Source organism: Onychomys torridus, chromosome X (assembly GCF_903995425.1).
Source record: "Onychomys torridus chromosome X, mOncTor1.1, whole genome shotgun sequence".
NCBI lineage: Eukaryota > Metazoa > Chordata > Mammalia > Rodentia > Cricetidae > Onychomys > Onychomys torridus.
Genome location: NC_050466.1, coordinates 63,668,876 through 64,134,553, shown reverse-complemented (window position 1 = coordinate 64,134,553; position 465,678 = coordinate 63,668,876). Strand labels below are relative to the sequence as shown.

At 41.6% G+C, this 465,678-nt stretch overlaps 2 protein-coding genes and 1 pseudogene across 13 annotated transcripts; all 3 read left to right on the top strand.

The window, feature by feature from the left end:
* The first annotated feature begins 11,726 nt into the window (after nucleotides 1-11,726).
* Bclaf3 (BCLAF1 and THRAP3 family member 3) lies at nucleotides 11,727-93,229 on the top strand. Of its 5 annotated transcripts, none has more exons than XM_036174234.1 (13): nucleotides 11,727-11,867; nucleotides 29,705-29,780; nucleotides 32,999-33,568; nucleotides 34,075-34,719; nucleotides 36,389-36,564; nucleotides 37,905-38,019; nucleotides 39,313-39,376; nucleotides 40,823-40,938; nucleotides 47,856-47,970; nucleotides 49,338-49,433; nucleotides 55,560-55,712; nucleotides 72,989-73,089; nucleotides 93,201-93,229. In XM_036174234.1, coding segments are annotated over exons 2-13 (2,202 nt in total). In that variant the 5' UTR covers nucleotides 11,727-11,867; nucleotides 29,705-29,730; the 3' UTR covers nucleotides 93,202-93,229. The 5 variants fall into 5 exon arrangements, with proteins under 5 accessions (XP_036030127.1, XP_036030128.1, XP_036030126.1 ...); XM_036174235.1 differs by lacking the exon at nucleotides 93,201-93,229 and adding an exon at nucleotides 72,252-72,277 and having other exon boundaries at nucleotides 72,989-73,050; XM_036174233.1 differs by lacking the exon at nucleotides 93,201-93,229 and having other exon boundaries at nucleotides 72,989-74,064.
* A 15,535-nt stretch (nucleotides 93,230-108,764) lies between these two features.
* On the top strand, nucleotides 108,765-109,625 carry LOC118574575 (annotated as a pseudogene).
* A 3,662-nt stretch (nucleotides 109,626-113,287) lies between these two features.
* On the top strand, nucleotides 113,288-447,237 carry Sh3kbp1 (SH3 domain containing kinase binding protein 1). Of its 8 annotated transcripts, XM_036174393.1 has the most exons (20): nucleotides 113,295-113,581; nucleotides 162,926-163,083; nucleotides 236,875-236,998; nucleotides 278,292-278,395; nucleotides 291,775-291,904; nucleotides 292,428-292,484; nucleotides 302,347-302,421; nucleotides 306,101-306,306; nucleotides 341,750-341,825; nucleotides 355,107-355,201; nucleotides 378,608-378,715; nucleotides 390,052-390,103; nucleotides 393,773-393,853; nucleotides 395,618-395,777; nucleotides 414,513-414,598; nucleotides 429,250-429,359; nucleotides 432,858-432,986; nucleotides 437,038-437,306; nucleotides 443,120-443,183; nucleotides 444,400-447,237. In XM_036174393.1, the coding sequence occupies exons 1-20, from the start codon at nucleotides 113,578-113,580 to the stop codon at nucleotides 444,439-444,441; spliced, it is 2,130 nt and encodes a 709-aa protein (XP_036030286.1). In that variant the 5' UTR covers nucleotides 113,295-113,577; the 3' UTR covers nucleotides 444,442-447,237. The 8 variants fall into 8 exon arrangements, with proteins under 8 accessions (XP_036030287.1, XP_036030289.1, XP_036030290.1 ...); XM_036174394.1 differs by lacking the exon at nucleotides 292,428-292,484 and having other exon boundaries at nucleotides 113,288-113,581; XM_036174395.1 differs by lacking the exon at nucleotides 432,858-432,986 and having other exon boundaries at nucleotides 113,293-113,581.
* Nucleotides 447,238-465,678: the final 18,441 nt, after the last annotated feature.

Below are 465,678 nucleotides of genomic sequence, written 5' to 3'. Positions count from 1 at the left end.
CATTTTCTTTACTGTATTTTTCTCTACTAAAATGAGAGCTTCATAAAATCAGGCATTTAAGTCTGTCTTTCTCAGTAATATATGCTTACAACATAGACCAGGATCTGGGATACAGAATGCTCTCAAGCATTTATTAAACGAATGTGCCAACAATCTAAATGAACTTTTGGTGAATCTTTAAACTGCTTAAAATAATTTCCTAGAAATAAAGTGATGCTTTCAAGTGTTTAAAACATCACATTCCAGCTAGAATAGAATACAATGTACTTCAATGAAATACTCAGATTTTTCTCTATGATAAACTAAATATTTCAACAAGTACTCAAAATCCTTGAGATGTCACCAAATCTAAAATATATCACTTCACGCAGACAAATTAGAGTATATATGAAAAAATACAAAATATAATGCTAAAAATTATCCTAAGTTCTTAATATCATCAAATAACCAACAGTATCACTGTTTTTCAAACTGCCTTCATTATCTTAAGTATGAATGCTTGAATCTCAGGACTCATTGAGTTTCCATACTGACATGTCTTTCAGGTTTTGATTAAGAAATTCTTCAAGGTATATGATTACTTTAGAGAAATATATAGCCATCTTCTGTTCAAATTACCTAAAGAAATCACACACTTACAAAATTTACTAAATAGTTCAATAGTAAGAACGTCAAAGACAAAAATGTAATGGCATGGGTCTTGTTCTAGGGAAACCAATAATCTATTTATAAATACTATACCAAGGTCAACAAACTAATGAAGTAAATAAAATTAAAGCACAGCATTCATCACTCAACATGTAATCAGAAGAAAAGCAATATGATATACAAAACTTGAACAAGGAACAAAAGGGCAAATGTGTAAAGAATGTATTGGTAAATAAAATATAACAAAATATAAACAAGTGTGGCATATTAGCGAGTCAATAAGAAGATTTCTACCTACAGAAAGACAGGGTGAAAGAATTATTCATTCATTTTACAGTTAAAAGAACTTAATTCTATTTAGTTCTTTTTTAATTCCTATTTTCTACTATTTTCAATCTTATTTTTTGCTGAGGTTACCTGAAAAAGTGCTTTTCACATGCTAGGCAAGTACTCTTTTTGGGGGGGGGAGGCTGCTTTAATAATTATTGCTTATTGTCTTCTTCAAATGTTTACTAAGTTTATCTTGAGAATGTAGCATTAACAAGGAAAAAAAAGCTAGGCAAGTACTCTTTTTTGGGGGGAGGGGTTTCTTTAATAATTATTTCTTATTGTCTTCTTCAAATGTTTACAAAGTTTATCTTTATTAAGTTTATCTCTTAATGACAAAATTACATCCCTAGCCAAGGATATTTCTATTCTTACCTTGGCTTTGTAAAAGAGTATTTTAAGACCTGTTCAGGTGCTTCTAAGACTTTTAGTTTTATTTATAATTCTAAGCATCTATCTCTAGTATCAAAAAACAAAAACAAAAAAACCAGAAAACAATAAAAAACAAACCTAAAACTAAAAACATTTAATTTGGAGGCTAGAGAGATGGCTCAGCTGGTAAGAGCACTTACTACTCATGCAGATGACCCAACTTTGGTTCCTAGTACTCACTTTAGGTAGCTGACAACTGCCTGAAACTACAACTCTAGGGGATCTGATGCCCTCTTCTGTCTTCCATAGACCACTTCACTCACATGCACATACCCACAGACATACACATACACATGTAATTAAAAATAAAAAATCATTAAAAAAAAAGACTTAATTTTTCCTAAGGGACAACAGAATAAGTAAGGGCAATAAAAATGACTTCAAGAAACAAATATAAGAATTCCAAGTATGCAGCAAAGAGTTTCTTGAGATGAGGAGCCATTTACTTTCTCAATAACTTGATTATCTTCTAAATAAAGAAGCTTCTAAGAATGCTGTACTCTAATCAGTTGTCAATAAAATATGTCTAAAGAGAAATATAAGACACGATTTCTTCTTTCAAATATGCAAAAGAAAATAACCCTAGGAGGAACATACTAGAAACAGACAGTATTCGATAGGGAAAAGGGTATAACTCAGCAGGTACTTCTTTAATGTTACTTGTTAAAACATTGTAAAGGCTTTATTTCACAAGTTTAGTATATAGTAAGATAATTGCTACAAACAACTAAAAATTATCTTTAGATAAGCAAATCTCACCTTTATTCACTGTTTGTCCCATGGTTTTCTCTTCTGCTTTACTTTCCTACAAAGGAAAACAATTAATGCCTTATTTTAAGTACCATAAATTTCTGAGAGATAATAGTAGCAAAAATGAGTTTCAGAGTCAGATCACTTCAATAAAATGATAAGGTAGCTGTTATCTAGAAAAGAGTGTATGAGTAATAATTGCTAATGTAACATGGGTAAGTATATTTTAGGGTATCAAAAATGAAAGGGTAAATCAGAGATGATGGTAGGTTGGCAGTTACTGACTTTCAATTTAAGGCCATTCTAGAGCCTACGTAGTGTTAGTGGGAAGTAGAAAAATCATGAATGCAATGAAGGTTCCATGAATCGAATCTCCTATCAAATAATTACTTGTTGAGAGCCAAATAAGTACTGTGGTACAAGCCTATAATCTCAGCACTCAGGAAGCTGAGGCAGGAGGATCTTAAATTTAAAGTCATCCTGGATTACATAGTGCTATTATGTCTCAAAATTCAAGTAAATTAAGTTTGGGGCAAACTGCTTGTTAGGAGGCCTGATAGATTTAAACCACTATTAATTAGTTTGATTTTTTTCCTGCATGTCCTCAACATGTCCCATACTCTAAAACAAATATATTTATTGGACTGTCCTTCTACTAGAAGAGCTCAATCAAGGCCAAAATGAAATATTAATAAAACACAGAATAAGCATTATAAAAAATATCAGGTGCATAGAAAATCTCAATACAGAATGCCAACGCTATATGCCTGTTGTTATGATGTGATGGTGTATATTCTGAATATCATTTGGTAATTAAGGGAATATACTTATGAAGTTACCCAGAAAGACTTCTATATCTCTAACCCAAGAGATTTATTTGCATTTAAAGCCTCAACTCCCACAACTTTGCTTCTTCTGATAGTTTTCTCTCACCAATACCAATACTTCTCTCAATACTTAGCTGTGTATCTACTCTTTCATTCAGTTGCCAATAATAGACTACACACCTAGTTTCCCTTCCCCTTGATACTCACTGGTTTATACTTTCATTCCCTTCTACCTGGTGTAGTAACACAGCTGTTCAAATTGTTTTGTCATTGGTGTACTTTTCTACCATAATTATACATAATGTCATATATAATTTGGGCTGTTTTCCTCCCAAATCACCACCCTCCTGTTTCAACTGGCTATGCAACTAAGAAAAAATTTGGGAGCTTTCTGCTGTGGGAAAATTCTCTTGTATACTGTAATGATTTGTTACTCCTATTGGTTTAGTAAAAAGCTGATTGGCCAGTAGCCAAGCAGGAAGTATAGGCAGGGAGACCAGACTAGGAGAATTCTGGGAAGAGGAAAGAAGAGATGGGGTCACCAGTCAGATGCAGAGGAAATAAGATGAGAATGCTGGACTGAGAAAAGTTGACAAGCCACATGGCTAAACATGGACAAGAATTACGGGTTAATTTAAGCATTGAGAGCTAGTGAGTTATAAGCCTGAGCAATAGGCCAAACAGCTTGTAATTAAATAAGCCTCTGTGTGTTTATTTGGGAATGAATGGCTGCAGGACCAGGCAGGACAGAAACTTCCATCTACAGGTTTCTATGGGTTAACACTAAGATCCTCCACAATTTCAAAACCAGCAGACATTTATCACTCAAACATATCCTAAACACTAACCCAAGAAGATTGTTTCAATGACTCTTCATCTTATTTTGACTACATAGAATACCCTTTTCTCCTTTTCTGCTTTTTGAAATACTACCAGTAGTTTGAGACCATCAATAAATACAGCCTATTTTCTGAAAGCTTTTGTGTTTCTTTATTCAATTCTTTATTCTCAATTCACAAGTATCTGATTCCAGATTTGGTTTATTCATTTACTTAACAAATATTGATATAATTCCTATGATGCACTTGGTACAGGAGAATCATTAAATTGAAGCCATCTTTGCTAACTAGCAAGACCTGTGAGTGAAGGAAGGAAAGAATGGCAGGAAAGATACACAGTTTACTATATAAAAGCTGGGAAATTGGGGCTAGAGAGATGGCTCAGTGGTTAAGAGCTCTTACAGTGGACTGGAGTTCAGTTACCAGAAAACATGTTCAGGAGTTCACAGATGCTGTAACTACAGTTCCAGAGGATCTGAAGCCATCTTCTGAATGCCAAGATCATAAGACAGACAAGAAACACAAATCATGGTAATAGACAGACCTGACACAGACCAGACCAGACAGGCACAGACCAGATCAGACCGGATCGGAAGTGTCATGTTTTAACAGTCCTGTAGCAAAAGGCCAATACACAAAGTGTGGAGTCACAGAACATGAAGAAATATTGACATGTTAAAATTCCAGATATATCTAGAGAGTTGTTGGAATAATATACAAAGATTGGTAAGAAAGAGGGTGTACATCAACTAGTCTACCCATTAACTTGGAAGACGGAATTCACACATAACAATGAGAATACATAAACAGAACCAATTAAATTAACAAATTATTAGCAGAAGCTCCAAAGCTGACCAGAAATTGCTGTGCATGTAATTGAGCAACATTTGTTGGTACAAGTAAGTAACTCACTGAAATGCTGGGATTGTTATTTTAGCAGAACTTACTATGCAAACTCTTCATACTAAGCATACTTGGTATTCTGTAACAGGTTTGTGTCCTCATGAAAGACAAAGAAATTAATGAGAAAACCCAATAATCTTCCATTTCAATAATATTCTGTGTATACAGACATATGCACTATTCATATCCACAGTAAGACTTATGTTGCCACATGCAAACTGATTTTGTTGACAAGGTCTCATGTAGTCCAGGCTTACCTCAAACTTGCTATGTAGCTGAGAATGACCACCAACTTCTCACAAATGCAGGGATCACAGGGACGAGCCACCTTGCTCAGAACCATGTGCAAATTTTTTATCTGCTTTTTCCATGGAAATAGAAAATAGAGCCAAGAGCCATCTGCTTGTCTTGACAAAGGTCACTTTTCAGGGATGAGTCTAAAAATGATACAGAACAAAGAGACATATATACACACATAGCAATGAAATACACACAAAATTAATTGAAAAGAAAGAAGAACATATTTCTTTTTGATTTTTGTTTTCTTTGTTTGAGGCAGGATCTCATTTGATAGCCCTGGCTGGCCTAGAACTCACTATGTAGATCAAGCTGGCCTTGAACTCACAGAGATCCACCTGCCTCTGCCTCCCAAGTGCTGGGATTAAATGTGTGCCACCATGCCCAGCTTACTTACATCTTTTAACCAACAGAAGAAGCAATATTCATTGTTAAATTGCAAACATTTCTGTACATTTAGAGCAATGAATATCAGATAGCCAGAGATAAAAGAGGTTAAGCACCAGCCTGATCACCTGCAGGAGCATAGATGACTCATAGGCAGTGGCATCTCTAAAAAGCCCACCTCAACCTGGGTGACAGCCCAGGAAAACGACACCCCGACAACCCGACAGGCAGCTTGGCAGGTGCTGGAAACATCCTCTGGGCAGGCCAGCCTTCTCCAGGCAGCTTGGCTTGTCAGTCTTCCCCCAGCAGCTGTTAACTACTTGGATGACACTGGGGAAGGCGTCTGGCGAATCGTGCAACTTTAAGCTTTCACTGAGGTGAATACACACACACACACACACACACACACACACACATTACCTCCTGAGTCTCAGAAGCCTCCTCTCTTCTGGAGGGAGTGCTTTAATTCAGAGGAAAATGTTGTACAAAACATGGGGTTAAGTTGAATAGAAGGTTCATGTGAAGTGAGTGCTCTGTGGTCAGTGTTGACTATGTGCTCAGACGAAGGGAGAGATATTATAGCAAGGATGAGGATGCTGAACCCAAGTAATAGGATTTGAAAATTTGAGAGGTGAGCAGTCTGCTGTCTCCTACCTTTTGTCATCACAACATGATACTGTCACATATAAAATTCATGCTTGAGAACCACATAATTGAGTGATAAAAAGAATCACAAAGTATCTTTTAAGCAAATTTATGATTTTAACGTTTGGTTTCATTCCAAGCTATTCCCCAACACATGTGGCTTATGGGCTGAAGGTCTGGGCACACATGGCAGATTTTTCTAGAGTGCGTTACCCAGAGAATGGGTGCATACAACAGAAGAAAAGGCTGTTTGGTAGTGGGAGATAGCTAAGTTGATAAAGGGCTAGCCGAGAACCCGAGTTTGATGCCTGGAATCCAAGTAAACCAGCTGGGTGTGATGGCTGCCAGCTTGTCATTCCAGGCTGGTAGGAGGATCTATGAGGCTTGTCAGTTAGCCAGCTTAGACTAATTGGTGAGCTTGGATGTCCTAGTTAGGGTTTCTATTGCTGTGATGAAACATCATGACCAAAAGCAAGTTAGGGAGAAAGGGTTTATTTGGCTTCCACTTCCACTTCCACTTCCACATCACAGTTCATCATAATTGAAGGAAGTCAGGACAGTAACTCAAACAGGGCAGGAGCTGATTCAGAGGCCACGGAGAGATGCTGCTTACTGGCTTGCTCCACTTGGCTTGCTCAGCCTGCTTTCTTTTTATTTTTTCTTTCAGATAACAGATTTTATTTGGTAAATAAAATTTTATTTAAGTGACTTAAGGCCATTCTCTACTTGAACATAAAAGCTAAGTGAAATTTTCAACCTTATACATACGAAACAAAAACAAAACCAATAAACAAACACACAAAACCCCAGAACACAATACATGTTTTTCCATACAAAATTATCAAAGGAATCATACATTCTCAGAACAGCACAATTTTTCTCTTTGGTGACACTTGAAGTGCTCAGTGAGAGCAAATGATTTTCTTTTTTTTTCTTATAAAGGAAACATTTAATTAAGGTGGCAGCTTACAGTTTCAGAGGTTTAGTCCATTATCATCATGGTGGGGAGCATGGGAGCTGGGAGTATGGTGGTGTGCAGACAGACATGGTGCTGAAGAGGTAGCTGAGATTTCTACATCTTGTGCAGGCAACAAGAAGTGGTCTGAGATCACTGAGTGGTATTTTGAGCATATATGAAACCTCCTGCCTCCACAGTGACACATTTCCTCCAACAAAGCCACACCTACTCTAACAAAGCCAAATCTCCTAATAGGTCCACTACCTTGGGGGCCATTACCTTTCTTTCTTTTTTTGCACTTTATTTTTATGTTTTAATTTTATTTATTTATTTATTTATTTATTTATTTATTTATTTATTTGGTTTTTTTTTCGAGACAGGGTTTCTCTGTGTAGCTTTGCACCTTTTCTGGAACTCACTTGGTAGCCCAGGCTGGCCTTGAACTCACAGAGATCCACCTGCCTCTGCCTCCCCAGTGCTGGGATTACAGGTGTGTGCCACCACTATACGGCTATGTTTTAATTTTTTAAAATATTTTTTTAATTAAGAAATTTTCTACTTACCCTACATACCACCAACAGATCCCACCTCCTCCCTCCTCCCATCCCCCAGCTCTCCCTTCCAAGCCACCGCCCCCCATCCCCACATCCTCCAAATCAAGGTCTACCATGGGGAGTCTGCAGAGCCCAACACACTTAGCCAAGGCAGGTCCAAGCCCCTCCCCACCGCACCAATCAGCTTCCTTTCTTATAGAACCTAGATCAAAGACCTCAACATAAATCCAGTTACACTGAACTTGATAGAAGAGAAAGTACGAAGTAGTCTGGAACACATTGGCACAGGAGACCACTTCCTAAATATAACACCAGTAGTATAGACACTGAGAGTGACAATTAATAAATGGAACCTCTTGAAACTGAGAAACTTTTGTAGGGTAAAGGACACAGTCAATAAGACAAAAGGACAGCCTGCAGAATGGGAAAAGATCTTCACCAACCCCACAATCTGACAGAGGGCTGATCTCCAAAATATACAAAGAACTCAAAAAGCTAGACTTCAAAATACTGAACAATCCAATTAAAAAATGGGCTACAGAACTTAACAGAGAATTCTCAAGAGAAGAATCTCAAATGGCCAAAAGGCATTTAAAGAATTGCTCAACAACCTTAGTCATCAGGGAAATGCAAAACAAAACAACTCTGAGATACCATCTTACACCTGTCAGAATGGCTAAGATCAAAAACACTGAAGACAGTTTATGTTGGAGAGGATGTGGAGAAAGGGGAACACTTCTCCACTGTTGGTGGGAGTGCAAACTTGTACAGCCACTTTGGAAATCAGTATGATGGTTTCTCAGAAAATTGGGAATAAGTCTTCCTCAAGACCCAGCTATATCACTCTTGGGCATATACTCAAGGAATCCTCGATGTTACCACAAGGACACATGCTCAACTATGTTCATATCAGCATTACTCATAATAGCCAGAACCTGGAAACAACCTAGATGCCCCTCAACTGAAGAATGGATTAAGAATGGTACATATACACAATGGAGTACTACTCAGCAGTAAAAAACAATGACATCATGAAATTTGCAGGCAAATGGATGGAACTAGAAAATGTCATCTTGAGTGATGTAACCCAGACTCAGAAGGACTAACATAGTATGAACTCACTCATAAGTGGATACCATATGTGAGGGAAGGGATGGCCAGACTGCAACCCACAGCTCCAGAGAGGCTAGCTAACAGGAAAAGACCCTAGGAGGGACACATGGATGACACAGTGAAGGAGAAGTGGATGAGATCTACAAGAGTGGACTGGGTATGGGGTGTGGCAGAGGGTGAGGAGTGGGGGATGAGAACATAGGGAAATGGGACGGTCAACTGGAACAGGGACAGAGTAGGAGGGCATGGAGGAAGATACCATGATAGAGGAAGACATCATGGGCATAGGAAGTGGCAGGGTGCTAGAGAGGCTCTCAGGAATCCACAAGAATGACCCTACCTTGGTCTGCTGGCAGTGGTCCAGAGGGTACCTGGACTGATCTACTCTGATGACTGGTCTAGCGAATAACCTAGCTGTCATCATAGAGCCTTTGTCCATTGACTAATGGAGGCAGATGCAGAGATCCATGGCCAGGCACCAGGCTGAGCTCTGGGAATCCAATTGATGAGAGAGAGGAGAGATACTGCAGGCAGGGGACGTCGAGATCATGATGGGAAGACATGCAGAGATGACCGGCCACACTGTGGAAGCCCATGAATTGTGGACTGTTGGCTGTGAAGTCCCCATGGGACTGGACTAGGGAATATGGAACATGGTTGTTTGGCTCGAACTGTTCGGGGGGTACTCAGGCAGTGGGATCAGGATCTGTCCTTGGTGCATGGGCAGGCTTCTGGGAATCGGGTGCCTGTGGTGTGACGCCTTGCACAGCCTTGGTGCGGTCTTGGACCTGCCGAGGCTCAGTGTGCCGGGCTCTGCTGACTCCCCATGGGAGACCTTGATTTGGGGGATGTAGGGATGTGGGGTGGCTTGGGAGAGAGGGCTGGGGGTGGGAGGATTGAGGAAGAGGGATCTGTGGGTGGTATGTGGAGTGAGTAGAAATTTTCTTTTTTTTTTTTTTTTGCCGGAGCTAAGGACCAAACCCAGGGCCCTGTGCTTGCTAGGCAAGCGCTCTACCACTGAGCTAAATCCCCAACCCCAGAAATTTTCTTAATATAGAAAAATGAAAAAAAAAAAAAGAACCTAGGACTACCAGCTCAGGAATAGCATCACCCACAATGGACTGGGTCCTCCCCCATAGATTACCAATTAGGAAAATGGTCTATTTACACTGCAGCTGAAGGCTGTGTCTGTGTCTGTGGCCCTACAACAGTTGGGTTCTGTGATGATATCCATGGCTTGTGTTCCCACCAAAAGCCTTGTGGCTGCCTGTGGTCTGAGCTGCCACCTGAGGCCACATTGGTGTCCAAGGGTCACACTGTCTTTGCTGTCTTTGGGGGCATGCTCATCTGTGTGGCCTGTACTGACACCCAGGGCCATGGTGACATCTGGACTGGGCTGGAGCTGTGGCTGAGGGGCATGTCTGGGTCTGTGATTCTACTGCAGCCAGGGTCTGTTGTGTTGATGTCTGTGACCAATGTTACCACTGGGGCCTTAGGAGAGCTGGCCCTGCTGGCCTGGTTCCACCCCTCCCTAGCCACCTCAGCAGGAGAGCTGCCCCCCTCCCAGGAGAGTAGGTGCAGGAGAGCTAGCCCTGACCCTTTATGGCCCCAGGAGAACTGTCTTTCTTGCCAGCTGCCACTACTGGAAGGCTGGCCCTGCACTCAGAAGAGCTGACCCCACCCCTCATTATGTGCTCAGAAGAGCTGGCCCCAGTGGTGTGGGCATAGGAGAGCTGACCAAGACCCTTGCCTGAGTGGGGCAGTCTTAGGGGAGATCCAGATTGAACAACTCAGCTACCACCCAGGGTTTTGAGTTGGGCTACCCTAACATCTACCTTGTCTATGGCCGGCTGGAGCACTCGAAGGGACCAGTTCTGTTCAACCATAGCCACAGGATCTCCACGGCAACAGCAGAATATCTCAGAGAAGTTTAAGTGATGGTCCAGTATTGATGATGTACCAGAAGCCAAGGCCTTGAACTAGACCAACAACTCATTGCAATGAACATTTGCAAGTAAACCTATTTGAGCAAAAGGGTGTACCTCATGACACACATCAAAGGCCACTACAACAAATGAATATGTGATAAAGAGGCAGGAAAGACAGAGGGTGAAGAGTTATTTTTTCCTTTTTTAATTTTCTTTTGGGTTGGGGCGCTACAAGGGTGGATGGCAGACATGGTAAGACTGGGAAATGAGTGGAATTGGGGTTCGTGATGTGAAATTCCCAAAGAATCAATAAAAATTATGTTGCTATAAAAAAGAGGAGAGAGCCAGGTGGTGGTGGCCCACATCTTTAATCCCAGCACTCTGGAGGCAGATGCAGGTGGATCTCCATGAGTTTGAGGCCAGCCTGGGCTACAGAGCGAGTTCCAGGACAGTTAGGGCTACATAGAGAAACCCTGTCTCGAAAAACAACAATAAAAACAAAAAAAAATACAAAAATAAAAAATAAAACAACAACAAAAAGGAGAGCAGACAGAGAGGGGCTGGTATTTGTTGGTATCATTAACCTATTTGGAAAGTTCAGCAGATGCTGTTTTCCAAGTAGACACTTCATTTGAGACTATGGGAAATGGTTAAAAGTTAGGTGACTGGTTAGAAATTAAATAGGCGGAACGGAGGCCAAGAAAAAGCAGGTTTTGGTGAACTGATTCTGGAAGGGATTTGAGGTTCAAGTAAAGAGCTGGCAGCGCTTGGCTGCTACCTCTGCCTCTTGTGTCGCTCTGCACACAAGGCAGGGACCAAGTTGAGGGCTGACCTCTAGGCCGCGATCCTCAACTTCAAAGAGCCCGGGACTTGCATCACCCTGTACATTCCTTTCCTCCAGCCTGAGGGAGGTGAGGGGGCACTTTAGTCTCTCAGGGAACCGAGGTGAGCACAGCTCGCAAAGGGCGCTACAGTGCTGGCTACGGCAGCCTGGGCGGGGTGCTAAGTTTGGGCTTCCTTCTCCTTGAGAGCGAGTTTGGCGGGAGGCGGGCACGGTGGGCGGGGTCAGGGTGGAGGTGGGGCCAGACCATTCCGGAAGGAAGTAGTTCCGGGTCCTCTGGACCCGCGGGGGCGGCTGGGTGTTTGTTGGAGCAGGAGGCGGGAGCTGAGCGAGGGGCTAGGCCTGAAGGGACCTGGGGCGGCCGTGGTGTTGAAGGCTTTGGCGACAGCGACGGCTATGGCGGCAACTTCACTGCGGGGTGAGCGTCCTGGGAGCAAGAGGAGCGAAGAGGCTCCGGCCTGCAAGGGAGAGAGGGTGTGCCCTTCGCCCCGGAGAGGCGGTTCTCACGGTGGCGGAAGGGGCGGTGGGCAGGCTGGGCTTCTCCAGGGACCGCGTCCCTCTTCCCCTCACGCTGGGCCAGCGCCTTCCCTCTGCGGCTGTCGCCCGCGCGGCCCAGGCTCCCAGCACGCGCTTGGCTCGCTGGCATTTGGTGGCTGTCCCACCGATGCCTTTCCCGACCTGCCCACTACCTCCGTCTTCCCTTCCCACGGCCTGGGCAGGTGGCGGCTCGTTTCTCGGAGGGTCTGTCTGTCCTGGGGAGCAGGCAGGGGGCGGTGCCCGGGGACTGAGCCCTTGTTCCCCAGGCGGCCTCTGACCCGTCGCCTGCGGGACCGGAGCTCCTGCTTTGTCCGCCAGAGACGCTCTGGCCGCAGTAGCCGAATCTTCCTGGGAAAAGGTCGAAGAGTATTGAAGACCGATATGAAGAATTTAGTCACCTGTGCCACTGTCATGACTGTCCTAGAGACACTTAGTTCCCTAAATGTTTTCCTTTTGGGGGACTTTTTGAGCTACACCTTGAGTGATGGCTTTTCTGGAACAAATTACAAACTACTGGTAGAAAATAGGGCCCATGAGGCTTCTGGTCAGGCAAGCTTTTAAGCACATTTTTTTTTCTTCTGTAGCTCCTGGGATTAAAGCTAGGCCCTCCCCCATGCCAAGCAAGCCCTCCACATAAAAGCTATGTATCTATTGAGACAGTGTCTCATTCAACTCAGGATGGTGTTTAACTCATTCTATAGGTCAAACAGGCTTCGAACTTTCTAGCCTCCTGCCTTATCCTCCTGAGTAGTTGGTATTATAGGCCTGCACTGCCAGGCCTGACAAGTTGTAAAAAAAATTTTTCTAGGTGTGAACAGGTCCAAAATAACTTAAAACGGCTTTGCTGTAGTTTCATAATGAACCTTGTTTGTTCATTTATGTTGGGGCTTTTTTTTTTTTAAGAGTCTTCTAGCCCAGGCTGGTCTTGAACTCACAGTGTACCAAGGCTGGCCTTGAATTTCTGATTGTCCTGCCTCTGGCTTCTAAACACTGGGATTACAGTTGTATGCCAGTCATGCCTGTTTTATTTATTCAGTTTCTCATTTAGTCCATTTAAAAAAATACTTGAGTGTTTTTCAAAGTGAACAAGGGATTTGAAGTCATGACTTCTGATTATCTTGGCCAAATCACGTAGCTTTTTCTAAGGTATTTTCTCAACAGTGAACAAGGGGTTTTAATGTGTTTGCCTTACCTTTCTTTTAGGGTCATATGAGACATTTATGGAAAGTGCATTTCACATACCTTGTCTTATTGCAGTTTTTGCTTTCTTTTCTTTTTTTTTGGATTTTCAAGACAGGGTTTCTCTGTGTAGCTTTGCGCCTTTCCTGGAACTCGCTTGGTAGACCAGGCTGGCCTCGAACTCACAGAGATCCTCCTGCCTCTGCCTCCTGAGTGCTGGGATTAAAGGCATGTGCCACCACAACACGGCACAGTATTTGCTTTCTTATAAAAATTTTAGAGCACAGAAGCATTCTTGAAGCACATAAAAATCTTAAACTAATTTCTTGGGACTGGGCAAAATGGCTGTATAGCTTGTATAATCATGAAGGCCTGAGTTCAGATCTCCAGTACCTGAATAAAAAGCTAGAGCTGCAGTAGTTACCTCTAACCCCAGTTCTCAGGAGGCACAGACAGGAGGGTCCCTGGGGCTTGCTGACCATCCAATTAAGCTGAGATGGTGAGCTTTGGTTGGATGAAAGACTCCTGTCTAAACACATAATTGAGGAAGAAGTTTCTTTCAGGTCTCCACATGGTTGCATACATACACACACACAAGGAAGGATATGCACACACACACACACATCACACAAAAAAGGTTTTGGAAGCTGTTTGGGGGCTAGGCATGGATTTCACTTGGTAGAGTACTTGCTTAGCATGTTTGAAGCCGTGAGTTCAATTTTCAGCATTCAAAAGTTCGAGACAAAAGGTTACAGATTCAGGGGTGGGTGTGTGTTTCTTGCAGTACTGTGACTAGAGCCCAGGAATTCCTCTATGCCAGATACATACTTAGCTGTATCACTGGCCCTCAGGTTTTGATGGTGTGTGTGTGTGTGTGTGTGTGTGTGTGTGTGTGTGTGTACACATGTGTGTGATTGATTGATTGATTGATTGATTGATTTTTTTGTCAAGCTGGATGTCATTGTGGCCCAAGCTTGCCTCAGCTAGTGAGTGTTTGGATTACAGGTATGTGGCACCATGTCTGGCTGAAGATCACAAGTTTGAGGGCAGCCTAGACACTTTATTAAGATCCAGTTTCCCTAGGTGCAGTGATGCACACCTTTAATCCCAGCACTGAGGAGACAGAGGCAGGCGGATCTCTGTGAGTTCGAGGCCAGCTTGGTTTATATAGTGGGTTCCAGGCCAGAGCTATATAGTGAGACCCTGTCTTGAAAAAAAAAAGCCAAACAAATAAAAAGACCCAGTTTCAATATCTTTTCTGTAATACTCTTTGGCCCCATACCACATTCTTTCAAACTCATTTGAAGTTCATTTTATTCTTCATAATGTATAACTTGTGTATTGAACATAGCTCCCTTTTTGGGGGGTTTTCAAGACAGGATTTCTCTGTGTAGTCGCAGCTGTCCTGAACTTTATCTGTAGACCAGGCTGGCTTCGAACTCATAGAGATCCACCTGCTTCTGCCTCTCAAGTGCTGGGATTAAAGGTGTGCACCACCACCACCGACTGGCCTTTCATTTGTTTTTGAGACAGTCTCTTTTAGACCATCTTGACTTACATTTGTAATCCTTTTGCCTCGGCCTCCTTCATGCTGGGATTATGGGATTATAGGCATATGCCACCACACCCTACTCAACTTGTTTTCCTTCCTCCATTCATGCTTTTCTGAAAGTGACAGTGTCTCATACAGTTCAGACAGGTCTCAAAATCAATATGTAGCTGAGCATGACCTAGAATTTTTGATCTTCTGCCTCTGTCTCTTTAAATACTGGGATTTAAGACATGTGTGCATCTCACCTGGTTTATAGCAATGGTTCTCACCCTTCCCAATGCTGTGACCCTTTAATACAGTTCCTCATGTTGTAGTGACCCCCACTCATAACATTATTTTTGTTGCTACTTCATAACTGTAATTTTGCTACTGTTATGAATTTGGATGTAAGTATCTATGTTTTTTGATGGTCTTAGGGAACCCCTGTAAACTGGCCACTTGAACAACCCAAAAGGGGTTGTGACCCACAGATTGAGAACCACAGGTTTGTGTGGTTCTGGGGTTGGAACCTAGGGTTTCATGCATGGTAGGCAAGTACTATACTAAGCTGTATCCCCAGCCTCCTTCCTTTGTTATTTTAAGTGTTTTTTAATCTTATAAATGAACACATAGTGTTGGGGATTTAGCTCAGTGGTAGAGCGTTTGCCTAGCAAGCGCAAGTCCCTGGGTTCGATCCTCAGCTCCAATAAATAAATAAATAGATAGATGATAGATAGATAGATAGATAAATAAATAAATGAGCACATAGTTATTCTTTAATTTTTACTGATAAATATATTTGCTACAATGAATGTGTGTGTGTGTGTGTGTGTGTGTGTGTGTATGTTGTGTGTATGTGTATGTCAGTGTTTCATTCATGTCAAGGCCAGAGGTTTGATATCAGTTGTCTTGTCTGTCTCATTTTTTAAATTTTTATTTATTATTCTTAGAGTTGGAGGGTGTGCTTGTGCATGTGCTGGGACATATGTGGAGGTCAGAGGACAGTGTTGTGGAGTTATTTCTCTTTATCTACCTTTACATGGGTATTTTGCCATGCCTATGTGCCAAGCATCTTTATATTCTGAGCCAGCTCATTGTCCTCTGTCTTATTTTTGAGACTGAATCTTTCACTGAACCTGGAATTCATTAATTGTGCTAGATTAGCTGACCAGCAAACACCTCTCCAGCCCAGGGATTACAGTTGTGCAGCACTACCAGCTTTTAAGTAGGTGATGAACTCAGGTCCTCATATAAGCATGGCGAACATTTTATTGATGGAGTGTTCTTCAGCCTCATAATTTTTAACTGATCACTGTTTTTAGTGCATCTCATAGGATTTGGTTGTTTAGTTAGTTTTTGAGTTTGAGGCCAGCCTTGTTTATATAGTGAGTTCCAGGCCAGAGCTATATAGTGAGACCCTGTCTTGAAAAAAAAAAACAAACAAATAATACACACCCCACTTGAGACAGAGTATTCCTCTATAAACAAGACTGACTTTAGGCGCTCTGTGTAGCCCAGGCTGGCCTCAAATTCATAGTTATCCTCCAGCTTCAGCCTCCAAAGTGCTAAGATTATAGGTGTGAGCCACCATGCTTGGCTTCATTGTCATTTTTTAAATTTCTTTTTAAATAAACAGCTCTTTATGGCTGGAGAGATGACTCGGCAATTAAGAACACTTGTTTCTCTTGTAAAGAACTTGGATTCAGTTCCCAGCATCCACATGATTGTTCACAACTATTGAAACTTCAGTTCCAGTTTATCTAATGACCTTTTCTGACCTTAGTGGACACCATATGCACACATGGTGCACATACATACAGGTGACCAACACTCTCATACACATGAAATCAATTTTAAAAAGACTCACCATTTTTACACTTATTAGTGTATATTTTTGTATGTTCATGCCATGACATGTATGTGGAAGAGAGAAAGACTTATAATCCCCCCTCCCCTTTTTTTTAACATAGGTTCTGGGGATCAAACTTAAGTCTTTGTGCTAAGGTAACATGCTTTCTGTGACCGTTAGAATAATCCATACTTGATCTTCTCATTTCTGCTTTCACCTTTCCTCTGAGTACTTACTGATCACCCTCTTATTCCTGTGGTCTCTTGTTGCAAAGACTTGCCTGGGGAATTTTTATTCATTGCATTTGTAAATACTGAATTTGCATTTAGTGTGGAATCTTTGCATAATTTAACCATTTTAAGTGTACAGTTCAGTATTTTAGTATTTTCATACAGTTGTATAAACATTACCATAAGTTTAATTCCAGAATAGTTCTTCACCCAAAAAGCTCTTGTTGGGTGTGGTGGTAGATGCCTGGAATCCCAGAACTCGGGAGATATAAGGAGGGAGTACTAGGCATTCAATGTCATCATTCTCATCTACACAGCAGTGTGAGGCCAGCCTTCCTGACAGGAAACCCTGTTTCAAAAGAAAACTAAAACAAAAAAAACAAAAAACAATGACAACAACAAAAAACCCACTAAACCATTAGCCATCATTTCATTTCTTTGGATTTGCTATTCTAGATATTTTACATTTAATGAAATTATACAGTATGAGGTCTTTTGTGAATGACTTCTTACATTTAACATACTGCTTTGAGGTTCATCTATGTTGTAGCATATATCAATATTTACTCTATTTACTTTATGGGTGGATATTCCACTGTATATGTATGACATTTTGTCCATTCATGTCTTAATGTACATTTGAGTTGTTTGTACCTTTTGGCTATTATGAATGCTCCTATGAACATTGTTGTGAAAAGATTTTGTATGGGCATGTTTCCAATTATTGTGGTTATGTATACTGGAATGGAATAATAGTTGGACCATATGGTAACACTATGTTTGACTTTATGAGTAACTGCTAGACTTTTCTAAAGTGGCTGACTATACCATTTACACTGCCACCAGCAGTAAGGATTGTATTAACACTCCATCCTTTAAACACGTGTTATCATCTAATGTAATGTCTTCATTGGCATGGAGTGGTGTCTATTATAATTTTGATTTACATTCCCCCAATGACTAGTGGTTTTATGTGCTTATTAGCTAATTTTATACATCTTTGTCTGTCATCCTTTTGTCCATTTAAAAAGTTTGATTGTTACTTAGTTGTCTTCTTTTTATATACTGATGAAATTAAGTACATTCAGGATTACATAGGCTTTCTTAAATAATCTGCATGCATTTCTTTATAAGATGAATGATTTGTAAAGAAAAAATGTTCATTCATTGGGTTATCTTTTGCCTTTTTTTCTCCCTCTTCATTTTACATTTTTTTATTTTTACTTTCTTGGTGGTTCCTGTGATCATATCCATGTGTAAGTGTTGACAGTGCAGTACAGTTAGTTGTTCAAAACAATCGAATATAAAAATAATAGCTCTATTTATACTTTTTTTTGAGACAGGGTTTCTCTGTGTAGCTTTGCACCTTTCCTGGAACTCACTTTGTAGCCCAGGCTGGCCTCGAACTCACAGAGATCCACCTCCCTCTGCCTCCTCAGTGCTGGGATTAAAGGCGTGCGCCACCACCACACGGCTCTATTTACGCTTTTAATCCCAGCACTTGGGAGGCAGAGGCAGGTGGATTTCTTGAGTTTTAAGGACAGCCTGGACTGCAAAGTGAGTTACAGGACTACACAGAGAAACGTCTCAAAAAAAAGAAAAAGAAAAAAAAAACTAGTCCAAAACAACAAAAAAGCTAGCTCTACTTACTGCACAGATCCATTAATTAATTTTGCTTTTCCAGCCATTCACGAAACAGCTTTTAGATTAGAATTAGAAAATTCTTTCAACATGCAGTAATGAAAATAGCCAATAGTTTGCAGAAAATATACTTAAAGTTTCATACTCCAACATTATATAAGCCTGTTAATAATAAGATCTTAGGACTCAGGATAGAAGTCTGGCTTGGAGTCTTCCTTTAGTAGGAAAGCAGGCTCAGAGCTAAGGCCTCTTACTGCTGCCCAAACTGGTCTGTGCTGTTTCAGGCTGCTTGCTAAAGGTTAGATAGACTCCTAGGAGGTGCACAGAGGTGGGAACAAACCCTTGATGGTGTGCAGAAACCTTTTGAATGCCTAGGGGAAGGTATCCAGCTCAGTCTGGGCCCTGATGGCTTGCTCCTCTATCCTGGCCATGCTGTTGCCAGGGTTATCTTTGTGAATGCCTCAAGCTTGTGGATCTTGCAGTGGACATACATCATCTCAGCAATTTCTTGTGAATGTATCGCACTCCCTCACTGACCACGTGGGACAAGTTTCCGTGAACTGTGTCCAGCATGCTGGTGAACTCATCCAACCAGGCAAGCGCAGGTCCTTCATACTGACTGACATTCAGGGCCTCCACCTTGGGACTTGGGCCTCAGTCTGGCAGGCAAGCAGGCCCATGGTATTGCAGTACCGGCACATTGCAGCCCTGTGTGTCCTTGGGGGCTCTCACACAGCCCAGTGCACCTGACATGCTGCTGTGGCTCTGTGACATATGGCCACATCCCCAACTCCACATGGTACCCAGCAGCCTGGCTACTAGCCTGGTAGTGGGCCCCCTGTCCTCTGGTTGATCCTCCATGGCCTGCTTCAGCACCTTGGCTTTCTTTGGTAGATTTCTTTACAGCATAAATTTTCAAGTTTGATTAATCCTAATTAATTTTCTTCTTTTGTTGCTTGTATTTTTAATGCCATATCTTAGGAATTATTTCCCTATTCAAGGTCACAAAGATTATACTTGTTTACTTTTAAGTTTTGTGTATTTAGTTCTTAAATCCATTTTGTTTGTGTGTGCATATGTCTGTATACATGACATTTGGGTTGTATATTGTATATTGGCTGGTACAAATTCCTTAGTTCACATTTTTCTTTCATTGAGGCTTTTAAAAACTAGCTTTATTTTCTTGGTATTTAAGCTTTGAAAATGCTGATGGTGGTCCTTTTCCCCTCTAGTGTGCTAGGGGGAAACCAAAAGCCACAGGTTTATAAGTTTTAGTTCTTCTGTGCTTGAAAATCTTCATGTCTTTATCTTTAAATCAAATAGTATTTAGTAGGCTATATTTCAGAGATGAATGTTGTATATCTACCTTAGATATCTTGATGAACCCTATTTCAGCTATTTTTCTATTACTAGAAGAAAGTTTTCTTTTCCCTCCTGTAAGATTGGAGATTAAACCCAGGATATTGAACATGCTAGGTGACTGGTTCACTGCTGAACTATGTCATCTGCCTTAGTTTTCTCAAATTGTGATTGTAAATATTAGTCTTGTTCTGTGTCGGAGTTGTCTTTTTTTTCTGTTTTTATTTGGAATTATGAGATGGCCTTGCTATGTAGTCCTGGCTGGTCTCAAACTTGGAGCAGTCCTCCTGCCTCTGCCTCCTGAGGGCTGGAATTACACACATGCAATACCATGCCTGGCTCTGTTCTTTTTCAGGAATTGTAATCACACAAATATTACTTAACTCTGTCTCCCTCTTCCTTCCCTCCCAGTGCCGTTCGCATTTTCCATTGTTTTCCTTCAGTGTCTTCTTTTGATGTCCTTGATTACTACATTCTCACTTGACTTTATTCTCCTTGAGTAGCTTGTAAATTCTACTTTTGAAAAACTAAACTTTTAGTCCCTTCCTGCATATACCTGAGTTCAGTTAGCTTTTTCATTTCTTATAGTTCTGTTTTGTTTTTATCTGATGTTGGTTTGTTTCTTTTAGTTTAGTTCAAGATGGGGATTCTCACATAGGTATATGTCACTCTGATTTTCTAATTTAAGGTGATTTTTTAAATAGTCTCATGTTTTTAATACACAACATTTCATTCTCTCTTGAGTATAGATTTGTAGTTTTCTTCTGCTTCATGTTTTTTGGAGAGGAATTTTTCCTAGGTGAGATTTTCTTTTATTGTTTGTCAACAAATAGGTGCTGTCCAGTGTTAATTTTTAAAATAAAACTCATGACTACAAAGTAATATTTCAATTTTATTTCCTGAGTTCTTAATAGGGTTGAGTATCTTTTCGTTTGTTTGTTGGACATTGCAATTCCTAGTCACTGAAAAATAATGCCATTTAGTGAGGTAGAGCAGGATTTATGAGGAACTGATGGGGGGGGCGGGTTACTGCTTATACAAGGTTAGAGTCTAGAGTATAGTTGAAGGCTGGAGATGGAAATTTTGAGATTGGTAGTTTATAGGGAGTATATAAAACCATGAACCTGAATGCTGGGAAGAGTATAGATGATGAGAAGTTCAAGGATTGAAATCACTTTAAGAAAAATGAGCTCACTGTAAAGGATCAGTTTGTTAAGAGGGGGAAATGAAGTCAAAGTGAAGGAGGACTAGAAGGAGAATTTACTATACATTTGCTGGTTAGTTTCATTAGTGATTTTTGGCTAGAATAGTTGGGTGCAGTGGCTGGAGGCAGGGGTGGAAAACCAGCTTGATAATGGGATTAGCAAGATTGGGAGGAGAAAAACCAGAGATAATGACTATGGCCTATAGACTACTTTTTTCCTGCTTTAAATATATATGTGTATTATAATTACATCATTTCTCCCTTCCTTTTCCTTCTCCTAACTCCTCCTATGCACCCTCCTTGCTCTCTTAAATTCATGGCCTCTTTTTCTTTAATTGTGGTTACATATATACATGTATATTCCTAAATACTTAAATATAATTTACTTAGCTTTTTGAAGAATTTGGTTGTCATGGAGAGATAGGCTAGCCCCAGGGCCATATGGTTCCAGAGGGATGAGAACATTATGCAGGGTTATGGGAAGGAACTGATGGAGAAGGAGAGGGATTTTAAAGGGAAAGGGAGTTGCTACAGTCTGATCCTTCAGCGGAATGAGGATGTGTTCTGCTAAGCTGGCCTCTTTGAGCATTAGTGTTCTCTTCAGCATCCTCTTGGGAGTGAATAACCCTGCCACCTGGGTGTCTGTGTTTGGGGGTAGACAGATGATTCACTGCTTTGGGTCCTTTACACTTACTCTGAATCGACACTATAATTAAGATTATCATCTGTTTCTGACATCTCAATCACAACCATATTGGTTTTAGTCTGTTATTTTGATTAAAGCTTTTGTCCATTTAATTAACATTGCTGTTAAAGGAAGGAAATTTAAATAGGATGAGCAAACATTTTCTGTAAAAGGCCAGGTAGTAAATATTTTATACTTTATGTGCTACATCTCTCTTGCTGCTACTTCTTTCAAAAATAATTCATCCTTTTTGGTTTAATTTAATCTTTTACTAATAGTGAAGCATTAGGATTAATTTGGCTGGGTTTTATTTTGCTTTCCTTTCTTGTTATAAATATATGTTCTTGTTTTTTTTCCCATTTAAATTATTTACTTTTTAAGACTTTTTTGTTTTGTTTTGAGATAGGGTTTCTCTTTGTAGTTCTGGCTGTCCTGGAACTCACTTTGTAGACCAGGCTGGCCTCGAACTCACACAGCCTCCTGAGTGCTGGGATTAAAGGCATGTGCCACCATGCCTGGCTGGAAAGACGTTTTTATGTGTATGTGTGTCTACATGGATGGTTGTGTACCACTTGTGTATTGAATGCCAGAAGCGGGTAGCTGTTCCCCTGGAACTGGAATTATAGTAGGGGATCCAACCAGGTTCTTCTGCAAAAGCAGCCAGTGTTCTTATCTGCTTCATCTGGCCCTCCCCGCCTTAAAATTATTTTCTTGCTGGGCTATAGCAGAAGCAGACAGGCGGATTCTGGGACCCAGGAGCCAGCCTCATCCAATCCCCAGGTTCCAAAAAGAAACAAGGTAGCAAAAAGAAGCAGGAAAGAAATTGCAAGCACAACTGAAGGTTGGAGAAGAAAGTGACTCTGTCAGGCAGGAGAGACAAACTGCTGAAATTTCTGGTGTTCAGGAGCCCTTATTTTTTTGTCCTCTTTGTGGAGCTGAAAAATCAAATCTCCACAAAGAAGGGTAAGGCTTGATTTTGATTTCTTTTCTTTTCCCCTGCTTTCTTCCCTCCTACACATTTCCCTTCTGTAATTTTTTCCCTCCCAATTCGGGGTATTCTTCTCCCAGTGGCCACTGGGATGTGGTCTCAGCACCTGGACGGTGGTGGAGTGATGGTAGTGGTAATAGCGGCTGGCTGCAGGGATGGCTGCAGGGATGGCTGCAGCCGACATTTTGTAGAGATGGTTGTGCCTGTGCAGTGCTTTTCACAGCATTTACAGGTGAGTCCAAATGAATGCTGAGCAGAAGCTGGGCCACCCGCTATACCCCTTCTTTTCCTCTCGTGCACCAGAGGTGGTTTTGGAAATTTAAGGTTTCTCACTGCAGGAAAATCACCCCCCTCTATCCCCCACAGTGTGAAGGCCAGCCGCCGGGATCCCAGAATTAAAATGTGCTCGTATTTAAGCTAGTTTAGTACTATGTCCAAGACAGTGCTTGGTTGGGCAGAGGAAAGGATAGCCAGTTCTATTTTTCTTTCTTTCTTTTCTTTTTCTTTTTTTGGAGGGGAATGGGTTTCGAGACAGGGTTTCTCTGTGTAGCTCTGGCTTGTTCTGGAACTCACTATTTAGACCAGGCTGGCCTCCAACTCACAGAGATCTGCCTGGCTCTGCCTCCTGAGTGCTGGGATTAATGGTGTACGCCACAATCTCCTGGCTCAGTTCTGTATTTTTAATTTAATTTTGATTTTTTGAGGCGAATTTTGTAGCTGTGGCTAGGCTTGACTGCAATATTTAGAATAGGCTGGCCTCGAACTCACAGAGATCAGCCTGCCTCTGCCTTCAGAGTGCTGATATTAAAGGTGTGTGCCACCATGGCAGGCTTGTGGGTTTTTGGTTTTGTTGTTGTTGTTGTTCTTTTTTGTTTATTTAAGACAGGGTTTCTCTGTAACAACCATGGCTGTCCTGGAACTAGCTCTGTAGACCATGCTGGCCCTGAAATCACAGAATGCTGGCATTAAAGGCATGCGCACCTCTGCCTGGCCGTGCCACCATTGCCTGGCCAGGCTCATTTTTTATTTGTACTTTTTCACTTGATTTTGAGACCAGCTAGTCCTGACTGCCCTTTGTAAACCAGGCTCACCTTGAACTCCTGGAGAAACGCCTGTGTGCTCCAGCACTCTAAGTGTTTTGATGAGACTTCTGCTGCTGTGCTTGGCCACAATTCAGTGTTAGAATTACTGATGTTCAACAAGATCAGATGAATCCAAGGGGTGGGGAGATTCTTTACATAATACAAAGCCAATCTTCAATTTTTTTCCCTTTCCCCATATATAAATACAGAGCACCCTACTATTTAATAATCACTAAGATGCTAGGAAAACACAGGTGATTAGTATAGACAAGGATCCATTCTACCTTCTAAAGCACTGTCTATGGCAGTGGTTCTCAACATTTGGGTTATGACCCATTTGTTGGGGTTATACATCAGATATCCTGCATATCAGATAATTTCGTTACAATTAATAACTAGCCAAATTAAAGTTATGTAGTAGCAGTGAAATAATTTTACAGTTGGGGTCACCACAACATGAAGAACCATTTTATAGGGTCAGAGCATTAGGAAGGCTGAGAACCACTGCTCTATGAAATAGCAGAGAAGACAGAAAATAAATGTCAGAAAAGAATGAAATAATTTACTTAATGACAAGATATAGAGTAAAATGAAAAGAGGTAAAATGATGCCTGAGGTTAACCTCTGGCCTTCACATATGTACACATGTGCACATAGATAGTATTCTTGTTTTCTTGTTTTGTTTTGTTTTTTTGAGACAGGGTTTCTCTGTGTGGCTTTTCGCCTTTCCTGGATCTCGCTCTGTAGTCCAGGCTGGCCTCGAACTCACAAAGATCTGCCTGCCTCTGCCTCCCGAGTGCTGGTATTAAAGGCGGCCGCCACCGCCCAGCATAGATAGTATTCTTTAAACCAGATCTTGAAAAGATTACCAAGACAAGGTTAATATAATAAAACATTGCTGGCTTTTATAGCTGAGTCCTATTTTTGTCCTGCTGTCTTAAGAATTTTAACTTAGAAAATTTTAAGTTTGTTTGTTTTTTGAGACAGATTTCTCTGTGTAGCCTTGGCTGTCCTGCAGCTTGCACAGGGTCCCACTGTGTAGCTCTGGTTATCCTGGAACTCACTATGTATACCAGACAGCCCTTGAACTTTGCCTCTGCCTCTGAAGAGCAGAGAATAAAGGTGTGCACCACTATATGCCCTGCTATAAAACCTTTTACCCAAAAATATTCATTATTGTGTATGTGATCTGTGTGTGCCTAGGTGCACATGGACACATGTGCATGTATGTGTAAGCCAGAGGACAGCCTGAGTGTCTTTCCTCAGGTACCATCAATTGTGTATATGTGTGTATTGTGTACATGTGTTGCAGGGCTTTTGAGTGGAGGGCAGAGGTTAATGTTGGGATGATTTTCTCAGTCACTTTACCTTCTTTTTTTGTGACAGAATCTCTCATTGAACTTGAGGTTGTCATTTCGGCTACACTGGTAGATCTTTCTGTCTCTGGTCCCCAGTGCTGAGATTACAGACTTACGCAGCCATGCCTGGCTTTTATACAGGTACTGGGGATTTGAACCACAAGTATTCCTGGCTGCTCAGAAAGCAATTTTTAGCTATTCTTCCCCAGCCTCATTTGTGTTTTAGGTAGTTTCTCATTGACCTAGACTGTGCCAAGTAGTTTAGCAACCTACCTATCTCTACTTCCTTGGCACTAGATTACAAGTGCATACCATGGAGCTAGCTTCCCAACTCCTTTCTATGTTTTATTTTTATTTACTTTACTGAAAATACATTCTCATACCTTTGTTCAGATCTCTGTTTCTGTCTTGGGATGAGGGCCCTGTAGGGCTTTTGTTATCCTCTGTACTTTTTGCGATCTCTGATGAGAGAACCAAGACTAGAATATATTCCCCCAAATTAGGCATCCTGTTAATTCTGTACCCCTTTATAATTTCTAGATAAGGGCCCTAAGGAATATAGTTGAATGTGAAGGTGCCCACCTTAGGGCTTTTGAAAGCCATGCTTTGAGAAAGCCTTTTATGCCCTACATTGTAGAGTTTGAACTAAGCTGCAAAGGTTTCCCTCTTGATGTAGTTGGTGATAACAAAAAGATACTAGGTGTCTAACTTAACATAAAGAAGAGGAGGAAAATCCAACTGGATGCCTAGGCCCAGTCCAGGAATGGCTTTAAAAATAATCCCCTAGCAATTCCACCTGCCTATATAAAATCACAAAATTTTACAAGAAGCATCAGCAAGTGGCTGAGAGCCTGACAATTCTTATGTCTCCATCACCAGTCAAAGAAGTGAAATAATGCTGGGCAGTGGTAGAGATCAAACAAGGGGTTAGGGTTATAGATAATGGCAGAGATGGGAGGCAAGAAGAGTGCAGGCTATAAGTGAAAGGTTGTAAGGCAGTATCTGGGGGAGAAACTATGTGTTTTGAATCTGAAGATCTACTAAACAAGCCTATAGTAAAGTGCTTGTTTATTAAGACGAGTTCAGATCCTTAGCCTCTATGTAAAAGCCAGGCATAGTGGTACAGTGGGAAACCCAGAAATGGGAAGGGAAGGGAACCAAGACTGGGATTCTAGCAGCTTGATGGCTAGTTAATCTAGCTAAAATGGTATGCTGCAGGGCAATAAGAAACCTTACTGCAGAAAGAGAGAGAGGAAAACACCTGAAATGAGGAAGTCAGCCCCTGGCACACACCCCTAAAAAATCATTGTGAATGTACCCCTTCATCCATACACACAAATATGAAGTTGATTTTTAGAGGTTCAGTAATTTTTTTCCTAAGATTTATTTATTTATTATGTATGAAGTATTCTGCCTGCATGTGTCCCACAGGCCAGAACAGGTCACCAGATCTCATTACAAGTGGTTGTGAGCCACCATGTGGTTGCTGGGAATTGAACTCAGGACCTCTGGAAGAGCAGTTAGTACTCTTAACCACTGAGCCATCTCTCCAGCCCTGAAGTTGATTTTTAAATCCTACTGACAAACAAGATTAAATACCCTCAGTGTTAATCCACAATCAGTTCACCTCAACAGGGTCTTCTTCCTTTATTGATGCTGGCAGAGGTGCAGGGGTAAAATGCCTCAGGACATGATGTAGGGTGAGGGGATTTGGATTAGTGTCTTAAGGCAATGTCCTTCTAGGAAAACTCTTTCACTCAAGAATAGATTTGTACCCAAGTCATACATTAAATACTGTGTAGGTGGACTTTTTTCCCACCTGCCAGTTCCCAAATAACTGACAGAGACTTAATATAAATTATAAATCCTCAGCCGATAGCTCAGGCTTATTACTATCTCTTACAATTTAAATTAACCCATTTCTATTAATCTATGTATTGCCACATGGCTTGTGGTTTTACCTGTACTCCAGCATGTCTTGCTCCCCCAGCATCTCCTTGTGATCTCTCTATGTCTGCCTGGTGACTCCTCTGCCTTTGCCCTTATTCTTCCCAGTGTCCTTAGTCTGGGTTTCCCGCCTAGCCTAATCCTGTCTAGCTTTGGCCTGTCAGCTTCTTTATTAAACCGACCACAGCATAATTTACAGTATACAGAAGGATTATTCCACAGCAATCCTGGTTGGGTCCCTGACCAGAAAACAAAAGAGTTAAAAGTCCTACAAACCAGAAAAGGTGAACAGATAAGTAGTGGTAGCAGTAGAGAGTGGAAACCTTAGTACCTCCACTACTCCGATGAAGTTGCCTTAAAACTACTGCAGAAAGAGAATTGCAGGATAAGTCCAAATAGATAATACATGCTTTAGATTTAAAGCATAAAATGTTAACATGGTGGGGTTTTAACAGGTGCTAAGATGTTACCAGGCTAGAGTAGTTTTTGTCCCTGTTTTTTGTTTTGTGAGTATGCTGTTTTATTTTTTAGCGTTGGTACGATAGCAAAACTAGAGGTTTGTACATATCTCAGAAGGAAGTGGCCTAAAATTACAGACAAAAACGAGTCTAAAAATTGACAAACACACTGGATGTGTTTAATCCTAGTATTTAGGGGGCAGAGGCAAGTTAATCTCTATAAGTTTGAGAACAGCATGGACTACATAGTAAGTTCTAGGACAGCTAGGGCTGTGTTGTGAGAACACATCTCTAGAAATAAGAATGGAAGGAAACCAAAACGGGGAAAATCTGAGTATGAGCCTGGGAGCAAGCCAGTAAGCCGCATGATGGTCTTTGCTTCTGTTCCTGCTTCCAGGTTCCTGCTTCAGCTCCAGCTCTAGTTTCCCTCAGTGGACTGAAACCTGTAAGCATAAATAAACTCTTTCCTCTCCCAAGTTGCTTTTAGTCACTGGTGTGTGTGTGTGTGTGTTTGAGACAGAGTTTTTCTTTGTAACAGCCTAATAGCCTTGGCTGTCCTAGAACTAACTATAGATCAGGCTGGTCCTGAACTCACAGAGATCTGCCTGCCTCTGCCTCCCCCAAGTGCTGACATTAAAAGCATGCACCACCCCGCCTACTTTTAGCAAACTAGAACATTATTTTTGTGTGTGACAGTCTCATGCACACCACAGACTGGCCTTAAACTTGGTATGTAGTGTAGGATGCTCTTGAACTGATTTGCTTACCTCTGCTTCTACCTCCTGTCATTTTTTTTAATTATAAAAACTTTTTAAATTACACTCATGATATTAATTACACTCACAATATTAATAACATTTGTGGCATTCATTGATTACATTTGCAATATTCATTCAATAATTATATTTATGATATTGATTGCATTAATTGTATTGATTTATTACATTAATGATATGGCCTTATAGTACTGTCCATTTGTGAGACTTTTCCATCACACAAAACAGAGATTCTGTACTTGGGAAATCATTGCTCTATTTTCCTTTCTTCTCCATCTTGAGATAATGTCTAATCTTTCTGCCTCTATGAATTTGTATATTCTATATATTTCATATAATACAATTCTATAGTATTTGTCCTTTTTTAATGTAAAAACATTTTATGTACAACTGCAGGAGAAATAATACACAGATAGCTTGAACATAAAAACAGGTTATAATTCAAAAGTCCAGGGTTATTTTAAACAGTAAAATATTTTCTCTGTAGAAAATAGTAAAAATGATAACATTTCCCAATAAGCCCTTTTAAGCCAAATGATAGCTGAATTATACATATAAATGTTGATTAGATTCTGGGATCAGAAGAAACCTATCTTCATCTGTTTAGAGAGCTATGTTTTACTTAAGTTGTAAAGAAAGACTTCCCCTTCACTATTTGTAAATTATAAAAACGTTTTAACAATACATTTAACCTAACATACCAAAAATAATCAGTTTAACATATTCTCAGTATTAAAATATGTTAATGAAGTGTTTTACATTCTTTTATTTTGCCAAGTCTTTGAAAGCTGATACATGTTTTATATTTATAGTACATCTTTTACTTTTTTTTGAAGCAGGGTTTTGCTATGTAACCCAAGCTGGCCTCAAATTTGGTATATAGCCCAGGCTGTTTCAAATTCATAATCCTCTTGTCTTAGCTTCCTAAATCTGGGATTATGTTACCATGCCCAGCTATGTTTTTATATTTTAAGGGGTTGTTTGGTTTTGATTTTAGTTTTTTGAGACAGTTTCTCTGTATAGCCCTGGCTGTACTGGAACTCACTCTGTTAGACCAGGCAGGCTGGCCTGAAATTTACAGAGATCCACGTGCCTCTGCCTGCTGAGTACTGGTATTAAAGGCATGTACCACCTCTGCCTGGCTTAAGGGATTGTTTTAATAAGACAGAATTAATAGACTTGATTCAAACCTTATGCTGTACAAAGTCTATAATAGTTTCAATGTAGTCCTTTATAGAAAACATTTGCTGATCCTTGATTGAATTCATTTTATCTTGACAGTATTTTACTAAGGTGGGTGCTCTTATTCCTATTTTGCAGATCGGGAAATAGATGCATGGAAGAATTAAGCAGCTTTCTCTTTGCATTCACCAGAGTATACTGAAGACTTCTTTTAAAAACAAATTTGCTAATGCTTTTATTTCTTTGCAGTGTAAAAAGTTGATCCGGTGGCTTATATGCTAAAGATGGCACGGTCAAGATCCAGATCCCCCAGGTGGAAAAAAAGGTGAGGAGTTGCATGTTTACACAGTTAACTTGGATTTGGAAATCACCATTTCTGCTCAAGCTTTTATTTTAATAAGCTCACTGGACCTGGCTGTTCACAGTAGCCAATTGATCAGTATTTCTAGATTCAGGGAGCTGATGAATTTATTTAATTGGGGCTGGCAGCTACAATTAATCTATAATAGAAAGAAATGCAGTGACCACAACGAGAATGAGAAATGACTTTGAGAAGGTTACATTTTTTAAGCTAACAAGGTTTACAACTCTTTAGTGTAAGTTTCATTTAATTTTTCATAATATGTTTCAAGAAATTTAGTCAGAAAGTAAGATGTTTCCTATCTTCTTGGCAGAATAGTGGTTTTGTGTAGCTCAATTATAGTTCACCTCTCATTTTTTTTTTCCTGGTAGGTAGTATCAGTACTATAGAACACATGATTAGATTGGAATAATTCAACCAGTTTACTTATTGTACTTCACCTCCAGCCAAGTTCTGGGACTACAAATGCAAGTATGCCAACTTCTGGGGCCTTATCAAGCACACAGTTTGGCTGGGGAGAGTAACACAGTAGGCAGTTCTAACAGAGTAGGGAAAGTGCTGAGCTTCTGACTCCGGCAAAGCATTCTGCATTTGTAAGTTTTCAGACTGACGTAAAGGACCATTGTTACATACATTAAAGATGAACCATGATTTTTATGTTAATATAGCTTGGCCATTGTGCTTGCTCCAATAACACAGTGAATCACCAGTCATTATATGTATATAATCAGTTTTCATTTTATAAATTTCACAAAATCATGTTGTGTTTGGGAGAAGTTTCAAAAAGAAAAGAGAATGTAAAGACAGAAATGGCTATAACATGGAAGATAACACATAGATCATTTTATTTTATTCTTCTTTTTGTGAGGCTCTGGTAATGGGCACAGGGACTCTGCCAAGCTTTGTGCCTGATTTTCTAATTCCTTCTCCAGGGTTTTTTTGTTTTTTTTTTTTTTAAGAATTATAAAGGGTTTTGACATTTTGGTCATACTTGCAAGCCAACATACTAGTTTGCTACAAGGCTACTCCCATGTCACAGACAGTGTCTCTACCTTCTAAGATCCCCTGAAGGCCAGCACTTCAGAGTAGCTAGCTAGGTGAGACAAAACAGTCACAGGTTCTGGAGTTACGACACTAGTAAGTATTATCTTCTTATCATGGGCAGCAAACAAATAAGCTCTGTCCCTAAGCGAGATCTTACCTCTATTTGCAAGGCTGTTTCCTGGGGAACCAAAATTGTCAGTGCCTCTACTCATAAGGCATGCAAAACTCTAGAAACTGGACAGTTGTCTCCTAATAGACTCTTCGGGTCCCTTTTGCCCCTTTAGGAGAATTAGAAATGCTAACCATTATAACAACTTTTTCTAGAAGTGAGTACTATATAGTAAGACATAAAATATGATGTCAGAATAGATTTAAATGTGAATTAAGGGCTAAAGCTAATTCTTGAGTGTGTCATCCAGTCTGGAAGACATCTGCCTCTGACTGCCAGGTTCTCTCCTAAGCAGTGAAAAGAGATGAAATTGCCCAGGAATTCCTCAGAGGCTCTAGTTGCTTCTCCTCCTGAGATGAGGAATAGCCAGAGTTTCTGCTTCTGATAAGTAGTATTTGCCAATATGTGTAGCTTGGTGACTCTGGAAGACAGTATTGCCAAATCCACTGTAAATGTCCTAATGGGTACTGAAGAAGATAGGTGTGCCTCCTTTCTTATGTAAAGACACAGATTTTTCATTGAAAAGAAAGAGATTCATTCATGATTCCCCCAATTATTTAGAAGCTTCTTAGAGCAAGTAAATAAAATTTTCCAGGGCACACCTTTCTTACTGCTTTGGAGACATTAAGCTCTGAAGGAGATGATGAGAAATTGGACAGGTCACATGGGGTAAAGGTTCTCAGATGCAAAGATGAGCTTTAACTTGTTCTTTCCTTACCTTTTTGGGGGGGGGGGCTTTTTTTTTTGTTTTTGAGACATAGTCTCACTGGCTGACCTAATACTTAGTATATAGATTAGACTGGCTTCAAACTCAGAGATCAGCCTTCCTGTGCCTCCCAAGTACAGGGATTAAAGGTATGAGACACTGTGCCCAGCCCCCTTCCTTATCTTTAAGGCTGAGTGACCTACAGTATTTTCCATGAATATGGGAGTCTTCTCAATGGGAATACAAGTCTACAGGCTGGCAGTGTCAAGGTACCAGAAAAGATAGATACAGAGAAGCTATAATACTGTCCCCTGGAGAGTATTATAGCTGTGTTACAACACACTTTGACTAGAGTTACAAGCTATTTAAACAACACATCTTTCAATTGATAGGGAGGAGATTTTAGAAAGAAAAGCAGTTTATGCTAGAAGTATTTATGGAGGGGTTGGCATAGTAGTCTGCTCTTGTATTCCCAGCATACTGGGGGTAGAGGCAGAAAGATTGTTTTAAGTATAGGGTCAGCTTTGTCATCAGAGACAGTACCAGTTGGGCCAGCTTGGGTTATGGGGTAGGACTCGGTTTTTTCTTAAAAACAAAACAAAAAAGAAACCTAATATATGGAGGAAAAGTAGAGATTGATGTCTTAAGACTCTCATCTCTTTCCTGCCCATGCTACCTGATAAGCTTCTTACTTTGTTACAACCTGGAGGGAGAGAACAGTCAGTTAGAAAAACTATAAACCTTTTCTGGATGTGAGTTCTGGATTGTAGCATTATTGTCTTAAAATGCAATTTCAGAGGTCATGTTCAGTTTTCTTGATATTCTTTGACATAGTTGTTCTTATTTCATTAATGCTTGCTTCTCACTTGGCTATTGAACCTAAAGTAAGCTTTTCCTCATTGGCCTTTTGGAGTCGCTACATCTACTTTTGTTAGAACTTTGCTATCAGTAGTCTCTCAAAAAAGATTGTACTGTATTCTTGGTCTGGTCCTCCTCCAATATGACAGGTATGTTTAACCCAGTTGGATGTGCTCCTTGATGAAGAGAGTGTGGTTGTCAGGTAGGACAAAAGAATCATTAGATCTCCTCAACCCAATGTATAAATTGCAAGTATGTATATATATATATAGCAGATTTCTATATTTACCTTGAGTGTGTTAGTAGTGGAATTCTAGGAAAGGTCAGTGTTTTATTTAGGTCACACTAAAACAAACAGTTAAATGTCTTAAAGTGAACTAAACTTTTCTGTGCTTGTTTACATAGGTCTTTGTCACCACAATCTAGAAATTTTGAATACTACGAGGAAAGACATTTCCATGGGCACTATGACCCTGAATATAGAAATGATCCAAAAAGACCCTTTCCTTGGAGAATGGACGATGAGAAACATGGACAGAATAAAACAAGGATTCCCCCTCGTGTGAAGCCATATTATCGGTCTTATGAAAATAGATCACCTTCTCCAAATGTAAAGTCTGTAGAAAAATTTGACACATATAAGCCTCACCAAGAATATTTCCCTGGAAGAGGGGATGATGATAGAAGACCTCAGTATATGCTCACATACTCAGAAAGTGCAACAACCTACACAGAGCACGAAAGGGATTGTTATCCCCCCAAAATGCAAGGAAGGTATATTCCAGATGAGCACAGAGTTAGAGGAAGTGGGAGAGGAGGGAAGCCATCTCAGACATCACTGGCAGATTCCTTTAGATTTGAAGAGACGTGGCATGAAGATGAATCAAGACACCAGAGGGTCCATGAAGAAAGCTACCCCCAGTCACCCAGGAGAGGCTCAGAAGACTTTGATGCGAGGAACCATTTTCAGAAGAGGTACAGGGAATCACTAAGCCTGGGGAGTTTGGCATAAGGCCTCAAGTAAAAGAGTCTGTTACTTTTATGTTGACTATGGTCACCTGTTTTGTCTTAAAAGAGAAGAATATTTCTTTTTCCAGATAATTCATAATGATAGCTAAAATGTGTTTTTCTTTTCTCTTCTTTTTTTTCTGTTCCTTTTTGGTGTTTGGAGACAGGGTTTCTCTGTAACCCTGGCTGTCCTGGAACTCGTTCTGTAGACCAGGCTAGTCTTGAACTCAGAAATATGCATTTACCTCCAAGGTGCTTGGATTAAAGTTATATGCCACCGTGCCCAGCTAAAGTGAGAATGTTTTTAAAAGATGTTACTCTTTAACTTTATGTGCCTTTATGAATTGGCATGAGGTCCTATAGTTTATCTTATCATTGCATGCTACATTTCAATGCCAGACTGCTCAATATTCTACACACTGAAATGTTTCCTTCTGTGTATTGCAAATGTAAACTTCTTTATGTCGACATAGGTACCCAGAAGATCATGATTTCAGAAAGTATGGCTACACATCAAAAAGGCCTACAGATGCAGCAAGGTATGAAAATAGAGAGCCAACCAGAATCCCAAAGTGGAAGCCTGAGCATTCTTTTGTACCTTTCCAAGAGAAGAATGACGAGTGGAGCTTTGGATCACAAAGCCACAGATACACCGAGAGAGAATACCCAGAGATAAGTTCAGCAACCAGAGTATCTTATGACTACCGTCACAAACATCATAAGCTCTCAGACAGCGAGCAGGACTTTCCCGATGGGAGATTTCCCAAGTACTTGAAGGCAGAAGACAGAAAATACAGTTCTCTAAAAGTTCCTGGAAATAGAGAGTCAGATTGTTTCAGTGCTACAAGAGGAAGAGAGAATGAGAATGAGCAGGTCAATGGGCCTTTTCAACTCTACAAGAAAGACTGTGTTTCCTATACTAATACAAATATAACAGAAGCTGATTTGGGACCTTGCAATCAAACATGGAAGAAAAAAATAAATGATTGCAGAAAAGAGAGTGCCTCTTCTAGTAAACAACTTGATGCAAGCCCAAAACATGAAGAGAAACGCTACTCATTTGTCAAGAAAAAATTACTTACTGTTCAAGTAGACATGAACAAGATGGACACATTTAGGTATTAGCTTTTAAGGTTTTATTAACTGATTTTTTTTCCACCTTAATTTGCTGCTTCAAGATGGGATTTCTGCTGTTGGTTAGAGTACATTGAGTGTTCACGAGATTACCAAGATTTTCCCCCAAAGTCCTGTAATGAAGACAAATTCTGTAGTTTAGTAATAGGTGGTGATCTTGTGTCTTCTGGTTCTTGTATCTTATCTGCAGATAATTCTTGTATTTAGGGCATTTCAGGGACTTGTTTCTCTTTATGAAGTTTTTATACTGCCAGATTTTTTTTTTAAATCCAGGCATAGACTAAAGAGAGTTCAGCTTCTATTCTTTTTGTTTGCTTGTTTATTTTTTTTTGAGACAAGGTCTCACTATGTAGCTCTGGCTGTCCTAAAACACTCTTTGTAGACCAGGCTAACCTCAGACTCACAGAGATCATCAGTCTGCCTCTGCCTCCCAAGTGCTGGGATTAAAGGTGTGTGCCACCACCACAGGTCAGCATCTATTCTTTATGCAGCTTCTCAGGCTGTTCCTTGTTGCTTTTGACATTCATCGAATCTTTTAGCAGGAAGGGATCTTAGCAGGTCCTTATTTTATAAAGGATAAAAGTTAGGTTTTGAAAGAGGAAATGTAGCTTAAATCCTTATGTCTTTTTGGGATCCCAGGAGACAGATTACTTGATGTGATTCTTACTGTTGTTTGCAACGTGACTAAATTTAACTGACTAGATTATTCTCCAGGATAGAGGGAATGAGGCTATAATGTGTGTGTTTGTGTGTGTGTGTGTGTGTGTGTGTGTGTGTGTGTGTGTGTGTGTGTACACATGCACGCATGCACATGTGCATGCATGATGTGTGAATGCTGGCACACATGTGCCATGGCAGGTATGACCATGGCAGGTATGCACATGGCAGGCAGAGGTCAATTTTGGGGAGTTGTTTCTTTCCTTCTACCATGAGTTCTAGGGATCAAACTCAGGTCATCAGGCTTGCATGGCAGGTTCTATTACCTGGTGAGCCATCCTGATGGCCCACAGTTAATATCTTAGTAGATTTAGTTTCAAAACACTATTCTAAGGTTCTCCTTACTTAAGTGAGAGAGAATTTTTATAAAGTCAAGTTTTTAGGTTTAATAACCACTTTTAAAGTAGGGAAAATGTATGGTTCAAAGTGTGGTTCAAAGTGGTTGTTTACAATATTTTGACAATATTGAAGTAGAAAAATAGTCTGATTATTTCTTGTATATTAGGTGACCTTATTTATTTATTTATTATTTTTTTATTTTTTATGTTTTGAGACAGGGTTTCTCTGTGTAGCTTTGTGCCTTTCCTGGATCTTGCTCTGTTGACCAGGCTGGCCTCGAACTCACAAAGATCTGCCTGCCTCTGCCTCCCAAGTGCTGGAATTAAAGGCGTGCGCCACCACCACCCGGCCATGATTAGGTGACTTTAATGCCATGTGTTTGAAGGAAAAATTCACTTAGACTTGTTATTTGAAAAGAGTTCAGGACCATTTGTCTATACTTACCTTCCACTCATGGTTTCCTAGTTTTATTGCATGTAATTTAGTGCCTAAGTTATGATAGAGTAAAAAAATATTTTAATGTTTAGCTATCTTAATTTTAACAAATTTCATCCTTAGCTGAACAGTTTCAAATCTAAACATCTCAAATTATTTTAGGTCTACTTCTGGATATTCTGCAGATAGACAGCTGTCACATGATTTGGTTGCTGTTGGCAGAAAAAATGACAGTTTTCATCCAGTATTTCAACATCTTGACTCACCTCAGAATCCTGAAAACAAACCTACAGAAGAATTTGCTCAGGAAATCATAGCACTAATCCATGAAGTTAAAGGTTGGTATATAGTTTACCCAAACATTATATCTAGCACAAAAATAATGGACCAACTTTTACAAGGTATAAATATCTTTGATGTAGTTTAATTGTAATTAATATTCCATTTTAAGTAGGTCTAAGTTAGAAAATCTTTTGGAAAGAGTACCAGACATTCATTCAAGCCTAGTTGGTTTTTTTTTATGTATTTTCAATAACTGTCTGCTTCAAATGCTAGTAGAGTACAAACCATTAGTTAGTAAAAGATCAACCTGATCCAAACAACAGGCATACTGAGAGCCTAACAAAGGAGGAAGAAGCAACAAAACCAGGTATAACTCCCAGATAATCTAGAAGTTAGGTTATTTGATGATGTTACAACCCTCCCCAGGGCCTTCCTAGGACTTTGTGCCATAAACTTGTTGCTGTGTGATCAGTGGAAGATTTCATTCTTTGTGACATCCAAGAGTTCATTAGGGCTTTAAAGATTTGCAGTAAAGTTTTGCTTTTGATAACTTTTCACTAATTAGAAAAGCAGTGATGTAAAACAACTTTCCCTAGCAGTGCTGCATAAATTATAGATATTCTAAACAACAGACTTTCAAGAATGTCAAATTTTTATTTGCAAGACCCTGACTTTGATTCCCCCAAAACTTGAGAAAATATGAATAAAAAATAAAGTATACAGTTTGTCGGGAACAGTTTACACTCTCAGCTCCAACACTTTTTCCTAAAAAAAAGTATAGTTTTCAGAAAGTATGGTAGTATTTTACAGAAAATCAGAGTGTTCTAGAACAAGACTAGTGAATTAGGAGAGAAGATTGCTTGCATAACATTGGGACCAATTAAGTGTATTCTCCTTTCTGTACTATTAAGAGCTTGCAGCATAGCTAATTTTAGAATGTCTTTATGAATTGATGTTAATGTAAAAGTGAAATGATGTTGGAAGGCACCCTAGTAGGTATTTAAACAGAACATTCAGCATTTGTTGAGAGATTATTTTGGTGAAATTGTTAGTTGATATAATTTTCACTGTTGTTGAACTCTGTCTTTCATTCTTGATAGAGTGTGGTCTTACCATGGAGAATGATTCTCACTTTGACAATGTCATTCTTCTGTACAAGAAAGCAAACATGGCAGATAGGAAGAAAATCTTTCAGTTCATAAGTCAAGTTTTTCAAAACTCTTGTTTGGGTTTAGAAAAGCAAGTTAATATGCAAATGAAGTTTGGGTCCTATTTCTCTTCAAAGGAGAACAATTTGGATGTATTTTAATGCCCCTTCTTGATCTTGAGCTTTATAGAATCTTTTTAATGGCAGTCACTTTCACGTTGACATGGAGCTATTTGTTTCCTTTTCCAGCAAGTTGTTTTGCAGCATCTGATGTTACTTTAAATGAGCGTTTCTCAAGAATTCATAACAGACATGGTGCAGATTTCAATCAAATGAAATTTAATTCGGATCCCGAATTTCACAGGTAATGATTAATTACTCTCTTTCCATTTACCTCATGAAAATAAACCTCAGAATAGATTGGGAAAGGTCCAGCTTTCTAAGCTTGCTTTCCTGGGTGTGGTATAGACTCTATGGGTATACTTTGTACATAAAAAAATAAGACCAGTGTAAGCAGTTACTGGACCAGTGCACATCGATGAAGTAGGTTGCATTAATGTCATTGACTAACACTGTTTGAATGTTGGGACTTTTAAAATATTTACCTACCTTTGATTCTGTTGTGTCTATACTAGTTGCCTACTGAAGTTAACATTGGAAGATTGGTTACTTTAAGTGATCACAAATGATTGTTTTGAGGTCTGAGGATAAAAGAATGCCTTTCTGCTGGCACTTGTCTGAGCATAACTGGAGTACTAAATTGAATCAATGTTATAATGTTGTGTATCACCAAAATACAGTTTTAGGTCACAGTTACTAGTGATTAGAGAAGCGCCAAAACTTCCCTATAGTGTGGTTCATAGGATATGTATGACCTAGTAGATTGCCATACAGGTGAAAACCTAGCAGGGCATGGTGGGGTATGACATTAATCCCAACACTTGGGAGACAGAGGGAGGCAGATCTCTTATTGAAGGCAGTAAGTTTCAGAACAGCCAGGGCTGCATTAGAAAAAAAAATAAAATAAATGAAAACCTGCCAACAGTAGGCTTCTTTTGCTTTTTTTAAAACCTGTTTTTATTCCAAATTATATTCTGTAGTAAAACAATCAAGGTATTGTAGCATGAATCTTAAAGAGTCTTATTAATAAAAACAAACCCAAGGCCAGTTATTGGGGTGAATGCTGGAAGATCAGAGAAGCAGAACAAGCCACAGCTTCCTCACCTCACCAATTTCTGAGCTGATCCTGTTTCCTCAGTCTGGAAGCCTCATAGATCTCAGCTGAACTGTGCTGCTCAAAAGCCTAAAAGCTTAACCAGCCTAATTCCTTGTCCTCTCGCCTTAAATACCTTTCTACTTCCTGCCATCACTTCCTGGGATTAAAGGCTCACTTTGTGGGATTAAAGGCATGAGTCACCATGTGTGGCTTTAAACTCAGAGATCCGGATGGATCTCTGCTTCCAGAAGGCTAGGATTAAAGGTGTGTGTGCTACCATTTTCTGGCCTCTATGTCTGTCTAGTGGCTGTTCATTCTCTGACTCCAGATAAATTTATTGGGGTGCACAATATTTTCGGGAACACAATATCACCACAAGGTATCAGTGCATAAGATAATTAGCATATTTATTTATTTATTTATTTGCTTTTATTATTTTAGGAGAATAGATATGTCTTTGGCTGATCTTCAGAATAAACAGACTATGGTATATGAACCAGATAAGGTAAGTGAATACAATTATATTGGTATAGTAGCAGGAAAAGGGTTTGTGATAGGGTCCAGAAAGGAATTAAAGGTGTATGAAGAAAGGCTGATATCCAGGAATCTAAAATTGAAAAAGTGTAGTCTCCAAGTAACTGATTGTAGTCCAGGATGGGGTGAAAATACCAAAATAAGACAAAAATCTTCTTAGAGATTATTAAGGATAACAGCTTTGAAAAGTTGCTTTAAAAATCACATATAAGGGTGGTCATGGCCCATGCCTTTAATGCCAGCACTTGGGAGGCGGAGGCAGGTGGATCTCTGAGTTTGAGGCCAGCCTGGTCTACAAAGCTAGGGCTTTTACAGAGAAACCCTGTCTCAGATTTTTTTTTATTTAAAAAAAATATATTTAATACTCATCCCCAGAGTCTTCAGTGTAAAGCTTATAGAAAATATGATTGGTAGCCATTTTTTCAAATCCGGCACATGGAATATATTTTTAATTGTATGTGAAAGAAATGCAAAGGAACCTGTGGTGCTGCCCTTCTGTTTGCTGTAGAATTTAAGAATGATTCTGTGGAATATAAAGTAGCAAAATAATGAAGATAATACTAAATTTTTCCATTGTCATGTGCGTGGCTCCTACCCAACACCTCCGCTTCCCACCTTCTCTTAGTTTACTGATTAGGAAGACTGTCATGACTAACCAGGTTGGAAGGCAAATATTTAAAAGCATGTCAAATTCCAAATGAATTGTCCATTTTTCCTTTGAGACTAGTTCTGTAGTGAAGAGATTTTAATGTATTTTTGATAGACTGTATAAGTAATATTTTACTTACAAAGTTTATATTAATACAGATAGCTTATTTTATTGAATGATACTTTGAGAAAATTTCTAACTATCTTTGTAGCGAACTTGCAGGAAATTTGAAGACTTAAAAAATCCATAATTCCTGTTCTATAACATGGTATATTTTAACAGTCTGTCAGATGCAATTCAATATGCTTTTTCATAATCCACAATATCTCTTTTATGTAAAAGTTCTAAATTCCCCCCATGGCCTTTTACAATTGGAGTTTTTAAATTTTGAATTTTTTTCAGTAAATGTTTTCCATATTCCATGTATCATTTATTAATTTTAATGGCTATAACAATTTTGTTGATTTATTTTCCCTAACTTACTGGATCATTCTTTTCTTCCCTTTAAATTATTTTTACATTTAAGTTGTTCCCTTTTTGTTCTGTTAGATATTTTTAAAGAGGCAGCTTTCTGTTAGATACTAAGAACTTTTCTAACGTCAGTTGAACTTTTCTAACATCAATTGTGTCTCAAAATATATTAGTTTATACTACCATTAGCAGGATGAGTATAAAATAATTAGAGTTTCAATTAAGGTTCTTGTTAGACATGGTCTTTGTGCAACTAACAGTAATGTGAATGGTTTGTATTCTGTCAAAATCCTTCAGACTCTGGTCAAAGTAATAGATGCAAATGACCTACGACATGACATTGAAAGGAGGAGAAAAGAGCGGTTACAGAATGAAGATGAGAACATTTTTCACATGGCTAGTCCTACAGAGAGGTAATCAGTAAATGAAAAATAGCCTGCTATCAGGGAGCTTTTGGTTTCAGCAGTTATTACATTTTTGTGTGATTAATGTTAGTCTAGGGATTTGAGTCTTCAGATCCATTTTATGTTTATTAAAATGTTTCAGTTGTTCATTGGTTATCACATGAAGTTTGAGTTAAACATCAAAAACAATGGAGTGGGTGAATATTTGAGGTCTTTGTAATTCTAGAGAAGAAGAGTATAATAACTGTTTGAGTTAGCAGGAGCTAGGACTTTATAGACTGTTGAGCTCAAGCAGATTGAAACTATAATAGGTGTGGACCCTTAGATTCTGACTTAGTTTGAATGACTACAAAATTCTGAGGTCAGTATAGTTCTCTTTGGGAACTCTTCTTGGATCTATGAAGTAGGCATGTGTAATAGAACAGGTGGAAGAGGCCAGGAGTGGTTGTGCACACCATTAATCCTAGCACTCTGGAGGCAGATGCGATCCTGTCTCAAAAACAAAACAAGACAAAAAAAAAAAAAAAGAAAAGAAAAAGAAAAACAACAGGAGACGTTAATTTGAATCTCATTGACTCTGCCCATTTACAAACTGTTTGTCAACAAATTTTATCAATCTTTAGGAATCTCTCCATACTATAATGATAAGACCAGGTTATTCTGCAGGAGCAGCTATACTATTAAGTCACTGGTGTCTTAGAAGTTATGCCATGTATAGCAAAGAGATCATCATCATATCACGTTTTTGTATTCAACCTCACACTTCTTTGCAGGGGTCTTTAGTCATCTAAATTGGCCCCAGTCTACCTCTAGTTCTGAGAACTGGTAGAACCTATGGCAACTATGTGACTCCATATGATTATGAGGAGTAATTGAATGAGATAATTTCTAGTTTGGACAAGAGTCCTTAACCAATTTGAATCTCTTCAAAAGCAGGGATATGAATAGAAAGAGATAGTGATAATTGTTTTTCTATAATCCTTAGTATCAACTCTTAAAACATTTAAATATTTGACTAGATTTTTAAATCAACTCCAGACCTAACTAGCCTTAGCGAAAATATGTGGAGCTTGTTTTAACTGGACTTGATTGTGATAGTAAGTTTGGGACCAATTAAAAGTTAGTGAAACTATGTGTTTTGGCATATAAAACAATTGGAATATATAAAAATCTTGTCCTTGGTTGGGCAAAAGTCACCAATTTCCTAATATGATATGCTTAACACAGTATTACTGTGTTTCAAGTAACAATCTGTCTGTTGTGTTTTTCTTGGCTAAAAAAGCTTTAGAAACACAGTGAACCAAGAAATAGATTTATTGAACATTTATGATGATAACTATCATAAATACTCCAGGTATATTACCCCTTGAGATGATTAGAGTTGAATGCTGGCATTCTACTTGGGTTCAGTGCCCAGCTCTAAGAATCCTTACTATGTAAATGATTTGGGGTAGGTTACCTAGCCTCTGTTTCCTCATCTGTGAAATAGGGATGAGAACTATGCTTACCTCATAATGGTGATCAGGATTAAGTAAAATGTAGCTGGTTAGTGTTAAGCTTGTTAGTGTTAGCTTGAGGACAATGTTGTAGCATGAAACATGAGAATTTTTAAGAAATTTCTTTGCCATAAAATTCACCCTTTATAAGTAAGTGATTGAGTTGTTTTTACTATATTCACCGAGTTGTATAAGAACCACTTATCTCAAAAATATTTTGTCACCTCAGAAAGAAAGAGTGTACCCAGCTGTGGAACCCCCACCCACCATTTTTTCTTTTTCCCTTCCGTGGCAACCACTGTTACACATTCTGTGGATTGGCTATTCTCAACATTTCATATAAATGCAGTAATATAATGTTTGGCTTTTTATGACTTCTTATTTTATGTAGCATGTATTAAAAGTTTATCCATGCTATAGCACAAAGATTTTTTTTATGGCTAAATAATGCTCCATTGTATGGATGTGTCATATGTTGTTTATCCATTTATCAGTTGATGGACTTTTGATTTGTTTCCACTTTTTGGTTATTGTGAATAAATAGTGTTGTGAACATTTTGTGTGCAAGTTTTTGTGTGGTCATGTCTTCCTTTTTATTAACTATATACCCATATGTAAAATTGAGGAGTTAGGTGGTTATTGCCAAATGTTTTCCAAAATGACTACATCATTTTATACTCTACCAGCAATGCATGAGAGGTTCAGTTGTCCATGTCTTTACCAATACCTGTGGAGTTCTTTGTGGTTTTTTGGTTTTTTTTTGTTTTTTTTTTTACTTTTTACTTTTTAAAATGATACCAGATCTAGGGAGATTGCTCAGTGGTTAAATAAAGGTGCCTTCTGTCAAGGCTGACAACTTGAGTTCAATTTCTGGAACCCATGTGGAAGAAAAAAGGTGAATCCTACATGTAGTTCTCTGGCCTGCACATGCGTATCATAATAGGGGCATGCACACATTTACACATGAATATATGCACCTATACAAACACACACTCCAAATAAACATGAAATTTAAAATTTTTAAATGATGTAGAATTGCTCATCTTTGACTCAATTCAGTTTCCTTATTAAAGTAAAATTTATCCTTTTATCTTAGAAATGAAGTTTGCCAAATGAATTTGTCAGAAGTTTGGTCTCATTTTTACTTAAGTAAATTTCAATAAGTTTCTAGAGAAATTCAGATAAAGCATAATGTCTTAAATCATAGGATTGGCTGGGCGGCAGTGACACACACCTTTAATCCTAGCACTCGGGAGGCAGAGCCAGGTGGATCTCTGTGAGTTTGAGGCCAGCCTGGTCTAAAGAGTGAGTTCCAGGACAGGCACCAAAACTACACAGAGAAACCCTGTCTCGAAAAACCAACCAACCAAACAAACAAACAAAAAAACCCACATAGGATTTAGTGATTTCCTCCTATGGGATTTCCATTAACATGTAAGTTATATGAAGGCTATCTGTGTTTGTTCATCACTATATTTCATTGCCTTATTTGTTGAATGCTTAAAGACTTCATAGAGCAGTAGACTGGGCCGATGATACTTTAGCTGTAAGGCTTTTCTATCTGAATTACTATTCCTTAATGTCTTGGGATCCTTTGTCAACAAGCTCATTTCTTTGGCATTCTATACAATGTATAAGACCTTGCTGTTCTTTATTGGCTCCTCAGTATGACCAATATTTTACCTTGATGTCTCCAGGTCTTATGATGTCTTTCTTCCAGGTCTTCTGACACATGATTTCTCCTTCTTCTAACCAGAGTTACTAAGTCCTCTACAATATAATTGAGATGTGTTATATAGGTATGGGCTATGTGTAAATATGAATCAGTGAGCTTCAAAAGTACATGAAAGTGTCAAAACTTTATTATTCTCTAGGGAACTTATGGGGAAGGATGGTTTATACTAAACTAGGGTGAATTTCATAGAGGTCTTTTCATATACAGGAGATATATAATTTCCTTATTGTTAAGTGACATTTTTATGTGTTGGGGATACAATAAAAACTACACAAAGCTCTTGACTTCTTGGCACTTGGAACTTAATGGTAGGAGAAAGAAAATGTCAGTGAAATGGGCATATGGAGTGCGCATATGAATCGATCGAAGGAGACAGCCTGCTACATCATACCTGAGAGTGTAGTACTTCAAAACAGGGAACCAGATGCAAAGATGTTAAGGCAAAAACATGTTTCTTCTTGGCTAAGGACTAGAATTGTGTCTGGTAGGGTTGCAATATGGTAGAAAGAGGAGAGAGAGACTGGGGAGATGGCTCAGTGGGCGAAGCACTTGCTGTGCAAGCCGTACTTAGATTTAGGTCCTCAGAATATTCCTATTGTGCTCCTGCTGGGAGACGGGAGGCAGAGAGCAGGTAACTGGAGGCTTGTGGACTAGTCTGAGAGCAACAGTGAACAAACAAGAGACCTGGTTCCCAGCAAGGCGGAAGGTGAAGAGTGATACCCTAGGTCAACATCTGACTCTTATATATGCCCTGTAGCACATGTGTGCCTGCACCTACATAAACTTAGAGATATGTAAATGTATACAAGGCATACAAAAGGGGAAAAGTTAGTAGATGAGGCCTAATCATGAAGCACTCAAAGGACAAGAAGACTATTTTACAGTGAGTGAAATTAGAAACATTTAAAGGTCTAACTAAAGAAAAGACATAACCTCTTAAATTTTAAAAGGTTTACTATAGCTGCAGGGTAGAAAATGGGCTGTAAGAATTATAGAAAAAAATCACATTTTATGGCTTATTTCACTTTCATAATGCTTAAGTTTCATCCATGTAGTGTTGTATGTCAATGTTTCTTTCCTTAAAAACTTCATTTTAGGGGTTGGGGATTTAGCTCAGTGGTAGAGCGCTCGCCTAGCAAGCACAAGGCCCTGGGTTCGATCCTCAGCTCAAAAACAAACAAACAAACAAACAAACAAACAAACAAACAAAAAAACCCAACTTCATTTAAGGCTGGAATAGTCTTTGGATATACCACATTGTATTTACCTGGTTGTTTGTTTTTTAATGGATATTTGAGGGTTTTCCACCTTTTGCCTATTATAAGTAGTGCTGTTAGGAACACTCAAGTATTCCATCTTTTTACTGTAGCCTTTCTATTCTAGTGAATATAAGATAGCACCTCACTGGTTTTGATTTGCATTTCCCTAATGATTAATGATGAACTTTTTTCATATGCTTTTTGGCCATTTATATGTCTTATGTGGAGAAATTTTTGTTCATATCCTTTGCCCATTTTATAATCAAGTTAAAGTCTTTATTGCTGAGGTATAATATTTGGGAGAGTTGTTTTTGTTTTGAGACAGGGTCTCACTATGAAGTCCTGGCTGGCCTAGAACTCACTATGTAACTCATGCTGGCCTCACACTCATAGAGACCTATCTACTTTGCCTCCTAAGTGCTGGGATTAAAGGCATGATACCACACCAGGATAAAAGAGTTCTTTACTGTTCTCCAGGCCATGAGAATGTTCAGTGGGTAAAGGTACTTTCACCAAACTTGACAACCTGAGATGTACATACTTTCCTTTGACCTCCTCCACATGTGTGATTGGTTCATCTACACACAATAATAAAATATAGTTACATGTTAAGAGTTCTTTATGTATTCTAGATACTACAGTTTGACTGTTACTTACTGGAAATGCTTGTGACCAGAAATGATTCAGATTTTAGATTATTTGGAGTACTTGCATATATATAATCAGCTATTGTGGGTAGGAGAGCCCCATAAATAAACATGAAATTCATCTATGTTCTTTCATTCATATACAGAAGGAAATTTTATACAGTATTTTAATGTGGCTATTTTTGACTGTGATTTGTCTTATATGGTCAGGTGTAGAATTTTTCTTCATGTTGGTTCTCAGAAGGCTTCAGATTTTGGAGCATTTCAGATTTTCGTATTAGGGATGTTCAACCTGTATTTCTTTATTGGATATGTTTTGCAAAGAGAATTTTTAAAACATAAAGCATTTGTAATTTTGCCAAATAGGCAAATGGGCACTTCTAATATTTATTCTATTTTTTGTTTGTTTGTTTTTTTCGAGACAGGGTTTCTCTGTGTAGCTTTGTGCCCTTTTCCTGGAACTCACTTGGTAGCCCAGGCTGGCCTCAAACTCACGGAGATCCGCCTGCCTCTGCCTCCCAAGTGCTGGGATTAAAGGCGTGCGCCACCATCACCCGGCTATTTAGTCTATTTTTGACATTTACCTTTTTTATAGGCATATATGTATGCTTTTTAAGTACTGAAATTAATCTCAATGTATATTTTGCAGTTACACACTGCTGTTTTGACTTAGTACTACATCACAAACATTTTATCAGGGCAGCGGGTTTCTGACCATTTCATAGACCCCAAAGTCTTATTTTGTGCCAGGTTCTGGGGTCAGCGCTGGGACCACAAATAAACCATCCATGGTGGTATTCAAAGCTTATTCCATCAAACACACAGGTATAAGCAGTAGCTACAAATAGGAGAGATAGTTGTTAGGACCCCTAAATGCCGTATGTGTCACAGTAGGGTTATCTATTCTACCTCAGAGGAGTTTAGGAAAATTTTTGGACAAGGTATGAATGGAGCCAAGCTTTGAAGTTAATCTAAATGGAAGAAAATGATCACAGAAGGAATTGCAGGTACAAAGTTATGGAAACAGGAAAGATCATGGTATGTGCTGGGAACTATATATACAAAGTTAATTATTTAAAGTTCAATACATGTGTTTGGGAGGTTGGAGGAAAGCAGATAGTAAGGCCATAAAGAGCTAGGGCATAAAAGACATGGGAAATCATGAAGACTGAATTTTATCCCATACTAAGTTCATGGTCTCGGGGTAAAAAAAAAAAAGAATGTTATGGGGAGATGTGGGATATGACAAGGAAAGGAATTGCCAAGAGCTATAGAAATGAGCCTTCTAGGATCTTCTTACCAAGCAGACCTGGAGGAGCCCATTGTGACCTCAATATCCCTCACATTGTAAGGAGCTGGGAGCCTGTCCTTTGCAGCATGAGAGCCCACAGTTTGCCAGTGAGGCGACCATGTTCTAGTCTCCTACCTTACCTCTGAAAAATGGGCTGGGTCATAAGCCATTGATACTTCTGCCAAGAATCTCAGGAAGTAGGAGCGGGGGAGGCAGTGATACTTTTTCCTGAGGGGGCAGAAACTTACATATATCAGCTCCAGGAATCCTGTCCTTGGACCTCAGAGTGAGACCCCTAGTACAAGGAATGTTGTTTTTCCTCTATTGCTAACTTCCAGCTTAGTTAAATAATGCTTGTTGAAAACAACAGTCTTAATGACTATCATTTATAATTTTAGCAGTGACAGATCATTGAAATTTTACTGTTGTGTTATGTGTCTCAAGTTTTTTTCTCTTTAACTGATTAAAGTAACAAGATTCTTTCTTTCCCTTTATTAGGAATCACCAGTGTCCCAGTTCTTCAAAGGTGAAGACTATTCGTGCTGATGGATTTCAAAAGCCTCCACATTTTATAAAATCAAATTTTAGAAAATTTATTCAGAAACCTTACATAGTAAGATTGGAGTTTCAAGTTTTTCATTTTTGTACATTATATATACATATATATATATATATGTATATATTTTTCAAAGTGCTTGTAATTTTATTATGTGTTATAACAGTGTTGAGGCTTAAAAGAATTTATGACAGAAGAAAGCTCTTCTCTGATTTAGTCGAAACTTCATTTATTATAGTACTAGTTTTCTTAAGATGTTTTGGTAACACCTTCATTAATAGGATTTACACACTATCAAGTTCATTTATTTCAGGTGTATAATTTGGTGATTTTTAGTAACTCTTCAAGGTGTGTTGTAGTCATCATTGTAATCCAGTTGTTGGACTTAAGACAGGATTTTACTTTGTTGCTCAGACTAAGCAGTGGAACTTACTGTATACTCCAGGCAAGCCTCAAATTTGCAACCCATCTTCCTTCACCCCCTGAATGCTGGGATTACAGGCATATGCCACCATGCCTGCACAGGATATTGTCATTACCCAGTAAGAGCTCTCATGCCTGCTTAATATTACACGTTTCCATTCCCCACAAAACCACTAATCTATTTTAAAGATTTGCTTATAGACTAGATCATGAAGTAATAGCCAACAGCGCTTCTGTAAGTGACGACTAAATGATAGGAGACAGTTAGTTTGTAACCTAATATTAGAAGTAATATCCCATTCCTTTACCATACGGTTATTACAAGAAGCAAGCTACTAGACCATGCCCACAAAGAGAAGGATCATTGATGGAGGTTATTAGGAGCCATGTCAGCAGCTGCCTAGTACAATCCTCCCTCTGGCCAGACTCTACAGAAATGGATTAAGTAGAAGGTAATAAGACTATTGATTTTAGAAATAGGAAACTGGAGAATGGATACCATCTTAATTGTTTCTGCTAAAGGATTCGGGTTCTGTGTAGTTAGATTGCTAATGTAGTTCTTTCTTTTATTTCTGGCCCTTTCCAAGCTATTGTAAGAATATCACCTTCAGTAGATTAAAGTCTATCTTTGTTAGGCTAACTTGCCTACTAGCAATGTAGAGAATTTGTGGTATTTCTTGAACAATAGACAACCTTTACCAAGTCCTGCTAGTAATGGGTTTCTTTCTTTCAAAGATGCATACATGAGTCAATACTAGATCTATAGTCCACTTTCTAAAAGTTAATCATTGTGTTATACAGAGTGTTTTTTTTCACACTTCTCACAGGCATGAATGAAACTGGCCCTCACAAACTAGCATGGGTCATATGAGAGAAGAAGTATGTAAGCTCCATGCTCCCTGATTTGGGGTCTTATCTTCAAATATATGTCTTAATTGGTGAGACTAGTTTTTAAAGTAACCCTTAAGGTATATTAACTCATATTAATACTTTTTATTCAGAATTATACTATGCAGAGAAAAGATGGCATTACTCAGAAGATATTTAGAGTTGAGGAAAATCATCAAAACAGAAGAGGCTCTAAAAGATCTTTCAAGGTATTGAGTGTTGTCTTTCATTTATGTCTGCCCATGAGCTTATATATTGGAAATAATGTTGCATTAGTAAATTAAAAGCTACTTTTATAGTATTTTAAACAATAACTATAAACTAGTGTTTTGGTTTCTATGAATATTTCTAGAATGTATATTTAATGGTTACTAGTTTAATAGTGATGTTTAATTTGACTTCAAATTTCATTTTTACCAGGGGAACCCTTTTTTCAAATAGTAATGTAGCTGTTTCTAGAAATTACCAAAGGTTTAAGACTTAGTAGGGCAGAGTAGATTCCATGTGTAAACACGTGGGCTGGGTCACTTCTCAAACTGTTCTAGGAGGTTGCTTGGAACTGCAACTAGCCCCAAGGAGTATGAGATGAGGGAGGGAGGGAGGTTTGTAGAATTGCTGGGAAAGTTTGCATAAGATTGGTTTATGTCTGACAAAACTAAAGACTCCGCCTTCTTCCCACCTCCAGTACAAAATAACAAGATCAAAACCAAAAATATTTATAGTCTTCTATGTCTACTATACTGGACAAAAATGTAGGTAGAATTTAGTTTTTATCATTCATACAATTAATATTTGCTATTTTATGGTAAAGAAAAGTGAATAAATTGTATTTTATTTGTCTGTGAGGGTATGCACATATGTGCAGCCCCCCTCCATGGAGGCCAGATGAAAGTATTAGATACCCTGCAACTGGAATTGCAGGCAGTTGTGAGCTACCCAACTTGAGTGCTGGGAACTGAACTTGGGTCCTCTGGAAGAGTGGCAAGTCCCATCTTCCCAATCCCAGGAATAAAGTTTAAAGGTTTTGATTCATAGGTATTTTTACTTAATGTCTTTACCCCTTCGCTCGTACTTGACATAATCACCATAAATCAAAAAAATAAACTTAGCTAATTAGAACTTTTGAAGATATATTTTTTTAGTATGATAAATACCAAGAATTCATTTCAAGTTCTTTTATCTTTCCTCTTTGTGTGTGTATGTGTTTGTGCATGCAGTGTACAAGTATTTGGAGACCAAACGTAGCCGTTGGATGACTTCCTTAGTTGTACTCCACCTTATTTTTCTTTGATTGATAAATTTCTTCTTTGACAACTTAAGATGTGTATATAATACATTCAGGTTACTTTTGCCCCAACTGTGTCTTCTTTTACTCCCACCCGTCTGCCTCTACTTTCTTATAAATGTGTTTTTGTCTTGTGTCCCACAGAGTTTAGGGTTGTATGTATGCCTTTGGGCTTGAAACTATCCATTAGACCCAGTGGGTTCATCAGTGGCAACATAACTGGGTACTATGCCTCCCTTTTTCCCAGAATCTGTTAGTTTCTTTAGTGTGCATTAGTTTCTACAGGGTGTGATAGGGCCTTATGGTCTTCTTTCCCATCTGTAGCTGACTATTAGATGTGTTAGTTTATGATTGCCTTGGTTGTATCATGCTTAGAAAATGGCATTCCCCAGCCCTTCTCATTATCTTACAGCTCTTATATTCTTTCTCACTAACCCCTTTCCACAATGTCATGCTGACCTTGCTTCCTTTTCTGTTGCTATGAAAAAGCACTGACCAAAATCATCTTTGGGGTGGAAGGGTTTATTTGGCTCACAGGTTACATTCATCATCAAGGGAAGCCAAGGCAGCAAACTGAAGCAGAGACCATAGAGGAATGTTACTTACTGGCTTGCTTTCCATGGCTTGCTTAGCTTACTTTCTTACACAATTGAGAACCACCTGCCCAGGGGTGGCACTACACATTGAGATGGACCCTCCCACTTCAAACATTAATTTTAAAAATTCCCTACAGACATGCCACAGTCTCATCTGATGCATATGGTTCTTCAACTGAGATTCCATCCTTCCAGACAACCCAAGTCTGTGTCAGGTTGACATAAAAAAAAAAAACCCTGCCAGTACATCTTTGTCAACTCTTCACATAAACACACCAATCACTATTAAACTGTGATGTTTTCTTTCTTATCTTTAAAATCTCATGTTAATGCAAAACACAAAGTTTAGAAGTCCCTGTTTGAACAGTTTTGTTCCCAGTACCCCCCTCCACTTTCATTTTGCCTATATGCTGCTGTCTCTACTCCCTTAAAGCAACAGAGTCCACTGTCCACTCTCGGGCTTCCTGGATCCCATAGATATTCAAAGTTAAACACATAAAATAAAGAGTTGAGGCCAGGATCTGCACATAAGAGAGACCATGCATTATCTTTCTGGGCCTGGATTACCTTGAATACGTTTTTCTAGTTTTATCCATTTCCCTGCACTTTCCTTATTTTCATTTTTCTTCATAACTGAATAAAATGCCATTGTGTATGCATACCACAGTTTCATTATCCATTCATCAGTTAATGGATATCTAGGCTGATTCTGTTTCCTAACTATTATGAATAGAGGTACCATGATTATGGATAAACAAATGTCTGTAGTAGGATATACATTTCTTTGGAATGGTATAGCTGGGTCATATGGTAGTCTAATTTTCTTGAAGAAACTCCAGACTGACTTCTAAAGTGGATATACCAGTTTACACTTCCACTGGTGTTGTATAAATAGTCCCCTTTTCCCATAACCATGCCCGTGTTTGTTGTCCTTTGTATCTTTGATGACACCCAGTCAGACTGGGGTGAGATGGACTCATAAAGTAGCTTTATTATTATTTTTTAAAATTTTATGTGTATGGGTGCTTTCCATGCATGTATGTCTGAATACCATGTGCATACAGTGCTCATAGAGGCCAAAGAGGGTGTCAGATTCCGAAACTGGAGTTAGAGGCAGTTGTGAACTGTTGTGTGAATGCTGGGGATAGAACTGTGGTCTTCTAGAAGCCTTAACTGCTAAGCTCTTTCTAGCCCTTAAAATATTTTTTAAAATACATTTCTCTGATGACTAAGTATAGTGAACACTTTTTAAAGTGTTTTTTAGCTATTTATATTTCTTCTTTTGAGAACCCCCTGTTGAGTCCCTTAGCCCATTTGGGTTGTTTGTTTTTATGGAATTTAGATTTTTGAGTCTATTCTATATTCTAGTTAATAATTCTTATCAGATATATACCTGACAGATATTTTCTTTCATTCTATAGGCTGCCTCTTTATTCACTCAATCGTTTCTCATACTGTGCAGAAGTTTTTTTAGTTTCATGAGATCCCATTTATTAGTCATTGGCCTTATTTCCTGTGCTATTAGAGTCATATTCAGAAAATCTTACCAGGCAGTGGTTGTGCATGCCTTTAACCCCAGCACTGGAAGGCAGAGCCAGATGGATTTCTGTGAGTTCAAGGCCAGCCTGGGCTACAAAGTGAGTTCCAGGAAAGGCGCAAAGCTACACAGAGAAACCCTGTCTCAAAAAAACAAAACAAAACAAACAAAACAAAACAAAAACAAAAAACAAAAACAAGCAAAGAAAATCTTTACACCTACATGTTGAAAACCCTTAGGTTTATATGTTGAAGTATACTCTTTACTTTCTCATTTAGCAGATTCAGGGTACCAGATCTTATATTGAGTTTTTTGATTGATTGGAGGTGACTTTTGTGCAGGATGAGACATCAAAAAAATTGAGAGATCTCAAATAATGATGCATCTTAAGACCTTGGGGAAAAAAAACTGGACAAAATAGTAGAAGGGAAGAAATAATTAAAATCAGTGTAGAAATTAATGAAACAGAAACAAACAAAAATCAAAGAATCAGTGAGACAAAGAATTTGTTCTGTGAGAAAATAAAGAAGATTGATAAATCCTTAGCCAGATTAACTCAAAGGAAGAGAACACTCAGATTAATAAAATTAGTTATGAATAGTGAAATATGAAAATAGGTATCAATGAAATGAAAATCATAAGGACATACCTTGAAAACCTGTATTCTAAAAGGAATGGATAAATTTCTAAATGCATATGACCTACCAAAATTAGACCAAGGTGAAATAATAAGTTAAAAAGGCAAATCAGCCGGGTGGTGGTGGTGGTGGTGGTGGTGGTGGTGGTGGTGGTGGTGGTGCAGCACACCTTTAACCCCAACACTTAGGAGGCTGAGGCAGGTGGGGCTCTATGAGTTCAAGGCTGGCCTGGTCTACAGAGCAAGGTCCAGGACAGCCAAGGCTACACAGAGAAACCCTGTCTTGAAAAAAAAAATGCAATAATAAAAATTCTCACACCAGAATCCTCCAGTGCCAGATACTTTCGTTGAAAAATTCTATTAGACCTTCCAAAAAAGTTAACACCAGTACATTCAAATTATTTTATAAAGTAGAAAAGAAAAGGATGCTTCTAAACTTTTTTACAAAGCCAATATTGTCCTGATATCAAACTGGACAAAGGCAACAACAAAAATAAAAGAAAAATAAAGCTCAATCTACCTGATGTACATAGAAGTAAAATAAAATATATTAGTAGTTGCATATTTTCTGAACTAAATAAAAAATTATTTGTCTTAGTCACATTGCCTCATTCCAGAGATATAGGGATGGTTCAACATATGGAAATCAATAAATGTGATTCACTACATAAATGAATACAAAGATAGAAATCACATGACCAGTGCAACCCTTCCTGATAAAAGTCATGAGGTTTATGTTGCTGGAGAGATAGCTCAGCAAAGATCACTCTTGGAGAGGACTCAGGTTTGGTTTCCAGCACCTGGCAGTTTACAAACATTCATAACTCCAGGTCCAGGGGATTCAGTTCCATTTTCTGGCCTCTGTTGGCACTGTATTCATGTAGTGCACATATCCACATTCAGGCAAAAGAAATCCAAAAAATAAGTCATGAAGAGGTTAGAGATGGAGGGAACATATCCCAATATGATAAAGGTTTTATGTCACAAACCTAGCCAGCTTCATCCTAAATGAAGAAAAACCCAAAGCATTCCACTAAGATCAGGAACAAGGCAAGGATGTCCACTCTCCACTGCCATTCTATATAATGCTGGAAATCGTCACTAGAGCAGTAAGACAAAAGGGGTACACATAAGAAAAGCCAAACTAGTCCTTTTTGCAAATGATAGGATTAGAGATTCTAAATACTCCATCAAAATAAACCTCTTAGAACTGAGAAAACACTTTGGTGAGGTGACAGAGTATAAAATTAATATGCAAAAGTTAGTAGCCTTCCTGTATACAAATGACAAACATACTGAAGAAATCGATAAATCTCATTCAGAACACCACACACAGAATACCTAAGAATAAACTTAACTAAAGAAACAAAAAAAAATTCTAAGACAATGCTGGAAACAGTTGAGGAAGACACGAGAACATGCAAAGAGCTCACATGCTTATGGATCAGAAGATTCAGTATTGTGAAAATCACTGTCCTTCCAAAGGCAATCTATAGATTCCAGGGACATTTTTCATAAACGTAGAAAAGACAAAATTAAAATTTATATAGTGCACAAAAGACCCAAGGATAACCAAAACAACTCTGAACAAAAAGAATAGTGTAAGAGGTATCAACATATATAATTTCAGGCTGTACTACAGATCCATAGTAATAAAACTAGCATAGTACTTGTAAAAAAAACAAAACACAGATCAATGGAATAAAGGACCTGAATATAAGTTTATGCTAAAAGAAACCAAAAATAGACACTGCAGAAAAACAGTACTTTACAACAAATGGTATTGGGAAACTTGAGCATCAACATGTAGAAGAATGAAAATAGATTCACCTTGCTTTCTGAAACAGTGTCACATTGAACCAGGAACTCAACAACTCAAATAGGCTGGCTTGCCAATAAACTCCAGGGATCTTCCTATCAGTACCTCCCTAGCTCACCCCCATCACTGGCAATTATAGTCAGGTATTGGAGATCTGAACTTGAGTCCCCATGCTTGCTTAGCAGGTTCTTTACTGACTGAGCCATCTCCCTAGGCTCATTACTAACCATTTCTAAAAACTATTTTCTATAGAGCAAAGTTTTTTTTTAATAATGCAGAAAATAAACTAGTATCTAGTTTGAAAAAATTATACTTTAGGGCTGGTATTAATGCATTTTTAAAATATCTCTGGTGCCTAGAATCAAGGGCTGTTGTGATTATTATTCTCCTGTCTGTTATACTATTAGACTAGATTGGGGAACTGTATTTTTAACATTTAATTCTCTTTGGATCCTTTACAGAAATTTTTGGGTGGCAGATTCCAGCCCCATTTTAAGTCACATCTGGTACAGAAGAGCTTGTATATTCAGGCTAAATACCAGCGTTTACGGTTTGCTGGACCAAGGGGATTTATTACCAATAAATTCAGAAACAGATTTCTGAGGAGAAAAAAGGTTAGTTTGACAACCTTTTAAAAATATTGAGTACCTCTAAATGTTTGTTAGATAATTGAGATTTTCATCTAGATTAAGAAACGACCTAGATTTTTAAAACATTCACATTGTATGATAGTTGAATGAAAACTTCAAGATTAATGCTGATAGAAGTGTGAAACTATTTAAATTTGAAATGCTTTTAGCCATTCTACCTGAAACAATTTGAATATGCCAGCTTGTTGTATGACAAAACTTTTCCTGGGGCGACATAACATACGTGTCTACCTACCGCAGATAGGACAGACTAAAGTACAGATACCACCAAAGTACTACTAGGTGAGCCAGTGAGTTCTATTGGGCTCACTTACGACCAGCGATGACTCAAAGACAGCTGCTTCATCAAAGCCCACCCCAGCATGAGTGACAGCTCACAAACCTGGGAACCTGGAGCACACTGCACAGTCTGCAGGCAGCTCAACAGGTTGGAGAGTGCTTTTCCAGGTGCCTCAGTTGGTCTAAACCTCCAGGTAGCTCTGCTGGGTTCTGCCTCTTGCAGGCAGTTGCTCTGGACCCAGTCATCTTTGCAGCTCTTCTCTGAGAGTCTTCCATGGAACTCAGCTTATTTGAGTCTTCTTGGCATCTTGACTTCCATTTGAGAGTCATCTTTGCAGCTCAGCTTTCTTCCACCTGAGAGGGATTCTTAGCTTTTATTATTTACTCTGACAGGAAGGGGCCTTGTGAATCTGGTCAGTTTCAAGGACTAACTGAAGCTATCTTGAATTGTTTACTTCCTGCTCAAGGATCTTCTCTGCTAGATGGAATATTTCAATCTTGGAGGGAATTTTTATACAACACAGCTCTTTGAACTTTGTACTTTAGCATTTCTGTCATTTAGCTAACCTTTGAAATGAACATTTAAGTAAAGACTCGGAATGACCTATAATATATCAATTTTTTAGTTAGAAGCCAGACGAGTATGGGTCGTAGGACTGTTTTTCTGTTGCTATTCTGATGCTTTAGATGTCATCCATGCACACTCTGGGTTGTAAATATAATTTCAGCACTTGGAATGTGAGACGGGAGCTTTACCACAAGTTTGAGGCCAAAAGTTTGGTATTTACTACTTTTCCATTGTGTAATAATGCTCTTTCATTTAGGCATGTTCTTCTGGAGTCTGTTTCCTTTTTTTTAAATAATTTTTTTTCAAGACAAGGCTTCTGTGTGTAGTCCTGGCTGTGCTGGAACTCAAAACCAGGCTGGCCTTGATCTCAGAGAGATCTGCCTACCTCTGGGAATGCTGGGATTAAGGGTGTGTACCACCATGCTTGACTAAATAAAACATTTTAAATTGATTAACTGTTGTTTGACAATTTCATATATGTAGGCATTATATTCTGTTTATTATGATTCCTCATTCTGTCTTATCTCCCTTCTTTTCCTGCCATATTCCCTCCCTTTTCCCATAGGTCCCCTTTCTCACATTCATGCCTTTTTTGTTTTTGTTTTTGTTTTTGCTTTTGCTTTTGTTTTTGTTTGTGATCATTGATTTTAACTAAGACTTATCTCCTTATCTCTGTGGCCACAGCTTTACAACTGTCCATTGGATCCTCATGGGTTCACCATTTATCTTACAACTGAGGGCAGTCATTATCTCTTCCCAGAATCCATCAGTTACTGATACTTCAGCTGGTAGGGTGTCTTATTTTTCTGATGCTGTGACAAAGCACCATGACCAAGGCAATTTACAGAAGAAAGAGTTAATTTGGGACTTACAGTTTCAGAGGGTTAGAGTCCATGACCATCATGGTGGGGAACATGGCAGCGGGCAGGCAAGCATGGCACTGGAGCAATAGCTAATGTCTCACATCTTGATCCATAAGCACAAGACAGAGAACACTAACTTGGAATGATGTGTGTTCAAATCTCAAATCCCATGCCCAGTGACATACTTCTTCCAATAAACCCACACCTTCTAATGCTTCTTATACAGTTCTACCAACTTTCAGAGGTAACTTACATGAGCATTTGGGGGACATTCTCATTCAAACTACCACAGAGGGTAGGGTCCTATAAGTCCTTCTCTGATCTATGATTGGCTAGTGACACTACTGGTCTTGTGTAAGCTCAGTGCAAGCAAGATGCTGTGAGATCATTTTTGCCATGGCTTTATCATGTCTTGAAGATAGCATTTGCTGTCCTCTTTCCTATTATCTTGCTCTTACATTCTTTCTGCACATTCTTTTGCTGTATTCCCTGTGCCTCAGAGGGGTTGGCATAAATGGATATCCTGTTTCTGAATACTCAACCATCATTTATATGAAGCAGCGTTACTGTCATTCACTACAAAGAAAAGCTCTGATCAAAGCTGGGAGTATCATTTGTCTATAAGTTTAAAAATATGTATTTAGGACTTCAGTTTGGTGCCATGTTAAATTTAGCTAAACAGTAGTAAGCCCTGTCCCTGGACCCATGACTTTCCCAGCCAAAGGTTTTTGGTAGGGTTTACAGTACTAGACTTGTATTCCCTCCTATGGAGTTGGCTTTAAATCCAGTCCAAGAGCACTTACTTCATCCTATAACAGTTGTGCCACTATTGTATCAGTGGATACATCTTGCCTGACTGGTTGGTATTATACCATACAATAGCTGGTAAGACCATTGATGTCTTTACTCCCCTAGCAGCCTGCACAGCAGCATCCATCTAGCCAGCAAGAAGGAAGCATCCATCTCAATTACAGCTTGCTTTCTTATATTTTGTAACCAAGGTGTGTGGAGTCTTTAGCAATAAGATCTTATCATCTAGTTGTGGTAAGCAGTCAAGAGGAATAGTAATAGCTTTTATTGTTGCAGGAGTCTCTGAGGCCTCTCTGGCCAACAATTAGTAAGGAAGTACCACATACCTGGCACTGGTATTTTTGCTTTATAAGCAATGGCTTCTAGGAGCAGTATTATACAGCTATGCAGAATAGCTCCTTTGTAAAAAAAACATTTTAATTGGCTTACAAAGTAATAGATTTCCATACTATTTTTCATAAGCTGGACTCTTAATTCCTGTATCTTAGTATTATATGTATGTTGATTTGGCCTATTCTAGTTTGGCTAATGTCTGTACCTGCAATCAGTCTTCAGTTAAGCTTATATAGAGTTTTATTTAAACAAAGGCAAACTCTGAGTGTAGCATGAAATTAGGTACCCTACTATTAGCATGCTGCGTAACAGGTGAGCTCCATTTTCCTAATCTTTGGGAAAAGGAATGAGACATGGGAGCTATTCTATCTGCCAGGTCCCAACTAAGGTACTTATGGCTAACTAGACCTTTAAGGTGTCCCTCTAGCGTGTGCTACTATAAAACTACATATCATGTGGGAAAATTGATAACTTGTCCTATCAGTCCATTTTACGTCAGTCTTTATGCCCTAAAAAGAATGAAGTCTAGAATTATTGGTTTCTGCTAATGTTGACTCCCATGTTCCTTAAATTAAGGACTCTTTTTCACAAATGGGTCTACTGAGTGTGAGGTACCATTTACATCATTTTGTGTGAGTGTGTGTGTGTGTGTGTGTGTGTGAGAGAGAGAGAGAGAGAGAGAGTGGGTGTGTGTGGTATTGGAGGTAAAACTGTGGAACTTACATATGCTAAGCAAGTACTCTGTAGTCGAAAGTTTTCCTGTGTTCCTCCTGGTCCTGCAGCCTCTTGAACCCAAGTAAACACACAGAGGCTTATATTGCTTACAAACTGTCTATTAATCTATGCATTGCCACATGGCCTTGTGGCTTATGGGTACTTTCACATCTTGCTTCTCCTGGCAGCCGCTTGCAGTGTCTCCTCACTCTCCTTTCTTCTCCTCTCTCTTCAGCTCGAATATACCACCTAACCTTATTCTACCTCACCATTGGCCAAAGAGCTTTATTTATCAACCAATCAGAGCAACACATATTCACAGCATACAGAAAGACATCCTACAGCACTTCTCCTTTTCTGTCTTATCAAAAAGGAAGGTTTTAACTTTAATATAGTAAAATTACATATACTAGAACAGTCAACAAGCAAGAATTACATTTACAATATCTAGTCTATTTGTATTTGGTAAATTTAAAGAAAACATTCATCTATCCTATATTTATGAGTCTAAAGTTTCAAATCTAATTTATCTTTTATCATAACCAATGAAAATTATAACTATCTAGTCTTCAAATCCATCAAAGGAGCAACAAGATGTCAGCAGACCGGTAAAGCCATGGCCACATGGCAACATATTGATTAATAGAAATGGGTTGAATTAAGTTATAAGAGCTAGCTAACAAGAAGCCTGATGTATAGGCCATATAGTTTGTAAATAATATAAGCCTCTGTGTGTTTACTTTGGACCAAGTGGCTGTGGGATACAGGTGGGAGAGATCCATTCTGACTGCAGGGCTGGGCAGGACTGAAGAAACTTCCAGTTACAGTAATGTACCATTGAGCCACACCTGCATCCTGTAGTTAAATAATTTAATATCCCAAGTTTTGGCATCAGAGGGAACTTAAAAAATTCTACCCTAGAAAGATACCTTAATCTGTGTAGCATTTTGTGGTGGTTTGAATGAGAATGGCCCCAAAGGCTTATCTTTTGAATGCTTGATTCCCCAGTTAGTGGAACTGTTTGGGAAGGACTAGGAGACGTGGCTGTGTTGAAGATGTGTCACTGTTGGTTTCAAAAGCCCACACCAGGCCCAGTGTCTCTCAGCCTGCTGCTTGTTAATCAGGATGTAAAGCTCTCAGTTACTGCTCTAACCCATGTCTGTGCTTCACACCATGATGATCATGGACTAACCCTTTAAAATTGTAAGCAGGCTTCCAATTAAAAGCCCTCAAGGCATTCCTTCTGTAAGAGATGCCTTGGTGCCTCTTAACAGCAATAGAGCAATAGCTAAGACACATTTCTTCACATTTTAGCTTTTTGTGGTGTTGGAGAAGCCATTGTTTTAGCAGTTAGATTACCACCTGGACTGATTAATTGATACATGATTAATTAAGTAGTCTACATACTATGAAATTAGATCTGGACCTACTTATACCCATATACCTGGTCTATCAGAAGGTTTTTTTTTTTGTTTTTTTGTTTTGTTGTTGTTGTTGTTGTTGTTGTTGTTGTTGTTTTGAGACTAGGCTTCTCTGTGTAGTTTTGGAACCTGCCCTGGATCTCGCTCTGTAGACCAGGCTGGCCTCAAACTCACAGAGATCTGCCTGGCTCTGCCTCCCGAGTGCTGGGATTAAAGGTGTGTGCCGCCCCCCAGCCTTATCAGAAGTATTTTTTTAATAAAGTCTTTATTTATTATGTATACAGAAGAGGGCACCAGATCTCATTACAGATGGTTGTGAGCCACCATGTGGTTGCTGGGAATTGAACTCAGAATCTCTGGAAGAGCAGTCAGTGCTCTTAACCTCAGAGCCCCCCAGAAGTATTTTTAATAAACTTTATTATGTAAATACTTGCAAGTAAGGAAAAACACCCACACCAGTATTAATCATAGCCAAAGTCTATACAACTTAATGAACTTATATAAAGTTAGAATTGGCATTCAAAATGGAAGCTCTGAAGCTTCACATTAAATTTTACATTTTCAGTATTGAATATATTTTGTGCACTAATCTACCACCAAAACAAAAAAAAAATCATGGCAGAGTTAGAACTAGGAAAACAGCTTTATATTCTCTTTCATAACGTGTATCTATTACCTTTAATCACTCCGTCCTCATCCCCTTATACCTAGCCTTTCTTGTTCTCTTTCTTCATGTTGTACTATACCCACATGCCCATGTATTTACTTATATACATATATTATTAGTTAGATTCTGCATATGAGAGAGAACTGTGATTTTATTTATTTCTGAGATTGCATAACCTTGTACTTCAGAATTCACAAAGAATTTCAGAAATAAAATACCAAGGGGATAAAACTGCCAGTCAAAAAATGGGAAATAAACTGAATAGACAATTTTCAAACCAAGAAATGCAAATGATTAATAACTATTTTTAAAGTGTTCAATGTCTCTTCCATCAGGGAAATTGCAAACTAAAATTACTTTGAGATAATTGACTTACCCTAGTCAGAATGGTTGTCATCAGCAAATCTGACAATGGAAGTTGGAAAGGATATAAATAGAGGGAAATCCATATTTACTGTTGGTAGGAGTACAGATTAATACAGCCACTGTGGAAATCAGTTTGGAGATTTCTCAAAAAAATTTTAAAAAGAACTACCCTATGGGCCAGCTTTGTGACTCCTGGGCATATACCCAGAGAACTCCTACCATAAAGATATTTACACACATACCCATGTTTTTATTACTTTATTTACTATAGCAAAGGATTGGAATCAACCTAGTTGTCAGTCAACAGATGAATAGATAATGAAAATTTGGTATATATGAAAATGGAGTACTACTTATCTCTAAAGAAAAAGGAAGTTAAAATTTTGCAGGGTAATGGACTAAGGATTTCTGCAATTTGTGAATTCTGGCTAATAACCCCTTGTCTCCCATTATGTGGGCTCTCTTAGCTCTGCTTGTTGTTTCCCTTGCTGTACAAAAACTTCTTATTTTCATGTGGTCACGTTGGTTGATACTAGGGTTAGTTCTGTGCTGTTAGTGCACTATTAAGTTCCTGTCTACCCCAATATCTTGAAGAGTAGCCTGTGTACTTTTAAAACTTTCAGTGTTTCAGGCTTTAGATAATAGGTCTTTGATCCATTCTTAATTGATGTTTGTACAAGATGAAAGGTAAATCTAATTTCATTCTCTGGCTTGCAATTCAGTTTTGCTACCATTATTTATTGAATGGGCTCTTTTTCCATAGTATATTTTTGCCTCCTTTTCAAAAAATTAAGTGGAAATGGCTTTGCCATTTTGTTTCCTGATCCTTTATTCTATTCCATTGGCCTTCCTGTCTACTTTATACAAGTACCAAGCTGTATTGATTATTATAGCTCTATAGATAGTTTTAGGTTGGTATTGCACTTCCTCCAGCATTGTCCTTACTCCTTGTGATTCTTTCCTACCTGTGGTCTTTTGTGTTTCCATATGATTTCTTACATTGTTTTTTTCTAAGCCTGTTAAACATGACAGGGGAATTTTTTGTTTCCCATCTTCAGTGCAGTCTGGTTTCTGTGCCATCAGATACATACTTTCTGTTCTGTTTCCACTACAAAACAGTCTTGGAAAGTGGTAAGGGTTGATTCTAGACATGCTCTTAATAATCCTCTTCAATTGCCTAAAATCATAATAATAATTTCCCTAAAACTGCATTTGATCTTCAGCTACCTACAAAATGGTAAGATTCCCAAGCAGAAATAGAAAAGCAGAGAACACAAAAATCTCACATATTCATAACAGAATTGTGTTAATTCCATTCTGTCACCCAGATTCCTTATAGCCATTGGCTGCTTGCAATCCTTCAAGTGTGTACACACACACACACACACACACACACACACACACACACACACACAGAGAGAGAGAGAGAGAGAGAGATTGAGATTGAGATTTCTGTAAGGAGGAGATGAGACCACAGTTAGAGAACCATTGGATCACCATTTGGCCCCTGGGGAGGCTTTATAATATACTTACACACACACACTACATACATACACACACACACACACACACACACACACACACACGATGTGGAACAAGGCTAGGTCCTCTGCTTCCTTCTTGAATTGGATTAAGCAGGATGCACTTTTTGTTGTTTTGGTCACTTTAAATGACAGCAGGGACCTGATTTGATGAGATAAGAGTGGGGACTTTAGAAATTCCCGCAGAGGTAAAAAAGCCCATCAATGGAAATAAACCTGATAAAAGAGGGTTTCTTTTGGATAAGATCCTGGAAACAGGCCATCTTGGACCAAAGAGAAAGAAATCTGAAAACAGCCTTGATCTAATCCAGGACCCTGTTCCTTAGCTGGGGAATTAACTATCTCCTGTCTTCACTTATAATATCTCTCTGTCTTCCTTCCTTTTTTTGTTTTTGTTTTTCAAGACAGAGTTTCACTGTGTAGATCTGGCTGTCCTGGAACTCACAGAGATCCATCTACCTCTGTTTCCCAATTGCTGAGATTAAAGGCATACACCGCCGTTGCCTGGCCATAATGGGTTTCTTTATTCTTGAATTTTGTATTTGAACTGGATGATGAGGGACATATGTCCATTACCTCCTGGAACAGGGTTTGTTTTTAGTCTGCTAGCACTCAGAAGTACCTCTCGTAACAAGCTCTGTTCCAGGAGGAAGTTTTTAGAAAGCTTGAGGCACAGCTGGGCATGGTGGCTCAGTCATGTAATCTCAGGCTAATATAGGAGGGTCACCATGAATTCAAGGCAAGCTTGGGGTATATGGTGAGTTCTAGGATAGTCAGGGATACAGACTAAGACCCTGTCTCAGAACAAAACAAAGCACTTTTGATGATCTAGTTATATATAAAAATAGTACCAAAACATAGTAAAAACAGGGTTGGAAGGAGGAAAGGGAAGGGAGAAATGATGTAATTATATTTTAATTTCAAAAAATTAAAATGTAAGAGATAAGAAGATAGCCACTGAAAGACTATCAGCACTTGTGCATCTGGTCAGAAAGGCACAGAGTTCCTTAGAACCAGCCTTACTTCAGTATTCTTTCAGTTCCTATACACTAGGTGCCTGTTAGAACCCCATGGCTAGGAAAGGCATAAAAACACATAGAGAGGAAGTTAAGACTGGGATTTATGACCTTGGGGATTGAAAGAAGCTTGAAGGTCATCCAGCACAAAGATAAAGATCAAATGAATCAGCAAGAATTTACTGAGTGCCTGCCATACCTGAGTTGCAGCATGTCAACATAGAAAGGAAATGTTACCTGAAGGCATCATCACCTATGAGTCTTTGTCATCTGGGGACTGGCATCTCTAACTTACTGTGTGGTTTCTCTTTTATTTGTTTTTTTAGCCTTTGTTTTTCAAGTGATATTTTATCATATAGCCCAGGTTGCCCTTGAACTCTTGACCCTCCAATACCAGCTACTCAAGTGCTAGGATTATGGACAAGTACCCTACTTTCTTTCATACATTCTTAAAGAAGGAAGCATTTCTACAGCACTTGAGAGGAGTGACTAGCACTGAAACAGAAAGTCTATGATTCTGAGGTCAGTCTGGGCTACACAGTAAGTTCCAGCATAGCCTGGGCTACGTAGTGCCAGCCCGTCTCAAAAAGGGTATTTCCTAGTGTATTGTTTGCTTTTATCCTTTGTTAGTTACCCTGGTTGGCCTTGATTATACCTCACATCTTCCTAAGATTTTACCACTACCTCTTCTGATGTCTGATCCTGACAGCTAGCTCCCCAGACTCCAGATGTTTAGCTGCCTCACAGATACTCTCAAATGGTTGTCCTCATGTACCTGAATTTCAGTCAAACTTGTATTGAAATATGCTGTAGCATAGATGGAACTTATAACTACCATGCTGAGTGATAGGAGCCAGGTGCAAAAGCCCACCTATGGTATGATCCCATTTATTTGAGTGGAAACACAGCCATAGAGACAGAAGGTAGAATTTAGGAGCTGGAGGTTCAGGTGAATATTGGAGAGAGGTCCTGAGATTATTTGTAATGGGTATATAGTTTCTTTTTAAAGTGAGAAAACTATTCTAAAACTGATTATCATGATTGCTGTGAATATGCTTAACAGTCATGGAATTTTTAACTTTATTGTATAGCTGTTTTGCCTTTATGCATGTCTGTGGACCACACATGTTCCTGGTGCCTGAGGAGGCCAGAAGAGGGCATCAGAGCCCCTGGAAATGGAGTTACAGTTGCGAGCTCCCATGTTGATGGTGAGATTCTGGTCCTCTGGAAGTACAGCCAGCACTGATCAGTCTCTTCAGTCCCAAAGTTGTTGAATTGAACACTTTAAATAGGTGAACTGTATAGAATGGAAGTTATATCTCAGTAAAGTTATTTTAAAAATAACTGTCTTACTTTCTGTCGGAGTGACAAAAACCATGACCACAAAAAATCTACTTGGGGAAGAAAGTTTTACATGTACTTATCACAGTCCATCATTGAAGGAAGCTAGAGCAGGCACCTGGAGTCAGGAACTGAAGCAGAAGCCCTGGAGGAACACTGCTCACTGGCTTGCTCCCCATGGCTTGCTCACTCTGCTTTCTTATACTACCCAGGACCACCTGCCCAGGGGTGGCCCTGCCCACAGTGACCTGGGACCTCCCCCATAAATCAGTGAAGAAAATACCCCACAGGCTTATCTATGTGCCAGTCTGATGGAGGCATTGTCTCAGTTGAGCTTCCCTCTTCCCAGATGAGTCTAGCTTATGTCAAGTTGACAAAACAAACAAACAAACAAACAAACAAACAAACAAGCCAATGCAATACCAAATATGTTCTCCTCCACAGACCACTTTCCTCTCTCCTGTCAGGGGCCATAGCTGTTATAGCCAGCCAAGCCAACCTAAAAACTTGTCCAAATAGGCAATCTACCCAGTTCTCCTTCTTTCTTTAATATTTCAAGTCTTATTTTTATCACTCACGTCTTCATTCAGTTCATTCATTTTAACAAATGCATATTATTCTACTATATGTGTATATTAATTATTTCAATTTTCTAAGCCTTTTTACTTACATACTCAATAACTAATCCAGTTAGAAAATACCCAAGTGGTGATGAAGAGATTGCTCAGTGGTTAAGAGCATGTGCTGCTCTTAGAGAGGACCTGGGTTTGGGGCCAACATCCACAGGGTATCTAATAACTACCTGTAACTCTAGTTCTTTAGAATATCCAATTCCCTCTTCTGGCCTCTGTGGGCACTTCATACCCATGGTACACAGACATACATATAGACAAAACATTCATGCACATAAAAAATACACAAGCTAACTCTTCTAACACTAAGCAGTTTCATATCTTTTGCTTTGCCTTAAATTTGGATTTAATTATGCTTCTGTCATACAATTAATTTTTAAAACACTTTTTAATATATATGACATTTCTGTTATTATTTGTATTAAGTTTTTTTCTGAACTGAAATTAATATTTAAAGTACCATAAACATACTGTAAGTTTTGTGAAGTATTGATTAAATGAAGTTTTGCTACAAATATGTTTATATTTTCAACTAGTTCATATATTCACTTTTTTTTTTTTTTTTTTTTTTTTTTTTGGTTTTTCAAGACAGGGTTTCCCTGTGTAGCTTTGCGCATTTCCAGGAACTCACTTGGTAGACCAGGCTGGCCTCGAACTCACAGAGATCCGCCTGGCTCTGCCTCCCGAGTGCTGGGATTAATGGTGTGCGCCACCACCGCCTGGCTTAATTCATATATTCAAAGATACAAATCTGCCAGTGGTGGTGCATGCCTTTAATCCCAGCACTCAGGAGGCAGAGGCAGGAGGATCGCTGTGAGTTTGAGGCCAGCCTGGTCTACAAAGTGAGTTTCAGGACATCCAGGGATACATAGAGAAATCCTGTCTCAAAAAAACAAAAACAAAAACAAACAAACAAAAAAACCCAAACCAAACAAACCAAAAATACATATTACTGGTGGTAGAATAGTAGTGTTCAAGTATCTATGTAGTTGTATTTCTTCTTATAAGTATGGAAGAACCTTGTAAAATTGTATAAATTGGAATGAAAGGACTTTAGGAATAATTAGTAGTGCCATTTGGTTCATTAGACTCACTGTAAATTAGAGGCCAAAAAATACTACTTACTGTTCTACAACCAAAAAGTATTTTGAGAGTTCTCTCACTGAAGCTTGGTTTCGTTGTCTTCTAAATTCTGTTAGGCAAAAAGAATTGAAAGCTATCTGATATAAAGTGAAAAATTACACTATTTATTACTAGTTGTTAAAGTTGGGTTATTTATTTATTTATTTTATGCAGAGTCTCTATATAAACCAGGCTAGCCTGAAACTCAAAAGAGATCTGCCTACCTCTGCTTCCTAAGTGTTGGGATTAAAGGAGTGTGCCATCACCACCTGGCAAAAACAGCTTTTTATCTTGAGACAGGGTCTCACTGTATGGTACTGGCTGGTCTAGCACTCACTATGTAGACCAGGTTTACCTTGAACTCAGAGATCCTCCTGTCTCTGCCTCTGATTAAAGGCCAACATGCCCCATTCTTGGCTTACTTTCTTGACATCATCACTAATAATTGAGTGTTCTTTGGGGGCCTCATCAGGTCATACAAAATAATAGATTCAACGGGCCTGTAGAGATGGCTCAGTGGCCATGTAAGCGTGAATACCTGAGTTTTAATACCCACAACCTCCTGAAACCAGAAAAAGAGGTAGTGTGCATCTGTAATCCCAGCACCCCCACAGCAGGATGGGAGAGATCAGAGAATCCATGGAAGCTTGCAGAGTAGCTTGTAACCAGTAGTGAACAACAAGAGATCCTCTGTCTCAGCTGGTAGTGTGGCCTAGTGATCTAAGGTGCTGTATTAAGTAAGAGACCCTGTCTCAAGGTGAAAAGGGAGAACCAATATCTGAATGTGTCCTCTGACCTTCACATGTGTGCCATGTTATTTAGACACCTGTATTCACATGTAATGCATGTGTATACTTACTCACACATACATGCATGAGAAAGATTATATTTTATGTTTAGAATTTTATATATATATACATATAAATATATATTTGTAATAATTTTTTAAAAGGTCATAAATTTGAGAGAGCATGGCAAAAGTAAGTGGGAAGACTTGGAAGGAGTAAAGAGAAGGGAGAAATGATATAATTATAATATTGAAAAAAAGAAATAGATTCAAGATGAGAATGTAAAAGAGATGGAACTAGCCTTACCAAACTGTAGGATTTTAGAAAGTGAACATCAGGAGTTTAAAGATCTGAAATTAATCTCCTCAAACTGTCTGGACCCACACTGCTACTTGTAAAGTCATTGTATACTCCTGGGGGTATGTGTACTGCAGTTTGAGACCCTAACTTGTATATGTACGCCTCTATTGATGACTTCAGGGTAGGATATAGGTACTCATTTTTTCCAGCATCAACATTTAAGCACATTAACATTTTAGTATCTTGCTAGAAATTCCCCTTTTACTCATTTGTACTAATACCCAGAGTATATGAAAGGGTCTGTAGTATAGACTGTATACCCTGGTCAGTGTGACATGTCAACAGTTTTCAACCTGATAGCAACAAGTAATTCTTATTATTTGCTTTGGTTTGGTTATTAATAGTGGTCTTATTTATGTCTCTGCTTCTCTCTTTTTTTTTTTTTTTTTTTTTTTTGAGACAGGGCCTCTTTTTGTACCCCTGGCTGTCCTGAAATCTTCTATAGACTAGGCTGGGAACTCTCAGAGATCTGTCCACCTCTGCCTCTGTCCTTTAGAACAGGGATTAAAGGTGTGTGCCACCAGGCCTGGCTTTTCTGAGGGTTCTTGACTTACTGAAGCTTTACCCTATCATATATTTTGCTGAAGCTTTACCCTATCATATATTTTGTTAGTGTTTACTTTCTGTTTGACAGCTGTTTATGCTGGCCTCATACATCATGGAACTTATAGAAGACTGACATGAATCTGTCAATTTCTCCAGTATGGCTTTTAGGTTTCATATCAAAATTATGCTTAGGAAAATTCTTTACTGTGTCCTTTGAGTGGCTTTATTTATTTATTTATCTATTTATCTATCTATTTATTTATTTATTTGGTTTTCTTGAGACAGGGTTTCTCTGTGTAGCTTTGGAGCCTGCCCTGGATCTCGCTCTCTAGACCAGGCTGACCTTGAACTCACAGAGATCCTCCTGCCTCTGCCTTCCAAGTGCTGGGATTAAAGGTGTGCGCTACCAACACCCAGCTTTTGAGTGGTTTTATAATTACTATAATCCATTATATTTTTATAATATAATATGAAACCAAGATCTGATTTCCTACTAGTAGATTTATAACATCATTTATTGAATATCTTGTCTTTTCCTTGACAATTGAAAATGATCTTTTCAAGCCAGGCATAGTGGTGTACACCTTTAATCCCAGCACTTGGGAGGCAGAGGCAGGTGGTTCTCTGAGTTCAAAACCAACCTAGTCAACAGAGTGAGTTCCAGGACAGACAGAGAAATCCTGTCTCAAAAAACAAAAAAGGAAGGAAGGAAGAAAAAAAAAGAAAAGGAAGAAAATGCTCCCTTCATTATAAGCTAGATTCTTAGTTATCACTGGTCTGTATTTAGAAGCTTTCTGACCATCTTGTTTTCCTGATCCTGTGATTTGCTTATCTCTTTGCTACTAGCATAGTTCATGTCCTGGATCATAGATTCTATCACATTACCTGTACACAGACACTTTCTTAGTGTTTTGTTGCTCACAGAAAGAAACCAAACTTGTTAGGCAGGTCTAGTCCTAAGCTACCTTTCCAGGAACATTTCACCATAACCATCTGCATTTTTAAGTGTGTTTCCATTGTTCCTACTGTTCTCTTAGCTAGAAATAGTGTTAGTGCTGCCACCTACCCTTGTAGAAGCAGGGTCTTGCTATGTAGTTCAGATTTGACCTCAGACTTTAATCCTGCTTTACCACCCAAGTGCTGGGATTTCATGCATATGCCACTCAACTTGATTTCTGTTCTTTATTATAAAATCCTTTTCTTTTGAGAGCTACTGGAAACTTTTCCAAACCTTCTCTCATACCCCTTTAACTCCTGTTTCATTTGGTCTCTAAGTTATTTCTGTTCATCTTACTCATTTGTGAAACAGACGATCCACTCCTTAAGGCTAGACCATGTCTTATCAGTCTATCCTCCTGGTTTACCTTTTGTCATTTTCAGGCTTTAGAAACTGTGTTTTTAATGGAGTTGAATCCGGATCATGAATACATACATACAAACAAACATACATACATACATATGCTCCAAAAGGTTAGTGAGCAGAAACTGCAGGATGAGAGTTTTCTGGCTTTGATAATCTGCAAAGACAATTCAGTATCTAACTGTACTGCTATGTGACTGCTTTGTTACAATGGAAGAATACTCAACAAAATCAGCACTCAGAGCAAAATTGAAACTTTATGCAAATTTATGTGGGTCCTTTCCCTGTGGAGCCACTCAGGGCATGAATAATTCCTTCAGCAGTTGCTTAAGATAATGTATGTGCACTGTTGCCGGTCTGAGCTCACTGGAGACTCAGTGGCCGGTGTCGTTTCAGAGAGCTTATCATATGGTCACCCCTTAGTGGACATACATCCGGATTCTAGGCTCTCAGAAGGCGTAGCATAAACCATGTTATTTACACTTTGAGCACTCATCAGTTAATAGTCAGACTCCCCCTGGAATGTCAGCCACTGGCCAGCCTTGAAAGCAGGCACTTCCAAGGATAACAGTAACTCCTGTTATGCCAACTCTTTTCTGAGCAGTCATATTTTTAAGGAGCTTAATTTCTCTAAAGGGAAAGATATCTGTGGCAGGGGTGGTGAGGAGGTGTGCACTAAGTACTTTCACTGTCTTCCCAGAGGAAGTAGGTTGTAAGCTGAGGCTTGGGCAAGACTTAGGCACAGAAAGAGTGAAAGCCCCTGGTCCGTGTTTGTCAGTAGCAAGTGGGATTAAGGAGAAAGAAGTACACAATATACCAAGGGCCTCAAATTGTTCATAATTTGTTTCTTATTTGAATTGGTAGCAGTAGGATACCTTTGTGTGGAGTAAGAAGGGGAGATAGTGCTTTAGGACAGCCACTTGAATAGGAGTGGCAGGGTCCCAGGGAATTAGGATGAGACACAGTAAGACCAGCAAGGTAGCATTTGCAGTGACCCTGTGTTGTTAGGAAAACCCAGCTGGGAAGTGGTGGCGCACACTTTTAATCCTGCTCTGGGGAGGCAGAGACAGGTGGATCTCTGAGTTCCAGTCCAACCTGGTCTACAGAGTGAGTTCCCTGGCAGCCAGAACTGTTGTTACACAGAGAAACCCTGTTGGGGGCTCTGGGGAAGAAAACCTAGACAAGCCAGGCAGTGGTGGCACACGCCTTTAATCCCAGCACTGAGGAGGCAGAGGCAGGTGGATCTCTGTGAGTTCAAGGCCAGCCTGGTCTACAGAAAGAGTCCAAGGACAGCCAGGGCTACACAGAGAAACCCTGTATAGAAAAACCAAAAAAGGGGGAAAACCTAGACAAAACCTAGTTCAGTATTATACTTAAAAATATCTTTCAAATTATTGGAGTAGTGGGAGATCAGTTTGAGAGATGATAAGACACTGTGTCAAGATGAGAGTAGTTCAAAGAATTGCATGCTTTTAAAAAATAAGATTTTCAGTTGAAATTTTCTTTAGAATTATTGTACTTAGAATTTCTTTTCAAAGTTGTTATTTGGTGACATTTTATTTGAAGTATATAATCAATAAAGAATAAAATACAATGTCATCTACAAATTTTAGATGAATAATGTTGAAAAATGTATATGCATGTGTTTTGAACATTTCATTAAACAAGATAGAAGGAATAATAATATTTTTCTACCAGTGTTGTTTTTATTTGGAATTAAACATTTCCATTCTAATATGAATGCTAAAAATAAACACACTTTTGCATTTTTTTCAGTTTTAATGTAAGAGCCTAGTTAAAAGGTAAGGATATATTTGAATAAATTTTTATTTTTAGTGTCTTTGAAATACATGTCATTCTACCATTTTTAGTTTTATTATTTACATAGTTTTATATCAAGTTTGCAGTTGGTAATTTAGTGTTTTTGCATCATACCACAATATAAAACCCACATTTGTTACTTTTATTATAATCTTCCTGTTCTTGTGAAGTTTTTTTTCCCTCATATTTATTGAAACCTTATGTCTTTATGTTGACAACCATCTGAAAGTTTTCCAAAAGCTTTCTTTGCAATCAATTATTAGTCATTACAAGAGTCCATGTAGTTTTGGAATAAGAAGTAGTATGTGATGGAAAGGATAACATGCTAGTTTGCATATGTGTGCCTCCGTTGTGTCAGGCCGGGGACTGGAGAGGCAAAGTTTGAGTTTAGGACAGAGTACTTTCCCTAAAAAATTCCCAAGGAGCACAATGTGGTTTCCCCATTTGCTAAGACCAGTGCCATCTAGTGGAGTTTTTGTCTGATCCATTTACCGTTTTTGCCTGTTTTGGTGCATTCAGTGTTTAGGTGGCATCTTCAGGGTTCCACATTCCTTTGTGTGAATTGTGAGGTGCAAGTTAGCACTATACAGATTAAAGCATTTTGAGAACTGCACTGTGGGCCAAACTCTAGCTAAGATGTTATAACTGACTCTTCTATTGAAGCCCATATTTCTCTTGTTTTCTCTTGATAGGAATACACAATATTGCCACAGGAAACCAATTTGAAATTGTTGCAGATGGAACTGACCCTACATGAGGACTTAACTGAGGACGGAACTGAGCATCTCCTTTGGTCAGGAATTGGAATTGACACTAAGACACTAATACTGTAACTTTCTTGATAAAATATCTTTATTTTTCAGTAGTGGAATGCTGCAACTTTTTTACACTTAACAATCGCTGTTAACCACAGTATTCAGTTTCAAAGTTGTATTTAACTACAAACTCTTTTGCAAAAACTCTCAGCAGGATCATTTGAGGGGCATTATTTGTAGATGCATCTTTTTCTGAGTACGGTTTCATTGAGAGAATTTAATCAAGTTATATCTAAACATTTATATGTTGAAAGCTTTGTTATGTTATAAGAACAAGTATCAGAATTATATAGTGTCTGTATATGGAATAACTTTACAGTGGCCTTACAGTAGCAAATTTTATACTGGCTTTTGTTTTTCTGATGACATTTTGGCTTCTAACTTGAAGTTTTCTGAAGTTTCTGAAGATCAAGGCCTATATACATCATCCATTTCATATTCAAATATGAGAAGCCTAGAGAAGAGGTGCGTCTTCTTCATCGGGTCGTGGCAAGTGCACTGAATTGTTAGTAATGTGTGTCTTGGGTATTCCCATGACTATTTGCTCTTTTCTAGTTTCAGATGCTATTGTGGAAAATACCTAAGGATTTTGTAATCTCTATTCCATCTTCTTTTCCCTCAGGGCAAGCTTGTGCATATTATATTTTTAAAGACTTTTAAAATCTGACAGACAAAATTGCATATTTGAACATTGTACTTTACTACTATGATATTACACATTTTGCAGACACATCTTACAAAGGGCATACCTTTTGGTTCAGTTGATAGGTGTTGCATACCTATGACATGTAATATAAGATCCAGGGATATTAAATACAGTCTATAGGTCCAGAAACTTATTTCTTTGTTTTCTTTCCTTCTGCTTAAAAGTACATACACATTCCCAGTCAAATTTTTGTGAAATGTTTATTTGTAAGAAAATAAAACATTGTTGCTCTTTCTGCTTGAAGCTATTAACTGGCAGTTGGTGAGAACATTCTTTTAATTTTTCATCAGACTGAGAACATTCTTTTAATTTTTCATCAGACTGACAACCATGGGTAATACCTGTTGATGTTGAATACTTAGGAAACACACAATGATGTATATTATTCCATAGTTTCTTATTTAATTTTTCAGACAAGAGCCACTCTTCTTTAAGTGGGTCAGTGATAAGGGAAGTTGGAGCCTTGATTCAGTGGTAACTGATGACACATAGATGGCCTGATTTTCATACTGTGTACACTTTCTAGAAGTCAGGTTTTCCAACCCTCCTATACATGAAGCTAAAAGTAAGGGAGAAAATTATGTATGCAGTAGTATATATAGCAAGTTTGCATTGTCTGGGTAATTAAAAAAATCCTACCTTAATTTTTTTGAGTCAGGGTCTAATGTAGCCCAGGCTAATATGGAATTAAGTATATAGCTAAGGATGACATTGATAACCTCTAGGGTATTGGGATTATAGGCATGTTGCCACCGTTAGTAGTTTTTATTAGGTGTTTCATGCATGTTAGGCAAAAACTCTGCCAGCTGAACTACATCCTCCATCTATCGAGCTTAATTTTTATTTTATTATTTTATGTGTATAGGTGATTTTACTGCATATGTATTATACAGTGCCCACAGAAGCCAGAAAGGAATGTTGTAGCCCCTGGAACTGGAATTACAGGTGGTTATGAGATGTCACTGGGTGCTGGGAATTGAACTAAGGATTCCTGATGGAGCAGCTGGTACTCTTAACTGCTGAGCCATCTGTCCAGCCCCTAGTTTTTAAAATAATTGATTTAATTTGTTCCCATATTCTAGTAGACAGTTATGAACCTATCATAATTAGTCATTTGATTGGCTGATCTGTGTGCATGAATACATGCATGCATATGTGTGTGTGTGTGTGTGTGTGTGTGTGTGTGTGTGTGTTTCATGTACCAGTGAACAAGAAAAAGGATGGGCCTTGTCTGCCTTTGTGGTTTCTATAGTCTCATAAGGAAAATGGTCATGTACATAGAAATGAAACCTGATAAACAGCTTGCTATAAATTTTTATTTATTGTAGCACCTAAGGATGAGATTCTTAATTTAGTATTTCATTTCACAACTGATTCCCAATTTAGGCATATTTGGATAAACTTTTGGAATTATCTCAAAATCCAAAGCTTTTTATCTGGCAAAATAGTATTCAGAGAACATTGTTGGTATAAGAATGATAGCCTATAAAGAAATGCTTGCTTTATAAAGTACACACCAGGTGTGGTGGTTCACACCTATAATCCCAGCACTTGGGACTCTGAGACAGGAGGAGTGCACAAAGTTTGAAGTCTACCTGACTAACATAGTGAGTTCAGGCCAACCTGAGCTACTGTGTGAGATACTGTCTCAAAAAATTCATAAAATATAAAATTAATACTGGGTGCATTAAAAATAAAAATAATTTAGAGCATACAGTAGAAACAGGGACCATGTCAGTCTTGTTCACCATAATCCTCAGCGTTCAACATCCCAGTTAACAGTAGAAACTCATTAAATATTAACTGAATGAGGAATCAGTAAGTAGTGAGTAGGATTTACATGTCTATTTTTTTTGTTTTTGTTTTTTCAAGACAGTGTTTCTCTGTATAGTTTTGGAGCCTTTCCTAGAACTCACTCTGTAGACCAGGCTGGCCTCGAACTCACAGAGATCCGCCTGGCTCTGTCTCCTGAGTGCTGGGATTAAAGGCGTGCGCCGCCGCCACCACCACCACCACCACCACCGCCGCCGCCACCACCACCACCACCACCACCACCACCCGGCTACATGTCTAATTTTTATATGGAAATTGAACAAGACCACTTTCAATGGCCTGAAAAGGAATCTGAATTCTTAAATGCTTAACTCCTTAAGACTTGAGAAGTTTCTTTGTATCCTTGTATGTGTCAATTCAGGTGTTCTTATGACATTACACTCAGGAAGGTTAGAGGAGAATCTCAGGTGTTGATCCTTGCCTTCCACTTGGTTTGAACAGCTTCTTGTTTGCTGCTTCATAGGGCAGGCTAGCTGGCCTGCTGACTTCCAGGTACTCGCCTGTCTCCACCTCCCATCTTGCTGTAGGAATGTTCAGATTACAGGCATGTGCTACCTTCCATGGCTGTATGTTGGGTCCTCGTGCTTGTGTGGCGAGTGCTTTTACTCACGGAGCCATTGCCCCCCCCCCCCAGTAAGGTTTTGGTTGAGTCCCATACTGTTGCCTCCTTTCGTTTCCTCCTATGTGCTAGAATTGTCTCTGCTAATAGGGTGGCAATAGTAAAATCACCCCTGCTCTGAACCATTAGAGGGAAAGATCTACAAAGATCAATTATCTCTAAACACAGCATTCGGTAGTGTAACACAGATACAAACGGTTGAGGGAGAAGTTGGCACTTCTGCTGAACAGTTCCTTCAAGTTTCTTTCCTATTGACTGGATGAACCTCCAACTATTCGGTTTAAAAATGGATGTTAGATAAAAAGGAGTAAAATGTCCCTAGGTTCTGCTCTATTATTTCTTTTGTTTTGGTTTGGTGTTTGAGGCATTATATATACAAGTGCTAAAATCACAGGTATGTGCCACTGTGCCTGGCTTTTTCTGTTAATTTTTTATAGCTACATGTGAATTAATAATTATCTCATTATAAATTTCAATTTCAATCTACCCATCAAGGGGCTGGAGAGATGGTTCAGTGGTTAAGAGCACTGGATGCTCTTCTAGAGATCCTGCCCGAGTTCAATTCCCAGCAACCACATGGTGGCTCACAACTATCTGTAATGAGATCATGTGCTCTCTTCTGCAGATATACATGTAGGCAGAACACTATACATAATAAATAAATAAATCTTTTTTTTAAAAAAAAAACCCTACCCATCACCATATCAGAGAAAACCCATATTTTGGAATACACATTGAAAAATATACTTACACTAAAACTTTTTTTTTCAAGACAAGGCTTCTCTGTGTAGCTCTGGCTGATTTGGAACCTTCTCTGTAGACCAGGCTGGCCTCAAACTCACAGAGATCTGCCTGCCTCTGCCTCCCAAGTGCTGGGATTAAAGGTATTTACCACCACCACCACCACCCAGCTCATTTTAACATTTTAAATAGATGCATACCAAGGTATCATGTTTTAGTTAATGTATTAAAGCTACTATTGCTGTGATGAAATGATGAAGTGCCATGACCCAAAGCATCATGGGAAGGAAAAGGTTTATTTCACTCACAGTTCCATTTAACAGTTCATCATCAAAAGCAGTGAGGGTAAGAACTCAGAGGCAGGAGCTGATGCAGAGGCCATCGAGAAGTGCTGTTTACTGGCTTGCTTTACATGGCTTGCTCAGTCTACTTTCTTACAGAACCCAGGACCATCTGCCCAGTAATGGTCCCACCCACAATGGGGTGGCACCTTCCACATCAACCACTAATTAAGAAAAATGTTCTATAGGTTTGCATACAGCCCAATCTTATGGAGGCATTTTCTCAGTTGAGGTTCCTTCTTTAATGACTAGCATGTATCAGGTTGACATAAAACTAGGTAGTACACTTAATGAACTCCCATTTTGTTGTTGTTGTTGTTTGCTTGATGATGCCTGGGCTCAAACCCAGGGAGTCACATTTGTTAGGCAAATGTTTCATCATTGAGCTATATCCCTAGCCCTTGAACATCTTTTAGAGGCAGGAGCAAGAAAAGTAAAGCTAAGTCAGGAAGTCTGTCTGTATTAGCTAGCAACAACCAAGTACATAATGTCTAGCAGCCACCAGACAAGGAAGGGAAATGGGAATATAGCTAGGTGTTACATGTCAAGATGATGACTTCAAACCCTTCCACACGAGTCACCTAGTAAAGAAACAGGTGGCAAGTCTTGGTAATGGGGCTTCCATGTGATCAAAAGGGCTGACAGGATGACCAGGCCATGTGGAGGAAAGTGAAGGTAAAGCCTCTGTCCTGCCCTTGGGACTCCAGCATAGAGTGACTAGGCATTCCTGAGGTGCTAGAGCAGCCTGGGCAAGTCAAAGCCACAGAAAGAAGGGATACCTTTGTTTGGCTGGTTCAGCAAGCCTGAATGTAGACATTCAGTAAGGTCCCAGAGGAAAGGGAATACCAGGTTTCCCCACAGAGTTCCAGCACAACAGATGATTGCAAGTTTGGAACTCATGAAGATAGAACCAAGACACTGAAATTGAATCATAGTTGTAGAATAGAAAGTAAATGTTAGAAATCTTGACAAAAACTTACAAATTGGAACTTGTAGAAGGAGGGAAATGGGATGAATACTAAAACCCTCCTCCATAGTCAGCTGTCATGTTAGGTCATAATATCCTAAGGTTGCAATCCAGAAGGCATGGATATACAGCCCAGTGGTGGAACACTTGGGTAGCACTGTTTTGGTTTGAATAAGACCAGTCCCCATAGACTCACATATTGGAATGCTTAGGCATCAGGAATGGCATTATTTGAGAAGGATTAGGAGGTGTGGCCTTGTTAGAGGAAGTATATTAATGGGGGTGGTTTTTGAGGTTTCAAAAACTCACACTAATCCTGCATCTCCTGTACCACTCCGTACTATGGATTAAGATGTAGTTCACAGCTACTGCACACTGCCTGCTGACATGCTCCCTGCCATGGTGAGCATAGACTAAATCTCTAAAATTGTAAACAAGCCCTAATTAAATGCTTTCTTTTATAGGAGTTGCCTTAGTCATGGAATTTCTCCACAGCAATAGAACAGTGACTAAGGTGGGCCCTAATAACCAATGTTAAGTTTTTCATAGCTTCTTGACTTTCACACAGTGGTTCTTAGTGTGATCCCAATGCCTGATAGCATCCTACACCAGCAGCTCCTTCAATTTCACTTCTGATTCGTTTTCTATTGGATTTAATTAAAATTATAATAAATGTAGTTAGTGATTGCTGCTCCTATTCCTGGGTATACATATGAATGCATAAGAGGATGGAAACATGCTTACCCATTTGTTAACACTTGGTTACATAACTGGTGAGATTTGGAGGGACTGTGGTTTTTCCTTATCTGCCAAATAACAAAACACCTAGCATTGTTATGAAAGTCATTCTCTTAAAAGTGGTAAGACCATTTTATTCTACCCAGCACTGAACGTCAGTCACTAAAAACATGTCAACAAAAGTTACCTTTATTAGGATGTCTGTTTCATTGTAGCCCAGTGGGGTTCCTTCCCTGCTCTTCCTCCTCCCACATTATAAGAAGTGCTGAACTTCTTTATATGTGGGATTGACATTTTAGTATAAATTATCGACATGCAGAATGTAACATAGTTACATAAAAGTTAAATCAATGTCACTTTTTTTTTAAGGAAAGATAAGCTAGTTATGGTGGTCTCACAGGGTCAAGTTCAAGGTCAAGGACAGTCTGGGCTGCACATTTTCCTTTAAAGACAAAACTTTTCTCTTTCCCTATTAATAAAATAATCATTAAAGCCGGGTGGCGGTGGTGGCACACATCTTTAATCCCAGCACTTGGGAGGCAGAGCCAGGCAGATCTCTATGAGTAAGAGGCCAGCCTGGTCTACAGAGCAAGATCCAGGACAGGCGCCAAAAACACAGAGAAACCCTGCCTTGAAAAACCAAGAATAGGGGTTGGGGATTTAGCTCAGTGGTAGAGCACTTGCCTAGCAAGCGCAAGGCCCTGGGTTCGGTCCTTAGCTCTGGCAAAAAAAAAAAAAAGAGAGAGAGAGAAAAACCAATAAAGCCTACAGACTCAAAATTGAGTTAAGGTTTTGCATGTCATTACACCTAAACCTATGTCATCTACATGTAACACCTAACCTTCAAAGAAGTCTGGAGAGATGGTAGCCAAATCCCATTAAGCCAACACAGCTTCACTTAGATTCTTAAAAGGAATGTGATCTTGACTTCTTGTTTCCTTGTACCTGCTCATTTTGTTCATTGAAGCACCTTTCTGGTTTTGGCTGTTGTCTGTCTGTCTGTCTGTCTGTCTGTCTCTCTCTCTCTCTCTCTCTCTCTCTCTCTCTCTCCCTCTCTCTCTCTCCCTTCCTCCCTCCCTCCCTCCCCCCCTCCCTCCCTCCCCCTTCCCCTCTCCCTTTCTCTCTCCCTCTCTCCTTCCCCTCCCCCTCCCTCTCCCTCCCTCCTCCCTCCTTCCCTCTCCCTCCATCTCTCTCACCCTCCCTCCCTCTCTTTGGTTTTTGAGATAGGACTTCACATGTTCCACACTAACCTGGAACTCGCTGTATAGCCAAGACTGATCTTGAACTTTGATGCATCTGCCTTCACTTCCCAGGTTCAGGATTAATTGCTAATTAGAGTGTTCATTAGATCTTTGGAATTCTGTTTCTTGAAATGGTATGAAAATGGAAGAAAAATTATAAACCTACTGCTCAAATACTTGCTATAACATTTTTGTATTTCTCATTAGCTTCTCAGGGTTTTTTTGGTAGTTGAGATTATACTAAATGTATATTTAGTCTTTGTAGATTATCATAAACATGTATAAAACATGTTTAAGTTAGTATGACATTCACTTGCATCTATTATGTAGGACAACGGATAGAATCCCGTTCCCAGAAAGCTAAACATATCTTTTGAAATCCTGAATTATAATGTTAAAATTTAGGAAGTTATTTTTGCTGTATATATTGCTTAAGATATTAAAAAACAAGTTAACCTTTGCAGGTAATTTTCTTTCCTCTTTTATTTTTGTGAACTTGCTATGTAGCCCAGGCTAGCCATGAACTTCCAGCAATCCTTCTGCCTCTGTCTCATAAATGCTGGGATTACAGGCATGAGCCACCATGCCTGGTCCTACTGAAAAATTTCTAAAAGAAAGAAGAAAGTGACTTCAGTGTTGAGAGGTGATAGCTGGTGACAATTTGTGCAAGATACTACAATGCTTTTCACTTAATGGGTTCTTAACATTTGTGGAGGAAAAAATAGTTGCCAAGATGTTCCCCAGATAGTCATGCTATAATCCACAGACACAGAGAGGCTAAGTAACAAGGAGGGCTCTGGGTGGGGGAACATGGATCTCCCTAGGGAGGGGAATAGAATAAATTTTGCAGGTGGACCAGGGGTGGGTGGGGATGGGAATAGGAGGAATCGGACTGGGGAGTGGAGGAAGAGAGTATGGGGAGAGATGACTGGTATTGGAAGGCATAGGGAGGCAATGTGGAAACGTAATTCAGTGGAAACTCCCTGGAACTCCCTAGTGAAGTCTCCTAGTAATGGGGAATACAGAGCCTGTATCTGACTCTTGCCTGCTCTTGGGACCCTTTTCCTCCTACTGGGTTACCTATCAAGCCTTGATGTGAGGGTTTGTGTCTAGTCTTATTATAACTTGTCATGACATGTTTGGTTGATATCGTGGGAGGTCTGCTCTTTTCTGAGGAAGAGTGGATCTGGGGGAGAGGGGAGGAGGCGAAGGAGTGGAGGAGAGGTAAACTGTAGTAAACTATGAGAGAAGAATGAAAAAAAAAGTTCCCCAGAAAAACATAGAATTACCATATGGCCAGGCAACTTCTGGTTATATATCCAAAAAGAAAAGACTAACTCAGGTACCTTTGTGCCAATGTCCATTGTAACATTAATCAGAAGAGCGGAAAGGTATAAACCAAGTGCCATTGATAGAGAATAGCTACAGAAAGTGTGCTATATCTGAACAAGGGAACCTCAGCTGTAAGACAGGGGACACAGAGAGCTAACAGAGATGTCACAGCACGCACAAAACCTGCACAGATTGAAATTAGACAAAATTCCAGGACTAAAATGGGGAAATGGACCCAAAGTCCTGCCACAACCAAGAAGCTGTTTGCAACTGATAGCTGTTCCAAAAGGGAAAAGCATGGTTCCTCACTGGAGCACACTTCATGCCCCACTATGCTGCAGGGCCGGCCCTATGCCCATGTGTGTTTACAACAGAGAGTGGGCTTTGTGCGGTTTTTGTGCACTTTTGTTTGTCTGTTTGTCTTACTGAGCATAGGTTTTCTCTGTTGATTTTTATTGTTTGTTATTATTTTGCTCTTTGAGAAACTGAGAAAGAAAATGAGGGTGGGTGGGTGAAGAGGATCTGGGAGGAATTGGGGGATGGGGAAAGAATATGATCAAAATGTATGAAAAAATAATTCAAAACATTTTTTTCAAAACATTTTTAAAAGAGTATGTTTTGTTGGGTAGTGGTGGTGCATGTCTTTAATCCTAGCACTTAGGAGGCAGAGGCAGGCGGATCTCTGCGAGCTCTGGTCTACAGAGCAAATTCCAGGACAGCCAGAGCGACACAGAGAAACCATGTCTAAAAAAAAACAAAAGATGAAAGTATGTAAGTTTTTACTCTGAATTCTACACACTCCATTTTTCAGGTACAAAGTTTTATCCAGGGACTGGAGAGATAGTTCAGTGGTTAAGTGCACTGGCTGCTCTTCAGAGGACCAGGATTCAGCTTCCAACACCTCCCCATCAGGCAGCTCACAGTTGCTTCTAACTCCATGGGATCTGACACCCTCTTCTGTTCTCTTCAGGCACCTACAGAAACACATTAAAAAGAACTGTTTAAAAACTCCCACAACCATTCTCATTCTGAAACACAACTCCAAAAGTGTTCTTCCTGTAATCATAATCTCAGTTATAGCTGCCTAATTCATACAGGAACTCAGAATCTAGGCAGTCTTATCAGATTTTGTGGGGTTTTCCCTATGCTTTTATTTAAATCTATTTCTGGGAACTCCCTAGCCAGCCAGCCTAGCCTGTTTGGTGAGTTCCAGGCCAGTGAGAGTCTCAGAAAACAAGGTGGATGGCTCCTGAGTAATCATCCCCAAGTTTCACCTCTGGCCTACACATACACACATACACACACACACACACACACACACACACACACACACACACACACGGGGTGTGTGCAGAGGGAGAGAGATTGAATACCACGCTGGTATAAACACTTCCCAGATACTGACTCATTTCCTCTTGACACAAACCCTACATCGTAAGTAGCCTTGTCCTCATTTAATACCTGATGAGGTTAGGCACACAGGAGAGGGAGTAACTTTTTCAGCTTCCCCAGCTATAAGCCAGGATTCAGAAGCAGTCAGATTGATTTGTTTTGTTTTGGAAAGAAAAGCTGTTGTGTAGCACAGGCTACTCCTAAACTTGTTATCCTGTCTCTGCCTCCCAAAATGCTAGGATATAGGCATACAACCACCATGTCTGACTGAAGCAATATGTTTTTTTTTTGCCATACTGGAGACTGAATCTAGGTCCCATACATAATAGGCAAGTATTTTACCACTGAGCTATAGCCCCAGTCCCTGGCATTAATATTCTAAAGTCAGGGAGATTGGAGAGATGGCTCAGTGGTTGAAAGCACTGGCTACTCTTCCAGAGGACCTGGGTTCAATTCCTAGCACCCAGACGGTGGCTCATAACTGTAACTCCAGTCTCAGGGGATCTAACACTCTCTTCTGACTTCTGTGGTCACTGGGCACACACATGGTTCACAGACATTGGTGATAAAAGCAAAACACCCATGCACAAAAATTTTTAAAAATTTAAAAGTCAGATTTCTTGTGGTAAATGATATTCACCTTTTACATTAGACACTAAATTAGTTTGATCAATATAGATGTGTATGTAACCACTGATACAATCAAAATACAGAATATCACCTGCAAAAGTTCCTTAGTGTTTCTTAGTGGGTTCTACACTCTCTCCACCTTCAACCCCTATCAAATAACACTTTTTAAATATTTTAAACAGTTTTGAGTTAAACATATTAATTGTGCATATGAATGGGGTTCATTGTAATATTTCCTTCCATACATATGATATGTACTGGTCAAACCCAACCTCCTTTCCCCTGCCACATAGACCCTCTTTTCAATGTCTGTTAAATATTTCTACATTTACGTTGACTTTTTTAGTTTTAACATATGAGAAAAAATACACACAATACCTGACTTTCTATGTCAGTCTTGGGTCGTGTAACATGATGTCCTCCAATTCAGTTTTTGCAAAAATACTATTCTGTTTTTGTGGCAATGTGTGTATATATGCTATATTTTTTGTGTGGGGGGATATGTGTACATATTCATGTGGGTGCTTGTGCACATATGTGTGCATGCTCTTGAAGGCAAGAGGTTGACATCAGGTGTCTTCCTTGATTCCTCTTCACTTTAATTGTTGAGACAGGGTTTCTCACTGAAACTAGAGCTCACTGATTGGATGGACTGGCCACCCATTGAACTTCAGGGATATGCCTGTGTGGTGATACTTTATTTGTGCTGAAATGTGATGTTTTATTTGTATGTTAATAAATAAAGTTTGCCTGGAGATCAGAGGTCAGCGAGCCATAAACAGAAGTCAGGCAGTGGTAGCCCACACCCTTAATCAGATCACTTGGCAAGCAGAGTCTCTGTGTGTGTTCAAGGACACAGCCAAGCGTGGTGACATGAGCCTTTAATCCCAGTACCAACCATAGAGACCTGGAGGTCTGTATAGACACGCAGTGATGAGGAAGTCATGTGGCTGTGTTTAGAGCCAATGAGAAGGCAGAACAAGCAGGCAATAAAATTGTCTGTGGAAGCTACTGTGTGGTGGTAAGCTAAGGCTAGTCATGGCTATTCACTCTGATCTCTTCGGCTACTACCCCTGTATTTGGCTCTGTGTTTCTTATTTAATAAGACTGTTTACAAATTCGTCTACATGCCTGTCTCCATCACCCCACTGGCTTTTTTGTGGGTGCTGGGTATTCAAACACAGGTGTTTGTGCATGTGTATCAGACACTTGACTGACTGAGCTGTGTCTTATTTATCTACTCACACTTTTTTATAATTTTTAATGCGTGTGTGTGTGTGTGTGTGTGTGTGTGTGTGTGTGTGTGTGTGTGTGTGTGTGTAGAGGTTAGAGGATAACTTTCTGAAGTCCATTCTCTCCTTCAGAGGATCCAGTGAGTCAGGTCTTCAGGCTTGGAAGGCAAGCTGCTGAGCCACCTCACTCACTGGCCCTCTATAACAACTCTCAAAAAGCACTAGATTCCATACCGTAACACTGTCAGCACTGCCCTAGGAAATGCAGGTGTGCCAATATCTCTTTGGCTTGCCAACTTCATTTACTTTACATCTATACCTAGAAGCAGTAGTTTTAATGTTCTGAGAATGCGCCATACTGGCTGGACTAATTTCCATTCCCACCAACAGTGTTGAAGAAGAGTTACTTATTGACACACCCTTGCCAATGTCATCTCTGTAATAGCCACTATGGCTGGAAATACATGCTACTTGTAACTTAAATCTGCGTAGTTCCCAGAATGCTAATGGTATTGAGCACTTTCCATACTTATTATGTGAAATACGTTTTTTCAAATGGTTTTTCCAGTTTGGGGGTGGCGGTTGTGACTGAACTCAGACTCCTACATGCTAAGCAAGTGTTCTACCATTGAGCTACATCTATAGCCTTGGCTCATTATACTTTCATTACTTAACAATGTGCTTTCTTTTCCCCCTTTTTGTTTATTGAGACAGGGTCTCACTATATAACCCTGGCTGTCACTCATAGAGATCTACCTGCCTCTGCTTCCCAAGCACTAGGATAAAAGGTGTGTGCATAACTATGTTTTCTATGCCCATAGTTCTGCCTTTTCTGAAATGTTGTATAAATAGGCTTATACAGCACATGGGCAGTTTATCTGGCATTTTAAGATTGGCTTTTTAAGATTCATTCATGTACCTCAAATTTTATTCTTTGGTTATGAAAGCACTTGTTTATTCTTGTGAATGCTTACTAAACATACTAAAAACATGTCAGGTGATGGTGGCATATGCCATCACCCGGGAGGCAGAGGCAGGTAGATCTCTGTGAGTTGGAGACCAGTCTAGTCTACAGAGTGAGTTCTAGGACAGTCAGCACTACACAGAGAAACCCTGTCTCGGGAGAAAAAACTTAAATGAATCTCATAGCTTTGCATAATTAAGAGTCTCTCCCCTGACTGCTCCAAATCCATTCATTGTTATTGCTAAGTAGTATTTTATTGTCTGGATGCACCATCATTTAGTTGTCTCCTCAATACTTGATAAGCATTTGTTGCTTCCTTGTTTTGGCAATCACGAACAAACTCAATCTTTACATGAGCCTAAATTTATTTCATACAAGTAAATTTCCAGGGGTAGGATTTGACCTATGTTGCTGAGTAGCTTCAGCATTTTATACTCTCACCAACAATGCGTACAAGTTCTGGTTGCTCCACTTCGCCATCAGCTTCACGTTTGTTTTGTAACCAATCCGACAGGAGTGTTTTCCTAGAAGAATGATGTTGCACATTTTCGGTGTGCTTGCTCCTTTCCCTGTTCAGCCACCCACCCAGCAGAATGGATCAAACCACTTGACACTTACCCAAGTGTGCCATTGTGTGTATGTTGTGAAGGGGGCCTTGGAGTCAGACACCAAGTTCTCAGCACAAAGGAGATTTTATTACCCTGGAGGGTTAAGTGAGGGTGGTGGGGCTGCCTCTAGATTGCGCCATGACAGCAGCAGGTGTCTCCACAGGCGTGGTTTTTAAGGAGAAAAGGGGAAGTCTGTGCTAGGATGAGTTGGTAAGTCCTGATTGGACATGTTAATGTCAGTGTAGCCAAATAATGAATTCTCATTGATGGACCTTGGTGTTTTAGTTAGGTATAAGGAAGTGGCCAAATCAGGGAATAGACCTTGGTGGCTAGCTTTAGGAATGTAATCCAGTGGTTTAGCAAGGCAGAGTGAAGGTTAGAGGGCAAAACCTGCTGATGGCCATGTTTGCAATGCTTGGGCCTGTTAGCCCTTTGTGGTGCACATGTGAGTATAGATGCTTTTGTATATGTGTGGGTGCACATGTGTGCGTGCTTGTAGAGACCTAAGGATGGTGTTGGGAACCATCTTTGATTAACCACTCTATTCACTGTGGCAATTTTTTAAACTTTTTGTCTTTTTTCTTAGATTTATTTTATGTGTTTGAGTGTTTTGCCTGAATGAATGCATGTGCACCACAAGACTGACTGGTGCCCATAGACCCAGAAGAGGGCATCAGGTCCCCTGGAACTGGAGTTACAGATGGGTGTGTCTCCACATAGATTCTGAAAATCAAACTCGGGTCCTCAGCAAGAGCAGTGCACGATGACTCTTCAGTTTTCAAGGCAAGGTTTTTCACTCAAACCCAGAGTTTGCTAATATGGCTAGTGTTGATAACCAGCTTGCTTTGGGGGTCCCCATCTTCATCTTCTGAGAACAGAATAAAGGTTGACAGCCATGACTAACCAGCATTTATGTAGGTTTCTGGGGGTCTGAACTTGGGTCTTCATGCTTACATGACAAACACTTTAAGCACTGAGCCATCATCCTCATACTCTTGCTTTCACATTCTTGCATATGGTTGTCCAGTTTCCATCATCTCAAATGCCCTTTCTTTGTATTCGCCTTGAGTGCTTAAGTCCTGACCCTCTGACCTCACTGCATCAGTTGTCTCAGTATACCCAAATATAACTGTTGAAGACTGCACTCACTAACTAGGACCCAAAGTCTATTCAGTTCATCCTCCTAATTCTGTCTCTGATATTTACAATGCGTAACAGTAGAAAAATTACAGTTACGAAGTAGCAATGAATAATTTTAGGTTTGGGGCTCACCACAACATGAGGAAGTGTATTAAAGGGTCACAGCAATAGAAAGATTGAGAACCAGTGTTAGATGATCTACTTTTGTTTATTTTTGAGGGGGAGGGTGGTTGAGACAGGGTTTCTCTATGTAGCTTTGGAGTCTTTCCTGGAACTCATTCTGTAGCCCAGGTTGGACTCGAACTCACAGAGATCCACCTGCCTTTGCTTCCTGAGTTCTGGGTGGGCATGCACCACCACCACCTGGTGACGATCTGCTTTTAAAGAGAAAAACCAAAACATGTTTTATGAGATGGATGACTCACATATGTAATCTCAGTACATGGGGTGCTGAGGCAAGCTCAAGGATAGCCTGGACTAACATAGCAAAACCTGGTCTCAAAATTTAAAAAGCGGGGAGAGAAAAGTGTTTCCCCTCTCTTAGTTTTGGAGGTTCCAGTGTAGTCCATTGCAATATACTCCTGCCCCTTTTGGTCCAGGTTTGTTGCACTGGGGCCTGTAGTGAGGCATCTGGTCATGGCAGAAACATGTGGTATGTTAAAACTGCTTATACCAAGAGACATGGCCTGACTCTAGTGGTGCCTTTAATCCCAGCATATGGGAGGCAGAGACAGGTTGATCGAGGTTAGCCTGGTCTACAGAGCAAGTTCTAGGACACACATGGCTACACAGAGAAACCCTGTCTCAAAAAACCAAGAGGGTGAGGGGAGCAGAGAGAAAAGGAAGGGGCCAGAGTCCTACTAGCCCTTTCTAGGCTACACCCCTAAACATCTTAAAAGACCTTCCTGGACACCCCAGTTAAAGCTCCCACCCCTTCCCAAGAGCACCTCCCTGAGGACCACGCCGTGTACACATGAGCCTTTGGGGGCATTAAAGTGTGAACTCCAACATGGGAGGAATCAGGAGTCTGAGGGAGGCAGGCCAAAGAATGTATACTGCGGCGGCCCCAGCTTTTTCCATGGCTTCTGGTGATCCGAACTGCGGTCGTCATGTTTACAGTGCAAGCCCTCCTCTGGAGAACCTTTAAAGTTAAAACATACAAGAAAAATGTCCTGGTTTCAGGTGCACTTGCCAGGTATTGAAACATTTTGTGTTTCACCTTTAGTTTTATAACTCTCAGAAAATGTTGGGGTTTTTTTTTGTTGTTGTTGTTTCTTTTTTTTTTTGTTTTGTTTTGTTTTTTTGAGACAGGGTTTCTATGTGAAAACAGTTTTTGTCCCAGAAAAAAAAATGTTAGCATGCATCTCACCAAGTGGACTGGGATGACTTCTGGGTCTAGAGCTTTCTTCCCCCACCTAATGGACAAAAGAGGGAACTGCCTGCCATTTTTGAATACCTCCTAGCAACCAGAGGACAGGAATCACACATCATGGTGGAAGGACCTCACAGACCTTAGGGATAAAATAAGAATGGAAGTGAACAAGACCTGTGGACTTATGGGAATGGCTTCAGTGCACTTCTAAATCACATCTCTGGGCACGTGAGTTACTAATGGGAGCTGACAGGTTTCCTTAGCAGTGTCACTGTCTTTGACGTCAGCTGCTGCAGTTAGTCTTTAGGTTTTTCAGATGCTCATGTTTGCATGTGATGTTATATAACCTAGAAATAAGCTCTTCTTGCTATATATGTTATGTGTCCTTGATGGGAAAAGTTCTGAAAAAGTGTGAGAAACTATAAGAACCTTAATTTCCCTTTAATTCTTACTACTTCTGAATACTCATTGATACCATGTAGTAATTTAGTCTCAGTCCTTGTCAACTTATGGCATGTATGTATCCACTTTGTATGCACACATTTTCTTTTTTTTTTTTTAAAGATTTATTTATTTATTTATTAAGTACACAGAAGAGGGCACCAGATCTCATTATAGATGGTTGTGAACCACCATGTGGTTGCTGGGAATTGAACTCTGGAAGAACAGCCAGTGCTCTTAACTGCTGAGCCACCTCTCCAGCCCAAAGAAAGGCTGTTTTTCTTTCTTGTTTTGTTTTTCGAGACAAGTTTTCTCTGTGTAGTTTTGGTGCCTGTCCTGGTTCTCGCTCTGTAGTCCAGGCTGGCCTCAAACTCAGAGATCTGCCTGGCTCTGCCTTCTGAGTGCTGAAATTTAAGGCGTGTGCTGCCGCCGCCGCCACCACCACCACCACCACCACCACCACCACCACCCTGCTCATTTTTTAACACATATAACTTGTATAAACTAATTGAACCCTTTTCATACATGTATGCATACATTGATTATAGATCATATCTATCTTTCTATTCTTACCACCCTGGAACTACCCTCCCCATTCCATAGTAGTCACTCCTCTACTTTCAGGCTGTGGTGGTTTGGATGAGAATGGTCCCATAGGCTCATATATTTGAATATTTCATCACCAGGGAGTAGCATTATTTGAAAAGATTAAAAGGATTAGGAGGCATAGCCTTGTTGGAGAAAATGTGCCACTGGAGTTGGGCTTTGAGGGTTGAAAAGCCCATGACAGGCTCAGAATCAATCAATCAATCTCAATCAATCAATCAATCTCTCTCTCTCTCTCTCTCTCTCTCTCTCTCTCTCTCTCTCTCTCTCTCTCTGCCTGCAAATCTGCATGTATGTTTGTGCGCAATGTACCATGCAGCCAGAAGAGGGCATTGGATCCCTGGAACTGGAGCTACAGATAGTAGTGAGTGACCCTCTAGGGGCTGGGAATTAAACCCAGGTCCTCTGGAAGATCAGTAAGCCCTCTTAACAGCTGTCTTAGGGTTTCTATTGCAGCAGTGAAATGCCATGACCAAAAAGCAAGTTGGGGAGAAAAGGGTTTATTTAGTTTACATTTCTACATTGCTGTTTATCACTGAAGGAAGTCAGGACAGGAACTCAAACAGGGCAGGATCCTGGAGGCAGGAACTGATGGCAGAGGCCATGGAAGGGTATATCCCTTCCTGGCTCGCTTCCCACAGTGGGCTGGGCCCTCCCTCATTGATTGAGAAAATGCTCTACAGCTGAATCTCAAGGAGGCCTTTCTTCAAATGAGGCTCCTTCCTTTCTCGTGATTCTAGCTTGGGTCAAGTTGAAACACAAAACTAACATACAACTGCTGAGTCATCTCTCCAGCCCTAATATTTCTTCTTTTGAAAGTATCTGTTCAAACCATTTGCCCATTTTTTTTATTGGGTTATTTAGTTGCCTGGGTTCTTTATATATCTGGATATTTTCTCTGTCAGATGAATAGCTGTCAATGAAATTTTCCCATTTTGTAGATTTCTTATTGATCTGTTCATTGTTTCATTTGACATACAAAGCCTTTTGATTTCACATAATCTTGTTTGTTAATCTTTATATTTATTTCCTGTGCTTTTTGAGTCCTGTCAAGGAAGTCATTACCTACATCAAAATCTTAAAATGTTTCCCCTTGAGTTTTGGAGTTTCTGGTTTTACATTAAGGTAATTAATCCATTTTTGTTTCTGCCCAAGGTGGAAGACAGGGAAAAGTTTCAAACATCTGTGTGTGGTTTTCCAGCATCTTTTGTGGCTGCTTTTCTCTAATGTCTGTCTATTTTTGGTAGACACTATGTAGAGACCAGGCTAGCCTCAAATTTAGAGATCTGCCTGCCCCTTCTTCCCAAGTGCTAGGATAATAGGTAAATACCACCATGCCTGGCCTTTGTGTTTTCCATTGTCTTTTTCTTCCTTGGTTAAATTTATTCCTGTGTGTTTTATTTCTCTTTTGTGGCTATTATAAATAGGATTGCAGTTGTGAGTTCATGTGTGTGTGTGGGGGGGGTGCTTTATGTTTGTACATGTTCATGTGTGGGAATGCACATGCATACATCTAAGTTGGTTGTCTTCTTCAGTTTATGCATATTATTTTTGAATTAAACTTTATTTATTATCATTGTATGTGTATGATGTGGGGGGACACTCCTGTGCTAATGTGCACATGGAGGGGCTAGAGGACAACTTTGTGGAGTCAGTTCTCTCTCCTTTCACCTTTACATTCTGGGGGCCAAACTCAAGTCATCAAGGTTGTGGGACAAGTGCCTTTACCTGCTGAGCCATTTCACTGGTCTGCATTCATGATCTCTTTATTTTAAAATTCATTATTGGTGTATAGAAGAGGTACTGATATATATGTTGATTTTTGTATCCTACTACTTTACTGAATTCATTTATCAGTTCTCATTATTTTTGTGTGGAGTCTTTCGGTTTTTCTATCTATGCCATCAAGTCACCAGCAAAGTGTTAATTTGACTTCACCTTTAAAAAATTATTTATATTTTATGTGTATGTCTGTGCACCACATGCATGCAATGATGATGGAGGCCAGAAAAGGGCATCAGGTCCCCTGGAACTTTATTGACAGTTGTGAACTGCCATGTGGGTTCTGGGAAATGACTCTAGGTCCTCTGGAAGAGCAGCCAATGCTCTTAACTACTAATCCATCTATCCAGCCCTCTTCCCCATTTCTTATTTATATGTATTTTATTTATTTTTCATGCCTAATTGCCTGGCTAAAATTTCTAGGACAGTATTGCATGATCACAGTGGGCATGAATAGCTTTATCTTATTCCTGATCTCAAAGGAAATACTTTCAATTTCCTCCCATTCAACATGTTGTTGGCCATTGGTTTTCCAATGGTTTGTTTACTGCTTTTATTCTCAGGGGATGTTGAATTTTATTGAATGTTTTCTCTGCATTTATTGAGATGATTGTATGAATTTTTATCCTTCTATTTATGTGATGCATCATTTTCATTGATTTGTATATGGGTTTTGATTTTTGTGATAGGGTTTCATGTAACCCAAGCTGGCCTCTAACACCTTATGTAGCCTAGTATAACCTTGAACTCCGGCTCATTCCACTTCTACTTCTCAAACACAGTGATTATAGGCATGTACAAATAAATAATTCTCTCTCTCTCTCTCTCTCTCTCTCTCTCTCTCTCTCTCTCTCTGTTTTGGCACTAAGGATTTAACTTAGAGCCTTGTAAAAGGCTATATCCCCAACTTCTATATGCTGAACCGTCCTTTCATCCCTGGAATACACACACACACACTTTTTCTATTATTCCTGTTTTCTTTCTCTAACACACACACACACACACACACACGAAAGAAACACACATATACACATATGCTCTCTACATATAATACTCTACAGAATTTATATGTATGCACATATACATACATAAAAGCATTTTCTACAGAGTGAGCTAGTTCCAGGACAGCCAAGGCTACACAGAGAAACCCTGTCTCTAAAAGACAAACAACTCCCCCCAAACCACCACCCAACAATCTCCTCCCCACAAAAAAGAAAAGAAAGCAAACTGAGCAAGTCATGTGGAGCAAGCCAGTAAGCTCCTCTGTGGTTTATGCTTCAGTTTCTGCCCCGAGTTCCCTTCATTATGGATTATAATCTAGGTGTATAAGCCAAGTAAACCTTTTTCCCCAAATTGCTTTTGGTCATTTTAAAGGTTTATTTATCTTTATTTTGATGTGTACAGATGTTTTGCCTGCGCACCACAAGCATGCCTGGTACCCATAGAGGTCAGAAGACAGCGTTGGATCCCCTGGAACTGGAGTTACAGCTGGTTGTGAGCTCTTATGTGGCTTCTAGGAAACAAACCTGAGTCCTCTGCAAGGGCAGCAAGTGTACTTAAGCTATCTCAACACTGAACCATCTCACCAGCCCTGGTCATGTTGTTTTCTCACAACAGAAAACAAATACAACAGCCCACTTTCCTGAATGACTGAATTGCTGGGTGACATGAAATCCTTTCACAAAATAAAAAAAGGAACCATTTAAATTTCATGTGTATCAGTCTCCTATTGCTGCTAGAATAAATTAGCATGAACAGTGGCTAAAATAACACCAGTTTATTTCAGTGCAGTCCTAGAGGTCAGAATGAAACAGGCATGTGGAAGCTTCTTTTGCTAAAAGCCATTGACTCCATGCCTGGACCCACAAGGTAACTACAGCAGGACAAAAGCAGGTACCTTTCCCTTCATTTTGTATCCATTTGACTCCTTCACTTTGGCTGAAGTCAAATCATCATCTTTAACCTATCTCCTGGAGTCACCTTGGACTCCCAGAACATCAGAGCCATATTTTTGAGATTTCATGGGTACAGCTTCCCTGTCATATCAGAGACACAGTATCACAGCAGACTTGCTGGCCCTCTTACTCTTGCATTTCTTTTTTTCTGCTTCCTCTTCCACTGAACCTTAGCTGTAGGGAGTGTGTTGTAAATGTATCAACGGGGCTGGGCACCCAATGGTTGGTTGTTCTCTGCATCTTAATCTCTGTAATGGTCTCCATCTGTTACAATGAAGCTGCTTTGATGAGGTGAGAGCTACTTTTGCCTGTGGGCATAAGGATAAATATTTAGAATACAGTAAGAAATTATAATCCCTTCCTTATATATGTGAAAGCATATAACCTCAGACACCATTTGGGGGTGTTCTAAGCATAGACCAGAGTCCAGAAGGCACTGCTGAAATGCCCAGGTTCTTGTGTCTCAGAACAAAGAATTGAAGTAGGATGCATGCATGGTAGTAGAAACAGAGAACATTTATTAAGAGTACTTCTGAAGGTGGAAGTGGCCCGATCTGGGAAAGGTTAGAAGCACAAAGGCATGGGGCTTTGAGAGTCATGACCCTTTTTGGGTCATGACATACTACCTGCCTTCTGCATTTGTGGATTGTGGGTTTTCCTGCATATACTCTGTCCTTTATGTGTAGTCTTGGCTTAGGAGTTTCCAGCCTTTCTCCTCTGTCATTGGTTTCTTTAACATAAGATTAAAGATGATTAACATAAGAATCATCTTTAAAATCTATTTTGTGGTATTAGAGAGCTGTCAGGTGACTCACAACCTCCTGTAACTCCAGCTCCAGGGGGTCTGACCTCTTCTTCTACACTCCACAGGCACCTTACCTGCACTCTGGTACAACCACCAACCCTCATACATGCAACTAAATTAAAAATTAAAATTAGTTCTGTGGGGGGGTGAGTTTAGGTGCAGATGTCACACTATGCATGTAGAGGTCAGAGGGCAAGCGTTGGGAGATGAGTCTCCCCTTCTGCCTCATCAAGGCAGGCTTTCTCTGCTGCTGTGCTGTGTAGCTGATTGGTGAGCTTCTGGAAATTCTCATGTCTCCGCTTTCTATCTCCCTGTGTAAGGTTTACATATGGATGTCAGCACATCTGGCTTTTTATGTAGGTTCCTGGGGTGGAATTCAGGTCATCAGGCCTGTGCAGAGAGTACATTTACCCACTAAGCCATCTTCATGGACCTTTATCTTGTCTTGAATAAACTGTTCTCATGATCAATGTGCCTCAATTTGCCCTTTAGGTTTACACTAACATCAGAAAGTTTCATGGATTAGGTGGGCACCTTTGGGGCCTACTTTCTTTTTCAAAATTGCTAAAGCTTGTTAATACCAGGTTGCAAATACACAATCAATCCCTCCTCCTAGAGCTTTCCATTTTGTTCAAAGTCAAACAAATTGCCCTCTGGACTAGTCACACAGTGTCATCCAGGGATTCTTTTCTCTCACTACTGCCTTATACAAGAGCCATTGTTTCCTTTCTTAGTGCGCTCCTTTCTTTCACTGGAATGTCCTTCTAATGTTTTATTAAAAGAGTGCATTGGATGGTGTGTGTCTGAAAATGTCACCAAGGGCTTAGCTGAATATAGGATTCTAAGTCGAAGATCATTTACTTCAGAATTTTCAAGGTATCTATTAACTTCTAAGTTCAAGAGGTGTCGTTGAGAAGACCAATGTCATCCTAATTTCCAATCCTTTGTTATGAAGTTCACTTTTTTTGCCTTGAAGTTTTTAGGTAACTGCCACTGGTATTCTGAATGTTATTATACTGTATTTTGACTCTGACTTATTTGAACATTTATCGTAAGCTGCACTGACTACTGCCCACATTGTTCAATCATTGTCCTGGACTCTTGGCTGGTTCTTCCCATGTGGAGATACTTGCCCTCCTATTTATGGATATTTTCTTGTGTCATTTATCTCTAATTCTTTACTTTTTAGAGGGCTGCCTATGATTTGGTCATTGGATTATCTAAAATGGTCTTCTGTATTTCCTTTCCATTCTATTTTCCATTTCATTGTCTTTTTATTCTATCTCCTGGGGATTTCATTGCCTTTACATGAGCACATTTATATATAATATTTAATACTTTGAGAATTTCATACATACAATGCAATATTGCTATATAAAAATTATAGCTATTTTATTCAAATCCCCATGATCTGATTCTTATCACATCCTATCCTCTCTCCTCTTCAGATACTCTCACCCTTTCTTGCAGTGTTGTTCAGAGTCCATCTTTATTTGACCATGCAGTTTCTTCTCAACATTGTGTGGATCATTGTTTTGGTTATTGATGTTGAAGTCTTCATTAGTCTCCCATGTGTTTCTTTGCCTTAGTTCTCTTATTCTGTTTGTCTTTTCACTTGACACTTGAACTATTCTTCAGCCACCTAGTCATTTTTGTTGATACTAAATACTGAGGCATCTAAAACCCTTTGGGTGGATCCTGTAAGCCTGAGCAGAGACTCTTATGAGAAGTACTGGAGCCATGTATCAGCCAGGATCTGATAGGAAATAGCTGTCACAGTACCACTGAATTGGGTTCAATTGAGAAAGGTTCAATAAAGGGCATTAATTGAAGGCATGGGCAGTGTTTAGGGGAGAAACAAAGACCAAGTCAGTATTCCAAAGGGAGTAATCATAGAGAGCTGCCTCACTACCTACGGTTGAAGGGCAGGGTGTGGGGAATTTTCTTTGGAACTCTTTGTGGATCTCCATGTAGAAAGAGGCTGGTGACAGGAGCCGGGGTCTTCAGAGAAAGGATATAATGAGTCTGTGATTCAGCAGGGAGGGAACACAGGGCTCAGCTCTTCTGACTTGGCACTTCACTGTTCATCTCTGTAGGAGTTTGACAGTTTGACACTCACAGCACTCAGGGAAAACTGAATGGGATGCGAGAATGGGAACAGAGGCCTCTAATCCAGGCTGTATCAGGCAAGACTGAGTCCAGAAAACAGAAGCCATTCTAGGCGTTTTGAGTCTAAAAGGTTGGAAACAGAATTAGACTTTTACATCGGATCAGCAGAGCCAAGCATAGTAAATGTCAGGGATACTATCAAAAGATCAGAGGAGTTGACTGTGTCTGCTCAGGAGCTACAGCAATTCTGCAGACTCTTCAGAAAGTGCTCACCAGTGATTCCAGTTTTCAAAGGTGATGGAAAGCCTTTACTGATCTCACATGTCCACATGTTGGGTTCTGGTCCTTCAGAGAACCAGTGTCAGCTTGGAATTTCCCCCATGCCCCACATCTGGGCATCTTTCCTCTGCCCCTCTAGGGTGTTTCTGAAGGTGTCTCTCATCTCATTGTGAGTAGGAGGAGAGGGGAGATGAGCAAGCCTTGGTCATTGGCATACTGAGAACTGGATGGTCCTGGGTTAAATGCCGTTGTAACAAGGCATCTCCTACCTGCAGTGCCCAGATTGGTTGGCAGTGTCGGGAGGACCTAAGGGTCTAGCCACTCAGTATACCATAGATGACCCCATGTCCTTGATCTGAGCCTTGAACTTTGCAGAAGTTTGGTTAGTCGAGGGGTTCCTTTCAGAGCCTGCTGCTAAGCTGTCACCTCTCCAGGCTTCTGTTTGAGTCCCACCTTGACATAACCAGCCTCTTAATGGTTCCTTTCTTCTTCTTGTCATTGGCAGGGAAGTCCATCTTCCTCCTTTACTATCTCTTAGCAGGTTTGGAGGGCAGAGATGACAAACACAAGCAGTCCAGTGTGCTAAGATTGACAAAATGTATCGGTAAGTTTGATGCTCACTTTAAAACCCTGTAATCACTTTAGATATTTATTTGTTCAGTTATAGCCATTACTTAGTCTAAACTATTCAAATAAGGAGACACAAATAGTCACTCCAAAATAAAAGCCTGTACTATTAGCCCACTCTCTAGCTCCACCAGCCAGTAGGGATTCCTAACTACTTTCTGTCACAGTGCATTTGCCTGTTGTGGACTTTTTGGAGATGGAGTCATATAATAAATGTCTTCTTGTGACTGACTTCTGGTGGTTATTATTCTATTTTCCGGCATCATCTGCATTATAGCATGAACCAACATCTCATTCTCTTTTAGCAAGATTCAAATGTGAATTATTATCTCCTCCACATCCCCACCCAACAGGAACTTTGTCTTATCACCAAGTGTTATGCCATGAGCATTTGATGTGCATCCAGATCACAAATGCACTCAGATCTCATGCCAAGCAAAATATGAGGATGCACTGACATTCTGTGTTAAGACCATTAAGTAGGAACTCTCAACCATGACAAAACAAATAGGCTGTTTAGTGAGATTTCAGACAATTCCATCATCTCGAATCCAATCAGCCACAATTGACTTTCTGTCCCCTGGACTGCTCTCTTCTGGGAAAGGACACTGATGGAGCATGACATTTAGCTTCTTTGAACTCCAGTCCCCTCAATTGCTAAAATAGGAATAATACTACTTGACTTACATTGATGTTAGAGATTAGCAGGAGAGGATGAGGGAGTATCACAGAGTCATCTTGTCTATCAGTGATGTGATTATCAAAATCATCATCCTTGCTGCCCAAGACACAGGAACAGTGTGACCAATGCCATGCCTCTGTTCCAAAGATACAGCACTATAATTTTCTGTCATGTAGAATCTTTGCACTTCTTTATTTGGGGCCAGGGGACATCTAGTACTTAATATGACAGGTTATCATTGTTGCTTATGGCTATGAAAGACTGCTACATTTTACAATTATTTTTTAAAAAACTATTGAGCTAGTGGCGCACACCTTTAATCCCAGCACTAGGGAGACAGAGGCAGGTGGATCTCTGTGAGTCTGAGGCCAGCCTGGTCTACAGATCGAGTTCCTGGACAGCCAGGCATACACAGAGAAAAAACCCTGTTTCAAAAAAACAAAACAAAACAAAAATAACTAGTTATTTTTATGTGCATATGTGTTCGTGTGTGTGTGTGTGTGTGTGTGTGTGTGTGTGCGTGTGTGTGTGTGTGCGTGTGTGTGTGTGTGTGTGTGTGTGTATGCATGTGTGGAGGCTATCCACATAGATGTCTTCCTTAATTGCTATCCTTTTTAACACTCTTTTTACTATTTAAAACATTTTTTTTTCAAAAACTTTTTGAGACAGGGTTTCTCACTGAACCTGGAGCTCACTCGTTTGGCTAGACTAGCTGGCTAGTGAACTCCAAGCATCTCCTCATCTCCCCACACCACCCACCCCTAGCACTGGGGGTACAAACATTCACTGCTGCTATGCACTTTTATGTGGGTGTCTTCATTCTTGCACTTTATCAAATGGCCCATCTTTCTAGCCCCTGACATTTCAATCTGAATACAACAAAATTTCATTTCAAAATTTTCTCTTGTAGCCCAGAGTGTTGGTGTATACCTGTAATCCCAACACTGGGGAGGCTGAGGCAGGAGGATCAGGAGTTCAAGGACATACTCAGCTTATAGCAATTTGGAAGGTCAGCCTGGTTTATAAGAGATTCTGTCTCAAAAACAAACAAGCAAAACAAAACAAAGATTTCTTCTTGTCCAGGATATTTTCCAGGTAGCTAATGGCTACATGATCATAGTGAAGCTGGGTGCAAGGACACAGAATCTCTAATGAAGCATAATTAACCAGGGGTGGTGGAATCTCAGCATGTGGGTGGCTGAGGCAGGAGAATTCTGAATTTGAGGTCAGTCCCAGCTCCTTAGGCCCTGCTGCAAAAAGCTTTCCTACTTAGGTCAGTCAGCTCAGAGTGTATATGGGCTCAGAGCAGACCCTTTGTAAAAGGCTTAACATCTATTTAAGAGTATCAGATAATTGCCTAAGTGTCTTAAATTACTTCTTAGAGTAAGGTTATGAAATACATTCTCAAAAAATCTGCTCCTGACATGTGAAAAAGAAAAGGCTAATCTTCATTGTCAGTTTGACTGGATTTAGACAGTTCTGGGCAAATCTGTGAGTGTGTTTCAGAGATGAAACCTAGGAGCAAAGAACCTCCCTGAATTGGCTGGGATTCCAGACTGAGTAAAAAGCAGAAATTCTGAGCATGAGCATTCCTCTCTTTCTCTCTCTCTGTTCCTGACTGTGGACACAGTGTGCCCAGCTGCCTCATGCTCCTGCTGCCTTGCCTTCATCGGGGGACTTTCCCTCAAACTGTGACCCTAAGTCAATCATTCTCTCTCTCTTAGATCAATTTTTGTTCAGTGTTTGGGCACAAGAAGGACACATTTATGTGAAGTGTTTGAATAAAATAACTAATATAGGTAATTTGAGAATCTTCCAAGGGAAAGAGTGTCCCATTCCCCAGTGACCTTCTTCATTTTCATCACTGGAGGAGTAGGAAGGAGTAACAGATGAAACATCACAATGTCAACAGGTAGAGTAATTTCTAAAGGAATATTTTATGGACTCAATGAATGAAAAACAAGGATATGACTGCTCCTAGGTATGGTTGAGGAGAAGGGTTTTGTTGTAGATACATTGGAGAAAACAGCCAGAGGCATCTGGAAGGGTCCAGAGTGAACCAGGCCATGGCTGTGGCAGAGAGTGGAGGTAGGGTGGCTGGGGGGGGGGGTGTGTGGGGGGAAGAGTATGGTGGGATGGGAGGTGGGAGTGGGAGGTGAGGGTGGGGTGGGGGAGTGGGATGGTGTGTGAGCTGGGGGTGGGAGAGGTGTAGGGGTGGGAAAGTAGGGGGTGGGGGTGGGAGAGTGGAGGTGGGGGGGGGGGAAGAGAGGAAGAGAAGAGAGAACAGGGGAGGTAAGTGGACCAAGAGAGGAGCTGTGGGATGTGGGGTATTCTCCAGAGAAGACTGCTCAGACAGTCTTTTGGGTTTAAGCCAATAGAAAATCTCTTATTAGCTGGCTAGTGACTATACTGAGTGTTCAGGATCCAAGAGGAGCACTGAGCCTTCTCAGGGTGAGCCTTTAAGCACAAAAACCATGTTCTGGGTTGACATATTTCACTTAACAAGATCAGCTAGCTAGAAGCAGAACTATACAAGCCAAAAAGCCAAAACAAATTGGAGTAAGGTGACCTGCTGACGTCTCACGCAACCTAAATCAGAAGCTCATTTTTTTAGTAAAGGTGAGGGGTGGACCTGCAGGGTTCTGGCTCCCGTTTTGGGTAACTGTTGCCTTGCTTGCTGACCTTGACCTTGATATCCTTCCTGTACTAATTCCCTGCGAGATTCCACCCTCCTGAATGCTTAAGGGACTTCCCGGTCTGTGTATCCTGCATATTGGGCATTAACAGCTTAGATGCAAGATTGTAAAACATTGGAAGCGAACTTCTGCCCTCCAGGGTTCCCCCATTGTGCTGTAAGCCTGTGTTTAAGACCTCCTCCCTCCTTCAATAAACGGCATTCAGCATTCAAAAAAAAAGGAAAGAAAGAAATTGAAGACAGCAATGTTCTAAAACAGGAAGTGGTGATGGTGTCATGGGCCTATGAGGATGCTGGACTAAAGTCTATCAAATTGTGCAAACAGGAAAATTATATACTATGTGAATTATATGTCAATAAAGATCTAAACAACAACAAAAATATTAAAAAGAAGGTTAGTACATTTTGAGACTTTCCCAGAACTTTATGTACTTTGATGGATTAGTCTTTGTTTTAGTTTTGGCAGGTGGTGCTGTCTACGTGCTGACTTTCACAGCCTGAATGACACTTCTGTCATGGAGTCAGTTGTGCTAAGGTCTGGGAGCCTACAAAGTTCTGGGGGCTGTTACAGGACCAAGATGCCAAGAGAGGAATCAAGAGCCAAGAGGCCAAGAGAGCACATGGGATACCAAGAGAGGTGGCATATCCCAAATGGCTGGGTATATAGGGATCAGGCTGGGTAAAGGGAAGCAGAAGCCCACCCCTAGGAGAGGGGCAGGGTAGGGTAGGGGTGAAGTGCTGGGAGGAGCCATAGGTACTGAATGAAACTTGTCCTGGGTTTCTTTGGGAACTGACACTAACGGTGATAATTATCTCTGAAAAACTGGTAATAGTAAGATTATAGAAGATTTTATTAAAATTTATTTTATGTGTGTGAATGTTTTGCTTGCACATACAAAAGAGCATCGTGTGGGTAGTGCCTAGAGAGTCCAAAAGGTGGTACTGGATCCCCTGGAACTAGAGTTACATAGGCTATTATAAACCACCTTGTAGACTCTGGGAACTGAACCCCATCTGCAAGTGCTCTTAACCATTGAACTATTTCTTCAGTCTCAGATTTCTGATTTTATACTACATGTCTCTAATATTTTATTTTTAAAGGCCTTACTAAGTATTACTTCTGTTAGGATGATGATATAACTATCTTTCATAAATCAGTTTTGGTAGATCAGGGTGTGTGTTACTTTTATTTTAACGGATTTTTTAAATTCAATTATTTATGTGCATGATGCGCACGTGTGTGTGTGTGTGTGTGTGTGTGTGTGTGTGTGTGTGTGTACACATGCATGCTCCACAGCACACATACAGAGGTCAGATTGCAACTTTTAGAGAGTCATTTCTTTCCTTCTACCATGTGGGTCCCAGGATTGAACTCAAGCCTTGGTGGCAAGCACCTTTACCCACTGAGCCATCTCACTGACCCCTTGCACCCATTTTCATTGCCAAGCACCAACCAAATTATGAGATGACCCGGTTCGTCTCAGGTCTGAGGAGCAGAAGTATAGCAATGGTTTTCCTTTGTTGGCTGCATCAGAATCCCCACACAGTTGGCTAAAACATGGGCCAGTGTCTTTCCCATTGGGCAGGGAAAACATGGGCCAGTCTCTTTCCCATTGGGATAGGATCTGCAGTGCACACTGCCAGTCAGTTCCCAAATATTGCTGCTGGACACCACACCTGGCACTCCCCTGTGGTACCAACCAAACCAACCAACCAAACAACAAACAAAAACCACAAGCAGGGGAATAGAAGTCTAAGCTGAGAGCCAGCAAGCAAAACAGGGAGACAGACTTCATTGACTCCACTTTTGCCTGTGGCTAATCTGTAGTTATTTTTGAGGAGGTGAACTTGATTTAACCGACTCTATTTAATAAGAACTTGTGCTACATAAGGGTTGTGCCATATCTTATTAGGTAAGTGCCTGGTTCCGAGAGTTTTCAATTAAGTCCTGTGGCCTCTGGGGCTGGAGGACAGATCTTGGGTTGGCTTCCTGCACTGGGAGCTTCGTAACCTGGGAGATGACTGTGCCCACTGTGCTTGGATTCTCAGCACTCTAAGTGGTGGCACTGAGGTGGCAGGGTAGTCATTGTTGCAGTAGTGACTTCCTGCAGGGAACCAGCATGCGGGTATTACTAGAGGAGGCAAAGCATAGGGAAAAACCACCTTGCCTGGCCTCATAATCCATCAATTACAACTTTTTCTGGTGGTAAAAGACACATAACATTTACCTTTTAGATCATTGTTTGTTTGTTTTCAGTTTTATTCCCAAGACAGAATTTCATTGTGTAGCCCTGGCTGCCCTGGAACTCGCTCTGTAGACCAGGCTGGCCTCAAACTCAGAGATCCACTTGCCTCTGTTTCCCAAGTACTGTGATTAAAGGTGTGCACTACCACTGCCTGGCCCTTTTAACCATTTATAGAAGTTGTATTTATTTTATTTTAAGTGTATAGGTGTTTTGTCTGAATGTATGTATATGTAACACATATTTTATGTAATGAACAGTGATAATCAATTTTCTCTGAAAATATTGGTAATAGTGAGATTATGGAATATTCAATTAAAATTTCTAAAGCTTTGTTTCCTTTATGTATATTAATGTTTTGCATGCATGTATATAGTGTCTACAGAAGCCCAAAGGGGGCACTACATCCCCTGAAACTGGAGTTACAGGCTGTTAACTACTGAGTCATCTGTCCACCCCCTTGCCACCCCCCTTAATCATTTTAAGTGTACTTTACAGTTCAGTGGCAATAAGAACACTTAAGAGTACTGTAATCATCACTACAATCCACTTCTAGAACTTTTCCATGATTCCCACACTGACATTTTATAATGACTATTACATATATTTCTGCTTCTGAGATATATTCACACAGTGCACAAATTGTCTATTTAAAGTGTACAATTCACCCATTTTAGCATTTTCACAGTTGTGCAACTGGCCACACAGTTAACTTTAGAACATTTTGTCACTCCAAAACAAAAGCCTTACCATTAGCCCACTCTCTCTAGCTCCACCAGCCAGTAGGGATTCCTATCTACTTTCTGTCAGTGCATTTGCCTATTGTGGACTTTTCAGAGATGGAGTCATATAATAAATGCCTTCTTGTGACTGACTTCTGGTGGCTATCATCCTATTTCCCAGGATCATCTGCGTTATAGTATGAACCAACATCTCATTCTCTTTTAACAAGATTCAAATGTGAATTATTATCTCCCCCCAAGTCCCCACCCAACAGGAACCTTGGTCTCTACTTGATTGAGCAAACCCATCTATCCAGATTCCAAGCCAGTGAACAAGATTTTTCTTTAGAATCCTCTATCTTGGGGTTGGAGAGATGATTTAGAGGTTAAGAGCACTTGCTGCTCTTCCAGAGGACTTAGGTTCCATTCCCAGCACACACATGGTGGCTCACAACAGCCTCTAACTCCAGTTCCAGGGGTCCAAAGCCCTTTTCTGGCCTCCACAGACAATAAGCATCATACACACAGTGCACATACATACACATAGGCAAATATTCATATATACAAAATAAAAATAAGTCTTAAGAAAGAATCCTCTATCTTGGCTCCTTGCCTTGACAGAATGTGTGTGACATGTGTCAGATGTATCTCAAAAATGGCTCTCAAGGACCAGAAGTAGTGCTTTGATCCCAGCACTCAGGAGGCAGAGGCAAGGAGATCTCTGTGAGCTGGAGGACAGCCTGGTGTACCCAGTGAGTTCCAAGCCAGCCTGGGCTTCATGTGATTGTGCGATCCTGTCTCAGAAGAAAAAAAGGCCTTCAAGTGGTCACTCCTCTGCTCAGTGGAATGCTATCACAATGCTGGCATTTAATTTCTACAGCCTCTTGCTGCCTTTTCACTTTCCCCAAGACTCCCTTCCTCTGGTCCTGTACCTGCTCCACAGAGCGGAGTCCAGGGGGTGCCAAATAGGTGCTTGAGACCTCTGTTGCTGCCCATTGCCTTCAGAGTCTTGTTCACACTCAGCTGGCACAGAGACCGCTTAGAGCTGACATCTGCCTGCATTCCTCCCTATTGTGCACAAGTCAGTCAGTTTGCCAGACTGTGGGCATTCTTCCTTGCTCTTTCTTCCCTCTGTCTACAATGGTGGAACACTGCATAGCCTAGAGACCTACCTCCAGTGTAACCTGGCCTATGATGGGGTCCCCAACTTAACTGCTAAAGTTGGGGGGGGGTGGAAGAAACCATTTGTGCAGGTCAATTCCTATCCTTCAGTCTTCATTACTGATTGTTAAGATCAAAAGCTCCTTCTTGTCCGGTTAGCAGTGCCCACCTAAATTAATTGGCTTGCTACCCAATTGTTGTGGCACAAGCCTTTAATCCAGTGGTTGTCAACCTGTGGGTTGAAACCCTTTCACAAGGGTTCACCTAAGACCATCGGAAAACACAGATATTTATGTTATGATTCACCACAGTAGCAAATTTACAGTTATGAAGTAGCAAGGAAAATAATTTTATGGCTAGGGGCCACCACAACATGAAGAACTATGTTAAAGGGTCATAGAATTAGGAAGGGTGAGAACCACTGCATCCCATACAGGGAGGCAGAGGCAGGTGGATCTCTGTGTGATCAAGGCTGGCTTGATCTACATAGTTCTAGATCAGCCAGGAGTACATAGTGAGACTGTTGGAAAAAAAATCCCGACTGTATGTTTATTCCCATGTTTCCAGGTTGAACATCAACTTTTTTCACAGAGGAACATAATGTGTGGTGCTTGCAGAATTTCTTCTGATTATGCTTTGATTTGCATCTTAATTGTGAAAATATTCTTTCTTATAATGTCTTAGCATGGGCGGTAGCATGAGTAGAAAGCTGGAGAAGCCACACTCCTAGCTAGTCTCTTAGGACTGTCCTCCCAGTCTGCTTAAACAAAGCAGTACTGAAGAAAAAGGGTGGAAAGATGCCCTCCTTTGTGCATTTTTATTTGTGTGTGTGTGTGTGTGTGTGTGTGTGTGTGTGTGTGTGTGTGTGTGTGTTGGAGGGTTTTCATGCACAAATATGAGCATACATGTGGAGGCCAAAGGAAAATCTTGGGTGTTGATCCTCAGGAAACATCCACGTTGTTTCTTGAGATAGGGATTTCTCACTCAGACTTAATACTTGCTGATTAAACTGGACTGGCTGGCCATGAGCCCCAGGGATGTGCTTACCTCCGCTTGGCCAGCCCTGGGATTATAAGTATGCATCACTCTTTCTAGCTTTTTATGCAGGTGCTGGGAATTGACCACAGGTTTTCATGCTTCCATAACAAGCACTCTACTAACTGAGCTATCTCCCCAGCCCCTTCTTTTGTCCATTCTAGATAAAACTTGCTATAACTAATTGCTTTTAAAGTTGATTACTCAGCTATTCTTTAGAAATTGTATTGAATTTTTGTATGCACACACACATGCATGCACATGCACATGTGTGACAACACATATATAGGACAGAGGACAGCTTCTGGGAGTTGGGTTTTCTCCTTTCATCATGTGGGTCCTGGGGATCCAACACAGGTCATCAGGCTTGCTGGCCCTTACCTATGAAACAGTCTTACTGGCCTCATTCTTGGGGTTTGAAAACAAGACCCCTCTTTGCACTTTTATAGGTGTGTAAAAGGGTGCATGTCGTCTTTTCGCTGCTGGCTCCTTTGTGTTTCCTTTTCTACAGATACTTCTGAAGGAAATCGTGATTTAGCCAAGCCTTGAAAGTTTCTGCTCTCATTTGATCATTTCTGCCTCTCTGCAGATCAGGTAAACCCTGTTTTCTGGGATTTGTTGGAAAGGAGTCAGTCAATGAGAAAGCAAAAGTTGCTTCTTCCCAGATTAGTCACAAGCCCGCTCAACACAATACAACAAAATGTTCATTCGATGGCTTTTGATCTTGACATGCATTACCTTTAGCCCAGTGCACACACAATGTGAAGGAAGAATGGAAAAGACTGTCTTAAATTCATGGCCACCAGACCTTGCTCACTTGATAAAAGGGCCATTTGCTGGCATTTCCCACTGTGAAGTTACTGCTTTCACATGTTGTAGGCATGAAGACATTTATAAAGGGGCAAATACCTTGAGGCCATGCAAATGCCCTTCTTGTACTTAAACTTTGGGGATTGTAGTCAGATTGTACTGCCACCATTACTGGAGTCTTCTTTTATCTTTTATGTATGTGCATGCATGTGAACCTGTGTACCACTTGAATTCGGGAGCCAGAGTTAGCCAGAAGATGGCATTGGGTCCTCTGGAGTTGGGATTAGTTACAGGTGATTGGGGCCATTATTTGGGTGCTGGGAACTGAACCTGGATCCTTTGAGAGAAGAGTAAGGGCTCTTAACTGCTGAACAACCTTTCTAGTCCCCTGTTTTGTTTTTGAGACAAGATCTCACTCTGTAGCTCAGGCTGGCCTAGAACTTACTGTGTAGTCTACGCTGGCTTCAACTTGTGGCAAGCCTTCTGTCCAGATATGAACTACCATGGTAGTCCTTCTATTCTAATGTTGTTGCCCCTCATCTTCATTTCTTTTTCATTTATTAGTTAAAGATTTTATTATTTTAGTGTGTGTGTGTGTGTGTGTGTGTGTGTGTGTGTGTGTGTGTATGAGTGTATGCATGTGTACCGTGTGTATGCAGGTGCCAATGGAGACCAGAGGACATCAGGTCCCCTGGAACAGGAGTTCCAGGTGTTTGTGAGTCACATGGTATGGGTGCTAGGAATTGAATTCAGGTCCTCTGGAAGAGTGGCAACTGCATCCATCTCTCCAGCATCTGAATATATTTTATGTGTAGTTTGAGCTGTTCCAGCTTTGGCCTTTAGGATGCCTTTCTTTTTTTTTTCCTTAAGCATGTCTTTGCTTTCTAGCACTGTGATATTTGTACTCCATAAAGCTCACTAAAAGTATTATATAATGACTGTCTTTTGTAAAGCACTCAGCATGCAATTTATAATAATGTAAAGATGATATTAAAGGTTATCAAAGCAAAGTATCATTCATTACATGTCAATTACAGATGTCAAGCCCAAGCACAGGGAGAGAGCAAGTATGACAGGTTGTAGTGCTGGAGAAGCAAAGGCTCAAGTACCTTCAATTTTTATCCCAAATGTTGCTACCACCAAGCAACACATTGGTGTCTTTTTAATCATGTGATGCCATTTTAATGTGACAAGTCAGATACTTTCCATTTTCCAAACCCATTGTCTATGCTGGTAGAAATGTGAGTTCAGTAGGAAAATGATGTGGTATTAAATACTATTGTATTTCTCTAGAAACATGCATGCAATGAATTAACATAATTTGGAATTCATTGGAAATCCTGCATTAACTGTTCTGTTTCAAAGATCCATCCACTTGTACGAAGGAGGCAGGATGTGGAATTACTCTTGTATTCATGTCAGCAGCTGGACTGGAATCTTGACGTTCACTTCTCTTGTGCTGGTCAGCAAAAGCTTCTCAAGGGGAATGAAAGGACAATGGGAATGATTCAGAAGAACTAAACAATAAGTGGGAAAGGGAATGTTCATTCGTAATTTAGTGAAACTGAAGATGAAAAATTCTCAAGTTTTGAATAGAAGCCACAGTTGGTTTAGTTAAGGCATTAAAGTCAGGGCACATCTCAATAACCTTTTTAAAAATTAAGTCTAGCTACCAGTCTTTCTTTTGTGATAAAACGCCAAGTTTGTCATTGCAGGAAGTGCACTCAAACTGGGGAATAAGGATGCAGGTCTTGAGATCAAGAAAGAAAGTTAGGTCTTGTGAGTTCCTTCCTGCTGTGAGCATCGGGCCTCTGGCCTCTGGCTACTGGCCTCTCCCCTAGTACCATGGCCCTGAAAAGGCAATCTGCGCTCCTGCCTCAGCCCAAGAAATCCAAATCGGCCCCTGCCCTGAAGCTGGAGGACAAGTCAGCCTCTCCCAGCCTGCTGAAGGGAGAAAAAGAGCAGAAGAAGCAACTGAACACATTGACAAGAGAGCAAAATGAAATAAACAGACTTAATGAACAAGCCAGTGAGGGCATTCTGAAAGTAGAACAGAAACGTAATAAACTCTGCCAACCATTTTTTCAGAAGAATTCAGAATTGATCGCCCAAATCCCAAGGTTTGGGTAACTACATTTGTCAACCATCCACACGCGTCTGCACTTCTTGGGGAGGAAGATGCAGAGGCCCTACTTCACTTGGCCAGAGCTGAAGTGACAGAATGGGAAGACATTAAATCTGTTACAGAATAGATTCTTATTTCGATGAAAATCCTTACTTTGAAAATAAAGTTCTCTCCAAAGAATTTCATTTGAATGAGAGTGGCGACCCATCTTCAAAGCCCACTGAAATCAAATGGAAATCTGGAAAGGATTTGACAAAACGCTCAAGTCAAAGGCAGAATAAAGCCAGCAGGAAGAGGCAGCCCGAAGAGCCGGAGCTGCTTTACCAGTTGACTGACCATTCTGATGCAGGTGCAGCTGAGTTGGGAGAGGTCATGGAGACGGTGTTTGACCAAACCCCTTGCAGTACTATTTGGTTCCTGATATGGATGCTGAAGAAGGAGAGACAGAAGATGATGATGGTGAAGATGAAGAAGAGGAAGGCTTGGAAGATATTGATGAGGAAGGGGATGAAGATGAAGGTGAAGAAGATGAAGATGATGATGGAGAGGAAGGAGAGGAGGATGAAGGTGAGGATGACTAGCACAGAAGACTGTTGGATTCCAACCCTCTTTTTTATTTTGTTTTTCTTTTTTAATTTTCTCCAGTCCCTGGGAGCAAGTTGCAGTCATTTCCCTCCTCCCAACCTCTCTTGTGCTCAGTAGCCCTGTTTCTGAGGTCTCTTCTCAACACCATGGTTCTCAACCTATTTTGGGGAAATACCTTGAGAAAAATAAAACAGGAAAAGAATCTCCACTATTTTGATCTAAATTCCTTTTTATCCTTTGTTGTCTCAAACTGTGGATTCAACAACACCACCCTGCTCTGTGGGAAAAAAGAAAAGCCCTTCGGCCTCCTTGGCTCTGCTGGAGACTGTGTGTGTGTGTGTGTGTGTGTGTGTGTGTGTGTGTGTGTGTGCGCGCGCGCTAGGCCCCTGTGTAGTAGTGCATAGAATTCTAGCTTTTTGCCTTTCTCTGTATATTGGGCTCAGGGATTACACTGTTTCTATGTGAATACAGACAGTTAGCATTTACCAACATGTATCTGTCTTTCTCTTGTTTAGTAAAAAAAAAAAAGGGGGGGTATGGGAGGTCAGCAAGGGTGGGTTGAGGTGTCTGGAGGAGGTAAACTTGGCTTCTCCTTTGGCATGTGATGTTTAACGGACATCCTTGCAGTTTAAGATGACACTTTTAAAATAAAATTCTCTCCTAACGTTGACTTGAGCCCTGCCACTCAATGGGAGAATCAGCAGAACCTGTAGGGTTTTTATTTGGAGTTGACATTCTCTGTTGTAATTTTATTTTTAATTTTTTTGTTTTTAATTTATTTATTTGGTTTTCACTGGAAGGAAAAAATGCTGATTTTAAATGTTGAAGTGTACAATACAAGTTGCTTTGTTACAATAAATCCAATGTGTACACACACACACACACACACACACACACACACATACACACACACAAAAGAAAAATTAGGCTGGGTTGCAGCTCAGTTGTCCAGCACTTGCTGGGTTCAAGTCTCATTGCCACAAAAATAAAGCATCCTTGAGACAAACTGCAATGTACATTATATTGGCAAAATGGGCCTGTGCTGTTTGAGCTCACTGAGAAGCTAGCTCTGAAATTGGGGGTTGCCCTGCCCCCATTTCAGACCCAAGCATGTTTGTTTCAAAGTGTCCTTCAAGGACCCCTTTCTGGGGATGGGCTGGTTCTCCTAATTCTTTGTCAAGAAGGAGACTACAGGAAAACAGCCCAAGTAAAAGCACTGTGTCCTTGAGAATAGCTAGAAGGTGAACCATTTCCAACAGATGTCACTGCTGTTTATCCCATGATTTAAAAGTGCCAACAACCATGGGGAAGAGAAGCCAGAAACTCCAGCCAGCTTCTTCCATTTCCCCAGTCAGCTTCTGCCAGATGTTGTGTGTACCTGATTTGATGATATTTTGCTATCTGTCTCTTGCTATTAATTCTTTTACTTTGCCTTGCTATATACTTAATAAACTCACTCAATAAACTGAAGTCGGTATGGCTATTACAGACCATTCTCTGGGCTATACAAAACACAGACCAAGATTCAAAACTTGAAGGTGAGGTTGGCAAAGCAATTCAATTAGAAAGCTAAGATTAAGACTAAGATTAATCAGTGGATAAAAGAAGCCCTTTCTCCCTGAAGAGTCCTGAGCTTTTGCTGCTTTGGGTGCACTGGACACCAGGTAAGTCTGGTAGGTTTCATCAACAGTGTTCAATGACTTTATTTAAAAAATTTATTTGTATGGGTGTTTTGGCTGTATATGCACTACATGTGTGCAGTGCCCCCAGAGGCCAAAAGAGGACAGACATCACATCCCCTGGAACTGGAGTTACAAATGGTTGTGAGCCACCATGGCCATACTGGGAATTGAACCCTGGTTCTCTAGAAGAGCAAACAGGGCTCTTAATGATTTTTGGCTCATCACTCTGAGAATGCATGGGTCAGCAACCACAAATCTTCAGCACCCCAGGTGCCAAGTCACCACAAGTCTAGCTCAGCTATTTCCATCTTGAACACATGCCCAGCCATTTTCCGGGGTCTGAATATCTTTGAGAGAGAATTAGGATGGTCTAATGATCTGGGGCTTGGCCAAGAGAGCCACTTTTGTAATTAGACAGATCTCAGACAAGTTCTTGTTGAGCTTAGGGGAGAACATTTTAGTAACAGTGAGATAAGTCAGGCTCTGAGTCTCAGTGTTTGTCAACTGCAAGATCACAAGGTTTCACTGTCTTGATTAGACCATGGATATGTCAAGGCATGTAATGAGCAAGACAGCTATGTAGATGAGCCTTCTGTCTCTTGATCTTGTCTAGGTTGTTGTGACACACACAGGCAGTAACTAGAGAAAGATGCTGCTGCTCTTCTCCCCTCCCTCTTCATCTCCAGGATCATGCTATGTGTCCCAGACTAGCCCTTAAGTCAGAATTAATCAAACTTAAGACCTTCTTAGCCTCACACTTATGGATGCTTTTTTTCCAGGACACATTTCTACAGAAATCCTAGGCTATGACTTATGCACAAGTGATGCCCCATTATTATTCAATGGGTATGCAAGACAGCTCTCCACTGGGCATGGGGTCAGCTTTTGTCACTTTTGAGTATACTAGTCCCCAGCCTCCATTTGAAGGGGCCAATGATCTAATTTCTCTTGTCTCACTTTCTCTGCCTTCTATTTTTTCTCTAGCTCACTATCTCTTCCTACCACCAGATGGTGGAAAGTGGAAAGGAATTAACAGGCTGGTAAATGAATGTGGTTGCAGGGCTCTATGGCTGAAAGGTGTGGTGGGGAATGGACCCCCAAAAGGAGCTTATAATTGCCCAGGGATTCCTGTGAATTTCTATTTTCATTTTAGCATCCACTAAATTGTTGGCTATCCAGGTTTGAGGTCTATACGGCACAATGATGCCTGATAGAAACAAGCGAAGCTTTGTCTCCGGACCTTGAAAAATTCCTAAGCAGTAGAACCCCACACCTGGTCTAGGCAACACTGGGTCAGGTGTAAGGAGGGTCCAATCCTGTGAGAGGCGGTGTCCAGTGGTTTACCTGCCCAGCAGCCTCGCTGCGCCCCTCTCTTTGGGCTTCTCGAGCCCACCATCTCCCATGCTCCAAAGTCGCACCTGGCCTGCTGGTGTTCTGAGCTGCAGGGAAAGGCCCCTTCCTCCAACATCCCCCTGCTAGCAGCCTGGTTCCCAATGTTGTCACCTGTTCATAACCCAGCAGGTGTCTGGCTCTTCACCTGCCAATGGCTTCCCCTCCCCCAGCTCTCCTTCCCCGGGATACCGCCTTCCGACCCACCTTTTCCACGTGTCCCTCAACTCCGACTCCCCCACCCCCAAAGACCCCCTAAATCTCCTCCGGTCTCGAGGAGTCTCGCGGCATTTCCCGGGGCGTGAGCCGAGCATCAGCGCATAGGGGGCGACCGTGGCAGAGCTCGGGCCGGGACAGAGCGGATAGGGAAGAGAGCCGCCAAGCCCCACCGCAGAGGACGCGCCCCGGAGTCGGGCGGGACGCTGCCAGGGCCCCGCCCCTCGGCCCCGCCCCCGCCTGCCGGCCGCGCCCCTCTAACGGGCGGAGCTGCCGAGCCTCGCAGCCGCGAGGAGGAGGGGAGAGCAGGCTCCGCGGCGGCTGCCTTGCACTGGGCTGGGCGGTGCTTTTTTTTTTTTCTTTTTCGCAATTTCCACTCTCCAAGAGCAGGAAACCCGGAGCAGCCGGGCGCAGCGGGGCCGCGATGCAGCAGCAGCAGCAGCAGGAGTCGCCCCAGGGCAGCAGCGGCACCGGCAGCAGAGGCAGCAGCGGGCGGCGCTGAGCCGCCACCACCGCTACTGAGGAAGAAGCCGGCCCAGCTGCAGCCGCGTCCCAACGCCCGCGCCCCCGATCCCCGCGCCGCGACCTCGGCGCCCTGAACCCCACGCCCGATTCCGCCAACTTTCACGCTGCTTCGGCGGCTCGGCCCGGCTTGGCGCCAATGGGTGAGTGCAGGGGCCGCTCAATCCTTGTGTAGGGTCGGCGCGCCCATCCCAGGACCGCAGACCCGGGGAGGGCGCCCCGGAGCAGGGCCCCGAGAGTGACATCGCGCTGGGCGCCCTCCCTCGCCTTGCGCACCCCGACTCACTCTCACTTGCTTTAGTGTCCCCGCGGAGCCCGCGCACGGCACGGACAGGAGCCCGAGGGGGCCTGGGTAGAGAATCGCGGGGGCTGGCTCCTGGGTGGCTTGGGTTGAGGGATGCAGGGGGTGTGGTTGCCTTTTTCGGGTGGGCGGGGAGAGTTTTGTCTTTGCCATTTTTCTTACCAAAGCGCACCCTCCCTGCGCTGGGGACGCGGGTACCTGAATTTGGTGGGTTCCAGCCCTGTGCAGGGCAGGGCTCTTGGGGTTCTTGGTGCCTGTTCTGGCCCACGCTGAGAAGAACCTCGAATCTCGGGGTCTTTGGGGGAGGGTAAGATTGCCCTTATTGCCGGCTGATGCGGTGATGGAAGGTTAGGAAACGCCCCAGTACCGGGCCTGGCGGGCTGGCTGACCCAGGGTCCTGAGCTCTTCATGCAACCCCCACTTGTGTTTCCACCTCTCACTCTCTGCCTTTCTTCCCCCAGTCTGGCCCCTCTACATTCTGTGATCCTCAAAGGCTACTTACTTCCCATATCCTTCTCTAAGTCTGCAGGGCTGGGAACTGGAAATGGTGATCCAGTTTTTGATTTACCTAGAAAACATAATTTCCATGTAGGTAGCTAACATTAGGTCCTCTGGGTCCCATTTATTATAGACCTGACAGTGTGGGAACCACCTTACTGCCCAGAGGAGCCGACACTTCAGTGAGCAAAGGACTCGTGATTGCCTGATCTCTATTAAACGTTCGGTTTACCCAAGTCTTGCTGATGGCCAACCTCTGCTTTTTGTGCCTCTAACAGATTATTTTTGGGTGTTTCTAGGCCAAGCATAGCAGTCTGCACATTGTAAGTCATTGTAAAGTGAGACTTTTCTGTATTCAGGTAATAGGATCTTGGTGCACCAGCCAGAAAGGGTAGACAGGAGTCACAGGATGTTCATGCATACACAAGCACTGGAGGAGAGGTCTGACCCAGTAAGTTGTTGATCAGTGAAGTTCAAATCCCGTTTGTGATTGTTTACCAAAATGCCTTTCCCTTTTCAAAAGTGGTAGTGATCTCGTGGTCTCTCAACTTAGGTGTCACTTTTTCCACAGTGCCCTTTTCTGATGATCACACCACTCCACGTCTAAATGGGCTCCTTTCTCATATGACACTTTTTTTCACAGCAGTATTACCTATTCTAGTGTGTTTAATATTTATCTCCTCTACCTGGGCTCAGTGACCATCAGGACAGCATTGTGTTGTATGGTCTGCTCACAATTTTTTTTTTTAATGGCTGGTTCAGATCAGGCTTTAAATCAATATTGAATGGATGGATGGATGGCATGCAACCCTCCTACTCCATGGAAGACATGACATTTAATTCATATTCTTGTTTTGCTTTGCCTTGATTAAGTAGATTGAGTCCATTGGCCAAAGTAAAGATTTCTTTAAAACCCTTCCTTATAGGTCACTTTAGCAATGCACTGCTTTCTCCCGAGGTGATAGGAAATGCTATTGGGATCACCTTTTGGGATGGGTTGCTGAAAGAGTTACACACAAGAAGCAGTTGTCAGTTTGCATGGGCAGACTACGCTTTGTAGAGCTCAGTGGGAAGAGGATGGAGTCTCCTTTAAGAAGCAGCAGACCTGTTTATCATTGAGATCTAAACTGTTTGCATTCTTTAGACTCTCTTAAGAAAATGAGAGTGCTTCTGCAATTTATAGCCCTTTCCAGTATCATTTTGAAATTGTGGCCATTATGCAGCAATCAATTATTATTTATTTCAGAAGTTCATACATGGAGGCACCAAGAGCAAAATGAATGCCATTTAATTCATTATAATGTGCCTGAGTGGGATTTAAGGGATTTGTAGTAGTTTGTGGGTAAAAATCACCTGCTGTTTTCTAAAGAGTCCTTAGTGGTATATTTGCAATGAAGTACAGATATTTAATAATTGATTCTGTTTGTTTTCTAATAGAAAGGCCTAGTGGTGCTAGGATTCTGTGTGAGAGGGCATGAGAAAACACACACACACACACACACACACACACACACACACACACACTCACACTCCCTTTCTCCAAATCTCTCTGGTTTTCAGATTTATCTCAGTTATCAATTTGATGCTTTTGCTTGGCCTACTGATGATTTTTTTCTGGTGATGACGAACTTAATCAGATCATATCATGTAGTCCTTGATCTGGACACTAAGTGAAAGTCACAAAATCCCTAACCCTCAAATGAGGTTGGCTAGTTTTGCAGTGGTTTCTTACAGAACACTATGAACTTGCTGGGAGGGGCCTATGGTGCCAGACACAGGGAAAGCCTCTTATAATTAGAGCAGCGCAAGGACTGTGACCCAAATCTGGGAGTAGTGAAGGGTTTGCAAGCCAAGCAAATGACTTCTGTTGAAGGATTTCCAGAGTAACAACAAAGTTTGGGCAGCTCGGGGCAATGCTGTGTCTGTAGTAGACTATGCTGAGTGAGAGCTAGAACTGATACAATACAATGCCTTCTACAAACAAGTCTTGACTTAAACATGGAGAAAGGGCTCGCCCCTTTATTTTGCATAGCCCATGGCCAGAGCAAAAGCCAGGGTTTTGCTGGTTGCAGAGACCTTGGTTGTTTCCTGTTCAACTCCTCCAGTTACCTTGCATTACTCACATTCATTAACAATGCTTGTGTTTGTAATTTTTTGAAGTGTGCTCCCTGCAGTGATAAATATTCATCCATCTAGCCATCCATCTCATTATGTATTTATCTCCCGCTTTCTGCCAGGAAACAGGTACGTGTTACCTTTAGACCTGCCCGCTTAAACTTCTCAGTCTAGTGGAGGATGTGAGTGCAAGGGTTGTTGCAGTACGTAAGTAAAAGCTATAGTAAGTGTCCTGAAAGATGAGCAGAGGAATCTGCTTTAGGCTGGAGAGCAGGTGAGGATGATGTCTTTGAGGAGATTGTGAGTCACCCACGCTCCCTGGGGACACACCCAGGATTCAACAAGCTGAGTTTTCTTCTCCTTGTACACCATGAGGACCATGGGGCCTCTGTGCAAGAGGGTGTGAGAGAGGCTGACTTAGCTTTGTGCCTGTGTCAGGTGGTTTGGGAGCACTTAAAAGAGCCAGACATTGCTCTGGCTTGGATGCTGCCAGAGCTACTTCTGAGATTATTTTAAGAGATGTTTTCTCGAAGAGGGAAAAATTGGAGCCAGGCAAAATCTGGGGTTGGTATAAAAGCAGCAGGCACTCATGTTAGCAGTACTGGGGGATGTCTGCTCACATTTATGGTTTGGACAAAGTTCATGTTTTGTTTGTCTTCACACATGATTATGGGGTGGCTTTGTTTGTATCTTGTCCCATTCTGATCACAGTCTGGCCTTGCCTGATGCTGCTGCTCTGAGGGATTGTTGCTCCTGAACAGTACACCCAGACTGTGCACTCAGCCAGTTTCCCAATGGTAGGATCTCCTTTTCTGTTTCTCAGAGTTGACCTGAGAGGCGAGGAGCAAGGTTTTTTTTGTTGTTGTTGTTGTTGTTTTTTGGGGGGGGGAGGGATGTTCAATGACTACTACTTTACTATACTTTACTTTAGTCTTGGGCTTTTTGTTTCAACATTGAGAAAAATTGGGTAACTGGAATGCTATACCAGGGAAATCTATGGAATAATCCAGCTCAGGCTGCCAAGAACAAAGAGATCAGGTGCTACAGGAGAAAGGAAGAGCACCGGAAAACCCCGAATCCTTCCAGCTTTACAGGAGAGCCACTGGCCGTAGTTTTCAGAGGGCAGTACCTCGGGATACCTTGAGAGAAAGAAACTCTTCAGGAGTATCCCAGCAGTTCTGCAAATTCAGGAACTCTGGACAATGGGGTCCAACAATCAGCATTTGAATAAGTCCTCCAGGAGGTCCTTTTTGTTAATTTTTCATTTTTGATGCACATGTACCAGGATGGGCTCATGGAGGTTAGAGGAAAACTTGTGGGAACTGGTTCCCTCATTCCATCTTGCAGGCACCGGGGATGGCACTCAGGTGGTTGTGGCTGCCAGCAAGCCCCTTTACCTGCTGAGCCATGGGGTTCTGATACAAGGTCAAATATACAAGCTCCTTGCCTTTTAGATGATGCTTCTGGCTCATTGGAGTGCTTGAGGTACCCTGTCCCTAACAAGATGTTCTGGGCACTAGGCTATATGCATCTGGCCTGCTGGAAGTCACCTTTCCCTGCCTCCCATACTTGCATTAACTATTCCTTTTCCTGCTTTCTCCTGGCTCATTGGGAATTCATAATTAATCACTTTCTTCCTCCTTGAAGATTCTTTGTTTTTAAACTTTAGATTTTAAAAGACATCTGCTATAAATTTTTGAGTATGCCCCCCATATTTATATATTGAAAACTCAATCTCCCAATTAGTGTTAATGATATTTGGAGTTGGAGCCTTTGGGTTGGATGATGTAATGAGAGTGAGCCTCCATGATGGAATTAGTGGTTTTCTAGGAACAGGAAGAAATCCGTTTTGATGTCCTCCACCATGGTATGAAGCAACAAAACCGCCCTTAAGAGGAGCCAGGCAAACAGCAGTGCCATGTTCTTGGACTTACCGGCCTTTAGGAGAGTAAGCCAAGTGAAGTTCTCTTTATAAATTACTCATGCCAGGGTGTTTGGTTCCAGCCATGGGAAGCAGACTGGGAGGCCACCTTCCAAGTTCCACTTGGAGTTTACTGTTTTCATCTTTGCTCTTCACTGCTGTTCTTAAGACAGTCTTTTCCCGGTCCTGTACTTTTGCCATAGAGTCTGCTGCACCTTTGAGACTGACTGGCTCTGGTGCTGCCCCATAGTGTGCTGGAATCTGTTCATGCCACTGTAACTCACGAACAGTCAGTCTCCTCTTCACAAAACACACAAACACAGTCCTCAGAATCTTTGAACCTGGATTTACTTTTGAGTCTGTGAAGACTGGAACCCCTTTTCTTGGCTTCTTAGACACCCTGTTTACATACTCCCCATTTCTCCCACTGCTCTTGCAATCTCTAGTTGAGCCCTATGTATCTCTGGAATGGGCCCCATGTGCCTGCCCTCTGACAAATGCCTTAGAGCAGTGATTCTCAACCTGTAGGTCATGATCCCCTGGGAGTCACATTATGATTTTATGTACATATTTACATTACAACAGTAGTAAAATGGCAGTTATGAAGTAGCAATGAAATAGTTTTATGGACGGTTGAGAACCACTGCCATAGAGAATCTTCTGAAGTTTGGTAGCCACTCCAGACCTCCTCTTTCCACAAGTGTCCAGTCTTCTGAGTCTTGGCCCATATCGTTCCCTCCCTGGGGAGTGCATGGAACTCTTGTATGCTTTGTAGTTGCCCTGTATGAGTTTCCTGTTGCTGCTATAACAGGTTACTACGAAGCTAGTGGCTTAAAACAGCAGGTCCAAAGTTCAGAATGAGTTTTATCGGGTCACTATGAAGGTGTGGGAAGGGCTGCCTGCTTTCTGCAGGATGTTTTCTCATCTTGTCCCGCTTCCATTGGCTCTTGCACTGCCTAGGTTCCGAACTGCATCTTTCCCGACTCTGCTTTCCTATTGTCACGTCTGTCTTAGTCTGGCCCTACCCATTATAAAGACTGCTATTTCTTGAGCCACTTGAGAATCAGGATACCCTCCTCTTCTCAAGAGCTTTAACTTAATGACTCACAGGTTCTGAGGATTAGGACATGGGGGTTTTTGAGGAACCCATTATGTAATCTCCATACCCCTCATTCATCTTGTGAAGACTGCTCCAAAGATTACTGTACAATACTTCATCTTGTATGAAGTCTGTCATTTCCCATTGCCCCCCCTCAGCTCCACTGCCCTGGCTCATTGCCTGGCAAGTGCCATATGCTAATGAATGACTGAGTAACCCTTTCACCCAAGTGTGGTTACTACTTGTAATTCCTGAGACTGTGGACTGCCAGCAGTGTGTGCCTGTAGGTGGAGTTCTATACCTACTCCCACCCTGCTCTGGGGGCAAATTAAGTGGGCAAGGTCTGTTTGCAACAGCTCCTGGTGGCCTAAAGAGTAACACCTTATGTGTCACGTGGATTCATTGAAGAACTACAAGCTTCAAGATAGAAAATTCTCCCTGGCTCTGGGTCTCATTTCTCAGTCGTCTGAATTGAAATGCTGGATTATACCTTCCTGTCATGGCCTATTCCACTGGCTGATGAGGCTAAGGCTCACAGAGTTACAATGTGTGGCTCCCTAGCAGCAAGGGATGACTCCAGTATTGAGGAAACAGCCTCATCCAACTTCAAGGTTCTCTTTCAATGTCAAGCCTCCACTTCTCTAGTGGTTCTTAGTCTAGTCTCTTCCCCAGGAATGGAGAGAGAGAGAGAGAGAGAGAGAGAGAGAGAGAGAGTGTGTGTGTGTATTTATTTATTCATTTATCATTTATCATCTATTCATTTATTATGTATTCATTTATCCATTTATTATTAATTAATTTATTTATTTATGGTTCTGATGATTAAATCCAGAGCTTTAGGCTTCCTGGACAAGGGCTTTCCCACTGAGCTCTCCCCTAGCTCATTGTTTGAGACAAAGTTTCACTGTGTAGTCCAGGCTGGCCTGGAACTTGTTTAGTCAAGACTTGATTTCCGCTCCTCCCCCACTTCCCTAGGGCTAGGAGTGGAGGCCTGGACTACAACAGCTGCTTTCCAGTATGTTTTTAAAGACAGTGTTATTTCGATATACCATGGACTTTTCTGGTGTTTGACATATCATCCCATGATTAATTTCTAAATTTGTGGTAAATGTGTATAAGAAACTTAACTGTTTGATGTTTGAAATGTGGTAATACAAAAGCATATTCGTGGTGCTCTGCAACCATCACCACTACCTAGCTTTTCAACTGTTTTAAAGTTACTTCTCCAAAGTACTTCTCTAAAGTGAAGCTCAGAATCCTTGTCTTCTGGGGGCTCCTGGGTCTGCTAGGTACTTTAGAGAAAACTTGAAAGTCCAGGGCACCCAGTCGAGATTTCTTAAGAAAGACTGGGGGAAAGAATGATTTTGTTGTTTGGAAAATGCTTTGACCCTTGTTGCCTCTGGAAGACACTTCATTTTGTGTATCCTCTAGGTACCCTTCCCTAGTTACATCCATGTCATCCCAGGGCAGACATTTGGGTGTATTTGACATCTGGAAGCAGTTGGCATGACTTGCTTGGGTAGTAGCTTCCTTGGGAATCACTGGAGTTTATTGAGAATGCCTGAATCCTGGAAGACAACACTGTGATACCAAATTGATACCTAGAAACCACACATCCAGGGTCAATGGTAGTTGACAGTTTCTTCCCTGAAATTCCTTCCCATAGGAAAGCATCACTGGTTGATGATGAACACTTATCTGTCACCTTGCTCCTCGTGTTGTGTGGATACTTATCTTTTGGGCAGCTCTGTCTTTTTCATTAGGGATACTTAAACTAAATAGACTGTAGTTGGTGGCTTCTACCTTGGTGATAAACCATGGTTATATTTAGCCTTAGGAGGAAAGAAACAGTAATAATAAAACTCATGTGCTATTTGTTGAATGTTGAGTTGGCAAGCAAAGATCTTTGCTTATTTTTTTCTTCCAGTGGCCAGGAAAGTGGTGGGGCCACCCCAGGAGGCTAGTCTGTCCCCAGGTGCAGGGACAGAGTAGCAAGATGAAGAGCAGTTCCTCTTGCTACTCCCCCCCACCATCTTGGATTACATACTACAAATATTTTGATGCGCATTAATCACCCATTTTGCATAGCAAATTTAGGTCTTTAAGTACTGTAGAACAGTATGTATAGACAATTTAAATTACCATCTCCTTAAACATGAGCTCCTTCTACAGAGTGAGTTTCAAGACAGCCAAGGCTACACAGAGAAATCCTGTCTCAAAAAGCCACCCCAACCCCCCTCCCAAAACCCAAACCAACCAACAAACCAACAATAGCAACAGCAACATCCTTCAGCTCCTTACTGGTTGTGGCATGTAAACACCAACTCTTGTGGTTTTGCTATCATTTTTCTGGACTATTCTAGACTTGGAAGACTTGAAGCTCTATTCTAGTTCTGGTCCTCTGGGGCTATAGCAGTTTTATCCATCACCCGACACCTCCCTGCGCACTTGTAATTAGCTCAGTGTCCTGTTTAATCATTCCAGTTAGTTCTTTGATTATGTGTTTTGACATCCCGAAGCAGTTGGCATGAGTTGCTTGAGTAGTAGCTTCCTTGGGAATCACTGGGATTTGGACAAGATCTAGAAAGCCTTCTTGCTTTGCTGGCCCCTCCCCTTGGCCAGCTTCTTTATGATCTCCATTTTCTTCACCAGATAGTTTGGGAAGCTGCCTCTGCCTGAGCATTTTACAGACTGGCTGATGAGTGCAATTCATTTGACTTGAAAGGATTCATAAATGAAGTTTGCCTTTCTCCTACTTTGCTCATTAAAAAGAAACAAAATCGCCTTTTAAAACTTGATCAAAATGGAACAGTTAAATTACTTAACTAGACCCTTTGTTCTCAGTGAACTACTGTGTTTTGAGAGTTCTCACTCTACTGCCCAGACTGGTCTTGGAGCTCTAGGGCTCAAGGGATACCCTTGACTTGGACCACGATATGTGCTGACTTCAATACATTATTTCATGGAGAACATCAGTGAATTCCTTTGGATACCTAAGGCAGGTTGTGTTGAGTGTTTGTTAATGGATGGTGAGTTGGAGCTACTTTTGACCATGAGTAAACAACTGGAAGAAAGTCATATATTTTTGGAGGATCCTGGAAAGTGGGGTTGGGAGGGTGGGAATAGTCACCAGTTAAGAAACTGAGAGGGAGGAGCAGCTCACACACTGCTAATCCACTTGCTTGGTGTGGGGGCTGCAGGTGCTAGCTTAAGAACTTTCAAAAATATTATTATTATTATTGTTGTTGTTGTTGTTGTTGTTATTGTTGTTATTATTATTATTATTTTGTCTGGGATAATCTCTCATGTAGTTCAGGCTGGCTTCGAACTCACTCTGTAGTTGACAATGACCTTAACTTCCTGATCCTTTTGTCTCTACTTTCTAAGTGCTGGGATTGCAGATGTGCACTGCTTGGCTTCAAACTTAAAAAAATAATTTTATTTTATGTGTATGTATGAATGTTTGCATGTGTATATATTTGTGGACCACTTGTATGTCTGGTGCCTGCAGAGACCAGGAGACAGCATCTGATCCCTTGGAACTGGAGTTACAGATGGTTGTGAGCTGCTGTGTGGGTGCTGGGAAATGAACCTGGGTCCTCTGCAAGAGCAACCAGTGCTCTTAGCTGCCGAGCATCTCTCCAGCCCAACTGAATATTATTTTTAAAGCTATATTTTGGAATAGATTGCATATTCACAATATTCAGAATTCTAAAGGCAAAACTATGCAAGCATTTAAAGGCCTTTTTTTGGCTTTGGTGTCGGGGACTTGGTTTGAGGAGAACCTTGGTACATGAGACACTCAAGAAAACAACAGAAATGAAAGACTGTCTTCCAATTCCTGACTCTTCTCATAGGTTGTTGGTAGTTTGTTTCTGGAGTTTTCTTTCACAGGAGGTTTCATATGTATAGGTATGTAGTTATCTGCATCCCCCCCCCCATTTTTTAATGTCATAATTGATTCTATTGCATTTGTGGTTTTTGCCCCCTGGGGATGTGCTTTCCAATTCTGTGTTGAGTCCTGTCATTCATTCATCCGTAAAGTCATTCATTTGTCTTCGCTGTGGTAGCGACGGAGCCCAGGACACTGTATGTGCTGCACAAGTGCTCCCTTAGTCAGCTGCACCCTATTTGACAGGACATGGGACTTTTGCAAAAGTTCTCTGAGAGACTGTTGGAATCTCAAGTCTTAACTGTCTGTGCTCTTAACTGATAGAAACTTCATCCTGATTCTTAGCTCATCTAGGTCGAAGTTTTTAGTTGAGTTAAGAACTGTCTTTCCTCTTTCCCTGGGCATAAGTATGTGCACGTGTGGTGTGTGTGTACACCCAGAGCCCACTAATCTGAAAAACAGGGTATTTAGTCTCAGTTACAGGGTACTTTCATGCAATCCAAGGATACCTGCTGAGGGAGAGCGTGGAACGGAACTTCGGCGAGCAGTCCAATGGTCTCTCCTTCTTGTCCCCGTTCTGCTATGCATCGTGTTCACAGAGCGTACTGGAGTTTCCATGTACACATTTGGTTTGTTCTTAGTGCCAAATTTCTACTTGTGAATTCTGAGCCCTGGAGTCTGAATCCATCCCTACATGGGAGTGGTTGCTCCTAAGCCACGTGGAGACAGGGCGGGCAGTACCTAGTTCTAATCTTGTAAAGCTCGAGGATACCTACTGGGTGGCAGCCATATGACAGGTCCTGGAGGTGCTGGGACACATTGATGGCCCCAAAGTCCTGCCTTGAAGGATAGTACCTGGTGTGATGGGGTGCTTGTGGGGATGCCCTTGGGACAAGGCACTGTAAGAATGCTCACAGTCCATAATCTGGAATGTCTGGGAATGTCCTGTCTTTCTCTTAAAGAGGCTAATTATGAGAGGTGGTGTGGCCGCTCCTGTGATATGACCATCAATAGGGTCATACTCTTGAATCCTGTGTGTGTGTGTGTGTGTGTGTGTGTGTGTGTGTGTGTGTCCCTTTAGAGCACCAGTTTCTGGTTTTGAGTTGGTGGCACTTAAAAAGCATTTGGAGGCACTTGCCTGGGTTGGTGATAGCACTTCATGGGGGAAGGGTCCAGTTGTGCCATTGTCTGGTTTGTTTTAGGGAACCTGTGGGTTTTAAATGGAGGAAGAGATGAAGCTATTGTGAAAACAGCCATAACCTGCTGGGTTAACCCCCCCCCCCCAGGCGGCTATGAATTCAGGGACAGGGACCAAGGGACTCACCCATCATGCTTCCCTCTGGCTGTCTGCTTCTCCCCCTCCTGCCTTCTTCTCATACCCCACTTTCTCTGTTTCCTCACCTCCTCTCATCCCCTTATCTTTCTCTTTCCTCACTTCCTGTCCTCTCCCAGCACCCTCATGTCTGTCTTCCTCCATTCTTTTAAAATCTAGATCCTCTTCTCTTCTTCTCCTCTCCCTCCTGCCTCTGTCCCCTAGCTCCCTCTCTGTCCACTGACTTCCCACCCCACCTACCCTGCCACCGTTCCACACGCCTGTGCATCCTCTTAGCCCATCTTTGTGTTTAGTTTCTCCATTCTTCTCATTCTCTCTCTCCCCCTTTCCCTCCCATCTGGTCTTTAGCTCTCTTTCCCACATTTCTTTTTCTCCATGTCTCCCCTTCCCCAGTTTTTGGTTTTTTTCCGAGACAGGGATTTTCTGTGTAGTTTTGGTGACTGTCCTGGATCTTGTTCTGTAGACCAGGCTGGCCTCGAACTCACAGAGATCCGCCTGCCTCTGCCTTCCCAGTGCTGGGGGATTAAAGGCATGCGCCACCGCAGCCCAGCTCCCTTCCCCTGTTTTTAAGACAGCTTCTTACTTTTTATCCTCAGCTGGCCTGGACTTACTTCACAGTACTTCTGCGTCCATCTCCCAAGTGCTAGCATTACAGCTGTGTGCTATCACCCCAGCTTTCTACCCCCAGGGCTCTTCCTCTAACCCAGCTCTCTCCCTTGAAACCCTTCCCTCTCCCCATCCCCCCAACCCATTTGTCTCCTACACCCCCATCTCTCTCACATCCTGTTTTTTCCTTTAAACCATCTCTCATAGAGGATTCACATGTGCCTCAGATTTTCAACGGTACCATTATCTCTCTCTCTCTCTCTCTCTCTCTCTTTTTTTGTTCAGTCTTGGAGCCAATAAAAATATTGTTTATCTTTGTGGTCTAAAGTTAAGCTGGCCATATTCAGAAAGGTTGATGGGGGATGTGTGCTGTCCCTAGAGAAGAGGAAGCTTGGGGAGTATCCATCCTTTGCTCCCACAGACAGGGCTCCTCAAAGGGCAGGAAGAGCTGGGGAGGCGGACTGGTGTGAGGAGTCTCTTCCCAGTGGACAGTCAGCCAGCCAGGAGTCCATGGGAGCAGTGAAGTGCTGGCTGTCAGGGCTTTCTCAGAGGGGTGGGGTGGAGAGGGCTTCATCTCCTACTGAGGGCCTGGGAGAGTCTGTTTTATTCTGGCTCCAGTATTAGCTAACTTCAAAAGTTTTTTATTTATAAACAGATAATTGCTATATGTAGACATTAGAAAATATCAAACAGGAGAACTTCAATTAACCTTCAGTTAACCACCCATACAGTTCTTAATGCAATCTGTATCATTTTATTTTGCTATTTTTATTTAGAAGTATTTATTTATTTTTGTCAATATAGGAGGTGTGTGTGTGTGTGTGTGTGTGTGTGTGTGTGTGTGTGTGTGTGTGTATGTATGTATGTGCGTGCATGTGCGCTCGCAACGACAAGCTTGGGTACCTCGTTTTTGAGGAAGGATCTGTCTTTGCTCTAGATTTGCTGGCCTTGGAGGATTCTCTAGTCTCCACCTCCCATCTTGCCATAGGATCACAGACACATGTCACTGAGCCTGGCTTTGACATGGGTTCTGGAGATCCAGACTCAGGCTGTCATGTTTGCTCAGTGAGGATTCTTACCTGCTGAGCCATCTCTCAAGCACAGCAAGTATATTTCTTTTGGAGATTGTTAGTATATAATTATGGATATGTGTACATAATATGTACACACATATACATATTCATGTTTTCATTTAATTTCATAGTAATCTTCTAAGCTGATGTTTTTAGTAGCTGAATATTTGAGCTTATGTAACTTAATTTATGTAGCAATTTCTCTATCATCTAGCATTTAGATTGCTTTCATGATCTTTGTATTATAGGGATGCAATATTATCTCCCTTCTTAAGATTTGTGTTTATTCTTTAGTTATGTGTATGTCTATCTGTCTGCATGTAGGCATGTGTACATGTGTGCAGGTATCTGTGGAAGCATCAGATCACCTGGAACTGGAGTTATGGGAAGTTGTGGGCCACCTGACTTGGGTGCTGTGGAACCAAACTCAAATCCTCTACAAAACAGCAAACACTTAGCTACTGAGAAATCTCTCCAGTCCCTATATTTCCCCTTTTCCCCTTAAGGAAATGAAGTGGTAGGCAGCACAGCTTTTTATACCCATTTCTTGTATTCAAGTACTTCTCAACAATTGGAAGGGGCTATGTGGACAAGAACGTCTGCCTTCAGTCTTGAGGGTGTATCACCTGTGGCCTGGTAGGAGACTTGCTCTCCAGTGTTTTCTTATAGTTTTACTTCATGCTGTAGGACTTAGTGAGGAGAGGGGAGCAAATGAATTGTTCCACACCTCTAAAGGAAGCCGTGTAAGGCTTTCCCATCCGCACACCATTTGTACCATCTGCAGTGATTAACTGTTGATCTTCCCCAGTGGAAACAAACTCCCTGGGGTTTGCTTTCATCCCCTCCCTTTCTTTTTCCTTCTCTTCCTTCCTTGACTTTCACCACCTGACTGGTGTTTGCAGGAACTTTGTTTCCCAGAATCACAGAGCTTTGTGTCATCATCATCCATGCTTGGAAAATTAATGCTCAAAGCGGGGGAGTGGGGGGGCTGGGTGGTGGTGGTGGTGGTACACACCTGTAATCCCAACACTCAGGAGGCAGAGGCAGGAAGATCACAAATTTTGTGACAACCTGACATATGTAGAGAGACCTAAGCCCGTCCAAAAAAAAAAAAAAAACCAAACAAACAAAAAAACGTTCAGTAGTGGATGTTAGTCCAGCTTCAGCATGGACTACAGAATGAGACCAGTCACAAAACTAAAACAAACAAACAAAAAAACAGACAGACAGACAGAAAGCTTCAATCTTCAAAGAGCATCCAGATGAGTGACTGTAACTACCAGGACCTAGTCTGGAGAACCATCTCAAAGCCTTGCTCATTTTATATGTTTTATTAATGGACAACCTTATGTAAAGGATTTTTTTCCTTAGTCAGGTATCCACTAAATGTCAGCTTGCATACTTGATAAAAACGCTAGTTGAATATCCATGATGGCCTCCCAGGGGCAAGTTTCTGCGAAAGTTCTGAAATTCATAGATAGTAAAAAGCATTAGTATCTAGTGTGTGCCATATTTTCTCTCCTTATGTTACCTCATCAAATTCTAACTATAACTTGTGAATTTGTTGGGTAAACAGAGTAGTTAACTTGATACTGTTGTTTATTGGGATTCAATGAACAGACCTAAGTGGTTATTGGGTACTTGTTGAGTGTAAGATTGGGAACAGAGCGACTGGAAGACAGCCGAAATTTCACCCACAGGCACATTTTTGCTTAACTTTTCTTTTCCTAATTGGGAGGAGATTGTGGTGTGGTCATTTGAGGAACCACACAAACAGTGGTTGAAGCGAGGACCTTTGAGCAGATTCTACTTATCCAGAAAGAAGGAAAGCCCATCATATTTGAAGACAGTTTTCTGAACTTTAAACCAACTTCTGGCAGCTGCTACTCCTCCCAGTTGGAGATTCAAAGACTCAAAATAGGTTTGCTTAAATGACTAATGTTGAAGTTCCCCTCACAAGGAAACTATTTCCCGTGAACCCCTATTTTGCCTTAAACTTTTGATTATTTATTAGCATTTATTTCTTTTATCATGGTAAGTTATACAAAGTGTAAACTTACTGTTTTGGGTGCTGGGGAGGTGGCTTAAGGGGGTGGAAGTGCTTAGCCACATGATCCTTATGATCCAAGATCAATTCCTAGAACTCATCTGACAATATCCAGATGTGGTGGTGGTGTATCTGAAGTCTCAGCACTCATAGTGGAGATGGGAGGTGGAAACAGGAGAATTGCCTAGGACCTCTCTAGCTGCCTAGCCTGCACTACTCAGTACTAAGCAGAAACAAGAGAAAGCCTGCCTTAAGACGGTGGAAAGCAAGAACTGACTCCTGAAAGTTGTTCATTAACTATCACATGTGCACTGTGGCATCTTACTGTCTTCCTGGCAGCTGTAATTCTACTTCTGGTCTCTGTGAATTTTTCTTCTATGTACCTCATATAGATACAATCATACTGTGAGTTCACCTATTCTTTTGTGACTGGCTTATTTCATTCAGCATATTATCTCTAAGGTTCATCCATCTGGTAGCATGTGTCAGAATTTCCTTTTTAATTGCTTTAAACTATATAATAATAATGTTACTTGAAAATGCAGGCATTTAACAACATACAAACTGCTTTTGCTTTTAGCTCATTTACAAGTATAAACCTGAAATGAATTCACAAATTAAGCATAAATTAAGCTGCTGAAGTTCAAATCAACACTGCTAGAGGCATGATGGTGTTTCAGAGATGAAGTTGTTGCTCGGCTGTGTGACAGGTTTTTGGTGGGGTCTTTTGTGTATACCTGAGCCTCCTGTTTTCTCTTCTGTGTTCCAAGCACGGGGCTGCTCTTCTGGTAGACCTGGGTTCAATTTCTAGCACCCACATGGCAGCTCACAACTGCCCTCTTTCCCAGGGAAAAAAGACTACTAAGGCATTTCTCTCTAGTTTACAAAAAAACAAAACAAAACAAAAGATCTGAGACTTAACCCACCTGCAAAGTCTCTTTTGCAGTGTTGGTGACATTGTCACAGGTACCAGGACTTCTGCTGTGGACACATGCGAGGGCAGTCAGTGGTCATTGCTGTGTATGCCGTTGTGGGAACAAAGTCTTCTGTTCTGAAAAGAGGAAGGGGAAAATGGGACTGGAGATGATGATCAGTTCTGCTGCACCTTATGACTGTATTTTTGTGTGTCCCGTGGCTGCGCATATATTTTTAAAGCATTGTCAGAACTGGTAAACTTGTTGAGGACAGGGTTTTGTTTTCCAGTAGTTTGTGACTCATAGAGTTGAAATGTCCTAATATTCCCCCAAACAAACCATATTTTTGAGGTCTACATCATTCCTCACTAGTGACCCAAAAAGTCTGACAGTTTTGTTTTGTCACATTCCACTTATGAAGGGCATTTCCAATTACTGTTCTATTCATGTTTTTTTGAGTGCTAAGGAGCCACTACCGTCACAATGATTGAATGTTGTGATATGTATTAAGATCTTGGAACATATTTAGCGCTCAAATATGTTAAAGATAAGCAAAACCTGGGTAAAGTGCTTGCTGCACAAGCATGAGGATTGGGTTTGGACCCCTTGAATCCACATAAAGACGAATGCACCAAGTGCAATACTGCACCACTGTGGTCTTCGAGCTCCTATGATGAGATGGCGAGTGGGGACAGGGGAAGCCACAGAAGCTCATGGGCCAGCTGCCCTGGCATGTGCACCTGTCCCAAATGAGGTAGAGGCACCTGCACTTACAGTAATCGCATGCATACACACATACCCACACTCACACCGAGGCCAGGGCCTCTTTGTGTGTGATGACTCTATCAGGCATTTTTGTGCACATAGTAGGTAGACTAAACAGACTTCTCTTTCCTAATGCCCTTTGGGCCTTCATTCTGTGTGTTCATCTGTTCTGGGTGGAGAGGGCTGGGAGATACACAGTTTTTGATGTGTGCTCTGGACCAGAATGTTTGTGCACCTCCAGATTCATTCATATGTTCATATCCTAATCCCCAGTGTGGTCCTATTTGGAGATGGTGTCTTTAGGAGGATTAATTACAGTTTCATTCATACTCTTTGAGGCAGTCTGATTTAAAAATCTGTATTTTTTTCTTTTGCCATTAACTGCTTTCTTCTGGCGACAAAGAGCCAAGTGAGCAATTAGTCACATTCACATGCACCCATTTTTATACGCGCTAGGACAAACTCTCTGTGGTGATGACTTAGGCATTTCTAGTAGCCAACAGCACTCATGTGTCCTTTGCTGGTTCTAGCAGCACCTGTCCACAGCTTCCCTGGGCTCTGATGTCTTGGCCTGTTCCATTCCCTCCTTGTCCTTGACCCTGTCTTGGGAAATCTTAGCTTTGAGCCTGGAGTTGACAGTCTTGCTTAGGAGGAAGAAGAGAAGCAAGTTTAACTAAACTAAGTCATGCATGTGCAGTTGGTGAAGAAGAGCTATTTATTTTTGTGGTGGTCCATGACACCTCTTATTTACCTTTGCTTTACTTGCATTGCTGGAAAATGGAAGAACAGCAGCCTCATTTGTAGCCATTCCCAATTCTGCTTCCTTTTCCCCCACCCTAACTCAGGTGCTTCCAAAAGCATTCAAGATGGGCTAGTACTTGGGTAGGGGGGAAGACATGTTTGTTGAGAAACCAGGGATTTCAAGGAGCCCCGACATTCATGCTCTGTGAACATTAGCACCCCCACCCCCCAGTTGTCAGGCCATGATCATAGCCTTCAAAGTCACATGAGTGTACCTGCATCTAGCATGGTGTGACACCCATAATGGATGGCAAAAGAAACATGTTTCTTGAATGAGAAGAAACAACATGCATCTGAAGGCAGAGGATCATTTTCCCAAACCAGGGGAGAGCTCATCACTTAATGGTATACCTTGTTGGCTTCCGTTTGCCTGAAATGGGCATGTAGTCTTCTCTGCTGTTGGCCACGTTGTAAGGCATATTTACATATTTGGAAGTAAGTTTCTTTTGAATGACCTAAGCACATAGGCATGGAAGGATTTGGACATCATGATAGAATTTACGCCCAGACCACTTGCCCCGTATGTATGGGAATCTTTCCGTGGCCCTGGAGTAGTCATCAATAGGAGTTTCTTTTGCATTGAAGTTGCCAAGAAATAACCCAGTTTGTGACTAGGCTCTCATAAACTTGTACCTTGTTGGGGCAGCCGGCAGGCTTACTTGCTTTGCTGTTTCCTCCTAAGTTTCTCTGCCATTGCTCTGCCACGGAAGAATCTTCTTTATCATTTTTAGTTGTGGTCAACTCTCAGGCTTTCCACACTTCCTCCTAGGTTTGTAATGCAGCACATTCGTGTGCCTTGGGTTGTTGTGCAGAGTTGATCTCAGATATAGGAGCCCACATGCTTATTTCTACAGGGCTCTCCTCCTGCATTTTAGGGAAGTGTTGTTGGCTGGCCCCTGTACTCCTCCCAAATGAGGGATGTTTTTCTTCTTCCCTTCACTGGCTGGGCTCAAACTTTTTATCCTGAACCAGACTCTGCTGTTTACAGCAGGATCATTTCTTTCCACTAGGGAGTAATTGTGTAGAAAATGTCCTCCTGTTAAAAACACAGTCTTCCATATTCTAAATTGGCAGTGGAAACTCCTGTCAGCTGGCCTCGCATTCAAATTGTCTCAATAGTGGAGACTGCAGTTTGATGGTGGGTCTTTTTGGAAGCCCCTTGGATTGTGTCCTGGATGTTGGCAATGTGCTTTGGCTGTTATGTGTGACCATCTCATGTGTCACAGGCAGCTCCACCTTTGGATGTTCTTATACTTTGAAGAATAGTAGGAGCCATATGCTGCTTCCTAGGCAACTGAGATTTGCTGAAAATAGAGCTTAAGTGGCCCTACTGTCCTGGCATTGGGAATCATTATTTTCTATTTTTATGTTCTCCTTTGTTATCCCCCACTCCTTTCAAGTCCAGGCAATAGGAATCAGTAAGTAAGACCTTTGTTGGGTGGGCAGGGTTGAAGTTTGAATTTTCCCTCTCAGCTAGTTGGAAGGAGTTTAGGAGACCCAAATCTATTGAAATAAGGATCCATGTTTCTTCCCTTCCAGCCCCACCTGCCATTTAAGGAGGGCTCTGTCTCAGTGTGGATTTAGGGTACTCACCACAAGAAAATTATGTTGAGAAGAGTCAATTCTGGCTCTTTGTGAACTTATGGCACCAGCTAAACAAATAGAAGAACAGTTTGCATTAAAAACAAAACCTTTGAGGCTCCTGAGACTTGAACCCAGACACTGTGAGCTTCAGTGGGTCTCAAAAGGAAATGGGTGTCATCATCCTTAGTTGCGAAGTGTTGCATTAAATGGTAAGAAAGAAGAGGCTTAACTTCCATTGCTCATTTCCTAAGTAATAATCTCATTTTACTATCCCCGTTCTTGCCCACCTTCAGTTACAGAAATAACTCTGAGTGGGTTTTCTTTTTAAAGATCTGTGTCAAACAGATACCTCATAAAATGGCACAAGCAAAGTGTTCTATTTAGAACTTGCCCTGTGACATAAAACCACGTGTGTTTTTAGTTATTGGACCCTGGGTTTTTTGGGCATTAAGTGCTAGGGGAATGGAGACTGGTAGCAGCTATGCTTTCAGACCAGATATGAAAGTGCTGTAGACTTTGCATAGATAGATTTACTTAATTAAAACTTGCTTATTCATTAGACCCCAAACATGCTGCTATGGCATTTAATAACTGGGCTTATGTGTTTCCTGTTGCTGCCTGTCTTAGTTACCTTTCCGTTGCTGTGATAAGACACCATGACCAAGACAACTTACAGAAGAAAGAGTTTATTTGGGGATTACAGTTTCAGAGAGTGAACCTGTGATGGCAGAGTAAAGGCATGGTGACAAGAACAGCTGAGATCTTACACCCTAATCCATAAGCATAAAGCAGACAGGGAGAGAGAGATAGACAGACAGACAGACGGATACTTTTGAAAGCTCAAAGCCCCTCCCATAACACATCTCCTAATAAGGCCACACCTCCTTTTTTTTTTTTTTTTGGAGCTGAGGATCGAACCCAGGGCCTTGACTTTGCCAGGCAAGCGCTCCACCACTGAGCTAAATCCCCGTCCCTCAAGGCCACACCTCCTAATCCTCATAGATTTGAATGCTTGGTCTCTAGTTGGTGGAACATTCAAATCTATGGGCCTGTGGGGCCTATTCTCATTCAAACCACCACACTGCCCTAACAAAGAACTGCACAAACAACACAAGTCTATTGTGTTCTATAGGAGTCTGAAATGGGTCTCCTGTGTTTAATATCAAGGTGTTGACAGGGTTGTATTTCTTTCTGGGAACTACTGAAGAATCTCTTCTTTTTTCCCAGCTTCAAGAGGAGGCTGCCCACATTCTTTGGCTCATGTTTCCTTTCTAAATCTTCAAAGAAGGTGAACTCTGCTAGCATCTCATCACTCTGACCTCTTTCAGTGTTTCTTCCATAATGTTAGATTGACCTGGAGAATCCAGGCGAATCTCCCTGTTTTAATGCCAACTGACTTGCAATCTTGATTGCAATTTGCTGGCTATTCACAGGTCCTTGTCATTCGGATGCAGGCACTGTTGGGGATGCATTATTCTGGATATTGTACTAGGGACTTGGTTTTTCTAGATGTTCACTTCTTGTAGGGCCAAGGGGGCAGTGGTGTTGGTGGCAGCTCACAGTGGAGGCCAGCTTTCATCTCTGCAGCACTGCAGGAAGTTAAGAAGGCAGACTTCTCAGACCAGGGCTCACCAAGGGCTCTCCTCCTGCTGGAGCCTTGTGGTGGGATGGTGGTAAATGGGAGCATGGAGTGAAACTGCTGGGTTGTCACAGCTGGCCTACTGAGCCAGTGAGTAAGGAGGAAGCAGGAAGATGAAGACAGGAAATGGCAGTCGGGTCTGTCCCTTGGGAGAAAGAAAATAGAAGATGGGGGTGACTACATTTGACCTAAAGAAAAGAGAAAGAAGGGCTTTTGTGTCCTGTGTTTTGGGATTGGTTCCTCTGTTGGGGTAATGGAGAAACTAGGCTGAATAAATTTGGTCTCTGTTTAGATATGGGTTGTACTTTTGCCACTAAAGCACAGAGGCTTCAGCGTGACCACTTGTATCCTGAGTGGGGGATGGGGAGAGCAGCAGCCCATGTAATCCTGTCCCAGGAGAGATCTGCTCTGGGGGATGCAAATGGATCTTGTACATATTCATAGAGCCTTGGCTGTTTTCTCAGAATCCTAAGATACAATCTGCTGTGAACTGACCTATACTGGTTGTGCTTTGAAGAACTGTCAAGTTCTTTTGTGACACAGTAGATGAGAACTTTGAGGGTCATTTCCCACAGTCTTATGATCAGAGGGTGTTCTAGCTACTCTTGACTCTTGGTAGTCAGAAGACACAAGGAGAGCCTTGTAGCTTGCTCTGGAAGCTGTGCTAAGTTAAGTTCTCTGTCACAGAGACTGTGTGTGACTGTGGCAAAATTGAGCTGATCCCCAGAAGGAGGCCAGACACTTCATTTTATACCCAAACATGGGCCCTGACGCAGTCCTGGGTCTACTTTCTGAAGGGGGCAGAGTGCTGATCTTTCTAGATTCTTCTCTGTGGTTCTTACAAGAATCAGAATGACAGCACAGTGTTTTCACCGGTTCCGGGGTCACAGAGCCATTGGTCATGTTGATGGTGCTGGTTCGTTAACCTTGCAGTCAGTAGATCCTAGTTAGTCCTGTCTGCTGGACCCCCATTCCTGGGAGGGGTGTTTGTTTCTGATTTGAGTACTTCAAGAGTAAACTGATCATCTTCAGGCAAGAATTAAACTAATTAGTAGAGCAGAGTATATTTTACTGCTTGTTTTTGAAAGCATGGGATGATTTTTTAACACTTTTTATTTTGAGGTGCTGGAGAGATGGCTCAGCAGTTAGGCGCTCTGGCTGCTCTTCCAGAGGACCTGGTTTCAATTCTCAGCACCCACATGGTGGCTCATAACTGTCTGTAACTCCAGGTCCAAGGATATGACCCCCTCCCACAGTCATACATGCGGGTGAAACACCAATGACATAAACCAAAAATAAACGAGAGAACTTTTATTTTGAACAGACTCCAGTCTTACAGAAAAGATGCAAAGGTGATATTGACTTCTCACATAGCTCTCGTACAGTCTCCCCTACTGTTGACTAACATCTTTCATAATCGTAGGACTTATTGGTAGAACTGGGAAACCAATATTGGCATAATACTACTTAATACTAAAAGTATCATATAATGTCATCAATTTTCGACTAAGGCCCTTCTTTTAAAAACTGCTGTCCTAGGATCCTGTCCAGAATCTGACATTTCATTAGTTGTGATTCTATCCCGAGCTCCCACTGTCTGTGGTGGTTCCTCCATCTTTTATGACCTTGATATTTCTGAAACATATTGATCAGTTATTTGGGCAGCTGATGTAAAATTGTGTTTCCTCATGACTGGACTGGGCTTACTTTTTAAAACTTATTTTACTCTTGAGATTAAAATCCCTTTCTTTCCCTCCCTCCAAACACCCATATATCCTCTCCCCACCCTCCTTCAACTGAAAGCTTACTGATTGACTTTTAACTATTCTGAAGCCAACAGTTTGGTGACATCAGGTGTATCCCAGAAGATTTTCATCATTCCAATATACTGTATTTCATCTACCATACCCTAGATTAGTAGTTATTCTCCAAATAACCCCTCCCCTGGCTTCTTGTTAGGTAATGAGGGATGGACTCACAACCTAACCTTTGTGCTCTGTTACTGAGCTACACTGCCCCAAGCTATTTCTTCTTTATTTTGTTTCTGAAACAGGGTCTTGCTAAGTTGCCCCTGCTGGCCTTGTTCTGTCGCCATCTCTGGGGTAGCATGTGCCACCGATACCCCAGACTTCCTCTCTTTCTCAGGCTGAATCATGGTCCATGGGAGGGATGGATGGCATTTTGTTTAGCCTTTCATCCCTTGGCAAGGAGGGATTGGGTGCTTTCCCTTTTTGGCTGCTGTAAACTGCTTCTCTGAACATTGTACTTACGCCACTGGGTCATGTTTTCCAAAGGAATTTGGAGAAGCTTCACAAGACTTAATTTGAAGAGGTAGGACAAGGAAGCATTCAGTTGTCCTGCCCCCGATCAAGGATTTCAAAAGAAGACATGGAGGTTGTAGTAGGGGAAGGAGCTGGCAGAAGGACCTGGAGCCAAATGCTGGCTGCTGGAGGGGCCAGGAGAGGAGGAAGCCCACCCTGACAGGCTTGTTCAAAGCTGCTGCCTCTTGCAGAAGACATGGGAGACAGGAAGCAAGCCCAGTTGTCAAAGTTAGGGTAGGGAACCAGCAGAACAGCATTCAGGACCACAGTTTACTGCAGGAAAGTTAGCACATTCTGCAACCCCCAGAGCCAAGAGAGAACATCTGGGTTGAAAATAAAAGTCCTTAGTATCTCTTCCCAGTGCTTCACATCTTTGTGACTGCATTTCCTAGTGAGAAATTATATATAGTGTGTTGCCTGTAATACTCAGTATACACAAGGTAGAGGCAAGAGGATTGTTGAATTCAAGGCCAGTCTGAGTTACATAGTAAAACTATTTTAAAAAAAGGGACATATTTTACATTTCACCTGGTGAACATATCTTTAATTATGCTTGAAATTATTGATTTCACCACAAACACATGCAATCTGTTATTTTCTATTTCTTTCTATTCTATTAGAAAACAAAAAACAAATTCCCGCTTCTTGTGACATTGCTCATCCTTGGCCTGAAAGTACTTTTGGATGCAAAGACGTGTGGGTACTGCAAACTGAACTTGGGCCCTCTCCACCACAGAGCCACCTCTCCAGCTCGCTCTTGTTTACTGTGGTTTCCTGGTCGAAATGATTCATCTGCTTTCGTTTGTTGCATGTTTGGGGAGCTGCCACCAATCTATTTGGAATGTCATGATTGAATATAGAACAAATCACTGAGAACTTTTGATTCAGACTGGAATAAATTGTGTAGTAAAGTTTACATATATAGAAAAAAACATTTGTTTTTAGAAGCAAGGTCTAGATTTTCTTTTAGTTCTATGATTCTATAATTGATTGATTCATCGATTCCTCTCTCCTCTCTCTCTCTCTCTTTTTTTTCTCTTTTTTTTGAGACAAAGTCTCACTGTGTAGTTCTACTGTCCTAGAACTCACTTTATAGACCAGGCTGGCCTTGAACTCAGAGAACCACCTGCCTCTGCCTCTTCAGTACTGGGATGACAGGAATATATACGACCACACACAGCTGTCATTTTGTTTACGTGTTTTGGCTTTTTGCTCTGTTTTGTTTCAGGCAGGGGCTCACTCTATCGAGTGACCTAGAACTCACTCTGTGGCACATGCTGGCCTGGAACTTGAGGTGGCCATCCTGTCTCAGCCTCCCAGGTGCTAGAATCAGAAGCATATGCTGTGACACCCAGATACTCTGATAGCCCCTCCCTCTCTCCTCCTCCTCCTCCTCCTCCTCCTCCTTCTTCTTCTTCTCTCTCTCTCTCTCTCTCTCTCTTTCTATCTCTTTTCTTCTTTCATTTTGTTTTGGACTATCTAGTTTTCCTTCCTTCCTTCTTTCCTTCCTTCCTTCCTTCCCTCCCCCTCTCTCTCTCTCTCTCTTTCTTTCTTTCTTTCTTTCTTTCATCTTTGTTTTGGACTGTCTAGAAAGGTACCACCTTTAAAAAGAAAGGAATTTGCCATATCTAGAAAAGTTTGCAAAAGCTTGGTGTTAGTATATAAAGATGCCATTTTATTATTAAATAGGGATAATTTCCCTTGCATTTACAATTGCTAGAATTCAATTGTTTATGCAGACTTTCTTTTTCCAGACACAGTCTCCTGGACCCAGGCTGACCTCAAGCTTCCTGTGTAGCCAGGGTTGGCCTTAAATTCTTGATCTTCCTGCTCATACCTCCCAAGTCCCAGAATCATGGGTGTATACCACCTTGGTTCTCTTAAGAGACAAGATCTTGATATGTAGCCCAGGCTGACCTTGAACTTGCTATCCCCCCTGCCTCTGCCATCCAAATAGCTGAGATGATAGGTGTGTGCCACTGCACTCAGCTTTATATACTCAGACATTTTTACTAACACAATTATATACTGCACAGTATATAGTTCCTTATGTCATTTCAAGTGTTTTGTCATACTTACCTCCCATTATCCTCTCCTCTTCCATTTTGTTCCTGCTGACCACCTCCTGTTCTCACCTAGTTCCTCTTCTGTGGTCCTCTGTTTGGACTTGTTTATTTTTGGTGATCCAGTGAATCTCACTAGGGTTGCTTGAAGAGACCAGGTGAGGGATTATATATAGCAGCCTGGGCTCCTCACAAATTGTTACAGCACTGAACAATGTTTCTTCCTTCCCTAGAAACCGTTAGCTGCCTCTAAATACTCAGGGAGGGGTGGGGCCTCATGGGCCCTGACTGGATGATGGCAGGCCCAGTCTTGTGCAGATCATGTGCTGATAGTCACAACTGCCATGAGATCAAGCATGCAGTAGTGATGGCATGTTCCAAAGACAGATTTTCCCTCACTGCTTTCCTTCCTTCTACTCTACAGTCTTTTCATTCTGTCTTTCACCATGTTCCCTGGACCTTGGAGGTGGCCACGTGGAAGTCTCATTTCTAAATGAGCAGTCTGCAGTCTTTTTTTGGGGGGGGCGGGTGTTTCGAGACAGGGTTTCTCCGTGTAGTTTTGGAGCCTGTCCTGGAACTTATCCAAGTCACCCTGGCACCCAGTGATCCGCCTGGCTCTGCCTCCCGAGTGCTGGGTAAAGGCATGGGCCACCACTACCTGGCTAGTCTGCAGTCTTAGAGGCTAGAAGTTCAAGATCAAAGTGTTGGTGGAGTTGCTTCCTTTTGTGGCCTGTGAGAGAAGGTTCTGTTGTGGCTGGTAGAAAGCTGTCATTTCATATTCTTTTCCCTATATATCTGCTGTGATGTATACATTTACTTTTGTTTTTAAAATTTTAATTAAAATCATTATATCACTTCCCTCTTCTCTTCCCTCCTGTATCTTTTTCCTGCAATCCTTCTCATGTCCCGTCCGTCATTCCTTCTCGAATTGCTGGCCTCTTTTTCTTGGATTACTTTTGTTATATAGAGATAGATAAATGCATAAACATAGAAATACAAGCTGCGGAGTCTGTTTTTGTTGCTTGTGTGCATATGATTTCAGAACTGACCATGATGTATTGGATAACCAGTTAGGGGTTCCTCCCTTAGTTTATTCTAGGCATTTTTGGTATGGGGTGTGCATGTGTTTGTGTGAGTGTGAATACTATAGTTGTGGGTGCACATGTATATATGTATGTGTGGAGGCCAAAGGGCCAGTGTTAGTTTATCTTCACTAGTTACATACAACTGTATTTTAACCTGGAGATCATGGAATCTACTAGGCTGGCTAGCCACTGAATTCCAGGGATCCACCTGCCATTGTCTACCCAGTGCTAAGTGTCCAAACTTGAGTCATCATGCTTATGAGGCAAGCACTTTACTGACTGAGCTATCTCACCAGCACTGTGTTTTCTTTCTTTTTAAAACAACAAGCTCTGTCATATTGGACGAGGGCCTACCCTAAAGACCTCACCTTGAGTAATTGGATCTGTAACATCCCTGTTTGTCAACATTCTGAATTACTGGGGGTTAAGAAATATGCATTTATCGAGGAAACAGTTCAGCTCATTACAACATTGGACACAGATCTGACCAAAGCTATGATGCAACCATACTGGGGGAGCAGTGGTGGTGGCGGGGCGGGGGGGGGGGCAGTGAGCAATTATGTATAGGGGCTGGGGGAGTAGAGCAGAAGTCATCTTCCATATTGGTAAAAGAAGAAAAATGCTGGAGAACAGTATCAAAGTGATGTTAATGCCTTCTGTAGATACATGGCAACAGGTACCAAATAGCTATTTTTTAAAAAGATTTATTTATTTATTTATTATGTATACAGTGTTCTGCCTGCACACCAGAAGAGGTCACCAGATCTTATTACAGATGGTTGTGAGCCACCATGTGGTTGCTGGGAATTGAACTCAGGACCTCTGGAAGAACAGCCAGCACTCTTAACCTCTGAGACATCTCTCAAGCCCCCAAATATCTATTTTGAAAAGAAATTATTATGTATTATATGTATTTTAGTGTTTTGCCTGTATATATGTCTGGGTACCATATGTATGCAGTGTCCACAGCGGCCAGAAGGGGGCATCAGGTCCCCTAGAACTAGAGTTACTGATGGTTGTCAGCTGCCTTGTGGGTGCTGGGAAGCAAACCCAGGTCCTGTGGAAGAGCAGCCAGTGCTTTTAACAACTGACATATCTCTCCACCATCAGATAACAAATAGCTAGAAAGAGGTGCAGGTAGTTGCTTGGAGGACAAATAGTTGGGGGAGTGGAAGAATGATCTTTCCCATGATAGATCATCATAGGTATTTGAATGTGTAGTGGGTGCCAGGGTGACTTGGATAACAGTGGACCTGCATTGTCTGGGCTGCTTTGTTTATCTGCTCTCGTCCTCATTTGAGGTAAGGAAAGGAAGTGAGAGGACTTTAACTGCCATTAAAAGCCTCCAGTGACAGCAAGTGAAGTCATGGGCTTTCTGGGACCCATGAATATTTCATTCAATGAAAGAACTTAGTTTTTAGCTCCTTCTAAGAGAACTAATTTAATATAATAAAATGTGTGTGTGTGTGTGTGTGTGTGTGTGTGTGTGTGTGTGTGTGATTTTTTTTGATGGACAATAATGATGGTGTAGCTTCTTACATTTTTTGAAATTCTTTAGAAGATGACTGCTTTCTGGCCTGTGTTACAGTTACTGATTTGGGAGCATGCAAACTGTCATTAGCCCACTCTAAAGTTAATTTTTGTTTTTAAAAGACGGAGTTTCTCTCTGTAGTTCTGGCTGTCCTGGAACTTGCTCTGTAGACCAGACTGGCCTCGAACTCAGAATTCAGATCCATCTGCCTCTGCCTCCCAAGTGCTGGGATTAAAGGTGTGTGCACCACCACCTGGGTTCTGAAGTTTATTTTATTTGGGTAACAGTTAATTGTTTCATGGCTGTTTCTGTGGGGAGTAGTGGTGATGGGCTTTCTCCTCCTGTTCAGAAACCTTCCCTCTTTCCAATGCAAACTCCTCTCTCTCCATATTCCTGTGATGTGCCTGGCAGGAGGCAAGGAGGGGGATGCTGAATGTCCCCATGTGTCCTTTTGTCTGCAGAAAGCCAAAGGAAGTCTTCCTTCTGAGGGTAAATTACTTGTGGAATGCGTCCACTTTGTTAAGTAGCCAGTAGAATGAATGGAATAGTCAGACTGTGGGAATGACTGGTAGAAAAATATCCAGCAAAAGAGCAGACCAGGAAAAATACTGAATTAGTGCTGCTTGTTACATATGAAGGTCTATCTGATCAGTGTGCACATCGAAATGACCAAATGTAGTTCACTTAGTGTATGGTACACCATTCAGTATTCACTCAATGCTCTACTGTTTCCCTGGCATTATTTTTCCATGTGTGCCTATCACTATACCAGCAGGGACTAAGATGATGAGAACATGTGATACCTAGTCTCTATGTTTGGAGGAATTCAAATTAGATTTGCAATAGTAAGACATAAAACATGTACAGCAAGGAAAGATTTATTAGTCTAAGATGAGTCTTGATGAATTATGGCCTAAAGTCCAAAGCCAGCCTGCTAATCATTTCTGGAAATAAAGTTTTATTGGAACACAGCCATGTTCATCTGGTTATGTTTATTGGTTGTGACTGACTATTGCAACTGAACAGCAGGATCATAAAGCCTACACTATTTACTTTTAGGGAAAAAAATCCCAACTTCTGGTCTAAAACAATAACTCTCAAGTTTCCCAAGTCGTTATATGGTAAGCAGCAGTGACCCAGTCTTACTCCAGTTAGTAAGTGAAAGGGATGATGGAGAGCCTAAGAGTGGCTTTGTTTGAGGATGTGAAGGTGGGGAGCATTTTGCAGTGTAAGGAGTAAGGAACCAGATTTATTAGATGGGAACATACAGGGTACCCTCAAGGGAAGAGTGGAGGGTTGACTGTAAACACAGATGACATTCTCAGTATCAAACTAGGGGTGCATTATTATCCTCTTGGAGTTCCAGAATCAAGACTGTGAACATCCTGTGAACATCCGATAGCTATCAAAGGCAACATTGTTGTGCACAACCAAGACTTATTCCAGGCTCATTAGATGGTAGCATCTGGTATGGCACATTGCTCCGCTTGCTTGTTTCATAATGGTAGTTCTCAATGTCCTTGAAGGGACAGCTGTCATCCTGAGAATAGGTTTAACCTCAAGATCCTTCAGAGGTCACTAGTGCCAGGAGAGACCTGTGAGAAGGGATCCAGAACAGAAATGCCTATAGATGAGAGAGATTGTGGGGAAGGGAAGGCAGGAGAAGGCTTCACTACCTGTCCTTGGTCATTGCACTGCCTTTGCTTGGGCCTTCTGTGCTGTCTGCCATTTTGTCTTGGTTTACAGAGTTTCTGGAACACATTTGTACAAAGTGTATGTCCACCCTCTGGAATCCCCAGCCTTACACAGTTGTCCAGACATACTTCCTCTGCCACTTGTGCTGTGCCAGCTCAGTGTGCTCTCATTCTATTGTCTTGGCACTTGTCAGGTACTGAGATTCCCTGTTCTGTCCTACCTGGACAGCCTGGGCACACCCAGGCAGTGCTTGGTTTTTGCCCTGTTATGGGAGGCATGGAGCCATGGTGAAGACGGGACACTGGGCCATTACCAAAGCTTCTGTATCCTCCCAATTAGTGGTGCTTCTTTACTTTTTACATCTCACCCACTCTTTTCTTTTCTCTGGTAAATGAACAAACATGCATATATGGGGAGAACGAGAGATGGAGGGGGAGGGGAAGGGAGGAAGGAAAGATTAGATAGATCTAGATAATGAAAATGAATGCCAGAGAAAAATGTATAGTACTGCTCAACCATCTTCACTTTCTTCTCACACTTAACTCTTCAACAGAAGACCTTGATTTCCTATGCAGAGATGGTGTCACCTCCTTTCATGCCTTGTAACAGTGAACTGATTTTCAGTGTCAGTTCTCTTTGATGTATCCAACTCATAGTCCTGTTGTCCATTATGATACCTGGTCCCCTAATAATTTTAATAAATTCTTATTGGATTAAACTGCCATTCTGTCTAAGAAAAACATCAGCTAAAACTTTATAAGGATGACTGCTGGATTTGGCCTGGTGTCAAATTTGAGCCCACTGCCTGTATTCATGTGTCTTTGTGTGTATGGCCTCAAGTATGGGGGAGCACACGTCTCTGAAACTATTTATTAACTGAAAAAATATATGAACAGAAGAGATGCAAGGAAACCAGCTTTGAATCCAGACCGGTACCTAATCTGGAATATCAGTTCCTGAGCCCTGGACAAGTTCTGTGATTTTTGGAGGCAAGTTATTCTCCTAAACTAGAAACAACAGGAACCACCCAGAATGTTCTTGAGTTGCCATTGTTGGGCAGTGAAGAGGCCCTGAACATAGCTATTTTGTGTTCTTGGATTTCGAGGGTCCAAACTTTCAGGATGATATGGTAGGAATGGCTTGGTTTTACCCTATGGTGTCTAGGAGCTTGGCTGGAAAGGTTTGAAGGTAGAGGTGTCTCTCATGTCAGCCCAGGCAAGATGATTCAGCTTGACCCTCTCAGAAGTACTTGGCTGCTTTGAAGCATGACTCTTGTCTCAAGATGTTCCAGCAAGTGAGTTAGAAATACCATTATATCACCACAGAAGTCACACTGCCTCAGTGTCTCACCCTCAATGGTCAAAAGTGTTTCCAAACCTGCCCATGCATGACCCAACATTGGTGATGAGTGTGCTAATGACTGGATCCCATCTGTTTTTTTTTTTTAATTTTTAATTTTTTAATTTTTTTTAAGTTAAGGCCTCTATTATAAAGCACTGGCTTTTTTGGAATTCATTGTATAGACAAAGCTGGCTTTGAACCCGCAGAGACTTACCTGCCTTTGCCTCTTGGGATTGAGGGCATATACATATTTTAAAGATACATATTTAAAAATTGTGTGTGTGTGTGTGTGTGTGTGTGTGTGTGTGTGTGTACAGATGTACACAGATACCAGGAGAAGGTGACAGATATTCTATATCTGGAGTTAGAGTTGGTTGTGAGCCACCATATAGGTACTGTGAACTAATCTTGGGCCCTCTGCAAGGCCAGCAAGTCATCTGAGCCATTTTTCCAGGCCCAGGTTCCACTGTTGAAGAACATGGGGAGAGTTAAATGATACAAGGAGAATGCAGACACTTGGCATCTGCAATGAGAATAGTTTTTCAAAAGGAGTATTTTTTCATTCAGTTCATATTTATGAAGTTCCCACTATATGCTAAGTATCAGGCCAGCACTGGCTACAGAGGCAAACATGGCAGCCATACACTCTTCCACAGCCTTCAGTTTGTGGTCTAGTGGGGGACACGGGTAGTAATCACCTGCAATTGGACCTGGTGAATCTCTGCGTGTGCATATTGTATTAAATCAGCTTCTCCCAGTGAGTGGTGAGGAACAGTGATCTTCCTAGAGGTAATGTGGAGTCCCCTGTTGCTTCCTCTTTGGTGGAATTCTATAGACCTGGAGGCTTGGATTCCTGAAGGTGCCCCAGAATCACCAGGCCTCATATATACAAGCATAACCTGACCCTTTAGTTCAGATGCAGACTTATGTCTGAAAAGGTGGTTGAGAGTGATAGAGATACATAGATTCTTGTGGGAGTCCTCTTCAATCATGTAGAGATAGATGCCTTTTATTGTGATATGAACCTGAGTGTGGGGAAGGAGGCAGGGGAGGCATCTCTACATGATTGAAGAGGACCCCCAGGAGTACAGAATAGAGCAGCTCTTCTCCAGCTATACTGTGGAGCTTCTTACAATGCAATCTCCAATTTAAGTCTTAGGGAAGCCAAGGGATGCTACTGGATAATCTTGGTAAACAGTACCAAGCAGGTCCAGATTTCCATACATATGGAGGCTTGCTGTAGTTGCTGGGGGCCAGTTCCCAGAGGATGGGGCTCTTTCAGTGTCAGCTTTGTGTTACTGCAATGAATACCCAATACAGATGAACCTAAAGAAAAGGTTTCTTTTGGCTCACAGTTTTTTTTTAGATTAATTTTTATCATTTTTAATGATATGTTTGTGGGTTATGTTCATGAGTGCAGGTGCCCATAAGGGCCAGATTCGTTGGATCCCCCTGGAGACAGTGTTACAGGAAGTTGTGAGCCTCCTGATGCAGATTCTGGGAATCAAACTCTGTAACAAGTCTTTCTTTTGCACCAACAGCCAGCTCCCAAATAACAACACAAAGACTTGTTATTAATTATGAAAGCTCTGCCTTAGTTTAGACTTCTTTCCAACTAGCTCTTACACCTTCAATTAACCCATATTTTTAATCTGCATTCTGCCATGTGGCTTGTTACCTCTCTCTGTACTGCACATCCTATATTCCCTGCTGGCTCACAGTTTTGTGGGCTTCAGTTCATGTGGTCGTATTGCTTGTTGGACTGTGGCAAGGCAGCACATCAGTATGGTGGAGCAAAAGCAGTTGCACAGTGGCCACTGTAAGGAAAAAGAGGGATGAGAATCTCAGTTTCCTATGACTGTGTGCCCTAATGATGTAAAACCTCTTACTACACCCACCTCTTACAGGTTCTACTACCTCCTAGGAAGGCCACGCTGGGACCAAGCTTTTAACACATGGACCTTGGGAGAAACATTTTAGATGAAAACTAGCAACCACATTTTTGCCGTGTTTCAGTACAAATCTCTAGATAAGAGTTCCATTAGGAACATAACCATGAGTGGGTGGTGCACACCTTTAATCCCAGCACTCAGGAAGCAGAGGCAGGTGGATCTCTGTGAGTCCAAGGCCAGCCTGCATCACCACCGCCTAGGTTCTGCTATGGCTTGCTCTGACCCATTTTCTAGCCATCATTTTTGGCTTTGTTCTAGTGGCTCTATTCTCTGACCCCAGATAAATTTATTTCGGGGAACACACAATATTTCGGGGAACACATACCTCCACCTGTTTTTGTCTAAAATTAAAAAAAGGTTATAACTAATACAAGAAAAATCATATCCAATAATTATATACAATATACACAGTCAAGATTACATTAATGTAATGTCTAGTCCATTAACACTTGACAGATTCAGATGAAAAACTCCATTATATATAATAATGTCCAGTCCAGTAACATTTGATAAACTCAGACAAAAAAAATTTCAGTACTTATCCTATTTAAAACAAGTACTTTCTTTTTAAAAGTAGACCCAACAATTGACCTTTTTATCTGATCATATCCATATTCTCTCTTTTTTCTTTTCATAATAGATTCAGTAATCTACCTTTTGTCATTTTTATATTTTTCCCTTTTTCTTTTTAGTGTAGACTCAATGATCTACCCATTTGTCCTATTATTTCTTTATCTTTTTTCTCAGGGTAGATTCAGTGATCTACCTCATATCTATAGTCTCATTTTTCCTTTTCTTTTTTAAACAAAACCTCTGAATCTAATTTTCATGTTCAACTTTTTTCCTGACCATTAACAATTAACAACTTGTAACCAACCATCATCAATAATGACAATATCCAAAACTCATTAAACGACCGAAAACCTCCCATCCCACCTTTTGGGGATGTGGGTGTCGTCTTCTTAAAATTACTTCCATCTTTAGGGGATCCTGAAAAGAAAATTTTGGGTTAATTGTCAAGTCTTGTATCATTTGTCCAGCCGTGCATAATGAGAAAGTTCAGGGCTTGTTTCAAGTCCTTATTCGAGTCTCAGCTATCCATCTCAAATTGTCCTGAGTAGTTTGCAATCCAAAGTCAATCTTTCTGTGGTGTTAATCAGCTTAATGGCTTTATCATAGTCCATGTGGCATCATCATTGTGGGAACCTGTCACCTTTTTGAAGATTTCAAAGTTGTTGTTAGGCATGGTCATGGTTCCCTTTAGAATTTTTTTTTTTTTGTGCCTCCTCTGTGGTTTGGAGCAATCACAGTCTGATAAATGTCTGTCTCTTGGAACCATGAATGTTCTTCCCTAAAAGAGAATGTCTTCACAGCAATTTCTGCCCACCATTTGTCTTGCCAACCTTTTCCAAACTGACCTTTGTCGATGACTTCTTGTAACATGATGGTCCGGGCAATTCTTCTCTGAACAAGCAGTAGTAAACCCTTTGCCCCAGGTAGCAACATCACCGCAGTCGCCAACACGATGAGAAACAGCCTGTAACTGGGAGCAGCAGTCACTGCCTCCATGGTCCCACTGACACTGTTTGTGTCTCGGCCCCGGCCGAAGCTTCTCCTAGGCCGGCCTCAAACTCGGGATCCTCCTGCCTCTGCCTTCTTCAGTAAATCCTACTGGCATATGCCACCACAGCCCGCCGAGTGTAGCTCTTACAAGGCCACAGACAAGAGGCTTTTTCATGAATTCATACCGTGAACGTTGGGTGCCATATATTGGTGAAATTATTAAGGCCACTCCACATAGTTAAAAGGGAGGTTTATTTTGTGGGGTAACTTACAAATGAAGGGATAGGTTGTAGGGTCTGGCAAAGGTATGGCGCAGTCCGGCGGTGTTCTCTGGAGAACTCTGCTTGGTCTACCTCCAGCATCCAGGGTCCCGGGACCAAGAGAAGCCTCTCCTCTCGATCCTGGGTCTTCCCCCGCCTTGTAAGCGTGACCATTACTGAAGCCTCAATGGGGGTTGGAACTTCCAGGCCAAGGCTGGGATGGCTACCCACTACATTGGCCTTGTTCAGAGTCTATACAATAGATGTGGTATAGAACATGCTGACTGTGCTTAATTTTTTAAAGACATGAGAAAAATCAACTGATATTATTTATTATTATTTTTTATGTGTGTGGGTGTTTTGCCTGCCAAGTATATGTACCACATATGTGCTTGGTACCCACAGAGGCCAGAAGTGTGCATTGGCTCCCCTGGAGCTGGAGTTCCAGGTGGTTCTGAGCTGTCTGATATGGGTGCTGGGAACCAAACTCTGGTCCTCTGTAAGAGTGACAAATGCTCTCAACTGCTGAGCCATTTCTCCAGCTCTGTTTATTTTTTTTCAAGTGGCTAAAAGTGTATCTTGAAAAAGGAGTTAGGCTGAGAATGATAGAACATGGCTGTAATCCTGGTACCCAGAAGGCTGAAGCGGTAAGGTTACTGCTGCTGGCACAAGATCTGCCTGGTCCATATAGGGAGTCCTAAGCTAGGCAAAACTCCACAGCTAGATCCAGTCTGCAAGCCCAACAGAAGGAACAGGATTAAGTAGTAAGCAACCTCCAAAGAGAACCGCATTTCCCTCTGCCAGGAATCCTTCTAAGTGCATCTTGTATAGAGGAGTGATTACAAGTTTGATACTGTTTTATATTTTATTATCCACAGGAAATGAACTGTCATACTGTAAAGGAAGTTACTTTTGGATCATTTCTTTACTTTAAAATGTTTCTAGATATCTAGTGCCCTTAATAATAATAAATTCAAGTATTGAAGTCCCTCTGTCTGTCAACTTCTTGCAGCTTAAAAAAGATCCTGTCTTTGAATCAGGCATGCTGATATATGCCTATAATCCTGGTACTCAGAGAACTGAGCTGGGATGATAGTTTGAGATCAGTTTGGGCATCAGTGAATTTGAGACCAAGCTGGGATACATAATGAAACCCCAAACAAACACCATACCAATCAAAATGGTACCCTCCTGTACCACCAGCTATGCAAAAACCAACCAACCAACAAACCAAAACCAAACTCCACAAAAGCACCTTCCTTTTGGTGCATTGCCATGCACAGTATGGCTGTCTGAATCGCTGGTGACATGGCAATTATACCAGCTGGAGTTATGTAGCAGTACGGTTTTCCTCTTCGTCTGTCAAGTTTGGTGGAGAGCACAACTAACTCTTCTGCTGGCTTGTTTAGACCCCCTCAACAATCCAGAGGTGCTTTACCATGTATCTTGTAAAGATAAAGACTTTTCTTTTTTCTTTCCTTTTTTGTGGTTTTTTTTGAGACAGGAATTCTCTGTGTAGCTCAGACTGTCCTGGCACTTGCGCTGTAGACCAGGCTGGCCTCGAACTCAGAGATCTGCCTGCCTCTGCCTCCCGAGTGCTGGGATTAAAGGTGTGCACCACCATGCCAGGCAAGAGAAAGACTTTTCAAAACCATGCATAACAAGCATGTTACTCACTGAATCTTCTCTTCAGCACCTGTTTGATGGTTCCTTGTTTGCTTGGTGTGGTGATATGGTCAGAGTTCATCATCTTTATTGTTCCTGAGTCGAAATCAGTCATTCCCACTGCCTGGCTTCCTGTTAGTGAAAAATTTAAATGTAAATTGCCTCAGAAAAAAATGTACATACTGTTCTTAGAACATCCTTCTAGAAATCTCTGTGGTGATACTGTTGACCTTTTGTCTATTTATTTTTGTCAGTGTGTGTTTCAATTTTGGAAATGGTTTTAACAGTTTCTTTAGATCTTAATCTATTTGTCTAACTTTACTTTTTAAATATTTATCTTATGTGTATAGATATTTGCCTGCATATATATGTGTGTATAGATTATGTTTGTCCCCGCAGAATCAAAAGGAGGCTTTGGATCCCCGGAAAATGGAGTTATACATGGCTGTAAGCCACCGTGTGGGTGCTGATAATTGAACTCCAGTCTCTTGCATGAGACACAGGTGCTTTTAACTGCCAAGGCGTCTCTCCAGTCCCCTATTTGTCTGACTTTAAATTACAACCTTTACAGGAAAGAAAAATGTTGGGGCTCAGTCTTCCTTCTGTTTTGTAATGCTCTGAGTTTATGCACACTTACTAAGTGATTTTCTCATACATTGACCAAGCATTTACAAGGAAATTGATTAAGAAGACATACATAAAGCAGATCTTGACTATCAAGTTTTAATTCATATTATTCAAATAATAAAAACATTGACCAAATGACTCTCAAACTGGGAGTAGTCACTAAGGTAAACTCATAGTCACTGCAGTCACTATGCAGTGTAGGCAGACGTTTCTTTCCAGCAGCCTCCAATTCCCAAATACCAGACATGGAGACTTAATATCAATTATAATGCTCAGGTGATAGCTCTAGCTAACTCTTACATTTAAATGAATGCATATTTTTTATCTATGTTTTGCCCCGTGGCTTGGTACCTTATTTCAGTACAGCATGCTCATCTTGCTTCTCTCTGTGTCTACTAGCAACTCCGCTGACTCCACCCTTCTTCTTCCCAGCATTCTGTTTGGCTCTCCCACCTAACCTCATCCTGTTCACCTATTGCCCAGTCAGCTTGTTTATTAAACCAGTCATAGCAACATATATTCTCACAGTGTAAAGGACTATTTCACAATGCAGTGTCTTTAATGAATAACCTTCCGAGTATAGAGTTGCAAATATACTAGATGTTCTCTCTTGATTAGATGTTGGTGAACTCAAAAGTAGTTATGCTTAGGACAGTTTGCATCTTTAGGCTGCTTTAAAGAGCCACTGTTTTGCTGTTATCATCTGCTTTTAGCTTTGGCTCAGATTTCATTTTCTTGGATTCTCAACTTTTCATCAAATTCGTCCTTGTGTTTTTCTCCACTTAGCAGCAAGCATTTCTTGAGTGCCTGTGTGTGTTAAGTGTACGTACCAGAGTACATCCTTCAGTGTTAGTCCTCAGGCACTGTCAACTGACTTCCTTCCTTCCTTCATTTCTGTTTTCTTTCTTTCTTTCTTTCTTTTTTTTTTTTTTTGGAGACAGAGTCTCACTGACCTGGAATTTGTCAAGCAGGCTAGCTGGCTGGCCAACAAGTCCCAGGAGTTCACCTCTTCAGCACTTAGATTTTAAGCACATAGGACCATGTTGGCTTTTTTGATACAGGTATTGGGAATCTAACTCTGCTCCTCATGATTGTAAGGTAGGTACTTTACCTACTGCCATGCGCTTCAGTTTCACATGTTGTCTGCCGTCTAGGGATTTCCGGTAGTAAAATTCCACAACTGTAGTAGACTTCCCATAACCTAGGTGAGGGTGGGGTAGAAAGGAAACTTGAAAGGGGACTTGAAATGTGCTTGAGGAAGGCAAGGAAGGCTCCGTGTGCTCTCCATTCATCTTACTCTCTACTTTCAATCAGACACTGCATCTTTTGTTGACACAGGCTATGTAGTGACTCAGCCCTTGCTCCAGCTCTGAGTGCTTCTCCTGAGCACGTTTTCCTGTTGAAATGCTCCTCCTGACTTCCCTCCTTTTGACCTGGACTTGGCCTCTTGCAGCTGATCCAGCTTAGCTCTCCTAAAGTGCATCCCTTGCCCACATGTAAAACCCTTTTCCCATCCTCTTCATATTGCCCTCCAGAAAAGCAAGGGTCACATTGTTACAGTCCTTACACAGTCTCCTCTACCACCAGGCTCTGTGAATGTATTTGGGATAAAATAGTTTAAGCAAGCCTTTAGATGTATCAACCATCCTTACACTGTTGAAGACAGTTAATTCATGAAACAAGAGGAAGCACTGTTTTCTCATTTTATTTTACAGAACCTGTAATGAAGGCGTGATAAGCAGATACTTGTTTTGATGTTCTCTTTTAAAGTTTACATATTCTACCTGATCCCAACCTTTGGGCACTTCTCATCATCAAAGATAGGAGAAAATGTTCTAATCAGGCACTGTCTGGCTCTCTTTGGAATGTGGGGATCAGGGTGTCGGTATAAAGTCATGAACATCTATGTATCTTAAAGCTATTTTACTACTTAAAACATTAAATACTCAGATAAAGCAATGTTTATGTCCATTCTTTCTTATACTCGAATAAAAAAGATTATGTCTTCTTTAAATGTCTAAGCTGTTTTGACTACACTGACTTTCGTACTATATTAGTTTGCTAAGAGGCTGTTTACTTCTCCTTCCATGGCTTCCGCAGAGAACCCTCCTCAATTGACTGACCTATAACAAATTGTCCTAGCCGGGCAGCGGTGGTGCATGCCTTTAGTCCCAACACTCAGGAGGCAGAGGCAGGGGGATCTCTGTGAGTTCAAGGCCAGCCTGGTCTACAGGGTGAGTTCTAGGACAGCCCAGAGCTGCACAGAGAAACCCTGTCTCAAAAACCCAAACAAACAAACAAACAAACAAACAAACAGTCTTTATTCTATACTATTGTTTTAATCTGCAAATTACTCTACACCCACTTTCTGTGCTTTTTCCCTAAAAAAACTTTTTTTTTTTCTGGCCAACTTGCTCTCTTACCCAGTTTATCTAATACGTCTTTCGTCTTTGAGAAGAGCAGCGCACATGCACGCTCAGTTTTCAAGAGTTAGTAATTTCAGTTCTGAAGTATTTAATTACGTATTGTTCCTGTGCCCCCGGGGTATGTGTTCTAGGACCAGGCCCTGGGGAGACTGTGGCTTCAGGTACAGACTGTGAAATACCAGAGGCCTGGAGGCATTATGAGCTCTTTTCCTGTGCACACCTTTCCTTGCCTGCTCTGTCTGATCTTTGATTGGACACTCCTCTGCTATTGGCAGAGGTTGGAATAGAAGTGAAGCTAATCCCAGGAGCACTTGACATGCCAGTCAGTCATGCTGATGGTTTTTGTTTTTGTGGGTACCTGATCATGTTAATCTCGGGCTTTTTACCCTTCAAATCAAATCAAAACTCACAGTTGTAACTGTAGCTCTTTGTGCTGAATGAAAAGGTGTAGTTTGGAATAAATGCTCCCCCAGGGCACTCCTGGTGTTCAGCAGACACACTTAGTCACCAGCATTGACTGAGTACCTATTATGGGCTGGATAACAGGTGAGGAAGGGATTCTACTGCTATCTATAAGGGGTCCCAGTGGGTAGGCAGTGAGGGAGGGCGATACACAGAGAATCCCTCACAGCAAAGAATGGTCATGGCCTGTGGTACTAGTGGCTGTCACTTGATGGAGCAGCTTTTGTATACAGCCGTTTTCAGGGGTTATCCATTATCCTTAGACCAGACCCTCTTCCAATAGTAAACACAAAAATGTGGACGTAGGCAAGGTGTTTTGCCTCATGCCATACAAATAGAAATATATAGGCTGGGATTCACTTTTAGGTCTACCAGGCTTTTTCTCATAGTTCATATTATCTGTAAAAGATGCTGGCCTGGGAGTCCAGGGCTCCTAGCGATATCCTTCAAAGCAGTGAGTAACAGGAATGTTTTAAGTCAGACAGTGGTGGGCCTTTTTTCTCTGTTCCGTGTTGATGATTTATTCTCCCCCACCCATTCCCTGCTGATGCCCAATTAGTCCTTTGAGCTGTTCTGGGGCCCACCACAGACCTTGCTGCACCCTGCAGGAAGCCATCTCGGCCTCTGCTTTGCTCCCTCTTGCTTAGAGAGAGCTCATCCCTGGGGTCGGTTGTCTTCCTCCGAGAAAGCTGCTGTTAGTTTCCTGCCAGAGCCAGACCTTGGTAATCATGCTGTTGTTGGTTTGGTGCCCTTACTGGTACATTCATGAAGCTGCTGAAAGCAAATGGAGATCAGCTTTGTTGTGTATGCAGAGCCTCATTGTCCCTGTGCCCTTGAGCTGGGAAATCGAGATCTCCAAGCCCCTAGCCCAGACACTGATGAGAAAGCACTAGATAGTGAGAACTTGGCCTTCTATAGGGAAGACTATCATTTTTTTCTAAGTTGGTTCATGAATCCGTTAGGGCTCTCTAGTTGCAAGTAACAGAAACCAACTGTCTCTTAACTAAAGAGGGCAAATGATTCATGGAAAGGCTTTGGGGTGCTTTATGTGGTGGAAGAAGTAACTGTAGAGTCATGTGTGGGAAAAGTAGCAAGCAGGCTGCTTCTGAGAGCTCCACAGGGGTGTGTGCTCTAGCCGATCCCAGCTGCTGTCACATTACTGGCAGCCAGTTAGCTTCTGTGCCCATGTGCTGGCAGAGTATTGGACATGTCAGCTGCATTCTCATCAGATTGTATCTCGTGGGGGAGGAGATGCTCCTCCAAATGGCTTTCTTCCCTGGATGGGGAGAGTGGGGGCTCCCTGGGGACAACCATAGTCAACAACTTGAGCAAATACCTACAGTTATAAGTTCCTAAATGTGGGTCACATAATGTTTCCACTTTTATCTCTGAAGGATAAATTTAGGTATAGCAGTTCATATGTAAGTGTATACTGTAACTGGTAACTTTATAGCATTGTGCACTGTTTGCCACGGTTTAAGATTAGAATGTTTCCATTATCCCAAAGATCCCTCTTAGCCATTTGTAATCAGTTCACATCCCAGGTCCCAGGCAACCACTCATCTATTTTCAGTCTCTTTAGATTTGCACCTAGGTTTTTATATGCTCCTGGTTGCTATAATTTCTGGGTATTGTAGAAACTCTGCTCCATGGGGGAGGGCAAGGAAGAAGCTTTTCCAGTGGTGCCCAATGTCTGTATCTTGCTGATCTCAATTACTACTGATGTCACCTCTAACCTTCTCTCCTGAGAACTGACATTTGGGAGAGCACAGATGCTAAATCTCGGTCATGGAATATTCTAGACCTCAGTTCTTCACCTGTACAATTAGGAAATTTACTTGACAAGATGATATCTGATGTTATTTCTATCACCAGTAATCAGCAATTGCGCTTTAATTTTTTCATGAAATCCTTTCTGGTGAAAATTACTTCTTGATTTTCTATACTATCATCAAATAGGATGGAAACAAAACATTAAAATTAAAAATGCATTCATCAGAATGAACACAATGAAAAAAGTGTAAAGCCACAAGTATGTGACATTTCTACTTCGGAAATGATTAAAGCGTAAAGCCACACCTACCAAGACCTTTGCGACAGCATGTATATGGAGCAAAGGAAGTTAGTTGGAAACTTCCCTGCTCTACCATGTGCTCTGTTGATTCACATATTTATTGAGTCCCATGGGATGGTAGGTGGGGGAGCCAGAATCCTGAGACACAGAAGGGCTCCTCCTCCCCAGGAGGCTTACAGGCTGCTTGGGGTAAGGCACCGTGCAAAGATAGAGGAAGTAAGGGGTACAGCGGGTGTGTGTGTGTGTGTGTGTGTGTGTGTGTGTGTGTGTGTGTGTGTGTCTCCCACAGCGGGGCCTCTATCATTGACAGCTGCCTTAGCCAACCTAACAGTTCAAGAACCACTCAGTTCGGGTTTTCAGGGCCACTGCTGGTGGGGGAGCATTCAGCAAGTTTGAAGGTCGAGATAGGGAAGATTGAAGTGTTAGCATTTCTAAGCAGATCTCTTATCTCCTGGGGCTCAACCTTTTTTGTTAACTGGAGCTTTGGTGGTGGTTGTTGTTGTTTGTTGTTTTTTCAGACAGTAGTTACAGCAAACTTGTGGAGACTGGCTTTTGGCACAGCAAGCAAATGGAGGGTGGTGTTTTTCTCTGATGGGGAGACATTCTTAAGTTTTGTAATTTATGGTGTCTTTAAATCGGGGATTTTGTTTACTTTTGTCCTAATGACACCTCTGAGATACTTTACTCTGCCTAGTGCTTTAATTTTGTGCTCATGCAGAGATAGTTTCCCAAAGGGTACCATTTAAAAAAATGTAGGTAATGTTTTACCTTCCTTTGCTAAAGTTACCTGTCGATTCTTGTAGGCCAGGATATGTGTTTGGAGGCATAGACTTGGGCTCTGGCGACAATTTTGGCTGTGTTTGTGTAGTCTGAGGTCTTTATTGCTTTTTTGCTAAGCATTATTCTAGACCATTGCTATTCAATAGACATAGAATGCAAGCCACACATATAATTTCATGTGTGCTTGCTAAAATTAATTTCAATGTTTATTTACTCCAGTAAGTCCAGAGTATCATGTCACTGTGTAGTCAAGGTAAACAATGTTGAGCTAATTCGTAGTTTCTGTTATTGGATTTTTCCAGCACTGGCCCAGCTCTGGGAGCCCCAGTAGCCCAGGACTCCCATCCAAGAGATGAGCAATGGTGCCATGGAGAGAGAGGAGGCTCATTACCAAGACAAATAAAGGGGTCCTGTGACCCCTAGTTTATCTTTAGGGGACTGATATGAACTTGAGGTTTAACTAGAAGACTGGTGTCAGGGACAAGAGGTCTGCATTAATTAAGCAGTCCTGGTCAGCACAAGGTCGGAGTGATCTGTGTCTCGGTTCCGGTTCTGGGGGTGACCCAAAGAACCGGTCTCCACAGCTTGGCAGAGAAGGCTGGGTTTCAGCAGGTGATAACTCCTGTACCATGCGATGGCTTTGCTACCACACACAGCTGTCCTCATCTGGGAAGGGGTGTGGTCTTCCCAGGGAGGCTTTGCTATTGCTGCAATCCAAGGTGACAACAGCTTTATGACAGTGACTCAAAGCCTTTAGATGCCTTTTCTGGTGTGTGGGGCAAGCCGTTGTAAAAGGTGGACAGTCAGAGACCTCAGCTCCTCTTATCTTCATCCTTGAGCATGGGGAAGAAATGAGACGGGTGAGGTGTTGTGGCTTTCTAGACGACACTCCCGAGTGCTTAGCAAGTCTATGTGGGGCGGTAAACAGGTGGCCCAGAGTAAAGGAGACAAAATGAAGGCAGATGCTAGCCTTCCATCCTGCTTTTAGTTTACCTTGTGGGCCCAAGTGAAGAACCATTTCTTTTCAACAGAAGCCATTGCGAGGTATGTGTTGTAGGGCCAGGAAGGTGGCTCCGTGGGTAAGGGCACTTGCTGCCAAGCCTGCCCATCTGTGATCCCTGTGCTCCACGTAGTGGAGGGAGAGAACCAACTCTTTCAGTTGTCCTCTGCCTGTCACATATGCCAGGGCACTGCCACAAACAAACAAACAAGCAAACAAACAAACAGCTTGTGAGAACTTTAGAGAAAGGTTTATTTTAGAAATATAGGGATTTTTGCCTGCAAATGTGGATGTGTACCCTGTGCAGGAAGTTCCCATGGAGGCCAGAAGAGGGCAGAGTTTCTTGCTGGGACTAGAGTTACAGCCGGTTGTGAGCCACCATGTGGATGCTGGGAGTCAAACTGGGATTCTCTAGAGGAGCAGCCAGTGCTCTCCACTGCTGGCCCATCTCGCCAGCAGTTAGACTTTTATGGCACATGTAGCCACTGGAACTGGTGCTATTACGTTGCAAAGAAAAATCCTAAACCTTTGAAAGCTTATGACTTGGGAGCTCTTAAAGTCATGCACAGCTTTCTTACCTTAAGAGAAACCTGATACATAAAAAAATTCTCTCGACAGGAAAGGTAAAGCAGGAAGTGATTATTCATGTCACAAAAGAATTAACCGCAGGTTCTTTTAAATAGCAAACTCCCTTAGTGCACTGAACAATATGACTCAATTTGCAGAAATGAGATTGGCACTTGACATTTTAGAGCTACCTTTGTTGGGCAGAAGCTATCAATATGAAATGTAAGCTGAGTGGTTGGATTATCAAGTCTGCAGTGAGCACCTACTGTATGCCCTGGGTGTTCACAGGGGCCATAGTAGAACAAACTACGGATGATTCACACCCAGAAAGCATTTGGAATCTCAACAGGAGGACTCACAAGCTACCACCATAGCACAGGATATACTTGGTGGCAGAGCCAGCGAGGCTAGAGAAGCTATGGAGGTGGTTTGGAGAGGGTCAGGGGCCATCTGAGGCTAGAAAGCAGGGAGGGTACATATAATTTCCTACGGTTAGAGAGAAGGTTAAATTCTGTTTGATCTGGGAAGAATTCTCTTTCAACTGGGAGGTTAGGAAAGTAGTAACTTAAGCAAGCAGTTAGGCAGTGTGTTGTGAAGAAGACTCGGCTGTTGTGCACTTATACTCTCCACATCCCCAGACCGGAAGGGCCAGCCTTACCAAACACAGTGGGGATTCCATAATGCAGGTCCTTTAAAGCACATGGAGAGAGAGAGTGAAGAAAAGCCAGGATGCAGCAGCTCTTCGCTTCTTAGTAGCCATCTTCTTGAAGCAGACTCTACTTGTTCTCTTTTAGCTTTGCCTTGCCAAAGTTCAGGTAGAGAGTCAGGAAATATGACCTGCTGTTTAGCAAGGAAGAAGCAAGGCTGTGATCCACACATCAGTCAGATCCCAAGTTCCTGAAAGTTCACAGGATCGAAGTTAACCAGGATACAGCTCCCTTTACCTCTTTAAAGCATGTCCTTCCTTTGTTCTCCCTCCTGCCTTCCTCCTGAATGCACACCTATATTTGGGTTCTCTCAATTTGTCCCCAACATTTTAATGTTTCCCATCAGAAAAATTGAGAGTTGTCCTTTCCTTGTCTGATGAGCTCTGTTTTGGGGAGCCTGAGTTCATGACCCGTGGTTTTGTTTGTTTTTCATGGTGCTGAGAGTTGAACTTAGGCCCTTAAGAGTGCTAGGCAAGCTGTATTTCCAGACCGTTTTTCTTTTTTCTTTCTTTCATTTAAATTTTTTTATTGTATGTATATGTGTGTTTGCACACATTCAGGTATGTGCACTGTGTGTGCATAGTGTCAGAAGAATATGAAACTAGAGTTAGAGATGGTTGTGAGCCGTCATGTGAGTGCAAGGAATTGAACCCGGGTCCTCTGGAAGAGCAGTGAGTGCTGTTAACCACTGAGCCATCTCTCTAGTTCCCTGGTTTATTTTCCAAAAAAGAAGAATGTTTGTGTAGTGGGTAGCCATCCCAGCATTGGTCTGCAAGTTCCAACTCCCACTGAGGCTTCGGTAATGGTCACGCCCACAAGGCGGGGCGGAGGAGGAAGCAGAAGACCCAGGATCTGGAGGAGGGCTCTCTCTTTGTTCTGGGATGCTGGACGCAGGAGGTAGACTGAGCAGAGTTCTCCAGAGAACACTGCCAGACTGCGCCATACCGCACCATACCTTTTCCAGACCCTACAACCTATCCCTTCATTTGTAAGTTACCCCACAAAATAAACCTCCCTTTTAACTACGTGGAGTGGCCTTAATAATTTCACCAATATGTTTGAATATCTAAAAATTTTGGCATGGATACATTTTAATGTGATGTCTTTGTTTTGAGAACATCAGAGTGTATGCACACACAGATGCTGTGAGATCATGGCTGATACAATCTTACCATATCTCAGTCATCATATATGTGGTTCATTGACCAAACTTAGATGACAGGTGACTGTATACTACTGTATGGGGAGCTCCAATTTCCTATTAAGGACAGTGAGTTTTGGGGAAACAAACAAATGAGTTTTGTATGGCCATAGACAGTTGTGGGGAAAAACAGCTATTTTCTTCAAGGGTCAAGTACTTAGTTTTGAAATGTTGTTAATCCCAGGATAGCCCAATATTTATAACTCTCTCATCAAGGGTAGATGTAAGCCCACATTCCAATTTCCTTGATACTCATGGGGAGTTGTTTGGTCATCTCCCTGTGAGATGTGATTGGCCTAAACTGCTGATCATCTCTAAACAGGGCTGTCCAAGAGCTCTGGCCAGGAGCCCAAGGGTGTCTCCACATTTTCTCTTTTACATGGCCTTGAGCTGAAGAGTCTATACCATGCAGATTGTTCAATCTACTTATCCATTTAGTGAGGGGACTTCAGTTAAAAGAGATGAGAATCATAGAGAGGCGTAGGCATCACAGAGCTGTGCGTGCGCTCCCTGCTACCGGAGCTAGTGTGTACTCTAGCAGAGCTTGCTGGCTTGTGTTCCTTGCCCAGCGCTCCTTGCTTCTACTGGCTGTTAGGCCCCTTAAGAGGCCTCTGACTGTCTGACAGAGAGCAGATGAAGATCCAGGGCCATTCTTTAAGTGGAACAGTAGGGAAGGTGGCACTTTCTCTTTTTAGAATTAATATGAACAGGTATTTGATCCAAGCATCACCGCAGCAGATCCCCGAGGTGGGTGTGTCTCCCACTGAGAAACATTGTCTCTGAAAAAGGGCTTACCTTCCTTGCTCAGCTTCAGGTTCCTTGGGAAGATGAGCATCAAACTATTTAATTGAGAAATGAGATAATTTAGGGTCTGGTACGTGAACAAAAGTTACTATGATCTTAGTTTCAATAGATCAATCTCTATTTAAAGTAGGCTTTTAAAAATGAATTGATATAAAGGTCTTCAAATGTTGTCCAGGCGAGATGAACTGTTGGGCCTCTTTCCTTAGCCCCTGAGTAGCTGGTACTATAGGAATGTGTGACTACGCCTAGCTGAAAGCTGCCTGTGATTTTTTTTGTTTGTGAGACAAGGTCTCACTAAGTTGAGCAGACTGGCCTTGAACTTGCTTTATATCCAAATAGGCATTGGATTTTACAATTCTGCCTCATCCTCTCAAGTAGCTGGTGTGATGGATTTGTGTCATTGGACCTAGCTGGTTTTTAAATTGATTGTTATGATAGCTCATTTTTTACTCATACCCTGTGTGTGTGTAGGTGTGTGTATGTGTATATGTGTGTATATGTGTGTGTATGTGTGTGTGTGTATGTATGTGTATATGTGTATGTATGTGTGTAGATGTAATTCTGAATGGTTTTATTAAATAAGAAACACAGAATGCTGGGCGGTGGTGGCACACGCCTTTAATCTCAGCACTCGGGAGGCAGAGCCAGGTGGATCTCTATGAGTTCGAGGCCAGCCTGGTCTATAGAACAAGATCCCAGGAAAGGCTCCAAAGCTACACAGAGAAACTGTATCTCGAAAAGCAAAAAAAAAGAAAGAGAAAAAAAAGAAAGAGAAAAAAAAGAAAAAAGAATCACAGAGCCAAATACAGAGTTAAAAGCCCCAGAGGTCAGAGAGCAGTAGCTAAGAGCTGAGACTTAAAATTGCCTTCTTATCACCCATTACTGCTACTGTTGTCCTTCCCCTGAGAAAAAGAGTTATTTCCTGTGTTCTGTCTTTTTATTGACTTTCTGTTCTGTCTTCTTATTGGTTGTAAACCCAATCACATGACCTCCTTGTCAATGCCTATCTATACAGACCCTCCAGGTCTCTATGGTTTGTATTGAGATTAAAGGCATGGTCTCCATGCTGGTGGTGTCCTTGAACACAGATATCTGCCCGCCATGTGATTGGGATTAAGGGTGTGTGCTACCACTACTTGACTTCTGCTAAAAGGCTTGTTATTAGCTCTGACCCCCAGGCAGTTTTATTTAATAACATACAAATAAAATCACATTTCCGCACAAATAAAATATCACCATGTGTGTGTGTACGTGTGTGTATGTATGTGTGTGATGTGCATGTACGCATACATTTATTTATTTTTGTGAGTTGAGCTGTGGAAGTGCCATAGTGCATGGGTGGAGGTCATGGTACACCCTTGGGTGTCTGTCCTCAGTTTCCACTTTGTTTTGAGACAGTGCCCAAACCAAGGTTATTACGATTTTCTCTCTTGCTTTCTTAGGTCCCTACACTAGGAAGTTAGAGTCTCCAAACAGAAATGACAAGGGAAAGGAGGTGCTGGCTACCCTGATTTGATAAGTGCAGGCTCTGTGCATGAGTAGTGATATCACATTGTGCCCCAGTAATCTGTATGGCTATTACACAGTAATAAAAGCTTACAAGCAAACTCCAAAGAAAAAGCTGCAGTTTGAGTCTCCACATTTATGTTTGCACATCCAACTCATTTAACTTTTCCCTTATTTTATCGTAACTCTTAGTTGCTTATGTTCCACTTGGAGTTTCGTGTAATTTTTACCTTTTCTTTCTTTCTTTCTTTTTTTTTTTTTTTTTTTTGGTTTTTCAAGACAGGGTTTCTCTGTGTAGTTTTGCGCCTTTCCTGGATCTCGCTCTGTAGACCAGGCTGGCCTCGAACTCACAAAGATCCACCTGGCTCTGCCTCCCGAGTGCTGGGATTAAAGGCGTGTGTCACCACCGCCCGGCTAATTTTCACCATCTTTGTAGTCATTCATTTATATGAAGTTGCAAATGGAAAAGGGACAAGTTTTGATGTTGGTTGATATTGAGGTACACAAAGAAGATCCCAGAGTCTACAGAAATCTTGTAACTGCTCTATGTGTAAGTTAACCAATCTCTGGTTAGCTAGTGCCACACAAAAGAGCTTCCTCTTATGTTGCCTTTGCCTGTATCAAGTTGGGTGGATAGTTTCTCTGCCACTGAAAAGATAGTGTAACGTGATACAATTGCCTGTGAGTTCATTTATTGGGCAACAGTGATTCTGATGTGGGCAACTTGAGATATATCAGTTGCACCAATGGAGCCCTCTGTTCCACGTATCTTTATTTACATATGTTGTCACGAGTGATAGCTGTCATTTCTGCAGCATGGGAATTATAGCCCATATTTTGTGCAGCTCAGGTCCAAGGGCATTAACATTGCACGGTTAGTTAGCAGTGGCCAGGTGAAGAGAAGCCCAAGGACTCGATATCACTTGTTTGTGGTCTTTGGTCTATGCATTTGGAGAAATGATGCCACATACCCTCTGGGTTGGGTAAGTGTTGTTAGGCCACTGTCACTGTGTGGTTTCCCTTCTGATGCCCCTGCTGGCCCTCACACAGAATTGTAGGCCACCCTGCCTGTGTCTGACCACGACCAGGACTTCGTGGTTTCTGTGCTATATAGACTTCAGGTTAACCAAAATCATGTTGCCTGTTATTTTAACTATTTCTCGGGGGAAGTCCCTTTAATCTGACTTTATTGGTCTTGCAGGGATCCTAGAGCTCAGCCTTCTACAACAGCTGACTCTAAGTTGCTCTTTTGGTTTCTTTCCCTTCCAGTGGAGGCCATAGTGGAGTTTGATTACCAGGCCCAGCACGATGATGAGCTGACGATCAGCGTGGGTGAAGTCATCACCAACATCAGGAAGGAGGATGGAGGCTGGTGGGAGGGGCAGATCAACGGCAGGAGAGGTTTGTTCCCTGACAACTTTGTAAGAGTGAGTACAAAGCCAAACCCTTTTTCCTGTTTCCTGTGTGGGCTTTGCGGACCAAAAGGCTGTGGGGTGGGTGGGTGGAGGGTGATGATAAACTGCATGGGGCTCTTAGGGGTGTCACTGGCAACTGGATCTCCTGGGTGATGGCAAGGAGAGCTTGTATAATTTTGCTCCGTGGATGTAGGATATCACCAGTTTTAAAATGTCATTTTAAAACCCAGAGTTTACATTCCCACAGTGGTGTATCGCTTTTCTGAAAACACTGAGAAAATATGAAAGTCTGTGAAATTGTTTGATCTATATATTTCTTCATTTGCTTTAAGAGTTTGAAAGGATTATTCCCTTTTTCATCCCGTGCAAAATGGAATTTGAAACTCAGTTTTGGCCCTTTGCGTCAGGACCCTCCAGATGAAATGCAGAATCTAAATGGCGCTCTTTTCTGCTTTCTCCCCATAGATATACCTTTGTGATAGGAGCAGCCTCGTTTGCCTTCCCGCTCCATGTCTCTGGAGCAGTGAATAAGACCCATTTCATCAGGAACATTTTAAAACCTGTGCCCTTTGTCAAACTCATTTAGGGCTTAACTAGATAACCTTTTTTCTTTCCTGTTAATAAATGATGTGTCTTGACCATTGTAAACAGCAGTGCGAATGTTGGGGTTAGGAAGAGGTTGCCTGGAGACCCAGTACCATAACTTCCCATCCCATGCTGGATAAGAGCAGCTTCTGTAGAATCCCAGGCCTGTAGCTGAATTCTCGGTGGTGCCAGACCGGATTCAGGATAGAACTTGGCTGTATAGAACAGGTTCTTTGAGAAAACCTGTACCCAGAGAATCGTGGGTCCCCCTCAAAGGAACTTCAAGGGCGGGGTGGGAAGGCTTTATGACAGGGAGTGTTGGAGAAAACCATGTGAATAGTTGCACAATTCCAGTGCTCAGGCCTCCACCTCTACCCTGTGGGAATCTAAAAGGAATGGGACTCTAAAGTCAGTTTTTCTTTGGGGTCTTGCCTCCAAACAATCCTGCCAACCTCTCCTTTTCATTGTCTTTTGGTGTTCAGAAAGCTGGGGAAATGGGGCAGAGTTCGGCTGCAAATATGCTGATAAACATTGCTTTGCTTTCTGCGGTAGGAATGTTGAGATCATGCTGGAATCAAAGGGCTTCCTCCCATTCTTAGGATAGAAAAGCACAACTTCTGGGCTAGCATTGATCGATTCTGCTGATATGTATATGAGAGGTAATTCTTGTGCCTTACCAAACAAAACTGCCCACTTTGGAAAAGGACTATCTTGAAGTTAGGCCAGAGTTGAATGTGAAAGGAGAGGTTTCCCAAAGGAGGGGCAGTGGTGGGGGTGAAGGTGAAGGAGGGAGCCAGGGAAGTGGGTGTGGCAAAGAGAGTAGAGGACCCTGGGAAGTACGGCCGGCCGAGCCTTGGGAAAGGGAGGAGAGTGAGAAAGAGGAGGAGCATGGGAAGAAGAGACTCTAGTATGAGCTTCAAGTGTAGAGGACAAGCTCTGTTCTGGAAGTTTTGAATGTATCTCATTGGCTTAGTGCCCTCTCCCTTCAAACCGCAGATTCAAAGAACTGAATGGGAAGACACTGAGTAAACCTGTAGAATTGGTTTTGGGCTCACTCTTCGTATGCTGTGAGGGGTTGTGGAAGGCAGATGGGAAACAGGGCAGCAATTATCCAGAGTCTCCTCTCTTTGGCAGTGCTGCTGGCCTGGAGAACAGAAGGTGCTTTCCCTGTGAGGGAAGGGTTGTATGGGCCTTTGTGCCAGGGCATCTTTCATTGCCTGGCCTTGCTGCCTTGGATTAGACTTGGGAATCCTTAGCTGCAGACCCCTATCTGTGATGGGTTCTGGCTCCAGGATGTGCTAGGGTAAGACAGCAGGGAAGGGGAACACAGAGATCTGGTGCTCCTCCTACCTGTGGGGTGGCCCTGGGCTGCCTGTGTCTGTTACCAGAGAAGTGGCTGCTCCTATTCAGTTCTCTCCTTTATGCCTTCTGGGGGCTTCGTCTTTAGCCCTTTGCTACTGTGTTAAGGTTTTTCGATATTTCCTGTTTGAAAAAAAATCTCTTTATTAATCTGGCCCCAGGTTGATCTGAGCCTGCTGTTTTCTTTTGCAAGCCCAACTACCTCGTTGTCTGTTCTTAGGTTTAAATGGCACAGTACTGGCAATCATTGAGCACAGTGGCAGCCGTCTAGTAAGTGTGCCTTTGGCCCTGTTACCCTGTAAAGGAATGACCCTCTCCCCTTGTTTTTCCTAATCAGTTGTCCCCTCACCTAGGCTTGAGCTCTTGTTCAGTGAGAGGAAGTTACATTCTTGGGAGTTACATTTCCATGGTGGAAAAAGTAGAAATATCTGGGGGCGACGCTGCTTGTGGCTGTCACAATCTAGAGAAACTTCGATTCTTTCAGATGGCTGAGTGTGTTTTCAAGTCTTCACCCTTAGGCTTCTTATTGAAAACTCAGTAGGTGGATACAAGGGAGTTTAACAACAATCAAGGCTCCCACAGCGAATTTTAAAAAGAAAATGTGTTTTTAAGCAATAACAATCATATTGGCATACATCTGCCAGTTTTGAGTTTATCATGTAGCTTAAGAATTAATTTGTCTTGGATTGAATTAAGTCATCTTGCGGAGTCCCATCATTTATTTGTGTGCCTCTGTTGATGCTGTGAGATAACTGCAGGAAGTCTTTTCTCAGTTCACTTATCAAATCCCTATTAGAGCGGTCTTTGCCCAAGTGGTGCATTCAGTGACCACCTTGGGCTCTGTGTGTTCAGTCTCGCAAACAAGACTCTGCCACCCTCTTGGTGTTGTGTATACGCACTTGTCCCATTATTAAGAACAGGCCTGTCCTTTGCCAGCTCTGGGCTTTTTAGTTTGTCCCAGTCTTTTTTAGTTGGTTTTATTCATTTACATTAAATATGTCAGAAGAATCTTTTCAAATCCTTCTTCTCCTTCCCTCCATCCTTCTTTCTCCACTTTTTCTTTTTACAATCTCTCTCTCTCTCTCTCTCTCTCTCTCTCTCTCTCTCTCTCTCTCTCTCTCTCTCTCTCTGTTTTGTTTTTTGAGACAGGGTTTCTCTGTGTAGTTTTGGTGCTTGTCCTGGATCTTGTTCTGTAAACCAGGCTGGCCTTGAACTCACAGAGATCCTGCCTGGCTCTGCCTCCTGAGTGCTGGGATTAAAGGCGTTCGTCACCACCACCTGGCCATAATCTCTCTTTTTTATTGTTTGAGAATTGCGTACAAGATATGATGTTTGGATAAAATAAAATAAAATAAAATTCACCCTCCCATTCCCTCCCCTATGTCTCCTCCCAACTTCAAATGTTCTCTCTTTCTCTCTGGTTTTTTGAGACAAGGTTTCATTGTGTAGCCTTCTCTGTTCCAGAACTTCTGTAGACCAGGCTAGCCTTCAACTCACAGAGATCTGCCTGCTTCTACCTCCACCTTCCAAGTGCTAGGATAAAAGATGTGCACCACCACTGCCAGGCTGTTTTTGTTAAAATCATGGAGTCCATTTACTACTGCCTACATGAACCTCAGGACCAAATCCCTGAAGAAAACCTCTTTCTCCCTCAGCAGCCATCACTGGCTAGTAGCGTAAATAGGAGTGGGAGTTAATGAGTCCCCCCCCCATCTATGCTGGTATTCAGATTTCCTTCATCTTGTACATTCAGTCATGGCTGCTTTGAGTGCATGTGTATAATGGTGTTGTCATGTCTGGCAAATACTGATGTGGTGCAGGTGTCCAATACCACTGGCTCTTCAAGTCTCTCTGCCGCTCTTCTGTAATGATCCCTAAGCCTTGCGAGTAGGGAATGTGAGAAGAGATGTCCCACTGAGGGTGGAGCACTCTAGTCTCTCATCCTCTACACGTTGATTACTTGTGGGTTTCTGTGTCAGTCGCCGTGCACTGCTTTAGAATATGTTTTTCTTTATCTTGTCTCTCTTCAAAAAATTTTAATTCATTTGAAAGATAAAATTTACATAGACCAAAATGCATAAATCACTAGCATGAGTTATGACTTTTGCTTTTACATAAGAATGTACCTCTACAGCCACCATCTATAGCAATACTGTTTCTGCCATCTCCCACCCCACAAAGTTCTCTTTGCTTTTTCCTGGACATTCCCCACTTCCAAGTTGTCAGGTTTATTGTGGTGGATTAGTGTTGCCATCCCTGAGTTGGTCATGTAAGTAGAGCTGTAAGAACACTTGTAGTTTACATGTCTTCTTTTGTGTCACAAAACTGTTGCATGTATCAGCACTTTATTCTTGCCACGTAGTATTGCACAGAAGTTGACTGTATCATAACTTACTGATCCATTTTTTGTTGTTGATGTTGATGGCTATTTGGGTTGTTTCATTTGGGGATTTTTGTGACCTTCTTGTGTGTCTTCTATGGACACAAGTACTCACTTTGTATGTATATAATGTACTTGTAGGAGTGGAAATGCCACCCTTGATTTCAACCAGTAGGGTATTTTCTGTTTAAAGAAAGCCAGCACAACCAGGAGTTGATGGTGCATGCCTTTAATCCAAGTACTTGGGACATAGAGACTGGCGAATCTCTGTGAATTCGAGGCTAGCCTGGTCTACAGAGTGAGTTCCGGGACAGTCAGGGCTACATAAGGGAGGGGGTGATTCATGTACTTTGAGCCTCTTGTCTGCTACATCCAATGCCCAGTGAATAAATCACCCCAAATCTTGGTGAGTCTGACTGATAAAGAGACCTGAAGCACAGAGCTCAGTCTCTTGGAGCTGATTTGATTGGTGGGGCCAGGAACTATCAAAGACTAATCCTTATATTATTAAAAACATGCACATAGAGAACATGTATCTAAGCTTTATTGGACTCACTTAATGAGGAAACCAGTGGAATAACAAAACTTGATTTACTGAGGATATGAGGAACTGATTAAAAAGTCAGTGGAATATTCAAATAAGATTGTAAAGTGAGATTGAAAATTGGCTCATGTCTTAGAGGGCAATAAAATTCTAACCTTTGGAGTGATCATCTCTACCAGAGGAGGAAAGAAAAAGCTGTGGACCATCCTGTGTTTTCTATGAGTTATTCTCTGACTTTTGTAGAGCTATAAAATGTCCTAATAAAGAATTAGTCCAATTTTTATTTCCAGAGAGGCAGATGGCTCTCCTGGGGTCTCTCTTAAGAAAATGCATTAACACAATACTATAAGGTCCTATGATCATGACCATGGGCATTTTTTTTTTGTTTTATTTTGTTTTGTTTTGGCCTAATTTCCAGGTTTGTGTATTGTTTTCTTGAATTGACCATGAAAGACCATAGTATGGTGTGTAATATCAGGAAAAAAAAAACAGGGTGAATCATAGTTATTTAATAGAGAAATCTATATCCTTTCTGAGACCTCAAACTACCAAATAAAACAGAGGGCAACTGCTATTACAGGCAGATGTGGGCTCTTTCTTTGGATTTAATTACCAATATCATCCTTTAAAAACCTTACTCTGAGATGCACACAACATTGTGCTTTGATCATGTCTGGAGTCTTTTGATATAGACTCCCAGGTAACATATGGCAAAGTGAAGCAGGCCTGAGGCCTGAGACATTTTGTAATTCACAAGCAGAAAGCAGGAAGCTGCGGTAGGGGTTAAAAGAATATGGTTGTTGATCTTGCAATGCATCTGATACTGTCTTTGAGGAAGTGAGTGGTTTTCTTGGCCTGGCTCTGTGAGCCTTCCATGGAAGTAGCTGTACATGCCGCCTGCTCTGCTGTTGAAAGCTGAAGTGTGCTCACTTGAAGTTTGTAGTCTATGTCTGCTAAGTATACCAGTTTTTAGCTCGATTTCCCATCTCCTTAGTTCTCCCTTGCTGGGTGTTTGAAATCTGTCTTTGGCATATTCAGAACCATCTTTTTTGTATTTGTATAAAGATTGGCCAATGCAGTCCCTAAATGAGGCAAAAAGCCAATATTCTACATATTTGTGTCACTTTGAGAGAAACCTCAGAGTGTTTCTGCTGTTCTTGATTTAGGAAAGAAGCAGGAATCTACTTCAACAGTGGCATGAAGTAGACATTTCCACATTGCTCTTTTATACTGAGCATTATTCTTGGATTTCCCTTTACAAAATTTTTTTCTTTTCTTTGTACTTCCAACCCAAAGGCTATTTATTTTGTGATTTATAGCAATGGTTATTTTCAAGATCCCTGTTGCTTTTCAAAAAGTAGCAGGGGATTCTGCGGGGTGCATTTCATTATGGGCAGAGCCTCTTCTTTCTTTTTATCTTCAGTACTGAGGATGGAATCCAGTCTCACCCAGGCCAGGCAAACACTCTACCATTGGGCTCAAGAACCAGCCCTGCAAATGTCTCTTTTTGCTCACATTTCACGGTGAAATGCCTGGGTACATGAGGGGCTGCTGAACTCTTGGAGTAGACATTTATTGGGTGTCTGCTAGAGAGGATTCTAGCTAGTGGTTAGAGACCAAAGGATATGAGCATAATGGAGAGACATTGAGCAGAGTGCCATATTGTCACAAATAGAACTTCTCCCACAGGGAAAATGTACAGTACCTGTGCCATAGCTTTGGAGAGCATGTTAGACATTATTCTGCAAAGATGATTGACAGAGGTGTTTCTGGTTACAGTGTCACTTGAGAAGTTTCTGAGTTTACTCATTAAGCAACTATTTGAACATGCTAGATGAACCCTTTTTAGGCCCCACTTGCTAGCTTACTTTGTGGAATCATAATGGCTGCATTCTACTCAAGGCTTACTGGCTGCCTAGCATCACATACATAATCTGAGTGCAATAGTCATAATGTATTGGGCACTTACTGTTTGCCAGGCAGGATAGAGGCTGAACCCTTCATGTGCATTATTTCATGATTTCATGAAATTGTACCATCCTCTGACATAGGTACTGCTTTGATTTCAGGAAAAAAAATGCCCAGAAAAGGCAACAAGGTGTGTCAACAGTAAGGGACTTACCACAGCCACAGGAACTGGTAGGGAACAGGGAGAACTCTGGAATCCAGACAGCTGGCTCAAGAACCTGAACCTCCAATCTGATAGCATTGTCTAGATGGCTGATGTTATTCCTCTTGATGTCTTTACCACCTGCTGCGTTATGCTTCCTCCAGATGTCTTACCAAAAGGAATCAAATCAGATATCAAACTTAAAAAAAAAAAAAAAAAAAAACCAGCCTTGGCCTTGTGTATTGGTGCACACTTTTAATCCCAGCACTCAAGAAGCAGAGGCTGGTGCGTCTGTGAGTTCGAGGCTAGCCTGGTCTACATAGTGAGTTCCAGGACAGCCAGAACTACATAGTGAGACCCTGTCTCAAGACAAGCAACAACAGTAACTAGGCAGCTTTTATCTACTCATGCGCTTGCACTATTTTTCCTACAAATTCCAAAGTAAGGCAATTAGGGAAAACATTTCATTTTTACTAATTAGTATGCTAGCGTGCCATTTTTCAGCACTTAGGATATGCCCTTCAGTAGGAGTGTGAGTGTCGCTTTCCACCCTTAGGACCCTACAACACATAGTTAAATTTCAGAAAAACCCCTAAGTCCAACAACTGGAACTGTTGGTGTAACTTTTCTCAAAATGGTATCCGAGTCGGGTCTGGAGTAACTAAGGACACACGTGTGATGTGTAAGGGCCCCCATCATTTGAAACCTCAGGCTTTAACTGTTACAGTACAGGAAGAGGGTGCATCTTGTGATGGGGAGAGCTGTGATCTTGTGAATTGTAGTCCCCTCACTGAGTTGAGTGTGTGTAATAGAATCTTACTTCCTTAACGACAAGATTATCAAATCCTAGCTTAAAAAGGAACTTCTAGAGCATGTGCTTTAACCCTCAGCCTAGCAGATAACAATGTCAACTGTCTAGGATGTTGCTGTGGCTGTTACTGGATATTAAAGCTTTTGACTGTGGGGGCTCCAGCCGAGGACCCTGAAAGGTACAGCTGACCTGACATGGGAGGTTATCAGTTGGCCCTAGTTTAGCAGCTAGCTGAAGAGCTGAGTACTTTCTGTGCCTACATTACGGAGAGGAAGGCAGACTCCACTGAAGAAGGGGGTCACATGAGGAGCGCTGCAGCAACCAGTAGAGCAGGAACAGACTTTAGTCACAGAAGAAATGAAGGCTTCAGACGTACAGTCACAGAAACTAGATTCTACAAAAACCAACCAACCAAACAAACAAAAACACCAAAACCAAGTGAGTTTGGCAGTGCAGTCCTCAAGCCTCCAAATAAAAGTTCAGACTGGTTGGCAGTTTAAAATGGCTGTATGTGACCCAGAGTGGAGCCTACTAGCATTTCTGACCTCCAGAACTTCCAGATAGCAAATGGATGCTGTTTGAAAATGGATAGCAATTGCTCTGAGGGGAGGTTCTCTGATTCTTGTCACCGAGTGCCATGGGGAAGCCCATGGCAGCCCTCAGGTTTCAAGTAATATACAATATATTGTTATTAGTGTCACCATGCTATACATTGAGTCTCTAGAATTTATTTTGTACCAATAGCTCCCTTTTCTACAAGACTGTCCTTGATCAGGAACTCCTTGGTATTAGGTTGTCTGGAACTGGCGGACATCACAGCTCTATCTGTACTACCCTGCGAGTCTGCCCTGTCATTTCTAAAGATGAAAGGCCTCCAAGGAGACCTCCACTACTCCTAACTGCACTGCAGCTTCTGATGGCTCACAGCACCCAGCTGACAAGACACCAACCTCTTTTCCAGTATCTCAAAGTGCCTTAAGATTTGCCTTAGTGGCTAGTGTGTGTTAACTGATTGGTGTAACCCAAATGCCATTCTAAGTTGTTCTAGATCACAAATCATGGAGGTGACAGGTAAGAGAAGCAGCCTTCTCATTGATGAACACAAATCATCTAGAAATGTGTTATTTGATTTCTAGGTGTTTTGCGACTTTTCTGGTGACTTTCAGATTGATTGTATTATGACCAGAGATATAATCTGTATGATTTCAAGTCTTTTAAGCAGGTTGAGGTTAGCTCATTTATTATTATTATTATTATTATTATTATTATTATTATTATTATAGGTAAGGTCTATAAATACTTTAAAGGAATGTATGCTATGCTGTATAAGAGTGGAGTAGTCTATAAAAACGAGCTGGAACCTTAGGGTTGGTCATGTTGTTTAGTTCTGAATCTACACTGCTTTCCCACACGTACTTCTGTCAAGTACCGAGAAAATGATACTAAAGTTTCCATTTGTAATGTTAAGCTGTCTGTGTTTCATTTCATTCTATCTGAATTTGCTCACTGACTCATTTCCTAATACATACCTCATAAAGTGAAATTATCATAAGTCAAAAATACATTTAATCTACTTGACTTATAAAACATCAGTAACCAAGTGTACTGAAGACTATCAATTGTTTACCCTCCAGATCATGTGTCTGACTTGGAGCTGTGGCTCACTGCCACTGATCACCCTTGTGACAGAGTATTCTACCACATGTCACTCAGCAAAAGATCAAACTCCAATATTGGAAATACACTTTCAGCTGATTTCATATTATTTTCTTTTTCTTTCTTTCTTTTCTTTTCTTTTTTTTTGTTATTTGATATTTCAAGACAGAGTTTCTCTGTGTAGCCCTGGCTATCCTGGAACTTGCTCTGTAGACCAGGCTGGCCTCGAACTCACAGAGATCCACCTGCCTCTGCCTCCTGAGTGCTGAGATTAAAGGCGTGCGCCACCACCACCACCTGGCTTCCTGTCATTTTTAAAATTATAAGGTGAACCACCATAAATCAGGAATCCATTGCATTGTGAAGCTCCATTTTTAATTTCAAAATTCACCATATATAAAAATTATATACATAAAATGTGCTTTGCTCATAGTTTTGATTATATTCCCCACTATCCTTTTTATCCCTCACCCCTCCTACCGTTTCTAGAGCTTTTTTATATATACACACATATGGGATCTGTAGTTCTTCTTGGGGAATCAAGTCTTTATCATTATTCAGATATTTCTTAGTGAAATCTGAAACTCTGTCAAGTCCAAAAGAGCCTGAGGACAAATGGCTAACTGATGCCTATTACCATACCAAAGCATGTGCTGGCCTCCAGGAATTCTCCGTGTGGAAAATACCTGATCCTGAGTGCAGGCTGGGGTCTGAGCTCCTCTGAGCTCTTCTTACCCCCTCTCTTCCCCTAAACCTCTCCAACTTGTGGGCTTCCCTTCCCCTAGCTCCTTATTCCTGTAGACCCCTGCCATTTTGGCCAGGCCCCTCTCTTTGCTCTCTCTTTTGTCTTCTTTTCCTCTCTTGCTCCTCTCTCATGGCCTGCTCCATTCTGCTGGTCATGGTTTTTTGGGGTTTTTGTTTGTTTGTTTTTGGTTTTTCGAGACAGGGTTTCTCTTTGTAGTTTTGGTGTCTGTCCTGGATCTCGCTCTGTAGACCAGGCTGGCCTAAGACTCACAGAGATCTGCCTGCCTCTGCCTCCCGAGGGCTGGGATTAAAGGCGTGTGCCACCGCTGCCTGGCATCTGCTGGTCATTTTCAGTCTACTTTTTTCCCTCTGGCTGTTCCCTCCCTTGTATCTACACTAAAAACCTTCTCCTCAAGCACACCTTAGAGCTGTCATGACCTCACTTTATACAGTCTCCCTCTGATTGCCAATAACTCCTCAGCTAGGGATAGGAGTTCATGCCCATCTCCCCTCTCCATCGCTGGGTATTGTACATGCTAACACACTGCTGTGGATGCCTCTGTGCAGCTGCCCTGATGTGTCCAGAAGACACTGTCCCTGTAGTCATTCACTACCCGTGGCTCATCCTCTTTCCACCCCCGTCTTCTGCAATGATTGCTGAGCCCTGGGAGGAAGGGTTACTGTATATATGTTCTATTATTAGCAGTAAGTGATTAGGAGTCAGTTTTTTTTAAAGATTTATTTATTTATTATGTATACAGAAGAGGGCGCCAGATCTCATTACAGATGGTTGTGAGCCACCATGTGGTTGCTGGGAATTGAACTCAGGACCCCTGGAAGAGCAGCCAGTGCTCTTATCCACTGAGCCATCTCTCCAGCCCCCAGGAGTCAGTTTTATGTTATATTCATTTAGCAGATTTTAGCAGGTTCCCCCCTAGAGCCTATGGCATGTCTAGCCATAGGTTCTTGGCCTGATAATGGTGCCAGGTATGGGTTTCATCTTGTAAAACAGGAGATACATCCAACCAAAAAGCAGTTTGTTACTCCCCTGGCAAGTCATTGGTGTAGTTTGCAGGGGTCACAGCTGCCTAAGATGATGACTTTCCTCTTCTAGTCACATGCATAACAACTTGTAGCATTGTGGAAGCTAGCTGGTTCTTTCAGCTAGACTCATTGTTTAGTAAGCTCCATCCACTGCCTTCCCCCTCACCAGCTAGCACTGGGGCTAGAGATGCATGCTGCCAACCCCGGCTCCAGCATGGGTGCTGGGGAGCCAGACTCAGGGTCTCTCATGTTTGCCCAGCAAGCACTTTACCCAGGGAACCATCTCCCCAACCCACTGAACTCTGGTTTTCTATGACAGAGTCATTCCAATTTCTTTCTTAAGAGGTAATATCTTACTTGCTTTTTCTTTGTCATTAATTTTTATGAGTTTGATTGTGAAACTCCTGGACAAAATTTTCTTTGAGTTTATCCTGTTTAGATTTTGCACAGTTTGTGATTCTGGAAGTTTATACCTTTTTTTCCAAATCTAGTGAATTGTCATCCATTATTTATTTGAATTACTCTTCCCATACTCTTATTCTTCTGGAATATACAAACATTAGACTTTATGTTGTCCCATGAATGTCTGAGGCTACTCTCTGTCTGTTGTTCAGACTGAATACATTTTATTGATGCACTGTCAAGTTCATTGGTTATTTCTGGTGTCATACCTAATCGATTACTGAACTTATTCACTAGGCTTTTAAATTTGACTATTCTTTCAGTTCTATACTTACATTTTTTTGCTGCTATTTTCTAAATTTTCATTTGTAGTTGCTTGTATTTTGTTGAGACAGAGTCTCACTGTGCATTCCTGGCTGTCCTAAAACTTACTATGTAGACCAAGCTGGCCTTGAAGACACAGGGATCCTCCTGTCTCTGCCTCCTGAGTGCTGGGATTTAATCCAGTCAAGTTCTGCCTCCCCCCCCTTTTCGAGACAGGGTTTCTTTGTATAGTTCTGGCTGTCCTAGAACTCACTTTCTGGGCCAGGCTGGTCTTGAACTCATAAATGCCTGCGTTTATGTCCTGAGTGCCAGGATTGAAAGTGTGCACCATCACTGCCCAGCTCAAATATTCTTTTTTTTTTTTTTTTTTTTTTTTTGAGCTGAGGATCGAACCTGGGGCCTTGCGCTTGCTAGGCGAGTGCTCTACCCACTGAGCTAAATCCCCAACCCTCATTCAAATATTCTTTAAAAACTTAAAGTTACATTTCTTTATTTGTATGTGCTACCAACCCTGGCTCTAAGATGTTGGGGTGTTGCTTATGGAACTTAAAAGACAATTATCCTGAGTCAGTTCTCTCATTCTACCATGTGGAAGTGGTGGATATGTTAATTAGCTTGATGCCAACAAGCATCTCATAATCTATGCATCAAATCTTCATATTGTCCATCCTGTATAGTTTTCATTTGTCAATCATATATCAACAAGACTGGAAAAGTAGGTGGTAAACATTGTCTAGCCCTAGTTAGCCCTATCCCTTTCAGTGCACCGTTGGGGGCTACAGCTAAGGAAACAACCCAAAAGCTGAGACCCACACTGGAGGTGCAAGCAGGTGAGGCCCAGACTGGAGGACATGTTGGCAGTGTAGACGGCTGCAGGGCTACCAAGCAGACTTTTGATTTCACTGTAGTCTCTTAAGTTACAAGGGGATTAGAAATGATGGATGTCCCAATCTACCTGGAAGCCTAGGAGAAAAGTTCAGCATCTTCCTGCTGGCGAGGAAGATGAGATGAGAGGCTAGAAGGGAACTTGTGGGAGAGTGCAGCTGAAGATGTGGATGTCTCTCTGGTGGGGAGGCCAACATGCACAAAGGACAAAGCCTGCTTCCCTGGTTCTCCCTAGCTCTCTGTCTCTCCCCATCCCCCTCATGATTTGTGGAAAGATGGGGATAAAGTCAGCCTGTTCTCTTTTGCTTGGAGCTGCCTGTTTTGCTTATCAAAGGCATGGGCATTTCTTTTATTGTCATACTTCCCCTTCAATACCAAGTTTTTCTCCAGAAGACTGAGAGAGAAAGGTGGGGGGGGCGGGCGTTTAATGTGCTTCTGGGAGTCTGAGCACACAGAGCAATTGGGCTTGCCCGAGTTTGGAAGCTGAGAAGTTGTTCAAGCCAAACCACATCCTGCCCAGGGGTTCAGGAGGCAGGTGGTCCCAGATGGAGAGCTGGGGGACAGGGAGTTGTGTGAATCCCATGCTCAGTGTGCGGGGATGTCTTTGTCACCAGGTCCCCTTGACACTGAACTTTTCTGAAGTAGACTGTCCACCTCACTGGCTACCAGTAAGGGCTGTGCACTTGCTCTCATTCCAGCTGTGGCTGCGCTGCAGAGCAGCTGCACACAGGGGGTTCTGCTGTAGCTCTAGAGGAAGTACTTCGATGCCTGTAAACAAGCCATGGCCAAGGGCTGGGATGTCAGACTGCAGCTTGCTGTCATCAGTGTGGTGGGGGCCACCTCAAATCCGGAGTCAGGTTTTTAAAATATACACTATAGAAGAAAATACATTTTAAAAGGCATTTTTAATAATTACCCAATGTACATTATGGTCAGGGTTACACTAAAAGATAATTGGAACTGATGAAGTGTTAAATGTGAGCACATTTCTTTTGCTGGGCTGTGCGTGTTTGGATGGTATTTCATTATCTGCAGTGTCATGGGGTTGAGTTTCTGACTGACCAGATATGGTTCATAGTAAAGAGATGACATCTAAAATCAACATGGACAGATGGTGGGCAGAAGACACATTGTGGTTGTTTAAAACCATAAACATTATCACGTGACGGCTGCTAAACTTACAGTCCTGCTGTGTTGTATTGGAACTTGCATGGACACACTGGCAAAGGAACCAGGTTGATGGCTGCTGCTCTAAAATTGCTGTTGAATAGCCTGGCTCACGTTCACAATTCAGTCTTTAACCATTTTTTTTCAGCTGACAAGTCATGAGTGTGTGCACATTTTCTTTCTTACCAATATTTTCAGTTGTGATTAAATCTTTTTTGGCAGTTGTTAGGTAAGTACTAAACAACTGTGCCCCATATCTAAGTCCTCTGTCCTGATCTTGAAATTACAGTAATTGCCAGCTTGCCGGTAAGAAATACAGTTACCATATGAATCTCCACTCCTCTGTGTTAAATGGATGATTACATCAGGCTTTTGAGGCAGGTATTATGAACTCAGAAAAATTTGAATTGGAGGACATCAGCTTTGTGTGGTTTGAAATGTGGAGAATCATTTTCGGCATGCATTCCTGTTTCTTCCAGGGACTGCCCTGCTATTTAGTTCAAAATGTCACACGACAGCAGATCTCTTTAGTGTGTATAATCTAGGCAATTATGGTGTGAGTTTCTGCTGCCAGTGGTAGTTAAAATCCATATACCTCACTCCTTTTTTTAGCTTCTGATGCTTTTTTTATTCCATTTAACTCATCCTTTTATTTTAAAACCTGAATTTGAATGGGTTCCATTAACAGATATTTTAAAGTGACAATCAAGTCTAGGGTGCTGCCAACTCAAAGCTGAACACAATCCCCAGCCCTCCAGCTAGATAGGAAATCAATTTCAGGCCGGTCGCAACTGCAATGCAGAGATACAGCTGATTTGTAAACAGCCCTTGTATCAACATATCACAGTTGACAAGCCACAGTGAAGTGTGTGATCTTGCTATCTAAATGGCAGCCCTGATTGCAAATCCACGTGGATGTATCTCCCAGGGCCACACAGGATAATTAAAGCCACAGATCATCATTGGTAGATGATTATGGATAGACAAACTTAGGCCTGCCTTCATTCGTTATACTGAAAGGTGAACGGGGGAGGATTCAGTTTACCCAAAACTATGTTTGTTTTTCCCCATTTCAGTTGGAATATACAAGTGAATATGAAATTATAAACACAATTCAAAGTCATTCTTCCTTTAATGAAATTCACCGTAGGGCCATGCTTGCCATTCCCGGACTGGAGTCACCGAGTTCCTCTTGACTCTGTAACCTTTCCCCTTTGGTCCTATTGGCAGGGATTTGTAGGGGATTCTTACCATCTTTTGCTTCCCAGAGTGGCTAGAATAGTCTTTGGTCGCAGAATGAGTATGTTAAATATTCATCTAGTTTAATTGAATTTAATATTGCTATCCTTAAAACTAACTTGTAGGTTTGGAGTTATTAAATGCGCTACTTTTTTAATAGCGTCTGATTTATTTGCTATTGCCCGAGCTAGTGAATTATTTAAGTAAAAGAGAAAGTTTTTTTTCCTGGAGATAGATCTTACCAAACTGATGCCACTTTCATTTCTGTATTATTACCGAGTATAGTAAATGGAGAATGTACGTAAGAGGACTGAGGTGACCCAGAACTTTAGACTATGTAGCTACTAGATGCTATATAGCGAATGTATTGCAGTCTGGATCTGGTACTTGTGGCTGACCCAGGGTCTGCCTGTAGGTTCATTTTTAACTTTAAACTTTTATGAAGATTGACAATGGTATTTAGATATTGGTTCAGAGAAGAGTGAATTAGCATGTGATATTTTCATATTATTGGTTTTTCAACATGTGCATTTGAAAATTTATTCTCTTTGAGAAATTAATTTTTCTATTTCAACCTCTTTCATTTCTTTGACACTAAAATTTAATGGCATATTTGGACAATTTCTGCTTTTCAGAATGAGGTCTGAAGTGTTGCCAAAAGTGTAGGTTGTGGGGCTAGTGAGGTGGCTCAGGAGGTGAAAACATGCTGACTTGAGTTCAGTCCCTAGGGCCTACATGGTGGAAGCAGGGAACTAGCTCCTGAAGTTGTCCTCTGGCCTCCACATTGGTTCCATGGCACCTGTTTACCTTTACACGAAACACACACACACACACACACACACACACACAGAGAGAGAGAGAGAGAGAGAGAGAGAGAGAGAGAGAGAGAGAGAGAGAGAGAGAGAGAAAGAGAAAGAGAATGAGAATGAATTTTTAAAAATGTTCGGGTTAGCTTTGATAGCTAAGGTGGTTTTTATAAATCATTGAATAGGACCCAAGTATTGTATTTCTATTCCAGTCTACCATGGCCACCCACACCATAATTTCCTAGTATGAAATGTTTCTGAACTGTTAAACTATCCAAGGGAGAGACAATGTAGCCCACATCTAGCTATTTGCTGCCTAGTTTTATCCAATTGCTACCACACTGTTGACACACTTTTGACTCTTGTAAAAATAAAGTAGATTTACAGTTTCAGCTCAGAGATGTAGAGAGCTGCGAACAAGTCCCTCCCACACTTCCATAAAAAGCAGACTGGTAATTAACAAGAGAACTAAGTTCACAGAGCAAATAGCCATTTTACAATCCGGAGATGAACAGGTGCTTTCTGAGACACAGGTGGCTGCAGGGGCAGAAGCCACCAGATGCAGAGGAGTAGGTAGGAAGAGTAAACTAGGAAATATGACAAATTGCTGGGGGCTGAGTGTGGGCTGGCTGCTTCTCCTGGAGGCAGCAGCAGGGGAGGGGGGTCCTACTCCTTCACAGACTTTCCTGCAGGAGCCTCGCCTGGAGGCAGGAGTACTGGTATAAGCCACAGAAAGCTTGTGGTGCTGGCTCAGGAACCACGGAGAAATCCAGACTCTGTTCCCTTAAAAAAAAGAGGCTAATTTCTGCAGAGGAAGGGCACAGTGCAAGCGCTCTGGTGAAACGCCACTGCAGCTGCTTGAAGGGAATTCTCCCAGCCCCCACTTCTTCCTCTACCACTGATGCTGGGGAGAGCCATGGCCTCTGGGGGATGGGCTGGGACACACGCTGTAGCCCGGGAGGGGGAGCAAACACAGCTGTAGACCATACACAGGCCCACCATCGAGGCCAGATTGTGACACAGAATATTTGAGGACTGCCCTCTCCATCCCACAAGCATGTCTCAAAGCCCAACGCCACCACCCAACTTCTGTTTAGGGTAACACAACACCCCACACCTTAAGTGTGTTGATCTCAACATCTGCCCACCTTGCACAAAGTGCTCAACTTTCAACCCCAAATTTCAAAATATGGCAAAGAAATAGAGTCTAAAGGATGGATGCAGTCTCTGAGACCAGATGCAGATCCAGTGTAGCTGTTGGAGCTATGGAACCGTACACACATGCATTACCTAGCTGTGTCCTCCAAGGTCCCCAGGTGCCAGGTGCTGTTTGGGACTCCAGTTTTAGAACAGGCGTAACGAAGTCTGAGGGCCTAGCTGAAAGGCAAAAAGAGGGCAGAGAGCATAACTGCAGATGAGCCAAAGAGAATTATAGTTGAAACCTGCAGTGAAGAAATATCAGAGGGAAAAGTACAGAGTGGCGGGTGGAGTGTGTGACCTAGTTCAGCTGGCTCCAGCCATCAGTGGGGAAGACCTCGTCTCTCATGGGATGTCATATTAGACCACACAAGTGAGTGATGAAGAGGGACCTGTCACTGCTAAGAACAACTTGGGGACAAGAGCAAGTGTTGTAGTGAGGCATGAACAGGGTTGGTGTTTTTGTAAGACGTGCATGCTTTTGAAGTCAAGTGTCAGGGGCACAGTGCTGGCAAGAGCGTCCTCAGTGCATTTGTGTCACTGTTCTGGCTAACCCAGGGAGGAAAAAGTGGGTGGATTTTCCCATCTGCTTCAACCTCTTTCTTTGAATGCATGTAGGAATTCCTCCTCGCTGCTCCTGTTTTTCGTGGAGGAGGGTATAGTATAACCTCCTCCTCCTTCGTCACCACTTTAGGCTCTGGGAATGGGAACTTGCTGTTGGGAGCAGAAACATTCCTCAGCCATTCACATTGTAGTGCCTCTTTCCATAATCGTAAAGAGCTTACATTGCTTCAACTGATAATCCTTCCATCTATCCCCTGCCTGAGGTAGTGGTTATTGTAACATTGCAGGTGGGAACTGAAGCCTGATGTGTTACCTGGCTTGACAGAGATTGACATTCTGTTATGGACCCACCTTAGTATTACAAGTCTGCTAGCCTAACCTCCTGGGATTGAACTGGAAAAACTATGCAGAAGATTGGGTTTTTACAAAATGGATTTTGACGGGTGGCGGTGGCACACACCTTTAATCCTAGCACTCGGGAGGCAGAGGCAGGCAGATCTCTGTGAGTTTGAGGCCAGCCTGGTCTACAGAGTGAGTTCCAGGACAGCCAAGGCTACATAGAGAACTCTGTCTTGAATCCCCTCCAAAATATTTTCTTTTAGTTCTAATTATTTCTGTATGTGTGTAGGTATGTGCATATGAGTGCAGGTGTCCATGGAATCCAGAAAAGAGCAGCGGATCCTCTTGAGCTGGAGTTACAGGTGGTTGTGAACCTCCTGACTTGTGTGCTAGGACTTGAACTTGGGTCCTTTGCAATAACACTCTATGCTTTTAACCTTTGAGCCATCTTTCCAGCCCCCACCCCTTTTTGAGATAGAGTCTCATATTGATGTTGAGCCTGTTATGTAGCTGAGCTAGCCTAGAACCTCCTGAACCCTGATTCTCTTGCCTTTCACTCCCAAGTGCTAAGGTTACAGGTGTGCACCAACACATCCAGCTGGAAGAATGGACAATAGAGGCCTTGGAGGAAGAGAAAACAAAAAACCAACTGCAGAAATCGGGTTGAACTCTGTGCTTAGTAAGTCTTTGTCAAAGCATTGACTACTGAAACTGCCTGGGAAATGGATTGAGTAAGTACACGTTCAACAGTGTGGCACTTGCTCATTTGTCCAAAAAATTTGGGAATAGGTGAAAATGGATAGTTTAAATAGTTGACAACGTCACAACCCCTCTGCTGCCTTCCTGTCGCAAACATTACTATATAGTATCAAGACTGTGAAGGCAACATCGCCTGACACTTTCCTAGCCAGAGCATTCTGGAGCTCAGTTTTTGTGAATTCAACATCTAGTAAGTAATTGGTACTAGTTTGCTATTTTATGGACAACAGTTTTTTATCTGCTTAGATACTTGTCATACTTTTCTAAGTTAATGGTTATTTTCTGGGTACAAAATAGGTATATTATAAATAATCACATTAAGGTTACAATTGGAGAAGAAATTAGTTATTTTGGATGAGGGGGTGACTATTGCCTGGTAATAGAGCTCAGTGAGCATGTGCTTAGCATGTGTGAGGTGTTGGGTTCCATCCCTACTATGAGAGAGAGAGAGAGAGAGAGAGAGAGAGAGAGAGAGAGAGAAGGAAGGAAATTACTTACATCTTTTATATACCAAAAGCTGGTATTTGGTAATCAAAGATTATTCATAGAAGAAAATACGATTTTTGTGGCACGCTCTCTAGTCCACAGTGATAACTGAACAGTGACAGGTGCAGAGTTGAGATCTCTGGATGGTTCATGAGCTTGCATGGTAGGAAACATAGTAAACCTTTGTTTAGTGCTGGCCTCGAACCAGAGAAGTGAAGCAACTTGCCAAGGGAGCACAGGTTGTAAATGTTAGCTATGGATTTGAGTCCGTGGGTAGTTCAACTCCACTCTCTGCTTTCACCCCTAATTGTACTATGGGAGGGTGTTAAAAAGACAAACCCCAAAGCAGATGGTAATCAATTAGCATTAGGGGTGCCTAAAACTATCAGGTTCTGATAACCTACTGGGAATCTTGGCTGAGCTCCGAATAGGGTGCTGTGAAAAATTTTTTTAAACACAGCCACATCTCAACTGAAGCCACAACTTCCTGCAAATGCCCTATGATGTTACTTGAAGAAAAGAAATAAGCATATGAATTTTTAAAACATTTCAAGTATATTGATTTTTTTTTTTTAATAAATGGATACAATTAGTAGTTCTCATTAATTCCAAGAAGCATTTATCCTGGAATGCTTTGGTTCCACATAAAGCACTTAATACTGAAAGATTTTCCAGGTTCGTCTTCCTTGACTGTCTAAGACTTGAATGTGACTAATGGTTTTAGGCATGCACAGTAATGCAAGTGTTGATGCTGCCAGCACAAATGGAAAAGCGCATCACTTTAATTTAAAAAACAGGCTGTCACTTTACACTTAACCTGACCAGTCAGATTTTCTGGGAGGGTGGGAAGGGATGGAGCAGTACTGAACTCTGCCATTTGTTGACAAGATCTCAGGGGGCTGGGGTAGATCAGCTCAGGGCTAGAGTACTTGCCCAGCATGGGAGTGGCCTTGGGTTCCATCCCCAGCACTACACACAAAGGGGTTCGAAGGGGGAGGAGCTAGAGCGATGGTGGAGCCATGGATGACTGACTCAGTGGTTAAGAGCACTGACTGCTCTTCCAGAGGATCTGGGTTTGATTCCCAGCACCCATACATTGGTTCACAACAGTCTGAAACTCCAGTTCTAAGGGTTACGATGCCCTCTTTGGCCCTCTGCAGGCACTGTATACACGTGGTGAACAGAAATACATGCAGGCAAAACATGCATAAACACATAATAATAATAATAATAATAATAATAATAATAATAATAATAGTAATAGTAATAGTAATAATAATTATTTTAAACAGTTCCAGAGGGCACTGCAGTGTGCCTTTAAGCAACAAAACCCCACCATATTCTAGAGCCAGATGAAGGGATAGCCTGATTTGCCCAACCTTTGAAGTGTGCCTTCCTGAGATCTTGTGAAATGTATATTTTGATGGGTTCTGGGCTTGAGAAAGGGTTCCTGACCTTCTAATTCAGTCTCAGGATCTCAGGGGAGTTTAAAAAGTGGTTTCCCAGGGCTGTGCCAGACCCATTGAATTAGAGACTCTGGGAAGGAGACAGGCAGGTACTTGTGGGGCAGGGGAGGGGCTGAGATGGGGAGGAGGCTACTAGGCAATTTGGCAATAAAGCTGTCAACTTTGTCAGGGGTGGTGGTGAGGAGGAGCATAATGACAGCTTGAAAAACTTCACTGTAAGGATCAGATGGAGATGTTTAATGATGAGCTTTCTGGCATCCTAAGAGTTTCCTCTTTGACCAGAAGAAGATGAGAGCCCTTACCCCCTCAGAAAGGAATGGAGGAGTTCCTTATGATTGTCCAGACTGGCTTAAAGCGGAAAGCATGGAGGTTTAAAAAAAAAAAAGGCACTTAATGGCTAGCTTGCTGACCTGCCTAGTATTAGCTGATGTCTGTGAAGTCTTGTAGAGTACATCCAGGGAAGGCAGGGTCCAAATATGGACAGGAGAAGTCATGATTGTGAGGAAGGAGCTACAGTTATCACCACGAATATTGAACACGTCATTTTGCCTTCTGCTCTGGGGCTGAGGGTTTCACTGTAGTGATGTGTGGAGAGCTAGGAGCTGCTGCAAAGAAAGGGCTGCCTTTGTTCCAGAGAACTATGGATTCCACACTGTGGGTTTTGTGGGTAGTCTGACCGTTTTTGGTAACAGGCTCTGTAACCTTTGTTCTTCATCATTCCCTAAATGTCTCTGGGAATCTTTTCTTGAAGTCATGCAGGAAGACTTGGGGACTCGTTTTCCCACTTTGTGTGTCCTCCAGGAATTATTGTCTTCCTTTTACTGTGCAGTCTGTCTTCAAAGCCAACTGTTTGCCATTGGTGGACATGTGCCATTACTTTTAAAACCCAGGTCCTCACCTTTTCAAAAGTAGAAAAAGCAAGGGAGCCCCTACAAATCAGGAAAAGTTGGAACCCTCTTTTTTTCCCCTTGTGGACCATTATGTAGTACACGATGTTGGTTGTGTGTGTGATGTCCCCAGGGAGGGGACATCTGCTCTAGGGAGTGTCTGAGGACAGAAGGAGCTCTACAAATGAGGGGTTTCTGCTAAGTTCCTCCTTACACGTTCCGGCCTCCATATTATCAGGCCAGCCAGCAATAATGCCTAGGACTTGCCTCTGGCTCTCACACCTCTGACTTCAGTGACACAAGTGACCTCTGAGACAAACAAGGGTCCTTCTTTAGAGACAAAGATCAGAGCATACAGAACAGGGGCCTCCGCTGTGTGGGTACTATGTTGTAATGCTGTTAGAGGTTCCCAACGGCAAGCCTGGAGGAGGGAAAGCTGAAATGGGGGCTTTTTCTCGCCTGTTGGAAAGTGGGCCTAGTATGCTAAGGGAGCCTCTGGAAGGAGACCTATGAGTCTGAAGGAAGGCTGCCAGGTGAGGAGGGTGGGCTCAATTGCCTCTAAGGAGGAGGCCTGGAGGAGGAAGACCAAGTTCATGAGGGTCTGGAATTCAGCCTTGTCAGCAAAATGGAGTGCTGGTTAGGGTTTTTTTTTTTTTTTTTTTTTTTTTTGTCAATTTGCCACAAGGTAGGGTCATCTGGGAAGATGGGACTTTAATTAAGAACATACCCCCATCAGATTGGCCTGTAGGTGAGTCTGTGGGGGCAATTTATTATTTATGTCTATTATTTTTATATTGTATATTATATTTTATTTTTAAATTTATTTTTATTTCAAATGTATGGGCTTTTTTTTCTTGCATGTATGTCTATGCACCACATGCATGCCTGGTACCCACCACAAAGGCCAGAGAGGGTGTCAGATTCCCTGGAACTGCGGTTATGGTGGTTGTGGGTGCTGGGAATCAAACTCTGAACTTCCAGAAAAGCAGCTCTTAACCGCTGAACCTTTTCTCCAGCCCAACGTTTTTCATGATTAATGATTGATGTGGGAAATCCCAGCCCACTGTGGCTGGTGCCATCCCTGGGCAATGTGTTTTGGGTGTATAAAAAAGCAGGCTGAGAAAGCCATGGGGAACAAGCCACTAGTAGCATCTCTCCTGTGCTCTCCATCAGTTCCTGCTTTGAGTTCCTGCCCTGACTTCCCTTCATAATGAACTGTAAGATGAAATAAACGCTTTCCTACCTAAGCTGATTTAGTAATAGTAACAGAAAGCCAGCTAGTAGGAGAAGTGAGGTCAGGAGTTGAGAAGGAGCTTGCTTGGCCTTGTAAGGCATTTGGAATGGGGGAAGAACTGGAGAAAGGATTTAAGTGGGTACAGGTCACCCTCATATGGGCATAGGGAAAGGTTCCTGCAACTTGTGAGCTCTCCTGCTTGAGCAGCTGCGTTCCCGGTAGCTTTGCACCCAGCCTTGTGGCATCTAATTTACACAGCATAAAGTGCGCTCATTTGGAGTGTCACACACATTGGTTTTTAGTGTATTTGGAGTTGTACAACCATCATCACGATCTCATTTTCAAACATTCCCAGCCCCGCAGAGGCTAACTTGTGCCCATATACAGCTCTCCCCATTTTCCATGCCCAACTCTAGGCAATCTTTCCTCTTGGTAATTTCTCTTTAACATTAAGGGGAATGTTTTCAGTGAGTGTGATATTTACTTGCAGAATCTTTTGGACAAATTATAAACTTTCATTCTTGGTTTCCCAGTTACTTCTCAGTTCATCCCTGTCAGCATGCTTCAGATGTCACTTAACAGAAACTATCTGGGACTGTCTTAACCCAAGCCTGTTCTGGTTACAGAATTGAGAGGCTAGAGGACGGTGGAGCCCTGAGGCAGTGGGACCCACTGTTTGATATGGCATTAGAAACCCTTGTTTGGGGGCCATGGAGATGGTAAAGTGCTTGCTGTGTGTGCCTAAAGACCTGACTTGGAACCTTGTCATCCATGGAAAGGTGGAAGAATTAGCTGCTTCCACAAAGGTGTCCTCTGACCTCTACACATGTGCCACGGCAAATGCCTCCCCGTCCCATTCACTAGTAGTAACAAGGAGAACAAGCCCTTGTTCTCGCCGTCACTCTTCAATGGCATTGTTTTGGAAGTAGCTGTGTTCCCTTGCTCTTCAAATGGTCAGAGGGTGGCAGACATTGGTAATTGGGCCCTTTGTTTTCTTTCCCCTGCAGTCTGACTAGATGGACTTAGTTTTTTTTTTGTCCACTCTGAACCAATGTTTGGTTTGTGATTGATTAGGCTGGGAACGGGGTCCTCAAGGGATGATGGGCACCTGTGGCCAATGGCTAGCTCTGTTTCCGAAGGGGAGTTGAATGTCCTGGGGTGGGCAATCAGTAGCCCTCGCTAAGGGTTGTTGAGCAACCACACTGGATTCTTGGACCCTCATTTCCATTTTACTGGAGCCTTTTCTAGTTAAGCATAGGCAAGGTGGTAGGTAGTCACCGGTAAATGTTAGCTGTGAACAGGTAGACTCCCAGTTCATCCCAGTTCATCCTAGGTGACTATGGCTATGAGCAGTGATCTCAATGTGCTGTAGGAGATGAATACTATGTGAGCATAGTGTTCTTAAGTCACTCCAGCTTTATGTCTCTGGAAATCATTAGTAGAGATCTTACACATTCAGGAGTCTGGTGATGGGGTACATAGAAGTTTTATCTTAGTTCACTAGCATGGGTAATATCAAGGAGGGTGTTACTGTTACCTCAGGTGGGAAAATAATTTCAGTTACATTAGGGAAACCTGTGTACTGTCGGGTAGAACTAGTTATGTAATATGTGACTAGTAGTGAATAGTAGAAAAATCATTTGTATTACTTATTGGAATTTCCACTTTAGGGAAAAAGAACACTCTGAATATGTCAGTATTACAGTTACAATATGAACTTGAAGTTACCAAAAATTGATGTTCTTTCAACTATAATTCACACTTTGCTAAGCCAAATAGACATTCTGCAAGTTATTAGTTAGAACTGTATTAAATTCTGCTTTATGGGTACTTAAAAAAAAAAAAAACACCAAGGGAGGCCTTTACACTGCGAAGTAGGTTATTTGATTATGAGCTGTAGTTCAGAACTGATTTCAGGGTGAGGTCTGTCCACATGTACCGAGATTCGCTGCTGCAGCTCTTGATGGTGAGAACGGATGTTGAAGAAAGCCAACACCATATGCCTTTGTTTTCGTGCTTGTCTCCTTCTGGAGGCCTGGGTGGAGTGTCTCAGCTGTCTCAAATAATCTCCATTTTGCTGTTACTGCAGACTGCAGCTCCCCAGCTCTCTTCTTTCTGATGTTAATTATAATTTCTTCCTAATTAGGTAGCTCTTCCTGCTCTTTGGTGGTAAAGGTTCCACTCACTCCAGTGCCAGAGATTGGGTTAATTTTGAAAAATGCATTTCACTTGATTTGTGACAGAAATAAGTGCAGAGAATTATAAACAAAAAAAAAGTGGGGGGGAAACCCCAGCAGCGTGAGTGTGTAGTAGGAGGGGCAGGCGGGTTGAGTATGGGACAGGATGCTTAGAATAATTCTGCTGCCAAGTGCATCAGAGAGACTTGCAGTTCTCAGAGTGCACGGAACTCACTCCTGCCCGGAGTGCCGACAGTCCACCAGACGTTTCCTACTCCACAGAATGGAGCTTTCGGCAGCCAAAGCCCCGAGCCCCGCAGACTTGCCTGAGGGTGTAAGTAGGCCATAAGTCTGCTTTGCTTGTTATGTCTGCTTCTTTTGTAGTCTGTTGCCTGACAACTTGGGAAGCCCAGAGGGAGACATGGGGGAGCCTGGTTCGAAGTCAGTTAGTTCCTCCTTCCACTTAGACCCAGGGACCCAGGTCTGAGTTCTCGTTTGTTGTGAAAGTTGTTTTTTTTCCCCCTCCCAAGTCACCCCAGGGACAGATGTGACTTATTTTGACTGAGTCCCGTTTGTAGCAGTATTTGTAAAGGTTTGAAACTGACTTGTCCTCTGTCTTGCCTTCTCTGGTTGTGTTCTGTAGCTGAAGCGGTTTCCCCTGAGGGACACTGGGCGTAGATGGGCCCCATCCAGGAAGCCCTGGCAGGTGTCTCTTTCAGTAGTAAGAGATCCTTGCCCAAGGTTGGGGTTAGGTGACATTTCTGAGGCAGCTGATAGATTTGGGGAGTCTGGGATGAAGCCAGGTGTGGGATCTGGGGAGACAACGAGATGAGAAGCAGGGCAGAAAGTCTGGGCTTTGTCAGGAGAATTGTCTGTTCCTAGATGCCAATCATGTATCAGGCCATGCTCAAATCCCCAGTCAGGTAGCTCAATGGCCTCGGGCCACTAAGCAAACAAATCTCCCAATTCACACCCTTCTTCATTTGAAAAATCTCCTCTCCTTGCCCTTCAAGGGACAATTTATGCTTGAAGTAATGCAGAAACACCCAGTCTTTACTTGCCTCTTGATGGCGGTCTCTCGTTCGAGCAGTGTGCTGGGTCTTGTGGGATGCTACTAGTGCTGCTGTCTGGCTCATTTCAGGGTAGCCTGGAAGGCCTTCACATTCCCTTGGTCAGTGTCATAGGTTTGACCTTGGACTTGGCCCATAGCTGTTGTTGTTTTGGCCGTGGACAGGTGACTCCCTCCAACAAAATTACCACGGTCCTGAGGAGAGGGTGTCAGTGGATCATAGGGCCAGGGACCTGAGTTAGGAGGTTATGTGATGAGTCCTGGGCAGGAGAGTGATAATTCAAGTCTGATTTGGCTTTGACTTTTGAGACTTTTGAATGTCTCTGTTCACCCAGTAAGAGGAAGATAAAAAAGAAAAAATGAAGCTTGATGAACACTTCTTGTCAGTTCGTCTAATATCAGAATCAGAAGTACACTGTTAGGGTGCCTTTCCTTTAGGTTATTACAGTTACCTTCCTCATGAGCTAGGCAGCTGCCAGACACATGGATCAGCTCCCACTGCCTTTCAGCTGAGGGAGGGGACACTTTCTACAGCCTTGTTAATTACCTTCACTACGTGTTTTATATTTGCTAAATGTGAGTTCGGTGCTAATATGTTCCCTTGCCAGTCACAAATTCTCCCTGCCCTTTTTGTCTTGAAATCCCTTGTATTTTATCTTATATTTAAGCTGGAGTTCTTTGCCTTTAGCTATCAAGACTCGTCAGTTGTGCTATCTTTGATGTTTGGAACCATCACCTGGACTCTTGGTTGGCATGTAATGAATTAAGAGTATCTTTTATCTGAATGTTCATCACCACCCCTTTATTGAAATCCAAGTTGTTTTCGGTGACTGGTTTTTGCCTACCTTTTCAGAGTATCACAATCACCTTCCTGTTGGGAGATTACCCTCCATCAAAGTGATTTCCTAGTACCTAGCCCCTGCCCTGTTCCTCCCTGCCTGTGGATGCCGGTGCTTGTGGGTCGATTTCAAGACTGTCCTTTCCTTGGTGCCTGGCTCCTCTAGCTGCCCTTTCTTTGGGTGTCACTCTAAGCAGCAGCCCCCTGGGGGCCCATCTTCTCTGAAGGGACTTCCTCCGTCTTGTGCTTTCTTTCTCTCGCACCATTGTGCTTCTTTCTTGGAGAGTACTTGGACACAGCCTATAAAAATTGTGTTGACCCCTTGACTCAGCACTTGCTGTCTCTCTGACTAGAATTTCAGCTCCGCTAAGTCAGACGCTCTGTTTGTTTTATCCCTAAGGGGTGTCCCCAGCCCCCAACTCAGTCAGTTCTAGATGCCGAGTAAATGCTCAGCTAGGATTTGGTACATAGGATGATTTAGTGCAGGAGCTTTAATTAGTCTGTGATTATTGCAAGCTGATCAAGACAGTTCGGCCCTTTCTGTGCCAGACCCTCCCCCACAGCCCACCAGTCTGCATCCATCACCGTTGGGCACTTGGGGGACATCCAGACACAAGGCTCTAGTTCCTCTCTGTGAGCTCTTGGCGGGTGTGCGGACTCACCCTCTGTTTTAAGCATCATTTTTTTTTTTTTTTTTTTTTTTTTTTTTTTTTTTTGGTTCTCAAAATGAAAACCACCTGTCTTCAAAGTGATTTGCTTAAAACAAATTCTTCATTTCTTTACTAAGGTCTTTACCACCCCCCTTCTGCCTTTCTCCATTTCTTGCCAAGAATAATGGGAAAAACCCTATTATCTTGAAAAGTGATTTTCCCTCTGGTCAGAATCCAAAGCTGAATGATTTATCACCAAGTGTGCGGGGGCCATGGCTTTTCCCTGCCTCACTGTGTGCTCACAAATGTTAGTGGTTTGTTCTGCAACTTCAGCTGGTCATATGGCGGCTCAGCCTTGGCACGGCCTTGCTCTCTGTTTGAACTCCTTCAAGTTTCTCTCCTGCTAGTAAAGAACCTAGTTCAGGGTACCATATAAACTGGAAGCAAGGCTGGATGGAGTCAGTGTCCAAGCAGCTCTCCGTGGCTGCCTGTTCACTGGCTCACTGACAGCTTCATGCCAGTTCTAGGGAGTAGATAATGTCAACCCCACTTTAGAGTTACCAAAATGGAGGTTCCATGAAATCCAGTGACTTATTCCCAGGCACATATGTTGAAATAAGAGAAGATTAGAATCGTCTCAGGCTGGCTCTTAAGTCTACTTGTTGGCATACTTAATATTTCTTTTAAAAAAAGATTTAATTTATCTATATGGGTGTTTTGACTGCATATAATTCTGTGCACCGCTTGTGTGCCTGGCTCCTGCAAAAGGCAGAAGATGGTTTTGGATGCCCTGGGACTGGAGTTACAGACAGGTGTGAGCCACCATGTAAGTGCTGATTTCATTGAGCCTCCATTTTGGTAACTCTAAAGTGGGGTAAACATCTACTCCTTAGAATTGGCATGAAACTCTCAGTGAGCCAGTGAACAGGCAGCCACAGAGAGCAAGGCCATGCCAAGGCTGAGCCGCCATATGGCCTGGGTCCTGTGGCAGAGCAGTCTGTGCTGTTAACCACTAAGCCATCTCTCCAGCCCCCTTACTTAATGTTTCTTGAGCCGTGTGTGTGTGTGTGTGTGTGTGTGTGTGTGTGTGTGTGTGTGTGTGTATGTGTGTGTTTGCACGCATGAGAGCATATGTTGAAGTCGAAGGACAGCTTAGGGTGTCATTTCTGAGGCATTATCCACCTTGTTTGTTGAGACAGGGATCCTCATTGGCCTGGGCTGGGTAAGTTAAGTAGACTGACAGGTCAGGGAGCCCCCAGGTCTCTGCTTGTCTCCACTTTGACTGTGCTGGGATTACATGTAGGTAACACTGGCTTTTCTTAGGACTTAAAAAACAAAAACAAAAACAAAAAAAAACCATGTCCTGCAATTTGAATAAACTTCTGGTGATGGTATACTCCACATGTCTGCATATGTGCACACATGTGACTGGAATAGATTTCTGGAACACTAGCTACCTTTAGTGTGTGGGATGCCCTCTCATGTCCTCACTAAAATTATTCCAGTCTTGGTCTTCCAAGCTAATTTTGTAGCCTTTTGCTTGGTGGTAACTCAGTTTGAAGAACACTGCTGTGTTTTCTTTATCTGGAAGCTTGCACCATCTAAACTACTTTAAAGTTATTTTACAACAGTAGAGCACGCATAGATAAAACACACACAGGCGCTTGACTTGTTGAATTTTCACACGCTAAGCACGCCTGTGTAGCCAGCACCACGTCAAAACACATGCTAGCAATCCCAGCTTCTTTGAATCAAGACAGAGCAGTGGAGTACAACAGAAACGAAGAGTCGCTTGGTTTGTTAGGAATTAGGCGTGCACAGCTTGTTTGCTAGATCCTCTTTTGGTGGAGGTCTGGGTTTTCTGTGTCCAGTGACGGTGTTTGGCTGAAGTTGTAGATCGCACAACTGCTAAAGGAACAGACTGTAGCCTAATGGCTGAAATGCCCACCAAGGGCAGGGTGGGCTGACGATGTGCCTGGTAAAATGTGAATGAGGAGGAATGGGGAAGGTCCCCCAGTTAAGAACAGAAACGCTTGGGTATGAGAATTTATGGTCTTAGTCATGGAGACTGACTCTACTGAAATGAAGGTAGGGGAGAGAGAAAGGGGAAGAGGGTTTGAGACTAAGAGTCCCAAGTCCCTAGAGGTTAATACACACCTGAGTAAACTAGGAACATTTGCTTCTCCTAGTGAATGTTGACCTTTAAAGAAAACTCAGTATGCTGAAGAAGACTCCTAATTGCTTGGCGAAAGGTATAGATTCATCTCAGTATAAAAGCAAGTCAGAGGAACTTGGCTTTTATTATATATTTTATTATGTAAATGGTGGGATTTACAGTCACTCACAGCATAGACTGTGGTAGTGGAATGTGTGTAGAAATGAAGGGGAGCTGACACTCTAATATGCGTTGAAACACCACCGAGTAGTACGAAGTTATAATGTATTATTAATTAGTGCCTTCTGCGAGACTCCTTCTGTACAGCTAAGTGTTATCCAACCTGAAAGAGCCTCCCTGCATCAGGGGCTTTGGAAGGAGGATTGTTTCACCTTTGCTGACTAGATAAGTTCTAATTCGAAGTTCCTATCTACAAAGCAGACTTTTAACTGCTCTTCACTTGGTATGGGTTTCCTGGGTATCACCCTCAAATGCTGCCCTGTGGTTTTGTGTTTAATTCTGCACATCATGATGGTGCATATGTAAGAAAAGTCTTGAGAATTAAACCCAAACTCTGTGGAACAAGGTGAATAAATCCACCATGAAAGAGTGGTGGCATCTGGTTTTCCTTTATTTTCTCTACATACAGCATGGTACCTGGGCCAAAGACTTGCCAAAAGAATCCAGGGAAGAAAGCTCTAGCTGTAGCTGGCAGTTACTTGTTTGTCTGATTGGGTCATCACAGCAAGCCTTCAAGGTGGATACTGTAGTTATTCTTTTCTTCATAGTAACTGTGGTCCTCTGCTTGGGGACAGTTCTAGCGTACAACTGCCATCCTAGCCTTAACATTGACAGTGGCTTCCTAACGCTCTCAAATGGCCTGATTCAGATTTGTTCTGCTTCAAATAAAGAGAAGAAGAAAATGTGTCACAAGAGAAACCTTTCTCCAGTCACTCAGGTTCTTTCCTAGGCATCTGATTCCAGGGTTTATAATTGAATCACTAAATTTTGCTGCCTCACAATGTAAGCCAATGAAGATGCTTAAAAGCTCTCTGGTTTTTGGTTTTGGGTGTTTTGTGCCTAGTTGGATTCTGTTGTAGGTAATATGATACTGGGCAACGTCTGATTAAAACCCTCCAGTGGGCTTTCATTTCATTGGTTAGCCTAGCCGGTTAGGATCCTGGAATGACCACATCATTTATATGATGCTTAACAGTTTATAAACCTTTTTTATTGTGTTGAAGCTTCTTGTACTCTCTGAGTAATAGCTGATAGGATTCCCAACTCTCAGTGGGAGATCAGTAGTGTGGCACAGTCACTTGCCTGCAGTTGAACAGCTAGAAAATGAATGGCAGATCCATCCAGAGTCAAGTCCGGTGTTCTGCCTCCCTGGTTGGTGCCAGATGTGCCTGCTGGCCAGATGTTCTCAGCCATGGAGGTGTGATGTTCATAGAGAATTAGAGAGCAGTCTGAGGACTCATTAGCCTGACACAGGGTTTCTCAGCCACTGTTGGCTTTTGGGGACACTCAAGTCTTTTTCTTTGGAGGAGTGACCTTTGTCCTGAAGGGTGGTTAGCAGCATGCTGGTCTCTACCTGCTAAATGGCAACAGTACAGTTGCTACCACAGAAAGTGCCTGTAAAAATTTCCCAATGTTCCCAGTGGTGCACAATTGCCCCAGATTAGAAACCACGAACGTGACATGCCAACTACATTTGAAAGAGGGTGACTACTTTGAAAATGCATGAAAAGGCCTGTCTCCTTTCTTTTCTCCAGTTTCTAAAGCATCAGAAAAGCCATTTAAAAAAACCTGTAAAGGAGGAAGGGACACACACGCACGTACACACGCACGTGAAACTCCTTTCATGAAAGAATATTGTATCTATGAAGGAAGAAGAAAACCAACATTTTTCAAAAATTAAAAAGCACACAATTAAAAACTTTAGGGCGGTGGTGGCACACGCCTTTAATCCCAGCACTCGGGAGGCAGAGCCAGGTGTATCTCTGTGAGTTCATGGCCAGCCTGGGCTACAGAGTGAGTTCCAGGACAGGCTTCAAAGCTACACAGAGAAACTCTGTCTCAAAAAACAAAAAAACAAAACAAAAGACCCGAAATTAAAAAAAAAAAAAAACTTTAGAGATCAGCTAAAACATAATATATACAAAATCTATAATTCTGTTGTCCAGTTTACATTTCTTTTTTTAACATTCATGTCTAAATATATTCTAGTTAATACTAGTTTTCAAATAGTCTTCTGTATAAAATGCTTTTTATGGTCAAATAGTCCACAAATAGTACCCTTCCTATACCTGTAACATAGAATAAGAGTTTATAATGGCTGCACAGTGTCTCATCATGTAGCCAGTACAGTTAATTCACCCAGTTTCCTGTTGTGAACATTTGATTTGTTTCCAGTTTTGTTTTTGTCAGTTCAAGCACAATTGTGAGTTGAAGTTCATGTATGCACTTAAGTCCTTCACAGCTTCTTTTTTCCTTATAGAAATTGTAAGAACTATAATTTTTAGGGATAAATTTAGAAAGGTACCCAATCCATCATGTTCTGGATTGTGTTTTGAGTATACTATGTATATACCATTAATAAAAATTAGATTATGCTCTAGGCTTGTAGAATGGGATGTGGAAAGCTCTTTGCTTTTCTAATTAAAGGATGACTAATAAGAAACCATTGAGGACTCATGCCTAGTTCATGAAACTGTCTTTACAGTATTATGCTACTTCCTGAGGAGCAATCAGCCCAGCAAATTTGCCCTGCATCCCTTTAAGAATGCACACTTACAATCTTAAAAACAGAGGGAAATAATTAAAAAGAATGGACACTACAATTGGAGGTTAGAGAAATGGCTCAGCGGTTAAGAGCATTTGTTGTTCTTCCAGAGGACCCAGGTTCGATTCCCAGCACCCACATCAGATGGCCTGTAATTACAGTGTCAGGGGTTCTCTGATTTTCTGGCCTCCATGGGGACTAGGCATACTCGTGGTGTACAGACATACGTGCAGACAGAACACTCGTAGGAAACATTGCCCAGCACTGAAAGCAACGGAAGGTTCTGTCCTTATTGCCCATGCAGTTTTCTTTTCTTTCTTTTTTCTGCATTTATCTTAACATTGTTTTAAATTACCACCATAAATTCATGGCAAAAATATCCCAAAGCACAGAAGAGCTTAAAGTTTCCTACTCTTTCACCGCTTGAATTTCCATTCTCTAGAATTTTCCTATATTTTAAAAAATGCTTTAAAATTCATGAACTGAGCAGCAAGGTATGAGCAGCTGACTTTTTTCACTTACTGTGTTTTCCTGCTTTGGCACTTTATTCTAGTTAATCAGTGCCTGTTGAGCTCATTTAAGTTTTTCCTCCCCGAACGAATCATTCTCTTCTATGTGAATTTATCCAAGGGATAAGTGTATACCGATGGAGTTGGTACATTAAGAGCCTGTACCCCTGATAGTTGTGTTTGCCATTATCACTTTTCACTTCCACCAATAGTATATAGCTTGACTTGTTGCCATGGGACATTTGTTTCTGGCTGGCATAGCTGTCGGTTAATAAATTAGCAACACAATGGTAGACATTCATTTGTGTAACTGGTTAGGAGGGAGAACATCTTTTCCTTTGTGACCCTTGTAGAGATTGGTTTCAGCATTGCACATGCCCAAAAGGATGTGTGCTTACTGATTCTCTTCTGAGATTGGTCTGAAACTGGACTTTGTTAAGTCATTAAGGAAGAATCATATCTGTAAAGTTTGGGCTCAGTGCCTAGAGAGTCACCATTCTGGTAGTACTTGATAACATGTCTCAATTGGAATTGAAGTAGTTAGAAATGGAAGCTCATAACTAAAGAGGTTACAGTGTCTTTTCAATGGCTACCAAATGTAAAATGTAAATGTAATTGTTGTGTGCTATATAATTGTTATGAATTACCAGGTTTGCTCTGCTAATAGGTTTTGCATAAAGTCTTTTCTGATATTTCCATTCTGCAGCTTTTCCCACTCTGTGTTTCACACTCCATCTTTCATATCATCCTTTCCCAAAAAGTGATTGTTAGAGTTGTTGCAGGTCAGATATTTTATTGCTTTAAAAATTATATTTTTATTAATGTGTGTGTGTGTGTCTGTATTCACACAGGTACACGTTACATTTGTCATGGCACATATAGAGATCAGAAAACAACTTCAAGGGCTTATTTTTTCTCCATCCACCACATGGGTTTTAGGGATTGAATTTAGGTGATCAGGCTGGACAGTAAGTGCATTTATCCACTGAGCCACATTGCCCCCCATACCTTATCAAGTTTTAACTGATGCTTGGCTTCTAGTCTTTAGCACTGTCGAACTTAGGGCTTCATGCTATGTTTTGATTGGCTCTCCATTGCAGAATTCTCCTTATTTTGGGGATTGCTATGATTGGTAAAGGAAGACACTCCTAGATGTCCTCCTTTGCTCCCCAGAATAGTACTTGTGTTGGTGCCTGTCATCTTACCATTGAGTGTGGTGCTTTCCTGCCTAGGGAAGGGCTCCACAAAGGGCTGTCTTCAATTGATTTGGTATTCAAAGTGGTTTTGGGTGGTAGAAATTTGGAGAAGGTTTCTTGAGCTTTAGTGTGCACAAACAGCTACCAGAACTGCCGTTAACACTGTGAAGGGCCCATGTTCTCTGAGAAATTGGGGCTCTGTGCTTGACAATGGAAGTACTTAATGTATTCTTGGTGAGGAGTTTTTTAATCAGTCTGGGGAGAGCTACACTGAGATACAGTGGAGAAGCAGATCTCAGTGTACCTCTCATGGTAGTGAGCCTGAAATTGGCCACTTCTGGGGTTATCTTCTTCTCCAGTACCCTAGCTAGTGAATGGTAGGGGTGCATTCTCTTCTCTCCTTGCTAGCCCTCTGAAGGATTTTATTTGAGACCTGTTGTCATAACTCCCTCAAGAGCTTCCAAAGGGCTGGCTCAAAACTGTAAGATAAACTCTTTACCAAGAAAATTTAAAAAGCTTTTTATTATTGGTGAAATAAGGCTTTCCTGTGAATATGAGAGACAGGAAGTATGATCCTGGCAAAATGGCCTTTGGAGCTAACTGGTTCTGTCTGGACTGCTCTGTGGGCTCTGTGACCTTTTCCTTAAGGAGATGTATGTTATACGCTGGGTTATGTCCCTCTAAATTAATATAGATGTCATGGCCACCAGAATCTCAATGTGATTGCATTTGGAGATCAGAGGGAATTTCAAGATACCATATGATATATTTATTATAAGAAGAGGAGAAGAGGCCACAGAGAGGGCCAGCAGGAGTATGCCCACACTGAGGGTTGACTGTATGAGGACATAACAAGCAGGTAGCCACCTACAATCCAAGGAGAGGGAGCATAGGAGAAGCTAAGTCCAGCAGCACTTCGAGCCTCCTGACATGGGAGATGAAGCAGTTCCGTCACTGAAGCCCCAGGCTGTGCTGTTTGCTATGGCAGCTCCAGCAGGCCACCACACAATCACTGCTGCTTTCTCTCACCTAGCTCTTCTGGCTCCAGCCTGATTTGAGGTTTTCTTCTGTTCCCTCCTGTACTTTCCTTTTAAGTTCTTTTCAAATAGGGACACAAAGAACTCATGGGATCAGAGAAGGTAGGTACTTCATGGGTTTAGAAAGAAGCAGTGACGTATTTTTTTCTCTGAGTCACTCTTTTTTATCCCTTTCCTCTGTTAACGTACTGGTGCTCCAGATAAAATTGTATTTAGGCCAAAGATTCTGCTGCTGAAATTGATTAGAAGTGACTTTGGCTGTGTTGTGAATACTCACTGCACATAATATCTATTGTGTCAGCATCCCTGTGACAGAAGGCTTGGCAGAAACAATTTAGAGAAGAAAGATTTATTTTAGCTCATGGTTTCAGAGAGTTGCCATCCATCACGATGGGGAAAGCATATCACATAATGGCTCTGTCCATGGCAGAAGAAGTAGATGGTAAGCCTTGTTCATATGGCAGTGGACCATGAAGCCGAGAGTGGCCAGAACTAGGGGTTGGCTTGATAACATTTAAAGACCCAATCCTCAGGATCTACTTCTGTCCACCAGGCCACACCTAAAGGCTCGAAAGTCCCCCACAACAGCCCTTGTAGCTGGAAAATAAACACTCACACCGTGAGCCTGAGGGCCACCTTTTCATGTTCAAGCTAGGATAATTAGTTTGCCCACCTAGCTTTAGCAAACGGCATAGACTTGAATGCTTAAGCAATGCACGTTTTCCATTTTAGGCTGAAGTTTGGCATCAACGTGCCAGCAGGATTGCTTCTTTCTGAAACCTCATAGGGAGACTCTGTACCATGCCTCTCCTAGCTTCTGATGGTTCTCTGGTATTCTAGCTATTTCTATCTCCATAGCCATGTGCTGTTTTCCCACTGTGCATGTCTCTGTCCAAATTAGCCCCTTTCACCCCATTTGTTTTTCTTTTTTTAGGGGGAGGTAGAGTCTCAGGCTGTTGCCCAGGCTTAGCCTTAAACATACAGCAATCCTCCTGCCTCAGCTTCCCAAGTGCTGGGCTTTCAGGTATAAACTACCATGCTGGCTCAAAACTCCCCCCCTTTTGTGAGGAGTTCATAAGTTGTTTCATTATCAGATTGGAGTCCACACCAGGCGCTCTTCCTGACCCGACCATCTGCAACATCCCTGTTTCTAAATGAGGTCCTATTCCCAGGCAGTGTGGACTTGAACGTCTTTGAGAATACAGTTCGTCCTGTGACAGAGTTGGTAGCCCAACCTGATTTGCCATCTGTGTACCTCTGCCTGGAAGTTTTCTTACCTGCTTGTCTACCCCTGCTTGTCATGCAGGTTTCAGCTCAGACATGGCTCTCAATATAGATTGATTGGATGAATGAAATAAATTACAGAGTAAAATTAAAATGGGATCGAGAATCACGCTGAACATAATTTATTCTTACAAATGTGAGAGAGCTCTTTTCTACTCCACATCAGTGTTGCTTGTGACTCTCTTGTATATATTGGCTGTGTCCCCACCACAGATGCTATTTAAATATCATTTTGTGCCTGTGAATTGGGATGTCGAGCACCTTCCGAATGTCATGATGTTTCCTGTTCTGTGTATAGAGCATGCCAAGAGGATTCAATTGGTTGAATTTAGATTTTTTTGGGCATTGAATCACACTTTGATTATGATTTGATGATAATTCTAAGGGCAAAACTGGCTAGAACTTTCTTTGAGGGACATGTGGGTTAAAAAAATCCCTTGTGAATCTTGAGCAAGGGAGGTGCTTTCTAATGCTAGTCAATTAGCATTTACTGAGCATGCTCTCATTATAGCTGCTATGTAATATGCAAAATGCAGTCGTATAGGCAATAGCTGTGGTCTCCAGCATGGCTCAGTTCATATCCGACAACTGAAAAGCAGGCAACTGTGTGAAAGTGTGTCGTGTAGAAATGAGGACTTGGCACTTGTTGTGGCACAGAATGATCTCGCAAGGCTTTGCAGAAGAGTGCAACATAGCTGGGATTGTACTTCATGAGTCAGAGGTTCCAGAAGAGATGAGAGAATACCAGTTTAAGGTCATACTAACATGACATCATTAAGTTGTGGTATAGAGTGAGCTATTTTGATTTCTCCTGTTTGCTTTTTTTTGAAATAGGCTGGCCTTGAATTGCCAATACTAACAGTGAATTCCTGGTCCTGCGCCTGCCTTTGAGATGCTGAGATTATAGGTGTGGACCACTATACACAACTATCTTGTTTAGTAAAGTTAGTTTTCTTCACAAGGTGTGTATGGTAGAAAAATATTGGAAACATTACACATGTGTAAGATGGATTGCTAAATGGTCTTATTAATAAAAAACCCAGAGCCAGATATTGGGGTAAAAACTGAGAGATCAGGGAAGCAGAAAGAAGCCAGTTACCTTCTTACCCTAGGAAATTCTCAGCCAAAAAGAGCCCTACTTCCTGTATACCCACACCTATATGCCTTCTGTTTTTGCCTTCTTACTTTCTCTCTCTGCCCAGCTACATCACTTCCTGTCTGTCTGTACAAAACTCCAGACCTTCATGGTTAGTGCTGGGATTAAAGGCATGTGCTACCATTGCCTGACTTCTATGTTTAATATAGTGGCTGGCTTTTTCCTCTAATCTTCAGATAAGTTTTATTGGGGTATACAAATAAAATATCACCACACACACGTGTGACTATTTGGGATATGTAAATTATACTCCATCCATATAATGGTTTACTCTACAATTAGAACAAATAATGAAAGGGCCTGGGGAGATGGCTCAGTGTACTTGCTGCATAAGCATATGAGGACCTGAGTTCAAATCCCCAGCACCCACATAAAGAGCTAGTTGTGGTGGCATGTGTGTCTAACCCCAGTGCTATGGGAGGTGGAGATGTTAGGATCCCTGGGGTTTCTTGTCTGCCAACCTAGCTCTGGGTTTAGTGAGTGACCCTGTCTCAAGGAACGTGGTAAAAGCAGTACACCCGATGCCCTTCTCTGACCTCCGCATGGGTGTATGGATGTGTGCATCCCTATACATGCATGCACATATATCACACATACATTATGCACACTCATACACATACCAAAAACAAAATGAGAAAAAAAACGATGCTTTTTACCAATATGGAAAGACCTCTCAACTATGTTAAGGGAGAAGAATGGTGTGTGGCATTGTGAGGGATCTGCTAGTGTACAGAAGCTGCTTAAAGAAACCGATCATTGAGGGATGGTAGTAATTTCCCAAGAGTACTGAGATAAGGGAATGAGAGCTAGAAATGAGTGAGTGTGTGTGTCTTTCTGTCTACCTTTTACTGTTTGGGTGTATGTGATTTGAATGCTATAAATGTATTCTATCTAAAAAGTTAAAAAATGAAAGGTAGGATGACAAAATGATTTGGTCACATTATTGCTACTCTTAGGTTCACTTGAGTGTCTCAGATTCTGTGTGGCTGGGACATAATGAATAGAATAACCAACACCAGACAAGCTCCTTCTTTGTCTAGAGAAGGTCTAGAGAATGGCAGCCCCTTGACTGGCTTTCTGTTTTTTTTTTTTTTTAATTACCACTAGAAATGTTTTAAATAGATACTGAATAGAGAACGTAGTTAAAGGAATCGCCTTGTAGGCCGGGCGGTGGTGGCGCACGCCTTTAATCCCAGCACTCGGGAGGCAGAGCCAGGTGGATCTCTGTGAGTTCAAGGCCAGCCTGGGCTACAGAGTGAGTTCCAGGAAAGGCACAAAACTACACAGAGAAACCCTGTCTCCGGGAAAAAACAAACAAACAATCAAAAAAACCCTCCCCTCAGTAATCATTTCAGACTTAGCGGGCCTCCTTCTTTTGTATCCCTCCCCTATCTGCTGATCTCCACTATTTGGAAGGCAGATGCCTTTCTGGTTATATTAAAGGTTGAGCCTCCCTAGTTTGAAAATCTGAAATACAAAATTCTTAAAAATCTGAAACTTTCTGAGTACCACTGTGATGCATTGGGTGGAAAATTCCACTGACCTCATGTGACAAGTAATCATTTGCAGGTGCACTAAAAATATGTAAAGTTTCCTTCAGGCTTTGGCCATACGGAGTATATAAAACATAAATGAAGCCCAGCACAGTTCGTTATGAAATAAATTTGACTATCCTGTAAAATAAATACATGAAGTTTGTATTTAGAGTCCAGTGCCATCCCGAGCACAGTTTTATATATATATATATATATATTAGAAAATCTGTAGCACCAGTATTAAGCATTGCACATAAGGACACAAACCTATGTTTAGAATTACTGCTCTGGCCTCCCAAGTTTCACCCCAGCCCCAGGCATACAAGTAGGTTGATGCTTGCAGTGATAAAAGCTCCCTCCTCTTTTAAATGGAAATTGGCCTGTTTCATTAAGCTCATCTGATTTCAATTTTTAAGATTCATAAAATACACACAACATAAAGTCTACTGTCTTGCCTATTTTCAATGTACAGTTCAGTAGTGTGATGTGTATTCTGTGAATTTTTGTGCCTCTAATCTCTAGAACTTTCTCATCCTGCAAAGCCAAAACTCTGTATCCATCGAACAACCCCCCCCCCCCCCCCCCGTTCTGTACCCTAGCCCCTAGCCAAAATTCTGCTTCTGTAAACTTGCTGATTCTGAATACCACACAGACAGAATCATAATAGGCTTTGTCTTTCTGGGTTGGGCTTACTTCATTTAACAGAGCATCCTCTGGGTTCATCTATACTGTAGCACGTGACTGGATGTGCTTTGTTTTTAAGGATGAGTAATAGTTTATGGGCATTCAATGCCTTATGTGTCCATTTATCAGTTAATGGACACTTTGGAGAACTACCTTTTATAAGGCATTATGGTTAAAAGAATTCTATACCATTTCAGTCACAATGTATTAGCATGATAGGGTCCACCAGTGATAACAACAAATGACTGAGCTGTTTCAGAAACTTTTTTTTTTTTGAGGTAGGGTGTTGTTCAGGATGGCCTGGAACTCCCAGACTGTCCTCAAACTCATGCCAGTCCTTCTGTTTCAGCCTCCCAAGTACTGGGATAAGAGGTGTGTAGCAGCATGCTTGTCCAGATTAAAAATGCTTGTACCAAACATTTCAAGTTAGACAAAACAGCCTTTGTCCCCCTACTATTGACCAAAGACGCCCTTTCCTCTCAAAGCTTTTGTATTGAACTCTGTTTCTTGCTACACGAGGTCATGGGTTTAGAGAGATGGGGTCACAGTGGTGGGGTATTACTTTTCTTTGCCTGTCACCTAGTACAGTGCTTAGTATGAGGTGGATACTCAGTAAACACTTGTTATAGGAGCACGGGTGCAGTGTCTGGGTAATGAGGGAGTTGATCCAGGTGAAATTTTAGGATCCCTTTGGTTCTGGTATTGTTTGAATCTATTATTAAATCTGATGATGAAAATTTCAGACTCTTGAAGACTGATGATTGAGGGATGGGACACAGATTTCTGAAGAGGTCACTCACAAATAGAACTGTCTCAGAATATAGTATTTCTTAACAGTTTGGGTTTGGGACATTGTCTTTATGCAGTGGTAATATTGTTTGTGTAATAGAAAAGCTACCACCTAAAAATTATATAAAGAATAGCTTAATTACATACCAGGTCCTCTAGATACAGAGGGATAGAGCACAGTCTTCCTCTCAACATCATCATCAGAAAGGATTTTAGTGAAAGATATCACAGGACAAAGAGTCAAAATAATAAACAGCTAAGGAAGATGAAGGTTCTGGAATTAGAGATTAAAATGCTGTCTAGAAAGTATTGGAGGAGTGGGTCCTCCAATAGCTTAGTTGGTGGAGCGGAGAGCTGAAAGTATTGGAGGAGATGTGATCTGGGTTTTAAATCTCATTGATTTGCTGAACTTTGTGCCAGTTTGTGCATTTTTATTTTGAGCCTGGTTTCCAAAAGTCTCCTGTTAGCAACCAGATGGTTGTCAAATAATTGATCTGGGTTCATTTTCAACCCATTTGGGGAACATAGTGGCCTGGATTTTCCAGTAGAAGGATTTATTAATCCTGCTAGTTTTTGAAAGCCAAGACTCTTGGAAATTGAGTTCCCTAATGTCTTGGAGTAACCCTTGGAAAATTGGAAACAGTGAATTGGTTGGAATAGAAAACTAAAGCCATGGATACAGTTTATTTCGGCTACAAATGTCCAGCCCCAGAAGTAGTTCAATTAGGTGACAGTTTTTCTTTTTTTTTCTTGTGTGTGTGTGTGTGTGTGTGTGTGTGTGTGTGTGCAAGGTTTGCACACATTTGTTTTCTAAGGTGAGTTAGTGGATAAAAACAGGCATTCAAATAACACTGGTCTGATTTTCAATCCTCATTTTCATAAACTAGTTCAAAACTCTAGGATCTAACACTGTGTGTCATTAGTGCTTTTCAGTGAAAAACAATCTTAAACTGCAGGCTTTTTTAAACTGGGGAAATCCGCCTTGACTATTGGAGGGTGCTGGCAAACCAGCATGCTGTGCTGTTGAAAACAATTAGGGAGACAGCTGAGATCAGTGTGACAGAGCCTCATGAGGTAGCAAGGATCCCTTGACAGTAGGGCTGTTAGAATGATGACAAGACAGTGGCCTAGAACAGTTGTGCTGTGGAAAGGCATTCTTTCAGATGGCCCTTGAATCTATTGATATATCATGGAATGTCCATAAGGGTGTCCAGAAAAATTTTGTCTTGAAAAACATTCTGTGGCCTCTCTGCTTTGGTTGTGCTTTTTTGGGGGTGGGCGGTAGTTTTTTAAGATTAATTAATTTTTTATGTATGAATGTGTTCATGTGTTTGTGGGTGCACATTCATATTTGTATGTGTACATGTAGAAAGCATAGGACAAGCTCTAGAGGTCATTGCCCAGGTACTATCCACTGTAAGCTGGGTGGCTAAACCCAACAGGAGTCTTATAGGTCCAAAGGCTAAAAGTCCCAAACCAAGGTGACCTCCAACTGTTCTAGGGAAAGCAGTGTTCCTGGCTTTTTCCAGGATGCTGATTCATTTTCGTCAACCTAACTCAAACCTGCACATTATCTGGGAAGAGAGAGTCTCAACTAAGGGATTGTTTCCATCAGTCTGGTCTGTGAAAATGTGTGTGGACATTTTCTTGAGTGATGATAAACGTGCAAGGGCCCAGCCCATTGTGGGTGGTGCTCCCCCTGAGAAGTGGACCCTTGGTTGTGTAAAAAAGCAGGTGGACCTGGACTATATAACAAAGGTAGTGAGCAAGCCAGTAGGCAGCATTCCTCCATGGTCTCTGCTTTATTTCCTGTATTGAGATTCCTACCTTGAGTTCTTGCCCTGACTTCGCTCAGTGATACACTGTTAACTTGGAAATTAAAGATAAAATAAACCCTTTTTTCTCCAGGCTGGCTTTGGTCAGTGTTTTATCACAGCAATAGGAAGCAAATGGATGTGCCCAACCTCTGCTGGCTCCTGGCTTTCTTTGACTTCTTTGGCTTGTATGCCACTCCAGACCTACCTCCATCCTTCAGTCACTTTATTGTGTATATCTCCTCCGGTGTGTGTCTTCCATGGGAATATTTGTTATTGAATTTCGGGATTGCCTAGATAATTCAAAATGCTCTTTTCATCCCAAGCTCTTTAAATGTATGTCTAAAGACCCTTTCTCCAAATAAGGCCCCATTTCTAGATTCTAGGAATTAGGTAGGATATTGCTATTATCTATTTAAGGGCATTTCTAGTCACCCTACTGTGACAGTGCTGGATGTCATCTGAGCCCTGAGCAGGAAGTACAAGGGAAAGAAATCTTCATTGGCAAGATGTCAAAATAGTTTGTGTTTGTTTTATTTATTTATTATTGTGGTAAAATACTTATAAATATTATTTTGATTATTTTCTTTTTTGTGAATGGTGTATGCATATGTATATGAATGCTTTTGCATGTGTGGGTGCATGTGTGTGAGTGCATGCATGCATGTGCATATGGAGACTGAAGTTTGTTTCAGGAATCATCTGCAATTGCTCTTCCACCTTTTTTAAAATTATTTTATTTTTGAGAATTTCATATAAGTACCCGTATTTAGATAATTTTCTCTCTCCTTATCCTCCCTCTAACTCCACCAATGCCCTTACCCCTTCTTAAATTTATGCCTTCTTCTTTATTATTACTACATATAAAATTGTTGTATAAAGTTATAAATACAACCTATGGAGTTCATTTAGTGTTTCTCGTATGTTTATGTGTTTAGAGCTGACCACCTTGTTCACTGAGGCAGGGTCTCTCAAACCCAGATCTCACCAATATTGCTAGTTTTACTAGCCAGTTTGCTCTGGAGATAGCTTGTCTCCATCTTTCAAGCCTAGGATTACATGTGGACTGCCATCTGGCGTTTATATAGATTGGGGGTCAAGCTCCATCTTATGCTTGCACAGCAAGTGCTCTAACCATTGAGCAAACTTCCCTGGCCCAATTCCAGCCGTTTTTGTGTGACCAGCTCTGTGGCAGTAAGTATATTTATAGAACAACCAACATTGCTGTCTTTCTTTAAAACATTTTCATCTTCTCAAATTTAAAATATACCCGTTAAATGCTAACTGCCTATTTCTTGTAACCCAAAGTATTGTTTTACACTTCTTCAGTGTCTTTAGAAGTGCTATGTGAGCATTAAAAAAAACCTTCCTGGTCATTTAAAAATCTTTTAGAAGTATCTTTCTGGAAGCATGTTTAAATATTACATAATTCATTGAAGTATATGGTTTTATTAGTAATTTTATTCACACACATAATTACCATAAAATGCTTTAGAATATCATTGGATGATATCTTCCATACTCGTTTATAATTTTCATTCCCAGATCAGTTGCTTGATGCATGTTTTTGTAGATCTGCCTTTTGGGGGGCAAATTTTTTATAAAGTTTATTTAAATTGAAAACATCCCTTCCTATTGCCAAATACAAAGAAATACTATCCCGTTGCCCCATATCTATTGGAAACACAGGCCTAGCCAGGCTCCAGGCATGCCAAATCACATCCCAGGCAACTGCTGTGCTATCAGATGTGTGGATGTACCAATGCATTGTATCTACTATATTGATCCCCTGTCCACTTAACATGTTATGGGCATTTTCCCCCAAATCATAACATCTTTTCTGAGAACACTTTAAATCTCAGTGTAAGAATGTTCCACATCTTATTTAACTATCCATTCCATGATAGATGCTGGGTTTTCCTTCTATTTTGCCCTTCAAAATAATAAAAAGTATGATCATCATCTTTGTATGTAAATGTCTATGTACAGTTTGATGTCTATGGAGATATTGATTCCACTTCTAGGATTTCTGAACAATACTAGATTTACTGCTAAAATTTAGGAAGCACAGATATGCTGATTAGTGAAGCCAGTCATTTAAAGCACCATTTTTTTTTTCTGGGCATTGGACCGAAAGCTGAGTAGATAATGGGAAATTTTAGTCACTAACCAGAACTGTTAGAGCACCTGACTAATTCTTCTCTCATTTCCTGAAGCAGTGGTTTCATTGTTGAGTGAAATAAATTAATGAAGGAAACTGGCACCACAAAGGAAGCGCAGAGTTGTTCTGAGACAAGGTCTCACCATATCACATAGGCTGGACTCAAATCCTTAGCCCCAGGGGAACCCTGTGCTCCAGTGTCAGTATGATCTATAAAAGGGCCAAAGAACTGGGTCTGCTCATGATAACTTTCTCATCTGTTCTTTCTTCCCCAAACTTCTGCTACTTACTTCTGCCCATGCTGCCACTCCTGCTTTACAACTATTTTTTTGAGTTATCATACAAACTAATGAGCTTTGTTTATATATATACATAAACTATATATATATCATATATATTGGTAATATTGGGTTTATGTTATATAAGATATGTATTGATATATATCATATATATTGGTATATGTTATACATATATATTGATATATATCATATATATTGGTAATACTGGTATATGTTATGTATGATATATATTGATATGTATCACACACACACACACACACACACACACACACACACATACACACATATATAATTGTACTTTACTCACATTTACCTCCCTACTGCTCCCACCCTCCCACCTTGTCTCTCTTTCCTTCTCTTGCTGGTCCCCTTCTTTCCTCTCAAATAATCACCCTTTTGCTTTCATTATATATATATATATATATATATATATTAAATATATATATATATATATATTTAAATCTAGATTTCACATATGTGAGAAAACATATACTATTTGCCTTTCCTCCATTACGTTTTTGTCCCATTGACTCCTCCAAATAGTCATCCTTCTACTTTTATGGTGTGTATGTTTCCCTATATGTCTCTAGATTCTGCATATAGGGAAAACAGGATATTAATCTTTCTGAGTCTAGTTTATTTTGCTTAACCCGATGCTCCTCAGTTTCATCCACTTTCTTGTAAATCACACAATTACACTTACTATGGCTGAATAAAGTGTGTGTGACGTTTTCCCATTGATTTGTTGATGGTGAGTTTCATATCTTGGTTATTGTGTGAATAGCAGTATATTAGTAAACATGAATGTGCAAATATGCTGACTTAGAAGCCTTTTGATATCTACCCAAGAGTATTGTAGCTGGGTCATATGGTAGTTCTGTTTTCAGGCTTTTGAGGGACCTCTGTACTGATTGCCATAGTGGATGGAGTCCTTTATGTTCCCACCAACAGTGAATCTCCTCTTTGAGAACCGACATAGACTGCTCCATATTGCTTCTCTTCCCCTGAAATTACTTCCAGATAGGTACAGTGTGCTGGAGGACTGGTACATGTGAAGGTTTGTGGGCCAGGGGTCCTGTCCAGACCCTGGATGCAGTGCTTTGCACAGGAGTGGTGGTGGGGTTGCTTGTTCTCTCTCCTGCCTCTGTGAAGGATGCTTCAGAGAGGCCCTTCAGGAAAGAACAAACAGCAGCTCATTCAAATTACTATAACCCCCCCCCCCAATCTGTAACTCCATTCACCCGTGGTCAACTATGGTCTGAAAATATTAAATGGAAATTTCCAGAAATAAACAATTCATAAATTTTGAATTGCATGCCATTCTGAGTAGCATGATGAAATCTCACACCATCCCACTCCATCCTGCTCCATCCTGCCTGGGATATGAATCATTCCTTTGTCCAGCTTATTCTCACTGTATATGCTGCTATCTCCCATTAGTCACTGTGGTATTGATTATCAGATTGCCTGTCATGGATTCACAGTACTTGTATTCAAGGAACCCTGAATTTATTGAATAATGTGCCTTAAACACCATACTTTTACTCTGGTCTGTTATAATTGTGCTATTTTATATTAGCTACTAAGCTGAAATCAGAAATTTAACTCTGTCATAGATATCTTTGTATGGGAATACCACAGAATATATAGGATTTGGTGTTATTCCTGATTTGGAGTATTCATTAGAGACTTGGAACATACTCCTCTGATAAGGGAGAGCTATTGTGTTTCTAGTAGTGGAAATGTGGTTATTGAGTCATTTTGGGAAATGGAGAATTTAGGGAGAACAGACCTAGGTCCTTAGGGCTTAGCAACGGTTCTCAATCTGGGGTTGTGACCCCATTGACAAACCTATATCTCCAAAAATATTTACATTATATTCATAACAGTAGCAAAATTCATTACAGTTATGAAATAGCAACTAAAATAGTTTATGGTTGGGGGGGGTCACCACAACATGAGGAACTGTATTAAAGGGCCACAGCATTAGGAAGGTCGAGAACCAGTGGTCTAAAAGGTGCTCCAGAAAGTGAGCTAGCAGGTGTATTTTGGGTCACTGGTTCTATATGTTGACTTCCTCTCTTCCGCTCTTGTTAGGACAGGGCAGCTTTCCCAGAAGGATCCCTGTGGCCCCTTGCTGTGTCCTCAGCTCCCTTTGGGCTCTGTAGCAAGCAGTCTCAGTAGGTTGCTAGTGAGATCTGCAGTCCTTTATGAAATGGGGGTGGACTGAGCTCCCTTGAAATGCGTTTTTGAGGACTTCAGCTTTGACTCTCCAAAGACGAAAGAACAAATGGTGTGAGCTGATGAGGGTTGGGAGCCGGAGAATCTTGATTCACCTGTGGGTTTAGTGCTTGTTTAAGTGCTCTCTTAATGGGTCTTTCCAGTCGTGGCAGTGGCTATGTGCTGTTTCAGTACAGATTTTGGTGGCAGGTGGTTGGTAGTTTGGCATAAATCAGAAGAATGTTAAAATATTCAGAATGACAAGGGCATCAGTGAAAAGGGGGAGGGATGCTCAAAAGCTAGGCTATCATGCTAGATTTAGATCTGATTCTATTGTCCTTTGACCAAGTAACCTCAGTGCTTAGTGGCTAACTCACCCTTAGCCTCCCCTTCCCCCGCCCTATTGGGGACAGTTGACCTATGAGGCGGTATTGCCCTGTATGCTCTCTCCTAGTCTCTTTGTCTCGTGTTCTCTATTTCTCTCTCTCCTTTTTCGGGTGCTATAGACTGAACTCAGGGTCTCATGCATGCAAAGCAAGCTCTCAACCAACAGTGCTCCATTCATAGCCCTGCCCTCCGGTTTCATTTCTCCCCTAGCATCTTCTTGTAGGCTTGAGTAAGGACATGTCATCCCAGGCCACATACCATGTCTATGTCAGATTTCTGCCAATATTGCAATGCCATTATGGCTTAGATATATTGAGGTTTATAAGCATATGCTATTTCAAGAGTTCTGGCTTCAGGGTCATTTTGAAGAAAGTGTATCCTGAGGTCTGTATTTCCTATAAGCTAAAGGAAACAGGGGAGGAATGAATTCTTGGCATGTTTGATTAACCTTTGCATTAGTCACGTTTGTGCTAAATATTAGCAGTACTTCCTGCAGACACTGTGGGTAAGGGCAGCATCTTACTCTTGCCAATGAGGGGTAATAAATGAGAAGTAGCTTGCAAATATTTCCATAGTATAGCAGTTGCAGTGACAACATAGCTTCTAAGATGCTTTCCTAGCTTTAATAGAGAAGGTAATTTTCTTGAAGGCCATTTAAACCGAATTTTTAGTGCCTTTGGGTCATTAAGAAGCATGAATGGGGGTGCATCTCCGTAAAGGATGAATAGACACAGAGCAGAGCTGCAGCAGCGTCTGAGCTGCCGAGTGGGGACATCCAGGGCCCAGGTCTTCCAAATGGATCCAGAGCTAATTCATTGTGTGGTTTATTAATGGACTGCAGTTGACACTGGACTAATACAGCTAATTTTTCCATTTAGAGTTAATGTTCACACTAAATTTTCTCCAGTAATGAATGACTTAGAGTAAGCTGGCATGTCAGGTTAAGATATAGTGCTAATATTTCAGGAGAAACATGGAACAAGGCGTGATGTTTAAATCAATAGATGAAAATGTGAGGTAAAACTTTCCAGAAAAGGCTTATGGGCTTACTAAAAGCAGTCAATGGAAGCAAATCAAGTGCACCCAATATCTGGATTTGTTTAGCAGCCAACTGAACAGGAGAGAAATGTTCCATGTGGCATCTGCTTTCCTGGTGTATTTGGAGCTGTTGACAGTGACGTGGCACTTTCTTTCCATAAGGCTGGTAGAAATGGAGGGGGCAGGGTAAGCATTGATTGCAGAAGTTTTTTCTTTAAACAAGTGACAAATTCTTTTCTTTTCTTTACTCTTTCTTTTGGGGGTGAGACAGGGTCTCAATATGTAGCCATGGCTGTTCTGGAACTCTCTACATAGACCAGGCTGTCTTTGAACTCCCAGAGATCTGCCTGCCCGTGCCTCCAGTCCTGGGATTAAAGACATGTGCCACCAAGCCTAGTAGATGACAAATTCTTAAGGAACATTCTGTAACCATACTAGACAAAGAGATTTTCCTAGGGAGTGTGCCTCTGTTGAGTTGTGGATTTACTCACTACCTACCCTGTGCAGAAGGTAGCATGGATAAATTTGCAGATAGATGGTCTACTAGCAGGTCTGGCCAGATTTGGAGGTCAACCTTTGTAAAGTAGGATGGCCATTGCAATGATTTTTAGTGACATCATTTAGATTTTCTTTATAGTTTGAGAATACAGTAGCCCCTCATTTCTATGGAATAATATTCCAAGACAAGACCCCAATAGATGTCTGTAAGTTCAGCTAGTATCAAACTCTATATAACATACATTTCCCCAACATATATACATGCATAATACATACATATCTGTGATAAAGTTTAATTTATAAACTGGGTACTGATTGATGTCAGTAATAAAATAGAGCATTTAGAAACATATACTGTCATAGAAATTATGTGAATATTGCCTCACTTTTTCACTTAAAAGAAGCACGTTGTAACTTATCTTGGAAATATCAGACTTGCCAGCATCATCTCTCTTAGACTTTAGGGCTATTATTAAATAAAATCAAGGTTACTTGAATCTGTACAAGGTACATGATATCTATAAATCAACCTGATATCTGAAATTGCTACTGAAGGGCAGGTAGTATATGTAGTGTGGATACATTGGAACAAGGGATGGTTTGTATTCTTGGCAGGTTTAGCAGAATGTAGTGGAATAGTGCAAGACTTTGTCCTGCTACTAATAATAGTGTACAGTTTAAAGCTTATGACTTGTTTATTTCTGGAATTTTCTATCTAACATTTTGGGGCTACTGTTGACTTTGGTAACTTAAATTTCAGGAGATGAAATTAAAAATTACTAACTGAATTTAAAATGTTAAAGTGAGGACTTATTGTTAAATATTAATAAACTTAATAAATTCCCAAAATCAATCAGGAAAGATAGTATAAACTAGAATTTCTTCAGGTTTCTTACAAGTTAACTGAGTGTTACTGAAGATCATTCAAAGGATATGCAGAGATTTTTATTTTTCCTGTTGCTCAAATGATTGTTTATAACAGGTAAGATATAAATTCAGGGCACATACCACAGAGTAGGAAATCAAGTGTTTTTACTTACATAAAAATGGGAGAAAAGTTAAGATCATGATCAAGGCCTCAAAAAAGGCACTCCAGTTAAGTTGACTGTGAGCTTTTATACTGGGAGGGCCGTTTGACCTTGATGACAATGTGACCACTACAGTTCCAGGAGTCTGCCTTTTCAACTCATGTAACATTTGAGAATGCTGACAGCTGTTAATTCCCCTTCCTATGCAAGAGTAGCACTGGGTGACAGGTTGTTCTTAGGACATAAACTGCCCCCCAGAGCCACATGCCACACAGAGCCGCACAGGGTAGTGATGTCCGCTGGGACTTGGGGACTGCATCCCATCCCAGAGTCTGGCTGTTTATTTAATTCATCTGAAAATGATTCTTGCAGGGCTGGAAGAGACCTAGATAGGTATGAGGGATGGAAGAGACTGAATTGTAAAATTTGCATTTGAGTTGAGATATGAGCCATCCTCATAAAAGCAACAGATAAAAGATTTGTGAATGCAGATAACGCAGTTAAGTGCAGAAACTTGTGACTTTATAGTTATCAAAATTAAAAATACCCTTTTTCGCTCATTTTGAATAATTTAAAGTGAGATGGAATTGCAACTAGCAGGCTGTGATCTAGGACCAAGGAGTTGTGGATGAATGAGTGTTGGAAAGCTTGAAGTGGGAACTTGACACGAGCACAGCTATTGGGGTTACCTGTGTCTCTATTGGATGCAAAGCCTTTGCATGCGTCTAGTTCTGTGTCTGGCTGTCTTTGTGTCAGTGCACCAGTGTGTTTGCGTGCCTGTGCCTCTGTCTGTGGGTGAATCTGTCTGTCCTTCTGTGGTTATATTTCTTGTCTGTTGGCGGGTTTGTGCCTCTTCCTCTCTCTCCATAAATGGGCTGTCCTAGGAACTTGCCAGACAGAGCAGACTGGGCTGGGACAATGCACATTGACTTCTGACTAGATACAAAAGAGGACTCACTGAGAGTGGAAGGGGAGCTTGTGGGGTGGGGGAGATGCTTTCATACTTGTATGAAATGTACCCCTCTGAGAGCCAGTATCATACTACTTTACAGTCCATGATACCTGTCCTAGGGTGTGGGAAAATGAAGAGAATGGGTTAGCTGGCAGTTGTAGAATGGAATATTTAATTGGGGCTCACATCTTCTACCTTACTGGCTTTGCTCACAACCAACCCACCCCACACTTTTCATTTTGTATTATTTTCATCCCTGCCCATCTGTATGAGATATTCCCCAAAGTTCTGAAAATGTCTTTAGGCTTTTACTTGAGAAAAATCCATTCCTCCCAGGAGTTATTATTGCAACTCCAATCAATGTTCACATTCATGTTCAGTGTTGCAAGGGAGAAGAAACAAGGGTGGTGACTTAGGAAGCTGGGGGAATGGCCCTTATTAGATAGAAAATCTTGAAAAAAAAATCTGGCCTCATGCTACTTGTGTCTTGGTTTTTGATTGCTAGCTTTCCTTTGCCATCTCACTGGCCATTTTCTTTTTTCTTTGATTCTGTGACGAGGGTCCCAGTGTTTTCTAAAGCTGTTGGGGGTGGCTGTTTACTCCCCATCTCTTTAGCTGTTTCAGCTCATGTCTCCTTACAGTATTCTCCAGATGTGAAGTGACTCTCATATTGTCAGTAATAACTTCAGCTTTTACATTATCATTGACAATTTTACTAAGTTTCCTATATCTGCCAAGAGGTCGATAATCAGGTTATATAAGGAATTACAAAAACTCAACAATACCCTTCCCCAAGAACCCACCCAAATAACCCAATTTAAAAATGTGGACAGCGACAGCAGACCTACAGACATTTCTCAGAAGACATACAAATGCCTAGTGGTATATGAGAAAATGCTCAACATCACTGGCCATCAGAGAAATGCAAATTGAAACCACAATTCCAGCTATTACGGAGAAGATAAAAGACAAGAAGTGTTGGTAATGATGTGGAGAAAAGGGAACCCTTGCACACAGTTCAGAAAAATGTAAATTTGTGCAGCCATTATGGAAACAAGTATGAAGGTTCTTCCTCCAAAATGTAAAGGTAGAAATATTGTGTGACCCAGTGATGCCCTGCTTTTTGGGTGTGTATCTAACGGAAATGAAATCAGCACATCAAAGAGACATCTATTCTTGGGTGTTCATTGCAGCATCATTCACAGTAACAGAGATATTGAATCAACTAAGTGTTCACCAACTGATAGATGGAAAAGGAAAATCTGCTGTGCATACAGGATGGAATACTACTCAGCCCTAAAAGACAGTGAAGTACTGTCATTACAACATGTGTGGATCCTGGTGATCATTATGCTCAGTGAAAGAAGCCATGTGTGGATAGACAAACTAACATTGCAGGTTCTCACTCATATATAGACTATGAAAAGACTGATCTTATAGAATTAGGGAATAGAGTGGTGGTTTCCAAAGGCTTAGGATGAGTGGGAGGGTGGGGAAAAGCTGATCAATAGGCACTAAGCTGAAGTTGATAGGAACAAGAAGTTTCAAGGGTAACTATAATAGATGGTGACTTTGTGTGTCTCAAAAACATAAAGGATTTTGAATGCCTTTGCTGTAAAGAAATGATACATGTTTGAGAAGAATTGCAAACATGGTTGATTACAGGATGTAGACATATCTCAAAATACCACGTTATGTCCTGTTGACATGTACAACTTTTATATTTTTATGGATCAATTAAAAATTGAAGTAGCCTGGGGGTGTAGTTCAGTGCTAGAGTACATTGTGGGTTTGATCCTTAGTACCACAAAGGAAAAACAAAGAACATACACTAAACCAAAACTTCTGAAGGTACTTTTTCTGAGCAGTTCTTCCTTTTCATCCTTCTTTCACTTCCGTCACTATAATGAATGTATTTTTCTACCACTGATAGAGATATTTTCCTTATTAAGTGATGTATGTATTTCACATGTGCAAGATGACTAGAACTACAAATAAAAACTGCACTCTCCTACCTCCTAGAGACAGAGTTGAGAATTCACTTTCTAGCCAGTTGTTGTAGCTACAGATAATGTGATTTTTGGTTCTGTGTGTGTATTGCATGCTGTCTTAGTTAGAACTTCTATTGCTGTGAAGAAACACCATGACCATAGCAGTTCTTATAGAGGAAAATATTTAACTGGGTGGCTCACATTTTCAGAGGTTTAGACTGTTATTATCATGGTGAGACATGGCAGCATGCAGGCATAGTGCTGGAGATGTAGCTGAGAGTCCTATATCTTGGCTTGCAGGTAACAGAAAGTGAACTGAGACACTGGACAGTATCTTGAGCATATATGAGACCTCAAACCCACCCCCATAGTGATACACTTTCTCCAACAAGGCCACACCTACTCCAACAAGGCCACACCTCTTAAAAGTGCCACTCCCTATGAGTTTATGAGGACCAATTACACCCAAACGACCACACATGCCTTATTCGTACCCTTGAGACAGGGTCTGTCACTGAACCTGAAGCTTGCTATTTCAGCTAGGCTGCTTGGCCACCAAGTTCTTGGGACCTACTTGTCTCTCCTCTGCACCTGGCTTGTACCTGGGTGTTAGGGATTCAAATTCAGGTCTGGATTCTTGTAAATAACAGAAAGTGCTCTTATCCCTCCACCCCATCTCTTCAGCCTCTCTCCCATGTTTATCTTTTTTATTTTTTTTATTTTTTACAAAATGGAACCAAGCTGTAGGGTGGTATTTTGTAATTCTGTAGTTTCAAGTGTGGTAAATATATGTAAAATGGTACTGATTTTAAAGTTTAACAAATGTGACTTACCTACAACACTGGTAGGATTTTTGCAAGCATTTTAAAATTGTATAACATTCTCCTCACTCAAAGTTAAAAGATTCAGAGAAATAACACCAGAACTTAACCTCTGGCCTCTATACATGCATGCTCACAGACATGTGTACCCCCATCACATGTGTGTACACATACATCCTTGCATGAGGCTGCTAGCCATTAAAAATATAATGCAGCTTTACAGTAATATTGTTTAACATAATCTTAATAAACAAATTAAAAATTTTTTCTTAGTTAATAAGAGCTTTTCCTGTTTCCACAAAGGAAATTTTCTATAAGGTAAAATGATCTTACTAATTTAAAAAATATGCCTGTGCTGTACTTGGACAGGAACATAAAACGCAAAATGTCGGGTTCTCTGCCTCTTCTCCCTGCATGGCTGGAATAATCATCTCCAGGCTTTTGTGGATATGGAACTAACTGTTTCATGAGAATTCATATGCACACATATGCTGACTTACTGATTAAAAAATGTAGAATTCTGGATCAGTGGGATCTATGCTGGACAACTTCATTTCATTTTAAACATTCTATTATGAACGTCTATTTTTATGTGGATGGTCGAGCTGAAACAGGGACAGAGTGGGAGAGCAATGAAAGAGATACCGTGATAGAGGGAGACATCATGGAGATAGCTAGGAACTGGGTCCTAGGGAAGTCCCCAGGAATCCACAAGGATGACCCCAGCTTAGACTACTAGCATTAGTGCAGAGGGTGCCTCAACTGGCCTGCCCTGGTAATCAGATTGGTGAATACCCTGACTGTCATCATAGAGCCTTCATCCAGTAACTAATGGAAACAGTTGCAGAGATCCACAACCAAGCACCAGGCTGAGCTTCAGGAGGCCAGTTGAAGAGAGAGAAGAGGGATTCTATGAGCAAGGGGAGACAAGATCATGATGGGGAAACCTACAGAGACAACCAAACTAAACTAATGGGAGCTTGTGAAATTTAGACCAACAGCTGTGGAGCCTTTGTGGGACTGGACTAGGCCCTCTGCATAGCAAGACAGTTGTATAGCTTGATCTGTTAAGGGGCCCCTGGCAGTAGGATCAAGATCCATCCCTGGTGCATGATCTGGATTTTTGGAGCCCACTACCTATGGTGGGACACCTTACACACAGCCTTGATACGGTGGGGAGGGGCTTGGACCTGCCTCTACTCAATGTACCAGGCTCTGCTGACTCTACATGGGAGGCCTTACCTTGGAGTAAGGAGGGAATGGGGGGTAGGTTAGGGGAAAATTGGGGTGGGGAGGGAAGAGAGGGGGATCTATGGTTGGTATCTAAAATGAATAAAAAATTCCTTAATAAAAAGAAAACTCAGCATGTCCCATTCATTAAAAATATAGATAACCACAAATGATTGTTTTATGTTTTCCTTAAAGAACAGGATTTTCCCCTCGGACTGTTGGGAAATGGAACCTAGGGCCTTGCACTTGCTAGGCAAGTGCTCTACCACTGAGCTATATCCCTAGCTTCCAGTTCTTTGCCTCTGTTACAGTGGTTCTCAACCTGGGAGTCAAGTGAGCCTTTCACAGGGGTTGCTTATCAGATACCCTGCACATCATATATTTACATTATGATTCATAACAGTAACAAAATTACAGTTATGAAGTAGTAATGAAAATAATTTTATGGTTGGGGTCACGTCAACATGAAGAACTGTATTAAAGGGTCCCAACATTGGGAAGGGTGAGAACCATTGCTCAATTAGCTGAGATCCAAGATAAGTGCCAAATGAAGTAGTTTTGTTGTGCCCAGTAATGTCCATGGTACGTGCTGTTTGGCTGCATGGTGCAGTCAGTTAGGTAGATTTTTAACTTCACCTTAAGTGATAATTGGGGTTGTGTCTCATCTCTAAGATGGGGTATGGATGATGCTCTTAATTTTGATTGAACCTTAGATATTTCCAGGTGTACCCTTTCAAGTCATCTTGGAGCCTTAAAATGCTAAAATAGTATTTGAAGTTTTGGAAGTGCCCTCTTAGGGCTGAGCAGGGTAGTTATAGCTGAATGGCCCAAGGAGACACAAAGGAGTAAGATGAAGGTATTCAGTTCTCCAATTCTGTGTATGCACATTTTGAGATGAAGTTTAAATATATAAGTATTTTAACGTATGTGATTAATATATTATACATTGCAGGTGGTGTGTATCTTGTGTGTTTGACTGCAGTTGGTTGGAAAACTGGTAACTGTGGTGCTCCTGTATATGATGTAAAGGCACTCTGCCTTTCTTTTTTCAGATTCCCCAGTGAGCTCTGGGTTCAGAGCAAATTCCAACTTAGAACCTCTTCCGAAACTCTGCCTGAATTGAGCTCCTGGACTGCTGTGGGGGCAGGGAGAAGCCTGATCCATAAAGATGAGAGCATGTTGAAAAACTGTTGTATAGCTCACCCTGTTAATTGTTCCAGCTTCCCAGCAGAGGCAAAAGGAGAATAACATCAGTAGTGGTGTCTTTCCTTCCTTGTTCTGTTCACCTGTTATTTATGCAGTGAACATTCCAGGGAGGAGAGATTACCAGAGGATGACAAAACACACAACCCAAGTCAGGCTGGTGGCTCACACCATTAATCCCAGCACTGGGGAGGCAGAGGCAGGTGGATCTCTGTGAGTTCAAGGCCAGCCTGGTCTACAGAGAGAGTTCCAGGACAACCAAGGCTGTTATATAGAGAAATCCTATCTCAAAAATACAGAACAAAAAACAAGCAAAACCAGAATACACACACACACACACACACACACACACACACACACACACACACACACCCCAGCATCCCAGGAGCAGGCCTCGCCTTCCTTTCTGCCACTGTTGGGTGAGGGTAGGGCAGGGCTGACAAGAACCTTTTACATCTATTTTTAAACTTTGAAGACAAATTTTATAAATATGAGCTGCTGCTGCTGCTGCTGCTTTAAAAAAATCCCCTTTTACTCTAAAAATAATGTGCTGGGAAAAGTTTGTGAATTGTTTATTAAAGGGAGAATTAGAAGCTCAGCTGGGTATGTTTTCTAATAAATTAAAACAAACCCCCTTGGAGCTACTGTCTGAATGTAGATGTGACTTTTTAGAAAGGCCACCATTTCTGACATTTTGATGCCAATGACAGAATCTAAGAAAATTGGAATTTTTATCCTTCTGACCTAATCTTTTCATATTCTCCAGATTCTACTCATTTCTTTTGACCAGGTTGGCATGTTGTTCCTTTTGAAAGACATTCCTCATTTCTCCCAGGCAGAATGAGTGGTCCATAGTGTCTGTTCTTACCAGTTCTCCTAGACACACCTGTCTTTCTTTGTCACACTTCATATTATGTAATAACAGTCACTAACATTTCTATATGCCAGGCATTCTGCTAAACTTGGCTCATGTATTGCATTGTTAGCAGCACGTACGTACATATGTACGTACTACTCAGAAATGCAGGAGCAAGTACTAGAAGCCACAGCTTGGACATCTCACTCATACCCCTTTGAATGAGATAATAACCATTTTTCTAATTTAAGTATCAGGACTATGGTAGGCTGAGCAATGGTCTTCCAATAAGTCCATCCTTAGGTCCTTGAACATGTGAATAGGCATGGCAAAAAAGTCTTAGCAGATATACTGGAGTCGAGTGTCATACAACATTATAATCATGGGAGTTCTTCTAAAAGAGAGGGACATGGGCAAGAAAAGTAAAGGGTTGCATTGAATTAGAGTGCATTAAAAACTTTTCTTGTACATCACAGGATGCAATGAACAGAGTGAGATGATAACCATGGCATGGAAAAAATGTATCTGATAGAGGCTTGACATCCAGAAGAATGTAAAGAACTCAAACAACTTAATGCTACCACCACTACAGAAAACAATAAAACCAGTTAAGAGGTAGTTGTCCAGCTGGGTATGGTGAAACATGTCTGTAATTCCAGTAGTTGGGAGGTTAGGAGGACTAAGAAGGAGTTCAAGATCATCCTTGACTGCAAAGCAAATTTGAGGCCCAGGCTACACAAGATCCTGTCTCAAGAAAAAGAAAAGAGAGCTCTCTAAAGGAAGATGTAGAAATTGCTAACAAGCATACGACAGAGTGCTCACAGCATCACTAACCACTTGCTTGTGGTAGATATTAAAGGAAGGTAATATGTATGTACTCTAATTTCCAGTCCCCATCCCCAGTTCTGATAAATGCTCTTTAATCTAAGTGGTTCTGATTAGTCAGGCTCCCATATTTCAAAAAGCTAGCTTTTAGCACAACTAGGTTGTCCCTTCAGATAAGGACCTGCTCTACAGCTGGATTCTATGAAGCTCTGGGGGAGTAGGATACAGTGATTGGTGGGCAGCATGCCTTGAATGCATTATGAAATGGTAGAAAATTAGATAGAAAGTGCCGGGCCTTGTATGGGGCCATTTGTGTACAAACTAGTAGCAAACCAGATACAGTGGTGTGCGCTTGTAATCCTAGATACTTGTTAGGCTGAAGCAGGAGGATTGCAAGTTTAAGGCTCACCTAGGCAACATGATGATCCCCCACTCCCCCCTAATCTCAAAAAAATGAAACAGGAGCTAATGAGATGGTTTATCGGGTAAAGACACTTGTCTTACAAGTTCAGTCCTGGAACCCACATAACAGTGGAAGGAGAGAATTACTCCACAAAGTTGTCCTCTGACCTCTACATGTGCCTATGCCAAGGCACCCCAACATGTATCTCTCTCTCTCAACCAAACCAAAATAATGCTAGCAACAACCAAAACCCAAGGGCTGAGTGTAGTGGCTCAATGTCTTTAATCCTAGCACTCAGGAGGCTAAGGCACACGGGTCTCTGTGCGTTTGAGTCCAGCCTGGTCTATGTAAAATGAGTTCTAGTCCAGCCTGGCCTACATAGTAAGTCCTTGTCTCAAAAAAAAATCAAAGTAAAGTAAATTTTAAAATCCTCTGCCTCCACTCCCACAAATACAAAAACATGCTTCATGTACACAAGTCATTGGTACTTGCCAGGGGAAGAGAAATGGGATCCTATGGGGAATAGGAGCTCTGCTTTTGTAGCATGCACCCCCCTTTTTTATACTATTTGTCAATTTACTTTCTGAAACAGGTATACCGTGAAAGTTTTGAACTCTGAGTGATTTTTTTTTTCTTTTGGTTTTTTGAGGCAGGGCTTCTCTGTGTTGCTTTGCGCCTTTCCTGATCTTGCTCTGTAGCCCAGGCTGGCCTCGAACTCACAAAGATCCACCTGCCTCTGCCTCCCAAGTGCTGGGATTAAAGGCGTGTGCCACCACCGCCTGGCAGTTTTGAACTCTTTAAGTGATTTTTTTTTTTTTTAACAAACATTACAAAGCTGAAAGACAGCGGCAGCTTGTCCCATCTCCCTGGATTCCCTCTTCCTTCTGGGAGGCACTGACTCTGCTGCCCTAGCTGTGGCTTCTAGCACTTGCTGCTGTGTTTCCTAGTTGCTGATGCTGAGTGTCACCCGTGTAGTCTTAACAGAAGCTGAAATTTGGCTCGAGTCCTTTAAATGCCCATCCTCTGTTTCTGCTAGAATCTCTCCTCACCATTTTCATTAGTGTAGCACTGTTGATGTCAACTAGTGAAGCAAGACTATACTGTAATTAATTTTCTCATGTAACTGTAAACTTTCTCTACAGAGAATAACTCACTCTCTTATGTGCTGTCAGCTAGGTCTTCTCATACCGTGTTGAACTGAAGAGCTTTATAAAATAAAATGTTCCTGACACAGAAATCTTTCTTCATCTCCCAGTCCCCCTCTCCTGGAAAAATACCAGGTGCTCCAAGAGCCTACCAGCTTCCGCTCCCTCCTGAACTGGCTGCACATTAAGGTGTTGCTTGGCTATTAGCCAGGAAGCTCCAGTCACCTCTCTCATATTGGCTGTCTTGGGGCGTGGGTCCCACATCCTTCTGTCATGCTTCTGTGGGATAGCACTCCCCCACTCCTGCAGCCTCTGAGAGACAGCGCATGGGAGTCAATTTTTGAGATCGTTATAAGACTAACTATGCTGGGAAGTTAAAGCTCGATGCTGTCCACCTGCCTGTTCCCAAGTGGGGTTCTTCCCCTGCAGGGCTTTTTCCTCATGATCTTGTGTGATCTTCACAAATACCTTCATCTCCCATTGCAACTAAGAAACCAAGGCCTGGGAGGTTACCACAGCAGCAATGGCAGAGCCAGAGCTTGAAGTCAAGTGTCAGCTGCCAGCTCCAGGCTGCTGCCTTTCCGCACACAGCTGCTCCTTACTGGAGAGAGAAATACCAATGGTAGGTTCCAAGTGCGGAGCTGAGTGCCAAGTGCACAGCCGTGGCTGCAGAGAGAGCCCAGTTCTAGGTGCCCACTTGTGTCTGGCTGCCGACAACTTCTAGTTGCACACAACTACAGCTGCAGTTAGCCCTGCTCTGCTAACAAAAATCTTCCATTCTTGTTGCCTGTACACATATGTGCGTGTTGGTGTGTATGCTTACACAGGTATGATGGATGGAGAGAGAGAGAGAGAGAGAGAGAGAGAGAGAGAGAGAGAGAGAGAGAGAGAGTTAGTTATAGTTATGCTCTGAGCGCCTTCTTATAATTAAAATGTTCTGCCTGTTATTTGTGTAAGCTCAGGATAATTGTTTTTATTGCTACAGTATTTGCTTTCAAGCAATGCAAGGGTCCCTTCCATTTCTCTTGTGCCGGGAAATGCCTCATTACTTAGGAGTTTGCTGTTGATTGTACAGTTTAGCATTTGGTCTTGTTGTTAACTGAAGTCGGGTGACCATACATAGTGTAATGAGATTAACCCTTCTCCCCTCCCCTACCAAAACAATGGAAAATCCAGTATTGTGTTGGCACATACTTTCCTTAGATTAATGATCCTAGAGTCACTCTGTGGAAATTTGCCTAGCTCCCTACAGCTCTGAGAGCTGAAAATGCCCAGCTGTCTAAAAGCTTTAATCAGGAAATGAGCATGAAATGGCATTGTTTTGTCATGGGATTCAGAGAATTTATTCCTGACGATTGAGTTATCCTGGATGGAAATATATATAAACATTCTTTCAGCAAACAGTAAACAGGTGCTTTTATGTTGGTAAAAATTTAAGAATTTAAATACTTGGGAGTGGCTTTTGGCTCTCACATTGGGCTCGTCACTGCTGAAAGTTTATACTACCGTTTTCCTTGTCTCTTCTTTTTCACATAGCAGTTAGTGGAGCTAGAGAAGAGCCGATATAGGAAGCATTCGTGTTATGTGAGCAGGGCATGGTTAACACAGGGACTCAACTCTAAGACTCTATGGGCTAGCCCTCACCAACTAACTCCTTGTCCATGTGGAACTTACTTTCTCCATCTATCAAAAACAGTAATGACCCTTCTTAGTGACATTGTGAGCATTAAATGTGTTGTTTGTTCCATGTAAGCCCTTAGAACAGGACCTTGCTCATAGTATTCTCTCTCTCTCTCTCTCTCTCTCTCTCTCTCTCTCTCTCACACACACACACACACACACACACACACACACACACACACACAGAGAGAGAGAGAGAGAGAGAGAGAGAGAGAGAGAGAGAGAGAGAGAGAGAGATTCTTTGTTATTCTTTATATTTTGAGACAGGGTGTCTCACTGAACTTGGATCTCAGCACTTGGGCTAGATTGCCTGGGCAGCAAGTTCTTGGTATCCACCCATCTCTGCCTAACCAGTACCAGCATTATAGACAGAGCCTGCAGCCCTTAGCTTTGTGTGGGATTACAGACACACACTGCTATGATTGGCTTTTTTACATGGTTGAAGGGGAGCCAAACTCAGGTTTTTATGATTGCATGGCTAGCGTTTTACCAATTGAAATATCTTCCTAACCTCTCATAATTTGCTCCTAATAACTGTAAGCATACTCCATATATTTAGAAGATAGGAAAAACAAAGCCTATGTTCAGTTTCTTTTTGTGTTTTGAAGATCTTAATTCTTAATTTTTTTCCCATTAGACCACATATGGCAATGACACATCTTTAATTCCAGCACTTTTGAGGCAGAAGAAAGCAGATCTCTGTGAGTTCTGGGCCAGCCAGAACTATGTAGTAAAAGCTTACCTCAGAAAAAGGACCAGCCCCCAAACCAACAATGGGGGATAAAAGATGATTATTATTTCAGTAACTTAACACTACAGACAGCCCCTGGGAGAGAGGTTCCACCAAAGGGCCATAGGAATGTAGCCTGTCATCATGAAAACTATTAAAAAGATTGTAGAGGTAGCCGTTAGAGCTCTGTTGGTACTTCTTCTTCCTTCTTTTCCTCCAAAAGCAAGTGTTTTGTTCTCAAATGTAATCCATTTGAGACCATTGCTTCAGAGAGTAGGTGTGATATTATAAGAAACATTTAAAATTTCTTCAAGATTTCTTACATTGATGAGGAAAGTGTCCATACCTTAATTCAATTTGAAGTCATATAATTACTCTTTTGGAGCACAACTAACCAGTCCAAACTGTTTAGCTCCTGGTTCTACTCTGGGTACCCAAGTTCACTCTGTTCTATCCGTGATTAAACTGTAGTTAAGGTTTAATATTGTTTCTTTATATTCATTTTCTTTTTTCTTGCCTGTCATTAAGTTAATTGTAAGTCATCCTTACAATTCAGGAGCCTTGTGTTGAGCCTAGTACTACACACCTGTAGTCCTTAGCATTCAGACAGCTGAGGTAGGAGGCTTGCAAGTTGAAGGCCGGAAATATATGAGTATCATGCCCCGTTTCAAAGCAAGCGAGCTTGAATTTTATTGTTAGACTGCTGAGAAAACCATTGATTCTCAGAGCTGTCGTCATTGCCCCACAGTGCAGTGTTCCTAGCTCTTCTTTTTGAGGAAATGTGTGGATAGACAACGTTCTCTAACTCTTTGTATGCACTGGCATTACTGTTGTCAGTGGGCCGCTCACGCTGGGTCACTAACAGTGGAAGGTTAGGGCCTTGAGCTCACAGGGAGATTGTCTGTCTAGCCTCCATAAGGCTCCCGCTTTGACCCACACCACCTAAAAAGAAATCAAAACCAACCAACCAAAAATGAAGCAACAGACCTCAAGTCACAGTGATTAGCCCAACTTATTAGGGGACAGTTTAATTTTGTCTCCAGAAAAAAAAGAAAAAAAACAACCCAGTAACATTCTGTAGTCTGAGTGAGAAATAGTAACCCTACTTCAGTGATCTAATTTTCCAGTTGATAACATGAATAGCTAGGGGTGGAGAGATGATGGTTTAGTCAGGAAAGTGCCTGCTGTGCAAGCATAGGCTGAGTTCCCAGGCCCAGCACCCACATAAAATAGCTGGGGGTGGGGCTGCTCACAGCTATAATTCTTGTACTGGAGGGAGTGAAGATGGGCAGATCTGGGGAGCTCATTGGCCAGCCAGCCTAGCCAATAAGTACACCATGAGCTCAGTGAGAGAACCTGTCTCATAAAATAAGGAAGGCAGCAATAGATGCCCAATGTTGACCTCTGGCCTAAACACAGACACAGACAGACAGACAGACACACACCTGAATAGCTAACACATGGTGCCAGTTAAAAGGGACAAATTATATGCTTTCTGTCTTGTGGTTTTTCTCCCTGGAAGAAGCCTTGGTTATCGGTTTATTTTATGTGGAGTCTGTATTACACATTGAGGCATGAATCCAAATTCATCCAAATGCCAGTGTGCATTCTTATGCTTCTTGACCTAGCACTATGTTTTGGTGATTTTCCCTGTTGATAAATACAAGCAGGCTTCACTCTTGGAGAAAATTGCATCATGGGACTTCATGGTCATAAGCTGTCTACTGCCACATAGTTCGGCTCCTTTAATCTTTTGCTAATTGAAACAATGTATCAGTTATCTTATGCACATGCCATTTTGTACATATGAAAGTATATTTGTAGTTAAAACCTTTCCAGAAGGTTTTAGAAATACTCTGTCAAAAGACATTAGTATTTAGATTTTTGATAGGTAATTGCCACATTGCTTCCCACAGAGGTTCTGGTGATTTATATACCAATTTATATTCTCATTGAGAAGTATGAGAGATGTTCCTCTTTTGTCCTCTTGCCAACATGCTATTGTCAATTTTTTGGTTGATGCCTATCTGATAAAAATATCTCATTGTTATTAAAATTGTGTCTGTCCTTGTCTAGACTGTCAACTTCTGGAGAGTTTTATACTCACACTTTCCCAAGTCCCCAGTTCTTTGAGTGAATACCAGCTGTGTGCTAATCACTGAGATATATGCTATGCAAACAGAGCTAGTATCCTGAGAATGGCAGACTCTAGTGTGAGGACATGTGTAAACAGTATTGTAATACGGTAGGTAGATGCTATAATTGTATGTGTGAGAAAATAACAAGAACAATACTGAGTCCTCCTGGGCACTGAGCACTGTTCAGACATTGTTGATTGCATTCATGCTTCATCTACATTTCTCTTATGAGTACAGTAAAGCATTTTTTGATATGGTTGAGTTATTGGTTACCCTCTCTGTGAGCTGTCCTTTGCTTTTGTGTTGGATTATTGATCTTTTTGCTGCTACTTTGTAGAAGGAGTTCTCTTTATGTAGCAGGTAATATGCTCCCAGTTTCTCTCTTGCCTTAGTTGATGAACTTTGTTTTTGCTTTTGCTGTGTTGTATTTATAGTTTTCTGCCCTTCGTTTTATGGGATCTGGAATCTGTGGCATAGTATCCAATTACCCTTTCCTGCCTGAGATTATAAAACTCTTCCCTTCAAATTCTTTTAGTGCTTTTAAGATATCTTTTTAAGAATGAATAAATTCAGGGTCACAGGTGAAGGAAGAAAGAATTATTATTTGCTTTAAAAGGGAGACACTATGTGAAGTTTCTTATTCATATTACCTTGTTATCACTCTGAGTAAAATCTGCATCTTGTGAAGGAAGACATTGAGGATGCTTCAGTGAATTCGAGCTATGTCTCAGTGGAGATGACATAGATCTCATGTTGTCTCAGGTTTGGGAGATGAACTTAGCCATCACCACCATCTGTAGATGATTGTTATACCCATAACACTATAGCTAATTGGCTATTAATTTGACTAGTATGTATTAGAGCCTTCTCTGGCACATCCAAACACCTGGTTGGCATTGACATTGTTTGATACAGTGGTAATGATTCTGTATGTTTGTCAGGTAATGGACAAGCATACGAATACCAGCTGTCACAGAGGAAGTTGTGTTGTACATCTTGGGACAATGTTATCTCTTCATGACACATCTTTGTCCAGTGTCTAGCACTGTGCTTTTCGTAACATCCATTCTCACCCTACATGTCAAGAGCTTCTTGTGTGCTCGTCATTTTCCTGCCCAGGTTAATTCTTAGGAGATAATACTATAAGGATATGCTATCACAAATACCCAGTTGAAGATTGACATAGTAACATGGCAGGAGGTATCTTGCTAAATTGAAACTTCTTTGCTTGTTAGCATTAAGCTGAAAATGAAATTGGTACATTTATAATTATATGCCAAAGTCCTCTTCTGAGTGGCAGCATATTTTGTAAATATGAGAAGGCTGGTGTGGTGTGCGACATCAACATGGTTTCATTATGTAATCTTTAGGGTAACTGTTTCTAACAAATAACAATGTGCCCAATATCCTGTCATATCAAAAACTCATATCTTCTTATATTTACTTAGATGTGTGTGTCTACGGTACGCAAGTATGCACATATATATTTCTCTAATGAAACCTGTGTATTTTGTGGGTTGATAAATAAGTGTTTTCTACACACACACACACACACACACACACACACACACACACACACACTTTAAAATAAACAGACTCTTTTCCATCCAGCGGAAGCTTTCCCTGTCTTATTGATTTCCCTCTGAGTCCTTGCTGTGTCTTCCCAGGTTTTCTGGGACAACCAGAATTTTATGAGGATGCCAGATGCTGGGAAAGCAGTCTACATGCAAGGAACATAGTGGCAGGGTGGCTGCTCCTCAGACTTTGGTGTGGAGGAGAAAGAACCATGTGTTAGGGAGCAGGGTGCTATTTCTAGGATTCTCTAGCCATTTGTACTCTTCTCGGTTGGTCGGTCAGTGCATTTGCTGGGATGGTTTGTTTTCAGTGTTTGCCTCCTATCTCCAACCAGAGGGTAATTTTGAATAGTTTTCCGTGAACTAGAGCAGTGTGTGTTGTCTGACTCAAAACGAAGCTTTTCCTTTAGAAAGAAATACACAGAATTGAAGGGAAGGTGACCAATGATGCTTGTTGCCTTCATCTTCTGTCAGCCCTGAGCCCTGGGGACCTGCCTAACCCTCTGTAGCTCTCGTGTTCCAAAGAGAAGTCCCACAAGTCTCACATATTCTGAACAGGTTAGTGGGCTGCTGAGCTCCTGCGGCCCCCTGGTGTCTGTGGCATCAGCTTGCTCTGTTTGCATGTGTTACTGGCGACCAGAGAGAAGGAAATGTTGCAAGCTAGAAGGACAACGGCTGGGGTGGGGAGTGAGGATCCATTCAACCGATTGTGTAAATAGATGAGACACGGCTTGGCTCACCCACTCAATATTCTGCATCTGGCTTAGTGTGACCATCCGTTACCTTAATGTTCATCTCAGAAAGCTTTGCACTGCCTGAGAGGAGCATTAAAATGTCCAAGTACTTACTTGTCATGTTTCTAGTCTTCTAAGACAAAATATTAGCACATTTAGAATAAAGATGATCTTCTTCTGGTTTGAGTGTTCGTGTTGTTCTTTTTAATTGAAATAACCTACAGTGAAGAGGCTTTAGAAGTTCAGTTTGATGAATTGTTTAGTATTTATATGCCAGTATAACTATCACCCAGACCAAATTATAGAACCTTTTCACCCCCTTCCCCCAATAGGCTGCTCGTACCTGTCTCCTCTCTTCATCCTCTACCCTGTGGGAACCTCCCCAAAGATGACCATTGTTTTAAGATCTCTCACCAGTGATTGGTTTTGCCTGTTGATGGACTTTAATGAAATTGTATAGTATGTGACTCTTTTGTGTCTGGTTTCTCACTCAGCATTATTACTGTGCAGTAAGGTGTGTGTGTGGTGTATGTGTACATATGTGTGAGTGCACACATCTGTGCATGTGGGTGGGATACAGAGGAAGATGTTCGATGTCTTACTGGATTACTCTGTCTTGCTCCATTGAGACAAGGCCTTCCACTGAATCTGGAGCTAGACTGGTGACGAGCAAACCCCGGCAATTGTCTAGTTTCCAGCCCATCCCACCCCCAACCCTGGGCTTCCAGGCTCATATGGCCACACTGCCTTTTCCTGTGAGTGCTGGAAATTGGAACTCAGGTCCTCATGCTTGCACAGTAAGTGATCTTACCCACGGAGACATCTTCCTAGTCCTGGTGTGTTTTTTAAAATAGCACTTAACTGATTAATAATGATAGCAAATAATATTTTGCGTGATAGTCCCCAATCCATTAACTTTCCTGAAGATACTGCTGTGATGTCACATTTAGCATTAGACATCTTTTACTGATGACAAAATGGCTGCTTAGAGATTTGAAGCATTGCTCCCAAGGTCAAACCACTAATCAGTGATGTCAGAACTACTTCTAACTTTCTGGCTCAAAGCGTTCATTCTCTTTACTTATCATGAAGCTTGTGCCTTACCCTCTGCCATGGGTGGTAGAAGGCATAATGAGAGAATGAAAAGGATGATGAGGAGGAGAGTCCCCTCAATTATGCATTTGGTTGGTGTTTGACCACGTGGTATTTTGGTTGAAAACTAAACAAGCAATTTAAAGAGTCAAGTTAGTAACCCCGAGCACCTGAGTACTGTGTAATGAATGGGAGAGGAGAACCAGCCAGGTAGCTGGCCACATCCAGGCAGTTCCACTTATTGGAAAGAAGACTATTCATCTAGTTTAGCACCCAGTTGCATACAGATTATGTGTTGGCTCAACAAGGTTGCTTTCTGCAGGCCCTTAAATATGTCATAGAAAAAAAAATTCTCACTACATTAACATGGTTGGGGCTGTTTATCCTCTGAATGTGGGTCAGCCATTTCCACTCTGCACAGTCCAGTGCCTCTGGGGAGCAGAGATAATGTGGGGGAGTTCTCCATTTTCTTCTCTTGGGTAGACCTCGGAGGGTCAATGTTGCAGTATTGCTATCTTATTGATAGCCTTAGTTTTACTGTACATGTCCTGTTTCCATTGTTAAGGCACCAGATTTGAGGTGAAGAGAATCTGGGTTTCTTTTGCCATCTAAAGAGGTTTGCTGTATCTCTTGTACTGTGTTTGAATGGTACTGTCATGGCTAATTAATACATGATGGCATGTGTATATGAATCCTTACAAGTCTTTGTAGCTCATAGTTCTGCACCAGGATGTAGCCTCTACCTCTGAGATAGTAATACCTAGCATTTTAACAAGTGGGCTTAATTGTCACAAAGCTGAGTCTGAGAATGCGGGACTGTGAATACCCAGCCTGGGGGAAATCCAGAGTCCTGCAACCTTGGCTCAGAACCTCGGAGAGCTCCAGGTGTGGCCGCTCCATCTGGCAGGCAGGAGTTGCTTTAGTGCCAGGTGTACCCTCGTCTGCAGGAAGGAGTTATTTCATGTGTGTGGTAGAGGACTCGGTAAATTTGAGCCTAGATAATTTTTGGTTTATGGGTAGAGGTCCAGTGAATCCTTTAAGCATGCAGAGAAGCTTTGGTCACCTCTGGAGCCTCAGGCAGACTGCTTCAAGTGCACTCCCTAAGTCATGGCACTGGCTCTTTGGGGGGAGGCCAGAGGTGTCCATTGTGGCTCTGCTTCTTTATGCCTTTGTGTCTTAGTTTGCTCTTGCGTTCCGACTGTCTCAGGAGGAGCAAGGAAAGACATATATGTGAAAGAACTTTACAAGCCAAGTTGTGTTACTGGGACCTTCCTCATGTGATTTTTAGAGCATCCTGATAGGAACCTGTGATGTCAGTAGTCAATGCATCTAAGTGACAAATGGTGCCATGGGGGCAGCATGCATCCCAGGTATTTCTAGCTAGTAGCAGTCATGGAGAATGACAGCTTGCTGTGATTTGAAAAGTTTTTGACTGAAAAAGTTAGGCCTGTGGTCTTTTGGAAGCAACCAGAGATTTCAGAAGGAGGATGACACATCAGACATTTATTTTAGAAATATCCTTGGTGGAGATTAAACTGGGGGACACTGGAGGTAGGTAGACATTGTAATTGAGGCAGAGCTCAGAGAAACATAGCTGAGAGATGAGCCCTGAAGCTAGTCAGCTGCGATTTGCATTCTGCTCATTTAATTAGTTCTCTGGCTGTCTTATTCTGTGACTGGGACTCATGGACAGCTGAGACACTGCTAACTAGGTAAAGCTCGTAGGGTGGGCTTTGGCACATTGTGTGCAGTCATATTAAATCTGGTGGTGCTGAGAACATTCACAATACCATACAACAGTTGACACTATTCTCAAAGCCATAAGCAGGAGCTCTGTGAATATTAAATAATAACTCCCCATTTCCTTTTTCCTACTCCTAGGTAGCCTCTAACATAGTTCCTGAATTTGCCTATTTTATTTTATTATTTTATTTTATTTTATTTTTTGGTTTTTTCGAGACAGGGTTTCTCTGTGTAGCTTTGTGCCTTTCCTGGAACTCACTTGGTAGCCCAGGCTGACCTCGAACTCACAAAGATCCGCCTGGCTCTGCCTCCCAAGTGCTGGGATTAAAGGTGTGCACCACCACCCGGCCAGAATTTGCCTATTTTAAAGACCTCATAAAAGTGAAATCATATATTTGTCCATTTGTGCCTTGCATATTTCACTTAGTGTGTTTTCTGAGCTCATTTGTGTTGCATTGTGTATCAGAACTTCTTTTTTAAAGCTGAGTAATATTCCATTGTAGAGATGTATAACAATCTGTTTATCCATTTATCTGTTCATGACCCTTGCGTTTCTTCCTTATTTTGGGTATTATAAATAATGTGGGAACATTTGGCATGCGCCTGTCTGTATCTCTGCTTTCAGTTCTTTTGAGTAGATTCCTAAGAGTCGAGTTGCTGGGTCCTGTGGTGCTCTTTATTTAACTTTGAGGAACTACTGCACAGTCCTCCACTATTTTGCATTTTCTTCAGCCATACAGAAGGGTTTCATCCTTATCAGTTCCTTCTCTCTCTCTCTCTCTCTCTCTCTCTCTCTCTCTCTCTCTCCCTCTCTCCCTCTCTCCCTCTCTCCCTCTCCCTCTCTTCCTCTCTCCCTCTCCCCCTCTCTCCCTCCCTCTCCCTCCTCTCTCTCCTCCTCTCTCTCCCACTCTGCCTCCCTCTGTCCCTACTTCTTTAATTTCAAGATATCTTAGTCATTTGAAGGGGTATCCCATTGTGAATCTGATTTCCATTTCCTTAATGACTAATGGCTGAGCATTTTGTCATAAGTGTATTGGCCATTTGTACTTTAAGGATTTTGTTTTTATCTTTCTTTTCAAGACAATAGAGGAAGAACAGAGAGAAACAGAGAGAGGAAGTGGTTAAGCCAGACTGGGGGACTGGGTAGATAGGGGACAAATACTGACTTTTCCAGCCCGGGTAAGTGGACAGATAATGGGGTGCCAAATAGGATAGACCTCCTCCTCATGAGAAAGGGTGGTTGGAGGAAGGCATTGGCCTTCCAAAGGCTGCACTGAACCAAGGTATTGTCCAGTGAGGAGCTTGCAGAGTTCACTGTCTTGTCATGTACCCAGTTTTTTTTCCCCCAGAAAGAAGTGAGTTTCTTCTACCAAAGAAACAACTTAAGAGCTGTAGTCAAATATGAACAGTCATGGAAGTGGGGGGATGACAAAGGAATGTGGTGTGTCTAAGGCAAGCTTCTGGTTCTAAGCTTGCTTCTGGTAGGTTGCTCCTTTACAGCCAGCCTGCTCAATTTGTGCTGCCCAAAGCACCAGGACCATAGCTTCTGAGACTTCTACTGAGCATTTTAGGACCACAACCTTTGTTCTCCCTTTCACCCCACCCCAGATATGTGCCCTTGATGGCAAATGGTCATGGTGACACCATGGTCCACTGAATGTCTTGGGATTACTCCCTGGCAAAGGTGATGCTGTTGTTAGCAACCATTAGGGAAACGAGTGCATTTGGTGGCTTCTCCTCTTGTCTTCAGGAGCCGTAGCCGGCTGGCAGCCATCATGTGGCTCAGGCAGACAGTGTTTGCAGATTGTCCCCTGATGCCATCTGCCTGTGAGGCTACAGGAAGCCACAGCAACTGCTGTTGCAGCAGGTGCTGGGGCTGCTGAGGTGGGTGTCCCTGTACACACACAAACACACATGCATGCACACAGCCACACAACTTGGTGTGATATGCAGACGTACTGCTGCTAGTGTGGGGCCCAGGGATGTCAGCTGAAACTCTCAGCCCAGCAGGGCCCCAACCCAGTTGCTGGTTTCCGGTGGGGCCCTGGTTAAGGAGCAACAGAGGGTGAGGTGGTTGTGAAGAAAACTAGCGATTGGCTTAGGGGTGGAGGCAATGTTTTGACAAGCATTTGTTGTTTTCTTTCCACCTCAGCCTTCTGACTCATTTTGTAGAGGGGACCAACCTCCATTTCTTACCCTGCTGTTTTTTTTTTTTTTAAAGCACACAAGCCTTATCTGTGAGTCCTTCCTGCCATTCAGGCTTCAGGTCTCGCTTCCTAAGCTTTGGTTTTGTACCTAAGTTAGTGTGATCATGGGCTCAGACAAGCATAGAAATGATTTTGCTGGGTTTGGAAGAATTCCTGTGTATAGACCTGTATTTGTGTTACTTAGTATCATTTTAGGCTATTAATGATTTTGCAAAGAATTATCCAAGTTATTTAAGCAATATAAAGTATATGTTGAGTATTACTTATCCAGAGTGCTTGGGACTAGAACCATTTCAGTTTTAGGATTGGAGGGGAAGTCTTTGCATTTACCTAATGAGATGTCCTACAGTTACATTCCAAATCTAAACACAAAATTTGTTCCATATGTACACATAAGCTGAAAGTAATTTTATACACAGTCTCAGTGTACCTCTGTCTTATGTGTAATCTATCACATGGGGTCAGATGTGGAAATTGCCACTTGTGGCACCATGTCAGTGCTCCAAAAGTTTGGCGTTTGGAGCAGTTCATGTTTTATGTTAGGAACATTCAGCCTGTGACTAAATCATGCATTGGGTTTAAAAGGTTCAGCTTGAGCTCTCCTCTTCCCTTTTTCTCTCTCTATCTTTTCCTCTCTCTGTCTCTCTCTCTCCTCTCTTCTTTTCTGTTCTCTTCTTCTTCTTCTTCTTCTTCTTCTTCTTCTTCTTCTTCTTCTTCTTCTTCTTCTTCCTTCTCTCTCTCTCTCTCTCTCTCTCTCTCTCTCTCTCTCTCTGCACACACATGTGAAATGTGGACACCAAAGGAGGATGCTTGTGTCCTGCTCTATCATTCTGTCTTAGTCTTTTGATATAGTGTGGTAGTTCTCAACCCATGGGTTGCAACTCCTTTGGGAGGTCACATATCAGATATCCTGCATATCAGATATTTACGTCATGATTCATAACAGCAGCAAAATTACAGTTACGAAATAGCAACAAAATATTTCTATGGTTGGAGGAGTCACCACAACATGAGGAACTGTATGAAAGGGTCACAGCATTAGGAAGGTTGAGAACCATTCTCTACAGTCTCTCATGGAACCTGGTGCTAGGCTGGTAGCCAGAAAGTCCTGGCACTTGTCCTCTCCTCCCCACCCCCTGACGTTGTTGGAGTTACTGGTACATATGCAATAACAGCAGGCTTTTTACATGGGTGCTGGGGAGTCTAGCTCAGGATTTCATGTTTGTACGGAAAGAACTCTTACTCACTGAGCCATTGCGTTAGCCTTAAGATCCAGATCTTTTAAAATGGCATCGATCGATTGATTGATTGATTATATAGAGTTCTGAAGACAACTCTCTAGAATTGGTTCTCTTCTTTCACCATGTGGGCCCCAGGAGTTGAATTCAGATCATTTAGCAAGTTCCTTCATCCAAAAGCCAAATCTTAAATGAATTTTGTTAGAAGTCCACCTAGCTGAAGGCCAGCAGACACTTACTTGAAAGGTTTGATGTTTCAGACTTTGTCTCTGTAACATCTCCTCAACTCTGGAATCGGGGCATTAAACCAGTCATAAAATGCACATGAATGCATTTGTGTTCTAATGAAATTTTATTTACAAACTAGCATGATGGGCTGGAGTTTGCTGACCTAAAATGGTAGTCATTATTTTTTTTTTCTGTCATTTGGCTCTTATCCCCCTTTTTGGTCAAGACTTAAAAAGCTAAAGGAACTTGAGAACTACAAATGCATTTAAATCATCTTTTGAGTTTAGTATAATTATGAGCATAGTGGTGATTTGCAGATGTAGTTTTTCTAAACCTTTGTTGAGAAGAATAGAAATCAAAGCTTTTGAAGTGGTACATGTGCTTGGCTGGGGCTTGCCATAGTTGAAAAAAGTAAAAGAAGCCATAATTTAGAGTTATATGGTGGCGCTTATATTTCAGTCAGTCTCTTGATGGTCACATGGAATGGCCCCAGTCATACAAGGTAACCTTACTGTACTGGGCATTATTCCATTTTTATAGGACTAGGTGTTTCTTTAACAAATACAAGAAAGAAACTACACAAATTCAGACAATGATGTTTGTCAAATATTGTGTTGTGCCTATGCAGCATAATTATTGTTGATTTCCAGAGGGATGAAGAGGCACCCCAAAACTTCAAACTATAAATACTCTCTTCCCTTTCTATGTCCTCACAGGAAATAAAGAAAGATATGAAGAAAGACCCTCTTTCCAACAAAGCTCCAGAGAAGCCCATGCATGATGTATCCAGTGGAAATGCTTTGCTATCTTCTGAAACCATTTTAAGAACCAATAAGCGAGGTATGGCAAAGGGGGGACCTTTCTCCCTGCACGTGGGCAAATCTGGAAACCCATGTATGTATGATGTCAAATTGAGCATTGCTGAAAAGTTGAGGAGTTCGTCTTTCTGGTTTTCAGTATAAATTTTGTACACACACCATACACCCCCACCCCCCACACACCCTTAGTAACTCTGTAGGAAAAAGAACTAATAAAATTTTTCAGAGGAAAGTTGAGCAAACTTGTAAATGATTTATCAAGGGGTTTAGCTTCAACCTTCATACCTATTTGTGTGGGTGAAAGGTGAGTCGAGAGAACATTAAGGTACAGGCTGATCTGAGATGTCTGCTCATACTGTCCTTTGAATCAAAGTAAACTCTGTTAGTGTCTATCTTGCTAACTGCCCAGCTCCCCAACACAGACCTTGCCTCCCTGTGTTTGTAAGGAAGACTGTTCAAAGACATAGCTAGTGCATCATCTAGCCCAGAAACCTTTAACAATCACAGGCTTGTTTTCCTTCTTTTGAGACCTTAAGTCACTTTTGATATGAGCTTCGTTTACCATCTGCCCTGGTCAGAACTGGTTTTTGAATGATGTGAGAGAGAATCTAAGATTCCAGAGAGGACGCTAATCAGTTCTGGACTGTGGGCACACGTGGTACTGTTAGCACTTCCTGACCGAGGGTCAACCAGGGCCCACAGTAAGCTGAGCATGCCCAGACAAGGTCAGACTTCAGCTGCTCTTTTTCTGGGCTCATTGCGTCCTTCAAAGGGAATTGAGAGCTGTTCAAAACCAGCAGGAAGAAATGTATTAGCAAAGGGTTCCATTAATAAGGGGAAAAAAGAGGCAAGTTTACACAACCACAGGGAAGAACAGCTAATCTTTCATAAAATTTACACAGCATGAGAATTTGTCCAATAAACTGCCCATTGATCCTAGTTCTGGTAACATTGGCTTTGTGTCTCTCTTCCTTCCTGCCTTTTCTACTGCCCCTTCCAGCTGCTCTGGGTTCCATTTCCTATTTTGAATTATTCACATGAAATATTGGCTAGCGGCCCAAGTTGGTTAGCAGCTAACGGATTTGCTTTCTTTCCCTTCTTCTTCTATTAATTCTCATTGTATCAAAATTGGGGATTTCCCGTTTTAAGAATTTAGCTTATGTTACTGTAAAACTATAATCTTAGCAAAGTGCTTCCTGAATTCTTTAAGGAAAAAAAAAGTGTTTTGAGACAGAGTCCCACATAGTTCAGACTGGCCTTAAGTTTAGCCCAGGCTGGTTTTGAACCTTTAATCCTCTTGCCTCACACTCCCAAGTGCTGGCATGACACCATGTCTGGCCTGAGCTGACATGCTCAGCTCCCCATTCTTGCATATTGATTCCCTAAGTCCAGAGGAGACTTTGACCTTGGATTTAGGAGTCGGAATCCAGTGAATCTTCTTTCTGGCTTCAGATGGCTCTTCTCAAGTCCAGCCAGTCCATTCACAGTGACCAGTAGCAAGGTCTTTCTGGTCAGCCCCACTATTTTATAACATCAGTAAGAGACTTAAAATTTCAGAAGAGAAGGAATTAATAAAGGCAAAGAATGAAGGTAATTATGTGCACGTGTTCAACAAAATTATCTAAAAACGTTAAGTCAACGAAAGAATAAAACTTTTTAGATAATTATTTCTTTAGAACTGAAACTCTGGCCTTTAAGTTCCCCAAATGGAATTTCTTGTTCACCAGAAAAATGAATTCCAAAGGGTAGTTTACTTGGCTGTTTTCAGCCTTCTACCTTAGGCTACAGCCAGATTAAGACCAGGCTTTTATAGTTGGGATTTTTCTATGCTAAATGCCAGCAACTGTGAGGCTTGAACACGCAAAGGCATCTTGTACCTGGGAGGCCTGTAACAGCTGTCTCCATTCTGTTCCAGGCTTCCCACTGACCTACTGGGTCACCTGGGCCAAACATCAGTTCGCAGCTGAAGGGAAGCATTGTGCACCAGTATGGGTGCTCTTTGGTCTTCCCCCACCCCATTAAGACTAACAGTATTTTGCCCCTCCTTATAATAATCAGTGTGTGTGGTAGAGACTGATTGGCCTTGTCAGGCCAGATAAATAGTTCATTGTACTGATCTCAAAAGCTACATTTCTTTCCCACCCAAAATCAATAATAAAAAAACCCACACCCCTCCCCCTTAAAACAAAAATCAGAAGCTAAAATCTGCGGGAGGTCTTTCTAGTTCCCCTCTAAACACTTGTGTAAGCTTTTCGAGTTCTTGAAGTCCACTTTCCCACTTTTGTTTCCATCAAGCTTTGTCCTTAAAACCTTTAGGATGCTGTGCTCTGTCAGTATCTTTATAGTTATGATTAAGGGAGGAGCTTGTTCTAAGGGTTTGAAAATCTCTTTGGATTTGTTAATGTGGGATTTTTCTTCAGGTATGTGAATCTACCCTGTAATCCCACATTGGAACCCTGTGAAAATTTAGCAGAAACACAAATTCCCTTCAACCTAGTCAAAGATGGGAGGGCTCTTTTCTTTCTGTGTGAGCATTGTCATTTGATTCAGGCCTGGAATTGGTTTAATGAAGAAAGGGTCCATTCTATTCCAGCTCTGACTCTGAACTTGAGCCTCCTCACTGGGGCCTGAGCTCAAGACAGCCTTAGCTGAAGAAGTTTACCCAGTTATATCTAGCTGTTACTATGTTTTGTGACATGCCTCACTTTGTGATAATCCAGTTGTGACATTCAAAGTTTCTAAGGCTGATTTATGGAGGGACAGGAATGACTACTCCCTGGGTCTGAAGTTCCGAGAGAAAGCCGGTCATCCTAGCTGGCTTGAGAGCCATCCGCTGCCCATTTGGGACACTGTGATGTCAGACAGGTGGACTTACCTCTTGGTCACAGTGACAGAACTTTGGGCCCAGACGAAACTAGTTGAAAGTGACTTCTTACTTTGTAATTTCTTTTCTGTTAAACCCATACGGAAGAATGATGGGCCCTGCTAAATTGGAACATGAATGGGTAAAGGGGATGTTTCTTTAAAATGTTCAAAAACATGGGTTGAGAAGCAAAATTGAATGAAATGAAGTTTTAACAGTTACTAGTGAATATGTTTTTAAAGATGAGCACTTGGTTTTGTCCATATGAATGCTCTTTTCTACTTCAATTCAATTCAAAACAAAAACCATTTGCTTTCTTCATCTGTAGAAAGAATTCCTGATTAGCTCTATCCACGTGACAGATTATATATGTAGACTCTAGTTCATATTCACTGGCCTGGGTGATCACCCAGTTTTATGCCAGGGTTCTGGCTTCCATCATTAACAGGCCACAGGGGAAAACTGTGCCTCAGAATCCCCCTCCTTGCTGCCTGTGATTTTGGACATTGTTCCTTTTTTTTTTTTTTTTTTAACTTTTTGGTGAACACCAGTGAACACTCTCTAGCATGTGTTTATTTGCATGCCAACTATGCACCCAATCCAGTGCCTGGGCTGCTACAAAGACTAGCAAAGCAGCAGGCAGTCCTGTCTGTAAGCACTCCAGGCTGGGTGCCACACGGGAAGCACAGAAAGCACTGGCTGTTTCTTACATCTTTCTAAAGAACAGGTGGGGTATATCTCTTATTTACTTTTGTCATTCTTAATGTCAAGCCACTCGGTGGGTTTCTGGTTGGCTTTATGTGTCCTTGTTTCTATTTCCAGTTTATCATGAATTCAGTGTTTGGTAAGTGTCTATTGTATTTTGTGCATTTCTTATTCTCCGTTATTGTTATGCTCTCCTGATACAAACTGTGTTTTATAATCATCTTTTTAAGCCGCTCTGCTACTTTGGCATCTGCCTCTGAAAGATAAACTGCTTCTTACCATCTTTATTTAAGGTTATGCATTTGCACTTTAGTACCCTTCCAGAGAGAAATGCTGAACGACCTGACAGTTTTAAAGATGTTATTGGTAACAGGTCTAGCGATGATGCTGTGAGGTGAACTCCTCTGTCTCACATGAGATTCTGGTTAGGGTGGGGGCAGGGCTGCTCCCTGACTTTATAGAACATTGCTGTGTGGGTTCTGCTCTGATACACTTAATCTTTTTGACAGATCTGACTCAAAAGCCTTCCTTAATGGAAGGACTAGTAAACTCTCTGCCTCTGGTGACACACTGTTGCTTTAGAAATCAGCATGGGAACCTTCAGAATTCATATGCCTGTGGATGGGTGGTGCTTGCATGCCTTTCATGTTAATGTGGGCCACACGGAAGTGCTCTCCATTCGGGATGACTACCTGTAGCTCTCCAGCGAATTGAACTAATGTATAGCCTTCTTTCCCTTGTATCAGCAGTGGTCATTCCAGCCCCTAGACAGATCAACCAAGTGACCACTCTCCCCTGTCACTTTTTTTCTGAAAGGGAAATGTAATTTTTTAAAAAATTTCCACTTTTTCATCATTTACCTTGGCTGCCTTGGGTAATATACCAAGGTGTCCATTGGACTGATTCATGAGACTTTGGGTGAGGTAGAGTATGTGCATATGTGTGTAAATGTGCATACGCCAGCATGGAAAGCACATCATGGCTCAGAGACTCAATGGCATGGAAAAATGTTTTTTTCAGACAGGCTTGACCCAAGTTCACTAGAGATTCCTTTGTCTCCGCCTCCTGAATGCTTGGATTACAAGCATGTACCATCATGCCTGGCTGGTGGCGTGGATCTTGAAGGTCTTGGGTTCTTCGTTGGAGATTATCTGTAAACAAAGGATACAAAAATTGCATCCTTAATAAAGAAAATGTGAGTTTGGGGATTTAGCTCAGTGGTAGAATTCTTAAAGCTGGATTCTGTCCTCAGCTTTGGGAAACAACAAAACCAAACCAGACCAGACAGAGTAACTCATTTGGCTCCTGGTAATCTGTTATTAAGGTCTAGGCAGAACCTGGGGCTTTGCTGGTAGAAACGAGGCTTTTTCCTTTCAAATGTGCATTTCCCTGTGGCTGACTAGGCATCTGAAAATGTGACATTTCGGGTCAGACTGCCCTTGGAGTTTTTAAATCCGCTGTTGATTTTCCCTGGAGAGCTGGTGTCTATGGACAGACAGAAGGTATAGCTATTGTGTAGAAGGTATTGGTTATCACCAGAGCTGAGCTTTCCCAGGGGAGATGAGAACTTGGAAGTGAGGGAGTAGGAAAGAGAGTCACTCCATAAACATGCACATCTGCGTGTGTGTGTGTGTGTGTGTGTGTGTGTGTGTGTGTGTGTGTGTGTGTGTATCTGTGTATGCATTTACAGTCTTTTTCCAGAGGTCTCCTTCATTCTGATACCTTTTAACTGCTAGCCCTGGCCGTATTTCTGGGATGCTTTTGTGGGAGCCTTTGTTAGGTTGGTGATAGAGAATCTGTTGCCCTTGCTCACTCACTATTGTGTCGTACTACAAGTCTAGCCTAGGGGTACAACTGGAGAAAGGGATAGAAAGAAGCTCTGCGGAGCGTCGTTGCTATTACATGACTTCTGTGAAAGTCAATGACAGAATTGTTATTTTGCATTTTTCTTCTATTATATATCCCCCTTGAACCCCTGTGTCCTGTCCCCAAGGCATTAACACTACAAAGAATAATAGCTTTTGCACCACACTCATACTGGGTTTTTACCCAAGTCAGTCCCTAGAAGACACTTGCTATGGGCTTGAAGTGGTGGCTCCACCTGGTGGCTTTTCTAGGAAACATCTCTTTTTGGTCACCTTTGAGGATGCCTTTGACTTCCCTGACTCAGTGTTCTCAGTTTTTCCACCTCAGACACACAGCTTCTCACAGTCTGTAAACATTCCCTTCGGCCCCCTGCTTTCCTGTTTAAAATTTGCTAATTGGACTCATAGAATCTGGTTCACGATCTTTGTTCTACCTGTGATATTCCCCACTAACCAGGATTTTTTTCAACTAAGAATTATATATCGTCAGGTAGTGGTGGCATACCCCTTTAATCCCAGCACCTGGGAGGCAGAGGAAGGTGGATCTCTGAGTTCAGGGCCAGCTTGGGCTACAGAGTGTCAAATATGACAGCTTCATGCATGTATATATTGATCAGGATTCTTGATAAATTTTGTTTCTTTGTTTTGAAATAAGGTCTCACACTGTATTTCAAGCTGGCCTAGAACTCACTGGGTGGCTCAGCAGGATTCGAACTTATGACAATCCTGCTCTCTCAGCCTCTCAAGTGCTAGCATTACAGGTGTGAGCCATCACACCCAGTGCTTGTTGATAACTATTAAAAAACAGAGACACCTATAGCATGAGTTTAGGTGTAGATATTAATCTGGACAAAATGAAGAATCATGCTGAAATCCCTGTAGGTGAGCCAAAGTCTTCTTCTCATAGCTCCGAGTTCTCTTAATTACTTCTTCATATCTTGTTGAAGCTGTGTTTCCTCCAAGGAGCAATATTTTTTATTACTTGTGTTGTTTTCAGTTGCCAGCAGGTGATAAAAGCAAATGGCCAGCTGTCTCTGCTGGCCTCATGTTGGCTTGTAAATTGTGAGTGCAACCTCTTCTTGCCTGGTTCGAATCATCCCAACTTGGGATGTTACTGACCATGATTATTATTTTGTTTGTTTGTTTTTTGAGACAGGGTGTCTCTGTGTAGCCTTGCGCTTTTCCTGGAACTTGCTTAGGAGACCAGGCTGGCCTCGAACTCACAAAGATCCGCCTGCCTCTGCCTCCCGAGTGCTGGGATTAAAGGCGTGCCCCACCACTGCCCCACCCATGATAATTTTGATAAGTTAAAATGTCTGCTTTTAAATCTCATGATTTTTTTTTTTAGTTTTGTTAGTAAATTGCTGATGTGCCTTATTTCAGCTGTACCTGTGGATTAGTGTGGGAATTAATCACTATTTATAACAGTTCCTGTGGGAAAATGCATTTAGAGTCCCCAACTGCTTTAGTTTGGGTTTTCTACTGCTGTGAAGAGACTCCATGACCACGGTAACTCTTATAAGGAAACCATTTCTTTGAGCTTGTAGCTTACAATTCCAGAGGTTCAGTGCATTATCATTATGGAGGGGAGCATGATGACATGCAGGCAGATGTGGTGCTGGAGCTGAGAGTCCTATATCTTGCAGGCAATGGAAAGTCAACTGACGGTCAAACTGAGGGAAGCTTGAGGAAAGAGACCTCAAAGCCCACCCCCACAGTGACACACTTCCTCTAACAAGGCCACACCTCCTATAGTGCCACTCCCTTTGGGGGCTGTTTTCTTTTAAACCACCACACCAACCCTCTGCAGAAAGCACAATATATACATATAACTTCTTGTTTGATTTTTCATATTTCTGGCAATGAAACCTTAGCCTGGAAAAGCCAGGGTCTATGTCATTGGGCACCTCTGAAGTTTGTTCTGCAGAGGAGCTGACAATTCCCAATGCTATAGAGTGCTGAAACTGACATAATCCAGTCCATACATTGTGCTCTGAGGACAGTACCATCATATAGGGTCCTTAGTTTTCCTAGACCTGAGTACTCATGTTTGTCTGGATAAGCTGTGTTAGAACTGGAAATGTGGCTCCATCAGTGAGCATGAGGATTAGAGTTTGGATTCCTAGAACCCCTGTGACTGCAGGGCATGGTGGTACATGCCTGTAATTCCAGTGCTGGAGAAAGAAGGATTTCTGGGGCTTGCTTGCCAGTCAGTCTTGCTGAGTCAGGGTGCTCCAGGTCCCATGAGCGGTGCTGTTTCAAAAAGCAAGTTAGAGCTGAATGTGGTAGCACCTGCCTTTAATCCTAGCACTCCTGAAGAAGAGGCAGGTGAATTTATATTAGTTTGAGGGTCACTTGGTTCACATAGTGAGTTCCAGGTCAGCCAGGGATGCAGAGATCCTGTCTCAAACAAATAAACAAGGTGGAGAGATGATAAAGGATAATACTTGATGTTCACTTCCAGCCTCCATATATACATGTGCACACATGTGCATGTGTACCTTCACGCGCGCGCACACTCACACACATACACACACATACACACACCAGCTGTGTTGTAAAATGTAGTACTCTTGTGTATGTATTTCTATCTGCTAGGTAGGCAACCTTGCAACAAGTATGACATATTCAGATAGAAACCAGGCTAGCATTTCCAGTGTGTGTTGTGTAGAGTTTCAGCCCTAGGAAATGCTTCACAAGAGAGGCATGTGATGAGATAGATGTACAAAGAAGGGGAGGAAATGACCTCTCTGATTGTATTTTAACTGTAGTACTAGCACCCTCTTAAGGACTGACAAACATATGAATGTATTCCATCCCCTCAGATGTCCTGTGGTAAGGAAACCTGCTTATCTGTGATTGTTTTCTGACTACTAGCTGGGACTCTGCTTTGAGATACGCTGGACTCCCATATACAGGCCAAGGGCTTTGCTAAGGGTCTCTAAGCCAAGACCTGGTGAATTTTAAGTCCGAGTGGAGAAGAGAGGAGTGGCTGATGGCGCTCCTAAAGCTGGTGGCCATGAAACCGAAGTTAGATGTCACTTGGGGGACAGTCTCTGAATGTAAAACTAGGAGCTCAGTGTTTGGGCTTCACAAGTGACAAGCTGAAAGGAACCTCTCCCTAGTCCCCCACTAATGTCTTGGGTCCTTGTGTCTGTAGGCTGGGCTTTGGTCTGAGAGTTGGATTGAGAAAGACCTGACCTAGTGATCTGAGCTTGGTCATTTCAGCCTACCTAAGACTGGTGTCAGCATCGAACTGAAAGTCCAGGGTGCTTTGTACAATCAATCATTCAGGCCCATACTGGATATATATCTCATTGCTTTCATCTTTTGCTTCAATGGAAAGAAAACCATGGATTTTCTTGGTACCATTAAACCCCTGAGTGTACACGACAAATAGCTTTGTTCAGTCTCTACATATTTGTGAAAGAGGCTGCCATTTTGAATTTAGGTAATAAATCTACATGTGATTCTATGCGGAAAGCCCACATAAGCAGCCTTTCAGAAGTTCTGAAATCAAACAATTACTAAAGTGATGGAAGGCCATTGGTATAAAGACCTACATACTGATGTGACAGGCAAGTACCCCTTAGATCTGGAAAACTGACCTTTGTTAAGCTCTGAATGGAGGCCTCCTTTCCACAGAGAGGTTTTTCTGGAGGGAGAGTCAGCAGATCAAGGAGGAGTGATGAGGTAGGGGGTAGGCAGAATGTAAGTGTTGGCCACATTGTTTGTCTCGTGGGGGAGCAGCAGCTAGCCTGCCTCAGCAGGTTATGGAGTAGGGGCATTTTCTTCTACTTCCTATCTACTGACCTATCATCACAGCCTACTCATCACACGTCTCTTTGATGCCTTCTGCAGCCTCAGATTCGTCTTTGGAGTCTTGGAATTTTGTTCTTGGGAAGCCTTGAGGCAGTTGTACACAATGAAGACATTTCACGCCCTGTTGCTAACCCACGGCAGGCCTACAGCCCCGTTCCCAGCTGCAGTACCCGGTGGGCTGCCTGTAGTTTTCCCATGAGCAAACAGCAAGAGAGCAGCCGGCAGCTTCCCTCGTGTGTTCCTGGGCATGAGAAAGAGCGTGGGCAGGGGTGGAGTGGGATGGGACTGGCCTGCATTTCATTTATGAGTCTGGCAGCAGGGCCTGTTGCAGAGTGGCTGTTGGGAGGCCCTGTACTCTATTCCTGCAGCAACCGCAGTGTCTGTGGAACTGGAGGCAGGTTACATACTTCATCTTTTTTCCAGTTGTCCCATCATTAACCCAAAGCTATGACTCTTTGTTTGTTCCCTGGACAACTTTGAAATTTAAAAATAAGGGAAGAGAATACGTGTTAGGCTGCAGAGATAGCTCAGGCAATAATGCATTTGCCTTGCAAGCACAAGTACCTGATTTTAATGCCCAGAACCCATGTAAAACAGCTTGGTATGGTGGCATGCTCTTTTAATACCAGTGCTGGGGAAAGAGAGACAGGTGGAATCCTGGGGCTTATTGGCTAGCCAGCCTAATCTACTTGAAAAGTTCCATGCTGGTAAGCATTCCAGACCTGTTTATAAAACAAGGTGGCTGGTACCTGAGGAATATTCTCGAGGTTATCCTCGGGCCTCCATGTACATGAACTCCACATGAACTCACATGAAAACACACATACATACATGCATGCGTGCGTACACACGTTTACACACACACACACACACACACACACAGAGAGAGAGAGAGAGAGAGAGAGAGAGAGAGAGAGAGAGAGAGAGAGAGAGAGAGAGAGGGAGAGACTATGATTATATATTGGGATGAGGAGAGGCCATGAACTAAGGTGCAATCACTCAATAGATAGCGCAGTCATTACTAAACATGATAAACTGCTAGTAAGACTCCTAGGATGTTGGGGAAAAATTAGAGATTTATGAAAAATAGTAATCGAGTGTTCTTTCTACAAAGCAGCCAGTCATCAGATGCACATGGAACATTCTCCAGGATGGACCAGATGCTTGACTGTAAAAGAAATCTCAATAAACTTGAAAAAAATTCAGATCATACCAGGCATGTTGTCTGTCCATAATAGAATTAAATTGTAAATCAACAACAGAAGGAAATTGGGGAAATTCACAAATCTATGGAGATTAAACAGGATATTTCTGAATAACCAATGAGTCAAAGAATTCACCAATTCTAAAATACTTTGAAATGAACAAAATGAAGATAACATAAAAATGAATTGGCTACAGTTTACAGTTCTCAATAACTATTTTTAAAAATAAGGCATCCTGAATGTGCAACCTAACTTTGTACCTTAAAGAGTGAGGAGGGGAAGCCAAAATGAACAGGCAGAAAGAAGAACGAAGATCTCAGTGGAAAGAAATGAAATAAAGAATAGGAAAAAAAAGAACATAAAAAATCAACCAAGCAGGAGTAGGTTCTTACCTGGGTGTAATCTTCATACTTAGTAGGTGGAGCCAGGCAAATCAAGGATTCAGGGTTATCCTGGGCTAGCTATGTAGTTTGAGTTTAAGGCTGCCTCAAATATATGAGATCCAACAAAACAAAACCTACAAAAAGGTTGGTTCTGTGGAATGGTTGATAAAATTGATCAACATTTAATTATAGTGATCAAGAAAGATTTAAATCCCCACTTGAGAAATTAAAGAGGACATACCTGTCAGTCTTAAGACACATGCGAAAGGTTATAAGGGAATATTATGAACAACTGGTACATTATTGATGGGACTATAGAATGGTATGGCCATTTTGGAAAAAAATAGTTTTGCAGTTCCACAAACTTCTACTTTCTATGTAATTGAGAAATTGATGCCCAGGAAAACTGAGAACATACATGTCCATATATACATTGTACTTGATTATTCCTAGCAGCATTATTCATAATAATCCCCAAGTAGAAGCAACACATACATTCAGCAGCTGATGAATGAATGAATGAACAAACTTTGGTCCATCTACACAGTGGAATCTTTTTAGGTCATTATTAATTATGAATAAAGTACTGGGACATACTAAAGCATGTATGAACCCCCAAACGCTGATCCTGCATGAAGGAAACCACACACACAGGACCACATGTTACTTGATTTCATTTATGTGAACTACCCAGAATAAACAGATTCCTAGAGACAGAAAGTTGATTAATATTTACCTAAACCTTAGGGATGGGCATGAAAGCACCTGCTAATGAACATAAGGTTTCACTTGGGGATGATGGAAATGGTCCAAAATTAGATTGGTGGGTTGGCTGTATAATCCTGTGAATATATAAAACCCATTTAATTATATACTTGAAAAGGGTGAATTTTTACATTACATAAATTGTATCTCAATGCTGTTAAAATAGAAAATCACCACATAAAGTAGTGTTAAATGCAGTTCCTTAGTGGTTCCTGGCTGTCTCTGCCTATTTTCTTTTCCATACTGCTACTCCCCATCCCCCCAGCTGAGGCACTCGGTATGCCATTTCTTTTATTTAAGTTTTTAAAATAATATATTTCTCAGGGAGGCTTTATATTTTTTTATTCAATCAGTTGCCTAGGAGATAGTGAGTCTGGGGGATCAAAATGACACTGTTTTGCTAGAGATGACCTAAATATTAGATAATCGATTCGAGAAGGGCAGAGAACTGACTGTAGCCTCCTATTGTTCATTTCTTGAGAGAGAAAAAATGAGATTGCCTGTAAATCAAAAGGCAAAGCTCTTATATTCTCCATTCAGAGCTTCCTGGAGAGAGCCTGTGTTGGAAAGGCAAGAATCGCATTTACGTTTCCAATTTGTCTTGCCATTGTTACTAACTCTGTTGGCTATTTTTGCTCATAAGTTTTTATCTGCAGCGCTGATGATTTCTTTGGGGAAGATGCTTAGATGTGGAATTACCAGACCAAACTGTGTATTCATTCTAGGGAACTTTGATCCATTGTTATTGGGTTCATTTCCTGATGCTTGCAACTGTTCTACACCCCCACTGGAAGTGGGGTATGCTTTGTAATGTTTTAAGCTTGAATTTTTCTAATTGTGAGAGTGTTTGAGTATTCTTGTTTCTGTCATTTATTTATTTATTTGCTATTTATATAAAGATCTATTTTTTTCTTAATAGTGTATTATTATCCCTTTGTCCTTCATGACCCATTTTCTTCCTAGTTTGATTACTCCTTTAATATATAGAAACAGTGCATTTCTATACAATTAATGTGTTGAAGCATTCATATAGATTGTGGAGTGATGCTTCATAGTCCTTCTAAATAAATTCTCAGCTATTTTTGTACTAGCTTCATTTTAATTTCAAAATTTTATCTGCATAGAATATTCAATCTATGGGATTACTATACAAATTGATTGTTAATTTGAAATGGACACTTTCCCAGGGTAATTTGTAAAACAGTACAGCTCTTCCCCATGTATTTTTGCTATTTCATTTATTATACACTGTTATTTCCCTAGACCTTTAGTTTAATGCCCTTCATTTGTCTCAACATTCTTACATCACCACCGGAGTTAATTGTCTGGCTTTATAGTACATCTTATTATGTAGCATAACAAGGTTTTATCTTTTATCACTCCCCACTTGGAAAAATGCTTTATCTTGGGATAGGAAGATGGCTTGTCAGTGAAGTGAGGACTTGAGTTTAATCCTGAGAATCCAAGTTTAAGAAAAGTTCACATGTGGTTGCATGCACTTGTAATCCTCGTCTTGGGGAGGCAGAAATAGGTGGATCCCTCTGTGGCCTCTGGCCAACTGGTCTAGCCCAGTTGGTTCCTTCCAGGCTGTTGAGAGACCTTTCCTAACAAAAACAAGGTTGACTCTTGTCCTTCATATACATAGGTGCACATGTAAGCCTGTGCATGTCCATGAGCATGCATGCACGCGCACACACACACACACACACGCACACACGCACACACGCACACACGCACACACGCACACATGCACATACAGACACACAGACACCAAAGTTTTTACCATTGCTATTGGTTTATTATAAATTCATGTGATCAAGTTAAAAAACTCAAGATTTTGATTTTAATCTTGCTTATGAATTTTATATTATTATACAAACTATCTTTAGGTACAAGTATATAAATGGAAACTTTCCCCCTGTGCTTCTTTCCAAACATTGCAGGAGATGAATCCTTGCAAACAAAACCATCTCCGGCCCCAAATTCTAAAGTCATTGTCTGACTTTTGCTTGCCACATCATGCTTCCTTCTGATGTAGTTAGTCCTAAGCAGGCTGTGATCACTGTTGCCTTTTGTAAATGGAATCTCTTTCTCCTTAAGATTGCTGATGTATAGATTTTAACTTTTGATTCATAATATCTCTTTTGTAAGTCTTATAATTGAAAATAGTAAGAGAATAATAAGTGTATATCAGTTTCTAGCTTTCAGAAGGTGGATCAGTCGAAATTCTAAAATACAGGATGTTTAAACAGAGCATTTTAGAAACAAAAACCCCTTAACTTGTATAGCACCTCACAATGTACATGCATATGTATATACACATATGTATACATACATAAACATGTGTAAATTACCATTGTGTGTGTGTGTGTGTGTGTGTGTGTGCACATGCATTTGCACACACAAACACATGACAGAAGCAGAGGTCTGGTCTCCAACTCACAGAGAGCCAATCACATTGTAACTATTTGAAGAGGAAACACCAAGACTGTTCTCATTTACTTGTATACCACAAGATACAAGTGGGAGAATGTGTCCAGGGCAAGGGGAGGCTTTGACTTGATGCCATCATTTTGTTGTTGTTATCATTATTTTGTGTATATGTATGTATACTGTATGTCAGTGTGGGCGTGTGCACATGTACATTCTGATGTGCATGTGTGGAGAGCAGAAGTCGACCTTAGGTGTCGACTTGATTGCTCTCCATCTTAATTTCTGAGACAGTCTCTCACTGAACCTGGGACTCATCAATTGGGTTAAGCTGGCTGGCCCATGAGCCGCCTGGGCAGCCTGTCTCTATTTCCCCAGTGCTGGGGCTACAGAGAGCTCAACTGATCCAAGCTTTTACATAGGTGCCGGTGGTCTGAGCTCAGGTCCTCATGCATGTGTGATAGCTCTTTACCAACTGCGCCATCTTCCCAGCTCCATGTCATTATTTTAATGTATATATGATCTTATACTTTCCCCCAGGGTGTTCTAAATGAAAGTGTATAGTTCATTTAACTTTATAGACAGCTATATGTACATTCTGTTATCTTTGTTGGGGCTCATGGGCCAGACTTAGCTGTCTTCCTTCCTTTCTGAATTTCTCCCTCTCTGATATTTGATCTGCTATCATCACCTTTGTCAGGGTAAGGGGGTGTTCTAGTTTAATTTCTCTTGCTGTGACAAACACCATGACCAAAAGCAACCTGGGAAGAAAAGGTTATTTCATCTTCCATTTCCATATCACAGTCCATCCTTGAGGGAAGTCAGGGCAGGAAGTCAAGCGGGAGCAGAGGCAGGAACAGTGTGAGGAATGTTGTTTACTGGTTTGCTCTCCATGGTTTGCTTTGCTTGCCTTTTCCCCACAACCCAGGACCACTTACCCGGGGGTGGTACAGCCCATGTCAATCAGTAATCAAGAGATTGCCTCACAGAATCTCGTATGGGCCAGTGTGATGGAGGCACCTTAGTTGGGGTTCTCTCCTCCCAGATATGTGTAGGCTTGTGTCAAGTTGACAAAAACCTACAGTATGGGGAGGGAGTTAGAACAGTCAGCAAGGGCATTGGATGAGTGGATCATGTCAGCTCTGGTTGTCCGGAGCTGCTACCAGGACCCTCCGTGAATTAGTCCTGAGATAGATACACAGTCGGGTCTGTTGGTGTTTCTGTCTGAAGTTGGCTTCTTGAAGATTTGGGATGTGGCAACCTGTGGGGGATGGTGCCGGGAACCCTGCTGTTCCCTCATTCTCTTTCTTTTTCCCTAGGGATAACTTGGATGGATTCTTAAATAGAGTCATTTTTTGCAAAGAAAAAAAAAGTATGATTTCCTGATGTTTTTTCAAAGGAATCACCTTTTATTTCTTTTAATCCCTTTCTGGGCCACATTTTTTGACACAGTAAAGCAAACAGATGAGTATAGCATACTGTTAATAGTAACATTTTTAAAATGCTGTTTAAGAAAAGAAATGATAACAGTTGTTTTAGGGTTGACTTTTAACTCTAAAGCAATCTTTGATAATATCACCAGGAGAATACTGTTATTTTTTCTTTTAAAGAAATTAGTTTCCTTTGTAATTTACTTTGACTAAAGCATTATAATAAAAGGTAAGACACTTGGAATTATATATACAAAGGGAAAAATTACCTAATTTTCTTGAGTGTCTGACATGCTGTGGACAAAGGTAGACAACCATGAAATGCTAGAAATGAAAAGTCTGTAGTATATATGTTTATATACACATATACATACACATGTACACACACCACAAACATATACTCTCAACAATTTAACTGCCCCTGTTGCCTCTTTCCTATGTGCAGGTCACTGTAATGTTTGAAAGAGCCCTGTCACTTAGTATGTAAACTATATTGCTGTGTATAACATACAGTTTAATAAAAAAGACTCCTTCTTTCTCCCAGTATGCCATCCTTCTTCTGCTGCCTTACTCTACGTGTTTCTTCCCTTTCCCTACCTCATTCTCTATGTTTCAACCTGTTATGTAGTGGGTTCCTTGTGTGTGTATATATATGCTTCCTTGGTTCTTATTTCATCTGTACAGGGAACACAGAAATAATCTGGACTATTGAAGTCCAGGGATGACCTGCTGACATCTTTTTGCAATGTAGCTCTAAGTCTGTTGTTAGAGACACTTATGTAGGATGTCACTTTATATTGTTCTTGTTCCCTGCTGATCCTCTCTGGAGAAAGTGTTCATAAATTTAGAAATGACCAAACCTAGGCAGTGAGAAGAAAGAGAGGCAAGCGTCAGTGGGTGGTTCTGTAGGATCAATCTCTCCATCTACATCACCATAAATTATCAGCTGTATTGATCCATTCCCATTGATGTATGAACTCATTCTGCCAAAGGCCCAAGTGAAATGGAAAATGAAAAATGATCATTCATTAGAATTGATGAGTGTCAGCTTAGTATTGAAACAAAACAAAAGCACAGAGATCTGAATGGCTTCCCTTTCAATATTACATGGCCATGGGCCAACAGACCTGGGTGAACCATCAAGGTACAGTAAAATCACAAATTTCTTGTCCTGTTCAGAAGCTCATAACAAGCTTACTTGAGTCCAGAGAACCCATTTGCGTCCCTTGCTGTTCTTCATACTTCTACCCAAGATTGTCCAGAGACCTTCATTCATGGATACAAAACACCTATGCCTATAATTTTCTATTTTATCAGCAGTTATGGATCCTGTGATGGCTTTCTACCTTTTATTTATTTATTTATCTTAAAAATTGTGTGTGTGTGTGTGTGTGTGTGTGTGTGTGTTAGTTATACACATGAGTGCAGGTGCCTGCAGAGGAAGAGGATAGTGTCAGATTCACTAGAGCTGGAGTTACAAGTGGGTGAGTGGCCTGATGTGGGCTCTGGGAACTGAACTCGGGTCCTTTGGAAGAGCAGTGCCTGTTCTTTTAACTACTAAGCTGCCTCTCTAGCCCCTTTTCCCCCTTTAAGGCATCCATTTCTTCATCGGCATAATCAGTGCAGAGAGTTTCCGATACTTGACCCCTGGTAGCTCTCTTGCTGGTTCTTTTCTTGTCTCCATTGGAACACAGGCAGAAGGTGCAGATCAAGGCACAGTGCTGCTTCTCTGTAGTTCTCAAATCACTTTAGCCTGTGCACCCGTGGTTCGGGCTCGTGAGTGGTTTGAAATGCTGCAGAGCTTGAGGCCCCACTCCTCATCTTGCAAGCCATTCCCAGGGTCCTGTTACAGGTGGCAAACATTTGTTGATGGAATTGAGTTTCTACATGGCCTGTGAGAACCTTTTGGGGAGCTTTGGAGAATTCCAGTTGTTTACTTGGACAGTTTCATGGTGATTTTTGTTGAATAATGAAGTTAAAAATAGCGTTTCTGCCTTTAATAAAACACCCATTTTCACTTAGCCCACAGCAGCACAGGCTTCTGCCAGTCTTCACTCTGCTTGATTGTACATGGGTGAGCAGGTAGTGAAGTGTGCATCCGATGAGCATTCAGCTCCGCACTCTTCAGAAGGCTGCCTCGGGAGGACTTTCATACCATCACCATGTTCACTGGGTGTGGGATATCATTATTCACGGGGAATTGGGTTGAATTGCTATGTGCCAGTCGAGCCTCTCAACCTTGTTAGATGATGGCTGGTGATAGGTCGGCAAATAATACGTTTCTTTTAGTGTATTTAGTATTTCAAACTAAAGTTATACCAGACACATAAGAAAGGAGCAAGATGGAGCTCAAGCAGGCATTCATGTATACATGTTCAGAGCAGTATTCACAGTGAAAAAAAAAGGTGTCCATTCAAGGATGAATAGATAAGCAAAATATGGCTGATACTTGCAACAAAATACTACTATTCAGCCTTTAAAAAGGAAGGGGATTCTGACACATGCTACAGCCTGGATGAACTCTAAGGTTTATTATGCTAAGTGAAATAAGCCAGGCCCTAAGGACACATACGAAATGGTTCTGTTTATATGAGGCGCCCAGAATAATCAAAATCATGATGGTATGAGGTGGAACGGTGATTTCCAGGACATGGTGGCAGAATGGGAACTTATTGTTTAGTGTATAATATTGAGTTTCAGTTTTGCAAAGTGAGGGGGGGGGATCAATAGACAGATAGTAGTGAAAACACAACAGTGGGGATGTGTTTAGTATTACGAAAGTGTGTAAACAAAATAAAATGTCTAGAATGGTAACTTTCATCTTGTGTATCCTTCATCACAGTAAAAAGAAATCAGTGGTATCATGGATATTCAGTACCTGTCTTCCCACTACCCCACGCTAAGAAATTTTCTTAGCTAACAATTATAATGTATGTTTATTACTCCACCTCAACTGTATTGTGTATGTCTTTTGAGGAGTTAAGGATGACTTTGGTGAGAGGATTCTGTGCTAGGAGAGATTTTCTTCTCATGTTTAAGATTTCTGTTTGTATTAGCTAGCTAAACTAAATCTACTACTAATAGAAAATTAGTAACTTCTTTTAAAACTCAGGATCTCATGTAGTCCAGGCTGGCCTCAGCCTTGGTTTGTAGCCAAGGATGACCTTAAACTTCTGATTCTCTTGCTTCTATCTCCCAATTGCTGGGATTACAAGAGTGCTTTTCCATGACCAGTTTATGTGGTGCAGGGGATCCACACCAGAGCTTCATGCATGCTAGACAGGCATTCTTACTATGTCAGCAGAGCTGTACACCCTTTTTTATGTCCTTTAAAATTAGTGTTTTGAGGGGCTTGGGGTGATGGCTCAGTTGGTAAAGTGCTTACCATGCAAGTTTGAGGATTGAGTTTGTATCTCCAGCCTTTACATAAAAGCCAGGCTCACCAGTCCCAGTGGATACGTGTACAAAACAGCTCCTGCACATAAGGCTCGGGGAACACTGAGAAAGAGAGAGCAGAAAGATCCTAAGAGCCAGAGAATCAAGGGTCAGGCAGTTTGCTGAAAGATTGCATCTCCTAATAAAGTCAAAAGCTACCCCCATAAAGTCTCACTAACATGGCTGCCTAAATGTGACTGAACTAGGACCTTAATAGACATGCAAAAGTGGACAAGGGAAAGATCACAAGGCCTCAATCCCATATAAAGAACTAAAGGCAACTAAGATATGCTCAGAGTGAGAGAAATAGTCTTCCGCAGGGAAGAATACACCAATTAGTTGCCCAAAACCAAATGGTCAGCCCTAAAAACATATATACCAGTAACATACAGAATGAGCAGGTTATATTTAGGAATACATGCATATATACATATATGTGTGTAATAGCACTTGATGAAAAAAAGGAGACCATGAATTTGAAAGAGAGTAAGGAGGGGACTGTGTGAATGTAAGGAAGGAAAGGGAGAGATGATATAATTATAACCTTAAAAAGAGTATATGAGCAGTACAAATTGTACTTGATGGGTTTAAAAGAAAAAAGAGGACACAAAGTTGTGTGGGTAGAGAATAAGAGGATCTGGAAGGAATTGAGAGTGAGTAATATCAAAATACATGGAAGGAAATTCTCAAAGAACTAATAAAAAATAAGAAACAGGAAGCTGGGATCAGTGGGACCCTTCTTTAACCTCAGCACCAGTTACCCACCTGCTTCCTCCTTTTACCTCAGTTGGAGACCCTAGCCCAGGAGATGGCACTGCTCACATGCAGGGTGGGTTTTCTTTCCCTTCTCAGGTAGACTTCTCTAGGGACACCATCACAGACACACCCAGAGACGTGTTTCCATTGAGAGGCCCCTCAAATTGACAATGAAGGTTGACCATCACACCCCTTTTGGTCTAGGCTCTGGGCTGCTGTGTTTATCTGCAAGGAAATTCTCTAAGATCCTATTCTCAAGAGTCTAGAATTTAAGAATCGCTGGGCAGCATGGGCTAGGTGAAGAGAGCTTTTTATATACCAGGTCTGGGCCCTTTCATTCTGGCGGGGCCGGGGGTGGTGAAGACAGATGTTTGAGAGGGATAGCACTTCTAAGCTGATGATTCAATGCTAGCCATGCTTCTTTTCCTTCCTTTTAAAAACAACAACAACAACAACCAAAATATCATAGTCTCTAATTTGGACCCTTATCACATCTTATAGACCAGGCAAGCAAACTGGCTAAGGGGCCTACTCTGGAAAAACCTGTTCATTTTTTTTTTAATAAAGAAAGTTGCATTGGCACTTAGCCACAGCCAGTCACTGGAATATTGTGTACAACTGCTTAGGTAGCATGACCCACAAAGCCTCAAGTATTCTTTGGCTCCTTCTAAAATACATTTGCCAACCCTTCTGTTAGAAAAACTCAATTCCTCCCTTCCAGAAAGTTTTGTCTTGCAAAAGAGACTTATACCTGTGTATAATATATAGACAACCTTATAGTCTGGCCTGTTAAAGTAAAGACATGTAACTGTTGCAAACTTAAGTGCTGACAAAAATTAGTATTGTCGTGGAGATAATTGTACATTTCTTTTTGCCCCTTTCGTGTTTTTCTCTGTTGTTCCTTTTCTGTTCCGTGAAGGAATCTTCACTGCTTTTCTAGCCTCGGGACTTGTAGATTGACACTTCCTAGATGTACAGTTTCTAAATTTACACTCTTCATGACACGCGCTTCCCTCCTTCTGAGAGGTAAAGGCACAGATGAGTTGGGAAACATGAAAAGTCTGAATGTGCACTACCATTTTTTGAAACACACCTTTGGGTCTTTTCTGTACTTATAAGGACAATAAGAGTTGTTTAAAGAAAGGGTAAAGGGTCTGTGTTTGCTTTGAACAAATAGATGGTATGGACATTACTGACAGGCAGAGGAAAGCTCTGGTTAGAACCCTTCACTGCTTAGGAAAGCCAAGGAAAGGATGGTCAAGGAAGTGGGAGGGGGCCCTAGGGGAGCAGCGAATGGGACTAACTGACTGAAGTTAGGCAGAAGGCACGGGGGAGAACAAATGAGAACAAACTATAAGGACACATGCTAGCGAAGAGGGTCTGAGGAAACCTAGTACTTTGTATGTTAACCTAAAAACTTAATGAAAACCTCCAAACCAAAAAGCCTCTTCACTCATAGCTAGTGCTGTTCTTTCACTTTCACAGCTCATTAGTTGCTTAGGAACCCTCCCTGTTCTCTGTGATATCCCTCCAGAACAGCCTTGGCAGAAACCCACATGCACCAGTCCAAGAAGGCCCGAGTTTCGCATGGTTTTGTTGCTCGGACCAGCGCATGATCTGATGATGCTCAGTCCAGTGGCTCTGGTGCCATGGTGCTTAGCCTGTACTTGTTGCTTTCTCTTTGAGTTGTACCTCTTCCTTTCTTTCTTTTTTTTTTTTTTTCAAGACAAGGTTTCTCTGTGTAACAGCACTGGCTGTCCTGGAACTCACTCTGTAGCCCAGGCTGACCTCAAACTCACAGAGATCCACCTGCCTCTGCCTCCCGAGTGCTGGGGTTACAGGCGTGCACCACCACCGCCCAGCTGAGTCGCACATTTTCTTTTAGCCTCATTCTAAATGTTCTTAGGTAGACCCACTCTAAAGACTACTCTCTAGTCCCTTCCCTATCAATACTTCCTGGGAAACACCCGATTCTCAGTTCTCTCTATCAGCTGCTGTCTCTCTCCGCACAGCTACATTGACATAAGCTCTAAGAAATTGTGGGTTTCTAGTCAGGAAAAATGGTAATTGTATATGAAACTAACTGGCCCAGCGCACTGTACCACACACATACTGATGCCTTTCTGCTTCTGTTTAAGAACAGGGGCTTGCTCTGTGTGACCCTCCTGCTTCATCCTCTTGTGTGCCACCACACATGGCATTGTGGGCTTTTGTTTGTTTTTAAAACACAGGTGGGATGATACTGACCTTCTATATTATAATATTTTTATTAGATTAGATAGAATCTTAGAAGTCTTTTTGAATCAGTTCACTTAGATTTGCACCATTTCTCTAGTGGTCTGTGTAATATGCCTATGATTTAACCAATTGGTCCCTTAATAGGAGGACGTTTAGGGTGTTTCTGCTTTTTCATGGTTCTGAATAATTTAGCAGTAGACATTTGGTTCATATCTCTCTATATTTGTGGCGGTTAATTTTTCTGTCATCTTGCTGCAAACTATAGTCCCTTGGGAGGAAGGAACCTCAATCGGGGATTGCAGCTATCAGATTGGCCTGTGGTTATGTCTGTGGGATATTTCTTTGCTTAGCAATTGATGTAGGAGGGCCCAGCCTACCTAGAGGGGTGCGACTCCTGGGTCTTGGGGTGTATAAGAAAGCAGGCTGAGTAAGCCAGTAAGCTTTGCACCTCCGTGGCTTCTACTTCAGTTCCCACCTCCAGGTTCCTGTCTTTACTTTCCTTGACTGTAACTGGTAAAATGTCAGTATTTTATCGTTGTAACCTAAAGCAAACTAAGACATTATCTAAGTGACTTACCCAGAGTCTAACTTTTTTTTTTTTTTTTTTTTCTGAGACAGGGTTTCACTGAGCTGAAGTGGGGTAATTGTAAATCCTAACCTGACTCAATAGGTTTTGCTTTTGCTGGTTAAATTCTGTGCTCTTTCTTCCCCTTCTATTCAAGCAACTTTTAAAACTTGTTTGTTTTGCTATACTCTCCTGGAGAGTATAACTTCTTAAAAGTGGTATTACAATTTTTAGATTTTTTTCCCTAAAAGAACTAGGCAGACGCTTTGGTCTCTGCTGAACTTACTGACCTTAATACCCCTAATCCTCTAGTAATACCATAGAAATGGGACCTTGCCGTTAGCCAGGCAGCTCTCCCAGCAAATCCTGCTGTAAAGATCAGCATAAACTCTCTTCTCTTTTGGATGATGTGTACCCTCACTACTTGACAGGCAGCAGAGATCCCTAAGCAGGGAATGCCAATACTGCTGAACAGGGCTAAGAGCCATGGGTGTGTATATTTGTGAAGCCCTATAGGTACACAGAAGCCCTGATGATCTCTTCATCCCTGAGAAAGTAGCAGGCATATAGTGCTTTCTAGAATTTCAGCAGACAGAAAAGGGAGTGAAGGGTTGGGTTGGATTGCATGGGGCTGGTGGTGAGGCAGTGGCAGCCTGTGCTCACCTGACTAATAAGAGGACACTTGGCAAGTAGCCTCATGACCACTGTGCCCACGAGGCCATTTTAGATCACAGTTTGTGAGGTCACCTGATGTGGTTCTTTTGTTCCATGTGCATCTCCCTGGCCTATGAGACAGTCTAGTGAACAGACTTCAAATGTTATACTCATCTCTTTATTTGATATAAAAATTCTTCCTTTAGGTTTCCTTGGAAACCACAATTTTGAAATCAGGAATTACAGATTCTTAACTAGTGAAACCTGTAGACCCTCTCATATGATGATGTTTACAAATGAATAGAATCTATAAGATGATAAAGGAAGCCAAGCACATCAAAATACAGTTATCCAAATATTACAGAAATGTATGTAAGGAGTGTTCTTCATTGATGAGTTAAACTGCAAGATCCCAGTGTATCTAGAAGTGATCATGAGTGTAAAGGAAGTAGAGGTGACTGTACATGACATTTCAAGATAACTACAGGCATGAATTGAAAATACCTGTCTAAGGAATAGGAAATAAGTATTCACTGATGCTGCCAATACCCATGTAGTGTGTTGCCTTTGTTTAAAGGGAAAATAAAAAGCCATGTGTGAGTGAGAGAGGATGGTAACCTCTTTCTCCATCTCAGTTTGTTTATTTATTAGTGCTAAGGATGGTAGTGTGCATGCTAAGAAAGTACTCCACTACTAAGCCTCATTCCCAGCCCCTATCCAGGTTTAGATTGCCCAGAACCATTTGTAAAAAGTTTTAACTACATTTATCCATGTATGTCCTGGTGGTGTGTGTGCCATTACAGAAGTGTAGAGGTCAGAGGTTAACTTGAATGAGTCAGTTCTCTCCTTTCATCGTGTAGTTCCTGGGGTTGGAACTAGGGTTTCTGGACTTCATGGTAAGCACCTTTTCCCACTGAGTCATCTCCTTGACCTCAGACCTCTTTCTGTTTAAAGACCCCAGTTAAGGACCTCTGTTTAGGAAGTCCTCTTAGATCCCAGAGAATGAGTTGTGATGTTATAAGCTTTTATTTGCATGAAGAAAATTCATTAGTACCCAGCTCTTCCTCTGGACCCCACCTCTTTGTTCGGATAGGTGCAAGAAGGGAATTCATGTTAAAAACAAGTCAGCTTTTAAAAATATTTTAGGGGTTGGGGATTTAGCTCAGTGGTAAAGCACTTGCCTAGCAAGCACAAGGCCCTGGGTTCGATCCTCAGCTCCACAAATATATATATATATTAACTACTCCGTGGCAGAGATCTTTCTTTCCTCTAGGAGACAGTTATGTGGAATTTTCTGTCATTCTCTCAATTGTTCCTTCACCACAGTGGCCTTTTTTTGGTACTTTAAAAACTGGGAAACTCTAGATTTGATTATGGTATTTTCCTCTCAGCTTCTCTAGGATTGGGAAAGAGTGATGGATCCCAAATGAGGGTCTCTGGGATTTTCTAGATGTTTTCCACAGTTCCTATAATGTTTACATTCTCTGTTGCCTCCTTTGTGCCTTCCTCCCTCCATCCTCCTTCCTTTTATTTTATTTATTTTAATTTTTTAGGATTTATCTATTATGTATACAGTGTTCTGTCTGTATGTCTGCCTGTAGGCCAGAAAAGGGCACCTGATCTCATTATGGATGACTGTGAACGACTATAAGGTTGCTGGGAATTGAACTCAGGACCTCTGGAAGAGCAGCCAGTGCTCGTAACCACTGAATCATTCCTCCAGCCCCGCATTTATTTATTTATTTATTTTTATTTATTTATTTGTTTGTTTGTTTGTTTGTTTATTTATTATAGACAGGGTTTCTCCGTGTAGCCCTGGCTGTCCTGGACCTCAGTCTGAAGACCAGGCTAGCCTCGAACTCACAGAGCCTGCCTCTGCCTCCCGAGTGCTGGGATTAAAGCCATGTGCCACCACTTCCCGGCTTCCTCCTTCCTTTTTACCTCTCATTATCTCCCTATTTCCTGTTATTCTTATCTCTTTTTCTTCCTATACCCATTCTCTCATTTTCCGCCCTCCTTGCCCCATTAACCATAAATACTTGGTGTCTGAGATATCTATTTGTCAGCATCAAAGACTGAAAACACCTTAAAAATGTTGGAGGGCAGAGTATTGGGGAGAAGGGAGAGGTCTTGTTTATATCCAACAAATAACTTATATTTAGAATCTTTCCTCAAATTTTTCTTTAAAATTCTCTATTCTCATTTTGCTTGAATGACTCTGCAAGGGGCATTTAAAAGTAGATCAAACAGAACTCTATAAATATGTTGAGTTCTTTTGGGCTTTTTGCCAAAACCAGCCTTGCTAAAGCAGAGAAGAGCAAAGTACTTTAATATGTTGGATTTTTCTCTTCTGCAAAATCTAGAATCCTTCTCCCAGACACTAGCTGCCCAGGCTGAGGAAGCCTTGGCAAAGAAGCCCCTGGGGTGGGGTCCACTGAAAAGCTAAAACCAAGGTCTGAGACTAGCGTGAGGAAAGCCACAGAACTGGTATGCTCAGAGAACTCACTGATTATATTTTCTCAGTATGATTCCTTTATGTCACTCTGATGGGAAAGAAAGGCTGGTGAAAAGAAAATTGGTTGAGCTAGTATAGGTAATTTAACACCGCTTCCTTCTTCTGGATTTATGAATGTAAAAGCAAATGTTAAAAAGGATGAAGTCAAGTGAAAGTAAGCCCTCCTGTAAAGTAGGCCTCTGCCCGTCACGCCCATGTTGTACATAAGGAAACTGATGCAGAGAGCCTGCAGTAGTTGCAGTGTGGGAGCCCTGGAGACTCTGTGTGTCCTCTGTCTTTTGAGCTGCAGGTATGTTATACATGGCCATAATGCTTTCAGTGTGAACCATGTATCCACGAGCTCATATTACCCTTTCACAGTATTCCATACGCCATTTTTATAAGATGATTGCGGTAGAAGATACTTAAGTTCTCTATATCCATGATGCCAAAATTATAATAGATGTGACTCCTAGGGAAATATCAGAGCATGGCATGGTATAATCTGTAGTCTTTGGAAGGGAGAGCCAGAAGAGTCAGGAGTTCAAGCTTACCTTCCATGGAATAGCTTCATCAAACCCTGTCTCAAAAACAAACAATCATTAAAAATTAAGTAAACAAAACCAGGAAAGATCAAACAGCATTAATACTGAAAATACACATATGCAAATTCAGTTCAAGTGGATTGTTCTTTCTGTATTCCTCTGGCAATAGAAACTCAGTATTTTTCATCATGTTAATCAACCAACTATTTTTTTCAGGGGTGCATATGGGTCTCATGTAGCCCAGGCTAGTCCTGACCTTGATATATAGTGAAAGAAGACCTTAAATTCCTTATCTTCCTGCTTCCAGTTCCTGAGTGCTAGGATTACAGATGTACACCACCACACTCATTTTTATGTGATGATGGGAATTGAACCAAGGGCTTCATGCATTGTACCAACTAAGGTATATCCACAACCCCCAGTCAGCTTTAAGACTATTTCCAGTGGTTTTGTTAAATAGGGTATCCCAATCTGTAATTTTTAGGGCTGAGGAGAGACTAGATCCTGGAGTTTTATTCTTCCTCTTTTTCTAGATACACAGCACCTGGGCCCACATACGGATTTCTGAGTGGGTATTTGTGAAGAAGTAGCATCATCATAGCCATAATAAGACATATGTGGGTGTTGGGAAATGAGTCAAATTTATTGAAAAAGGTGAGCACAAAAAAGCCAAGAGGTGTCACATTAAAAGGATGCAGACAAACTGATGCTCTCAAATACGGAAAAGACAATGGAGTGAGGACACTGTTAGAAAAAGCTGTGGTTTGGGAGACCCAGAAAAATTCCTTCATGTGTTCAAGTGCTGGCTCTTCCTTTCTTTTCTTCCCCTTCTGTCTTAGTCAGAGTTCTGTTGCTGGGAAGAGACACCATGGCTATAGCAGCTCTTATAAAGGAAAACATTTAATCCAGGCTGACTTACAGTCAGAGGTTCAGTCCATGGGAGGCAAGATGACGCACAGGCAGACATATGCTGGAGAAGTAGCTGAGAGTTCTGTATCAGGATCCACAGGCAGCAGGAAGGCCAGACTCTGGATTTGGAATGGGTTCTTTGAAACCTCAGAGCCCACCCCTGCTGACACACTTTCTCTAACCAGGCCACACCTCATAAATCCTTCTCAAGTAGTGCCACTTCCTGATGAGTAAGCATTCAAAGATATTGAGCCTATGGGGGCTATTCTTATTCAAACCACCACACCTTCCCTTCCCCTCCCTCTCCTTCCCTCCTGCTCCCCTTCTCCTTCCTTCTTCTTCCCTTCCCTTCCTTCTCCTTCCCTCTCTCTCCCTCCCTTCTTTCTCCTTCCCCTCCTTCTTTTCCCCTCCTTCTCTTTCTCTCTCCCCTTCTCCTTCCCTTTCTCTCTGTCTCTTCCCCACCCTCTCCTTCCCTCCTACTCTTTCCCCTTCTCTCCTTTCTCCCTTCCTCTTTTCCATCCTTCTTTCCCTCCTTCCTCTCCCTCCCCCAACCTGCCCCCTTCCTCTCTCCCTGTCCCACCTTCTTCTCTCTCCTCCCTCTCTCCCCATCTCTTTCTCCTCCCTCCTTTGTCTTCCTTCTCTCCTGCACTCCCACTTCCCCTTTCTCCTTCCACTTTTATCTCCCTCTCCTCTCCCTCTCCTCCCCCTTCCTCCATCTCCATTCTTACACATGTATGCGTGAGTAAGCATATTCAGAAGGTAGACAGGGATCCCACTGTCCTATACAGGGATGGCCTGCTAAGTGAGTGGGGAAGAGTCAGTCCAGGGAAAGCAATCAGATTGGTTCTGATGGGATCCTGTGGTCTCCTTAGGATACTAACAGCAATCAGATTGGAATGCTGACTAGTATGAGATAGAGATGGGGAGCTCTTTGAGCTTACATCTCCTGCTGTCTTAATGGGCTTCTTGCCATAGGGTGGTCAGAAACCCCCTTGTCATTCAGTCTGTGAAATAAATGCATCTCTTTTGTCTGATTGAATTAGTACTTATTTACTTGTGAAATAGGAACTTGCCATTAATGTAATTTAAGCAAGTTAAGCATCTATGAAGATGAGCTTCATAAAACACGGTAATTATTTTATCTGATAACTGATGTTGTTTGAAATGAAACATATTTCAGCATATTATATGTTCTTTGTAAAATCAGATTGATATGCAAAAGCACTTAAATGGATCTTTATGCCTCACTTCCAACTATTATCATTATATTGGTGGTATTGTTTTTCACATCAATTTCTGTGCTTACACAAATATGTCTGTATACACATGTTCTCTTTCACTCATGGGACTGTATTAGACCTTCACAGATTGATAGCTGAATGGATTCATTTATTTATCAGTAAACATTTTTTGAGTTCATGCTCTGAGCTAGATCCTGGGTGATGAAGCATAAGTAAGATAGTAATGGCACTTACAGTTAGAGAATCTGTGTCTCCATATGATATTTGGTCCTTTGATATGTTATGGACACCTTTTTACAACAGTATTTGTGCAATGTCTTGTATTTAATTACTAAGTATGCCATGATTTATTCAGGCCTTCCCATCTTAGTGGACATCCAGGATGTTTTACATGTAGATCTCTGTGCCATTAGAAACAATGCTGTCCCAAACCTTTTGACGCATATGTCCTGGCTGTCTAAAACAAATGCTTTCTGTCTTTTAGAAGACCAGTGCATGTTTTTTCTGTTCGTAGAAATCTCTCCTCTACTGTTTAGTATGAATAATTGCAATGGACTATAAATTTGTAAGAGGAAATGGTTAGGAATAGATTATTATATAAGTTCACAGATTTTGTGTGTGTGTGTGTGTGTGTGTGTGTGTGTGTGTGTGTGTGTGTGTGTTGCATTCTTGTGGAGAATGGGGGACAATGGCAACACTACAATATCTGCCCCATTTCCCTTCCCATAATGTCAACAATTCAAGATGCTACTTACTTTTTTTTTTTTAAGGGAGGGTCTCATTAAGTAGCCTTGGCTGCCTTGGAACTCACTGTGTAGACCAAGCTAATCTTTAGCTTGCAGCAGTCCTGTATCTGACTCCAAACTGCTAGGATTATAGGCCTGTGACATAATGTGCAGTTGATGTCATTGTGTTTTAAGAAGACATATGTTAGGTTCTCTGTTTAGCATCATGAGGAAGCATTATCTTGTCCTTCCTCCACCATTTCCATTATTTTAGTGCCTCTTGGACTGTCTGGGAATTTGTATTCACAAAACGATGACCCATAGGCAATATGAGTAGTAAGTATTCATTAGTTGATTAATCCATTCATTTGCCAGACGCACTCTGGTCCATATGCTGGGATCAAGGACAAGTAAGAGAGGGACACTGGCTCCAAAGAAGGCAGCAGATTTCATCAACTAACGATGGTACTGTGTATATCTGCATTCATGACTGCCTTGATTACTTGGTAGATGATTCTTCCCACTGTGGTTTTGAGGCTTTACGTCTGCCTTTCATTTCTCTTGGGCAATTCACCTGATTTAGGGCTGTCTCTCCCAAGCCATTCCCCACATCTCTGACACCAACCACTTTCCTCTAAATTGTTTTCTGTCACCCTGTATTCCATGCTTCTTATTCAGAGATTATTCCTCCCATTTCTCATTGTCTACAAAATGAAGTCCTTATTCGTGACACCCAGGGTGCCCACAGAGATTCTGCCTTAACTTCCTTCTTGGCAGTATCTTGGATTGATACCTAACTCACGTGCCTTAGACAAGTTAGTCTTTTTTATTTTACTGTTTGTCCCTGAAGGTGGGGTCAACTGTTCGATGTGAGGAATTGAGGGAAGGGACTTAGGCCTTGAGAGTAAACATAGTTCCTTTTACATAGAAGATGTTAGATGTTTATTTCCTTCATACCCAGCAAGATGAAGTTGATTTTCCTTATGTAATGGTTGGCTCTGTCTGTCTCCCTTTTCACATTCCATGGCTCGGAGGCCCTAAGAAATGAATCCCCACTGTGTCTACATTTTCCTGTTGGGTCAAAATAAGGACTAGAATAGCTTTCACTGCTTTCCTCACAGCCCTCGCCTTTGAAGTCGCATACAAATGGATTTCCTGTTTTCTGCCATACAAAGCTGTTGACTGTGTATATCCCTTTAGGAACAAAGTGGGCTCATTTCTAGGGACTACACAGTTCTGGCAGTGCTGATTAGATTCCACTCTGCATATTTCTACTGCAGCAGTCCAGTTGCAGCCAAGAGAGCTTTGCAAAGAAAGACCTAGGTGGTCCCTTTTGTTCTGGAGTCTGCTTGCCTTCTGAAGTACCCTTCCTCTGAGATGCAGCACATTGAAACAGTCTGATAAGTGGCAATATTGCTAGTAAAGGGCATGGTGCAGAGTCCACACCTCTTCCCTTTCATCCAGAATCCACTCCATGTCCAAAGTGGCATGTGCTACTCTCCACATTGATTTACTTTGGCTTATATTGTTTTTCCTTCTTGTGACAAGAATTCTGCCTTCTTAAATAAATTGAAGCTCCCACCTCAAGGACAGCTTCTTTGAGAAGCTGACATACTGCTCATTAACTTGGGGAGTTGTTGCACCCCCCTGATAATGCACCATGCCAGATACTTTGTCTTCATTCTCTTGTTCCCAAGAGTATATGTCCAAAGCTCAGAACTACTTAGTACAGCTGTGAAATACAGCCACACCATGGCAGCATTTAGCTGGGTTATAGTTAATACTGTGGGTATTGAGTCATATGGCTTCTTGTCCTTGCTGGAAAAGATACTGAAAATGGGCACTACAGTAACATGATGATCTTGATATTCTTTGAACAATACATCAGTCTAGATGTCCATCCACATTGGCTGCATGTTAGTGTCACTCTGGGAGCTTCTAAAAATTCAGAGGCCCAGACTACATTTTAGACCACTGGCATCTGAATTGCTGGGGGTGGGCCCCAAGCATTTTTCTCTTTTTCCCTCAAAAATGTATTCATACAGATTTTAGATTACAGAAAATTTAGCAATACTGGTACACTCACATAGATTCTCTGTTGTTACCTCTCTTTTGCTTTTTCTTAAATTCAGAGTAAGTGACAAACATCAGGACACTGTCCCTAAATACTTCAGAATATATTTCTGAAAATCAAAGGCATTGTGTGATGTAACTGCAATAGAATTAACATCCTCAGGAAAAGTAATATTAATGTAACATGATTATATAGAATTACCCCATACTCAATTTTCCCCAGTACTCCCAATAATTTCTCTGGTGGGCCAGGACCCTGCTGTCTCTCCATGTGATAATGCTCACAAAAATCTCCCAATAATTACATTTAATGTTTATATATATATTTATGGGCTATCCACTTATTTGTCATACAATATATTCTGATTATTATTTCGTCTCCCCCACTCCCTTTCTGTCTCTAGTGAGAAAACAAACAGGCATCTAAGGAATAAGAATAGAATAAAACAAACACAAACACATTGGAATGGGACAAAACACCGAACAAGGAAAAGAGTTAAAGAAAACGTACAAGAAATGCACTTGGACACAGAGACACACATCTTTGCATATATGGGAATCCCATTTGTGGACTATCAGGTTTTTTTTGTTTTGGGGTTTTTTTTGGTGTTGTTTTGTTTTGTTTTGTTTTTTGACAGTGGAGTAGTTCCCTACCCTTCAGAAATATTTTGTGACACAGACTTTAATAAAAAAAAAAGTCAGGGCAATTTTTGTAGACTGTGCCTCACCTTGGTGTCCTGATGGCTAAACTGAAGCCAGTGTTTTTGCATGGCATTCCATAGCTACAGCGGGTCCGGAGGCACGTGGTATATGTCAGGTTGCCTCTTGATTGATCGGTGATGTTAACTTTGCTCATATGGATAAGGCTGTGCCTGCCAGCTTTCTCCATTCTAAGAGGACTGTTTTCCTTTTGCAATTTATGGCAATTTGAGGGAGATACCTGGAGATTCTGTAAATATCCTCGTCCCGGTAAGCATTCACCCAGTGGTTTCAGGAGACATTGATTCTTGCCACAATCAATGGTTACTATGATGTCTAAAAATTGAGATCATATACGTCTACATTGCTTTATGTTATTAGTCAATATTCTTTTGTTCCAGAAAGAGGTTTTGCTTCTCACTCCATAACTCTCTCCTCTTACCTGCCTGCCTGTCTAGCTTGCCACCTGTTGAACATATCAGACAAATTGTAATACACCCCTCAGTACATGACATCCTGGTCCCACAGGGGCCACTGGGAGGCCCGCAAAGTTGATTCTTGTGGCCCTTCATAAATTTTGACACAACCGTTTTAGGCTCATTTGGTATTTTCTTTTCACCAGCACTGGAAGAAAATGTTTTCTGTGGAGATCTAGTTCCTCAGGGACTGCCATTTAGGAAGGCATCAGTTGTTTCCTGAAAGGTCCTAGGTGATGTCAGTGTGTAGCCAAGACTGAGAATCAATGGCTTTGCGCCCTCCAAAGGAGTGATTGATTGCCTGTTCTTGTAAGGTGTTTTTCTATTGCCTAAAATTTGTGGTGCTGAGTCATTACCTCAGGTTTAGATTTTTGTGAGAATTATCCCGTGGAGAGACAGCAGGTCCCTGGCCCTACCACAGAAATGTTCAGTAGGTCTAACCTGCACTTTAAGATTCTGGTAAAGGTGGTTCCCAGAACAGTCTAGGGAAAATGCCAGAAGTACCCCAGGAAACAGGAAATTAGGGGCTTCTGATTTTCCTTTTCGACTTTAACAGTACTTTCTTTTTTTGTAATTTGGTTACTAAGTCTCTCTCCCTCCCTCTCTCTCTCTCTCTCTCTCTCTCTCTCTCTCTCTCTATCTCTCTATCTCTCTATCTCTCTCTCTATCTATCTATCTGATTTCCATCTGATTACAGTCATGTTTCAGCTTGTCACCATACCTAGTGGTGTTGAGGTTAAACCCAGGGCTTTTTCATGCTAAGCAAGCACACTACCAACAGAACTACACCTCCAGTATCCAAACATTAAATAATTAAGGGCCCTCATAGTTTCCTTCCGTTGGTAGATGTGGAGTGTTAAAAAGCAGATTGTGTGAGTGTTAGGAATTGTCAGTTGACCAAAAGACTTTCTTTCTATTCATGGTGTTGTTTGTTCTATTTTTGTGGTCATTGAACAGACTTGATCCAGTGAAATTTTCACATGCCACAAGACTATAGGGTGAAGGATCTAAGACATCAGTGTGTGCCTTGTTCTGAGACTGGAGTCATGGTGTGGTTTCCAATTTCAGCTATTTCCTTTTTAGAGAAGGAGAACATACTGCAATGTATCCCCACATAACTGGTGAATTTCATTTAAGACAGGGTCCTCTAGGCCCTAGTTCCCAGTAGCTGGTGGAAATGTTTGTGATTTAGGTCTTTTCACTTTCTGGTTTCAACTCTTAGCCATGTACTATGCTAGCCCATCCAGTTCTTCAAAAATATTACTACTACTACTACTACTACTACTACTACTACTACTACTACTACTATTTTGGTGTGTGTGTGTGTGTGTGTGTGTGTGTGTGTGTGTGTGTGTGTGTGTGTGTGTGTCTGTCTGTCTGTCTGTGTGTGTGTGTCTGTGTACACGTACAGCTTTGTGGAGTCAGTTTCTCCTTCTCCTTCTACCTTTATGTGGATTCTGAGGATCAAAACACTTTTACCCACTGGGCCTTTTACCCTCTCACACCTACACATGTTTTTTTCTGAAGCCACAAGACAGAAAAGCCAGATGGATGGGCAGCATATTCTCTAGAATTATGTCAAAGGTTTGAAATACTAAGCCTTTACTTAAAAGCTATAAAATCTCTGGTGAAATAATTGATTGCTATGTCCTCCCAAAACTCATTGTCTATAAAAAGACAGCCAGCATTCTACCTAGAGATCAATCTGAAATGAAATGTCACAGTGCAGGTAAAGTATCTAATAGTCATAAGCATTGAGTATAAGTGCTTTATAAATGTTAGCTGATTTTTATTAATCAAATTATTGTAGGAATGGAATGTGTCTGTTAGCTCTAGTGAGAGAGTTGAGGTTGTGCCTGCCTTGCTATATGTCTGTGTACATGTTCTTGCATATGACTGCATACTCATGCATGTGTATTTTAGGACCAACAAGCTATAAGGCTGTTAAGTAGAAATGTAGCAAATATACATTGTAAAATTCTCCTTCTTTCTCCTTTTTTGGTAAGCCATGTATGCATGCATATTTGCATGTGCATTTTGTCCACTCCTTCTTTCAGTTATGCATGAGAAGTTAAAGTGGTCTGGCCTTGAAAACACATCAGTGACTGGCATAAGCAGAGGCAGGGGTACTGCCATGAATACTGGAAAACACTTACAACGCACTTTCTAGTTTTTCTAATGTAAATGTAGATATATTGTTGGCTCTGCTTATTATGTGTGTCACAAGTTGGTCGGAGCAGGAAGATGGTGGCTGAAAATAAGAGATTCCAAATTCCAGATATGGGCAAGTCATGTTTGTTTCCAATTCTCAAGATCAAAGACAAAAACCCCTCTGAAGGAACTGGTGATTGTGCCTACCTTTTCAAGGAAGGTTGTGATTCGCTAGTAAATACCAGTGAAATGTAGGGCAAGAGACACCCTGAAACTCTGTGTGTTATGATAGGTGAGTGCAGTTGAAATGCAATTTCTTCCAAGTTGGTGTTCCTCTTTACACCCACACTGGGTTGTGAAGCTAGCACTCATGTTGATATACAGAGCCGAGGCCCAGAAAAACAGGAGACCTACAGTTCAGGAACTTTCTAATGAAAGCCAGAGTGAAGAGTTGGGGTGATGTCACAGTGTCACAGGCAGCAGCTGATACAGATTGCAGAGAATTTGGGACTAGTGAATTGACTAAGTTCATCTGGGACTGAAGAGAGTCCTTAGAACACAGGCCAAGGATATACTGCCACTTAAGAGCTTAGTGATCCTGGGTAAATCACTGATCTTTGGTGTCAATTTTGCAAACAGTTGCTCATTCAAGCTCTTTTATTTATAACTCAGGTGGTTGAGTTACAGTAATATGGATATCAGGAGGTGTGATGGCCCATGCCTGTAATCCCTGTACTTGGAAGGCAAAGACAGGAGGATCATGGATTTGAGGCTAGTCTGAACTAACTAGAGAGACCCTGGTTCAAACAAAGAAACAAAAACAAAGAAAAAGATGATCATGAGCTAGCCTCATGTAGGAAAAATAAGGCTTTCTGCATGGGTTGAAGTCAGGTGACCTTTAGTATCAGCTGCCTCTGAATCCTTTCTTTGTGCTTTCTGGGTCATTTCTTGGTATGTTGACAGTGTGCATTATAGGATTTTATGGCACCAGTTAAGTAACCACCGCAGAACCATTTAAGAAATGTAAACTAGCTTGACAGGTAGGAATTAGTGAATTCATCATTGTTTTGGTACCATGCAAGTTTTTAAGGTCTCAAATGCATAGATTTGATTGAGGTGAAGTCAGATGATTCTATTCCAGGTCCTAAATCTGTTATAATAGTCTTTTCTCTATGAATATATCACTATGACCTTTGCCATTTGTACAGTATTGGGCTAGGTGCTACATTTTACATTTAAGAAAATATTTATTCATGTGGTTTTATGTGTATATGTGTGTGCCTAGGTGTATGTATGTGCACCATGGGTGTATGCAGGTGTTTGAGAAGGCAGAAGAAAATGTTGGGTTCCCTAGACTTGGCTTTACCATATGTGGGTGCTGTGAACTTAACCCAAGTCCTCTGCAAGAGTGGCAAGTATTCTTAATCAATGAGCCTTATTTACCTATAACTTTATTTTTTGAGAATCTGATGAGATCTAATCATATCTACCCTCCCATTTCCTCCCTCCAGCTCTCTCATGTCACCCCCAACACCCTCTCCCAACTTCATGTCTTTGTACTTTTCATAATCCACTAAGTTCAATTAGTGCTACTCATATGTGCACGTGTGTGTGGCCGTTCCACTGGAGAATGGGAGACCTACCCTCTGGGAGCCATCCCCAGCAGTGGCCAAGTCTAGCAGAGGATGAAAGGAGTTGGCAGGGGAATGAATAAGCCAGGCATGATGATTGGGAGAATCTTGCAGCCTGATTCATTAGCAACCAGAGTGCTTTTTTATTTATAGAACATTTAGTAAGCAGGGATAGATTCATGTTGTTCCAAAACATGGATCATATAGTTTTTGGTTTTGGACATGTGTTTCACCTTTTCTTGCTCATCTTTTAGTCATCATTAATAAACTATGACAGAAAAGAGTTATCATTTCCAATAATTTTCCCTCAAGTTTTGACAACATTGATGAACAGAGTTATCATTTTTTACTCATTAACCCATAACCCATTTTTTAAGAATCTAGAGGCATATGACAGCCTGTTCTCAGGCTGATAGCTTTGGTTGATTCAAGGATGCTAGACCAAAACAAAATCTTCAAGCCAGACTGGGCATATTGCCATATCCCAAGTAGTGTATTATTAACTCTTAATCATCAGAGGGCTCAAGAAAATTCTCAGGCCAAAGCTGCTGCAGTTATTATTCAAATTTGTGGATAATACAATATTTATATTTTATATATTTATAGAATTTGTTTATATGTCTAATCCTGACATTCTATTGTTTTTTGGTCATAAGATACCATAGTGACTTTGCATGTGCTAACTTTTCTAAGAAAGGGAGGTCCTGACATCTCATTATTTTATCATCTTTCCACTCCATGCTTTTCTCATCAATATAAGTCTCCATGTAAGGCAGAGGTAACTTCAGCTAATCTGACTTTATTACTATATATGCCATGTAATTGCCTGAGTATATAGTGGGAAGAGGCTTGTGATCTAAACTGTGACCAACTCCCCTAGCCCACCGAATCTTACTGACCTTTTAAAGTTTACCTTGTTTTGACAATCTTGTTCCTGAGTAAGTACAAGGACAGATGTTTCAAAAATGTCTCATAGCCTCATAAAGAGACCTCTGACTTCTTTATGTGTGTCACAACCTCCAAGGCGTAAGGAAGACCTTCAAGTAGATAAGGATATCTCCTTAAAAGCAGGAGGGGGATTATGTTCAGGACTTTCCTGGGGAAGCTTAGAAGCAGCACTCCTGGGAAAAGGCATAAATAATTCATAAGAAAATTTTTCATCAATCCAATATCCCCAAATTGTGCAAATATTAAAAATCTTCCTAGGCTGGGCAGTAGTGGTGCATGCTTTTAATCCCAGCACTTGGGAGGCAGATCTCTGTGAGTTCTAGGCCAGCCTGTGCTACAGAGTGAGTTCCTGGAAAGGTGCCAAAGCTACACAGAGAAACCCTGTCTGGAAAAAACAAAACAAAACAAAGTCTTCCAAGTATGCAACAGGTGGAGATGAAATCCAAAGGTGGCACGGCAGCCATCATGTGTCTCAGCTTGCTGGATCCTTGTCAAACAGCTGTGCTTACTTTAAGACATCTGCCATTCCCATCAGATACAGCTGTGCCACCTACTGATAGCCATCTCCTCAAAAGAGAATGATTCTCCCTCCACCATCAACTATTCATTGATGGTGGAATTCCTAAGTAAGTGCTGGAACCTGAAGATCATTTATGATGGAATTCTGGCTGGCTTGATCTTGTGTAGGTCTTGTTCTAGTAATCACAGCTGCTTTAAGTTCATGATTGCAGTAGCCATGCCATGATGAGAAGACCACATTTCCCAGCACTCCTCCCATCCTCTGGCTCTTACATTCTCTGTGCCTCTTCTTCCATAATATTCTCTGAGCCTTGGTAGTGGGGTTAATGTAGATGTCCCATGGGGCTGAACACTCAGTCTCATATTGTCAGCACTTTGACCAGTTATACATCTGATGACTATGGTCCATGGCAAAAAGAAACTATTCTGACCAAGGTTTAGTGTACCTGAGGTCTACGAATTTAAACACAAGTATTTGAAAGAAATTTAATAGCATGAGTATAAAAGTAACAATAACAGGTTCTGCTCTAGAGCTTATGGCCTCCCCATTCATGGATATTTGACCAGGGTTACAATACCAGGCATGAAATTCCTCCTGTGCAGTCAGAAAGCAGTGGTTTTGTTAGGTTACTTCATGACAGCCATGCTACTACTGTACCAGTGGACACATCTCGCCTGGTAGGTCAGTATCACAGCATGCAGAGTCCAGCACTGGGTAAGAACATTGATGCCTTACCTTCCACAGCAGTGTGCACCTTCTGGCATCATGAAAGCGAGTCAGCTGCAGGTTTTCTCATTGGTGAGATTGATTTTTGTATGTTTTGTAGCCTTCAGTAATAAGGGTCTAACCATGTAGTTATGGAGGCTAATTAAGGGCAATGACACTAGTTTGTATTGTTTTGGGGATCTCTGGGGCCTCCCTGACCAATAACTTATGCAGAAGTATCCCATGTCTTGTACTGTGATTTTTTTATTTGATAATCACTGCCTTCTGAGAGCAATATCATCTACCCATGTGGGACAAAAATACAACAAAAATGTCTTTTGGAACTTGGTCACTAACTAGTGAGTTTCTATAAGGCTTTTTCATGGATTCTTAGTTTTGGTTTAACCACTTAGTACCACCTCCTCTCTCCTGTTCCTCCTTCCCATCCTCAATTAACCCTTTAACCCTCAGTACCCCCCTTTTTTCTCATTTCACACGTGTTTTACTATCCTTCCACTCATTTATTTTATTTTATTTTTTGAGACAGAGTTTCTCTGTATAACTGCCCTGGCTGTCCTGGAACTCACTCTGTAGCCCAGGCTGGCCTCGAACTCAGAGATCCACCTGGCTCTGCCTCCTGAGTGCTGGGATTAAAGGTGTGTGCCACCACCGCCCAGCTCTTCCACTCATTTTTTTAAGTCAGGTTATGAGTACTAAAGTTCCATATGACTCATGCTATCATCTTCATTTGGGTTAGCCTTCCCCTCATCACCTAAGTTCCCTACTCCTCTTACACCCTCTCTGCTTAAACCTGTCTGCCCATAGTATTCTGCATCACTACTCATTTTACGTGTAATCTACCCTCCCCTTCTCTTAACAATTATATCTAAATTTTATGGCTTCAGCTAGAACCTGCTGGGGCTTTTGGTGTTAAGTCACCTCGGTCTGGGTTTGGTGGTTTCTGTGGTTATACCAGTTTTCAGACATTTGTTATTTTGTTTCATGCTTAGAGTTGGGTCTTCAGAATTCATTTCAGCATCAAATGAGATGATGGAGGGCTAATGAGACGGCTCCGTACATAACGGCACCTGCCACTAAGCTGATGACTTGAGTTCAGTGCTCAGGATCTACATGGTAAAAGGAGAGAACCCACCTGCACAGGCTGTTTTCTGACCTCTGTGGGCACACTGTGGTGCATGTATAGTTCTTCCATCCCCTGCAGTGAAATCAAATGTAAGAAAAATTAGGAAATGGAAACTCATAGAACTTCATCTTAAGGTACATATATGGGGCAGGGGGTGGGAGAGGAGTACCACAATCGCCTTGTCATGGAGATTTGCTTTGCTAGAGTGAGAACTGTGTATCCTTCACAATGTCCAGAACTTGATTTTTCTGCTGTGTTGTTGGGAGCCGTAGAGCAGTAGTGGTCTGCTTTTGTTTTTGTTTTGGAAATAGAATCTTACTGAACAACCTGCATTGGCCTGAAACTTAGGATCCTCCTGCCTCAGCCCTCTGAGCTCTGGGATTACAGTTGTGTCCGATTGTATCCAACTTCGTGACAGCACATGTTGCGCTGAAGTACCAGTCCTCTGGCTTTGTTCTTTGGAGAAGCAATATGCAGTGGTTCCTTGGCCCATGCATAGCCAGGCCCTCCTTACATGGTTGTGTGACTCATCAGCTGACAGGACACATTGCTAGCCTAGGATGTGCATGTGAGCTCTGAGTTTGTTCTTATTAAGATTCAGTGGCTTGTGACTTTGCGCAGAAAGGTGGAGATCATTAGTGTAGTAGCCAAAGATGTGATTAGACAAGATATTGATTCTGAACTTCTGCCCTCCTCTTTGTGTTCATCCCTGTTCTTCCTTAGGGAGGTCCACACAGAGAAAAATGAAAGCAAGAACTAGGTCACTAGCTTTTGAAAAAATATTGATCAGGGAGCCAGTAGATGTAGTTCCAACACGTTCCCTTTTGTGTGATGTCATGCTGGGGGTAGGACTAATGTATCCTGTAATCACCCCTACAGGGACTTCCTTTTTCAGAGAAAAGCTTAGCAAAGAAAAAGAGTCTCCAGAGGCAGTACCCAGAAATAATGCTGGCTTTCTAAGTGTACTTCTTTGAAGTCATTGATCCTGGTGATTTTCTAGGCCATGTAGTGGCATGAAGGAATGATGTGAGCTGGTCAGCTGTGAGCAATGCCTATCTCAGTTCTTAGCCCTCATATACCTCTCCCTGGCTTCTACCACCAGTGCTGCATGCCATCCCACATGCATGTTTTTTATGCCCACATTGCAATAGGCAGGATGGATGTTCTGTAGACTGTAGCATTTGTATTTGTACCAGTTTCAAGTCAGAGGCTCCCTGGTGTGACCCAATGTGTAAATGACATGGTGTAACCCTCAGTGTCCTCAAAATGAAGTATGGCTCTGACTTTTAACCTTGGCTTGCCTGGGTGGGTTCTATGGAAGCAGCCAGGGATCTTGCTAATGCATCCCCTGGGACACAGATGGCTACGGTGAACCCTGTGGGACTTTTGAAATGGTACCAAGAATAGCAGAAATCAAATTGGCTTTGGGTTATCAGGCTTGAGGACCAATGTGTTGAAAGGGTGACATTAGAAAAAGGCCAGGACACTTTCTCGTTTACTTTGCTCACTTTGGGGAAATGCTCTTTGCCTTGCTAGCATCAGAAGTAGACCATTCTGGTTTCTTCAGCATATCACATCAGCTTTCATTATAAATCACCAGCAGCAAATAGAAAGTGCCATCATCTATGGAAGTACGTCTAAGGCAACACTGTGCTCCAGTGCTCCGGGGTGGGGTTTTTGCCTTCTGCACCAATGGATCAGTTTCTCATGTCTATGGGTTTCTGACCCAGGAGCTTTTCAAAACACCAAGAAGCATTGCTCTGCTTTCTAATGCCTCTCTAAGAGACCAGGGCTGCTGTGCCTCTAGCCATGCCCCAGAAAGCATATTTGAGACAAATCAGCTTACTTTGCCTGCATGCCTAGGAAGCCTCTCTTTAAAACCTTAGTGTGGGATGTGAGAGAAGAACCGCATCTAAATATTTTGCTTTTCCCATCCAGGCGAGCGACGGAGACGCCGATGCCAGGTAGCATTCAGCTACCTGCCCCAGAATGACGATGAGCTTGAGCTGAAAGTCGGAGACATCATAGAGGTTGTAGGAGAGGTAAGCAAGTGGTTGAGTGACAGACACTGTTGCCTCATGTGGCTATCAGACCCACCTGTGCATCCAGCCATGAAGAACCCTTGCTGTAGATGCACAGGCCCATTGGCCTTGGCAATGGATGTTCAGACTTGAAGAGACTCCAGAGATCATCTAGTTGAGTCTCCAGGGGAAATTGGTTTTGGCAGAGGAATTCCTTTAGGCCAGGTGGGGGTCACATGTGGGGCCATCTGAAGCCATTGTCTTTGTAACATAATACAGAGTACCTTTGAAATTTCAATGTTGTCTTATTAACGTTCCTGTTTACTTCAGTTAATGATGGACCCTGAATGGTCACAATAACAGGGATCCATCTTTAGAGTAGGGGTTCAGTTTTCATTGTGGAGAACACTGGATTTAGAGAGAATGAAAGTGGCATGTGGCATTTATTAAAAGACCAAGTACGTGACAGGTATGGTAAGCTTTTTGTTTTGTTTCTGTGTTCTTGCATGGCTTGGGTCCTGACTAGGGATGGCAAGGGGATGAAGAAATGACAAACACAGAGACTCATAGAAAATCTTGGATTGAGTGGACTGGGCTCTTTAATGGGGAAGCTGCAGGTGCACCCACCCCAGCCCCCCAAAAAACAAAAAAGAAAATCCCCAACTCAGTGTATTTTTTTATACACAGTTGATCAGGGAAGCGGGTCACTGCATACAGCTTAACAAGGAGGCGGCATCGTTACATATAGATAAAGGAGGAGGCAGGGTATTTTATACAGCTGAGCAAGAAGAACAGTTTAGCAAATCTCAGTGGGAGCAGTCATCAGGCCATAGACATGGGGGATAGGGAAGAAAGATACAGTGGACACTTTCTGCATTCATTGTCAACATTTGTGCTCTGACCAGAGGAAGACTTTGTCATTTCTATGAGCCTCAGCTGGGGAAGTTTTTGTCACTGCCATGAGTCTGAGGCATTGGAGTCTTTGATAGCACCATGGTCATGTCAACAACACACATTCACTCAGGACTTACTTGGTGCCTATGGTACTTTTGTCGTCTTTGTTCTGGTGTGGAACACTAGGCCTTACATATGAGCTACACTCCTAGCTCTATGATGAGGTTCTTCACACATTAGCCCACTTAATCAATCATCTTGATCACTTTATGGTGTAGATGAGCAAAGACCCTCAAAATATTCTAGCAGAGGCAGTGCTGTGGGATAATGTGTTTGTACACTGGTTTAGTAAAACACTGATTGGCCAGTAGCCAGGCAGGAAGTATAGGTGGGATAAGCAGACAAGGAGAATTCTGCGGAGAGGAAGGCTGAGTGAGGAGACACCAGCCTGTCATCCAGGGAACAGCATGTAACGGCACACAGATAAAGCCACTGAACAAGTGATTGACATAGAGATTAACAAAAATGGGCTGAGTTTAAGTGTAAGAGCTAGTCAGTAGTTAGCCTGAGCTGATAGCCAAACAGTTTTTATTAATGTAAGCCTTTGTGTGTTTACTTGGGTCTAAGCGGCTGAGGACCGGGCAGGCGGGACACAAAAATCTTTTAGCTACAAGGCAGGGCTAAGGGGCAAAGCCAGATCCATTGAGTGAGGACACCCTGAGTCTCCTGTGCCATTTTCCTTTGAATGTTTGATCCCATCTGTCCAAACTGAGCCTTACTGGTAAAATGTTCCTAGAGACACAGGGTGGGCTGCTTGGGCTCTGCTCCCCCAGGCTTTGAACATCTTGTGCCTTGGACTTAGAACCTCATCGTTCATTCTCCTTCAACATTTGGCTCTTTGTATAGAAAGAAATAAGTTTTTAACTTGCTTGTATTTCCTGGCTATCAGTTGACTTTACAGAAGCTCATGGTTTATAGAAAACAGGGTGGAAGTTGAGGTGGTCTGGAAGTGAGCTGTCATGTGGGTACAAGTAGCAGAACTGCTAGCAGAAGCCAGATTTCCAGACTCATTGAAACCTAACCTGGTCTTATCCCACCAGTAAGAGATCTAAAGATGGGAAGGTTGGCTCCAAAAGAACTGTGAAAGAACAAAGCTTTGATAAAGATGGAACAGACAAGTAACTTAATGAAGATGGCCGACTTAGATTCCAAACTCTTTTGTGACCAGTACAGCAATTAAACTGAGACCTTTGGGGTTATCTTTTCTAGAGGACAGATCATTTGCATCTCTGCTAGTCAGTTTGTTTTTATTGCAGCCTAATAAGAATCACTTGCATTGCCTTTGTTTTTCTAACTTGTCAAACAAAGATATGTGTCTCTAGAGAAGCAGTTATGTGCTTTAACCCCCTTTATCTGTTTCTAAGTTTTGGATAATTTGTGCTAATATGTTAGTCAATCTTTAAAAATATCCGATGTCAAGCAGGGCACATAGGAAACATTTATTGAAAGTTAAATGAGTAAGAAATGAATGGATAGGTGAACAGAACATCAGTATAATGATGGGCAAATTTCTTAAGATCAGACCTACAGAAGAAACTCTATGATAAAGTAGATGTGACTAATAAAAATGTTAAAATTGGTATATGACTTGAGGTAATTACACAAATATAACAACACATAGGAAAAAACTATAGTAAGTTATAAAATGTATAAATGTAGCATATGAAAATTATATTAAGGTACCAGGTAAGTTGGCATATGCTTTTAATCCCAGCACTCTAGAGGCAGAAGAAGCAGGATCTCTTGATTTCCAGGCCAGCCTGGTCCATATAGCAAGTTCCAGGCCAGCCAGAACTACATAGTGAGACCCTATCTTGAAAAACAAACAAACAAAAAATATGAGGAAGCTGTTAGAGCAATGCCAAATGATACATGAATCTGCCATGAATTCAGATCCCACAAAGGAGAATAGTATTTTTATTTTTGTTATTGTTTTGAGAAAAGAATTCACTGGTAGCCCAAGCTGGCTTTGAGCTTGGGTTCTTGCTGTCTTAATCTTCTGAGTGTTGGGTTACAGGCAATGTATTACCATGTCTGGACCTGGAAAAAATTTTAACTAGATGAAAATATCTCACCTTGCTGTTTATTAAAGAAGTGTAAATTAAGATAATAATTAGTAGGTTTCACATCATTAAAATCAAAGAAAATATCTACTGGTCAGACTATTGGCAGTGTCTAGTATAAGTGATGAATTTGTATAGTTGTATGATACTTACATGAAAGAATGCCAATAGCTATGAATAAAATTATAACTCTGATTTCATTCCTAAGAATTTATCTGCAGAAAATGGTTAACAAAAATGTACGGGAGAAAAATATGTTAATTGTAGCAGTGTTTGTAATAATGAAAAATAATCAAGAAAAGGAATTAAGTTGTATTACCTAGCTAGAAGACATGAAGCCATTAAAATGGTTCACACAGAGGCTTTTAAATATTGATTTATTATGATGTTTTGCATTACAATTATTGGTTGTATTCCTCTTAGCAGAGACCTGGCTTTTATCTGTCTTTGTATTTGTGGTACCTGGAGTAGTACCTGAATCCTAATATGTACCTTGATAAGTGCTTGTCGAATAAGAAAGTGAATAAATGGAACTATAAAACAGTTTGTTGCAAAATAAACGAACAGATTAGAACAGAAAATTGCACAAACTAGGATATAATCATCTGAAATAGATCTATATTCATGTGATCCAAGATTGAAAGGGAGAAAGAATTGAAAATGGTTTTGTCATAGATGATTTTTCCTTCACTGTCAGAATAATGCTTTAAGAACACAAATCAAGGACAAGAAACATGATCAATACATTTCTGAGAAATACTGTACACTTTTGCTTGTCAAATGTGAGGAAGGGACCATGGGTTGTCCTTGAGTAACAATTGCTGCACTTGTGACTATATTCACCTAGAGGACATGAGCTATTGGCTACCACCATTGGCCATCATGTGCCATTCCGTATTTTTTTTCCTGCTCACTTCCAACTGGATTCTAGGCTGCATTTGCAGTTTGCTTTAGTAGGAAAAAGGGAAAAGAAAGCTATAGAGTCTGAGGGCTAGTCTTTTAACCTATATTTTCAAAGTTCAATTTACTTCTCTATTGCTTCAGTTGATCTCCCAGATGTTTTTGTCATTATCAGTGTATAAATATCTGTCCTTTGATGGTTAATGTTGTATATGTGCTTATGGGCATCAATTTTCTGATTCTAGTAGAGCAGCAATTCTCAACTTGTGGGTCGTGACTCTTTTGGGTTCACATATCAGACATCCTGGATATCAGATATTTACATTACAATTCATAACAGTAGCAAAGTTACATTCTGAAGTAGCAACAGAAATAGTTTTTGGTTGGGGGTCACCAAACATGAGGAACTATATTAAAGCAGTTATACAGAAAATAAAAAAAATTCATTATTACAAAGCAGCATTAGAAAGGTACTAGAGACTGAAAAAAAAAATGTCCCAAATAAACAAAATTCTTTAAGTCATAGGGACAGATGAAGGTAAGAACACAAAGCTTTGTGATACTGTTGAATCAACCAATCTCCTAATGAAAGTGCAGCAGATTGGAGCTGGAGAGATAACTCAGTGGTTAAGAGCACTAGCTGCTCTTCCAGAGGACATGGATTCAATTTCCAGCATCCACATGGTAGCTGACAACCATTCATAACTCCTGTTGCATGGGAACCGGTACCCTCTTGTGGCCTCCAAGGGCACTAGACATGCACATACTACACAGACATACATGCAGACAAAACATCCATATATAATTAAAATGTGAAAGTACAACATAATTGTATATGTAAATATTATAATTACATCTTTATCGATTAATAGTATTAGAGTTGTTTACACAGAAATACAACCTATTTTTTTGTCCCTGAAAGACAGATGTTAGGATTTTGACTGTGTAGGCTAGTTTTTAGGAAACAATTGAGTCAAAATTTTTTTTAAAGTTTTATCTGTATCTTAATATCTAATATTAACTTAAAATATCACAATCTATATGCATTTTCAACACAGAGTCATAATACAGAGTCAGGCCTATATCCAATAATCATTGTATTTGTGTGTGTGTGTGTGTGTGTAGCCAAGGCCTTTTCCCTGAGTATGAGTTGCTGGGTTGAGCTCCTTGCTTTGTGTATCCACAGTGTATCCTCTCTGATTTGCACTCTTTTAAAGTGCACCAGTGGCAGAAGCAATTGAAGTATAGCATCCTTCTGAAGTTCTGTAGCTCCTCACCCCCATTTTTTTTTTTTTTTTCAGTTTGGTAGCAGTTTTTCTTTTAACCTTCAGATTGTTACCTTCATCCTCTCTTAGCACTGACTTTCTCTTCCCACACCTGTGTTTTCACTATGGAACCAAGCACATGCATCTGGAAGGCCTAAAAGGTTGGGAAGAAACAGCCTTGGGCCCCTGGTAGAAGAAGTAGAGCTCCCTTGTCTGGCAGCAATTGACTACCAGCCTTCAGCCCTCAGCCGTGGTGAAGGACGAAAACAAGGATAGTCCCTGAGTGGACTGAGGGGGTTGTGCTGGAGAGCCTCCCACCCCATTTCCACCTCCTGGCTCAGCTGTGGGAAAAGCCATCACTGCAAACTTAAAGCTGGCGCTGTGGGAGGAGAGTGGCAAGCTCTGAATTCCTAGGTGGATTGATTTTTTTTCCCTTCAGTTTTGAAATAAGTCATTGTGAATACTCACTTGGGTCATTTTGGTCCAGAGCAAAGAAGACAGAGAAATAAATGCTAGTGGGGTTCTCTGACAGACAAACACATGTGGTTTGGGGACAAGGTTACTGGGAGCAGAATCTGTGGTCGCCTGGAGTTTTCCCTTTTTGTTTCTGAAGACTGCCTTGGAGCTTCTGATTTGTTTTGTTTTGTTTTCCTGTCTGTGTTATCTGGGGTCTAAGAAAAGAGTTTCTTTCTTTTCCTGTGTTGGATAAGGCTGGTCTTAACAAATCTCCCACAGTGGCAATGTTCTGAAATTTTCCTTTTCATGTGCGTTTTTGGGGATTACTTTTGGAGGCATTTCTCAGAGGTTCCCAGTCAGCCTGGCTGGTGACTGAGGGCTGCAGGCTCTGAGTTAAAGCCTGAACTGGCTTTGTGGTTTGCAATGCTGATAACTTGCATGCTCAGGAACTGTCTGCATTCTTCCTCTTATGCCCATAGAAGGAGACTGGATCCACTCAGCTCAAGGTCAGCAGGCTCTTGAAATGCTTTAAACCTTTCTCTCAGTCAGGTAAACCTCTGTGTGGGTGGATAGTTCCTTCCTCCTCCTTTCACTCGTGCTCAAGAGAAGTCACATTCAGTGTTCTCGTTCACAGCACATACACTAAAAATTGGTAAAGTTCATTAAAAAGCTGATTGGGCCAGGCTTGAAGGAGCTGGGTGGTGGAGACACATGTCTTTATTTCCAGCACTTGGGAGGCAGAGGCAGGCGGATCTCTGTGAGTTTGGGGCCAGCCTGGTCGATAGAGCATGTTCCAGGATAGCCAGGGCTGTTACACAGAGAAACCCTGTCTCGAAAAACCAAAACTGAAAATAAAATAGGCAATCCAAACATGTCTCCATTTTCCCCCATTAAGACTCTATGTTGCTTTAGAAGTACTCCTGTTTCTTATTTAAAAAGGCAACAATACAAACATCTTAGTATTGGAATTTGATCATCTAAATGACTCAGACTGCTCTACCAACTGTCCTCTGTTTAACTTAGTGGTGAACACATCTGTTTTCCTAGTATGTACAGGTACTGAAGTATTCATATTATGGAGAGGGATGCCATGCTTAGAAGAGAAGGTAAGCTGAGTGTAGTAATGCATGTCTATAATCCCAGCACTTGGTGGGCAGAGGTAGGAGGAGCAGTTATTCAAGGTCATCATTAGTTACAACAGTACATTTGAGGCCCTGCTAGGCTATATGAGACCCTATCTCAAATAACAATAGAAACAAGTGAAGAAACGTGGTTATATTTGAATCATCAACATACAGTGCAGTCCACAACTATATGGCCGAAAATAAGTTCAGATGTATATATAGTAGATTTGCATAACTATGAAATTTCTCAAATATTTGAATGCTTGCATCATGAGAGAGTCTGTATTTATAGACTCAGAGATTTATTGAACAGAATGTGCACTTTGAAATAGGCTCAGTTTAGTTGTGGAGGGTATTACAAGAGGCTAAGAATCTAAAGAGTGACAGATGATGGAATTGACAAATGAGCAAGGAAGTGAAGGCAGGAAACCCTCATGGCGGGTAAATAAGATGCTGCCCATGCACATTTGTTTGGAATGAGTGTGGAGTATATGAAGCAGATGCTGGGGCATGCAATGAAAGACATTGCTAGAAAAGCTGCAGGAATGCCTCCACTGAACTTTCAAAGAGACAGATCGCCTAAGGTGTCTTCTCTGGGGTTTTTCCAAGACATAGGCATCATCACAGGCTATTTCCTCCTGTGGAGGCGACAAGATAAAGCTTTCACTCTCTTGGTTCATCAGAAAAGTTATCTTACTCATTGGGTTTCCTCTTTATTCATATTTTCACGTTAAAATGATGGTAAAGCATTATTAGAGTTCTTTAGGAATCTGGTGTCTGCAGAATAGTTCTGACTGCTGTGAAGGGTGAGATTATGACACTCCTCCAGAAGCCCTACAAGCAACCAAACCCTCCCTTCCCCCTTCTTTAGTTTTGAGGGCAACCAGGAACTTGCTGAATGGTCCAGGGTAGCCTTAGACTCAAGATCCTCTTGCCTCCACTCCCTGAATGCTGGAGTTCCAAGTGTGTGGAGCCATCTGTGGCTCAGACCCTCTCTGCTCCATTGACAACCATGGATATTGTTCTGTCTTGTTTAAGCCTTACATAGAAATTCCATTGTTTAAAAAAATCAATTTCCCTTTCAATTGCACTATAGATTTCTCTTTTGAAGGTCCATTCTTAGGAAATAGGCTTTTTTTTCCGAAGGAAAGAGGGAAAGGGATGAAAATTATCACTCCTGTGAACTCTTTGAGCCGACCTAGAAAGAAGGAATTAAGGGAAATTACTGACCGGGGATTTAGGACCTAGATAAGGCTTATTCAACAGAGATAGTTATTTCAAGAAACTGTAAAGGAAAATCATGTATATATCTATATGTTCAGGAAGTGCCCCCCTTAAAATTTTTATTCCACTGATAGAAAAATGTTTTCTAGAAACAAAGTTTGTTTTTTAAACACTATTTATGGAATTAAACTATGCTTTTGTATATTTATATGAAGTTGTAGAAAAACCAAAGCCAATCAAAAGTGATTGAAATAAGAGTAAACATTGGCTGAGAAAGGGCACATAGGAATTTTCTAGGTTAATAAAATATCCTGTTTGTTTATATAGGTGTAGCCTTCAAAACTGAGCTACTATAGTGTTAAGAGTTATAAATTATATTTCAACTTTAAAGATACATGATAAAAGACCTTTTAGTTTTTCTAGTGTGGTATTATTTTGCAAAATGCCTTCAACTCCCTTTCATAGGTAGGAAACATCACTAGTATTGAAATTCTCATGTAATTACTTCTGGAGGAGCGTGTGTTTGTGGTATATGTGAGTGTGCATATGTACATGCCTGTGGGTATGTGTGTGCAGGCCAGATCAGGGTATCAAATGTCTTCCTCTATTACTCCTGAGACCTTACTACCCTGAGACAGTTTCATAGAACCAGATGCTTACAGCATTGGCTAGGCTAGCTAGCTAGGGAGTTCTTGGAATCTGACTTTCTCCTCCATAAAATTCTGGTCTTATATTTATGTGGAGCTGTACCTGACTTCTTACTTGGGGAGTAGGGATTCTAGGTCCTCATGGTTGTAGAGTAAGCACTCATACCCACTTAGTCATCTCTCTAGCCCCTATTTTTGGAAAAAAAATGAGGAAGGTTCTAGAAATGTTAAAGTATAGCCCTTAGAGTTTTATGTGCGTGGTTTTCTTTTATGGAAAAAGAACTGCATTTGAAATGCTGAAACTGACTTCATTGGCTTCTGTTCAACACCTCTGCCCCATCCAAATTTACCCTTCTAGCCTGCTCCTGAAGGGGCTTTGAGTAACAAAGTAGCCATTGATGGAAAACAGTGATTGCAACCCTTAAGTGGCTTTTTTTCTGTTGGCTGCTTCTACTCTCGATAGACTTTGGATTTGGCAAACCTTTATTCCCTTCCTTGCACAACTGACATGTAAAGAAAACATTCAAGGATGTTATATAGGACTTGGTCAGAGAACTATCAAGGGGAAAGCATTTCACCTTTTCATTCCCATCATCTTCCCTGCCTAACAAATGTTGCTGATGTCTGCATAGCTGGCTGGGTGGGGTTTGAAACTGACTCTGTTGTTGCCTCAGCTTCCAACAGGGGTAAGATAGATGAATTATTTCCTTGAGCCCTGAATCCGTGTAAAGGCTCTTCTTTGTAAAGACATGGAAGTTGTACCGGGATGGAAACTTTGTCCGTACTTAGCCTTTCTCAAACAGAGCTAGTTGGAAACTGCTTTACTCCCAGCCATGAGCCATTGGTAGGGTTGGCTTGGGGGCACAGTCATGGGGTCTTAAGTTAGCCACTTTGGTCACAGAGAGGCCCAGCTAGGGTTTATTTTCAGCCTAGATCCAGCTGCTAGAGAAGACTGATGATGAGTTGGGATTGGTGGGCATGGGGAGAAGGTGGGCATCTACTCCCTTTACTTTCTTATTGTGGGAATCTGTTGACCTTTGGTACTCTCTTTAGTCTATACTTTATTGCAAGAGTATACATTTCTTTTTCTGTGTTCAAATACAGAAGCATCAGTACAGGCCATCTTGAGTTCTAAGCAGAAGGTGTGCAAGCTGTGCAGATTCTCTTTTTTGTCCTAGAAATTTCTCCAGGATGTGGTGTGTGCGTGTGTGTGTGTGTGTGTGTGTGTGTGTGTGTGTGTGTGTGTGTGTGTATGTGTATGTGTGAGTGTGTGTGTGTGTGTGTGTGTGTGTGTGTGAGAGAGAGAGAGAGAGAGAGAGAGAGAGAGAGAGAGAGAGAGAGGAACATGTGTGTGCATGGGTTTGTGTTTGAAAGCCAGAGGTGTTTTCCTTAATCACTTTTCTACCTTATCTTTTGAGACTCACTGAACCCAGAGGTCACCAATTCAGCTAGAGAGGCTGACCAGCAAACCCCCAAGATTTTCTTATTCCTGCCTCCCCAGTTCTGAGATAATGGGTGTGCACCACAACATTTGGATTTTACATGGGTGCTGAGTAAATATAGGTCCTCTGTTGGCATGGCAAGCACTTTAGGTATGGGGCCATCCCTCATGCTTCAGGATGAGGTAGGGCTTTATCTGTTTGTTTCCCCAATTCATCTATCCCAACATCATAAGGCAGTACAGGATAACTGTTTAATAAATGTTGAAATCACTGGAATGACCACACAGGCTTGGTATTGCAGGAGCTAATTAAAAACAGTGGTAACATAATCAGGATCTCTTGTTCCCTTCTGCTCCTCATAGGAAGATTCCCATTTCCCCCAATGTACCCCCCTAAAAAAACCTTTTTTTGTGAAGCAATCAGGACTTGATAGGATTTCTTTTAATAATTTCCCTAGCATGAATCCATTGGGACTGAGTTTGACATGGGGAAATCATCATTCTAGGTTTCGGTGTCCTTGTCTTTATGTAGGAAATTGAGCCAGATCTCTGAAGAGAGCTAGTTTGAAAATAAGGATAATTTTCTCCTATCTCCAGGCTTAGTCTTGAGACAAAAGCAGCAGACTGTAGGAAAAAAAAATGTATTACACAGCACTCAGTGGTTCTGGTACCAGGCTTTCCCCCAGGAAGGGCTCAGGTCACAAAGAAACACCCCTTGTGCACATGGAAGCTGCAATTGGAAGAGTATCCCCCAGGTGATGAGCAATGGTTTTCTTGTCAATCCTTCTACTTGTGTGGCTAATGATATACCTCTGCTGTTTTCCCACAGGCCTAGCAGGCTGTGCAATGACAGTGATACTGACATCTGGGGTGTGGCAGGGTGAAGATACCTTTGTTTTCCCAGTAGGCAGCTGCAGATCCTATCATCAGGATATGCTTTCCTGCTAGACTGGCTTAGTGGAGACGGGAATATTTCAGACATCATCAAACTGAATAGATGGAGTTTGTCCAGTTGCCCTCTGCAGCCCAGGATTATGCCACATATCACTCAGTTGTGGGTCCTGCCCTGGGTTTTCCCCTTGCCCTGTGATTCCTGGGAAGAAAGGGGTTATTTTATGGTTCTTTATTTAGAGGTAGCACAAGGATCCCATTCTACAAATCCTGTGACTATTGATATGCAGACTCACATCTAATCCTTCCAATTGTCTTAATCCTATCAAAATCCTCTTGAAGGAATGATACACATAAATTGAATTGGCATAGAAACATGGAAATGCTAGTCAGTGGAAATGATGTTAAATGTAGTGAACTGATACTGAATAGTCACCAGGACAGCCATACATGGATGCTGTTGTGTGAATTTTTCCCTTAAGATTTTGTGGCCATGCACATGCAACCACTACTCTACAGATCTGTATCCTATGAGTCCTCTAATGAGTGTTCTAAATGTATTGCTTTGGTTGTCTCCATTCTCTGGCCTTCATTAGTCCTTTTCCCCTTTCTGGAATACCCCAAACATATCTACCCTAATCATAGCTACTGTTTCTAATTTCTTAAAGGCCTGCCTTAATTTTGATTTATCTTTTCTCAAATTTCTCTTTTGCCATCCTGGATCTAAGTGAGCTCAACTTCATGTAACAAGTTTGATTTGTCCCAAGTCATGGTCTTTTTCTCTTCTATTTATTCTCTATTGCCAGCCTTAGTCTTTAGTCACACCTTCCTATTTTGGTAGATTATCACCTTCTTTAGCAAAAATAGGTACTTACCATATATAGTTCTGCATCCCCAGATTCGAGCATAGAGCCATAGTGCATATACCTCTGACAGAGACAAAGGTCATGCTTAAATATGCCGCTTGAGATGTGTTAACCAGCTCTGTTAGGCAGATGGGGAAGAGGGATTTATTTTGGCAGGAGAAAAAGGAATGAGTTCATATAACTAAGTTTCAAGGTGGAATTTGAACTGGGATTTGAGTTTTACTTTTCTTTTTTATTTGAATTACTTAAGTTCTTAAATTATATTTGGCTTGTACTGGTAATACATACATATAGAAAAATTCTAAAGGTTATAGCTCTTTTTTCTATCAGCCCACATTTTATTGGTAACTTAATACTTGCTTGTTCTCAAAATGACCTTATTTTTCCTTCAAGAAGCCAACCAAATATTCAGACGTCTACTTTGCTGTTAGTGGATCCATCTTGAATTCTTCAGACAGTTTTTTTTTTTCACTTGCCCAGCTAGTTGATCAAGACCAGTTCACACCTCAAAACTGAACCTGCCTTGCCTGTTCTCACTGCTTTTCTGGTCCAGTTCCTACATCCTATTCAGAGGGTTGAGGTTTTACTACCCTCTGACACTCCAATCCTTCCTCTACAGTCCAGGAGAAACAAACCCACAGGAAATCTTCCTACCTTCTGAGACCTTAGCTCTGAGCTGGTTTTTAAAAATTTTTTAATTTAAAAATGGTTTTATTTAATTGAAAATAGATACTTTTTCTCTCAACTGTCTAGTTTTGATTATCTCATAAACCTTCCCTCTCTTCTTCCCTCCCTCTCTTCTCTTCCTCATCTTCCTCCCCCCCCCCTCCTCCTCCTGTTCCTTCTCCTCCTCTTCTTCCTTTCTGCTGTTTGTGGTACTGAGAGAACAAATTAGGCCTTGTGGATACTAGACAAGTACTTGCCTAAGGAGCCATATTTCCAGCCATTTGATCTAGCTGTGTAACCCAGGCTGGCCTCACAGGTACTATTTATCTTCCTTGCTGTATCTTCTGAGTGCTAGAATTACAGATGTATGCCACCATGCCTGGTTTTTAATAGTGGTTATCATAAAACAAAATACATGAAATTACAAAGGAAACTAGAATGTAGTACACATCAAATAAAAGTAAACTTGATACAGTAATCTATGTGATAGATACCCTCTTAATACATTAAACAGCATATACCATCCAGCAAGTATAATTTATATCATTTCAAAGTAGCACAAGTAATATTTTGAGGTACTCACAGCATCTGTGATATGATAGGAAAATATTCAGGATTTATTTTGTGATGAGTCCTTCTAATATTGGTATATTACCTACTTTCATAACCAAAGGAAATGTCAAATTTCACTTAGAAGTTGATGAAAATGGAGTGTTAAATTTGCCCATTTGTGTTGGGTTCCAGGTTAACTCCCTTACCTATCTGAATAAGACCATGGGGCCTACTTTCTGTTTCTCTGGTAGCATTGAAACTTTGGGTTCCTCTTCTGTATGAGTTCTACCATGTAGCTAGAAGACATGTCTAACTTGATCTTGTACCTCTGTTCTCTTTGCCTCTATGCAGGTAGAGGAAGGATGGTGGGAAGGTGTACTCAATGGGAAGACTGGAATGTTTCCTTCCAACTTCATCAAGGAGCTGTCGGGGGAGTCGGATGAGCTTGGCATTCCCCAGGATGAGCAGCTGTCCAAATCAAGTAAGGAAGTCTACCATACTGAACAAGAAAGGGAGGAGACCAGTGGGCTCCATCCTAGACTCCCTTATGTATCATTGTTCTATGCCAAAGGCCCGTGACAAAATCTTGTAGGTATTTTGTTGGCTAGAGTACCTTGCTCACTGTAATTTAGTAAGTTTATTACTGTATAGATGTGACCTATAGCTATATATTCTGTATACCTCTGGATAAGTGAGTACTAGCCCTCAGTCATGGTAGCACATGTAGCTGTGCCTCTCTATACTTCTAGAATGTCATTTCCCATTGAGTTTGTAATTATCTTTTAAATGAATCCAGTGAGATGATCAGTATTCTCTAGTGTCTTCTGATGAACTTGGGGGGAAAATAACAAAGTTATTCATGGCAAGGTACTGTGTACAAGATAAATTCATGCCAGTTTTATTGAATATATGATAAGATAGTTGAGAGGCCAGGGCTCATCTTGGATAAAGAAATGATCCCTTTTGCAATGGTGAGAACAAACTTCAGGTCTGTTTTTCTCCAGGGCTTGAAGGTTTCCCTCCAGCTTCTCTGCTACCCTTTCCAGCTCATGGAGCAAAAGGTCAGGACCGGGAAGCTTTATTCTCCCAGTCACTAACCCAACTTCCCATGTGGGTGTCTGTGTTTATCTTGTGCCGTGTTGAGCCAAGGTCATGGGCATGAATGTTGTAGGAGACTCAGCTGTGTCATAGTGGTGTGATGCTACTTGCTGTCTTTCTTTTCTGACAAGAGGAGGACAATCCAGTCTTACCAAAACAATTCTTAAATATTGTCACTTTCCATTTTGAAAAAAAAATTAATGTAGATAATATTCTTCTGTTGCCTTGGTATCCCTTTATTAAACTAGCAGTATAATTGGACAAAGGTTTGATTTGGAAGTTGAAGCCATTTCTAGAAAAGTACTTAGATGATCCTTCTGCTTGGTATGTCAGCAGTGGCTCTGGGTCATAGAGACTGCCACATATGGAAGCAATTGTACAGGCTGGTTGACTCAGTGGATACAACAGGACCCCTTTTTTCCACTTCTAAAACCCAAGAACCCTCCTGCTTCAAATTCCATTCTATCCTTGAGTCTAGGATATGAAGGATTAGTATAAACGTTTGGAACAAGTGAAGTATTTGAGAACTCCTTTTACCTGTGAGCTGGGCCATGTGGTTTTCCACTACTGTGGCCAGCAAAATGAGTAGAGCAGTGAGTTTCTTTTGCACCCCCTCTCCCTAATCCACAGTAAAATTATAGCTGCTCTGGAATCTTCTTTTGTACACTAGAATAGTATCATGCCTGGTAACTATGTCCCGCATTAACAAAACTGTATCTCTGGAACATTGTGGATTAAATATGCTTTAGGGGGGAGGAAAACAAGATCAGGTTATTATAACTTTATTTCCATGAGGAAATGAAATCTAAGTTCCAACAGCAATATCGTATATAAACCACCATAGCTCTCATTGTTAAGACAGACTTGGGACATGACCAGTTAATGTTTAGCTATTTGTTTTCTCTTTGCTACCATGGCCATTGTAACATCATGTCTACATTTAAAAATTACCTTCTAATTCCTTTACTGATACAGAGATGGAGATTTAGGGACAGTCTTGCTGGGTAAGTCTTTACCTCTTGACATTGTACCATCTTAGGTATATATTCTCAGAAATGAAGAGTTTCAGGAAATACATCCCATAGTTTTTGGAACTATTGAAACAAATTGTACTCTAAAACACATCCCAGGTCATTACCATGGAAAGGTAACTGTGGCAGACTCTCTTCTCAAAGCATGTAGTGCTAGAATCCCGGTTACTGGAAGTTTTGACTGAATAGAATGGTCTTCTCAGCCATTTGGCTGTCTTTTACCTACCTGTAGCACCAACTCAATTACTAGCCTTCTTTTTCAGAACAAAGGAAGTCTAGTAGTTTCTGTGGCCATGTTCAGTCCAGCTGTTTATTGCTGGGGGTATTTGAGGTCCCTGGAGAATCATGTTCTTCTAACAAGAGTGGATGCTTCTTATAAAAAAAAGTTGGCTGTAATCTTTCTATGTATACAATTAAGAAAAACAGGAGCCATATCTCTATCTGCCTGTCTGTATCAATCCATCCCTTTTTGTCTTCTTTATTTCCTTCTTCTATTCTTCATTAATTAAATCTTGGTTGAGCTCCAATAGTTACTAAGATGTTTGTTGATGACTTGAAAAGTCAACAAATGAGATGCAGATAGAGACTTTGCCCTCAGTCAACTCACCTTGCAAAAAGAGGCACACATACCCCAGAAGCTGAGGAAAATTCCTCGGGAGCTGATATTTGAGGAAGAGTGGGGCCCAAAAGCCAGTCTATAGTTGGCATTTTCTTTGGTTTGTCAACCAGCTCCCAAATCATGATATGGAGACTTATTATGAATTATGAATGCTTGGCTTTAGCTTAGGCTTGTTTCTACCTAGCCTTTTAAAAAATAATAATCTGGGGGTTGGGGATTTAGCTCAGTGGTAGTGCGCTTGCCTAGCAAGCACAAGGCCCTGTGCTTGATCCTCAGCTCCAAAAAAAAATCATAATAATCCATTTCTATTAATCTATGTGCTGCCTCAAGGCTTGTTTACCTCATGTCATACTGTCCATCCTGCTTTCCTGCTTCCTCCATGTCTGGTTGGCTGGTCCTTGGCTGACTGCCCACCAGCCCTGCCTATCCCTCTGCTGCCTAGCTATTGGCAGTTCAGCTTTTTTTTAGACTAATTGAGGTGCCTTAGGCAGACAAGATAAAACAGCAACATATCTTTACATAGTTAAACAAATGTTCTAGTCCACAACACCAATACCATGGTGATGTGGGGTTGTAGTAGTCAAAAAGGGCTTCATGGAAGAGTAGATGTGAGAATAATTTCTTTAGTGCTTTGTGAATTGAAACCATGCCCTGAAAGAGAGAAGTAGCATCTCTCTGTTTAGTGATAGTGTTTTCAGTACTTGTCTACACTTGTGATTTGCTTCATCATAGAATTACGCTAAAATGTATATATAACCAGGCCACATTGCTGCAAAGATTATGTATATTGATGGGATTTGTCCAAATAGGACCTTTGATTTTTAGAATGGTCTGCTTTTTCTCTTCCTACTGTATTCACCAGAGAAAGTGTTAGGACTTTGGATATATTTTACTTTTTTGGAAAAAGCATTGTTATGTTTTGAAGTAATTAAAATTCACAGGAAGTTGTAAAAATAAACACAAACTATACAGGGAGGACCCATGTGCACTTTACCAGTTTCCCCCAGTGATTACATCACCTATAATTATAGTAAATGCAAAATGCATTTTGTCCTATAGTTGAGAGATAGACAATGTAGTTTGTGTACAAACAACATCTAGGTTTTTTTCTGTTATGAGCCAAAATGTACTTAATCAGAGTCTTTGTTTGATCAGCCCACGTAATACTCTTTGTAAATGGCAATCCATTTTTCTGCAGTGATTGCTTAATTACATGGATCTGAGGCTAAGTTAAATCCTAATCTTTGTACCAAATTGGTAATTTTTAGAGATTACAATGATAACATATAAATATTCTTTTAAGTGCTACCAGACATTATAATGAGAGTTTTCTTTGTCATTGTAGCTAAAATCTTTATCCTAATATGGAGAGAGTATTGTGTACAGTGAATTCTTGTACATCTTCGCTTCACACATGTACATTAACACTACTTCCTTTGAATGTGTGCATTCTTATTTGTATACTTTGCAAGTAATACTTGAAGTTATGAGTTTTGTATATTAATAGATGACTCTAATAGAGGAAACATTGGCATTGTACTTAAGAAGTATGCCATTACTACTTGTCACATGATAGGTATTTAATAAATTCTTGATGAGCCCTTTATTGCTCCAAGGAGGCATTTTTATCTTGAATGATAGGTAAAAATTTCTACAACTTGCTTTTCATACACTTTTACATATGGCATTTGGTTGATTTTATGAATTATTGTGTGTGTGGGGATACCCTAAGGATATCCCATGTGTGCAGGGAAACATGCTTGGCAAATGCAGTGGGGCCTGGGCAGATGCATGCCATGTGGGCATGGTGGCAGCAGTGGCAACAGCCAATAATTCACAACTCAGATGCTGCATCCATGTGGAGAGTTTATTATAATAGAGAGATGAAGAGAAAGATAGGAAAGGGGAGACAGAAAGAGAGAGAAGAGGAGAGAGAGAGATGAGGGTGCACACCTCATAGGAGGAAAAGCAGGAGGGAGGGAGGGAGGGAGGGAAGGAGGGAGGGAGGGAGGGAGGGAGAGAGAGAGAGAGAGAGAGAGAGAGAGAGAGAGAGAGAGAGAGAGTGTTTTTCCTTAGAATGAGGCTTTTATGTCAGGATGCAGGGCAACACCAAGGGGTGGGAGTTCAAGGGGCAGATCAGAATATTAACATTATTCCATTTTGATTATTATAAAAAGAGGTGAGTTATGGGAGCAAGTGGGGAAACAAGGCACTGAATTCTTGAGGATGCTTCAAGTTGACAAGGGGTGAAGTGGGGAGGGGGAAACCGGGAGTCATGCACAGAAGAAGAACTCAGGAATGTTCCTTGAAGGAGCTGAGGAGGCAGGTTGCAGCAGTGGTGTTCCAGGAGCTTGTGTGTGTGTGTGTGTGTGGGAATGGCATGCCAAATCAGGAGTATAGAAGCCATGGCATCTGCTATGTCTCTGGAGGTCAGGCAGGAACAATGAATCTGCAAAATATGCTCGAAAAATAGGTGGGGTCAGAAATGGGCTCTGGAGATTGTTAATTTTCATCAGACCAGATTTCTTGATGTAGTAGCAAAACTTTTCTCAGGACCCTGGGAAAGCTGGAATGGATTTATATCATGACAAAAGGGTTAAAAATCCATTTAGGACTCATAAGAACCCTTTGTAGTCAATGTTCTATAAGTTTGTTAAAGCTGCATTTATCAGTATTAAAACTTTGAACCTCTGGAGTTATATCTGAAACTGGTCTATCCTGTACCATGAAGTCTGTGAATGAGGCATACCTGTCTGTAATTGGAGAGCATATATATCTAATCGTGGGACTGGGGCTATTAAACTGATACCCTAGTCATCAAACATCATCAGATCTGAGAAGGATAAATTTAAGAAGTAAGACAGCTTTTTGATACCTAGGCAGCAAACTCAAGTCTCTCTGTGGTTGTTGTGGGGGCACAGAAGCCCCAAAGGTAGCACTTTTTCATTTGATAGGCCCAGAAGATTCTAATTCACAGCATCCACACAAATGCACCTGGCTGTCTGATGTCCAATCATGCCCCACATTGGGCACCAATGTTATGAATTATTGCACAGTGGAGGGGAGGCGAGGGTATCCCGCACATGCAGAGAAATATGCTGGGCAGATGCATGCCATGTGGGCATGGTGGCAGTGGCAGTGGCAGCCAGTAATTCACAACCTAGATACTGCATCCACATGGAGAGTTTATTAGAATAGAGAGATGAAGAGAAAGATCGGAAAGAGAGAGAGAAAGAGAGAGAAGAAGAAGAGCGAGAGATAAAGGTTGAGGGTGCGCACCTTGTGGGAAGAAAAGCAGAAGTGAGAGAGAAGAAAGGGAGGTGTTTTTGCTTAGAATGATGCTTTTATGTCAGGATGTATGGTGAAGCCAAGGGTTGGGAGTTCAAGGGGAGGATCAGAATATTAACAGTTCATAGCCCCTGTTCAGGGTAATCTGCCAAAGACAGAGTTTTAGCAGTCATATAGGTTGGTCCATAGTGAGTAATAGCAGAAACTTTCTGCATATTTGAATTCAAAATACATTTTTTAACCATGCTTGGAACTTGTGAAACTTTGGATATATTTCCTCAAAAAGATTTAAAAAAATCTTTAGTTATAGATGATTTAAAACATAGGTAAAAGTATGAATAGTATAAAGAATCCCTGTGTATCTGTCACCCAGTTGATCAATTCTCAGCCTATAGCTAATTTGTTGACATTATGTCCTTACACATTCCTGCTCTGTTTTATCTTAAAGAAAATCTTAGATATTATATAATTTCACCCATAAATATTTTAATATGTATCAATAAAAGAGTTTCTTAAAGTCCCATTACCACATGCACACAAAATTACAATGAGTCCTTAAATAATTATGTGCTCTGTGTTTACTTTCCTCTCATAACCTTGTTTTGTATGGAATTTGTTGACATGAATCTGGATCCAAATAAGGTACATACACAGTGATGAGTTGATGTGTTTCAAATTTCTCTGAATCTATCAGTTTCTCCCTTTATAGGTCTTCCTTCTATTCAGTCTACTGCTAAAGAAGCTAAGTTTGTTTGTCCATTAGTTTCTCGTTATCCGACTTGTGATAGTTTCATCTCTGTTTTGTTATTTCAAGAAATTGATAATTAGATCTAGGGATGTGAGTAGATTAAGATTGTGTGTGTGTGTGTGTGTGTGTGTGTGTGTGTGTGTGTGTGTGTGTGTGAGAGAGAGAGAGAGAGAGAGAGAGAGAGAGAGAGAGAGAGAGAGAGAGAGAGAGAGAGAGCGAGCGCGAGCTTCTTAGGTGGTATTAGATTCTCTACTTGGAGGTTCCTAAGGTCTGACTGTCTTTCCTTTTGAACTGTGCTGTCATTGATTATCAGTAAGATCTGGTCAGACAGGGCTTTCAGAGTGGCACCAAACAAGCATTTTTTAAAATACTGAAATGGACTTCCACATATCACATTAGTAAACACACACAAAAGGTGTTTAGTAAATTCAGTTTTTCTAAAACAGAACATAGAAACATTTGCATCAACAGTACAGACAGAGTCTTAAGATGCCAGGTATGGGTAGGAATTTTCTGGTCATTTGGCCTGGTGTCAGATGACAGCGCTTATGTGCATATTAATTCCATTTCAGCTCTGGCCTGGCTCTAAGTTAGGAGACCAGAATGACATGCAAGCTTTCTATATATAGCCTGCCATCACCTTCACTACACAAGCAAACCGACGTCTCACACACCATCTGAGTTCAAACCTGCCTAAAGTTAAGTTTGTTCTTACCACAATCATGGATGGGGACTAAGTGTCTTTTTATCTATAATTGTATATTTGTTCCCATTGTCTAAATATTGTGAAATGGAGTTAATCAGCAAATGTTATAATTAATCACACATTATCCTGGCTCTGGGATTTATTTGAACTTAGTGACAAAAAAATTGTGAGTATGATCCAATTTCAGTATATATTTTGTCTCATATTTAAAATATATATGAATCTTCCATTTTAACAGTTTTGATATTACTTAATTTCAAATAATTGTTGTAAAACTGTAATTATAACTTTTAAAAACCCTTGGGCTAGAGATGTAACTGAAGTTTTTTAGAATGTTTGTCACGCATGTACAAGGGCCTGGATTTGATCCCTAGCACTGAATAAGTTAGGTATGTTGACATAAGATTGAATCCCAGTGTTTGCGGGGGAGTGAATGCAGGAGCATCATAAATTCAATGTCATCCTCAGCTACATAGTTTAAGGCCAGCCTAAGATACATGAGACCACAACTCAAAAAACAATCCTATAGCTCCAGGAACATCTGAGGGATAAAAATTATAGTTTTGAACTGATGCTCCTGTTTTTCCAATTTCTTCTTTAAAATGTTTAGATTGTGGTACTTTGGTGACCTGTCAATCTAAGGCAAATCTAAGAGGACTTTCATTGCATACCACTTCCACGACACCAACCTATTTTGAAAAACCCCATTCTGCGGTATCACTAAATGTTCTCCACTTTTAGTATTTAGTGGCATTGGGTTTGTATTTGCATTCTATTGGCAGTGGAGAGCAGTTAACCAATAGATCAAACAAGAGTTTCAGGAAAAGTTAGATGCTAACATAAGCATATAGTTTGTTTCTCTGAACTTTAAAACTCTTCCCTCCCATACTGTTTGCTGCCTTCAAGAACTGATATTTAAGCCAATATGGTGGCGCACACCTTTAATCCTAGCTCTCGGGAGGCAGAGGCAGGTGGATCTCTGTGAGTTCGAGGCCAGCCTGGTCCACAAAGTGCATTCCAGGACAGCCAAGGCTACACAGAGAAACCCTTAGGAAAATAAAACCCTGACATTTAATGGTCAATAGTAAAATATCCCCCCCAGCAAGGTAAGCATTGCTCATACACATTATATGCATGAGTTTTCTGATTGCCTGTCTCTTTTGGCCCTCACTCAGGTAAGAGTACCTATGTGTCCTTACCCAGGCTACCTCTCTGCTTGCCTTGCTCCCAGTGGGCAGGGGGACTTTGCAGATTGGCTTGACGGCCAGTGGACATATCAGGACAACGGTCTGTCTCCCTCTGGGATGTTCAGACTTGCTCCTGTGGCAGAGAACATGGAAGCTCTGCTGGAATCAGGAACACCACTGGAATATCGACTTCTTTGTTTCATCCCTCCATTTTGCCCACACTGAGAAGACTGCCGCTATTTGTTTGTAGAAGGCCTTTTCTCCCATCAGTAGCTGTGTTTAGGAGCAATGGTGGAATCCTTGGAGTTAAGTAGAGGAAAAATTTGCTCGAACGAAAACTAGCTGCTAACTTGCTCTGCTTTTGTCATGGAGCACCTCAAGAAGCATAGGGGCAAAAGTCTGTTGCTTCCCTAGATTGTTCTTATATAGATAGTGATTATTATTTCCTTTTCGAGACAGGGTTTCTCTGTGTAGCTCTGTGTGTCATGGAACTCACTCTGTTGACCAGACTGGCCTTGAACTCACAGAGATCTGCCTGCCTCTGCCTCCTGAGTTCTGGGATTAAGGGCGTGCACCCCCCCCTACCTCTGGTTATTTTTTGAGACATGATGTCACTTTGTATCCCAAGGCCTGGAACTCAATATGTAGCCCAAGGTGGCCTCTAGGCCCCTCCTGCCTCAGCATCCTGAGTAGCTGAGGTTGCTTGTGCATACCACTTGGGCCCACACATAGGTAGTGACTTGAATGCCTAATTTTTTGCTCTAATTGGCTGCAGTGCATATGACCCAAAGGGCAGACTTCTAAACAGGGCATATTACCATTCCTGTAACACATGGGAATGACAATACCTCATCTATTTAGAGTGATCTGATCATTCATAATTGGTGTCATAAATTGGGAGTGACAAGGCCTGGAAACCGATCCTCTCAGAGTTCCTGTTCTGATGGCGGAGAGTTTGTAAGGAGTGAGAGAGGTTGTTCTTTGCCCTTTCAGTTACACTTCCTGTTCACGCTTTGCACCTCTCAACTTACTATGAAAGGATAAGCCTGCCTCCCTGTTTGAGTATTTAACTCATGAGCTATAACAGAACTTATTTCTTTTAATAATACATTTATTAATTGAGATTATTTTTCAAAACATTTTACCATCTTGTGATACTTGTGATATCCTCTGTGTTGTGTGTGTATGTGTATGTTTTTTTTTTTTGTGTGTGTGTGTGTGTGTGTGTGTGTGTGTGTGTTGGGAAGGTGGGTGGGTATGTGTATACTTAAATTGGAGCTATATATATATATATACACACATATATCTGTGTTTTTATGATCCAATGAATTTGGGCTTAGCTATGTATTCAGTCTGAAAATATTGTATCAAAATATGATATTTGAAGCTGGATGAATCCTATGTCCTCAATGCCTAAGTACAGACTCATTATTGACACAACAAAACCTCAATTAAGATGTTTCAAGAAACAGGATTTCTCTGATATCCTTGGTGCTAAACCAAAGTGGCCCCTCATGTTGGTATGGGTGCCACTATCGGTTTCAAATCTCACTAGTAAAACCTCCCCTGTAGTTTATTACTATCTTGTCTTTCTTGAGGGTGCTGAGAAGTGACAAATCTCCTATTTACTCATGTTAGGATGCTGGGATCAAACCTAGAGCCTTATACTTGCTTAGGAAGTAATCTACTACTGAACCACACCCCCTACCCAACAAATTTTCTGAGGAGGATTCTGTGCCTTGTTTAAAATACTGGAGCTTGAGTATCAGCCTTTACCATGTGGGCCTCTAGGGATAAAAGACAGAGGCAGAAGGGCCAGGTCTGTTTTATGTGTAGGTCACACTCTCCAAAGGAAAGAGTGTGCTTGCTGGTTGAGTTAATGGAATAATCCTATGAATTGGATTCTCTCTGATTAATTGAGGTTTTCCTATTCTTAAGTTAAAATGTAAAATTGACTTCCAAGTTTTAAGTGGGCACAATGTACATGTCAGACATTTTAGAGGCAAGTCCCAAATCTGATTATTTCTTGCCATTGTAGTTACGTGGGGACTTTGGGCTCATTCTGTAACATTCTCAAACTCTGCCTAATGGTCTTGAATTAATTGCATGGATGAAGCTCTTGCAGTGGAGTCATTGAAGGCAAGTTCAGTTAAAGACTCTTCCTCTTCCTTCTTTCGCCATCATTTGCTCCCCTCTGCCCCCTCTCTTGTTTTCTCTCCCCCTTCTCTTCTCTCATTCACTGTCAGGAAAGACTACCTTTGAAGGGACAATTCTGTATCGTGCTGCACCGGGAAAGACGGAGAGCCACAGACGCTATTACAGTGAGTGACCTTAACGGCAGGAGGCAATCATAAAGATAAGATCTGGGCACCTGTGGGTTTTGATGCAGCTGTGCTTTTCCTGAGCTGCCCGCGCTTATGCCAAGTGTCTGTGTGAATTCCTGAACCAAGGACATGGGCTTATTTGCCTACAATAAGTTCCATTTCCTTGGTGTGTGCTACAAGACACTCTCACCACCAACTCCTGGCGCTGTCTTGTTTGCTTTCTGCCTTTCTCATGTGTGTGACATGTGTGCATGAACCATGTGCGCAGAGAATGAAGCAGTAGCTTTTGTCATGACAGTGGAAGATGGCTTCTGGTGGAGACATCAACCTCTCCTGGTTACTGCTTTTTCCAAGCGGGTCATTTGTCATTTGTGTGGTTCAAAGAAAGACAATTTTGGCATGGAAGTCCATGCCAGATACAGTGTTTTGCTTTGCTCATCCAGCTAATCACCACACGGCAGACTTCTTTTGGCAGGACCCACGGGCAGCCTTTTGTGTTGTAAAATAAGGCTGCCAAAAATTGAAGAAACGAGATGTGTGAATTAATTTCATGATGCCCTTAGAACAGTTCCTGTTACATTACAAGTGCCTACACGTGATGTGTCAAATTAAAAACGATCAAGGACTGATGGGTGCTGAAGCTAGGGTGAAGTGCACCACAGTGGACAGCCATCGAGCTGGCAGAAAGCAAATTTTAGGAGGCTTTGTTCTGTTTTCATCAGGAGGGAAGAACATCCACTGTGGTACACATATATTTATATCCTTGAATTATATACATACATGTGACGAAAGAGTTCAGACAGGAGCACCAGGACAGTCCTCAAATGGTTGAGCTGAAGGTATTTTTCTTTGTATTCCATTCTGAACAGGTGCACAATTCCACTGCCTATGACTTAGCATGCAGTGTGCTTCTTGTGCTCAGTGGAGAGATCTGATCTTGTTCCTGTCCACGCCCTGCCCTGACCCATTGTCTGGAGGTCACACCAGTGCATAATGCCCAAATGCTCAAGTCATTTCCAAACCCTCATACCTTTTCCTACTATCTCTTGTGGACCAGTAATGTGTCCTTCATAAACTGGCCTTACATTCCACTTTGTAGATTGAGCGGCCTGAGAGTGCCATCTAGCATTCAGAATATGATGTGGGGACATTTTGTAAGAAGATACCCATGATAGACACAAGTAGCTAAAAGAAAGAATACCCAACACACATGAAAATAAAGTCACTTTTCTTTCCTTCCAAGTGGAAAGAACTAGATTTTTGAGTTATTACATCAATGCAAATATTTAGCTATATAATTTACATTCTTAAAAATTAATAGAATCAAGCTGCCAGAATTCTGGAAGAAAAATCTGCCGTGTGTTTCCTTCCCCAGCCATGTTTGTGTGGCTGAGTGACTGCGTCTGTTCCCTGTATCAAGTACTAATATAAAGATACAAGATGAGCCTGAAGGCAACAAATCCCTACCAGTGGAAACTTGCTGGAATTAGGTTGACAATGGAGACCAGGTTATGGCTGTAGATAATGGTGAACTACAGAAGAACCTCCTGAATTCCTCTTTCTGAAGAACTAAAGCAGATACACTCTATTCTGTTTGCCCCACTGCCTTCTGGAAGTGGTGGTGGTGGTGGTGGTGGTGGTGGTGGTGGTGGTGGTGGTGGTGGTGGTGGTGGTGGTGGTGGAGGAGAAGGAGGAGGAGGAGGAGGAGGAGGAGGAGGAGGAGGAGGAGGAGGAGGAGGTGATGGAGGTGGTGGTGGTGGTGGTGGAGGAGGAGGTGGTAGTGGTGGTGGAGGTGGTGATGGTGGTGATGGAGGTGGTGGTGGTGGTGGTGGTGGAGGTGGAGGTGGAGGTGTTGGAGGTGGTGGTGGTGGTGGAGGTGGTGGAGGAGGAGGAGGAGGTGGTAGTGGTGGTGGAGGTGGTGATGGTGGTGATGGAGGTGGTGGTGGTGGTGGTGGTGTTAAGTCTTGGTAGGTGATACGGTTTCTTTACACTATTTCTTTATTTCACTCTCACTGGTTCTTTCCAAACATGAAAAGAATATGCAAGCCATTTATCACATAGAAAGAATCCATACAGCAAAATAAGAGCATGTAAAAGGGGAAATGACACAATATTTAGACTCCAAAATTATATCTCCAGCATGGGTATTCCCAGAAACAATGAACAGATAAACACACGGATAGATAGCTAATCCAGGGCTTCTCCATGTTTGTACACACCAATCTAGTCCTATGAAGTGCAGCTGGCCCCCTCCTTATTATGTCCTCTGTTTCTGCTCCCAATTTTCTGTGCTTTAGTTAATTCAAATATGTACCAGCTATTTTCTTCCTCTCCCACCCTTTTGGCTTACAAATACTGCTTTATGAAAAATGGCAGCAACAAAGGAAACCATGGTTCTGACGCTTTGATTCTGAAAGCTGTTAGCAATCTATAATGACCTTTCTATATTTTATCTATTTGCATTTAACAGTTTTTCCTTGCTCTGAGACTTCCTCGCTTAAATGAGTTCAGCATTTTGTGATATTCTCTGTGAATAATTATTTGGTGGATCATTCCTATGGACTGGTTAGCCACAGGAAGCTAATGTACAATTGGCCACTAGCAAAAGAAATTTGATGGCATTCTTTCATCTCAAGGGCATTGTTATGGTCAGGGGATACAGAAATATGGTTTGGGGACAGACTTGAGTATTCCAAGAAGTATCCTTTAAACCCCTCCCTTTGCTAGCAAATTTGGCATCCTGACCACCAAAGGAAGAATGTATACCCAGAAATTCACAGGCTCAAATAGGCTCTTCCTTTTAGAACACAAGTGTGGGCAGAGCCTAGGGACCAAGCATCTGGGGAGGTGAATGCTGATACTGTCCTGCTGAGAACTGTCTTATACACCTCCCAACGTATGGCACGAGAGGTTAAAGGCAGATTGTCCTATCCCCAGTGTTTTCCTTGGGAAAGGACTTAGCTCTGGGAAGATGGTGGTGTTACAGGAAGGCGGAGGAGTCATAGGATTGGGATTCTGGCCTCTGGGAAGGCAATTTTCTTTCTGTCTTTAACAAACACCATCAGCTTGCTAGGAAACACTGTCGCAATGTCAAGTTCGGTTTTAATGCTTTCTTAGAGGAACATGCCTGCATGCACTTATTCCTTGTGAAGCCATCAGAAGAGATTGAAGCTTTTGGCAGTCATAATTTTGTGTGGTTTAATTGCTAATTTGTTTAAATCACTTTTAGCCTTACAGTTTCCCTTTAGGAAATGTTACTTTCATTGCTAATCACTAATTGACATGAATCAGAGAATTTAGAGTTACAGTATGTGGTACTTACTGAGTGGGAAGGCCAGGTATGGGCAGGGAGGATTCGTATTACACAAGCCATGGGTAAAATTTTTGGATCAGAGCCAGGCTTCGGCTGAAGCATATGAAAAGTCACATGTACAATGAGATCAGCACAAAATAAGAGTTTCTGAAAAGTTATTTTTAATTCACTGCTTAAAATTAAAGTTTGGGGGTAGGAAGACCAAACAAAACTCAGAGGCAGCCTGAGTCAGCGTACTCAGCACCTTAAGTACAGAAGCCCAGTGACACTTTGAGAGATGGCTTCTGGGCAGCTGTGAAGTTCTTCGTTGTGACCTCTGGCTGACCTCTGAGCTCTTTCTCTCCCCGTCCTCACTGTTGACAGGCTTAAGAGAGACCACAGGTTCCGAGAGTGATGGTGGTGATTCAAGCAGTACCAAGTCGGAAGGTGCCAATGGGACAGTGGCACCTGCAGCCATCCAGCCCAAGAAAGTCAAAGGAGTGGGCTTTGGAGACATTTTCAAAGACAAGCCAATTAAACTAAGACCGAGGTCAATCGAAGTAGAAAATGACTTCCTGCCGGTAGAAAAGGTATGTTTGACAATTCTTGTTTGACTTCATTGTAATGCCGAATATTCCATAGTAGGTTGTGGACTTTGACTCCGGTGGGTGCCCTTTGTGCTCGCTGGAAGCCATCCCTTCTTTGATTCCCCTTCTCTGCAGGAATGGCTTCCATGCTGCTGTGCTGCCCTCCTCACCATTCTTATGTTGGTCAGCTTTCTGTAACTATAACAAAATATGGCCCCCTTGAGATAATTAACTTGAGTCCATGGTAGAACAAATTGGCTTACCTCATGAGTGTGACAGTGAAGAGTGGGTAGAGTTGGAATCCTGTAATCTCCTTTAAGGGCACATGGCCAATGGCCTAGGACCTTCCACCAGGTCTCACATCTCAAAGTTTTACAACCTCCTGATGGTACTACCCTGGGCATCAGGTCCAACACACAGAACTTTGGAGGACTTTCAGGAATATATATCTCCTTTAAAGAACGTTTCTCAGGATGACTTTTCAAATGGTTCAATACTTCTCCATCTCCTTTCCAGAGAAGCCCCTCATACCTGGATCCAGCTAAATATATGACTTTGACAGCCTTCAAATACCCTGAAATCTCTCACTAATGCTTTGTGCTCAAGTGTGTTGATTGTGTTTATGCAGCGGAGAAAAGCAATTGTGTGGATTTTTTTTTTCTAAGAGTTAGGTAGAGACAATTTCAGACCGATGAAAGGCAGTCTCCTGTGTGTGCGCAGGAGTGATGGAGACAGCTTGCATGCTGACTCCCTGGGTTGCTCCCATCAGGAAGCTAGCTGTTTTCTTCTGCTTCTGGTTCTGGGCTGGTGAGAAGCAGACAGCATGTTGCTGCTGAGTTCATGGTTGCTATGGCAACACACCCAGAGCCATAGCTCTGTGGCTACTGCTGACGTCTACTGTGGTACACTTCTGAGCATCATAGCCTTGCTTGGGAGTTGATAAATACTGTGGAATTTTCCAAATTATAATAAACTACACTCGTGCTGTGCTTAAGAAATGTTTGTTAATTTGATTTAGTGTTAAGTTTTTTTCTTTGACTCTTGTGCCAGCAGGTTTGGACTAGGGTACTGGCAACACTTCTAATTCAGATCTACCATTGGCTTGTGGTTTTCATTTTTTTCAGTGAGGTCAAATTTTCAAGGTTGCATCAGCATCTGCAGCTGTAGAACCTGTACTATCCATCCAGCCACTAGCAACTTTCCATAGTGCCAGTAAGCATTAGAAACAGCTTCTACAGGGTGGGGGCATTTTGGACATTTAGTGCCTTAGAGAAAAGGCATAGAGGGAGAAATTGGAGCATGGTTCACTTAAACTCTTCCTTTGTTGAAGTGTTGCTTTTTTTAGTAATCAATATGTGATGTTGCCTATGATCTGAAAACTATGTTGTTAGTGTCTGAACTTGTGATCACATTTTTGTTTCCCATGGCCACATTCAGATTCCATGAAGTAGCTACAAAAAAGTGAGTACCCATCTTGACAAGGATGATGGATGGAGTTTTTCTCCATTTTATTGAAGTATTTGAAAAGAATGTGACCATTGACTCAATCAAGGTGACATGAAGTGTATGTGCGTGACTTACAATTGCTATTAATAATGTTTATTTTAGGTGACAGTAATATATTTAGTTATTAATAGTGATATCAGTGTCAAACATAAAACCTTCTCTCTCTCTCTCTCTCTCTCTCTCTCTCTCTCTCTCTCTCTCCCTCTGTGTGTGTATACACATGTGTACATGTGGAGAAATCTGATATCGATGTCAGGAATCTTAACTCTTTTCTCTCCACCAAGTTCATTGAGTCGGAGTTTATCAGTCAAACCCAGAGCTTAAAAATATGGCAAATCTCATTAGCCACCATGCTCTGCAGATCTCTGCATTCTGAGGCTGGAATTACAGGCAAATGGCTGGCTACACCCATGCAATTTTTACAAGGGTTCTGGGGATCTGAACCCCAGTCTTCTTGCTTGTGTGGCTTGTGCCTAAACTTCCCAGACATTTCCCTAGTCCCTGTTTATTAATTCTTGAGATGAGATCTCACTGTGTGACCTTTGAACTCCTGGGCTTAAACAACTGCCCCAGCCCCCCAAGTGCTAAGGCTATAGATATGTATACCTTCTTGCCAACTACTCCCAAGTTTATGTCTTAGTGCATTTCTTTCAAGAATGACAGAGCTTTATGCTTGTCTCTCTGTCATTTCTACCTAGAGATTCCAATTCCTCAGTTTATCCAAACCCCCCAAACAGTCTCCTTCACCCACAACTTTCCCCATCTCCAGTGAAGACAGGGTCATCTCTCTTTCCCTTTATTCCCTTGAGGTTGTGTCTGACTAATTGACTGGGACCCCATCACCTCTGCCTGACTGTGTCTAGCATCTGTCTATCTATATCTCAGCTCCCTCATAGGGCTCTTAGTTTCTTCTCACTGTTGTCACTGTGTACATGGCACATATTGGTGGAAGGTAGAATGTTTGAAAATGTATTAACATGGTGCTTTGGAGATTGCAAACCTCTGTAGAGTGAGGGAGCTGGGTGGAACAATAGAGCAGGTGCACTGTTGAAAATAAAGCAGTTGTGTAGTTAACTATTTCTCTGTGAAATAGTGTATTGGTGGTAGTGACATTAAATAATAACTTTATCAGAGTTATGTACTGTAAAGTTATATATGTGTATGTATGTGGGTGCACGTGCATGTATCTGGTTCCTGATTTCTGGCAGAGTGAAACCATGCACTAGAAGTTCCCTTAACCCAGTGTGAAGCCTTGGGAGCAAACATAAACTTCCCAGCTTGCTTGAGTGGCTGCAGGCAATGTTTCTAACATCTGAAATGATTGAAAACTATCTCTACTCCCCGTTTTTGGTGCAATGAGTAGTTGCATAGATTTATGGAGCCATTATGTTATTACACAATATGGCTGGAGAGCCAATGAGTGTGATACTTTTTTATTAATGTACAATCTGGTTCTTTTCACTTTTGAAATGGTTTTGTATCCAATATTTATGTTTAAAGAAGAAAGTTTCCCTTTAAAATTGGGCTTGCTGCTTTGATTTTGCAGAAGCAAATTGGATCTTGCATGACAGAATTTGGTAGATGAAGCCCAGCATGTCTCCTACTTAGGGTGGGACAGTTGATCTTCTGACATGGCTGATTTGATAATTTGTATGAGGAAAGAAAGGATCTGACAAAGACCCACCTCTCTCTTCTCTTCTCTTCTCTTCTCTTCTCTTCTCTTCTCTTCTCTTCTCTTCTCTTCTCTTCTCTTCTCCTTCCCTCCCCCCTTCTCTCTCTCTCGCGCGCGCGTGTGTGTGTGTGTGTGTGTGTGTGTGTGTGTGTGTGTGTGTGTGTGGTGTATGCATGTGCTTGTGTGGGTGTGGGTATGGGTGTGTGTACACATGGAAGCCAGAGGTCAATATTGGGTGTCTCCCTCCATTGCTCTTCACTATATTTCTCCACAGGGTTTCCTCGCTGAACCTAAAACTCATTGTTGGCCAGTTTGACTGCTCAATAAACTACATGTATTTGTCTGTCTCTGCCTCCCAGTGCTGGGGTTACAGATGTTTGCTACCATGTCTGAATTTTAAGTGGGTACTGGATATCTGAACTCAGGTCCTGATACTGGCATGGCTGATATTTTACCAACTGAACCATCTCCCAAGCCCCTGTATATCTGTTTAATCTGTAAAACTCAAACCTAATGATTAGATTATATGTCAAGGGAGGTACTAAATAATAGCCCTTAACCAACCCTGAAAAAAAGAAATAGTAAAGCCACCTTAATCCTAGCATTCAGAAGACTGAGGCAGGATAATTGAAAATGTAAGGCCAGCCTGATATATTTAGCCAGTTCCAGTCATCCTGGGCTGTATAGACACCTTGTTCCAAAACAACAAACTAATCAACCAACCAAAAACAAAAAAACAAAAACAAAAAACAGTGAATACTGTTTTCGCTTCTCTTATTAAGATATAAGGAGGGACCCCATATACACATTTTTAATACTACAAAATGGGTATACTTGTGAACAATTTGTATAATGTACTGGAATATTTACAGATGAAATAGTGTAGAGGAGACAAGATTAGTGGTGAACTGATTTCTTTGTGTTTTGTGAAGCTGGATTTTATGTAGATCAGACTGAATTCAAATTTTTGTGTAGCCAAGGATGATCTTGAACTTGTGATCCTCCTGCCTTTGCCTTTCAAATGCTAGAATTGCAGGCATATGCCATCTAGCTCATGAGTTGGTAGTTGTTGACAGCAAGTGATATGCACATGGGAGTTTGGTATATGCTCCATTTTGGTGTATGTTCGAAATTCCTTTAGTAGAGATTACCAGAAAAGAAACTTGTGGGTAAATGTTTCCATTTAAATTAGGCTTAGACGTAAGTATAATCTATCAGTAGGACCTGGAGACATGGCTTAGCAGTTTAGAGCACTTGTTGGTGAGTCACTCCGATGATTGCTCTCCACTAACCACTTAGATAAAGGATGGCAGATGTTACAATGCTTGTAAATAAGTTGCAGATATTTGGCTGAGGCCCAGGACCTGACTTGATATGGCTTTTTATACAGAACGGTCCTTGCTTTTAGTGCCAACTTATTCCATGTTTGGGCTCTATAGTCATGGAGTGACTATAGAGTCTTGGCTCCCCTAATCATTTTGGAGTCAGTCTTTTTAGCTGGGTTGGAAAAAGATATTTTGAAGCATTATGGTTTGGCAGGTTGGAAGTGTATAATGTTTCTTAGATTTCTGACATCTCTTTCTTGAAAGGATTTTGTATTTCTGTATTTTCTACTAGGCTTTATTTGTGGCAGTCTCTTTTTCAACTCCCATCAGCTTGAATCTCATTTATAGAATTACAGTCATTCAAATTAACACCTTTATGGTATCAACATTGAAGCATTTGTTTGTGGCAGAGAATTAACATTTAAATTGTATGTAAATGGAAGTCATAAATCAATTGTTTCAATCAGCCAAATTGCAATTAAGAGAATTTTAATATTTTCATTCACATCTCTGGTAGTCTTTTAATCCATTCTAGTAAAAATTCATTAAACTTTATAGTAGAATTAAACTATATAAGTACCAGGTGACAATCTTAACTGGGTAAGGTGATGCATGCCTGTATTCCTAGCACACCAGAGGCAGAGGCAGGGCATCGCTGCAAATTCAAGGCTAGCTTGGTCTGTATAATTTCTAGGCCAACCAGTGCTACATAGCAAGACCCTATCTCAAACAACCAAACAAAATAATGACCTTTGTTGTGAATATGAGATTTGAGGCCAAGAAGATGGCTCAGCAGGCAAAGATCCCTGCCTTTAAGCTTAGTGACTTGACTTTGATCCTCAAGAAGAGAAAACTCAGCCCTTCAAGCTGTCCCCTGACCTCAATACAATGAGCTATGGCATTTGCATCTCTCTCTCTCTCTCTCTCTCTCTCTCTCTCTCTCTCTCTCTCTCTCTCTGGTACTTACACATATACCACCTCTCAATCTCTCTCTCCCTCTAAATATAAATTTAGAAATAAAAGTATTAGTTACTTTTCTATTGCTGTGATAAGATACCACAACCAAGTTAACTTATAGAAGAAAGAGTTTATTTGGGGCTTAAAGTTTAGAGGACAAATCCATGACTATCATGGTGGAGAACATGAAAGCAGTCAGGCAGGCATAGTCTAAAATAGTAGCTGAGAGCTTACATCTTGATCCTCAAGCAGGAGGCAGAGAGCACTAACTAAAAATGGTGTGGTCTTTTGAAACCTCAAAGCCTATCCCCAGTGACATATTCTCCTTTAATAAGGCCACACCTCCTAATCCTTCCCAAGTAGTTCCACAAACTGGGAACCAAATATTCAAACATATGAGCCTATAGGGACCCTTTTCATTCAAACCACCATAGTCTCTAATCCTTTGAAGAGAAATAAGCTCTGGTGAGCCCCAGGAGCTAATATATTCTTGGACTAATAAAACACAACTGGATAACATTTAAAAAATCATCTAAGACTTAACTTATTGGATATTCCTTATTTGGATGGAAAGATAAAGTTATTTGACATCTTTAGGGTAATTGGAAGCTCCATGGCTTTCACTGAGCAGATCCCACTATAATGCACACTGGTTGAATAAAGCATATGGGGTTCTCAGACTTCAGTTTCCCATTGTATTCATATTTCCTTGTCTAGGAAAAGTGCGGAAGGGGTTGGTAGGGAATTGGAAACAGTATTACAGGGATATTTTTAAATTATTATCTTTAAGTGTGTGTGTGTGTGTGTGTGTGTGTGTGTGTGTGTGTGTGTGTGTGTGTGTATGCATGCTCTCGTGAGCCATGTGCCCCATGTAAGTGCAGGTGCCCATGGAAGTCAGGAGAGAGCACCAGATCCCCTGGAGCTGGAGTTAGAAGTGGTGGTAAGCTGCCTTACATAGGTGCTAGGCATAAAACTCTGGTCCTCTGGAAGAGCAGTATGTGCTCTTAAGTACTGAGCCATCTCTGCACCCCCAGGGGTTACTTTATGACACATTGGATGCTTTCTTCTGTTTTATGTATGTTTGACATTCGCTTTGTGAAACATTCAGCCTAGTGTGTTTTCTAAGAAATATTTAACTGCAGCCAGATCATCACCAAGATTTATATTCTCAGAAGCTCTTGCAACTGTATTTCTAAGGACTGTGGATAGAGCTCAGTTGGTAGAGTGCTTACCCAGCATGCAGAAAGCCTAGAGTTTGTTCCTCAGCACTGCATAAGCAAGGTGTAATCTTGTAGGGTTATTCAGGAGGTAGAGGCTGGAGGATCCACAGTTTAAGATTATCCTCAGCTACATAGTGAGTTTGAAGCCAGCCTGAGGATGTGTGAAATATCACCTCAAAACACACACACACACACACACACACACACACACACACACACACACACCACCACCACCACCATCAACAACAACAACAACAACAACAACAACAACAACAACAACAAAACCCCACAACTGTGTTTTTAGGAGTACTGATAGGTATTAAACAGTCTGGTCAGATAGGGGAGGTTCAAATCCCAACTGTGCCTTCTTTTAGGACAATTTAGTCACACAGTGCTTTTATGTTCCTCATCTTTAAAATTAGAATAATAAAATGATCTGTCACTTAGGGGTGTTGTGAGGATTAAGTAATATGTACAATGATTGGAAAAGTGCTTGTCATATAATAATCACTTGGTTAAGGTTCTTTTTACTAGAAAGGAGCTGTTATAACTAGCAGTACCTTTTCTAGCACCATTGCCTTGAGAGGGGCGGGGAGGAGAGAGAGTGTTCATGTAGTGTGTAAATGTGTATGCCAGAGGTTGATGTCAGGTATCTTCCTCAATCATTCTCCACCGTCTTTATTTTAAAGCAGTCTCACTGTGTCGCTCTGGCTGTTTGGAACTCACTCTGTACACCAGCCTAGCCTCCAACTCACAGAGATCCAGCTGCCTCTGCCTCCCAAGTGCTGGGATTAAAGGCATGGGCTTCCTTGTCTCCTCCACCTTAGTTTTGGGGTCAGGGTCGCTCACTGAAGCTGAAATTCATCAGTTTGCCTAGACTGGGCGGCCAGCGAGTTACAGGGCTCCACCTGCCTCTACCTCTCCTGCACCCAGACTATAGGTTCACCTGCTGGACCTGGTTTGACTTGAGTGCTAGGAATTCCTCATGTTTGCATGGCAAACACTTTACCAACTGAGCCATCTCTCCAGCCCAAATTTCCTTAGCTTTTGATTATGGGAGATTTGAAACTCCAATAGCAGACTTGCATTTTGCTCTACTGTTTGTTTCATATTACCAAGTCTGAAGTCAGCCACTAGAAAGTAAATGCCATAATTGGGACCTTGTCTGCATTAGTCACCACTGTATTTACAATTCCTTGAAAAAAAAGTTAAAACTACTACTGGTATTCAGTAAATGCTTGTGGCCTAGATAAGTGAAGAGTGTGTTTTGTCTTAATCCAGATAAAATTATAAAGGAAAACTCATTATGTTTGTGTTGTGCTTGTGGTTGAGCTGAAGATTGCCTTTTTTGTTTATTCATTGATTGCCTCACTTACTCATTTAATGAAGCATCGCCAAATTCTTTGCATAGATCATCAGTGGCACTCTGAGATTTCTCTGTAAAGGATGAATGGGTGGCAATCCACATTGAAAGATTGGTTAGGTGGTATGTCTAGAACAGTGTGGTTCTCAGCCTATGGGTTGTGACCCTTTGAGGGGGGTCACATATCAGACATCCTGCATATCACATGTTTACATTACAATTCATAACAGTAACAAGATTACAGTTATGAAGCAGCAACAAAAATCATTTTATGGTTGGGGGTCAGCACAGCATGAGGAACTGTATTAAAGGATTGAAACATTAGGAACATTGAGAACCACTGGCCTAGATGCTATATTTATATATTACATGCAGAATGGTTTTGCTTATTTGTTTGCCTGGATGATTATTGATTTGGAGTGGGGTAGGTCTGATCTAGTTAATTGGAATTTAACACTTCTCTCCTAAGTCATGCCTTTGCTCAGTCATCATTTCTATACTTTTCTAGACTGATACGATGGATTGTCCCAAAACCTTTTATTTATGTTTTGTTTGAGACAGGGTATCATGGAGTCTAGGCTGATTTTTCGACCTACTATGTAGGTGGGGATGATGATGAACTCTTGATTCTCCTGTTTCTGTCTTTCAACTTCTGGGATTATAGGCATATACCACCATGCCTGCATGGATTATTCCTTGATCTAACAAACTTGTATGTAAAAAGGTCCCTACAAGGCAAGGACAAGGACTAGAAGAGTTATGTCCATATTATCAGTAAGAATCAGGAGAAAGGAAGTTTCCTGGGATGCTGAAAAGGAAGGATGTATCCGGAAGTATATTTTCAAGGAACGTGGGTACTTAGCAGAGTGTTCAAAGATGATGGGAAGTCATGGTCCTGGCAGTATGTGTATGGATAAGTAGAGAGCGTGATTACATTGAAGGGGCAAATAAGTAGATTGAATAGAGGGCAAGGACTGCTGTCATGTGGTAATGGTGATAGGTAGCTGGAAGGGAAGTGGTACCTCTTTCCAGAAGACATTGCCAGTCTGCTCATAGGCTGCACTTTTTCTGGGTGGGCTGGCATGTTGGTGGAGGAGTTCAGCTGTGTAGCAGCATGATTTGCACTTTAGGGAGATACCTAGGGAGGTGCCTGGGAATGTGTTCTAGAGATTGAAGAGGAAGTAGCTGGGAGAGTTGCCAGCCCAGGGCGCTGCGGTTGGTGACTAATTGGCCAGGCACCAGGAACTTCTAGTAGCTCCTGGAAAGGGGCAGATGGGCCCACCTCATGAACACTCTTTAAGCCAGGCTGCCATTGCCTGGGTTGGCAGCAGAACTGATAGAAGAGCCAAATTTCCTTTCAAAGAAAATTGTTCTGTGTGTTTGGAGAACCAAAAAGCCAGGAGTCAGCATTCTGTTATCTTTGTTCATAGATGAACTAGCCATAGATAAATAAAGTTAGGAGGGCGTTGTTTAATTACATTTGCATTTGAATATACATGTACATAATTGTGTATATGTATAAATATCATTTATGTGTTTCATTTATATATACATGGACATTCAACAAATTTATCTTTCCAATTAGTTCTTTTTTTAAAAAAACAGGCTCTCATGTTGCCCAGGCCAGATTCAAGCTTCCTTTGTAGCCCAGGCTACCCTCCTGCTTCACCCTCCAAATGCTCACTATAGGTGTGTGGTACTGTGTACACCTAGCATAATTAGTATTTATTTATTTAGATTTTTGGAGACATGGTCTCATGTAGCCCAACAAGCCCTTGAATTCACTATGAAGCTGTAGATGTCCTTGAACTCCCCAGCTTCTTGTCTCTGTTTTCCAAGTGATCAGAGGGATTACCAGCCTGAGCCACCACGCTCAACTTTTAATTTGTTTGGGTTTTCTAATTAGTTTTTAAATCAGTTCTCCATTGTGGAATGATTTTAGATTTATAGAGAGGTAGTAATATAGCATTTCTATGCACTCCATACCCAGCTTTCACTCCTGTTAACAGCCCATGTTAATGTGGTATCTGTTTCAATGCCTGAGCCAATGTCAATGTGTACTTATTGATGAAAGCCCAAACTTTATTCATGTACCCTTAGTTTTTACCCCTTGTACTTTCTCTTTAATTCTAGGTTGTCATTCAGGATACTGCATCATATTTAGTCACTCTGACTTCTTAGATTCCTCTTGTTTTGGTGACCTTGGTAATTATGAGTTTTGTAGAGTGTTCTTAAATTGGCATTTGTCTGAAGGTTTTCCGCTCATGAAGGCTCATTCATGTTACATCATACACCAAGGGCTCGTGTTATCAATAACTTCCCCTTTTCACTGTTGACCTTGTTCACCTTGACTGAGGTGAGGTGAGGTAGGCAGGCTTGTCCCCTGGGGAGTTCCATAGTTGTATTTTATTTTGTTTTGCTTTCCTTCCATATTAGACTCTTTTGGAAGAAGTCACTCTGCAAAGCCGATACTTAGGGCCTGGGCAGTTATGCTGTGCTTCACTGAGGGAGGAGTGTCGAAAGAAATGAATTGAAATTCCTCTCGGCTGCTTTGTCTGTTCTCTCTCATCCTAATTAGGTTTTGATAAGGTGATTTCTTATCTGTGTTCTGCATTCCAAATGCTAATCCCTCAGCACTTTCATCACACTGGTCATTTACACCTAGTGATATCTCCCACACTGCTTCTATGTATGTCATATATAAACAGATCTGTGTCATGCTTACTCAGATTATACATTTCTTGAGGACTGAGGCAGCATCTCACTTAAAGCCACCTAGAGTTGGTCACAATGCAGGCAGTTAATAAGTATAGAATATATTATTTTTAAGTTAGATTAATTAAGAGACTTAAATATTAACCATGTTTCATTACTAAACAGGACATCAAAGTCTTAAGAATACAAGAAACATGGCAAGAAGAAGATACTGCTGATTTGTGAAGTTGTCCTGAACTTGTTGTAGTAGTGGCTAGTAATAATAGTGGTTTCCTGTGTACCAGATTCTTCTGTAAGCATGTAGTCTTCTGTATATCACTTAGTCACCTAGATAATCCTGTAGGTCTGTGCCATTATTACTACCCTTTTGTAGTTCTGAGTCAAACTCGGAACCTTGCACATCCCAGGCAAGTGTTCTGTTGCTGAACTATATCCTCTGTTCCATTAGTCCCATTTTATAGATGAGAAAATCAAGGTGAACAAAGTTTAATTTGTTCAAGATTATATAGCTTGGGAATGACCTAATTGGAATTTTTATCTCATTTTGTGGCTCCAGAGTTTTGTACTCTTCACCAGTTGGCTCTAATGTCATTAAAATGGTAAGTCATGTGGTATCTCATTTAGGGGAAAACAAGATTTTTAAATACTTTATTCTAGTCTATTGGGATATTTCTGATGACTTGATGGCGGTCTTACTGTTTTTCCTAGGGGAAGCATATCCATAAAGTAAGTGCTGTTTTCCCTTTAGTTTTTTTTTAATTTTTGGAGTAATTTTTGTATAGTATGACTGATTTTATTTCTATAAAAGTATTTGTACTTTTTATAACATATTTTATATATCCTCTACTACCCAGGCATTGTTGAAAGATAGCTTTTTATTTTCCCTCTCACATTAAAAAAAAAACACACACACACACACAAGTGGTCACTGAGTCCTGCCAAATAAATACTCAGTGTGTTTCTTGTCCTAATGGTCACACCTTTGGGCACCAGGAGGCAACCTACATTGCTGCAGAGATGTAGGTGAAGGAGGAGGACTTCTGGAGAAGCCACCCAAGCCAGGAATCGGCCCTGGCTTCCTGAACCAGAAACAAATGCAAGCTTTGTTCTTCCCATTCCTCATTTGGTCCCAAGTATGACTCAGGATTAGGCTGGGTCCTCAGGCTCCGTGCCTTTGGCTGTTTGAAGGAAGTGGGAGGATTTCAGGGTAGTTCTGGGACCTTTACAAACTGAAGAGAGGAGGCTTGGCTGCATGATGGGAGAAGAGGTATTTCTTTCTCTTTTCTTTTAGAGAGGAACTAGATTCTTTTCATCTGTGTCTTATCTATAGTAGGACTTGTTCTGTGTTTACACGGCTCTGTTAAAATGATGATGTTTGGGCCAGCTGGAATCCCACAGTGGAGGGGGCAGTCGCTGTTGGATGGATTCAGAAAGAACCTTTCAAGTATAAGGGTGCTTTTCTAAAGTCAGATGTTACACTGGAGCTATTTAGCTGTTTTTTTATTCCCCCCTCCATCCCACTCCACAGCTTTGGTCAATTTGGCCATTAATTTTTACAGATGTTTCCAATTTCTTTGTGCCTTGGTTTTCATGTGCTCATACTGCAAAGAGTAATTTTAATTTAGATGGGCAGTTTGTACAAGCAGTAACTGTTGCACCATGTCACCGAGATGTTTAGCAATTACAGATGTTTGTGCAGTCAACAAATCCAGCTTGCTTTTCAGGTTAGTTTAGGAGAGAAGAACATCTCCACAGAGCAAACCAGCTCTGGGGCATTTCACATTTGGGGGTCCCAGACATTTGGAGTTTTCCTCATGAATGGAGAAACTGTAAGTAGTGATTTTCGGGGGCCCATTGCACTGCTTACTTTGGAGATAAAGATATTTGCCTCTGTTGAGCTGAATGTTTATGTTTGTGTTTATATTTGTGAATTACTTGCTTTCCTAAAAGTTAGCTGGTAGAGAGTTGTCATATTTCTCTGAATCCTTAAGTTGGCCAGTAGAAGATGGTCATGTTTCTCTGAGTCCTTCATTATTTGTCTACCTAAAAGCAGAAGTCTGTTATTTTCCAGACACAAAATAAAATTCCCTAAACAAACCACAGGATAAGAAAAGGCTTGTGATTACTGTGTGTCTTCCATGGCCCGCTGTCTCACTAAAAACAAGAAATTTAAGGCAGAGTCTGTAAAATATATTCCTTGATGTCTTTTTCTATTGGCTTTAACTTGAAACTTTTTTAAAAGGGAAAATAGTGTGGCAAGAATGAAGCTGAATGTTTCAGCACATTATTTAGAGAATTTCTTGATAGTTTTTTTTTTAATAGCATCTGTTACTTAGGAAGAGAGAGGAAGATTTTGAGGGAGCTCCATGTGTTGAATAAAATAAAGTTCATTTGCAGTAGCTTGGGAGCAACCCCTAGGGAAAGAGATCTGACATTTGCTGATCCTCTAGATGTAATTTTTCTGAGCTGATTCATTGTTAATTAATTTTTTAGATCAGAATACAAAGTAATGGTATCTCTTGGTATCTTCATACATTTGTGTCCTTATGCTTTGTTCTCATTGGTCCCTCTCCACCATTGTCCTCTTCTGTCCCAGTCCTTCCATACCTTCTAACTTGTCATAAAGAACCCAGAGTTTAACTTTTGACGCAGGAAATGACCAGAGCCCAGTAGGATTTAAGATATGAGTGGGGAAGACTGAACAGCTGCTGGTCCTCAAGGAGATTATCTGGCCCTCAGGCAAGGCCCTGGAGATGGGAAAAGTAAAGTGCCCTGCTGGCCCCTGCTGGTTCCTGCTCTGCTGGTTCCCTCATATTTCCAGGGCTATAAGGCTATATGCTACTTACTGTAGGAGAGTGCTTCCTGAATCCATTTGCCTGTTGGTCAAAAATTAAATAGCTTTGTTGCTTTGCTCATGTCAAAAGTTATTTGCAGTAATAATAACAATAGTAAAAACAGTGCCTCATAGTTGAAGTATATGAAGAAATAGAGACTACTCTTAGTCTCATATTTGGAGAAGTTATAATTAACATTTTAACGTGTATTCTCCCAGACTTTTTCTGAACCAGAATATGTATACATGTGGGGCACACCTCTCACTAATCTTCTGACAACAGGGCCATAGTACATGCTTCCTGTTTTGAAAACTTAACGAGTTATGGCTCACCTTTTTCTGGTAGTTAGCTACATGGTATTTTTAAGCAATCAGAGAGCTAAAATACTGTTCATTGAACCAAACTCCACTTCATATCTGCTTAGATTGCTTCTATCTTTAATAGTTTTTTTCCTATCCTTAATATTAAAAACTAAGAATGTTTTCTTAGGCCAGGCATGATGGCTTACATCTACAGTACCAGCACTCAGGAGGCTTAGACAGGAGAATTTCCATGAATATGAAAACACTCTGGGCTACATAGTTCCGGGCTAGCCTGTGCTAGAGAGTCCCTGTCCCAAACAAACATCCAATATTGTTGTGTGTATGTGTGTGTGTATATATATATATACACATACATACACATATGTATGTATTTCTTTGATAAATTTCCTCCCTCCCTCCCTTCCTCCCTCCCTCCCTCCCTCCCTCCCTCCCTCCCTCTCTTCCTTTTTCCTTTCTTATTTTGAGGCAAAATTCCATACCGCTGAAGCTGGTCTGAAACTCACTATATAGCTGAGGGTGAGCTTGAACTCCTGATCCCTGTTGTTTCCATCTCCTGCATTCTGGGATTATACATTTGCCATGCCTGGTTCCTCAAGCTGAATTTTTAAAAGAGAAATTTCCAGGTTTAATGGCTTATGTGACTTTGATTTTATTTTAAGTGAAAACAACCTGAATATATGGTTTCTTTACTACCAGTGGGATAAAATGTTCACTTTTTGTAATGCTTTACACTTAGATTAACTTCCTCATAGAAATAATCCCAAAAAGCTTTCAACAACTGGATGTGGAATAGACACCTGTAATCCTAGCATGGCACAGACTAAGGCAGGAAGGATCTCCATAAATTCAAGGCAAGTCTGGTCTATGGGGTGAGAAACAGAACAAAACAAAACCAAAAAACCCAACACCCCCAGAGTGTTCTAAAAGCTGCTTGTGGCATTAGTACATTCATTCCAGTGTACAGCTGTCATTGCTGTTAATTTCCAGGACTTCTGCATTTTGCAAAACTCTACCCATTAAACATTACACCCTATAGTTCCTTCCCCTAAACTTCTGGCAAACTCCATTTTGCTTTCTGTATCTATACACTGGATCATATGATAATTTTAATTTTAAGGTAGTGGAGAACCTTCATAGTGTTTTCAACAGTGGTGGTACCACGTTTCATTATCACTAGCAATCCATGGGTTTTATAATTTTTCTGCATCATCTCTTGTCCATACTATTTCCTGCTTTTATTTTGTTTTTGATAGCAGCTATCCTCGTAAATGTCAGGTGTTTAATATGTGTCCATGATGGCTGTCATGGAAGGAGACGATCACTATTTTTTTCATCTGATAACTGAGGAGTTAAAGAGTTGGGGGAAAGGTCTCCTGCCTCAGAGCAGAATATTTGCACAAGTGCAAAAAAAGATTGCATATCACTTGGAGGAAGAACCAGATCCCTCTTTTCCATATTCCTCAAAGAAACAAACAGGTAGTAGTATCCAGGTACTTTTCAAGTGGCTTAGCCCTCTTACTTGGAAGGTTAAAATTTCTCTGGTGGGCTTTTGTTCATTCTAACTGATTTCCTCTTAGTGGGAAGAGTTAACTATATGGTTGATTTTTCTCTTGTCTTCTATTATAGAATTGCTCAGGAGTAAGAAATGGCAGTCCTTCCTTTTATGATGTATTTGCTGAATTATTTATAAATGCTGACTGATATTCTTCAGAAGGGCATACAGTTATTGGCAAATATTCTGTCCTCTTTTGTTTTTTATTGACACTAATGATTATTTCATAATATTTATTCCTGAGATTGCTGGTTGCTTTTGGTTCTTGATATCCAAGGTCATGCGTGTATCTGGCTGGCCATTGGAATGGTCATGCCTGATTTTCTGATATTCTCAACTAGTTGTAAAATCAGATTCTGACCAACTGGGCTTCAGTAGATAGAATAAATTCAATGCTATAAGAAAAATTAGTGTCTTGAAAACAAACTATTCTGCTGATGTTAGTTGAATTGTGTTGTGTTTTCTCACTTTTAACAAATTTAAATTGTAGAGCTTAGGAGGTCAGCAACTTATATTTCTTCATGGCATTGGAGCCCATTTAATTGGTTTAAAATTAATCTTTTGCTCAGGCCAGGTCCCTAAATAAACGTGTACCTCTGCATGCTCTAGCCACAAATGGCAACGTAAGCACACTTCCAATAGGTGATTTGCACTCAACTTTAAAAGTAACACTTCATGAACAAGGCATGTGCCAGAATTTCTGCAAATGGCTTCCTTTCATCAAAAGGTCACCCTTAAAAGTACTTCATGCAACCTACAATTCTGAGTGTTAACTGAAGTGTTATCTTGATTCAACTCACCCTTGCATTTGTAGGGATCCAGCAGGCAGGGTTTGGGCAAGCGATGGCAGAAAGCTGAGGTCCGATCACTTAGACGTTGTACTTCTGCTTTGCTCCTTTAAGATTAGGAACTTGGAGGTGGTAAGGGTGAGTTTACTGCTTCGCTTTCTTATTCTTTCACCAGCTAAGCATTTTCACTCGCCAGTGATTCTGATATGTTTTGCTCCATTTGTTTTGGTAGCATCTGTTCAGTCTGTTCTTCTTAGTTTGCCTTCTTAGTCAGGACGCCTTTCACCTTCACCAGGAAACAGCTTCTCCTGGGTACCTTTTCTAGGCTGTGAGGAGAAACTGATAATAACTGAAGTGATGATGCTAAGAGTCTCATGGTTTTAGGGCCTGAAGTAGTTTCCATATTTCTTGAGGCACAGTGCTTAACCCTGTTCAGTTACTGCACTGGGAGAGCTACATGCCTCATGGATCTTGCATGTCTAATTTTATAATTACTCAATTTTGTTTCAACCCCCAGTAACACCTCTACAGTTAAGCATCATTAGAAGCAGAGAAAAGAAGAGTTCGAACAACTGCAGGTTTTTGTGACCTTTGGTCATATGTCCTTATACTGGATAGAGACAAAATGAGGTTTTAAGAAAATTAATGAGAGGCTGAGAGGCATCTAGGTCAGAGAGAGATCACCAAGTTTCAAAGTATTATAGTAAAAAAAATGACTGTATGGGGCTTTAAAGCTGTGTGTTTGTGTGAAAGCAAACCTTGAATTTTGTCTGCTCCAACTCTAAGAAGTCTTATGATGGTTGATCTTGCCATGGAATTGACTACAGAGAGGCCAGAGATATCCTGAGGAGCTATGAGACAAGGCAGTAAATGAAAATTAGCTTTTAAAGATAATTTTAGATTCATATATTTTATTTTATGTCTGTCAGTATTTTCCCTGCATATATGTGTGTGTGTGTGTGTGTGTGTGTGTGTGTGTGTGTGTGTATGTGTGTGTGTGTATGTATGTATGTATGTGTGTATATATATATACACCATATTTGTGCCTCTTACCCATAGAGGTCAGAAGATGATGTCACACCCCCTGGAACTGGAGTTATGGATGGTTGTGAGCCACCATGCATGTGCTGAGAATTAAGTCTGGGTCCAGTGTAAGAGCAACAAGTGATCTTAACTACTGAGCTATCTCTCCAGATCCCATAAAAACTAATTTCAACCTGATATCTGGAGTAGTGGACTTAGTCATTACAACCAACAGGGTTGACTAAGCAATGTCTGTGAGGAAATTAGACTTTACAGCATTTGAGACTGTTCCCTGATTCCACTAATGGCAGAAAGGAGGATCCCTATAACTTGAATCATGGTGATCAGGTTTTGGGAGTAAGGGAGAAGCAGCCTGTGGTGAGGACTGATAAACTCACTTTGTTAGGCTATGGGGGTAAGAGAATGTAGAAATCTTTTTGCTGTAAATCCTTGTCAATTTTAGGAGCGTGACCAATTTGAAACATGTTTGCCAGAATCATATTAAATATAATATAACAAACCAGAAGTAACAAAGTGTTGTTCATTCGAAAAGTACCATTCCTGGCCTCTGTCCGCTTTTGTCCTCCATGAATCTGTACTGTGTTTTCCTTGTGCAGAGCCTATAGCAGGGCTTTGTGAGGCACAAAGAGGAATCGCTGCTGCTCTGGGAGCTCGCAGGCAAACAGTGAAACAAGCATTCTCCATTGTGACAGAAGAGGACACGGAATCACTGAAGACCAAAATACATTCAAGGAGTTAGTTTACTGGATATCTTGTCTTATTGTCTAGTCATCCTTTAAAAAATATCCCATAAAAACCAACAGAACCAAGCATATTGGCACATGCTTGTGATCCTAGAATTTAGCAGGTAGAGGTCAGGGTCATCCTCCACTACATAGCTAGTTTAAGACCAGCCTGGGCTACATGAGATTCCATCTCAAAATAAAAAAGTAAAAGTTTGGCATGATAAGTGGTGCATATTTTTAATTCCAATCCTTGTGTGGCAGAGACAGGTAGATCTCTGTGAATTTGAGGCCAGCCTAGTCTGCATAGTGAGTTCTATGTTATCTGGCTACATAATGAGACCTGTCTAAAAATTATAATAAAAACCAAATTAAAAAGTAATATAGTCAAACGAGAAAAGCACATGAGTAAAATGAGTGACTTACTGTTTTCTTCATTTATGTGTTGTGTGGTTTGGTGTTTTCGTGTCTATTATAGATAAAAAAAGAGAGACAGAAATATTTTAGCACAGAAGAGTTAAAACTTGAAAAATGAATGGTAAAACATTTACCATTTGCTCATATGGTAAGGATCTAATTTGTCTAAAACTCAGGCATCTTAAAGAGAATTACAGTCGTAAGAGAACTGTCTTCTTCCTCTTCATATTTGCTGTTAAACTGACGTTAAATGAATGAAATGTGAATGAATGTGATAGACAGCCAAGTATAGACCATATTAAACTTCTCTACAAGACTAGAAATTATTTTTTAAATTCATTATTAAAGTGCACTTATGGGGCTGGGAAGATGGCTCAGTGGGTAAGAACACTTGCTGTGAAGTCAAGGGGAGCTGAGTTCAAATTCCTAGCACCCATGTAAAATCTGGACATGGCTGGACATGCCTGTAACTACAGCTTTAGTGGGCAAGGATAGGCAGATCCTGGGAGTTTTCTAGCCCGCTAGCCGGGCCAAAATGGCAAGCTTCAAGTACAGTGAAAGACCTATTTAAAGAAAATAGTGCAGCGAGCATTAGAGGAATGCTCTCACCTCCCCCTCTGCCCTCTGGTTTCACATGCGTGTTCACATATACTATACAAGCACACAATTCAAATATGTAAAAACTATAAACATACAAATGCTATATATTTGTAAAATGTGCATTTATTAGGGTCTGGGGAGGTGACTGAGTTAGTTGGTGGAGTGTTTGTCACATGAGTATGAGGACCAGAGCTCAACATGCTTGTATAAAAGAAAGAGAGAGCTTGGTGGCATGACCCTGCATACCAAGCACTTTATCACTAGGAGGTGGAGACAGGAGGCTATATGAAGCTTGGTGGTGAGCTAGTATTGCCTAATCTGTGCACTTCAGGTTCAGGGGGAGACACTGTCTCAAGGCAATAAGTAATTAAAGGTGGAGAGCCATAGAAGCTATGTGACCTCAATGTCTGACCTCCACACACACTTGCATACGTGTGTACATATACCCCCAAACATACGTTCAAACACACAGATATACGCATGCATACATATACCACATGCTCATGTGCGTGTACACACACACACACACACACACACACACACACACACACACACACACTTTAAAAGAAAATGTATCTATCTAATCAGTCCTCACCCCTAGCTAGAATCCCATTTTAGTATAAGTCAGTCTTGATTTTTTAAAGGAAGCAAATCAAGATCGTGTTAATTGGAAATGTTCCTTAAAGAAATGAAATGTCTATGAAACCAAAGAAATTTCAAAACTATGATATTCCTCAGTAAATAACTACTTCTAACAGTAGTAGGTAGTCCTGTATGTGATCACATGTGTCATACTTGAATCCATTCTTCTTTAAAGACTAGAAATGAAGAATCTGTAAGCATTGTTATTTTTAAAAGAGTTTAAATTTTATTTATTTTATGTGTATTAATGTTTTGCCTGTATATATGAATGTGCACCACATGTGTGTCTAGTGCCAATGGAGATCAGAGAGGGGGCTCAAATCCCTTGGAAGTGGAGTTACAGATGACTGTCAGCTACCGAGTGGTTGCTGGGAATTGAACCCAGGTCCTTTGAAAGTATTTCTAACCATGGAGCCAACTTTTCGGCCCCTGTAAGTGTGGTCTTTGATTATAGTTGAAGTCCTTTTCAGAAATACAAATAAGGGATTCATGGGTTTAATTAGTAGAATAGGAAATACATTCTTGGCTTTGAAAATGTGATAAAATGTCCCAAATACTTTATTTGGAACAGCATTAAGTAGAAATGATCTACATTGTGTACTCAGTCACTGAGGATATGAGCCAGTGAACAGCTATAAGTGAAGGGGATGACAAACGACAGAGTGTGTTCTATATGGGCGGTGTCTTACAAATTACCATCATCATTCATTTTACATCTGATGTTCTTAACATCTTTACTAATGACTTGGAAATACAATGACACAAATGAAAGCTTCGTGTGACTGCTAGCTAGGAGCTGTTGCAAATCAAATCAGACCTTCGCGAGAGACATCAGTAATGTGGGATGGTAAATTGTAATTTTTAGCTATGTTAACACACTGTGTTACATCTCTTAGAACTTCATTTTTGCTGATTATAAAATAATTTTTGAAATACTAGAAAATAAGAAGGAAGCAAAAAGCTTATTTAACTTCCCTGGGGTAATGGCTGAAGCTGTTTTAAATATTAGCTTTCAGTTGTTTGGCCATACATTTTTAACTGGCTGAGATCATACCACACATAGAATTGTTTCCACACACAAAATTTTTTCTTTCTTTTTTTTTGGTTCGGCCTTATATAAAATTTCCCATATCATTACCGACTTCTGTAAACATCCCTTGAACTGCTGGAGGGCTCGATCTTTTTCCTTTTTCGTGGTGGCAGTACTAGGGATTCAACTTGAGATTGAACCCAGGACCTTGCACATACTAAACAGGGGCTGTACCAATAAGCTATGCCTTTAGCCCCCAGGCCCTATTTGAAAACGTTTAGAAAACTGCATTCATTTGTTTCTTTTCATTCACACTCTCCTCCTCTCTCTCCTCCCGTCCCCGGTGTGTTTGTGTATGCGTGCCCACACGCACATGCTGACTTCTTTCGCTATGTGGGTCTTGGAAGTGGGACTCAAGTCATCAGGCTTGGCAGCAGGCAGCTTTACCACCAGCCACCTCACCAGCCCCCTTGCTAATCTTGAAAGAAGCCTTTCACTGCTGCTTTTGGTGAGAGGCTCGGCCACTTCCAGGTAGAGGATTATGAATTCAACCTTTCATGCTAAGTATCTGTTAGTAATTTCCAAGTCGCTTTAAAACTCTGTACCATGTGAGTGTGTGGTCTCATTTGACCCGTTACCTTGGGAGGAGTATCTGTTTGGCCCAGTAATTTAGAATTTCTTCATCCATTACTGAGTGGATGCCAAGCTTTGTAAAAGATGGCTTGGGATAGTTTTCTATGGTGGTGTGTTTGCTCCTGAGTATCAAAATTCTCAATAAAAGGCTTTCTGTTCTCGGACAACAGGCCGTTTTCCCCAGACACACGCCTTGTTGTTTTTCCATCATCAACAGTAGAGAACAGTTTGGGTGCAGCCAGAAGCAGCTGGTCTGGGCGCACACTTGAGGGTCCTCTGGGATGTTGTTCTGACCACCCTCTGTAGGTGCCACCTTTATTGACTGGAAACGTCTGCGGGATGTTCTCCTCTTCCACACTCATCTTTGCCTCCCAGGCAGCAGCATCTCTGGAGCAGTGACTGCTATTTTTCATCCCTTTCCCACTTTCTAGATTTATCAGTTTCCACCGGGCGTATCTCTGCTCTGTGACTGTCTTGTAAAAGCTGTTCTCCTGTCCCCAAGCAAAGGAATGGGCAGCTAGCCTACCACTGGGGGAACAAAAACCTAAAATTCACATAAAGGAAATACGATGATTGATTTTCCCCTGTTTCATTTATATGTGGTGTGCATGTGTGTGTATGTATGCGTGCCTTCTTTGTGTATGAAGGTATTTGTGCACATGTAGGAGCCTGAAGTTGATATTGGTAATAATCCTTTATTGATTGATTCCTCTTCACCTTCTTCATTGATGCAGGATCTCTCAGTCAAACCGGAGCTCTCTGATATGGCTAGTCTTGATAGGAGGCTTGTTCTCAGGATCTCTGTCTGAAACTACTTTTCTGAAACTACTATTATAGACAGGCTGCCAGCTCACCAGGCATTTAATGTGGGCTCCTGGGATCTGAACTTAAGTCCTTGAACTTGTGTGGCAAGCAGTTTAAATATTGAGCAGTGGCTAGAGCCAGACCGAGTTTTTAATTCAGTAAAATCCAACAACAAACACTTTACATACTTGTCATTGTATCCTTCTAGGAAAGCCATGACTTTTTTTTTATCATTACCTTCATTTCAGAAGAGGAAACTGACATACGGAGAAGTGAAGGAATTTGCCTGAGATCACGTAGTCAGTGAAGCCGCTTTTAGAGACCATTTCTACTCAGTACAAATTTATTACTAGATACCAAAAGAAAGGATTGATTTGTTTCACTGTGATGTTCCTAGCACCCCCATGAGGCTATTTTCTGATAGATGGTGAATCACTGTTTGCCAAGGAGTATTTAGCTTATTTAATTCATAAGGTATTTGGAAGGATTTAAAGGTGCCCAGGACAGCCCTCCTCCATTGTATCTTCTCATCCTAGTTAATGAAGCAGACATAGAAAAAGTCAGAAGCCAAAGGTCAAGGACAATAAGATCTCCTCTTACATGGGAGGGCACTTCTGTCTTGTCACCTGAGACGTTTTCATGGGAAGCACAGAGTATGGGTTTGATTTGCCCCCATTGTTGAATTTGTCCTGCTGACATGTGACAGGGATGCCCTGATTTTCCATTCATTTGACCTCTCTTCAGAGAATCTCTATTCTTTTCTTGACTGTTTTTGATGTTTCTTTTATTTTTTCATTTGTATTTAATTATGTGTATGGGCTTTTTCCTGCATGTATGCATATGTACTATGTGTGTGCCTGGTGCCTGCAGAGACCAGAAGACATTAAATCCTCTGGAACTGGAGTTGCAGATGTTGTAACCCACCACGTGGGTGCTGGTAATCAAACCTGGGTCCTTTGGAAGAGCAACTAATGTTCTTTACTACTGAACCATCTCCAGTCCTTTAAAAAAAAAAAAGACTTACTTTATTATGTTTAATTGTGTGTGTTTGTGTGCCAGTGCTCACATGCATGCATGTACATGTGAGTACTGGTGCTCGTGAAAGCCATTGTCACGAGTTGTTATACTGTATTGTTTAGGAAATGACGACAAGCTTATGAGGCATTGAATACCCTTGGAACTGTAGTGGTTGTGAGTTGCCAGACAAGAGTGCTAGGAATCACACTAGAGTCCTCTACAAGAGCAATGCACACTCTTAACTGATGATCCTTCTCTCCAGCCTACCTTTTCTTTTAACTCCCTGTATAGCTCAGGCTAGCCTCAAACTCATGGCCCTCCTCCATCAGCTTCCCAAATGCTAGGATTGCTGACATGTTGCCAGCATGCCTCACTAAGATTTCTATTCTTGAAATATAGTGGAGTCACCTTTCTAAGTCTATTGCTATGTGCACAGAAGACATATCAGGTGTGTACCTGACCTCCAAGAAACTCGTATTTTTAGTCGTAATAAAAAATAATACCTAAATAATAATAAATACATAAATAAAATACCTAAAAATAACACCATACAGCCTTCTTAAATATCTTATATGTGTACATGTATGTGCACATGTGTCTAGAGGCCAGGGGTCTAGTTCCTGCATTGTTTTTTAGGATTGATGTTCATCTTGCTTTTTGAGACAGGATTTCAATGGGACCTGGAGCTTAACAACAGGCTGGACTGGCTGGCCAGTGAGCTTTAGAAGTTCCTTTTATTTCTGCCTCCTCAATTCTGGGATTACAAGTGTGCACAACCCTACCTGGCTTTCTATGTGGTCTCTGAGGGTCACACACTGGGCTTCCTGCTTATACAACAAACACTTTATGGACTGAACTATCTCCTCAGGCCTTAAATAACTTTGGATGTATTTTCTCTGCCCTGTAAGTTAGGGGAGCCCATATGATTATTCAAAAGGAGTGTTATTTGTTAAGAAATCTGTGGAGATGTTGATGAAAATAAAGAATGACTTACAATATTAAGGCCAGAACCACTTTGGCACTAGCCAGATTTGGTGAATGGCTTTATGGAGTCAGCAGGTTATCTTTTAGAGGAGTATTTCACTAAAGACTGAGACCACACTTAGTAGCATAGATAACTCATATAAATGGATGTATAGCTGGGCTTATAGTTCAATGTTAAAGCACTTGCCTGGAAAGTGCGAAGGTCTGTTCAATTCCCAGCACTACAGAATAAATGGAATTCTACCATACAGTCATCCTTTGATATTTATGGGGGTTGTTTATAGGTGCTCCCACCAATGGATATAAAAACCTATGATACTTATCTCATATAAAATATAAATAGTTGTTATACTGTATTATTTAGGAAATGATGACAAGAAAAATATCTGATGATGTAACGTGGAGGCAACATCTTTCCCAAGGATTTTAACTCTGGAGTAACTGTGTCTATGGACACAGAATCCACAGATGCAGAGGAGTTTCTGTGTTCATGCCCCACTCCTTGGGCTTCTTTTTTATGACTGGCTTCATTCACCTAGTATAATGTTCATCAGGATCATTCATGCTATGGTGTCAGACTTGCCTTTTTAAGGCTGACTAGTACTCCATTATGTGCTCTACGATTTTTTTAAAGATTGGGTTCACTTGAAAACAGTGTGATAAATCATGACTCCAAGTGGGACCTGCTCCGGACTTACGCTACTTCATTTTCCTTCCATGCTCTGAAGGAGGGAATGCTTTTTCTGGAAATTCATTCTAGGAAAAGAATTTTTAGGAGACAAACTCGATTAAACAATTTACTTTAAAATTGTCAGGTAAAAAAGATGTGTTTTTATATATGTAAAGAGCTTTATATATATATATGAATGTTTTAGTTTTCAAATGGGAGATTGACTGGTGTTTTCACAGGAAGCTAAATGTTCAAAGCTATTACAAAACCTATTATTTTGCCACTAAGTTTCCGCACTAGCAGCAGAGCACAGAGAAACATGTCTTCTTTGACCCTTTCCATTAGGTCCTGAGCCCAGGGACCTGTCTTTGTGACTAACTCCTTAGAGTGTGAATTTACTGTTGTCTTTTTGCACGTGGTTGGCACTTACTAAGTATGTGGTATGCATACATGTAGACTCAAGAGCAAAACAAAATGAGACGTGTTTCTGTCATATTCAAACCAGGTAACTGTCATTGCTTTGTGCCCGGAGCGGTTGTGAGCTGTGACTAGGCAGGCCCAGTTTCACTGCTTTAACTGCAGGATACAGGCCTCCTCCTCACTGTCGCTTTAGTTTAGCCTTTTGTTTCTTCTTCATCTCTCATCAGTCATATCCCAAATTGGATCATCACACCTCTCTTTACTTTTCCTGGTGACCAGATGTCTTGGGGATAAGTCACAAAGTACTGTAATAGTGGCTGTAACTTACCTTGCTAGGTTGGGGGCCTAAGCTACTCTCTCTGCCTCCACCCACATCACACTGTGACCATCTGCTCATGACTCAAGTGATTTTCTTACCCACTGCACCCAGCTCCTGCATTCATTCTTGCCTTACTTACTTGCCTTTCTTCAACTAAAACACCTTTTCTACTACATTCCTAGGCCAACTCCTGCCCATCTTTCTGAATTTAGCACAAACCTCATTGCTGCTGTCTTCGAGGTTTATTTGCTCACGTAGATTGGCTAACAACTATTTTTCCTCATTTGTATGAGCGTTTATTGTACTGTTTATCCCTTTGGACTGTGATGCTTATCTAATGAGTCTGACCCTGCTGCTAATCCAGAACTCACTTGATGATCTAGGACTCTGAGCCTTTCATGTTTGCACATGCAGTAGCCAGCATTGAATGCACTACTGAGGCAAGTATTCATTTTAGTGTTAAAAGGAAAATTATATAAAGGTAAGAGTTAGTGCTAAGAAGCAGAACTTAATAGCAAGCAATAAGTTAAGCATTATTTGATGGATACTAAGTGTGACATGACTAAAGGAAATCATCACAAATTTCTTGAATTAAAAGAAGAGGGTCGGGCTGGAGAGATGGCTCAGTGGTTAAGAGCACTGACTGTTCTTCCAGAGGACCCAGGTTCAATTCCCAGCACCCACATGGCAGCTCACACCTGCCTGTAAGGCTTCGGACACCTTCACACAGACAGGCACACACAGGCAAAACCACGAATGCACATAAAATAAAAATAAATTTAAAAAAAAAAGAAGAGGGTCTTTGAATATACTCCAGCAGTTGCCTTCCTCAGAGCATCCTTCACATTTCTGTTCCTCAGACTGTAGATGAGGGGTTCGGCATAGGGAATACAGACAGCACCTTGTTCTGTTTAGTAGAGTAATTAGACTTGGGCATCACATAGATGAAGGTAATGGTCCCATAGTAGAGAGTGACTGCAGTGAGGTGGGATGTGCAGGTGGAGAAGGCCTTGTGGCGGCCCTCAGTGGAGCGCATCTTCAGGATGCTGATGAGAATGTAAATAGGAGACAGCTATCAAAAACACTGTGACCGCAATAATGGAGCCAGAAGAGATAGAGGGGATGATTCCATTAATGGGGACATTTGGACAGGACAGTCAAAGTCACAGAAAAAGTGATCTATCTGATTTGGTCCATAGAAGGACAGAATTAACAAATATAATCAGTAAATGTCCAACAATTCATTCAGCCACCAACATAGGAAGCTCACAACAAGAGAAAGCTCCCATCAACAGACTTTGGAGAACATGAGTGTGGAGTAGAAGAGTGGTAAACAGGAAGCACTCAGCTGAACCAAATGACACTGTAATACAGAGCTGTGTTTCACAGGCAGCCACAGGTAGGGTCAGCCCATGTCTAAGGAGTTCCATAAGGATTATATCTGAGGCTGAGGTTGAATATACAATGTCTGTAAAAGCCAGATGGCTAGGGAATAAGTGTATGGGTGTGTGCAGCTGGGAAGAAATTCTTATCAACATGATGATGCTGATATTGCCTACTAAGGTGACAATGTATACTCCTAGAAATGTCACAAAAAAAGACTATACACAGTATAAGATCCTCTGTTAGTCCCCAAATGATTAGCTCTGTCACTGTGGTGTGGTTTCCAGCCTTTTATGTGAATTATTCCTGTTGAGGGAAATGAAAATATTTGCTTTTCTAATGTCCTCATTTTGCACATTGCTGGGTTTCTTTGATTTTCCTCACATTTATTAATGGTTATCTCCTCGGCCCAACATATAAATACTGCATTCTTTGGAATTGTTGTTTTGTCCTTTTAACTTTGAATAAAATGAAAATGATGAAAAAAAGAAAAGTGAATAAAAACAAAGTAGCTTTGCCTCAAGTATGTCAAAATCTCATGAGTAAGTGGGATTCAGGTCCATAGAAAACTTTGGTGAAAGCTAATACATTATTTGCTGGAGTTTAGTTGAACCTTTCCAGTGAAATGTGCCCATGTGTACTGAAGTTGGTGAGGGCAATAGCCTGGCCTGTGCTGTGATTATATAAAGAAATGCACAGAACTGGAATGGATCTTTATGTGCAAATTTCATATAATTGCTTCATGGGAACATTGGGGCTTAGTCCATGTTTAATGTTAAAGTATGAGGAACCAGACACATATCATTCACAGGTGCCATACCATCCTTTTCTCTCCCTTACCTACCCAGTCTCTTCCTAAATTCTCCAGATACATGTAAAATGAAGGTATTGTTAATCAAAAGATAAGAAGCCATTTCTCTGGTAGGAGTGTTTATAAATTTTCTTTATCTGTTATAATAGCAAAAATAGTCTCCAAAGTATAAAGTATAATTCAACCGAATTTTGTAAAAGTGGTACGTGGAGTGGACATTCACTTTGACTTGTTCATCATCTGTGAATAACATGATTCTTTAACAAGCTGGCATGCAGGTTCCTCTCCAGGGAATAGTGATGGTAAAATACAAACAGTATTTTCATATATTGTTAAGTGTTTGGAGAGCCGATGTCTCTGATTTTAATATTGTCTGAATTACATTCTGCACCTCATTGAGCACTTAAGCATGGGTGGAAGCCTCACCTAACTCTCTAAAAAATTATTTTGATTTTACAAAGAGGCAGTCATCACCCTTCCTGTTACTGTTGTATGGCCCTTTTTGCCTTTTGAAGGTGTTCCATAAACAAGCAAATGAGCCACATCAGATCCTGGCAGGAAGTAGAGTCAATGATAAAGAGCAGAATGTGGCTCAAATTCTTCACACAAATGACTAATTCTCTATTTATGTGCAATACTCTATATATCAATACTCGATATATGAATATGAGTATCATATATATGTATATATGTGCTTATACGTATATACAGACATAAACATAAAATATATTTATATGTATGTAGTAGAATGATAGATACTAAAGATTGTTTATGAGCATATTAAAAGGGGAAATCTGGAAGCCCTGCTGGAAGAATCTAAGTTGAGTCAAGAGGTCATGCTGTATTTAAAGAATGTTTGCTATTAGTCTTGAGAGGCTAAGAGAATATATGAACTATGAGGAGATATAGCAAGATGTAAGAATTAGAAGTAAATCTTTAAATTTTTTCTTTGGGGATGTCTTAGTTAGGGTTTCTATTGCTGCAGAAACACCATGACCAAAAAGCAAGTTGGGAGAGGAAAGGGTTTATTTGGCTTACACTTCTAGATCATAGTCCATAATTGAAGGAAATCAGGACAGAAACTCAAACAGGGTAGGGACCTGGAGGCAGAAGTGATGCAGAGGCCATGGAGACGTGGTGCTTACTGGCTTGCTGCTCATGCCTTGCTCAGCCTGCATTGTTATAGAACAGAGGACCACCAGCCTAGGGATGGCACCACCCACCATGGGCTGGACCCTCCCCCATTGATCACTAGAAAATGCCTTATAGCTGGATCTTATGGAGCCATCTTCTGAATTGAGGTTCCCTCCTCTCAGATGACTCTAGTTTATGTGTCAAGTTGACATAACATTGGACAGTACAGGAGATTTGCATGAGCAATTAGTAATAAAGTAGCAGTACGTGTTCTGGTTGCTTCAATGCAGGCGTGTTAAGAGAGTGTAGAAGGTGCTTGAAAATTATCTTATGACAGATCAATAAAGAAGATTGAGTAGGGGCAGGATCCTTGTCTGAAAAATGATTAAAGTAATCCCTGAGAGTGTAAAAAGCTCTAGATCAGATTCAAAGAGGAAGGGAGGAGTATGCAATAAGAACTTTGTTGCTGGATCCACTGGAAGGTGTGACAAGAGTCATTAGAGGTGAGTTCCAAGTCATGATTCTAGGACACAGAGACAACTTAGGAAAGGGATGGTGTTTACCTACTTATTCTATAGACTGCTCATTCTTGTGGTGTCTCACTGGCTGTCAAAAGGTGTTCTATGCTCAGGGAAGATTGCAATACCCTGAGACAAACTTAAGGATAAAGTTCAATAGTAACTACTTAATCAGTAGTCAGTGTTTTCCAAATGTACCAAGTTAGGGATTAAGTGTTTTGGTGGTTAGTTGATTGGTTAGTAGAGCATTGTAAGGGAACGCACTTCTGAAGATTATTTCAGAATGAAGTAAGAGAGAGTGAGTGAGTGAGTGAATGAGTGAGTGTGTGTGTGTGTGTGTGTGTGTGTGTGTGTGTGTGTGTGTGTGTGAGAGAGAGAGAGAGAGAGAGAGAGAGAGAGAGAGAGAGAGAGAGAGAGAGAGAAAGCAGGCGGTGTGCTGTCACCAGTGACCAGGCTGGGGTATATTGATGTATGTTGATGACTGAGGTAGTGGGGTCCTCTGGTTTGCCAAGGAGGACGTCTTTTCTCTTTGTACTTGCTGTCAAGAGGCTTGTGCTAGGTTTAATGGGGAGTGGATGACAGCCCAAGCTCCCTGCTTTACCCGGCAACCACTACTAACCTCAAATTTTGTGAAGATAAGAGAAAAATGAACGTCTAGGTCCTGCTCAATTTCTGAAACAAAGATACTTAAACTGCCAAATGTTTTAGAGTTGAAAAGTGCTTCTAAAGCAACCATGAATCAGACAAGGAGTCAACCGTGGGTAGGCAAAGAGCTTCAGTGAATTTGGATTCTAAATTTCCAAGACAACTCAGGTAAATGAAAGTCATCTAAATAACTCTTAAGTCTGAAGCTCAATTTCATAATCTGAAAAAATTTAATTATCTTTGAACTTTTACTTTTATGTCTTTATTTTGCTTATTTGAGGCTACTAGGTTTTGCTGTGTTTCCAAAGCTGGCCTTGAATAATCCTCCTGCCTCAGCCTTCTCAAGTGCTGAAATGTATAGGCACAAACCACCATGCCCAGCATTTTGTTTTGCTCATTGTTAACTTTAAAAGATAGACTTCAGAGAGTGTACCCCAAAAAGTTGGAATTGACATAGCAACACAGAAGGTATTTCAAAGGCTAGCCCTGACTCTGGACTAGAACTACATGTACTAGGCTGTGCCTTTTATTTTTAGAACTTCGAGATGTATTTTACTGTGGCATATCTTCTGTTGATATCATACAGTTAAAGTGGGGTCCACCAAATGCAAGCAAATTGGCAGTTACACACACAACTGAGAGCCTTCCAGTGGGAGCCCACAAGACACTCCATTGACATGCTTGGTTCCTACCACTCTCTATGGAACGCCAAGAAGACTTTTCATAATGCCATGAGTCGTTAGGTGTTCATGAAAGGACAGTTTGAAAATAGAGTTTTGGAGCAAGACAAAAACTAAAAAGCTGCAGATACAGTTACATGTAGATTCAGTTTTGTACTTACATCACTGGGTCCTGTACCCTGTATCTCTCCATCTCCTGGAGATGAGTAGGATATTGCACTCTTGGATACCCCTCAACACAATACTGAGAACCAGCTCCACAAAGTTGGTGTCTCAGTGCTCAACAGCTTCCTGCCTTCTTGTCTGTTTTCTTGCCTCATATTGAAGAAGCTCTAATGAATCCATAATGGACAGGAAGAGAAAAGGTACTATCAGATGCTATTGTTACATAATGAATAACACTAAAGCGCTATCTTCGATCTCAGGTTTTACCCTTGTGTTTGCCTTTGTGTGAGTGCATGAGTAATGACTTCATGTCATTTCTCAGACCATCACCTACTTCTAGAACAGCTGCCAACTGCTAGGATGCAGGGAGTCTCTGCCTCTACCCCAGTGACCTGCCTTTGGATTGCAAGGCTTATGTGTGGGACTTCAGAGATGAAACTTTTTACACTCAAGGGAGTTGGCAACGGAATTATACCAGCAGAAGAGTGATTTTATACCAGCGATTTGAGCGGGATGCTATACTCTCATTCCACAGTCACAAAGAGAAACAGATACATTCATCATTTGGGAACTGGATTTCCCTGGACTCAAATCCAGTGATTGTCTTTAACTTGGCATGTAAAAGGGAAAATGTTACTTACTCTACTAATTGAAATCATATGGTGCTTATCTGTTCTGATGCTGTATTACTGGATCTTGTAGAGTTAGAAACACATGTGTTTGAAACTCCCACTGTAGACAAGATGCCCCACCTCCTGCCCCTGAATGCATACCAAAATTTTTAGTGCTCTTGGCAAGAACTAGAGGGAGATGGATTTATATTATTTATATTATTAAATATTCAAAAGAATATATTTTCTGATTTTTAGGTTTTATTTTAAAATACTTTAAAAATATTTTTTACATTATAGGGGTTTTGTCTGCATGGATGGCAGGCAATGACCATGGAGGCCAGAAAAGTACATCAGACCTCCTGGAAGTGGAGTGACTGACAGTTGTGAACTGCTGTGAGGGTTCTGGGAAACAAGTCTGGGTCATCTTCAAGAGTAGTATATGCTTTTAACCGCTGAGCCATCTCTTTAGCCCTGGTTTTAGTTTTAAAATGTATTTATTATTATTTATGCATATATTATATATCTACATGAATTTATATGCATCAGGTTTGTGCGGGATGTCCTCAGACTGCAGAGGGCATTGGATCCCCTGGAACTGAAGTTACAGGTGTTTGTCAGCTGCCTGATGTAGGTACTAGAAACTAAACCTGTGTCTTCTGCAAGAGCAGTTAGGTGCTCTTAAAATCACTGACCCATCTCTCTAGCCTTTAAATTAGGTTTAAAATGGAGTTTGGGCTGTAGGTAAAAAGTGGTACCAGTGTGATAATTACCGAGTCTTAAAGCATAGCCAACGTGTTGGTCTATTTGTGGAGTGTTCAGCTCTTTATGTTCCTCTATGTACCTGTCTACTGCCATTCCAAGTAGTGGCTTCTGGGTCAGGGCACAAGCACACCAGATCAGCATGGATACTTTTGCTGGGAGATGTTTAGGCACTTGCACAGAAGGCAAAAGGAAATGTAGGGCCAAGCTAGAGAGCAGAGCTTCGAGAGTCTTCCTTCTGAAGTCACACAGTGAGATGTGGCTGCTAGCTGATCTCTTAGGAACTATGCCTTGTGCCATGTCAGCACAACCCCAGGTGCTTCAGTGTGCTTGTCCTGGACAAACCATCTTCCTTATGCTACTCAGGAGGGGGAGAAATTGCCACTGTGAAAGAGGCCTTAAGAGGAGGTCCTGAGTCCTCTGCCACAACCAAGAATAAGCCTAACCTTTGCTGCCCTCGAGGAGCATGAGAGGCCCTGTTTTCTTTGTGCATGTCAATGTTGTATGTGGACCTGCATTGTAGCTGAGCTTCAGTTACATATGGCGTAGATGTACATGTGTAGTTTAAGTAGCAACATTAAGCTTTGAAACCAGGAGAAAAGAGAAAGAGAGCAGAGCATGTTGTGGAAAGGGAGATGAAGAAACATCAAGAGATGTTTTATACTGTATCTAGGTATAGAAACAGGAACCAGAGTTTTTAATCCAATAAAGGACATTTAATTCTCACTAATAGAATTCCTGCTACATCAGGATCAGTGGTTCTCAAACTTGAGCATGCATCAGAGTCCCATGAAGGGTGTGTTCCCTCAGAGACTGCTGGGTACCGTCCCCAGCGTTTCTGATTGAGAAGGTCTGGGGGCAAGGCCTGGGAATGTGTCCAGCTAAGTGGCTTTGCCGGTTAACTAGCCAGTGTAGCTTCTTCTAGCAGAGAGAGAAGGACCGCAGTGCTTTCCATCTCTGGAATCCCTATGGGACCCAACTGAATGGAGAGGAGCATGGCTTACCCTCTAGACTTCTGACTGTGGTCCACAAAGGCAAAGGATGTAAGTTTCACCATCCCCCAGAAGATGACCATAATACGAACTTCACTGTGACCCCTGTTGCTGGGACTCATGGAAGCCAGTGCACTGGATTGTTCTGAAACATTGAAGAGAAGCTAAGTGTGCATTCATTTTTTTCTGTAAGTGAATTTAACCAGTACCCTTTCTTGGTGTCTAGTAACTTGGACATTCTGGTAAATCTGGTCAGGCATGAAAGCAGCACTTTCTTTGGTTACCAAAGGAGAAATTATAAGGTTCTGAAATCTGTAAGACTTTCTCCAGAAGAAGCTATTTCTGCTTTAAAGCCCAAGATTTTCATTTCATGTCTCCATTTTGCAATTGTTTATTTATTTGTTTGCTTATTTATTCTGGGAGAGTGACCAAAGCTAAGATGGGCAACAGTCCCTTGCTGTTACTGCGTTTCCAGATCCTCTCTTTTCACTGTCAGGGATAACAGAAGTTTGCCTTGTTTCTGTCTGCCTCTCCCTAATGTCTTAATGGGAGTAAAACTTTATTCTAGCCCCTGCCACCCAAAGGGAGAGGCAAAGAGATTGGCAGGCATGCTTCCAGCAGGCTGGACAAGAGCAATAGTGAGTGATGCTTCCAGAGCCTCCGGGTCCCCTCCTGACTTTTCATTGTAATCCACGGACTATTTCTTCATCAAATTTGACCTTCTAGCAGAAGAACATCAAACTTTTTTTTTTTTTCATCTTCCTTGATGTTTCCTTGGAACCATAAAATACCATTAGTTTGAGTACTTAGTGGTAGAAGAGTGGGATATTATTTGGGGTGTTCATTTTTTTTATCCAATATAGAAAGCCTGTGGCACTAAATAAAAATGTCACCGTGTAAAATGCAAAGGCTTTCTGTCACAAACATTTTTAAAAATTCATAAAGGTCTGAAGATTTGATTTATCTTTTCCTCTTTCTGTGATTTATTCATATTTAATGTTAGTTTCAACATTTGCAACATGAGGAATCTTTTCAAATAAAAAAATGGGAAATTAGTTTCATTTGAAGAAAAATTCAACCATGCCAGTTTTTTTAAATGACACAGCTTATTGCTGTTCCTATGATCAAGGGACAGAGAAGTTTGTTTTTTCCCAGTGAGTTCATTGTTGGGGATGTCAATTCACCTGGCTATTTGGTTGTGACAACCGTTTCTCTCATGTCACTGGACACTTCTTTAGCCATTAATCATGTTTCCATGGGGGCAAGGACAGAGGGAAGGGTGGGAACAGCTCTCAGCTCTGGATCCTTGGGTTGTTTTCTTCCTGTGTTTGCTTTGGGTTCTGAACTGCCTGTGGCTTCAGGAGCATCTTCAGGCAGAGACAGTATTCAGTTTTTCCTAAGGATGATTCATAAATAACAATAACAGAATTAGCTTCAAATGAAGGGGGAGGGAAATCAAAGTGTTTCGTTCAGTTTGTTTGTTTGTTTGTTTAAACAAAACTAATCAGTGTGCATAGGGTCTGAGGTGTGGACCTTTTAGATCTTTGAGAACTAATCAACGGGTAAGATTGCTTTTGTTTTAGGAGATAGGTATATTCTTTCTAAAGGACAAGCAAGTTTTGCTTACACTTACAAGGTAAGTAGAATCTTAGATGGTAAGAAGGAGTTAATGTAAGGCCCAGTGGTTCTGGACAGTCTAGCTTCTGCCTGCCTGTCCACCATCCTATCCCTCCACCATCTTCTTCGAGCTCTCATCTCTATATTCCTTCCCTTTATTTCTTCCCACTTGTTTTCATTCTTCCACTACAGGATTATTTTAGAGCATCTGCACTGGGCCAGGCACTGGGCCTCCATATATTTGATCCGCTTGTCATAAAATGAGGGAAACTGTACCTTTTTCTATTCAAAATGATAATAGACCTGGGAAAAGTATGGAGAGAAAGAACATTGAAGGCACCGAGGGCCTTCAAGGAAAAAGCCCTCTTGTTCTATCATCTTGCCCTTTCTTTATCTGTCACTGAGGATAAGATCCATCAATATGTGGCAGCCAATCCACAGAGCAGTCTCAATGCGTGGCTGTGGGTTTTAGAACCAGGTCTGGGGATTTTCTCATTGTGATTTTGATTTTGTTCCTTTGATTAATGAAGAGAATCATCCTGATGTGTAAATCATCTTATTCCTTCCTCAGACAATTGGGAAGAAGTTACCTCCAGCTACATCAGCTCCAGATCCATCAAAAACGGAAATGGACAGCAGAACAAAGAGTGAGTTTCCTTAATTACCAAAAATCCTTATATACTTCTGAAGCTGTCCTGTATTCATTAAAACATGCATGTGCGTGTGCACACATACACATGTACACACACACACACACACACACACACACACATGTGCACATGCACACAAATGTGTTTCCTTAGCTCTCCATGAGTAGACTGGAAGGACAAGTTAAAATCAGAATTCCTCTATTTTTCATGTGGGCAGTTTGATCCTGGCACATACATTGCAGCAACATGCAAATCTAGAGTTTGTCCATATTTGCACAGGTTAGATGTCCCAAGGACCCAGGAGTGTGCTAAGTACTGCACATTAGGGATTCCTGGATCTTCCAGTAGAGACACCTAATCACTCAGCCATCATTACTCTTCTTTCACTATGCTGGCCTCCTCAACACATCTTTTAAGAATATTTTTTTTCTAATTATGTGTATGCATGTGTATCTGTATGGGGATAGATGCACATGAATGCAGGTGCCTGCAGAGATCAGAGGCGTTTGAGTTCTGGCAACTAGAGTAACAGTCATTTTGAGCCACTTGATGTGGGTATGCTAGGACCTGAACTCCAGTCCTCTGGAAGAGCAGTACACACTCCTAACCACTGAGCCATCTCTCCAGCCCCACATCTATGCTTGAATGTCTTCAGATGTTTCTATGGCATCTTCAGGCAAGAGACTCAAGTATTGTAGAAGGATTAAGTGAGTAGATGGGAAGAGATTAGTTTCATTTCAGAATGATGCTATCCAATAGAACTATCACATGAAACGTTTATATAATTTAAAATTTTCTGATGTCCACATTAAAAATTGAAAGGTAATTTTAATGTATTTAAGTCAGTATATGTACATATAACATTTTCAATATGTGATTTCTATAAAATTATGAATAATGTGTTATACTTTTTCTCAGTGTGATGTCTTCACAGTGGTATGTGTGGTTTGTAGGTGTTGTGTATCTCAGATTAGAGTAGCAGTCACACTTGGTAGTGCTCACTATTGGTGACCATGTTGGACAGTGTATTTTAATAGTAATGTTGAAGCCCTTGACAGAAAACCACAGCTCTCACAGAGATAGTCTCTGCTGAGCCAAATATGAGTGGCCATAGCTTGGGAACATGCATTGAGGTTGCTCTGCATGACCTGTTCCAATACAGAAACAGTTACATGAGCCCTTTTATATCCACAGAGCAAATGAAAGTCATAAGTGAAGGCTTTTACACAATACTTCAGTGAGAACAGCAGGTAGGCAGGTTAGGTTTTAGATGTTCTCTGATGACATTCTTAGCTTTTGGATTTGTGGATGCTAGTGATCTGCTAAGTATACTTTTCAAAGGTTTTTCCTTTGAAATTCACCTTATACAGAGGTAGGTGGTACATAGTTATTAAGAGGAATGAAGGTAGCTGAAGATAATTTTGACGCTCAAAGATCTACACTGTTCCATCTCTTCACAGACAGAATTGAAATGACCAGTCAGCCTTGCAGAGCTTTCAGCATATATGTGCCTTGTTTCCTGGAAACTTGAGTTCACAGGGCCTAAGATGGGCTCCTTGGCCTAGGTGGTGTACACAGTTGCAGATGCTCATCTACCTTAGGCATGTGGTAGAATGCTGGCCCTAACCCATGCTTTGTTCAGTCCTATATCAGTGAGCCACATCCATGTACCTGACTCTCTGGAAGCATCATGGTCAGGGAATTGATTACTCACAAAGAAAGAATTTAACAGAGACTAAATGGAGTATTTGGTCTTAGAGTCCTAGGAGGACCAGATGTTATTAGCTACTAACATGACCTCAGATAAATTATTTGCTTTGATTTCTCTGGTCGTCTTTATTCTCATGGTCTGCTTTATGTATGCAGTCAGAGTGTTGTTGCACTAGACAAAGAAAAGGCCTGAGGTTTCTCCTAGCATCTTTATCCTCTCAATCAGTCCTGAAAGCCTTAGGACTCATTGTGGAAGATTTTTTTCACTCCAAAGCATTGAGCAGTCTGATGAGAGAGACCAAAGGAAGATGTGAACAGTTCTGTGAGAGTGTGTGGTACTGTTGAGCATCAATGTTAATATGTCAGTGGGCATCAGGTCAGCAAGGCCTTGAGGGATTTACTGTTTACTGTTGGGCATTTTCCATGGATCTGAGGACCAGGAATTCTCAAAGCTGAATTATATTGTACACAGTCTCCCTCTGGCCTTCCTTGCCAAGAGAAAGGTTAGGGTAATTGCTCGCCCATGATTGCCATTTAGCAGAAGCCTAGGCCGCTAGAATTCCTCCAACTCTTGGACCAGTTTCTGCTTTCTGAATGCTGAGGCCACATCTGTGTTCAGGTAGAAGGTTACAGAGTGTTGAGCAGCCTTTGGAAATATCCCTGAGCTTGCTATCCAGGCAGCTTCGTTGCCTTTTCCTTCTGGCCTGAAATAGAAACCCAAGGCAAAAGATGCCCAGCAGCACAGAGGAAGGCTGCTTCTTCCTGCCAGCTGCCTCCTCAGCACACTAAACCACAGCTCACATCAGGATCCAGAGTTAAGATGACTCAAAAATACTCATTTGAGTTGGGATTTTTTGAGTGATCCTGATTTATTTAAGCAGGGAATATTCTCCCCACCCCACCCCCAAACAAAAGGCTTTTATGATACTAGAATTCATCAGCAACTCATGCTGGGGAACAGATTGCCATAATTTTCATAACAAGAGGAAAACTATCTAAATATTCATAACAAAATGCCCCGAGGTGCCTTCAGCTTATCACATCTGGTGTCTTCCTTTTTCTTATTATGGTTGGTGCAGATTTGTAGTCTTTATGGGGTAGAAACATGGCCCAAATGATAGGGCTCTTCAGTATCCTTCTGAACTGTTAATTCAACCTTATAGATTCAGAAGGCTCTAGAGCAGTGTTTCTCAACCTGTGTAGAATGACCCTTTCACAGGGGACACATTATCAGATATCCTGCATATCATATATTTACATAACGATTCAGAACAGTAGCAAAATTATAGTTCTGAAGTAGCAATGAAATAATTTTACAGTTGGGGTCAGCACAACATGAGGAACTATATTAAATGGTCACAGCATTAGGAAGGTTGAGAACCACTGCTCTAGATGTACAAGTAGGTTTGGAAAATAAAACTCCCTGATAAAATTTGTACAAGGTCAGATCAGATGTCTGAATAAAGTATGGTTGGAGGTGGGAGTGGGACACAGGCTGTGTTTCCCCTGTTACACCTCACTCAGTAACTGGACACAAACACTACCTCTGAGATCACTATCATCATTGACTTGCCTCTTGGAAATTGTTGTCTATGGTAATGACATATGGTAACTCACTGTCATCATTAGATCATTGATCCCTCTAGGTTTAGATTAGATACTGTATTTGATTTTGCCATGATGCAGCATAGAACAGTGCCATAGACTCATTGTCTATGTCATAGTGAGTAGAGGTTGAGTAAATGGAGACTTTTAAAGGACTTATGACATTGTAGGGTTTTTGCTCACTTCCTCTACCCAAAGCTTATTCATTCTGGTCCTGGGGATTTGGACACATCCCATATGAAACACATCTCCTCCATATTCATTGATGTCTTCATGCTCAGTATCCCCAATGTACCCTCTCTTCCTAGGAAGCACCCCAATACATCTGCTCTCTAGATTCAAAGTGAGGGTCTTCCTATGATGGGACCCAGCTACTTAAGTTGTCTAAAGCCGACCTTTCAACTTCAGTCCTGTTTTCCTGATGGCTAGCCTTTCTCCCAACATCTCCAAGTGTTCCATCTGAGTAGAAGATAACTTCCCATGAGAGGAACAGTGCCTGGGCCTCCGCTCTGAGCTAGAACAGAAAGCCTTTGCTTCTCGGGTTTCATTTTAGTTTTTTGAAGCGATGCTTCTTTTATAAACATGAGAGTAAAAGGTGTTATAATTAATACTTGTGGCATGATTGGAAAATCAAATTCCCAGCAGTGTCGAAGACCAAAGGCAATTGAACCATCAGCTTCTTCCTAAGGGGAGCCATTGGGTTGGAATTGACAAACATGGTACTGTACACTCAGAGTTTCATTTCCCTGTCTGAATGGAAATGGAGACTAAGGCAGTACTTACATGAGGGCCAGATCATTGTCTGTTGTGGGGACTGTCCTATGTACATCAGAGTACTTAGCAGCATCCCTGACCTCTGTTTGTTAGATGCCAGTAGCACCCTCCAGTTGTGGCCATCAAAAGTGTCTCCAGGTATTGCCAGTGTCCCTTGGAAAGCCTATCTTGGTCTGGATTCTGTTGCAGTAGAATGCCATAGATTGAGCAGTTTATAAATGATAGAAGTCTATTTGCCTCATGGTTCTGGAAACTGGGGAATGAAAGATACAGGAAACATGTCTGGTGAGGGCCCTCGAGCTGTTTTATAACATGGTAAAAAGTACCACATGGGCCAGAAAGAATAAGAGGTTGGGGATATGAGTTGGCAGAGTATTTGTCTACTGTGCACAAGACCCTGGGTTCAATCCCCAGCAGCACACAAAATGCCATGATGATGCATGTCTGTGTCATCACAGCACTCTAGAAGTAGAGACAGGAAGGTCAGAAATTCAATGTCATCCTCAGCTACACATGAGTTTGAGGCCAACCTGGGCTACATGAGATACTATTTTCAAACAAAACAAATCAGGCTATCAAGAGGGCTTAGTGGATAAGAATGCTTGCTTTGCAAGAATGAAGACCTGAGTTTGTTTATTTATTTGATTTTGGTTTTTCGAGACAGGGTTTCTCTGTGTAACAGCTCTGGCTATCCTGGAACTCACTCTGTAGACCAGCTGACCTTAAACTCACAGAGATTCTCCTGCCTCTGCCTCCCAAGTGCTGGGATTAAAGACATGCACCACCACCAGGCAGAACCTGAGTTTAAATCTCCAGAACCTATATATAAAGTCAGGCATGGCTGCACATGCCCTTAACTTCAGTGTTGGGGACTGAAGAAAGAGTCCTGGGATTGCAAAAGTTCAGATAGTTCTCTGACCAGCCAGCCTACCCAAGATGGTGAGCTTATGACTTGTTGAGAGACCCTATGCCAAGGCAATAAGGCAAAGATAATAGAAGACAATACCAGCATCCTATTCTAGTTTTCAAATGCATGTCCATGGGCACACACACGTATATCCCCCACATACCGCACACATATACACATAAAGGTAAAACATTGAACTCATAAACTTTAGCCACTTTTATAATCAATGTGAATCCATTTATGAGAGTAGAGTCCTTATTACTTAAAAACCTCACATTAAGAACAATCTCACAGCTGGGCGGTGGTGGCGCATGCCTTTAATCTCAGCACTCGGGAGGCAGAAGCAGGCAGATCTTTGTGAGTTTGAGGCCAGTCTGGTGTACCAAGCAAGATCCAGGAAAGGCGCAATGCTACACAGAGAAACCCTGTCTCGAAAAACCAAAAAAAAAAAACAAAAAAAACAAAAAAAACAAAACAAACAAACAAAAAAACAACACAATCTCACAGTTGGGCAGTGGTGACGCACACCTTTAATTCCAGCACTCAGGAGACAGAGGCCAGCCTGGTCTACAGAGCAAGTTCCAGGATAGGGTCCAAAGCTACACAGAGAAACCCTATCTCAGAAAAACAAACAAAATCTCCCAACATTATTGCATTAGTGATTAAATTGACAAGTGCATGGACTTTATAGGACACATTTATACAACACAGCAGAGCCCCAGTTTTAAACTACTAATGTACTTGTAGCAAGTTCTGTTAGGGTGCTATTGCAACCACCCTGCTCCTTGATGCATAATTAACACTCATTTATTGACTTTATAGTAAGCCTAGTATATATTTGACCCCTCCCACTACTCTTGGATGCTCAAAATATGACCCAGAGTTGAAGGTCTTGTCTAAATATAGCATGTAGCCCAACCAGCCACAGCACCACTATTGCACTGGTCCATCCTCCCTGTCCCTGATATTGCTAGGCTCCTTCCTAGCATTGCATCTTAGCTAATGCACGTCACTAGATAGTGATTCTCACAGTGCATTTCAGGGCCTATAGCAGCAAAAGCACAGCCTAGAAACCTAGAAATACAAATCTGCAGGGCCTGCCTCCGAGTTAGAATCTCTGTAGGTCAGGTCCAGTGATCTGCTTCTTTAAGCCCTGTGTCTGGGGCTGATGCCAACTCAAGTATGAGAACCTTAGAGACCTGGGTGCCTTAAGCTTCCCTGATCATGGGAACTAGCAGAGCTTGTATTTAGTAGATTCCTCATCCTACTCTGGACTTGAAGATTCAGATCCCAGGAAAGGGATCTAAGAGGCTGTAGGAGCAGATGTCCCACACAACTTTGAGCATGAGAAATGGCTTTGAACCCCCAAGTCCTGCTCCTCTGGTCAGTGTCCCTAGCATTGTGTAAATTCCACTGCTGTTTTCCACTTGAACGATGGGGTTCTATGTCTCCGACATTGTAGGTTATTTTCCTGCTTTAAGCTGGCTGTGGCTCTCATCCCCTCCCTGCTCTCACCTTGTCAAGAGCTAGACTTATGCATACTTTATTTCTTCCACTTTATTATAAGCTCCCTGACAGCCAGATACTAGTCTTATTTACCTAAGTTTGTTGTCCTCAGAGCATGATAGAATACCACCCCTACATGCAATACCGGAGTATTAAAAGCTCTGAAAATGAAAAGGTTTTAGTGCTTATAGAGTGATAAAACAGCCTTGACTGACATATACCTGTGTGTTATTTATTTCTCTCCCTTGGTCATCTATTTGCTATAATTTTGTTCTCAGAAGTTCTGTTTAAAACTACAAATTAGTAGTGTCTTAGAGAATATGCATCCCCTGAAGGGAAGAATATCTGATTATGATGTTAGGGGAACTCAACATTACAGAGTTGATCCCCCCCCCCCCCGTGTGTGTGTGTGTGTGTGTGTGTGTGTGTGTACGTACATGCACATGGGTGCAGTTGTGCTTGCTTTGGTGTATGTATCTGGCAGTCAAAGGTCGACACTGAGTCTTCTACTCACTCTACCTTGGTTTTGGAGACATGGTTTCACTGAACCTAAAGCTTACTATTTCAACTAGACTGGCTGGCCAGAGAGCCCCCAGGATCCACCTGTCTCCCCTACCCCTACCCAACACTGGGCTTACAGGCAGGTGCATGAGGCTACCTTCAGCTTTTACATGAATGTTGCTCATCTGATTTGGGTCCTCCTCTTACACAGCAGGCATTTCCCCACTGCACATCCCTCTAGCCCATAGCTCTCTCTTTCATTTTCCCTTAAGACATTATAAAACTCTAGTTTTAGTCATGATAAGGTACTTTCCATTGCTGCCCAAAGGTCTGGGGAGCTTTCTTTCTACCAGAGTCTGGGCACTAAGGGTTCATAATCTTAATAGATTGAAAGTGAGCCCAGAGAGTGTTCTGGATTTAAAGTTTTATCCTCATGTACATAAACAGGTTGCAAACATGTTTATTTTGTTTGTTCTGTTCTTTATTTTTTTTAAGCAGAAAGATATTTTCTTTGCTCATTTGTTTTAAGGTGTCTTCTTTCTTTTAATCCATTATAAAACCAGATGAAGGGAGTCTGGTCTGTTTTTAATAACATGTAAATTTCCAAAAGTCTAGAGATTGAAACAATGTTTCGGGGATAGGGAGGATGAATCACGCTTGAAGTTCTTCGTGATTCTTACTTGAGCAAGGTCCTTAAAAACTTGAAAGCTGTCCGTGTGTGGTGGTGCACATCTGCAAGCCCAGCACGTCAGAGGCTATTAGAATCACCACAAAGTGCAAGACTAACTTGGACTATATGATGAGTTTGACACCTGCTTATGTTACCTGAGATCCTGTCTCAAAAGCAAACAAGGCTAGCATGATAACTCCATTGGTAAAGGCACTTGCTGCCTAGCCGGAAGACATTAGTTCCATCCCTGGAGATCACTGGGTGGGTGGAGAGAAGCAACTCTCACCAGTTCTCCTCTGAGATCCACCTGTACTCAGTACCGTGTGTGTGTGTGTGTGTGTGTGTGTGTGTGTGTGTGTGTGTTGTGTATGAATGGATGGATGCATAGATAAATGTACTAAAATTTAAAAAGTTAAAAGCTGAAAGCTGTAATTAAAGTAGTGTGAGGCACTCTTGATCTGGGAGTGATGAGGTCAGAAGAGTCCATGAATCTTGGGCTGTATTCATTTTCTCTCCCCTTTAAATGTGTTCGTATGCTTCATTTTGTTTCTAGAAAGAATCCTTGCTTCTTATCAGATTATTTGAAGACTATAAGACAAAAAGCCTTAAGAAGAAAGGAATTTAGACTTAGGCTAGCTAATTTATTAACGTATTTTAATCATCCAAAGGGAAAGTAACAACAAAGTCATCTCAATTGCTGTATAAATTGTGCCTTTAGTTCTTTCTGTGTATGTTCATTCCGACTTGATTTCAGTCTAATTAAATCCATCAAATTCATGAACTGATGGGAAATGCCTGCAAAAAGTAATTTCAGTCCTTTTTTTAAAATCTGTTTGCTACTTACTTAAAACCTAGACTCTTTCCATGTCCAAAAGGATCTAGAGTTATCCTCTTCTTTAGAGTGTACCAAATGCCCCTTGTTTTTGAACTTTTTTCTGCACACATATCATCTTGCCCTCCTGGGAAACACAGTGCCACATCCACTGCCATCAGTTGATTGGTGTAATCATCTACTATGGCACTTGGGAGGCAGGGGGATGTCTGTGAGTACAGGGCCAGCCTGGTCTACAGAGTGAGGTCCAGGACAGCCCAGGCTGTTACATAAAGAAAGCTTGTCTCGAAAAACAAAACAAAACAAAATCTACAGCAGGAAAAGGCTTCTCTGATGAAGGCCCAGTAAGACATTGATCTATGGGTATACCTACCGTATGTCATTAGGAGGTCATTTTAGAAAAATAGTATTTGGTTTTCCCCTAGATCCCATGACCTATCTAGTGTTGTGTTCTGGGTCACTTTAGCAGTATCATGTATGGTTACATCTCATGGAGTGGGTCTTAAATCCAGTGGTGGATTACTCCCATAACATTTGTGCCACTACTGGATCAGTGTATTTTGCAGGAAGTCTCGATTATTAGGTCACAGGTTTTGTACCTGGACAATATTGATGATTATTTTTCTCCACTGGTAGAATACAAAGTACCTTCTAGGAGAATGAACTCTAGTCAGTAAGGATAAAGCTTCTAGTTGTGCACCAGCTCAATAGAATAATTAAGTGGTGTCCTCACCAGTAGACCCTTCCTTGTGGGTTATGGAGAGCAACCAATGGCCTTGGCAATAGCCTGTGATGTTTAGAGGTGGGCATGGTAGGGACCCTTTGACCAGTGACTCAACTAGATGTAATCCATTCCTGGCATGGGAAGTTTAACTAGGTGGCATGAAATGTCTGGATGGGGCATTGTCTCCCCCCATTAATTTTTTTGCATATATATGTACAATTGAGGAGGCTTCTATAGTAATAGGTTTCCATATGGTCTTTCAAGTGGCCATTAGAGTTAGTTGTTTCTCCTCGTACCCCTTCCTTTACCCCTGCTATCTCATCCCCCTCTACTTAACCCTCCTGTTCTAGTTTCTCCTTTATCTTTATAATGCTAGCCTCTATTTCCCCTCCTTCAAACTTATACTTACTACAACCTGATTTTTTCCTTTCTTTTGTTTTTTTTTTTTTTAATTTTTTATTCATTTTACACACCAGCCACAGATTCCCCCTCTCATCTCTTCTCCCACTCCCCCTCCTCCCCTCCTCCAACAGGGTAAGTTCTCCCATGGTGGGGACAGCTAAGCTTGGTACATTCAGTTGAGGACCAAGCCCCGCCCCACTGCCTCAAGGGTGAGCTAGGTGTCCAACTCTAGGTAATGGGATCCAGAAAGCCGGCTCATGTACAAAGAATAGATCCTGACCACACTGCCAGGGGCCCCTCAAACAGACCCAGCTACACAACTGTCTCCTATATGCAGGGAGTCTAGTCCTGTCCAGTGCTGGTTCCACAGCTGTCGGGCTCAAGGTCATGAGTTCCTACAAGCTTGGTTTAGTTGTCTCTGTAGATTTACCCATCGTAATCTTGACTCCCCTTGCTCATGTAATCCCTCTTCCCTCTCTTTAACTGGACTCCTGGAGCTTGGCTTGGTGCTTGGCTGTGGATCTCTGCATCTGCTTCCATCAATTAGTGGAGAAAGGCTCTATAATGACAGCTAGGGTGTTCACCAATCTGATTACTGGGGTAAGCCAGTTCAGGCACCCTCTCCACTATTGCTAGTAATCTAATCTGGGGTCATCCTTGTGGATTCCTGGGGACTTCCCTAGCACCAGGTTTCTCCCTTATCCCATGATGTCTCCCTCTATCAGGATATCTCATTGTTGTCCTTCTCTGTCCCTCCCCCAGCTCGACTCTCATGTTTGTTCCCTAATGTTCTCATCTCCCATCCCCTCCCCTCTATTGCCCTCCCTCACCCTAGTTTACTCATGGGAATTTCCTCTGTAAAACCTGTTTGATTTTTTTTTTTAAATGTAGAGGTACATGCCATTCTTAGCTTACAGGAAACTTGTAAGTACAAGATAAAATATCCCTATGAAATAATTGAAAAGCACACGTGCTCTTTCTTAGCAATATTTCCATTATGGTGATTATAGTGAACTCCATGGTGTACTTCTATAGGCAGTGCCCTGAAATAGGGAGGTGAGAGATGAAGAGAAAGGAAATGATATAGGAAGAGGCCTTTTTTTTTTTTTTGGTAGGGAGTGATGGTAAGAAAATGTTGAGATGATAACTTGTATCAAGTTTCTTCATGTTAGTATGCTTCTGTTTTGAGTTAGTACTTACCTACTGGATCACGAAACAGTGGAAAACAATTGATTTGCTAAGCTTCAGGGCAAGAGGTTCAGAGAAAAGGGCCCTCTGAAGCTGGTGAATTTGAAAGGTAGCCCATCACTGTCAGGACTTGGGATCAAATTCTTGACTTTACTAGTACTGTTCAAATATGATTACAAACATTGTCTTGTCTTCCAACAATGAATAAAAAAAACAGTGTTAGAAGCCTCAAGGTACATAGATCAGGCCCAGTGGTAGAGTGTTCAGCTAGCATACCCAGGCCCTGTGTTCCATCCCTAGCACTGCAAACAAAATGACCAAAGGCAGGCAATTGTTTGCCTTCCATCTCTAGGGAACAAAAATCTAACAATGCCATCTCTAAAAGATTGCTTTTTTATGATTTCATTGACTGGAAGATCACATTTTACCCCTAAACAAATCAGCAAGAAAGGGGAGTAAGATAACCTTATTTGTTTATGGCCATGCCACCCTGAACATGCCTGATCTCAGAAGCTAAGCAGGGTTGGCACTGGTTAGTACCCGAATGGAAGATTAACATTTCTTTCCTGGACAGAATATACCTGAGCAAGTGAGGATTCTGTGCAGTAGGAATGGGATTGGGAATGGCTGCTGGGAAGTTAATCCAGAGTGGTTGATCATGTTTTATTAACCTTTTCTCTGAAAGACAGAGAAATATGACATGCTCTTTCTTTGTTGGTCATGAGTAACTGATAGTCTTTCCAAAAAATGTTTCTGATTTCTATCCAAAGAGTTATATGTAAAGTTGGGACTCTGTGGGACAGTTCTTTAATAATACTGTGTATTCATGTTTGAAGTCTTGAGGTCAGGAAGTCATATTTCACTAGTAGAGTCAATTGGAAAAGTGATGAAGAACTGTCATTATCCAATTTAAGATGTTTAACTTTTCCCTCCCTTTAGTACATCTAACCAATTCAGACTTGGGGAAGTTTTGCTATTTCTAATTAAAGGGAGGTGGCACATGGATGATTCTCTAAGTTTAAGAATATGGGCTCAATGGGATTTAGAACAGGTGCCTCTCAGCAGAGGTTAATGAGCAAAAGCCATGAGAAAGCCCAGAAAACCTAAGAATGAAAGTTTGTACCATGCAGATGGGGGATATAACTACTATCTTCAAGCCACTGGACAGAAACCAAGAACATCTGCACAGAAGTAAAGTGATCCCCTCTCCCTATCTTTCCCCCTTACCATATCAACCCTAGAGCACACTGTGTCTTATTATGGATCATTGGACTGCCTTTATTTTATATGTCACTCTCTTTGATTGATAGGATGCTCAACAACATAAATAATGCATTTTGGTGATATAAAGTATACTAGGGACAATGTAATTGACACTCAGGCATATAGCTGTAGGTTATGATGTAGCTGCAGAAAGTAGCCTTAGGAAATACCTAATGATAGTCAAAACTGTGAGATTTGAACTCTACTGGAGAATATAGTAAATGTCTGCTCTAGAAAATACTAAGTTCTTTGAATTTTTCTTTCCACCTTCTGTCCTGAGTCTTGAAAGCCTGGTTTGCCAAGTCTATATCTCCCAAATCTCTTATAAAGGTTTTCACTGTCTTCTTATCTGGTGCTTTTTGATAGAGCTAACTTCACATCAGATATAGTTTCAAAGCATAAAACTCTGTACATATGTGAATTGATTTTGAATGGCCAAAGTATTTTTTTCCTCTTCTGTGAGGACTGTATATTTTCTTGCTCATAAATAGCCCCATCAAAAATAAGCAGGTTTGTACAAAGAGACCATGAGGTATACATGAATAAATTCACCCATCCTACAGAGAGCTCCATAAAAAATGTTTTAGCTGGGTTGGGGATTTAGCTCAGTGATAGAGCGCTTTCCTAGCAAGCGCAAGGCCCTGGGTTCGATCCTCAGCTCCACACACACACACACACAAATGTTTTAGCAGTATTTGTTGGTTGCTTATAGTTGATGTTTTTAACATTCAAATGCATTGGTGTTTATCTCTTAATACATAGTATAATAAGGTAATTTTTCATTGTTTTATTTGCTGTGTTGGCTTTATAACAGATATAAAGACCCCCTTTTCTGGTTTTGTAATATATGCAATAAGGCAATAAGGCAAAATTCAGGTCTGCCTATGTTTATTCTTTCAGAACATATCAGATGGTACACATCTGCTTTCTCAAGATGAAGGACACCATGTGGCCTTTCTACCTGAGAAAAGCAAATCAACCCGTTGGCATTCATGATGTTCTGTGATTCAGGAGGGTAAAATGCAGAGATAAATATGCATGAGCCCACCATAAGCACTCTTAGGTAGTTTTTGGAGGGTAATCCATTCTTTATGCAGCTGAACTATCCTGTTAAGCATACCTTTTTCTTGAGTTTAATGTGGCTCAGCTCATTAGATGAAGTGCCTTAAAGGTTGTATTTTCTTTTTTTCCTACAGCCAAGGATTACTGCAAAGTAATATTTCCATATGAGGCACAGAATGATGACGAATTGACAATCAAGGAAGGAGATATAGTGACTCTCATCAATAAGGTAAACAAAGATTCTCTCCCACCTTCTAAGTTGTAAAGTGCTTTGTAGTATCTAGAGAATATAAGTTTTCATTTTAGCCATTTTGTTTTGTTTTGAGACAGGGCCTTGTTAGATAGCCCAAGCTGGTCTTAAACTGCCAAGTGCTGGGATCATAGACACGTACCACCATACCTGGCTTGTTTTAGACCTTGAAATACTGTTTTATGGTCTCGAACTTGTGAGAAAAATTCGCATCTTTCATTTTGTTCAGGCTAGCCTAGAAAACAAACCCACTTGAAAATCCAATAGCTCTTTGTGTACAGCTGCAGAAGAGTCTATCCTGAAAGGAATAACCCAGAAGGCAGCCTACTTAGCTGTGGGTTCCATCCTCTGCACAGGCCAGGCTGAAAGCCCTGTGTCATCGGGGGCCCAAGAGGGGCTCTTAAAAGGCTCGTCATGCTTCACAAGCAGCAAAACCTTAAAGAATGTTTGCTATTCAGATCAAAGACAGGGAGAGTGCCAGAGAGAATTTTGCTAGTCTTGTTTGGCTATGAAGGTTGGATTATTTTATTATCATTACAGCCAGTGCCGTGTAGAAACCTGGAGAGCTATAAAATCTTTGTGAAGCAAAGCACTTTGATAAGGTCTTGACCACTCACAGTTTCTCCTTTCATGCAATGCCACTCACCACACTGGTAGCTAAAAGTCATGTTAGTCAAGTGGTTCCTAGATCAGTGTTTTTCTCTGAAGTACAGGTATTTTTATGATGGTTGAGTACAATGAGAAGCCAGGTAATCTTCAAGATGTAGAAAGTAGTTTTCTTTTTGTATCTGGGTGAGTGGCTAAAAGCATGCTATTTTCTACATGCCGGGATGACTTAGAGATCACCACAGTCACCTGAGCACTTATGGGACAAGGAAGCTTTGTCAGTCTAAAAGATGCATGATGCAGGTGGATAGGAAGGGGAGCAAGCAATTTGGGTTGGGGAAATCCCTGTGGCTGTTACCAAGAGAGAGGGGACTGCTATGGCATCGCCTATTTCTACCTGTAGATGCCAGTGAAGGAAGTGCTCCAGATGTTAAGAAGCTTCCAACCATCTAGTGATTATTGAGGGTTTTTTTATTTTTAGGGAGAATGTTGACCCTCTCATGGACTCAGTGAATGTAGTATGCAGAACAACACTACAGCTATGCAAACACCTTTCTAGAATAGTAAATTATTCCCTCTTCTAAGAACTCGTCCATCTTTTTACTGTGAACTAGTCTCCCCTAACTTAGTTCAGTGTAACTCCATGGGTGTTGAATATGGCAGGAAGAAAGAAGAGGAGGGGAACAATGCTCTCCTTGCTCCTTTCTGCAAGAGGCAGTTCCCTGTTCTTCCTACCCCTCCCTCTTCTTCTGAGTGCATTTCCTACTTTTAATCAGACCTGTAACCAAACAAGTGGGATAAGCAAGTTGTTAAATGGGTGTGAAGCATAATGCAAATACTTTAATAATTAGCACTGATAATTGGTTTTAGTCATGCAGGGAAAAGAATAGAACACTTTCCCCTTATGCTGACAGAGAATCAGGGAATTAAGTAACTGCCGTTCTTTGTAGGGGGATGCACTCACTGTCTTTATTTCTGTTTTTATTTCTAGAGGGAGGGGGAGGCTCTTTTTAATTGAAACCCTAGTGTGTTAAGAACATTTATGAAGGTTTGATAAAAGGAAATACCACCATGGTTTCTCTTTTACCTGAAGATGGCAATTTCATTAAGACCCCATCCTCCAGTCCTTGCCACTTGAATGCATTCTGTGCAGGATAAAAACACACTCGTTTCTTGATTTGTTGTCCTGTATGTTGCAGTCTAGGATCAGTCTCATAAAAGGAGTCTGATTTAGGGAAGGGAGATCTTGGTCTGAAAAGTAACCTCTACCAGTCCCAGCCATTCAGTAGGTACCCATGAACAGAAGAATGTGACAGGTTCCTTTCAAGATGGTCTTCTGTGGGCTGCACACCATTTCTCTCCTTTCAAATGTTAATACACTTGGAAGTGATTTTCTAATATAACGTGATGCTGCCATTTCCCCGATACACATTTGTTTCCTAGGCCAAGAATACACATACTGTTAGGCAATTGGTCCCTAACTCCACACAGCCCCACAAGCCCCTTTCTCACTCAAGTTCCTGAGCATGCAAGTGAGCCCAGGCTTGCTTTATTGGCTTGATGAACAGTCTGAGCCTCCTCCTCAGCTGCTGAGAAGTGCTCTGATGGTGGTGAAGAATGGAGGTGCTTTCTCCAGATCCATCTACCCTACTGCTCCATCCTTAGCATCCCAGCATCGTCTTTTTGACACCCCATAACAATGTTTCATTTGGGACTCTCGTGCACCAACCAAAGTCTTCAATGGCTTTTCTTCCTTTTGTGGTAAAATCCAGTCTGGAGATATGCTACTTCTTCCCTCAGACATTTTGGCTTTGGAACATGTAACTTTTCTCAGAGACCTACCATATGTCCCCATCTTATTCCTTTGTCCTCATGGGACTGACCTTGAGAATGTACATACCTGTAGGAATGATCTCTGACTGTCCACTTAATTTTTTTGTCTTTAAAAAGGCATATTTATTTGTTTAGTGTGTGTATGTATGTATGCGTGTGTGTTGTGTTCATGACAGCTAATATCGAAAGCAGACTTAACTTACACTGCTTAAGTAATTTATGAGTTTTTTGGTTAACCAAAATCAGTTATGCCCTATTATCTTGTTTGTATTATTGTTTTATATGATCTACTGAGAAAGCAGGTCTCTTACTATCCTCTACTGATGCAGATTTCATTTTTATTGTCATAACATTTCTACCAACTTTGTCCTTGAAAGTGGCATGTTAAGATAATGAGTCATGTAGGCTTCCAGCTCAGGGAAACCAAGGTATCACAGTTTCTGATTAATCTTTGGGCATGTGGCTTGACCCTCTCTGCGCCTCAGTGTCCTCAGCCATTAAGCCAGGGCCACACAGCTTACTGTGACTCTTTGTTAAGACACGGAATGAGGCATGTCTTACAGGAGTGAATCTGCCTGCCGTAACTATAACCCTAGCTCTTGTCAACGTCAATTCTGGCTTTTCCTTCTTAAACTTTAGCAAAAGGAATCTTAAGCTCTGAGCCTGGTCCCTGTTTGCTGTTAGGAATGAATACTAGAGCATTAAGTAGGTAAAGGTGGTCTCAAAAATCCACCTGCAATAGTTAAGAATTCAGTGGGTGAAGTTTTAGCAAGACTTTAGAAAGAAAATATGCCATTATTTTTTTTTTTGTCTGCTGAAAGTGGGAAAAATGGAATATAAGCCTGTAAAAACCCTGCTGATATTATAAGAATTCTTACCTCTTCTTAAGTTGATGAGTCACCCAGAAATTCACTTAGATGATTAGAAGCTATCCTAAAATGAATAGCTTCATCACAAGTGGTTAAATGTGCGTTTTGCTGTACCTGTACCTGTTTGTTGTACATGTGAGTTGAGGTAGAAGAGCTGAGGTGCCGTTTTTTCACATTTCCGTTATATTTGCTATGTGAGTCCCTACGACGTCCCCACCTGCAGTGGAGGTTTCCTTTGGCTGTCAGCTGAGGCGACTTCCTTTGCCCTGCTTTCTGTGCTGTGGCAGGAGTCACAGAGCAGGCACTGGCCTCCTTTTTCAGCTCGAGATTGTCATGTGTGTGGCTTTCTAGAAAATGAGTCAGACACCTTTAGTGGGTGTCTGCGAGCCCTCTGTGGGTCCTGAAATAAGATGCAAAGATCTGAACTATTTGTGTGTCCCTGGAAACTAGGATGAGATGTGGCAACCCGATTTGTTTTTATTTAGAAAGGAGGCTTGTGGATTTGGGAACATTTTGATGTGTGCAGAGCACACCTGTGTTTAGCTTGTTATTTCTAGTCTCTTAAAAATAGCTCCTGTGTCTCTGTGCTTCTGCCGCCTCCATCCCACTTTTCTGATTGACGTTCAGAGTATGTGCAGGAAGGGTTCAAAGCCTCTGGGTGTGGTTTCTGCCTGGTTTTCTTTTTTTTTTACTTACTTAGAGACAGGGTCTCACATAGCACCAGCTAGCCTTATACTCACTACGCGCTGAGGCTGGCCTGGAATTCCTGAGTGCTGGGGCTACAGGCCTGTGCCTCAACACCTAGCCCGGGGTTTCTAGTGGCAAAGCTCACTGGAGAAGGGCTAAGAGCAGCTTTGCAGAAAGCTCATGGATCCACAGTGAGGTCAGCTGCTGCTGGAGCGGGTGCTTGCTGTGACTAGCACCCACTAAGGGCAGAGTAAAGCCAGCTGGGAAAGTGAGCCTATCGTCGCAGCGCCTGCCCCCCCCCCCCATACAGGAGGAAGGCTTTCCTACTGACTCCTTAGTAAATGATGCTCAGAAAACAAATTTCGTGGCTAGCCTGTTTCCCTACTGTGCAGTCTTCATTGTTAGAAACCTGATTTCAACCATTAAAGTTAGTGCTTAGGAATATAATACTGTTGGCCGGAGTGGTGGGGATGGCCAGAGTGGATAGCTAGATGACGTGAGGTACTATTGATGGTCATGGAAGAAAGCTGGTGGATGTCCTCTAAAGAGGGAGGGAGACCATGGAACTACATAAAGGTAGTTCCTAGCATTCTGACCTGCAGGAGTATGGCAGTGCTATCTTGAATCATAAGGATTATCTTCTGATACCCACTGGCAACAGTTTTAATTTGTACACTGTCTTCTTTCCTTTACAATCCTCACTCCTTCCTTCCTTCATTGAAATACATTTGTGATATACCAGGAACAGGTGATAGGGTTACAAAGGTGAATACAAGTTCTAAGCTTAGAAGTTTGTTTTTTCCTACTTCCAAATATTTGGAGCTAGACATGTCATGGGGATGGAGTCAGATAAAATACTAACCCACCCAACTTCTTTCACTGCTACTTTGGCATGTCTTCATGTCTCTCTTTTTTCTCAGGCAACGCTTGCTTGAACATTTATTACTCACGAGATGTGCTGGCAGGGCCACTGCCTCCCAGTGCAGCATTTCGGGCAGCCATTAGCAAAATTCCAGACACCTCAGCACCATTCCTTTCTCCTCAAGGGTCTATCCAAAGTTCAGCATCTTGCCTCATCCTCAGAGTAGGGATAGGAGTCACCTAGGACCACAAGTGTTCTTTTCTGATCACAGAAGAGGAGCAGAGACCCAGAACATAGAAACATTAGGACAGGCATGTCTTCTGACTTCCCATTGAATGGGATGTGGGGGCCAGACAGGGTGGCAACTCTGGACAGAGTTCATTTCCTGTGGGGCTGTCAGACATGTGTGGTAGGTGCAGCTCAACCAGTCCCAGGGATGACTGTTATCCATTCATTGACAGTAATCCAGTGTTGCTTGGTATCCAGTGCTAGCATCTGGACTTTCCTGTTTAATTAATGATATTATTACTACTAAGAATTTGTTTCTGACCTATGAGAATCTATCACTTTCCATCTAGCCTGTCAACAGGAAAGGATGTGCCAGCCAGGGCTAATGTCACTTATTTTTTAAAAAAAATATATTAATTTTATTCATTCTTTGACAGTTCAATACAATGTGTTTTAATCATATTCACTTCCTCAACTCTTCAATTCACACCCCCACCCAAGTGTGTGTCATTTAAAACAAAAAAACCCTCCCTATTTTATGTTGCCTAAATATTCTTAGATATATGGTCTTTTACTGGAGAGGCATAGCAAGAGCTACATAGTTTCCCAGAGCAAATTGTCTCTTCCTCTCTGATAGCTGACAATTGCCAGTAGTCCCATGGCTTTTGGTGGGATTGTGCATTGAACCATGTCTCTCCTTGCTGGGATTTAGTCTGGCTTGTGCTTGCACGGGTTTGTACATGCCATTGCACCAGCTGTGGGCTCCTGTGCACCTGCCATGCTGTGGCCAAAAGATAATGTGTCCTTGGAGTCATCCATCTACCACCTCAGGCTCTTGCACTCTTTTCTCCCCTTCTCCCACAAAGATCTCTGAACCTTGGGAGGGGGCTTGTGGTATGTGCTTCCCCTTAGGGATCAGTAACACCAAAGACCTTTTGAAAAAGACATAGAGAAACTTATTACTATAGAAGCTTCTAAGATACACACAAACACACACCTATTACTATAAAAACTTCTAAAACACACACACAGAGAGAGAGAGAGAGAGAGAGAGAGAGAGAGAGAGAGAGAGAGAGAATTGAGTTACCCCATAACAGAATAGCAATGCTCTCACTAGATATCAGAGGTTAACAAAAAGTCCAGTGCTAGGTATGAGTTTTTTAAAGACAGGGGTCTCACATAGCCTAGGCTAACATCAAACTCATTATTGTCCTTGGTGCTCCTGCTACTACCTCTCAAGTGCTGGGATTACAAACAGATTACACTACACTTGGTCCACATGGAACTGGAGATGAAACCCAGGGCTTTGTGGCTGGATGCTCTGCAAGCACTCTATGTTTTCACTGTGCCCCATCCTGAATCCCTGATGTCAATTAGTACTGTGTGTGATGTGCACCCTCCATTTGCTGTCTTCTGCTTTCCCATATGGAGTGGATTTGGATGATATCTTTTCTTCTAGGTCTAGGGATTGCTTAGCTCCCTGTTTACTGTTACTGTTACAAAAAGAAAGAAAGAAAGAAAGATTGGAGGCTTTATCTCCTTTCCAAGTCCTTCAATGATGACATGTTCTGAGGTTTTAATGTTCAGTTTTCCCTTCCTCTGCTCTTCTTCATTAACTCATTAATTAACTGAAATATCTATGTACAGGGAAGATGCTTTCAGGCCTCCTTGCTTCCTACAAGAAGTAAGATTGCTTCCACAAATACAAGTGTTCTTAGGGAATCTCAGGGAAAGATCTTTAGCTTGATATAAAAAAAGCCACTCAACTAAATAGATTGCTGGCCTTGACCCTTTCTCTCAGAATTGCTGAAGCTTTTAGCAGAGCTAAAATGCTAGGATTAAAGGAGGTTCCATGGGTGAGAAGTAAATTAGCAGGTGTCACCCTAAAGATGATGACATCCTGACAGCCCCATTAGAAGGACATGTTTTATGAGTGAACGAGGAAGCTAAGCACAGGTCTGGGATCATCTGTGTTTGCACACATTTGAAAATGTCAATGTCCAGCAAATACTCATTTATATCATAGAATTTTTTTCTTACATACGGCCCATCTTGTTAGACTAGGTATATCCTTATTTGAGACGCAAGTCACAATGTATATATTCTTCAGAGCATTGGAAAGTCAAAGGAATATTGCTTGTTGCTGTCTTCCTCTTAAAAGTGGGTAGGATACTCAGATGGATAAGAAGAATCATAATTCCTTAAATGCATTGGATAGAAACGCTTCCTCACTGTGCCTGGCATAGCTTTTCACATGCAGGATTTTAACTGAGATGAAAATGTAAGGCTTGGGGAGGGAGAGGTCCTCCTTTTGGTTTACTAATAGCCAGAAACAGTGTTACCCAAAATTGGGGTGGCTCTTAATATGGTTCCTTCCTTTGTAGATGAGTTTATGAATGGCACAAATTTCCAGGTTCATAGGCCTTTGCTAATTAGATGAAACTGTTTAAAGGGACCCTCTGATTATTTGTTCAATCTTATTGTCATACTCCTAAGCACTAATCTTAAGTTGCAGGACATCAGCAATCCTTGCAACACTATCCTGAAACACTGCTTCTAGTTTCTATTTCTGTTTTAAAATTTATTTCTATTTCTGTATATGTTCATATGAATGTATTGGGTGTGTGTGTGTGTGTGTGTGTGTGTGTGTGTGTGTGTGTGTGTGTGTGTGCGCGCGCGCGCTTCCACTCACCCATGGAGAGTAGAAAAGGGTATTCGAGCCTCTGGAGCTGGAGTCCTTATGAGCTGCCTGATTTGGTGCTGGGAAGTGAACTCCAGTCTTCTGCTAGAGTCAGAAGCACTCTTAACTACCTAGGCACCTCTCTAGCCCAGGTTAAAATTACATTTATTTATTACTTGCACGTGGGGGACATGGGTCTGCCTCTGCTTGAGTGTGGAGGTCAGAGGACATCCTACAGGAGTCAGTTCTTTCCTTCTACCATGTGGGTCCCAAGAATCAAACCCAGGTCATCAAACTTTGCAGCAAGTTCTTTACACACTGGACCCACTGAGCCAATTTGCTGGCCTTATCCCTACATTGTTCTACTAGCTACATATAACCTTGGGTACACTGCTCATCTCTCCTTGCCTCAGTTTCTATATCTGTGAATCGTGGACAATAATAGCACCTACCTCCTGGTGTTGCAAAGAGGAAATAAATTGAAGTGGGTGCTGTGGTTTGAATATATTCCTCAAAGTTCGTGTGTTCAAAACTTAATTTCCAGCACAGTAATTGAGAGAGGTAGGACTTTTAAAGATGTGAGTGGTGTACGAGGGCCATGCCTTAGACTTATGTTAATGCCATTATTGTGGAAATGGGTTCATTATTGCTGGAGTAGGTTCCTGATAAAAGGATGAGTTCAGGCTCCCCTCCCCTTTCTCTTGCCCATGCTTTCTTGCCTTTCCGTCTTCTATCCTATGATAATGCTGTAAGATGCAGGCCTTTCAGCCTTTGGTGTCCCCTCGTATGCCTGTAAGAACTAAATCTGTTCTTTGTAATTTATCCAGTGTCAGACATTCTATTATAATGGTACAAAACAGACGAACACAATAGGCAAAGCACTTAGAAAGCCTCGCCAATAGTAACTGCTATATAAATGTTAGCAGCTATTATTTCCTGATGATAAATTGCTAAATGTAATGCTGCATCAGTGTATTTTGAGGGCATTTAAGTGATGTTCTGAAAGATGGTGCTAATTTAGTCTCCCCACAGGAGTGTGTGCAAATGTTTCCCAATCCCTGTCATCCCTGGATATTACCATTCTTTTTGTTCTCTGCTAATATCTTTTAACCTCTGCAAATTTGGCGCTCTAAAAATTATTAGTGAGCTTGAAATCTTTGTGCATCATTTTCCAATTGATTTTTAGAAAATACCCTATGTGCATGCCATTAACCTGTCATTTTTTTCCATTACAAATATTTTTTCTTAGTTTATGACTCATGGAGATATTTTAGTAAAAAGTCATTAAAATAAACATCTTTTGGACTCACAGTTTCCTCATTTTATAGTTAACTGTATGGTGAAGTAAAATTTATCATTTTAAAGAGAGTTTTACTTAAGGCTTTTATGCTGAGCCCTAGGTGGAGAGAATAGCGGGTGATTAAACGCGCTCCTGTCTGCCTTCCTCGGGGCTCTCAGAGGTTCTATTTAAAGCTTCTACCCTTTTGGTATTTCTTCTATTGGCATTTAAAGAGCCCCTAGGATTCTGCATGGATTCTTACAAGGATCCTCCTGTCCTAGACAAGGGCTTGGCAAACTTCTGTAAAGGGCCAGAAATCAAGTATTTTTAGGCTTTGTGGGCCTTACAGTCCCTTCAGCAACTGCTATTCTGACATTGTAGAGGGAAAGCAGCCATAGAGGTAAATGAGTGTGTTTGGTTGAGTTCCAGTAAAACTTTATGAACATTTAAACTTGAATACTGTGTAATTTTCATATTGTTTGAAAATTTATTCTGCTTTAAAAATCATTTTAAAATGTAAAAACTATTCATAGATTTTGGCCCATAGACTGTACTTTGCTGACCTCTGGGACAGAATATCTGGAAGTAGACCCATGAAAATCTAGCCAGTTGCTGCATGTCTTAACACTGGGGAGGCAGAGGCAGGCAGATTTCTGTGAGTTCGAGGCCAGCCTGGTTGGTTGACAGAGAGTGAGTTCCAGGATACATAGAGAAACCTTGTCTCAAAAACTGAAGAAAAAGAAAATCCAGCCAATTAACTTTTAACAGGAATGCAAAAATACTTTGAAGAGTTTAAATCTTGGGCTGGAAAGGTGGCTTGGGTGGGGGTTGGGGGGGCACTTGCCTCTAAGCCAGTGTTTGATCCTTGGGACTCACATGGTGGAAGGAGAGAGCCAACTCCTCTGACTGTCAGATTTGTGCAGTGGTGTGCTGTGCATACACACACACACACACACACACACACACACACACACACACACACCACATGCACAGAGCTTTTTTTATAAGTTTAAATCTTTTCAAACAATGGTGTTGGCATGAACAAAACATGAACTTTAATCTAAACCCAACATGCTATGAAAAATTTAACTCAAAATAAACCTAAACCTACATGTGAAATGTAAAACATGGTTATTCATGAAATTATAGAAGAGGTGTTAGATAGTCTACACATACAAAAACACTGTTAAATTGGATTTCAGCAAAATTGAACATGCTGGCGTGTTAAGTGAATATTGTTTGTGGGTCTGATTTTACTTCAGAGGCATCAGAGTCAAAATGCTCCCCTAGCCGCTGCCCAGTATAAATGACCTAAGTTTCAAGGCCTGGACTTTATCTCGAGTTTTCCTGGGTCTCTTCCATTGCTCCTGCTCCTGTGCCCTTTCTCCCCCATCATGGGTGAGATGTTACCATACTCCTCTGGTCTAAGGTAGACCCAACAGAGGCCTTACTGCACTGGCCTAGAGGCTAACTCAGCTAAGTGTAGATTGAAAGGCTGCACATATTTTTTTAGGCCAGCAAATAAGCTTTCCAAAAAGAAAAGAGCTTCTTGTAAGAAATGTAGGTTGGTCCCAGCAGAGAATACTAGCAGAAGGCAAGAATTCCTACTGGCTACTGCAGCTGTCTTGGCAGTTCTTGACCTTCAGAAGGAGCATGCCTGTACCCTTCCTCCTGTTCCTTCCCAGTCCTTGTCCGTACAATGACTCGAAACACCTCTTTCTGACTTACTACCCTCTCTGCATGCCCTTGAGGTGGTAGAACAGCTAAGAAAATCTCTCAAAACACAAGGAAAGATGCTCTCGGGATGGCACTGGCTTTATCAATGTGGCAAAATGATTTTCTGCCATGGCCACTATCCTTTGGATGGAAGGAAGACATGCAGAGGCCATACATTTCTCTAAATAGAAATGAAAATGAAAACTCAGCACCAGGATGCACGTCTTCGAGAAGTGAGCTGCACTTAGCCGTGTGCTGTAGATGAAGCAAAGGCGCCATTAGAAGTAGTTTTATAGATTCACCATGTGGCAGTCATCTCAACGTAAATTACCAAGCAAATAGAAAATGAAGAGTAGCTATGAAGATGTACTGTTCCATGGGTTCAAATATTGGATTATGTTTAAATGGGTAGAGAGAAATGTGAAAGTGCCCCCAGATGATTTTAATTTTCTGAATGACTTACTCACATGCTGTGGACAGTTTCTATTGCTTTCTGTGCTTAAAGTCAGATTACAAGGATATAGGAAAGACCTGTCTGTATCACACCCTTTCCATGTGAGCATTGGCTTTTGAAGTGGCTTTGTGGAGGGAGAAGGTATTTTATTCTGTTATTCATAAGAAAGACCAAAACATAGACCTGTTTTAGAAGAATTAAGATTATATATTCCTCAGATGAAGTAAAAAAAAAAAAAACCAATTATGATATATTTGTTACTGTCAGGTCCCAAAGAAACCTGGGACAAGTCTTAGTCAGTGCCTGTGGCTCCTGCCATCAATTCTCACTCCACCCTCTACCCTAAACCTCTCCAGCCCAGGGGCCAGGCAGGCTTCCATTCCCTTTCCCCAGCTTCTGATCTCTATGTAACTCAACCATTTTTCTTTTCTCCTCCTCTCTTGTTCCCCACCACCCATGGCCCTGTCAGTCTAGACGCTTCCAGATGACTCTGGCTGTTCTCTCCCTCAGCTCCACAATAAACCTGTCTCCTCAGCCACACCTAGGAGTCATGTCCTTATTTTCGTTCAGTTATGCTCCACCTATACAGCCATGATGCCCTGACAACCCCAGGAGGTCCCGGTAAGAGTGGTACCCCTGGAGTTGGGCCAACAGGACAGCCTCCATTGGGTGCTGGTCTCTGAGGAGGCTCCAGGCAGAAATACTTTTTGTAGGAGAGGGAAAGCAAGTGTCATCACAGAGGCCTTTGGGGCCTTAGGTCTTCTTCATTCTGGCCTGTGACTCTCCATGCCTGTGGGAGCTCTGTTCATTCTGTGGCAGTAGTTCTCAGCCTGTGGGTCATAACCACTTTTGGAGCCAGATGACCATTTCACAGGGGTCACCTAAGACCATTGGAAAACACAGATACTTATTTACATTATGATTTATAACAGTAGCAAAATTACAGTAATGCAGTAACAACAAAAATAATTTTATGGTTAGGGGTCATCACAACATGAGGAACTGTATTGTATTAAAGGGTTGCAGCATTAGGAAGGGTGAGGACCACTGCTCTATGGGGACTAAGATTCGGGTTGGGCTTCTTCTTTCTTAGGACTCCTGGACTCAAAGGTTAACTTCTTTAGCATTTCCTAATCAGATTCTGTGAACAGGTTTCAAGAGTGTGAGGAAAGTGATCATCTCAGCCTGCCAGGGCATATTCAAGGGCCTTAGGTGGTTGGAACTTCCCTCCCTCCAGCCTCAGATGATGGCTTCCAACAACCTTTGGCCTCTAGCCCTGTGTTATAAAAACAGTATCATTATATATATGTGCATGATCAGGAAAATGTTGGGTGTGTTTATTTTCCTGTATAAAGAGGTGTAATGCAGACTCTGTTTTAGCTTAAGAATGCTTCACCTTTGTTCAAAAACAGGAAAGTCTAGGAGAGTTAGACAGTATGTATCTTCATTTCAGATAGTCCTCCCCAAGGACTCCTTATGGGAATCTGACCTTGAAACAGCTCTGATTTTGAAGGATTTTAGGGCTCGCTTATGCCTAGAATACAGCTAATTCACTCCAATTAAAGAGCCAGTCTTTTTAAGAGGATATAACTTCTGGTGGTATCAACAACAGAGTAAAGTGTGTTAGATAGCCTTCCCCCTTGTTGTAGGGAACTCAGAAGTTTAACAAAATATATTGAGCAGCTGTGTAGAGGCATTGGGCAGTATATAATACAAGGACATGATGTTGGAGAGAAGGGAAGGGATGGAGTTCAAGTTTTTGCCTGGAGTGTTATATAAATTACAGCATGGGGCAGTGCCCAGACAAAGAAGAGCAGTCTCATGGGACAGCGGAAGCAGAAAATGAAATGAAATGAAAGGCTGTGGAGAAGGCTCAAATTCACCAAGTGCAGAACTCTAGAGAGGTGAGACATAAAAAGAGTTCTGGAAATCTCTGGAAGGCTCCCTTTGGATGTTGGCCGAATATTATACTAGGTATAAAGCCTCGTTCAACTGCTCAGGAAGTGAGGACTCGGAGGGCTGTGAGTGGAATAGACATCCTAGGGCTCACAAGTACTGGGAGACAGCACATTCTGGTCATGCACGGTAGAAAAATGAGGGCCACTGAACACCTCTGCTATCCATTTGAGAACCAAGAAAATTCAGACATAGGAATAGTGCTGCCCTATGCCCATTCAAACAAACTCCCCAATCCAGGCTTTGGCTGATCAGTAAGTAACTGTCCCACCATAACAAAACTCAGTACTATCTCCAGGGAGTTAAGAAAATCCAGGCTTTTTGGAGAGCCTGTGATCATAAATAACTCACTATGTGAAGAAGCAGCTTTGGTTTGGGTAGCTTGTAAAAGATGTGGCAGCATTTCCGAGTACAGTTTTCAGACATCAACATGTGCTAATGTGCATCCTGATTTTGATTTGCTTAGTTATACAATATGTAAAATGAAAAAAAATTCGGTTGTTAATATAGAAAAGTATATAAATTGTTGCCTAATAAGAAGGCCAGGACTTTACAGAAGTGGATGGGCTTCCTAGAACCACAGAGGAATAAATGGCTTCGTTAACCTTGGTGCATGTTGCTGTTTGAATATGGCAAAATTCTTGAGGAGAGGACTTGTGTGATTTTTGTGGGTAGGACTGTTTCTTGTGTCTCTGGGTCCCTTTTCCCAGTTAACTCTTCTTCTGACATGGGGACAACATATAGTTCTTGTTTCTCCTTTCCACCTCATGAACCATGCTGTGGATGAGCCTGCTTTAGTAACTGAGTTCTGGGCTCAGGGAATTCTGAGCAACCATCTCAGCTCTATAGCATAATTGCATCTCTTGGAGGGGGGTGTTAACAGGTGGAAGTGGAGCCCAGTTGCTCTGGGCTTCAACTTCCACGGAGCTTTTCAGCAGCCCTCTCCCAAGCACCATGCAGAAGACACTCAGGAGTAAATATCAGACCACAGTTCTTCATTGTGAATGAATGCTGAGCTGTGAGGCTCTCCTCAGGGCATTCCGAGGCCCACTTAACAGCTGTGCTGAAATTGGTCAGCACACAGTTTCTCCTCACATCATACCTCAGCCACCTGAGGTGCTCACTAAAGCAGCCTTGCTGGGTAATTTATAGAAAATCAGTGCTAGGGAGTTAGCTGGCCACTAGAAGGCTTGAATAGAATAGGTCTTCTCTTTGATTTGGGTGAGGTGGTGAATCCATTCTTACCTTTGCATTTTGGGGGTTGACATATGATTTCCTAAGCTGCATGTTTCCCTTTGAACTCCAGCAAGGCATTTATAATTTCTGAGAAAATGTGATACTATCTTTTGTGGGTGCTTCCTCACCCTGTAACTACAGATAATTTCAGATTAAGTGCAGATCAATAAATAAGCCTGGCTGGCTAGGTGAAGCTTAGCTTATGGACCTGCCCTTCCTGTTTAACTTGATCTCACTTTGCTGTGTGAAAATGGAAGTGTGCATGGATTTAAGGCTGACCACATGCGCTTTGATAACTTAACAGGGGACTCATGCCTGGAGAAAACTGATGCCCCTGCTCTCAGCAGCCATTGCTAGCCTATGGCTCTTCATCAAGGGATGGGCCTTGTGAAATGTCTCCCATCAACATAGGCATTTTAATTGGTGTTGTGATTGTGCAGGTGTTGTTTAGGCACTCATATTGTTGAAATTTTATGGATGCAACTTCTCTTGTTGTATTTAAAATACACTAGCTCACAGCAGGCATGGCCTCTGGCTCTTACAGTCTTTCTGATCACTCTTCTGCAGTGTTCCCTGAGCCTTAGGTGTAGGGATGTGTTGTGCACATACCAATAAGCTGTGTAGGTATGTGTACATATAAGCACATATATATGCAGCAAAAATAATTTAAAGCAGGGCGTTGGTGGCACATGCCTTTAATCCCAGCACTCGGGAGGCAGAGGCAGAGTGAGATCCAGGAAAGACACAAAGCTGCACAGAGAAACCCTGTCTCGGAAAAAAAAATTAAAAAGAACAGGTCATTAATTTGAGAGGGATTGGGGGCACAAGAGGAGTTGGAGGGAGAGACAGGGTTCAAAATGGTATAAATACAGTTCTCATGTGTGAAATTTTCAAAAAATTAAGAACTTAAATTTTAACAAAATGACAATTCAGAGGGTAGAAAACAGTCTAAAGAAGTTTAAACCATCCACCTGTTTATCCATTTAGCCAGAATCAGTATGTGTTACTCACTCTATTGGGTTTTTGGTGTCTGCAGTGTAAAGACAGAGCCTTGTTTAAAAAAAAAATGTTTCCCCATTTTCAGAACTCAAAGTATGTCACAGAGGCTGGGTGGCGGTGGCGCACGCCTTTAATCCCAGCACTCGGGAGGCAGAGGCAGGCGGATCTCTGTGAGGTCAAGGCCAGTCTGGGCTACAGAGCAAGTCCAGGACAGGCTCCAAAGCTATGCAGAGAAACCCTGTCTCAAAAAACAAACAAACAAACAAAAAATGTCACAGAGCAACTGCAGCAGTCCAGTGACCTGAGAAATGCTTAGAAGTGCTGGATCTCAGACTAGCCCCATCATTTTAAAAGCTGTATTGACATATTTTAATCCCCAAACAAGAAGGATCCTTCTTAACTTGCCTTTGGAATTCCCCAGGAGCTTTTTAAAACTACAAATTTCTTATATTTCCCTATTCCAAGTTATGATTTAATTGCTGATGGGTTTGGCCTGGGCCTTGGACATTTAAATTCTCAAATAATTCTAATGTGCAGCCAGATTTGAGAGCCAACTGTCCAATAGATCTAATAGACCCCTTTGCACTCTAGACAAAAGAGCTCAAGATGACATCATGGCATATTCAGTTAGTCAATTTACAAGCCTGGCTGCGAATTTATCTCTTTTCAAGGTTTGAAGTGACTAGCCCAAGGTAGATATATCAAGTCTCACTGTTGCTTCCTGTCAGATGGACCTCACTATGGCAACAAGTTGTCTCTGTTACTCTCAGCTGGTCCCTGGCACATTAGTAATGTGCAGCACTAAAGTACTTCATCCAGGTTCCCTGGAGCTGCTCTGGCAGGACCGAGCAAACTGAGGCATGGAAGTGAAGTCTGGGGATAGCCTCCTCCTTCAGACACACCCTAGGGCCTTGGCCTGCCTCCCTTTGGCCCCTTTCCAAGAATAAGCTCTTGCCAGCGTCTAGAATTAGCTCATCCTGGGAAGAAGGGAGTAGAAGTGGTCTATCAGTGCTCAGAAATGATGTGAGGGCCAGGGCTTCACAGATAATTGCATGGGAGTTTAATTATGAAGTGACCTTGGACTGAGATTGCACCTGATTCCTGGGGTACTGGGGATTGAATCTACAGCTTTGTGCAAACCCATCAATATCATCTCAGCACTTGAGAGGCAGAAGCAGGAAGATCAAGAGGTCATCTTCAGCTACATAATGAGTTGGAGGCTAACCTGGACCATGTGAGACCTTGTCTCAAGAAGTGTTATGACCGTATTATCCCTTGGGTATTTAGGCCAGCCCATACCACACCGGCAATGATTATAATAACCATCAGTTCAGTGCTTTTTACAAAGACCTTCCCATGTAACAGCTGGCAGAGCTAGAGCCTTCTCGCTGTACCACGTAGCTCATTGGCTCTCTTTTTCTTCTCTCTCTTTCCATTAAAAACACCTGAGTGAGGGGAAAGCAAAGGGGGAAAGTGGTAGAATTCTGTTTGAATTCAAATTTATTTTAAAAACAAATCAGACAAAATATGTAATGGCAAACTTGGGTGCTAGCACATTCTCCCTTATTTGGGATATGTGACTAACCCAAATCATAGTAGTGCTGGGCTGTAACATTCCCAAGACTCACTTCTGTCATTCTTTTTTTTCTGAGCTGGGGATCAAACCCAGGGCCTTGTGCTTGCTAGGCAAGTGCTCTACCACTGAGCTAAATCCCCAACCCAACTTCTGTCATTCTTATAAGACAAGTCAGCATTTACATTTCATGAAGAAGCATATCCTATTTTACTCTGTGCCTGGCTGTGGGACATAGACAAACCATTTTTGCCATTTTGTTGAGGGCTTGATCATGGAAGAGTGAACATTCTTTGTCAGAAATATAATTTCTTTTCATTCTCTTCATAAAGCTTCAGTTCTCCTTGCCCCTTCTTTGATGCCGGTAGAGCTTATTATTAAACAACATTGTTTCCAGAAGCTTTCATCTAGCCTGTGTGTCCAACCTTTTGACATGATGACTCGACACCATCATATACAAATGCATTGCCCTGCATTCATACCTATAGTGGGATGCATGCAGGCCACACTTTATATGCTGTCCTTTATTTCATTTCCACCATCTGCTTCATTCATAGGCCATCTCCTCACATGCCTGTGCTACCATTTCTCTCCTTATTAGACTCCACAAATCCACCAGAATGACTGTCATCTTGATCTATGCCTGTTTTCATTATTTCTTAAAATTTATTCTTCTCATACATTACATCCTGTCTGTAGTTTCCCCTCCCTCCACTCCTCCCAGTTCCCACATACACACCTCCCCTCCCCCAGTTCTACTCCTCCTTCTTTCCCTTCAGAAAAGGGCAGGCCTCCCAGGGATATCAACTGAATACAGAAATAACAAATTCCAATAAGACTAGGTATATACCCTCATATTGAGGTTAGACGAGGTGACTCAATAGGAGGAAAAGGGTCCCAAGAGCAGGCAAGAGTCAGAGACACCCCCACTCCCACTGTTAAGAATCCCACAGAACACCAAGCTACACAGCCAGAACATGCAGAGGACCTAGCTCAGACCCATACAGGCTCTGTGATTGTCGCTTTAGTCTCTGTGAGCCCCTGTGAGTCCTGATTGATTATGTGGCTGTGTTCTTGTGGAGGCCTCAACCCATCTGGCTCGTACAATCCTTCCCCTCTCCTCTTCCTCAGGGTTCCCTGAGTTCTGCCTAATGTTTGTTTGGCTGCAGGTCTCTGCATCTGATTCCAGCATTTGCTGGAGGAAACCTCTCTGATAATGGTTGGACTAGGCTCCAGTCTATGAGTACAGCAGAATATCATTAGGAATCATTTCATTGACTTTTTTTCTTTTTTTTCCAGTCATGTTTGGTTCTATTCTAGGTCTTGGGCTATCCAGCCTCTGGTTCCTGGCCATCCAGGCAGTGTCACGGGCTCCCTCTCATGGAGTGGACCTCAAGTTGAACCAGTCATCGGTTGGCCACTCCCACAAGTTCTTTGCCACCATTACCCCAGCACATCTTATAGGCAGGACAAATTGTAGGTCATAGGTTTTGTGACTGGGTTGATGTACCAGTTCCACCACTTGTCTGGTTACAGAAAATGGCCAGTTCAGTCTCTTTATGACTATTACTAGGAGTCTCCATTAGGGTTACCCTTATAGGTTGCAGAGAGTTTTTACTGTACTAGGTTTCATCATCACCCCTAAGATGCTCCCCCATACTCCATTTTCTCTCCCAGTACTCTCTCCCTCCATGTCCCTCCCACCTGACCTCTCCTGTTCCCATCCCTACCCACCCCTAGTCCACCTGCAAAATCTCTTCTATATCCCCTTCCCAGGGAGATGCAAGTGTCCTTCCTTAAACCCTCTTTTGTTACCTAGCCTTTCTGGTTCTGTGGGTTGTAACATGATTATCCTCTACTTAACAATTAATAACCACATATGAGCAAGTACATACCATGTATGTCTTCCTAAGTCTGGGTTACCTCAGTCAGGATGGTTTTTTGTTTAGTTCCATCCATTTCCCTGCAAATTTCATGATTATTTGTTTGTTTGTTTGTTTGTTTGTTTATGCCACTGAGTAGTACTCCATTGCGGAAATGTGCCTCAGGTTTGGAAATAAATGACAGTATTTTGGCCACATTGCCTCTTTCCTCAATGGTCAGCTACTACCTTACAGTCCTAACTTCACTAGATTCTTTCATTAAGGACATATCCACTTTCACCCTGATGACGTTCTGGACTTATAAGTCATTGACTACCCATCCCTCCCTTCTGTCCCTGTCACTACTAGGTACCACTGTGCCTTCGACCTCAGGTAGCTACAGGGGCTGGCTGGCCTGTGTTCTCAGCTCCAGTTCTTAGATGTTCTCTGCTGTGATCACAGTTTCCTGCTCTGTTACCCCCTTTTCTTCACACACAGTGATCCAGCCATTAACCTTCTCATGGCCTCACTTCTCACCCCTTTCTTTTTCCAGGCTTCCCACCTGGTCCTACTTATTTTTAAATCCTGCCAAAACCTCCAGGACAGTGCTTCCTTGATGTTTGGGTTCACTGTATCAGCTTCTCCCATGAGGCTCTAAGCTTGAGAGTCCCATGAGAACACGATGTTTTTGCTTATTCCTGAATCACTCTCCTATACTATGCATCTTAGGGCCTCAAATAAACAGAATTCTCTGCTATTTTATACTTCTTAAAGTACAGTCCTTGAACTCACAGAGATCCACCTGCCTCTGCCTTCTGAGTGCTGAGATTAAAGGCGTGCTCCACCACCACCCAGTGAAAACTTAGTAATTTTGTCTGCTTTATTGGAAAGGGCTTATCACTTGGATGTTGCTTTTTTCCTGTTTCTCATAGCATCACTGCTAGAGGAAAATGCTTCGGTTGTTTGTAAATCTCTAACTCATTCTGCAAATCTGACCCTGGGCCTAGTCTCTGTTATGTAGTAGCCTCCCTCCTTGGCACTTCCTAGTTCTCAGCCACCCTGGCAGTTCTCTTTTGTGTCTCTGCTTGTCTCCTCCATGGATCTTGTATTTATTCTTATACTCACCAGAACAATAGACGTACTGTGTCTGTCCTTTGCACTTTCTGGCTCTTGCTTTGTATTACATGATAATTATATGCTGGTGTTTTCCATAAGGAGCAGAGTTTAGGTAACCCATTGAAGCCAGTTATTGCTGATAGAAGACATGATAAACATCTGGTCGTTATGCACTATTTTCTCCATGTAGAGATGCTTGAGTACTCAAGTGATGCTGAATAGGCTCTTGGCACATTGAAATCATTTTTACAACAAATAAAATGGTTGTTGGGCTACTGTTTTATTAAAGTGAAAGTGAAAAATAGTTTTGTACCATTTAGAAAGTTTAAAAGAAATGTGGCACTAAATATTTGCATGTCTTTGATAGATATGATTTGTTATCAAGATGAGTCAAAATAAATGAGAAGGAAAGCCCAATCATCACATAAGCAAACCCTTCTCACATATGAAGATTTTAGATGATTTGAAAAGCTGATAGTGATTCCTCCTTCTTTTCATAACAGACCACATGGTTAAGAACTATTATCCAAAACAACACTGTGTGATAGTGCCTATCTGTTTTCTACATCCATCTCTAAACTCCTAGGACATCAGTTCTCAACCTGTGGGTTATGACCCTTTGGGGGTTAAATGACCTTTTCACAGGGGTTTCCTAAGACCATCAGAAAACACATGTGTTTACATTATAATTCATAGCAGCAGCAAAATTACAGTTATGATGTATGAATGAAAATAATTTTATGGTCAGAGGTCACCACAACATGAGGAACTGTGTTAAAGGGTTGCAACATTAAGAAGGTTGAGAATCATTGTCCTAGGGAGTAGGTACCATGAGACTGCGTGTTTAATGTTTAGTACTTACAGAACTTCAATGTACTCTTGCACTTACAGATAGACATTTGTTGAATATGGTGAAGTGTGAATTAACATGGGTAAGTGTTAGGGAAAAGAATGTATTCATCATACTTGCCTGCCTAAAGGTACATTTTGTGTCGAGTTTTGAAGCTAAAAAGGATACATGAGGATACATGCACAAAGAGAGGATGGGAGTGTGTGTTCCAGGAATATTGTTAGAAGCAGACTCTGTAGATTGAAAGATTTAATTTCTAAAGATTGGTTCATGGTAAAGAAATTCCACCCCCTTGCATCCTTTATAAGTTTTTCTAATGCCATTGATGACATTTATAACAACCTCAAAAGCCATCAAGTTATGCCACTACCATCCCTTTTGGGGGGGTCAATGCTAGATTGTTAGAGGGTGATGTAACAAGGGGCAGAACCATACTGTTTACCTGGAATTATTGTAATTTTTCACAAGTTCAACATTCTCTCTTGTTGGAAGTCGTTTGAACCCTTGCTTTTCCCTGGGTTAATCTGAACTTGGTGCTTCTGGTATATGTGTTTTTGTGTGTATGTGTGTGTTTGTTAGGTCTAGACTTTTCAGTTTGTAACCAAAGACTGATCTAAAACTTCTGCATTTTCTTCTAAAGGGCAAGCTTTCCCTTGTCTCCAATACCACAGAGGGAGGGGAAGATGATGATTTCCCCTGCAGTGGGGTTAGGCCATATTGCCTACATAATCTAAATATTGGACTGCAAGAGATTACAGATCTTAAAAGTCTTCATCAGGGTGCATATCTATCATGTGGGGGATTGTGCAAAGGGCTGAAGGGACATAAAGGCGAAAAATATAATGTATAGCTCACCTTGCTGCAATGTCTAATCTAGCAAGGCACAAGCAAACCACAAACCCATGGCTCTCTGGATCAACTGTCTTCATCACTGTCCCTGTTGTAGAGGATGATAGGGTCTCTCCACAGACCCCAGAGCATGATCGCCTCTCTTGACCATCATCTTACTTTGATTATAATTTTTAAATGTCTGTGTTGCCAGAACGTTCTGGAAAACCTTCACTCATTTGGATTTCAGCTAGACATTTTATTTTAACTCAATGGTATCACACTTTCTTGACAATGGTGTGTATACTGTATATGCACTAGAAAGGAATAGAGGAGCTTTTCCATAGACCGAGACTTGGTTTAGATCATAGATGTGGTACTGGACTCAGAGGACCTAGAGGAGGTTAATTCCAATGATCTGAAAAGAGGAGAGGCTGAGAGTGGTTCTGAGGCATGAGGTTGAGTGCCTAAGGATCTTAGGGTAGAAGTCTGGAAAAGGCGAAGCGCTTGCAAGGCTTGCTCAATGCCCTCTACATAGCCACTGGCTCAATGTACAGCATAAAACAGCTTTTTCAAGAAGCATTCGATGGGTGGGTAGAATAGAAATTAATCAAAGACATCTAAATGAATGGCTAGGTTATGGTGACTAGGTCATGGAGACAACTGTGCCCTGTTGATATCAAAAGATGAAGGAGACCTATATGTTAATGAGCTCAAGTAAAATGTGATTTTTTTTTCCCCCTTTCTCTTGAGCTGTTACAAAGCCCTTTTTAACTTTGACAAACATTGTGGTACTCTATCAAAAAGGATATTTTCTAAGACACCTTTGCAAATAACAAAACTGTTGTTTCAGTAAAATTAAAATGAAAAATTCATATCCTCTCATCTTTAAGGAAATAAAAAGGCAACTTTTAGCTGGACATGGTGACTTACACACACCTGAAATTCTCTCACTCATGAGTTGAAGGCAGGAGGATCAATAGTTCAAGGCCAGTCTGATACAGGAGATCCAGTCTCCAAAAACAAAAACAAAAACAAAACTAAACAAAATGAAGCTGAAACAAACAAAAAGAACTAGATTCTGAGTGTCTTAGTTATAGTTTCTATTACTGTGAACAGACACAATGAGCACCACAACTATTACAAAGGAGAATATTTAATTAGGACTGGCTTACTGTTTCAGAGGTTTAGTTCATTATCATCATGGCGGGGAGCATGGTGATGTGCAAGCAGACATGGTGCTGGAGAAGGAGCTGAGAGTCCTACATCTTGACTCACAGGCAACAGGAAGTGGTCTGAGACTCTGAGTATGGCTTGAGCATATATGATACCTCAAAGCCTGCGCCACAGTAACACACTTCCTCCAACCAGACCACACACTTCCTCCAACAAGGCCACACCTCCTTATAGTACCACTCCCTTTGGGGGCCATTTTCTTTCAAACAACCACACCAGGCATCTGAAATCCCAACTGGGTTTTGAATCCTAGTGAGTAGCATGTAATATCCCTTCTGACTTCAAACTCCATGCTAAATTAGTAAATTGTCACATGTATAGTCCCCTGAAGGAGTGGATTCCTTGGGCTGGGCATGTAGCTGAAAAGGTAGAGCATTTATCTAGTACATATAGGTCCCTGTGTTCCATCCCCAGCACCACAAAGGGAAAAAAGGGAAAGAGCTTCTATTCCCTCATAAATCAGGATACCACACCTTTCTGCCTCCATTTCTTACTTTCCATTCTGCTGTTTCTAGGACTGCATCGATGTAGGCTGGTGGGAAGGAGAGCTCAATGGCAGACGAGGAGTGTTCCCTGATAACTTTGTGAAGTTACTTCCTCCGGACTTCGACAAGGAAGGGAATGTAAGTCTTTCTGGCTTTGATTTCGGTGTCTCTCATTCTGTCAGAATTGTGGCTTCCATGATGAGACTTGGGAGGTAGAGATCTTTGGGTATCAAACAAAAGAGCATTGACACATGAATGTTTAATGGGCTTGGGTTCTGAGCCTCTGGCTGCCATAAGACAAGCCCATTGTTCAGTCCATTTACCAGCTTGTAAAAGTTATCCATGGTTTAATGTATATAAAGTATTTAATGCAGTACCTGACACATTGGAAATCCCAGGAAAACTATGAGAACCCTGGGTACTGTATATGGTAAGTGAATTGTTTTGTATAGCATAGTCCTTGGGGTGCTGAAGTAGCCAGTATTGAAAGTTGCTGAAAATCACATTTCAAGACTACAAATGGAGGGCACAGACTGCTAATTTTATGCTATATTTGCATATCTGTATACATATACTTAAATGTATATTTATACATGTTTCATCCAGGTTGTCACTTTCTTGGTAGGAACTGGTTTGATGATGATGCTGTTTAGATGATCCATTCTGTTTGCCTCACACCTTTTGTATTGTATTGCTAAGGATGTAACAAAAATGGTAAAAACTGGAAGTTCTTTAGAGTGTAAGGGTTTAGCTGTTTGATCTCATTTATCCATCCTGTTCTGTGCCTCGCAGTCCTTCACTGAGGCATTTGCCTAACATCTACCAACCTTTTCTGACCTGGGGCTCTTTGAGCCTAGGGAGGGTTCTGCTCTTGGACCAGGCTAAACCTGACTGTATTATTTACTTTTCTAGTTGTTGTAACGAAGTATTTGACAAATGCAACTTAAGAAAGAAAGGGTTTATGTTGGCTCCCGGTTGGAGTTTACAGTCCATCATAGTGGAGAAATCATGGCATTAGAAGATTAAGGCGGCTGGTCAAATTATACCAAGTCAGGAACCAGAGGGAAACTCCCTAATAGGCTTGCCTAGAGTTTTGTCTGCTAAGTTATTCTAGATTTGTCAAGTTGACAAATTAGCCATCACAATGACTTGGTTACATCACCAGAGTTGATATATAGGAAGGATAGCTACAGTGCTGGTAGATTGTCAAATCACCACTTATTGGTATGTATGTGGTTTAGATAAATATGTGTATTTGTTTTAAAAGCTAGTGTGTGTCTAGCATCTCTAATAAACTCCCAGGTGATGTTGACACTGCTGGTCCATTGATCACACTTTGAGCATCAAGGTTCCAAAAAACCCAAGGAAGCAGAATTTATATTTTTCAGAGCTCTGGTTCTAAAACCAAGAGAGAATAGCAGGTATAGAACATAACATATTCCCAACATAAGCATTCCAAGGATGCAATTAAAGGATATTAAAAGTATGGTCTTTGATTGCAAACTCAATTGATGATCTAAGGGCATAATCTTGGGAGATTGTGTGTCTAATAGTGGGTAAATTGTTCTGTATATTAACCATTCTAGCTATCATAATTACTATCTGCAAGGGTGGGGAAAATCTAGCCACAAGTATAAAGTAATGCTAAACTACTAACTCTGGTTCTTTTTTCTTCAGCTGACCAAATCAACCCAGTTATCTTGATATCTTGGTTAATTTTCCTGGGAATACAAATGAGGCTAAGAATTTTGATGAATAGCCATTAAAAAAATACCCAATGATATATAAAATACATTTATAGAGATAACCAAGCAAAGAATCATACAACCTTCATGTTATTTCTCATATTTTTTCTGAATCTGTTGCCTGACAATTATGTTTGATTTTTCAGTCATTCTCTTAGTATTTTTGCAAAGTTTTCCCTGTGCTGGTCACCATTGTAGATAAATAGAAATGAAGTGCACAGTTTCTGTCCTCGTTGACTCAGAGTTGAGCAGCAAGGCTGGAATTCAAGGCTTTCAGAAGGATCCTCTATGTGGCTGGCCCTGAGTGAGTAGAGAGCGGGCCCATCCACATGGCTTGTAGCATACTTCTTCACTGGTCTTTGTGAGTTTGGAAACTCCTTTGTTGTGATTCTCCCTCTTTGGCCATTCTGCTAGGTATTATTGTCTTATTGGTTCTGACTAAGGCAGTATAATTTGCTTTTAAAAAGAAAGCTGGAAGATCAAATTGCAGGTATTTGCCATGTAATATGATGTTCTAAAGTAGCCACAGACTCTGCATCTATAGCTGAACAAAAACCATGAACTGGAAATAATTTTTAAAAATTTATCTGTGCTAAACAGAGATACTTAAAAATTGTTCCCTAACAATACAGTGACAGCTACTTATAAGTCATCTAAAGGTGATTTTATGGTAAACAGAGGAAGAACTTAGGTTATGTGCAAGCAGTATATCATTAGAGAAGGGATTTGGTCATAGTATCAGTGGATTTTGATGTCCATAGGGGATCATATAAACAATAAAGTATAGATTCCAAGAGGTTACTATGTATTTACATCATGTAAAGACAAAATCTGGATAATCAACATATACCTTCCTTCATATAGTTGTCATTTTATGGTGACGGGGACATGATTTTGAAGCTTAAGGTAAACACTAGATCATTTTTCTGATGAATGGGTAAAACCTACAGTTGCTCTGTTGTGGTTCTCTGCCTTTAAATTCCTGGTCTTGTTTTGCTGTGACCCTGAATTTACTCATGCAAGACTGACTCTACAGTATGCTGGTCTAGAAGCTCTTGGTTACATAAGGCGTTAAGGGAAGTGCTTCCGCAGGAAAATGAAGTTGTTAGTACTGAGCACACATGGTGTGGCTTACTTGTTGGAACATGCATATTTGTGGAGCCCCATGGACATCTCTGCAACCCCAGACAAACAGACATCATCTCTTTTTTAAACTTTATCCTTACGAAGTAGAAAACTCAATTTTAGGGAAACAATAGTCATACCTGTCAGATAAAGCCATGCCTAGCTGAAAAGTGATTGTCTAATGTGACATTTAAGTTTTTGGAATTTCAAAGTAGAGCATCCCCCTTTATTCCACTGGCCTATAAAAAAACCACAGCAGGCCAGCTTCTCATCCATTGCTATGCTAGCCTTTATTGCTGTACCTAGAATACTGGTGAGTTGGTGACAATGCAGTGGGGCCAGGAGCTGCCATTTTCTGAGCTGACAGTATAAAGATGGTTAGAATCATTAACATGAAAACGCTGTGTGGGTGATGGTGTCTGAAACATTCTGCCAGTTTCAGCAGATGTCATCTTGCCTTGCTAGTGATTGGGGTTACAGTCATTCGCCCAGAAAAGAGGACAGTCTGCAATGATCAGAATAGACAGAAGCAAATGACATTTCTCCCACTGCAGGCTTCTTGACTCAGCAGGCATCACCTGGGCATGCTGGTAAGGGTAAGCCTGGCATATTTTCTGCCAGGATGTGGACTCAAGAGAGTCACCATCAGGCCTTTTGCAATTCCTGGTGGACTTTCTTCCTGAGAATGCTCAGCAGATTCTCTCTCCAGTATGACAAGCACTCTGTGGCTTTTCCTCAAGGTATTCCAGGAGAGAGTGCTCATTGATCTCATGGTGCATATTTTAAAGCAATTATGTAAGCTATTTATGAGAGAACCTAGATTCAGTCGCTGTTTATTTTGAGCCTTGACAGTACAATTGAGCATCAGAATGGAAAGATGAAATATTCTGAGAGCTCTAATGAAGCAAGGTGCATATGCTGTCATTGTTAATGAAGTGTACCAGGGAGCGAGGACTAATTTTGAGACTAGCAGGAACAGCAACTTTATGTCAATAGAAAGAGACAATGATTAGAATAAAGTCTTTGGAAAGAGAGTGCTTTTGAAGGGTAGTGTTTTAGGAATGTCTCAGGCTGTGTACCTTGTAAGAGAAGCAGGCAGATCACCAGAAGCTACATGGCCATTCCAGTGCATGTCTGCTGAATGGGCTCTTCAGAGTTGGTGCTGTTTCCCAAATGGACACCTCTAAGGCTCCCCTGGGGGTTTCTTAGTGAATACACCACAGTGCAACATTTGTCTCTCAGTCACAGGGACTCAGAAACCTGCCCTGAAGATGTCTATCTCTGCCACTGTGATTCAGTCTCAATTTTTCTACTCCCAGACTTACACAAGCACCAGCTGCCAGCTTACTAATTGCAACAGGAACTGAAAGATGTCAGCCAGTTTTGAAAAGAAGGGTCTGCATGCCCTGGACATTTGCCCCCACCCCTGTGGGTCTGATTTCTTAGGACCCAGGTTACGTAAAATATCCATATTTATCTGGGAAGGCAAAGAGGCCATATGAGAAGAGTTAGCCCTTCTTAGAAAAAGCCTGGCAGGTATGGCTTGAGGCCCTCCTCACACATGGAAGGAGAAGGTTTGCCAAGGGAGCCATATGCTGAGTTCAGCTAAACCCAGACAATCATTGCAAGAGTCTTGTGCTATTGGCTTCAGCAGCTTTGATTTTTTTCCCCATATTTACCACTGACCAGGACCTGGGATTGCAGTTCAGTTGGCAGAATGCTTGCCAAGAATGCAGAGTCCTAGATTTGATCCCTAATACTGCATAGTCCGAGTGTGGTGCTGCACACCTCTTGTCTTAGTTAGGGCTTCTATTGCTGGGAAGAGACACCATGACCACAGCAACATTTAATTGAGGAAAGCGTTTAATTGAGGTGGAGGCTCATAGTTCAGAGGTTCAGTCCATTATCATCAGGGCAGGGAGCATGGTGGCATGCAGGCAGACATGATGCTAGCTACATCTTGATCAGACGGCAACAGGAAGTGGATTGTCTCACTGGGTGGTATCTTGAGCATAGGAAGCCTCAAAGCCCAACCCCACAGTGACACACTTCCTTCAACAAGGCCACACCTACTCCAACAAAGACTTTCTAATAGTGCCACTCCCTATGAGCTTCTGGGGCCAATTACATTTAAACTACCATACCTGTAATCCCAGCACTCAGGAAGAAGAGGCAGGAGGACCAGAAGTTCATCTGTGGTTCTATATTGAGTTTGAACTCAGTCTAGGATACACAAAACCCTGTCTCAAAAAAAAAAATCAAGTCAGGCATCCTTCACATGCCTAACTCCATCTCTGAGGGGGGCAGAGTCAAGAAGGTCTCCAGAGTTTGCTGGCATCTAACCTATCCAAGGAGACATGAAACTCCACCTCACAGGAATAGGTGGAGAGTTGTAGCAGCAGGCACCCAATACCCTTTTCTGACCTCTGTGTAAGTGTACAGGTGTGTATGTGTATATGCACTCACACATAGGGGTGGGAGAGACCATTAATGAATGACTAGTTCTTTTAAAATAACTGCTGACCACTGACCAGATCCTTCCTATTTTTACCACTCTCCAGACATGTTGTGATATGAGCACCTGATTTCCCTCCTTCTCAGAGCTCTGTGCCTATCCATTCCCATAAATTTGTTCTAGATCAGGCAATTTTGCTGATTCAAACTATTATCCAAAAGGAGTTCTAATGATGCTTAATACACCACAGATGAGTTTTACAGCATCAGTTCTAACCACTTTCTCTTTTCTAAGTTCTTAGACAACCCAGTTTATAAATTTGTTCTTTGCCAGCATTCTTAGGCATGTCCATTAGCCCTCAGATATCTTCTATAATTTTTTTCTAAGTTCTAACTGTGGCCAGTAAATTACACATGAAATAAACATAAAAATAAGCAGTTTAGGGAAGAGAATCTACTTAGAATATATCTATTTTGTATATTTAATTTTTCTGGGTGGTCTCATACACACGGATTGGGCTTGTCAAGCAATTTCTGTCGCCCAAGTTTGGCCTCTTGATAATGGCCACAATGGGTTTTCCCCAGGCCACTCAGATGGTGTCACCTCTTCCTTCCCTGGCAGTACTGTGCTCTCCCAGTTGAACATCTCATTTGTCACATCCTTATCTGTAGGGCTGATTTTCCATTGCCCAGTTGGAACTTCTTTGAGCTGACACCCCAAGCTCCTCCATCAGGACGAGAGTGTACATGGTATAAAACTGGCGAATTGGATCTCTTTGTCCTTTGGTCTTACGGTGTCAAATGTACCTTCTTTTTCTTCTGTCCTTCCCCTCCTGTTGATTGATCCCTCCTGTACTAATATAAAAGAAAAGTAAGACTAAAGGGAGGGATATATGCAGCTGGGCTTCTGTCACATTCCACCTCCTAGAAAAAGGGATGCTCAGGTCCTTGCAATGGACATGGGATCTGGCCATATAATTAAGCTGCCACTTGCAGAGTATAGGCTGGATGGAATGAAGCTGACAGCCTATTGGGAGGCAGCTCCATGCCAGAGCCTAGATGACTACCTAGTAGACCATCCATTTGGATTGATCCAGCCATAAGGGAGACTACGGATGCATACCATGAGACTTGAGAAACCAACAAGAGACTCTTCCCAAGAGCAAGTTAGGTAAGGGTTCCCTGGGATCTCCTGTGCAGGTGACAAGGCCAGAAGTTGTTTGGACTCTGGAAGGTACAGAGGAGCAGGTACAGGCTTCATCACTCAGATCTTTGCCCCAGCTCCATGCTTTCACATGAGTCCTCCAGATGTGGTGGTAGTGATGGCTGGTTAGAACCTCCCATGTTCCTCTAGAACTGTGATGGGTGTCCTGGTCTGGAAAAGTCCATTTGTGACCACATAAAGTTTAGCTTTATGTATGGAGGTGTTTTCCAGGGTCCAAATTTACTAAAAATCAAGCTAAGATTTGCTTACCTATTCCCCTAACCAAGTCCTGCCATTTCATTAGGATCCAAATAGGATTTAGCCCTGTCCAAATTCATGTTGGAGCTTGGTAGCTTGTGTAACAGTGTTGAGAGGGTAGGACCTTTAAGGAGGACTTAGGGACTGGGAATATAGCTCAGTGGTAGAGTGCCAGCTTAGCATGTGTAAAGTGCCAAGTTCAATTCCTACCACCCAAAACCAAACAAAAAAGAGAGCTGTCACCTTCATGAATTGATTAATATATTCTTGGAAAGGACCTGGTTAATTGTCGTGAGATTGAATTAGTTTTTAAAAGTAGGTTGCAATCCTGGCACCACACTTTGCTTCCTCTTGTACATGTGCTGTTTCCACCTGTACTTGCTACCCATCCCACTTTCTGCCATGAGCCAGAGTAGTACAAAACCCTCATTATATGCCAATCAGAAGCTAACACCACATCCTCTGACTTCCAAAATGAACCCAAACAAACCTATTTTCTTTATTAGTTACTCAGACTTGGGTGCTGTACCTGTATTACAGCAACCTCAAACAGGCTAAGTCATTTCCTTATATGTAGTCAATCATCAGGGTCTATCCTCAGGTTATTCTTAACAAAGCATATCTCATGGGGTTGAGGGGCTGCGAACTGATTCATAAAGCAAAGCCACAGATTGCAGTTCCTGCCAGTCAAAGCAATTGAGCCAGATGACAAGTTCCTTGGGTTGGAACAGGCAAGACTTGCAGTTCCTTACTATGGGACATTCAGGTCTGTTTCTTTCCTGGTACTGTAGTGGTAATAATCAAATATAGCTGCTTTGTCCTTTGAAGGGTGGCAGGTTGTTTCCATTTGAGCCAGCAACTCCATATGCAGGCAGAGGTAAACAAGTACACACTTAGATATGTGTGCCCTAAATACATGAGACCACCTTCTGCTTTGGAATCTACTAGAAATCAGGAAATCCTGGCTCATGGGGTTTTGTTGTTGTTACTGGCATTTTCTTTTTGGCTTTTTGAAAAATAAGTTCTCAGTGTCTGGACAGTGAGTGATAAGGCTTCTAGACCCCCTTTGCTACCAGCTGGTTGCCACAGTCCCTCCGGGCTTCTCTGTTGCAGCGGAGATTTACATATCCAACATCCTCTGTATTATTATCAGCTCTTATCTAGAAATTGAGTAGCCGAAAGCCACCTGAGTCTAGAGTTGGGGTATTGTACTTTCATCATGGAGGGAGGGATAAGAGAATAAATGGGACAACTGACTAAAAATATAGGACTTCAGATCCTTGCCTAAGTTGAAGGAGGTCACTGTCCATGCACCTGCAGGAGCTAGTCAGTACTGTGCAGCTGTTAAACTCCACGGAGGAACCTCGGACCTACTGCTGAACCCAGTGGGTTCCCAGTCCCATTTCCTTTATCCAGACACAATTGAACATTTTGAGGAAAACCAGCTCTGTGTCTGTTCATCTTGATTTCTTTGCGTTTCATCAACACCTATGTTTCTTATTTTTATTTATTATTATCACATTTGCTAGAGATTTGCTGCTCTGCCTTTTCAGTTCTCATCACCATTCTGCTGTATTAAATTGAAAAGTAAGCCCATGTGCAGTACTTCAGTGTTGGGGAGGTGTTCTAGAACTATATGGGTCTTGAAAGAGAGCAAGGCGGGATGTATGGGAGGGTTTGTAGGAAGGAAAGGGAAGGGGGAATGATGTAATTATAATCTGTTAGACTTGGCAAAACCAGAGAAAGTGGTGAGTCCAAAGGGGGACGGGGGCAGGGGTATAAACTCCCTCTGCTGGCCAGTGCCTCTCCAGTGTGGATATCTAATGTATGTACATAGAGGACAGATAGCTCACAGCTCACAGAACTATCCCTGCCTTTTCAATGTGTGTCCTTTGAATTGCCCCTGCAGTGGCCATGACTCTCGTCATGAATGCTGCTTCTGCCTCCTACCGTTGCCACACTCACAGGCATACTTGCTGGGGCCACTTTTCATACAGTCTGTTACTGCAGCATTTCCCATCCTCTCTCTCAGCCTTTCCCTCTCCTTTCATTCTTCCACCCATTTATTTTTGCCACATCACAATTCATGTGTCTGCTACATGCTAATTCTTATAGAACATTCGGTTTCCGTTTTGTTTTTACATTGCCCAGTAGTCAGAAAAATATGATGGTTTATAATAGTCTCTTTCTGTTTTCCCCCCACATAGTTTGAGGCAAGGTCTGCGGGGTAACAGCTTCCACTAGGGATGCTTATGTACGATTGTTTATAGAATATTTTAAACTAGAGCCAGAGAGATGGATCAGCCAGTAAAGGTGCTTGCTGCAAGCCGGACAGCCTGAGTTGGATCCCCAGGACCCACACAATGGAAGAAGAGAACCAACTCCCACAAGCTGTCCTCTGATCTTTACACACATGCTGTGACACATGTGTGCAAACTCACACACATTGCCATATACCCGACATAAATAAAAAAAATTTTTTTTAAATAAAAGCATTTCAAACCAGCAAGGAGTGAGAAAGACATCCAAGAGTAGGCATTGTTGGAACTTGGCTGGGAAGAATTAGGCCATAGGGTGTTGGCGGTTTCATGAATAAGCAGTAACTCTGATCCGGAGGTAAAGGAAGGTTAAATGGCAAGGTTTCAGCAATAACTTCATTAGATAAATACACAGTCTAGTTTATACCAAGGCAGAGAAGGAAGGAAAAGGACAGTAAATTGAGCACTGGAAAAAGCTGACAAAGGGAATAGAATATTGGGAGGCCCTGAGCCACACACACACACACACACACACACACACACACACACACACACACACACACACACACGCAGTGAAGGAAGGAGGCCCCAAGAACAGCTTGCTTTTTCATAATGAAGTTTATCTGTCTGTACTTACACATACAGTACAGGGAAGCATCAAGCAGGTCACACATGGGCCTGTACACACATGATCCTGCTAGTCAGAGATCACCACTTTAGCAGTACTTCTTTCCAGTCTTTCTACTTTACTGCATCACAGCATAGCTGAGCTCATACTGTAGCTGCAATCTGATGACCATTTCTTCCTCCCAACTGACCATCATACAGTTGCCTGCACTTTGATGAGTTCCATGTGTGTGCTAGTGTGCCTGCCTGATGGTCTGCCTTGTGGCTGTTCTCCAGCACTGAGCCTTCACAGTAGTTCAGAGTGTGCTATGGGTCAAACAGCCCTGGGCTTTACTTCCAGTCCCCTCTACCCCCAATTAATAGCTTGGTGACCTTGGGAAATGACTTTCTCTCAATTATTTCAACAGCAGCATGGGCATATTGATATCACTTCCTCATAGAGTTGCTACATGAGTTACCCAAGTAAAAGATTACTAACTCTTCTTACAAAACCACCTCCTCCCAAGAGGAAGATAATATTAATGGCCATTTACCAATGAGAAAGAAGAGCTAGGTGAGGTTGCTTGCCATTGTCCTTGGCTAATAATAGAGATTTGTACTGATCTTCAGAATTCAGAATCTTTCTCTTACCTACCATGCTATAGCCTTTACTCAGTAATTTTTTAGAATTACCAGCTAATGAAGAAACAAGCTGGAAAGTTACTGAATCCAGAGCCAGTGTGCTATGATGCGCCCCCCCCCAACTTTCTTGTGTGTCTAGTATTCTCTGGATTTTATTTGAAACAAATTCTTTCTATATCCCAGTGCTGTGTCAGAGAAACAGAAATCAGAGTAGAGGCTGGGCATCTGCCTTTCATGGGTCCCTGTGGTAATGTCACACTAGTATATTTTTGGAAACCAGAAGATACTCTGTGTAGTTTTCTTAGAACCACAAATGTATTGTGCCTGAGGGTAAGGAGTGTCAACAGTGATGTGATGCATGCACTCCAACCTTCTCCATTGCCATCCTTCCTTAGTGCTGTCAAACTAGCTGGTTCTCCCCTTACCCTTAGCATCACTGTCCACGATGGTGCTGACTGTGTTCTCTGACCACTGAACCGTTTGGCCAGTTTAGCTTAGGTCTTCCTCCTACAGTCGAGCCCACACACTCGGAAACCAGTTCAGGGATGAATGCTATTGATGGGACTTCCGTCACCTATAGAGTAACAGTGTGTAATAGAAAAAGAAATAGTGGGCCGATTCAAAGAAAAAAAACCACATCCATTCTAGCTTATCACATGTTGTAGGGTATAACTGCTTTGTGGGGGATCTCATAAATGACCTTCTAGCCTCAGCATAGAAAGAGGCCCAAGGTGGAGAACTTCAGTATACTCTTGATTTGCATCTAGTTGATGGTCCCCACATTCTGTCGGATCTCATCCTGAGTCTTCATGATGACTCTTATTGAACTACTTGGTTATTCAGCCGATTAAATCTTAATTGCAAATGTGGTTTCAGTGTAGGGGCACCATTGTGTTTGCTGGTTTCAGGCCATTTTTGCTGAGCTGAGTTTTTCCAGAGGGCGGTTGTAAATTTAGAAAGGGGGAAATGGCATTTCATTTGTTGGTCTGAGTTTTGTTTTGCTGACTGAATTGACTTCAGTGTTTATTTAGAGGTGCCAAAAGAAAGATGGTATCCCCAGAGAGAGAATTGCTCAATTTTTTGGAGTTGTTCTCTAAATTGTCCACACTGCACATAGAAAACAGTGTCTGTGATATTATAGCTTGCCAATAGTCTCATGCATAATTTTGATTGATTTTTCAGAGACCCAAGAAACCGCCACCTCCATCTGCTCCTGTCATCAAACAAGGAGCAGGTAATGTACCTTTCAAGTCCCTCATACAAAATGTTCATCTTTCTTTTGCACAAATTCCAGTTTTCTTTGTTAAGAGTTCAAGATTCCTGGATCCAGAGACTGCTAGTTTGGGGGTTGTGATTTGGTCTTAGCAGGCAGGTTTGAAATGAGTTGCTGTCTTTCCTAGACTCAAACAAACAAAAGAACCCACATCACTACAACATGTCTCTGCTACAGTGCAGAAATGGGGGTTCCCGTGGAGAATGGCCAGAAGGTACCTAAAAACGAATTGGGTCTGTTTGTTTTCAGCAATCTGTTTTTGAGGAGCAAAGACCCCGGTTATTGTCCTTAATGAGGGTCAGCTTAGGGAGGATGGCTTCCCATGGAATTGCGTCATTGTATATGTGCAGTTGCTGACTTTTCAATGTCTGTCCTGTGTGGTTAGCCAAAATTTGCACTTACTACACTTCCCCCAACGAGAAGATGTTTTTCTAGCCATAGATACTTTTCCTCTCAATTCTTTTGTAGGCTTGAAAAAATTCCAGTTTACTCATTCTATGTAGTTTAGATATTAAGATTGAATCATATAGGAAGAAGTGATGTCATTAGACACTCAACAACCTACTGCACAGTGGCTTCTCATACAAAAAGATGATGATTCATGCTTCCCAATGGAACTCTTCTTTATAACAGTCACAGTTAATTGTGGAGAGAAATTCCTCTGTGAATGACTGTTTAAGTGTTTTTTTTTTTTTTAACAAATTGAAGAGGGAAAGGGACAAGAGAGGATATAAATATAATCAAAGTACATGGCATACATGTATGACAGTGTCACAATGGAACCCATTATGTTGTACAGTGAATATATGCTAATATAGGTGTGTACATACATCCTCATTTTAATAAGAAACAAATAAAATTAAGGCTTTTTTTTGTCTGTTTGTTTGTTTGTTTGTTTTGTGGAGCTGAGGATCAAACCCAGGGCCTTGCGCTTGTTAGGCAAACGCTCTACCACTGAGCTAAATCCCCAACAAATTAAGGCTGTTTTTAAATTATTTTTAAAAAAATCTATTATTATGATAGATCCATAGCATATAATATATGAAAAGGTGTAAATTGCCAGATTTGATTTGTTCATACATTTATTAAGAAATGTTCTGTCTTGTAAAGACAGAGCCTCTCACTCTAGCCCTGGATGGCCTAAAACTTACTATGAAGTCCATCCAGGCTGACTTCCAACTAAGATGTGCGTTTTATAAAAAGTGTTTTTTTGTTTGTTTTTTTTGAGGGTCCCACCAATTTGGAGGAAAAAAAATGTATTTAAGATTAAATTTCTCTCCAATTTATTTGGGTCTAATTGAGAATTACAGATATTGACCCCTGGAATTGGGTGTTAATTATGTCTCCTATTCCACCCCAGTCCCCACTGACATTGAACAGTTTCATTTTGCCACCTAGTGGTTCTGACTATATAAATATTTTATTGTGCTAAGATTAAAACAGACTAGTTGTGTCTTTTTCTCTGAAGACCCTTTTCCCTAGAGGCATTAGCAATCAGTTAGAGCCCAAGGCATTGAACTGAGCAGTCTGAGGCTTGGACAGCCTACAATAGAGTAAGTAGGACCAGATTCTTGGAGATAGTAGAATTGTCATTAGAAATGAGGCCGTGTGGTAGCATGGTAGACAAATTCCTTTTGAAATCATTTTACCAACATTTGTGATGAATTTCTGCTAGGTAAGGCACAGCAGCATTTCATTTTGTTGCTCTTTTATCCCAAAGTAGCTTGAGAATTGCTTTGTAATGAGGAAATGCATAGATGGTCATATTTCCATCATCATCAACTTTCTTTTACCAAAAGAACCCAGATATGTAAATGATATAAATCAGAAACAGTGTTTAATGTACAGTGAGTCATTAAAGGGAGTCACATGAAGTATATGTTCAGTGGAATGTTATTTTTTTAACCTCTTGAGGCCTCACAATTCAATACCTAACACCCATCCATGGGGCCAGCCAGGCAGAATGTCAGGTACTCCTCCAAGTCTATCAGAAGAGTACTTCGAATGTTTTGTGCTTTAGCTAGTTCCCAGTATATACCTGAAGCCAATAGCACTGATGAGGACATCAGGTGAGGAAACAGTGGTGGGCCACAAGAGTAGAGAAGAAATGTAAAGTGATGTATTGGGAAACGTGTATTACTTGAAGAATTCATACACAGAGAAAGGATTCAGGGAAAGCTACTGTAACATATCTGCATATTCCTCAAAATTATATTCTAGATCCTATTACTGTATGACAAACCACTCCAAATTCAGTGGTATAAAATAGCACTCTGTAGAGCCATAGATTCTGTGGGCAAAGAATGTGAACAGAGCATGACCAAAATGGTTAGTTTCTATTCCATCTGGCCTGGGAAAACAGAACTAGTTGAGGCTGGAATATCCACCTGAAAGATGGCTGCTTCACTCATATGTGTTGCTCCCTATGTCAGGAGTGCCTAAGAGACTGAGCTTAGCTGGAGCTGCAGGCCAGAGTGTATATGCATGGCTTCTCCAGGATAGTTGACCTCCATACATAGATGCCCAATAGTCCAACAAATAAAGTATAAACTAGATGGTCTCATATAGCTTAGCCTTGGAGATAGCATGGAATTACTTCAACTACTGGTCAAAGCATTCACAAGGATGCCCCATTGTGGACAAGGGAAGATAGACCTCACCTTATAATGCAAGGTCTATCAAACAATTCTAGGCCATATTTTTAGTCTATTACAAGATGGAGTCTAGATCCTTGTGAAACCTGTGCTTATTATGACTCCTTATTTATGTGTTTTAATGAGTAAATTATTTCTACACATTCTGCATGCCCACTCTATTATATCTGTTGGCTTTTTATTTTTCAGTTTCAATAAAGTAAGTATTTATTTTCATATTACCCCCATTGTTGCTAGTATTAAATGAAATCATACAGAAAACCTACTCCTTTATCAGGATAAAAAATATAATACAAAATGTAAGATTTTTTTATAGAAACAGAGAACAAAAACTGCATTTAGTAACCTGAAGGAGGAGACCATTTTTGTATTATTGGCATGAAATTGTACAGAATTTAATATATGTGGCTTTTAATGTCCAATGAAACAAGGTTTTAATATTTAGAAAAGATTAATGGTGTTTTATTAATTAAATATTCACAGGCATGCAAACCTCTATTTATTTGTTTGTTTGTTTATTTATTTATTGGGTTTTCATTTTTTGAGACAGGATAGGGTTTATCTGTGTAGCAGCCCTAGCTTTGCTGGAACTCACCGAGATCCACCTGCCTCCTGAGTGCTGGGATTAAAGGTGTGTGCCACCATGCCTGGCTTGCAAACTTTTTTTTTTTTTTTAAGACAGAGTCTCACTATAGATCCCTAGTTGGCCATGAAATTGTAGTGATCCTGCCTTGGCCTCCAAAGTGTCAGACTTATAGATACATACCATCACATGTGGATGTGCAAGCCAATTACATGACATAGGCTAGAGATGAGTTCTGCTATGTTTCTGAACAATTAATATCTGCATACCACTAGCACCCATCTAAGGGACAAAAATCTATTGCCTTTGCTATACTTGATAAATATTTAAATGCAGATGTGTCAACTAACTAGAGAAAACATTTTCTGATTGCAATTAGCTTTTCCCTCCTAGGTACCACAGAGAGAAAACACGAAATTAAAAAGATACCTCCTGAAAGACCAGAAACACTTCCAAACAGAACAGAGGAGAAAGGTATGAGATCAACTCTTCATTAGCATGTCTCAAACAGTAAGCGATGAAGCTGTCTGTCATGGTACTAGTTCCGATAACCCACACAATTTGCTTTTTCTTTGGAATATGGTAATTACTGGTTTGTTTGGATGGCTTCCAGACATATCATTTTGAAGGAAATATGAGAGGATAATGTGTTTCTCTTCAAATCAAAACCAACCAGCCCAGGGCTATTCCATGATGTGTCTGCCATTGCCACCTTGCCTGTACCCCAAACTTGGTGGTTTGTGAGTTCATCAAGAGCCCTGCACATACCTGACACTCACCATCTATTCCCTCCACTTTTCTCCATGTTTTGGGAGAAGGGGTCATACACCATTGATAGTTAGTCTTGGCTCGCTGAAATTCCCAGCCAGATAGATGAAAGTTCTTATCTTTGGTCACTGCTGGGCCCTTGACTCTGGCTAATAGCATTACAGACACATGTTCCTGTTCAAGAATATTGGAGGGGAGGAGGGTGGCATGGTCATACTGGGAAAAGCAACTCAGTTTCCCAGTCTTCAGAGAAAGGCCAGAAATTCCATTGGCAGAGAAGTTTCGTAAAACCTCACACGGTCAGGTTTACAAATGTGTTTGCTTCCCGTCATTTGGGGTGTCTTTCCCAAAGAAATATGCATGCCATGGAAGGGCTCCTTTTACTAGGTTCCCAAGTTTTGATTGATCACACATTTTTATGGGAAAGTACTATGTTATTATGAACAGGAAGCCAAGCAAATTCTATTTTGAAAAGCAGTGAAGTCACAAGAGAAATGCTGTATTAATGAATATAATTATCTGGAGGTGCTCCTTGGTGGCCTCATGAAATTTTATTGTGGAATTTAATATTTCACATCAGCTTGCTGAAAGTTTTGCCAACATTACGAGCTATTAAGGATCTATGCCTCTTTCTTTCTTGGTAATCAGGTAAATTTTGAGTCATTAGAATCTCATTGGGAAGGCTGAGTCTGTGTTAGAGATCAATGGGGAAAAAAATTGTTCTTCAGTGTATGCCCTGTCAACAGCTCTCGGCTAAAAGCATGTGTTGTGAACTAACTAAACACTACCACCACCCTCATGGAAGACCCTACTATCTGCATTCTGGCCAGGCTCTGTGATGAAGATAATTCCCCCTTTGCCTGATGCTGGCTAACTTACAGATGGATGTGTGAGCAGCCATCCTCCCTGGCTGACCATATGGCCACACAGCCCTCCCTCTTCCTCTCACAGAGTCCTTATCCTATGCCACAGTGAGTCAGGGAGGTAGAAGTCCTAAGTCAGAAGCAATAGGGCCTTCAGGAAACCAGCATCTGAGTCCCAGTGTCCCTGTGACACAGAATGGATTCTTTCCCTACAACCAGCAGCAGGTCATGTGGACCATATGGTAAAACCCATCAACTGTCTATGGAGCATCAGTTGTATGCCAGCCCTTAGGGAGATGTTTGAGCCAGGCTTTAAAGGGTAAGTAGGAGCTTGCTTAGGGTCAGTGGCTGAAGGATAAGCATTAGCAAGAGCAAAGAAAGAAGGGGACAGGGAATTCTAGCTTTTTCTAAGTTGGCTATGAGTAAGTGGTGTTCTTTGCTAACATCTTTGCTCTCAGAAATGGTATTGATGTGGGTTTTGTTGTTGTTGTTGTTGTTGTTGTTGTTGTTGTTGTTAAAGCAGGGAATAAGCAATCTGCAGCTAAATGTTGCCACTGACATGAATTCTGTTTTCTTCATGCTTGTTTTATCGAACAATGACTTAAAGAAAGACCAGAGAGAGAGCCAAAACTGGATTTACAGAAGCCCTCTGTTCCTGCTATCCCACCTAAAAAGCCTCGGCCACCTAAGACCAATTCTCTGAACAGACCTGGTGCATTGCCCCCAAGAAGACCTGAGCGACCAGTGGGCCCACTGACGCACACCAGGTACTGTCATGCTCTCACCAAGGCGGGTAGGCATGGGATGAACACAGGGAACAGGGAAGAAATGGGAATCAAGCTTTGTCTAAAGATTCCAGACACTTCTTTCCAGTGGGGATAGGGTTGCAAGGTGTTGGGGAATGCAGTTTGGGTTTCAGGATCAGTAGATGAGAACTGGCTACATATCATGTAGACTCTGCTTATACCCCAGGGCATTTTCCTGGGATTTGTTAGGACAGGCCAACCACCTTGCAGACTGGAGATGCAGGTAGTATACTCTCCTTCATCCCCTAGATGACTGGCCTTTGCACACTTCACTTAAAGCTATGTCTCCTAACCCTCTGCTTATTGTGTGGTCCCTCGAGCTATACCTTAGGGCTCTCTCTACTCTTGACTATACAGCTTGGTGTGGAATACATGACAGATCTTCCTAGGGTATGTGTCTCTGAGCTCTAAGACCTTCAAAAACATGCCTGGAAACATGGTGATTTCTTCACTGGCAAGTGTGTCATGTCAGTGGCTGTCTAAGACATGTGTTAGTAATATGAAATCAGAGTTGGTACTGTGCATTCCAGAATTACATGGACAAGAAACTATTGAATTCTCTCTGCTAGTTCTTACCTAGAACCTTCTACTATTGCATACATGTTTAATACAAGTTGGTGTAATACATCAGAGCAGGACAGTGGCCTTGAGATCCTCATCTGTCTCTGCCAACACACTGAAATCTGTTCTTACAAGCTGTTTGCATGGTAAGCATTGTGTGCAGCTTCTGAGTTCCTGTGTTGAAAGCACAGGCAGTCCTTCAGGCTTGAATCTTCGTCCACCTCAAAGGGTGCTTTGTGAGTTGTTGTCTTTCTAACCTGTCTCTCATCATCTGTAAATTGAGGGTGATACTGAAATTCACCGATGTTATTCAGATATGTTTATATGCTTACAAAGTAACAGTATTTTCCTTGTCAACTACTAAACTGTGTAAACTGCAGTAAGACAATAGTGTTTACTTAAATTTAAAGAAATTGTGGTAGAGCCCACTTAACATGCAATTTATCATCTTAACTATTTTAAGTGCATGGTTTGAATTAAGTATATTTACATCATTGTGCAATCATTTCTAGAACTTTTTCCCTCTTGTAAAACTGTACCTCTAGTCCCATTAAGCAGCAACTCACCATTGCCCCCTCCTTGTAGCCCTAGAAGCCATTATTCTAGTTCCTGTCTCAATGACTTTGACCTTTAGGTACCTCATGTAAGTAGAATCAAAGTGCATGGCTGTTTTCACTTTGCATGATGTCCTTCCTCATTGCTCATCTGTGTTGTCACCTGGACCCTTTACTTACAATAACAAGAGCAACAAATGCCCTCCCCAACACAGACCAAACACAGAGATACTTCAAGGCCTAGATGGCTGAGAGATATCAGAAAGCAGCCAACAGTGTTGGGTGCTGACATATCTGTGTCTGGGAGGCTCTCTGCCCAGCCGAGCACAGGGCTCTGGGCATTTCCGGAGCATGTGAGTTAACATTCTGGAGGTGTTGTACCAAGGCTCAGTTGAACCACTGCCTCTGTGAAATGGCCTTTGTGAGAATGAATTGGATCATAACCTCCAATGTGCTGCTCAGGTCCTATGTGTCATACCCTTCTCTTCTGATAGATAGTAAAGAGCTCTTTGCACATGATGAGGCCACTTAGAAGCCCCAGTAACTTGAGCAACAGCCACATCAGTGGTGTGCTCATCCCAGAAGCTAACACACCAGAAGGAAAAGGTTATATAAACAGAAGTGCTTCTGAAGAGAATATGAGCTATCCAAACAGAGAGAAGATGTAGGACAGGAAAGATCACCCATCACTTTATAGCTGGCAAGAGGGCAGCCAAGGCCACATGCTACCAAATCCTGATGATTTTCAGGGACTACACACATTTCAATAAACTCAATAGCATGTTCTAACATATTCCTGATACTTTTTATGATGATCTAATCAAAAGAGAAGTGGTATTCTCACTACCTGCTTGTCTTTGATAGCTACCCTTTACCCTGTGGTTATGGGGTAGATGCAGATTGGCAAGCTAGAGAAAGCTTGTCATCCCAGCTGAGCTTGCAGACCCAAGAGGTCACATTCACCTCCTACCTCTTGCCTAGCTCTTCTCAGCCTCCAGTTCTCAAATCTGCTTGTGATTTAAGAGGGCAGGCTACCAAGGAGGATGTATATAAGGGCTATCTGTGTATATAAAGTAGTTGGAAGCATAAATTCTTAGCATTGCTGTGCCAACTGAATGAATACCCTGTGAGAATATGGAGATTCTCTAACCCCTACTCACCCTGTGGCTGCCAAGCCCCCAAGGCTTTGCACTACTGTGCAAAGGGGTAAGGAGATAGAGGGAAAGCTCCAGGTTCTGGCTTAGCCCATTGAAAGGAGGGTATTGACTTCCCTGACTCAGTGGCTCTCAGACTTCAGCAGACTCCAGAATCACATAAACAAAACAGATTGGTGGGACCCATCCCATGGTTCTGACTAGTAGACCTATAATAGACTGGGGAATTTTCATTTTGTTTTATTTTTGTTTTGCTTTTTGAGACAGAGTCTCATAGCCCAGGCTGTCCTTAAACATGCTTTGGATTCAAGGATGATGTTGCACTTCTAATCATCCTGCCTACATCTTCCTAGTGCTGGGATCCCAGGTATATGCCACCATACTTGGCTTATGTGGTGCTAGGAATTGAACCCAGAACTTTGTGAATACTAGGCAACTATACTACCAACTAAACCATATCCCCAATCCTGGAATTTGTATTTCTAGTAGTTCCCAGGTGCTGCTACTGATGATGATGGTGGAGTCTATGCCCCTGAACCACTGGTTTAAGTTCTTCCAAGTTGATGTTGGTGCTTTTCCCATCCTCTTCTGACCACCTCTCATGTACCTGCTGATACAGCTTGATCTCTGTGCCAATCAGTATGTCCTCCTCTGGAAGCATTCCCATAGCTCTCACTATTGCTCTCTTCTCCAAATGCCTGACACCTCATGTGTAGTGTGATGCTGGGGCCGATACTGTGCCACTTGGGATGCACCCACCCCCGGACTCCTTTATAGGATTTAAAGCAGATCAAGAGCGTGTGTTTTGTCATTGCCACATGCCTTCCAGTGTCGAGCATATGGTAGTGGCTCATTTAACAAACACTTGTTGAATGTCATAGTTCTTTAAGTGGGGGTGCTAGTGCTTATATTTCATTCCATTTGCCTCTTCTGTGTGCCTTCCCAGCCTCTATACAAGCTCTTCAGAATGTGTTCCTTATATTCAGAGTAGCTTAGTATGCCATAGATTTTTAAGAGGCAAAAAAAGCTAATGATAAAAGAAAATCTCACTACTCCTCAGTACCTGATGCATATTATACTTCTTGCTAAGCAATTATGTTAGAAAAGTGTGGCATATAGTGGTTTTCAAAGTTTGTTTCATTCTGCCAAATTATTTGTGGTTAGGAGTATGCCAACTGTATGCAAGCAGCCCTGTGCCAGTGTCCCTCTGCAGAAAGGGCACTGTGTGCTGCATTCAACAAATCTCTGCCAATATTTACCTGACCAGATGGCCGCCAGGCTGACAGATGATTAAGCAAAAGGACACACAGTCCTCATTGGCATGGCTTGCTGGAGAAAGGAGGCATTCTAGCTTCAGTTGCTGTGTCTGGGCTGGAACTCTTCAGCAGCCAGCAAGGTGCCATCATGTAGCACTTGCAGAAGAGATCTCCTTCTCTTTTAACAGGAATAAGTGTCTCTGAGGAAAGGGCTCTCTGTGGAGGAAGAACATAGTCTGTGTTTACGTGTACATACTCGACAAAAAGCACATCAAGGGCCCACTGTGCACCAGGCACTGTTGTGGATCTTAAGGAGGGTGGAGCTCAAATGTTCCTGTCTAGTTCTCAGGAGTTCTATTCAGGGACATCAGAAGGATGCCAGAGGGCACCAGCAAAGAAGTTTATGTCCAGTCGAAACAAGTTGAAGCCCACTGTAAGGATGTGACAGTGACTACTGCCTTCTTCAGGTGTTTACATTCCTCAGCGCTGCTAAGAGTGGCCCTCTAATTCCTATAAAGTGCATATGTAATGTTAATATGAAAAACTGCTTCAAAAACCGCCATCAGGGTTGACTTTAAAATGATGCATGCCAAATGCAGTAGTGGCTTACATGTCATCCTAGCTCTTGGGAAGTGGAGGTGGGAGTGTCACAAGTTTCAGGCCAGATGGGACTATGCAGTGAGACTCTAAAGTAAAGGGGTGAATTGCAAAGAAACAGAAAAATTGAATGATGATAAGAAATTTCCCTAGGCCGCAAGTGTCTCCTCAGTTGTAGTCTGGACCTTGGGGATCCCTCAGTTCTTATTTCATGGTACCATTAAGCTGACTCTACCCACCCTGTGCAATCTACCCTCTAACAAAGGTGCTGGTGATCCAATAACCATTCTGTCTACATAGATCTCAGTTAACACACACGCACCTCTCTGTCTCTCTCTGTCTCTCTCTGTCTCTCTCTGTCTCTCTCTCTCTGTCTCTCTCTCTCTGTCTCTCTCTCTCTCTGTCTCTCTCTCTCTCTCTCTCTCTCTGTGTGTGTGTGTGTGTGTGTTATTTGGGGTTATAGGTTTAATAGTTTCTATTACCAATTTAATAAAAATAGATTCAGAAGTATCTAAGAAAAGAGAGCCCAGGTTCGATCCTCAGCTCAAAAAAAGAAAAAAAGAAAAGAAAAGAGATCCTGAGACTCTGCTGAAGAGCCCACAAGGAAAACAAAAGAAAAAAGAAACTAAGGAAATGATGGAGAAAAGCAGGTTGACACAGGCTCTTGAAATTGCCTTGAGTAAAAGACAGAAAACCAGAAACCCGAGGAGCAGAGCAGGTGTTTGCCCTCAGAGGAAGGGAGGTAGAAGCAAGCTGGCTAGAGGTTAGACAAAAACAGGTTTGTCAGTCATCAGCAAGTCATAATCAGTTTTCTTTTTCTTCTAAAGAATGAGGAAGCTAGGGGAGGACTTTTGCTCTGAGTTGAGAGAGAGAGAGAGAGAGAGAGAGAGAGAGAGAGAGAGAGAGAGAGATCCACTGCTGCAAGCTCGTGTGCTCTGAACGAAGAGAACAGGTATATCCTAAGGCATAGCTGATACACATGGGGTCTCAGATGAGAGGGAGGGGATCACTAGTAGGTGTTAGGGGGACGTTAGGAAGTCATGCAAGCCAGAGTGAAGTGGGCAACGTTGAGGGCTGAAAGGGGAGTATAGGAGTGTGTGCTGTTTGTCATAGAGATGGACTGCTCTAGAGAGAAACCTATCCACAGTCCACAGTGTGCAAGGCCATGGTGGTGGGTGGCTACAGGTGACCGAATGAAGATTGTAAGCACTAAAGGAATCCGGGGAAGGAAAAGGCACTGTTGGAGATGGATCACCCGGGGAGGTGGGGGGAGAGGCTTACAAAGATGACCAGAGAAGAGGGAGAAGGCTAGGGTTCTGTAAGCTAATGTTCCCCCAGATGGATATCACTGTGTTCTGGGGGTTGATGAGTCTGTAATAAAGACTTAGCAGTTTGTTAGCAGATGGTGTGCACTCCAGAGGATAGGACTTCTGAAAGATGGGGAGAGGTATGATCTTGCTCTGCCTGGTGTCCGACAAAGCTACATTAACAGCCTTTACTTTGGCTTGTGGCTGAGAGTGTGAGGTCTATGCAGGCCTTTCAATGAGGAGGTCATGGATGTAGGGGAGTGATTACTAGAGCTCAGATCTCCCAGAGGATGCTAGCCATTGGCTTGGGATATGAAGGAAGGGATGTTAGAAGCTGGGCATGGGGTTGTGAGCAAGAGGCCTCCTGACTCCCCAAACCTGTGTTGCTTTGTTGCTGTTGCCAAATATCTGAGCATAACAGAGTAAGACAGGAAGAACTTATTTTGGCTCACGGTCTCATAGGGTTAGTTCATGATTGTTTGGTGCCATGGGCTTAGACAGAACATTGTAGCAACAGGCATGTGGAAAGAGAGAGCTGTTCACTTCATAGTAGACAGGAAGCAGGAGACAGGAAGGGACTGAGAATATGAAATAACCTTCAAAGGCACACCTTCAGTGACCTATTTCCTCTAGGTAGATTCCATCTTCTAATGTGACCACAGCATGCCCAAGATAGCAGTATCAGATAGGGACCTGATCAATGCATGAGCCTGCGGCGTACATGTCATACTCAAAGTTCAACGCATGAGCCTGTGGGGTTCATGTCATACTCAAATCGTAACACTGTGTTCTTCCTGTGAAGGACTAGAAGCTTTGCTGAGAGGATTGTAGAACAAGATAGGGCAGTGCAGTGGAGTTGCATCTTCCCCTACTTATAGTGACTGTAGGAGCCCTGGCTCTTAGAGAATAAGTGATTGATGGGCTTTGAGACATTTTAGGTTGAGGCAAACATTAAACATTTATGTACCAGAGGTAAACTGAGTGCTTAGAGGACGGTAGTTATATCCCTTGAGACAGACTTAACCATCAGAAATGGGGTTTTTTTTGGTCAGATCAACTAAGGCATCCTGGTTGCTTATGCACCTGGGTTACAACTTAGCAGGGAATAACTTCTAGGTACTGATTGGTATGGGGTGTATAGTCTCTGTGTCTACTAAGGAAAAGCATCAAGAAGACCCTTTCTGGTATAAGTGAACCAACAGGTATAATTGAAGCTACCTATAGATGAAGAAGAAAGAAGAAAGACTAGTGAATGAGGACATATAGAGTTCTGTGCATTGGCCTACAAGATGTGTACCAGGGTGCTCACGTCATCATTTGAACTTTAAATTACTTAAGAGCTTTCCTTTGAAAAATTGTAATGATGCCTTACATGGCTGTTTTAGTACTTTCCTTCTTTTCTACAAGTTGGGATGAAGGCATATCTCTTACAAATTTATTTTTCAGTTGTTTTTAATTATGTGTATGAATGTGTGTTTGTGTGTGTGTGTGGGGGGGTAACGCTGGCTAGTTTTATGTCAATGTGACACAAACTAGAGTCACTTGAGAATAGGGAACCTAAATTGAGAAAATGTTCCCACCAGACTGGCCTGTGGTGCATTTTCTTGTTTGATGAGTGAGGTGGGAGGACCAGCTTACTGTGCACTGTGCCACCTCTGGCAATTAGTCCTAGGTGGTACACAAAAGGTAGATGAACAAGCCATGGGGAGCAAGACAATGAGCAGCACTCCTCTACAGCCTCTCCTTCAGTTCTTGTGGCCAGGCTCCTGTCCCGATGTCCCTGAATGATGTACTAAAAGCTGTAAGATGAAATAAACCCTTTCCTCTCCATGTTCCTGTGTGAGGGATGGAGAGGATGTTTTAAATTTTTAATTGTATGTGTGTGGGTGTTTTGCCTGCACATGTGTCTGTGCACCATATGTGTGCAATGCCTACAGAAGCCAGAAGAGGGCTTTGGATACCCTGGGACTGAAGTTACAGAAGGTTGTCATTCTCACTATGGGTGCTGAGAATGGACCCCAGGTGCTCTAGTGCTCTTAACTTCTAAACCATCTCTCCAGCTTTGTGTAGAGAGTTTAAACAAGCCGCTGTATGTTAGTACCTAACGCCTAGCATGAAAACTTTAGAGAGATCACCAGATCTGTTTGCATTTTCCCCTCCCTTGAATGACTTCAATGGAAGAATTTTCCCATATAGTGGAAAGCAGGTCATGTTCTGGAACTGCTGAGGAGGTTGAAATGTGTACCTCCATGGACAGCAGATCCGAAGGCCACTGGGGAGTAGAGGCACACATAGCATCCTCTATAAACAGTGACAGTGTCAGGAGGAGGAGGCTGGGAGTGGAGGGAGGAAAGTGAATGCCTGATGCAGAGGAGTGCCAGCAGGTTCAAGGGAAGCCTCTCATACTGTAGGTGTGTCTACGTTATGTGCTGACCAAATTTCATTTGTATATGCACTCTTCTTTCCTTCCACCCACACATACAGTGAAATTTATTTGCTGTAGCAAAATCCAGCAATAGTGACAGGGTTTAGCCCAGACTGGGCCACATTGATTTTCCTGCCACTAGGTGGCCAGAATAGGGCAGTGAAACACTAGGAGGCCTCAGCACTTCACAGTGCCTTTTGGTTTCTAGCATGCTTCTCCTACAGCTCTTTGCTTTTTAATGCTCTTCCTCTAAGTGGTATCCTACAAACTGTCCTCACAGTTGCACAGTCCTGACACTGACAAGGAGCTGGCCCCTTGCTTGCTTTTGAAACACCAAGATGGGGAATTAGAGATGAAATCTGCTGGTGACATCATTCTTTTGCCCTTCTGGGGTGCTGGGCTCTGGAGGGAGGCCTACTTCCATGTCCTTACAGAGTCTTGACAAAGAATAGAGATTAGGAGAGAAATTGAGTGAGAAATGTCCTGTCACCTTCCAGCATGCCTTCACCTTCTATAAAGAGCAGAGCTTGTGTTCATCTGGGTGAAGACATGCATTGCAAGGAGAGAGATGCCAGGGAAATCACTCTGGTTCTTGGTTCTTGTGTCCCTGGCATTACTTGGGCAGTCCCATAATTCAGTTCGACTACTTTTTCAATCCCCAAGTCTGTTAAGCCTGGGACATGTTTTATCTATAAGATAGTTATGTGGAGACTCCAAGATCTCAGCATGGCATTTTTCTGGGAAAGGACAGAATGCCCTTTCAAGTAATGAATAAAGGAAACCTGTTTTGTCCTTTCTTGATGGAAGGGCCCACATCCAGGGCTTGCTATGTTGTGGGGCAGAATGCTCCTGAAGGATGCACTCCACATTTGCTGTCTTCATACATGCTGTAAGTCCCCTTTCAGTTACTAATCTGAAAGAAAAATCCCATGAAGAGTAAAACATGTGAATGGGAGGCTCCTTTGTATTATTGCCATCTCAAGTATGATAGAAAAAAAGACAAAGCTAGGTAGGCATCAGTCTCCCGTCTGGTTCCTGCTCTGCTATCAATCAGCTTCCTGACCTTGTACACACCCATTCCACCCTCTGAGCACACAGGACCTACAAGCAGAGGCCTATAACAAAGTGGGAAATTGAGCTGGGTGGACCCTGCCCAACATTCCTAGTCAAAGATGATGTCTGAGATATTAAGCAAGTAGCCAGGAGAGTTGGCAAAATGAGTTCACCTGCCATCCTAGTTTGCTTTCTATTGCTATGATATAGCACTGAACAAAGTCAAGTTGAAGAAGAAAGGGTTTATTTGCCTTAAAGGTTACAGTTCACAATGCAGGGAAGCCAAGACAGGAACCTGAAGACAGAGACCATTGTAGCAGAGACCATGGGGAATGCTGCTTACTGTCTTGCTTCCCATTGCTTGCTCACCTTCCTTTCTTATAGAATCCAGGACTACCTGCCCACGGGTGGCACTACCTATAGTGAACTGCCCCCCCCCCCCAAACTCCAATGAATCATTAACCAAGGAAATGCCTCCACAGATTTGCCTGCAGGCCAGTCTGATGAAGGCAATTCCTTGGTTGATTCCCTCTTCCCAGATATGTCTAGGTTTGTGTCAAGTTGAGATAAACTAACCAGTGCATTGCCCTTAGCTTTTGCATCTTGGGGGTATCACTGGGTTGAGATTTTATTGGGATGAGCAAGGAGTTTCTCCATGTTTTGCACTACAAAGGGATAATGAATAATAGTGCCTAGTTGGGAAAATGAAAGAAGACAGAGCAATGCAAACACTTTCTCTGTTATCTCCCGTTTGACATGTGTAATCATTCTATGAAGGTAGAGTGAGGGGTGATGACAATTAGCAGACTCATCCTGTGTGCCTTAGTGGTTGCCCGCACCTGGGAACTAGGGCTTGTAACATTTTCTTTTCCATTCCTTCTCAACTCTGCCCCTGCCCCCTACATTTTTTAGACATCTAAAGCTGAAAGATTTGCATTATGATAGCACATCATTTTGAGGGAAGGGGGCTGCTAATGAAATCAACCATATAGACTTGGAATCTTATTCTTTAGGAATTGCTTCATCTCCATGTAGCTCTAAAAGATTGGTGGCTGCTTGGCGGTTTTCTGTCATGATGCTGGTAGTGCTATCATAGATTTGTTAGTGTGCTTCCATTGGCTCCTTGCATACTTCAACACCATTTCCATCCCACATGTCTTGGCTTAACTGTCCCAGCTTGAGCTAAATTAGGCCATGCCACTGGCTAAGTTCATGTTCTCAAGGGTTGCACAGTGTTGTGTGTCTTCCACATTCTTCTCTATGCACAAGCCCTGTGTTGTCTCAGGTCCAAGTGGGATGAAGGGATCACACTGGATGCATGGGTTTTTTTTGTTTATTATTGGCACTTCTTAACTTGGGAAGCAAAAATTCTTTACCCAGCTGGGAATGAACTAGTGTAACACACCGCCTGGTATCATCAATGACTTGCTGTGCCCAAAGCCAGATCCTCTGCCTGGAAGACCAAGCAACTGAATAATAAAGCAGCTTCAGTGGAGACAAGAAATTAAAGGTCATTCTTGGCTATATAGAAAGTTCTAGACCAACCTGGCATACATGAAATCCTGTGTCTAAATAAATTAATGAATGCGTGAATAAACAAGTCAGCTTAAAGAAGTGTTCTTGGTCTCTGCAATTAGACTTAGTAAGTTCATATCTAGGGCCTGTCACTTTAATACTCTTGTGACTTCATTAGCAAGTGACTTAGCCTCACTTAGCCTCAGTTTCTTTCTATATAATGAAAAGCAAGATGCCTCAGGGCAGTTCCTCAGAAATCAGACTATGCCAGCAGAACATGAGGAGGTGTTGTAGGGCTGCATGCCCATAGAAGCAGGATTGGGCAGAGGGAAAGTTAAGTTGTGATGGTGGGTCAACAAGCACCTCTGAGATCCACAAGGAGCTTTGTAGCTCAAAGTGTCCAGTTGCATTTTCCCATGTTGGCTGAGGAGGCTCTCTGCAGCCAAGACTTTCTCTAGAAGGACTGAAAACTGGAAACTGCCTATAACAGCATTCTTAGAGGTAGTGTTGACCACCCTACCTCTGCAAGGGATCCCCCAAGGCATAGTGAATAGCTCCAGGGGAGATTGTGAGGGTGGAGTACTCCATACATGAAGGCCTTTATCTCAGTACCTAATGGGTGATGGTCCTTGAGCAAGCAGTAGCTGCTGCTGTTATTTTCATGGGATCTTAGGATCTATTCAGACCCTTGTCTGTGATTTAGCTTCCTTGTTCAGGAAAGCAAGGGGACTTCTATGATGTCTAGTTACCCATCATGCAAGTGTCAAACTAAAACTCCTAAGAGAAAATATGTGGAATAGAATCACTTTGATTTCAAATTTAAACTTCTTTATTTAGTTTCATATTTCTTTTCATTTTTATTCATTCTTTGAGAATTTTGTTCAGTGTATTTTGATTGTATTCACTTCCCTCCTCAACTCTCAGATCCATCTCTTTTCCCTATCCACTGAATTTTGTGCCCTGTGGGTTTTTATTAACTCATTAAAGTCCATTTTGTGCTGCTAATATACTCTTGGATGAGTGACCTCCCACTGGAGTACAGTAGACCTACCAGGGGCCACACTGTTAAAGAAAACTGACTCTTCCTCTCCCAGAAGCTATCTCGTGCCAATAGCTGCTCAGCTAGGGGTTAGGACTTCGTGCCCACCTACGCCTCCTTGCTGGGTTTGGGTTTGACTTGAGTTTTGTGCATAGTATCACAACAGCTGTGAATTTGCATGTGTACCTGCCCTGCTATGCCAGGAAAACACTGTTTCCTTGTACTCATCCACCACCTCTGGCTCTCACAATCTTTCTCTACCCTTTTCCACAATGATCCCTTAGAAGGAGGGAGTATGAGTCTGGCCAGCCTTGTTCCTGCCGTCTTTGGATAGATGGTGCTATTCATAGCCAGCCTTCTCCTGTGTTCTTTTTATTTAATTGTTGTGGGTATAGAAACCCAACAGAGGAAAAACTCTGGCAGGAGCCAGTAAATGATGAAAGGATGAGCTCTTTTCTCTTCTTTAGAGTTCAATAACATCCTTTCTGGAAAAAAAAAATGGTGCCCTTGTAGTGAACAGACTGTGGTAGAATGGAGACCATCAAGAACTGCATCCTCATTGGGTATCATCCACTATAGACATGTGCTTCAGTAAATTTCAGAAATTCTGGTATTCTTCAGAACTGAAATTCATTAGCATTGTTGTAAAGAGGCTATAAATATAGTGAAAGGCATTTACAAATAGACATTGTAAAATGCTTACACACCCACAGTCTGAACACTGTCAAAACACCAGCTGCAGCTTCCCTACTTGGAAGGATCAGAACTTTTTTTAAACTACACCTACTGTGTTTTCAAAATAGGCTTGCTTATAGCTCTAGATAGAAGAGCATTTCAACTGAAACCTGTGTCTAGCTCTTGGCATGAGAGATCAGAGAGCTCAGTCAGAGAGAAGAGCCAATATCCCAGCCTCCTTATACTAGTGTGGCCCATGTTCTAGAATCTAGGGGAGAGTCACTTAGAAATGGTTAGTTCCTATTTCTTCAGGGTGGTTCCTCATGCTTCGGCCTGTAGAGCCTTCAGATAAGTCCCAGAAGCATGAAACTATCCCTTAGGTATAAGCCCTCGCTGGCAAGAGTTCACTACAGGTCACACCAAATGCCATTTGATAGGAAGCCACCCTGACAACTGAAATATAATATTATTTTTTCTGTTTGTCAAATGCCATCAGAACAGAGGTCCTAAAATTGGGGATGGAGCCTCTAGTAGCTACGTTATTTGCAACTGTGTTGGTCATTTGTATTCTGCTCTATATTTCTAGCAGTTGTGAACCCGAAATGCCCTTTACAGCTAAAGCTCTCCATCGATGGCTGCTGTGTCAGTTTGCTCAGTTGCTACCGTAACAAGCTACCACAGGCCAAGTAGTGTAAACAGCAGACATTTAACTTATACTTATAGAAGCATTGGAGTAGGAGGGAAGACGTGAGAAGATTCTCTTCTGCATGACCTGGAGAGCCGGCTTAGTGTTTAAGACCACTTGATGCTCTTCCAAAGGACCTAAGTTTAAATGCAAACACTCAAGTCAGACAGTTTAGAACTGCCTGTCCCTCCAGCTCCAGGAACTCTAACACCCTCTTCTGGCCTCTGTGGGCAACCCAATACACCCAGAAGCCACTCTCACAAATACACACACAAACACATATAGTAAAAATAAATAGTTTTAAAATTCTCTTTTGCAGAATAAGTAGGGATCACTAGGTTTACACATAAGTATCAAATATTGTGACAAGAACAGGAATAGTGGGGTGCTGTGGAAGAACCAAGAAAAACAAGAACTGAGTCTCTGCATGCTAAAGGGTGAGTTATATTTGCTCTAGTAGAGCAGGAAAGGACATCATTCTAAACCTTGCTGAGATGTGGAGATTTGAAGGCATAGGAGAGGATAAAAGTCTGAGAATTTGAGAACAGCTGGTTTTGAATGGTAATAATGTGATAAGAAATGTTACAGCTTTCTCTAAAAAATACTTACAAGAGTAAAAGGCTAAAAGCCTGGGGTAATTGCTTATGCAGTAAAGTGCTTGCTGTGCAAGCAAGAGCACCTGAATTCAGATCCCCAGCACCCATGGAAAACCTGGGCAGTGCTGGACACATTTGTAACCCCACTGCTAGGGAGACAGAAACAGGGGAATCTCTGGAGCCAACCAGTCTAGGTGAATTGATGAGCGCCAGGTTCAGTGAGAGGTGCTGGGCATGGTAATACATACCTTTAATCCTAGCATTCAGGAAGCAGGGACAAGTAGATCTCTGTGAGTTGGAGGCCAGCCAGGGCTACATAGGGGGACCTTGTGTCCAAGCAAATATATGAATAAATAAATAGATAGACAAATAAATAAACAGAGGGTGATCAGGGGGATACCCAATATCAGCCTCTGGCCTCCACAGGCGCATGTATACACACGAATGCATACCACAAACATTCAAATGCATGTATACATGCCCCACACAAATATGTAAAATAAACTAAAAGGCTAAAACACTACATCCAAAAAAAAACCAAATACATATAAAAGAATAAAATACTTGAATCATACAGTAACAGGGAAATAACAGTAGAACAGTAGCAAGATATCCTGAGCACAATAATGGGCAATGGAGTCATTCCAGCCCTTGAAATAGGCTTTCATTTGATAGGAGCCTCCAGCTGTTAACTCAAAGAAGTCCACAGCAACTCTAAGATTGACAGTAACTGAGATATATGATGAAACCACGTGTTCTTAGGCAGCCAAGTTTTGAGGAACACGTGATTAATTCAGAAGCAAACCTCCTCCTCACCAACAGCCCCTCTGATGTACTCTTCAGCTACCCACCAGGATGTCAAACCATCTTGCCTTTTGATGGCTTTCAGAAGCTTCCCTTCTAGAATACCAAAAGCCAGGCACACTCAATTCCTTCAAATACAATAGTATAATATTTGTATATAGCGTATTCAGTGCTCCCCTGTACTTTGAATCATTTTTATTACTTATAATAATGCTTCAGCATAGATATCATGCTATGTACTCTTTAAGGAATGCTCACAAGAAAAATCTGTGATCAACATTTAACTTTCCCGTAAGTATTTTCATTTCTTTTTATTTTAAACTTTTCTAAACTGTGTACCTGCAAACAAGAATGTGTGCCTGCATGCATGCCTGAAGGAGACTAGAAGATGGTGTTGGATTCCCTGGTGCTTGTGTCACAGATGGTCATGAGCCATCCAGCATGGGTGCTGGGGACTGAACTCAGGTCTTCTGCCAGAGCAATACAATCTCTTAACCATCTCTCCAGTCCCCTCATTTTTGTTTTAAAAGTACAACTCTATTTATTGCAGTAGTATCCATTGAACTCAGGGCTTCATGTGTGTTAGGCAAGAACTCTACTGTAACACTATATCCCCAGCACAAACATTCTTATTTTTCATTGGAAAATAGTTCACTGTATATATTTATGGGTACAGTGTACCATTTCAGTACACACATACAATGCATGTTGATCCTGCCAGGATAATTGGCATATCTGCCACCTCGGATATTTATTCTTTCTTTATGTTGGACATATTCAGAACACTGCTAGCTGTTTTGAAACATTTAATCCATTGCTGGTGACCACAGTTTCTAGTCATCCTATAGAGCACTGCAAGATATTCCTATGTCTATTTGTGGCCCTTGATTTGTTAATTATCTTCCCATTTCTCTTTTCTCTATAGCCCCCTTGGGCTTTGGTAATCACTGTTCAGTTTTCTGTTTCTTTGAGATCAGTGTTAAATTTTGTTCTTTTAAAAATATTTCTGTGGGGGTGTGTTGAGGTCAAAGGTCAGTTTTATGGAGTTGGTTTTTTACTTCCATGTTTATGTGGTTTCCAGGGATTGAACTCAGGTTACTAGGATTTCAAGTGCCTTTTACCTACTGTCCCATCTTTCAGCACCTTTGTTTTTTGTTTTTTTTTTCCCCTAGAGGCAGGGAGCTCTCACTATGTAGCCCATGCTGTACTAAATTTTGTAATCCTCCTGTTTCAATTATGTATCCTTGGCTGATCTCAGGCTTGTGATCCTCCTGCCTCTACCTCTAAGGTACTGAAATTATAGGCATGCACTACTATTGCCAGCTAAGTTGATTTTTCTTTTCAGTACTAGTAATTCTAAGCAATGTAAGGTTACACATCACTGTGGTTGTGATGGACATTACTCTGATTATTAGTGATGCTGAACCATTTTTATGTACCTATTGTCTGTCCATATATAGATCCTCTTTTGAGAAATGACCTAACTCTGGTCATTGTAATTTTACTATTGAGTTATACAATCCACAGTTATTTGAATCTGTGTATGTAGAACTCGTGAAAAGTTGACTTTGAAGTTGATTCATGGAAGTTACCTTCAAATGAGTGGGTGCTGAGGCTCAGATGATCAGAAGTTTTTAAATACCCCCCACCCCACACCACACACATCCTACCACACCAAATGGCTTGGTATCTGCCTCAGGCAGTGATTAAGGGCTCTGAATTTTCATTGTCGGCTATAGAAAGAGTCTGAGATGGACCCTGGCTTGGGGACTCCAAATCACTAGGATGTTGGATGAGATAGTAAACAAAGGCCCAGCCCATCTGTGAAACTCTTTCCTCTCCCAAGCTCTACAGTAGTTCATATTCTTCCTGGACTTCTGTTTCAACCTAGCTGTGAATGATCCAGCAAATTTCATAATGCATATATATAGGTTTTTTGCTGGAGTTATCTCCAGCCCCACCTGGGCCCACAGCCACTCAGACCCAAATAAACATGCAGACGTTTATATTAAACTGTTTGGCCTAATGGCTCAGGCTTCTTGCTATCCAGTTTTTATATCTTAAATTAACCCATTTTTATCAATCTATAAGTTGCCACACGGCTTGTGGCTTACTGGTTTTTTTTACATCATGCTTCCTCTGTCTCTGGTTGGCGACTCCTGACTCAGCCTTCCTGTTCCCAGAATTCTCTGTTTATTCCACCTATACTACACTTTTTGCCTGGCTACTGACCAATTAGCATTTTATTTATCAACCAATCAGAGCAACACATTCACAGCATCTCCAGCAGGGTTTCTCTGTGTAACAGCTCTGGCTGTCCTGGAACTCACCCTGTAGCCCAGGCTGGCCTCAAACTCACAGAGATCTGCCTGCCTCTGCCTCTCAAGTGCTGGGATTTAAGGCATGCTCTACCACCCGGCTCATAATGCACATTCTAGAACAGGCTTTATGACATGTTACACTTAGTGAAGGCCCAGCAGAAGAGGGAATAAGATACCAGTACTTATCTGTCCTCTAGTGAGGAGTATGTGAAAGTTAGAGTTGGGTATTTCCTTGAGACAAGAGAGATATACCTCCTTCCGAGAGTCCTTCACCGTAGACCTGCTGACAACGCCAATGTGTATTAGAGAATTCTCCTGAGGCTTCACTCCTAGAAGAAGATGTTTGCTAGAAGAAAGTAAATTAATCTTCTCCAGGGATGAGCCCCCTGATAAGTTAGCCAATCCCAGGAATTCAGCGCTAAGCACATATAAACAATACTAAATGATTTCAGCAGCTTGTATTTAGAAACTTACACACACACACACACACACACACACACACACACACACACACACAAACATACATACATAGCCCAGTACATCCTTGCCCATACTAATCTTGCCAGTTTCTCTCCTCTAGCTTCTCTCTGGGGACTTTAAGCTTTAATCCTGGGACACTTGGTCATGTAGATATACCCTCCTATACACTTGCTTCTCTGCTCAATCCTACCCTCTTCTCTTTTCCTGTTCTTTTTTTAAGTGTGTGTGTGTGTGTGTGTGTGTGTGTGTGTGTGTGTGTGTGTGTGTGTAAACAACCTCAGGTGTCAGTCATTGCCTTCTACCTTGTGTGAGATGGGATTTTGTCCTGTGCCTCCTTCCAGCCAGCTATCACTGTCTTTGCTGAGTTCAGCTGGCTCACAGACGTCTAAGGAATTCTTCTGTCTCAATTTCCTATCTTACCTTAGGAGCATTGCAATTACAGATATGTGCCACTGGGCCTGGCTTTATGTGGCTTTATAAATTTTGAACTCAGGCCCTCATGCTTGTGTGGCAAGAGCTTTAACTCACTGAGCCATTATGGGTATGTCTTTTTATTTCCCCCAAGGCCCAATTGTAGTCCTCCATGTTCCATATGCCCTGTAGAATTCCGCTGCCCTACATAGGACTGTGGTGACATGCAGTCATCATGCCTTGTGGACCTATGGTGGTCTATGTGTCTGTCCCGTTCACATGATGAGTCTTTCCAGAGTCGGTACTTCCCACCTTGGCCCTCTTCATCCTCCCAGCAGAGGAGGCACCAGACAGATCTTTGGGGGAGTCAATCTGTTCTGGTGTATTTTAACTTCAGGCCATGGGAACTTGCAAAGGCTGTGAGATGACTATCTCTGGTGCTTTGAAAGGAACAAGTGCTCAGCTCTCACTCTCATTTCATGGGGAGGTTCCGCCCTTAGATAACTTTATCTGGGGCTCATCTCCCTAACAGGGCCAAAGAGCTGCCTTTTGGGAGTGATATGGAGGAATCTCAGGCTAGTCTACAAAGAAATTGTGTTTCTTTCCTTATCTTGGAGACTTATTCCCATCCCACGTGTGGGCTTCTTCCAACCCAGATTCTGAGAGAAGTTGCTTGTGTCGTAATGAGCATAGAGTGGGGGTAGGGCATGACCACTCAGAAGGTATCTAATTTTATAGACTTATACCCCCAGTGCCAACCTTCAGACTGCCAGATTTCAACTTGACACCTTATGCCTGTCAACAGCCTGGCTGATGCTTCAGCCCCAGGCCAGAGAACCTTTTCTCAAGGTTAAAAGTAGCTAACCTTTGACAAGAAGCATTGGCTAAATCCTGTGTTCCTTAAAAGGGAAGCTGCCAGTTTGCCAGTGCTTATTTGGCCTTGGGGCAAGAACAGGACTGTGTTGCATCCTGTGGAGACAGTGGGAGGGTTTGTGGCTAGAAATGCATTGGCAGAGGGTCATTATTAAAATAGCCATCTTAAAAAATATGTACAGAACAGAGGGACATCCAGTCTGCTGGCCAGTTTATACCACAGCCAGTGTGGCTTGATAGCTCATTGGCTCTCACTACCTCCCTTTGGCTCCTTCTACAGGTAACAGCCCCACACACAGCACCCTCCGTAATGTGTGTGCAGCAAGAATGTGGACAAAATGACAAGGACACACTGATTATTAAATGTCTGGACTTGTGTTCTTAATGTAGGGGTGACAGTTCAAAGATTGACGTGGCCAGCAGCGCACTCTCTGGCATCCTGGACAAGGACCTCTCAGACCGCAGCAATGACATTGGTGAGTGAAGACACGGTTCTGCTTCTCTTTGCAGAGTTAGAAAAAGAACTGCAGGGCCTAGCGTGCCTCTTTAAGCAATGGGATGGGCTCCGTTGTGACCTCTGAAATGCCATGCTGTTAGCCTTTGCTGGGTTTTAGGTAACCCTGATTCACAAGGAAAGTAAGTGATGGTGATTTCTACCTGAAGACAAAGTGCCTGGGATTTTTAGCCTCCCTGGCCTTCGCAAAATTCCTTGTAAGTTCTAGTGATGAGAAACAATGTGTGAAAATTTTTGTAGAAGTAGGCGCTTACTTAGTTCATGTTTATCCAGCCTAAAAAAGGGTAAAAATGCAAAATGTCAGGGTTCAATGTAGAAATGGCACTAAGTACTTTGACTTTGAGGTTAAAATGAGCTTTTTTGTGTGTATGGTAATTGCCGCTTAGCACAAACATGAGGAACTTTCCCAAGGTCAAACCAGCACTGTGTGATAAATGGGAAGGGACTGCTAAGATCTGAGTAAACAAAAGTCAACGTTCTTTTGGGGTGTATCTGGATGGATGTGAGGAGACTGGCAGTGTGGTCTGGGTAATAACCCTTTGAGGATGCCAAGTCTTAAGTCCAGATCTTGTTTTAAGTGCAGGGTCTTTTTATTTTTATCTGTTGCCATAGATAGCATTCTCTTGCATTCTACTTTAGAAAGCTACATTTTGAAATTGCCCTTATTTTAATTAATGTTTGCTTGTGAGTTCATTATAGATTCATGGACAGATTTTACAAATGATACATATTTTCCTCCTCCACATCCCATGGTAACATCTCTCAAAACTGTAGTGCTATACTGACATTGATGTGTTTCAACTCATTAGTGTTGTTCAGGTTTGCCCAGTTTTACTGGTATTGTGTATATATAAGTTTCTCTGCAATTTTATTTTGTATGTATCTGCTAACATAGTCAAGGTTCATAATGTCTCTGTCACTACCAGAATTCCTCATGTTGCACACTTCTGTTTTCTTTCCTCCGGTTTTTGGGTTTTTTTTGTTTGTTTGTTTTGTTTTGTTTCATTTCAGCATTTCTGGGTTTTGGTTTTCTTTTGCTTTTCTTTTTAGGCTGGGCCTCCTTATATAGCTCAGGTGTCCTAGTTTCCTTTCCCATTGCTATGATAAAATACCCTGACAAAAAAAGCAACTTAAGGGAGAAGGGTTTATTTTTAGGTCACAATGCCAGGCTACAGTCCATCAGTTTGGGAAAGCCAGGGCTGCAAGGAACATGAAGCAGCTAATCATATTCAAGAGCAGAGAGAATAAATGCATGCATACTTATATTTAGCTTGCGTTCTCCATGATAATACGGTTCAGGATCTCTTGCTTAGGAATTGGTGCCATCCACAGTGGGTGAATTTTGCCACCTCAATTAGTATACTCAAGATAATACCCCATAGATATGCCCACAAGACTACCTGATCTAAACAGTCCCTCATTGAGACACTCTTCCCAGGAGATTCTAAATTTTATCAAGTTGACAATTAAAATTAACCATCACACTGGAGTAGCCTAGAACTTATTGTAGTATATAGTCCAGACTGGTGTCAAACTCAACATACCCCTGCCTTCACCTTCTAAATCCTAGGATTACAGGCATGTACCACCATGTCAGGCTGTGTTGCTCATTTCTAACCATGCCTACCTTCCTCCAAGCCTCTCACCCCCAACATCTGGCAGTTATTAGTGGGATTGATTTGACATAGAAGATAGATTTCCAGAATCATCTGTGTTGGCCACTTAATTTAGAAACAACTGCCCAACAGTTGGCAGGCCTCCCAGTGCAGTAGAATGCTTGACATTAGCAGTCTTCTGGTCTGCCTGATGTGACCCCCCAGGTTGGATACTGTTTTCTTCTGAATCCGCTAATCAACTCACATCTTTGCAAACTGCTGACCTGGAGTCTCTGGCCTGACCTTGCAAGGCCTTGTGTGCAGGGTGCTTGGTTGTGACTGTAAATACCAAAAATGCTTGTGCTGCTTCCAGAAGCTGGTTTATATCCTCAGCCAGCCTTTGCGACTCCGTCATGAAGCATAAACCTGACGGTTGAAACTGGCCAGCGGTTGAAACTGGCCAGCTACAAGTTTTGATTGAGTGACAGAGCAGGAAAGAGTTGAGCAGTGAGTGGCTGATGGAAGAGCTGGAGTAAGTTACGCTTTTCTCACTGTGCTTTGGTATTTAGTCTCTGTTTTCAGCCAGAGCAACTGATTGGTGAAATACTGATAAAGGTCATGGGTGGGACCTCACACAGGAAAGGGAGATGTCTTTCTATCTCTAGAGTACACAGTGCTATGTGTGTTGCTTTTCTAAGAGCACTAGCCTTTGACCCTTGTTTTCTTTCAGTCTGGAGTTGTCTAGGATGGCTATTGCCATAGTATGACCAGCATGTTTTCTAGTCTGACGAACTAGTTTTGGAATATTGGTGGCATCGATGGGAGAAGAATTCCCTCGAGTATTTCTCATACTGTGTTTGGGAACCCAGAGAGATGGTGCTGAGGGTTTTTCTTTCATTTTGCCAAGAAGACATTAATCCCAGCAGACTAACATTGCACAAGTTAACAACCTAATGTATAGGTTATTTGACTTTCAAGAAATGCTGATGAGCAGCTATGTCATCAACCAGGAAATACTGGGGTATCCACTACCCAGACTCCCTCACACACAGGTCTGCTTCTATGGATCCATAAGATACAGGATAACAAATGACCCTGAAGGTGTGAGGATGTGACAACTAAGTAGTAGGACATCATACTGATCAGGGTGTTCCTGAGTGCTAGAGTGCTGGGACATGCTCCACAAAAGAGCACAGACTTGGGGCCTGGAGAGGTGGCTCAGCAGTTAAGAGCACTGACTGCTCTTCCAGAGGTCCTAAGTTCAATTCCCAGCAACCACATGGTGGCTCACAACCATCTGTAATGAGATCTGGCGCCCTCTTCTGGTCATACATGCTGTATACATAATAAATAATAAATCTTTTTTAAAAAGAGCACAGACTTAGCTGCATCTTGGATTTGCTTAGGCAGAGGGGAAAGCAGGCAGGGAAATCACACCAAGAAAGCTTGGCAAAGCTTACCAGCCTGGCTGTAGTAGGAAGTTCGTGCTGAGCAGAGAAAGTGACTTAGAAATGTAAGTAGGGATCTGAGTTTAAGGGGGATGGATTTGTAATTTATTCTAGAGACAGTGGAAGCCATTGATGATAACGTTGAAGTGATGTATAAAACCTCAAATTTTATATACTAAATGCTGAAGACTAATCACATAAAGGGAAGCTAGATACCAATAAGTTAGATGGGTTTAGTTAAGAACACTGACTTAGATATTTGTCTAGACACCCCGTGTCAGTGCTGGATGGAATCTCAAAGTGAAGGCTCAAGGATTTAGAGACAGACAGGGATTGGAGGTAGATGTTAATAGTTTCTCATAAACACTGCCAGAGGAGGAGAATGTGGGACTTGTGGCTACAAACCTGAATTGGGGTGCTGGAGCTGTTGCTTCTGGCCTGGGTGGCTTCCCTTCCTTACCTAGCATCTCCATTGACTTCCTTACCTTGTGTTCCACAATTGTATCAAAATACTTGGTGGACTGCAAAAAGATAGAAACTTTTATGTTAAAATTGTTTGCTTAGAGGTGTCTCTCGGGTTAGGAAGATAGAGTCTAAATTTACCATAAAGAAAAGAGAGGGACACAGAAGATTTAAAGGGGGTCCTGGAGAAATGTCTCTCGGTAAAGACCCGAGTAAACCCATCTAATGGACATCAGAGCAAGCATCTGTAAGCCTAGTGCTCCTCCAGCAAGATGGGGAGTGAAAACAGGAGGATCCCTCGAAGCTGAAACTGCTCTTGTAGATGCAGTGGGGATCTACAGGAGAGCTTGCCTCAAACAAGGTGAATTCTGTCCTTTGACCTTCACATGTGCACCAAGGCATGCAGTTTGAGCACCCACCTGAATACTTGTATATGTTGTGTTCATGTACACACACACACAGTACACACACATACCACCCTGACACAACACAAAGATTTCAAAAGATAAGATGTACCTGGGGGTGAAGCCCAAATCCCCACAAAAACCACATTCAAGGAGAAAAAAAGGATCTTGAAACTTCACAGAAGCCAAGGGAAAAGCAGATTTTTAAGCAGAATGTCTTTAACCCCAAAGGCAGAAATGTCATTTTCAGATGGAATAGTCAAGGAGAAAAGGATATTTCAGAGGGAGTGGCTCTTTCCAGGGCTGCTTTTGTAGGATTCCATTGCTTTGTATCAAGGAGGACAGTATTTGTATCAGAATGTTTTTGTTAGTGATTCAGACAGTTGAAACTGTCCGAAGGTGGGCTGCAGTGACTAGCATGGTGCAGCCCTGAACATCATGTGAAACCATCAGTGTTCTCTGTAAATAAATCTGTGCTTCCTCTTAATAAAGCTGCAATTTAAAATCATTATAATATTAAATTAGAGAACATGGCCTTTTCAGATCTTGTGTGGGCAGCTTTTAGCATCTGTCAGCCAACGATAATTTAGAATGAAATCAATTGGTCCCCAACTAAGCTGTTGATGTCAGATTGAGATATTGTTTGTATCAAACTTTGCAGCCATTTTTCAAGTAGCATAATAGAAGATATGGAAGCGCTCCAACACAGGCCTGTGTATGAATAGAAACAAAAATTAAATTGTCCAGTTCTCTCTTGGTGATGGAAGAATCTCTGTTCTGATTGAATGGGAGATTATAGGCCATGGAGTTAAGTGCCATAACATTTACTTTTATTATTCCTTATATTATAGCTCTCCCCACATGGTGAGATTTATTGTTACACTTTAATACAATCAAGCAATTTTCAGTTCTTTTCCTTCGGAAGCACATAGTGGCGGACCTCCAGATGGGAAGCAGTCTTTGAACTAAGCCACCTAGCTTCAACTAATTGACTTGGAGAAAGGCTCTTTCATTCCTCTCCAGTTGCTTGGCATCTTTGTTTTTGTTCCATTCTGTTCAGATCCACTCAAGCTTCCTGTTGCCCCTGCTTTATGCGACCTTCACCCTCTTCACAGGTGAAATTTTCCTCTTAGTCTTCAATTTGACCCACCAAACACATCTTGCTGTATTCAGTTTGGGGGCTGAGAGTTTCTGGCTTTAAAGTCAGTAGACTTGATTAAAAGGATGTGAAGGCTAACTTAAGCTTATCCTCAGATTGCTCATGGACTCATCACTCAGGGATGCCTGGGGACCAGAGAATGGAAAAGTACTTCCCTATTTGTTATGAATTCTTTTAGGAGCCAGTCAATCTGGTGAGTTGAGAAGATTCAAAAACTCAATCATGGCAGTGTATAGCTTTGTAAATTTACTAAAAATTGTCATAATACTTAAAATGAGTGGCTTTATGGTTTACAATTTATACCTCAGTAAAGCTGTTAAAAAGAATAGTGAATTGAAAAATTTCCAAACATTCACATTAAAATCCCAGTGTTTACAAAAAGAGGGGAGGGTATAAACATGAGGTTTGAAAGATAGATCAGTGATAGGACCTGAGTTTAATCTGCAAGACCCTGTTTTTAAAATGTTAGGTGTGGTGCCATGTGTTTATAATCTCCGTACAGAGGAGATGGAGACAGGTAGCTGCATCTCCATGGTTCCAAGCCAGTCAACCTTGTCTTTTCAGTGAGTTCCAGGCCAGTAAGATTCCATTTATCCAAAATGTCAAAAGCTAGGCCAATCCCAATGAACAGCACCCAAGGTTTCAAGATTGTCCTCTGGCCTCCTCACACATGTGCACCTACACACACATGAATACAGACAAACACACAAAAAAACGTGTAAGTACCATTCATGTGTAAGTGTGCTGTTAGAAATGTCTCTCCCATACTTTTTCAAATAATTGTGACTATGTAGAACAGTGCTAACAATACTACTGTCCTGGTGCTTCTGACTTATGTGTTAACCAACTCTTTACACAGAGAACTATGTTTTTGAACTTTCTTGAAGTCTCCCTAAAAGTAGATGGATTTGGGGAGAAATGTAAGTCATCCTCTTAGGCTGTGAAATATGTGATTTTTTTCATGTGAAATAAAGCATGTCCTTACTGTCCCTGATTCCTCTCTGAAGTTGCAGATGGTTGCCTCTAGAAGAATATAGGTATATGTGTATTTGTATGGAATAACCTATTGCTACATTCATTAAATTAAATAATGAATGTAAACACCAACCAGTGATGTGGTTATGAGGGAAGGGAAAGAGCAAAGAAATTGGGAGGGAGGGAAGGAGGGAGGGAGAGAGAAAGAGAGAGAGAGAGAGAGAGAGAGAGAGAGAGAGAGAGAGAGAGATCCCATGTGCGTTCTTTCTCAGGCTTGTGGCAAGTTATTTACCCTAGAAAAAGTGATACAAGTTAAGCCTGGTTTTTGTATAGAAAGAAAATACTATTTTTGAGATTAAATATTATTTCAGTATTACTCGCTAATATCTAAATTATTGTCAATAAAACAGATGAAATTTGATCAGTACTAGATTCTAAACCTCTGTATAGTAAAACTATGCAAGACAAAAATTAAGCAATTAATACTGATTATTAGCATACTTTTTTATTACTGTGGTTAACAAGTGATTAAATTTCTTAATTTTGAGTTATCTAACTTTTTCTATAAGAAATCATTTTTAAGGCTTTCATAGGAAAATTCTGAGAAAAGACTTAGATCATCTGGCTTTGGACTATTGGCTTTTCAGTCCTCTTGCTATTAAAAATTTTGTACTATGAAAGTTCACATTAAGATTCTTTCAGAACTAGAGAGCTAGTTTAGTCCTTGTGGTATTTCAGGTCATCGAGGAATTGCTCCAGTACGTGGGATATATGTCCTGTCATAGAGAACTCCATACTTGATTTGTAGTCTCCTGGCAGAGCATTGTGTATGAACATTGAACCACGCCTCTCAGCTCTGTGGGGTTAGTTGCTCAGACATAAGAACTTTCACCTGAGAGGCACATCTTGCTCATACTGACACCTTGCCACTGACCTTCAGATAGCCTTTGGGACCAGGGATATGCTTGGTATAACACAAACCAAAAGATGGTAGGTACAGTTGTGGTTCTCACTCAGGTAAATATTATGTGGGACAGTATGGGGTGCACATATGTACACATATGCCACTCTGGCTCCCATTCAGGGACATGAGTCAAGATCAAACATAAATTGCTATTGTGGGTAATTTAGGAGCAGTCTGCATTTCTCAAATGTGTGCCAAAAAGAAAAGAGGTTGGTCTGAGGGTCAGACATTTTATTCCACAGAGCAAACAAGGCTACACCACATACTTCTGCTAGATTGCCCCTTTAACCCACACATTCCTCTTAAGCATTTTGATTGCTGCCTGGTGCTTCTGAAGATTTGTTTAATTCAGAAGAGCATCTAGGCTTGGCCCTCTCTTTGCAGCATCCTTAGCCCTTTCAGAGGGCTACCCCTTCCAGCTCATAGCATAGGGGTGTCATGAGGTGAACTAGGTCAGCCTGACCACCAGCACTCCTTTCAAAAGCCATCTTTGAGTCCCACAGGAGAGGGACCTGTGATGGGTCTCAACTTGATCCATTTTTTTTTCCAAGACAGGGTTTCTCTGTGTATCCCTGACTGTCCTAGAACTCCCTCTGTAGACCAGGCTGGCCTCGAAATCATAGAGATCTGCCTGTCTCTGCCTCCAAGTGCTGGGATTAAAAGCGCACCATCACCACCTGGCTCAGCTTGGTCTTTTAAAGAACTTTTAACTGTTTCTACCTACAGATCTTACTGTTAATGGGTCACATTAGAAGCCAGGTACTCACTCCATCTGTGCAGCCCTGACAGGGCAGTCCTTGCTTTGTGATTAGTTTGTTGTTGTTGTTTTGTTTTGTTTTGAGGCTGACTGGTTTTACTTTATTTGGGGGGGGGGGGCTCAGATTTCATGCATTCACTGTACTCAATCATTTCCACCCCTGATTTTGGAAAAGGGTCACAGTGCCTACTTGCCATGTTGGATTTGCAGATAGACCCAGAATTCCTCTCCAGGTATTTTGGTCACTTCTCTCCTATGTAGCTGAAGTTTTCCTCGTCCTACCTGGCCCATAGTCAGGACGAATCTCTTTCATCTGCCAGTCCTATAGCCAAGTAAACACACAGAGACTTATATTACTTATAAACTGTATGGCTGTGGCAGGCTTCTTGTTATCTAGTTTTTATACCTTAAATTAACCCATTTCTATTAATCTATACCTTGCCACATGGCTTGTGGCTTACCAGTATCTTTACATGTTGCTTGTGATGGCGGCGGCTGGCAGCGTCTGCTGACTCAGCCTTCTACTTCCCAGAATTCTCCTGTCTCCTTATCCCACCTACACTATACTTCCTGCCTGGCTACAGGCCAATCAGCATTTTATTTATCAATCAATCAGCACAACACATTCACAGCATCCCTAGCACTCCTATTGATAGATATATCCAGCCTGATGCATTAAATGCTGCTTGTAGAGACCCTCCTCATCCTCCACAGTAGAAATCTAGGGGCACACCTCATAGATTCAAAGTAGTCTAACACAGCAAACTGACTTCTGTCATAACTTTTGCTACATCACAGAAGCCATTAAGCTATAGATGTATGTAGAAGCAAGCAGGGAAGAAGTGTCACTCAGCTCTCAGACTATATGTAGCATTTATTTGGCTTGAGGAACTTCTGCCTTCTACCTACTGGTTGTAGGTTCATAGGTTGGCAGAGATTGACTCTGGGTTTCATTTTGCATATACATATCTGAAGGGATGCATGGCCTGAGGATGAAATGGGTTTGTGCATGAAACATGGCATTGGTGGAGTAGTAGCAAATGGGCTTAAAACAGGCATCCTCTTGGCAGCTGTGCCATGTGAACCTCATACCTGGGATTATAAATCTTAACAAAGCAGCTAATCTGTTCTATCCTTATGGATTCTGGAGATTCAGATGCTAATCACTGCTCATTTTCCATTGGTGACTCAGTTGCCACAGGTGTTTATTTGAGCTCTAAAAATGAGCCCCTATTTTTAATTTGCACAAATTTTCTACAACCATCAAATGGTGTATGGGGTGAGATTTCCTTCTTGCCACCATGTCTTATGATGTTGCATCATTGCAGAGAAAATGTTTGCAGCCCTACAGGCTTGGAGTTTTCCCATTTAAGCCATATAGAACGAAAGAAGGGAGTTTGGACTGCCAACCTGGCTCCTAGATTCCTGTTCTCAAATTTTGCAACTTCATTAATGGCACACGAAAATAAAATTCCACAGCCTCTCATCATGGGAGAATAACCTTATGAAGCTGACGACTCAAGTAATTCATCCCCTCCCCGCTTTTCTCTCTCTGGAAAACAAAGCTAGCAAAGTTGTTTGTTAATCTGTTAACCATTTGTTGAACACTCAGCCACAAGCCAGGGATGATGGTAGGCCTGGGAAAACAGATCAAAGCCACTGCTTCTTCCTGTGATGATGGATGAGGCAGATAAATCAACATGGAATGTCAATACATGGTAGTGAATGCTGAGATGGGAGTCACGTGTAAGTAGAAGAGCAGACAACTCAGGCCTTGGGGTACAAGTCATGGTGTTGAGCCTCCACAACACAGGAATTAGCTAAGCAGATAATTTCAGGACCTTTCTATATTTCTCCCTAATGGCAGTATGTGGAATGGCAGAGGACTTGGATTCCAGGCTAGATGTTCTAGCAGCTTCAATGATAAGTAGGGGATATGCAGACAGGATGGCTTCTGGAGATACTGGGAAATGATGATGTGTCCAGATTTAAACCGTAGCAGACTTCCATTCCCAAGTGTGGAGCAACCAGCAATAGTGAATAAACAGAGCCCATTTATGAGCTCCTGCACATCTCTGTTACTGACAGCTGGCCTATCTCCAACTTTTGACTATTTTTCCTCTGTGTTTTCCAGTGGATATGCTTTTGGTCACCTGTGGTCACTGGGACCATTCCTCTTATCCATGGAAAAATGAGGCTACATGTTCTAATTGAGCTAAATAGGGCATGACTGAAGTTTATGGAAAATGGGCAGTTCCTGGTGCCATGAAAAGACTTAGCCCTTTCCAAGCTGACTCCATTGTGTCCAACATGAATCACCCCCATATGTCTGCAGAGGGTTCCTCTTCCAGTTGTCACAAAAGCCAAGAACCTCTCATCCTCATGAAGCTGAAAAAAAAAAAAAAGAACTCAGTCATAGCCAGCTTAATCATTTTGGACTAGCTTATGGGCATTAAAACCTTTTTCATTAGGAAGAAAAATTTCCCAGCCAGGCTGAGAAAGCACATATCAAGTTTCAGCTTGATTCACTTCAAAACCGCCATGAAAATTGGGACATTTTCTTCACACCACAATGAGTTAGTCATGGAAATTCTTCCTTAATCACAGCTACCATGGCCACAGTCATGAGGAGCATGCCCTGGGCCACTGAAATTTTACATGACAATATTGAAGAGTGTGTCTCCTTCCCTGTCAGAAAGCAGAAGTATGTGGCAGTTCTCAGTCTGTGGAAACATAGCAAGATAACCTGATGTTCTTCTTGCAGCAAGTAACCTCATCCTTGGAGTAGCTTTCTTCATGATAATTTAGTTTGGTTAGTGTTTAAAAGAATGTTCTTTTAAAAGCTAAAACTGTTGAAAATTAGACTTGGCTGAAATGTTCATTAAAAGGCTAAAAGTGGCTGCCATGAGGGACTCTGACCCTCCTCTTACTGATGAGTGACAGAAATGAGGCAGACTTCTTGGCCATCTGTCGTGGAGATGCTTGCTGAGTGTGGCCAGACTCCAACATGCCTAGGTCTTTTTAGTACAAACCTCAGCCAAAGAGCTAAGTGAGCCAGCCAAGCACTTTCTCTGTTGCCATGGCACAGAATGCTGCCTTCTGCCCTGCAGCTGCCAGGTTGTGTCTCACTAAGAGCCACCTTTAGAAGCTATACTGCTAGAGTAGAGTTTTCCTTCAGATAGTTCATTTGCTCCCTCTTACCTCTCCAGACTATCAAGCATGTGTTTCCTAGGAATGAGGTAGACTTTGAGGATAAGGCCTTGCCTTCCTGTGTCTCACAGCCCAAATATAGTCAATAAGCACCATGCTTGCAAGTCATCCTAAGAATGTAACTCATTAGAGCCTGTTACATGAACTTTTCCCTGGGGAAGACATGAACAAATATGTCCTTCCCCAGATAGGTCACCAAAGACAGACCAAGATATGATTCTGCCAGTCCAACTTGGGACCAGTGAGTTTACTGGGCTTACACAGAATGGGTGAGGGGTTACTTATAGGAGCATAAGCAACCCCATGGCAGCCATACCACCAAAATATCTCACCCTCTATAGCTGTATAAATGGAGCCCCTCCTCAATTAATCTTCTACCCTCTACATACTCTAGAGCAGTGGTTCTCAGCCTTCCTAATGCTGCAGCCCTTTAATACAGTTCCTCATGTGGTGACCCCCAACCATAAAATTATTTTTGTTGCTACCTTATAACTATAATTTTGCTGCTTTTATGAATCCTAAATACCTGACATTTCCAATGGTCTTAGGCAACCCCTGTGAAAGGGTCCTTCTACCCCCAGAGTGTCAAACCCCACAGGTTGAGAAGTGCTGCCCTAGCACCTCCCAAGGGCCATGGAAGCACATGTGGTTAGGGCCAAATTACACACAGTGGCCTGGGAGGTAGGTGGAGGAATAGTTGGAATCTCAGGCGAGGGTCTATTGACCCTCTTCACCACCTCCAGCATTGCTGTCAGGCTGGCACTCCTTCACCGGGTGCTGGAGGACCACTTTACTGATGAGATTTACTCCCAACAGCTTGTCTTGGCAAGCTATGTACTCCCAGGGAATCCCCTGGAACAGCCTAGCACTGGAGGTAGAAACAGGAGGCTCAGTTGGCCGGCCAGCCTGTCCGAGTTTGTGATCTCCAGGTTTAGTGAGAGATCCTGTCTCAAGAAATACGGTGGGGAGTGATTAAGTCAACCAACATCAACCTCTGGCCTCTACATGTATATGTGCCCCCCAACTCTCTCTCTCTTTTCCTCTCTCTGCCCACTTCTCTCCTCTCCTCTCCTCTCCCTCTCCCTCTCCCTCTCCCTCTCCCTCTCCCTCTCCCTCTCCCTCTCCCTCTCCCTCTCCCTCTCCTCTCCACCCCACCCCAAAAATTGTCTACAGGAGCCAGCTCTGGCTATCCAGCAGAGAACTAGAGTCAATTGGCCTTTAGTTATTCTTTGATCATTTCACCCTGCTCATGTTTTGCCTCTAGAGCTTGTTTGAGTTTCCTGGACAGGGTGATGATATACATCAGGCGGCTGGGTCCTGGAAGCTCCCTGCCAAGGCCCTTGGCAATGGCTTGTTCCTTGGAACTTTCAACAGCCTTCTCTTCCACTCCCTCCCCTTGCTGTCTGCCCAGCTTCTGCTCCTCTGCATTGTCTCCTTGTTCCTCTCCCTGAGGCTTCCTGTGCCCTCCCCAGCCAGCCCCCCCCCCCAGCAGCAAACCACCCTAGCTGAGGCCCCATTCCCCACCCCAGCCCCAACGGCCCAGCATCCACTTGGCTAACCTGCTGAAAGCATTGTGTGTAGAGTGCATGCCAGGAGTGTTTTATGTGACACTTTTCTATGATAGCAACATATAGGAGGGGATGATTTGAAGAGGAATTATCCAACAATAGGGAATAGACTAAATGATAAATTGCAGTACCACCAAAGATTATATAAATTATGAGGAATTTTGAGAGACATAACATTCAAGGTTAAGTAAAATAAGCAGAGTACAATATGATATATAACATGAGTTATAATGTCTTATTTTCAAAAAGCCTGGAGGAAAATATACTGAAATGCTAACAGCAGTTGTCTCGATGTGGTGAGATTATCACTGACTTTCTCTTTTTTTTTTCTTTCTTGTTTACAATTTCACATAAAAATATGCGTGAAACATGTATTACTTTTTATCTGGAGAAAAACTGATTTTAAAACAATGAAATGATAATGTTAATGCCACATAATGGCTTTTTTCACATCAATCCAACTGTGTAATGGGGAATTTCTATTTCAGACAACACATGCTTGGTAGAGTTAAGTCATGGGGTAGAACCCAGAGAGGAACCTGTTGCAAAAATCAGATTATTTAAAGGGAAGGCTCCTGAGAGGGGCCAGCCCAGCTAGCCAGCTCTGGACAAGTACATCCCAGCAGTGTGGATCTGTGCCCTCCCCAGCCCAGGATCTTTCTGGTTCCCTGATGAATCATCTGGAGAAGTAAGACCCTTTTATGAGCCATTCTCAAGTTCTTGATCCTGATTGGCTCCTGACTGGCCTCAGAGCTCCACTGTGTGATACTTGAAGGTGTTGCCCCCATCACAGCAATAATGGTTAACAGTTCCTTCCCATTGCTCATTCCTCTGAGCCTCTCATTTTCATCACACTTTGTTTGTAAATCCCTGAAGTCTATAGAACAGGGTAACCCCATGGACAGTGGCACAGTAAAGGCAGAGACCTTTCTCTTGAGACATGACATACATGCCTTTCTGTTCATCTAATTGTCAATCACTAGGATAGAAGCTCTTCGAGGGTGGGACTCATCCCTGTACATTTGCTGGTGTCATCTTAGCAGTTCTTATCCTGTGTACAGAGTAGTTATCCAATAACAGTGGTGTTCAAGGTGATGGTACATGTCAGGAATCCCAGTGCTGCAGAAGCTTAAGCAGGAATATTGTGAGTTTGGGGGCCAGAACTACTTCTTCTTCTTCTTCTTCTTCTTCTTCTTATTATTATTATTATTATTATTATTATTATTATTATTATTATTGTTTTGTTTTTCGAGACAGGGTTTCTCTGTGTAGCTTTGCACCTTTCCTGGAACTCACTTGGTAGCCCAGGCTGGCCTCGAACTCACAGAGATCTGCCTGGCTCTGCCTCCCGAGTGCTGGGATTACAGGCGTGCGCCACCACCACCCAGCCAGAACTTATTTTTTTTAATGGTATATTTAAGATATTTAATTATGGAATGAATGAATGGGTGGACAGATAGACGACTGCTGGAGATAATGTCACCATGGAATGATGATCCTGGAAATAGAATAGAGCCAGGATCAGTGCATTATCTGAGCCTGGTTCCTTTGCCTAGGAGTTTAGTCTAACAGGTTGACCCCTGGTGGCCTGACTGTGGCACAAGTAGATGAGGTAGCTCTGACGTCTTGTCTTTTAGAATCAACAGGAACCAGCATTCACATATCCATCGCTGGTCTACCTCGTGATAACTGTCTTTTGTGCTGCAACTTCAAGAATATTCTGTCTACTAAAAGGGTTAGATTTGTGAAAGGGAGGAAAGCCCTCCTTTCATCCTTGTTCTGTAGCTTTTGAAATATTTGTGAATGTAACTGCCAAAGGGAAAAAGGCAAGAGCTGCTTCTCTTTCACTTGCTAGCATGCTAAGCTTGCTGAGCTGAGAAGAAATGGTTATTACGTTCTGTTTGAGTCCTTTATTGAATGACCCAAGGGTATCAATGGCCTTTGTAAAAGAGAAACCATAATCTAGATTGACAGGGTGCTTATTAAGGGAAAGAGGTGCTTATAACATACAATAAGGGCCCTTTCTCCTCCTTATTTTTGTTCTTAAAAGACCTGTTTCATTTTGTTTTAGACCTAGAAGGTTTTGACTCGGTGGTATCATCTACTGAAAAACTCAGTCACCCAACCACAAGCAGACCAAAAGCTACGGGGAGGCGGCCTCCATCTCAGTCGCTCACATCTGTAAGTGTCTCTTTATTCTCTACAGCTGAAAAGCAAAAAGGACTGGAGATTCTGGCTCAGGGCTCTTCTGCAAGCAGATGATGGGAGACACCCCATAAGAGAGAAAGGGAGAAGGAGGCCACCAGATATACTGCCAACTAAAAATACTTGGGAGAATCTTTTTGAACTGAGCAGTATTTCTTTCTGTTTGTGCTTTGTGTCTCTGCCAGCAAGATGGCCCTCCCTGTTTCCCACTTTCCTTCTGTCTCTTTCTAGACCAGTTCTTGTTTGAACCTGAAATGAAATTGGTAAGCAAAACAGAGAAAAAGAAACTGAGCCTAGTTCAGTCTATTAAGAAGACAAAGCTTAATCAATAAAGATCTATCATGATGCATTTGGAGACAGTGACCAGTATCTTCCCAAACCCTGTCATTTGGAGCAGCCTCCAAAGAAACCCATACAGACCTCCAAGAGGTTGTATTTAACCTTATAAAGTACACGGTCTATAGAAGAGAACACTCAGTGATAACCCATGGGTGTTTGCTTTTGTTTGGGTGGTTTGAAATAACTTTTTATTTACAAACCTGCTATGTTCCTTGTTGTGCCAAATCTGAGCAACGTGACGTATGAGGAAGAAAGTAGGTTTTCTATGGTCCTGCCACAAGAGCAAAGAACTGCTATAACCTCTTGCTGTGTATAGCCTTTGAGTTTTCAAAACTTTTATTTTTTTGTTCAAAACTGGGATCATGTAATATACATTGTTTTTGATTTTGCTTCCACCCCCAAACTTAAACTGCACACCCTTCTCTCCAGTCATTACCAATTCTTCCAGAATGACATATTTACTGACTGCCTACTAGTCTACAGTGTGAGTATATGAGAATTTATCGAGTGAGTGTACTATTTATTATTGGATTTTGATGATGATGCCAAGTCTTTGTTGTAAGTCATAGTGACATGAATGTTTTTAGGTTTGAGTTTTCTGACTGTGGGGCACTGGGTGTTGTCTTGCTGTTGCTAAAAGTTGCAGACTTCCCCCACCCACGAGGTCATTTCCCCTCCACGTGCAGTGTATTTGTGTTCATCCGTTCTGCCTACTGAGTATCAGTCTCTCACATCGCCGTGTCCTCTGCAGTTCGAAGGCCTTATAACCTCCTCCCAGATACACCAAGGAATTTAAGCATTTGCAGGTTTCTCAGGATACTTCTCTTTTCACCTCATCACTAATGTCACCTGTGTTCTCACCATTTAGAGAAAATAAAGAACGCCACTTCCTTTGAGCCTTTTCTCTCATGGCTACTGAGTCTGGAATTGTGGCTTGAATTGTCCTATTTTTCTTCCTTATGTGAACCACACCTAACTTTGTATTGATACATTTTTTGAGATAAAGACTTGAAGAAGTGGCTTCCTTTACACTCTTTCAGAATTCTGTCTGTGGCAACCTGCCTTCTTTCCTTTCTCCTATCCACACTCTATCCACCCCAACATGCACAAATACACCCAGCCTATCTGATTGCTTCTTGGCATGTTTGCATAACTATCTTTCAAGTACCACTTCTGTCTTCTCTTTAAATCCTTCATCATTTTTGTTTTCCTTCTAAGTTTTCATAACCCTTTAAGGTAGAAAGAGCCTTGTGTCTTTCCAGAATTAAATATTAAGTGGTTTAAATTATTCCCCCTTAGTTCAAACATCCCATGTTGAGAAGTTTTGGAGACCAAGTAATGGTAGCTCATCTTCACCCTGCTTTTAGGCTACACTGTTGTTTATTTCCTTGGTCAACATATATTCAGCAACATCTATTTCCTGTGGACAGGACACTGTGTCAGGTGCCAAGGAGACAGAGTGTAATGAGAAATACACAGTCACTGCCTTTAAGAAGCTTACTTGGTGACTCAACATCTGACATCTTATAGAAAATGATTTTATTTGGTCCTAAAACAGAATACCTTGGTGCTTTAATGATGTATAGTGAGCAGATTCTCGTCCTTCATTCTTATCCGTCCCCCATTTGGATGTACACACAATTCTTGTTCACTCTTAAAATTAGAACCTGTGAGGTTTTCATAACAAATGGGATTAGTGGATAAGGACATATTCCTCAAAGGCCAGTGGAGGAATAATTGAAGAAACACTAGTTATGGTTCCCTGGCCTGGGGCAGTTTCTTTCTAATTGGAGCTCTTTGTGTTTATAAACCCCAAAGAACAAGCTCATGCAATATGAGTTGTGTAGAAGGAGGCTTTTTAAATGAAATCTTGGAAAGATCCGTGTATTGCATGGTGGTTGAGTGGGTAAGCCTAGATTAATAAGAAAGCTTGGTGTAGAGGGAGCATATTTTAGGTAATTGGATTTTCAGATTAAGTCAAGATTAACAAATAAGACCTTTTGAAGCAAAACCTTGGTTTAAAAATACCCCCAAATATTTTAAGTTTCTGCTTTGGTAAACAGGATAAAAGGAAGAAAAAAGTGTTTGTGAGCATAATTTTTCCATTTTTTTCAAATGGTAATTCTAAAAGAACCATTTATCTACCCCAGGGTAGATAGCAAAGGAGTGAAAAATGAATTTGAATTTGAGTTTGCTCCAACATATTTCTAGAAGACTCTTCATTTAAAAAAATCCTTGCAGCAGGGACTCTTGATTTCATTTGTTTGTTTCTGAACTTGAGACATTCTAGCTAAGGAATTCCTTGTGACCAAGAGAGTTCTGGTGACTTGCTCCCCATTCATCCAGCTTTTGGATGTTTACAGTGATTTCACAGTGAGGCAGAAAGGACAGGGATGTCGAACCATATTTTACCCATTGGTGCTACCTTTCTGTAAATATGCCTTAGCAAAAGCATCCAGAATGTGTGTTTACTATCCATAGTAATGAGGGCAGAGGTTAGTAGCAGATAACAAAGAAGAGGTGAGCTTGTGCTAGTGGGCAGGGCTATGCTCTGAGGCTGTGTAAATGCTCATTACTCTTGGTCCCTTGCCTCTAGAAAGGGCTTCTTCTCAGATGTAGCCTTTAAGGCCCTTCAATGTGCAGCAGATGTAGTAATTCTAGAGACAAGGAATAAGGTTTAGAGGGGGATGAAGGAGAGGAGGATACAAGGCACTTTCCTATTGACTGTGGATCATTTCCTCCCACACTGCCAGCCCCAAAAGGGCTGGGACCACATACTGCATGTTGTCATTGAGCCCGCAATACCAGCTCTGTGTAAGGCACACAGTGACAAAAGTTTGGAGAACAGAGAGACTCGGAAAGGCTGTGCAACAGATGCTTACATGGTTGAAGTGATTGATGGGCATCAGGGGCAGTCCCAGCTTAGCTTCTTGGGGATTGGTCTAAGTCCTGCTGCTAGGGAGCCATACGGTTATCTGTTGTAAGAAGATAACAGCATACTTTCTGCTTCACAGGGCTATAGAGACAGATCAAATAGAAGTGCTGTGTGCTTTGAGAAGCAAACAGCATCACATTAACAGCTGTGTCAGCTAAGGTATGATTCTGATGAAGGCATTTTCTTTTGGCTTTATCCAGTCCTCCCTTTCAAGCCCCGATATCTTTGACTCCCCAAGTCCCGAAGAAGATAAAGAGGAACACATTTCGCTTGCGCACAGAGGACTAGACGTGTCAAGGAAGACTTCCAAGACTGTTACCATATCCCAAGTGAGTGAGTGGCCAGGGTGAAGTGCCCCTGCCCTTCCATGCATGTACTGACAGTGGGTTCGAAACCAAGCAAGACAGATAAACAGACAATGGGGATGGATGTTTGTCATTCTTTAGTGGCAGTGATTAAGTACTGTAGTCATCAGAATCCCTTAGACGTGTTGTAGAGCCTCTGAGTGTTTGTTTTACAGTTTCTCTTGTAGTCTGCACTCTTCATACTGTCACGGGTACATTTGCAAAACAGCTTTCAGACAGCTCTGCCACCTGATCAGCTTTAAAAGTCGTGGAATAGCTAGACAGACTACATGAAATGATGTGCTCTCGGGTTGGGGATTTAGCTCAATGGTAGAGCACTTGCCTAGCAAGTGCAAGACCCTGGGTTTGGTCCTCAGCTCTGGAAAAAGAAAATGCTGTGCTCTCTGCTCTCAGATCTTGTTTTTTATATTCAAAACTGGCAAAAAAATATTATTGCAAGATTTTTTTTTTTTTTTTTTTAGTTTTTTACTTATATGGTCTCTTGAAGAAAAGTTGACTTGGAATCATGGTCTATAGTCAGTTTATAGTCTGAAGTATTTTAATTTCACTCCATGCCCAGAGAATGGTAGAGCTGATTTAAGTTATTTATTTATGAGAAACAAAGAAAATATTGTTGTGGTGGTGAACACCCATACTCCCACCTGCTGGGGAGGTGCGGTAGGAGGAATTACTTGATATCAGGAGCTTGAGACCAGCCTGGATAACATAGTGAACACTCCCCATCTCAAGAAAGAGAGAGATATGCACAGAGGGATTGGAGAGGCAGAGACAGAGACCAAGGGAGGGAAGCGGGTGGGGATCAGAACTGTGACTCAGTGGAAAAGCGCTTGCCTAGCGTGTGCAGGGCCCTGGCTGAGATTCCCACCATGAAAAGGACATCCTTTAGCTATTGAATGCAGCTTTGAAGAGGAAACATCCTATACACACTCAGATCTTCCTAGAAATAAAGACTTTAAAATTCCATCTTCTTGTACTAAGAAAACCATCAAGTAGGATTGTTTTCTTGGAACATTAGCAGCATTTTAATGTCTAGAAGCACAAAACAGCAGTCATTTGAAGCAGGCATTAGCACGAAGAAATCGAGGGTTGGAATGGATTTTCCTCCTCATAGATTTAAGAGTTTGCATTACAGATTTCCTTGAAAATCTGATAGAGTAAGCAAAACATGATCCTATAAAACAGATCAATTTTAATTATCCACAGAGCCAAATCATTCTTCCTTTTCAGAGGATTCTATTTACTGAAATTGGATTTAAACCAGGTTTTTTGTTGTTGTTTAGTTTTCTGGTGTCCATAGGCCTAACTTCAGTTTCCTGGTCTCTGGCATCCCAGGGATGTCTCTATAGCGACACCTACTGGTGAACAGTGCCTTTTCATGTTTCTGCTCTGCACAGCTGCTCTATCCCACTATCCTCTTTCAGTTCCGGGAGTTGTCAGGTTGTGTATTTCACTCCTTCAGGAAATTCCACTTGAACTAATTTGATCAAGGAGTGTGGTGACCTAGACAATATGAGGAACTAAAAACATACTTGTTAGCTGCAGTGGGCTGCTCTGAGAACCCATCAGACAGAAACAGCAAAAGAACTATTGATCTTAGAACTGTCTAGAGGCCAGTGTTATGGGCACTGGTGGGTCTTGAGAGAGAGGTAAGAGAGGATGGGAACTGGAAAAAGGCATGAGGCCTGGGATATATAATGTAATCAGCAAATAAAACAAGTGAAGAGCACAGATCTTCAGACTCCATCAGCCATAGACATGGTGTTGGGCTCAGGATCCAACTGGTAAAGGGGGAGTTGAATTCCAGTTCTGCTGATGACTAGATCCAATAGGGAATTTTCCCTATAGGCCTCTGTTTCCTGCTTGGTACAATGTGTGTGCAAGCTGATCACTGTTTACATTGTAGAGCTGACGTCCAGGGTGCAACCAGAGTTTTTTAAATGTCAGTTCCTCTTGCCTCGTACTATGACTCCTCCTAACAACAAAGCCCGGGCTGGCGGAGCACTCTCCTGGCAGCAGAGAGTGTTTTTCCTCAATGGTAACTTGGCAGAGAAAAGGCGAACAGAGAGACTGGGAACGATGGCCCATCTGTTTTTGGCACGCTCTGCCCAGTCTCTGCCTCAAGCACAGCCTGAATCCAGACTCTACCTCCTTGCCGCCGTGCCAGCTGAACCCCTCCTTGGCGCTTTCCCTGGGATGGCCGGCTGAGCGCCTGCTGCTGGAGGAAAGCCCATGGTTGCTGCGCCAAGCGTCACCCCCAGCCTCGGCTTCCACCCTATCACTCACCCTCTCTGCTCCCAAAGTCCTATCCCACTACATGGCCTCCTGCACACCTGCCTACCTGCTCACTTGCCCTTGCTAGTGTTTCCCCTCTGGGCCTGCCAGGTACTTGTTCCCCCTCTCACGCGAGACTCACACAGAGCCTGTATGTTCCTATCTGCCACGGGCCACCTCTCCATCGGGCCTTTCCCATCTCTCCATCCTCCTCCTGTCCATCCATAGGCTTCTCCCCTAACATCTCATGCAGCTCAGGGTCTCACTCTTCTATAAAAGCAAATAAAACTTTCCTTTTAGTCGATCTCCCCATGAAGCTTCTGCCTGAGTTCACACCCCATTTCCTCCATCTTCCTTCCTCAGCCAAGTTTGTGGAAAGGATCTCTTTTAGTCAGCCATATCGCTCAGTGCCCATTCATAAACTAGTCTCTCACCATTTGGTCTCTGTTTCCATACTTGTAACCCCAAGTGGGTTCCGTTTTCCTCTCAACCCCCTTGATACACTTATCCAACCTTTATTTTCCTCTAAGCCAAGCCCTGCCACCTCTCTCACTACTTCATCCCAATTATCAAGAGCCCTCTCTTCCTTCTCTTCTTGCCTCGTTGATTTGGAATTCCCCAGCCTCCACCACTGGGCATCTTCTCATCTCTCTTATCTGCACACTCATGACTTCCGCTTCCTTTGGCCCAGCTTATTATTTCAGTTGCTTGCTCTGACCACTAGCATACCCTGTCAGTTATCCGGCAGGTTCCTAAAATTCAAAACCTAAAATGATTATCTGGGCCTTCCTTCATGAAAGGTACCACCTCTGCCTGTTCCTTCCCTCCCTCCCTATGACCCTGTTTTCTTTCTTTACCCTCTACAGTCTATCTAGGTACTCATCTTCCTGACAATGGTAACCTGATCGATGAGGGCGGAGACTCTATTGGTCTTACTTAGTCCCCACTCCAGTATCAGGAGTGATGCCTGATGGCCTTTCTTAGCTGTGCCTGCTTTATCCAAATCTCAAGACAGTCGTTACTCTAGGTCACCACCTAAGTCAGATACTTACTGTTTCTAGCTTGCATGGTGTCAGAGTCTCAACAGTTGTGTCTAGTTCCAGACTCAGCACTGACGAGCAGAGTACGCAGCCATTTGAACCATCCCCTTCTCTCTCTGCCGACAGCATGACTTTGTCCTGTTCCCTTTGTCTGAGCCATGATTCCCACTCTGTGTTTTGCTTCCTGGTCTCTAGGACCTTCCCTCTTCCTACGACTTCTTTCTCAACAGTCTCTGACAAGATGAACTATTAGCCGCTTGCTCCTTCCTGGAATGTGGCTGCTTTGATGTGTTTCTGGGGGCTTCCTGTGCTTCTTCCCTCTCATGCTGCAGTGTACTGCTTTGTCTGTCTGCCAGTGCCCCAGTAAGCTCTAAGCTCCTAGGGGTCAGGAAAATGCCTTGCTTATTTCGGGATTTGTGGAGCCTGACAAGCCATTTTGTTCTTCTCATTGTGTATGAAACCAATCTAAGACCATCTTGTCTAGAAAGAAGATGGAATATAAAATACATACAGGGAACCCTTGGCATTGGTCTGTCTGTACCCAGTTGGCCATGGATGGCTTGTGAGTGAAGGAATAAATGAGTAGAGTATGTGAAGACAGGTGTGGGGTTGGGTAGTGAAGGTTGGTTTGACTTGCCAGGAAAGGGAGGCAACCCCTGCATGGATCCCAGCCTCTGAAGCCTCTCCACCTTCCCTTTTCACAGGTGTCAGACAACAAGACATCCCTGCCACCCAAGCCAGGGACCATGGCAGCTGGCAGCAGTGGGTCAGCCTCTCTGTCCTCAGTGGCCTCCTCCTCCATGCCATCGTCTTTGGGAACAGCTGGACACAGAGCCAACTCTCCATCTTTGTTCAGCACAGAAGGAAAAGCAAAGATGGAGCCTGCGGGCAGCAGCCAGGCTGCTGTTGAGGAGCTTAGGACACAAGTCCGCGAACTGAGGAGCATCATTGAAAGCATGAAGGAGCAGCAGAAGTGAGTGCCAGGGACCCTTCCCAGCTGCTTCCAGGGGCCTCTCTACTGGCTAGCCAGGGCCTAGTTCTGAAGGCTTGGATCTTACTCTGCCCAGAGGGTGGCCTAGGCCTTCACATTAATAGTGGCAGCAGAGCTGGAAGTGGGTATGGACTGCAAGAGGCCTAATTTATACTTAAACTATGCTATTGTTTTTTTAAATCCAGCCTACTGTGTGACAAAGCGCACAGGTTGGCTACATGCTGTATGGGAATGAGTCAGTTGCAAGGATGAATAGTCTCAGCAGACTGCTAAAAAGAAAATGAAATTCACTAGAAAGTATATTATTTCAATGTTAATCAGCCTTTTAAAAACCTTTCAAATTACATTTATTTGTGTGTGTGTGTGTGTACATGCATGTGTGTGTGTGTACAGTGTATAGTAGCTTTCAGGAGTTGGTTCTCTCCTTCCACAATGTTGGGTTTCAGAGATTGCAACAAGCTCCTTTACCTTCCTAGCCATCTTACCAGTTTTTCATCAGTATTTCAGAATTTTGAGAAAATCAACTTTTAAAAAGGGAAGGTTCAGGGCTAGAAAGATAGCTCAGAGGTTATGATCACTTGCTGCTCTTACAGAGGACCAGGGATTCAGTTCCCAGCACCCACATAGCATCTCACAACTGTCTGTAACTCCAATATCAAAGGATCTAATGCCCTCTTCTGGCTTCTGTGGGCATCAAGCATGTATATAGTACACATATATGCATGCGTACAAACACTCCTACACACAATATAAAAGCAAATTAAAGGGGGGATATTTTGATTCATGGTTTCAGTTCATAGAAATTGAGCTTTTGTGCTGAGGAAGCATATCATGGCAGGGAGCATGTGATGGGAGAAACTCCCTCACTTCATAGCAGCCAGGAAGCAAAAGAGAGACAGCAAGGACAGGAGCCCCAATATTCCATATATATTCCCAATAAGCTAGATGTCTTCTACTAGACTCCTAAAAGTCAACAACCTCCTAGTAGTACCACAGGCTGGAGGTCAGGCCTTTAACCTGTGGATCTTTGGGGGGTGGGGGTGGAGACATTCAAGAGCCAAACAATAGCAGCACATATACAGACTCTTTTGATTTCATTTTGTGTGTGTTGCGTGAGCCGGCATTGTGCATTTGCGTACAGGACCCACAGAGGAATCAGAGGTATCTGATTCCCTACAACTGGAGGTACAGGTGGCTTTAAGCTATCCAACATGGGTACTGGAATCTGAACTCACATCCTCTGGAAGAGCAATATACACTCCTAACCTGTGAGCTGTCTCTCCAGCACCATCTGTACCACTATCGTTTCCTCTAGAGTTAGGGGGGAATATAGCTTCTTAATTTAAATGACAGGTAAAACAGCTGGCTCGCATCAAGGGGCTATAATATATGAAGAAGATAAAGGGAATCTTTAAACCCAAGATTTTTCTGTCAGGAAGTTGTCCTCTTCATGAGACTCAGGAGCCTTTCCTCATCCATGCTCACATACATCCTTGCACATCTCTTATCCTCAGGGAGCACTTGAATGGGAAGAAAAGCCTATGAACAAAACTAAAATACCCTACACCAGAATTGTATGGGATTCTGGGTTTACTGGGAGAAAGCTGGTAAAGGATTAGGGTAGGCAGCACTTAAAGAAACCGAGGCTCACAGACTACTAATTTAGAGCTCAATTAGCGTTTTCTGGAAGGAATATTCCTTGAGATACTTCTCAGGCAAGCAGTTCATGAGCATTTTGAAAAATGACCTAGACTTACCAGGAGCAGAGAACCTTGGCAGAGGGAACAGTATGCAGCTTCATAGGCAACTGAAACAGCCTGGTGGGTCATTGAATCCCTAGGCACCTGGCCACCTTGGTGCAGAAGGTGCTTGGGGGTGAGGATGTGAGGTATGGCCCAAATCCTGCAACCTGCGGGAGAAGGTTCTGGGGCAGCATTCCTGGGAGAAGGTGTAAATGATTCATAAGACATTGTCCATTAATCCAACATCCTCAAATTGTACAAATATTAAAAATGTCCCTCAAGTAGGCAAGAAGTGGAGATCAAAACCAAAGGTGACATGGCAGCCATCATGTGGCTCAGCTCTGCTGGATCCTTGTCAAGCAGCTGTGCTGGCTTTATGACTTCTGCCATTCCATTCAGATATGGCTGCGCCAATGAGGGTTCCAAGGAACTAACTTGGAGCAATGTGGGTCTAAGCAGGTTCTGTTCCATTCAGGCTAGACAATGAATAAAATTGGGCCTCTTCAAATCACTTTCTGATAAATATTCATCAGGTAAATATACAGAAGTGGTTAGATGACATTGGAAAGAGTTTCCTTGGGCCATCCAGGCTCCCCCAAATTCCTTAAGTTCCTGGTTCCTGTATGGCTCTAGAAACTGTAGGTTTGGGTATCCAAAGGATATCTATATCCAGGGAACACTTGTCCTTTGCCAAGACAATGAATCCATGGTTCCAGGAGATCCAGCCTTCTGAACAGGGCCTTATTAGGACCTGACTTACGTGGATCCAGGGCTTTGGAACTTTATATTCAATGTGGGCGCAGGGGGTAGCGGGGGGAGGCTGTGCCTGGAAGCTACCCACAACTCTGATACCCTGACCTTATCTCTGAGTCCACAGGTAGCTGTAATTGGCCATAATACTCCTTCCCCAGACAAGATCTTATTTAACCAGTAACTCGGGATGTCAATTCCTCCTTCAAAGACCTATCAGTGAGTCCCCCCCCCCAACCAATCTTCCACCTTCTCCCCTGGTGTCACTTTCCCTGGGGCATTCAATTCATGTCTGTCTCAACTATACCCAAATGTGCTCGGCTTTTGGAGGCAGGCTCACCTCCCTACTCCATCTTGAATTTCCCCCAACTGTCCCATTTCCCTTTCTCTTTGTAGACAGATGCCCATTTTCACTAGTTCAAGACTTGGTGGCTTTCTTAACACCATCTTCTCCAAATGACTTCCTCTTTCTAGATCATGGTCCACTTAAGGCCATGCCTGTCAAGTTTTCCTGGGGTTGGACTGCTGGTTTAGGGCTTGTCATCTGCTTTCCTTAGCCCTAAGTGGTATCCATACAGATATTGATGTGCAATGTGTGTTTAACTATACTAATGAATCCTAACGAACTAGAGTGTTGACCGCAGTGCTAGGGTGTAGTCTCAAGTATGGGGGACAATCACAGTGTTCATCTGGAGTTGAACAAAGGTACCGTCAATATGTTTGCTGTGATGTTTCTGAAGTCTTGTTTTTCCATTTCACAAATATACACGTTTACTACCTCAAAACAAAGGGAATGTAGATCTTAGACCAGTCCAAAGAGCAGAGTCCCAGGTTTGCAGAATGAATAGCTTCATTCAACTTTATTATTTCAAGTTGGAAAAGGCATTAGGGTGTAGGTCCTATGTTTGCCCTCTTTCAGACTTCATTTCTATATTGTTAATTCATATATTTAAGGTCCAATTAATATATCTTAAGGTAAAGTCAATCTGTAGGATTTTGTGAGAATTAGTAAAAACATACCTGTAGTGATATTTGCTCTGCCCATGACCTTAGGCTATACAGCCCAAAGGAAGTGGTGCTTCTTGCATGTGACTTTTTTTTAAAGATTTATTTATTTATTATGTATACAGTGTTCTGCCTGCGTGTATGCCTGCAGGCCAGAAGAGGGCGCCAGATCTTATTACAAATGGTTGTGAGCTGCCATGTGGTTGCTGGGAATTGAACTTAGGACCTCTAGAAGAGCAGTCAGTGCTCTTAACCTCTGGGCCATCTCTCTAGGCCTCCCTTTCCTTTTAAGAAGTCACATGTGGGGCTAGAGGGATGGCTCAGTGGTTAAGGGTACTGGCTGTTCTTCCAAAGGACCTGGGTTCAATTCCCAGCACTCATACGACAGCTCACAGCTGTCTTATAACTCCAGTTCCAGGGGACTTGACACTCATGGCAAAACACCAATGCACATAAAATAAATTTTTTTGTTTTTGTTTTTGTTTTTGTTTTAAAAAAAAAAGAAAGAAAGAAAGAAAGAAAGAAAGAAAGAAAAGGGAGAGGGGTCAGGAGTCCTGCTTCCTGCTTCCTGCTTCCTGGGGTGATCCGACTGCCAGGTCCGGTCAGCAGTTAAGAGTACTGAGTACTGAGCAGTTAAGAGTACTGAGCAGTTAAGAGTACAGAGGACCCGGGTTCAATTTCCACACCGTCAGGTAGCAGATCATGCCAGGGTAAAAAAAAAAAAAACAGTAAGAACATGTGACCCTTCTCCCTTTCCTTTTAAGAGGTCACTTACTATGGTAAGAAGCACCACCTCCTTTGGGCCTTATATAGCCCAAGGTCATGGGCAGAGCAAATACCACTATACCACTACACATCCCAGTGACCTATTATTAAGATAAATTCTGTAGAAAATTGAAGTATATATGGAGGGGTAAAAATATCTGCAATGAGTCTAGGGAGATGGCTCAGTAAGAAAGTGCATACCACACAAACTTGAAGACCTGAGTTCAGATCTTAAGCATCCATGTACAAAAGACTTGCACATACACATGGGCATGAAAAACCATGAACAAAGCCAGGTGGCCGTGGCGCATACCTTTAATCCCAGCACTCGGGAGGCAGAGGCAGGTGGATCTCTGTGAGTTCGAGGCTAGCCTGGGCTAAAGAGAGAGTTCCAGGAAAGGCTCCAAAACTACACAGAGAAACACTGTCTCAAAAAAAAAATGAACAAAAAATGTCTACAATGAAAATTATTTTGTATATACCCAGTAGTTATAAAAGAGAAGTTAGAGGAAAGATGACAGACTATGAACCTGGGTACTGGAGTCTAGTTATTGGGAAAATCAGGCCACTGCTCTGTACCTTAGTTTCCCCATCTTCTCCTATTGGGAGAAATTTAGCCTAAGGGATCACTAAGGTCATCTCCAGACATGTCATTTGAAGGCCCCTTACTAAATAACAGCAAACCTTTCTGTCTAAAAGAAATCTTAAGAAGTGACAACACAAAGAAGTATGTTTGGAGGTGGTGAGATGGTTCAGCGGGTAAAGGGGCTGGCCACATGTCTTAGTTGCTGTGATAATGACCATGGCAAAATCTAACTTAGGAGGACAGGTTTATTTGGCTTATAGGTTATGATCTATCATCACAGGAAGTCAAGGCAGGAACCTTGGAGTCAGGAACTAAGGCAGAAAGCACAGTGGAATGTTGCTGAAGGACTTGCTCCCATGACTTGCTCATCATGCTTTCTTATACAACCCAGGAGCCACGTGACCAGGGGTAGCACCATGTACAGTGGACTGGGCTTTCCCATATCAATCATTAATCAAAAACACTCCACAGACTTGCCTAGAGGCCAATCTAGTGGAGGCATTTTCTCAGTTGAAGTTCTTTCTTTGTAGATGACCCTGGCTTGGGTCAAGCTTACAAAAACTTAACCAGCACATCACCAACAATGCAAGTCAGGGATGACTTGACTTCAATCTCGGGAACCCACATAAAGGTGGAAAGAGAGACCCAGCTCCACAAAAGTTGTTCTCCAACCTCCACACAATGTAGAATGCACAGTCCTGGCCCATTGGGTAAATACACACACACACACACACACACACACACACACACACACACACACACACACAAACACACACACACACACACACACACACACACAGGGGTGGGGATTAAAAAGAAGAAGTTACGTTTGGTGCATGATTTCTTCATAAAAAGGTCAGATGGATTTCATAGTGATAATAGATTCTCTTATCTCTCATTGGGAAACTCTTGGCTTAGATTTCATTCCATTGGCATTTGCTTTTCAGACGTGAGATTAAGCAATTACTGTCAGAGCTGGATGAAGAAAAGAAAATCCGTCTTCGGTTGCAGGTGAGTCCCTCAGCACTCTGCTGTCCATGAGGCCTGGCCTCAGTTGGGAATGGAGGCAAACTCAGGGCTGCTGGTTGAAAAGAAATGATTGCTGCTGGGCATGGTGGCTCATGCGTTTTAATTCCAGCACTGGGGAAGTTGAAGAAGGAGGATCACAGGTTCCAGACAAGCCTGGGCTATAGTGTGATCATGTGCAGTCTGAGCTACCAAGTGAGATCCTGTCTGAAAAGAGTGGGGAACACAGAAAAAAGAAATGATTGCTGCCATGAGAATGTCTCAGAATTGCATAGTCTTATATTCTGTCCTTACCTGAGCTCCAAAAGCTCTTGGGGAGGGAAAAGATGAATCAGCATACTCCTAGTTGGGCTTCTAGTTTGGAGTTTATTTTAAACATATCCTCTGTCAAAAATTCCCTCCAGTTTATAGGATGATGATATAGGATGCCTCATCATATTAAGTACCAGAGGACATAGCATACATGAGGCTCTGTTGTTAGCTGGCTTCCATCATGTGGTTCCTCCAGTTTATAGGATGATGATATAGGATGCCTCATCATATTAAGTACCAGAGGACATGGCACACAGGAGGCTCTGTTGTTAGCTGGCTTCCATCATGTGGTCCCTCCAGGAACCACACACATCTCCACAATGGTGTTTCATTTCAACTCTATACTTCTCCCCAGTGGCCTTGTTAGTCTTTCCATGGCATCTGAGCTCTGTCCCCCTCTAGCCACTGATCCAACTCTGTTCTGACAAGTGCTGGAGATCTTGTGGGGGAATCATTCCAAATGACCAAAGACTGACTTTTACTGTTCACTCAGTTTGGGCTCATGATGCTTAGAAAATGACAGGAATTGTTCACCATCCTGTTGGGGGTGCTTACAGCTACCCTTTGGGGTCACCCTCAGATGGTCTTGATTGCCTGCTCTGCCCTCTGGCCAGGAGTCTAGAGTCACTGCTGCCTCTGATAAATGTTGGAGCTTAGGAAGCTAGGAATGACTAGGCATACTTTTTGTCGGGGTCTGCACATGGGTGCCTGTCTTTAGGTTTATATTGTTTCTGACATTGTTGTCATTCAGATGTCACTTTACCAGTTTCATCCCTACAATTGTCAGCTTGAGTCTTTTCTTTGCATGGATGAGGATAATTGTTTACAGCTTCTCTAAATGCAGCCTTTTCATGATGCCTGTGTTTGCTGCTTCCCCCACCCTTTATAGATGGAAGTGAATGACATAAAGAAAGCTCTTCAATCAAAATGAATACTTGATGATTGAGATGTTACATTATTCACCCTGAGTCCAAGACTCAAATTTTCTGCCCCAGCCAAAATCATCTTGTGCCAAAAGATTAAAGGTTTGCCTCACCACGTCCCTGTTTGAATGATTAGCACAGAAGTCTTGATAGCACAACACAAATCCCATCCAAGAGGAGACTCTCTCCCACGGTGTCGTCCTGGATCTGGCAGTGCTTGTGATTTATAGCCAATTGTGCTAAAGGCTTTTCTACCTTTGAGATCTCCTGCGAAATGAAAACTCAGGCAGTTTAGTCCATAGTAGTACTATTTTGATGATATTTTCCATTAATAAGATGTAATTTCAGATTATTCGTTTACAGGCTTTATAATTTTTTGATTTTTTTTAAATCGTGTTTTGTCACAGACACCCCTAGTGTTTGTGCTAACCTAGTCAAAAGCAAGTGTCTTGCTCACTTGCTGCAGGCGGGACGAACACCACCTAGCTTTGTAGTCCCCTTTAGGATTCTATTACATATGCAATTTGAGGTCCAACCCTTCCCTTTCCCTGCCAGCCAACCCCCACCACTCTGAGAGAAATTTTAGCTTATATATGATGGTATATTTACAAAAAGAGAAAGAGAAAATCTGGTATTTGCAATGATCTGTGCCTTCTTTCTACCACCCTCTTGATTGGAGCTTTTGTGATGCAGCTACCATGATTCCAAATTAAAAAAAAAAAAAAAAAAAAAAAAAAATCAGCCACTTATCCTTGTCCACTAGAGGCCGCTGTCTTCGAAGCTTCTCTCACCATTAGCCAAAGGTCCTAAGAGGAGACAGCTGCCAAGTCTGGCCTGCTCTTTGGTACCAGCTGTGACTTTTCAGTTTCTCCTACTTGGAGGTGGTTCATGAAACTAGAAATGTCATTCCAGCTTGATTGTTTTATCATCAGCCAAGTTAAACCCCTGCTTCCTGCCTTTTACACCTATTGCGTGAACAGAATATGCATTATTAAAGCAAAAATAAATAAAAATAAAATGCAAATGAAAACAGGGGGGGAGTTGGATTATTTCCTGCACTGGGTTATGTGTGTGCGTGTGTTATTGTTTAAACTGTATTCACAGTGTCATTTGCCTTGCGCACTTGTAACCCCCTCCCGAGATCCAGGAGAATGGGAGGAGGGTCTTGTGGAAATGTAGCTATTGGATCTTTCCTGCACTTATGGAATTGCTTTTTTCTTTCTCAATGAAACTGACGTTTGCTTGTCTGCTTTATCTTTATAGTACATGAACAGTTCAGCCTTAGACTATGTAACTGTTTTCTCATCCCTAGCTGAAAATGAGGGGGGGGGGGCATCCTGTACTGCAAGATTGTTGATGGGATAGAGGTGAAGGGGGTGGTCCCTTAATGGTCCCCAAATATGTTTGATGTGTTTCTAAACTGCTGCTTTGTCTATTTCCTGCATTTTACAGTGAAACTACTAAACATGAATAGGTTTTTCACTACCACAAAGAATGAGCATTGACGACACCGAAGGAATGATGGGAAAACCTCACATTAGTCATCATTGAAAATAGAACAAATAAATGTCTCTTCCTTTTTCTTCCTGTCTCCCTCCCTATGCCTTGTTCTCACTTGCATACTTGTCCTCTCTGCTCGAGGCTATCCCTCCCCTCCATGTATTTACAGAGTCCTAATGCCCTAGCCTTCATGGGTGGGGACACAGTTAAGGGAAGGGAATGTGTAAAGAAATCATTCTTCATTCCCATGTGTGAATATATTTGCCTTTTGAGCAGCCATGGTCTCAGTCTGCTTGGGGCCAAGAGCAAAAGGTTTCTCTAAGCAGTGTAGCTCATTCCTGTCCCCCTTCACTGTGCTAAGCCTTTCTGCATTACACTTGAAGCCTTCAGAGATTTCCTGCCACCTATCACAATAGTGAGGACTAGATTCTTGATGTCCAAATTCCTCATTTGTTAGAAAATCCCTAATTGATGATATAGGATGTTTATGCAGAGGAAGATCATTAACAATGAAACTGAGAGATTGGAGCATCCTCAGTGGGTGCTGGTGACACGGACTGTAGAAGGCTGTCTTCCCCTAAGAGAGTCATTGGATTGCTTGGGGGGGGGGGGAGAGGGGGGGGGAGTGATTATAGGGAAATGAGCTGGTATATCTAGCTTCTTCATTACCATCCCTTGGGCTAACCAGCAAGAAGATTGCGCATCACAGAACTGGATGAGACACTGCCCAAACAGCCACCATCTTTACTCTTGACCAAATGGACCCATCAAGAATATTGAAAAGCTCGGAATGATCACTTTTTTGAAACTTAAAATTCCTTTGCATTCAGCATGGACTCAGCCAGGCATCTATGGAGATTATTTTTTTGCTTCATTTTCTAAAGTTGTATTTAGAAAAGTCTTACGTATTGTGCTTTGTAAAAGAAGATGATTAAAATGAAACTTTGTGAAAATATTTTTGTTCAAAGTTGTCATGGTCCAAGAGGAATGATGTCTTGGAAAACAAACCCCTTTTCCCTATTTTACACAATTTGATTACTCTGACAGAAATGTCCTTAGAAGACATGAAGTAATCCATTAAAATCTGTGCCTGTGAATTCCATTTTTTAAATTGTTAGATTTTTACATTCCTATCGAAGCATAAAATGCTAGTTAGGTATAGATTCTTTTTTAGTGTAAAAACCATTAAATTATCATTATTGGAATAACTGTGTAAAGCCATTTTTATTTGTACACAACCCTCAAGGCAGCACATTCAAGTGCATGATCCATTTTTCTCCAATAAGAACATCCTGTATCTATCATCACATTTGTCTGTGGTTAGTAATGGTGTGGTTTTATTTCCTTTCACAAGAAGTTCCTTTATGGTACGACTGCAGGGTGTATAATTTATTGCTCATAGTTGCCATGGTTTGTATAAAAATAATCCATAGGTTCCATAAAGACTTTTGTATCCTAACCTGAGGTCATCACAGTCATTTTTTTTTTTTTGCATCAGATTAGGTTTTAGTCCTTTAGTTATTTTTGTACAAACTAATGTCAAGATGTTTCTGCACTAAGAGGGCTTGATGAAAAGCATTTCCTTTTGGTACTGTGGAAATGAGAACGGGAACAAAACAACACATTTAGTAGTGACGGTGTTCAGCATGGCTGATTGTAACATCTGACAGCCAGCGGGAAGGCTGGGTACTCAGGACTTGGCTGAGTGACAGAGATGCTGTTCCTAAAGCTAGCTTGGCAGGGCCTAGGTAAAGAAACCCTTTTCTCATCCAGAAGTAAAGGTCAGTTGTGTAAGGACTGTTAAGGAAGACCAAGTCCTTTGAAAGGAGCCATACCCACCTACCTTGCTGAGCTCTGTCCCTAGCTCACAAGGCTTTGTTTCCAAGCCATAGATTTGAGGTGGCTCCTGGACTGAATGACCACCCATGGAGAAGGTCCAGCTCCCTGAAAGCTTTTTTTTAATAAGACAGATCATTCTTAGTAACAACTGTAGCAGTGTATGCTCAACTTGTGAATTTGGTATTCAGAGCACTAGGTATTGATTATTTACTTTTAGACAAGATCTCCCTCAAACCTGAAGCAGTACTTCTCCCTACCAAGTGCTCTGGGATCACAGTTGGAAGCCACCATGCCCAGTGAGTAGTAACCAAACCATAGAACAATGTAATTTGGTTGTATCTAAATTTTGACGAGAGAGTTTTTCTGGCACTGCTTTCCCATGGTGCTAGAATTCATTAAATAACAAATTCACAACGTATAGTGGTTTTAATGGTAGCAATTTACCAGATATTTTCACTTTCCTTGAGAACCTTGGCCAAGGTGAACACAAGTTCTTATATTCTAGTCTTAGTTATTAACTCTCTGATCATGCATTACATATATAAACATATTTATGTGCATAGGTAACAGAATGGTTGTAAAGGGTGAAGATTCCAGAGAACTTGGGAGGTTCAGAGGCCTGAGAGGCAGGAAGCTCGTGGAGATGTAAAGTCTCTGTTGAGAGACTGTTGTTGGTGACAGGGTTGAGAGTGAAATTCCACAGTTGAGTCCACACACACAGGTGGAAGTGTAGGAACAAGTTCAAACAAAGGACTTGGCAGATGGATGGATGGACAGCATGTCCAGATGGGCAAACAGGATGGGAAAACGACAAGTGAATGAGGCTGCAAGCCCAGCTGAAGCCCCTGTGACAATTGAAGGTTCTCTCTGGGGGTCCTTGATACATACACTATGTGACAGTCAAATGGCAAGGTTGTGGAGACCATCACCTTTGGAGTGCTAGGTGTCTACATCTTTATATAGGGTTACACCTTGCTCTAGTGTCTCTCCAGTTCTTGAGCATGGTTTTCCTGATGTGACTCTAATATGTTCATGTGCTCCTGCATTCTCAGTTCAACCCAATAAATCGAGAGGGTGGCACCCTTTATACTCCCAGGAGTAAGTCGTTTATCAGTCTGCCCTATGGGTGATGCTAGACAGATGGTGCTGTTCAAATATTCCCCCCAGGTACAGAGTAGAGACTCACGGGGCAACAAGGCACAGCCTGAAAAACCAGTTTTGTGCAATACGGAGTAGCTTAGCACACGTTGACCTCAACAGGGCCACTCTGGAAACAACTTTAAATAATGCACGTATGAAGTCCTGAATGCATCTTCAGCTTACATGCCCCTAAAGACTGTACTTAGTACTTCAGAAAAGACGTTGGTTGGCAAGCTTTGGGGTTTGATGGGAAGATGCCTCAGAAATGCAAAATTTCATTATTTCTATTTGAAAAAATAACTCTTAAGGCATCTACCAATTTTTGAGCCAATTTAGCTGATGAACCATCTTGAAACCAAACACAAAAGTCACAAAGAAATGACATTGTTTTTAGGTTATTCCCCAAAGAAAAACCAGAGATGTCTTAGAAAAAGAGAAAAGGATTCTTTCCAAGCTTCACAGTTATATTCAGTCAGGGAAAAGCAAGGGCTGGCCATTGACTGCTCAAGGACAACAACTTGTATGAGAAATGCCCACCCTCCCCCTATGCCTTGAACACAGAGAGAACTTTGAAATTGCTCTTGTGTTCTCAGGGTGATTTCCTTAGAGAAAGTGAATCGAGAATGCGGAAAGCATGTAGATAGAAAGGGAGAAGTCTCAATGGGAGCTTCAGGTCTAGGGGTAAAAGAAACCGACTTTCTTAATGCATCTAATGGATATGGGATAGGATTCTGGGGAAGACCAAACAGGTTAGAACTGAGAGTGATGAGTTTCATGGTGATGGAGGATGCTTCACTTGCTTTTGGCAAGCACCTTTCAAATGAATTGCCATCTTTTAAAAAGGTTTAGAGACCCAGAGCAATTAGTGTTACATTAGGCTCAAATGTAGATTAAATAGCGTTTCTTTCTAGCTACAAAGCTAATGTTATACCCAAAGTAGGAGATAAAAATATGAAGAGAAAGAAAAGTTGAATGCAACCTCATTTAGAAATTTCCATGAATTATTTTGGTCTCTCAAAATTGAGGTTCTCTCTATATAGCTTTATTTTATATATCTCTGCCATGATTTTTTCTGAAACTATTTGTAAAGGCTGTGTAAGATTCTCTCTGTAGATATAACAGAAGAGGAAACAGTCTTTCATCTAACATGTTTAGGGTGGTTATCATGTGCCAGGCACCATGATGGGTGCTGAGTACATTATGATGAGTTAGTTAGCCCCTGCTATCAAGAAGTGAAGAGTCAAATAGGGGTTGGGGGCATTCAAGTAAATAAGAAAATCATGGTAGGGATGAAAACATGACGCCTAGGTCCACAGAACAGGACCCAAGCATTTGCTGTAGGGGCAGAAGCCACCTGATGCCCTAGAACAGTGTTTCTCAAGCTGTGGATCACAACTCCTTTGGAGTTAACTTTTTCACAGGGGTGGCATATCAGATACCCTGCATATCAGACATTTACATTATGATTCATGATAATAGCAAAATTACAGTTATAAAGTAGCAATAAAAATAACTTTATGATTGGGAGTCATTGCAACATGAGGAACTGTTTTAAAGGGCCACAGCTTTAGGAAGGTTGAGAACCACTGCCCTGGAAGTATGTAGGAAAACTAAGCTAGGAAATATGACCAATTGCTGGTGGCTGAGTGTGGTCTGACTGAGTGCCACTGCTGAAGGCAGCAGCCAGGGGAGGGGTTCTACCCCTTCACAGACTTTGCTGCAGGAGCCTTGCCTAGAGTCAGGAGTACTAGGGAAAATCACAGAAAGCTCACTGTGCTGGCTCAGGAATCACAGAGAAGTCCACTCAGACCCTGCTCCCTTAAGGAGCAAGAGGCAGAGGAAGGGCATGGGGTGAGGACTTTGAAGAAATACCACTGCAGCCCAAAGTGAAGAGAACTCCCTCAGCCACCCCCATCTGTTTCCCGTGAAAGTATATTATAATCTGCAGGGATAAGGGCTTCAAGTTTATAGAGTGAAACACTGGTTAGTACTCACTGAAGCTAGGGGGACAGAGGGAGGGGAGTCTATTCTTGCAGAAAGGGCAAACACACTTGGGAAAGCTTTACTCCTGAGACACAAGCCTACTGTGCACTCTAAAAATATTAGCAAACCCAGCCCCCATGCTCTACCAGCATGGTAACTGGGCTCCAGGAAAACAGAAAAACTCAAGAGACTGCCTGGAAAACAGCAGAAAGGGTACGTTCAAAACTGAGAGAAGGGACAGAAATAAAAGGTCACTGAAGGAGGGGGCAGAGGTGATGGCTCACAGGGTGAAGGGCTTACTGCTGAAGCACAAGATGTGATTTCAGATCCTTAGCAGATCCCACTAAAAAGCTGGGCATCATGGTATGTGCTATAATCCCAGTGCTGGGAAGACAGAGAGGAGAATCCCAAGGACTTGCTGGCCAGTGAGTCTTGCCAATTGGTGAGGCCCACACCAGGCACCGAGGGACCATGTCTAAGACAAATAAGATACAGAGCCAGTCCACACAAAGGATAGAATCGGGGAGGAGGCCTACAGGAACTGTGATTTTGATGTCCATAGGAAAACAAATGCTAGCCGCCCACACAGCCCATGTACTGGCATGCTTAACACCAAGTCCCACACTGGAGATTTGTTTATTATTGTCATTCTTTTTTGTTGTATATAACGTGTCCAGCGTTCAGCAGAAACAACCATGGTATGCTAATAGGCAAGTAAAAGCAGAGGAGACAAAGCATTGATCAGTGGCAAACTTAGAAACAGCACAATCATTGGAAGTATCCAAATTTGAAATGACTGTGGCTCCTCCATTGAAAACTCTTTGTGTAAGGCTGAGGGTGTAGTTCAGTGGTAGACCCCGTGTCTGCCATGTAAAAGCCTTGGATTCAATCCCCAGCACCTCCAAAAAATAAAAAGTTAAGTATTTAAAGCTAAGCACATCTTTAATCCAATAAATTGGGAGGTGAAGGCCAACCTCAGCTACTTGGTGAGTTTGAGTCCAGCCTGGGCTTTGTAAGATCCTATCTCAAGCAAAATGAAATTTAACAACAAAAAAACTTTTGTAGAATAAGTAGACATCGTGTAAGATAAGATAGGTTATTTAAAAAAAAACCAAAAAGCTCTCTTGGAATAAGAACACATCATGCAATACAAGATAGGTCATTTCAGCAGAGGTGGAGACTCTAAGAACCAAATGGCTAGAAATAAAAACAGCTAAACAAATGAAAAATACCTTTAGTGTGTTCATCAGTAGACTTGAATATTTATATGAGATAAAGTAGTAGAGAAAGCATAAAGCAATAAATCAAAAATGAAACAGTATTACTACAGAGCCATTAAAAGGATGAAAAATAAGGACTTTCCTTATTTTAAATTCAACATCTTAGAGAAACTGAACCTAACCTTTGAAAACCACAAACTAGTAAATTCACTCAGCATAAATTAATCAACCTAAATAGGTCTTATTAGAAAAAAATTGAACTTGTAATTAAAAGACCCTGAAAAAAATATCTGGGTTGAAATGGTCTCACTGGAGAATTCCACCAAATCTAAAAGTAACACCAATTTTACATAAAATTCAAATACTTTCTAAGCCACTTCATGAAATGAGTATTACCTAATACCCAAACAAGGCAAAGACAGTACAAAAAATTAAAACTACAGATCAGTATTTCTCACGAATCTAGATACAAAACCTTGATAAAAGTATTAGCAAGTAAGCCACCAGATATAAAAAATAGTAAGTAGGATGTATTCCAACTATGTAAGACTAGATCAGTATTTGAAAAGCAGGGCTGGAGAAAAGGCTCGGAGGTTAAGAGCACTTACTCATCTGTTAGAGGACTTGAGTTTGATTCCCAGTGCCCACATGACAACTCCAGCTGCAGGATCTCATGCCCCTTAATGGCCTCTGTTGGAACCAGGCACATACATGATATATATGTATATGAAGGTAAAATATTCATATATATTAAATATACAATTAAATAACCTTCCTGTGGCCTCCATGTGTATGGTGCATGCACATGGTATACAGACATATATGCAGGCAAAATATAAACATAAGAATAAAAGCCTTTAAAATATATATGGCCGGGTGGTGGTGGCGCACGCCTGTAATCCCAGCACTCAGGAGGCAGAGGCAGGTGGATCTCTGTGAGTTCGAGGCCAGCCTGGTCTACAGAGTGAGTTCCAGGACAGGCTCCAAAGCTACACAGAGAAACCCTGTCTTGAAAAACTAATATATATATATATTATATCTTTATTATATATATTATATCTTTATTATATATATATTATATCTTTATTATATATATTATATCATATATATATATATATATATATATATATATATATATATATATATATATATATATCTTTAAAGAAAAACACTTATGGCACATCTTGTGCCAGGGTTTAGCCAAATAAGTGCATTTCTCATCCTTCAACAATGAAACTCTACTTTGTAACAGAGACCATGATAGAAAACTATGACTGATCAAAATGTATGTAATAAGTGACCATATATTTCTCACCCCCAATTGATCTATCTATGACACAACTCCTGAACCTAACTTTTCAGAGAGAGGGCAGAAACAATGTATGAGCCAGAAGAACGGAATGTCTGCTGTGAGATTGTGTTTCCTAGAAATGTCAGGGAGGCTGCAGCCATGGAGACTCAACAGTTGACTGCCTCAACAAGGCCTCAACAAGGGTGACACCAGCAGACATGCTATTGTGGAAAAGGGAAATCTCATGGGTCCCCAACCTGAGAAAAAAAAATTACAGGCAACTAAGGAATGCTGAGAGCAGAAGTACTTCTTCCCCAGGGATGAACCCTTTACCTAGCTATTCAGTACCAAATGGTCAGCCCTGAAATCTGTAACGTTATACAGACTGAGCCGATTATAACTATATTTAGGAATACACACACACACACACACACACACACACACACACACACACACAAACGGCGGGGAGACTTTGTATTTGAGAGCATGGGGGAGGTACATGGGAGGGGTTGTTGGAGGGAAAGGGAAAAATGATGTAATTATATTTAAATTTCAAAAATAGCATTAAAAAGCATTGGAGGGAGTGCAAAAGAGGGTAATGGGGAATGAATATGATCAGAGAACATTATGTACATGCATGAAAATGCCACAATGAAACCCATTATTTTGTATAATATACACTGATTAAATCTCTAGTGGAATAAATCAAAATGAAAAAAATCTAGACAGCCCAAAGAGGAAAATTCATATGATTATATCAATTCATGCATAAAACACTTGAACAAATCCATGGTCCAGCATGATGAATAAAAAGGAGACTAGGAGAAGATAACTTCCTCAACTCAGTAAGTACCATCTACACAAACAAAAATCAAAACAAGTGAACAAATGGCTCAGATCACAGTCTGAGTTAAAGACTTGAATTCTTTACCTAATATCTGGAATGAGGCAAGGATGCCTGCTGTTGTTACTCCTTTCCAGCATACTACTACAAGCTTTAGATGTGTAATAAGGCAATACAAACTAAAAGCAATACAGATTGGAAAGAGGAAATAAAACTGTCCCTATTTGTAGATTACATGGATGTCTACATAAAACATTCCAACAAAACAAAATCCACCTATGCTAATAACTGAACTCAGCAAGGTTGTGCAAGACAAAAGCTGCATTCCTATACATTAGCAATGAACATGGGAGGCTGAAGTTAACACTAGTGATTATACCATCTACAATTATTTTTACGATTGTAGAGAGGATCTGCATGCTGAAAATCAGGAAGTTCTAATGAAAGAACTCAAATAAGATCTGAGGAAATAAAGAGACATACTATGCTCCCACACTGGAAGATTCAACCAACACAATGAATATGCCATCTCTCTCCAAACTGACCTATAGGTTTACTAAAATTCCTTTCAAAATTATAGACAGATGTAATCAAAATTTGATTTGGAAAAACACAAGTCCTAATAGAGCTAAGACAATCTCAGAAAAGGTAAATACAGTAGTTACCACTCAATGAGATTTTAAAAGCTATAGGTTGGGTGCAAGGATGGAAAAAAAATACATAATGAAGACTGTGTTTTAGGGAGTAATAGGCACATACACAGGTCAATAGAATAGAGCAGGGAAAGCAAAAGCCGATCTGTGCACACGTACAACTGATATTTTGTCAAAGAATGAAAGCAACACAATCAAGGAAGGATAGATTATTCATCAAGTGGTGCTGTAGCAACTGAACATACATAGGAATAAAAATAAACTTCAGGCTCCCAGTGGCAGGACTGGGTTACATTTGGTTGAGTTGTTGCCTGAGGGAGCACCGTGGAGATCCCCCAACAACCCAGGCTAATGCTAGGGCAGAGGGATGCTCTCTGCAAACTGACAGCGGGACCTCATTGCCGAGGACAACACCCACACAGCTCATTGAACATGGAGAGGTCAAGCTGGTGCCTGCATGGAGTCTTCACTCCTATGTTCTAGTCTCTGGTGTGGGAAGGTGTACTGCAGGCTACCAAAAGAGAAGTAATACTGACCCAGCCACAAAATCCTCAACTACAATCTGTCCTGCCAGCAAGATGTGCTGTGGCCATGGTGGCGCAGCTCTTGTGGGAGTGGCCAACCAATGTCTGACTTAACTTGAGGCCCACTCCACATGAGGAGCCCATGACACTGCCTGGATGGCCAGGAACCAGAAGCTGGATAACCCAGAGACCTAGGATAAAACCAAACATGATTGGTCTAAAACAAACAAACAAACAATGAAACAATTCCTAACAATATTCTGCTATACTCATAGATCAGAGCCTTGTCTAGTCATTATCAGAGAGGCTTCCTTCAGCAGCAGATGCGAGCAGGTGCAGAGACCCACAGTCGGACATTATGTGGAGAGAGAATCAAAATTGGATGTCTCCATTGGGTCTCTCCTCCTGGAAATTGGGGGAATCCCACACTGGGCATTAAGAGTGTAGGTAGGAGTTAGAGGGGATGGAGGGCCCCAGGAGAATATGGCCCACTGAATCAACTAATCAGGGCTCCTAGGGACTCACAGAGCAGCACGCACTGGGCCTGCAGGGGTCTGTACCAGGTCTTCTCCTTATATGTTGTGGCTGTTAGCTTGGTGTTCTTGTGGGACTCCCAACTATGGGAGTCCTGTGTCTCTCACTCTTTTGCCTGCTCTTGGGACTCTTTCCCTCCTGCTGGGTTGCCTTGTCCAACTTTGATGTGAGAGCTTTTGTCTTGTCTTACTGTATTTTATTTGGTCGTGTTGGTTGTTGTCTCTTGGAGGCCTGCTCTTTTCTGAAGAGAGATGGATGGGGAGTAGATCTGGGGGAGTGGTGGGAGGTAGGCTGGGAGGAGTGGAGGGAGGGGAAACTGTGCCTGGGATGGATTGTATAAGAGAATAATCTATTTTTAATTTTAGAAAGAATAGAAATAAATGAACTTCAGCCTAAACCTCATACCTTACACAAAAATTATCTCCAATGAATCAAAGGCTTAAATGTAAAACTAAAGGCTATAAAATGTTTTTAAAAAGAAAATTATCAGGTCCTAGGGCTAGGTAAAAATTTATTTCATTTGGATCAATATGCTATCCATTAATAGAAAAGCAAAAAAATTGTCCCAGTTGTCCCTTGTTGTGTGACAAGATACAACACAGACACACTACTCCTCTCAGACAGTGAGCCCACAATAGACTAACATGCAGATACTACCACAGTCCAACTTGGTGAACCAATGAGGGTTCTTGTTTGTTTGTTTGTTTTTTGTTTTTGTTTTTTCGAGGCAAGGTTTCTCAGTGTAGCTTTGTGCCTTTCCTGGAACTCACTTGGTAGCCCAGGCTGGCCTCGAACTCACAGAGATCCACCTGGCTCTGCCTCCTGAGTGCTGGGATTAAAGGCATGCACCACCACTGCCTGGCTACCAATGAGTTTTATACTCACACAAATATGGGTGAGAGGTCACTTACAGGAGCAGAAATGACTCAAAGACAGCTGTATCAATCACCAAAGCCCACCCGAGCATGTGTGACAGCTCACCAAAAGCTGGGAAACTGGAGTGCACTGAACAGCTTGAAGACAGCTCAACAGATTGGAGAAAGACCTTTCCAAGTGATTCAGTATGTCTAACCCTCTTCCAGGCAGCTCAGCTGCTTTCCTTTTCTCCCAGGCAGCTGGTCTGGTCTCAGTCTTCTTTGCAGTTTTTCTCCTCTGAGCAACCTTTACTGTTTACTCTTGGAAGGGAGGGACCTAGTGAGTGAATCTAGTCAGCGTCAGGGAGTTCCTTGAAGCTATTTTGAGTTGTTCACCTTCTGTCTTAAGGAGCTTCCCAGGGAGACACAATGTTTCCATCTCTAAGGAAACTACTACACAGCATTTGATCCCTATCCCCCAGGGCTCCTAACATTCTTTCTGTACCTCTTTGGCAATGATCCCTGATCCTTGGGTCCTTGGAGCAGGTGACTATAGGTGTCATATATGGCTAAGAATTAGGCCATTGTGCCTCAGCAAGTGAGACTTGTTCTCAAGATTATGAGTTGAGTTATGAACAGGACAGATTAAATAGCTGTGATCTATGGACATGAACAAAAATATTTAAAAGGCACTTTGACAGTTACATCACATTGATTTAATAAAATGATAGAAATGGCTTCCATGTTGGGACCTATGGCCTCCCCAGCCACATCTTTTTTGTCCTGTCTTACAGCACCAGATGTGAACTTAGAGCCCTTTATTGTGAAAGTCATTTTTACAGTCACTTAGGTGGAATCAGTTATGGATTCCAACTATTGCAGCGCTTTGTACACCTCTAACAGTTGCTGCTCTAGTGCTGTGGACCAAGTTTCTGCTCCTTTCAATAGCTAAGCCCTATTGGAACTATTTGCTCAGGCAGGTTGCTTCTGCCATATCTCCCTGCTATAGTCTTCTGAACTCCTGGTGACTCCTAACAAGAAGGGACACTGGGGTAATAGAGCACACAGCTGTTTAGTCTGTCCTGCTCAAAAGCCTCTTGAGTCCTTCTGTCCTAATCCCATATAACACTCTTTATCAAGTTATACAGATGATGGGAATCTTGGGCAAAATGGGGGTGTGTAAATCTGCCAATATCCTGAGCCCCCAAGATTCTTGTAGCTCTTTTACATTTGTAGGCATAGGATGTTGTAGGATTTTGCCAATAACATTGTCAGGCATCATATGCATCTTACCAGACCATGACACCTCCAATAATTATTGTGTCTGAGCCCTGCACCTTGTGTGGATCTCCCATCATCCTCATTCCTTTAGATGTACCTGTATTTCTCTCCAGTGAATTTCCAAATCTGCAAAACACTCAGAGGTCAGCATCATATCATCTATATGAGACAAACCTTCCCCAGAGGATCGCCGGGACAAGGCAACAGCCTGAACCACCACCCTATAATAAAGATAATCTTGGTAAAGCACCCTGACAGTCTGTTGTCACCTGTTCTCATCAAGTGTCAGGTGACCCCAGAACTTCACAACTGAGAAGAATTTAGTCAAACATTAGCAAGGTCTAATTCACCATGGAAGGGTTCCATGCGTTTCTATTGGTTGCTTCCTCTGCAGATCAAGGTTTGGTACAAAGCATGGCTAGGAGGCATTAATTGAATTAACTCCCTGCAATCTTTGGCCATTCTCTCAGAGCCCCTTTGTTTCCATATCCTGGAGTTCTTCCATGGAGCCTCCTTATATTTCTCCATGCCTGATGAACTCAGTGGGCCTGACTTAATTTGCTCAGCCCTATCCAGGGCCAAGGGGGAATGTAGCCCTGCTCTTCTCTGCTGCATCTCCTGAATCCTTGGGTCTGAAAAGTTCTGGGTTGCCTCTCCATTCACTATCCCTGGTTGGTGGGGGAGTTCCTGTCTGGGCAAACCACTCCTAGCATCACCATTTGCTGGGAGGAAATGTACTCTCCTTAGTCTCCGGATAATTACTCAACTTGGGGATAGGCTGAATCGTCTTCACTTGTATTGTTCCATCATAGACTGATCCTCAGGTTTTAAAGCCTTCCAGAAGCTTCTTAGCACACAATTTGGCTTTCTATCATCTTTTTTTCTTTAGAAAAGCTCAACACAAATTTTCTTTAGGAATTACTCAACACAAATATTGCCACATTTGTCTTTGAGTAATCCAAACCAACTTCTTTCTCTCCTAGGCCTTTTTCTCATCTCCTCTAGGTTGCTCTCTCACTTTACAAACTCTCTTTATGTGCTGGTGTAACTTACTGAGATCCACTAATGCCCTTCCTACTTTATAAAGACCTTGCTCCACCAAAGCGTTCAGCAAAGCCACTAAGGCTCCATACCAGTCTTGAGGTCTGCTGTAGATTATTTTAAGATGTGTTATATTTGTTTTTGCTCTGGAGCATTTGTTTTAATGATGCAAAGATGTGTTGCAGTCTTTTATGTTATGTTTGTTTAACTCTGTGAAGCTGTGTTACTTTGCCTGTCTAAAACACCTGATGGTCTAACAAAGAGCTGAACAGCCAATAGCAAGGCAGGGGAAAGGATAGGTGGAGCTGGCAGGCAGAGAGAATAAATAGAAGGAGAAATCTGGGAGGGGAGAAGAAAGAACAACAAGAAGAGGACAGGAGGACGTCAGGGGCCAGCTGCCTGGCTACACAGCCAGCCATGGAGTAAGAATGAAAGTAAGATATACAGAAGTAAGAAAAAGAAAAAGCCCAGAGGCTAGACAGGATTAGTTAAGAAAAGCTGGCTAGAAATTAGCCAAGCTAAGGCCAGCCATTCATAAGTAAGAAAAAGCCTCTGTGTATTTATGTGGGAGTTGGATGGCAGAGCCCCCCCCCAAAAAAAAAGTAGAAAAAAAACAACAGAGGTCCCTGCTAGACCAACTTTTTAAATACTCATCTGTGAATATAATTCTATCTGGCCCAGTGAACTGGGGTTCAAACACAGCCTCTCTTTTTCCTAGTCCCCTCTTCTATAATTCTCTATCCTGGACATTTATTGGTACCTCAGAGAGAGAGATAACCAAGTGTTCCTAATGGCTCTGATAAGCCAGTCCATCTGGGACTGATTTCCCTCATACCATATCAGGTTATGCAGTCTTTGCCTTGAGGAGGGATGGCTAGTTAATAGTACTCAGTCTTTCTGCCTGCACCACAGAACAGTCTGATCCCAACTGTTGTTCTCGTGTCATACAGCCTCACAAGCCAGGCTCAACAGGCTCTTTCATTGATTGTTGAAAAGTCCTCCATAATTGTAGCTCTTCAGAACTGAGTATTTCCTTATTACCCTAGTTTCTAGCGCAGAAACATTAAGCCCCCTGCATCTGCATGTTGGAGCACAGATTTTTCTCTCTTTTTCTATTAAAGGTTGGACCTGAGAAATAGCTTCTGTCACTTCCCCCTTTCTCTCTCTCTTATCTGTTTGTTCATCTAATTTATTTGCCGAAGCAGAACCTAACCTGGAGAATGCCTAGCCTCGTTTCTCTTTCTCATTGCAATTTACACAAACCAGCTCCTGCTTGACTGCCATGTCAGCAGCCTCAGATGCATTTCTAACTACACACAACAGAGGCCAGACAACCTCTGCTGTGATTTGCCAACAATCTCGACCCTTGTGTATTAATTTCAAAGACCGCAGTTTCTTCTACATTTTCAACTGTTTTCAGGGCATCTCCATATTCACATGGTGGACCCCACTCTTCAGTTCGGCATGCCACTCCACACCACTCAAGCAAGAATACCATCCTGGGATTCCTCCCACAGACACTCCTAATCCTGATGGCTCAGCCTTCGTTGCACGGCTCACTACCCACAGCAAGAACCGTGCCACTGCTTTCAGAGCACAAAAGCCCACTCCACCCACGACACAGGAATGGACAACTGTGTTGGAATTACACCCATGACACAGGAATGGACAACTGTATCGGAATTACACCCACGACACAGGAATGGACAACTATGTCGGAATTACACCCATGACACAGGAATGGACAACTGTATCAGAGTTTCTTCCATAGATACTCTCCCCGCAGTTTCTCAGCCTCAGTTGGATGCCTTGCTACCCATAGGCAGGCCCATGAACTCATTCCTCCCAAACTCATCTTTGGTTCTGTCAGGTCCCTGTTTGGGTGCCAATTATGTTGTGTGGCAAAACTTTTCCTGGGGAACACAACACATTACATACTACTACTACTACTACTACTACTACTACTACTACTACTATTCACCTCAGATAGGGAATCCACAACAGGTCAAAGTACCAATACCATCACAGTCCAACTTGGTGAACCAATGAGTTTTATAATCACAGAAATATGGGTGAGGGGTTACAAGAGCAGAAATGACTCAAAGACAGATGCATCGCCAAAGCCTACTCCAGCATGGGTGACAGCTCATAAAATCTGGGGACTTGGAACATACTGCACAGCCTACAGGCAGCTCAACAGATGGAGAATGTCCTTTCCAAGTGACTCAGTTGGTCTAAACCTCTTCCAGATAGCTTACTTGGTTTCTGCTTCTTCCAGACTGCTGATCTGGTCTCAGAGTCTTGCTTACAACTTTTCTCCTTTGAAAGAGACTCTGAGCAGCCTTTATTGTTTACCCTTGGAAGGGAGGGTCCTAGTAAATCTGGTTAGCTTCAGGGTGTTCCTGAAGCTATTTTGAGTTGTTTGCCTTCTGTCTTAAGAAGCTTCCCTGGGAGATGAATGTTTCAGTCTCCCAGGAGACTGCTACACAGCATTCCCTCATCAAGACTAAAAACTTTTGCTCTGAGACTGGACCAAGCTCCTGGAGTTCAGTTGAAGAAAGGGAGGAGGGATTATATGAGCAAGAGGGGTCAAGATCATGATGGAGAAAACCACAGAGACAGCTGACCAGAGATTGTGGGAGCTCACTGACTATGGACTGACAGCTGGGGAGCCTGCATGGGACCAAACTAGGCCCTCTGAATGTGGGTGACAGTTGTGTGGCTTGTTCTGTTTGTGGGGCCCCTGGCAGCGGGACCAGGACTTATCCCTGGCGCATGAACTGGCTTTCTGGAGCCCATTCCCTATGGAGGGATACTTTGCTCAGCCTTGATGCAGGGGAGAGGGGCTTAGTCCTGTGTCAACTTTTTAATGCCAGCCTGTGTTGACTCCCCAAGGGAGGCCTTACCCACTCTGAGGAGTGGTTGAGGTTGGGGTGGGAGGGAGGTGAGGGGAAGTGGGTGAAGGGGAGAGAGGGGAAACTGTGGCTGGTATGTAAAATGAAAAGATTTTAAATAAAAAACAAAAATAAAAACTTTTGCTCTATGATAGACCCTATTAGAGGATGCAAAGACAAACTATAAATCTGGAGAAAGTATTTGCCAAAGGACTAGGATCTTGAATGTATAAAGAACATTCAAAACTCAAAAAAGTAAAATGCAATCCAATATTTCCCAAAGAAGGTATTCTGGTGGCAAATAAGCACACCAAAAGATACTCAGCACCCTTAGGCATTAGGAGAATGCAGATCAAAACTGCAACAAGATACCTTTCAGCCAGCATCAAGAAAAGCTTCTCTTTGCAGCAGAGACCATTACAGAAAGATGCAGAGGTCAGCTGATCACGGGTTGCCTGGCTCAACAGATGCATCTACAACACAACTTTTGTGAACATTGGGGAAGAGGAGGCAAAATATTGTTAAGAGTCAGAGGACCAGGAAGTCAGCTGTGAGCCTGTGTCTTCTCAAAATGACAGGGAAGCTACACCCATAATACCTCAACAATATGGTTGAATAAACAGGACATAAACAACGATAATACCTATAGACGTGCTAACATTGAAGGGTGAAATCTCATGAGGGTCTTACCCCTAGACAAAGAACTACAATCAAATACTGACTACTGAGAGATGGAGAATTGGTCTTTCCCAGGGATGGACTCCTAATTGTTTATCCAATACAAAATGATCATCCCTGAAATCATACACTCTCAAGCAATATCATACAGACTCAGCAGGTTGTATTTATATATTTATGCATTTGTATACATATATGTGTATATGAGGGGCTGAAAGGAATAAATGGAATGGGGAATGATGTAATTAGATTTTAACCACAATTTGAAAAATTGTAAAATAACAAAGGAAAAACCTACATTGATGTATCACCATAGACTTATCAGAATGGCCGTAAAAGCATAAGTATATGAAATGCTGTTGAGGCTGTGAAAAACTAGATCATGCACATATTGTAAGTGGAACTATAAAGTCAAATATCCCTTCAGAAGACAACTTCGGAGTTCTGAAAACAATGACACACACACACACACTCACAGAAAAACTTGTGAATGGATGTTCCTAGTAGCTTTCTTTATAATAGCTCCAAACTGGAAACAATTCATATATCCTTCAAATGGAATCTGGTTTGAAGAATGGGTGGTACATGTATACAATATAAAAGGACTACTGATTCATGCAACAACTTAGTTGAATCCCAAGGTAATCATGCTGAGTGGAAAATAATCCATAAGGTTACACACTGTATGATTCCCTTTAAATCACATTTAAAAAAAAAAGAGGGTCTCATGTAGCCCAGGTTGGCTGCAGACTTACTATTTATTGAGGATGATCTTGAACTCTTTATCTACTGGTCTCTACCTCCCAAGGGCTGGGAAGTATGCGTCATCATAATTAGCTTATATAACACACCTGAAATGACAAAATTATAGAAATGGAGACTTGATTAGTGGTTCCCAGTGGTTAGTGGTTGGGGGTGATGAAGCCTGAGATGGGTGTAGCTGCCAAAAGATAACAGGATGCATCCTTGTGATGGAGCTATTTTTCCATCTCCATTACAGCAATGTCAATATCCTGGTTAAGATAATGCACTACTAGTGTAACAAGTTGTTATTGGGAAAAACTGGGTCAAAGGTATACTAGCTAGCTCTATATGCTTTCCTATATCTACATATGAATATGCAATTATCTCAAAATCAAGCTTAATTTTAAAAAGTCTTTTATACATACAAAAATAGCAATAATGACAAGTAAGGAAACTTCTAGAAGAAAATCATCAAGTGGAAAATGGTCCGAAAATTATGTCCTAGAGAAATGGAAGGGACTGGTATCATCTGAAAAAGGAGACCTCCTGGGGTCCGTACTCAGAAAGCTGCCCAGAGGAAGAGAATTACATTAAAATCCACAGGGAGAAAGTACAAAGAGGAGAGTTTTTCTCCATATCCGGAAGAACATTTGATGACGCTTCTGCAATAGAACAAAGAGGTTTCCAGGACATGGGTTTTAGTGAAGGGAAAGGCACAAGTAAGAAAAAACAAAAACAAAAACAAAAAAAAACTTGTTCAACTAAACAGGCAAGACTAACACAACATTTTGCAATTTTCTCCTTGGAGGGGCTATAGGGAATTGGAAGAACCTTGGACATTGAGGCCAGACTCACGTGTGCAAACTGCTGAAAACAATGCTCTAGTGTGTTGTGTGTGCCAACTTCAGGGAAGTCGCTTGTTAGCTGGGTAAATGGTAGGTTCTTTACTCAGCAGGGTTTGTATTTAGAGAAAGATGTTATTCGAGCCATAATTCCCAACTCCTGGGCTTTTCGCTCCATCAGCCAGGCCCCAGGGAGATCTAAGAGGAATTCGAGAAGATTGCAGTGAAGACAACAGCAAGACACTGGCAAAGAGGTTTCAAATGGGTGGGTGCCTTTGCCCTTTGAAAGGCTATGCCCGTCACTGGAGTAATTTCAGATGAACAAGCACATTAGGAAAATTACCACTATTATGCATTGCAAGGTTGCAAAGCACACACGTGTCCTTGTACAGCACCATAGTTTTTTAAAGTCTTAGGACAGAGGCATTGAAAGGTTTCCGGAGTCCTGTCTGAGTGTTGTCACAGATTTCCTCAGAGCCCACCATGCAGCTACTCAGAATGCTCCTGATTTCTACCAGTACTAGGACTGGGGAAGGATTTCTATGGACATTTTTAACTGTCTTTTGGAGGAATTGGGGCATAGCATGGGTGAGGTGGAGCCAGGCAGGCTATTTGGGCAGTTAGTCCAGCCTATTTTAGTGAGTTCCAGGCCAGATAGAAGACCCTGCCTCAAAACTAAATTGAATGGTGTGGATGGTGCCTGAGAAATAGCACCCGAGGTCTTCTAGTCTCCACATTCATGCACATGTGTACCTGCATGCACACACAAAACAAAATAATTCAAAAGTGGGCAAACGACCTAGACAGATAATGCACCAAAAGAAGTTACACAAACGACATAGAAGTATAGAACAAGATGCTGACCACCTTTAGCCAACAGAATTGCAGAGCCAAGTCAGAATGAGTTACTATTTCATACCCTCTAGGAGCTGTGATGAAGCAAGAGAGGTAATAAGAAGTGTTGCTGAGGGGACAGAGGAAATGGAACCTTCGTACACTCCATGGAAACGTGAAATGATGCAACCACGTTGGAAAGCAGTGAATTTCTTTGAAGGTTAAACATACACTTAGCGTGCAACCCAGAAATCCTCCTAGCAGTAGACTCAAGGCAAACGAAACCCCATTTTCACACTTTGTATGAGTCCATCTAGTATATGAAATGTCCAGCAGGCAAATCTAGAGCCAGGGCTGGCGGTTTGCTAGGGACTAGATATTTCAGGGGATGGGATGACGCGATTTCTCATAGGCACTGGGGGTTGAGGGAGGATTCAGGTATTCTGAAATTGTGGCGATGGATACAGGACTGGGACTATACTAAAAAATCTATGGAGTCATTTTGTCCTGGATGGTTTGTAAATTATATCTTGGATCCGTTGTTAAGAA

Coding starts and splice junctions, on each gene's coding strand:
- Bclaf3 (XM_036174233.1), top strand. CDS start 29,731: ATGCTAAAGATGGCACGGTCAAGATCCAGATCCCCCAGGTGGAAAAAA. Junction 33,569..34,074: donor AGGAACCATTTTCAGAAGAG/GTACAGGGAATC, acceptor ATGTCGACATAG/GTACCCAGAAGATCATGATT. Junction 55,713..72,988: donor GATTTCTGAGGAGAAAAAAG/GTTAGTTTGACA, acceptor TTCTCTTGATAG/GAATACACAATATTGCCACA.
- Sh3kbp1 (XM_036174393.1), top strand. Junction 306,307..341,749: donor ACTTCCTGCCGGTAGAAAAG/GTATGTTTGACA, acceptor TTCCTTCCTCAG/ACAATTGGGAAGAAGTTACC. Junction 390,104..393,772: donor TGTCATCAAACAAGGAGCAG/GTAATGTACCTT, acceptor TTTCCCTCCTAG/GTACCACAGAGAGAAAACAC.